A 485,698-nucleotide genomic window follows, 5' to 3' on the forward strand; every position below is an offset into this window, starting at 1 on the left:
GAGGGAAGGGAGAAAAGGAGAGGAGGGAAGGGAGAAAAGGAGAGGAGGGAAGGGAGAAAAGGAGAGGAGGGAAGGGAGAGAAGGAGAAAAGAGGAGGGGAAGGGAGAAAAGGAGAGGAGGGAAGGTGAAGGGAGAAGAGGAGGGAAGGGAGAGAAGGAGAAAGGAGGGAAAGGAGAAAAGGAGAGGGGAGGTGAAGAGAGAAGGAGAAAGGAGGAGGGAAGGGAGAGAAGGAGAAAAGAGGAGGGAAAGGAGAAAAGGAGAGGAGGGAAGAAGGGAGGTGAAGGGAGAAAAGAAGAGGAGGGAAGGAGAGGGGAAGTGAAGAGGGAAAAGAGGGAAGGGAGAGAAAGAAAAAAGAGGAGGGGAAGGGAGAAAAGGAGAGAAGGGAAGGAGAGTGGAGGTGAAGGGAGAAAAGGAGAGGGAAGGAGAGGAGAGGTGAAGGGAGAAAAGCAGAGGAGGGAAGGGAGAGAAGGAGAAAAGAGGAGGGGAAGGGAGAAAAGGAGAGGAGGGAAGAAGGGAGGTGAAGGGAGAAAAGAAGAGGTGGGAAGGAGGGGGGGGGGAAGGGAGAAAAGAGGAGGGGAAGGGAGAGAAGAGAAGGAGAGGGGAGGGGAAGGGAGAAAAGCAGAGGAGGGAAGGGAGACAAGGAGAAAAGAGGAGGGGAAGGGAGAGAAGAGAAGGAGAGGGGAGGGGAAGGGAGAAAAGCAGAGGAGGGAAGGGAGAGAAGGAGAAAAGAGGAGGGGAAGGGAGAAAAGGAGAGGAGGGAAGGGAGAGAAGGAGAAAAGAGAAGGGGAAGGGAGAAAAGGAGAGGAGGGAAGGGAGAGAAGGAGAAAAGAGAAGGGGAAGGGAGAAAAGGAGAGGAGGGAAGGGAGAGAAGGAGAAAAGAGAAGGGGAAGGGAGAAAAGGAGAGGAGGGAAGGGAGAGAAGGAGAAAAGAGAAGGGGAAGGGAGAAAAAAGGAGAGGAGGGAAGGGAGAGAAGGAGAAAAGAGAAGGGGAAGGGAGAGAAGGAGAAAAGAGAAGGGGAAGGGAGAAAAGGAGAGGAGGGAAGGGAGAGAAGGAGAAAAGAGAAGGGGAAGGGAGAGAAAGAGAAAAGAGAAGGGGAAGGGAGAAAAGGAGAGTAAGGAAGAAGGGAGGAGAAGGGAGAAAAGAAGGGGAGGGAAGGAGAGGGGAGGGGAAGGGAGGGGAAGAGAAGAGTGGAGAGAGCAGGGGGATGGAAGTGCGCAGGGCGAGGGGAGGGGCGCGGCCCTCGTGGCTTTCCGTCGGCCCCGCCGGGGAGCGGGGGGGGGCGGGGCGGGACTTCCGGTGTCCGGCGGCCCGACTGGCAGGCGGGGGCCGGAAGTGTCGGGAGCGAGGGAGGGAGGGAGGCAGGGAGGGAGGGAGCGAGGCGCCGGAGCGGGGACCTCAGCGCCTCAGCCGGGACCGACGGGCCCGCGGACCGACAGACCGACGGGCCGACGGGCCGACGGGCAGACCGACCGACCGACGGACCGACCGACGGACCCCCCCCCGCCCCCAGAGCCGGAGCCCCAAACCTGTGAGTGCCGCCCCGGTCGGGGAGCGGGGGGAGGCCCAGGCCCAGCCCGCCCGCCCGGGCCGGGGGCGCTGCTTGTCGTCGTCGTCGTGGTGGTCGTGAGGAGGCCCCCTCCTCAGCCCCCTCAGCCCCCCCACCGCCCCCCCTCTGACCCTCCGCACTGACAACAATAATAATCATAATAATGACAATGATGGCGTTTATGAAGCGCTTACTCCGTGCAAAGCCCCGTTCCACGCGCTGGGGAGGGTGCAAGGTGATCAGGTGGGCCCCCCGGGGGCTCACAGTCTTCATCCCCGTTTTACAGATGAGGTCACTGAGGCCCGGAGAAGCGAAATGGCTTGCCCAAAGTCACACAGCCGGCAATTGGCGGAACCGGGATTTGAACCCACGACCTCTGACTCCAAAGCCCGGGCTCTTTCCACCGAGCCACGCGCACTGATCCTCCGGCGTTCCATCCTATTTAATAATAATAATGGTATTTGTTAAGCGCTTACCATGGGCAAAGCACCGTTCTAAGCCCTGGGGAGGTTACAAGGTGATCAGGTTGTTCTCCTGGGGGGCTCGCAGTCTTCACCCCCATTTTACAGATGAGGGAACTGAGGCCCAGAGAAGTGAAGTGACTAGCTGGCAATTGACGGAGCCTTGGATTTGAACCCACGACCTCTGATTCCAAAGCCCGGGCTCTTTCCACTGAGCCACGCGCACTGAACCTCCGTCATTCTATCCTATTAATAATAATAATACTAATAATAATAGTATTTGTTAAGCACTTACTATGTGCAAAGCACCGTGCTAAGCGCTGGAGAGGGTACAGGGTGATCAGGTGGTCCCACGGGGGGCTCACAGTCTTCATCCCCATTTTACAGATGAGGTCACTGAGGCCCAGAGAAGTGAAGTGACTTGCCCAAAGTCACACAGCTGGCAACTGGCAGAGCCGGGATTTGAACCCACGACCTCTGACTCCAAAGCCCGGGCTCTTTCCACTGAGCCACGCGCACTGACCCTCCGTCATTCCATCCTATTTAATAATAATAATAATAATAACAATGATAATAATGGTATTTGTTAAGCACTTACTATGTGCAAAGCACCGTGCTAAGCGCTGGAGAGGGTACGGGGTGATCAGGTGGTCCCACGGGGAGCTCACAGTCTTCATCCCCATTTTACAGATGAGGTCACTGAGGCCCAGAGAAGTGAAGTGACTTGCCCAAAGTCACACAGCTGGCAATTGGCAGAGCCGGGATTTGAACCCACGACCTCTGACTCCAAAGCCCGGGCTCTTTCCACTGAGTCACACACACTGACCCTCCATCATTCTGTCCTATTTATTCAGCGCTTACTGTGTGCAGAGCGCAGGACTAACCACTTCCTACTAAGTGCTTGGCACTAAGTACTACGACTAATAATAATGTCGGGATTTAATAATGATGGCATTTATTAAGCGCTTACTATGTGCAAAGCAGTGTTCATTCACTCATTTAATCGTATTTATTCAGCACTTACTGCGTGCAGAGCGCTGGACTAACCGCTTCCTACTGAGTGCTTGGTACTAAGTACTACGACTAATAATAATGTCGGGATTTAATAATGATGGCATTTATTAAGCGCTTACTATGTGCAAAGCACTGTTCATTCATCCAATCGTATTTATTGAGCGCTTACTGTGTGCAGAGCACTGTGCTAAGCACTTGGGACGTACAGTGCTGGGGAGGTTACAAGGTGATCAGGTGGTCCCACGGGGGGCTCACAGTCTAAATCCCCCGCCTTACCTCCTTCCCCTCCCCACAGCGCCTGTATACATGTTTGTACCTATTTATTACTCTATTTATTTACTTTATTTGTACATATTCTATTTATTTTATTTTGTTAATGCGTTTTGTTTTGTTGTCTGTCTCCTCCTTCTAGACTGTGAGCCTGCTGTTGGGTAGGGACCATCTCTATATGTTGTCAACTTGTACTTCCCAAGCGCTTAGTACGGTGCTCTGCACACAGTAAGCGCTCAATAAATACGATTGAATGAATGAATGAATGAATGAAGTGCTTGGTACTAAGTACTAAAAATGTCGGGATTTAATAATGATGGCATTTATTAAGCGCTTACTCTGTGCAAAGCACTGTTCTGAGCGCTGGGGAGGTTACAAGGTGATCAGGTGGTCCCACGGGGGGCTCCCAGTCTAAATCCCCGTTTTACAGATGAGGGAACAGGCACAGAGAATAATAACAATGATGATGGTATTTGTTCAGCGCTCACTATGTGCAAAGCACTGTTAGCACTGGGGGGATACAAGGTGATCAGGTTGGCCCACGTGGGGCTTAAGTGACTTGCCCAAGGTCACACAGCAGACGTGTGGCAGAGCCGGGATTTGAACCCATGACCGCTGACTCGAAAGCCTGTATTTGATCAGCGCTTCCTATGTGCCAATCACTGATGATAGTAATAATAATAATAATGGCATTTGTTAAGCGCTTACCATGTGCAAAGCACTGTTCTAAGCGCTGGGGGGATACAAGGTGATCAGGTTGTCCCTCGTGAGGCTCACAATCGTAATCCCCATTTTACAGATGAGGGAACTGAGGCTCAGAGAAGTTAAGTGACTTGCCCAAGGTCACACAGCAGACGTGTGGCAGAGCCGGGATTTGAACCCATGACCTCCGACTCCCAAGCCCGGGCTCTTTCCACTGAGCCACGATATAATAATAATGTTGGTATTCGTTAAGTACTTCCTATGTGTCAAGCACTGATCTAAGCACTGGGATAGATGATACAATAATAATAATAATAATAATAATGATGTCGGTATTTGTTAAGCGCTTCCTATGTGCCAAGTACTGATCTAAGTGCTGGGATAGATATAATAATAATAATAATAATAATATTGGTATTTGTTAGGTGCTTCCTGTGTGCCAAGCACTGTTCTAAGCACTGGGGGAGATACGAGGTAATCAAGGTTGTCTCACATGGGGCTCACAGTCTTCATCCCCATTTTACAGATGAGGTCACTGAGGCATAGAGAAGTGAAGTGACTTGCCCAAAGTCACACAGCCGATAAGTGGCAGAGCCGGGATTAGAACCCGCGACCTCTGACTCCCAAACCCGGGCTCTTTCCACTGAGCCGCGCTGCTTCTACTGCCACTACTACTAGGTACTAGCGCTTAGAACAGTGCTTTGCACATAGTAAGCGCTTAACAAATACCATCCTTATTATTACTAAGCACTAAGCGCTTGGTAGCTCCCTGTCTCCCTCCCTGCCCCCTCCTCACCCTCTTCCTTCCTTCCCTCCCTCCCTGCTGTTCTTCCCTCCTTCCCTCCCTTTCCTTCCCCTTCCTCCATCCTTCCCTGCCCCTGCCCCACCCCATTCCACCCCACCATACTTCCCCCTTCCCAACCTGCGGGGCCGGCTGCAGGCCCAGATTAATAATAATAATAATAATAGCATTTATTAAGCACTTACTATGTGCAAAGCACTGTTCTAAGCGCTGGGGAGGTTACAATGTTAACTGGTTATCCCACGGGAGGTCCCGCAGTCTTCATCCCCATTTTATAGATGAGGTACTGAGGCCCAGAGAAGTGAAGTGACTTGCCCAAAGTCACACAGCTGGCAATTGGCAGAGCCGGGATTTGAACCCACGACCTCTGACTCCAAAGCCCGGGCTCTTTCCACTGAGTCACACGCACTGACCCTCCATCATTCCGTCCTATTTACTCAGCGCTTACTGCGTGCAGAGCGCTGGACTAACCGCTTCCTACTAAGTGCTCGGTACTAAGTACTACTACTAATAATAATGTCGGGATTTAATAATGATGGCATTTATTAAGCGCTTACTATGTGCAAAGCACTGTTCATTCACTCATTTAATCGTATTTATTCAGCACTTACTGCGTGCAGAGCGCTGGACTAACCGCTTCCTACTAAGTGCTTGGCACTAAGTACTACTACTAATAATAATGTCAGGATTTAATAATGATGGCATTTATTAAGCACTTACTATTACTATGTGCAAAGCACTGTTCATTCAGTCGTATTGAGCGCTTACTGTGTGCAGAGCACTGTACTAAGCACTTGGGAAGTACAGTGCTGGGGAGGTTACAAGGTGATCAGGTGGTCCCACGGGGGGCTCACAGTCTAAATCCCCTGCCTTACCTCCTTCCCCTCCCCACAGCGCCTGTATACATGTTTGTACCTATTTATTACTCTATTTTATTTGTACATATTCTATTTATTTTATTTTGTTAATATGTTTTGTTTTGCTGTCTGTCTCCTCCTTCTAGACTGTGAGCCCGCTGTTGGGTAGGGACCGTCCCTATATGTTGCCAACTTGTACTTCCCAAGCACTTAGTACGGTGCTCTGCACACAGTAAGCACTCAATAAATACGATTGAATGAATGAATGAATGAATGAAGTGCTTGGTACTAAGTACTAAAAATGTCGGGATTTAATAATGATGGCATTTATTAAGCGCTTACTCTGTGCAAAGCACTGTTCTGAGCGCTGGGGAGGTTACAAGGTGATCAGGTGGTCCCACGGGGGGCTCCCAGTCTAAATCCCCGTTTTACAGATGAGGGAACAGGCACAGAGAATAATAATGATGATGGTATTTGTTCAGCGCTTACTATGTGCAAAGCACTGTTAGCGCTGGGGGGATACAAGGTGATCAGGTTGGCCCACGTGGGGCGTAAGTGACTTGCCCAAGGTCACACAGCAGACGTGTGGCAGAGCCGGGATTTGAACCCATGACCGCTGACTCCAAAGCCTGTATTTGTTCAGCGCTTCCTATGTGCCAATCACTGATGATAGTAATAATAATAATAATGGCATTTGTTAAGCGCTTACCATGTGCAAAGCACTGTTCTAAGCGCTGGGGGGATACAAGGTGATCAGGTTGTCCCTCGTGAGGCTCACAATCGTAATCCCCATTTTACAGATGAGGGAACTGAGGCTCAGAGAAGTTAAGTGACTTGCCCAAGGTCACACAGCAGACATGTGGCAGAGCCGGGATTTGAACCCATGACCTCCGACTCCCAAACCCGGGCTCTTTCCACTGAGCCACGATATAATAATAATGTTGGTATTTGTTAAGTACTTCCTATGTGTCAAGCACTGATCTAAGCACTGGGATAGATACAATAATAATAATAATAATAATAATAATAATAATAATAGTAATGTCGGTATTTGTTAAGCGCTTCCTATGTGTCAAGTACTGATCTAAGTGCTGGGATAGATATAATAATAATAATAATGATAATAATAATATTGGTATTTGTTAGGTGCTTCCTATGTGCCAAGCACTGTTCTAAGCGCTGGGGGAGATACGAGGTAATCAAGGTTGTCCCACATGGGGCTCACAGTCTTCATCCCCATTTTACAGATGAGGTCACTGAGGCATAGAGAAGTGAAGTGGCTTGCCCAAAGTCACACAGCCGATAAGTGGGGAAGCCGGGATTAGAACCCGTGACCTCTGACTCCCAAACCCGGGCTCTTTCCACTGAGCCACGCTGCTTCTACTACCACTACTACTAGGTACTAGTGCTTAGAACAGTGCTTCACACATAGTAAGCGCTTAACAAATACCATCCTTATTATTACTAAGCACTAAGCGCTTGGTAGTTCCCTCTCTCCCTTCCTGCCCCCTCCTCACCCTCTTCCTTCCTTCCCTCCCTCCCTGCTGTTCTTCCCTCCTTCCCTCCCTTTCCTTCCCCTTCCTCCATCCTTCCCTGCCCCTGCCCCACCCCATTCCACCCCGCCATACTTCCCCCTTCCCCCTTCCCAACCTGCGGGGCCGGCTGCAGGCCCAGGAATAATAATAATAATAATAATAACAATAATAATAATAATAATAATAATGGCATTTATTAAACACTTACAATGTGCAAAGCACTGTTCTAAGCGCTGGGGAGGTTACAGTGTTAACTGGTTATCCCACGGGGGGTCCCGCAGTCTTCCTCCCCATTTTCTAGATGAGGTACTGAGGCCCAGAGAAGTGAAGTGACTTGCCCGAAGTCACACAGCTGACAATTGGCGGAGCTGGGATTTGAACCCATGACCTCTGACACCAAAGCCCGGGCTCTTTCCACTGAGTCACGCTGCTTCTCTGCACAAGGGGTGAGGGAGAAATTAAGGGCGGGGAGAGGGGGTGAGCTCCCATCTTCATCTCCCGGTCCCCCCCCTCCCATCTTCATCTCCCAGTCCCCCCATCTTTATCTCCCAGTCCCCCCCAGGGGGTAAGCTCCCATCTTCATCTCCCGGTCCCCCCCATCTTCATCTCCCGGTCCCCCCCATCTTCATCTCCCAATCCCCCCATCTTCATCTCCCAATCCCCCCCACCTTCATCTCCCAATCCCCCCCACCTTCATCTCCCAATCTCCCCCCCACCTTCATCTCCCAATCTCCCCCCCCCCCCCACACAAACACCAATCCCCACACCCAAACCCGCAACTCTTCCCCAACTTCCCCGGCCCTCCCCGGACATGAAGCCTGCTCCACTCTGCCATGTTCAGCCGGCAGGAATGTGGGATTGGCAGCCCAGATTGCCCCCGCCCCCCAAACTGGGCTTTGGTCTCTGGGGTCGCCAGGCTACAATGACCTGTCCCCCCGCCCCCCAAAAAAAACCCCGAGCCTCACTTGCAGCCAACTTCCAAGGATGGGGAGAGTGACAGTGGGGAGCAGGAGAGGCTCCCGGGTGGGTTATCTGTGCCTTGGTGGGCACCCTGAGGATGTGCCCATTGTGTCCCAATTTGTACTTCCCAAGCGCTTAGTACAGTGCTCTGCACATAGTAAGCGCTCAATAAATACGATTGATTGATTGGTGGGCACCGTAGTTATCTGCCCCTCCATGGGCACATGTGGGTTATCTTCGCCCCTGGGCCCATGTGGGTTATCTGCCCCTCGCTGAGCACATGTGGGTTATATGCCCCTCGGTCGGCATAAGTGGGTTATCTGCACCTCGGTGGGCACATGTGGATTATCTGCGCCTTAGTGGTCACAGGCTCTCTCCGGGTTCATATCCTGCGCGCACAGTTCGGGCCTTCAGGTCGCCGGGCGGAGGGAATTGAGGAAACCGTTGTTTACTGTCTTTGCCTGCCTGGCCAGTTGGCAATTCATTCATTCATTCAGTTGTATTTATTGAGCACTTCCTGTGTGTACAGCACTGTACTAAGTGCTTGGGAAGTACAAGTTGGCAACCTTATAGAGACGGTCCCTACCCAGCAGTGGGCTCACAGTCTAGGAGGGGGAGACAGAGAACAAAACAAAACATTAACAGAATAAAATGAATAGAATAAATATGTACAGCACTTGTATACATTTGTATAGATTTATTACTTTACTTATTTTACTTGTACATATTTATTATTCTATTTATTTTGTTAATGATGTGCATATAGCTTTAATTCTTTTGTTCTGACGATTTTGATGCCTGTCTACATGTTTTGTTTTGCTGTCTCCCCCTTCTAGACTGTGAGCCCGTTGGGTAGGGACCATCTCCATATGTTGCCGACTTGTACTTCCCAAGCGCTTAGTACAGTGCTCTGCACACAGTAAGCGCTCAATAAATATGAATGAATGAATGAATGAATAATAAATAGAGTAATAAGTACGTACAAACATATATACAGGTGCTGTGGGGAAGGGAAGGAGGTAGGGCAGGAGGAGAGGAAAAAGGGGGATAAGTCTGGGAAGGCCTCCTAACCTGCAATAACCTGCATGGGTGCAGTGCCAGGAGATGCTGCATAACCGTGTTCTGTTGTTATATTGGACTCTCCCAAGCCCTCAGTACAGCACTCTGCACACAGTAGGAGCTCAGTAAATACCATTGACTGAGACAAACCCTCCAGAGCCCACGGGAGGTGGAGCTTTAGAGGGGGGCCGCAGAGGAGGTGCACCCCCCTAGGGTGACCCCGCTTCGGCCCCCCGGGGACCCCAAGCCCCACGTGGGATCGGGTCTGGGCCCGATCCGATTGTTTTGCGATAGCGTCAGCGCCCGGTACGTAGTAAGCGCTTAACAAGTACCACAGTGATTACTATTAATCATCCCTCCTCCCCCTCCCCCGCCTTACCTCCTTCCCCTCCCCACACCACCTGTATATATGTTTGTACGTATTTATTACTCTATTTATTTTATTTGTACATATTTATTCTGTTTTATTTTGTTACTATGTTTTGTTGTCTGTCTTCCCCTTCTAGATTGTGAACCCGCTGTTGGGTAGGGACCATCTCTATAATGTTGCCAACTTGTACTTTCCAAGCGCTTAGTACGGTGCTGTGCACACAGAAAGCGCTCAATAAATACGATTGAATGAATGAATGAATGAATATTAACACGGGCTGTGCAGGGCAGCCAGGAAACCTTCGCAATCTTTTGGATTCTCCGAACTGGGCTTTGGCCTCTTGTAGTTGCTTGGCTGCAGTGACCTCCCGCCCTCCCTCCCCCCACCCCCACCCCCCCAAAGAAAACAAACAAACCACCCCTAGTACCACTTTCCCCTTCCACCTGACTAATCCGTTTCCTATTTCAAGCCACACAGACATCCGGCTCTGGTGTGTGAATCGGCGACTCTTTATGGGCATTCCGAGCCCTCTGAAGCCGCCCCAGCCTCTAGACCGTAAGCTCGTTGCGGGCAGGGAATGTGTCTGTTTATTGTTGAATTCTCCAAGTGCTCTGCATGCAGTAAGTGCTCCATAAATAGCACCGACCGACTGACCTTAAGTTGACGGCGGCTACAGCGGTGCCTGGGGGAGCAGTGTGTTGGTGGTGGCGGTCCCCAGCTATGCCCAGGACTTACTATCCCGGCTGGGACGCCCACCCCTCCGGGTAGGGTGGGCAGGACTGGCCGGTTCCATCCGAGGGGGTGTCCGAGATGTCGGGGCAGACTTCTGCTGCACCTTCTACTCACTGAGTAGTCTGAGACTGTAACAACTGCCTGTCTCTGGTGGTGAGAATGGAAACCTTAGTGGCTAGAAATTAGAAAGATCTGGGTTCTAATCCCACCTCCACTGCTTGTCTGCTCTGTGTAAGTCACTTTGCTTCTCCGTGCCTCGGTTACCTCATCTGTAAAATGGGGGTTAAAACCGTGAGCCCCTTGTGGGACAGGGACTGTGTCCAGCCTGATTAGCTTGTGTCTCCTGCAGAGCTTAGTAAAGTGCTTGGCACATAGTGCTTAATAAATACCATAAAAAGCAGTATTTATTGAGCACCCACTGGGTGCCCACCATACTGAGCATTTGGGGGAGTGCTCCACGGGTAGAGGACACTATCCCTGCCCCCCAGGATCTTACAATCTAAGTCAGTCAGTCATATTTATTGAGCACTTACTGTGTGCAGAGCACTGTACTAAGTGCTTGGGAAGTACAAATCGGCAACATATAGAGACGGTCCCTACCCAGGGAAGACGCATAAAGTAATTTAGAAATAGGAGGAAGAAGTAGCCAACCGGTAGAGTGTGCAGATTTGGGAAGCTGGGAGTGCAGAAGTGCTGAGAGGGTGTTAGGTGGGAGCACGAGATGTAGGAAGAAGAGAAATTCCCCCAGAAAAGCCTTCTGAAAGGAGTTGGGACTTTAGAAGAGTTTTGAAGATGTGGATCGCTCCAGTCTGATCGATTTGAAGGGGAAGTTGAAGGGGCATGAGCTGGGTTCCAAACAACCCAGCCGGCACAGTTTTGCTTCTCTAGTGCTAACCTTCTCACTGTGCCTCCACCTCACCTATCTCGCCGCCGACCCCTGGCCCACGACCTGCCTCTGGCCCCGAATGACCTCCCTCCTCAAACTCATTCTTCATTCAATCGTATTTATTGAGTGCTTACTGTGTGCAGAGCACTGTACTAAGCGCTTGGGAAGTACAAGTTGGCAACATCTAGAGACGGTCCCTACCCAACAGCGGGCTCACAGTCCAGAAGGGGGTGACAGACAACAAAACAAAACATATTAACAAAATAAATAGAATGGTAAATATGTTCAAGTAAAATAGAGTAATAAATATGTACAAACATATATACAGGTGATGTGGGGAGGGGAAGGAGGTAAGGCGGGGGGGATGAGGAGGGGGAGAGTGGGTCCTCATGTCATGTTTCTTAGCTCCTCTGGGCCCTTCCTGAGCTGGGAGGCTTGCACTCTACACCGTACCAGAAACAAAGACTCGCCTTGGGCATTCCATGTCCGACCTGAGCTACCCTCTGCATAACTTCAGTCGTGCCTCAGTTTTGCCATTGACGATGGCCCGGTTTCTCCCGGGCATGACCTGAGGCCAGCTGATTTTGAGGGCCCCGACCTCCCGTTCTCCTTGGCTCGCCTCCTCCTCCGTGGCCTGGCTCTCAGAGGGCGGGCGACGCGGTCCGGTTCTCGTCTTTGCAAGTTGTCCGAGAAATGTTCGCCGTGCCATCTATCCCCGGAAGCTCGTGAAAGCCGCTTTGTATCGGGCGGCCTGGCTCCAGCCGGATACTAGACGTCGTCAGGCCCGGGGCACAAAGCAACACATTTACCCTGGGACGCTCTGCCTCGAGGAAGAGGAAGGGGCTGGCAGCGTGGCTGGCGGTGCCCCCTGCCCTGCTGCCAGCTCTGCCCGCTGATGGGCGGGGCGGATTGCAGCCCTGCACAGCGCTTACTAGGTGCCAAGCACTGTACTAAGCACTGGGGTAGAGACCAGATAATCAAGTCCCACGTGGGGCTCACCGCCTAAGTAGGAGGGAGAACAGGGATTGAATCGCCACTTGCGGAGGGGGGGAAACCGAAGCACAGAGAAGCAAAGTGACTCTCCCGAGGTCACACAGCAGGCAAGTGGCGGAGCTGGGAATAGAACCCAGGTTCTCTGATTCCCGGGCCCGGGCTGTTTCTGCTGGGGCACGCTGCTTCTCTAAGGCTTCAGTCTTGGGGGCCAAGGCGGCCCCCTCCCAAGGGGATAGACCCAGTCCCAGCCCAGAAGGCCAACCGACTAAGGTATGGCCCGTCATCTGTGATTGTCTTCTCTCCCAGAAGTGAGGCTCAAGAGGAATAATTAATAATAATCATTGTACTTGTTAAGCACTTACAGTGTGCTTATTTTACTTGTACATATCTATTCTATTTATTTTATCATGAATTGTATTTATTGAGCGCTTACTATGTGCAGAGCACTGTACTAAGCGCTTGGGAAGTACAAATTGGCAACATATAGAGACAGTCCCTACCCAACAGTGGGCTCACAGTCTAATTTGTTAGTATGTTTGGTTTTGTTCTCTGTCTCCCCCTTTTAGACTGTGAGCCCACTGTTGGGTAGGGACTGTCTCTATATGTTGCCAATTTGTACTTCCCAAGCACTTAGTACAGTGCTCTGCACATAGTAAGCGCTCAATAAATATGATTGATGATGATGATGATGTGCCAGCTACTGTTGTAAGCATTGGGGTAGAGACAGGTTAATCAGGTTGGATACGGTCCCTGTCCCACACAACAACAATAATAATAATAATGATGGTGTTGAAGTGCTTACTATGTGCCAGGCCCGGTACTACTAAGCACTGCAGTGGATAGAAGTAATTCGAGTTGGACACAGTCCCTGTATCATGTAGAACTCACAGTTTCAATCCCCATTTTACAGATGAGGTAACTGAGGCCCAGAGAAGTGAAGTGACCGGCCCAGGGTCGTACAGCAGACACATGGTGGAACTGGGATTAGGACCCAGGTCCTTCTGGCTCCAGGGCCCACTCCATTTCCACTAAACCACTATTCCGTTGGTCGCCACCCCGGCACGTGGCACGCGTTTTCTGTAACCCCTGGGCGCGAGGCCGAGGGCACGGAGAGCGGTGGGGCTTTGGGACCATTTGCTTTGCCGCCCTTCGCTGGCAGAGATGACGCTGAGCCTCCCATCTGTGCAGGCGAGGAGGCCGAAGTAAGACAGATGGTTCCCGCCGCGCACAAACGTGCACACACCCATCACACACGTACCCGTCACGCACACACCCAGGCTGGCGTGTTTTCCGTCGGCAGTGACAGTCCCATCACACCCCCTTTTTGACATCCAGTCAATCAATCAATCGTATTTATTGAGCGCTTACCGTGTGCAGAGCACTGTACTAAGCACTTGGGAAGTACAAGTTGGCAACATATGGAGACAGTCCCTACCCAGCAGTGGGCTCACAGTCTAAAAGGGGGAGACAGAGAACAAAACCAAACATACAAACAAAATAAAATAAATAGAATAGATATGTACAAGTAAAATAAATAGAGTAATAAATATGTACAAACGTATATACATATATACAGAGAAGTGAAGTGACTTGCCCAAGACCTCACAACAGACGAGCAGCAGAGCCAGAATTAGAACGCAGGTCCTTCTGAATCCCAGGCCTGTGCTCTATCCACTAGGCCAAGCTGCTCAGTCACTTAGCTAGTGTGTGAACTTTCACTTCACTTCTCTGAGCCCGTTTCCTCATCTGTAAAATGGGGATGAAATACCTGTTCCCCGCCCTTACAGCGTAAGCTCCATCTGGGGCAGAGATTGGGTCTGATCTAACGATCTTGCATCTACCCAAGCGCTTCGTCCTTGGCACCTAATAGGCGCTGAACAAAGTCCGCAAATATTATTTTTATTATTATTATTTAAAGGACAAAGAAAGATTAAGAAACATCTGAAGGCCCGAGATCCCTCCACTCCCACCACCTCAACTCTCTTGATGTTCATGGGAAGTGTTTCACTGGCACCTCTCCTCTAAGAGGCCCTCCCTGACTAAGCCCTCTTTTCTTCTTCTCCCCCTCCCTTGTCGCCCTGTCTTGCCCCCTTAATTCATCCCCCGTCCCAGCCCCACAGCACTTATGTCCATACCTGTAATTTTATTTATTTATATTAATGTCTGTCTCCCCCTCTAGATGGTAAGCTCATTGTGGGCAGGGACTGTGCCACCCACCACCCTCGCTTTTTGGTGCTCTCTGCGTTCCCCCCGCCCCGGTTCCTACCTTCCTCCAGATCCCCACTCCCCGCGAACACGTTCACCATGATGAAGAAGAAGCAGCAGCGCATAACGATTAGAGCCCGGGCCTGGGAATCACAACATCATGGGTTCTAATTCCGACTCTGCCACCTTTCTGCTGTGTGACCTTGGACTAGTCACTTCACTTCTCCCGGCCTCGGTTGCCTCGTCTGGAAAATGGGGATCGAGACTGTGAGCCCACTGTTGGGTAGGGACTGTCTCTATATGTTGCCAGCTTGTACTTCCCAAGCGCTTAGTACAGTGCTGTGCACACAGTAAGCGCTCAATAAATACGATTGATTGATTGACAGGGACTGTGTCCATCCTGATTTGAGTGTATCCAACCCCAGCGCTTAGTACAGTGCCCACACGTAGTCAACGCTTAACAGATACCATAGAGAAGCAGCGTGGCTCAGTGGAAAGAGCCCGGGCTTTGGAGTCAGGGGTCACGGGTTCGAATTCCGCTCTGCCAATTGTCAGCTGTGTGGCTTTGGGCAAATCACTTAACTTCTCTGTGCCTCAGTTCCCTCGTCTGTAAAATGGGGATTAAGACTGTGAGCCCCCCGTGGGACAACCTGACCTCCTTGTAATCTCCCCACCGCTTAGTACAGTGCTTTACACATAGTAAGCACTTAATAAATGCCATCATTATTATTATTATTATAATTATTATTATGATAATGGAAGGCACCGATGGATCTCACCCGTTAGAGCAGGGATCCTTCCATTTGGCCCCGCTGACCTGGCGTAGACAATGCCTGGCACAAAATGGTATGTCTGGTGGTAGTGGGCGCAGTAGCGTTTTATTGAACGCCCATGCGGTGCGCCACACTGTACTTGGCTCGTGGGGAAAAATGGAATAACAGAGGGACGCATTGCCTGCCCCCAGGATGCTTACCCTCTTCCAGGGGAGGCAAACCTAAAAATCTCTCCAACCGAAGGAGTCCGAAGAAATCATCAAGTCAATCAGTGGTGTTTATTGAATGCTTACTGTGTCCAGAGTACTATACTAAGCGCTTGGGAGAGTACATTACAGCAGAGTTGGATTAGGGAAGCAGTGTGGCCTAGTGGGAACAGCACAGACCTAGGAGTCGGTGGACCTACCTTCTAATCCCTGCTCTATCATGTACCTGCTGGGTCACCTTGGGCAAGTCACTAAGCTTTTCTGGGCCTCAGTTCCCTCATTTGCAGAGTGGGGACTCAATACCCGTTCTCCCTCTTAATAGTAATAATAATTATTATGATGGTGTTATGATGGTATTCCCTGGCCTGGAATGTCCTCCCTCCACACATCCGCCAAGCTAGCTCTCTTCCTCCCTTCAAAGCCCTGCTGAGAGCTCCCCTCCTCCAGGAGGCCTTCCCAGATTGAGCCCCCTCCTTCCTCTCCCCCTCCCCACCCCCTCCGCCTTACCTCCTTCCCCTCCCCACAGGACCTGTATATATGTTTGTACATATTTATTACTCTATTTGTACATATTTACTATTCTATTTATTTTATTTTGTTAATATGTTTTGTTTTGTTGTCTGTCTCCACCCTCTAGACTGTGAGCCCGCTGTTGGGTAGGGACCGTCTCTAGATGTTGCCAACTTGGACTTCCCAAGCGCTTAGTACAGTGCTCTGCACACAGTAAGCGCTCAATAAATACGATTGAATGAATGAATGAATGAATTTGTTAAACATTTACTATGTGTCGAGCACGGGCTTTGGAGTCAGAGGTCATGGGTTTGAATCCCAGCTCCACCACATGTCTGCTGTGTGACCTTGGGCAAGTCACTTAACTTCTCTGAGCCTCAGTTACCTCATCTGTAAAATGGGGATGAAGACTGTGAGCCCCACATGGGACAACCTGATCACCTTGTATCCTCCCCAGCGCTTAGAACAGTGCTTTGCACATAGTAAGCGCTTAACAAATGCCATCATTATTATTATTATTACAGGGTAATGAGGTTGTCCCACGTGGGGCTCACAGTCTTAATCCCCATATTACAGATGAGGTAACTGAGGCACCGAGAAGTTAAGTTTTGTTTTGGTGTCCGTCTCCCCCTTCTAGACTGTGAGCCCATTGTTGGGTATGGACTGTCTCCATGTGTTGCCGATTTGTACTTCCCAAGTGCTGAGTACAGTGCTGTGCACACGGTAAGCGCTCAGTAAATACGATTGAATGAATGAATGAAGTGACATGCCCAAAGTCACACAGCTGACAAGTGGCAGAGCCGGGATTAGAACCCACAGCCTCTGACTCCCAAGCCCATTAACTGAGCTGCTTCTGAGCCCCAAGTGGGACATGATTATCATCATCATCATCATCAATTGTATTTATTGAGCGCTTACTGTGTGCAGAGCACTGTACTAAGCGCTTGGGAAGTCCAAGTTGGCAACATCTAGAGACAGTCCCTACCCAACAGTGGGCTCACAGTCTAAAAGGGGGAGACAGAGAACAAAACCAAACATACTAACAAAATAAAATAAATAGAATAGATATGTACAAGTAAAATAAATAGAGTAACAAATATGTACAAACATATATACATATATACAGGTGCTATGGGGAAGGGAAGGAGGTAAGATGGGGGGTGGAGGGGGGACGAGGGGGAGAGGAAGGAAGGGGCTCAGTCTGGGAAGGCCTCCTGGAGGAGGTGAGCTCTCAGTAGGGCCTTGAAGCTCTCAGTAGGGCCTTGTATCTTGTAGCTCCCCCAGTGCTTTGGCCCTGCTTGTCATGTGGTAAGTGCTTAACAAATACCGTAATTATATATTGCCATTATTATTTTTAACAGGGTGGGTAGACACATTCCCTGCTCACAAAGAGCTTACAGCCAGGTGTCCACACACAGACACAAGCACTGAGGAAGGTGAAAGGGGAAATCAAGGCGGAGGAGTGGCCTAAATTCACAGGTCGTTGGGGAGGTTTTTTAAAACTCCAGATGTTATGAGAGAGTTCCAAAATGGGCCTGGTGATAATAATAATAGTAGCACTTGTTAACTACTCTTCTAAGCCATGGGATAGAAACAGCGCAATCAGGTTAGACACAGTCCTTGTCCCACTTGGGTTCAGAGTCCAAGTAAGAGGGAGCAGGATTTAGTCCACATTTTCCAGATGAGGTAACTGAGGCACAGAAAAGTTAAGTGACTTGCCCTAGGTCACACAGCAAACAAGTGGCAGAGCTGGGATTAGAATCCAAGTTCTCTGAATGTGGACCTTGTGGGCATTCTCCACGTTGGCACCGTTGGTCATCCCCTAAGGGATTTGGAGGTGGACGGACGAGAGTACAGTGGTCTGCACACAGTAAGCGCTCAATAAATACGATTGAATGAATGAATGAGGACAAAGCAGTGACAGCGTATCGAGCCCGATCTAGAATTCGACCCAGCCCTTCCATGGCAAGGGCTCAGTCCAGTGCTTGGCACACAGTAGATGCTCGGTAAATCCCATCAATTGATTGACTGATGGCAAAGCCAGGCCCCAGTAGCCGTCCTGAAGGATCGCTCCTCAGAGCACTCCCTTAGGGGAGAAGGCGGGGAGCCACGGCCCGTCAACCGGAGATAACGGTTCCGTCCCCGGGGACGCTTTCATCCTGCTTCCCTAGACCGTGTGGTTTCTCCCACCCCGGGCCGCCTCCCGGGAACCAGGAACCACAGGAACCAGGGTTCAGGATTCAGGAACCACATCGGGGTACGGTGAGCACAGCATTATTGAGAGCATCTTGTTCGTAGAGCGCCTTATGCACGTGGGAGGGTATGCCTCAACAGAGTGGACATGGTCCCTGCCTTCAAGGAGCGTCCAGTACACTGGAGTAGATGAGCATCGTGTGCAGTATTCCTTCCCTTGCATTGGGATTTGCACCCTCAATGCACCCCTCCCTCAGCTCCACAGCTACTATGTACACAGCAGGAATTGATATCGAAGTCTGCCTCCCCCTCTAGACTATAGGCTCGTTGTGGGCAGGGAACGGGCCCACCAAGTTGTAGTGTGCTCTGCCAAGCGCTTAGCCCAGTGCTCTGCACACAGTAAGCGTTCAGTAAATACCGTCGATGGGGTACCGATTCCGAAGTTCTTGACTGGGCCGGCTTGTGGCTGCTCCGGCAATGGCTTTGCGAATAATGATGATGATGGTATTTGTTAAGCGCTTACTATGTGCCAAGCACTGTTCTAAGCACGGGGGTAAGTACAAGGTGTTGTCCCACGTGGGGCTCACACTCTTAATCCCTATTTTACAGATGAGGAACTGAGGCCCAGAGAGGTGAAGCGACTTGCCCAAGGTCACCCGGCACACAAGTGGTCTTGTGTGTTGTGTCCACTAGACCAGACTGCTAGCCTCAGAGCTGTCAGTCAGGTAGGCCGGGGGCCGGGGTGAAGCGTCCCCGGGGCGAGGGTCAAGCTAACGGTCGGTTGGGCGTGGCTCAGTGGAAAGAGCCCGGGCTTTGGAGTCAGAGGTCATGGGTTCAAATCCCGGCTCCGCCTATTGTCAGCTGTGTGACTTTGGGCAAGTCACTTCACTTCTCTGTGCCTCGGTTACCTCATCAGTACAATGGGGATTAAGATTGTGAGCCCCCCGTGGGACAACCTGATCACCTTGTATCCCCCCAGCATTTAGAACAGTGCTTTGCACATAGTAAGTGCTTAACAAATACCATCATTATTATTATTGGGGAGGTAGGGGCTGGGCTGATGGGACCCTGCCCCATTTTGGGAGCGTTAGGAGGGGGCATCACGGCCCCTGCCGCGTTGGCAAACATCTCCCTGCCAGCCAACAGTTCTGTGGGGAAGGAAATGCCTGGCGTGGGTGTCCCCCACCTGTGGCGGACACCGATTCTTCCTGTTTGGCATCGGATGCGGGCTCAACTCCGATCCCGTCGGCCCGGCCCTGCCCTCACTCCCCGGCCTCGGGGGTCATCGCCTCGCTCGGGTTTCCGAAGGAGGGCTGACAGACGGCCGAGCCGCCAAAGCCGCAGCTTCCCCTGTGAATCGTCACTCTCCCCTCCTTACTGGCCCAGCCCTCTCCGGCTTAAAACCGCTTGGCGTTGGGAGCCTTATTTTTTTATTTCTCAGGGGCAGCCATGGCACGGTATTCTTTGAATACTCCTGGCCTGGAGGCCACCAAGATGGTCAGAGCTTCGGGGTCATTCCCCTTCTCAGTCAATCAGTCTATGGATGCTATTTATTGCGCGCTTACTGGGTGAAGGGCACTGTATTAAGCACTTGGGAGAGTACGGTGCAGTAGAGTTGGTAGACGTATTCCCTGCCCACAAGGAGCTTACGGTCTAGAAGGGAAGACGGACGTTAAAATAAATTATGGATGTGTACGTTTGTGCTGAGGGCGAGGTAAATATTAGGTGCGTAAAAGGGACAGATCCAAGTGCTTGGGTGATGCAGAAGTGTGAGGGAGTAGGGGAAATGAGAGCTTAGTAGGGGATGGCCTCTTGAAGGAGATGTGAATTTAATAATAATAATGGCATTTATTAAGCGCTTACTATATGCATATATGTATATATGTTTGTACATATTTATTACTCTATTTATTTATTTTACTTGTACATATCTATTCTACTCATTTTATTTTGTTAGTATGTTTGGTTTTGTTCTCTGTCTCCCCCTTTTAGACTGTGAGCCCACTGTTGGGTAGGGACTGTCTCTATATGTTGCCAATTTGTACTTCCCAAGCGCTTAGTACAGTGCTCTGCACATAGTAAGCGCTCAATAAGTATGACTGATGATGGTAATGTGCAAAGCACTGTTCTAAGCCCTGGGGAGGTTACAAGGTGATCAGGTTGTCCCACGTGGGGCTCACAGTCTTAATCCCCATTTTCCAGATGAGGTAACTGAGGCCTAGAGAAGTGAAGTGACTTGCCCAAAGTCACACAGCTGACAGGTGGCGGAGCCGGGACTAGAACCCATGACCTCTGACTCCAAAGCCCAGGCTTTTTCCACTGAGCCACGCTTTTTTGAAGGTGGGGAGAGTGGTGGCCTGTGACTTATGCAAGCGGAGGGACTTCTAGGCCATAGACAGGACTTGGGCTAGGAGTCGACGGGGGACAGAAAAGCCACGTGGCTTAGTGGATAAAGACCAGGCCTGGGTGTATTTATTACTCTATTTATTTTATTTGTACATATTCTATTTATTTTATTTTGTTAATATGTTTTGGGGTTTTTTTTTGTCTGTCTCCCCCTTCTCGACTGTGAGCCCGCTGTTGGGTAGGGACCGTCTCTATGTGTTGCCAACTTGTACTTCCCAAGCGCTTAATACAGTGCTCTGCACACAGTCAGTGCTCAATAAATACGATTGAATGAATAAATGAATGACCAGGTTCTAATCCCGACTCTGCCACGTGTCTGCTGTGTGACCTTGGGCAATTCACTTCACTTCTCTGGGCCTCAGTCTCCTCAACTGTAAAATGGGGATTAAGAGGGTGCGTTACATGTGTGACAGGGAATGCGTCCAACTCGAATTGCTTTTATCCACCGTAGTGCTTAGTACAGTGCGTGGCACATAATAAGCACTTAAATACCATTACTGTTATAATTGTGTGGGACGGGGACTGTGTCCAACCTGATTAACGTGTGTCTTCCCCAGCTCTTAGAACAGTGCTTGGCACATAGTAGGCACTTAACAAATACCGCCATTATTATTTATTTATTTATTATTTCCCTGGGCCTCAGTTCCCTCATCTGTAAAATGGGGATTAAGAGTGGGAGTTCCATGAGGGACAGAAACTGTGTCCAACCGTACTAACTTGTATCTACAGTTGAGAAGCAGCGTGGCTCAGTGGAAAGAGCACGGGCTTGGGAGTCAGAGGTCACGAGTTCTAATCCCGGCTCTGCCATTTGTCTGCTGTGTGACCTTGGGCAAGTCACTTCACTTCTCTATGCCTCAGTTACCTCATCTGTAAAATGGGGATTAAAACTGTGAGCCCCACATGGGACAACCTGATCACCTTGTATCCCCCCAGTGCTTAAAACAGTGCTTTGCACATAGTAAGCGCTTAACAAATACCAACATTATTATTATTATTATTATTATTATTATTATTATCTACACCAGTGCTTGGCACCTAGTAAGCGCTTAACAAATGCCACAATACTAATATTAGTATTAATCTTAATCATTAATTAGCGGTACCTATATTATCAATTAACAGTATTAATTAATATTATTGACAATTATTAATAATGATTGTTATAGAGGAGATCGAGGTACAGTGAGTAATTGAGCATTAGAGGATTAAAGCGAGTGGGCTGGGATGAAGTAGAAAATCAGCAAGGTAAGGTAGGAGGGGGCACGAATTGATTGAGTGCTTTAAAGTCGATGGTAAGGAGTTTCTGTTGGATGCAGAGGTAGGTGGGTGACCACTGGAGGTTCTTGAGGAGCTGGGAGACATGGACTGAAAGGGTTTTTTTGTTTTTTAAGAAAAATGATCCGGGTAGCAGAGAGAATTAGGGGCTGGAGTGAGCAGAGATAGGAGGCAAAGCAGTCATCAGGGTGGTCGATGCCCAGGATTCGGCGGCTAAACAAGCCAAAGTGGGCTCGGATGGCGATGGTTAAGTCCCTGCAGGTCCCACCCATCCTCCACACTCTAGGGTGGTGCAGACACTGACAGCCCTTCTGATGCAAAGGAAGATTTTAGGATTCACACAACCAGTGTATGGTCATCATCATCATTATCATCATCAATCATATTTATTGAGCGCTTACTATGTGCAGAGCACTGTACTAAGCGCTTGGGAAGTACAAATTGGCAACATATACAGACAGTCCCTACCCAACAGTGGGCTCTCAGTCTAAAAGGGGGAGACAGAGAACAAAACCAAACATACTAACAAAATAAAATAAATAGAATAGATATGTACAAGTAAAATAAATAAATAAATAAATAGAGTAATAAATATGTACAAACATATATACAGGTGCTGTGGGGAAGGGAAGGAGGTAAGATGAGGGGGATGGAGAGGGGGACGAGGGGGAGAGGAAGGAAGGGGCTCAGTCTGGGAAGGCCTCATGGAGGAGGTGAGCTCTCAGCAGGGCCTTGAAGGGAGGAAGGCTGGTCATATTTCCTTCTCATCACCCAAAAGCCTGGCGGGTAGGTTCAGGGTTCTACCAGCCCACAAGGGGCTTCTCTTGAGAAGAGAAGCAGCATGGCTTAGTGGAAAGAGCGCGGACTTGGAAGTCAGAGGAGGTGGTTCTAATCCTGGCCCCGCCACTTGTCTGCTGTGTGACCCTGGGCAAGCCGCTTAACTTCTCTGGGCCTCAGTTCCCTCATCTGTAAAATGGGGATCAAGGCTGTGAGCCCCACGTGGGGCAACCTGATGACCTTGTATCTGCCCCAGCACTTAGAACAGTGCTTGGCATGTAGTAAGCGCCTAGCAAATACCATCATTATTATTATTATTAATCCTCTCTGCATAGCCGCTGCGGGGACCCTCGGACAGAACCGCTGAACCGTGAGGGGCCTGAGGGTCTGCTCCCCTGCTCCCCTCCCCCCGACACTCAACCGCTCACGTAGTTCCCGTCATATCCGTCTGGAAAGGAACATGGCTCAGTGGAAAGAGCCCAGGCTTTGGAGTGAGAGGTCATGGGTTCAGATCCCAGCTCCGCCAATTGTCGGCTGTGTGACTTTGGGCAAGTCACTTGGCTTCTCTGGGCCTCAGTTTCCTCATCTGTAAAATGGGGGTGAAGACTGTGAGCCCCCCGTGGGACAACCTGATCACCTTGTAACCTCCCCAACGCTTAGAACAGTGCTTTGCACATAGTAAGCACTTAATAAATGGCATTATTATTATTATTGTTCGTCTGTGCCGTCATCTGGGGTTTCGATGGTTCGATCCACCCATACCCATCTGTCGCCAATCCCACCTTGCCCCCTCCTACCTCACCTTGCTACTGTCTTACTCCAGCTCAGCCCACACCCTTCGCTCCCCTAATGCCAATCTACTCACTGACCTCTATCTCTTCTGTCTCTCCGCCGGCCCCTCGCCCACTTCCCGCCTCTAGCCTGGAACGCCCTCCCTCCTCATAGCCAACAGACAATGACTCTCCCCCGTTTCAAAGCCATATTGAAGCCACATCTCCTCCAAGAAGTCTTCCCTAATCCCTCTTTTCCTCTTCTCCCACTCCCTTCCGCATCACCCTGACTTGCTCCCTCCATTCATCCCCCATCCCAGTCCCACAGCACTTATGTACACATCTGTCATGTATTTATTTATATTGTCTGTCTCCCCTGCTAGACTCTCAGCTCATCGTGGGCAGGGACTGTGTCTGTTTATTGCTCTGTTATACTCTCCCAAGTGCTTAGTACAGTGCTCTGCACACAGTAAGTGCTCAGTATACACATTTGACCAACTGACTCCCCTCGTTCTCAGACCAAGCATCTCGGGAACCAGAGACTGGGTCTGATTCTCAGCCAGGTATTTTTTCATCAGTGTTTAGCACACAGGCGCTAATGCCATTATTGCAACTGTTGTTGTCAAGATGATGATGATGGCATTTGTTAAGTGCTTACTATGTGGAAAGCACTGTTCTAAGCACTGGGGAGTTTACAAGGTGATCGGGCTGTCCCGCGTGGGGCTCACAGTCTTAATCCCCATTTTACAGATAAGGGAACTGAGGCCCAGAGAAGTTAAGTGACTTGCCCAAAGTCACACAGCTAAGTGGCGGAGCCGGGATTTGAACCGATGACCTCTGACTCCAAAGCCCGTGCTCTTTCCACTGAGCCACGCTGCTTCCCCAAAGCTCAAAGATCTTCCCCACAATCAAAGCAGTGATAATAATAATAGCAATGGCATTTATTAAGCGCTTACTATGTGCAAAGCACTGTTCTAAGCGCTGTGGAGGATACAAGGTGATCAGGTTGTCCCACGTGGGGCTCACAGTTAATTCCCATTTTACAGATGAGGTAACTGAGGCACAGAGAAGTTAAATGACTTGCCCAAAGTCACATGGCTGACAAGTGGCGGAGCCGGGATTTGAACCCTTGACCTCTGAATCCAAAGCCCGTGCTCGTTCCACTGAGCCACGCTGCTTCTCTAGTGCCAGTGATGGCAGCGACTGTCCTCCATGCCCTTCATTCGATCAATCAGTAGTATTTATTGAGCGCTTACTATGTGCAGAGCATTGTACTAAGTGCTTGGGAGAGTACAACACAACAGAATTAGCAAACACATTCCCTGCCCAAAATGAGCTTACGTGCTAGAGGACGGCAGTGAGGCTGAGCGTTGTGTGATCAGTTTCATTTTATGTAGCCATTTAATAATAATATTAATAATAGTAATTATGATGATTATTATTAGTAGTAGTAATAATAATTGTGGTGCTACACACTTACTATGTGTCACGTACTGTACTAAGCACTGGGGTAGATACAAGATAAACAGGTCCCATGTGGGGCTCACAGTCTAAGTAGGAGGGTGAACGGGAATTGAATCCCCGTTTTGCAGATGAGGGAACTGAGGCACAGAGAAGTGAAATGATTTGCCCAAAGTCCCCCAGCAGACAAGTGGTGGAGCCAAGATTAGAACGCGGGTCCTCTGATTCCCAGGCCCGGGCTCTTCCAGTGCTTAGAACAGTGCTTTGCTCATAGTAAGCGCTTACTAAATGCCACTATTATTATTAGTATTATTATTATTATTTCCACTAGCCACACCCCCAGCCTGATTTTGGTCAGAGCTGGCACAGGGCATTTGTTGGCATATCGGCACCAGTGCTTCTGGTGGTTGATGGCACATTGATGGCACAGAGGAACAGTGGCAGGAGAAGAAGCAGCATGGCCTGGTGGAAAGAGCACGGCCCTGGGAATCAGAGGACCCAGTTTCTAGACCTGTCTCCTCACTTGTCTCCTGGTTGACCTTGAAAAAATCACTTAACATCTCTGGGCCTCAGCTACCTTATCTGTAAAATGGGGGTTCAATTCTTCCTCCCTCCAACATAGCCTGTGAGCCCCACGAGGGAGGGAGAGCGACAGGGTCCGACCAGATAAACTTGTATCTATCCCAGCGCTTAGAGCCGGGCTCGACGACGTGTAGTAAGCGCTTAACAAATACCATTTAAACAATGGTCAGCGTGAGAGACAAGAAGTGGACCGCCTCGGTGGTTTTGAAGGATGAAGCTCAAATCAATCGGTGATATTGATTGCATGCTTACTGTGTGCAGTGTACTGAACTAAGCCAATAGGGGAGTACAGTACAATAGAGTTGGTAGACGCATTTCATGCCCTCAAGAAGGTTACGGTCTAGTCAAGAAGATGACAGAAAAATGAATTACAGATAGAGGAATAGGCAGACAATAAGACTGTCGACATAAGTGCTAGGGGGCTGCGGGTGGAGTGAGTATCAATCATTCATTCAAATGTATTTATTGAGTGCTTACTGTGTGCAAAGCACACTACTGAGTGCTTGGGAAAGTATACTGTAACAACAGACACATTCCCTGCCCACGAGCTTACAGTCTAGAGTGTGACAGAAATTAATATAAATAAATAAATTACAGATAGGTACCTCTCTTATCAAAGTGCTTAAGGGGTATTGTCACCAATGGTATATACTGTGTGCAGAGCATTGTACTACGCGCTTGAGGGAGAACAGTTCAGCAGAGTTGGCAGACGTGTTTCTTGCCCACAACAAACTTACAGTCTAGAGAGGGAGACAGACATTAATATGAGTAACTTGTCATATATCATTTATAGATCGGTACGTAAGTGCCAATAAGGGGGTTGAGGGAGGGGTGGATATCGAATGCCCAAAGATCACAGACTCAAGGGTCTAAATGATGCAGAAGGGAGCTGCGAATGCGGGGCTACTCTACCCTGTCAGCTTCTTAATCAATAGTATTTATTGAGCGCTTACTATGTGCACGGCACCGTACCGAGTCTGCCGTCCCGATTGGGTGGATCGGACTCCGGTGGTCCGGCGTCGGGGGGCAAGGTGAGCGATCGGTAAGCGCCAGGTCCCCTGGGGGCCCTCAGGGCCCTGATGTTGCCAACTTGGACTTCCCAAGTGCTTAGTACAGTGCTCTGCACACTGTAAGCACTCAATAAATACGACAATGAATGAATGAATGTGAGCCCGCTGTTGGGTAGGGACCGTCTCTATATGTTTCCAAGTTGGACTTCCCAAGCGCTTAGTACAGTGCTCTGCACACAGTAAGCGCTCAATAAATACGATTGAATGAATGAATGAATATAGCTCTATTTGTTCTGACGATTTTGACCCGTCTCCATGTTTTGTTTAGTTGCCCATCTCCCCCTTCTAGACTGTGAACCCGTTGTTGGGGAGGGACCGCCTCGAGATGTTGCCAACTTGTACTTCTCAAGCGCTTAGTCCAGTGCTCTGCACACAGTAAGCGCTCAATAAATACGATTAAATGAATGAATGAATGTGAGCCCGCCATTGGGTAGCCAATTTGTACTTCCCAAGCGCTTAGTACAGTGCTCTGCACATAGTAAGCGCTCAATAAATACGATTGATCGATTGATTGATAGGGACCGTCTCTAGATGTTGCCAACTTGGACTTCCACTCATTCATTCAATCGTATTGATTTGTTTTGTTAATATGTTTGGTTTGGTTGTCTGTCTCCCCCTTCCAGACTGTGAGCCCACTGTTGGGTAGGGACCGTCTCTATTTGTTGCCGACTTGTACTTCCCAAGCGCTTAGTACAGTGCTCTGCACGCAGTAAACGCTCAATAAATGCGATTGAATGAATGAATGAGTGGCCGGCCCCGAGGGCAACCTCCTTTGGTCCCTTCCCATCCAGCGAAGCCAATTCCGAGGCGTCGGGGACCCCGGCGGCGACAGCATCCGTCATCGTCCGCGTCCCGTTGACCTCTGAGTGGCCAACCCCCCCGAGTCACCGGGCACTTAGGCTATCAGGTGAACGTGAAAAATCCAATACGGGGACAGAGCGATTTCTCGGAGCAAAGCCAGCAGCCTTAAATATCTGTGCCACTCAGAACGAACCCACTTTCAAGGCAGACCTTCACATTTCTAGGCAAGGCCGGGAGCGAAGTGTAGATTTTAAATCCAGTAGGCAGAACTGCAGCAACCAGCCTTCTACTACAGAGCCCCATTCTGGCCCCCGGGACGGGGGACGGCAGAATCGATCGATCGTATTTATCGAGGCCCTATTGTGGGCGGAGAGACCGCGGCGGTACCTAGCGCTTGGGAGGGTACAATAAAACAGAGTTGGTAGACATGTTCCCTGCCCACAAAGAGCTTATAGTCTAGAGGAAAGCCAAGACAGAGTCCCTGCCCGGAGTCAGATGGGGAAATGGAACAGACACCCACATTCATTCATTCATTCAGTCGTATTTATTGAGCGCTTACTGTGTGCAGAGCACTGGACTAAGTGCTTGGGAAGTACAAGTTGGCCACATCTAGAGACGGTCCCTACCCAACAGCGGGCTCACAGTCTAGAAGGGGGAGACAGACAACCTATTAACAAAATAAAATAAAGAGAATAAATATGTACAAGTAAAAGAGAGTAATAAATATGTACAAACATATATACAGGTGCTGTGGGGAGGGGAAGGAGGTGAGGCGGGAGGGATGGGGAGAGGGAGGAGGGGGAGAGGGAGGAAGAGGGGGCTCAGTCTGGGAAGGCCTCATGTCATCATCATCATCATCTACATCCTCCACCAGGTCCACCCCTGGAGGTGACAAAAGACATAGAGAAGCAGCGTGGCTCAGTGGAAAGAGCCCAGGCTTTGGAGTCAGAGGTCATGGGTTCAAATCCAGGCTCCGCCACTTGTCATCCGTGTGACTCTGGGCAAGTCACCCAGCTCCTCTGGGCCTCAGTTACCTCATCTGCAAAATGGGTCACCTCCCCAGGCTCTATCCACTAGGCCAGGAGACAGCCTGCTTTGGTCACACACATTCCCCCCCGCCCCGCACCGCAACTCTGCTGGCACCACCAGGAAAGAGGAGGGGGGCGGTCACACTTTGTTCATTCATTCATTCAGTCGTATTTACTGAGCGCTTATTGTGTGCAGAGCACTGTACTAAGCAATTGGGAGAGTACAATATAATGATAAACAGACACATTTACCACACGGTCCTTGACCTTGGGTAAGATGGAATGCCCACGCTGTGTACTGAGAGAACAAATAACTGCAGTATTTGCAGTGGATAGAGCCTTGCCTGGAAGTCAAGAGGTCAAGGCTTCTAACCACGGCTCCGCCACCTATCTACTTTGTGACCTTGGGCCAGTCACTTCACTATGCTTCCGTTACCTCCTCTGTAATAATAATGATAATGGCATTTATCAAGCGCTTACTATGTGCAAAGCACTGTTCTAAGCGCTGGGGAGGTTACAAGGTGATCAGGGTGTCCCTCGGGGGCTCACGGTCTTAATCCCTATTTTACAGATGAGGTCACTGAGGCCCAGAGAAGTTAAGTGACTTGCCCAAAGTCACACAGCTGACAATTGGCAGAGCCGGGGTTTGAACCCATGACCTCTGACTCCAAAGCCCAGGCTCTTTCCACTGAGCCACGCTGCTTCTCTGTATATATGTATATATGTTTGTACATATTTATTACTCTATTCTACTTGTACGTATCTATTCTATACATGTTTATGTATTTATTTTATTTTTATTTATTGTACATATCTATTCTATTTCATTAATGTACTTCGTTTTGTTCTCCGTCTCCCCCTTCTAGACTGTGAGCCCACTGTTGAGTAGGGACTGTCTCTATATGTTGCCAACTTGTACTTCCCAAGCGCTTAGTACAGTGCTCTGCACACAGGAAGCTCTCAATAAATACGATTGATTGATTGATTGATTGATTGATTGATTCTCTGTAAAATGGGAATTGAGACTGGGAGCCCCACAAGGGACAGGGACTGTATCTCACCCAATTGCCTGTATCCACCCCAGAGCTTAGTACAGTGCCTGGCACAAAGTAAGCGCTTAACAGATACCATAATTCTTATTATTTGTATTACGTGACAAGTTCCATCCTAAGCGCTGGGGTAGAGACGAGATCCTGGGGTCAGATGCCGTCATCCCGGGGGGCTCGCTGGGGAGAGGGGCAAAGTGGGGAGGAGTCACGATGCGATGGATGCCCACCCTCAGGGCAGCTGGAGGCCGGATACCGTTGGAGATTCCACAGAAAGTGAATGTGACCATCTTCCCTCAGGTGGAGAATGAGCCAGGGAGACGCCAACCCCGCAGCCATCCCTCACGTGGCGGAAGATATCCAAGGAGATGACAGATGGATGTCTCAGGTAACAGCAACAATAATAATAATAATGGTAATTGGGGTATCTGTTAAGCGCTTACGATGTGCCAAGCACTGCTCTAAGCCTTGGGGTAGATACAAGATCATCAGGTCCCACAGAGGGCTGACAGCCTAAGGAGGAGGGAGAACAGAATTGAATCCCCATTTTACAGGTGAGGGAACTGAGCCACAGAATGATGTGCCCAAGGTCACACAACAGGCAAGAGTCAGAGGTGGGATTTGAACCCAGGTCCTCCGACTCCCAGGCCTGTTCTCTTTCCACTAGGCCGGGAACGGACCTTCTCGCCCGGGGGCCTTGGCCCCATGATGGCAACGAGGTGCGGGTAGCAGCAGAGCCACGGGGCAGTGACGGCGGAGGCAGCGGGCGGTGTCACGTTGAATGTTGACCCCAGATGGTCCCCGCTGCAGTCTGGCAGTCGTAATTATTGAGCTCCTACTGTGTGCAGAGCACTGGACTAAGAACTTGGGAGAGTCCAACGTATGACTACAACAGACACATTCCCTGCCCACAACAATCTTACGGTCTAGAGGGGGAGACGGATCATTTATGAGGAGGTGGTGGGCTGCAGGGGAACGTCACTGCCCACCCGCCTTAGAGGAGACCCCCCCCTCCATCCCCCCCGCCTTACCTCCTTCCCTTCCCCACAGGACCTGTATATATGTTTGTACGTATTTATTACTCTATTTATTGATTTATTTTACTTGTACATATTTATTCTATTTATTTTATTCTGTTAATATGCTTTGTTTTGTTGTCTGTCTCCCCCTTCTAGACTGTGAGCCCACTGTTGGGTAGGGACCGTCTCTATATGTTGCCAACTTGTACTTGCCAAGCGCTTAGTCCAGTGCTCTGCACACAGTAAGCGCTCAATAAATGCGATTGAATGAATGAGACGGAAATGCCGCTAATGAGCGAGTTAATACTTAGTAATAACTGTGGTATCTGTCAAGCACTTACTATGTGCCAGGCACTGTTCTGAGCGCTGGGGTAGATACGAGATAGTCGAGTTGGACACAGTCCCTGTCCCACGTAGGCCTCACCGTCTTAACCCCCGTGTTCCAGATGAGGGAACTGAGGCACAGAGAAATTGATAAGTGGTGGAGCCGGAATTGGAACCCATGACCGTCCGATTCCCAGGCCCGTGCTCTCTCCTCTAGGCCAACTGCAGAGGGTCTCCCCCACCCCACCCCCCAAGGGCTGATTGAAAGTCGGGCCCCTTCCCTCTCCTGTCCAGCTCTGGTTGGACACCTGCCCTCACAGCCCACCAGGCTAGGAGAGCCCAAAGTCTCAGCTCGGCGCTCTGGCCTGTGGGGAGGGGGCCCGGGGAAGCCCGGCCCTTGCCCTGGCAGCCCCACCCCAAAGCTAGGCACGGTCATCCCACCCCCAGCCCAAACCGGACCTTCCATTCTTCCTGCCATTTCAGAAGGTTGGAGCCCTGCCCCCGGCGTGGACTCATCATTCAATTAATAGTAATGATCGAACGCTTGCTTTGTGCAGAGCACTGTACAATGCGCTCAGGGAGCGCAATAGAATTAGCGGACGGTCGAGAGGGAGCTTTGGGGGAGCTTCTACCTGTCGCGTCTCCCAACCCGTCCAGAACCCTGGGGTCATCATCATCATCAATCGTATTTATTGAGCGCTTACTATGTGCAGAGCACTGTACTAAGCGCTTGACCAGACTTCTCGTCCCTTGAAGCCGGGAGGAGGGTGGTTATTTGGTCTTGGTTTTGTTGGAGGTGGGGCCTGGATTAGACCAAGTGAGAACAGCTCTTCCCTTCCCCACAGCACCTGTGTATATATATATACATATATACATATATATATATATATATGTTTGTACATGTTTATTGCTCTATTTATTTTACTTGTACATATCTATTCTATTTATTTTATTTTGTTAGTACGTTTGGTTTTGTTCTCTGTCTCCCCCTTTTAGACTGTGAGCCCACTGTTGGGTAGGGACTGTCTCTCTATGTTGCCAACTTGTACTTCCCAAGCGCTTAGTACAGTGCTCTGCACACAGTAAGCACTCAATAAATACGATTGATTGATTGATTGAGGGTCTCACACCTGGTTTTGGCCAGGACCCTCCCTCCCCCTCTTAAACGAGGCCGGTATGAGCTGAAGATTCAGGAGTGGGCCATTCCCTAGCAGCCCTCTGACACCCCACTTGCTTTCCCTGCTCCCCCAGGCAAAGGGGCCACTTACTTTAGACTGTAAGCTCATTTTGGGCAGGGAATGCCTTAATTGATGTGTTGTACTCTCCCAAGCTCTTAGACCAGCGCTGTGCACACAAGAAAGTGGTCAATAAATACAATCGACTGACGTTTTTTTAATGGTATTTGTTAAGCACTTACTATGTGCCAGGTACTGTACTAAGCGCTGGGGTAGATACAAGCTAATCAGGTAGGACCCAGTTCCCTGTCCCACGTGGGATTTAGGCTTAATCCCCAATCTACAGATTAGGTAACTGAGGTACAGAGAAGGTAAGTGACTTGCCCAAAGTTGCACGGCAGACAAGTCGGAGCCAGGATTAGAACCTGGGTCCTCTGACTCCCTGCTCCGGGCTCTTTCCACTAGATCCCACTGCTTCCTGTGGCTGCGGGTCTCAGGGTAAGACCATCCCCTCTCTGCTGCCCATCTTCTGGGTTCAGCGTGGCCTAGTGGATAGAGCATGGGCTTGGGTTCTAATCCCAACTCCGCCACATGTCTGCTCTGTGACCTTGGACGAGTCACTTGACTTCCCTGAGCCTCAGTTCCCTCATCTGTACAATGGGATTTAAGACGGTGAAACAGGGACTGTGTCCAACCCGATTAACTTATATCTACCCCAGTGCTTAGAACAGTGCTTGGCACATGGTAAGCGCTTAGCAAGTACCATAATTATTTTTTATTAAGCATTTACTACGTCCTAAGCATCGGGGTGGACACCCGCTTATCGGATCAGACACGGTCCCCCCCCAAGGGGCTCCCGGCCTACGTTACCCCCATCGTGCAGAAGAGAAAACTGAGGCACAGGGAGGATGAGTGACTTCTCGGGGGCCACGCAGCAGGCAGGTGGCAGAGCCGGGACCAGACTCCCAGTCCTGCCACCAGGCCACCCGGCCCCGGAAGGGAAGAGCGGAGGGAAGGCTGGCTAGCTTGGCTGCAGAATGTCAGTTGAGAGGTTCATCCTCACCCTCCTTTCTCCTCTCTCTCGTCTCTTGCCTCCTGTGTCCATCCTCCACCCAGCACAATAGATTTGTCCTGGACTGCAAAGACAAAGAGCCCGACGTCCTCTTTGTGGGGGACTCCATGGTGCAGCTGCTCCAGCAGAACGAGGTGAGGCCGTGGGGCTGGACGGGGGCGGCCGGGCGGAGGCGGGAGGGGCGTCCCTTACATCCCCCACAGGTCTCCTCGCCCCCCTGCTGTCGGAGAGGCTCCCGCCTGGAACGGGAGTCAGACCGGTGTCGTGGGGTGTCGCCAGTGCCTCGATCGGCGGGGCGGAGGGGGACGGTCAGCCACACGAATGGAGGGTATCTCCCTCCTGCCTCCGGATCGCACTCTGGATCTCACCACTCCACTTCGGCGGGGTCAACGGAAGGGCTGGGGCTCTTGAGGGATACTCTCCTGAGTGCTTAATACGGTGTCATGCGATAGCAATTATAATAATAATAATAATATTGACATTTATTAAGCGCTTACTATGTGCAAAGCACTGTTCTAAGCGCTGGGGAGGTTACAAGGTGATCAGGTGATTAGCTCTCTTCCTCCCTTCAAGGCCCTGCTGAGAGCTCACCTCCTCCAGGAGGCCTTCCCAGACTGAGCCCCTTCCTTCCTCTCCCCCTCATCCCCCTCTCCATCCCCCCATCTTACCTCCTTCCCTTCCCCACAGCACCTGTATATATGTATATATGTTTGTACATATTACTCTATTTTATTTGTACATATCTATTCTATTTATTTTATTTTGTTAGTATGTTTGGTTTTGTTCTCCGTCTCCCCCTTTTAGACTGTGAGCCCACTGTTGGGTAGGGACTGTCTCTATATGTTGCCAATTTGTACTTCCCAAGCGCTTAGTACAGTGCTCTGCACATAGTAAGCGCTCAATAAATACGATTGATGATGATGATGATGAGGTGTCCCACGTGAGGCTCACAGTCTTAATCCCCATTTTACAGATGAGGTAACTGAGGCACAGAGAATAATAATAATTTGTGGTTTTGTTAAACACTATGTGCCAAGCACTGTACTGAGTGCTGGGGTAGATAGATACAAGGTACATAGGTCCCACATTATTATTTTTATTATTGTTTTTGTTAAGCGCTTATTGTGCATTAAGCACTGGGGTAGATCATTCATTCATTCAATCGTATTTATTGAGCACTTACTGTGTGCAGAGCACTGTACTAAGCGCTTCGGAAGTACAAGTTGGCAACATATAGAGACGGGCCCTACCCAACAGTGGGCTCACAGTCTAGAAGATCCAACTTGTACTTCCCAAGCGCTTAGTACAGTGCTCTGCACACAGTAAGCACTCAATAAATACAATTGAATAAATGAATACAAGATAACCAGGTCCCCCATTATAATAATTATTATTGTTTTTGTTAAGCGCTTACTTTGTATAATAATAATAATAATGGCATTTATTAAATGCATACTATGTGCAAAGCACTGTTCGAAACACTGGAGGGTTACAAGGTGATCAGGTATCAAGGGGGGCTCACAGTCTTAATCCCCATTTTACATATGAGATATCTGAGGGCACAGAGAAGTGAAGTGAGTTGCCCAAAGTCACACAGCTGACAGTTGGCGGAGCTGGGATTTGAACCCATGACCTCTGACTCCCAAGCCCGGGCTCTTTCCACTGAGCCACGCTGCTTCTCTAGCGCTTTTCTAGCATGTATCAAGCACTGTACTAAGTGCTGGGGTAGATACAAAATAATCAGGTTCCACATTATTATCATTTTTAAGTGCCTACAATGTGTTAAGCACTGTAAAGTGCTGGGGTAGATACAAGATAAAATTCCACATCATTATTATTATTATTATTATTATTATTTTTAAGTGTGTCAAGCACTGTACTAAGTGCTGGGGCAGATACAAGATAATCACGTTCCACATTATTATTATTATTTTTAAGTGCTTGTTATGTGTCTAGCACTGCACTAAGTGCTGGGGCAGATACAAGATTATCAGGTCCCACGTCATTGTCATTATTATTTTAATTGTTTTTGTTAAGCACATACTATGTGTTGAGCACTGTATTAAACACAAGAAAAGCAGGTCGTACCGGGGGGTCTCAGTCAGTGAGCAGGAGGGAGAACAGGTATTGAATCCCCATTTTGCCGATGACGGAACTGAGGCACAGAGAAGTGAAGTGTCTTGCTCAAGGTCACACTGGCGGTACGTGGTGGAGCCAGATTAGAACTCAGCTCCTTTGACTCTGTCACCCGTCGCCCGGGGACGGGTTCGTTCAGTAATTGGCGCGGCGAGAGAGAGAAGCCGGGGACGGAAAGCCTGAGTTTTATATAAAATTTATTCCGTGAGGCAGATTGAATTATTTAATTGCGTAGGCGCAATGAATTGAACTTCCCTTTTCGGGAGGAATGTAATCAATTAGTAATATTAGAGCTTCCTTAATGGGAGGAACACACACATACGTTACTCACGCGTGGCAGAACCCCCAGATCCCACCCAGGCGGAATTCCCTTACAGTTCGTTTGCACATGATGGGGCGGCTAGCTCTCACCCATGTGCACTTCCCACTTGGGAGGAATCCACTTGATTTACACAGCCATGGGGAAGCCCCTAGCTCCCACCCACGAGGATTTCCCACTTGGGAGGAATCCATTTGTTCGTTCCATACCCATGCCGAAGCGCCTGGCTTCCAGCCCCACGAGCATCCAGGGGGGTGGGACCCTCGTCATCATCATCATCAATCGTATTTATTGAGCGCTTACTATGTGCAGAGCACTGAACTAAGCGCTTGGGAAGTACAAATTGGCAACATATAGAGACAGTCCCTACCCAACAGTGGGCTCACAGTCTAAGAGGGGGAGACAGAGAACAAAACCAAACATACTAACAAAATAAAATAAATACGGCTCCTCACTTGGTGCGGGCAGAGCGGGCTTCTCACGCTCTGGACAGAGGCACCCTGCAGCCATGTGCTGCAAATCTCCATCCTCTGCATAGAGGGCCAGAGGCCGCAGGTATTTATCACCTGTGCTCCTAGGCCATTCCAGCTTCTGACCTCAGTTTATCCAACCTCTGCCCTCCCCCCGCCTCCATACCTAATTTGATTGGCACGGGGGCGAGGGTCACCTTCCGTATTCCCGGCTTGGGCTATCAATCTAGCGGTTTTGGTATCCCACCCTCACTTCCGAGTCCCACCTGCTGCTGGCTCAGCTGGCCACGAGATAGCATTTGACCTTAAGTTGTCCGGTACCCCCGGATCACCTTGGGACAGACTCCCAGGACCAGGCTCTTTCTATTAGGCCATGCGGCTTCTCTGCCCAGATTAAGCACTAATAAATACCACTGGTTGATTGACTGGCAGGGATCATGTGTATTAGCTCTTGGACTCCTTCAAGCCCATAGTAGTAAATAATAATAATAATGGCATTTATTAAGCACTTACTATGTGCAAAGCACTGTTCTAAGCGCTGGGGTGGTTATAAGGTGACCAGGTTGTCCCATGGGGGGCTCACAGTCTTAATCCCCATTTTCCAGATGAGGTAACTGAGGCAAAGTGAAGTGACTTGCCCAGAGTCACACAGCTGACAATTGGTGGAGCCGGGGTTTGAACCCATGACCTCTGACTCCAAAGCCCAGGCTCTTTCCACTGAGCCAGTGCTCTGCACAGAGTAAGCACTCAGGGATCGTGGCTATCATCATCAGCATCAATCGTATTTATTGAGCGCTTACTGTGTGCAGAGCACTGTACTAAGCGCTTGGGAAGTACAAGTTGGCAACATATAGAGACAGTCCCTACCCAACAGTGGGCTCACAGTCTAAAAGGGGGAGACTATTAATGCTCTATTGTACTCCAAGTGCTTAGTAATAATAATAACAATGATGGTAGTAGTTAAACGCTTACTATGTGCCAGCACTGCTCTAAGCACTGGGGTAGATAACAGGGTAATCAAGTTGTCCCACGTGGGGCTCACAGTCTTCATCCCCATTTTACAGATGAGGTAACGGAGGCACAGAGAAGTTAAGTGACTTGCCCCAAGTCACACAACTGATAAGTGGCAGAGCTGGGATTAGAACCCATAACCTCTGACTCCTAAACTCCTGCGCTTTCCATTAAGCCACACTACTTCTGGTGGTCATTGCAGACTAGGCGATCAATAAATACCGCTGATTGGCAGAGATCATGTCTATTAGTGCTGTTGAACTCTCCCCAAATGCTTATTCTAATGCTCTATATAGAGGAAGTGCTCAAACACTGCTGATTGATTGGGGTTTTTGTTTTTTTATGATATTTGTTAAGCGCCTACTATGAGTCAAATACTGTTCTTAGCGCCGGGGAGGTACAAGTTAATCAGGTTGGATACAGTCCCTGTCCCACGTGGGGCTCACAGTCTTAATCTCCAGTTTTCAGATGAAGGAACTGAGGCACAGAAAAGTGAGGTGACTTGCCTAAGGTCGCAGAGCAAGCTTTTGGCAGAGTAATGATTTGAACCCGGGTCCCAGTCCCAGATGCTTTCCACTAGGCCGTGCTGCTTCTCAGCAGCAGCAGATTGAGGACCCCGAGTTGTGTAACAGTGGCGTTGTAGAGCCTACGTTCTCATGCGGTCCCTCCAGGTCTCCCACGGGAATGATGACGAATCCCACCCTATCCATTGGGATGTCAGGAGCCCACCCGAGCCCCGGGGTCTGAGCACAGCCAGCCCACGGCTCAGCTCACACCCGTCTTCCCGCTCCTAGATCTGGCGAGAGCTGTTCTCCCCGCTCCACGCGTTGAATTTTGGGATCGGCGGGGACACGACAAGGCACGTCTTATGGAGGCTGAAGAACGGAGAACTGGAGAACATTAAACCCAAGGTAACAGCAGACTCAGCCGGCGAAGCCCCTCTCCGGGGGACGTCGCTGGCCGGGGAGCTTCACCGAGGGGAAGTGACGTTGGACGGAAGAGAACGCCCAGATGTCCGTCCCAAGCGGCTCCTTTTCAGCCAGGTTTCTTGGGGAGTGAGGTAACGGGCAAGAACACGCGTGCCCGCTGGGTGTTTGGGATAGCAGTCCACTCTTCCCACAGTGCCCTCCTGCCTGGCTACGGCACAGCGCCCGGTTTCAGGCCGCACGGGACCCAATCCGGACACGAATGCTGTAACGGAAACTCCGCCTCGAGTTACGGCAGAGCTAACTGGCTCGGTTTCCCTTGGCCAGCGGGAGTCTGAGCGGGGCAGAGATGGGAGTGTCCTCTAGACTATAAGCTCGGCGTGGGCAGGGAATGCGTCCGTTATATTGTTCTGTGTACTCACCCAAGCGCTTAGTACAGTGGTCTGCACAGGGTAAAAGCTCAATAAATACGGTTGCCTGACAAAATACAGTTGACAGGGAGGAGGGCTGCAACTTGAGAGAGATGGGGAAAGGGAGAATCTGCCCCCTCCCCGCACCCCTGTCGTCCCCGGCCAGAAGGATCCGTACCCAAAGAATCTTCTTCCTCTGGGAGCCGGCTCCAATACCTCCAGTGGCCCGCTGAAAGCAGCGCTCCCTTCCCTGTTTCCCCTTGGTTTGCAGGTCATTGTTGTCTGGGTAGGAACCAATAACCACGAGAACACGGCAGAAGAAGTGGCCGGAGGGATCGAGGCCATCGTGCAGCTGATCAACACGCGGCAGCCGCAGGCCAAAGTCATCGTCCTGGTAAGCGGCCGTCTCTCGGATCGGGAGGGGCGGGATGGCGGGGGGAGTGTGGGAGGGAGGGGGACGCCAGGCCAGGTCACCCCACCCACCCCTTCCCCAAATCAATCAATCAATCAGTCGTATTTATTGAGCGCTTACTGTGTGTAGAGCACTGTACTAAGCGCTTGGGAAGTACAAGTTGGCAGCATATAGAGACAGTCCCTACCCAACAGTGAGCTCACAGTCTAAAGGGAAGAACGGGTTGTCTCGGCCCATTTCTGTCAAGGATTCCTCTAGGTTGTAAGCTCGTTGTGTGCAGGGAATGCGCCTCCCAACTCTGTCGTGTTCTCCTAAGCGCTTAGTACAGTGCTCTGCACCCAGAAGTGCTACATAAATACCATAGGCCATAATAATACCATAGTAATCTGCCAATATAAAGTGCGCAGTAAATACTATTGAATGAATGACTCCTGGCCCTGCTGGGTAATTGGAGGTGCAGGCTCCCTGCCTCTCCTTTCCACCTGCAGGATCAATGAAGCAGGGACTCCTAGGGTGTGAACCAGGTGTGGAGGCCCTGGGGCTCCCGGCTACTTCCAGATTCTCCAACAGCCCCAGGGATAGGTCAGAGCCATGCCCCCCCTTCCCCCCCCCCGTAAAATGGGCTGTGTCCGGTCTCCCCTCCAAGTGTGGGGTGCAACAGCAGATTCAGAGATGAGCCAGGGACCTCCCCCAAGAGTGGGTATCTGCCATGATGGGCTCACGGAGGTCCGGCAGTAGCCCCAGTCATCTCCAGAATCAAGCTGAAGGAACGGAAAATTGTCCAATTCTCAGCCGGCGGGGGGCCGGGGGGACCACCCGGACACCCCCCCCCAGCCTCAGCATCCATCCAATTTCTCTCTGCTTCTCTCCCTCGCGCTCCCCGCCAGGGCCTGCTTCCTCGCGGCGAGAAGCCCAACCCGTTGAGGCAAAAGAACGCTAAGGTGAATCAGCTCCTGAAGGCCTCCCTGCCCAAACTGGTCAACGTCCAGCTCTTGGACACAGACGGGGGCTTCGTGCACTCGGACGGCGCCATCTCCTGTCACGACATGTTCGACTTCCTCCATTTGACCGGCGGCGGCTACGCCAAGATCTGCAAACCCCTCCACGAACTGATCATGCAGCTGCTGGAGGAGACCCCCGAGGAGAAGCAGGCCACGCTGGCCTGATCCGCCCCACGCGCTCTCCGCCTCATCGGATCGGGTCGAGCCCTGGCACTCCAGAACCCCCTCCTTCTCTCTCTTTCCCGTTCTCTCTTTCCCTCTCTCTCGTCTCTCCCTCTCTCTCCAAGCACTTTCCATTGTAGAATGTTCCCAGCTGTTCATCTCTAGCTTTGGAGGGCGGAGGTTTAAACTGGTCTCGTACAGAGTAGGTCTGGTTCACCCCAGGAGGGGGTGGAGCCGAGGAATGGGCATCCGCTCTGAGCGGTTCTTCGTCAGAAGGGAGAACGGGGACTCTCTCTCTAGCCGTCTGGGCGACAGACTCACGTATACTCCCTCCCTGCTCTCCCTAGGAGCCTGTCAGCCTGAATGACGGCCACCCCAAAAACACCCCCTTCTCCCGGCCCACCCTGGCCTGCAGACCAGATCGTAGGCAGCGGTGGGGTCCGCGGTCACCTGTCCCCGGGCCGGAGACCGCCCCGCTTCCAATTTGAAAGTTTGTATTTTAGATTTCTCGTCTTCTGCTCGAGTGTGCCCTGTTTTGTTGTTGTTTGTTTTTGGGTTTGTTTTGTTTTTGTCTGGTTTTTTTCTTTTTGTTCGGTCAGCATCCGGGCAGAGGAAAGTTCTCTTTGGAAATGGGAGCAGGGGTTTATGTCTCCATTTATGTCTCTCTCTCTCTCTCCCTCTCCCCTAATCTCTGTCTCTTCCCCATTCTCCCCACAAACGTTCTGTGTGTCTCCTTTTATAATACTGTCCCGTTCTTTCTAGAATTTGGGGAGAGGTGGTGGTGGGGCGGGGGTTGGTTTGGGAGCTCCTGCACATCAGGTCTCTCGGTGAACTCCAACCTCTGTACGTCCGCCCCCCTCCCCACCACCATCATAATCCGTGTTGATGTGTGACGTTCCAGGCTCTAACAGTCTTAACGGCTCTGATGACAGGCGACCCACCCCCGGCCAGCTGCTCCCTGGCGAACGCACCGGCACCTTGTTTCGGTGACGAGGTGCCTGTCCTGTGCTGACACTCCCGGCTCGGCGGTCCCCGCTCAGAAGCCCCGCGACCCTCCCCAATTTCCGGTCCCTCCCCTCGGCCTGTCACATCCCCCCTGCCCCGGCCCTCCGGGTGCACGTCTTGTGGTTGCTTCTCGGCGGTTTTTATTCCAGCAGAAACCGGCCTCTCCTCATGTAGAAGAAGGGGCCGCGAGAGGCTCTGACTCTGTGAATCGCCGCTTTCCTCCCCAGCCCCAGCAGCATTCAGGTGAACGGAAAGGAGCATGTTTTAATACTTGGAAGGAGGAGACCCTCACTTCTCCATATCTCTCTGGAACCCCACTCCCAGCCACCCAGAAAGACAGACAAATGTTGTCCACATCAGACTTCGCCACCCCCACTCCCACACCCCCTGAATGGGTGGGTGGCGAGGACCCAGAGGAGCAGGGGAGGGTGGGTCCGTGGGGCCTGTACTCTGAGGTCGGCGGCAGTTACTGCCGCTGTCGGCAGGTTTTGGGGGTTGGATTGGTCTGGGGGTGGCAGAGTTCCGCCGGGATTGGGTAGGAATGGACAAATGGACTGGTTTTCACTTTCTATTCAAGGAGCCTCCTGGGGCCTCATTTTGTTTCTTGAGCCTTCCCAGCATCCTCTCTGGCCTTCCAGAAAGCCCACCTGCTCCCCGCGAGGCTGCCCCGAACCGGAATTCCGGCGTATGGAAAATGCTTGGCAGGTTGGAGCCGCGTCCTCTGAGTTTTGACAGTTGGCTCTTGGCCCTGCCTTCCTCCCGCCGACCCACCATTTTAGCAAGAAAGCCGGCCGGGGCCCGTACAGAGATCAGGGGAGAGAGGGAGGGAAGGAAGGAGGGCCGACTTTGCACCCAGGCTTCGCTTCCTGTCACTGAAGGGATTGCAGAGCGGGACATAGTCCCCCCACCCCCCACCCCAATGGCTCTCTACGAGGCGGCTTGGCCCGCATCCCCTGCTTGGGCTCTCGCTTATTGTTGGTCTTTTCCCTCCCCACCCTGTGCTCCCGGCGGTCAGCCCGGTGACCACCCACCTCTGCCCCATCCCTCCCGGGTGGCTTTGGGTGGCCACTTTCCCGTCTGGCTCGTCTCCTCGGACAAAGGCAGCCGCCAGAGTTGTTAGCTGGGAATCCTCCAAACCTTACCTGCAAGGGGAGGCCGGGCCCACCGCGGAGCTAGGGCCCCGACGCCATACCGGGAATCCTCCCCGGGCTCGGGCCTTCAATTTACCGCTCGGCCTGTGACGGGGACGCCCTGGCCTCCTCCTGCCGGCCCTCCGCCTCTCCGGCTGCATCAGCCCGAACCGCGGCTGCTGCTGCTGCTCCTGCAGCACCCGGTCTGGTCCGATGCATCTCGGAGCCGTGCTGCGGAGGGGCCCCTGCCTCAGTCCCGAGGCCGTGGCCCTCGCGGGGCCAGCCGGGGAATCCGGCCGAATTGGACCCGGCTCATCCTTCCGGAGGCCAAAAACAGCCTCGTGTCGCCCGTGTGTCCCTTGAGTGTTGGCCTGGAGGTTGTGGGTCCTTAGACTGGCTGTGAGCATCCCCCCGCCCCCCTCCACCTCGGCCCCTTTCTTGTCTCTGGATCGTATATGTATCTATATCTATATATCTACTTATAGATCTAGATATATAGATGTAGGTGTATATATACATATATATATATATGTATAAATCCCTAGTCGCCGTTTACAGTTGTGTGCTGGAGCCCGAAGTATTGTCTGTCCCGTGGTGTATGAGCATTGCCGACTATTTATTGCAGTGATGAAGAAAACGAAACGGTGTGGCTGAGGCCCAGGGACTGCGGACCCCTCCCCATATGCAGGAGCCCGGGGCGAGAGTGAGGTGGGGGGTCGGGGCCGGGACAGGGGAACGAAGCTCCGAGGGTCGCACCCCCAGGGCTTCTCCCAGGCATTTCCTTCTCGGAGGCCACAGCTGCTAGCCGACCGGCCCGCCTGGCCCCGAGAGGAGTTTGCGATTCCGCCTTGGCACGGTTGCGTCGGCCGGTAGTTGCATCGACCCACTCTGTTTTAGTGCAGATTTCAATATAAGTGTAAACATTTCACCCAACCCCTTGGCGTGGCTCTCTGTTTCACGCTCCGCCCTTTTCGGGGGTCCCACGGAAATCTGTTTTCCCGCTGCCGGGGCGGCCGGCTGGGAGGGGAGTGGGCATAGGCGATTTCTGGGTGAAACGGGTGTTGAGGGTTAGACTGTCCAAGCTCCTGTGACGGAGGGGCTGAGCTGGAAATAGGAACAAGGAGTCCTGGCTCCCCGGGGGTTCCCTAGCCAGGAGGAGGCCGCCGTCATCCCCAAGCCCCTCGACATCTCAAGGCCAGATTTGGCCGCGGTGGCAGGGATCTCATCAACGTCCCGTTCATTCCCCCTGCCCCTGGCTCCCTCGCCTCTTTCCCGTTATGTTGGCTCTTGAAGGCCCGAGTCGGATTTCGCCATCCACCACGGCCACAGCGAGCCACTGTGGGCCCGGGTCTTGCCCTCAAACTAACCAGCAGGAGGAGGGGCAAAGGTTCTGGGTGTGGGTCCGTCCAGCAAGGTACATGCCAAAGGAGCCCTTTCACTCTTGGAGTTCTCCGTCCAGGACAGCAGCCCCTAGGTTGGAAGTGAAGAGCTGAGACGATGGGAGTGAGGAGGAGGGGATGGAGGCCAAGTTGACCCGACCCATTAGAGACAGAGGTGGACTTGGGTGGCAATCGGGCCAAACCCAGGGCAAAGATTGGGCCCTCCTCTCTGGACCGTTATTTGGGGCTTGGTGGGCAACAAGGGGACTTCCCGCCCTTGAGACCCTTGAGGGAGAACAAGAAGATGGGGCCCCTGAGCTGCTTGGCTGCTTCCTCTGAGGAGGCTGGGTTGGGCTCGGCCCTGGTCGGCTGCCAGAGTGACCAGTCAAACCTCGGCACACTTCCCAGGTGCCCAGGGCCACTGCCGGACGAGTCGGGGGTGGGAAAGGCTCGCTTCCTCTTCTGGGCCGCAGAGCCCAGCCAGCCTCGTGGGCCTGGCTCCAAGAACTGGGATGGACTGGACTCGGTTTGAACGGCCTCCCGGGGCCACCCCGGCTGCTCGGGTCGAGCCAGGGGTCAGCGGCCCAGGTCCGGGATGTGGAGTCCGGCCCAGGCTGGCTCCCAGCTTCCCACTCCCTCAGTATCCCTCTGGCCCCGGCCAGGAAGCTCTTGAAACCCGAGGACGGCGGCTGATGGTATCGATGACGCCGGAGCAAAGACACCGATTTGAATCCATCAATTATGCAGAGGGACTGCTTGTTTCCAGCAGCGTATCGATCGACCTTTTCCCTGGAAAGCAACCGGGCCCGGGCGATCCCCTCGGCCAGAAGCCGAGTGGCAGGGTGGAGCCGGGGGCCAGGGAGACCCAGGCCCGAGGTGGGGTTTGGGAGCCACTTTCCGGGCCCGGCACCCCCAGGGCTGGACGGGACAGCCGCCCGGCTCTCTAAGCAGCCCGGAAGGGTCACCAGAGCCCAGAGTACTTCCAAGGTGCTCATCGCAAGGGGGGCTTTCCATAGGCCTCCCAATGCTCTCCACTCCCACCAAGGGCCCCCTTGGCTAAAGCCCTTTTAAATGCTCGGTTCTGAGTGGCCGCCACCAGCCGGGCACCCTTCTCACCAACCACGATGACGACGACGTCTCTCCTGCCCTGCTCTGCGGAAGGCTCGGCTTTCTCCCGCGGAGGCTTCTCGTCCTCTCTCAGCATCTCCCCTCCCCATTTCACTCTACTGCCCAGATCACCTTCCTAAAAGGTCACTCGGCACACATCGCCCCACTCCTCAAAAGCCTCCTACAGGCCCCCATTCCTCTCTGCCTCACGCAGGAACTGCACTGAAGGCATACTCCATCATCTTTCTAGTGGTTTTCTTCCACTGTGACCCAACCCATCTTGCACTCCTCATTTCTCCCAAGCTAGCCTTACTCAATCAGCGGTATTTACTGAACGCTTACTGTGTGCAGAGCACTATACTAAGTGCTCGGGAGAGTACCACACAGGTGGTAGACGCGGTCCGTGCCCTTAATGAGCTTACAGTCTAGAAGAGGACTCTTTGGAAACGAGCCAGGAGTCCCAGCAGCGTTCCTCCCGTTGAGGTATGACCAAGGATTTGGGCGGGGGGGGCGGGGAATGTCAGGATGGGCCACCTCCCTCTTCCCACATTCCCCCTCTATTTTCAACTAACCAATCTCCAAATCCCTCACTCATGCTCTTACTCTCTCCTGCAACTCCCTCTTCGTCCAAACCCCCATAGCTTTCCCCATCTTGCAAGTTCCTGAAATTCCACCTCTTCCAAGAGGTCTTCCCCGATTAAGCTTCCCTGCCCTCTTAGGCCTAATCTCGACTTAAATTAACTTGGGTGTAGCTATTTATAATGATGGCATTGATTAAGCGCTTACTATGTGCAAAGCACTGTTCTAAGTGCTGGGGAGGATACAAAGTGATTAGGTTGTCCCACGTGGGGCTCACAGACTTCATCCCCATTTTACAGATGAGGGAACTGAGGCACAGAGAAGTCAAGTAACTTGCCCAAAGTCACACAGCTGACAAGTGGTGGAGCTGGGATTTGAACCCATGACCTCTGACTCCAAAGCCCAGGCTCTTTCCACTGAGCCACGCTGCTTCTCTATTTATCCCTGTATCCTTCCGTACTCCTGCTTTCAGGGAAAGTGTCTGCCAACTCTGTCGTATTGTTCTCTCCCAAGTGCTTAGTACAGTGCTCTGCACATAGTACTACTGATAATAATAACTGTGGTATTTGTTAAGCGCTTACTTTGTGCCAGACACTGTAATAAGCACTGGGGTGGATATAAGCCAATTGGGTTGAACACGATCCCTGTCCCATGAGGGGCTCGCAGTCTCCATCCTCATTTTTCAGATGAGGTAATTGAGGCACAAAGTTAAATGATTTGCCTAAGGTCACACTGCAGACAAGTGGCAGAACCAGGATTAGAACCCATGACCTTCTGATTCCCAGACCTGTGCTCTATCCACTACACCGTGCAAGCACTCAATATGTACCACTGATGGCTGGATTGATTTCAGCGGCTTAATTGTTTTTCTTCTCTTTCAACTATTTAGAAACTGCTTGTCTCCCCCATGAGACTGCAAGTTCCTTGAGAGCAAGGACCGGCTCTTCTCTTCAGTTGTACTCACCCAAGTGCTTAGTACAGTGCTCTGTACTTTGGAGGAACCCAATTAACACGACTGATTGTGGGGCAGAAGGTGAAAAAGGAGAAAAAGCTCTCAACTAGAGCCGGTAACCGGTCTTTTCCCAGTTGTGATTGCAGCTTCCCGAGGGGATGTGGGGAGGGGAGACCTGGGATGGTCCCCCTTCCCCTCTCTCCCCCGATACACACTATTGGGGGGTCCAGGCTACTAATTGTTCTGGTATGAAAAGGAGGCTGAGGGGAGAAGCCTGAGTTTGACCTGCCTGGAAGGGTTGGGAACAAGGCTGGACTGAGAAGCAGTGTGGCTTATTGGAAAGAGCCCAGGCTTGGGAGTCAGAGGTCATGGGTTCTAATCCCGGCACCACCACTTAATCAACTGTGCGACTTTGGGCTAGTCACTTAGCTTCTCTGTGCCTCAGTCACCTCATCTGTAAAATGGGGATTGGGACTGTGAGCCCCACATGGGACAATCTAATTATCTTGTATCTACCCCGGTGCTTAGAACAGTGCTTGGCACATAGCTCTTAACAAATACTGTCATTATTGTTATTATTTGGCCAAATTGGCAACAGAGTCCAGTTTTCGGCTGCGCTGTCCCCTGTCCTGTACTGACTCGGCACCGGATGCCTTTATGTCCCGGGTTTTTATTTTAAGGTCCCCACCTCCCGCCACCCCGGCTCCTGCTGCCCCATTCTGGGGTTCAGAAGCGGCCCTTGGGGTTCACTCTAGGAGGAGGATGTCACGGCTATGGGGTCAGGGGTCCACCCTGTTCCTCTCTCAAACAGTCTAGGTTCCGGCAGACTTCCATGACACGTCCCATAGGTCAGCCTTACGTTACCCTGCGGTAACGTGCACCTGGGTGCCCAGTGTCCCCAACGGTCACCCTCGGGCCTGACTGGACAGCTCTCCCACTCCTTCAGTGGGGGAACAAGTGGCCGGGCGGTGACCGGCACACCCACCCTATCTCCCGCTGGCTGAATGGCCTCTGTGAACCCTGGACCCCCTTCTTTCCCAAGCTTCCCTGCTCTGCACACAGTAAATGATCAATAAATACCATGGACTGAGTGCCTGTTGGGAATGGGAAAGGAAGGAAGGCAAGAGAAGAAATTTGGGGAGGGTGAGGGGGGAGCTTTCTCAACATCAGAGATTTCTTTCTCCCACCCTGGTCCTTATGAGTATTTAGCCTCATGACTTTTACGCAGGGTATACCTGGAAGGGTTGGGGACAGGGCCGAACTGGCTAAGGAGGCCATTTTGTCCAATTTGCAGCAAAGGGTCCAGTTTTCAGCTGGCCCATCCCCTGTCCTGTACTGAATGGACAGTTTATGCCTTTACATCCGGGCTTTTTCAGCCGTGCCCCCTGCCTCCCACGCTGGACTGAGAGCTCCTCGAGGACAGGGGTGCCAACGGACACTTGCTCTGCCCATCCTCCAAAGCGTCAGCTCCGAGGTGGGCACCCAGCAGGCCCCAGGCCCGCCCCGCCTGACCGGAAAGGGGATGGATGGGGGCTGTGGGCGGCCTGAACGTTGTGGGTTGGGGGGGTGGGGAGTAGAGGCCCGAGTTTGGGCCAGCCGGGTGGCATTGGAGACAGGGCTGGTGGCTAAATTAGAGCTTCACCCAACTCTTTGATTCAGGGCACCTTTCAGGAAGGGGAGGATTGAGGGTAGAGGGAGGTGGGCCGGGGGCGGGGGAATGTGGGGAAGGGAGTGGGGGAAAGGAAGGTGGAGTGGGGGGGGGGGGGTAGGAGGGGCCAGTTTACGTAGGAGTCAGGAACCGGGAGTGCATGACTCGCTGCCTCCCATCTCCCCACACATCTCCTCCCCACCTTACCCCATTTCCCCCATCTCCTCCCCCCCTTCCCCATTTCCCCCCATCTTCTCCTCCCTTCCTCCATCTCCTTCCCCTCTTTCTCCATCTCCCCTCATGTCCTCTCCCCCTTCCCCATCTCCCCCCATCTCCCCCACACCTTCCTTCATCTCCCCCATCTCCTCCCCCTTTCTCCATCTCCATCTCTCCCACACCTTCCTTCATCTCCCCCCCACATCTCCTACCCCTTCCTCCATCTCCCCCCATCTCCCCCACACCTTCCATCTCCCCCCCACATCTCCTCCCCCTTCCTCCACCTCCCCCATCTCCCCCACACCTTCCTTCATCTCCCCCCACATCTCCTCCCCCTTTCTCCATCTCCCCCCATCTCCCCCATCTCCCCCACACCTTCCTTCATCTCCCCCCCATCTCCTCCCCCTTTCTCCATCTCCCCCATCTCTCCCTCTTCCTCCGTCTCCCCCCATCTCCTCCCCACCTTTCCCCATCTCCCCCCACATCTCCTCCACCTCCCCCCCGTCCCCCAAGCCCCAGGACCTCCATTTCTCCTCCTGAAATATAGACGGGGGGGGGGGATGGGGGGGATGGGGGGGAATATAGAGAGGGCAGTTCATGATCAGACGCAAGAGCGCTTGGAGACGATCCGTGAAAGGCCTCCTCCTTCCCCCCTTCTCCTCCTCCTCCCCGCTTCTCCTCCCTCCTCCCCCCTTCTTCTCCCTCCCGCCTCCTCCTCCCTCCCTCCCCCTCCTCCCCTCTTCCTCCTCCTGCCCCGTCCCCCCTCCTCCTCCTCCTCCCGGGGAGGCGGGGCTTCGGGGGGGTCGGGGCGGTGTCGCCCTGGGGGGGCGGAGCGCCGCGCCGCGCAGCGCCTGGCACTTCCTGGGTGGCTGGCGGTGGCGGCCCCTTTAAGAGCCGGCCGGGGGCGGGGGGGGCGGGGGCCTGTCCCTTTAAATCCGTGTCAGTTTCCCGCAGACGTCAGCGGGGCCGCCCGCCCGCCCGCCCGCCCCCCGGACCCTCCGGATCCCCCGGACCCCCGCTCTTTACCGAGCCGACCCTCTCCCCTCCCCGTCCCCTGTCCGTCCCCTGTCCGTCCCGGCCCGGCTACTTTCCCGGGAGTTGCGAGCGCCGCCGGCCCCCGGGTTTAAAGGAGCCGCGCTCCGGGGACCCCCGGACCCCCGACCCCTCACCCCTCCTCCTCCTCCCGCTCCCCAGGAGGAGGAGGAGGAGGAGGAGGAACAGGCGGCCCCATCCCCTGGTCCGGAGGGCCGCCCCCGGGGGGGTGGGGTCTTCCCTAACCTCCGCCGGGGTTAAAGGTCCGGGCCCCGGGCCGGGCCCGGGGAGATGCTGGCCGGCGCGCCCGGGGGAGGGAGCAGCCCCGGAGGAGGGGGGAGCCCCGGAGGGAGCCCCAGCGCCGCCCCCCGCCGGGGCCATGTCCGGCCCGGCCCGGCCCCCCCACTTTCTGCCCCTTTTCCTCGTCCCCTTCCTCTTCTTCCTCGTGCCCGGCCCGCTCCTGCCGCCCGGCGCCTCGGCCGAGGCCCCCTGGGAGGCCAAGAACGTGTCCCAGAAGGAGGGCCGGTTCGAGGTGGCCTACACCGACTCCGTCAACGGCGACCTGCTCAACATCTATTCCTTCAACCACACCGTCACCCGAAACAGGGTGAGGCCCGGGAAGGGGGGGGCGGGCAGAGAGACACACACAGACAGACAGACGGGGCTCGGGGTCCCCCCCCTCCATCCTCCAGCCCGGCCCCCCGACTCTGCCCCACATTTCCCAAAGGGGAAGCTTTTCAAGTTGCCTCATCGCATCTCCCCTTCCCCCTCGCTACCGCAGCCGCTTTCCGCTTCCCCAGGGCGCGGGAGGGCCAGGGAGGAGGATAATGATAATAACGATGGCATTTATTAAGCGCTTACCATGTGCAAAGCACTGGTCTAAGCGCCCGGGAGGTTACAAGGTGATCAGGTTGTCCCACGGGGGGCTCACAGTCTTCACCCCCATTTTCCAGAAGAGGGAACTGAGGCCCAGAGAAGTGAAGTGACAACCAAAGTCACGCAGCTGACCGTTGGCAGAATCGGGATTTGAACCCATGACCTCTGACTCCAAAGCCCGGGCTCTTTCCGCTGAGCCACGCTGCAAAGGATGAGGCCTTTGGTCCGCCCGCCCACCCACCCCCCCCCCACCCTTCAACCCCCGCCGTGGGTGGGTCTTCTTGCCCGGCACTTGGGAGGAGCAGGGCCCGGGCTGGCCGTTGCCCCGGGTAGATGTGGCAGCCTTGGAGTTGAAAGGTCAGCGGAGGCACAGTCTGGCTCCCGGCCCCGTTGCTGGGGACGGGAGTGGCGGAGGCGGCCCCAAGAAGGTGCCCCTCACCCCAGGTGGGCACCCAGGAGAAGAAATGGGGTCACCCGGGCACCCCGGAGAGGAGAAGGGGTCACCCGGGCATCCAGCAGGCCGGCGGGACCGGCACACAGGGTGGAGAGCTGAACCACACACGATGGAAAACTTGGGAGGGAGGAGTCCACCTCAACTGGGTCAGAATCTGGGCCCTGCTCCCGGACCCAAGCCAGGAAGGACTGGGATGGGTGCAGTGGGCCTAGAGGGGAGGGAGGGGTCCTGGGGAGCCAGGTCGGCGGGGTTCGGGCTCCGCGATGGGGGCGGAAATTCGTGCCCCCAGATGCGGTCTAACCACCTGCCGCGGCCTCACGGCCCAGTCTCTAGGGTTTCCCCCGCCCTGCCGGGAAGTCACTGGAGTCCCGATCCCTCTGGGGCCCACGGCGGGTGCCTCCCCCCAGCAGAGTGCCATTCCCTATGGATTCCATCCCCTGGTAGGGTGCGGGCCCCAGGTTGGATGCCATCCCCAGGTAGGGTGCAGTGCCCCGCCGGAGGCTGTTCCCTGGGTAGGGGCCCGTCCCCAGGAAGACTGTCATCCCCAGGTAGGGTGTCGTCCCCGGTGGGATGCGTTCCCCGGGTAGGGTCCTGCCCCCAGGTAGGATGCTGTCCCCTGGTAGAATGCTGTCCTCGAATAGAATGCCGTCCCTGGTGGGATGCCGCCTTAAGTAGAGTGCCAGCCCTGGCTAGGGTGCCGCTCCGGTGGGGTGCTGCCCCTGGCTAAGTGCGGTCCCCAGGTGGATACAATTCCCACGCAAGGTGCTGTCCCTGGGTAGTATGTCGCCCCGGTGGGATGCCACCCTTGGGTAGGGTGTTGTCCCTGAAGGGATGCCGTCCCCGGGTAGGGCGATGTCTCCCGTGAGATGCCATCCCCGGGTAGGGTGCTGTCCCCTATGGGATGCTGCCCGGGGTCTTGCTATCTTAGCAAACCTCTCATCCCCCTGTGACCCTCAGACCACCCTATCCTATCTGTATTCTTGGCAGAAGGCAGAGCTTGGGACCGTTTTCCCCATTGGACAGATGGGGAAATGATTTCCCTGTCCCCGAACCCGGGGGTCCCCACGGAGGGGATCAGGCTCCAGTGGCCCAACAGAGTCGGTGGTTGGCAGGGGTGAGGTGGGGCCTGAACCCCACGAGCTTGGCACCAAGATGCAGAATCCCATGGAGGGGCTCACATACAGACCCAAGTTCCTGCACATCCCCTGGGCGCCCTGAATCCCAACAGCCTACAGAAACCGCCCTGCCATCTCCCACCTCCGATAGGGAGTCCCGACCCGTAGGGGACCCACATCCGTGGCGTGTCTCGGCCCGGGGCTGGGTGGACTCACACTGTACTGGGCCCCGGGTAAAAAGCTGCACTAATAATAAGAATAATAGCGCTGGGGTTTGTTAAGCCCTAACTGCGTGCCAGGCACTGTACCAAGCACTGGGATAGAGACAAAATAATTATGTCGGACGCAGCCCCTGTCCCACAGAGGACTCACAGTCTTAACCCCCATTTTACAGATGAGGAAACTGAGGCACAGTGAAGTGACTTGCCCAAAGTCACACAGCAGACTGGCGGAGCCGGGATTAGAACCCAGGTCCCCTGGCTCCCGGGCCTGTGCTCTTTCCACTAGGCCACTCTGCTTCCGAGAGCCAGGGGCCCGAGTACAGGAGGAAGGGGTTCGGACTTAGAGCAGGAGAGACCTGGTTTCAGTAGAAGGCGGAACTTCCTCAGTGTATGATGGCGATCAGACCCCGGAACGGTGGACCGAGGGAGGCTTGGGTAGCAGGAAGGGTAAAATCTCCATCTCTAGGGATATTTAAACAAAAAGCAGGCCCTCGCCTGCCCTCGGTGGTTTAGCCGTTCCCCGGCCTGGAGGCAGGCAGGGGGCTGAACCGGATGACCTGTGGAGGTCTCTGGGGAATCAGGGTGTGGGAATCGGTGACTTTCGCCGTCACCACGTCTGTCTCCGTATCTCTGGGAGCGGGGAAAAGGGAGGGCTAGGAGGCTGCCAGCTGATCCCCTTAAACCCACCTCCCTCCAGGGCTGGCCTTGCCCGGCCATGACCAGAAGAGAGGGGTGGGGGCAGCTCTGGAGCCAAACCTGCAGAAGGGAGAGACCCTGCCTGGGAGCGGGGACAGGGATGATAATAGTAATAATAGTAACTGTGGTATTTGTGCTTAGTATGTGCCAAGCACTGTACTAAGCACTGGGGTAGATACAAGGTCCCACGTGGGGCTCACAGTCTGAGGACGGAGAACAGGTACTGAATCCCCATTCTGCAGATGAGGGAACTGAGACACAGAAAAGTTAAGTGACTTGTCCAAGGTCACACAGCAGGTGACAGAGCCGTGATTGGAGCCCAGATCCTCTCACTCACAGGCTTGGACTCTTCCCACTAGGCCAGACTGCTTCCTTTGTCATCCCACGGGGATGGCGGGGAGCCCCTCGGCTGGGGGGCGGGCCGGGGCGGCCAGGCTGAGGGCAGCGTCTGTCCCTGCAGACGGAGGGCGTGCGGGTGTCCGTGAACGTCCTGTCCAAGCGTCCGGAGGCCCCCGTGCTGTTTGTGGTGCGGCAGAAGGAGGCTGTGGTGTCTTTCCAGGTGCCGCTGATCCTACGCGGGCTGTGAGTAACTCTGGGGAGGGGAGACCGAGCCCGCCACCCTCCAACACCCCCTGCATCTCAACACACGCCTCTCCCCGGAGACGGGGGAGCCTGCCCAGGCAGTTTCTTGCCCACAGTCAGACCCCCCCGACCAAACAGGCGGAAGAGGCCGGGGTCACTGGGCCGAGCCCCAAGGGTGCAAAGCTGGGCCTGGCCGGGGGTGTGGAGGAGGTTGGAGGAGGAGACCGAGGCACCCATGCCCCTCCACTCACTTCCCCGCCCCCAGCTACCAGCGGAAGTACTTGTACCAGGATGTGGCGCGCACGCTGTGCCAGCCGCCCTCCAAGCGGGAGGTCGAGCTGCAGAATTTCTTCGTGGACGTGTCCACCCTGGCCCCCGGCAACACGGCCTACCAGCTGCGCATCAGCCGCGTGAAGAACTTTGTGCTTAGGTGGGCTGGTGGGCTGGCACCGGCCGGGGGCAGGGGAGCGGGGGTGGAGGGGCTCCCGGGAGCGACCCCCCCCCAACACCTGCTCTCTGCCCCCACAGGACTGGGGAGCTGTTCAGCTTCAACACCACAGCGGCTCAGCCCCAGGTACGTACCAGCACGAACGCGCGAACACACACAGTCACTCTCGCTGTCTTTCACACCGTCACTGTGCCGCAAAGGGGTTATTAATAATAAGAATAATAACGACGGCATTTATTACCGCTTACTATGTGCAAAGCACTGTTCTAAGCGCCGGGGAGGTTACAGGGGGATCAGGTTGTCCCACAGGGGGCTCACAGTCTTCATCCCCATTTTGCAGGTGACGTCACTGAGGCCCAGAGAAGTTAAGTGACTTGCCCAGTCACACAGCTGACGAGTGGCAGAGCCGGGACTTGAACCCGTGACCTCTGACGCCCAAGCCCGTGCTCTTTCCACTGAGCCGTGCTGCTTCTCTGTAATAATAATAATTTTGGAATTTGTTGAGGACTTAACTATGTTCCAGGCACTGTACTGAGCGCTGGGGTAGACACAAGCTAATCAAGTTGGACACAGTCCATATCCCATATGGGGCGCACAGCGTGGTTTAGGGGAAAGAGCACGGGCTTGGGAGTCAAAGGATGTGGGTTCTAATGCCGCCTACACTATTTAATAATAATAATAATAATAATGTTGGTATTTGTTAAGTGCTTACTATGTGCAAAGCATTGTTCTAAGCGCTGGGGGGAACACAAGGAGATGAGGTTGTCCCATGTGGGGCTCACAGTCTTAATCCACGTTTTATAGATGAAGGAACTGAGGCACAGAGAAGTGAAGTGACTTGCCCAGGGTCACACAGCAGACATACTTGTCTGTGGTGTGACCTCAGACAAACAGCTTAACTTCTCTGTGCCTCAGTTACCTCATTTGTAAAATGGGGGATTATAACTGCGAGCCCCCCATAGGACAGCCTGATTACCCAGCCCTTAGAACAGTGCTCAGTGCTTCAAACAGTGCTCAGTGCTTCGAACAGTGCTTGGCACGTAGTAAGCGCTTAACAAATACCATTATTATAAGCAGCGTGGCTCAGTGGAAAGAGCCCGGGCTTTGGAGTCAGAGGCCACAGGTTCAAATCCCGGCCCCGCCACTTGCCAGCTGTGTGACCTTGGGCAAGTCACTTCATCATCATCATCATCATCATCAATTGTATTTATTGAGCGCTTACTATGTGCAGAGCACTGTACTAAGCGCTTGGGAAGTACAAATTGGCAACATATAGAGACAGTCCCTACCCAACAGTGGGCTCACGGTCTAAAAGGGGGAGACAGAGAACAAAACAAAACATATTAACCAAATTCACTTCTCTGGGCCTCAGTTCCCTCATCCGTAAAATGGGGATAAAGATTGTGAGCCCCTAGTGGGACAACCTGATTGCCTTGTATCTACCCCAGCGCTTAGAACAGTACTTTGCACATAGTAAGTGCTTAACAAATACCAACATTATTATTATTATTACCTTGTGTCTACCCCAGTGCTTAAAACAGTGCTCGGTGCATAGTAAGCACTCAACAAATGCTGTAATTATTATTACCCTCATTTTACAGATGAGGTAACTGAAGCATAGAGGAAGTGAAGTGACTTACCCAGGGTCACACAGGGTCAATTTCCTTGGAGCAGAGCCCAGTTAACTCTCTGGGCTGGGGCCGGGTCAGGGAATGGGTGAGGGGCTCGGTGGGGGCATAGGAACTCCTGGGGGTCCTCTGTCGGGGGTGTTGGTGGTAGGGTGGTGAAGGGAAGGACTCTTCTTGCCTGCTCCTACCGCCCCCCGCCAGTTCTTCAAGTACGAGTTCCCCCCGGACGTGGACTCGGTGATCGTGAAAGTGACCTCCCAAACAGCCTTTCCCTGCTCCGTCATCTCTGTCCAAGATGTCCTGGTGAGTGGGGGCCGGGGAGGAGCCAGGGGGAAGCCTGCCCGTCTGCAGGAGGGGACGGAGTCGAATCTGAGCCCCCTCCCCACCTTTCGCCACCCCCAGTGCCCCGTCTACGATCTGGATAACAACGTGGCCTTCATCGGCATGTACCAGACCATGACCAAGAAAGCCGCCATCACCGTCCAGGTAGGAGGGTGAACCAGTGCTCCGACGGCTCCCTAGGGGATCCCGGGAACCCGGAGCTGAGGGTGGGGACCGGCCGGCTCGTGCCGCCGATTGCTGAGGGCTCTGTGTGCTTGTGTGTGTATGTGTGGACGTGTGTGCCCGTGTGTGCGGGCAGCGGAAGGACTTCTCCAGCAGCAACAGTTTCTACGTGGTGGTGGTGGTGAAGACGGAGGACCAGGCCTGTGGCGGTGCCCTCCGCTACTACCCACTGGGAGAAGGTACGATGGGGCAGGCACGGGCTGGGCCCTCACGTGGGGGCCTGGGAGCTGGTGGGCCCCAGCGGCCACGGCCCCCTCCTCGCCCCAGCCCCGGAAGCCGGGCAGGGACTCCAGCCGGGACGGGCTCTCCCCGTGGCCGCCCCGCCCGCCCGCCCGCCCGCGACTGACTCGTGCCCTCTGCTTGCAGACAAACCGGTCGATCAAGGGCACCGCCAGAAAACCCTGTCTGTGGTGGTGTCGCCGGCCGTCACGTGTGAGTGTCCAGGAACTCTGGGCTCAGTGCCACGATGGAGGGTGGCCCGGAGTAGCCGCGTCCCCGACCTTCCCGCCCCTCGGAAGCTAAGGAATTGGGGGGTTGGGGGGTGAAGCCTGGGGATTGGGGCTGACCTGCCGGCGTTTCCCTTCCCCGTCCAGCCGAAGCGTACGTCCGCGGTGTCCTCCTCTGCTTGGGCATCTTTCTGTCCTTCTACCTGCTCACGGTGCTGCTGGCCTGCTGGGAGAACTGGAGGTGAGCTGGGGTGGGGCTGGCCTGCTGGGGCCAGGCCGGAGTGGGTGGGGCGAGCTGGGATTAGGGGCCATGAAACCCTTCCTTACCCCAACCCCTACTCCCTCTGTCAGCGTCTCCTTTGACCCAGGGGAAGGGGCTGGGCGGAGGGTCCCGGCAGTGAACTGGGGAGGGTCGGCCCCACCCACTGAAGCCTCCCCATCTTCTCTCACCCCCGCTCTGACAGGCAGAGGAAGAGGGGGCTGCAGCTGACCTTGGATGGACACTGCTCAGAGAGTGGTAGCTGAGGGGGCCCTGGGGAGACGGGCAGGGGGTGGGCCTGGGCCTTGGGGGTGGGACTCCTCCTCCTCCCTCCTCCTCTCCCTTCTCCCTCCCACCCACCCACCTGCCTGCCTTCTTGTCCATCCACTGAGGACCTGGGTCCCACTCTCTCTCTCTGACTGTCCGTCCGTCTGTCTCTGCCTCCCCCTCGCCTGTCCTCCTCCTCCTCCTCTTCCTCCTTGTGGGTGATGTCTCCCAGACTCTCTCCTTGGTAAGCTCCAGGCCCCGAGAACCTGGGGGTTGGGGGGGGGAGCGGTCTAATGGGCGGGCGGTGGGAGGACCGGGAGGGATTGGGTGGGTTCTCTGCCCAGGGAGGTAGGAGGGAGAGGCAGGGGCCCTTTGATGAGGTGGAGTTTTCTGTGCCCGGGCCTCTGTGCCCGGTCCATCTGGGCGACTCGGCGACCTCGGTTTCAACCGCAGGTCACCCCCGGGTCATGCCTGACTGCTTCCCTGGCTGCTCCCCGTATGAGGGTTACAGCTATGGCTCCTTCGGTAAGTGTGGCCCTCTAGCTCCCTGGCCCTCCGGCCCCTTGCCAATCAGTCAATCAATAGTATTTACTGAGCGCTTACTGTGGGCCAAGCACCGTGCTAAGAAATTGGGAGCGTACAATACAACAGAATTAATAGACACATTCCCTGCCCAGAACAAGCTTACAATATAGAGAGGGAGCTAGACATTAATGTGATTAAACAAGTAATGTATAGTGTATAATTTAAAAAAAGTGCCCTGGGGTGAATATCGAATGCCCAGGTATTCATTCATTCATTCAATTGTATTTATTGAGCGCTTACTGTGTGCAGAGCACTGGACTAAGCGCTTGGGAAGTACAAGTTGGCAACATTTAGAGACGGTCCCTACCCAACAGCGGGCTCACAGTCTAGAAGGGGGAGACAGACAACAAAACAAAACTTATTAACAAAGTAAAATAAATAGAATAAATATGTACAAATAAAATAAATAGAGTAATAAATAGGTATCTCAGGTCCAAGTGCCTAGACAATACAGGAGGGAGAGGAAGACAGTGGGGGAAAAGAGGGTTTAGTGGGGGAAGGCCTCTGGGGCCTTAATAATGCCTTAGATGTGACCTTAATAGTGCTCTGAAGGTGGGGAGAGTGGTGGTCTGGAGTATGTGGAGAGGGAGGAAGTGGGAATGGAATTGGCAGCGAGAAAGACGAGATCGGGACGCAGTGAGTAAACCGGCGCTAGAGGAGCGGAGTGTGCGGGCTGGGCTGGAGTAGGAGATCAGTGGGGTGACGTAGGAGCGGGTGAGCTGATTGAGCGACAGTGAACCCGGCCTGTCTCCCAAAGGGGCAGAGGCGGACGGGAAGTGGGGGTGGGCTCTGGCTCTGGCTCTGGCCGGTGCCCTCTCCCCTGCCCCCCCTGACCAGGCTCGCCCTCCTGGCAGAGAACTGCTCCAGCTCCACGGAAGGGCTGCTGGACAGCTCGGGCACCGCCGACGTCGCCTATGCGGGTACGTGGGGCTGGACTGGGTTGGCGTCGGCGAGACCGAGCCTGGCGTGGCCCTGCACTTGGCCGGGGGGTTGGGGCTTGGCCGCTGGGGCAGCTGAGTCTGGTGCGGGGAGGGTGGCGGGGGCTTGGCAGCTGTGTCTGGTGAGGGGAAGGGGTCGGGGCCTATATTCTGGTCCCCGTGAGCCGCTGAGAGCCCAAGTCCCAGCAGCTCCTGGCCCATCACCGCTGTCACAGCTGAGCCCCTTCCTCCCCCTGCCCTGAGTCGCTTCTCTCCCTGGGCTGCTTCTCCCCGCCAACCCTGAGCTGCTTCTCCCTGAAGGTGGGATCTTGAGGGCCCCGTAGCCCCCAACGGCCCCCGTAACTCTCCCTTTCCTTTAAAGGCTCCGACCAATTCAAACGGCGCTTCCCCTTGGTCCCGATGCGGCAGCTGTGCATTGCCATGGGTAGACCGGGGTGGGGTGGGAGAGGGGCTCACTCTTCAATCAGCTCAGCTAGGGGCGGGGGTACAGGTGTGGGGGGGCCGGGGGAGCCGGGCATCCAGTCCTCTGCTCCGTGAGAGGGGCGCTGAGGAAACGGAGCCTGTTTCCCCCCACCCCACCCCTCCCTAGTAATTCCAATCGCCGATCCTGTGTCTTCTGAGAGTGCTGACCCCTCTCTGGGGAGAGCGGGCTGGTGGTGGGCCCCAGATTTCCCTGGGCGGGGCCGGGGCTCCTGCTGCCAGCAGCAGTGCCGGATGGCCCCGCACTCGTGGCCCGTGCCCCGGCCCACAGAAGGAGACGGTCTTGGGCATGGCCACCATCCCCCGGCCCCGGTGCTCCACGCACCTCCTCCATCGCGCTCGCTGTGGGGGTCATCATCATCATCATCAATCGTATTTATTGAGTGCTTACTGTGTGCAGAGCACTGTAATAAGCGCTTGGGAAGTACAAATTGGCAACATATAGAGACAGTCACTACCCAACAGTGGGCTCACAGTCTAAAAGGGGGAGACAGAGAACAAAACCAAACATACTAACAAAATAAAATAGAATAGATATGTACAGGTAAAATAAATAGAGTAATCAATCAATCAATCAATCAATCAATCGTATTTATTGAGCGCTTACTATGTGCAGAGCACTGTACTAAGCGCTTGGGAAGTACAAATTGGCATCACATAGAGACAGTCCCTACCCAACAGTGGGCTCACAGTCTAAAAGATATGTACAAGCATATATACATATATACAGGTGCTGTGGGGAAGGGAAGGAGGTAAGATGAGGGGGTGGAGAGGGGGACAAGGGGAAGATGCACAGCATTAACAAAATAAATAGAATAGTAAATATGTACAAGTAAAATAGAGTAATAAATCTGTACAAAATAGCAAATGCTCAATAAATAGCATTGATTGATTGATTTCACACTTCCTGCACCTGCCTATGGCTCACTTAGCCAGAAAAGGAGCCTCAAACATATAAGCACAGACCTGTCAGCCCCTCTCCCTCGCGGCCCCCTGATTTGGTAGTTTCCCCCTTCTAGACTGTGAGCCCACTGTTGGGTAGGGACTGTCTCCATGTGTTGCCAACTTGTGCTTCCCAAGCGCTCAGTACAGTGTTCTCCGCAAGGTAAGCGCTCAATAAATACGATTGGGTCGGATTGGGAAGACTGCTGCCATTGGGGTGGGGAGGGGACCCCCAGGGACTCTGAACCCAGGCCCAGGGGGTTGACTCTTTGGGGATCACAGCGCCGCACTCTCAGAACACCAGAAGCTGATCATCCGCCCCATCCCTCCTTTCCCCCTAATCAGCATGCTGCTCCCCCAAACTGATCCTCCCAGAGGCCCAGTTCTGGGCTCCCCACAGCCCGAGTCAGGGGTGGGGAGGTTCGGGGTGGGGGGCTGGCGTCCCGGCCCTCTTGCCCCGGCCACCACCTGGGCCCGGTGAATCGGTGAGACGTCCGTTTCCAGGGAGGGCAGTGCCAATGCTGCCGCGCTGAGCCCTTTTTCCCCCCTCTCCGTGCCCCACCCCAGCAGATCGGTCCCTGGAGCCCCTTGGCACCCGCCCGCGTCTGGAGTCGCTCAGCTCCGTGGAGGAGGATGACTACGACACGCTGACCGACATCGAGTCGGACAAGAACGTCATCCGCACCAAGGTCTGACCCCCCAGATCCCCGGGGGAGGCGGGGTCTGGCGGGCTTGGGGGCCCCAGGGGGCTGTCACTGGGGTCCCTGCAGGGGACACGGCTTAACTTTGGCGCTGGGGGACGGTGGGGAGTGAATCATCATCATCATCAGTCGTATTTATTGAGCGCTTACTATGTGCAGAGCACTGTACTAAGCGCTTGGGAAGTACAGATTGGCAACCTATAGAGACAGTCCCTACCCAACAGTGGGCTCACAGTCTAAAAGGGGGAGACAGAGAACAAAACCAAACATACTAACAAAATAAAATAAATAGAATAGATATGTACAAATTAGAGTAATAAATATGTACAAACATATATACATATATACAGGTGCTGTGGGGAAGGGAAAGAGGTAAGATGGGGGGGATGGAGAGGGGGACGAGGGGGAGAGGAAGGAAGGGGCTCAGTCTGGGAAGGCCTCCTGGAGGAGGTGAGCTCTCAGCAGTGAATCTCCGAATGGGGCCTGAGTGAACACTCAACTTCTCCCCCCTCCCCCACCTTGCTCACCTTCCCCGTCCCCCACTCACCTTTCCCATCGCTCTCCCCCACCCTCTACCTCTATTCATCTTCCCTTCTGACTTGCCCCTTCTCCCGGCAGCAATATCTGTACGTGGCAGACCTGGCCCGGAAAGACAAGCGAGTTCTACGCAAGAAATACCAGATCTACTTCTGGTGAGTGGTCCCAACTGGGGCCGGGTGGGGGGCTAGCAGGGCCGGGGGAGTCCCGGCCCCCTCCCCACCCCCTAGCCCCCCGCCCTCACCAGCCCGCTCTCCTCAGGAACATCGCCACCATCGCCGTCTTCTACGCGCTCCCCGTGGTGCAGCTGGTCATCACGTACCAGACGGTAGGAGCCGCCCCCTGCCACCCCCCGCCCTGAGCTTGGGGGAGCTTGCTGGTCACCCTGCGGGGGAGGATTCCCCCAACTTGAAGCCGGAGAGGCCTCCCCTCACCCCTGCCTACCTACTGCCCACTCACCCTGTGACCACTGCCTGCCCAGCTCCGCGCCCCCCACCCCCACCCATCCACCCGCTGTCTGCGCACTGCAGGTGGTGAATGTGACTGGCAATCAGGACATCTGCTACTACAACTTCCTCTGTGCCCACCCTCTGGGGAACCTAAGGTAGGGGCCCCAGGGTGCCGGGAGAGGGGCTCGAGGAAATGTCATTGGGCTTCGGGGAGTTGGGAGGGAGGGGACTGCACGAGTGAGCCGCTCCCCCTTCCCTTTCCCCCCCGCCGTCCCCAGCGCTTTCAACAACATCCTCAGCAATCTGGGCTACATCCTCCTGGGTCTCCTCTTCCTGCTCATCATTCTCCAGCGCGAGATCAACTACAACCGCGCCCTGCTACAGAGCAACCTGCAAGCTCTGGTCAGCCCGGGGTGGGCCCTGGTCCTCACCCTCTCTGAGACCCAGTGGGGCCCCCCCCAGCCACACCCCTCTATGGGGCTGGCAGGGGGCATCCCAACCCCTCTCTCTGAGTCCTGGTGACCCCCCCAGCCCCAGGGAGAGCCCTCAGTTTGTGGGGGGGCTAGCCACACCCTTTCCTGAGCCCCCCAGGGAGCAAAGAGGTGGCACCAGCCCAGCCCCACCCTGACTCTCCCCCCCACCCTCACCCCTCCCCAGGAGTGTGGGATCCCCAAGCATTTCGGGCTGTTCTACGCCATGGGCACGGCGCTCATGATGGAGGGGCTCCTCAGCGCCTGCTACCACGTGTGCCCCAACTACACCAACTTCCAGTTCGGTCAGTCGGTGTGCCCGGGCTGGGGGCCGCTGCCAGGGGGAGACCGGGGTGGGGGTGGGGCGGGCCGGCCCCTCTGACGGGCCGTGCCCCACAGACACCTCGTTCATGTACATGATCGCGGGCCTCTGCATGCTGAAGCTGTACCAGAAGCGGCACCCCGACATTAATGCCAGCGCCTACAGCGCCTACGCCTGCCTGGCCATTGTCATCTTCTTCTCCGTGCTCGGCGTGGTGAGCCCTGCCCCTTCCCCTTCCTTCCCCTCCCACCTGAGTCCCGCCGGGTTCGGAGAGCCGGGCCTGGCACACGGTGGGCAGCAGCGGACGGGGCGGTGGGCCAGGGGTAGGATGGAATAGTTGACCACCTCTCCAGCACCGCCAGCTGTTTTGCTGCGGGCCGGGCACGAGGACCCCTCCACCCCTGTAGCTCAGGCCCCTGCTCCCCTCCGCCACCCCAGGTGTTTGGCAAAGGCAACACAGCCTTCTGGATCGTCTTCTCCGTCATCCATATCACGGCTACGCTCCTACTCAGCACGCAGCTCTACTACATGGGCCGCTGGAAGCTCGGTGAGCGGCCGGGCCGGTGGGCCTCGAGGGGGCCGGGCTCGCGGACACCCCGCGACTGACGGACACAAGATCCAGAGGCGGGAGAGGCCGCGGGACAGCCAGCCTCCAGGCTCCGTGGGGCCGGGGCCCTGGCATTTGGTGGGGCCGGGGGCTCGGTGGGACCAGAGGGGAGAGTGAGGACAAGGGTCTGGACGGGGCCAGGATTAGGGGAGAGTGAGGTCTGGGTGATGTCTGCGGGGAGAGAGCGAGGCTGAGGGTCTTGGCAGGACCTTGGGGGTGGGGAGAGTGTGATTGAGGGTCTGGGCAGGGCAGGGGATCTGGGTGAGGCCAGGAGCCTGTGGAGGGACAAGGCTGGGTGTCTGGGTGGGGGTGGTGAGGTTGGGGCCTGGGGGAGAGCAAGGATGAGGCGAGGTCGGGGGTTCTTGGCAGGGCCGAGGACTGAGGGCTGCCGTTGCCCCGTAGACTCGGGCATCTTCCGCCGCATCCTCTATGTGTTGTACACAGACTGCTTTCGCCAGTGCAGCGGACCCCTGTATGTGGTGAGTGCTCCCCTGGGGGGGCACCCGGGGGCGGTCGGCGGGTTGGGGATGGAGCCCCCTTCCCCCCGCCCCCCAGGCCCCCTCCATCCTCCCTCAGCTCTGCTCACAGCCTCTGTCTTTCCCCAGGACCGCATGGTGCTGCTGGTGATGGGCAACATCATCAACTGGTCCCTGTGAGTGGGGCAGGGTTGTCCGGAAACTCAGAGCCAGGACTGAGGGGTTTTTAGAGGGCAGGGGTCATCCCAGGGCTCAGGCCTGGGACTTGGGGGAGCTTTGTGGGAGTAAGTGTTGTCCCAGGGCTCAGTTCTGGTGTGGCGGGGGGGCTTTGTAGGGTCACCCTGAGCCTCAGGGCTAGGACTGGGGGAGTTTTTCTGGGGCAGAGGGCACCCTGGGGCTCAGGATGGTGACTGGAGGGGGGGCCGTTCTGCGGGTGCTAAGAGCCCAGGGCCGGGATGAGGGCACTCAAACTCTTCCCTCCTGCTCCTTCCCATGCCCACCCAGGGCCGCTTACGGACTGATCATTCGCCCCAATGACTTTGCCTCCTACCTGCTGGTCATTGGCATCTGTAACCTCCTCCTCTACTTCGCCTTCTACATCATCATGAAGGTGGGCGTGTCACCCGGCGGGGGGCCACCGGTGGTCTGCATGACCCACCCCTCCACCCCCTCCACATGGGCAGGGGCAGGCTACCCTCTTGGCTCTTGGTCTTCTGACTCCCAGGGTTGGGAGCACCCGGGCTGCCCACCCCTTCCTTCCAGAACAGGTCTGGGCCCTGGAAAGAGGCAGTGTCAGGGATGGGCATTGAGCCCTAGTAGGGCTTTGCTCTCTCTGGTATCTGTACCAACACAGTGGGGAAGGGGGGGTGGAAAATACAGAATATTTGGGGGAGAGGGAGAGAAACAGGGCGGTCCAGTGCCCCCGTGTCCCTGAAGCCACCGGGGCAGCCTGTGAAGGGAGCAGGGCAGGGCAGGGAGTCCGACTTGGCAGGTGAGAGCTTAGGAAATCTATTGATGATATCTCATCTGCCCCATCATACACACTGACTGGGGAGGGCCCTGTAGTGGGTGGAGGCTGGAGGGGGAGATCTGGCTGAATCAATCAATCAATCAATCGTATTGAGTGCATACTGTGTGCAGAGCACTGTACTAAGCGCTTGGGAAGTACAAGTTGGCAACATATAGAGACAGTCCCTACCCAACAGTGGGCTCACAGTCTAAAAGAGGCCCGGTGATGACCCCCGTCCCGCCACAACTCTCTGCCCTGCTCCCCAACCCCCCCTCCTCTTTGGCCGGCCCCTCCTCAGCTCCGCAGCGGGGAGCGCATCAAACTCATCCCAGTGCTGTGCATCGTGACCACGTCGGTCGTGTGGGGCTTTGCTCTCTATTTCTTCTTCCAGGGCCTCAGCACCTGGCAGGTGAGCCCTCGCCCCCCGGGGAGGGATGGGAATGGGGGGCTAGGGAGGGGGAGGAGGAGGAGGATGAGAAGAGGAGGGTGCCGCCATGGGAGAGGGTGGGGGCCTGGCCCGGCCAGAGCAGCGGCCCACTCCATCACCACCTCCTCCCCGGCCCCTTCAGAAAACCCCAGCCGAGTCCCGAGAACACAATCGCGACTGCATCCTGCTCGACTTCTTCGACGACCACGACATCTGGCACTTCCTCTCCTCCATCGCCATGTTCGGCTCCTTCCTGGTGCGTCTGCGGGGAGGGAAGGGCCTGGCTCGGGGGTGGGGGGTCTCAGCTAGCGGCTGGGGAAGGGCGGCCCCTCTGACGCCCACCTGCCCACCATGCAGGTGCTGCTGACCCTGGATGATGACCTGGACACGGTGCAGCGGGACAAGATCTACGTGTTTTAGCCGAAGCTCGGCCCCCTTCTCTCACCCTGCCGGGGTGTGGTGGCTCAGAGCCAGGACTGGGCAGAAAAGGCCTGTCCCCATCCCTATCCCCATCCCCTCCTGTGGTGGCAGGAGGCGGGGGGTCTGTCCCCCTGAGGGAGGGGGCATTGCTCTCTACCCCCCAGGGATGGGGGTCTGGACCTTGGCCCCCGGACAGAAGCCCCCCTCCCTCCGTCCTGGGGTGAGGCAGAGAGGTCCTGCCAAGCCCCCCACCCTTTTTGGAGGGGGCCAGCAGGGAGACTTGTGCTGCTGCTGCTGCTGCTGCTGCTGCTGTTGGCATCCTGAGCCGGACTCCCGCTAAGTGGGGGAGCACACCGGGCCCCGGAATGTGGGCACCCAAGGGCTCCCTTAATGGAGTTGAGGGGGGCCATCTGCAGAACTTTCAGGACAGCTGCGGCTCTCGGTGGGAAACGGAATCGGCGGGGGTGGAGGCGGCCCGGAGCCGACGAAGGGCCGGGGGTTTGTGGTTCTGTTAGCTTCCCCCTTCTCTTTCGCAACCCCGTTCCCTGTTTCTTGCGGTGCCATCTCGGGGGGGATGAGCCTCCCCCATGAGGAGTCTCCCCCATCCTCCCAATGCAGTGCCTGGCTCCCCAGGGGGGGCGGGGGGGGGGGTCTTCCCTCATGGCCATGCCCCCCCCCCCTCCATGATCGGGAAGGCCGATGGGGGTGGGGGGTGGGGGGTGCGGAGCTGGCCGGCTACCCGCCCCTGTCAGTGTTGGGGCCCAGCCCCCTTCCCCGGTTTACAGGGAGCCGGTGCCCCGCACCCCAGGACGGCGATGCTCTTCCTCCAGTCCTGTTTTTACAACGTCTGGTTGGGGCAAGTCAAGAGGGCTGTTTTTCACAACCCGGTTTCTGTGTGCGTGGGCTTTGGGCGTCTGTTTTCTATGAACAATTCTGCTCTCATTAAAGGAACAAACAGAGCCAAGGTGTGGGGATTGTAGACAGACACCCATCCCCTGCCTTCTCTTTTCCCCTTTCCCCTCTCCTCCCCTCTCCCCTCTCCCCTCTCCCCTGTCCTCCCCTCTCCCTTCTCCTCCCCTCCCCTCTCCTCCCTTCTTCTCCCCCTCCTCTCCTCCCCTCTCCCCTCTCCTCTTCCCTTTCCCCTCTCCTCTCCTCCCCTCCCCTCTTCCCCTCTCTTCCCCTCTTCCCCTCTCCCTTCTCCCCTCTCCCCTCTCCTCCCCTCTCCCTTCTCTTCCCCTCTCCTCCCTCCTCTCCCTCCCCCTCTTCCCCTCTCCCGTCTCCTCCTCTCTCCCCTTTCCCTCTCCCCTCTTTCCCTCTCCCCTCTCCTCCCCTCTCCCCTCTCTTCCCCCTCCCCCTCCCCTCTCTTCCCCCTCCCCTCTCCTCTTTCCCTCTCCCCTCTCTTCCCCCTCCCCTCTCCTCTTTCCCTCTCCCCTCTCTTTCCCTCTCCCCTCTTTCCCAATCCCTCTCCCCTCTTTCCCAATCCCTCTCCCCTTTCCCAATCCCTCTACCCTCTTTCCCCATCCCTCTCCCCACTTCCCCTCTCCCCTCTTCCCTTTCCCCTTTCCTCCCCTCTCCTCCCCTCTCCTCCCCTCTCCTCCCCTCTCCTCCCTTCTCTCCCTCTCCCCTCTCCCCTCTCTTCCCCTCTTCTCCCCTCTCCCCCCCTCCTCCCCTCTCATTCATTCAATCGTATTTATTGAGCGCTTACTGTGTGCAGAGCACTGTACTAAGGCTTGGGAAGTACAAGTTGGCAATATATAGAGACGGTCCCTACCCAACAGCGGGCTCACAGTCCCCTCTCCTCCCCTCTCCCTCCCTCCCCTAGAAGGACAGGATACTTGCCCACCCTCCACTGCCCTGAGCTGAGAAGCAGGAACGAAGGAGGGAGAGCGGCAGTCCCTCAGCTGGATGCCCCCCGATCTACCTCTGTCTCTCTTCCCCCCACCTCACCCTCACAGCTTTTATCTGTGGGCCCTCGTGTCCACCCCCGTCTCTGGTCAACAGCTGCCCCTTGGGCACAACGTTTGGGGAAGGGTTGTTTGGACCAGAGGACTGAGTGTGTCAGGGTGAAGTCAGGAGCTGGGAGCGAGGGCGTGCAGAGAGATAAGCAGGGCCAGGAACCGAGGCCACAATTCCTTCCCCGGGGTAGCCCCTCAGGACCCCCTCCCCAAACAAGGAGAGGCCATCCAAGGGGGGTCCCACGCTGGGCCAGGTTGGAGGAGTGGTCAGTGACCCCTCTGCTCTAAGCATCTCCCTTGAAGGTGGAGGCCTCTCTCCTTCCCCACAGGGATGAGATAGACGCCTCCCAAAGTGTTCCAAGCATCTCCCCTGAAGACTGGGGAGTGGGGTGAGGCCCTTTGCACCCCCAGCCCCTGCAGGGGTGGAACTGGGGGAGGGGATAGAGAACCACCCCAGCATAATAATAGTAATGGCATTTATTAAGCGCTTACTATGTGCAAAGCACTGTTCTAAGCATCTCCCCTGGGCGGGGGGGGGGGGGGGGGGGGGGTCCTTTCTGCCCCCAACCCACAGGCATGAAGCTCGGGGGTTGAGAAGCAGCATGGTGTAAAGGATAGTGCATGGGCCTACGAGTCGTGGGTTCTAGTCCCAGCTCCGCCACTTGTCTGCTGTATGACCTTGGGCAAGTCACTTCACTTCTTTGTGCCTCAGTTATCCCATCGGTAAAATGGGGATTGAGACTGTGAACCCCACGAGGGACAGGGATCGCGTCCAACCCGATTTGCCTGTATCTGCTCCAGCGTTTAATAGAGTGCCTGGCACATAGTAAGCGCTTAACAAGCATCATGATTGATTCCTGAATGAATTAGAGCCTACCGCCCCCCCCCATCCCAGACGTTCAGAGAAGCAGCGTGGCTCAGTGGAAAGAGCCCAGGCTTGGGAGTCAGAGGTCGTGGGTTCTAATCTTGACTCCGCCACTTAGCTGGATGACTTAGGGCCAGTCACTTGATTTCTCCAGCCCTCAGTTCTCTCATCTGTAAAATGGGGATGAAGATTGTGAGCCCCATGTGGGACAACCTGATGACCTTGTATCTCCCCTTCTAATAATAATAATACCATTTATTAAGCACTTACTGTGTGCAAAGCACTGTTCTAAGCGCTGGGGAGGTTACAAGGTGATCAGGTTGTCCCACGGAGGGCTCACAGTCTTAATCCCCATTTTCCAGATGAGGGAACTGAGGCCCAGAGAAGTCAAGTGACTTGCCCAAAGTCACGCAGCTGGCAATTGGCAGAGCCGGGATTTGAACCCATGACCTCTGACTCCAAAGGCCCGGGCTCTTTCCACTGAGCCACGCTGCTTCGAGACTGTTGAGCCCGCCGTTGGGTAGGGATTGTCTCTGTATGTTTCTTCCTTCTTCCTTCAATCGTATTTATTGAGCGCTTACTGTGTGCAGAGCACTGGACTAAGTTCTTGGGAAGTCCAAGTTGGCAACATAGACGGTCCCTACCCAACAGTGGGCTCACAGTCTAGAATGTTGCCAACTTGAACTTCCCAAGCGCTTAGTCCAGTGCTCTGCCCACAGTAAGTGCTCAATAAATACGACTGAATGGATGAATCAATCAATCAATCGTATTTATTGAGCGCTTACTGTGTGCCAAGCACTGGACTAAGCGCTTGGGAAGGCCAAGTTGACAACATAGAGAGCCGGTCCCTACCCAACAGTGGGCTCACAGTTTAGAATGTTGCCAACCTGGACTTCCCAAGCGCTTAGTCCAGTGCTCTGCACACAGTAAGTGCTCAATAAATACGACTGAATGGATCAATTGTATTTATTGAGCGTTTACTGTGTGCAGAGCACTGGACTAAGCGCTTGGGAAGTCCAAGTTGGCAACATCGAGAGACGGCCCCTACCCAACAGTGGGCTCGCAGTCTAGAATGTTGCCAACCTGGGCTTCCCAAGCGCTTAGTCCAGAGCTCTGCACACAGTAAGCGCTCAATAAATACGACTGAATGGATGAATCAATCAATCGATCGTATTTATTGAGCGCTTACTGTGTGCCGAGCACTGGACTAAGCGCTTGGGAAGTGCAAGTTGGCAACATAGAGAGAGGGTCCCTACCCAACAGTGGGCTCACAGTCTAGAATGTTGCCAACTTGGCCTTTCCAAGCGCTTAGTCCAGTGCTTTGCACACAGTAAGTGCTCAAAAATACAACTGAATGGATCAATTGTATTTATTGAGCGCTTACTGTGTGCAGAGCACTGGACTAAGCGCTTGGGAAGTCCAAGTTGGCAACCTAGAGAGACAGTCCCTACCCAACAGTGGGCTCACAGTCTAGAATGTTGCCAACCTGGGCTTCCCAAGCACTTAGTCCAGAGCTCTGCACACAGTAAGCGCTCAATAAATACGATTGAATGGATGAATCAATCAATCGATCGTATTTATTGAGCGCTTACTGTGTGCAGAGCACTGGACTAAGCGCTTGGGAAGGCCAAGTTGGCAACCTATAGAGACAGTCCCTACCCAACAGTGGGCTCACAGTCTAGAATGTTGCCAACTTGGCCTTTCCAAGCGCTTAATCCAGTGCTCTTCACACAGTAAGTGCTCAATAAATACGACTGAATGGATCAATTGTATTTATTGAGCGCTTACTGTGTGCAGAGCACTGGACTAAGCGCTTGGGAAGTCCAAGTTGGCAACCTATAGAGACAGTCCCTACCCAACAGTGGGCTCACAGTCTAGAATGTTGCCAACCTGGGCTTCCCAAGCGCTTAGTCCAGTGCTCTGCACACAGTAAGCGCTCAGTATCAATCGTCTTTATTGATCCCTTACTGTGTGCAGAGCGGTTGGGCAGTCCCCGCGCCCAGCCCCTGCTGTGAGCATCTTCCCCGCAGAGGGTGTGGAGGGGCTTGCTCGGACCCCCCGGCAGCCTGGCTATAAAAGGCTTTCCCGGGTTTTGGGCCCCGCCTGGCTCCCAGGAACGCGGGGAATGTGCCCGGAGACTCCCGGCTCTGGGTGTCTTTCCCCAAATATGGAGCCCGGGCCGGGCCGGGGCGGGGGCGGGGGCCCGGGCGGTGACATCAGCGGGCGGGCTGCCGCCTTTTAGCCCCCCGGCCCGCCCCACACCGGCCGCCGCCGCCAAACGCAGGACCCGGTGAGTCTCCCCTCCGACCCAGGGCATCGTCTGGGGGGGTGCAGAGGGGTCCCCGAAGCAGCCCTCCCTCCCTGGAGGTCATCGCATCCATCCCCCGGCCCCCGGGCCCGGTCGGAGGAGGGAAGGCCCCTCGGTACTGGGTGACCCCCGGCTCGTTGGGGCCTGGCTGGGGGCTGCCGCCTGTGTCCGGGTTTGTCACTGGGAGTTGGTGTCGCTCAGTGTCACCGTGGGGTCTGGCTCTCTGGACCTGTGAGAGGCTCACTGTGTCCCTGAGTGACCCGAGGGAGGGAGAGAAAGAGAGAGGGAGAGTGTGTGTGTGTGTGTGTACGTGTTGGGGGGGGAGGGCTGTGAGAGCCCCTGTAAGTTGCCCCTCTGCCCTGCATGTGTTTATTCATCGTCATCATCATCATCATTCGTATTTATCGAGCGCTTACCGTGTGCAGAGCACTGTACTAAGCGCCTGGGAAGTACAAGTTATTCCTCTGAACGTGTGACCCTATAAGATAAAGCGCTTAGTACAGTGCTCTGCACACCATAACAGCAGGGTTGGGACTGTGAGCCCACTGTCGGGTAGGGGCCGTCTCTATATGTTGCCAACTTGGACTTCCCAAGCGCTTAGCCCAATGCTCTGCACACGGTAAGCGCTCAGTAAATACGATTGGATGAATGAAAATACTGTATGTGTGTGTGTGTGCGTGTATTTATTGAGCGCTTACCGTGTGCAGAGCACTGTAGTAAGCGCTTGGGAAGTACAGGTTGGCAACATGTAGAGGCGGTCCCTACCCAACCACGGGCTCACAGTCTAGAAGGGGGAGACAGACAACAAAACAAGATATGTGGACAGGTGGCAAGCCGTCAGAACCAATAGAATGAAATGCACGCATAAACCCACGTGCATGTCCGTGTTAGCGGGAAGGGTAAGACACCCGACCCCGTCCTCCTGGCTGCTTTTTCTGGGGTGAGCAGCCGCTAGAGGAGGAACTGTGCTGACCCCCGAGTCCTGGAGGAGCAGCTACGGGGTTGGAGGGGGAGGAGGACAAGTGGCCGTCGCTGGCCCTGAACATCTTTCCCCTCCAGTGCCCGCTCTGGACCAGCTGCCTGGGCCTATGTGAAGCCCAGCTCCAGGGCCCGGGGCGGGGGAGCCCAATTCCCAGAGCTCAGGACCCCAGCCGGCAGACTCCGGTACCTGGTCCTGGGCAGATCCCAGCTCCCAGCTCCAGGGCCCAAGGAAGAGCCCAACTCCCAGACCCCTGGCAGAGCTCTGTTTCCCAGATCCCAGTGCACCAGCAGAACTTGGCTCCTGACCCTGGGCAGAGCCCAACTCCCAGACCCTGGAGCCCTGGCAGAATCTGATTCCTGGCCCCGGGCAGACTCCGGCTCCCAGAATCAGAGGCCCCGACACGAACCCAACTCCGGGGCTCAGATCCAGGGCCCTGGGCAGGGAAATGGTGCATGCCTTGGGGTTGCTGACCTCATTATGGATGGGGGAACTGGGCAACATCAAGAGGGATAGGGGCCCTTCCTCTTCCTCTCTCTGTCTTCTGGCTGGGACCATCTTGGACCTGTGGCGCTCCTCTCCTCCCTTCGGGAGCTCTCAGTCCGGCGGGGCCAGCCCAGAGCCAAGCTCTCAGAGGCGGTTGGTAGAGACAGGATGTTCGCTTCTCTGAGCCTCTGTGCCAAATCTCTGGGGAGCCCACCTACAAGCCGGGCTGGCCTCACGGGGCTGAGCGGAGAGAGCCTGGGCGGGGGCTGCTGGCTAGAGTCAGGTTGGGGCGGCCCGAGAGACGTTTTGGCTCTGTCTCGTTCCACCAAGCAGACAGCTGGGGGAGGAGGGGTGTCCTCGGCGTTCCCACGGCCCGTGGCAGATTCTTGGCTCTGCAGGGTCCCTGGAGGCCGGGAGGGAGGGCTGTGTCTGGGCCAGTCCCGCTCCTCTCCCGAGCCCGACAGGCGGGACGGTGGCCCCAAGGCCCCAACTCTGCCATCTCAAGCCGGGGGGGTGCTAGGTTGGTCCTCCCTGGGCCCAGAGCTGGTCTCTCCATCCCCCCCAGGCCCCGCCTTGCGGATCCTGTTTGGGAAAGGTGGGGAGAGACCCCACTGGCCGGTGCCCCGGGGGGGGCCAGGCTGCCCGCACCTCAGGGCAGGACGGGTGGGTACTGGGAGCCCTATCCCGGGGCAGGGGGGCTAACTGGGTGGCCACTGGGCCCTGCCTCCGCCGACCCTGTCCGGTACTTCCGTCCGCCCCCAGCACAGCAACCTCCAGCATGGCGAACAAAGGCCCTTCCTACGGCATGAGCCGCGAGGTGCAGTCCAAGATCGAGAAAAAGTACGACGAGGAGCTGGAGGAGCGCCTGGTGGAGTGGATCGTCATGCAGTGCGGGGCCGATGTGGGCCGCCCCGACCGCGGACGCCTGGGCTTCCAGGTCTGGCTGAAGAACGGCGTGGTGAGTGGCTGCCCGGTGGGCACGGACACCGGGCCCAGAGGGGCAGCGGGGATGACCGTCTTCCAAGGTCCAGGGGCTGGAGATCTGGGATGGAGGCCGGGGGGGTGAGGCCCGGAGCCCCAGCCTGGGACCCGGATGGGGCAGGGCCTCACTCTCTCTGGGCCCGGCAGATCCTGAGCAAGCTGGTGAACAGCCTGCATCCCGACGGCTCCAAGCCGGTGAAGGTGCCCGACAACCCGCCCTCCATGGTGTTCAAGCAGATGGAGCAGGTGGCACAGTTCCTGAAGGCCGCCGAGAACTACGGCGTCACCAAGACCGACATGTTCCAGACTGTGGACCTGTTTGAAGGCACGCTCGGGTGGGCGGGGCCTAGAGGGCAGGTGGTCAGGCCTTGGGTAATAATAATAATAATAGTAATATCGGTGGCATTTCTTAAGCGCTATGTGCCAAGCACTGTTCTGAGCGCTGAGGGGGATACAAGGTGACCAAGGTTGTCCCACGTGGGGCTCACGGTCTTAGTCCCCATTTTACAGGTGAGGGAACTGAGGCCCAGAGAAGTTAAGTGACTTGCCCAAGGTCACACGGCTAAGTGGTGGAGCGGGATTCGAACACGTGACCTCTCGACTCCCAAGCCTGTGTTCTTTCCACTGAGCCACACTGCTTCTCTAGTAGCTCACCAGGCCCTGCCCCCTGCTTGGCGGAAAGATCTAGGCCCCGTCCACACCCAGCCCCCCTCCCCGAGGCCCCCCACATTGGCCGGGGCAGGGCCCGGTGGCCTGGTCCCACGTCTCCCTGTGGCCGTTCAGGCTGCAGCGTTGGGTCGTGGGCCTGACTTGCTTGCCCTCCCTCACCCGCAGGCAAGGACCTGGCAGCAGTGCAGCGGACCCTGATGGCCCTGGGCAGCCTGGCCGTGACCAAAAACGACGGGCACTACCGCGGGGACCCCAACTGGTTCATGAAGTAGGTGTTGCCTTGGCTGGGCCAGCTCGTCCCCACTCCCTGCCCCGCGGGGGCAAAGCCCAAAGAAGGGCAAGGGCCGAGCCTGAGAGGAGACAGACTGGAGGGCCCAAGGGGCAGAAGGGTGGGCGGGGGAGGGAGAGATGGGGGCCGAGGAGAGCGGACGGGGTGATGGAAGGGGGGAGGAGGATAGGGGATGGCGGAGGAGAAGCAAAGCCAGGGGCAGGTGGAGGACAGGGGATGGAAGTGGGGGGAGGCCAGAGGCAGGTAGAGGACACGGAGCTGAGGAGGGGATTCCAGGGAGTCCAGGGGCAGGGGCAGGTAGGGGATGGAGGAAGGGAGAGGGAGGAAAGAGAAGGGAGGCAGCCCCTCGAGCGGTTCTTGTGTCGGCAGGAAAGCGCAGGAACACAAGCGGGACTTTTCGGACAGCCAGCTGCAGGAGGGCAAGCACGTCATCGGTCTGCAGATGGGCACCAACAGGGGCGCTTCCCAGGCGGGCATGACAGGCTACGGGAGACCCCGGCAGATCATCAGCTAGAGGGGCGCCCCACCCCAGCCCCTGCCCTCTCCCTGCCCGCCTGGACCCCAGGGCAGACCCCCAGCGACCCCAGCTCGCTGCCTCGCTCCAGGCCCCAGGGCCCCCAGGGCCCCCAGGCCCCGGCTCTAGCAAAGCTTTGAGGCCCCCGCCCGTCCCCCCCTCCTCCAGCCCTGCAAGGGGCCAGCACACAGGCAGCTCCCCTTCCCTCCAGCCCCCAGGGAACCCACCCCTCGCTCCAGAGCATCGCCCTCTGCCCCCAGCAGGCCCTCCCAGCCCGGGGGCGGCAACGTGGGCAGAGGGTCCGTCCGCGCGGCATCGAGCCCGGGGTGGGGCACCTCTTCCCCGCTCTGGCTCCTCTCAGTTTTGTATGTTCATTTTTGGGGGGGTAAAATAAGGAAAAATAGAGAGATGAAACGTTTCTCCCGCTCGCTGTCTCGAGTCCCATTTCCTGCTTCTCCAACTGCTCCCTCCCACCCCTAACGGGAGGGAGATGGCACGGTCCTGTGCGGCGGCGACGGCAGCAGGGGGATGGACCACACCACCCCAAGTCCAGGGGCCGGCCCTGCCCCATATGGGACAAAGCTTTGGCGGCGGAGTCAATAGGGAGGGAGCGAAAGGAGGCTATGGGGCAGGCCGATGGGCTGGGCGAGGGTCCGGATCGGAGTGGGCAAGGGCTTTTTATTTTGGTAAAGCTGTGCAGAAAACCCCAACCAAATGGCTGTTAAAGTGAACTCTAGCACTAAGAGCGGGGCAGCTGCAGCTCTGGGCCGCCCAGGTCCGACTAGCCGAGCAGATGGAGGGAGGAGGCGGGGGTGGACGGCGGGCAGGCTCTTGACTCTCAGCAGGACCGGGCCTGGCCTGCCGCTGGCTGCAGGGGGCCTGGGGGAGGGCGGGAGGGGGCTTCAGGGGGCTGGGGGCAGCAGGGAGCTGGGTCCCGATCTCCACCCGCCTGTAGTCTCCACATCATTCCTGGCTGCACCCCTTCCCCGTCCCCCCTCGCTCCAGCGGAGCCTGGAAGCCCAGCGGGCACCTTGGGCGGGGATGGAGGGAGCCAGGCGCGGCCCCCTTCGCCTCCGGCCCCCAGGCTCCCGGGCCCATTCATCCCGGGGCTCCGACTGTGGCGATCAGGGTACGGGCCCCAGTGGGCGCCCCTCCTCACCCCGAGCCAGGCGCGGGACGACCTCTGGGAGCTCCATCCGGGCGTCCGAGGGGGCCTCCGGGGCCCCCCGCCGTCCCGGGAAGGGACGGCCCAGGCGACAGGAGTTCCGTCCTGAGCCCACCGGGGAGGGCCTGGGTCAGCACACCGGCCCTTCCCGCACCTCCTGTAGGTCCAGGGCCGGGGCCAGGGTCCCCTCTTGGTCCCGGCTCCCCTGATTCGGCAGGTCAGGGGGCCCCTCGGTCTCCTCCGTGTCCTTGTTCTCATACAAGGGTGTGGCCTCCAGCTCCATCCCCTCCTCCAGGGCCCGGTGGCGATTCCGGGCCCGCCGGCAAGGGGCACCGCCACAGGTCAGGTCCAAGGCCACGTCCCTCTGGCTCAGGCACACCTCCAGCAGGTAGTAAGCGGTCCAGAAGACGGCAAAGCAGCCCAGCAGCATCAGGGTCTGGGGGGGGGACCAGATGTCTCCGTTATGGGCCGTCGATCCCCCCCCAGGCTCCTCCCACTGGGTCTTCGGGGTCCCCCAACCCCCAGCTGGGTAGAGGGGCTGAGGGCCGGTCCGTCTGGGCCAGGCCAAGAATGGGGTTTGGAGTGGGTTGGGGGAACCAGGGCCCAACCTGCATCTTGGTTTTCTGTGGTCCGTGCCCCAGGGCCCAGGACACAGCCCGGCACCCAGCAGGCACCAGAGGGGCACCCTGGACAGCCCTCTGCCCCCACTAGGCCTTCAGTACAGTACGCTGCCCCTAGTAGGTGTCCGGTAATAATAATAATCATAATGATGGCATTCGTTAAGCGCTATGTGCAAAGCACTGTTCTAAGCACTGGGGAGTTTACAAGGTGATCAGGTTGTCCCACGGGGGCTCACGGTCTTAATCCCCATTTTACAGATGAGGTGACTGAGGCCCAGAGAAGTGAAGTGCTTGCCCAAAGTCACACAGCTGACAATTGGCGGAGCCGGGATTAGAACCCATGACCTCTGACTCCAAAGGCCACGGTCTTTCCACCGAGCCACGCTGCTTCTCAGAACTCTGTATAGCACAGAACTCTGCCCGAGGCGGCCTCTAATACAATGCTCTCCGAGCACAGCAAGCATCCAATGGCGCTCAATAAATGCCATTGCTACTCAGGTCAGGAGTCCCTGGAGTCTCCCGGTGTCCACACCCCGGGGGTGTCCTCGGCCCGGCCACTGGGTCTCAACCTCCTCCCCTCAATAATAATGGTAGTATTTCCCAAGCGTTACGCACCAGGCGCTGTACTAAGTGCCGGGGTAGATACAGGTAAATTGCGCTGGACCCAGTCTCTGTCCCACATGGGGCTCACAGTCTTTAATCCCAGTTTTACAGACGAGGTAACTGAGGTACAGAGAAATGAAGCGATTTTTCCCGGGTTACACAGCAGACGAGTGAAGGAGCCGGGATTAGAACCCAGGTCCGCCTGACTCCCAGTCCCGGGGTCTATCCACTACGCCGTGCAGCAGGTCCGCCCAGCTCCCCGCCCCCAGCCCAGGGTTAGCCCCCCGTGGTGGCACCTTGAGGGTGTTGGGGGTGAGACTGTAGCCGTCCTCCTCAGGGACGTCCAGCCCGGGCGGGCAGGGCAGGGAGAAGCCATCGTGCAGGTACTTGCCGCTCATGGCGTCCTCCAGCAGCCTGTTGGGTAACGGCGGGTGTGAGCCGGGCTCGCTGCCCTCCGCCGGTCCCCACTTCCCGCCGGAAAAGGTCCGGGGAGAAGGGTTTCCTGGGGGCGGGAGGGCTGAGGACCCCCACCCTACCTGCGTCTCTCTTCGACCTCCTGCGGCCTCCACGCAGAGCCGTACAGAGTCAGCTGCCACCGCTCCAGGATGCCGACCCGGGATTCCCGGTCTCCTGGAGGGAGGAGAGGAGGCGGCGGCGGCTGAGGGCACGGCCCCTCTCCCACCGCCTATCCTCCCAGGATGAGGTCCGGGAAAGCACCTGCCACTTGGGCTGAGTAGGCAACGCCGTTGCCCGGCCTGGAGCCCCCGAGATGGAAGGCCCCAGGCTGTAACTCCGGGATGGGCCGTGTGATCCGGACCTCGGTTTTCCCAGCTGAGAAACGGGGAAGAGGCGCCCCAGCCTGCCCTCGGCCCCACTGCTGAAAGTCGGCTGGGAAGACGTGGCGGGGAGGCAGGTGGTCATCGGTACAGTCGCGGCTGCCCTGGGCCCTGCGCTCTTCCCAGCCCCTCCCTCCACATCCCTCAGCCCCAAAGACCAGCTGCGAGATGGAGCCCACCCCCCAAGGGGAAGCCCGAGGCAGGGTAGGGGGGCCACCGTACCAGACCCTCTGGGGGGAAGGAGGGAGGCTTACCCACATCCCTGACGGACAGCCGGTACTGGCCCTGGGCTCCCTCCCCCCAGCAGCGCACAGTGGAGAAGGTCCAGTCGTCGAAGCCACCGGGGTCCCTGGGGAACGGTGTGGGGAACGGTGGACGGGGTGGCGGGGCTCCTCCCCTATTCCCAGGGGAAAGCTTGGGCCCTCAGGCCTCTGGCCAAGATGCCCAAGGCCCCTTCCTCGGACAGCCCGCCCACCCGGGACGGAGCTGCGGGCCCGCGAAACGTACGAGTCGAGGCTGCGGGGGGCACCTATGAGCGACAGCATCCCGCTGGGGCAGGAGAGCCGCAGGTCCAGGCTGCCGCGCCGCGGGTGGCTGATGGTCACCGTCACTGCCACGTGCTCCAGTGTCCTCAGCCCCGACAACGCCAGGTCTGCGTGGCTCACTGTAGGGAGGTGAAGGGTGGGCCTCCGGGACAACCCTCCCCACCCTGCCTCTCCCGGCCCCCTCATGCCAGTGAGAACGCGGACACACACGTGCAGGTGGGTAAACACACGTACACTCTCTTTGCCTCTGCTAAAGGGAAGTGGAGGGTCTCCTTCTCCAGATGGATCAAATTCCCCCACCTGCTTTTGTGCTGTAGGGTCCCGGGTCCCAAGGTCCAGGCCCACAGCCTTCTGCTGGCAGAACCCCACCCCGAGATGGACCCGGGGAGATGCCCATTCGCTGCCCCGTCATCAGCCTTGCCCCCCTGACCCACCAGGAGCTGCTGGGGAGGAACAGAAGCTTCTGGGCTGGCAGGGGGCCAAGGCCAGGCTAGGGAAGGGAGAAGGAGGAGGGAGGGAGGGAGAGAGGGAGAAGAGGGCAATGCAGTCTCTGCTGGGCCGTTAGCCCACCCCAAGCCAGCCCTCCCCTGCCTCCGGCCCGGACTGGAAGCGGGGAATGTGCCTCCCATTCTGTCACAGTGTACTCTCCCAAGAGGTCCGGACAGTGCCGTGAACACAGTAGGCACTCAATAAGTACTTCTGACTGATCTAGTGATAGCATGGCCCTTTCTGGCACCAAGGACAGTCTGAGCAGCCAACCATTCTTCAGAGGGAGAAACTAGGGCCCAGCCAGGGAAGGAAGCCCTCGCCCTATCCGGGGGCAGCAGACCGGGGAAGCCCGGTTTCCTTAAGTGAGCCAGCAGCTGGCCCTGCGGGGTCCGACTCCAAAGCCCTCCGGGCCCAAGTCACGGCCTTGAGCTGTCCTTCGACCCCAGGGGATCCCCTCTTCCCTGCCCTTCTGCCGGGCACCATTTTCGGCCGTTTCCTCGTGCTAGCGGTGCCCGGAGCTCTGGGGTGGCGGGCCTTCCACCCCACAGGTTTCAGGGATCACCCCGAGGAGAAACATGGGAAGCCAAGGGCGCGGGGGCAGAGTTTGGGCCCTGTGCCATCCCCCTGGCCGAGCCTGGACTCTCAGCCTTGCAAAATGGGGAGCATGGCAGGCCCCGGGCCCCTTGCTCCTCCCTAGTCTTAAGGACCCTGGACTCTACCTGTTCTCTGGTGGGGACTGGGGGCACGATCCAACTGCCCCAACTCCGGGGCTGGGGAGCCCCAGGTGTCTTTCCTGGCTTTTCCAAAAGCTCGTGGGGCAGAGGATCCTCTGGGTCCCTAGTCTCTGGGGCTAATGGGAGGTTAATTTTGGCAGAGCGGGGCACAGAGGCTGGATAGGCAGAAGATGGCAGAGGGGTATCGCCTCTCCCTCCTGCAGCCCCGGGGAATCCAGCCAGCCAGGGGTTTAGAGGCCACTGGGGCAAACGGTAGGGAGTGGAAGGTCTGGGGCTCTGGGCATCAGAGGCAGGTGCAGGGTGCGGGGCAGTACCACGATGAGAGGAGGATGCGGGAGGCGGGAGGCGAGGGCCGGTACCGTGTTGGGCGGAGGATGGGAGAGCCGTGGGGCACGGGGCAGTACCATGCTGGGTGGAGGACTAAGGGTTGGGGGGGAGAGTGGAGCACTGGGAGAAATGCCAAGGCCCTTTTCTTAACCCTGAGAAGTCAGTGGGTTGGGGAGCAGCCAGGCCCATCGTTGCCGTGGGAGACTGAGGCTGCGCTGCAGTTCCAACACACACACACACATACACACACACCCACAAACCCCCCTCAAGTCCCCACCCAGGGCTCCGGCCCCCATCACACCCCTCCCGTGAGCAGGTCTGGCGCGGGAGAAGAAAGGTCGCGTCTCTGGGGCCGGGCCGCCAGCTCAGAAGCGGCAACATGACCGAAAATGGGCAAATCCAACGACTCCGGTTTGGCCCGGGCTCAGCCCCGTTGGAGGGGAAGGGAGGGAGGCTGGGGGTGGGGAGGGGAGGGGGAGAACCAGCCTGCCCCCACCTCCACCCCCGCAGAAACCTCAGGCCCGGGGTTAACCCCTTCCCTGCCAGCCACTCACCATTCCACACGACCTCCAGGGAGCCGGGGGCCAGCGGGATGACCTTGGCCTCTCTTAGGACGGGACTGACGTACGAAGCTAGGTAAGGGACAGATGTCCAGATCTGTTAAGGGAAAGGGAGGGAGCGGGTGGGGGACGGACACACACGCGTGCGCGCACACACACACACACACACACACATACACGCATTTAGCACCATGCAAGGATGCTCTCCAGCCCCTGCCCTTCTGGAGAGATTAAAAGCCTAAGTCCAGCTGCCCCCTCCACTGACAGCTGGGGCTGGTGACGGGATCCCTCGGCCCCCGCACAGGAGGAGGGGTCGGACCAAATGAGGGGAAAGCTGTCGGGGGTCCGGGAGTGGTGGGAGACAGGGTCCAGAGACCCCGGAGGACCCGCGGATTGAGCCGGAAGCCCGTCTCCCAGTCTGCTGGATGTGGTGGGCCTGTCTGACCACCCCCCTGCTCCCCAGCAGCCGCCCCCGCCCCCCTCACCTTGGCGGCGTTGACGAGCCTCCAGGCGTTGAGCAGGCCGAAGCCGTGCTGGTGGCTGTGGCCGAAGCCGGCCTGGTTGGTGTCCCAGTTGGCGTGGTGGTCCTCGTACTGTCAGGGAGACGCAGATCCTTCTGGCCACTTCCTCCCCCCCAAGACAGACCGGGGGATGCTCTGCTCGGAGGTGGCAGGGACGTGCGGGCCCTGGACAGAGCCTCCCCCAGCCCACTGGGCAGAACTGGGGCCCGGACGAGGCCCTCAGGGCAGGTCTCTGCCAGGGGAGGGATGGAGGGAAGGCGGTGGCTGGGACGCTTTCAGGGCCTCCGGGGGGGGACCCCAGGCCTTGGCACAGTAACAATAATAATAATGACGGCATTTATTCAGCGCTTACTCTGCGCAAAGCACTGTTCTAAGCGCTGGGGAGGTTACAAGGTGATCAGGTTGTCCCACGCGGGGCTCACAGTCTTAATCCCCACTTTACAGATGAGGTAACTGAGGCCCAGAGAAGTGAGGTGACTTGCCCTAAGTCACACAGCTGACAATTGGCGGAGCCGGGATTTGAACCCCTGACCTCTGACTCCAAAGCCCGGGCTTTTTCCACTGAGCCACGCGGCATCCGACTCCACAAACCTCACCCACGCAGAATTTAGTTCTGGCACTACAAGTCCCCCAAATCTAGGAACCCTGCGAAACACCCCTCTGGATCCCCAGGGACTTCAGCACGTTCTGGATCCCGGGGAGCTGGGGCACCGGAGAACCCTGGAATACTGAAGGCTGGAACCACTGGCCCCGGGGTCTCGGGAGGTGGCAGGCGGGCGGGGCCTCACCCGGGTGGCCGTGAAGACGATGATGTGCTGCACGTCTCTCCACGTCAGGCAGGGCCGCACCTGCAGCATCAAGGCCATCATCCCGGCGGCCAGTGGGGCCGCCGCCGACGTCCCCGTGTGGCCCTCCGTGCAGCCCGTCCCCTTCTGCAGGTCCCAGTCGGTGGTCACCTGCAGGGACGAACAAGTGCCCGGTCAGGCCGTGGTGAGCACGCTCTGGGACGGGACAGGCTGGGGCGGGCTCCCTTTCCAGAAGCCCACTTTGCTCTCATCTCTCCCCTTACGCCCACCGCCTCTCCCGTCTCTGTCTCACCATCCTCCGGGCCCTGAATTCCTCTTTGTTTTCAATCACCCTCCCTCAACCCCACAGCACTTACACCCACATCCATCATTTCTACTAATGGCAGTCTCTAGATTGTAAGCTTGCTGTGGGCAGGAAACTTCTCCCTACTCCATTCTAGTACAGTGCTCTGCACGCAGTAAACGCTCAATAAATACCGACTGCTTCACTGCCTTTCACCTGTGGCAGCCAACATCCTGCCCATCACCAACTTGGACTCACCCCTCCTCTCAGCCCAAACACCACCTGTCCCGGTACACTCTGGCCTTAGCACAGCTGGATTATTGCAACAGCCTCCAGCCTCCCCCAACTCCAATTCAATTGTATTTATTGAGCTTATTGTGTGCAAGCCACTGTACTAAGCGCTTGGGAAAATACAATCTATGCTCCACCCTGCTACTCACTTCACCTTCCTGAAGAGTCGCTTGGCCCACATTTCTCTTAATTATCCATTACTTATTTAGTCACGTTACCATGTGTCTCCCCATCTAGGCCATAGTTCATTAGGGGCAGGGTACATTTCCGCTAGTTCCGTTGCGCTGTACTCTCCCGGTCGGTTAGTTCAGTGCTCGGCACACAGCAAATGCTCAATAAATATTCGTTCATTCAATTCAACCGTATTTATTGAGTGCTTATTGTGTGCAAAGCACTGTACTAGGCATTTGGGAGAGTACCATGTAACAACAGACACAAACCCTGTCCACAGCGAGCTCAGTCTAGAGGGGGAGGCAGACATTTATATAAATACTCTATGCACAGCCCACCTTCGAACATTCTCGCCACAGAGTATGATTTAGAGATCTCTCCTCGAAGCCTTCCCACATCTCTCTGCATCATCACTGGCTTCACCTCTCCACTCTCTCCTCCCTCCATTCCCCATCTCAGCGTCCTCACTTCTCCCAAACCAATCCTCTATCCGCCCCTCACTCTCGACTCTCCCAGCTCGGCCCATCGGCCAGACCACAGCTCTCCCCACCCTCAAAGACCCCCTAAAACTCCACCTCCTCCGCCAGGCCTGCCCTGATGAATCGCCCAGCGCGGAGTTGAGTGAACACTTCCTCTCACCCTCAGCGGTGTTCAGGGGTCTCCTGCTCCACTGAGTTATCCCCGCCCTCTGCCCTTGGGGAATGTCGTTCATTACGCGTCTACACGGACCGCTCTGGCTGGAAGTATTTCTAGGCCCATCTCCCACTCTAGACCGCAAGCTCCTCATGGGCGGGAGGGTGTCTATCAACTGTTACACTGTACTCTCCCAAGCACTCAGTAAGCGCTCGAAAACTACCACTGATCAATAAGGCTTCTGTAATTGGCTCCCCAGTGCTCAGCCAAGGCTTTGAGGCCGAGGTGGCCGGCTGGGGGATGGGGGGAGGCCGGCAGGGCTAGGCCCGAAAGCATCTGTAAAGGCAGCCTGGTTCGGTGGCCCAGGGGTGTAGGTGCCAGGGCGGGGGGAGGGAGAAGCCCAGACAAAGGGAGCATCTGTCTGCCCGTTCCAGGGGAAGGTGGAACCCCGCCCTGCAGCTCAGTCAGGCTGGGGACTCGATGTGCTCTCTGGCTCCAGCCTGGTCCTGCTACTCTGAGCTCCTGGACCCGGCCGGAGGACCCCCGCTCCCCCACCCCAAAGCCCCGGGGTGGGGGGCAGCCCTGGGGGCACAGAGTGGAGTCCCCTCCATGGCCTCAGACACAGGAGAAGCCACCCCAAGCCCGGGCCAGGGCAGGAGGGAGCCGGGGGCCATGCTCCAGTGCTCCCGGCCCCCCTGCCAGTGACGGCGTGTGCTCGGATGCCTGGGGCTCCCGGACAGTGGGGAAACAGCCCCAGTCGGAGGCCAAGAGAGGACTGTGCCAGGGAGAAGATTAATTTCTTCCTGTTAAGGAAGCCGCCGGGGACAACTGGGTGAGGGACTGTGGAAGTTGGCGGATAAGACTCCGTGACCCGTTCGTGCTACAGGGGGTGGGGAGGGAAGGGAGGTGGCCGGCGGGAGGGAGGGTGAGGGAGGCCTGGGCAGGCCTGGGTGCCCCCCGAGCCCAGTCCAGTGGCCTGGTACTGTGCTTGCCCAAACTATGGTCCCCAATGTTGGAGATTCGGTCGGGCTGAGCCTCCCCATTGGGCCCGGACCAATCGGAGCTGGTGGGGAGGGTGGCGGGTGGGAGTGGAGGGGGCACAGACTAAGGTCCATGAGGGAGCAGATCAGGGCTGGGGAGGGAGCGGGGAGCGGGGATCGGGGGCCGAGGTCCACTGACAATGCTGCGCAGCATCTTGTCGCCGCCACTGAAGGTGACCGCCAACATGGAGGCGCACTCTTCCGCGTAGAATGGCATTCGGCCCTCCTCGTCCACAGCTCCTGGCGGGTGGGGGCGGAACCGGGGGTCGGACCTGGGTCCACCCACACCCTGCAGGCCGGCGGAGCGGGGAAAGCCCACCCTGGGGAGCCGGAGGTTACGGCCGACAGCCCCCTGCGACCCCCCGCCCCATGGAACCGCTAAGTAGCCTGCGGCCCACGGCCCTACGCACCTCGGCCCCGCCCCACCTCACAGGCTGGGGTCTCTCCCCGCGGTGGGCACTGAGCCCCCGACGGGGGCCGTCCTCCACCCCGTGTCTGGGAAGGGAGGCTGGGGTCAGCGGTTGGGCCAGCTCGACCCCCGCCAGACTCCCCCCTCCACTCTTCCCCCGACGCCGGCCGAGACCCGCGCCCACAGGCGGGGAGCGGACGGGCCCCGGGGCGGCCCGCAATGCTACCTATGGTGATGGTGTAGATGGAGTTGGCGTAGCCGTCGTAGTTGCAGTTGTCGTTGTGCTGCCCCCCGTTGCCACTGGCAACCACAAAGATGCTCCCGAAACCGTGGCGGCCGGCCATGACCCCGTGCTGCAGGGCGGCCTGCGGGCGGGAGTCCCAGGGCTCGGGCCAATGGCCACCCTGCCCCTCCCCCCGTGGACGACCCTCTCCTGGGCCCCCCCGCTGGGGCTGTTCCTTACAGGGCCCCACCCCGGGGGGGGGGGGGGGGGGGGCTTGGGCGGATCCCCTCCTTCCCACCTTTCCGAGCTGGTGAGGCCCATCCACGGTCTTCCCATCATCGTCCGGGCCCCAGCTGGGGAAAGGCAAGAAGTGGTGGGGTCGGGACTTGAGGGGGCCGGGACCGAAGCCAAGATGAGCCAGTGACTCTGTGCCGCTGGGACCCGGGGGTCAGGAGTTGGGCAGGAGGGTTCATTTAGCCCCTTCAACCTCCCCTAAAGAGGACGTGCCAGAGGCCTGGACTGGGGGCAGAGCTGGTGGGGAGGGGGCCTGGAGGGGGAGCCCCCAGGAGGGAGGATGTACTTGGGGCTGGAGGAGGGAGGAGGGTAGCGGGCAGGGAGTTGTTTGCTCTTTCTCCAAAAGGAAACATACCACGAGGCTGACATCATCTCAGCCCTGCCAAGCCCCGAGGTGGGGTGGGGCAGGGGAAGGAGAGGGAAGGGGGCAGGCTGTGCTTCCTGGTGGTCAAAGGGGAGCCAGGCTCTGGCTCCATCCCCAGCCTGTCTCCTGAACTCCCACTCTCCTCCTCCCAGCCCTCGGTTTTCCCACCTCTGAACAGGAGGGAATGGGGACGGGGCAGGGATGGGGCAGGGGAGCATGGAGCCGGGAGCAGCCGGAGTCCGGTCTGCCTCTCGGGGCCTGAGGTTCGGACCAGGGTCCGGACCCGTCCTCCCGGAGGCCGGAGACAGGGGGGCCAGCCGGGTCCTCACCTGCAGCTGTAGATGTCGTTGATCTGATAGTGCTTGTTGAAGGCCACGGCCTCCATGCTGTCCGTCAGGGGGCCGTCCAACACCCGGATCCCTGGGCATCGGGGGGACATGAGGGACGTGGGATCGACCCCCACCCTGCCCTGCCCCACCCTGCCTGGCCCTGGGCACCACGGGGTATGACCGAGTGCCCTTCTTGGTTTCACTGTGGACACGCTGCCTGGCCCTCTCTGGACTTTGGCCTGCTCTTAGCCCTCCCTGGTCCTCCTCCTTGCAACTGGAGTGAAATTGGACTGTGGTTAGGAGCCCCGTGAGGGCTAGGGTGTCCTCAGAGAGGGGCGGGGGAGCGCTGTGATGACCAGAGTGTCCTCAGAGAGGGCAGAGGGAGCACTGAGATGGCCAAGGTGCTCTTGGAGAGTGGTGGGGAGCACTGTAAGAACTGGAGTAATCGTGGAGAGCAGAAGGGGAGCATGGGGAGGGCTGCGGGGAAGCAACTCAGAGGTCCCTCCCTCCCGCGGCCTGGCCGGAAGGAGGGTTTCGTCCCCTGCTGGGCCAAAGGAGGAGCGTGGTTGGCCCTGCCGGGCGGCTGGCAGAGGGGCAGCCCAGGGCAGCGGGCGAGGCACCGGCTGGCAGAGGGGCAGCCCAGGGCAGCGGGCGAGGCACCCGCTGGTGGGCCGGCCTGGGAGGGATGGCGCGGGGCGGCTACCTGCGATGCGGCTGCCGAAGGCTACGCCCACGGCACAGAAGCTGTTGTTGGGCACCGCGGCGATCTCTCCCGCGCAGCGGGTGCCGTGGTGGTTGCCGTTTTCCTCATCGGGGTGGGGCATGGGGTCCGGATCGTTGGAGTTGAGGTCGTAGCTGCCTTCGGGGCTCTAAACGGGAGGAAGGGGGTGGGGTCGGGGGCACTTTCGGGTGATCCCCGGGGCTGGGGTGGGGTCTGGGCCCCGGGGATCTGGAAGGTGGGCCCAGGGGGCTCTGGTCTTCACGGGGACACCCTGCCATCAGGAGGGGCCGGCACTGCCCACCCGGGGGCCCTGGGGAAAGCGGAGGGGCTGCGGTGCGGACAGCCAGACCGCAAGGGCTGGGCAGCGGCTCCTCTACGTCCCATCTCCCTCCTGGGAGGGCACCGCTTGTGAATAACGGCAGTATTTGGTAGACGCTTACTACGTGCCCAACGCTGTGCAAAACCCGGGAGCAGACACAACATGTGCAGTTGGGATGTGGTCCCTCTTCCCCACGGGCTCACAGCCCAAGCGGGATTTAGACCCTATTTTACAGGCGAGGAAACTGAGGCCCACAGAATTTCAGAGAACTTGCCCACGGCCCCCCAGCAGGCCAGAGGCAGTGCCGAGATTAGAACCCAGGTCTCCTGCCTCCCAGCTTTCGGCTCTTTCCACCAGGCCACGCTGCTCTCCGCTTCGCACTGCTCTTGGGGGGCCGCCCTGGGCAGAGGGCGGGGCGGTCGGAATCCGCTCTCTCCCAGATCCTCCGGGCCTGGGAAGGAACGGGGAAGAAGGCGGCGTCCCCGGCCGGCCCGCCCCCACCCCAGGGGCTGAACTGCCCCTCTCTGGGCATCCGTCCAGCAGGCCGGTCTCGGCCGGGTTAGGGAGCCTGCCGGCCCGGGCAGGGGAGGGCAGGGTCCCAACCCCTTGGGTAAACACGGCGCCTCAGCCCCACCCCTCCGCCTGGCCCTCGGGAGGGGGGCGGCGGGGACGGTCGCTCACGTAATTAGGCCGGATGTCCCGGATGGTGTACTCCACGCCATCGTCCACCACCACCACGGTCACCCCGCGGCCCGTCACGTTACGCTCCCACACGCCCGTCACGTTGATGTCCCGGCCGGGGCTGCGCCGGTTGTTCTGCCCGGGACAGGGGCCGGTCAGCTGGCCCGGGAAGCGGAGCCCCCCAAGCTCCCCCGGCCCCGGCCCCCCGGGCCCAGACACGTCTCCAGGGACCCGGGCAGCCGCTCTGCACTCTGGGGACCCGGGAGGTGACTCCCCCAGCTCCCCACCCACACTCACCAGGTGCCACTGCTGGGGGAACTTGGGGTCGTTGAAATGCAGGCCCCGCTTGGCTCGCTTCAGCAGCCGCTGCTCCGCGTGCCAGCGCACGGCTTCGTGCCCGGCCAGCACCTCCTCCGCCCGCTGCCGGGCGGCCTCCTCCAGCCCGTCCTCGCGGGGCCCGGCCGGCCGGGTGAAGAGGTAGTGCCCCCGCAGCTCTCCGATGCGGCCGGCGTTCACCAGCCCCGCGGCCCGGGCCAGGGCGTCCGCCCGCTGCCGCGTCCCCTCCTCCTCCTCCTCCTCGCCCTCGGCGCCATCCAGGTGAACGGCCCAGCTCAGCCCCACGGGGCCCCGGGCCTCAGTCCCGCCGGGCCCCGGGAGGCCGGAGACCCGGGGAGCCAGCAGGGAGACGCCGGCTAGGGCCAGCCAGAGGCAGGGGGGCAGGCCCAGGAGGGGCTCCGGGGTCACAGTCCACGGCGGCTCCTTCCACCTCCCTCTCGGCATCAGAGCGGCGGGCTGGGGGAGACAGCGGGGCGGGGGGGATCAGGACTCCGCAACCTCGAGACGGACCCCACAACGGGAGCGGCTAGGCCCCCCAGAGACGCTAGCCTCCTCTCCCAGCCTACCCCAGCACCACGGCTTGGAAGTCCCAAGGACCCCGGTTCTAATCCCACCCTGCCACTCGTCTGCTGCGTGGCCTTGTGCAGGTCGCTTCCCTTCTCCGGGCCTCGGGTTCCTCATCTGCAAAATGGGGATTCCACCTCATTCCCTCTTACTTCAGATGGCGAGCCCCACGCGGGACAAGAACTGGGAAGCAGCGGAAAGAGCACGGGCTTTGGAGTCAGAGGTCAGGGGTTCGAATCCCGGCTCTGCCACATGTCAGCTGTGTGACCTTGGGCAAGTCACTTCACTGAGCCTCAGTTCCCACATCTGTAAAATGGGGATTAAGACTGTGAGCCCCACGTGGGACAACCTGACCACTTTGTATCCCCCCAGCGCTTAGAACAGTGCTTTGCACATAGTAAGCGCTTAACAAATGCCATTATTATTATTATTATTATTATTGCCCTAGCGTTCATTCACGCACTCATTCAAATGTATTTATTGAGCACTTACTGTGTGCAGGGCACTGTAGCAAGCACTTGGGAGAGTACAAAACAACAATAAACAGACACATTCCCCACCCACAACGAGCTTACGCTCTAGAGGAGACAGACGCAAACATAAAACAATATATTCCAGCTATGTACATAAATGTTGTGAGGCTGGGACGGGGAAAGAATAGAGGGAGCAAGTCAGGGCGCGGAAAGTGGGGGATTAGTCAAAGAAGGCTTCCTAGAGGAGATGTGCCTTCAATAAGGCTTTGAAGGGGGGAAGAGTAACTGTCTGTCAGATTTGAGGAGGGAGGGTGTTCCAGGCCAGAGGCAGGATGTGGGCGAGGGGTCGGCGGTGTGATGGGGGAGACTGAGGCACAGTGTGAAGGTCAGCATTAGAAGAGTGAAGTGTGCAGGCTGCATTGTAGTGAGGTGAGGTAGGAGGGGGTGAGATGATAGAGTGCTTTAAAGCCAATGGTGAGGGGTTTTTGTTTGATGTGGAGGACAGTGCTTTGCACGCAGCAAGTGCTCAATATGACTGAATGAATGTGGAGGTGAATGGGCAACCCCAGGAGTTTTTTGATGAGTGAGTGGGCATATCCTAAACGTTTCCGTAGAAAAATGATGCGGGCAGCAGAGTGAAGTAGAGAAGCAGCGTGGCTCAGTGGGAAAGAGCCCGGGCTTTGGAGTCAGAGGTCATGGGTTCAAATACCGGCTCCGCCACTTGTCAGCTGTGTGACTTTGGGCAAGTCACTTAACTTCTCTGTGCCTCAGTTCCCTCATCTGTAAAATGGGGATGAGAACTGCGAGCCCCACATGGGACAACCTCATCACCTTGTATCCCGCCAGCGCTTAGAACAGTGCTTTGCACATAGTAAGCGCTTAATAAATGCCATTAAAAAAAAAAAGTACGGACTGGAGTGGGGAGAGGCAGGAGGCTGGGAGGTCAGCAAGGAGGCTGATGCAACAATTCAGGCGGGATAGGATGAGCGATTGTATTAACGTGGTAGTGGTTTGGATGGAGAAGAAAGGGCGGATTTTAGCGAGGTTGTGAAAGTGGGACCGACAGGATTTAGTGTGGGGTTGAAGATTTCAGTTGAGAGAGAGGAGTCAAGGATAATGCCAAGGCTTGTGAGACGGTGGTGGTGCCATCTACAGTGATGGGAAACCCAGGGGGAGGACAGGGCTTGTGTGGGAAGATAAGGAGTGCCGTTTTGGACACGTTGAGCACTTTATTAGAGAAGCAGCGTGGCTCAGTAGAAAGAGCATGGGCTCTGGAGTCAGTGGACATCAATCAATCAATCGTATTTATTGAGCACTTACTGTGTGCAGAGCACTGTACTAAGCGCTTGGGAAGTGCAAGCTGGCAACATATAGAGACAGTCCCTACCCAACAGTGGGCTCACGGTCATGGGTTCATATCCTGGCTCCGCCAACTGTCAGCTGTGTGACTTTGGGCAAGTCACTTAACTTCTCTGTGCCTCAGTTACCTCATCTGTAAAAGGGGGATTGCCTGTGAGCCCCCCGTGAGACAACCTGATCACCCTGTAACCTCCCCAGCTCTTAAAACAGTGCTTTGCACATAGTAAGCGCTTAATAAATGCCATAATTATTATTAGTATATTATTACAGTACTTAGCACCTAATACGCACATAAAAAGCACCGCAGCTATTACTACTGCTATCACCCTACCACCCAGGAAGGGCCTTGGGGAACAGGGATTCTTCTCGGTGTGCTCGGGGTTCAGCTGGCCACCTCTGACTCATTTTGCGAGGCCGAGGGAGAACGGGCAACACCATGCCCGGCGGCGGCACGGAGAGCCAGGGTGTGGTCAGGAGAGAGGGCCGGGTCCCGGGGCCAAGGGTCGTTTCCAGGAGGTTGGCAAAGGCCTTGGAGGGATCAATCAATCCATCGATCGATCGATCAATTAATCACTCATTGAGGGGCACTGTACTAAGCAACTGGGGGAGTACAACAGAGCTGATGGACTCGTTCGCTGCCCGTAAGGAACTAACAGGGTATGTGGGAAGAGAGACATGAAAGGACACTCCGGTTACGGCCATAGGTGCTGCGGGGATGAGGGCGGGATGAATGTCAAGTGCTTAGTCAAGTGTGAGAAGCAACGCAGCTTGGTGGCAAGAACACGGGTTTGTGAGTCAGAGGTCGCGGGTTCTAATCCCAGCTCCGCCACCTGTCAGCTGTGTGACTTTGGGCCACTTCTCTGTGCCTCGGTTGCCTCATCTGTAAAATGGGGATGAAGACTACGAGCCCCACCTGGGACTACCTGATAACCCTGTATCTCCCCCAGCGCTTAGAACACAGTAAGCCCTTAGCAAATACTATCACCTTGTACTTTCCAAGCCGTTAGTACAGCACTCTGTATACAGTAAGCGCTCAATAAATACGGCTGAATGACTGAATGAATTAAAGGGGACAGATCTTTTAGACTGCGAGCCCACTGTTGGGTAGGGACTGTCTCTATATGTTGCCAATTTGTACTTCCCAAGCGCTTAGTACGGTGCTCTGCACGCAGTAAGCACTCAATAAATACGACTGATGATGACAGATCCAGGCGCACAGGCGATGCAGAGGGAGAGAGAGTAGGGGCAATGTGGACTTAGTCGGGGAAGCCTTCTTGGAGATGGGATTTTAGGAGTGTTTTGAAAGGTAGGGAAGAATGGTGGTCTATCCAATATAATGGGGGAGGGAGTTTTGGGTCAGGAGGAGGAGGTGGGCAAAGAGTGGGCGGCGGGATAGACTAGACGGAGGACCAGTGAATGCCCTAAATGCCCTTCCCCAATCCGCCCGGGGCCTTGTAAAACCCTCCCCGCTCTGCCAACAAGTCCCGACCCCCAGCTCCACGATCTAGGCCTGGGAATAATAATACTAATGACGGTATTTGTTAAGCACTTACTACGTGCCAAGCACTGTTCTAAGCACTGGGGTAGATACAGGGTAATTAGGTTGTCCCACATGGGGCTCACAGTCTTCATCCCCATTTTCCAGATGAGGGAACTGAGGTCCGGAGAAGTGAAGTGACTTGCCCAAGGTCACCCAGCAGACAAGCAGTGTGGCTCAGTGGAAAGAGCCCGGGCTTGGGAGTCAGAGATCACGGGTTCTCATCCCGGCTCCTCCGCTTGTCAACTGTGGGACTTCGGGCAAGTCACTTCACTTCTCTGGGCCTCAGTTCCCTCATCTGTAAAATGGGGATGAAGAATATGAGCCCCACGTGGGACGACCTAATTACCTTCGATCGCCCCCCAGCGCTCAGTACAGTGCTTGGCACGTAGTACGTGCTCAATACCATTATTATTATTACTATTATTAAGTGGCGGAGGCAGAATTAGAACCCACAACCTCTGTGTCCCAAGCCTGGGCTCTTGCCACTAGGTCAGAGGGAACCGCATGGCATCTGCTATCTGTACTGAGCTCTCCCCAGAGCTCAGTAATAATAATAATAATAATAATGGTATTTATTAAGCACTTACTACATGCAAAGCACTGTTCTAAGCGCTGGGGAGGTTACAAGGTGATCAGCTTGTCCCACGTGGGGCTCACAGTCTTAATCCCCATTTTATAGATGAGGTAACTGAGGCACAGAGAATAATAATAATAATAATGATAACATTTATTAAGCGCTTACTATGTACAAAGCACTGTTCTAAGCGCTGGGAAGGTTACAAGGTGATCAGGTTGTCCCATGTGGGGATCAGTCTTCATCCCCGTTTGACAGATGAGGGAACTGAGGCCCAGGGAAATGAAGTTCATTCATTCATTCATTCAATCATATTTATTGAGCACTTACTGTGTGCAGAGCACTATACTAAGCACTTGGGAGGTACAATTTGGCAACATATAGAGATGGTCCCTACCCAACAGCGGGCTCACAGTGTAGAAGACTGGCCCAAAGTCACACAGCTGACAATTGGCGGAACCTGGATTTGAACCCATGACCTCTGACTCCCAAGCCCGTGCTCATTCATTCATTTAATCGTATTTATTTAGCGCTTACTGTGTGCAGTGCACTATACTAGGCGCTTGGGAAGTACAAGTTGGCAACATATAGAGGCGGTCCCTACCCAACAGTGGGCTCACAGTCTAGAAGACTTGCCCAAAGTCACACAGCTGACAATTGGCGGAGCCAGGATTTGAACCCATGACCTCTGACTCCCAAGCCCGTCCTCCCTCCACTGAGCCACGCAGTGCTTGGCACATAGCAGGTACCATTATAATTCTAGCCTGTGAGCCCACTGTTGGGTAGGGACCGTCTCTATATGTTGCCAACCTGTACTTCCCAAGCGCTTAGTCCAGTGCTCTGCACACAGTAAGCGCTCAATAAATACGAATGAATGAATGAATTATTAAGGGGCGGAGGCGGAACTAGAACCCACAACCTTTGCCTCCCAAGCCCGGGCTCTTGATGATGGTGATGGCACTTATTAAGCGCTTACTATGTGCAAAGCACTGTTCTAAGCGCTGGGGGACACAAGGTGATCAGGTTGTCCCCCGGGGGGCTCACAGTCTTCATCCCCATTAATAATAATAATGGCATTTGTTAAGCGCTTACTATGTGCCAAGCACTGTTCTAAGCGCTGGGGGGATACAAGGTGATCAGGTGTCCCACGTGGGGCTCACAGTCTTCATCCCCATTTTCCAGATGAGGGAACTGAGGCCCAGAGAATTGAAGTGGCTTGCCCAAAGTCACCCAGCTGACAAGTGGCGGAGCAGGGATTTGAACCCATGACCTCTGACTTCCAAGCCCAGGCTCTTTCTACTGAACCACACAGTGCTTGGCACATAGTAAGCGCTTAACAAATACCGTAATTATTATTATTAAGGGGCGGAGACGGAACTACAACTCACGACCTCCGCCTCCCATGCCCAGGCTCGATGATGATGATGATGATGACGATGGCATTTATTAAGCGCTTACTATGTGCCAAGCACTGTTCTAAGCACTGGGGAGGATACAAGGTGATTAGGTTGTCCTACGTGGGGCTCACAGTCTGCATCCCCATTTTCCAGATGAGGGAACTGAGGCCCAGAGAAGTGAAGTGACTTGCCCAAAGTCACCCAGCTGACAAGTGGCGGGGCCGGGATTTGAACCCATGACCTCTGACTCCCAAGCCCGTGCTCTTTCCACTGAACCACACAGTGCTTGGCACATAGTAAGCGCTTAACAAATACCATAATTATTACTATTAAGGGGAGGAGGCGGAACTACAACCCACAACCTCTGCCTCCCAAGCCCAGGCTCTTTGATGATGATGGCATTTATTAAGCGCTTACTATGTGCCAAGCACTGTTCTAAGCGCTGGGGAGGATACAAGGTGATCAGGTTGTCCTACATGGGGCTCACAGGCTCCATCCCCATTTTCCAGATGAGGGAACTGAGGCCCAGAGAAGTGAAGTGACTTGCCCAAAGTCACCCAGCTGACAAGTGGCGGAGCCGGGATTTGAACCCATGACCTCTGACTCCCAAGCCCAGGCTCTTGGATGATGACGATGATGACAGCATTTATTAGGCGCTTACTATGGGCAAAGCACTGTTCTAAGCGCTGGGGAGATACAAGGTGATCAGGTGTCCCACGTGGGGCTCACAGGCTCCATCCCCATTTTCCAGATGAGGGAACTGAGGCCCAGAGAAGTGAAGTGACTTGTCCAAAGTCACCCAGCTGACAAGTGGTGGGGCTGGGATTTGAACCCATGACCTCTGACTCCAAAGCCCGGGCTCTTTCCACTGAACCACACAATGCTTGGCACATAGTAAGCGCTTAACAAATACCGTAATTATTATTATTAAGGGGCGGAGGCGGAACTACAACCCACGACCTCTGCCTCCCAAGCCCAGGCTCTTTGATGATGATGATGATGACGGCATTTATTAGGCGCTTACTATGTGCCAAGCACTGTTCTAAGCGCTGGAGGGATACAAGGTGATCAGGTTGTCCTACGTGGGGCTCACAGGCTTCATCCCCATTTTCCAGATGAGGGAACTGAGGCCCAGAGAAGTGAAGTGACTTGCCCAAAGTCACCCAGCTGACAGTTGGCGGAGCCGGGATTTGAACCCCTGACCTCTGACTCTAAAGCCCGGGCTCTTTCCACTGAACCACACAGTGCTTGGCGGATAGTAGGCGCTTGACAAATACCATAATTATTATTATTAATTAATCAATCAATCAATCGTATTTATTGAGCGCTTACTGTGTGCAGAGCACTGTACTAAGCGCTTGGGAAGTACAAGTTGGCAACATGTAGGGACGGTCCCTACCCAACAGTGGGCTCACAGTCTAGAAGGGGGAGACAGACAACAAAACCAAACATACTAACAAAATAAAATCAATAGAATAGATAGGTACAAGCAAAATAAATAAATAGAGTCCTACGTGGGGTTCACCGGCTTCATCCCCATTTTCCAGATGAGGTAACTGAGGCCCAGAGAAGTGAAGTGGCTTGCCCAAAGTCACCCAGCTGACAGGAGGCGGGGCCGGGATCTGCACCCAGGACCTCAGACTCCCGAGCCCGGGCTCTTTCCACTGAGGCACTAAGTCAGAGGGAGCCTCCTGGGGCCTGCTAAGCGTAGTGAGGCCGTCCCCGTCCCCCCCCGCCCCCCGGCGCTCCGTACGGCGCCCCGCACCCGGGTCCCTCAGTCCGACCGCCCCCGGACCCCGGGGACCCCTTACCCGGCCCCGCCGTCGCCTCCTGACGCCGCCTCCTGACGCCGCCGCCGCCGCCGCCTCAGGCCGATCACTACGACGTCACTTCCGGGGGGGACCGGAAGTGGGGCGGGCCGGAAGTGGGGCGACGGGAGCCAATCAGGAGCCGAGCCGGGGCCGGGGGCGGGAGGGAGCCCGACGCCCCTCAGCCCCCTCAGGCCCCGCGCTCGCTCCCTCGCTCATTCATTCATTCATTCATTCATTCATTCATTCATTCATTCATTCATTCATTCATTCATTCTTTCTTTCTTTCTTTCTTTCTTTCTTTCTTTCTTTCTTTCTTTCTTTTTCTTTCTTTCTTTTCTTTCTTTTCTTTCTTCTCTCTCTCTCTCTCCCTTCCTTTCTTCCTTCCTTCCTTTCTTCCTTCCTTTGTTTCTTCCTTTCTTCCTTCCTTCCTTTCTTTCTTTCTTTCTTTCTTTCTTTCTTTCTTTCTTTCTTTCTTTCTTTCTTTCTTCCTTCCTTCCTTTCTTCCTTTCTTCCTCTCTTTCTCTCTTCCTTTCTTCCTTCCTCTCTTCCTTCCTTCCTTCCTTTCTTTCTTCCTTTCTTTCTTTCTTTCTTTCTTTCTTCCTTTCTTTCTTTCTTCCTTCCTTTCTTTCTTCCTTTCTTTCTTCCTTCCTTTCTTCCTTTCTTTCCTTTCTCTCTTTCTTTCTCTCTTTCTTTCTCTCTTTCTTTCTCTCTTCCTTTCTCCCTTCCTTTCTCCCTTCCTTTCTCCCTTCCTTTCTCCCTTCCTTTCTTCCTTCCTTCCTTTCTTTCTTTCCTTTCTTCCTTCCTTCCTTCCTTCCTTCCTTTCTTTCTTTCTTTCTTTCTTTCTTTCTTTCTTTCTCAGTGGAAAGAGCCCGGGCTTTGGAGTCAGAGGTCATGGGTTCAAATCACGGCTCCGCCACTTGTCAGCTGTGTGACTTTGGGCAAGTCACTTCACTTCTCTGTGCCTCAGTTACCTCATCTGTAAAATGGGGATTAAGACTGTGAGCCCCCCGTGGGACAACCTGATCACCTTGTAACCTCCCCGGCGCTTAGAACAGTGCTTTGCACATAGTAAGCGCTTAATAAATGCCATCATTATTATTATTTCTTTCTTTCTTCCTTTCTTTCTTTCTTTCTTTCTTTCTTTCTTTCTTTCTTTCTTTCTTTCTTTCTTCCTTCCTTTCTTCCTTCCGTCCTTTCTTCCTTTCTTTCTTCCTTTCTTCCTTTCTTTCCTTTCTTCCTTCCTTCCTTTCTTTCTTTCTTCCTTTCTTTCTTCCTTTCTTTCCTCCTTCCTTCCTTTCTTTCTTTCTCTTTTTCTTTCTTTCTTTCTTTCTTTCTTTCTTTCTTTCTTTCTTTCTTTCTTTCTTTCTTTCTTTCTTTCTTTCTTTCTTTCTTTCTTTCTTTCTTTCCTTTCTTTCTTTCCTTTCTTTCTTTCCTTTCTTCCCTTTCTTTCTTCCCTTTCTTTCTTTCCTTTCTTTTCTTTCATTTTTTCTTTTTTACTGAGCGCTTACTGTGTGCAGAGCACTGTACTAAGTGCTTGGGAAGTCCAAGTTGACAACATCTAGAGATGGTCCCTGCCCAACAGTGGGCTCACAGTCTAGAAGGGGGAGACAGAGAACAAAATCACTCAATCAATCAATTGTATTTATTGAGCGCTTACTGTGTGCAGAGCACTGGACTAAGCGCTTGGGAAGTCCAAGTTGGCAACATGTAGAGACAGTCCCTACCCAACAGTGGGCTCACAGTCTAGAAGGGGGAGACAGACAACAAAATCAATCAGTCAATCAATCGTATTTATTGAGCGCTTACTGTGTGCAGAGACAGAGAACAAAACCAAACATATTAACAAAATATAATAAATAGAATAGGTATGTACAAGTAAAATAGAGTAATAAATATGTACAAACATATATACATATATACAGGTGCTGTGGGGAGGGGAAGGAGGGAAGGCAGGAGGATGGGCGGGGGGAGAAGGGGGAGAGGAAGGAGGGGGCTGAGTGTGGGAAGGCCTCCTGGAGGAGGTGAGCTCTCAGTAGGGCCTTGAAGGGAGGAAGAGAGCTAGCTTCGTGGATGTGCGGAGGGAGGTCATCAGGTTGCCCCATGTGGGGCTCACAGTTTTAATAATAATAATAATAATAATAATGGCATTTATTAAGCGCTTACTATGTGCAAAGCACTGTTCTAAGCGCTGGGGAGGTTACAAGGTGATCAGGTTGTCCCACGGGGGCTCACAGTCTTAATAATAATAACAATAATAATGACAGCATTTGTTAAGCACTTACTCTGTGCCAATCACTGTTCTAAGCGCTGGGGGGGATACAAGGTCATCAGGTTGCCCCATGTGGGGCTCACAGTCTTAATAACAATAATAATGATGATGATGGCATTTGTTAAGCACTTACTATGTGCAAAGCACTGTTCTAAGCACTGGGGAGGTTACAAGGTGATCCGGTTGTCCCACGGGGGGGCTCACAGTCTTAATCCCCATTTTCCAGATGAGGGAACAGAGGCACAGGTAAGTGAAGTGACTTGCCCAAAGTCACACAGCTGACAATTGGTGGAGCTGGGATTTGAACCCATGACCTCTGACTCCTAAGCCCGTGCTCTTTCCACTTAGCCACGCTGCTTCTCATCAACCCCCTTTTACAGATGAGGGAACTGAGGCACAGAGAAGTGAAGTGACTTGCCCAAAGTCACACAGCTGATAATAATAATGACAATAATAATAATGGTGGTATTTGTTAAGCGCTTACTATGTGCCTAGCACTGTTCTAAGTGCTGGGGGGGGGGGGATACAAGGTCATCAGGTTATACCACGTGGGGTTCACAGTCTTAATCCCCATTTTCCAGATGAGGTTACTGAGGCACAGAGAAGTTAAGTGACTTGCCCAAAGTCACACAGCTGATAATAATAATAATAATAATAATAATAATAATAATAATAATAATGGTATGTTAAGCACTTACTATGTGCTGAGCACTGTTCTAAGCGCTGGGGGGGATACAAGGTCATCAGGTTGCCCCATGTGGGGCTCACAGTCTTCAACCGCCTTTTACAGATGAGGGAACTGAGGCACAGAGTAATGAAGTGACTTGCCCAAAGTCACACAGCTGATAATCATGATAGTAATAATAATAATAATGTTGATATTTGTTAAGCGCTTACTATGTGCCAAGCACTGTTCTAAGTGCTGGGGGGGGGATACAAGGTCATCAATTTGTCCCACGTGGGACTCACAGTCTTCATCCCCACTTTACAGATGAGGGAACTGAGGCACAGGGAAGTGAAGTGGCTTGCCCAAGGTCACACATAGAGAATTGAAGTGGCTTGCCCAAAGTCACACAGCTGACAAGTGGGGGAGCCGGGATTAGAACCCATGACCTCTGACTCCCAAGCCCGGGTTCTTGTCACTGAGCCACGCTGATTCTCTATAATAATAACAATGATGGTTTGTTAAGTGCTTACTATGTGCCAAGCACTGTACTAAGCGCTGGGGTGGATACAAGGTGATCAGGTTGTCCCATGTATTCTCAGTCTCTTTTGCAGGCTCCTCCTCCCCCTGCCATCCTCTTACTGTGGGGGTTCCCCAAGGTTCAGTGCTTGGTCCCCTTCTGTTCTCAATCTACACTCACTCCCTTGGTGACCTCATTCGCTCCCACGGCTTCAACTATCATCTCTACGCTGATGACACCCAGATCTCCATCTCTGCCCCTGCTCTCTCCCCCTCCCTCCAGGCTCGCATCTCCTCCTGCCTTCAGGACATCTCCATCTGGATGTCTGCCCGCCACCTAAAGCTCAACATGTCGAAGACTGAACTCCTTGTCTTCCTTCCCAAACCTTGTCCTCTCCCTGACTTTCCCATCTCTGTTGACGGCACTACCATCCTTCCCGTCTCACAAGCCCGCAACCTTGGTGTCACCCTCGACTCCGCTCTCTCATTCACCCCTCACATCCGAGCCGTCACCAAAACCTGCCGGTCTCAGCTCCGCAACATCGCCAAGATCCGCCCTTTCCTCTCCATCCAAACCGCTACCCTGCTCGTTCAAGCTCTCATCCTATCCCGTCTGGATTACTGCATCAGTCTCCTCTCCGATCTCCCTTTCTCGTGTCTCTCCCCACTTCAATCCATACTTCACGCCGCTGCCCGGATTGTCTTTGTCCAGAAACACTCTGGGCATGTTACTCCCCTCTTCAAAAATCTTCAGTGGCTACCAGTCAACCTATGCATCAGGCAAGAAACTCCTCACCCTGGGCTTCAAGGCTGTCCATCCATCACCTTGCCCCCTCCTACCTCACCTCCCTTCTCTCCTTCTCCAGCCCAGCCCGCACCCTCCGCTCCTCTGCCGCCGCTCACCTCCTCACCGGGCCTCGTTCTCGCCTGTCCCGCCGTCGACCCCCGGCCCATGTCCTCCCCCTGGCCTGGCCCAGTGCTCTGCACACAGTAAGCGCTCAATAAATATGATTGATTGATTGGAATGCCCTCCCTCCCAACATTCGCCAAGCTAGCTCTCTTCCTCCCTTCAATGCCCTACTGAGAGCTCACCTCCTCCAGGAGGCCTTCCCACACTGAGCCCCCTTCTTCCTCTCCCCCCCCCCTCTCTCCATCCCCCCCGCCTTACCTCCTTCCCCTCCCCACAGCACCTATATATATGTATATATGTTTGTACGTATTTATTACTCTATTTATTTATTTATTTTATTTGTGCATGTTTATTCTATTTATTTCATTTTGTTAAGATGTTTGGTTTTGTTGTCTGTCTCCACCTTCTAGACTGTGAGCCCACTGTTGGGTAAGGACCATCTCTATATGTTACAGTGCTCTGCGCACAGTAAGCGCTCAATAAATACGATTGAATGAATGACAATCTACCTGATCACCTTGTATCCCCCCAGCGCTTAGAATAGTGCTTTGCACATACTAAGCACTGAGAATAGTGCTTTGCACATAGTAAGTGCTTAAAAAATACCATTATTATTATTATTATTATTATAGTAAGATCTTAACATACCATTATTATTATTATTATCAGCTGTGTGACTTTGGGCAAGTCATGTCACTTCTTGTGCCTCAGTTCCCTCATCTGTAAAATGGGGGTGACGACTGGGAGCCCCTCGTGGGACAACCTGGGACCTTGTATCTCCCCCAGGGATTGGAACAGTGCTTGGCACATAGTAAGTGCTTAACAAATACCATCATCATCATCATTATTATTATTATTATTACAGTAAGACCTTAACATACCATTATTATTATTATTGTTATTATTATTATCAGCTGTGTGACTTTGGTCAAGTCACATCACTTCTTGTGCCTCAGTACCCTCATCTGTAAAATGGGGGTGATGACTGGGAGCCCCTCGTGGGACAACGTGGTGACCTTGTATCTCCCCCAGCGCTTAGAACAGTGCTTGGCACATAGTAAACGCTTAGCAACTACCATTATTACTATTATTATCACTCCACACTGCTTCCCTCTCCCCTCCCTTACTGTGTGCAGAGCACTGTACTAAGCGCTTGGGAAGTACAAGTTGGCAACATGTAGGGACGGTCCCTACCCCACAGCGGGCTCACAGTCTAGAAGGGGGAGACAGACAACAAAACAAAACATATTAAGAAAATAAAATAAATAGAATAAATATGTACAAGTAAAATAAATAAATGGAGTAATAAATATGCACAAATACATACAGCACAGTAATCATATTTATTGAGCGCTTACTGTGTGCAGAGCACTGTACTAAGCGCTTGGGACTGTGAGCCCACTGTTGGGTAGGGACTGTCTCTATATGCTGCCAACTTGTACTTCCCAAGCGCTTAGTACAGTGCTCTGTACACAGTAAGCGCTCAATAAATACGATTGATTGATTGAAGTCCAAGTTGGCAACATATGGAGACGGTCCCTACCCAACAGCGGGCTCACAGTCTAGAAAGGGGAGACAGACAACAAGACAAAACATATTAACAAACTAAAATAGAATAAATATGTACAAATAAAATAAATAAATAGAATAATAAATACATACAAACATACGTTCATTCATACAGGTGCTGTGGGGAGGGGGAGGAGGGCGGGACCCCCCTCAATCCCCCCCATCTTACCTCCTTCCCTTCCCCACAGCACCTGTATATATGTATATATGTTTGTACATAGTTATTACTCTATTTATTTATTTATTTTACTTGTACATATCTATTCTATTTATTTTATTTTGTTAGTATGTTTGGTTTTGTTCTCTGTCTCCCCCCTTCTAGACTGTGAGCCCACTACTGTTGGGTAGGGACTGTCTCTATATGTTGCCAACTTGGACTTCCCAAGCGCTTAGTCCAGTGCTCTGCACACAGTAAGCGCTCAATAAATACGATTGATTGATTAATTGACCCCTCCCTGTGGGCTCCCCGTCGTCTCCCCCTTCTAATAATGATGGCATTTGTTAAGCGCTTACTAGGTGCAAAGCACTGTTCTAAGCACTGGGGAGGTTACAAGGTGATCAGGTTGTCTCCCCCTTCTAATAATGATGGCATTTGTTAAGCGCTTACTAGGTGCAAAGCACTGTTCTAAGCGCTGGGGAGGTTACAAGGTGATCAGGTTGTCTCCCCCTTCTAATAACAATAATAATGATGGCATTTGTTAAGCGCTTACTAGGTGCAAAACACTGTTCTAAGCGCTGGGGAGGTTACAAGGTGATCAGGTTGTCCCACGGGGGGCTCACAGTCTTCATCCCCCTTTGACAGGCGAGGGAACTGAGGCCCAGAGAAGTTAAGTGACTTGCCCAAGGTCACACAGCAGACATGTGGCGGAGCTGGGATTCGAACCCATGGCCTCTGACTCCAAAGCCCGGGCTCTTTCCACTGAGCCACGCTGCTTCTCTTCTAGACTGTGAGCCCGCTGTATGTTGCCAACTTGTACTTCCCAAGCGCTCAGTACAGTGCTCTGCACCCAGTGAGCGCCCAATAAATACGATTGAATGAAGGCTTCAGGCTGTCTTTCCCGTCCTGCTGTGGCCGCCTGGGGCCGCCGGGGGGAGCCCTCGGGGGCGGCCGGGGCCCGCGCCTCCGACCGGGGGCCGCTCCTGCCCGCCCCCCTCCGCCGGAAGTGGGAGGTGCCGCGCGCGTGTGCGCGCGCAGCCCGGCTCGCGCCGCTCCCCTGCGCCCCTCCCCTTCCCCGCCGCTGGGGGGCTCCGCCCGCTGAGGTGCGTGGGGAGAGAGCCACCCGAGGGGGGCCGAGGAGCCGAGGAGCCGAACGGCCGAACCTCCTCCGGAGCCCCCCCCCCCCCCCCCCCAGCCCCGCCGGGCCCCTCCGTGTCAGGGAGCCCGGCTCGGCCCCCCCGGGGGATTCTGGGGGACAGCCATCCGGGGCCTCATCCCCGTCCCCATGGTAACCCAGGCACAGGGCCCCTCCCTGCGGGCCGGCCTGGGTACCCAAGTGCCAGGGCGCAGGCCGGGCCCGGGCCTTTTTCGGCCACCCCGGGGGATTCTGGGGGACATCCATCCGGGTCCTCATCCCCGTCCCCATGGTAACCCAGGGAGAGGATCCCTCCCTGCGGGCCGGCCTGGGTACCCAAGTGCCAGGGCGGAGGCCGGGCCCTCCTGGGTTCCAGGTCCGGGCCTGGGCCTGGGCAGGGGGGTCTTGCTCTGCTACCCCGGGGGATTCTGGGGGACATCCATCCGGGTCCTCATCCCCGTCCCCATGGTAACCCAGGCACAGGATCCCTCCCTGCGGGGCGGCCTGGGTACCCAAGTGCCAGGGCGGAGGCCGGGCCCTCCGGGGTTCCAGGTCCGGGCCTGGGCAGGGAGCCTTGCTCGGCCACCCCGGGGGATTTTGGGTGGCATCCACCCGGGCCTCCCCTCCTTGGTCCTCATCTCCATCCCCATGGGGACCCAGGGACAGGACCCCTCCCTGTGGGGCAGCCTGGGTACCCAAGTGCCAGGGCAGAGGCCGGGCCCGCCCAGACCTGGGCAGGCGGCCTTGCTCGGCCACCCCGGGGGATTTTGGGTGGCATCCATCCGGGCCTCCCCTCCTTGGTCCTCATCTCCATCCCCATGGGGACCCAGGGACAGGACCCCTCCCTGCGGGGCAGCCTGGGTACCCAAGTGCCAGGGCAGAGGCCGGGCCCGCCCGGACCTGGGCAGGGGGCCTTGCTCGGCCACCCCAGGGGATTTTGGGTGGCATCCATCCGGGCCTCCCCTCCTTGGTCCTCATCTCCATCCCCATGGGGACCCATGGACAGGACCCCTCCTTGCGGGGCGGCCTGGGTACCCAAGTGCCAGGGCAGAGGCCAGGCCCTCCTGGGCTCCAGGCCCGGGCCTGGGCAGGGGGCCTTGCTCGCCCACCCCGGGGGATTCTGGGTGACATCCATCCGGGCCTCCCTTCCCTGGTCCTCGTCCCTGTCCCCATGGTAACCCAGGCACAGGACCCCTCCCTGCAGGGCGGCCTGGATACCCCAAATGCCAGGGTGGAGGCCGGGCCCTCCTGGGTTCCAGGTCCGGGCCTGGGCAGGGGGCCTTGCTCGGCCACCCCAGGGGATTCTGGGTGACATCCAACCGGGCCTCCCTTCCTTGGTCCTCATCCCCATGGGGACCCAGGGACAGGACCCCTCCCTGCGGGGCGGCCTGGGTACCCAAGTGCCAGGGCGGAGGCCGGGCCCTCTTGGGTTCCTGGTCCGGGCCTGGGCCTGGGCAGGGGGCCTTGCTCTGCCACCCCGGAGGATTTTGGATAACCCCCTGGTCCTCATCCCCATGGGGACCCAGGCACAGGACCCCTCCCTGCCGGGGAGCCTGGGTACCCAAGTGCCAGGATGGAGGCTGGGCCCTCCTGAGTTCCAGGTCCTACCCTGGGCTGGGGGCCTTGCTGTGCCACCTCTGGGGATTCTGGATGACATCTGGGCCACCCCATCCTGGTCCTCATCCCCAAGGGGACCCAGGAACAGGACTCCTCCCTGCAGGGGAGCTTGGGTACCCAAGTGCCAGGGGCAGAGGCCGGGCCCTGCAAGGGGGCAGGCAGGTCTCTTGACCCCTGAGGTCCATAGGAGCCCCAGGCCAGAGGAGGGTGTGATGCCTTTTAGACTGTGAGCCCACTGTTCGGTAGGGACTGTCTCTATATGTTGCCAATTTGTACTTCCCAAGCGCTTAGTACAGTGCTCTGCACATAGTAAGCGCTCAATAAATACGATTGATGATGATGATGCCGCCACAGCTTGGGGTGGCGGGGAGATCACCCTCGACATGTCCTTGGGATTCATTCAATTGTATTTATTAAGCACTTTCTGTGTGCGGAGCACTGTACTAAGCGCTTGGGAGAGTATAATTCAGCAACAAATAGAGCCAATCCCTGCCCACAATGGGCTCACAGTGTAGAAGGTGACAACATGAGATGACAGCTTCCCCTTGATATTCTGCAGCAACTTGAGTTTTCATCCTCTCCAGAATCTGTGGGGACCCCAGCCTCAGTAGCACTGGCAGCCCGTGACTGCTACATTCCCGCTACATACCCCCCCTGCCCCCTGAGCTGAGGGTTTTCTCCCCAACTTCCCCAGGACTAGCTCAATTCCCGATGTTTTGACTGGGCCTGGGGCTGTGGTTCACTGACGGGGTTTGATTTTTCACAGGTTCTTCCCTGCCCGGAATTTGCCGGCACTCCGACTGCACGATGGAGGCTGAGCCAGGCAGCCATGCAACCCCTGCGCTTGCTTCTCCAGAATGCACGGTTGCCTTGGATGACACTGGCCCAGGAGAAAGCCTCCCTCGTGTCCTCAGGTAGTAATTGGTTGCTTGGCTGCGGAGAAGGGAGCTGAGCGTGTGTGTGGTGTGGGGGAAGGGAGAGATTCTAGGGGACCACTTTACCACCCGGCCCACAGGGTCCTTCCCTCCAATTCATTCATTTATTCAGTCATATTTGTTGAGCACTTACCATGTGCAGAGCACTGTACTAAGCGCTTGGGAAAATACAATACAACAATAAACAGTGATGTTCCCTGCCCACAACGAGCTCACAGTCTAGAGTATGCCCAGGGCCCCACATCTCGGAGGCGTAGCAAACCGATATTAAAACAAAAATATTTTCTCCTGCTGGCCCCTGGGAAAATGGTAAGGTGGGAGCACTGCTAAAACCCCCAAAAGCATTGGAACGGGGAGTAGCGTAAGGTAAGAAGGCTGGTTGCCTCTGCTTCGCATTAGATTGTAAACTCCTCCAGGGCAGGGAGCGTGTGTTTTGTCTCACCCATATCCACCTCCCGTCCCCGCCTGGCACTTAGTACAACTTCACATTTAATAGGGGCTTGATAAGTACAACTTCACATTTAATAGGGGCTTGATAAATTCTACAGATTGAGTGATGATTCAGTAAAATGAGCCACGCTGGAAGCTCTATAATAATTATAATAATGGTGATATTTGCTAAGTGCTTACTACGTGCCATACAGCGTTCTAAGCGCTGGGGTAGATACAAGGTAATCAGGTTGTCCCACGTGGGGCTCACAGTCTTACAGTCCCCATTTTCCAGATGAGGTAACAGGCACAGATAATTGAGTGTCTTGCCCAAGGTCACACAGCAGACAAGTGCGGTGCCGGGATTAGAACCCATCGCCTCCGATTCCCAAACCCGTGCTCTACACAAAGAGGCTTCTAATCTGCCACTTAGTCTGTAATTTGATTTTGATGCCTGTCTCCCCCACTAGATCATAAGCTTCTTGAGGGCAGGGATCGTGACTGTCAACTCCGTTGTGTTCTCTCGAGCCCTTAATATGCTGCCCTTAATATGGTATTGATTGATGGGTGGAAACTAGGTCTTCTTTCAGGGAGGGGCAGGGAGCAAACCACGGGACGCGACAGGCATTTGATCAGCTCGTACTTTCGACAGTTCGCTAGATCTGGCCTCGCAGGAAGACGAGAGCCTGTCCCTGGCCGCCGGCAGTCCAGCGGTGACCGGCGAGGAGGTCCGAGATGCCTGTTCAGAGGGGACCAAAACGGCTCCCGGCGCGGCGACCGGGGACGCCTCTCCAACCCCAAAGAACCGGGGGATGAGAGAGGACTTGGGACCCGCCCCCCTCGGACATCCCGGCAGCGATTCTTCAGGCTTTCAGACGGAGTCCCCCCCGGGTGAAGAGGCGGGCCCGTCTGACCCGGGCAGCCCGACGGGTGAAGAGAGGCCGGCCTGCCCTGGGGAATGCCCGCAGCCAATTTCTCTGGCCACCCAGGCAGGGGAGGCTCCGGTCCACCCGCACGCCTCCAGAAACTCTCTGGAAGATGGACTGCAGGCCCCCGGCCCCCTGGACGGCAGTGGGGACGCGGGCCTGGGCTACGGGCCCGGGGCCTCGCTTCCAAACAGGGAGAACGGGGTCGCGGGAGACCTGGCCGATCAGGACCCGGACCAGGATAGCCCCTCCCTGAAACTGTCTCAGAACATTGCTGTGCAGGTCAGATATCGGGCTGGTGGCCCCCAGGTCGGGAGGGGACGGGGTGGGAGACATTTTTCTCGGGCCCTCTTACCGTGGTCGGCCAACCAGAGCCGTCTAGAGTCACTGCCGACTGAAGGTCGTGTCTGACCCTCGGTAGCCCGGGTAGCTCTTTCCACTCCTTGCCCGATCCGCCCATGGAGAGGTGACTCTCCAGGCTCCAGTGGGGACCATAGGGGCCTCGGCCTTTGGCTCCCAGAGACCCGTGGGCCCTGCCTGCCGTGGCACCGTTTCCCCGGGAGTCTGGGGAGCCATCCGAGGAAGGTTTCTGAGTAGAACCCTATCCCCGTCCCCAGCTCGCCTGGCTCTCACCGAGCCCCTGGGTCTCCGGGAAGGCCAACTGTGGGCCTTGGCCTCCCTTGCTGTACAACTTGACCGGTCAGAGGAGTTGCCACACGTCCCCTCTGGCCCGAGAGGAGGACTGGCTCTCAGAGGCCCGTTTTTCCCTTGGCAGACGGACTTCAAGACTGCCGACTTGGAGGTGAACACCGATCAGGATATTGAAAAGAATTTGGTAGGTGTTTGAGCCCACACCTTCCGGCTGCTGAGCCCGGGAGGGGCCCAGAGCCTGTCCGCCCCACTGCTGGCCCCCTTTCCTGGGAGCTGGGACCTTTCCGCTCCATGCTCCCAGTGCTCTGGTTGAAAGTGGCACAGGCCTTGTCCGGAAACCAGCCAGAAGTCCCTTGGGAAAACCCCAGGCCTGCTCCGGGCCAGGCCAAGGCTCTGGCTGGGGCACCCCTTACCCCTTTTTGAGACCTTTTTAGAAAAGGGGCAGAGCCCCTCTCCCCAACACTCTGGGAAGAGAAGCGGCTGGGGCGGCCTAGAGGAAAGAGCATAGGGCCGCAGGTCAGAAGGCCCTGGGTTCTAATTCCGGCTCCTCCGCTTGCCTCCTGGGTGACCTTCGGCAAGTCACGGGACTTCTCTAGGCCTCGGTTTCCTCATCTGTAAAATGGGGATTACATATCTGTTCTCCCTCCCCCTTAAACTGGGAGTCCCATGAGGGACAGTGGTGGTGTTTGACCTGAGCGCATTGTACCTACCCCGGTGCTTAGCCCATAGAAGCATCCCATAGACTCTGGCTATGGAGTCATGGGTTCAAATCTCTGCCCCGCCAACTGTCAGCTGTGTGACTTTGGGCAAGTCACTTCTCTGTGCCTGTTACCTCATCTGTAAAACGGGGATTAAAACTATGAGCCCCCCGTGGGACAACCTGACCACCTTGTAACCTCCCCAGCGCTTTGAACAGTGCTTTGCAAATAGTAAGCGCTTAACAAATACCATCATTATTATTATTATTGTGAGCGCTTAAACAGTACGACTATTATGGCGGTGATGGTGGTGGCGGCCCAGGCCCAGTAGGGTGAAAGGCCGGGAGTGAGGTCCAAACAGTTCTCAGCCCACCGGGACCCCCGCCTTCTCCCCCTCTCAGGAGGGTCTCCGAGCCCTGGGACTCCCCCCAGCCCCTGAGCGATCGCCCCAGTTCTTCTCCATCCCCCAGCGAGCGCGCCGGTCACGGGCATCCTTGGGATGCAGGGATCCGCCCCATGGGGCTGCCTGTCCTTGCGGGGGAGACGGTAACGACCACCCCCTGACACCTCCCTGCTGCCCCCCGCCCTCTCGCGCAGGATAAGATGATGTCGGAGAGGACGCTGCTGAAGGAACGCTACCAGGAAGTGTTGGACAAGCAGAGGCAGGTAGAGAATCAGCTCCAGGTGCAGCTGCATCAGCTCCAGCAGAGGAGACAAGAGGAGATGAAGAACCACCAGGTGGGCCGGGGGCACTGCCCGGGGCCTGGTGCCCGGCTCCGTGGGCAGCCGGGCACGGGAGTCGGCCGTTGGCGGGGTGTTCTCGGGTCGGTTCCACCCGCCGGGGCCGAGGGAGGCGTCACGGCCTGTCGCTCACACAGCCCCTCCGCCGTGTGTGCCTGCCTGTTGACACCTCAGGAGATCTTAAAAGCCATCCAGGATGTGACCCTCAAGCGGGAAGAAACGAAGAAGAAGATGGAGAAGGAGAAGAAGGAGTTTCTGCAGAAGGAGCAGGACTTGAAAGCAGAGATCGAGAAACTCTGCGAGAAAGGCAGAAGGTGATTACCCCAGTAGGCCCCTGGCAACCCCCGCCGTGATGATGATGATGATGATGAGGGCATTTATTAAGCGCTTACTATGTGCAAAGCACTGTTCTAAGAGCCGGGGAGGTTACAAGGTGATCAGGTTGGCCCATGGGCGGCTCACAGTTTTCATCCCCATTTTACAGATGAGGGAACTGAGGCCCAGAGAAGTGAAGTGACTTGCCCAAAGTCACCCAGCTGACAATTGGCGGAGCCGGGGTTTGAACCCCTGACCTCTGACTCCAAAGCCCGGGGTCTTTCCATTGAGCCACGCTGCTTCTCGTGGTCTTGCCACCATCTTGGGGCTCCAGTGGCAGGAGACACAGGCAAACCAGCGTGGTGCGGAGGGGCGAGGGACCCCGCCTTGGGCCCGAGTGGACCGGGAGCCAGCAGTCAGCACCAGGGGAGCTGGGTCTCTGCAGGTTCATTGTTGTGGGGGGCAAGCTTCTTGCCACTTGCATCTCGAAGGCTTTCTGGCCTCATCCCGCGGCCACTCCGGCTTGGCGCCCCATGAGTTTCTGGCCCCTGTATTTTCCTCCTCCTTCCTTTTGGATGAGCGGGGGATGGGGGGAGCTCTCCTTTTGCTCTCCCAGCAGTGGAGGGCAACATCACCAAAGAACTCAAGCTCTCTGTCGTGGCTGCCACCCGCCTGAAGCCGTTGCCCTCGGGGAAGAGGCCGTGGCTTTCATGCAGTCAATGCTGTTGGCTGGGGCAGAGAGGGCAGTTGGGGTTGCGAGCCAGTTCAGCCTCCCCGGATGAACTTGATGCCGCTTAACCTCCCGGGGGCCCCGGTCTCCTCCCCAGGCTCCCTGAGCTGAAACATTGCCACACTGGTGCATCCCTTGCCCCCAGACCCCCCAGGGGGTTGTGGGGGGGGGGGGGGGGACTCGGCGTTCTCAGAACCCTTAAACTGGGTGTGATACCAGGGAAGTCATCGTGACAGATAATGTTCTTTTTGTGGGGGACAAGGGACGTGAAGGGGGCATCCCCTGAAATGGCCGGGGCGAGTGGGGAGCAAGCCCGGGGTTACGTTGGGCTCTTTGGGCCGGGCCACCTCCCTCAAAGGCTGGCCGCTGACTGCGGAGCAGGCCCCTGACTGTGACTGCCTCCTCAGGCCCGAGAGACCCCAGGCTTGCTCCTTGTGACCTTCCTACCATCAGTTTGGCTCTCATCTCCCCGAGGTGCCCACGGGCAGTGACAGACCCGAGGGAGCGGAGTCGGCGGGTTCTCTGCATGGCCCTGGGCGGGCTTGGCCACCTCCTCTCAGCGCTGGGAGGGGGCGGCGGCATCTGGGGGGAAGGGAGAACCGGGGGAGCCCCTGCATCTTGGCAAATGCCTCCCCATCCGAGGTCTTCCAGGTGTAGAGGACTCCATCCTGTGTGTGCTTGGAGGGGGGCGAGGGCTCAAGGGTTCTGAACCCGGAAGCCATGCCTCCCACCTAAGCTTGATGGGAGCGGAAGGAGGCAGAGGTCATCGGAGGAGCCCCTCGGACCCAGTCCAAGCCTTTAGCTGATTTTAGAGTCCCCCAGAGTTACCCACCCATCCCGGCCTCTCCTCCTCAGCCCTCAATCGGTCAACTATATTTTATTTACTGAGCGCTTACCATGTGCAGAGCACTGTAGTAAGCGCTTGGGAGAGTATGGTTTAACAGTATAACAGACATATTCCCCACTCCTCCTGTCCTGCCCCTCAAGCTCTTTCGTTTCTTCTTAACCCTTTGAGCTTGGGAGCTTCGGTGGGAGGGGCCCCAGCAGTGGAGAAGTGTGACAGGCACTGTCATTTGCCTAGCCTTTGGGCTAGTCATTCAGATCACTCGCCCTCAGTGTCCCCCCCTTGTCACAAGGGCACAACCTCCCTCCCTGACTGCCAGAAACTGAGTGTTCACGCCATCGGAGGAGCCTCGTGTCCCCGAAACCTGCCCTTGGTCCCGTTTATTTGGCTGGCATTTCTCAGCATCAGGTTATTGGGGTGGCCAGGGTCCAGAAATCAGGGTTGTGCTCGGTCCAGAATTCAAGGCGGAGAGGGAGGGGCAGGTTCCCTATCATTGCTGCCCCTTGTTTTAGGCACAGCGGCCTGTCTGCCGGTGAGCCTGCTTCAGGCCCGGAAGGTAGCGACGACCCCCCGAGGTGGGGCCAGGGGGCTGGTACCCCTTCTCCTTCCCCCCACCCCGCGGGCACTAATGGACCAATTCTAGGCCTACAGAGGTGGTGAAAAAGCAGCAGTAGAACACTTCAGCCGGTCGCGGGAGTTTGGCACCAGTCTTCATGGCTCCGCTGACCTTTCCCATCGAACCCAGAACTCCGCTGGGGCCAGGGTTTCCCAAGGGGCAGCTTCCTTCCCTAAAGCTGCAGGTCTTCCTTCATGGAGTGAGGAACGGGGGCGGGCTGGCCTGAGCTTTCCTGGCCCTGGGGAGGAGGAAAGGGCTCTGGCCAGGGGTCCCAAAGCTTGGGGTCCCTCAGGGTTTGGCCTGGGCCCGAAGGAGACCGTAAGAAGCCGTGGGGCTGGACTGGGGCTGGGGCGAGGCAGGAGTGGGGGATAAAGGAACAGGCTGCAGAAGCTCTCAGTAAGTGAATCAGTGTCTCTCTCTTGCACACACAGGTTACTGGAAAAGCAGAAGGAGAAGGAGAATAAAATTGATTCTCTAATCGCAGAGCAGGCAGAGGAAAAGTAGGATTTCACATTTCTCAACAATTGTTGCTGCCCCACTTTCCCTCGTCCTTGGTCGCCCCCTCCTCTTCCTGTTTCCATCTCTTGTCTTTAAGGACTCTCCTGGTCTGGTCTGGTCTGGGTGACGTGGCAGCTTCTGGTCTTTCCTCTGGCTGGTGCCCGTCGATACCCAGGAAATGCCAGTCAGAGGCTCCCTGCCAGGCACTTCCTCATCAGGATCTCTAGGGCATCCTGTGAGCGTGCTATTGGCCACAAAGAGGGCAGGGTGGGCAGCAGGGTGCCGAGCGGGGGGCGTTCAGGGCCACTAGGGTGATGGGTTGGGGGTGACGAGGCAGGGAGCCGATTCCTATGGCTCCGCTGCCTTTCAGGTGAGTATTGGCGGACGCTGTTGGGCCTGGGGCCAGCGGAGGGTGGGGGTCCCTCGGAAGAGCGGGCAGAGAGCTGGCACCCAGCTGGCTCAACCATGGCAGGCTGAAGATGGGGGCCCCCAACAGAATCCGGGCTCCCTGAAAGAACCGAGCACAGCACTGCTTGCCAGTCTTGGGGAACCCCCATTCTGTGATCAGATCCTTGGGGCCCTTCCAGAGTTAGGCCCCACCCACGGGCGGGTGGCATCGTCTGTCCTGTTTCCCGCCCCATTACGCACCCCTCTTGTGGGCCGGTGATGACTCTCGGGTTTCAAGCGGGCCACCTCCGAGGCTCGGGCTGGGATCGAGCTGAGAGTCGCTCCCTGCCCGCCTCCCGCCGAAGCTTGCCCCCTCTCTCCTCCTCTGCAGGGAGGTGTGGGAAATGGAACTGGACAAGCTCAAGAACCAAGACAGCGAGATAAACCGGAACATCTTGGAGGAGACGGAGCGGGCCTGGAAGGCGGAGGTTGGGGGGATGGCGTGGGCGGGAGGGCATGGAAGGGTGGCGTTAGGAGCTTGGCAGGGGACTCGGGGGAGGCAGAGCACCAAGCATCCAGCCGGGGGCTCGGGACATCTCCCTGTGGAGGGCGAATGCCGTAAGACAAAACCAAACCAAGCGCTATTCCGTGTCACCTGGCAGATTTTGTCCCTGGAGAGCCGGAAGGAGCTGCTAGTCCTGAAACTGGAAGAGGCGGAAAAAGAAGCGGAGCTGCACCTCACCTACTTCAAGTGAGTCCCCGCCCTGGCCTGGAAATGGCTTGGGGATGCCCTGGGCTTTGGTGCTGCCCACCTCGAGTCTTGGGCCTTTCCCGGTCAAATTTGGGGGGCCCAGGCCTCTGCACCAAGCCCCTTGCTCCAACCGGCCTGCTTCGTGGAAGCTTTCGGCAGGCAGTCAGGCCAGCCACGTCTTTTCTTTTTTTTTAAGGGTATCTGTTAAGCGCTTATCATGTGCCAGGCCCTGTTCTAAGCGCTGGAGTAGATAGAAGGTAATCAGGCTAGACTTAGTCCCTGGCTCACATGGGGTTGGCAGTCTTCGTTTCCATTTTACAGATGAGGTAGCAGAGGCACAGTTATTCTCACGAGGCTGAACTGGGTGGGGAAGAGGATTCAGTGGGGCACATGTGCCCTCTAGACTGTAAGCTTTTGTGGGCAGGGAAGGTGTCTACCAACTCTGTTGTATTGGACTCTCCCAATCACTCAGTACAGTGCTCCGCACATAGTAAGCACTCAGTCAATACCATTGATGATGACGATGTTCTCTGGGGGTCCCAGCATGGGGGACTGGAGCCTGCCGGTCCTGCGGGAAGCACTAAGGAGCCCTGCTCCAGCTCAGCCCACTTTCCCGGGATCGGGTCTGGGGTAGAGCGCCGTGCAACCCCGTAGGCTCATTGTGGGCAGGGAATGTGTCTATTATGTTGTACTCTCCCAAGCGCTTAGTGCAGTGCTCTGTACATAGTAATCACTCAATAAATACAATCGCCTGACATTTCTGTTGGTTTCTGACCCACTGGACTGGAAGCTCCTTGAGGAAAGGGATGGTGTCGAATTAATTAATTATTTGTGGTATTTGTTAAGCACTTACTATGAGCCCGGCACTGTACTAAGTGCTGGGGTGAATACAAGCAAATCAGGTTGGACGCAGTCCACGTCCCACGTGGGGCTCACAGTATTAATCTCCATTTTACAGGTGGGGAACTGAGGCCCAGAGAAGTGAAGTGACTTGTCTGAGGTCACGTAGCAGAGAAGTCCTCTAGACTGCGAGCTTGTTGTGGGCAGGGATTTTCAGTCTTTATTGTTATATTGTACTTTCCCAAGCACTTAGTACGGTGCTCTGCACCCAGCGCTTAATAAATACGATTGAATGAATGAAGTAGCGGAGCCGGGATTAGAACCCAGGTCCTTCTGACTCCCGGGCCTGGGCTCAATCCACTAGGCCGTGCTGCTTCTCAGGGCACTGTACTAAGCGCCGGGGTGGATACAAGCAAATAAGTTTGGACACAAAAGCAAACTCTATTGTATTGGGCTCTCCCAAGCGCTTAGTATAGTGCTGCGCACGGTGTGAGCGTTCAATAAATACCACTGATTGATTGGCCAGGTCAATGGCCCCCACACCAGAGACCGTCCGATCGAAGCAGGAGTGGGAGACGAGGCTGACCAGAGTCCGAGTGATGAAGGAGAACGTCCAGGTGAGGCTCAGGAGCAGCGGGGTAAGCCCGGTGTGGGCAGGGGTTGTCGCTCTCTCTTGCTGAATTGTACTTTTGAAGTGCCAAGCACAGGAAGCGCTCAGTAAATATGAATGAATGAATGAATGAATGAACTCTCCCCGGCCTCGTCCTCTTCCCCAAAGGCGGGGTGACCTTTTCTCCTTCCTCCTCCAGGACCAGTTCAACAAACACATCCAACTGGTAAGGAACGGGGCCAAGCTGAGCAGCCTTCCACAGATCCCCACCCCCACGCTCCCCCCGCCCCCATCGGAGGTGAGTGGCGAGACGGTGGCGCGGGGCTTCCCCGGGGGCCGGGGGCGGTGTTTGTGTATCGGGGATGGGGGGATGTCAGGGCTGAATCTCCACCCGGTCTCACTCTTGCGAGGGATGTGAGAAATCTGCACTTATGTCCATAGCTGTAATTGATTTCTGTTGATGCCTGTCTCCCCCTCTCTAGATTGTAAGCTCACAGTGGGCAGGGACTGTGTCGGTTTATTGCCGTAGTGTACTTTCCCAAGTGCTTAGAACAGTGTTCTGCACACAGTAAGCGCTCAATAAATACAATTCAGTGAAAGAATGAATGGCCTCCCTCCAAACAGCGGGTGTCTGGTGGCTTCTGCTCCATTTCCTAAATCTTCCCCTCTCCCCCACCCCCCCCACTTCTCTCCCTCCACCCATCCCTCTCTGGGTCTCCCTCGCTGTGGATCTCTTCCCCCTCTGCAGGCAGACTTCATGCTTCAGGTGTTTCAGCCCACCCCTTCCCTGGTTCCCCGGATGCCCTTCTCCATCGGGCAGGTCCCAACGGCCATGGTCATGCCCAGCGCGGACCCCCGCGCCCTCTCCTTCCCCATCCTGAGCCCTGCCCTCTCCCAGCCCAGCCAGCCCTCCCCGCCTCTGCCCGGCTCCCAAGGGAGGAACAGCCCCGGCCTGGTTTCGCTGGTCGGGGCCCACGGCCCCCACGCGGCCCCCGCCTCCTCCATCCCGCCGCCCCCGGGGCTGGGCGGCCTCAAGACCCCCGCAGAGCCCCGCCGGCCCCAGCCGGTGGACAAGCTGGAGAAGATCCTGGAGAGGCTGCTGGCCCGCTTCCCGCAGTGTAACAAGTGAGCGGGCGGCCCCGGGGAGCCGGGAGGAGCGGGGGGCTCCGTCCCCCGGGCGGCCCTCACACCCCTCCCCTGCCTCCCCAGGGCCCAGCTGACCAACATCCTCCAGCAGATCAAGACAGCCCGCACCACCTTGGCAGGCCTGACCATGGAGGAGCTCACTCAGCTGGTGGGTGCCCGCCTGGCAGAGCAGGAGCGGGCGGCTGCGGGTGCTCAGGTGAGAGAGGGGCCCCCGTTTCCCTGGGGGAGCTGCGAAGGGAGCAGGCCGTTGTTCATCTGCTGCCTCCTTGGCTAGTCCGGGAAGCGGTGCTCACAGCTCCTTCTATCCCCGGGTCTCAGAATTTCTTCCCAGTCCGTAAGGCGGCTCTCTGCCTCCTGCCCGCAGCCCCTTGGCAGGATCAGAGCCCCGCTGTTCTCTCCTTCCCTGGCCCAGATCAGTTCTCCCATGTTCCTGCCCTCTGCCCAGATGTCGTATCCCGGGAGGACTTCACACGTAAGCCCGGATTCGGTGGGCTTTGCGGGGGTCGGGGTGCAGGGAGGGGCGGTGGAGGGGGGAGAGGAGAGCCAGCCTGGAGTCCAGGTGAGGCCGGTGGGGAGGAGGAGATGCCCACGGAACTTCTGGGCAGTTGAGGGAGTTGCCTTGGTGGGAAAGGGTGGGAGTCACTGGGCTCTTCCTGCCCCCAGGCCCCACCAGCCTGCAAGCTGTGTCTCATGTGTCAGAAGCTTGTCCAGCCCAGCGAGGTCCACCCTATGACATGTGCCCACGTGCTGCATAAGGAGGTAAGGCCGCGTGGGCCCCCGAGTAGGAGGGGAACCGCTGCCGGCCTGTCCAAGCTCGCTGTGGCGACGGAGATGGGGGGTGCAGGGCGGCGGGGGCTTCTCCCGGGCCCGAGGCCCAAGCCGGGGGTCAGGGGAAGGCCGGTCTCTAGGGCGGCAAGGGTTTACGTCTGTCCCCTGACACCCGCCGGGGGAGGTCCCAGCCGGGACTTGAGGACCACCAGCCGTCCATGCTGGTAGTCGGGGCCAAGCCGGAGGCCGTCAGGAATAATAATAATAATAATAATGATGGCGTTTATTCAGCGCTTACTATGTGCAAAGCACTGTTCTAAGTGCTGGGGAGATTACAAGGTGATTAGGTTGTCCCACGGGAGGCTCACAGTCTTTAATCCCCATTTTACAGATGAGGTAACTGAGGCCCAGAGAAGTGAAGTGACTTGTCCAAAGTCACACAGCTGCCAAGCGGCAGAGCTGGGATATGAACCCAAGACCTCTGACTCCAAAGCCCGGGCTCTTTTCCACTGAGCCACCCTGCTTCTTTATAATAATGGCATTTATTAAGCACTTACTATGTGCAAAGCACTGTTCTAAACACCGGGGAGGTTACAAGGTGATCAGGTTGTCCCACATGGGGCTCACAGTTTTAATCCCCATTTTACAGATGAGGCAACTGAGGCACAGAGAAGTTAAGCTACTTGCCCAAAGTAACACAGCTGACAGTTGGTGGAGGTGGAATTTGAACCCATGACCTCTGACTCCAAAGCCCGGGCTCTTTCCACTGTGCCATGCAGAAGGCATAGCATCCCAGAAGGAATCCGAGGCAGGGGATGGGGGCCCCGCGGCAGCGAGGAAGGGCTCATTGTCATCATCTCTGATGGTCTTACTGAGTGCAGAGCACTGTACTAAGGGCTTGGGAGAGCACAATCGTGGCAAGGTGTGTGACTTTGGGCAAGTCCTTTTCTGTACCTGTTAACTCATCGGTAAAATTGAGATTAAGACTGTGAGCCCCATGGACTTTGTCCAACCTTATTATCTTGTCTCTACCGCAGCGCTCAGTACAGTGCCTGGCACACAGTAAACACTTAAATACCATAAATTAAAAACAAAGTGGGGCGTGGACCTACTCCCCCCCGCCAGGTTGGACTGAGGAATTCCCAACTGGTGCCTCCTTAGCCCCTCACTCTCACTAACAGCTTTTGGGGTAGCTTCCCACCACCATTCCCCACCACCACCCCGAGCCCGGGGGGCTGCCCCCTGAATCACCGTTGCCCCCGCGGCTTCTCCCTCTTTCCTCCAGTGCATCAAGTCCTGGGCGCAGAACACCACCAACGACAGCTGTCCCTTCTGCCCGACTCTCAAGTGACGGCCGGGCCGGGCTAGGGCCGGGTCTGGCCAGGGGCCGGGCGGACGTGAGTGGGTGGGGGCGAGATTTCTAGAGCTCTCTATATTTATACGGCGGCGTGTGCTCCCTTGCCATGTACATTTTTACCCTCTAGGTGACATGTGAATAGGAAGCAGACTAGGTCCCAATAAAATGTGTATATTATGCAGAAATGTGTGGCTCCCGGGGCTGGGCCCCACCCCCGGGGAAGTACGGGTTCTGGGGGCGGGGGGGACCCACCTACTTGGGGCGCAGGCTTTGTCCTACCGCCGTCTCCCTCAAATCTCGTCCCTGGCTCTGGAGTCTCAAAGCCCATCCCCTACCGCCCGGAAGGAAGTGGAAATGAAGAGTGGAGAGCCCGGCTCGGGGTCCAATAATTTACCGTGTTAGCGCTCGGTATTTGTACATAGACATTAGGGTTACGGAGTATTGCAGTTTACATCAGCAGAGTTCACAGTCCGCGAATAACAATACCAGTTGGGGTCCCCCTCCCTTCCCTTCAGGTCCCCCCCTCCCATCTTCCCGCTCTGCCCCCACCCACCCCAGTCCCTGGCCGTGGGCCCCCTCCTGAGGCCCCCACCACCTCCAGGCCCTCCCCACGGACCCCACGGCCTGGTAGGGTCCCGTCCCCCTCCCGCCCGGTCTGTTGGGTCCTCGCCACCCCCTCCAGAAGGTTAAGGCAGCCGGTTCTCCTCAAGTGGATGGGTGTCCTTGGACGAGCCCCGGGCAGGCACTGGGGTGAGGAGATCTCTGTGCCAATTCCGTGGGGCATGGAGAGGTGAATGGGGGGCGGGGCAGGGGGTCCAAGCCTGCCGCAAGACAAACCCTCCACCCAGATTTCAGATCGGTGGATCTCCACAGCCTCAGGTCCTGCCCACATCTTGGATGTGGCGGCCTCCTGTCGGCTCTCCTGCGAGCTTCTCTACCCAGAGGGGATGGCCAAACTACGAGCCCCTCCCCGCCTCCTTAACCTCACCTTGCCCAAGGAGGAGCCACCAGCTAACTGTCCGGTTCAGGAATGGCCAGAGCCCACCAGAGCCTGGAACAGCGCTTGAGCTAAAAACTGCCACTGGCCCACGACTTGGGGGTGGTCCGGTTAGCCCCCTACCTCTTCCTGCTGTCCATCCCTCCTTTCCCCCCAGTCCCACTCTCTCCCGGCCCCGCCTCGTCCAGCCAAATGTCAGGGGAGAGCCGGCCTTTGCTTCTGGGGGCTGGGGCTGCATTTCCCTCGACTGCCGGGGCGGAGGGTGGGAGGCGGGGGATGTGGGGTCGGGCTCCCACCCGGCTCCGAGCCACAGCTAGGGAGCATCATGGACGGTCACCTCCCTGCTGAGCCGGGCTGGAGCTGCAGTGCCCTGTGTCCACTTTGGGCTCCACTCAGCTGTTGGAGCCAGGAAGAGAGAGAGAGAGAGAGAGAGGGAAGGGTGGGGTGCTCATACCCCAAGACCCTGACTCGAAGGGGCTCCAAGCTGCTCTTTTCCCCGACAACAGGCTAGTCCTGCTGGGTGGAGAGGGAAGGCCCCGAAGGCCGTGGGGAGGGGAAGCTGTGCGGAGCTGGAGATTAAATAGAGCTCTCTGAAGCTATAAGGCCTGGGTGGCCGTCAGCCGGCCGGCGGGGAGGAGGAGGAAAGAAAATCGGGCACCGCCAGGTTTTTGCTTTTCCTCTAAAATAATGGGTGTACGCAGAGGGAAGTTTTGTGTGCCAGGGTAATGGGGAAAAGCCAGTTTTCCCTGAGCCCAGGAAGAAAGGCTGAATTACAAGGGATGGAGATAGCCAGCCAGGTAAGGAGGGGGTCCACTCTAAGCCCAACCTGCCCATAAGCTCCAGCTGGAAGGGGAAGGGAGAGGGCTTCCTCGGAGTCAGGAGGTGGCCGGTCACTTGAGCTCCCCTGGGCCCGGTTCACCCCCGCCCTGGAAACCGTAGTCCAGGCCAGGCCCAGCCCAGAAAGAACGTGGCAGAATGGGAGGCAGAGGATGGGGAGCAATGCCCATAAGGCCAGACTCTGGATTTGCTCCGCGGGTCCCGAGCGCCGGGTGAAACAGACTGGACCCCGGCAGAGATGGGTTTCAAGGGAGAAATGCTCACCTGGCCCAGAGAAGACGGGGAGGGGTCGAGATGGGCGCAGCAGAGTCCCATGCCTTGCTCACTGAAGGGGGACTCCCCTCAAAGGGGCAGAGCCCAGCCCTGCCATTGCCCCTCTCAAGACTCCTTGGGTCCTGTGACCATCTCCCCCCTCCCACACCCCTCCGCCAATCCCCAATGCTCCTCAGGGCCCAGGCCTGGAATTAGCCAGCCAGCCAGGGGCCGGACTCTGAGTTTTCGGTCTCCCCCCCAAAACCCCAGACCCCTTTCCCCTCTCAACCCTCCAAAAAGATCCCGCCCCCCTCCCACCCCATCGGTAACCTATTCAAATGCAAAATTAAAAAGGCAAGGTAGAACCCTGCACCGAAAGGAGGTCAGCTTGTTCACAGAGGGCTTCCAGCGGGGTGCGGATGAAGGCCCTCTGCAATAGTGGGTTGTTGGAGCCAAAGGGCTCCTCTGGGTCCCCCGTTGGTCCCGGGGCCCCCAGAATCTCCCCGGGGCCTGGGTCAGGGCAGAGGGACCGAGAGGGAAAGGCGGGGGGCGGAGGGGTGGGGGGTACGGCTTCGAGCGTCGGGCAGCGGATCCCGGCTGGGAGGTGTGCGGTCCCTGCAGTCCGGCAGCTCCCTCGTCTGCCTCTCCCCACGCCCGGGGGCCCTGTGCCCTCCTGGCACCCACCCTGCCGAGGCGGCTGGTGGCGGGCGGAGGGTCCTGGGGTTCCACCGCCCCCGGGCGAGGCCCTCTGCCCGCCGGCGGGCAGCCCGGAGGGAGAGGACTCTGCCCCCGCCGCCCCTCACTTGAGCAGGGAGATGTCGTCGGCGAAGTCATCCCGCGGGCGGCGCAGGCAGCGGAGGCAGCGCCACTGGCAAACCATGAGGCAGAGCGGCAGCATGAAGAGGGCGCAGATGGCAGCCATCACGTAGGCGATGGTCATCAGCGTGGACTCGTCCGTCTGCGGGATGTTGTAGCCGCAGTCCTCCGTGTCCGGAGTCACGAAGGGCCCCTCCACCGCCGCCATTCGGAACTCGTCATGCACTGGGGGGGGGGCATAGGGGGTGGGGAGAGAGGGGAGTCACCCTCGCAGCAGTTGAGGTGAGCCCACTGTTGGGTAGGGACCGTCTCTATATGTTGCCAACTTGGACTTCCCAAGCCCTTAGTACAGTGCTCTGCACACAGTAAGCGCTCAATAAATACGATTGATTGATTGATTAAGGAAGATGGGCACCCGTCACCGCCCCTTCCTTCCTCTCCCCCTCATCCCCCTCTCCATCCCCCCATCTTACCTCCTTCCCTTCCCCACAGCACCTGTATATATGTATATATGTTTGTACATATTTGTTACTCTATTTATTTATTTATTTATTTATTTATTTTACTTGTACATATCTATTCTATTTATTTTATTTTGTTAGTATGTTTGGTTTTGTTCTCTGTCTCTCCCTTTTAGACTGTGAGCCCACTGTTGGGTAGGGACTGTCTCTAGATGTTGCCAACTTGGACTTCCCAAGTGCTTAGTACAGTGCTCTGCACACAGTAAGCGCTCAATAAATACGATTGATGATGATGATGATGATGATGCCGGAGGGAGGCTTGGGGCCTCCTCTGTTGGGTCTTCAAGAACAGGAGGGAACCCTGTCGGTTGGGGTAAGGGGAGAGGCGACCCTCCCTGGAGGCGAGGGAATGGACAGCGTGATCATAGAGTGAGCAGCGTGGCTCAGTGGAAAGAGCAGGGGCTTTGGAGTCAGAGGTCATGGGTTCAAATCCCGACTCCGCCACTTGTCAGCTGGGTGACTTTGGGCAAGTCACTTCACTTCACTTCACTTCTCTGTGCCTCAGTTGCCTCATCTGTAAAATGTTGATTAAGACTGTGAGCCCCCTGTGGGACAACCTGATCACCTTGTAACCTCCCCAGCACTTAGAACAGTGCTTTACACATAGTAAGTGCTTAATAAATGCCATTATTATTATTATTATTATTATGATCTCTGGATGACCCCACCAGCCCAGAGGGTCTACAGTTCTCATATTGAGGCAGTGTGGTTTTGGGGAAAGAGAATGGGACTGGAAGTTTGGAAAACCCAGATTCTAATCCCAGTTCTTCCACTGACTTGCTATGTGACCTTGGGCAAATCACTTACCCTCTCTTGGCCCCAGTTTCCTCATCTGTAAAATAGGAAGTCATATACTTGTTCTCCCTCCCCATTAGCCTGGGAGCCCTGGGTGGGACAGGGACAGGGACTGGGTCTGATCTTGATTATCTTCAATCTTCCTCAGGGTTTAGCCCAGAGTAAGGGCTTAATCCATTCTATCATTATTAGCATTAAGTGCTTACTCTGTGCCAGGCACTCTACTAAGCACTGGGGTGGAGCCAAGCTAATCTGATTGGACACAGTCCATAATAATAATAGTAATAATAATAATGGCATTTATTAAGCGCTTACTATGTGCAAAGCACTGTTCTAAGTGCTGGGGTAGATACAAGGTAATCAAGTTGTCCCATGTGGGGCTCACAGGCTTCATCCCCATTTTCCAGATGAGGTAACTGAGGCCCAGGGAAGTGTCATCATCAATCGTATTTATTGAGTGCTTACTGTGTGCAGAGCACTGTTCTAAGCGCTTGGGAAGTACAAGTTGGCAACATATAGAGACAGTCCCTACCCAACAGTGGGCTCACAGTCTAAAAGTGTCTCTATATGGGGCTCAGTCTTAATCCCCATTTTACAGATGATGTAAAATTGAGGCACAGACAGGTTAAGTGACTTGCCCAAGGTCACGCAAGTGGTGGAGCCAGGATTAGAATTTAGATCCTCTGACTCCGAGGCCTGTGCTCTTTCCACTAGGGCACGCTGCTTCTTGCGGGGATTCTCGGAACTATTCCACGCCTGTCCTTCCCTGCCCATCTGAGGCCTCCTGGGGATCCCCCGGCCCTGGCCCAGCATCACCCAGCAGTGGGCAGAAAGGGGAACCGAGGACACCCCGGTGCCCTGTCTTCCCCCCAGGATCAGTCGTCCCAGCTGGTAGGATATCCCCCGTCCCTGGCCCAGCATCACCCAGCAGTGGGCAGAAAGGGGAACCAAGGACACCCCGGTGCCCTGCCTTCCCCCGAGGATCAGTAGTCCCAGCTGGCAGGGTGAACCGGCCAGCTGCCAACCTCAACTGCCCGGCGTGTCGACTTAGGCGGGGGGACTGCGGAGCCCCCTGTCTCTCTGCCCGATTGGGGTGGGCCAGAACTCTTGACCCACTCCCACGTTCAGGCCCCGGCCCCACCCCCGGCCATGCCCAACTCACCCCACCCCCCCACTCACCGTGGCAGGTGCTGACGGCAAAGCCGATTCGTTTGCGGGCACGGTCGAAGACGACGTAGAAGCCCTCCATGATGACAGCGCCCATGACGGTGCCCGTGGATGACTGGGAGATGGCGAATTTGTAGCAGTCATCCTGCGATGTAGCCACATCTTCCACCGGCCTCAGGTATTGCTGGACGAGGACAGGGGGTGGGTGGGGAGGGTCCAAGTCTGCTCCCCACCCTTCCCACATCCCAGTTCCACCCCTTCCATTCCTATCCCCCAGCCCGGGACTCCCGACGGTGCCCATGGTCAGCCCCTCTTTGCTCCCTCTAGACTGTAAGCTTGTTGTGGGTAGGGAACGTGTCTACCAACTCTGTTGTATTGTACTCCCCCAATAATAATAATAATGGCATTTATTAAGTGCTTACTATGTGCAAAGCACTGTTCTCAGCGCTGGGGAGGTTACAAGGTGATCAGGTTGTCCCACAGGGGGCTCACAGTCTTCATCCCCATTTTACAGATAACGTAACTGAGGCCCAGAGAAGTGACTTGCCCAAAGTCACACAGCTGACAATTGGTGGAGCCGGAATTTGATCCCATGACCTCTGACTCCAAAACCCGGGCTCTTTCCACCGAGCCACGCTGCTTCTCAAGAGCTTAGTATGGTGCTCCGCATACAGTAAGTGCTCAATAAATACTATTAATTGATTGCCAGGCGACTGGGCAGCCCAGCCCACCGCAGCCAGGAGCCGGGCAGGCGGGCACCCACCTGAGGCAGGATGGTGATGCGGAAGGACTGGTTGGTGACCTCCCCCATCAGGTAGAGGGAAATGACCGGGAAAATGTCCCAGGGCGTCGTGCCCGCCTGCCAGCACACCAGCTGCTCCCCGAGCCAGAAGCCATCCGGGAACTTCTCCGTCTGCCAGAGGGGAGAGGGCAGGGCCGTGAGGAGAGGGGCGGTGGCTCCGGCCCTCCACCCTTCCCCCTGTCGCCCTGCCAGCCCACTGACCGAGGACGCCGTCTTGATGGACTTGACCGCAGCCGCGAACACCTTCTTGGGGAGACGCAAGTTGGTCGTGCCACTGTCCACGATGCTCTTGTCGTAGTTGTACTGAGGGGAGGGGACGGGCGGCGGTGACCCCTGACCCCCAGGGCACTCGGCGGGCCCAACGGTACTGCCCACCCCCAACCTCCACAGGAGCTCGGCCAGCTCTCTGTGGGGAACCCCGGACGCCGGGTCCTGCCCAACCCCTTTCCGATCTAGATCCCAGCCTCCCCACCCTGGCGGAGTCTGGCTGCCCCCTGGCAGTGCCCAGCTCCCCCCCCCCCACGGGACCTGATACCTCCTTGCAGTCCAACTTCAGGTCCTGCCCATTGATCTCCATGCGCACGATGATGACCTCGTAGTACCATTCCCTCCGGATGGGCGTGTACCACAGGCTGCCCACGTATAGGGAGGGATCGATGCCTCCGATAATCTGAGGGAGAGTTGGGGTCGAGGGGGTGCAAGGGGAGCTGGGATCACGGGATCCAGGGGTCCTGGCCACGAGCCACCGCCCCGGGGTCAAGTCGTGGATTCCTGCGGGGCTTCGGGTCTAACTGAAGTCCCTCCTACTGCAGCGGACACAGTGCAACTTCGTCCTGCCCGCTTCGAGACCTGGGGATGGAGCCTCTGTTCCTCAACCACCTCAGGGCCAAGTTGGGCAGCAAGCCCAGGCCAGGGGAGATGCCAGCCCCAATGCCCACCTGGGCCAGGCCCTCACCATGCTCCCACCGACAGAAGCCAGCGCCTCGGACTCATTGGGGGAGAAGCCGGCGCCGCACAGCTGCAGAGAGAAGAGGTTGGGGACGGACGTCTGCTTCACCAGGGAGTCAAAGAAGGGCTCCAGGCTGTCGTCAGGCTGTGGGGGGTGGTGGAGAGTTGGAGGTGAGGGCTGGCTCGGGCACAGGTGCCCGGGGGGAAGACCACCACCACCCTGGGGGTGGGGGAAGGCGGAAAGAAGGGGGGAACAGGAAGTCCTGGCTCCTCAATCCAGGCTGACACCCAGGTGCGTGGAGTCCATCCTCTGGTTCAGACTGGCTTGGACTCTCCCCACCCCTCGACTGCTGGGAAGTTCCGTAGGCCAAACCTAAGTCCGTCTCGGTGCCATGACTGGGATGGGGAGCAACGGGTTCCCTTCCTCTGCCCCGCAGCCCCTTGGAGACCCAGGGTGAGCGAAGGGGCTGCGGGAGGTCACGGAGGGCGGGGAGGCGGGCGCTCACCCTGGCGATCTCGGCGTAGGCCAGCCCCAGGATGCCCTCCCAGTTGGAGCCATTGATGAAGAACTTGTCAGACTCGGTGATGGCGGCGATGTTGGCCCGCACGGTGACGTTGGGGCCGTGAGGGACGGCCACCAGGTCGCTGCCCAGGTCCCCCTCCCACTTGCCCTGGGTGTATGGCACATACACGCCCTTCCGCAGGTCTCTGTAGGTGCTGGACCTGAGGAGAGGGACGGGGTGAGACATCTCCCCGCAGACATCGGTTTTGAAAGGCCCCGGAGGCCCAGGTGATGGGGCGCTTCCTAACAACCCCAAAAGAGGTGCCCCGTTGGTACTTTCTGGCCAGCCCTAAAGGGGTTCTCCTCCTGAAAGTCAGGCTTGGGATCTGGGCCCTGTCCCTTCCACCACTCTGGCAAAGTCTCGCCCTGCCCCCGGACCCCGGGGGCTGGGGCCGGGTGGAAGATGCCCAGGCACTGTGCCGCCGTCGTCCCTGGCCAGGGACCATCTGCTCCATCAGAGCCTGAGGGTCAGGGTCTGGACGGGCGCTGGGCAGGGTGGAAGATGCCCAAGCACTGTGCCGCCATCGTCCCTGGCCAGGGACCGTCTGATCCGTCAGAGCCTGAGGGTCAGGGTCTGGGTGGGGGCTGGGCTGAAAGTGGGCACCCAACACTCACCCTCGTGCAAGCAATGCTCACTCACATGGCATCCAGGGCACCCATCCTCCCACCCTCTTAGGCCTGTTCCTGCAGGCCTCAGGCCCGGGGGGTGCCCCACCGCCACCATGCCGGTGCTTGCCCCCCTGTGCCCTGCCCGCAGCATCTGGCTCTGACCCCCTCCTTGGGCCTCTCCCCACCGGACCTTCCCCATCTGGGGGTCGGGGCCAGGCCCAGCCCCTCACTCACAGCTGCCGCCGGTAGTAGCGCCGCAGGAAGGGGTGGGGGGCGGCTCCCACGGCGAAGTTACTGCTGCCCGTGTCTACCAGGATGTTCAGCTGTGGGCGGAGAGGGACAGCAAGCTCACGGACTGCCCCGCGCCCACCAAGGGCAGCCAGGACACCACCAGGGGCCGGCCGGCCGGCCAGGGGTGCACAGGGTGAGGATGCCGCTGAGGGCCCATGAGGATGAGGATGGGGATGAGGATGAGGGTGGGGGCTGAGGGCGGGGCTAAAGCTTGAGGGCGGGGCTCGTGGCTCAGTGAAAAGAGCCCGGGCTTTGGAGTCAGAGGTCATGGGTTCAAATCCCGGCTCCGCCACTAGTCAGCTGTGTGACCATGGGCAAGTCACTTCACTTCTCTGAGCCTCAGTTACCTCGTCTGTCAAATGGGGATTAGAACGGCACTTGGCACATAGTAAGCGCTTAGCAGCGTGGCTCAGTGGAAAGAGCCCGGGCTTGGGAGTCATAGGTCATGGGTTCTAATCCTGGCTCCGCCACATGTCTGCTCTGTGACCTTGGGCAAGTCACTTAACTTCTCTGAGCCTCAATTACCTCATCTGGCAAATGGGAATGAAGACTGTGAGCCCCACGTGGGACCACCCGATTACCACGTAGTAATAATAATAATAATAATAATAATGATGATGGCATTTGTTAAACACTTACTATGTGCAAAGCAGTGTTCTAAGCACTGGGGGGATACAAGGTCATCAGGTTGTCCCACGGGGGGCTCACGGTCTTCATCCCCATTTTACAGATGAGGGAACTGAGGCCCAGAGAATCAATCAATCAATCAATCGTATTTATTGAGCACTTACTCTGTGCAGAGCACTGTACTAAGCACTTGGGAAGTACAAGTTGGCAACATATAGAGACAGTCCCTACCCAACAGTGGGCTCACAGTCTAGAAGGGGGAGACAGAGAACAAAACTAAACATATTAACAAAATGAAATAAATAGCATAGATATGTACAGGTAAAATAAATAAATAAATAAATAGAGTAATAAATATGTACAAACATATATACATATATACAGGTGCTGTGGGGAAGGGAAGGAGGTAAGATGGGGGGATGGAGAGGGGGATGAGGGGGAGAGGAAGGAGGGGGCTCAGTCTGGGAAGGCCTCCTGGAGGAGGTGAGCTCTCAGTAGGGCCTTGAAGGGAGGAAGAGAGCTAGCTTGGCGGATGTGCGGAGGGAGGGCATTCCAGGCCCGGGGCAGGACGTGGACCGGGGGTCGACGGCGGGACAGGCGAGAACGAGGCACGGTGAGGAGAGTAGCGGCAGAGGAGCGGAGGGTGCGGGCTGGGCTGGAGAAGGAGAGAAGGGAGGTGAGGTAGGAGGGGGCGAGGTGATGGACAGCCTTGAAGCCCAGGGTGAGGAGTTTCTGCCTGATGCGCAGATTGATTGGTAGCCACTGGAGATTTTTGAGGAAGGGAGTAACATGCCCAGAGCGTTTCTGGACAAAGACAATCCGGGCAGCAGCATGAAGTATGGATTTAAGTGGGGAGAGACACGAGGATGGGAGATCAGAGAGAAAGCTGATGCAGTAGTCCAGACGGGATAGGATGAGAGCTTGAACGAGCAGGGTAGCGGTTTGGATGGAGAGGAAAGGGCGGATCTTGGCAATGTTGTGGAGCTGAGACCGGCAGGTTTTGGTGATGGCTTGGATGTGAGGGGTGAATGAGAGAGGGAATCGAGGATGACACCAAGGTTGCGGGCTTGTGAGGTGGGAAGGATGGTAGTGCCATCAACAGAGATGGGAAAGTCAGGGAGAGGGCAGGGTTTGGGAGGGAACACAAGGAGTTCCGTCTTGGATATGTTGAGTTTTAGGTGGCGGGCAGACATCCAGATGGAGATATCCTGAAGGAAGGAGGAGATGCGAGCCTGGAGAGAGGGGGAGAGAGCAGGGGCAGAGATGTAGATCTGGGTGTCATCAGTGTAGAGATGATAGTTGAAGCCGTGGGAGCGAATGAGGTCACCAAGGCAGTGAGTGTAGATCGAGAACTGAAGGGGACGAAGCACTGGACCTTGGGGAACCCCCACAGTAAGAGGATGGGAGGGGGAGGAGGAGCCTGCAAAAGAGACTGAGAATGAATGACCGGAGAGATAAGAGGAGAACCAGGAGAGGACGGAGTCTGTGAAGCCAAGGTCGGATAGCGTGTTGAGGAGAAGGGGGTGGTCCACAGTGTCGAAGGCAGCTGAGAGGTCGAGGAGGATTAGGATAGAGTAGGAGCCAGTGGATTTGGCAAGCAGGAGGTCATTGGTGACCTTTGAGAGGGCAGTTTCTGTGGAATGTAGGGGATGGAAGCCAGACTGGAGGGGGTCGAGGAGAGAGTTGGTGTTGAGGAATTCGAGGCAGTGCATGTAGACAACTCGAGAGAACTGAAGTGACTTGCCCAAGGTCACACAGCTGACAATGGGCAGATCTGGGATTTGAACCCACGACTCCAAAGCCTGGGCTCTTTTCATTGAGCCATGCTGCTTCTTTGCCATTATTATTATTATTATTAACAAATACCATGATGATGATGATGATGATGATCATAATGAATGAATGAATGAATGAGGGGTTGAGATGGAGTTTGAGGGCTTCTCTGGTCTGAGAGAGCTCGATGTGGGCAGGAATAATAATAATATTCATTCATTCATTCAATTGTATTTACTGAGCGCTTACTGTGTGCAGAGCACTGTACTCAGCACTTGGGAAGTACAAGTTGGCAACATATTGAGACGGTCCATACCCAACAGCGGGCTCACAGTCTAGAAAGGGGAGACAGACAACAAAACAGAACATACTAACAAAATAAATAGAATAGTAAATATGTACAAGTAAAATAGAGTAATAAATTTGTACAAACATATATACAGGTGCTGTGGGGAGGGGAAGGAGGTAAGGTGGGGGGGATGGGGAGGGGGAGGAGGGAGATTGGGTGGAAGGGGCTCAGTCTGGAAAGGCCTCCTGGAGGAGGTGAGCTCTCAGTAGTATAATAATAACAACAGGAATGCGTCTGTTGTTATAGTGTACTCTCTCAAGCTCTTGGTACAGTGCTTTGCACACAGTAAGCGCTCAATAAATATGAGAGAATGAACGAATGGGGGGCTGAGACCGAATTGGAGGGCAGGGCTGGATTTGGGGGCAGGGTGGCCTCCTGGTCAGGGGCTTACCATGTCTCTGCTTATGCGTTTCCTTAACCCCCACCCTTCACCTCCCACCCCTGGAAATGGTCAACTAGAGATAGGAGAGAGGGAGAGTGCCGGGTTGCTTGTGGCTTGTACATGCAAGGCCTGAATAATAATAATAAATAATAATAATAATAATAATAATAATAATAATAATAATAATGGCATTTATTAAGCGGTGCTATGTGCAAAGTACTGTTCTAAGCGCTGGGGAGGATACAAGGTGATCAGGTTGTCCCACAGGGGGCTCACACAGTCTTAATCCCCATTTTACAGATGAGGGAACTGAGGCCCGGAGAAGTAAAGTGACTTGCCCAAAGTCACACAGCTGACAAGTGGCAGAGCCGGGATTTGAACCCACGACCTCTGACTCCAAAGCCCGGGCTCTTTCCACTGAATGTCCAAGGCCAGGTGCCTCTGTTTGCACACTTTGTGTGAGTACATATACAGACCTGAAAATGCACACTTTTTTAATGGTATTTTTTATGCCCTTACTACGTGCCAGGCATTGTATTAAGCGCTGGGGTAGAAAGATACAAGGTGTAATCAGTTTGGATCCAGTCCGTATCTCCCGAGGGGCTCACAGTATTAATCCTCATTTTACAGATGAGGGAACTGAGGCCCGGAGAAGTGAAGTGACTTGCTCAAGTTTACGCAGCAAACAAGTGGTGGAACTGGGTTTAGAATACAATCAATCAATCAATCAATCAATCAATCGTATTTATTGAGCACTTACTGTGTGCAGAGCACTGTACTAAGCGCTTGGGAAGTACAAGTTGGCAACACATAGAGACGGTCCCTACCCAACAGTGGGCTCACAGTCTAGAAGGGGGAGACAGAGAACAATACAAAACATATTAACAAAATAAACAAAATTAACAAAATAAAATAAATAGAATAGATATGTACAGGTAAAATAAATAAATGCAGGTCCTTTTGACTCCCAGGCCTGTGCTCTATCCACTAGGCTACACTGCTTCTCCTGCTCAGCGCCTTAGTACAGTGCTCTGCACACAGTAAGCGCTCAATAAATACGATTGAATCATCATCATCATCATCAATCGTATTTATTGAGCGCTTACTATGTGCAGAGCACTGTACTAAGCGCTTGGGAAGTACAAATTGGGAAGTACAAATTCATTCATTGAATGAATGAATGCTCAGGTTTTGTACCTATGGCTAGATGTGTGTATACTTTGTTCAGGGGCATAGTGATAGGACAGCAGCAGCAGGCCCCCGGGGGATAGGTAATAATAATAATAATTTTGGTATCTGTTAAGCACTTACTATGTGCCAAGCACTGTTCTAAGTGCTGGGGAGGATACAAGGTGATCAGGTTGTCCCATGTGGGGCTCACAGTCTTAATCCCCATTTTACAGGTGAGGTCACTGAGGCACAGAGAAGTGAAGTGACTTGCCCAAAGTCACGCAGAGGACAAGCGGCGGAGCCAGGATTTGTACCCATGACCTCTGACTCCAAAGCCCGGGCTCTTTCCACTGAGCCACGCTGCCTCGAACCAGCTCCTGGACCCAAAAGCTTCCCAGAGAGGTCCTGATCACCCCCACTTCCCAGGACCCAGCCCTCTTCCTATATCTCTCTGTGACCCCGTCACCCCCCTGTCTCCCTAGAATTCAGTCCCCCCACCTCCCACATTTTATTGTATTTGTCAAGCAAGTGCTTGACAAAGCACCCGCTTCCACTGGGCAGCTCCAAGACTCCGCGGCCCCTAACTCCGGCTCTCCTGTCCTGACTGCATATTAAGCGCTGTTTTAAAACTCTAGGGTAGATACAAGCTAATCAGGCCAGATAGTCTCTGTTCCTCATGGGGTTCACAATCTACATAGGAGGGAGAACAGATAATGAACCTCCCTTTCACAGTTGAAGAAACTGAGGCACGGAGAATTTAAGTGATTTCCCGAGGTCACATACCTGGCAAGTGGCAGTGGCAGAATTAGCACTGTGGCAAGTGGAAGACCTGTGCTCTTTCCTCTAGGCCACACTGCTTCTTCTTCCTCCCCTTCCTCCATCTCCCCTGGATTAGTGACCTCCCCATCTCCCAAAACTCAGTCCCCATGACCCAACCCCCACCCTTCTCTTTCCAGGATCCAGTCCCCTCCTCTAATCCCACTCTATTTCCTGCAGCCCCTCCCTCCCACCCCTGGGCAGGGCCAACCCACTTCAGAATTGGTCTCCCAGGGAAGATCAATGGGCTTAGAGAGGAGAAGGGAGAGACAGAGGGCTGGGAGAGTTAATGCCCCCCAAGCCCAACTAATGTTTGGAACAGTTTCTCTCCTGGCCCCCCAGCCCCATCTTTGGTTGGCTTGGTTCTCCCCCCTTTTCCAGCCATGGCTGATGCTGGAAGGAGTCCTGAACCCAGCCCAACCTTGCTGCCCCCTGACCCCCACACCTCCCACCCGCTTCCACTGGGCAGCTCCAAGACTCTGCGGCCCCTAACTCCGGCTCTCCTGTCCCGACTGCCGCCACCAGGTACTCAGACCCTCCCTGGGTTCAAGGCTGGGGCAGAGCCTCATCCTAGCAAACACAGCTCAGTCCGGTCCGGTGGGGACTGGAGGGGAGGAGAGGAGAGATGTAACAGGCCCCTGAGGAGCAGGTGCACACCTGCCCTTCCACCATGACTGGCACAACTCCAACAGCAGCTCCCAGGCAAGGCACAAGTGGAGACGTCACCCCGGTGCCACGCCAGCCGGGAGATGCCAATGTCACCTCGTCCCTCCCCCTGCCCCGATGGGTAATCCAGTGAGTCTCCCGGCTGCCGAGGGTCTCCACAACTGCCCCAACTCTGAAGAGGAGGGCAGAGGTGTGCCGTTTTTGAGCCTTCAGCAGCCCTGGGAAACGGGTGCAGAGGGTATTGTGACTGGGACCCCACAGTGAACCGTTGTGGCGAGCAGGGGTGAAGAGAAGAAGCTTCCCAAGACTAGTTCCCCTCCCCACACTGTCCAGTTCCACTCCCATTATCTATCGAAGTAATGGCAAAGCTGAGGATAAAGGTTCGAGCGAAGGTGGAAGTGAGGGCAAAGATAAGGGTAAGGTGAAGGGGAAGTCGAGGCTGAGAGCGAAGGTTAGGGCAAAGCTGAGGTTAAAGGTGAGGAGGAAGTAAGGTTGAAGCTGAGAGCAAAGCTGAAGAGGAGGCTGAGGGAGAAAAGGGGGAAAGCTGAGGGTGAGGGTAAGGGTGGAATGGGGGAAAGCTGAGATTTGAAGGTAAGGATTGAGTAAGGGGGAAAGCTGAGGGCGAAGATAAGGGTGGAGTAAGGGGAAAGCTGAGGGCAAAGGTGATGGTGAATCTGAGGGTGACGTTAAGGTTGAAGAGGAGAGTGAAGGTGTAGGTGAAGGGGAAAGGAAGCTGAAGGCCGAGGTACAGGTGAGGCGGAAGCTGAGGGGAAAGAGGAGGGTGCCCGGGAGGGCTAAAGTAAGAAAGGGCAAAGGTGAAGATGAAAGGAAAACCAAAGGTAAGGGTGAAGTGAAGGCAAAGTTTAATAATAATAATGATGATGGTATTTGTTAAGTGCTTACTATGTGCAAAGCACTGTTCAAAAAGCTGGGGAGGTGACAAGGTGATCAGGTTGTCCCACGGGGGGCCCACATTTTTAATCCCCATTTTATAGATGAGGTAACAGAGCACAGAGAAGTGAAGGGATTTGCCCAAAGTCACGCAGCTGACAGTTGGCGGAGCCGGGATTTGAACCCATGACCTCTGACTCCAAAACCCGGGCTCTTTCCACTGAGCCATGAAGGGAATGGGAGAAAAGCTAAGGGTGGAGGTAAAATCAGTCAGTCAATCGTGTTTATTCATTCATTCATTCATTCAATCATACTTATTAAGCGCTTACTGTGTGCAGAGCACTGTACTAAGCACTTGGGAAGTACAAGTTGGCAACATAATAGAGGTGGTCCCTACCCAACAGCAGGCTCACAGTCTATTCTAGTGTTTATTGAGTGTTTACTGCGCAAAGAGCACATACTAAGTGCTTGGGAGGGTAAAGTATAACAATATGACACATTCCCTGCCCACAGCGAGCTTACAGTCTAGAGGGGGACACAGACATTAAGACATTATTAATGTCTCTCAGGGCAAACCTCCCCCTGACTCTGGATCGCCCTCCCTGCACCCTGCCAGAGAGACCCCTTAAAAGGGGAACTGGCCAGAGCCTGAGGGATGGCAGCTCTCGGGGTCCAGCAGGGATTAGGAACAGTGTCTGGGACTCCCAGAGCACCCGTCTGGGAGTCAGATCCTTCTAATCCCGGTTCCACCATGTCTGCTGGGTGACCAAGGGCAAATCACTTCACTTCTCTGGGCCTCAGTCACCTCATCGGTAAGATGGGGATTAAGATTGTGAGACCCGTGGATGGGAGAGGAACTGTATCCAACCCGATTTGCTTGTGTTCACCCCAGTGCTTAGAACAGTGCCTGGCACATAGTATTCACATTCATTCAATCATATATATTGAGCGCTTTCTGTGTGTAGAACACTGTACGAAGCACTTGGAGAGTACAGTTTGGTAACAGATAGAGACAATCCCTACCCAACAATGGGCTCACAGTCTAGAAGGGGGAGACAGAAGACAAAACAAAACAAGTAGACAGGCATCGATAGCATCAAAATAGATAAAAAGAATTATAGATACGTACACATCATTAATAAAATAAATAGAATAAAAAATATGTACAAATAGACACAAGTGCTGTGGGGAGGGGAAGGGGGTAGAGCAGAGGGAGGGAGTAGGGGTGATGGGGAGGGGAGGAGGAGCAGAGGAAAAGGGGGGGCACAGTCTGGGAAGGCCTCCTGGAGGAGGTGAGCTCTCAGGAGGGCTTGGAAGAGGTGAAGAGAGCCAGTTTGGCGGATGTGAGGAGGGAGGGCATTCCAGGCTGGAGGTAGGACGTGGGCCAGGGGTCGATGGCGGGACAGGCGAGAACGAGGCACAGTGAGGAGGTTAGCAGCAGAGGAAGCGCTGAACAAATACCACAGTTGGGTTTTATTATTATTATTATCGTTATTATTATTAATAATGTTGTGGGAGGGCAGAAGTCCCCTGGGGAACTCCAGGGGTGTACTCTCCTAAATGCTAAGTATGGTGCTCCGCACAAAGTAAGCGCTCAATGATTACCATTGATTGATTGATTCAGAGGCCCTCACCCTCCCAGACACATTGTCTGAATAGTCCAGGGGCAGGGAATTCTGAGTTTGAGTTCCAGCTTTCTCCTTGGCAGGCTGTGTGACCCTAGGCAAGTCACTGTCCCTCTCGGAGCCTTAGTTTTCCTATTGATCCAATGGGGGTGTGGGGGGGGGTTCACCCCTTCTCCCCCGGGCTTCCAGGAGCAAATGAGATGGGAATTGGAGGAAAGGAATGTCGGAAAACAAAACCCCCCGCCCTGGGAAGCCCACTCTGGGCAGGGTCATGACCCCAATCTGTGTTCATTGAGCTCTCCCTCCCCATCCCCCCAGCGCTATCTCCGCCACACCGACACTCATGTATACAATCTCTGCACTACTGTGTGTATATACAAACCCAAGCACTCGTGTACAGACCATAAATGAATACCGCCTCAGGCTCATTGATATTTACCCAATTACAGGCCCAGACATATATACACACATATCCACTACTCTATGCCTGTGCACGCCCAGATACACACATATGCAAGGCAGCTACATATGTACACGTAGGCACACACACAGCTTGCATGCACACATTGAACAATAACACGACAGACTTGCGCTCTGGCCCGCTGGCTCCCTGCTCTGCCTTTCCCTCCCCTCACTTCCCAGCCCCCTGCCCGAAGCCCTCACTGCCAAACTAGGAGGCAGAGGAGGGGGAACCGCTGTCCCCCTAGCCGGAGGGGGGACCGGGCTGAGGTCTGGGGTTAGATGGGGGTGCAGGACAGTAGGGGGGCATAATAACGATAGTAGGAATCACAATAGTATTATTGTACGTCAAGCACTGCTTCAAGGGCTGGGTTACACAGTGGGTTTGGACACAGTTCCTGGCTCCCAGTCTAGGTAACTAGGAGCTAAGGAATTATTGAGGAAACTGAGGCCCAGAGAAGTGAAGTGACTTGCTCAAGGTCAACTAGCAGGCAAGCGGCGGTGCTGGGATTAAAACCCAGGTGTTTTGACACCCAGGCCCAAGCCCTCCACTAAGCCGTGCAGTTCAGGGTGCGGGGCAGAGGGCCCAGAGCCCCTCCAGCTAAGGGCTGACCTGATCTGGGCACTGAGCCAGCCCCAGGGGGATGGGTGGGGGTAAGCTTGACTAGGGAGGGAAAGAAGAGACGGACTCTGGACGGACCCCGGCTCATCCCAGAATCCTCGTGGGAAGGAACCCAGCCTCTCAGCCCGCACTGGGTCCTGGTTGGTGGTGTGGGGCCGCCGGGATCGGGGTGCGTACTTACCGTCTGGGGGGGACTCCCCACGGTCATCTCCACGTAGTAGCCCTGCCCGGACTTGCCCCGTAGATTGTCCACCATCTCCACGAAGCTGCCCCCCAGCCCGGGGTCTCCGGGCCCCTCACCGGCCGCCCGGGGCAGCCGGGGGCCCGGGGCCGGCGCTCCCTGCCTGGTCTTCAGGGGCACCTGGATGCCTGGATGGGCCCCCCGGGAGGGCAGCACGGCCCAGAGCAGCAGCCAGGGCAGCGCCCGGGCCATGGCACCCCCTCTGCTCCCGGCCCCTCTCGCCTCCTGCCCCTCCGCCCCCAACTTTGGCCGTTCCTCCTCGAATGGCAGAGAGGGCAGCAACCTTCAGGGCCCTGGGCCTAGGGAGTTGGCTCGGCTGGGCTCATCCGCGATGCCAACCCGGCGGCGGGCCAAGTCGATTCCAGCGACAAGGGTGCCCTGGGCACCTAGAGCAGCTAGTTCCCAGGTGTGGGGCCCATCAGGGACCGGCACGGGGACACTGGGCCCCTGGGGTGCCGGAGGAGGCCGGCATGGCTGGGCCGGGCTCCGGCCTGTTCCTCCTCCCGTCGGCTGACCTCAGCATGGGGAGCGGGCAGGCTCTGGGGGCCGGGCGCCCCGCACACAGCACCGGCTGGTCAGTCCGCCCTGATCTCCGGCTCCCTGCGCGGTCCAGGCTGGGCAGGCGGAAGGACTGGGCCGCTGTCAAAGCCGAGTGGATTTCGTCGGTCCTGGAGATTTCTGGGATTTGGAGTCTTTCCCGGCAGCCCTGCCGGCTGGAAGTTGGGGGGGGGGGGGGCTGGGGTGCCCTCTGCTGTGGGAATGCTGCTGCTTCAGGAAGGAGGTGCAGCGGGATGGGCCGGGCCTGCGCAGCGGGATAGGCCGGGCCTGCTCACCGGGACGGACGGATGGACGGACGGACGGGAAAGAGGAGGAGGAGGAGGAGGTGGTGATGGTGGTGGTGATGGAAATGAGGGAGGCCAGACTCACCCCCACACAAGCACGCACACACTCACACATGTGCACACACTCTGTAGTGGGTGTTGTGGGGCGGCCTAAAGGGAGGTTCAGACACGGTCTCTGTCCTCAAGGGCTGCTGGACCAATGGGAGGGACAGGACACACACACACACACACACACACACACACACACACATCTGCATATAGGTGTGCATACACATGCACACATACTCTGTATGGGCTGCTGCGGTGGAGAGGCATACAGTCTCTGCCCTCAAGGGCTGCTGGACCAATGTGGGGGACCGGACTGAGACACACACACACACACACACACACACACACACACACACACACACACACACACACACACCCCTGCATATAGGCATGCATACACATGCACACATGCTCTGTATTGGTTGCTGCTGTGGAGAGGCATACAGTCTCTGCCCTCAAGGGCTGCTGGACCAATGGGGGAGACAGGACCAACACATACACACACACACACACACACACACACACACACATGCACGTCTACATATATGCATGCATACACAAGCACACAAACTCTGTATTGGCTGCTGCAGTGGAGAGGCATACAGTCTCTGCCCTCAAGGGCTGCTGGACCAATGGGGGAGACAGGACTGACACACACACACACACACACGTCTGCATATATGCGTGCATACACATGCACACAAACTCTGTATTGGCTGCTGTGGTGGAGAGGCATACAGTCTCTGCCCTCAAGGGCTGCCATTCATTCATTTAATTGTATTTATTGAGCGCTTACTGTGTGCAGAGCTTCCAGACCACTGTGTGGGGCGGGACCCCACCCCCCCACCAAAAGCACACACACACACTGCATGTATGCATGTATAATAATGATAATGATGGCATTTGTTAGGCGCTTACTATGTGCCGAGCACCGTTCTAAGTGCTGGGGGAGATACAAGGTAATCAAGTTGTCCCACCTGGGGCTCACAGTCTTCATCCCCATTTTACAGATGAGGGAACTGAGGCCCAGAGAAGTCAAGTGACTTGCCCAAAGTCACACAGCTGATCAGTAGCGGAACTGGGATACGTACACATACGAGCGCACACACACCCATTCTGTACTGGGTGTTGTGGGGAGGCATAAAGGGAGGCACAGATACAATCTCTGCCCTCAAGAGGCCAGGCCAGTGGAGGAGACAGGACGGACATACACACACACACACGTACACACACTCTCTCTCTCTCTCTCTCTCTCTCTCTCACACTCTCTATCAGCGCTTAGAACAGTGCTTTGCACATAGTAAGCGCTTAATAAATGCCATTATTAGTATTATCTCCACCTGCACTGGATGCTGGGAGTGAAACCGAGGGAGGAGAGGAAGGAGGAGATATGGTTCCTGCCCATGAGGGGCTGCCAGTCCAACGGGGAAGGAAGAAAACACCTCCGGCCCCCCGCACACAAAACCTCCACCTGCAGTGGGTCCCAGAAGAGGAACCCCTCTAGACTGGAAACTCGTCGCGGGCAGGGAATGCGTCTGTTATATCGTTATGCTGTAGTCTCCCAAGTGCTTAGGACAGTGCTCTGCACATGTGGCTCAGTGGAAAGAGCCTGGGATTTGGAGTCAGTGGTCATGAGTTCAAATCCTGGCTCTGCCAATTGTCAGCTGGGTGACTTTGGGCAAGTCACTTCACTTCCCTGGGCCTCAGTTACCTCATCTGCAAATTGGGGACGAAGACTGTGAGCCCCCTGTGGGACAACCTTTATTTTACTTGTACATATCTATTCTATTTATTTTATTTTGTTAGTATGTTTGGTTTTGTTCTCTGTCTCCCCCTTCTAGACTGTGAGCCCACTGTTGGGTAGGGACTGTCTCTATATGTTGCCAACTTGTACTTCCCAAGCGCTTAGTCCAGTGCTCTGCACACAGTAAGCGCTCAATAAATACGATTGATTGATTGATTGATTGACAACCTGATTGCCTTGTAACCTCCCCACTGCTTAGAACAGTGCTTTGCACATAATAAGCGCTTAATAAATGCCATCATTATTATAATAATAAATATGATTGATTGACTGAACTAAGGGAGGAGAAGAAGGGGGAGACTCAGTCAGCGTGGCTCAATGGAAAGAGCCCAGGCTTTGGAGTCAGAGGTCATGGGTTCAAATCCCGGCTCTGCCAATTGTCAGCTGTGTGTCTTTGGGCAAGTCACTTCACTTCTCTGTGCCTCAGTTACCTCATCTGTAAAATGGGGATTAAGATTGTGAGCCCCATGTGGGACAACATGATCACCTTGTATCCCCCCAGCGCTTAGAACAGTGCTTTGCACATAGTAAGCGCTTAACAAATACCACCATTATTATTATTAGTCCCTGCCCCCAAGGGGCTGCCAGTCCAAAGGAGCAAGACAGGACAGGGACACACTCACAGACACACAGACAGACACCCCCCACCCCCCATTGGGAACAGTGCTTTGCACATAGTTGGCGCTTAATAAATGTCATTATTATTATTATTATTATTATCTCCACCTGCACTGGATGCTGGGAGAGAAACTGAGGGAGGAGAGGAAGGAGGAGATCTGGTTCCTGCCCATGAGGGGCTGCCAGTCCAATGGGGAAGGCAGAAAACACCCCCGGCCCCCGCACACATAACCTCCACCTGCAGTGGGTCCCAGAAGAGGAACCCCTCTAGACTGGAAACTGGTCGCGGGCAGGGAATGTGTCTGTTATATCGTTATGCTGTAGTCTCCCAAGTGCTTAGGACAGTGCTCTGCACACGTGGCTCAGTGGAAAGAGCCCGGGATTTGGAGTCAGAGGTCATGGGTTCAAATCCCAGCTCTGCCAATTGTCAGCTGTGTGACTTCGGGCAAGTCACTTCACTTCTCTGGGCCTCAGTGACCTCATCTGGAAAATGGGGATTAAGACTGTCAGCCCCCCGTGGGACAACCTGATCACCTCGTAACCTCCCCAGCGCTTTGTGGCTCAGTGGAAAGAGCACGGGCTTTGGAGTCAGAGGTTGTGCGTTCAAATCCCTGCTCTGCCACTTGTCAGCCATGTGACCTTGGGCAAGTCACTTAACTTCTCTGGGCCTCAGTTCCCTCATCTGTAAAATGGAGATGAAGACTGTGAGCCCCACGTGGGACAACCTGATTACCTTGTCTCTACCCCAGCACTTAGAACAGCACATAGTTAAGTGCTTAACAAATACCAACATTATTAGAACAGTGCTTTGCACATAGTAAGTGCTTTATAAATGCTATCATCATCATTATTATTATTATATGGACATAAGTGCTGTGGGGCTGGGTTGGGTGGGGCAGGGAGGGAGAACAAAGGGAGCAAGTCAGGGTGATGCAGAAGGGAGTGGAAGAAGAAACGGGGCGCTTAGGGAAGGTTTCCTGGGGGAGATGTGCCTTCAGAAAGGCTTTAAAGGAGGGGATAGTAATTGTCTGTGGGATTTGAGGAGGGAGGGCGTTCCAGGCCAGATGCAGGACGTGGGCCAGGGGTCAACGGTGAGACAGATGAGATGGAGGCCCAGTGAGAAGGCTTAAACCCTGGGGAGCTCCAGGTGATGAAGGATGAGAAAGGATTTAGAGAAATCGTTAAAAATACCTAGGAGAAATATGCTCTCTCATGCTTCCCTTCTCCCCCTTAAGAGCTGGGCCCAAATCCTTCCCTGGGTTAATCCCATTTCTGTGTGATGAGGGATAGGGGTATGGAAACTGGTTCGCTGAATTGCTTTATCGCTGAACTGTACTTTCCAGTTAGCGCTCAGTAAATACGATTGAATGAAAGTGGATGGCCTGCAAGTCCCCCCTACTTTCCTAAGCACATCTGCTTTTGGAGTGCTTGTCATTCAAGGGAATCAAGTTCCAGCATTCCCAACATTCATCCATCAGTCAATTAATCATATTTATTGAGCACTTACTATGTGCAGACCACTTTAGTAAGCACTTGGAAGAGTACAGTCCAACAGAATTAGCAGAACCATTCCCTGATCATAACAAGTTTACAGTCCAGAGTCAATCTGCAATCGAACAATAATCCATTTTTTATTATCAACAGATTTACCTACCTCACCTCCCTTCTCTCCTTCTCCAGCCCATCCCGCACCCTCCGCTCCTCTGCCACCACTAACCTCCTCACTGGGCCTCGTTCTTGCCTGTCCCGCTGTTGACCCCCGGGCCACGTCCTCCCCCTGCCCTCCCTCCACACATCCGCCAAGCTCGCTCTCTTCCTCCCTTCAGAGCCCTACTGAGAGCTCACCTCCTCCAAGAGGCCTTCCCAGACTGAGCCCCCTTTTCCCTCTCTTCCTCCCCCTCCCCCCCAACCCTACCTCCTTCCCCTCCCCACAGCACCTGTATATATGTTTGTACAGATTTATCACTCTATTTATTTTACTTGTACATATTTACTACTCTATTTATTTTGTTAGTGATGTGCATCTAGCTTTAATTCTATTTGTTCTGACGATTTTGACACCTGTCTCCATGTTTTGTTTTGTTGTCTGTCTCCCCCTTCTAGACCGTGAGCCCGCTCGTGGGTAGGGACCGTCTCCATACGTTGCTGACTTGTAATAATAATAATAATAATAATAATAATAATAATAATAATGTTGGTATTTGTTAAGCGCTTACTATGTGCAAAGCACTGTTCTAAGCACTAGGGTAGATACAAGGTAATCAGGGTGTCCCACGAGGGGCTCACAGTCTTCATCCCCATTTTACAGATGAGGGAACTGAGGCCCAGAGAAGTGAAGTGACTTGCCTAAAGTCACACAGCTGACAAGTGGTGGAGTCGGTATTTGAACCCATGGCCTCTGACTCCAAAGCCCAGGCTCTTTCCACTGAGCCACGCTGCTTCCCCAAGCACTTAGTCCAGTGCTCTGCACACAGTAAGCGCTCAATAAATATGATTGAATGAATGAATGAGTGAATGAATGATTGATTGAGTGAATAAATGATTGAATGAAAGAGTGAATGAACGATTGAATGAATGGAGTGAATAAATGATTGAATTAATGATTGATTGAGTGAATAAATGATTGAATGATTGATTGAGTGAATAAATGATTGAATGAATGAGTGAATGATTGATTGAATGAGTGAATGAATGATTGATTGAATGAGTGAATGAATGATTGATTGAGTGAATGAATGATTGAATGAATGATTGATTGAGTGAATAAATGATTGAATGAATGATTGATTGAGTGAATCAATGATTGAATGAATCAGTAAATGATTGATTGAATGAGTGAATGAATGATTGATTGAATGAGTGAATCAATGATTGATTGAGTGAATGAATGATTGATTGAGTGAATGAATGATTGAATGAATGATTGATTGAATGAGTGAATGAATTATTGACTGAATGATTGATTGAATGAGTGAATGAATTATTGACTGAATGATTGATTGAATGAGTGAATGAATGAATGATTGAATGAATGATTGAATGAGTGAATGAATGAATGATTGAATGAGTGAATGACTGAATGACTGAATGAATGATTGATTGAATGAGTGAATGATTGACTGAATGATTGATTGAATGAGTGAATGAATGATTGATTGAGTGAATGAATGATTGATTGAATGAGTGCATGAATGAGTGAATGAAGGATTGAGTGATTGAATGATTGAATGAATGATTGATTGAATGAGTGAATGAATGATTGAGTGAATGATTGATTGAATGAGTGAATGAATGATTGATTGATTGAGTGAATGAATGATTGAATGAATGATTGATTGACTGAATGATTGATTGAATGAGTGAATGAATGATTCATTGAATGAGTGAATGAATGATTGATTGAATGAGTGAATGATTGAATGAATGATTGATTGATTGAATGAGTGAATGAACGATTGAATGAATTAATTAATTAATGAGTGAATGAATGCGCCTCAGTTCCCTCATCTGTAAAATGGGGATTAAGACTGTGAGCCCCCCGTGGGACAACCTGATCACCTTATATCTCCCCAGCGTTTAGAGCAGTGCTTTACACATAGTAACCGCTTAACAAGTACCATCATCATCATTATTATTATTGTTATGAAGTTCCCCGCCGCTGTAGCCTAACTCCTCCTCTCCCGCCATTGCCCACCCCGGACTACAACTCCCGGCATGCACCGCCCTCCGGGATGAGTTCCGGTCGGGGGGGAGCGGGGAGGCTCGGCCAATCCGACGCCAGGCTTCGCGCCCGGCGACCTATCAGCTGCAGGGAGGGGCGGGGTTGTCGTTGCTAGGCTCCGGACCATCCTGGAAGTGATTGTTCGCTGCGGGGCAACATCCCCGGCGTCCCGGGCAACAGGGAGCCGCCCTGGCATCAGGGGAGGGGAGGGGGCAAACCGGCCCGCTGGGCACGGGCCACGTGGGCAACCGAGCTGGGGAGGGCCGGGGGTCTGTCAATGCAGCCACCTGGGGGATAGATGTTATGCAGAGGGTGGCAGGACGGTGCCACGAGGCCTGATTGCAGGTGGGTGCGTGTTGGCAGAAGGATGTGAGGGGCTGTGGGATTCCTTATAATAATAATCATGATCAATCAATCGTATGTATTGAGCGCTAACTGTGTGCAGAGCACTGGACTAAGCCCAAGTTGGCAACATATAGAAACGGGCCCTACCCAACAGTGGGCCCGCAGTCTAGAAGAATGATGGCATTTATTAAGCGCTGGGGGGGTGGGGGGGATACAAGGTGATTAAGTTGTCCCACGCGGGGCTCACGATCTTAATAATAATAATGATGGCATTTATTAATCGTATTTATTGAGCGCTTACTGTGTGCAGAGCACTGGACTAAGCGCTTGGGAAGTCCAAGCTGGCAACATGTAGAGACGGGCCCTACCCAACAGTGGGCCCGCAGTCTAGAAGATAGAGTGGCATTTGTTAAACGCTACTGTGTGCAGAGCACTGTTCCAAGCGCTGGGGCGGGGGGGGGGGGGGATACAAGGTGATTAAGTTGTCCCACGTGGGGCTCACATGCTTAATAACAATAATGATGGCATTTATTAAACGCTAACTATGTGCAGAGCACTGTTCCAAGCGCTGCGGGGGGGATACAAGGTGATTAAGTTGTCCCACATGGGGCTCACAATCTTAATAATAATAATGATGGCATTTATTAATCAGTCGTATTTATTGAGCGCTTACTGTGTGCAGAACACTGTACTAAGCGCTTGAGCGCTAACTATGTGCAAAGCACTGTTCCAAGAGCTGGGGGGGGGGGGGATACAAGATGATTAAGTTGTCCCACGTGGGGCTCACAATCTTAATAATAATAATGATGGCATTTATTAAGCGTTAACTATGTGCAGAGCACTGTTCCAAGCGCTGCGGGGGTGATACAAGGTGATTAAGTTGTCCCACATGGGGCTCACGATCTTAATAACAATAATGATGGCATTTATTAAGCGCTAACTATGTGCAGAGCACTGTTCCAGGCGCTGCGGGGTGGATACAAGGTGATTAAGTTGTCCCACCTGGGACTCACAATCTTAATAATAATAATGATGGCATTTATTAATCAATCGTATTTATTGAGCGCTTACTGTGTGCAGAGCACTGTACTAAGCGCTTGAGCGCTATGTGCAAAGCACTGTTCCAAGCGCTGCGGGGGGGATACAAGGTGATTAAGTTGTCCCACGTGGGGCTGACAATCTTAATAATAATAATGATGGCATTTATTAAGCACTAACTATGTGCAGAGCACTGTTCCAAGCGCTGCGGGGGGAGTACAAGGTGATTAAGTTGTCCCACGTGGGGCTCACAATCTTAATAATAATAATAATGGCATTTATTAAGCGCTAACTATGTGCAAAGCACTGTTCTAAGCGCTTGGGAGGATACAAGGTGATCAGGTTGTCCCACGGGGGACTCACAGTCTTCATCCCCGTTTTACAGATGAGGGAACTCAGGCCCAGAGAAGTGAAGTGACTTGCCCAAAGTCACACAGCTGACAGTTGGCGGAGTCGGGATTTGAACCCATGACCTCTGACTCCAAAGCCCGGGCTCTTTCCACTGAGCCACGCTTCTTAATCCCCATTTTACAGATGAGGTAACGGTGACTCAGAGAAGTTAAGCTCATTCATTCATTCATTCATTCGTTCATTCATTCATTTATTCATTCATTCAATCGTATTTATTGAGCGCTTACTGTGTGCAGAGCACTGTACTGCGCGCTTGGGAAGTACAAGTTGGCAACATATGGAGACGGTCCCTACCCAACAGCGGGCTCACAGTCTAGAAGGGGGAGAGTTCTAGTTACAGCTCTGCCACTGACCTGCTGGGAGACGTTGGGCAATTCATTTAAATTCATTTCTGGGTCTCAGTTTCCCCATCTGTAAAATGGGGTTATAATAATATTAATTATTATTAATAATAATAACAATTATGGTATCTGTTAAGTGCTTACTATGTGCCAGGCACTGTTGTATATACAAGATAATTGGGTTGGACACAGTCCATGTCCTCTATAAGACTCACAGTCTTAATCCCCAATTTGCAGAAGAGGGAACTGAGGCCCAGAGAAGCGACGTGACTTGACCGAGGTCACACAGCAGACAAGTGGCGGAGTCGGGATTCGAACCCATGACCTCTGACTCCAAAGCCCGGGCTCTTTCCACTGAGCCACGCTGCTTCTCGACAGGGATTGTGGGAGGGTCTGTGGTGGGGGATGGAGGGGAGGGGCAGGTCACCAGCTGAGGAGCCCGGATCCTGGCCTCCCTCGGGGGTCCAGAGCCACGGCCTGGGTCCCAGGCCCGGTGTTTGGGAGCCTTGGGGAGCCTTTGGGAGCCAGGGTGGGCCAGCTGGGCCCACCCAGGACTGGCCCATTCTGCTGGTGCCCACGGGGCTCTGACATATTCATTTATTCAATCGTATTTATTGAGCGCTTACTGTGTGCAGAGCACTGTACCAAGCGCTGGGGAGGTTACAAGGAGATCAGGTTGTCCCACGGGGGGCTCACAATCTTAATCCCCATTTTACAGATAAATCCCCATTTTACAGATAAGCACTGTATGGACCCTTCCCCAAGGGGCCGGTTTCCCCCGGGGGTCTCTCTGGACCAGGAGCTGGAGCTGCCATGGCAGGACCCCCAGCCTTCTGCATCGGGGACCAACTGATCCTGGAGGAGGTCTACGACGAGACTTACATCCCCAATGATCGAGGTATCGGGGCTGGGTGGGGATCGAGGAACAGGAGCCAAGTTGGGGGTCTGCCTCCCCATGAATGGTGGAAGAGAAAGGACCCTCCCCCCTGCTCTGGGTGGGACTTTGTCCTTAGAGACCCTCCCAGGGGGCCACTTGCCCCGAGCTTGCCCACTCCTGGTTTACCTCATCACAAACTCAGCGCATCCAGGCTGCTGGGAGATCGTTTGTCCATTCCCCTGCCTCCAGGCTCATAATAAAAATTACAGTATTTGTTAAGCAGTTTCTGTGTCCCAGGCACTGGGGTGGATACAAACAAATTGGGTTTGACACAGTCCCTGTCCCACTTGGGGCTCACAGTCTCGATCCCCATTTTGCAGGTGAGGTAACCGAGTCCCAGAGAAATGAAGTGACTTGCCCAAGGTCACACAGCAGACAAGCGGTGGAGCCGGGTTTAGAACCCGTGACCTCCTAACTCCCAGTCCTGTGCTCTGTCCACTGTGCCATGCTGCGTCATGACTTGCCCAGACCTTTCATATCCACTGATTCATCCATTCAATCGTAATACGATTGAGCCCTCTTGGTAATCTTGGCACTTCCTTGCGTGGCTTGGCAGAGACCCGGGCCCTGCCATCGAGGAGAGGAGCCCCTCTTTGGGGTTAGAGGCCAGGAACGATCCCCATAAGAACTTCACTTTGCCACGACTGGTTTGTCTGGATCACCACTCAGTTTGTAATAATAATATTAACAGTGGTATCTGCTAAACTCTTACTTTTTGCCAAGCACCGTGCTAGGCACTGGGGTCATTCGGATCAGACACAGTCCTTGTCCCACGTGGGGCTCCCAATCCAAGGGGGAGGGAAAACAAGTATTTAATTCCCATCTTAGAGATGAGGAAACAGAGGCCTGGACCAAGATCACATGGCAGGCAAGTGGTGGAACCGGGATTAGAATCCAGGTCTGATTTCCCCAGCCCGTGATCTTTTACAGGCCCCACTGCTTCCGACACCACGCTGCCTGTCTCTCCCAAAATGTCCCGTGGCCCTGGGAGAACCAAGAGGACTCGTTGTTCTTGGCTGAAGTCTTGTTCTCCGATGGGTTATTAAATAGAACCTGTTTTTTTATGGTATTTGTTAAGGGTTTACTTTGTGCCAGGCACTGTACTAAGCTCTAGGGTAGATACAAACAAATCAGGTTGGACACAGCCTTTGTCCTACATGGGGCTCACAGTCTTAACCTCCATTTCAAAGATGAGGGAACAAATGCATTAAGAAGTTAAAGTCCGAGGTCATAACAGCAGGCAACTGGCAGAGCGGCGTTAGAATCCAGGTCTTTCCAACTCCCAGGCCCGTGCTCTGTCCAATCAATCAATCAATCAATTGAACTGTGCTTACTGTGTGCAGAACAATGTAATAAGTGCTTGGGAGAGTATAGAGTGGATAGATACATTCCCTGCCCACAATGAGCACACTGCTTCCCTTTCCCTGGGTCTATCCCAGTGAATGTCCTGGGGAATTCTGGTCCCAAAGATCCCCTTTGACGTCAATTTTCCAGCCGTTTCAGTCCACCAAATTATTCAGTTTGGCAAGGATCAGGTGTACCTGGGTCCAGAACTACCGAACGATTAATAGTATTTATTGAGCACTGACTGTGTGCAAAGCACTTTACTAAGTGCTCGAGGGAGTACAGTGTAACAGAATTGGTCGACTTGTTCCCTGCCCACAAAGAGCGCACAGTCTAGAGGGGGAGACAGACATTAACATAAATAAATAAATTACGGATCTGTGTGCGAGTGCTGAGGATTGGGTGACTATCAAGTGGTCAAAGGGTTCAGATCCAAGGGCCCTACTTGCATGGTACTAAGTGCGTAGTACAGTGCTCTGCACACGGTAAGCGCTCAATAAATATGATTGAACGAATGGTTTGCTGGTGCAGACCCAAGCCCTGAGGGTTGACAGGGGTCTCAACTTCCTCCCCCGGCAGAGATCCTCCAGTACGCTGTGGAGATCGGCATAGACCCCCAGAATGAGCCGGAACTGATGTGGCTGGCCCGGGAAGGCATTGTGGCGTCACTCCCCGCCGCGTGGAAGCCCTGGCAAGTTGGGGGGCGAGGGGAGCAGCTGGGGCTGGGGATTGATGTCCTGGCCGGTGGTGGGATCGATGGTCCTTGGATCCCTCGGGCCCTGTACTTCCCACACTCTCCCCGCCTCATCAGAATAATACTCAGCAGTGCCTGCTGTGGGCAGAGCCCATTGCCAACTCCCCAGGAAGAAATACCTAGATGAAGTATAGTCATGGCCATGCGTCCTCTGCCTTGGGGGTGAGCCAGAGCCATGTCTCTCAGGTGGGAGGGCCGGAGGGTTGGGGGGGACTGGTCCTTCTGCAGAGAGACTGGGAAGGATTGTACGCAGAGCCTGGGTCCCTGCCTCCCCTGAGGACGGGATGAATGTCTGCTGCAGCAGAAGGGATCTAGGTTAGCCTCAAGGAAGCAGGTCCTGGCAGCGAAAGGGGCTAACGCAGCAAGGTGACGGCAGGAGGGACTGAAATCTTCCTCAGAGGATAGGAGAGAATCTCATCTATGTGACTAGAGCCAGGGGGATGGACGAGATGACCTCCCCAGGTCCCTTCCAGCCATAGGATTTTACAGTTTGAGGTGCAGAGGCTAACTGCCTTCTCTAAGTGAAGAGGATGTAGTGGGCGCCAACGCTGTACCCAGATTGTCTGCCTGGTGGGGGGGCGGGGCGGGCCGGAAGGAGTGCTCCCTAACATGTTGACCCCTCAATGGCAGCAGCAGCTGGTCGAAAGTCACGGCCTGGCTCTACCTCTCTGTCCCCACCCCGGGGCTGGCCGGGGATCAGCTCTTTCCTCACTGGGAGAGCACAGCAGAAGTCATCATCATCAATCGTATTTATTGAGCGCTTACTGTGTGCAGAGCACTGTACTAAGCGCTTGGGAAGTACAAATTGGCAACATATAGAGACAGTCCCTACCCAACAGTGGGCTCACAGTCTAAAAGGCAGAGACATTCGCTGCCCACAAGCAGCTTCCAGTCCAGTCTCCTCCCGACCACGGGCCGAAGCCAGTCTAGAAGGCTGGTCTAACGCATCCCCAGACCAGCCGACTCGGGGGGGGGGTCTCTCTGTTCTCCAGCCAGGACATCACAGGAGACATTTACTATTTCAACTTCACCAACGGGGAGTCGACTTGGGACCATCCCTGCGATGAGTACTACCACAGCCTGGTGGTCCAGGAGCGGGGGAAGCTTCTGGACCTTGGCACCCCCAAAAAGAAAGACAGGAAGAAGAAGAAGGAGAAGCGAGATAAAGGCAAGGAGCCCCCGCGAACCCTCTTGGTGAGTCTGTGGTCCCCCCTCTCCCCATCCCCCCGTCCTACCTCCTTCCCCTCCCCACAGGACCTGTATATATGTTTGTATAGATTTATCACTCTGTTTATTTTACTTGTACATATTTATTATTCTATTTATTTTGTTAATGATGTGCATCTAGCTTTAATTCTATTTGTTCTGATGACTTGACACCTGTCCACATGTTTTGTTTTGTTGTCTGTCTCTCCCTTCTAGACTGTGAGCCCATTGTTGGGTAAGGACCGTCTCTATATGTTGCCGACTTGTACTTCCCAAGCGCTTAGTACAGTGCTCTGCACACAGTAAGCACTCAATAAATACAATTGAATGAATGAATAGGAGGGGGGAGAATGAAGCAGCGTAGTCCACGCTGGAGCTTTCGAATGGGGCGGGGAATTTGACGATATTTATGAAGCAGCGTGGCCTAGTGGAAAGATCCTGGGCCTCGGGATCCAAGGACCTGCTGTGTGATCTCGGGCAGATCGCTTAACTTTTCTGTGCCTCAGTTCCCTCATTTGCAAAATGGGGATTCAGTTCCTGTTCCCCTTCCTCCTTAGACTGTGAGGCCCATGTGGGACTTGATGATCCTGAATCTACTCCAGCACTTAGTACAGTGCTTGGCACATAGTAAGTACTTAACAATACTAATATTATTATCGTCGTGATTGATGATCCTGAATCTACCCCAGCACTTAGTACAGTGCTTGGTACATAGTAAGTACTTAACAATACTAATATTATTATCGTCGTGAGTCTGTGCCCGCTTCTGTTTCGGTGTCGAGATTTCTTCGCTTAACCTGGACTTTGTCCTGTCTAATAATGCGATCGACTCTGCGTGATCTACGATCACGTCTCGCTGGATTTGACCCAGCAGGGGATCGGTGTTTTCTCTCACCCGCGGCCTGCAGACGTGGCGCTCTCCAGGCCCTGCCGGTCCAGACTGGCTCCTCAGACAGGGACCCAGCTGCTTCTTTGGTTTTGTCTTATCCATTGTTTTGTATTATACATGCCGTGTCTTCCCACTCACCATTAATGTAGGTAACCAAGAGTTGACTGTGTGGATAAGAAACCCAGCTGGGCAGCTGGGCACCCCCTTGGAGCCTCTCTCGGCTCCAAGCACAAGTGGTCTCTGGCCCCATCTCCCCCCAGGCCTCTCGGAAGTGCCTCTTGCTGGGATGGGCTTTTCCACCCCAGAGGCTGGGAATGTTTTTTGGGGTGGCTCTGACGTTTTAAGCAGGAAGGGGAACAAGGGCATGGCTGCCCGAGGTGAAGGAGGGGAAGAGCAGCAAGACAGGACTATATATGAGATCTGAGCTGGCCAGGGGTCAGCCATATCATCATCATCATCAATCGTATTTATTGAGCGCTTACTGTGTGCAGAGCACTGTACTAAGCGCTTGGGAAGTACAAGTTGGCAACATATAGAGACAGTCCCTACCCAACAGTGGGCTCACAGTCTAAAAGGGGGAGACAGAGAACAAAACCAAGCATACTAACAAAATAAAATAAATAGAATAGATATGTACAAGTAAAATAGATAAATAGAGTAACAAATATGTACAAACATATATACATCTATTGAGTGCTTACTGTGCACTGTACTAAGCGCTTGGGAGAGTAAAATATGCCAATATAACACACAACATAAGTGAACATACACAGGGTTTTGATTTCTTCACTCGAAGCAGTGTGGCCCAGTGGAAAGTGGCTCTGCCACTTTTCTGCTGTGGGACTCTGAGGCAGTCTCTTTTGCTTTTCTGTTGCTTCATTTCTCTGTGCCTATTATCTCATCTGTAAAATGGGGATTGAGACTGTGAGCCCCATGAGGGACAGGAACTAGGTCCAATCCATTTGCTTGTTTCCACCCCAGCACTGAGTACAGTGCCTGGCATGTAATAAGCACTGAACAAATACCATTATTATTATTATTATTACAATATAACAATAAACAGATGCATTCCCTGCCCACAGCGAGAGTTGAGCAATTGGGGTGTGCTACTTAATAATAATAATAGTATTAAGTGCTTACTATGTGCAAAGCACTGTTTTAGCACTGAGGTAGATACAGGGTCATCAGGTTGTCCCACGTGGAGCTCGCAGTCTTCACCCCCATTATACAGATGAGGTAACTGAGGCTCAGAGAAGTGAAGTGACTTGCCCAAAGTCACACAGCTGATAAGTGGCGGAGCCGGAATTAGAACCTACCACCTCTGACTCCCAAGCCCGGGCTCTTTCCACTGAGCCACGCTGCTTCATGGCAAAGGTCAGACAGGGCTCTGGTGTCCCCCTTTCTGGGGGTGCAACCCCTCCCCTTCCCCTGATCCAGGAAGATGAGAGAGATCTGAGCGTCCCCCCAACAGGTTGCAATTTCGAGCCTCCTTTTTTTTTTTTTGATGGTATTTGTTAAGCGCTTACTAGATGCAAAGCACTGTTCTAAGCGCTGGGGAGGTTACAAGGTAATCAGGTTGTCCCATGTGAGGCTCACAGTTTTAATCCCCATTTTACAGATGAGGTAACTGAGGCACTCCTTGTGTGTCCGAGGGTTGGAACTGAGCCTGGGCCGGGGGTCTGGGAAGAGGCCCAGCCCCCCGGCCCAGTCCAAGGCTCCTGCCAACTTTGGGGCCGGAAGTCGCAGGCGTCAGATGGACCGGCCTGAGGTTACATAGCAGTGGAGGGGGTTTTATTGTTATACTGTACTCTCCCAAGCGCTTAGCGTAGAGCTTTGCACATAGTAAGCACTCAATAAATTCATTCAATCGTATTTATTGAGCGCTTACTGTGTGCAGAGCACTGTACTAAGCACTTGGGAAGTACAAGTCGGCAACATATAGAGACGGTCCCTACCCAGCAGCGGGCTCACAGTCTAGAAGGGGGAGGCAGACAACAAAACAAAACATATTAACAAAATAAAATAGAGTAGTAAATATGTACAAGTAAAATAAATAGAGTAATAAATCTGTACAAACATATATGCAGGTGCTGTGGGGAGGGGAAGGAGGTAGGGTGGGGGGATGGGGAGGGGGAGAGGAAGGAGGGGGCTCAGTCTGGGAGCCCAATAAATACAACTGAATGAATGAATGAATCCTCTTTGTTGTCTTTGTGTCTTTTTAGGAGATGAAGAACAGCTGGTGCTCTTCCTCCGTCCCCCGCGGTCTGCCCAGTTCCACTGCTGACCTAGAGCTGCCACTGGGCAGTGGGGTGAGGGAGTGGGAGCCGGACAACGTCTCCTCCCTGCTGTGGCCGCCGCCCCAGGAACCCCCCCTCCGCACCCGCCGCACTCTGGACGACGTGGAAGCTCTCCTGGGGAGAGCGACAGCCCTCAGCAGCCCAGACCCAGTTAGCCCACAGCAGGACTCTCCCCTGGGTTTTTTGGACCACGGAGAGGAAGGGGCAGGGAGCAGAACCCGGCTGCCTGGGTCCCAAGCATCTGAAGATCTCCGTACCCCGGGTAGCACGAGAGTCCAGCTGACCCAGGGGGCCTCGACGGGAGCAACGGCAGAAGACCAACGGGTGTCATCCGGTGAGCCAGTGCTCCCCAAAGGCCAGAAACCGGAAGGAGAGGAAGCCGTCCAGCCTGGCCCTGGCTCCGTGCCCAGCTCCGGACCTGGCCCCAGTCCCTGCTCCGGTCCTTTACCTGGTCCCGGCCCTGGCAGGGAGTTCATCGGCCCCTGTGGGGACAGGGACCCGGGACCAGTCCCCGCGGGCACCGACCATGGCACGGGCCGGCAGTCCTCCACAGGCAGCCCTGCCCGAGAACTGAGCCCACCAGGAGTCCCTGCCCCCGACCGGGGCCTGGAATCCAAGTGGCCACAGGGCAAGGAGGAGCCCCCGGGGCGACCAGCTGAGCCGGCTGAAGGAAGCGCCGCTGTCACCGATCCTGGAGTCATTGCCGCCCGAGGTGCCCCCGCCCTACAGGATACCCTCCCTGCCGCCCTCATCCCAGGACCTGACCCGGCATCTTCTCCTGGGCATGGAGACCAGTCAGGCGAGAAGTGGCCCCTGAAGGCCCAGGAGGTTCCTGGTCCAAGGAGTGAGTCCCAGCTGGGCCACAGGAAGGGAGAGCCAGCTCGTCGGGGGGCCGGCCCGACTGGGCACACACCGCCTGCCGCCCCTTCCTGGCGGCTGGCACCACTGCTGGCAGTGGGGGCGGATGCCGCCCCATTGGAGAGTCTCGGTTCTCTAGCCTGCACCCGGACCCGAGAGCCCCGGGGGCCCCCCGGCAGCACCCCACAGAGGAAGGGGAGCTCCTGGGCGCCTGAGGCGGAGGGCAGCCAGAGCCTGATCTCCCCACTGGAGCTACCGGCCCCGGGCGAGGCCATCCGCTTCTCCTCAAGGGACCTCCAGAGCCCGGGGGTGGAGGACTGGCCCTCTGAGCTGCCCTCTCCTCGCCCCCGCCTGCTCCCGCAGCCCCGGTCCCCAACCAGCTGGGCTGATGAGGGGTCTGAGAGCGAAGGCTACTCTGAAGACCAACGCTTCTACCGGCACATCCTGCGGATGGTCAAGATCTCCAGGCAGCCAGAGGGCAGAGCCCTCAGGCAGAGCCCGGGGGCGGCCAGTGGAGATGCCCTGGCATCCGCTTCCAGCGTGGGACAGCAGCCAGAGGGTGCTGAGTCGAAAGTGGGGCCGGCAGCCCGGAGGCCCGAGGCCGGAAGGTGCCCGGCTTCGGCATTGTCATCCGGGGAAACCACGCTCCCGTTGAGTCGGAGTCGCAGGTCACTCTGGCAGGAAGAAACAGAGGTGGCCCCAGGCCGAGGGCTGGCTGCAGAGTCGGGCGGGAGGCGGTGCTCTGAGCAGGTAGGAGACAGCACAGCGGAGGGCCAGACTGGAGGCTCGGGAGGAAGCCTAGAGGGAATCTTCAGCTTGGGCTCTGGGCTTCATGGCAATGACCTGCCTCTTCCCCATCCACCCTCTCTGACTGACCACTGGTTCCCAGGTAGCACAGAAAGGGCAGCATAAAGGAGCAGTTCCCCCAGCTCTGGGGGGCCGGGTTTGATGTGAGGACCCCTTCCCACCCCTCCCTGCAGCCCAGAGATGCCACTGTGCCTGCCTGGCGGGTTGGGGGCAGGGGGGCGGGAAGGAGTGCTCCCTGCCACGCTGACCCCTTAATGGAACTTGCGGCTGGTGATAGGTCAGGGCCTGGCTCTACCTCTCTGTCCCCCTCCACCCAGGGGCCGGCCAGGGGTCAGCTCTTTCCTTTTCCATCCCCTTCCCAGCCTCACCCCCTCCATCCTGCTGGATTCCTCTTCAGGGGAAATGGATTTGGATTAGGGGCCCCAGGCCGAATGGAGCTAAATCAGTCTGGTTGCTCTCTTGCTGCCAGCCAGCTGGGGCCCGCTTCTTACCTGCTGACAGTCACCCCTCTAGGATCATAGATGTCAGCTAAGCCGGGGATTAGCTCCCCCGCTGCCCCAGTTGGATCCGGCCCCCCGGCGTCCGACCCTCCTGTCTGCAGGGCCGTGCCCAGCGAATGCCGCCTGGGGAGAGTCCGGGGCCAGTGGCAGGGAGCGAGTAGTTCCCAGAGGTCCTTGGCTAGGAGAGCAGAACCTACAGCTCCTCGGCCTGCTCTCTTGCCGATATGCGGAAGGGGTGAGCTTGGGGCAGGTTGGGCGGCAGTCTTCAGCCAGCTCCCAGAGAGCCATGGGGAAGTGGACGTTGCCCCCTTAGAGCCAAGACTGGCCCTATCTGCTCTTGTCCAGCTTCTCCCGTAGATCGTGCGGTCCCTGAGAACGGACAGCCTTGCCGGGCGCAACTTTGGGCCAGGGAGGAGCTGATCCGTGGCCGAGTCTAGAGGGTGGGCTCCCGGGCTACTCCCGGGCCGGGCCCAGTGGCCAACTGTTCTCCTCTGCCTACTATCCCCGGAGTCCACCGTGTGGCTGGCCCTGAGAGACCCCAGAGTGCTACTGGGCTGGCCGAGGCTCAGGGTCACCCCATCCCCCTTCTCCTCCTTTTCCCCCTCTCTGCCTCCCTCTCTTCTGCCCGTCCCCCATGGCCTGCAAGGAGAGGAGCCCCTGGCTGGGCCTGGCACAGGCTAGCCAGCAGTATCAGGGAGCTGGGCTTTCTCACCTGGATGGCATGACACTAACTTTCATTCATTCATTCAGTCGTATTTATTGAGTGCTTACTGTGTGCAGAGCACTGTACTAAGCGCTTGGGAAGTACAGGTTGGCAACATATGGAGGCGGTCCCTACCCAACAGCGGGCTCACAGTCTAGAAGGGGGAGACAGACATATGAGGCAAGATGACACAAAAATATAAAAGGAAAAAGTGAAACCCCACAAAGATTAAAATAACTATTAGATGTCCCGCACCCTATTATTATTATAGCGTCCCTCTCCCTTAAGTGTTCAAATTTAACAAAGAGTCTTTCAAAGAGTTGGTGACAGACACATGAGGCAAGATGACACATAAATATAAAAGGAAAAAGTGAAACCCCACAAAGATTAAAATAACTATTAGATGTCCCGTCTCCTATTATTATTATAGGGTCCCTGCTCCCTAAAGGGTTCACAATTTAACAAAGAGTGTTTCAAAGAGTTGGTGACAGACACATGAGGCAAGATGACACGTAAATATAAAAGGAAAAAGTGAAACCCCACAAAGATTAAAATAACTATTAGGTGTCCCATCCACTATTATTATTATTGTAGGGTCCCTGCTCCCCAAGGGGTTCACAATAAGAGTGTTTCGAAGCATTGGTGACGGACACATGAGGAAAGATGGAGCAGAAATATAAATCCCCACATTCCAGCCCTTTAGTCAGTCAGTCGTATTTATTGAGCACTTACTGTGTTTCGAGCACTGTACTAAGCACTTGGGAGAGTACAGTATAGCAATAGACAGACATGTTCCCAGCCCATAACAGGCTTACAGTCTGCTTCCGACTGGCGGCTCCTGAAGCGGGGCGGCTTCCCGGGTGCCTATGGGATCTTCCCTGAGGCTGACGAGGTGTCTTCTTGCTTCCTCAGGCTGCAGGCCCCTCATTAGCTCCTCTGTATTCGCCCCCCGGGATCCGAGCTCCGGTTCGTGAGTACAGCAAGGCCCCTGCCACCCTCTGTGGATCTCAGAGTGGCCCCACGAGAGGCCGGGCCAAGCCCCGGCTGCGCAGAGAAGCCGTGCTGGTAAACTCACTTGCCCTCTCCTGTCTCCATCTCTGCCTGTCCCCGCCTCTGTCTCTTGGGCGTCTCCGGTGGGTGGCGGGGGGCCCCAGGCACAGAGTGGATGAGTCCGTCATTCCATATTGGGAACCAAATCTCAGGGTGGGTTGCCCCTCCAGAGAGAAGCCGAGCATCGGGGTTAAAGTTGCCCGGGATAGCTGTCCCCGAGAATGCCAACCTGGGGTCTCTGAGCCATCCCTGTGCATGGGGGATGTTTGGTAGGAAAGCCGCACTGAAAAAGCCCACCCTTGTAAGGAGAGAGGGTGAGCCTGGGGCCATCCTCCCAGCTGCTGGACCGACCGGTTGGAAAAGGACCCTGATGCAGCGGGCTTCCAGTGGGTCAGACCGGCCACGTGGACGGACCCCCGGACTGCACTGCAGGGGCCTGGGCAGCGGGGCCGGGGAGAACCTAGCAGGATCCGGCTACTGGATCTTAGCTCCCACCCCGGGTCCTGATGTGCGGGTGTGTGTGTGCTCCTTCTCCAGTACCACCCACCCCGTTCCCTTCTAGGCCCTACTGAGAGCTCGCCTCCTCCAGGAGACCTTCCCAGACTGAGCCCCTTCCTTCCTCTCCCCCTCGCCCCCCCCCATCCCCCCATCTTACCTCCTTCCCTTCCCCACAGCACCTGTATATATGTATATATGTTTGTACATATTTATTACTCTATTTATTTATTTTACTTGTACATATCTGTTCTATTTATTTTATTTTGTTAGTATGTTTGGTTTTGTTCTTTGTCTCCCCCTTTTAGACTGTGAGCCCACTGTTGGGTAGGGACTGTCTCTATATGTTGCCAACTTGTACTTCCCAAGTGCTTAGTACAGTGCTCTGCACACAGTAAGCGCTCAATAAATACGATTGACTGATTGATTCTCTACAGCAGCCGCAGGAACCGCAACCTGTCGGGCCAGGCCGGGATCTCCTGGCAGCCCTGCATGCGGGTAAGAGGCCCCTCAGCTCGCTTGGGTTTGACAAGACCCCCGAGGACGAGGATGAGGAGAGCGATAGCCAGGTAAGTTCGGGGCCCCCAGCTCTCTTGTCCCCTCCCTCCCCATTTCCCAGCTGGACTTGCCCTGGACCAGTGAACTGCGGCTCATGGAGAGACTGCCTTAATGTGTTTGTGGGAGGAGTGGGGTGAGGGGAGGCTTGGAGGGGGTCCCATGGAGACACCATGTCCTGCCCTTGGCTGGCTGGCACTCTGCAGGCCTAACCTCCCCTGCCCTCTGTTGCCTGGTTTTCACATGCTCCTATCTTTCATTCATTCAATCATATTTATTGAGCGCTTACTGTGTGCAGAGCACTGTACTAAGCGCTTGGGAAGTCCAAGTTGGCAACATATAGAGACGGTCCCTACCCAACAGTGAGCTCACAGTCTAGAAGGGGGAGACAGAGAACAAAACAAAACATATTAACAAAATAAAATAAATAGAATAAATATCTTGTGCTCTGCAGACTCCCCCGGGCGCCTGGGGTCTCCTCAAGAACCTGCACCTGGACCTGGAAGCTCTGGGCGGTGGCTTTGAGTACCAGGTGAGAGCCAGCGGGCGAGAGAGTGGGCGGGCGGGCAGCCTGGGCCACTGTCCTGGGCATCTATCTCTCCACCCATGAGTTTCTGGGGGAGGTGATCGGGCCTGACTTGGCGTCGGAGGGAAAGCAGGCTGAGATGAACAGAAGGAGTAGAGCCCTCGTTGGTGCCAGTGTAGGGGTGGAAGCAGTGTGGTTCAGTGGAAAGAGCATGGGCTTCGGAGTCAGAGGTCATGGGTTCAAATCCTGACTCTGCCAATTGTCAGCTCTGTGACTCTGGCCGAGTCACTTCACTTCTCTGTGCCTCAATTACCTCATCTGTAAGACGAGGATGAAGACTGTGAGCCCCCGTGGGACAACCTGATCACCTTGTAACCTCCCCAGCGCTTAGAACAGTGCTTTGCACATAGTAAGCGCTTAATAAACGCCATCATTATTATTATTATACTGACTTGGGCAGGGGGGCTGGCAGGGAGGACCCCGGCCTTCGGCTCCCGTCGCACACGGCTGGTGGGTTCATCTCTCCAGAAATAGGGAGGCCCCCTGGCCTAGAATGCCCTCCCACCGTACATCCGCCAAGCTAGCTCTCTTCCTCCCTTCAAGGCCCTACTGAGAGCTCATCTCCTCCAGGAGGCCTTCCGAGACTGAGCCCCTTCCTTCCTCTCCCCCTCGTCCCCCTCTCCATTCCCCGCATCTTACCTCCTTCCCTTCCCCACAGCACCTGTATATATGTATATATGTTTGTACATATTTATTACTCTATTTATTTATTTTACTTGTACCTATTTATTCTATTTATTTTATTTTGTTAGTATGTTTGGTTTTGTTCTCTGTCTCCCCCTTCTAGACTGTGAGCCCACTGTTGGGTAGGGACTGTCTCTATATGTTGCCAGCTTGTACTTCCCAAGCGCTTAGTACAGTGCTCTGCACACAGTAAGCGCTCAATAAATACGATTGATTGATTGATTAGTTGGGTTCTCACCTCCTGCCAACAGCCCCTGGCTGAATCCGTGACCCACGGGCCCCCGAGGCATGGGAAAGGCCAGACGTGAGAGTCTGTGATGCCCTTTCTCCCCTTCTGGCCAGGATCTCAGATGGACACTGATAGAGTACCCCTCTTCTGGACCGTCCCCACCTCTTCTCCTCCCTGTCTGGAGCCCGAGAGATGCCCCTACCCTCCAGTCTCTCTGGTGCGGTTTGTCGCTTTATCTTTAGTTCTCCAGTTTGTTTCCCTTGTTTGAGCTTTGCTTCTTCCTCTAGCGATCTGGGTTCTCCTCAACACGCTATCCAACCTTGGCTTCACGGACTCCGTCCTCTTCTGGTTCTCCTCTTATCTCTCCGGTCATTCATTCTCAGTCTCTTTTGCAGGCTCCTCCTCCCCCTCCCATCCCCTTACTTTGGGGGTTCCCCAAGGTTCAGTTCTCGGTCCCCTTCTGTTCTCGATCTACACTCACTCCCTTGGTGACCTCATTCGCTCCCACAGCTTCAACTATCATCTCTGTGCTGATGACACCCAGATCTACATCTCTGCCCCTGCTCTCTCCCCCTCCCTCCAGGTTTGCATCTCCTCCTGCCTTCAGGGCATCTCCATCTGGATGTCTGCCCACCACCTAAAACTCAACATGTCCAAGACTGAACTCCTTGTCTTCCCTCCCAAACCCTGCCCTCTCCCTGACTTTCCCATCACTGTTGACTGCACTACCATCTTTCCTGTCTCACAAGCCCGCAATCTTGGTGTCATCCTCGACTCCGCTCTCTCGTTCACCCCTCACATCCAAGCCGTCACCAAAACCTGCCGGTCTCAGCTCCGCAACATTGCCGAGATCCGCCCTTTCCTCTCCATCCAAACCGCTACCCTGCTTGTTCAAGCTCTCATCCTATCCCGTCTGGACTACTGCATCAGCCTCCCCTCTGATCTCCCATCCTCGTGTCTCTGCCCACTTCAATCCATACTTCACGCTGCTGCCCGGATTGTCTTTGCCCAGAAATGCTCTGGGCATGTTACCCCCCTCCTCAAAAATCTCCAGTGGCTTCCCGTCAACCTAAGCGTGAAGCAAAAACTCCTCACTCTTGGCTTCAAGGCTGTCCATCCCCTCGCCCCCTCCCACCTCACCTTCCTTCTCTCCTTCTCCAGCCCAGCCCGCACCCTCCGCTCCTCTGCCGCTAATCTCCTCACCGTGCCTCGTTCTCGCCTGTCCCGCCGTCGACCCCCGGCCCACGTCATCCCCCTGGCCTGGAATGCCCTCCCTCCGCACATCCGCCAAGCTAGCTCTCTTCCTCCCTTCAAGGCCCTACTGAGAGCTCACCTCCTCCAGGAGGCCTTCCCACACTCAGCCCCCTCCTTCCTCTCCCCCTCGTCTCCATCCCCCCGTCTTACCTCCTTCCCTTCCCCACAGCACCTGTATATATGTATATACGTTTGTACATATTTATTACTCTATTTATTTTACTTGTACATATCTATTCTATTTATTTTATTTTGTTGCTATGTTTGGTTTTGTTCCCTGTCTCCCCCTTCTAGACTGTGACCCCACTGTTGGGTAGGGACTGTCTCTGTATGTTGCCAACTTGTACTTCCCAAGCACTTAGTACAGTGCTCTGCACACAGTAAGCACTCAATAAATACGATTGATTGATTGATTGATTGCTCGTTGGAGCGATCGGGGCTGGGACCTGTGAAGGTCTTAGATTCCCAAGTATCATGATTTGAACCCGGGGCACCTGAGGTTCTACAGGCAGGAGCCTAGACTCCGTCCAGGTTGAATTTGTCTGTTTAGCACTGGGGACCTCTGAGCAATCAATCAATCAGTGACATTTATTGAGTTTTTACTATGCGCAGAGCACTGTACTAAGCACTTGGAAGAGTTCAGTACAACAGAATTAGCAGACACATTTCCTGCCCATAACCACCTTACAGTCCAGAGGAGGGAGACAGACATTAATATAAGTAAATAAGTTAGTTATAAGTAATTTAAAGGTATGTATATACCTTGAGGGCAGGGCAAATATCAAGTGCCCAAAGGTCACAGATCCAAGTGCATAAGTGACACAGGAGGGTGAGCAAGCTGGGGGAAAGAGGGCTTAATCAGGGAAGGCCTCTTGGAGGAGATTTGACCTTAATCAACCAATTAGGAAGAGGCACCCGTTGCCTTTTTCTTTGCTGGATGGGAACTTTGGGTTTCGGGAAAGTTGAAAGGGAGAAGAGCTGATTTTACTCCAGGATCTTCCATCCAATCACCTGGATTATTTTCCCAGGTGAATATGTCATGAGGGAGTCTCACCCGATTCCCGTCTCCTCTGGGGATTGGAGTGGGTGAGGGCAGCTAGGAGAATCCCGGGAAAGAGCCTCCAGGCTCTGGGTGGGCGCTTGGGAGACAGTGAAGAACCCTAGTTAATGATATATGTTTGTACATATTTATTACTCTATTTATTTTACTTGTACATATTTCTTCTATTTATTTTATTTTGTTAATATGTTTTGTTTTGTTGTCTTTCTCCCCCTTCTAGACTGTGAGCCCGCTGTTGGGTAGGGACCGTCTCTATATGTTGCCAACTTGTACTTCCCAAGCACTTAGTACAGTGCTCTGCACACAGTAAGCGCTCAATAAATACGAGTGAATGAATGAATGAATGGAGGTCTTCCCGCCACCTCAGACTTAACATGTCCAAAACCGAGCTCCTCATCTTCCCACCCAAACCCTGTCCTCCCCCTTGACTTTCCCATCACTGTAGACAGCACTACCATCCTTCCTGTCTCAGGCCCGAACTCTGGGACAAATGGCAGAGCCAGGATTAGAACCTGTATATATGTATATATGTTTGTACATCTTTATTACTCTATTTATTTTACTTATACATATTTCTTCTATTTATTTTATTAATATGTTTTGTTTTGTTGTCTGTCTCCCACTTCTAGACTGTGAGCCCGCTGTTGGGTAGGGACCGTCTCTATATGTTGCCAACTTGTACTTCCCAAGCACTTAGTACAGTGCTCTGCACACAGTAAGCGCTCAATAAATACGATTGAATGAATGAATGAACTGGGCTGGCCAGGCTCTCAGAACTCCATGCTGGTCCCTGCCCATCAGGTTGTGTGACCGTGGGCTAGCCATTCAGCCTCTCTGGACCGCTCTTTCCCCGTCTGTGTGTCTTCAGGAGACTCCACAAACCAGCCAGCGAGAGGAGGGGAAAGACATATCTCTCAATTCCGACTCTGGGGACCCCCCGGCTGCGGACCTGCTACTGAGCCATGGCATGGACGGCAGTCTGGGCAGCGTGGCTGGTGATGGGCCATGGGAGAAGCCAACCAGTCTACGGCTCCAGGGGAAGGACGGCGGAGAGGAGCCCAGGCCTGCGGCCACCGGTCAACAGGCAGAAGGGGCGGAGTCCGGGCCAGGCAAGGCGTCCGACCAGCCAGTGGAAACGTCCAGCCTGAAGAAGGACCGCAAAGGGGACAACAGCGAGGTAAGTACCGCCAGCTGGGGGGCTCCTAAGGGTCAGGCCACCCGGGTAGTGCCCCCACCATTGCCCTGAGCCGGGACCCCGGCACACTAGCCCCGGGGAGACGCTGGCCCCATTGGCGGTGCCGAGAGCTTGGAACCCCCAGCTCCAGGAAAGCCCAGCCTCTTTTCCACCCTGGGGGCAGGACAGGAGCTGGGGTGGAGGGACCAGGCTTTTGGTTGTGAAAACTGAGCAGAATTGACCAGAGAGTGCCTGACCCCCTGTTTAGGGCCAACGCACACCCAGCCTCTCAGGGAGCGGCCTGCGGTGGGGGGTGGGAGGTTTCTCCTCAGGAGTCGGAAGTCAGCGAGAACCTGTGGGAGTTGCAGCCCTCGATCGGGTCCAACCCTGACTCATTCCTTGGCCTGGTGAGTTGGAGGGTTATCGGGCTGCCCTCCCCATCTGCCAGACCCAGAGGTCCTCCCCCTCCCTCACTCAAACGTCTGGCCTCTGGGCTCTGCCCCCAGAGCGGTGTCCGATTTTCCCCTCTGCCCCTACTCCTTTGCCCAGGCTGCCCCCAACTATAGCTCCAAACCCTCCCTGTTGTTGTGGGATGGTTGACCTCCACGGGCCTCCAGGAGCTAGCTGGCTGGCTTGGGGCTCTCCTTGGATTCCTCCTGCCACCAGTCGCTTCTCCCACCCCCAGGACCTAGGCTTCCGGACTCGGCTCACCGAGCACCTGCTGGAGTTGAACGAGCTGTCCCCGGCCCCGGACCGACTCCCTGGGGAGGTGAGTTCCGCCTGCCGCATCTCTGGGGAGGGCAGCCCAGGCAGGCGACGTGCTCCCTCCCCCCGACAAGCATTATGTGGGAGAGGTGGGGAGTTCAAAGCAAGGTGATCCCGTGGAAGGGAGGAAATTAGTGCTTCTGGGCCCGGCCCAGGGAAGCTACAGCAGCTGGTCCCACAGCCATGGGCTTTATCCTCCAGCTTCTCCTGCCCTGCATGCCAGTTCCCTTCAAATGTTTGGCACTCCTTCTAGCCCAAAGGGCCTGGTCATTCCCCTGCTCTGCTTCAGTCTGGGCTAAGCCCTCTGTCAGGGAAACTTGTGCTGGGGAGGGGAAGAAGAAGGAAGAGGAGTTGTTCCTGCCCTCAAGGGGTTTCCAGCTTCATTGGGGAATTAGGACAGAGCCTGGCCTAGTGACTTTGGGCAAGTCACTTCACTGGGCCTCAGTTTACTTATCTGTAAAAATGGGAATGACTATCTGTTCTCCCTCCCAAGCACCTAGTACAGTGCTATGCACACAGTAAGTGCTCAATAAATACCATTGATCGATTAATAGTAATGGGTTATAAATTCCCTCTATACTGTAAGCTTGATTTGGGCAGGAAAAGCGTGTACCAGTTGTTTAATGTACTCTCACAAGGGATTAGTATAGTGCTGTTCACACAATAAGTGCTCAGTGAATGCCATTGATTATTATTATTAATAGTAATAATAATAATAATGGTATTTGTTAAGTGCTTACTCTGTGCCAGGCACTGTACTAAGCGCTGTTTTCCCTCCCTGCTGGACTGAGAGCCTCATGTGGGACAGGGAGCAGGGCTGATCTTATCTTATGACTACCCCAGAATTTAGCACATAGTGAAATTTCAGTAAATATCCCCTACCTCCCTACCCTGCAATGGCCTAAAGAGCAGAAAGTCCAACAGTATTCCCAACACTGCTCTCTTCTGGTCTGTTCCTCCTCAGAGTCTAAGTCCGAAGCCAAAACCCTTCCCTGCCTCGGGGCCGACAGGTTCTTTGGGCCAGTTCTGCCGAACAGCCCGTGGTTTGTTGGATTCCCTGCCAGAGGCCTCAGAGGGCGGCAGGGTCAGCTGCTGGAATGGCTCACGCTGTCTGAGCTGAAGGCGTGATGGGAGTGGGTGAGAGGCAGTGGAGTTTGAACTGTCCGGCCAGCATCCCTGCCATTTTTAATTTGGGCTGGAGGAGAGAGTACCGGCTTTCATTCCAGTCCCGCCCCACCTTGGAGTCTGTCCAGGTGGCAAAGCTGGGTGTCAGGTGCCTGCAGGAGGCTGAGGGATGAGAGTGTGGGTGAAGAGACAGGCTGAGGAGAGACCCCTGGGCTTTTCCAGGCCTAGGGAGCTCCAATTAGGAAAGAAAGCTGAAACTCTGTCTTGTCCCCACAACTTCATTTACCCTTCTTCATCCCGAGCTGAAGAGCTTCCCCTTTTGCCAGCCCAGGTGGGTATTGCTAACCCAGTCTGGCCATTATTTCTGGCCAGATGGGCATTCACTAGCCCACCTTATTGGCATTAGCAGCATCCTGCTCCAAGTCCTCCAGTGCCCACACCCTGTGACCCCAAGGCTTGAAGCCTACTCACTCGAAGTCCCATTTCGTGCCCTTGTAGCAGGGCACAGTGGGCACAGAAACAGAAATGGGGTCGGGGCAGGGAGTTCCTGCCTTGACTTTGAAGCTGGGATTCACTACTGTCTCTCTCTCCTCCTTTCTTTTCCTGGGAGCCTGGCAATCCCAATCCTGGTCCCTCAGACGGGGCTGGCCTCTTTGGGGAGATCAATACCTGTTTTCCCATCTCCTTAGATTGTGAATCCCATGTGGGACTTTATTATCATGTATCTACCCCAGAGCTTAGTATAGTGCTGGGCACATAGTAAGCTCTTAACAAATACCACAGTTATTATTATTATTGTTGTTATTATTATCATCAATCAGTCAGCTGTATTTTTTGAATACTTTGTTCAGAGCAATGTACTAAGCACTTGGGAGAGCGCAATATAACAAGAGCTGATAGACATGTACCCTGCCCACAGTGAGATTACGGGTTAGAGGGGGAAACAGACATTAATGTAAGTAAATAATTACGGATATGTATATAAGTCCCCTTTCAGGGTCACACCTGGAGAGTTTCCAGTACTCTACCAGTCTCGGCTACGGGAGGGAGAGTCAAGTAGAGGCCTACCATTCCATTCCTAGCTTGGCCAGTGGCTAGTGAGTGGAAGGCAATCTGCTACAAGTCAAAACTCACCCGTGCTGGGCAGCAGCAGCACGGGAGAGAGTCGAGGGCGGAGACTCGAGTTTACTGTGTGGAAGGTGGTAGTGGTAAACCACTTCCATACTTTTACCAAGAAAACTCTATGGATACACCAGCAGAACGGTTGCAGATGGAGAGCGGGGCGTTCTGGGAGAGATGTGTCCGTGGTGTCGCTATGGGTCAGAAATAACTCGACAGCATAAGACCAGACCTCCCTTTGCCCTTCTTCCTTCCCTCCCTCCATCCATCCATCCATCCCCAGTCTTGCTGGTAACGGAGCAAGGTGTTTCTCGCCACAGGCCCCAGAGCCGGGAGAGGAGGGCGGAGACCAGAGCCGGCTCCTAGTGGAGGCATCCCAGCCTGGACACAACCGAGTCCTGGAGAGGTAATGTGTGTGGCGCTGGTCCCTGAGGTCCGGCAGGGGAGAGAGAGTCTGCCTCCCAGTCCTGGGGAGCAGAGGGGTGTGTGCCTGTTTGAATGAGAAATAGAATCTGCCTCTCACCAAAGCAGGAGGATGAACTAGATGACGTCCTGAAGGGACATAAACATGCTGCTTTGTGGCCAGGGTGGGAGTCTATTTAACCTGCATCCCTATGCAGCCCAGGGGTGCCCGGGGTAACCTGACCTCGTGAGTGGCCAGTGAGGGTGGGGCTGGACTGTGGGAAGACAGGACAGCAGACACTGCTCAGCCTCTCAGGATTTTTCCTGGCACTTCTGATAACCCTCATGGCTCTCTTCAAAGTGACCCCCATCAAGTTCCTCATTGCCTTCTCTCTCTCCCCTGTATTCCTTCCCCCTGCAACGCATTTTCCCTTATTTTTTCTTTGTCCTTATTTCTGACACCCTCAGACAGAGTGTGTGTGTCGCTCTCTCTCTCTTTGTCTCCATGACCTTCTAGGACTCTGGACGTTTTCAGTTATTAGTCTAATGCTGAATAACATTTTCCAGGGAGGTGGCTAATCTGGAGGGACACACCCCCCCCCCACCCCCGCCATGGGACCCCAGAAACCTAGCGGGGGATCAGGTCTGGGTGGGTGGGTAGCTTGGGACCCAGGTGGTGAACTCTTTGGCTCTTCCAAATCTTCACTCTTCCAAATTGTCCTTGCTTCCCCACTCTAGACCATTGGCTCGAGATCAGGCGGGGCTGTGAGCTCGTTGTGGGCAGGGAATGTGTCTATTATTATATTGTATTCTCCCAAGCTCGTAGTACAGCGCTTTGCACATAGTAAATGCTCAGTAAATACAATTGAATGAATGAATGGAGCATAGCCCTCAGGTATGGGGAAAGCCTTTCAGGGGTGGGACTAGAGGAAGCTGCAGGGCTGGTCCCACTGGCCTCCTCCCTTCAGAGCCAATTAGACCCTGATCCCCCTAGCTGCATCCCTTCTGCCAAGTACTGTGAGCCCGCTGTTGGGTAGGGACCGTCTCTATATGTTGCCAACTTGTACTTCCCAAGCGCTTAGTACAGTGCTCTGCACACAGTAAGCGCTCAATAAATACGATTGAATGAATGAATGGGTACTGGAGCAGAGATAGATGCAGAGGGGCCTGGGCCTGGAGGACAGCAAGAGATGGCAGCTTCCAGTGGGCCCCAGGCTGGTCAGGGTAACTCCAAAGCCCCTGGGTGAACAAGTGGCCTCCCCAGACCTAACTCCATTCATGACCCTGATACCAAGGACCTCCTTCCGCTGCCAGGCTGGGCTCGGCCGCCTGGATGCATCTGCTCACTGTGGCAACTCGGAGATCAGTGAGCCGGGTAACACCGGCCAGATCCCAAGCCCCTGGCTCTCGCCTCTGGGCCCACATGGACAGAAGGCCACGGCCACCCTAGTCCATCTGTCTGTGGGGGTGGCTGCCCACAGAGGGGTCAGTCTGGTCCGTGCCGGCCAGAGGAACTCGCCACTGTGGGGGCACCACTAGTCCAGGTTGTGCAGCCTGGCATTGGGGGAGTCTCTGCGGAGAGAGAACTCTGGGGCTTCCCTGTCCCCGACATTGTCACCCCACCTATAAACCTAGAGGACCGAGCCCCGATCCTCCTGCCCAGAATCTAACCCCTTGTTTCCCTTTTAATCTGCCAAGCGAACGGAGTCAAAGCCCCCCCAGGGCCATCTGGGCAGAAGATGGATGGTGCGGGACCCCTAAGGAGCCCCAGGAAGGCAGCCCCATTGCTGGCAGTCCCCTGCAGGGGTAAGCACCAGTCGCAGCCGGTCCTCATGTCTGACCCTGGTGGCCCCTGGGGGAGTCGGGGGAAGGAAGGTTGGGCGGGGGGGGAGGAGAGAGAGAGAGAGAGAGAGAGAGTGTGTGTGTGTGTGTGTGTGTGTGTGTGTGTTTGAGTGATTCTGGGAAAAAGGGAAACAAAGGGCTTAGGGGTGTCTGTAGCACTGCCTCCTCCCCAGGCTGGAGTGAAGTGGGTTGGAGTTGGGGCTCCCAAGGCCTCCAGCTGCACCTGTTCCCTCCCAGCATGCCCCACAAATGCCCAGTAGGAACAATCAGCTTTGGCCCTGCTCTCTGCAGCCTGTCCATGGTTTTGGCTGGGATCCCCTTGGGCGCCTCTCACTGTTTCCCAGCCAGGATGGCCTGGGGTCTCAGAGAGGTATGTGTTCTGCTCCTCCTGCTTCTGCCTTGCCCATGGAGAGGAGGCCCGCCCACCTCTACAGGAGGAGAATTCTCCATTTCGGCATGCAGGGCTTTCGGGGGCCTTGTTCTGTGGATGTTGGTAGCGCTGGGATACCTGTTCCCTGATGGATGGGTTCCTCCATCCCGAGTCCTAAATGGCAGGAGAAAGAGAGTCAGGGAACAGAGACCAGCCAGGAGGCAAATCAATGGATTCTCCCCACGGCCTGCCTGGCGGAGTTGAGGATTCCAGGGCAGCTGCTGGGAGAGCACCGGGCTTGCCAACTTGAAATTTCCTCTGCCTCCGGAGATTGGCACAGTGCCCTGCAGGGGCTCCATAGGCCCCCTGCCATCACAGACCAAGCAGAGAGGAGCCAAGCCAGAGGCTTTGGCCACCTGGCTCTCTGCTCCCCTGGGTGGCCCCAACATGGGGGGATGTAATCTCACTGTGAGTAGGGAATGTGTCCGTTATATTGTTATATTGTACTCTCCCAAGCGCTCAATACAGTGCTCTGCACACAGTGAAATACGATTAACTGACCCCACTGACAAGTTCCCACCCTGTCATTCATTCATTCATTCTTTCAATCGTACTTACTGAGCACTTACTGTGTGCAGAGCACTCTACTAAGTGCTTGAAAAGTACAATTTGGCAACAAAGAGAGACAATCCATACCCAACAATGGGCTCACAGTCTAGAAGTGGGGAGACAGACAACAAAACAAAACAAGTATAGGCGTCAATAGCATCAATATAAATAAATAGAATTATTGATATGTGCACATCATTAAGAAAATAAATAGAATAATAAGTTTGTACATATATGCCCAGTGCTGTGGAGCGGGGAGGGGGGTAGAGTAGAGGGAGGGAGTAGGGGCGGTGGGGAGGGGAGGAGGAGCAGAGGAAAAGGGGGGCTCAGGCTGGGAAGGTCTCCTGGAGGAGGTGAGCGCTCAGTAGGGCTTTGAAGGGGGGGATGGGTGCTTGTTTGGCAGATGTGAGGAGGGAGGGCATTCCAGGCCAGAGGTAAGACGTGGGCCAGGGGTCGACAGCAGGACAGGTGAGAACGAGGCTCAGTGAGGAGGTTAGTGGTGGCAGAGGAGCAGAGTGTGTGGGCTGGGCTGGAGAAGGAGAGAAGGGAAGCGAATATGTTGCCAACTTGTACTTCCCAAGCGCTTAGTACAGTGCTCTGCACAGTAAGCGCTCAATAAATACGATTGAATGAATGAATGAAGTAAGAGGGGGCAAGGTGATAGAGAGCTTTGAAGCCAGTAGGAGTTTTTGCTTAATTCGAAGGTTGATAGGCAACCACTGGAGATTTTTGAGGAGGTGGGGGGCAACATGCCCAAAGCATTTCTTTAGAAAGATAATCCGGGCAGCAGAGTGAAGTGTAGACTGAAGTGGGGAGAGACAGGAGGTTGGGAGATCAGAAAGGATGCTGTTGCCGTAATCCAGTCGGGTTAAGATGAGTGTCTTGTCTTCTTGTCTCTTGGCAGGCAGAACGTAGACCCCATAGTGTCTCCCCAGCCCCCCGAGGCCTCCCTAAAGGACATGGAGAGCCTAGCGGAGGATGTGGAGCCAGACCCAGAGTCAGAGCCTCTGCCGGAGCTGGAGCCGGAGCTGGAGCTGAGGCGGCTTCAGGCGGAGCAGAGGGAGGAGGTGCAGCAGGAGAAGGGGCAGCAGCAGCAGCAGGAGGAACTGAGGCAGAAGGCAGAGGTGGAGGCGCCCAAACTGCCGGAGCCGAAGGAACAGTCCCTCAGGTCCTGCCCCTTCCTCCACCCCCTGCCCAGCCCTGAGCCCACAGGGGCTCTTTGGTTCTGCCAGGCCTCGCTCATCACCCCTCCTCCTGTCCTGGCATCCTGGGCACAGCTCAGCAAAGGGAGTCCGGGCAGCCCCTGTAGAGGCAGTGCTTAGAACAGTGCTTGGCACATAGTAAGCGCTTAACAAATACCATCATTATCATTATTATTATTATTTTGCACTCATCGTCCCCCCTCAAGACAGGGGACCTGGCCAGCTCCTATAGATGCACTCATCCCCTTGAGGCAGGGAGAGAGGACTGCTTTAAGGCCCGGGGTCTTCTTTAAGGCCCCCTGTGATGGCACACCTCATCTCCCTTCCCAGGGCCCTGAAGGAGCAGCTTCAGGGGACCACGGAGGAGGAAGAGGAGGAGGAGGAGGGCGAGGGAAAGGCCTGCGTATGCGAGGAGGGAAGCCAGAAACCATCCAGATTCAGAGCCCAGCTCCAGTCCAGCTGGCAGGCAACTGAGGACCAGATGAGGTGAACGCCTCCCCCACCCTTGGGGAACGGAGACCCCAGCCCCATGAAGCACAGAGCAGACCTCCCAATGGCCCCTTCTCCCCTCTCTCTCTTGTTGCCCTCTACCTGGGCCAGGGCGGAGCAAGCCACCAAGCTGCAGGAGTTCAGGGAGGAGCTGGCATCGCGGTTGGCCGCCGAGAGGGCCAGCTTAGAGCGGGAGCAGAGGCAGGAGCTGGAGCATCTCCGGGAGGAGCTGGTGGCCACAGAGGCACGAGAGCGGGCAGCGCTGGAGGAAGAGAAGGAGCAGGCACTCCGCCAACTCCGGGAGCGCCTGGAAGGCGAGAGGAAAGAGGTGGGGGGCCTGGGGCAGGTCAAGGGAGTGGGCAGGCTGGGGTAGCCCAAGAACGCCACTCCCTGGAGGAGCGACTCTATCCTCAGCTCTGCCACGTAGGGCCAGATCTGAAGGCCGCTCTTGGCTCTCCCTGCCCCCAGGCCGCGGCGGTGCTGGACAGGGAGCATGCGGCCGACCTGGAGCGACTCAGGGCTTTGGCCGAAGAGAACCACCGTGAGGTACGAGAGCCTCAGCCACCCGGAGACCCAGAAGGTGTAGAGAGCCAAAGGAAGTGGTGCTGGCCTGGGTTGGTTTTCAGGCTCCCAGGGATGTGTCTGTCAGGAGCTGGCCCGCAGCCACTTGGGATGGGCTGGAGGGAATGGGGACTTGGGTGGGGGTGGGCCACCTATCTCCCTCCTCACCTGTGGACTCCCTGGGAATTGAGCTGTCCCTGGGGACCCCTCCCCTCCTGCTCCCTCCCCGCTACACAGTTCTTTACCGCAGGTAGAGGCGGCTCTCGAGAAGCAGGTCCCGGACGTCCAGCAGCGCGCGGAGGATCTGGGCCAAGCTGAGCAGGGCATCCAGCAGAAGGCGCATCTGGTGCTGGAATACGAGCGAGAGGTAGGGCCCCGGGCCCCACTCCCCTCTGGAAACTTCTCTGGCCCTAAGCATAGGTGATGATGGTATTGAAGTGCTTACTATGTGTCAAGCACTGTTTTAAGCCCTGAGGGAGATACAAGCTAATCAGGTTGGAGACAGTCCATGCCCCATGTGGGGCTCACAGCATTAATCCCCATTTTACAGGTGAGGTAACTGAGGCACAGAGAAGTCAAGTGATGTGCCCAAGGTGTCACAGCGAACGAGTGGTGGAGCCGGGATTAGAATAATAATAATAATTTTGTTATTTGTTAAGTGCCTACTATGTGCAAGGCACTGTTCTAAGAGTTGGAGAGGATACAAGGTGATCAGGTTGTCCCATGTGGGCTCACAGTCTTAATCCCCATTTTACAGATGAGGTAACTGAGGCACAGAGAAGTTAAGTGACTTGCCCAAAGTCACACAGCTGACAAGCGACAGAGCCGGGATATGAACCCATGACCTCTGACTCCTAAGCTCGTGCTCTTTCCACTGAGCCATGCTGCTTCTCTAGAACCCAGGTCCTTCCTACTCCCAGGCCTGTGTGGTATCCATTAAGCCATGCTGCTTCTCATAGGCCACCCGTCACCGGATCCCGTCTGGGCCGTTGGTCCCAGGGCCCCGGGTGGATCCTGCCCGCCTGGTAAGGTTGGCAGGAAGTGGGGCACAGCTGTATTCACGGAGGACCTGTCCCCGTGACACATGCAGGGCCTGTGCCCGAGGAACTCAGTCAACCAATCAATCATATTTATTGAGTGCTAATTATGTGCAGAGGACTCGCGGGACTGGTGGGCCCCGTGCCGAGGTTGGAACCCTCTGGGTGGTGCCCCAGCCGCCCCAAACAGTCCTTACTTTGGGGAGGGTGTAACATTCATTCATTCATTCATTCAGTCGTATTTATTGAGCACTTACTATGTGCAGAGCCCTGTACTAAGCTCTTGGGAAGTCCAAGTTGGCAACCTATAGAGACTGTCCCTACCCAGCAGCAGGCTCACAGTCTAGAAGGGAGGAGACAGACAACAAAATAAAATAAATAGAATAAATATGTATAAATAAAATAAATAAGTAGAGTAATAAATACGTACAAACATATATACATATATACAGGTGCTGTGGGGAGGGGAAGGAGGGGAAGGGGAAGCACATAGTAAGCGCTTAACAAATACCAACATTATTTTTATTAAGCTGTGAGTCCCAGGTGGGATGGGGACCACGTCTGGTCTGACGGAATCGTCCCCCCACCCCACCCAGGGAGGGCCCAGAAAGCTGGGGTGGTGGGGAGGAATAAGAAAGCTTGGCTCCCCCAGCCCCAGGAAGGCTCCTCCCCCGACTCCAGCGCAGACGCCCACCATCTTCTTCGCCCCAGGGCTTCGCCCCCAGCCCCACGTTGGATAGTCAGGACGAAAGTCAGGATCAGAGCTCTGGGTTGACTTCCCCTGCTGCCGCCCCCATCCCCTCACCCAGACTTCAGAGACCCCTGTGCCCCTTGAGGTTGTTGCAAGAGCCGGACCCCCACATCCCTGACCCGCCCCCCCCCGCAGCTCAGCGACCTCCTGGCAGAAAAGCGGCAGGTTGTGGAGAAGGATCATGAGAGGAAGATGGAGAGGCTGAGGGAGGAGCACCAGCTGGCCCTTGCTCGAACCCGGCAGCAGTATGCCGAGGAGGTAACTTGACCGGGACACTCCAGAACCAGGCACCCCAGCATGGAGAGAGCTGAAGGTCTGAGCAGGCAGTGGTGTCTCTGGGACTCCTGCTGCTGTTCCCGGAGTGGGGGTTTGGGGCCTCTCTGTCACTGGCCTGGTTCCACTTTGATTACAGGGTCAGGGAGATGTGGTGTGGTCCCAAGTGCCTGAGATCTCTGAAAAAGAATGGACTGGCCCTGCTCTGGCCTCAGGGAGCCCCCAGGGTCCAGTGGAGATGAGATGGACACAGTCCAGCCTTCGGATCCCCCTGTCCAGTGGGGGAGACGAGATGGACACAGCCCTGCCCTCAGGGAGTCTCCTGGTCCATTGAGGGAGATGGGGTGGACACGGTCCAAGCCTCAAGGAGACCCCTGGGACCAATTGGGGAGACAGGGTAAACTCATCCAGAGACTCAGCTCTGCCAGTCCCTGTAGGAGTGCTACCCCCCTGTATGCCCTCCCCCTGGCAGGAGAGGCAGCAGCGGGCAGAGCTTCTGGAAGGCCTGAGAGGAGAGCTGGAGCAGCTGCGGCGGGCACACCATGCGGAGCGGGAATCGGTGCGGCAGGAGCTGGACGGGCAGCTCGACGACCTGCGGCTACGGCATCGGGAGCAGGTGCTGGGTGAGGGGTGGGAGGAAGGCCTCGCTACTGCAGCTGTGGAGGGGGGCAGCGGGCAGGCCCTCCTCCTGCAGCGGTCGGGGGGTGATGGGAAGGCCTCACTACTACAGCTGAGGGGGGCGGTGGCAGGCAGGCCACACTACTACAGCTACGGGGTGGGGCGAGGGCAGGCCCTGCTACTGCGGCTGTGGGGGTGTGGTGGGCAGGCCTGCTATGGCAGCTGCCAGGGGTAGCAGACAGGTTTGCTACTGCAGCTGTAGGGGACGGAAGGCAGGCCCCACTACTGTATGTGTGGGCTGTGGCGGGTACACGAGTCCTGCTGGGACAACTGAAAGCCCCAGGTTTGAATGCCATACTGCTCCCCGCAGAGTGGGGGTTTCTCTTGGCTGCCCCAAAACAGCCCTGTGCTGGGTAAGCAGAACCCCTGGCATGGGTGACTTGGCATCCCAAGGGCTCAGGAGTCACTGCCACATGCTCTCAGCCCCGCATCCCCCTCTCCATCTTCAGGAAAAGAAACTCCATGACTTAGCTCTGGAGCTCGAGACTCGAACGAAAGCCACCCGGGCCAGTCTGGCACAGCTTGATGTCCAGGTGGGTGAGGGGGCGTGGTGACAGAGGCCCCAGGCACCTCCGGCTGGCAGGCCTCCCCTCTCCCACGCTGGCTGCCTGTCCCTCTCCTGACCCCATTTGGCTCTGCCACAGGAGGAGATGGTCAGGAAGAAGCGACAGCAGCTGCTGGATGACGAGAAGCAAATTGCCAAGGAGCGAGAGGTCAGTGGTCTAGGCCCCTCGGTCCGTCCGGTCCCCCGGGGGCTCGGGTCTTGGCACCTAAGGATGTGCGGCCCCCAGCCCTAGCCTGCCCAGCCGATCACCAAAGGGTGGGTACACCAGTGACATGGCGATGGGCCACGGGGCAGCAACGCCCAAACTACGGCTGGGTGGGTGTGACACATTGGCACCACAGTCCCGCTCTCCCACCGGGTCCAGGAAGCCGCAGCCTCCCGCCAGCACCTACAGGAGGCACGAGCGGAGCAGGCCGCCCTGGGCGAGGCCACACGAGACCTGCACCGGGCAGTGGAGGAGCTGCGGGCCCACAGGGCCGACCTGGAGTCGCAGGTGGAGGAGCTGCAGGGGCGGAGCCAGAGGCTGCAGCAGCAGATCAGGTGGGAGCCTGGGACCCCATGCTGCCGGGCTGGAGGCGGGGAGCCAGGACACCTGGGGAACTGGGGCGGACAAGGCCACCAGCCTGTCTCACTCTGACTCCGCCTTCAGGGTGCCTGGAACGGAACTGAGGCTACTAAGGGAGAGGAGTGAGCTCTGGCTCCCCACGATAGCCAGGTCCCTGGGCCCCACTCCTCCATCCCCTCCCCTTCCCTCAGGGACCTAGACAGAGCCGCCCAGAGGAAGCAGGAGGCCTTGGATGTGCTGGTGGCCAGGGAGAGCCCGGCCACTCCTCCTCCAGAGGGGGCCCTGCTTATTGAGGACCTGCAGAAGCCAGAGCCTGTGAGTAGGGGCGGACCCAGGGGCTGGTTATCTGGGGGCTGGAGGGGAAGGGGTTGAGGGAGGGGATAGAGCAGTGAGTGGGGGTGGAGCTAGGGGCTGGCTGTTCAGGGGGCCTGTGAGTGGGGCGGAGTGAAGCCCAAGGTCGCACTGGGGGTTAGGTTTGAGCCCAGCACATGAGGCTGTCATCAGTCCCAGTTTACCCCAGCCCTCTCCCACCCCTGCCCCTCAGAACCTCCCCCAGGAGCCTGCAGTTCCGCCCTCCCTGGACCACCAAGACGACGACAGCAGCAACTGCCAGCTGGATGAGTGAGTGGCCAGAGGTCCGGGAGGTGGGGTCAGGGAGCATGGCCCGGGGGGGTTGGACTCCTGGAACCCAAACTCCAACCTGGTCCAGTAAAAAGGGAACAGGGCTGGAAGTTGGGAAAACCGGGCCCTAGTTGTATCCCTGTCACCCAGTAGCTGCCAGATCTCAGGCACTTCCTTTAACTTCTATGAGCTTCTCTTTTTCCCTCTGTAAAATGGGGGGGAACGATCACTGCCCCTTTCGACCTCTGACTCTTATTATTTGTTATCTGTGCCCTCTGCCAGAATCCGACACTTACTGTCCACCGAGGGAGTGTCCCTCCGCAGCGCCAAGGAATTCCTGGCACGCCAGACTCGGTCCCTGAGGAAGCGGCAGGCCGCACTGAAGGCCGCCAAGCAGCAGTGGCGCCATGACCTGGCCAGCCCCCAAGGGGTGTCCGAAGGCCCTGCTACCTCCCTGGACTTGGAGGATGTACCCCGGAGCCTGAAGGAGGTGGGGGTGCCACCATGGGGGAGCGGCAGCCTACAGAGGAACGGTGGGAAAGGGCCCCAGTCTAGGGAGCAGCGGTGTGGGGCAAAGTCACAGAATCACAAAATTCCTGGGATTCCTGGGTGCAGGATCCCTGGAAAGAGCTCATTACCATTTTATTCTGAGTATACATTGTCTCTAACTCTACGCCAACCCCTGGTTTGAGGTTGCTGCTGTCCCACAGATGGGAAACAGAGATTGTCTTTTGGAGAGGGTGTTAATCATCCCTTCTCCTTCCCGTCCTACTCAACCCAACAGGATAGGTCTTTTGGTAGGGTTGGGGTCTGGGGTCTTGGATTAGGCAGCGCCAACTACACCCAGGCTGGCTGGTGGAAGAGGCCGGACAGGCCCCAGGCAAGGACGGGAGGTGGGTGACTGGATTGAAGCTGACGGGGACATGGCTTCGAGTGCAGGGTGTCCTGTCCCCCCCCCCGCCACCTCCCATCGAAGCAGCATGGCTCAGTGGAAAGAGCACGGGCTTTGGAGTCAGAGATCATGGGTCCAAATCCCGGCTCTGCCAATTGCCAGCTGTGTGACTTTGGGCAGGTCACTTCACTTCTCTGAGCCTCAGTTCCCTCATCTGTAAAATGGGGATGAAGACTGTGAGCCCCCTGTGGGACAACCTGATCACCTTGTAACCTCCCCAGCGCTTAGAACGGTGCTTTGCACATAGTAAGTGCTTAACAAATGCTATCATCATTATTATTATCCTTCCCTCCATGTCTGGGTGCTGCCCGCCCCGCCTCCTGTTCTGCCCTTCCCCGGAGTCACAGGAGACCAAGCACCTGGGCGAGATCAGGTCAGCCATGCGCCAGGGCCAAGCCCTGTTGAAGAAAAAGGAAGAGAGGCTGAGCCAGCTGGAGTCCTCCCTGCGGGAAGAGGTGCCGCCCTCCCACTGGATCCCAACTATCCCACCTCCCCATTGTCCATCTGTGCCCGGTCCCCCCCTCCCCCCCCACTCCAGTGGGCAGTCTGAGGTAGGAGTCGGGCCCCACCTGCCCTCGACCGGTTTCTGCCCGGTGTTACAATGGAGAGCGGGGGGAAGTGGGGAGTTCATTCATTCAATCGTATTTATTGAGTTCTTACTGTGTGCAGAGCACTGTACTAAGCACTTGGGAAGTACAAGTTGGCAACATATAGAGACGGTCCCTACCCAACAGCAGGTTCACAGTCTAGAAGCCTTCCCCAAACTGGGCCACTCCGCGCCCAGAGGCCTCCTGCTCTAGTCTCGTGCACTCCTTCCGCCCCGCAGAGGTCAGGGTCAGAGTCAGAGTTTTGGGTTTACCAGGGGTTCTTCGCGGCACCACGGGCCCCAGTGGGGATCAAAGACAACTGTGTCTCGGCCCAGCTCTCGGATGACAACTCCTTGAGAGGAGCCTCCTCCCGCAAGAAAGTGGTGACCTTTGACTTCAGCGATTTGGAAGACTCCAGCAGCAGCACACTCTCCTCCTCATCTCCAGGGACCCCAGGTAAAGGACGTTGGCTGCTGGGCAAAGCCCCACCTGTGTTGGCCAATGTGAGGAAGGGGCTTCCCAGCTCTTGACCTTCTTGGGGAGGGGCGTCCAGCACTTTTGAGCCTCATTTGGCTCATTATGCGCCTCATTATGAGAAGCAGCGTGGCTCAGTGGAAAGAGCCCGGGCTTTGGAGTCAGAGGTCAGGGGTTCAAATCCCGGCTCCACCAATCTCTGGGCCTCAGTGACCTCATCTGTAAAATGGGGATTAAGACTGTGAGCCCTCCCGTGGAACAACCTGTTTACCTTGCAACCTCCCCAGCACTTAGAACAGTGCTTTGCACATAGTAAGCACTTTATAAATGCCACCATTGTTATTATTATTATTCGTCCCCTCCCTCCATCCCTCTGGAGCCTGTTTCCCCCAACCCCATCAAAGGCTTTGCACCTTGCACTTAGCCACCCTCTCTTCTGCTGTGGCCAGGGTTTGGTCCAGCCCACTCCTCCCGCCACCTCCTCCCTCTCTCCGGGAAGAAGAGTTAGTATGGTAGTCTGAGCCACATGCCAGTCTGAACCACCCCCGGGCTGGAGTGGGGCCCCCCATAGATGGAGTGGGAGGAGCTGCCCGGGCCCTGGGCACGCAGGCTGCCCACTCTGGGAAGGGAGAGAATGAAGTGCCACCAAAGCGTATGGCAGCTGGAGCATCAGCGGAACTAAAGCAGCGTGGTTCAGTGGAAAGAGCCCGGGCTTTGGAGTCAGAGATCATGAGTTCAGATCCCGGCTCCGCCTCTTGTCAGCTGTGTGACTTTGGGCAAGTCACTTAACTTCTCTGGGCCTCAGTTCCCTCATCTGTAAAATGGGGATGAAGACTGTGAGCCCCCCGTGGGACAATCTGATCACCTTATAACCTCCCCATTGCTTAAAACAGTGCTTTGCACATCGTAAGCGCTTAATAAATGCCATCATTATTTATTATTAAATCACCCAATGGTTTGACCCTTACCCCAGGCACGGCCCAAAGAGCAAAAAGTCCAACCACATCCCCAGCTTCACACTCTCCTGGTCTGTTCCGCTCCCATGCCAGAGTCTGCGGCCGAAACCCTTCCCCGTTGGAGACTTGAGCTGGGTCCCCCACTTCCTTCTCCTCACGGCTGTCTCTTGGCCAAAGCCCCTGGCTTCTGGCCCTGCCTCCTGTCCGGCCCTGACTCGGCCTCTGAGCGGGCATAGCCCACCTGCCAGGTCCTGGGGTTTCCCCTCTGCAGATTGAGCTGGGAGCTAGGGGCTGGGGTCCTGCCCACAACCCTCCCTCTGCCACTCAGCCTTCCGGATCCCGGCCTGGGCCCGAGGTTTGGAACAAAAGTTCAGAAACCTCACACTTAGGAGGAGTTTGCACACAGATAGGCAGACAGGCCGGCCAGCCTACTGGTCAGTCAACACAGCCAAGGGCTGAAAGCAGAGACTACAGGGAGGGGGTGGCACCATCTTGCCTTTTTGACCAGCTGTCCCCACCCTCTCTGCAGACCCCCAGCCGGACCTGCCGCCTCCCCAGCACAAGAAGATCCAGTTTCTGAACAGCTCCCTGCAACACATCACGAGGGAGCTCAATGGGGTACTGGGCGTCCTAGGTTCTCTGAGCTCCCAGCAGTCTCCGCTCTTCACCCCTGCCCCCGGGCCGATGTCCCGGCCGCCCACCGCCCCGGCCACCTCCACTCCATTCCCCACCTCATCCAGGACCTGGGCTCCCCCCGCTGCCCCTCCCTCGCCCGCAGCCTCCCTTCCTAGCCAGTGGGCCTGGCGCCCCAACCCCAGCCTGGCCCCTTCTGCCGCCCAGTCGGTGGACAGTTTCCTGGAAGAAAAGTGGCGCAAGTATTTCCCAGGTAACACCCTGTCAAATTCTCTGCCATCCCTGTCCACAGCCCTCTGTCCTCCCTTCAATCCCAGGGTGGCCCTGCTAGGAGCGACCAGATTCCAGGATCCTTAATTGGGAGGGGTTCTCTCACGGTCATCTAGTCTAACCCCTAACGAGGCTCAGTGGAAAGAGCACGGGCTTTGGAGTCAGAGGTCATGGGTTCAAATTCTGTCTCTGCCAACTGTCTGCTATGTGACTTGGGGCAAGTCACCTAACTTCTCTGTGCCTCAGTTACCTCTTCTGTGAAATGGGGATTAAAACTGTTAGCCCCACGTGGGACAACCTGATCACCTTGTAACCTTCCCAGCGCTTAGAAAAGTGCTTTGCACATAGTAAGCGCTTAATAAATACTATTATTATTATTATTATCCCCCTGCCTCCAAAGGGTCTGCCTATTTGGGTCTGGCACAGCTGGGCTGATGAGCAGACATGACTCAGGAACTGGGGACCCTGCTGGCCTCTAATGGCCTCAATCAATCAATCAGTGGTGTTTATTGAAGGCTTACCATGTGCAGAGCACTGTACTAAGCGCTTGGGAGAGTACAACACAACATTGTTGGCAGTCACATTCCCTGCTCATAATGAGCCTACAGTCTAGAGACAGACTTTGATGTAAATAAATAATTTGTAATATAAATTTAAGGATATGTGCGTAAGTCACAGATCCAAGTGTGATTCTCCCTCATGCTAGGCTGTACCAGCCTCCCCTCACCCCACCCACCTGTACCCATCTCTCTATTCGCTCCAGCTGGGCTTCCGGTACTGAGCAGTGGACCTGCCCCGCTGGAGAACAAGCTGGGCTACGTGTCCGCCAGGTAAGACCCTGCTTCTGCTTTGGGGTGGAGGGGTGAACGGGGGCGTTGGCGCTCCGTGGACTGGGCGGGCTTCTTGGGAGATAAACCCAGCAAGGTGGGGACTCCATCAGAGGGGGCTGTGGGGCTGTCCACCTTGGAGCCATGGAGAGGATTGATCCCCCCCAACCAACCTGACAGGATTGTCCGCCCAGGCCACATGCTGGTTGTCATGGCAGTAGTTGTATTAATGGGGGCCCGCTGGGGTCAGTGCTCTGCGCCAGCACTTGAGAAGTACAAAATGCAAGTGATTCAATCCCTGTCCACATGGATGTTCCACTCCAGGGGCCTCCTTCCAGGAAGGAGCCCCCTCAGGAAGGCTGGCCCTGGGGGACCACAGGGGAAAGCAGGGCATGCTGGGGACCGGGCTGCAGTGGCAGCCCCTCTGGCTATTTAGAACCCTGAGATTTCTACCTCATCCCTTCCCCCCCACCCCCCACCCTTTTCTCCTGCCCGACCCGCTCCCCAGCGAACAGCTCCGTCTGCTGCAGCACACTCCCCCTCGGGCCCACAAGGCGGGCAGCCTGAGCGTCCAGCACATGATCGAAGCCAACAAGAAGTGGCTGGAGCATTTTAAGAAGGACCTCAAGGTGTATCCTTTGTCCTCTCCTGCCTCCTCTGCCCATCTGAGTACGATTTGGGGAACATCTGAAGTGCTGAGCTGGGCTACAGATAGGGTCCTCACCAACTGTTTACTGACCAAACATGGCCAGTTGGGCCAGCATGCCCACTCCGTATCCCCCAGGCCAGGCACACCAGCTTTGCACGCAGCGTTCTGTCCTGGGCTGACCTTTCCTTGACCACCCTGCCAGTCCCCTCCTGTCCCACACGCCCAGGCCGTCGGCCAGCCCGGGCATCCTGCAGCTGGGCCTGGACGAAACCAATCAGCTGAAGGTGTATCACTCCTGAACCCTGGGCCGGGAACACTCCTTCTCCCAAGTGCCTAGGGAGCAACTGCACCTTATGTCCTGGACCCAGCACTCCTGGGACTGGACACTCCCGGAGAAGGCCTGGGTGGCCCGGAGCAGTGGATGCTGGCTATCCGGCGCTGAAATAATTCCCCATTCCTTCACACTACGCCTCCTCCCTCATTACTCCCTGCTTCGGCCGGCCCTGGGGTCTCAGGAGGCCCAGGGCAGAGGGAGGGAGGGAGAGAGAGGTAGCTATGACCTGTCCCCAGGGACAGACAGGGGACAGACAGAGGCGGGCAGGATCCAGCCCAAAGCCCAAGCTCCCAGTGGGGCTCCTTCAGGAGACCAAGGAATTTAGGTTTCAGGCTGGATCCAGCCCCAGATTCTATCACCTTTTCTGCCCGTGGAGCCCTGCTTCAGTGGGAGCTGGTCTCCTGCTCTTGTCCAGTTAATCAGTCAATATTTATTGAGTGCCTACTGTGTGCAGAGCACTGGACTAAGCACTTGGGAGAGTACAATCGAGTTAGTGAAGCACAGATCCCTGCCCTCAAGGAGCTTAGTCTAACAGTGACTCAAATTAATTACAGGAAGGAAGGAAGTAGTAGAATGAAAAGGTGTGTGTCTAGGTGCCTCAGGTGTTTGTGAATAATTAAAGGGTCGAGGGAGTGCTGAAGGGCTGAACTAACAGTTGGAGGGATGTAAAATGGGGAGATAAATGGGGAGCTCATCAGGATAGGCCTCCTGGAAGAGGTGTGATTGCAGAAAGGCTTTGAAGAAGGGGAGAGCAGTAGTCTGCCTGAAGGGAAGAGGACGGTGGTTCCAGGCTGACGGTTGCAGGGATGTGGGGCGGAGTGATCTGGAGGATGGCAGATGGAGAGACCAGAACAAGATACAGTGGGTAGATTAGGTGGAGGGGAAAGGAGACTGGAAACTGGAGTACCGTGGGCAAAGAGAGTGGATTAATGCAAAGCCTTAAGTGCCTTAAAGCCGATGGTCGGGGGTTTTGGTTGAGGCAGAGAGGAATGGGCCATCTTTACCGAGGAGTCAGGTAATGTGTACAGAACGGATTTTTCCAACAATGATCTGGCAGCTGAGGGAAATATGGACTTGGAGAGGCTGGAGGCAGACGTCCGCAAGGATGCCAGTGGAGTAGTTGTCCAGGATATGATAGGGGTCTGCACCAGTGTGGTGGCCCTTTGGATCAATCAATCGATGGTATTTATTGAGTGCTTACTGTGTGCAGTGCACTGTACTAAGCATTTGGGGAATCAGTATGGCCTATAAGATAGAGCATGGGCCTAGAAGTCAGAAGGACCTGGGTTCTAATCCTGGCTCTGCCACTAGTCTGCCGTGTGACCTTGGGCAAGTCGCTTCACTTCTCTGTGTCTCAGTAGCTTCATCTGTAAAATGGGAATTAAGACTATGAGCCCCATGTGGGACAGAGACTCCAATCTGTTTTGCTTGTATGTACCCCAGGGCTTAGAACAGTGCTTGACACATAGTAATGCGTAACAAATAGCATGATTATTATTACAGCATAACAATATAACAGAGTTGGTAGACACATTCTCCGCACATAAGAAGTTTACAGTCTAGGGGATGGGCACGTTCTGGAAATGCTGAAAGGGAGATTTGTTGATGGGCCAAATAACCAGCTCACGGTTGGGAACGGCTGGGTTCCCACTGCCCACCTTTGCCCAGAAGGCTCCCTCCCGAGCTCAGCTCCGCTTCCTGCGCCTCGAGGTATCAGTCCCACTTTCCCGGACTCCTGGGGCAGTTCTAGCCCCCGAGATTCCCAGCATCTTTATTGTTTTAATGAAAAAAAAAAAGCATTTTACTCAGTCGCACCCCCCCCACCCCTCCTTTTATCTGATCCAAGCTGGGGCCGGGTCATTGACGTGTCCCTGTGGAGATGCTGCAGTGACCTGTCCACCTCCTGGCCTCAATTTGGGGGGCGTGGGGCAGTGGGGGAGGGGGGCGAGGGGTGTCTGGAGGGCCTGGCGAGTCCAGGCGGGTCCTGGCTCGGCTGTCTGCATTAAACTTCAGGCGTCTTTGCTCCGTGAGTCCGTGTGGCTGCCTGCATCCAGCGGCCACCGGTTTGGCCACCTGAATCTTGGGCGTTTCTTGGTGGGGGGTGGGAGGGTGGGGATGGGGGTGAATGACCTGCAGGCCGGCCCAGCCCTCCCCCGCCAAGGGAGTGGGTTCTGGTCTCCCCCTTGATCTGGTGCGGCCGCTACAGCCTTGGGCTCTGGGCCCACCCGAAGTGTGGAGGTGCCAGGAGAAGCGGTGTGGCTTAGTGGATAGAGCACAGGACTGGGAGTTAGAAGGCCATGGGTTCTAATCCCGGCCCCACCACATGTCTCCTGTGTGATTTTGGCCAAGTCGCTTCACTTATCTGGGTCTCAGTTACCTGTAAAATGGGGATTAATTAATTAATTAATGATGGCATTTATTAAGCACTTACTGTATGCAAAGCACTGTTCTAACTGCTGGTGAAGTTGCAAGGTAATCAGGTTGTCCCACGGGGGGGCTCACAGTCTTAATCCCCATTTTCCAGATGAGGTAACTGAGGCACAGAGAAGTAAAGTGACTTGCCCAAAGTCACACTTCTGACAATTGGTGGAGCCGGGATTTGAACCCCTGACCTCTGACTCCAAAGCCCGTGGTCCTACCACTGAACCACAGTGCTTCTTGATTAAGAGTTTAGAATAGAGCGTGGAGCATAGTAAGCGCTTAGTAAGTACCATTATCGAAATTACCTGTCTTCTCGGGGACCCCCGCCCTTGGTGGAGGAAGGGGCCGAGCCCAGACGAGCCTTTTCTGGTGATACAATTTCCTCCTGCTTCTGGATTGTTTCCACCGACCATCTGGGCCCGTGGTAACTGCCCTCCCAACCCTTCGACGGTCCCCAAAGGGGATGGACGGACGAACGGGCAGAGGTAATCACAGGGGCCCGAGGGTGTCCGGGGCTGGGACCAGCGGCCCGGGAAGAGACTGCACCCCTCCAGGTCTGCTCCCCCTCCTCCCTGCCCCCTGCCCAGGTGTTACCTCCCCCTCTCGCGCCTGGAAGCTGGACCCGGCTGTAGCACCGTCTCTGGCCGTCCCAGCCAGACACCCTCTCTGCTCGCCCCCTTCCCCCTACATAGACTAGCGGGGCTCCCCCAGGAACCACCTCCCCCGACCAGGCAACTTAGGTCACCCCAGGGGCCGGGGAGATGACCCAAACTCCCCTCCAACTTCACTCCCAACCCCTTTCCTTCTCCCCAAATCCCTTCCCCTTCGTGTCTCCGTCCTTTCCCCACTCCCTGCCCGCACCCTCTCTCCAAATAATAATAATGATGGCATTTATTGAGCGCTTACTATGTGCAAAGCACTGTTCTAAGCGCTGGGGAGGTTACAAGGTGATCGGGTTGTCCCACGGGGGGCTGACAGTCTTAATCCTCATTTTACAGACGAGGGAACTGAGGCCCACAGAAGTGAAGTGACTTGCCCAAAGTCACACAGCTGACAATTGGTGGAGCCAGGATTTGAACCCATGACCTCTGACTCCAAAGCCCAGGCTCTTTCCACTGAGCCACGCTGCTAGTCCTTGTCCCCTGCTTCTTCTCACCTTCTCTGCTCTCTCCCTGCTCCCTGGCCACCCTGTCCCCATCTCCCCATCCTCTCTCCATCATCCTCTTCCCAATCCCCGCCCCTCCCTGTCCCTACTGACAGGGAGGCACAGATAAGTGAAGTGACTTGCCCAAGGTCACACAGCTGACAAGCGGCAGAGGCGGGATTAGAACCCACGACCTCTGACTCCCAAGCGCGGGCTCTTTCCACTAAACCGCGCTGCTTCTCTAAACCTCCCCTTCCACAAGCACCAGGGGATAAATTTGAAGGAGGGGCGGGGTCTTTGCCCAGGGAGATTGGCGGGACCCCCAAAACCGTCGTTACCTGGGGTTGGCGAGGTTTAAAGGGGCCTGTTCTAGGGGCATTTGCTGAGATGGTGGGGAGTCCCACGAACCCATCAGAGAAGCAGCGTAGCTCAATGGAAAGAGCCCGGGCTTTGGAGTCAGAGGTCATGGGTTCAAATCCAGGCTCTGTCAATTGTCAGCTGTGCGACTTTGGGCAAGTCACTTCACTTCTCCGGGCCTCAGTTCCCTCATCTGTAAAATGGAGATGAACCCTGTGAGCCCCCCTATGGGATAACCTGATTACCTTGTACCCCCCCCCAGCGCTTAGAACAGTGCTTTGCACATAGTAAGCGCTTAATAAATATTATTATTATTATTATTATTATTATTATTATTATTATCAGATCAGGGACCGTGACTCGGCTGAACTTTGCCCAGGCCAGGTGGGCTCCCCGCCCTCCCGGCCGCCCACCCCCACAGGAGCGTGTAGTGGGGAGGGGGACAGGGACTGATCCGCGGTGACAAAAGCAAGTCACTTAACTTCTCTGTGCCTGTCCCCTTATCTGTAAAATGGGGATTAAGACTGTGAGCCCCCCGTGGGACAACCTGATCACCTTGTAACGTCCCCAGCGCTTAGAACAGTGCTTTGCACATAGTAAGCGCTTAGCAAATGTCATTATTATTATTATTATTATCTCCGAGGAGCCTCTTCATCTTCCCTTCCTCCTGCAGGGTTTGTGGGAGGGAGGAATCTGACCCCATTTCCCCACCCCGCTGATCCCCTGGAGCTTATCGGCTACAGCTCAGCCTCCTTCTCCCGGCCCGGCCCTAAGCTCCTTAGGGGGCTGGGGGCTGCGGGCCGCCCTCCACACTTCCGTCCAGTCCCTGCCCAACTCCGAGGCCTTCCCTGCTCCTCGCCATGCTCGCCACTTTGCTCACCGCCTTGTCCTTTCTCGTCGGCGCCTTCAGAAGGGTGAGTCCTGCCCTGAAGATGGGGAAGGGGGGCCTCTTGCCCTCCCCCTCAGGACTTGGGAGCCGGGGGGGGGGGCAGGGTGGCCAAATCCCCCCACCCTCACGAATGGGGGTGGTCCACGGGGAGGGACTGAGAATTTTGGAGAGCAGGAGAGAACCTCTCCCTAACCTGGTTCCCTCTGCCTGGCCCGGAGGGAAGGGACCTCGCAGAACTTTCTTCCGGCTTGAGGGGGAGATGAGGGGCTGGGTCGGATTGGGGGGGGGGGGGGTCCTCAGCGAGCGGCGTGGGGGGCTGGGAAGGGGTCTGTGGTCCAAACAGGCAGGAGGGAGCGCAGGGGCTGGGCTAAATCCGTCGCTGGGACGCGTTGCTCGCCTCTCACCGGCCCGGCCTCACCCTTGCCCCTCCCCTCCCTCCAGCTGGGAACCCGCCTGCTCCGGGAGAGACCCCTTCCCTATCTGGTGTACCAGCCTCCACCGTGGCAGGTTCAGTGCGTCTGCCAGAACCGCCGGGGCAGCCGCGACTGCGGGGTGAGTCCCCCCCACCGCCTCCTCTCCGGCTTCGAGGCCCCAAAGCACCGGGACGGGGGGCGGGGGACGGGGGGACGGACAATTAGTGCCGTGGTCGAAAAGCCCCCGACGAGGGCTCCGTGACCCCCGCCAACTTGATAGAGCCCGAGCCTGACAGTCAGAAGGTCACGGGTTCTAACCCCGGCTCCACCACTTCTCTGCTGGGTGACCTAGGGCGAGTCACTTGGCTTCTCTGGGCCTCAGTGACCTCATTTGTAAAATAATAATAATAGTAATGGCATTTATTAAGCGCTCACTATGTGCAAAGCACTGCCGTAAGCGCTGGGGAGGTTACAAGGTGATCAGGTTGTCCCACGGGGGCTCACAGTCTTAATCCCCATTTTACAGATGAGGTAACTGAGGCACAAAGACGTGAAGCGACTTGCCCAAAGTCACACAGCTGACAACTGGCGGAGCCGGGGTTTCAACCCATGACCTCTGACTCCAAAGCCCAGGCTCTTTCCACTAATGGGGATTGAGACTGTGAGCCCGACGTGAGACAAGTCCAACTCGATATGCTTGCGTCCACCCCAGCGCTTAGTACGGTGCTTGGCACATAGTAGGCGCTAGGGAAGCAGCGTAGCTCAGTGGAAAGAGCATGGGCTTTGGAGTCAGAGGTTATGGGTTCAAATCCCAACTCCGCCAAGTGCCAGTTGTGTGACTTTGGGCAAGTCACTTAACTTCTCTGTGCCTCAGTTACCTCATCTGTAAAATGGGGTTTAAAACTGTGAGCTCCCCGTGGGACAACCTGATCACCTTGTAACCTCCCAGCGCTTAGAACAATGCTTTGCATATAGTAAGCGCTTAATAAATGCCATTATTATTATCATTATTAACACATACCACTATTATTATTATTCGATGAAGACCCTTACCCTCTCGGCTTCCGGCCCAGCTCTGGACGAATCCACAGGGTCAAAAACGGGCACACAACGTGAAACGTCCCCTTTAGCAGCCGATAGCGTGTGCGAGTGGAAGAGGGGTGACCGCCCCGTCCGTGTCCCCCCGTCCCCGCCTCCCTTTTCTTTCTGCAGAAAGACGGCCTCTCCCGGCGCAGCAGCCTGTGTTCGGGACCGGCGGGGCGCAGAGGTCTGTGAGAGGGGCTGTGGGAAGGGGCGCTGGGGCCTTCGGACCGAGGCCCTTGACGCCTTGCTCCTCTCCACCCCCCACACCCCCGCACCTGTCCAGCCCCCCCGTCCCCTGAGCCCCCCTGTGCCACCCCATCCTCCGGTCCCTCTGAACCCCCCGGCCCTCCTGTGCTCCCAGGGTTTGTAGCCTCTAAGGCGGCCCAGTAAGATCTGCCCGCTTCTATTTTCGGCCTTTCGACGGGTCAGGCCTACCTGGGCTGGACGGGGCTGGGCTGGGCTGGGGAGGGGACCGCCCCGCCCCGCCCCGGGGCAAGGGTCTCCCTGGGACAGGCGGCCGGCAGAGCGGAGCTTTCAGGCGCCCCGATCTTCCCGATTCAGCCCAGGTCTGTGTGCCCGCGGGCGGGGGGATCCCACTAGTGAGGACCCATTGGCCAGCTCTGCCTGCCCCGGATTTTTGAGCCAGACACCCGGGTACCCTTCCCCACCTCCCCGTCCTTCCTCTTCCCTTCTCCCCTTTTTCTTTCCTCTTTCCCTCTTCCCTTCCCTTTTCCCCTTCTTCTTTCCCTTCACCCTTTTATCTTTTCTCTTTCCCTCCTCCCTTCGCTTCTCCCCTTCTCTTTTCCCTTCACCCTTTTATCTTTCCTCTTTCCCTCCTCCCTTCCCTTCTCCCCTTCTCCTTTCCCTTCTCCCCTTTTTCTTTCCTCTTTCCCTCCTCCTTTCCCGTCTCCCCTTTTTCTTTCCTCTTTCCCTCCTCCCTTCCCTTTCCCCTTCTCCTTTCCCTTCACCCCTTTATCTTTCCTCTTTCCCTTCCCCCCTTCTCCTTTCCCTTCACTCCTTTATCTTTCCTCTTTCCCTCCTCCCTTCCCTTCTCCCCTTGTCCTTCCCTCTTCCCCTCCTCCCGTCCTTTCTCCCTTTCTCCTTCCCCTTCCCTTCACCTTTCTTCTTCCCCTTCTCCCTTTCCTTCCCCCCTTCTCCCTTCCATTTCCCTCTTCCCTTTTCTTCTCCCCCCACTTCTTTCCCTTCTTTCTCCCTTCCCCTGACTTCCCCCGGAGAGGAATCCGTGGGTGGGGTGGGATTGGGTGGTGCTTTTCTTCGCTCCGAACGATCTCCCCTCTCTCCCCCTGCCCCGCTCTCCCCTCTTCCCCCATAGCCTCTCTGAGTAGGGAGATCTGCGAGGCCGGAGATCCAGGCGAGAGGGCGGCCCTCACCATTCAGACCCGCTATCGCCTGTACCAGTTGCATAAGCAGGAGAAGAAATAGGGGACAGGACAGGATGGGACCGAACCTACAGGCCGAGTTCGGTTTGCCCCCGCCCCGCGCCGTTTCGATTCTTAAAGAGGCCGAATGATTCCCGCCTCCCGCTCCCCCCACCAGTCGGGCAACTCCTGAGAATTAAATACCCGAAGAATTCAAGAAGAAGTTGGCTGATGTAAATTGTCCCTGACACTGCTCCCCTCAGCCCCGGGGAAGGGAAGGCTGGGGTTGGCCGTCCCTCGGCCCCTCTCCCTTCCTCTGGGTCCAGCCGGGGGCGGGGAGTTGCCGTGGGACCCCGGGGATCTCTCCCCACGGAGACTGAAGCTCTGCCCTACCGGGGGGGGGGGGGCAAGGAGACGCCCCCTACCCGGTACTGAACAGCTGCCTGGGGAGCTGCAGGGGAGGGGGGGCACGGAAGTCCTTGGTAGAGAGGTTCTACACTATCCACTGACTACGTGAGTCCAGAGGGCTAGGAGAACAGAAAGGATGGGGCAAACTTTTCGGGGCAACACATCGCAGCCTCCTCCCCACCCCATACCTATCTCCCTTCCGGAGAGGCGGAAGAGGCGACAGAGCCGAGGGGGGTGGGGTCTTTCCGAAGAGTAGTATTTTTATTATTAATTATGTCTTATTATATTATTTTATTTATTTATCTCTACGAAGAGTCAGGCGGCCTGGGCAGATTTCAGCGGCTGCTTCTCTTCCCCGGTGCCCGCCTTCAGGGACCAACCCCTGTCCCTATTGACTCTCTTGCTTCTGCCCCACGTACTCACACACCTTTCCCTCCAATCTGTCACTCGAGGCTTTTCCCTCCCTCAGAACGTCCTTAAAGACCACTTCCCTGGAAGCCCTTCCCTGGTGAATTTCCCCACCCACCCCCGCCAACGCACACTTCCTGGTCACCTCATCTCATCCACCACTCCAGCCCTCCTGTGAAAATGGAGATTTTGTTGCTTTCCTGTTTTGATCATTTGTATCAGGTCTCTAGCTCTCGGACTTCTATATTTCTGATAGACTGTAAATTTTGGGAGGGCAAGGTGGTGTTTTTTTTTACTTCTCTGGGGGTATTCCCAAGCACCTAGAGCAGCACCTTGACCTGTAGGCTTCCAGTACAGTGTCCTGCGTTCAGTACAGTGCCCTATGATCAGAATCATGCTGGGGGTAGTGGTTATGTCTAGGGACCTAGAGTGAGTGCCTCACTGTCTCTGGCTCTGGCCAGAACAGATCCTCTCTACCTTCCCCCTATCCCCACCCCCGTCCATGTCGTCCCCTCCCTGTCCCCCCCGGGTCCCTGGAGGGGCACAGGTAAGATGGGGGTCGAGGAAGCTGAGTTGACTGGACTGGATCCCCCCTTACCTGGGTCATCTCGGCCTCCGTGACTGAAGCAGGGTGAGGGGGAGGCGTCAAACAGCGTCTTCCTTCCCCTGGGCCCTGCTGAGGCTTTGGGTTTGACAACTAATATTTCGCTGGGAGCGGGTGAGCAGGTTTGGGATGGCAGGGTGCAAGTGGCCTCTGGGGCTGGGTGGAGAGGTGGGTGCACGTGGAATCCCAAAAGAGGGTGAAAGTGAGCACTGTAGGGAGGAGATGGGGGTGCATGGGCTGCAGGAAGGGGTGCACTTCGGCCCCCAGCTCGGGGGAGAGAAAGAGGGCACTGGGCAGGGCCCGGGGAAAGGTGTCGGGTGTAGGTGAGCCCTGAAACTGAAGTGGGGGAAGAATGCACATGGATGCAGGAAGCGAGAAACCTAAGATCCTGATGGCCGTGACCAGGCTTCCTCGGCAGTATCCAGAGGATGACGGTAAGTTTCCAAGAGGTTGGGGGAGTGGAGACCCTGGCAGGGCTCTGGCTCTGCTCTGGGGCTGACATCTGGGGAGGAGGAGTGGGAGGGGGCTTTAGCCGGCACCAGGAGGGTTGGAGTACTCGTGAGAACAGTGAGTTCACATCTAGGCCTCGGGGTGGGCAAGGAAGACTGGGTGAATTCGTTCAGGGTTTGGCCCTCCAGCTTCCTCCTCTGGAAGGAAGCGTTGGCAAAGCTGGTTGTGGTCTCCCTGCTGCCACCCTGGGTCCCGAGGCTGCTCACAGTCCCTCAGCCCTATCCCCACCCGCCCCATCCTGTCCCCAGCCTTATCTTTGGGGACACCCCCAGCCTGATCCTCGGGGCCTCCCCCAGTCCCTCAGCCTGATTCCCGATGCCCCCCCCCGTCTCCAGCCCAAACTCCAGTGGCCACCCCCAGTCCTCTCAGGGGGTCGCCAAGCTGGGAGGTGTTTGCATCTGCTGGACAACTGCTGTTTCTCTTCCGGGCTTGATTTTCCAGCCTTCTCTCCCGCGCTCAATCAGGCCCTAGGACGCCGGCTTCTGCCAACTCACCTGCCACGGTGGCCTGGGACCCCCGGAGGGCAGAGACAGTGGCCTGGCACCTCTGCCCACAGGTCCGGCCTAGCCTCTGCTCTGCTCGTCCAGGGCTGGGTCGGAGGGGGGGGGGGGGCGCTCAGACTTTCCATCCAGTGCAAACAAGTCCTGCCCTGCCCGCTGGACGCCCCCGGTAGAAACATAACCTTTATTGCACATGGCGCTGCGGTTTTTCCATAGAAAAAGGGTGAGAACACATGAAGCATCTGCAAATCGAAGTAACGCCTGGCTTTCTCGGAACAGTAAAATCGCATGCAACGTCCTTGAGTTGAGTTTTCTGTTTGGGTCAAAACCGCCAACGAGATTTTTTTTTCGGGGGGGGGGGGGGGGGAATCGCTGAGTCTTTGTGCCTCTTGGTCCAAACAAGGTGAGAAATAACATATATAGAGCCAAACCCTGGGACGAGGGGCGGGGAGGGGCGAGGGGGAGTGTTTCAGGGGTAGGGGGAAGGTTGTTTAACCTGGAGTCAGTCAGTCTCTGTGCCCTGGCTTCGTGAAGAAGAAAATAGTTTCATTTATACAAAAGAGTTCGTTATGTACAAGAGCTTGTGAGCTGATTTTTTTTCTCCCTTTTTCCCTTTTACTACAAATGCCGCAGGAAAGAGCTGAGTTTCTGGTTGGGGGTGGGGGGGGGCGGGGGTTGATGGGGGAGGGTCCCGGGGGTCGCTACACCAGCGTGTAGGACTTGGAATAAGCCCGGCCGCCTCCCGGGGTGCTCATCTCCAGCAGCGAGTCTCTGGAGCCGCCCACCTTGGGGTGCGGGCCGCCCCCGCGCGGGGGCTCCGGGGCGGGGGCCTGCGCGGAGGGCTCCGCGGAGGAGGCGGCGGGGGCGGGCGGGGCGGGGCCGGGCACGGCCAGGGTCCGCTGAGGTAAGGTCAGAGCCGAGGAAGTCGGTCCTCCCGCGTGGGACAGGGCGAGGGGCTTGCTGGCGGGGTCGAGGGTCAGGTGGCGAGCCTGCGCGTGGTAGGTGCGGGCCAGGCCGCGGACCGAGGCCTCCCGGGGGGGCACGGCCGGGCAGGGCACGGAGGGGCAGGGCACGGAGGGGCACGGCCCGTCGGGCTTGCGGAAGAGCGCCTCCGACTTGACGTAGAGCGGCAGATTGCAGTAGTCGCCTGCAACGGGAGACGGGACTGATTCAGCGCTGGGGTCGGGTCGGGGTGGGGGGAAGCCCAGAGAGGGGCAGCGACTCGCCCCAAGTCACCCAGCAAGACGAGGGCGCGGGGGGTGCAACAGAGGGGAGTCCTGGCTTCCAGCGCAGCCCACCAGGGGTTTGAATCCGGGCCTTACCCCTGACCCCGGTCGGCCAACTCTCCCTCTCTCCTCGGAGACCAGCCCCTCGCCCTTCCTCTGGGCCCCGGGAGGCCAGCCTCCCCTCTCCTCCCCCTCACTCTCCCGGGTGTCCAGCCTCCCCCTCCACCCAGCTTCCTCCCGAGAGGCCGGCCTCCTCTCCCTCCCCTCTCCCTGGCAGCCAGCCTCCTCACCCCTGTCCCAGGCGGCCAGCCTCTCCTCCCCTTCCTCTCTACCTGGCGGCCAGCCTCCCCTCCTCTGCTCTATCCTCCCCTCTTCCTGGCGGCCAGTCTCCCCTCCTCTGCAACTGGTGACCAGCCTCCCCTCTCCTCTCCCTGACAGCCAGCCTCCCTTCTCCTTCCCCTAGAGACCAGTGTCCCCTCTCCTCCCCGTGGTGGCCAGCCTTCCCTCTCCTCCCCCGACGGCCAGCCTCCCTTTTCCTTCCCCCGACGGCCAGCCACCCTTATCCTCCCCCCGACGGCCAGCCTCCCTTCTCTTTCCCCCTACGGCCAGCCTCCTCTCTCCTTTCCCTGGCTGCCAGCCTCCCCTCTCCTCCCCTCGGAGGCCAGCCTCCTTTCTCTTTCCCCCCCGGCGCCCAGCCTCCCCTCAGGTCCCCATCCCCGTCCCTCCGCGGGCAGGCTCCCGGGCCGCCCCTCGGGGCCTCACTCTTGTTGGCGCGGTGCGGGATGGGCACGGCCACGTTCTTGCCCTGGTCTCGGTCCTGGGGCTTAGGCGGGGAGGCGGTGAAGCGGCAGATGCCCGGCTCCGACGGCGTGCTCATGGACGTCATGCTGTCGGCGTTGTCCGTGGTGGCCGTGGTCATCTGGTCGGAGGAGCTGTCCGAGATGAAGCACTCGGTGATCTCGAACTTGGCATGCTGTAACTGCTCTTCCAGTTTGGCGTGCTCGTAGGCCCGGGCCAGCTCCTCGTACGTGGACGACGCGCTCTCCGTCGACACCATGCTGTTGCGTCCTTTGTCTGCGGGAGGCAGGGGCTCGGCACAGGGCTGGAGGGGGGGTCACCTGTCTCTGCCCCCATTGCCCTTTCAGCCCCAGCCCTCAGAGGGCACCTGAAGTACTCGACCGTGAGCCCGTTTTTGGGTAGGGATTGTCTCTATCTGCTGCCAGATTCTACTTTCCAAACACTTAGTACAGTGCTCTGCACACAGTAAGCGCTCAATAAATAGGAATATGACTATGAATGTCTTTAAATTATATATTATCAATTACATATCTGTTCATATTAACGTTTGTCTCCCTCTCTAGACCGTAAGCTCGTCTTGGGAAGGGAATGTGTCTGCCAGTTTTGTTAGATTGTACTCTCCCAAGCACTTAGTTCAGTGCTCTGAGATCAGTTTGCTTGCATCCACTCCAGTGCTTAGTCCAGCACCTGGCACAGAGTAAGCACTTTACAAATATCGTAATTATTATAGTAAGCATTCAATAAATATCACTGATTGATTGTTTGGGGACCCTATTCCTGACTGTAGGGTCTACCCCAAATCCCTCCTGCTGCAGCATAAAGCCCATTTCCTCTTGCTTGGGTCTCGTAAGAGGTTCGCTGCACTAGAAGGGAGCCCTACCCCAGAGAGGCCATCTGAGCCAATGAAGAGGCAGGACAACTAGAAGGTGCTTGGCTTGGGCCCTGGGGGTCAGGGGTCAGGGCCTCAGAGACTGAAAAGTGAAGACTTGAGGATCTGGAGGCTGGAGGGGGTGAAGGGTCGGACCCCGGGACTGTCTCTATATGTTGCCAACTTGTACTTCCCAAGCGCTTAGTACAGTGCTCTGCACACAGTAAGCGCTCAATAAATATGATTGATGATGATGATGATGATGAGAGTGAGGACTCGAGGCCCGGAGGCTGAAGGGGGAGAAGGGTCAGTCTCCGGGGGCTGGGAGGGTCAGGACACGGAGGCTCACCCGTGTCCTGGGAGAGGCTGGCACTGTAGCTGTCACTCTCGGTGACGGTGACGCCGTGCTGGGAGCCCACGGCACGCCAGTCGGAGGTGAGGGTCCGCGCGGGCGTGGAGGCCTGGCATTTGGTCAGCGTCCACTGGCTGGAGTAGCGGTTCCGGGTGCTGTGGGCGGACTTGACGCTCTTCCTGGACACGGGGTCTGGGACAGTGGGCACAGAAGGAGCCGCTTGCCCCGGTCCCAGCGAGGAATCCCCCGGGGTCCCACCCCCACCCTCCGCCCTCTGGTCCCGTGCTCCCGGGACCATACGCACTGGTGCCCGGGCGGATGTCGGACATGTCGATGAGCGGCCCCGAGGTCTGCACGAGAGCCGGGTGGTGCAGAGACACGCCGGTGCAGAAACTCTGGGGGTTCACGGCCTGACTGAACTCCGCATCTGCCACCGGGATCGTGGCCTTGTCATCACCTGGAGAGAGGAGAAGCCTTGACCCTCCACAACAGCCCTCCTCCGCTGTGCCTGTGCCCTGAAACGCCCTCCCTCCCCAAATTCATTCATTCATTCATTCAATCGTATTTATTGAGCGCTTACTGTGTGCAGAGCACTGTACTAAGCGCTTGGGAAGTACAAGTCGGCAACATATAGAGACGGTCCCTACCCAACAATGGGCTCACAGTCTACAACGGGGAGACAGACAAGACAAAACATGTGGACAGGTGTCAAGTCATCAGACTAAATAGAAATAAAGCTAGATGCACATCATTAACAAAATAAATAGAATAGTAAATATGTACAAGTAAAATAAAAAGCCTTATCGAAGGCCCAGCTCCTCCAAGAGGCCTTCCCTGACTAAACCCTCCTTTCCTCTACTCCCACTCCTTTCTGCGTCGCTCTGACTTGCTCCCTTTATTCACCCACGCTGCAAAGGACTTAAGTACCTATCTGTAATTTACTGATTTCCATTAATGCCTGTCTCCCCCTCTAGACTGTAAGCTCGTTGTGGACAAGGAATTTGTCTATTGTTATACTCTCCCAAGCGTTTAGTACAGTAAGCGCTCAGTTAATACGTCTGACTTACTGATTGACTGTACCCCCGCGGCCCAGGGCTTTCCCCCAGACTGGCACGCCGACCTTACATCTCCCTCGCCCAGGGAGATGCTGGGTTATTGTGGGTCCCCTCATTCAGGTGCTGCGGGAGACCCCCGCCCCACCGTGTCCCCGCCCCCTCACCCAGCTGTTTGACACCCTCTTTATCCTCGATAAGCAGCTGGACGCGGGGGATGTCGATGTGCAGCCGAGGACCCTGCGCGGGACCCTTCACCGGCGTGTCAAAGCTGCGGTTGTTTTTGCTGCGGGAAACATAGGAAGGGGCAGCGTGGGGGGCGGGCTGGGGTCCGGGGACGCCACCGGGGCTGCGGAGGGAGGAGGAGAAAGGCAGCAGCGGCAGCTGCCCGGGAGTTCCGGACCCCAGACCCGGCAGGGGAAGGGGACGGGGGAAAGGGGAGGGAGGGGAGGACCCCAGACCCACCTGATCAACATTTCAGCCAAGCTCTTTGCGTCTGCAAAAAGATAAGCGGGGGAGGGGCTGGGTCAGGAAAGGTGGAGCGGGCAGAGGGAGCAGGCCAAGACTTCCCACCGGGTCTACGAGAGACTCCCTCAAATCCCTCAGAGAAGCAGCGTGGCTCAGTGGAAAGAGCACGGGCTTTGGAGTCAGAGGTCAGGGGTTCAAATCCCGGCTCCGCCACTTAGCTGGGTGACTTTGGGCAAGTCACTCAACTTCTCTGGGCCTCAGTTACCTCATCTGTAAGATGGGGATGGAGACTGTGAGCCCCCCGTGGGACAACCTGATCACCTTGTAACCTCCCCAGCGCTTAGAATAGTGCTTTGCACATAGTAAGCGCTTAATAAATGCCATTATTATTATTATTACCATTAAATCCAATGCCCCAAGTTAGGTTGGAGAAAATGACGTTGTAGGGCTGGGGCTGGGCGGGGGTCTCGGGGACGGCTCCACTCTACACGGACTCCGAGGAGCCAGACCCCACCCCTTCTCACCTCGCAACCTCTTGAGCCGCTTCTCCTTCCTCTTCTTTCGCACGACGAAAAGCAGGGCGGCTCCCAGCGTGGCCAGGATGACGGGGCAGGCGATGGAGAACAGCTTCTTCACGTCATCCCCCTCGCCCTGCGCCGACTTTATGGGCGGGATGGTGCCTGGGCAGGAGCCCCCCCACCCCCGCGGCGGGAAAGACATCAGTCTGGGACCCCTCTTCCCCCTCCTCTTTCCCCATTTCCCACTCCCCGTCCCGGCTCAGAGCTGCGCCCTTAGGCCCCCTCCCACCCCCCAACACCGCCAGCGACATCACCACCGCCCAGGACTGAACGTGTTGCGGAGGCGGCCAGAGGGGAGGGGGGCTTCCGGGGGCGGGGATGATGGAAATGTCGATAACGATAGGGAGGTTCAATTCAATCGCATTTATTGAGCGCTTACCGTATGCAAAGCCCTGTACTAAGCGCTTGGGAGAGTACAATATGACCATAAACTGAGGTTGGCAGGAGGGAGGATGATGTCGAGTTCAGACTAGGACACGTTGAGGATGGAGGCAGAGGATGGGGTAGGTTCCCAGCCCTGCTTCTCCATCCCAGCAGAGGATGGGGTTGGTGCCCAGAGGCTCTCCAAGGCTGTCCATCACCTCGCCCCCTCCTACCTCACCTCCCTTCTCTCCTCCTATAGCCCAGCCCGCACCCTCCGCTCTTCTGCCGCCGCTAACCTCCTCTCTGTGCCTCGTTCTCGCCTGTCCCGCCGTCGACCCCCGGCCCACGTCCTCCCCCTGGCCTGGAATGCCCTCCCTCCGCACATCCGCCAAGCTAGCTCTCTTCCTCCCTTCAAAACCCTACTGAGAGCTCACCTCCTCCAGGAGGCCTTCCCAGACTGATCCCCCTTTTTCCTCTCCTCCTCCCCACCCCCCCCGCCCTACCTCCTTCCCCTCCCCACAGCACCTGTATATATGTTTGTACAGATGTATTACTCTACTTTACTTGCACATATTTACTATTCTATTCATTTTGTTAATAATGCACATCTAGCTTTATTCCTATTTATTCTGACGACTTGACACCTGTCCACGTGTTTTGTTTTGTTGTCTGTCTCCCCCTTCTAGACTGTGAGCCCACTGTTGGGTAGGGACTGTCTCTATATGTTGCTTGTACTTCCCAAGCGCTTAGTACAGTGCTCTGCACACAGTAAGCGCTCAATAAATACGATTGATTGATTGATTGATTGATTGTGAGCCCGTTGTCGGGTAGGGACCGTCTCTACATATTGCCGACTTGTACTTCCCAAGCGCTTAGTCCAGTGCTCTGCACACAGTAAGCGCTCAATAAATACGATTGAATGAATGAACGAATGAATGCCCACAGGCCGGGCTGGATGAACCGGCACAGCGGTGGGCATCCTCACAGGGCAAGGGTATTTCGGGGAGCCCCCCTGTTGGGGGCTCGGTCTGCCCGCCCAGGTGCCCTCCCCTCGGGGTGGGGGGCAGCGTGGCCCCGGACTCACTGCCGTCCACGTCGAGGGTGGCGAACTGCGCGGTCTCGTTGCCGCAGCCGGCGCTGTTGCAGGCGCGCATCCGCAGCTCGTACCAAGTGGCCTCCCGCAGCTCGGTGAGGAAGGCCTCCCCGGACCAGTTGGCCCGCACGCTGTGCCAGCCCCAGGTGCCCTTGGGCCGGTACTCGAGCAGCACGGCCGAGATGGGGCAGCCCCCGCTGCTCCAGCCCTGCAGGTTCAGCCGGGCGTGCGTGGAGTTGATGTGCGTGAACAGGTGCTGGTCCTTGCTGAAGGACGGTTCTGCGGGGGGCGGACAACCGGCCGGGCGAGGGGGTGACGGCAAAGCCGGGGAGGAGGTCCGACCCAAGTCCCACCCCGCCCTACCCGGGGCTAAGTCTGGAGCCGGTTCGGGCTTGGGTCCAGGGCACCGGGACAAGGGGAAAGGGCTGCTTTTTTACGGTATCGGCTCAGCACTTGTTAAGTGCCAGGCACTGCGCTAAGCCCTGGGGTAGATGCTACCTAATTAGATTGGACACAGTCCATGCCTTACACGTGGTTCACTGTTTTAATCCCCATTTTACAGAGGAGGGAACGGAGACAAGAGAAAATAATAAGCCCGTTGTTGGATAGGGACCGTCTCTATATGTTGCCGATTTGTCTTCCCAAGCGCTTAGTACAGTGCTCCGCACACTGTAAGCGCTCAATTAATGCGATCGAATGAATGAATAATGATGGTATTTGTTAAGCGCTAACTATGTGCCAAGCACTGTTCTAAGCGCTGGGGTAGAGACAAGGTAATCAGGCTGCCCCACGTGGGGTTTACAGCCTCAATCCCCATTTTCCAGATGAGGTAAATGAGGCGCGGAGAAGTTAAGTGATTCGCCCAAGGTCACACAGCTGATAAATGGCAGAGCCGGGATTAGAACCCACGACCTCTGACTCCCAAGCCCGGGGTCTTTCCACTAAGCCAAGCTGCTTCTCTAAGCCACACTGCTTGCCCAAGGTCACACAGCAGACAAGTGGCAGAGCTGGGATTAGACCCCGAGTCCTCTGACTCCTAGTCCCGTGCTCTTTCCACTATCAGGGCACGGGGATGGACTGTCCCTCTCCCTCAACAGGTTTCCCCCCCCTCCCTCCATGGTGGACAGGGCCCCTCACCCCGGCCATGGGTCTTGGCCTCGATGATCTCACTGATACGGCCGGCGCCCACGCTGTTCTTGGCTGCCAGCTTCACTTTGTACCAGGTGCCACACTTGAGGCCGTCCAGTTTGAAGGAGCGCTCGCCGGAGCTGACCAAAACGTCCTTCCACTCCTCGCTGTTGTCCACCGAGTACTGCAGCACGAAGCCTGGGCCGAGCCACGGCACCAGTCAGCAGGGGATGGGCCCTGGCCAACACCAGCTCTGGAACCTCCTGTCCCTCTAGCTACTCCCGCCAGGACCAGCAAGGTCATAGCAAGACCTTATGGACTTTTTTTAAAAAATGGTATTTCTTAATAAGCACTTACTGTGTTTTGGGTACTGTGCTAAGTGCTGAGATAGATAAGAATAATAACCTCGTTCTCGCCTGTCCCGCCGTCGACCCCCGGCCCACATCATCCCCCGGGCCTGGAATGCCCTCCCTCTGCCCCTCCGCCAAGCTAGCTCTCTTCCTCCCTTCAAGGCCCTGCTGAGAGCTCACCTCCTCCAGGAGGCCTTCCCAGACTGAGCCCCTTCCCTCCTCTCCCCCTCGTCCCCCTCTCCATCCCCCCATCTTACCTCCTTCCCTTCCCCACAGCACCTGTATATATGTATATATGGTTGTACATATTTATTACTCTATTTATTTATTTATTTATTTATTTATTTATTTTACTTGTACATTTCTATCCTATTTATTTTATTTTGTTGGTATGTTTGGTTCTGTTCTCTGTCTCCCCCTTTTAGACTGTGAGCCCACTGTTGGGTAGGGACTGTCTCTATGTGTTGCCAATTTGTACTTCCCAAGCGCTTAGTACAGTGCTCTGCACATAGTAAGTGCTCAATAAATACGATTGATTGATTGATTGATTGATTGATTGATAATAATAATGATAGCATTTATTAAGCGCTTACTATGTGCAAAGCACTGTTCTAAGCGCTGAATCAAGCAACGGTATTTACTGAGCGCTTACTATGTACAGAACACCGTTCTAAGCGTTTGGGCAGAGTACAACAGAGTTACCAGAAACGTTCTCTGCCCACAGCGAGTCTAAAGGGGAGAAAATAATCAGCTTCCGGGAGGAGATGTAATTTCAGGAGGACTTTTTTATGGTATTTGCTAAGCACTTACTATGTGCCAGGCACTAGTCTAGGCGCTGGAATAGATACAAGATAATTGTGTTGGACACAGTTCCTGTCCCACAAAGAGCTCACAGTCTTTAATCCATAAATGAAGCCCAGAGAAGTGAAATGACTTGCACTTGGTCACACAGTCTACAAGTGGTGGGGTCGGGATTAGAACCCAGAGCCTCTAGCCTCCAGGCCCGTACTCTCTTTAATAAACCCTGCTGCTCTTCGGGGTTGGTGGTGGTGGTGTGGGCATGCGTTTGTGTGGTACATATGTCCTGACTTCCCATTAGACTGGCAGCTTTTTGGGGACAGGTACTGTGTGTGTCTTCCCTGCTGCTTGGAAACCCTTCGTCACCCTATCTGTTTCCTCCTCTCTGCCCTCAGACCCCACGGAGGTTGTGCAAACACTGCCCTATGAGGGAAGCCTTGATTCCAGCCTCTTCGCCTCCCACCACCCCAGCTTCTCCCGGCGGGGGAGTTTTGGGGGTGGGAGCAGGGAGAAGCATCCTGGAGCAGAAAGCTGGAGGTTGAGGGCTGCCTCGTCAACCCAGCCCGCCCCGCCTTCCACGACTTCACTCTTCCCCCCTTCAAAGCCCTACTGAAGGCGCTCCTCCTCCAAGAGGCCTTCCCAGACGAATCCCCCTTTTCCTCAGCTCCCCCTCCCTTCCACGTCATCTCGACTCGCTTCCTTTGCTCTTCCCCCCAACTCCCCGCCCAATAGCACTTATATATATGTATATATCTATAATTCTACTTATTTTTATTGATGCCTGTTTCCTTGTTTTGATGTCTGTCTCCCCCTTTTTAGACTGCAAGCCCGTTGTGGGCAGGGATTGTCTCTCTTTATTGCTATATTGTACTTTCCAAGCGCTTAATACAGTGCTCCGCACAGAGGAAGCACTCAGTAGATACAAATGAATGACTTCTCACCGCGAATAGAGCTGCCACCGTTGTCTCCTGGGATCCAGGCCAGCGTGATGGAGGAGGCCGAGGTTTTGGAGACGGTCAGGCGGGGCTGGTCCGGAGGCACTAGTATCGAGGGAGGAAATGGGTGGGGGAAGATTGGGCTGTCATCCTCCTGGCCTACAGAGGGTTAAACGCCGGAGGGCTACCTGTCCTCCCTCCCCAGTTCTTGGGGTTAAGGATGGCATTTATTAAGCACTTACTATGTGCAAAGCACTGTTCTAAGCGCTTGTCCGGGCCCCGGACGGCTCTGCCTGCGGGGACATGTGCCTCCCCCCGCCCCATTCAACTCCCTCCATCCTGGCCATGACGCCCTGTCCCTCCCAGGCCCGCCCCTTCCAGTTCCTTATTTATTATGGTATTTGTTAGGCGCTTACTATGTGCTGGGCATCGTAATAATAATAATAATAATGACATTTATTAAGCACTTACTATGTGCAAAGCACTGTTCTAAGCGCTGGGGAGGTTACAAGGTGATCAGGTTGTCCCACGGGGGGGCTCACAGTTTTAATCCCCATTTTACCGATGAGGTCACTGAGGCACAGAGAAGTTAAGCGACTTGCCCAAAGTCACTCAGCTGACAATTGGCGGAGCCGGGATTTGAACCCATGGCCTCTGACTCCAAAGCCCGGGCTTTTTCCACTGAGCCATGCTGCTTACTAAGCGGTGGGGTGGGTTTCCATCCTGGGCCGCCCCTTCCCTTCCGGCTCCTTCCCTCCTGGCCTTTCCCCGCCCTCACCTTGAACCAGCAGGTTGACGATGATAGTGTCGAAGCCCCAGGTGTTGGTAGCCGTGCAGGTGTAATAACCCGAGTCTTCGGCCTTGACGGAACGCAGTGCCAGGGTCCCGTTGGTATGGAGCATCCGGTGCCCGTCCACGGCTGTGGGGATGGCAGAGTCCTCGCTGCCCGGGCAGAGGGTGGGGTCAGGCTCCAGGTCAACGGCACCTGGCTTCTGCCTGGCTTCTCCAGCCGGGGCAGCCCAGAGGCCCCCACCCCGGAGGAAGGGGCGACCCACCAGACTCTCCCAATCGCCCCCACCTACCTGTCCTTGGTCCACTTGACGGCCGGGGCCGGCTCTCCCACCGAGTTGCACGGCAGCCGGACATCCTTCATCCAGGGGGTGGTCACCGTGCCCCCGAACGAAATGATCTTGGCCGGAGCTGTGGCAACAAAGAGGGTAGGGGTGCCCCCGCCCCATCAGCATCCGCAGGACCACCCACCTCTTGGCTTGGTGCACAGGGCCGCCCCTCACCCTGTGGTCCAGGTACCCCTTTCTCTGGGGAGTGGAGGCTGGGGTGGTGGCTGGCCATGGCCGTGGTCATTTGGAGCAGCCTGAGGGTGGCGTGTTATTTTTTGAGCACTTATTCATTCATTCATTCAATCGTATTTATTGAGCGCTTACTGTGTGCAGAGCACTGTGCTAAGCGCTTGGGAAGAACAAGTTGGCAACATATAGACATGGTCCCTACCCAACAGTGGGCTCACAGTCTAGAAGGGGGAGACGGGCACCTGTACTAAGCGCTGGGGTGTATACGAGCTAATCAAGTTGGACACAGTCCGTGTCCCACAGGGAGCTCACAGTCTTAATCTTCAGTTTACAGTTGAGGTAACTGAGGCACAGAGAAGTGAAGTGACTTGCTCAAAGTCACACAGCATGGACAAGTGGCAAAGTTAGGATTAGAATGCAGGTCCTTCTGATTCCCAGGCCTGTGCTTTATCCTCTGCTTCTCTGCAAGGCCACACTGCTTCTCTTCTACTACTACTACTAATGATGATGATAGGATTTGTTAAACGCTTACTATGTGTCAAGCACTGTTCTAAGCGCTGGGGGGATTCAAGGTAATCAGGTTGTCCCACAAGGGGCTCACAGTTTTCACCCCCATTTTACAGATGAGGGAACTGAGGCCCAGAGAAGTGAAGTGACTTGACCAAGGTCACACAGCTGACAACTGGCAGAGCTCGGATTAGAACCCACGACCTCTGACTTCCAAGCCTGGGCTCTTTCCACTGAGCCACACTGCTTCTCTAAGTAATAATAATAATAATGACATTTATTAAGCGCTTACTATGTGCAAAGCACTGTTCTAAGCGCTAGGGAGGTTACAAGGTGATCAGGTTGCCCCCACGGTGAGCTCACAGTTTTCATCCCCATTTTACAGATGAGGTAACTGGGGCCCAGAGAAGTGAAGTGACTTGCCCAAAGTCTCACAGCTGACAAGGGGTGGAGTCGGGATTTGAATCCATGACCTCTGACTCCAAAGCCCGGGCTCTTTCCACTGAGCCACATCTAGGGAGACAGGGAGTAGGGGGGCAGGGCCCGGGGGAAGTTAGGAATCATTGAGCAGGAGGCTGCGGTGGGGGAAAAGTTAAGGAGACATTGGACCGGCGCAGGAGCCACGTAGATGCCCTATTAATTCCCGGCTTGGGGGTGAGGGCAACCAGTGGCTGGCAAGGAGAACAGATAGGATGGTGGGGAGCTGGGTGAGTCCTTTGTGAGCCCCCCGCCCCCCGGGCCCTACCTTTTTCTGCAGGCTCGATGGTGACCTTCTCGCTGATGTTTCCGCGGCCAGCCGAGGTGACCGCTGCCACCCACAGTGTGTACCGCTGCCCCCGTGTCAGGGGTGCAATGCGGTACAGCAGCTGCTCGGGGCTTGTCTCGTATTCACTAGGAGCCTGGCAGGGTGGCACGGTGGGGGCACAAGGGTCAGGGCTCAGGGGTCAGGAGTCAGAGCCAAGCCCCCCATCTTCTGCTCCCCAGGTCCTGAAGGGTACACCCTATAAGGTCTTGATATCATGATAGGGTGGGGCCCGCCTGGATGGAGGGCAGGGGGATGGAGTAGCTGATGATCATCAGCTCATCAGTGGTATTTACTGAGCGCTTACTGGATGTAGAGCACTGTAGGAAGCTCTTGGGAGAATACAACAGAGTTGCTAGATACATTCCCTGTCCTCAAGGAGCTTACGGTCTAGAGGGGGAAAGATCCTCAAAGTTTCTTTGGTTCCAAGTACCCTGAGTCCACGTAGCTCCGGCCACAAGCCCGTGGGAGGGGAGGCCTCAGGAGCCACCAAAGGTCACTGTCTCTCTTGCAGACTGTAAGCTCCTTGTGGGCAGGGAACATGTCTACCAACTCTGTTCGACTGTATTCTCCCAAGCGACTAGTACTGTGCTCTGCACACAGCAAGCGCTCAATAAATAGCATTGATTGATTGGTTTCTAGAGGTCTCCGGGACCATGGCCAGAGGCCAGCGGCAGCTCGGACAGGTGGCCAACCCAGCTCTATCCAGCCTGTCAATTTCCCTAATGCTTCATGGAAAAATGCAGTTGCCTGGGCAACCGTGTGTGTGTGTGTGTGTTTGTGTCGGGGAGGGTGGTGTCGTTGTGGGGAGGGAGGTGGATTTGAGGAGGGCAAGTGGGCATCCTGGTGGATTTGAGGAAGGCTTGCTGGGTGGAGACCCCACAGCCCGGGTTGGACAAAGACGAGACAGAGGGGACATGGTTGCTCAGTTTATTTCTTGCGGGGGTCTGAGGGAGAGGGGAAAAATGCAGATTTTTTTCTTTGGGTTGTAGCCACACCCAGGCACAGGTGGGCACATAGCTGAGCCCCCCCCCCAAAGCCCAGAGGTTCCTCCCCCCGCCCTCCCAGGCACACAGCCTGGCCACTGCTGAGCTCGGGGGCGGGGGAGGGGGTGAGTGGCTGCAGGACTGGGGCCACAGGACCAGAGGAGTCCCCCCCTCCCCCTGCCCTTCTGCCCCCGACCCTCAGTCCGGGCCAGGCTTCCCAGGTCCCCACCCTGCCCAGGCCGGCCCGTCCTGTCCACTCACCGGCTGGCCGGAGCCGAGGCTGGAGCAGAAGATGGTGTATTTGCGGATGACGCCGTTGGGCTTGGCTGGTGGCAGCCAGGACACTACCACGCTGCTACCCGAGCAGGGCGCCGTCTTGATGCTGGCAGGGGGGCCTGGAACTGAGCCCCGGAGGCCTGTCAGTCCGGGCCGGGTGGGCGAGAAAGGCCCCCTTTCCCTCAGCAGTGGCCAAGCCCTTGCCCCCTCACCATGCCCAGGGCCTGGATGAGTGGCACCAGTTGGGCAACTGGGCAGCAGGAAAGTCGCTGATGCCCCGGGGAAGGGTGAGAAGCCACCCCCTCTGCGTAATAATAATAATGGCATTTATTAAGCGCTTACTATGTGCAAAGCACTGTTCTAGGCGCTTGGGAGGTTACAAGGTGACCAGGTTGTCCCACTGGGGGCTCACAGTCTTAATCCCCATTTTACAGATGAGGTAACTGAGGCCCAGAGAAGTTAAGTGACTTGTCCAAAGTCACACAGCTGACAAGTGGTGGAGCCGGGATTTGAACCCAAGACCTCTGACTCCAAAGCCCGGGCTCTTTCCACTGAGCCACGCTGTGTACCCACCCGGAACACACTGCAGAGACAACCTGACCTGACTCCTCTGGGCCAGCACCCTAAGGGCTGGGTGAGTGGCTCAGAGACACCCAGGGACCCAGACAGACCAAGGAGAGGTACTCGGAATCAGGGCTCGAGAGACACACAATAAGACAAAGCTAAGAGATGTTCACACGGAGTAGGAACAAGTCAAAGGGACTGGCAAGTGGCAGAGAGACATACAGACCCAGTGGCGGGCACAGATGCGAAAAATTTAGAGTGGGCAGGGTCACAGAGACAGACACACAGAGATCTCTTGAAAGATAGAGAAAATACAGAAGCAGAGAGACACGGACAGAGATGGAGAGATGAGTGAAAGAGACAGAGAGAGGGAGGAGTGTGTGTGTGTGCGTCCGTGTGGGCGGAGGCGAGAGGCTTCCCAGCCCTGTTTCCTCTGGCTGCTGTCCAGAGGCCCCCCAAACCTAATAATAATAATAATAATAATAATAATAATAATGGCATTTATTAAGCGCTTACTATGTGCAAAGCACTGTTCTAAGCACTGGGGAGGTTACAAGGTGATCAGGTTGTCCCACGTAGGGCTCACAGTCTTAATCCCCATTTTACGGATGAGGGAACTGAGGCACAGAGAAGTTAAGTGACTTGCCCAAAGTCACAAAGCTGACAAGTGGCGGAGTCGGGATTTGAACCCATGACCTCTGAGTCCAAAGCCCATGCTCTTTCCACTGAACCATGCTGCTTTTCCAACCACGAGGAAGAGGACCCTTGGCGTGTCCCCCTCCGCGAGGGGGGATAAGGCAGAGGATGCAGAGGGAGATAGGACAAGACCCCCTCCGCCCCCCGCCCCAACTCCTGCCCCGTCCCCGGACTGTCTGGGAAATTGCATTCATTCATTCATTCATTTAATCGTATTTATTGAGTGCTTACTGTGTGCAGAGCACTGTACTAAGTGCTTGGGAAGTACAAGGTGGCAACATATAGACGTGGTCCCTACCCAACAACGGGCTCACATTCATTCATTCAATCGTATTTATTGAGCGCTTACTGTGTGCAGAGCACTGTACTAAGCGCTTGGAAAGTACAAGTCGGCAATATATAATAATAATAATGTTGGCATTTGCTAAGCGCTTACTATGTGCAAAGCACTGTTCTAAGCGCTGGGGGGAATACAAGGTGATGATAGAGACGGTCCCTACCCAACAACGGGCTCACAGTCTAGAAGGGGGAGACAGACAACAAAACAAAACATGTGGACGGGGGTCAAGTCGTCAGAACAAATAGAATTAAAGCTAAATGCACATCATTAACAAAATAAATAGAATAGTAAATATGTACACGTAAAATAGAGTAATAAATCTGTACAGACATATATACAGGTGCTGTGAGGAGGGGAAGGAGGTAGGGCTGGGGGGATGGGAAGGAGGAAAGGAACCGGGCCGGACGCCTTGGGGGGTGGGGAGGAGGGGTCACTCACTGTCTTCCTTGGTCTGGATGTAGAGGACGCCGCTGCGGACCCCGTCCCCGGCCTGGGTGTAGGCCAGCACCTGCACGCTGTAGTTGGTGAACTTCTCCAGACCGCGCAGCTCCACCCGCTCCCGCCGGGTCGTGATGTTCTGCATCTCGCCCCACTCTGCGGGCGAGGGGTGTGCGGGGAGGGTGCGGGGAGACAGGGGCGCCCTCAGACCTGCCCCACCCCCCAAATGAACCAGCAACCCCGGCTCCAGGGCCCTCAGGCCAGGCCAGGGGAGAATCCCAGCCAGGAACAGGACTGGTCAGCACGTGTCTGACCGAGCTCCTTCCCCATCCCTCTACATCCCCGGGGGGGCTGTCCTTTCCTGGATTGGAAAAAGGGACCCACCTCTTCCACTCCCGTCCGCTCCCGGGCTCCGTCCCCAGCCTGCCAAGCAGCCCCGATTCCAATCTACCAGCCCCGATTCTAGACTGTGAGCCCACTGTTGGGTAGCGACCGTCTCTATATGTTGCCAACTTGTACTTCCCAAGCGCTTAGGGAAGCACACAGTAAGCGCTCAATAAATACGATTGAATGAATGAACGAATTCTTATCTACCAGCTCCACCAAGCAGGAGCCATGATTCCAAACTAGCAGCCCTCCAAGCATCCAGTGGAAGACTATCTGAACGGTTGGTGGTCAAGGGCTCTGACCCACTTTGGCTGTTCAAAACAAACCGCGGCAGGCAGAGCGGGGCCTGCCCCTTCCCTTTCCCCTCCCAGGACCTCCCCACTCTGCTCTCCCGCTCAGAGACTCACCCCCATCCACGTAGAGAGACCAGAAGATGACCCGGTAGCCCCTGAGCACCCCGTTGAGGGTGCTACGTGGGGGCTCCGCCCAAGAGATGACGGCCACATCAGAGGTGATGGACAGGGCACGGACGTTCTCCGGAGGCTGGCTGGGCACTGGACAGGGGATGACAGAGGCAGACACTGGGGAGCCCTGAGGGAGGCACCCGGGGCACAAGCCCGGTAGCCAGCGTGGCCGGCGAAGTGGATAGAGCACGGGACTGGTCATCCGCCAAGCTAGCTCTCTTCCTCCCTTCAAGGCCCTACTGAGAGCTCACCTCCTCCAGGAGGCCTTCCCACATTGAGCCCCCTCCTTCCTCTCCCCCTCCTCCCCCTCTCCATCACCCCCACCTTAGCTCCTTCCCCTTCCCACAGCACCTGTATATATGCATGTATGTTTGTATGTATTTATTACTCTATTTATTCTATTTGTACATATTTATTCTATTTATTTTATTTTGTTAATATATTTTGTTTTGTTCTCTGTCTCCCCCTTCTAGACCGTAAGCGCACTGTTGGGTAGGGACTGTCTCTATATGTTGCCAACTTGTACTTCCCAAGCGCCTAGTACAGTGCACTGCACACAATAAGCGCTCAATAAAAACGATTGAATGAATGAATGAATGAATGAATGGGTTCTAATCCTGACTCTGCCACTTGCCTGCTGTGTGACCTTGGGCAAGTCACTTAACTTCTCTGTGCCTCAGTTCCCACACCTGTAAAATGGGGATTAAGAGTGAGCCCCCGTGTATCTTGTATCTACCCCAGCGCTTAGAACAGTGCCTGGGGCATAGTAAGCGCTTAACAAATACCATTATTATTATTATCGTTAATAATAATAATGATCTTCAGGCATTGGGTAGAGCAGAAGATGTGTGTGTGTGTGTGTGTGTGTGTGTGTGTGTGTGTGTGGTCATGAGAGGTTGGGAGGGGGGTGTTCAGAGGTCATCTAAGCCATGCCCCGGTCTCCAGGCAAGACCCTCCCCAGTCCCCTGTTTCTGCTGGTTGTTAAAGGCCCAGAGGTGGAGACCCTTAAACCTCCACCCACACACCCTCTAGGCAGGAGGCCATTCTTGATGTCTTCCCACCCGTTCCCGCTTCCTCGCTCCCAGCCCCGCTGCTGTCAGAAGGGAAAGACGGGGTTAAGGATGTGGGTGAGGAGAGCAAGATCCAGTTGGGCTTAGGGAGAGAAAACCTTAGCGAACATCATTCGGGCCTGATGTCCTGATTACCAGGGTCCCTCTGCCCTGCCACCCCTCTTTCAACCCCGCTTATTATTTTTGCCCCTTTTTATAGCCCGGGCGGGGAGTCAGAGGACCTGGGTTCTAATCGCGACTCTGCCAATTGTCTATTGCTTGGCCTTGGTTAAGTCACTTTTCTATGCCTCTGTTTCCTCATCTGTAAAATGGGGATTCAATACCTGTCCTCACCCTTACTTAGACTTTTTGCCCCACGTCGACAAGAACTGTGTCCATCATGATTAATTGCATCTACCCCAATGCTCAGAACAGTGCTTGACACATAGCAAGTGCTTAACAATTACCATTATCATTATTATTACCATCATAATTACCCCAAATCCTGACCGCTGCTGTATCCATCTGCGGGTCCTGAGGTTACCCCCAGGGGTGATTGTATGTATTTGAGGGATGGGGGGTGGAGGTGAGGAACACTAGTTCCTGGACACTTCCGGGCTCCCCCCAGGGCCGTGGAGCCGATTGGAGTCGTGGGGCTGGGGAGCGGTAGGTGGAAGGGAGGTAATTGGATCCCACTGCCCCACTAGAGGCAGCTCTAATTTTTATGAGCATTTAAGCGATAATACATCATCCTAACGATCCTCTTTGAGAATGATTATTGTTTCATATTACTTAGGTGTAAAAATATAAGCACCGTGTAATTAGGGACCGAGCGTAATAAACTAATACAGATCGCCCGTTCGAACAAAATGAAGGTAATATAATTACGGAAAAGACACCACTGCTAAGACAGGGGCCCTGAACGCCCCTCGAGGAGCACTAATATTGCCAGGAAACGATCAGGATTTGACAGGCTAACGAGGGCCTTAATTAAGGATGAAAAACTGCTGAGCAAATGCAGCCCGACGCCTCTCCCCCACTACACAAGCACACTTTGTTTGGGAAACAACTCCGCAGGCTCCTCACCTCCCACCCCACCCATCCCGCCCCACGCCCCCGGACTCCATGGGCAGGGAGGAGAACCTGCGTCCTTCTGGACCTCAAACCTCTGTGGCGTGAATCATTACTACTGCCACTACTGCCGATTTTCTTCCCCTCAAAGGCCAAAGGCCAGGGAGGGTGAGAAAAACAGAGATGGTAACGCAGAGACAAAAGAGACAGGCTTATTTGTCTCTCTCTCTCTCATTCTCTCTGCCTTTCTGAAGCCTTTCCTCTTCCTCTCTAGGAGAGTCAGAGATAGCTAGTGAGAAATCGATGAATGGTATTTATTGAGCACTTAGTTTGGGCCGAGCACTACAAAATGGGTAGAAAGAAGCCGAGCCCCACAGACTCATCATGAGAAGGGGTTACTGAGCTGGCAGTGCGGAGAGCTTTAAACAAAGACCTTACCACAGTCACCAGCCTGGAGGCTGGGGGCTGGACCGAATGACTCTCCCAACTCTGGGAATGGGGAACAGCCAATACCTTTCAGAATAGAGAAGGAAGGAGAGCCCTGAGCTAGGAGCCAGGAGACTAGGGTGACCTTGCCCTGCTGGGAGAGGAGTGACCAGGATATGGGGAGGGAAGAAGGGACATTCCTGGATTCTACCACCCGCCTCCACCCGCCACTGCCCGCCCCATCACCTCACCATCCTCTAGCGTGGTGGCGTTGATCTCACTGGAGGAGGGGCCCGTGCCGGCCCGATTGAAAGCCTGGACCACCACCCCGTACTGGGCGAACTTCTTCAAGTTGTCGAGGGTGTAGACCTCGCTGTCCCCCGTGGCCTTCATCTCCACGATGCTGTACTGCCCGTTGCTGCCAGGACTGTTCTCTCGATAGCCGATCTGGTAGCCTCGGATCACCCCGTTCTGCAGCTCCTTCTTCGGGGCCTAGGGGCAGGGCGGGAGGGACAGGGATGGGCATAGTTACTCTCTAGGGCAGCCCCAGGCTCCATGTCGGATGGGCCTCCTGCCAGGCCCCCCCGGCCTGAAAGAATTCAGGCTGCAGACGTCAGAACCTTCTTAAAATCAACCCGCCACTGAGCGCTTACTGTGTGCAGAGCACTGGACTAAGCACTTGGGAGAGCACAACACAAGAGAGTTGGTAAAAGTCAGACCTGATGTCCCTCGCTCTGGCTGCTTTACCAGGGTTGTACTGCCCCTGGGATCCTGGAGGGGAGAATGGCGCAGTCCAGTCGGTTGGATCAGCTCTACCCAACTAGGTTTTTTTTTTTTCCAAAAAGGTATTTGTTAAGCACTTTTTATGTGCCAGGCACAGTCCCAAGTGCTGGGATAGATACAAGCTAATCAGACTGGACATAATCCATGTCCCACATGGGGCTCACAGTCTTCATCCCCATTTTACAGATGAGGAAACTGAGGCCCAGAGAAGTGAAGTGACTTGCCCAAGGTCACACAGCAGACAACTGGTGGAGCTGGGATTAGAACCCTGGTCCTTTTGAGTCCCGGGCCCGTGCTCTATCCAGTAGGTCATGCAGCCTTGGGCCCCTCGCACCAATGCTCAGGCCTGTAACCTGGGAGAAGGCCTGGGGTAGTGTCTGTCTGTGTGTGTGTGTGTGTGTGTGTGTGTGTGTGTGTGTGTGTGTGTGTGCATGTTTGTGTGTCTTAGGGGAGGGGTTGAACTTCCCTACCGCCCCTGCCCTCACTCCCCCTGGACTCCCTGAACCTGAGCTCAGGGCTCAGTGACTGAATGGAGGATTGCCTCTCTCCCTCCAAGCACTGGGAGGTGAGATGCCTACACTCCTCCTTCCCTTAGGGCCCAGCCGCTCTGGGAATGCAGGTGGTGGTGATGGGGTGGTCTCAGAAGAGAGGAAGGAAGGGTTGGAAAATGGGAGAGGGAGGGAGGAGAGAGGAAAGAGGGGAAGGGGGAAGAAGGAGGGAGGGAGAAGAGGGGAGGGCTGTCTGTCAAGGCACCTGGGGCTGTTGAAGAGCTAATAAGAGATCTCAGCCAATCAGGCCTGTCCTCCTCCCCCTCCTTCTCCTCCCCCTTCCCTCCTCCCCAAATTGGAGAGAAAAAAAATTAAACCAGCAATAGCCTACCCACAACACACAGTCTTCACGCCCTCACTTCCACCTCCACCCCCAACCCCACACCCCGCGGCCTTCAATCAATCTTAACAATATTTCTCTGAAGCATTAAGAAATCAATAGGGCTGATTGCAAATTTATGTTATAAAGCCAGGACGATCCATCTGCCTGAAAGAGTCTTAAAATGAAGTGACTTATCCTTCGAGTGAATCTGTATTTTTCATTAATCTGTTTCTTGGTGCTAAAAAAAAAATCTCCAGAGTGGTCGGACTTAAATTTATTGACCGGTTGGTTCATCCTGAAGTCCTAAATTTCTAATCAATTTTATTTTTCATGATGCGACTTCTGAGAAATAAATCTGATTCTAAACTTTATCGACCTGGGCGAGGGAGTTTGTAACCAAGTGTCTCCACGTTTTACATTTTGATCCGCTCCTCTTTCACCGCCCCCCACCTCAAATCCCCACAGGATAAATACAGGGGGAAGGAAAGGGCTGATTGAGTGGAAGGGAGGGAGAGTTGTGAGGGGTGAAGGGGGAGGGTTTGGAGGAAGTGAAGGGGAGAAGAGAGGATGGAGAGGGGAGGGGGGGAAGGGAAAGAAGAGAAAAGGGGAAGCAAGGAGGAGGCAGAGACTAGAGAGGGAAAAGGAAAGAAAGAGGGAAGGGGAAGAGAAAGAACGGGGTGAAGAGGTGGAAGGGGCAGGGCGGAGACAGGGAGAGAGCAGGGTGGGAAGGGAACAGAGTAAAGAAGGGGTGGCACGGATCTAGGTTCAGACGGTTTATCCGGGTGTAGATTAAAAATCTGGTCATCAGATGAGAATCTCTGGGATTTGACCAGTTTGTGGAATCAGGACTTGCTCGGATCGTGTTTTTCTAAATTACCAAACCTTCCCTCCGACTAGCTGGAAGAACTGGGTAACAGCCGATGCTGACTGCCGGTTGTCCAGACGGGAGCAACTTGATTCAGCCACTGCCCCATGGCGCTGGACAACCGGTGTCCCTCAGGGGATCGCACAGGTCTCGCCGAAGGGGGCCGGGCTTACTGGGAGCTTTGGACCAGTCCCCGCTTTACTCCTAGTTTCTCCTGCTGTGGGGAGACCCTAACCCCAACGATCCTCACCAGCCCACCTCTTTGGGGACCGAGAGGCGACCCTAGGAAATGGAAATCTCAGACTGGCTGGACCAAGTATGTCCAGGGAAAGTGCTGCGGGGGTTAGACGTGGAGCCCTAAGGCCTCCTAATACTTCTCCGATTCAGCTGTTTCCATAAACTTTCTCCTCCCCAATTCGGTTGGCTCCTGGGTTAACCACAGCCCCTCCCTCACCTCTCCCGACCCCAAGAGCTCCAGGACCCTTAACAGAATCCATTCCCCAAGGACGGTGTGCGGCTGGAAACATCTGCGAGTCCAAGAGGAGTTGGGTTGGATCTACATGTGAGGGATCTAGGCTGGGCCACCATGGGAGAGTCAGGGTTGGAGAAGGGAGAGTCAGGGGTATTGGATGGTCCATGCTGGGTCACTGGAGGGAGAACCAGGGATGGGGAGGAGAGAGTCAGAGATGGAGAAAGCAGAGTCAGGGCTGTTGGATTGTCCATGCTGGGTCACCGGGGAAGGGTCATGGATGGAAAGGGGAGAGTCAGGGATGTTGGGTGGCCCATTCTGGCTCACTGAGGGGAGAGTCAGGGATGGAGAGAGAAGGTCAGGGATGTTGGCTGGCCCATGCTGAGTCAAAAGAGGGAGGGTCAGGGATGGAGAGGGGTTTTGGATAGTCCGTGCTGGGTCCCTGGATGGAGAATCAGGGATGGAGAGGGGAGAGTCAGGGATGGAGAGGGGAGAATCAAGGGTGCTGGATGATCCACCCCTAACCCTGAAGATGGGTATCCAGCACAAAGTCCCTCACAGGGGCCTGGTGCCCCTGCCAAAGAGAGAGTCCCTGGCAGGATGGGCCTCGGGGCCGACTCAGTAATGGTACCACTTGTGGGCCCCGGGGGAAGGCGAAATTTGAGGAAAGTCAGATCTGGCTCTCACCTCTTCCCCTGGATCTCTGAAGGCCAAAACTCTCGAGTCCTGGAAAACAATCATTTCCTTTCTCCCCAGCCCAACCTCTTACATTCGGGGCACCCCAGAGTGGGGCGAAAGGGTGGTTTGGTGCGGGGGAGTCCCCATCTCAGAGCCTGGCGGACTCGCCCTCCCAGGCCAACTAGCTGAACTGTGCGCTCTGGGCCCCACGTACCTTCCAGGTCACCTGGATGCTTTGAGAGGTCACGGGTTGCAGGGTGACGTCCGTCGGGGGGCCGTCCGGAGCTGGGAGGAAAGCACCCAAGGGAATCTGAGCCCCCGGGGCGGGACGGGGGCGAAAAGCAGAGGGGTGGGTCCGAAGGAGGATGGACAAGGGCGGCGGTAGGCTTGGACAGCATCAAGGCCGCCTCTTTCCCGGGTCTCGCATCAGCCTCAGCACCGGGGACAGTTCCCCGCAGTCCCACGTGCCGCTCCGGGAAAGTAGGGAGTAATAATAATAATAATAATAATAATAATATTTGTTAAGCGCTTACTTTGTGCCATGCCTTGTTCTAAGCGCTGGGGTAAATACAAGGTAATCAGGTTGACCCACGTGGGACTCCCAGTCTTGATTCCCATTTTACAAATGAGGTAACTGAGGCACAGAGAAGTTAAGTGGCTTGCCCAAAGTCACACAGCTGATAAATGGCGGAGGCGGGATTAGGACCCGTGCCCTCTGACTCCTAAACCAGAGCTCTTTCCACTAAGCCACACTGCTTTCCAGTAGGGGTTCTCCATGGGGAGCGGGAAGAGTTTCCAAGACCCGCCCCCCATCCCTCCTCCTTCTCACCCACCAGGCTTCCTCCCCCAACCTCCCTCCCATCACGCTGATTCCCTCACCCTGCGGGGGCCGGAGGCCGGGGTTCGGGGGTCAGGGGTCAAGGTCGAGGTCCGTGGGCGGGGATTCGGGGATCGGGGGTGGATCCTGGGGGCTGGGACGGGACTGGGGCAGGGGTTTGGGTCCCGGAGACGAGTTCAGGGGCGGGGGCCCGAGGGGTCGGGGCTGGGGCTCGGGATCCGGGTTCAGGGTCCAGGACAGGGGGCTGAGAGTCAAGTTTGTGGGGCGGGACCAGGGGGCTGGGGCCGGCCTCGTTCTCCCCTGTCCCACCGTCGACCCCTGGCCCACCTCTTACCTCTGGCCTGGAATACCCTCCCTCCTCACATCCGCGAAACTAGCACACTTCCCCCCTTCAAAGCTGTACTGAAAGCTCACCTCCTCCAGGAAGCCTTCCCAGACTGAGCCCCCCTTTTCCTCTGCTCCTCCTTCCCTCCCCATCACCCCAACTCCCTCCCTCTGCTCTACCCCCTCCCTACCCCACAGGACTTGTGTATATATGTACATATTTATTATTCTATTAATTTTATTAATGATGCGTAGGGACCATCTCTATATGTTGCCAACTTGTACTTCTCAAGCGCTTAGTACAGTGCTCTGCACACACTAAGCACTCAATAAATGCGATTGAATGAAAGAATGAATGTTAATTTATATTGATGCTATTGATGGCTGCCTACTTTTTTTGTTTTGTTGCCTGTCTGCCCCCTTCTAGACTGTGAGCCCCTTGTTGGGTAGGGATGGTTGTTGAATTGTGCTTTCCAAGCGCTTAGCGTTTGAGAAGCAGCGTGGCTCAGTGGAAAGAGCACGGACTTTGGAGTCAGGGGTCATGGGTTCGAATCCCGGCTCCGCCACTTGTCAGCTGGGTGACTTTGGGCAAGTCACTTAACTTCTCTGTACCTCAGTTCCCTCATATGTAAAATGGGGATGAAGACTGGGAGCTCCCTGTGGGACAACCTGATCAGGGTCATGGGTTCGAATTCCGCCTCCGCCACTTGTCAGCTGGGTGACTTTGGGCAAGTCACTTAACTTCTCTGTGCCTCAGTTCCCTCATATGCAAAATGGGGATGAAGACTGTGAGCCCCCCGTGGGACAACCTGATCTCCTTGTAACCTCTCCAGCGCTTAGAACAGTGCTTTGCACATAGTAAGCGCTTAATAAATGCCATCATTATTATTATTAGTCCAGTGCTCTGCACACAGTAAGCGATCGATAAATACGATTGAATGAATGAATGAAAGGGTATTATTAGTTCAGTGCTCTGCACACTGTAAGCGATCGATAAATACGATTGAATGAATGAATGAAAGGGGCCGGAGTCCTTGCTAGCCCGCTGGCCCGGTGGAGCCTCACCGGCTTCCTCGGTGCTGACGGTGAGCTCTTTGCTGGGGCCACTGCGGCCGATCTTGTTGAAGGAGAACATACGGATGCTGTAGACGGACGCGGGGTGCAAGTCGACGATGTTGGCTTGGTTGATGGTGGGCGAGATGTTGCGGGTGGACTGCTTCAGCTCCCACGAGTCTGCGGGGGCGGAGAGGGAGGGAGTCCGGAGGGGGGAGATAACTCACAGGAGCCAGGCTGGTCAGGAGAAGGCACCCCTGGCATGCATTCGCCCTCGAGCCTCGCCAGCCCCGGCCAGACACGTGCCAGTCCCGGACACACACTAGCCCCGCACAGATACCAGCCCCGGACACACGCCAACCCCAGACAGAGAAGCAGCGTGGCTCAGGGGAAAGAGCCCGGGCTTTGGAGTCAGAGGTCATGGGTTCAAATCCAGTCTCCCCCACTTGTCTGCTGTGTGACTTCGGGCAAGTCACTTCACGTCTCTGGGCCTCAGTTACCTCAGCTGGAAAATGGGGATTAAGACTGTGAGCCCCCCGTGAGACAACCTGATCACCTTGTAACCTCCCCAGCGCTTAGAACAGTGCTCTGCACATAGTAAGCGCTTGATGAATGCCATCAGAAAAAAAAAAAACTAGCCCCTGGCAGACGCTAGCCCCGGACAGACACAAGCCCCGGACACACGCCGGCCCCGAACAGACACAAGCCCCAGACTGACATCTGCAACTGCCACTCGCCAAACCCGGACAGACACGAGCCCCAGACTGACATCTGCAACTGCCACTCGCCAACCCCGGACAGACACCAGCCCCGGATTCACGCCAGCCCCGGACAGACACTAGCCCTGGACAGACACCAGCCCCGGAAACACGCCAACCCCAGACAGAAACTAGTCCCTGACAGACACTAGCCCCGGATAGACCCCAGCCCCGGACACACGCCAACCCCTGACACACACGGGCCCCGTTCAGACACTAGCCCCAGGCAGACGCCAACCCCAGACAGACACCGGCCTGGACAGACGCCAGTCCCGGACACACGCCAGCCCCGGACATACTCCAGCCCTGGACATACTCCAGCCCTGGACAGTCACAAGCCCCGGACAGACATCAGGCCCACAGACAGTCTCAAGCCCCGGGCACACGCCAACCCTGGGCAGACACCAGTCCCGGAAAGACACCAGGCCTAAGAAGAGAGATCGCCCCTAAAGCCCTCTCCTCGGCCGCAACCCGGACCGCCCCTCTCCCTAGAATCCTCTCCTGCAGTGCGTTGCGGCTCTCACCCCACCCTGGGGGGCCCGGAGCCAGGATTAGGCAGCGGGGAGAAGACCTCACTTGGGGGGGGCATATTCTGTGTCTGACGCTCTGCCCATTTCTGGCCACGGTGCCCCACCGGGCCAGGTCCGGATCTACCCCTTGCCCCGGGGAGGGGGCTCCCAATGGCAGGGTGGTCTAGTGTGTGGACAAAATTGCTTTGGGAATGAAACGGGAGCCAGGATTGAATCTCCTCGCTGGAGACCCAGAGCCGGGCGATCACAGAGAAGCTTGGGCTCCCTCCCACTCCCTTGGGCAGGTCCGGGTTTGGGAGGGGGAAGAAGGGAGGGTGCCACCTAGAAGGGACGGGGCAGCATTTTTTCCTTTTTCCTCAACATGTGGGAGAAGCATCCATTTACCCAGCCCCTCTCAGGTATGGTGCTCCTCTCTGGGTTTCTTTGCGACAAAATTGGGGGGAATTCACAGGAGCAAAGAAAACCCTGCAGCTGCTCCCGCCTCCCCCAGTACCCACAAAGCCCCTCGAGGCCGGTTCTGCAGCACAAGCAGAGTTGAGTCAGCACCGACCTGTCTGCCTGGGCTCGACCCCATCTAGGCCAGGAGCCCCCCTCCCGGCTGCCCTGAGGCACTCGGGAATCCCCTTTGCTGAGGTTTCCATGGCAATGGGAAGACTGACAGGTTGGGGGGCAGCTCTGGAGCGATGTCTGCTGGCTGGAGGACTGGTGGAGCAATCTGTGTGGCTGCTGCCCGTCCCGTCTCAGCGGAGGCCAGGGACGAGCACCCCCGGCCGTACCCGACTTGTTCTTGTACTCGATGTCGAAGCCGGTGATGATGCTGTTTCCGTCAAACCGCTGGGTCCAGCGTAGATTCATGCTGCGGGCCTTGACTTCCCGGATTTCCAGCTCAGGGGGATCCGGAGGCTCTGGAACAAGAGGTCAGAGGTCACGTGGAATGAGACCCCGTTGGCCCCCACGGAACCACTGCTTTTAGCCCGTGATTGGTCCTTCTGTAATTTTTTATTGGTGTTTATTAAGTACTTACCATGAGCCAAGCACAGTGCTAAGAGCTGCACAGGCACTTAGATAAGAAGATCCAATACAGTCCTAGTCTCACATGGGGCTCACATTCTAAGAGTGAGGGAGAGCAGGTATCTCATCCCCATTTTACAGGTGAGGGAACTGAGGCCCTAGGGCACACTGCCTGTGTGGGTTGGACCCGGAGCAGAGTTTGGGCCCCTGCTGGAGGTAGCTTGGGACCCTCACTGACTGGTGTCTGCATCTCGGGTGGGGGCTCCCCTCCCCTGGGGAACTGGGTTGGTCTCTCAGCCATCTGGCGATCCCTCAGGGGGCTGCAGAAAGGATTGAAGCCGGCAGACTCCTGGCACTCGGGATGTGCCAGCCATGCCAAGTTGCCGAGGGCAACCAGGACCTCTGCCAAGCTCTGCCAAGCTGGGCAGGGGAAGGAAGAACACTTCACTCCAGTAGGGGGATCTCCTGTCTTCCCCACCCCAAACAGAATAATGATAATAATAATAATAATAATAATAATGGCATTTATTAAGTGCTTACTATGTGCAAAGCACTGTTCTATGCGCTGGAGAGGTTACAAGGTGATCAGGTTGTCCCACAGGGGGCTCACAGTCTTAATCCCCATTTTACAGATGAGGGAACTGAGGCCCAGAGAAGTTAAGCGACTTGCCCAAAGTCACACAGCTGACAAGTGGTGGAGCCGGGATTTGAACCCATGACCTCTGACTCTAAAGCCTGGGCTCTTTCCACTGAGCCAGGCTGCTTCTCTAAAGAGGCTTCCCTCCTCACTTCTGCCCCCTCTCTTTTTTTTTAGTGGTATTTGCTAAGCACTTACTACATGCCAGGCACTGTACTAAGCGCTGGAGTAGATTCAAGCTAATCAGGTTGGACATGGTCCATTTACCAAGTGGGGCTCACATGCTTAATCCCGATTTTACAGAGGAGGTAACTGAGGCATAGAGAATAATAATAATGATGGCATTTATTAAGCACTTACTATGTGCAAAGCACTGTTCTAAGCGCTGGGGGGATACAAGGTGATCAGGTTGTCCCACGGGGGGCTCACAGTCAACCCCCATTTTACAGATGAGGTAACTGAGGCCCAGAGAAGTGAAGTGACTTGTCCAAGATCACACAGCAGACAAGAGGCAGAGCCGGGATGGGGACCCCGGTCCTTCTGACTTCCAAGCCCGTGCTCTAGCCATTAGACTATGCTGCCCTTTGGCCACCTGATGCCCATACAGATGATATACAGTCATTATCTGGACTAAGGCCAGGGCTTTCTCCTGCTGGGTTGAGGGGTGCCCTCCCCCAGGTTCCTGAGTGAATTCAGTGCCATCAGGAGGGGAGGGGTGGAGAAGGGGGGTGGTACCTTGAACAGTGAGCTGGATCAGGCCTCTGTCCTCCCCATAGGAGTTAATGGCATGGCAGCTGAAGAACACCGAATCTCCACGGTCAGCCGGTTTGAGCTGCAGGGCAGTGGGAAGGGAGGGGAGAAAGGAAATAATCATAATGCAGATTGCAGTATCTGCTAAATTCTCACTCTGGGCCAAGCACTGTGCTAGTACTGGGGCAGACCCAATCCAATCAGACCACTGTCCCTGTCCCACTCGAGGGAGAGAGAATCAGTATTTAGATCCCATTGGGCAGACGAGGAAACTGAGGCCCAGAAAAATTAGGTGACCTGCCCAAAGTCACCTAGCAGGCAAGTGAGAAGCAGCGTGGCTCAATGGAAAGATCACGGGCTTTGGAGTCAGAGATCATGGGTTCAAATCTCGACTCCACCAATTGTCAGCTGTGTGACTTTGGGCAAGTCATTTAACTTCTCTGTGCTGCAGTTACCTCATCTGTAAAATGGGGATGAAGACTGTGAGCCCCTCCGTGGGACAAACTGATCACCTTGTGACCTCCCCAGTGCTTAGAACAGTGCTTTGCACATAGTAAGCGCTTAATAAATGCCATCATTATTATTATTATTATGTGGCGGAGCTGGAACGAGAACTCGGGTCTCCTGACTCCCAGGCACCTAGTCTTTCCACTAGGTGGCGCTGCTTCAGAGGGGTTGGCTCACACCATGGGTTGAGGGGGAGGGGGAAGGGACCCCTGAATCATGCCCAACTTCTCTCTGCACTAAATGATAAAGAATGTGCTGGCTGCTTACCTCTCCTTGGTCAGTGGCCAGTACAGAGGTGGGCAAGCTAGTAAGTGGCTGTGCGGCCAGCATGGCTACAGCAGAAGAATCATACCTACTCAGAAATGGCACCCTTGGTGGAGGTAGTCCAACTTCTCCCACAGCCTCATCTCTGGTCCAAAGGGACCATGGCTTGCCCCGAGGGGACCCAAGGCTCCCCTCCCTCTCTCCCCTCCCTTGGCAAGTCTATTTGAAAAGTGGGGGCCAGAGAACCTCAAGATGTGCAGTCCAGAAAGCACCATTCCCCACCAAGGAGAGAGGCCACCCCACCCTGGTGTGGGGAGAGGAACAGAGGTAGAAACCCACGGAGGTGGTGAAGGTGGGTCAACACAGCCGAGCCTCAGGAATGATGGGATGGTGGGTGAGGAGCTAATCATGGGAAAGCCTCAGGTATTAAGGTTCTAAGCAGGTCTTCAAGGTTCTAAAGGTGGGCAGGCTGCAGAGTTCTAACTCTGAGTATCTGGTGGGTTCTGGGCCCCGGGATGCTGTGGTGTTCCTGGCTCCAGGAGGATGTGGTGTTCCAGGCTCCGGGAGGCTGAGGCCTTTTGGTCTCTGGTAGGGTGTGGCATTCCAGGCTCTGAGAGGCTGAAGCATTCTGGGCTCTGGGAGGCTGTGGTGTTCCGAGTTCCTTGTGTTTTAGGCTGAGTTCTAGGGGGACCCAGCTTAGAGATCACTGGCTTTGAGAAAAATCCCACGCTGATTTTGCAAACCCCAAGTTCTGCCCTCTCAGATTGCTCTGGGCAACAGGTAGGGGAGGGCTTCCTGCATAGCCAAGTCTCAGCGGTGGGGACTGGGCCTCAGGGGTATTCAGGAACTGTCCCTGCCACCTAGATAGCACCTCCATTCTGAGGGTGGGTGGGGGTGGAGAGAAGGAGATGGAGAGAACGAGGGGACCAGTTCTGCCCGGTAGGCCCATAGCAACCCAACAAGCCACTGGGCTCATTCCTCTTCAATTTGGTTCCTGCTTCCTGTCCCTGAACATCGCCTCTGCACCAAGGTGCCTTGATGGGATGGGAAGAGGGACGGGGATGGGGACAGGAATGAGAGGGGATGTGTCCACCATGCCATTCTCTCCCAGGCACAGTGGGAGTCCAATGCTACCCCCCAACCTCCTCTGTGCTCATCTCCACCCCAAACTCAATGCCAATCTGGCTCTCCCTGGATGGAAAGTTGGGGTTGATGTTAGGGTTAAGGTGAAGGTTAGGGCTAAATCTGGGGCTGGGATGGGGTTTTGGTAGGATGGATTGGGTTGGGATTGGGGTGGATTTTGGAGCTGAGTATAGTGTTGGAATTAGGATTAAGGCAGGGATTTGGTTTGGGATTGGGGTTAAGAATGGGTCGGGATTGAGTTTGGGGTTAGGGATAAGGTTGGTTTTAGGGTTAGGGTTGGGGTTAGGGTTAGAATTATGGGTAGAGCTAATGCTGAGATTGAGTTTGGGGTTAGGGTTAAGGTTCAGGTTAGGGTTGGGGTTATAATTAAGACTGTAAACTCTAGACTGTGAGCTTGATGGGGTCAGGGAATGTGTCTGTTTTCCATTATATTGTACTCTCCCAAGCACTTAGTACAGTGCTTTGCACACAGTAAGCATTCAATAAATATGTTTGAATGAATGAGTGAATTCATTAAAGGTAGGGTTGGAGTTAGGGTTAAGGTTGGGATTTGGGTTAGGGTTAGGGTTGATACGGTTAGAGTTAGAATTACAGGTAGGGTTAGTGTTGAGATTGAGTTTGGAGTTAGGGTTAGGGTTGGAGTTAGGGTTAAAGTTGGAGTTCATTCATTCATTCAATTGTATTTATTGAGCGCTTACTGTGTGGAGAGCACTGTACTAAGCACTTGGGAAGTACAAGTTGGCAGCACATAGAGACAGTCCCTACCCAACAACGGGCTCACAGTCTAGAAGGGACTGTGAGAGTTAGTGTCAGGGTTGGGGTTTAGGTTAGGGTGGAGTTATGATTAGAATTAAAGGTAGGGATGGGGTTTGGGTTAAGGTTGGGCTTGACAGGGTTAGAGTTAGAATTAAGGGTAGGGTTAGGGTTAGGATTGAGTTTGGGGATTAGGGTCGGACAAGCTGCCAGCGGGCCCTGCAGGGGCTCACCTTGAGGGTCGAGATGACCTCGTCCCCGTGGTCCTTGGTGGCGATGGCATATCTCATGACCCGGTCGGGGTCGATGACCACGTCCCCCTTCTCCCAGCGGATGATGATGGGCCGCTCCCCGCGGGCCGTGCAGTTCAGCTCCTTCATGTGGCCCTTGATGGCGATGGTGGTGTTGGGGTGGGAGGTGATCATGGCCGGGACTGAGGAGCAGGGGCAGGGAGACAGGACGTATGCCCGGTGAGCAGCTGAGAACCCTCTGCCCGGACGGGCAGAACTCATCTCCAATCGGATGGAAGGAGGGGCTTTCAGATGATTCTCCCACCTCCACTCTGGACTCCCAGCATGGAAAGGCCTGCAGGTAGGCTACCCGAAGGAGGATAGGTCTTGTAATCAGAGAATCTGGCCAGCTCTGCCACTGACCTTCTGGGTGACTTCAGGTGAGTCACTTAACCTTTCTGGGCCTCAGTGGCCACATCTGTAAAATGGAGATAATGATGCCTATCTCTCTCTACCTCATAAGGATATCCCGAGACCTAGTTGAGATCAGGAATGTGAAAGCGCTTTGGGAAAATAAAAAGCTTGACATGTTCTAGGCATCATTTTGTCCATGCCTCTGACAGGAAAGACTTTCTTCTGGTGTTATTATTCATCATTAACATGAATTAATATTAATTAATAATTATGGCATTCAAGTGCTCACTAGATGCCAAAGGCTGGGGTAGGTGCAGTACAGTAAGATCAGAGACAGTCTCTGTCCCACTCGGGGCTCACACTTTAAGGAGGAAGGGAGGGCAGATATTTAATGCCCATTTTACAGATGAGGAAACTGAGGCACGGGAAAGTCAAATGACTGTCCCAAGGTCACACAGCAGTCAGGTAGCAGAGCCAGGATTGAAACCCAGATCTTCTGACTCCCAGAACTGTATTTTTTCCACTAGGCCATGCTGATTCTCATAATAATAATAATAATAATAATAATAATAATAATAATAATAATAATAATAATGGTAATGGCATTTGTTAAGCGCTAACTACGTGTGAAGCACTGTTCTAAGCAGTGGGGGAGATACAAGGTGATCAGGTTGCCCCACGTGGGGCTCACAGTCTTAATCCCCATTTTACAGATGAGGCGACTGAGACCCAGAGAAGTTAAGTGACTTGCCCAAAGTCACACAGCTGACAAGTGGCAGAGCCGGGATTAGAGCTGGCTCCCAAGTCCATGCTCTTTCCACTGAGCCACGCTGCTTCTCACCTCCTGACATCATCACCTTTCATCTCATTTTAGACATCTTTAGTGGGGAAAACCTGCCAGCACCTAAAGATTCCCGCCCCATCCCCAACCACCCAGAGATGGAGATAGAGGGATGAGTTCCTCAAATCACAGGGCTGGGCCTCACGGGAAGGGAGCTGTTGGCAGAGAGGTTAAAACTTGGGGTGCCCACTGCCCTCTCCTGGGGTGCCCAGCCATTCTCAGGGCCAATCCCAGGCCTATCCTTCCTGGCAGGGGCTGGATCTGCTAGCGAAAAGGATGGGGCCTGGTGTGGGGGCCTCGACCATCAGACCCCTCCTTGCCAGGAGAGGAGCAGGGCCAGTCCAGCCACCAGAGTCCCCGTCCCCAACCCTGTCCCCTCCAACCCCGTTCCCCTCCGACCAGGTGCCCTGGGGCCCTGGGAACAGCATGGAGACATTTCAGCACCCTTCCCGGCCCGGGATCTTGCAGTAATGAAGCAGATCAATTTTATAATGTGCAGCATTACCACAGGATACACAATGAAACGCCAAAGACAAACAACTGAGTGTGAGTTCTAATGAAGAAAAAGCCTCTGCAGCCAGAGACATGCGAGTATGAATTATTGACTAAGGTTTTACACTCTCAAGGATGTGAGGAGGAATATTTTTCCAACCAAGATTTGCATAATACACCCGACGAAACCTGGGCAGAATGTAGAGTTTGGTTTCACACCCCCAGGCTGGGTTTTGCACGGTGGCTGGTCTCCGTCTTGGGGGTTGGGAGGTGGGGGAGGGGGCTCGTCAGCTCCGAGGAAGGGTGAGTGGGTCACAGGCGGGGGCGACGAGGCAATTCTGATTGAGAGCAGGGAGGGGGTTTGCCCCCATATCATGCTGGAAAGACCACCAGCCATTTGGATAACCTACCAGACAGCCATATGGACAGACAGACAGGCAGACCCTAAGACAATTGGACTACCCACCGGACAGTCAGAAAGACAGGCAGATAATTTTACAGTCAGATAGACCATTGCTGGCCAGACTGACAGACAATCCCACAGAACACCACAGTCAGAGTGATCTCCTGTTGGGCGGGCAGACAGACAACCTGGTAGTCAAGAGGTAACCACCACCCCCATCCCTCTATCGCCTGAGAGTCCCTCGGGTTCAGCCGGTTCCTTTTCAACTGAGTTCTAATTGGGCCCTTCTGGCGGAACAGGGAGAGAAGGGAGGAGGGAGGGGAGAGATGAGGGAAGAGAGCTGTCCTTGTGGGAAGAATATGGCAGGGCGGGTGACAGAAACCCAGGTGGCAAGGGGAAGAAGGGATGCAGAGAAGGGTTTGCTGGGAGGAGGAGAGAGGAGATGACAGGGAAAGTGGGGAAGAAAAGCCAGTGGCAAAAGATACTTTGCTTTGTTTTGGTCCAGCTCTGAGCCACATAGGGTCCTTTGTTTTCCCAGTGCTGCTCTGTGGGCTTCTAGGCTACCCCAGGACAACATGACCCTCCCAGCCCCAACCTCCCCAATTGCTCCCTCCCCTGCTCCTCAGCCATGCTTTATTTTTTTAGGGGGGGGCAGGTTGGGCCCCGGGGAGAAAGAGGCTGGCACAGACACCAACCAATGTCCCTTGCAGATTTGGACTTTGCTTCTCTCCCCCAGTAGAGACCCTCAATCTCTAGACCTCCTGCACAGATTCCCAGGGCATCATGCCACCCCCTTCTAGACTGTGAGCCCACTGTTGGGTAGGGACTGTCTCTGTGTGTTGCCGACTTGTGCTTCCCAGGCGCTTAGTACAGTGCTCTGCACACAGTAAGCGCTCAATAAATGCGATTGATTGATTGATTGATTTGCACTTTGGACTTCCTATTCTACCTCCCCTCTCTTGATGCGCAAATTCAGGCCGTCAAAACCACTCTCTTTGCTGAACTCGATTCCCTCCCCACCCTCTTCCTCCATCGATCTCACACCGACACCCCCCAGCCCTGGACAGCATCCAAAGTCTCCCCCTCCCCTCTGCTCCAGTGCCCATCGGTGGAAATCCAGGCACCAGGCTGATATCAGCCACTCCAAATTCACCCTCACTTGCTACAACTCCTCCCTCCCTTTCACTCAGCAACTTTACTTCTCCGCCCTCATTGGTTCCCAGGTCCACTGCCTCTCCACAACAAACTATTCTAGACCTTTAGTTCCCTCATTAATCTGTCAACCAATAGTATTTATTGAGTGCTTTCTATGTGCAGAGCACTCTACTAAGCGCTTGGGTGAGTACAATGCAATAGAGTTAGCAGTCCCATTCCCATATACTCTCCAGTGCTTCCACCTCCCACCCTCTCACCTCTGATGACTTTGCCAACAATCACTCTATTGACCAAAGCCCCAAATCACCCCCCCTCTTCCCAACTCCCTCTCACCCTTACATCTATTCTCTCATTCTTTTTTGCCATCCTTCAAGAAGATTACCTATCAAAATTTATCCACAATACCTACTTCTAATCCCTTCTCCACCTAAAAACCCTTGCACCCACTCACTTTCCTTACCTCACTTCCATCTTCAAACCTATCCCTCTCTGCTGGTTCCTTCACCTCTGCAATAAAACATGCCTGTTTCCCCTATTCTGATAAACCTTCTCTGGCCAGCCCCCTCCGGCTATCACCCCATCTTCCCCCCTCCCATCCCTGTCCAAACTCCTAGAACAGACTGCACAAACCTGCTCCCTCCTCTTCCTCTCCTTCAACTTTTCCCTTGGTTTTTCACCCTCTTTTGGGCACTCAGACTGCTCTCTCCAAGGTCACCAATGACCACCTAAATGCTAAAACAAATGGCCTCTTCTCCAAATAATCTTCTCAGCAGCCTTTGGGAGGCCACCTCTACTTCTCCTGGAAAAAAGGTCTAACCTTATGAGCCCCATGTGGCCCCATGTGATTCCCCTCTCCTCACTTCTTCTGGAAACACTACCTAACTTTGTGAGTCCCATGTGGGACAGGGACTGTGTCCAACCTGATTACCTTGTGTCTACCCCAGTGCTTAGAACAGTGCCTTGCACATAGTAAGCACTTAACAAATGTCATTGAAAACAAAAACAAAAAACACCTTTGGCTTTCTTGGTTCTTTCCCTGCATCACTGGCTGATCCTTCTCTGCCTCTCTTTCGGGCTCTTCACCTGCATCCCAGTCTATAACTATTCATTCATTTAATCATATTTATTGAGCGCTTACTGTGTGAAGAGCACTGTACTAAGCGCTTGGGAAGTACAAGTTGGCAACATATAGAGACGGTCCCTACCCAACAGTGGGCTCACAGTCTATGGGTATCCCTCAAGGCTAAGTTCTGAACTTTATTGAAGGCACATTTCCTCCAAGAAGCCTTCCCTGACTAAGCCCTCCTTTCCTCTTCTCCCACTCCCTTCTGCGCCACTCTTGCTCCTTCATTCATCCTCCCTCCTATCCCACAGCACATATGCGTATATCTATAATTTATTTATTTAATTAATCTATTTATTAATTTATATTAATGTCTATCTCCCCCTCTAGACTATGAGCTCATTGGGGCAGGAATGTGTCTGTTATTATGTTGTACTCTCCCAAGTGCTTAGTACAGTGCTTTGTACATAGCAAGCGCAAGACTGAATGAATGAATGAATTAATGTGTGGTGCATGTTTGGCTGAAAAAGTCAATATGGGATTCTCAGTTCTGGACATACTGGATACACTAAAAGATTATCCCTTGTTGTGTTTTGTTAATGGCTGTTGAGCTTGATGCTATTTTCTCTACTGTCGTACCTAATTCATGGGCATTCCACCCTTTCCCTTCTTCTTCCTGGCTGTAATTTACTTTAATGTCTGTCACCCCTCTCCTGGACTGTGAACTACTTGAAAGCAGGGTTCAGGTCTGCTAATTCAACAGTTCTAATGCCGATACCATTTGTGAAGTGCTTACCATTTACCACTTGGCTAAATGCTGGAGTGGATACAAGCTAATCAAATTAGACACAGTCCCTATTCTTCATGGGCCTCACAGTTTAATAGGGGGACAACTGTACTCTCTCAAAGTTTAGTTCAGTCCTCTGTTCAGAATAGGTGCTCAATAAGTCCTAGTGATTGGTTGGTCAGTGTGTGAATGTACGTGAGTATGTGTGAGATTGTGTTTGTTTGTGTGGGGAAGTGTGTGCATGCCTGCCTGCGTGCGTGCGTGCGTGTGTGTGTATGTGTGTTTGACCAAATTCTGGTAATGACCAATTCATTCATTCATTCATTCAATCGTATTTATCGAGCTCTTACTGTTTGCAGAGCACTGTACTAAGCGCTTGGGAAGTACAAGTTGGCAACATATAGAGACGGTCCCTACCCAACAGCGGACTCACAGTCTAGACTTTGAGGGTGCATACACAAACACACACATGCACACACACACAGATATACAGTGGCTGACAATCTCCATCCAGCAGCAAAGGAAGCAGCATGGCCTAGTGGAAAGAGCACAGTCCTGAGAATCAGAGGTCTTGGGTTCTTAACTCAGCTCACCACTTGTCTGTTGCATTACCTTGGCCAAGTCACTTAACTTCTCTGTGCCTCAATTCCCTCATCTGTAAAATGGGGATTAGGACTGTGAGCCCCATGTGGGACATGGACTGTGTCAGATTGCCTTGAACATAGTAAGCACTTAGCAAATACCAAAAAAGCCCCAAAACAATAAAACAATAAATAGACTAAACTACCCTCCTCCTCCTCCACTCCTCCTCCTCCTCCTGACTGTCCAGACCCCTTATGCAGGATGGAGGAGGAGAGGGGAAGGAGGAGGGAGAGGTGGGGCAGAGGGGTAAGGGGATAGAGGAAGGTTTTGGTTGGGAATTAGCAGAACATATCTGTAGGTCGAATCAGGGCTTAGAACAATGCTTGACACATAGTAAATGCTTAATAAATGCCATTATTATTTATCCCCGCTCTGTGGTGAGCAACTCGAGGGGAACCCCTCCACTTCCCTGAGCTCCTCGAGCCGTCAACTAGGGGAATCAATCCATCAATGACATTTATTTACTTATCGATTGATTCTCCTTGAAGGGGTCTCTGCTCCTTCCAGCTGGGCTGTTTTCCCTCTAACTGTGTGGATTGTGAGGAGGGAACAGACGGGGGAAAGGAGAAGGAAAGGGAAGAGGAAAAGGGGAAAGCTCGCCGTCCTCTAGACCGTGAGCTCGTTGTGGGCAGGGATTGTTTCTCTTTATTGCTGTAGCATACTCTCCCAAGCGCTTAGTACAGTGCTCTGCACACAGTAAGCGCTCAGTAAATACGATTGGATTGAACTGAATTGAAATTGAATTGAAAGGGAGGAAGCGAGGCGGGGCCGAGTCCCCGGAAAGGAGGGGATAGGGGTCCCTGCTCCATTCATTCATTCAATCGTATTTATTGAGCGCTTACTGTGTGCAGAGCACTGTACTAAGCGCTTGGGAAGTCCAGGTTGGCAACATAGAGAGACGGTCCCTACCCAACAGCGGGCTCACAGTCTAGAAGGGGGAGACAGAGAACAAAACAAAACATATTGACAAAATAAAATAAATAGAATAAATATGTACAAATAAAATAAATAAATAGACGGAGGCTGGGGGCTCCTCTTGGTCCGGCGGCGGTGGCCCTGTGGCCGGTCCAGCCCTGGACTCTGTCTCCACCAGAGGCCTCGCGGGCTAGGAAGAACCAGGTGGTGGTTGTCTTCTCGGCTAGCCCAGCGGGGCTCGGGCAAGTGGGCGACAAAACCGTCCCGCCCTATGGCCTGCGATGCCGACAGGTCACCGAATTGAGGGTCTTTCTTGGGAGGGAAGAGGCCTGGAGTCCCCAGCCCCCCTCGGGATTCTCCGGGCCCTCCTCGACTCTCTTTCTCTCTGCCCCAGTCCCGCGCCAAGCCGAGCCTCCCTGCGCCCGGCTCTTCCTCTCCGCCCCACTGCAGAGGGAGGGGGCGCGAATCCCCCCGTAATTGGCCTGACATTTTTCCTAAACAAACACATCCAGAGCGAGCGCAAACAAAGGGCCCGATCCGAGCTGATTAGCCGCGGGGCTCGATCAGCCGGCACCGCCGGGTTCACCCTCCGGGGAGTGGGGAGAAGGAGAGGGGAGATAGAAGACAGGGATGGGCGGGAGGGCGCTGAACACATGGAATACACTGCTTCTGGAAATTGGGCGGCCGAAAGCACTGCCACGTCCCAGAGGGGTGAGAGGTAACCGGGAGAGAGTCAAGGGATGGAGAGGGGACAGTCAGGGCTGTTGGATGGTCACTGTTGGGTCAGTGGAGGAGGGTCAGGGATGGAGAGGGGAGAGTCAGAGGTTTTGGATAGTCCATGCTGGGTCACTGGAGGAGGGTCAGGGATGGAGACAGAGAGTCAGGGGTTTTGGATGGTCCATGGTGGGTCACTGTGGGGAGATTCGGGGATGGAGAGGGGAGAGTCAGGGATGTTGGATGGTCTCGGCTGGGTCACTGGGGAAGGGTAAGGGATGGTGAGGAAGAGTCAGGGGTATTAGATGGTCCATGGTGGGTCACGAGATTCAGGGGTCTTGGATGTCTGTCCTGGGTCACTGGGGGAGGGACAGGGATGGAGAAGGGAAAGTAATGTGTGTTGAATGGTCCCTGCTGGGTCACTGTGGGGAGAGTCAGGGATGGAGAGGAGGAAGTCAGGGGTGTATCCTTAAGCATTAGGACGGGGGTTTGGGAGGGCAGCTAGCACATAGGTATTCCCAAGGCCCTGGGCTGTCTGGGCCTTGGTGCTGACAGTGGGTAGGAGGGGTGTCACTTGGCAGCTGACAGAGGGGAGGAAAAGTACACCTCAGAGTTCAAAGGAAGGCCCTTTTCTTCCTTTTGTAGGCTGCAACCCAGAACTTCCCACCAGCCCGGCTCCTTCCTGGGACTAGAGAAGTCTCTTCCACCTCAGCCAGGCAGAGCCTACCCATAACATGCAGGATGGATTGGGCCCACGGACACAGTTTTTCCGGCTCTTTGGGAATGGTATGAATCCACTGGTTCTTGGGGTCCAAAACAGCCCCCCACGACAAGCTCAAGGCCCAAAGGGGGTACCCGTTGCCCAGCATGAAACCAAGAAAACACTAGCGGAGGGGTAGAGCCAATCCAGCTAGCACTGAGCAGGGGGTCACCTTGGGAACAGACTGTCCTGGGGGCATTGGGGAAGTGCCGCGGGACTCACTCTTGACGGTGAGGAACATGGACTTGCTGATGTCAGTGCCCACACCATTGCTGGCCTGGCACAGGTAGTAGCCGATGTCCTCTTCCAGCACGTGGCGGATCAGCAGGGAGCTGTTGGGAAGGATCTGGATCCGGCCTGTCAGGGGCACCGGGTGGTACTGTTGAGGATTCCCACTTCCTGGAAGGAGATGCAAAAGCAGTTAGGACAGGGGACACAGGGCTGAGGTCAAAGGGCAAAGGGCAAGATGGATGGATCAATCGAGTGAGAACCTCTGTGTGTGAGGGTGGTAACACTGGAGGACAAGTTTAGCTGTGGGGACCTGTGTGGTTTGAAAGGCCAATGAGGGACCACCCTGCACACACACATAATAATAATAATAATAATAATAGTAGTAATAATGGTATTTTTTAAGTGCTTACTATGTGCCAAGCACTGTTCTAGGTGCTGGGGCAGATACAGGGTAATCAGGTTGTCCCACATGGGGCTCACATTTTTAATCTCCATAATAATAATAATAATGGTATTTGTTAAGCACTTACTATGTGCCAAGCAACTGTTCTAAGCGCTGGGGGGATATAAGGTAATCAGGTTGTCCACGTGGTCTCACAGTCTCACTCCCCATTTTACAGATGAGATAACTGAGGCACAGAGAAGTTAAGTGACTTGCCCAAGGTCACACAGCAGACAAGTGGCGGGGCCACTCCCATGCCGCCCCCCACCATGCTCACACATACTGTCCTCCATTGTGCAGTTGTGTTTGCATTTGCAGCGTGGCTCAGTGGAAAGAGCACGGGCTTTGGAGTCAGAGGTCATGGGTTCAAATCCCGACTCCGCCAATTGTCAGCTGTGTGACTCTGGGCAAGTCACTTAACTTCTCTGGGCCTCAGCTACCTCATCTGTAAAATGGGGATTAAAACTGTGAGCCCCCCGTGGGACAACCTGATCACCTTGTAACCTCCCCAGTGCTTAGAACAGTGCTTTGCACATAGTAAGCACTTAATAAATGTCATTATTATTATTATTATTATTATTATTATTATTATTTGCTGTGCATGGCATTGTTTTCACATTTGTCTCATAGCATCAGCTCATTCATAGCCATGCTTTTCTGGATTGCAGGGGGTCAAGCTGGCCTGTCCACTGCAGTTGTCTCCCAGCTCTCTAATTCTCTCTAGATTTCAAGGCACCAGTCTGGTCTCCCTGCTGAGGTTGTCTCTCAGTTCTCTGCTCCTTTCTGGATCACAGGGCAGCACTCAAGTCCATCTATTGTGATTGTTCCCCAGCTCTCCACTCCTTTCTACGACACAGGGCATCAGACTGGTTTGGCTACTGCAGTTGTTCTCCATCTCTCCCCTCCTTTCTCGATTGCAGGGTGCCAGGCTGGTCTGTCTACTGGAGTTGTCTCCCTGCTCACTGCATTGTCTGAAACTGCACTTCACTGTGTTCCTAAAGTGATTCCTCTGGGTTCCTTGCTTTGTGTTGCTCCATTTTAGCTCACTATCCAGCAGCTGTTTGGGTACCCTATTGGCATCCATTTTCTGTGCACATCCCACCCAGCACAGCTGTGCTGAGATGATGCCAACGTAAAGGGTATGGTTAAGAATTAGGGCTTAAAGAGCCAAGTTTAAGGTATGAAGTCTAAAGGGTAAGATGGTAAATGGGACCCAGAGTGGTCCATAACTGGAGGGAAAAGTAAGGATAGTGGATGGGGAGGGAGGAGGATGAGCACCCCTCAGAGGGAGATGGCCCTGGGGCTCCTGGAAGGAGAATACCAGCAAGTCCCAGAAGGATTTGGACACATTCATGGATGAGTCGTCCATGCTGGATCACTGGAGGGAGGGTCCAGGGATAGAGAGGGGAGAGTTAGTGGTATTGGACAGTCTATCCCAAACTGTGAAGGTAAGAGTCTCAAATTAACTTACTTGTTCTCACCTCTCCTATGCCTGATCTCTTGCTCACGTCTTCCCTTCTGCCTGGGACTCCCTCCCATTTCACACCAGATTGCCCAGCCCTCTCCCTATCTTCAAAACCCCTCTGAAATCACATCTCCTCCAGGAAACCTTCTCCGACATATTTCTGATAATAACAATTGGGGTCTTTGTTAAACACTTGGTATTTGCCAAACACTGTATAAAGCACTGGGGTTGATACAAGTCAATCAGATCAGACACAGATGCTATGTCACAGCCTTAGAGACAGGTATTGTACCCCCATTTTACCCATGAGGAAACTGAGGCACAGAGAACTTAAGTGACTTGCCTGAGGTTACACAGCAAGGCAAACGGCAGATCTGGGATTAGAACTCAGATCCTCGGACTCTCAGGCTTGTGCTCTTTCAACTAGGCCATGCTGCTTCTTGTGGCTTAATCATCCCACCCGATATCCCCTAACTGTCATACAGCACTTCTGCACTGCCTAAGCACTTTTAAGCACTTACGACGTTTTACGCCCATATCTTTTTATTCTAGTGGGAGTTCAACAAATACTACCACTACTACTACCATTATTCTTATCCATAATTTATTTTCCTGTCTGCCCTTTCTTCCAGACTGTGAATTCCTTGAGTGAAGGGATCACATCTGCTGACTCTCCTGTGCCCTCCCAAGCATCTAGTACAGTGCACCGCACATGGAGGAGTTCAATAAATACTACTGCTTGACTGATTGGGTGCCCAGTGGGACAACCAGTACATGGTTCCTTGTGCTGTTGGCCAAGACAGAGTCCTGGCCCGGGTGGACAGTGGAGCAGATCTTGAGCGGTCGTTGCTCACTGTTATATGCTTTGTTATTCCGCTCCCCACAGCACTTGTATATATATTTGTACAGATTTATTACTCTATTTATTTTACTTGTACATATTTACTATTCTATTTATTTTGTTAATGATGTGCATATAGCTTTAATTCTATTTGTTCTGACGACTTTGACACCTGTCTACGTGTTTTGTTTCATTGCCTGTCTCCCCCTTCTAGACTGTGAGCCCGTTGTTGGGTAGGGACCCTCTCTTTATGTTGCCAACTTGTACTTCCCAAGTGCTTAGTACAGTGCCCTGCACACAGTAAGTGCTCAATAAATACAATTGAATGAATGAGTGAATAAAATATAAGGGTAGGAGATATAATAATAATGATGGTATTTGTTAAGTGCTATGTGCCAAGTACTGTTCTAAGTGCTGAGCACTCTTTTAAGCGCTGAGCACTAAAGGATACAGAGGCAACTGTGAAGTTTAAGTGTAAAAGGTAAGAGGTAAAGGTTAAAGGTTAAAGGTAAGAGGATCTGTGTCAGAATGGCCCAGAGTTTAGGATGTCAGGATCAGGCCCACGCTCCCTTGGGAGATACTGTTCTCTTCCCTGGCACTGTCCCTGATGGTGGGGCAGCCCCTGTGAGCCACTGGGCATTCCTTCAGCTTGGGCCCCATCCCTCTGGCTGCCTTCTCCCTAGCCTGGGACAGCTCCTCCCCTCTCAGGAGGCCCAGAGTCGAGCCCTGCGGCTTCTTTGGGGCTGGAGGGTCCCGCTCCCTGCCAGGGCCCCAGGGCTGCCTCTGGGCCCTGAGAGGAACAGGATTTGAGCCTGTCTGGAGCTGCAGCAGCCCAGCTGGCAGAACTCCCTGGGCTTGCTCCAGGCCCCTGAGGACTTTGGTGACCAGAGGGTTTCAACCCATTGGGACCTGTTGCCCTCAGGTTTCTTGGCATGATGTGAGGGAGGGAGGTGCCCCTGACCACAAAGTCTGGCCCAAAATGGTCCCCCGCTCCAAAATATGCCCCAAGATTCCCTCAACCCCTAATTTGGCCCCAAGTTCCCTCCCGTCCCCAAACCTGCCCCAAGACTCCCCCAACCCCAAACTCTTCTCCAAGACCCATCACCACCCCTCGCAAGCACAAACTCTTCCCCAAGACCCTGTCTTTTGCGGCAAGCTCATTCTAAGCCTAGCTCCCAGATCCTACCTTTTGCGTGTTTCCACATGACCTTGGGTGGGGGGTAGCCATCGACGGAGCAGTTCAGGACGCCAGCTTTGCCGTAGATCCCGTCCTGGTTGTTGGGCTGAACCACGAACCGAGGAGGGACTGGGGCCCGGAGCAAAGACAGAGACCCTCAGCCACCCGGGCCCTGCCGCCTTCCTGTCCCCACCCCTCTGCACCCCCAGGACCCAGGCGGGCCGCGGGAGCCTCTCCCTGCTGCCTAGGCCCAAGCCCCGGTCCCGCCTCCTCCCCTCCCTACTGGGTGTCTTCATCCCTGTGGTGGCTGGGCGGGGGTGGGGAGGAGGAAAGACCCCCACCTCTGACGATGAGCTGACGCTCACGGCTGACGGTGGCGGCGGCGTTGCTGGCGATGCAGGTGTAGTTGCCGTTGTGCTTGAGGGAAACGCTGGAGATCTGCAGGGAGCTCATGAACTCTTTGCTCTCGATGGTCACCCCGGGGCCCGACACGATCACCTGCCCGTCCTTCCTCCAGGTGATGCGGATGGGCATGTCCCCGGAGGACACCACGCAGGGGATGTACAGCAGCTGTCCGATGGATGCCGGCGGGAACTCGAAAGGCTGGATCAGAGGGGGCACTGCCAGGGGAAAGGGGGAGGATCAGGCCCGCATCTCTCAAGACCTTCCTCTGGCATCTCCCTGGGCCCCCATCAGCTCCGTCAGGCCCCATCTTCTATGATTTACCCCACTACCCCTCAACCCGCCATCTCCATCCCTCCAAGCCAACCTTGGGAAGCAGCGTGGCTTAGTGGAAAGCGCCTAGGACTGGGAGTCAGAGAACCTAGCTTCTAATCCCAGCCCTGCCACTTATCTGCTGTGTGACCTTGGCAAGTCACTTCAGGTCTCTGTGCTTCATTTTCCTCAGCTGTTAAATGGGGATTAAATACCTGTTCTCCTAACTACTTAGGCTGTGAGCTTCATGCGGGTCAGAGACTGTGTCTGATTAATTTGTATTTACCCCAGTACTTAGAGCAGTGCTTGTCACATAGTAAGTGCTTAATGAATACCTTAAAGGAGAAAAGAAGACCGGAAAACCTCCCAGCTGGACCTTGCTCTTGACTCCCCTATGCGATGTCTTCGCTTACGCTGTTACCCCTGTTTGGAATGCCCTCCCTCAACAAATCAGACAGCCCCCAGCTCTCCCCACATTCAAAGTCCTCCCCAAATCCCACCTCCTCCAACAAGCTTCCCCTGATTAATTTCCCAGCACTCTGACCTGTATTATCCCTTCAGCCAACTCTATCACCAATGAACTTATTTACCTCCATCTCAGTAGCTATATGTATATGTCCACTTAATTTATTTTTGGCCTCTCTACTTCTAAATAATTTTATTTTTGACTCCCCTGTTAGAGTGGAAGCTACTCAAGGGTAGTGAAGGTGTCACTTCTTTATTCAATATTTTCCAAGTGTTTAGTGTGGTACCCCACAACAAATGAGGATTCAATAAATACTATTATGACCATTGCTATTATCAGGGGCTGCTCCCCTAAAGGAAGAGAAGAAGAATGGCCTAGTGGATGCAGCTTGGGCCTGGGAGTGAGAGGACCTGGGTTCTAATTCCCGCTCCTCCACTTGTCTGCTGTATGGGTAAGTCACTTAACTTCTCAGTGCTTCAGTTATCTGTAAAATGGGGATTAAGACTGTGAGCCCTATGTGGGAAATGGACTGTGTCCAACCTGATTAGCTTGTGTCTACCCTAGCACTTAGTACATTGCCTGGCACATAGTAAGTAACCGCTTAACAAATACCATTTTTTTAAAAGGTAAGCTGAGTCAGATCTAGTGGATGGAAATGTTTCCATGGGGCTTACACCCATTTCACAGATGGGGACGGGATCGGAAATCCAAGCCCCCTCCTCCCAATGAGCCTTATGGTGTCACCCATCCTTCAGTGGGGCCCATCTGTTCAAAGTACACTGGTGGGGGGCTGGGAGAAGGTCAGTCTCACTCTATCAAAATGCTGGACAATGGTAGCCAGTTGAATTTCTGTCTCACCTAGCCTGGCTAATAATAGGATCTGGGCCAGGACGGATAATTGAAACCCACCGATAACCCTACCCAGCATGCACTTCTTTGTAACAAACTCATGCTGAACAAGTACTTCCACTCTGGAAGATTTCCCACAGGCCTCAGCCTCCGCAAGGGGCTGTGCACGCCAGCACGGGGTCCCTCCGGCTGGGGGCTTCTTCTTCTCATTATTTCTCGTATGGCAGTAATAATTAAGCACTTACAGTGTGCAGTAGACACCATTAATCAGAGCAGACTCTACCCCCATGCCACCCGGGGCCCACAGTCCAGGAGAGCAGCTCCCTATTTTCCCTTTCTCTCATCTCTCCCTTAGGCCCAGAAATGTGGATCCTCTGCGCAATCACCTCTGGCATAACCAGGGCCTCCCAGCACAAGCTCTCTCTCTCTCTCTCTAGGGCCTTCAGCCCCCTCCTTGCCTGGAGCTTCCTGTGGGGAGCCCCCTGCACCCCACAGTTCCCCTGTCCAACCCACTCCTGGCCAGGAAATGCTCACTCAGGGTAGGAAGGCCAGGAGAAACTGTGGGCTCCTCCTACCACTCCCCCACCGCCAAACCTGGGAGGCCTGGCCTAGTGGATAGAGCATGGGCCTGGGACACAGAAGAACCTGAGTTCTAATCCTGGCTCTGCTACTTGTCTGCTGTGTTATCTTAGGCAAGTCACTTTACTTCTCTGTCGCTCAGTTACCTCATCTGTAAAACGGGGATTAAGACTGTGAGCCCCATATGGAACATGGACTGTGTCCAACCTGATTAGCTTGTATTTACCCCAGCACTTGGTACCGCGCCTGGCACATAAAAAAAAGTGCACGTGTCTTTGCCCATGTGCATGTGTATCTGCAAAGGTTTGTGTGTCAGTAGTCACATGGCATGATGGTGGCATGTGGGTTTATATACATGTGAGTCTGAATGGGCACTTGTGTTTCCCTGCATGGATGATTGCATGGACACGTGTGGGGTTTATTTATTTATTTATTTACTTACTTACTTTTTGGTATTTGTTAAGCACTTCCGACTTGTCAGACACTGTACTCAGTGCTAGGGTAGATACAAGATAATCAGGTTGGACACAGTGTATGTCTTATATGGGGATCACTCTCGTAATCCCCATTTTACAGATAAGGCAACTGAGGCCCAGAGAATAATAATACTAATTATGGTATTTGTTAAGTGCATACTATGTGCTAGGCACTGCACGAAGGGCTGGGGTGAATACAAACAAATCCGGTTGGACAGAGTCCCTGTCCCTTGTGGGGCTCACAGTCTTAATCCCCATTTTACAGATGAAGTAACCGAGGCCCAGAGAAATGAAGTGCCTTGTCCCAGGTCATGTAGCTGAAAAGTGGCAGAGCCAGGATTAGAACCCAGGGGCTTGCGTGCATGTGGGGCTTCACGGGCCCATGGGTTGATGTTAGAGAAGTAGCATGGCTCAGTGGAAAGAGCACGGGCTTGGGAGTCAGAGGTTATGGGTTCGAATCCCAGCTCCACCAGTTGTCAGCTGTGTGACTTTGGGCGAGTCACTTAATTTCTCTGTGCCTCAGTTCCCTCAACTGTAAAACGGGGATTAAGACTGTGAGCCTCATGTGGGACAACCTGATCACTTTATATCCACCCCAGCGCTTAGAACAGTGCTTTGCACATAGTAAGTGCTTAACAAATGTCATTATTATTATTATTATGTGCGTATGTAGTGACCTTATGTGCGTATGTAGTGACCCCTGCCTGGGTCAGGCGAGTACTCAGGTGCCCACACTCCCTCCTTTCCCTTCTGCCTTTCCCAAGAAAAGAGGGAAACTCTCTGGGCCCATTGCAGAAAGCCCCCTCCCCACCCCGGGGATCTCCAGGGCTCCGGCTGGCCGGGACCAAAGCCCCACTAATGCAAGCTGAGGCTCCTCTCTCACCCCCGGCGCAAAGGAGTTCAGCTCGGAGGCGGCGCATCCACTTAATTAAAGATTTAGCACGCACGCTCGGAGATGCTTTTATGCTACGTTATTTTGCTGCTAAAAGGGAGCCCACAGCTCCGGAGCCGATGTTAGATTTATGTGTCCGAGCGCCGAGGAGGCCAGGGACCTTGTTGGACGTCCGGGGAAGAGTCGCCCCCCTCCCCGGCCCAAGTGACCCTCCCCTCCTCTGCCAGGCGACTCCGAGGAGCCAGCGCCCGCCGGGCAGCTCGGTGCCAGCCTCCTAGACGGGAGGGGAGTGGGGGGGAGGAGGGGACCCCCGCCGGGCCCCAATCAGCTTGCCCGGGGAATTTTCAATTAGGCATCACCTGGCAACCCACACTCGCAGCTGCCAGGAAACCTGGCAGACACCGCGCCCGGGAGGAGAGCAGAGAAAGTGAAGTGAGCTCTGTGCCAGGAGCGGCCTGCTGTCCCTCGCCCGGGAGCTCTGCCCTCTCCCCTTCCCTCCCCTCCAGGACACAGTCTTCTTGGGAGTCGCTGGCACCTCATTACTCCACCTCCCCCTCTCCCCCCACGACCCCCCTGACTCGCACTTCCAGCACTCGGGATGGCGGAGGGGGTGGGAAGGGGGATCAGAGGATCCAGATGCAAGTGCTTCGCACATTGTAAGCGCTTAACAAATGCCGTCATTACTGTCATCCGTAATCAACTCTGATGTGCTCGCCTGCACAAGGGCATCATAATAAGGGCAGGGAGGGGACGGAAGGGGACGTTGAGGGAGAGAGGTCGGGGATGTGGTGGTGTGGGGGGGGGGGGGGGTTGCTGGAAGGAGAAGTTTCAGAACCAACCGGGGGCTGTGCCACGGGGTTCCCTGGAGTCCCTTGAAACACTCTCTGCTCGCTGAGTTGGAAAGAAACCCGGTTACCACGCTCCTACTGGGGCTGTTTGTTTCCTAATGAATTTCGGCAACACACTGCGCTGGGGGAGAGGGAGGACGGCGCGCACACACACACACACACACACACACACACACAAAAGCGACACACGTATACACGGACACACGCGCACACTCGGACACGCATAGAGGAGCGGACACACGCAGGCACACAAAACGCAGCCCCCCCCTCACACACACACACACCACACACGCACACACAATTCTGTCTGCCTCTATCCTTCTCTCCCCGAAACGACAAGAGCCGGGAGAAACTGTCGCTCAGCGCAATCGTCACCGAGCCTCAGCGACGCGCTGAGACGAAAAAAACATCCGATTCAATTCATTAGGACTGATCGCTCCCCGAATGGGGCTTGAATAATTGATGAGCAGCTGTCGCTCTGAGGATGGGGTCCCCGCCTCCTCCGCCGCCCCAACCCGATGATTTCTATTTTTTTTAAAGCCAACAAACACGGCGGAACCCCGGCGGGGCCTATCCGAGCAAAGGTTAGCGGCTTTAATATGGGATGTTAACACGATGAGCGTTTGCTCCGCTCTTGTAACGAGAAATGGATAGGCCTCGCCCTCCGGCTGAGGGAGGAGGCCCTGTAGCCGGCTCGACTGGGCTCAGCCTCCCTTTCCCCGTTCCCGGACGCCGGGGTCCCTCTGGATGGACGGGCTGGACTCCGGGGTCTCTCTCCGGAGGCCTCTCTGGGGTCTCTCCAACCCAAATGATAATAATCGTAATAATGATGGTATTTGTGAAGCGCTTACTATGTGGCGAGCGCTGTTCGAAGCGCTGGGGGAGATACAAGGTTGTCCCACGTGGGGCTCGCAGTCTTAATCCTCATTTTCTAGATTCATTCAATCGTATTTACTGAGCGCTTACTGTGTGCAGAGCACGGTACTAAGCGCTTGGGAAGTACAAGTTGGCAACATATAGAGACGGTCCCTACTAGATGAGGGAACCGAGGCAGAGAAGTTAAGTGGCTCGCCCAAGGTCACACAGATACCAAGTGGCGGAGCCGGGATTAGAACCCACGACCTCTGACTCCCAAGCCCGTGTTCTTTCCACTAAAATAATAATGATGGCATTTGTTAAGCCCTTACTATGTTCAAAGCACTGTTCCAAGCGCTGGGGAGGATACAGGGTGAGCAGGTTGTCCCACGTGGGGCTCACAGTCTTAATCCCCATTTTACAGATGTGGTAACTGAGGCCCAGAAAAGTGAAGTGACTTGCCCAAAGTCACATAGCTGACTAGCGGTGGAGCTGGGGTTTGAACCCACCACCTCTGATTCCCAAGCCCGGGCTCTTTCCACTGAGCCACGCTACTTCTTTAAGTCCCAGGTCAGAGGGCAGCTCATTTTTCTGCTCCTGCCCCAGCGCGGTCACCTGCTGGTCTTCAGGCCCACAGGCTCCATTCATCTTCCTCCTCCTTCCCCATACCCCCGGCCTCTGCATCCACGCTGGACCCTCCCTCCAAGCCGGCCCCTGACCACTACTGCACTTTTGTCCCCGCCTCCCGCCAGCCTCCAATCAACTCTTCCCTGTGAGAGACCCGATTCTCCCCGTCTCTGGACACATCCTACCCGTTTTCTTGGCTTTGGCCAAGCCCAAGCCTCTGAGACAACCCCCTGCTACCCTCACCCCCCTCCATCTACCCTGCCTTCCCTGCATCTCCTCACCAAGCCACATTCCTCTCCTTAATAATAATAATAATAATAATAATAATAATGGTATTGTTTAAGCACTTACTGTGTGCCAAGCACTATTTTAAGCACTGGCGTAGATACAAGTTGATCAGATTGGACACAACGCCTGTCCCACGTGGGGCTCACACTCTTAATCCCCACTTGACAGATGAAGTAATTGAGGCACAGAGAAGTGAGGTGACTTGCCCAGGGTCACACAAGCTGACAGGTGGCAGGGCCGGGATTAGAACCCAGGTCCTTCTGACTCCCGGGCACATGCTCTATCACTAGGCATGCTCCCCTTGGTGACTTTAAAAAAGTCACCTCCTCCAGGAAGCCGCTCCAAATTCATCCTAACCTCACTCTGGACATGGGGACCACTCCAGCTCCTAACCCCCACCCGCCCCCAACTCCCAGTATCCTCCACCACAGTGACAGCATGTAAATGTTTCTATAGTCTGAAGGGGCACAGTGTTGGCTGAAAACACAAACCGTGGTCAGCACTGCAGGGAGCTAGTACACCAGTGCACCCAGGGGCAAACACAATGAGCGTACGTTACCGAGGAGATTGTCGGTCACGCATGAGTCTTAGCAGCCTCACTTGCACACACAGATTAAATTTCCCCATCAGTGACATCGTCTTCGACCCCAAAGGACAGAGCTCTCTTGCTCTCCCTCGCTCTCCCTCCTTCTCAAATATGCATGTGTTCATTCATTCATATGTATCCCTGATGATTCATGCCTCTGTCACGTGCTGCATATCGACTCGTAAGTCTGCCCTAAGCTCTCTGAGAGCAGGGGCCGTTTCTCCTCCCGTCTCCCACAGCACCCGAGAAAGCACGAGTGTGTGTGTGTCTTGTCTTCCCCATCAGACCGGCAGCCCCTCCAGGGCAGGTTCCACGTCTGAGAGAAAAAGAGCGCCGAGAGAATGTGTGCATATGACAGGGTGTGTGTGTGTGTGTGTGAATGTGTGCGTCTCGTCTTTCTCTTCAGAGTGATGGTCCTTCACCAGACTGGCAGCCCCTCGAGGGATGGTCTATGTCTGACAGAAAGAGAGCAATGGAGAGAATGTGTGCATATGACTGTGTGTGTATGTGTGGTGGGTGAACTTGTGTGTTTCTCGTCTTCCTCATCAGACTGATGGACCGTCATCAGACTGGCAGCCCCTCGAGGGCAGAGTCTATGTCTGAGAGAAAGAAAGCCATGGAGAGAATGTGTGTATATGATTCTCTTCTCCCTCCTCTAGACTGTAAACTAGCTGTGGGCAGGGAATGTGTCTGTTATGTTGTTATATTGTACTCTCCCAAGTGCTTAGTATAGTGCTCTGCACACAATAAGCACTCAATAAATACGATTGACTGACCGACTGACTGTGGCCCCACTGTTTGCCAAGCACTGGACAAGACACTGGGAGGAAATACAGAAATATAAGGTAGGATCTCTGCCCTTGAAGAGGACAATAATAACAACAATGACGGCATTTGTTAAGCTCTCAATAAGTGCCAAGCATCATGATAAGTGCTGCGGTAGATAAAAGATAATCAGGCTGGACACAATCCCTGTACCACAAGGGGCTCCCAATCTAACAGGGACGGAGAACGGGTATCAAATCCCCATTTTACAGATGAGGAAGCTGAGGGACAGAGAATTGAAGTGACTTGCCCACACAACAAAGTGGCAGAACCAGGTATGGAACACAGGCCCCTGATTCCCAGGCCTGTGCTCTTTCTGCTAGGCCATACTGCTTCCAAGACAAAGCAGATCTCAGTAGGCAGGGAAGTGGGGGAGAGTAGACATAAATAATTCTTTTTTTGCCCTAAGTGGGCCCTCAATCTTCCCAGGGGCTTTTTTACCCCTGGTACTTATTGAACACTTACCGTGTGCAGAGCACTGTACTAAGTGCTCGGGAGAGTACAATACAACATAGTTGGTAGACACTTTCCCTGCCCACAGTGACTTTATAGTCTAGAGTGGGGGACATACATTAATACAAATGAATAAGGAGAAGCAGCATGGCTTAGTGGAAAGAGCACAGGCCTGGGAATCAGAGGATCTGGGTTCTAATCCCGGCTCTGCCAACCACTCTGCAAAATGCTTGCTGTGTGACCTCGTGCAAGACACTTCTCTTCTCTAAGTCTCAGTTTCCTCAACTAAAAGGTGGATTAAATACCTATTCTCCTTCCTACTTAGATTGTGAGCACCGTGTGGGACAGGGATTGTGTCTGACCTAATTAACGCAGACCTACTCCATGTTTAGAACAGTTTGACACATAATAAACGCAAAACAAATACGATTAAAAACATACACAGATATGTACATAAACCTCTAGACTGTGAGCTTGCTATTGGCAGGGAATGTGTCTATAATAATAATAATAACAATGGCATTTAAGCGCTTACTATGTGCAAAGCACTGTTCTAAGTGCTGGGGAGGATACAAGGTGATCAGGCTGTCCCATGTGGGGCTCACAGACTTAACCCTCAAGGCCCTACTGAGAGCTCACCTCCTCCAGGAGGCCTTCCCAGACTGAGCCCCTTCCTTCCTCTCCCCCTCGTCCCCCTCTCCATCCCCCCCCATCTTACCTCCTTCCCTTCCCCACAGCACCTGTATATATGTATATATGGTTGTACATATTTATTACTCTATTTATTTATTTTACTTGTACATTTCTATCCTATTTATTTTATTTTGTTGGTATGTTTGGTTCTGTTCTCTGTCTCCCCCTTTTAGACTGTAAGCCCACTGTTGGGTAGGGACTGTCTCTATGTGTTGCCAACTTGTACTTCCCAAGCGCTTAGTACAGTGCTCTGCACATAGTAAGCGCTCAATAAATACGATTGATTGATTGATTGATTGATTAACCCCCATTTTACAGATGAGGTAACTGAGGCACAGAGAAGTGAAGTGACTTGCCCAAAGTCACACAGCTGACAAGCGGCGGAGCTGGGGTTTGAACCCATGACCTCTGACTCCCAAGCCCGTGCTCTTTCCACCGAGCCACACAGCTTCTACTGTTGTATTGCACTCTCCCAAGAGCTTAGTACAGTGCCGCCCCCAACAGTAAGCGTTCAATAAATATGATTGACGATTGACTGATTGATTAGCCTTTTACCTCGCTTCCTGTGCCCTCTTACCTTTGACGGCCACATGGACGCTCTGGCTGATGGACAGCTGGGGCTGAATGAGGACACTGCATAGGTAGGCCCCTTCGTCCATGCCCTTCTGGACGTCCATCAGCTTGAGGGTCCCATTCTCAAAGACCACCTGGCGATGGTTGTCGGGCAGCAGCAGCGCATCCTTGTACCACTTGATGGAGTAGTAAGGGTAGCCGATGACCCTGCAGGTGATGAGGGTGTCCCTCCCGGCCACTGCCGTGATGTTCCTCATGGCCCGGATGCTCGGGGGGCCTGCGGGGGTCGGGGGAGGGGAAGGAGAGAACCGGGGTGGGGAAGGAAGGAGGGAGGGGAAGGCAGGGCGGCAGGCTGGGTTAGCGCCAAAGAGCCAAGCCCGTCCCCCGCAGGCAGGGCTCTGTTCTGGGGTCACTGGGTGAGGGAGGTAAGAGGGGGCACTTGGAGAGGGGGAGGAAGGGGAGGGAGGAAAGGAGAGGGTGCCCTGACCCGCTGAAGACATAGAGAGGAAGGCTGGCTAGTTCTGTCCATCTGTGACTCCGGCTTTGAACTGGGGGAGGAGGGACAGTATGGATCCCCCAGCCACAACTGACTAGGGGGTGGGCAGGATGGGGTTTCCTCCCCTTCCAGAAGACCTGGGACCTTGGGGTCTTGCCCACTCCGGGCCCCCTTCCCCCTGGAGGGGGAAGGACCTATGCTATGGGGAGGGGAATCAGGGGACCCCAGGGGGGCTGCGGCTCTGAGCGAGGGTGGAGCCTGAGCTATGACCTCCATCCAGATGCAGGAAAAACCGAAGTCCCTGAGCGAGGCAGTTTGGCTCCCAAAGGAGTCACATCTCCTGCAGCCCCCGAGGCCCACCCAGGGAGAATTTTGGGGGGCTCTGGGTCTCAGGTGACTCAAACCCCTGCAGGCAGAACAAAGCCACCTGGGGAGGTGGGTCTGGAACAACAGGATCAGCAGGGATGGGCAGGGAGGCTGACTCTGAGCTCCAGCAGTCACTATGGGGACAATCTCCCCAGGGGACCCTTCCTCACTCCCCACCACCTCCCAGTCCAGTGACAGCAGATACTTTGCAACCTAAGGCGAGGGCAATTCCTGATCCCTTGGCCCCAAGAACTGGGGGGCAGGTCCGTAGAGCTAATCCTCACTCCAACCCCACCCCACCCCGCCTTCTCTTGCTTCCACTTGGGGGTGGGTGCTGTCTTGGGCTGCTGAACTTGGAGGGTCTTTGGTGGCTGGGAGGGAGCGAGGGGCCCTGAGGAAGACTGAACCAGGCCAGGGCAGGGAAGACAGAGGGGTCTAAATGAAGACGAGGCAAGGTCAAAGAGAGGAAGGAGAGGCAGACTGCACTACATAGGAACACATGATTTTGGGGGGTGGGGGTGGGGGGAGGCCTGAGAGAAAGCCAGAGACAGAGAGACCAAGAGACTACCACAAACGAAAATCAACAAAACCTCAACCAGCGAAAAGGAAACCAAAACCCTGTTCTGAGAGTTAAAGGTAGACAGGCACCTCTTACGTTTATTCGCGCTTGGTACTCCACACTGCCCACTGAGTTCCGCGCGGAGCAGCGGTACACGCCTCCATCTCGGATCTGCGGGCCCGTCACGTTCATGTGGCTCACGGTGGTCCCGTCCAGCGTGGTGAACTGGCTGGTGCGGTGGGCGCCGTCCCGGGGGATGGGCTCGTCGTCCAGGGCCCAGGTGACCGAGGGCGGGGGAGCCCCCTTGGCTGCGCACATCAGCGAGAACTGCTCGCCGGGGTTCACCACCTTCTCGCTGAAAGATGAGATGATCCGGGGCGTCCCATCTGCAGAGGGGCGGGAAGGGCCCCCACTCCCGTCATAGCGTCAGCACCAGGCTGTTTTGGGGGTCCACAGCCCCCTGGGGCCTCCCCTCCGCCCCTGGTGCAAGGGGCAGGGGTGGACTTCCTGGACCCCAGCAGGGTCTACTAGTGATCTGGGAAGGCTCTCTGTGCCATCCTATGTGACCTGGGGCAAGGTGCCTAGCATTTCTTCAGACTGTAAGCTCCTTGTGGGCAGGGAACTTGTCTACTAACTTGTAGACAACAGGGAACTTGTCTACTAAGCTCACAGTACTTTCCCAAGCACTTAGTGCGGTGCTCTGCCCACAGTACGTGCCGAATAAATACTGTTGTTTGATTGACTGGGCTCCAGTTTTCCCTCCAGTGGGAGGGGGAGAATGATCTGGCCCCGGCAGGGTTGTGGTGAAGACTACTGACCTCTTAAGGAGGGGAAAGGACTCAGAGGTCTTTCTAGGCTGGTGATCCCTTCTGGCTTGATGACCAGACCCGTACCCCTGTGGGGTTTTCAGAGAAAGGACAGGCCTCCTTTTCCTCTCCCTGACCCTAGGGGTTCAGGAAGGATAAAATGGACTTCAATTTCAGAGGAAGAGAGTGTGATCAGACACAAGGAAGAACTTCCTGTCTCTGGGAAGTTTAATCCTTAGAACAGGCACTGAGAGAGTGGCGGGGGAGACCCCATCCCATGGAATCTTTAGGGAAAAATCAGGCCCCACCTGCCCTGGCCTGGTTAGCCAGTAGCTTGTGGGCAGAAGGATGGATTGGATGGACTCTTGAGATCACTTCCAGCTCTAGAATAGTGAGGAGCAGGCTTGTCTTCACTGCTTTATGGTAAACTCCTCAAGAGCAGTAATACTAATACTAGTACTACTACTACTAAAATAATAATAATAATAATAAAAACAATAGCCATGTGTCAAGTACTGCACTAAGCACTGGGGTAGATATAAGATAATGAGGTTGGACATCATAAGAATAATAATGATGGCATTTGTTAAGCACTTACTATGTGCAAAGCACTGTTCTAAGCACTGGGGGGGATACAAGGTGATCAGGTTGTCCCATGTGGGCTCACAGTCTTAATCCCCATTTTATAGATGAGGTAACTGAGGCCCAGAGAAGTGAAATGACTTGCCCAAAGTCACACAGCTGACAAGTGGCAGAGGTGGGATTAGAACCCATGACCTCTGGCTCCCAAGCCCGTGCTCTTTCCACTGAACCACACTGCGTCATCCCTCTCTGAAGTCAAGCTCACAGTTTAACGGGGGAGGGAAAACAGGCATTTTATCTCCATTCTACAGAGGAGGAAACTGAGGCCCTGAGAAATTAAGTAACTAGCCCTAGGTCACTCAGTAGGCAAACGACAGAGCCAGAATTAGACCCCAGGTCCTCTGGCTCCCAGGCCAGTGGTTCTTTCCATTAGGCTTTGTTGCTTAGAAACATTTCTACTAACTCTATTGTACTCTCCCAAATGTTTAGTACAGCACTCTGAACATAGGAAGTGCCCAATAAATACTCTCAATCGATTAATCCATCTGGCCACACGAACTCTCTCTGCTGCAAGTAACCACTAGGGTCTGGAGCCCCAGCTGCCCAGACCCTGACCCCAGCTCACCCTCCAGCACAATAATGGCGAAGTCCTGAGCAGTCTGGGCATGGCGGGTGGCGAAGCACTGGTACGCCCCTGAGTGACTCTTCTGAGCGGTGGTGATCAGGAGGCTCTCGTTGCTCAGCCCGCGGATCGAGATGGACTCGTCGGGCGCCACAGGCTCCGTGTTGCGGTACCAGCGGAGGGTGAACTCCGGGGTGCCGCTCAGGGCACAGGACAGGATGACCGTGCTGCCGATGCCCGTCTTCAGCTTCTTTGGGGTCAAGGTCACATGCAGGGGGTCTGGCTCACCAGTGTGAAGTAGAGGAGATGAACAAGAGAGAAATGGAGAATGATCAATCAATCAAGGATATTTGTTGAGCACTTGGGAGAATACAATAATAATAATTGCTGTATTTGTTAAGTGCTTACTATTCATTCAATCATATTTATTGAGCGCTTACTGTGTGCACAGCGCTGTACTAAGCGCTTGGGAAGTACAAGTCGGCAACATATAGAGACGGTCCCTATCCAACAACGGGCTCGCAGTCTAGAAGACAGATCCGGGTGGTGGCGTGTACCTCTGCTCCGCGGTACACGGAGTACCAAGCGTGAATAAACGTAAGAGGTGCCTGGCTACCTTTAACTCTCAGAACAGGGGTTAGGTTTCCTTTTCACAGTCTAGTTCCAGGCACTACTAAACGCTGGGGTTGGTATACGCAAATTGGGTTGGACACAATCCCTGTCCCACGTAGGGCTCACAGTCTCAATCCCTGTTTTACAGATGAGGTAATTGAGGCGCAGAGGAGTGAAGTGATTTACCCAAGGTCACAGAGCAGCAGGGCATAGTGGCCTGGGAGTCAAAAGGTCATGGGTTCTAATCCTGGCTCCGCCACTTGTCTGCTGTTTGACCTTGGGCAAGTCACTTTACTTTTCTGTGCCTCAGTTACCTCATCTGTAAAATGGGGATTGAGACTGTGAGCCCCATGAGGGACAGGGACTGCGTCCAACCCGATTTGCCTGTATCCCTCCAGTGCTTAGTACAGTGCCTGGCATCTAGTAAGTGCTTAACGAATACCATAATTATTATTATTATTGTTGTTACAAAACAACAGAATTGGTGGACATGTTCCCCACCCGTAATGAGCATTCAGTCTAGCGTGGGAAGACAGACATTAAATAAATCGATTGGTTATTTCATGCACACATGCAATACCATTAACAAATACCACAATTATTATTGTTACACACATTAATAATCAATCAATCAATCAATCGTATTTATTGAGCACTTACTGTGTGCAGAGCACTGTACTAAGTGCTTGGGAAGTACAAGTTGGCAACATATAGAGACAGTCCCTACCCAACAGTGGGCTCACAGTCTAAAAGGGCAAGGTGCTTAGCGTTTCTCTAGACTGTAAGCTCCTTGTGGGCAGGGAACTTGTCTACTAACTTGTAGACAACAGGGAACTTGTCTACTAAGCTCACAGTACTCTCCCAAGCATAATATAATGATGATGATATATAATGATAATAATAATGATGGCATTTGTTAATCACTCACTATGTGCCAAGCACTGCTCTAAGCACTGGGGGGATACAAGGTAATCAGGTTGTCCCTCATGGGGCTCAAAGTCTTAATCCCCATTTTCCAGATAAGGGAACTGAAGCTCAGAGAAGTTAAGTGACTTGGCCAAAGTCACACAGCAGACAAGTGGTGGTCGGGTTTAGAACCCATGACCTTTGACTCCCAAGCCTGTGCTCTTTCCTCTGTGCAACGCTACTTATCCAGCATTATGTACAAGGCACTGTACCTCATCTCCAAGCCAAGCTGTTGCTTGCAATGAGATGGGGACTTCCACCCAGGGCCATCCCTGTCTCTCCTGAGTCCTGTTGGAGCAGGGAGGGATGGTGGCCCAGGGCAGACACAACTTCTCGGATTCTGATCTCCCTGCTCCCCGGGGCCCACAGAGTCAGTGCACACGGGGATAGGGTGTCTGCTCATAATTGCCAATCACAGAGTCCCCGGGCACTCTGTAATAATAATAATAATAATGATGGCATTTATTAAGCGCTTACTATGTGCAAAGCACTGTTCTAAGCGCTGGGGAAGTTACAAGGTGATCAGGTTGTCCCACAGGGGGATGACAGTCTTCATCCCCATTTTACAGTTGAGGTAACTGAGGCCCAGATAAGTGAAGTGACTTGTCCAAAGTCACACAGCTGACAATTGGCAGAGTTGGGATTTTACCTCCTTCCCTTCCCCACAGCATCTGTAATATATGTTTGTACATATTTATTACTCTATTTATTTATTTTACTTGTACATATCTATTCTATTTATTTTATTTTGTTAGTATGTTTGGTTTTGTTCTCTGTCTCCCCCTTTTAGACTGTGAGCCCACTGTTGGGTAGGGACTGTCTCTATATGTTGCCAACTTGTACTTCCCAAGCACTTAGTACAGTGCCCTGCACACAGTAAGCGCTCAATAAATACGATTGATTGATTGATTGATTGATTGATTGACCTCTGACTCCAAAGCCCGGGCTCTTTCCACTGAGCCACGCTGCTTCATCTTCTACCAGTGTCTCCCACTAGCCAGGCTCCCGGGGCACTAGGGGAAGACTAGATCACCTGCTCCCTGGCCCTGTGAAGAGGAGTCATCAGAGCAGAGAGGCTGAAGCTTGTGTCCCTTCTGCTGGATTTGCACCCTTTATTCAACCCACTCTCAGCCCCACAGCACTTATGTCCATATCCTTTCTCTCCGTCTAGACTGTAAACTCACTGTGGGCAGGAAGCATGCTTACCAACTCTGTTACATCACACCCTCCCAAGGGATTAGCATAGTGCTCTCTGCACACAGGAAACACTCAATAAATGCAATTCATTCATTCATTCATTCATTCAATCGTATTTATTGAGTGCTTACTGTGTGCAGAGCACTGTACTAAGTGCTTGGGAAGTACAAGCCGGCAACATATAGAGACGGTCCCTACCCAACAACGGGCTCACAGTCTAGAAGAGGGAGACAGACAACAGAACAAAACATGGAGACAGGTGTCAAAATCGTCAGAGCAAATAGAATTAAACCTATATCAATCAATCAATCAATTGTATTTATTGAGCACTTACTGTGTGCAGAACACTGTACTAAGCGCTTGGGAAGTACAAGTTGGCAACATATAGAGACAGTCCCTACCCAACAGTGGGCTCACAGTCTAAAGGTTTGCACATCATTATATGCACATCATATGCACGTCATTAACAAAATAAATAGTAAATATGTACAAGTAAAATAAATAGAGTAGTGAATGTGTGCAAATATATATACAGGTGCTATGGGGAGGGGAAGGTGGTGGGGGGGGGATGAGGAGGAGGAGAGGAAAAAGGGGGCTCAGTCAATAAATAAATTGATTTATTGTGTCAGAACAAGATTTCCTTCCAGGCTCTGGTACTTGATGGATGGTAGGTGTGCCTCTCTGTGGGACCATCAGGCCGCCCGTGGGAGTCCAGAGGGGCTCAGAGCCCCCCTCCTGTCACCCTGCTGGCCTAGGGAGGATAGGGCTCGGACAAAAAAATCACGATCATGGTGGGGGTTCTGTGGGGACTATTTTTCTCTAGCAGGGGGAGAGAATCTGGGCTCTGAGAAGGATTTCCCATCCCTTCAGAGACTCCAGGAGAGGGACGCACCCCCTCCCAACCCCCGGACCCTAACTCTTCCTGTCCCTCTCGACTCAGGCTGCTTCTCCCTATTCCCTCAACCTCCCTCTCCCTTCATGCCCTGGAGTGACTGGGCGGTTCCGCAGCTGCCCGGCTTCTGAGGCTGCTCCCAGTTGGCCAGGCTGGTTGGGACGCCAGGTGCTGGGCCAGGGTGTGTTTTAAAGGGGGAATTTCATACCCCTTTGCAAAGCCCCCTGCTCAGATCCAGGAGCTCCAGGGAGGCACTCCAGGGCCCCAATCCTTCTCTCTCCCCTGCCTGTCTCTGAGGGCACCCTCCCTGCCCCTCAGAACCCTTCTACAGTCTATGGAAGGAAGAAAGAGGAGGGAAACCAAGACAAGATTTTATATCACCTTCTAGCGGCTTGATTAAACACTTTGTTACACACCCCAGGCCTACAAAGCTCATGTAAATAGTTTTATAATCTACTATTTCCCCTATCCCTAATCTACATTAATGATTGTCTTTCCCTGTAGATTATAAGATCCCTGGGGACAGGGATCACATCTACCACTAGACAGTAAGCTTATCCCTCTTTAGAGTGCAAACTCGTTGAAGGCAGGGAATGTGTCTGTTTATTATTATATCGTACTCTCCCAAGTGCTTGGTACAGTGCTCTGCACAGAGTAAGCGCTCAATAAATATGATTGAATGAATGAATGAAAGAACTCTGTAGTATTGTATTCTTCCTAGCTCTTAGTACAGTGCTCTGTACACAGGTAGCACTCAATAAATGTCACCAATTGATTGATTGAGCCATCCAGGTGAAACACTTCTAGAGTTCCTTGTGAGTAATAATAATGAGAATAATAATGACATTTATTAAGCACTTACTATGTGCAAAACATCATTCTAAGCACTGGGGAAGTTACAAGGTGATCAGGTTGTCCCACGGGGGCCTCACAGTCTTAATCCCCATATTACAGATGAGGTAACTGAGGCACAGAGAAGTGAAGTGACTTGCCCAAAGTCACACAGCTGACAATTGGTGGAGCTGGGATTTGAACCCCTAAGCTCTGACTCCAAAGCCCATACTCTTTTGCTGAACTTCCATGGGATCCTGGCTTTCTCACCCTGGCAAACTCACCTGAGCCCAGTTCAGTGTTGGAAGTCCCACTGGCTGAGTCAGTCCCTAGCCCACCTCTCCGTCCCCCAGCTCTCCCTCTCGTCCCATCCCCAAACTCCTGCTCACCGATGACCTTGAGGGCGCCCGTGGCCTCAGCTGAGCCGAAGGTGTTGGTGACCTCACAGATGTAGGTTCCGCTGTCCTCCCCGCGCAGGTCGCTGATGGTCAGCCCGGTGACGCGCTTGGTCCAGCGGCTGTCGGCAGGCAGGGGCCGGCCATCCTTAAGCCAACGGATGGCGGGGTTGGGGTGGCCCGAGGCGATGCAGGGGAGCTCCACGGTCTGGCCCGTCTTCACTTCGCGGGACTGGAAGCCGTCGAGGATGGTAGGGATGGACTCGGCTGGGTCTGTAGGGGAGAACAGAGGTCACTGGGCTGTGAGGGTCAGCAGTGGGGGGCAGAGAGGAAGGGGGCCAGAGGGGCAGGGAGTAGGGGGAAGAGGAGCAGGGGCCAGAGGGGCAGGGATTAGGGGCAGGGAAAGGGGGCAGAGGGGCAGGGAGTTGGGAGGGCAAAGAGACAGGGGCTAGAGGGGTAGGCCTGTGCAGGGCAGAGAGTGGGGGGCAGAGGAGCAGGGGGAAGTGGGGCAGGGCCATGAGAAGCAAGAGGGCACAAAGATGAGGGGAGCGGGCCATGAAGGGCAGGAGGGCACATGTGAAGGGGGATGGAAATATCCCTATACTCATTTCTTCCCCTGACCATAATTTATTTTAATGTGCCCTCCCTCTAGTCTGTAAGTTCCTCGTGGGAAGGAATTGGGTCCAACCAACCCTATTTTATTGTACTCTCCCAAGCGATCAGTATAGTGCTCTGAACCCTTCTAGACTGTGAGCCCATTGTTGGGTAGGGACTGTCTCTATCTGTTGCCAAATTGTACTTTCCAAGCACTTGGTACAGTGTTCTGCACACAGTAAGCACTCAATAAATACGATTGAATGAATGAATGAATGAAATGCTCTTTGGGCCGTGCCTGGGGTGGGGTTCTGTAAATTCTGTAAGTTCTGTAAGTTCCTCATGGGAAGGAATTGGGTCAGTCATGCAATTCAATTGTATTTATTGAGCGCTTACTGTGTGCATAGCACTGTACTAAACGCTTGGGAAGTACAAGTTGGCAACATATAAAGACTGTCCCCACCCAAAAACAGGCTCACAGTCTAGAAGGGGGAGACAGACAACAAAACAAAACATGAAGACAGGTGTCAAAGTCGTCAGAATAAATAGAATTAAAGCTAGACGCACAGGGAATAGGTCTGTTTCTTGTTCTACTGCGCTCTCCCAGGCCCTCAGTACAGTGCTCTGCACACAGTAAGTGTCGAATAAATGGGATCGAATGAATGAAGCAGCCATTAGATATCAGTGACTGATTGAGTGGCTGAACAATCCCCGTGGGTCCTACCAACCCTATTTTATTGTACTCTCCCAAGCGATCAGTATAGTGCTCTGAACCCTCCTGGACTGTGAGCCTGTTGTTGAGTAGGGACCGTCTCTATATGTTGCCGATTTGTACTTCCCAAGCACTTAGCACAGTGCTCTGCACACAGTAAGTGCTCAATAAATACGATTGAATGAATGAACACTATTACCACTTCATATATACTATTGATTGATTGATTGGGTAGGGGGTTAGGGGGCAGAGGTGAGAGGGGTGGGGTGGGGGGCTGAGGGACGCGAAGTGGGGCAGGGGGGCTAGTACAGAGAAGGGGAACAGAGGGGCAGGAGGACAGATGGACAGGAGAGGCAGGGGGCCAGGGAACAGAGGGACAGGATGGCGGTAGGCTGACGGACGGGTGGGGGTGATGAGAAGGGAATAACTGAATTAAACAAGAAACAACAACCAAAGCAATCTGGCGAAAAGCGGAAAGCACAAAGGAATCACTCACGCAGATAAAGACTCAGAGAGGAGCTTGTGCGCCTCGTCTGCGTGTGAGTGGTGAGAAGCAGCAAGGCACAGTGGCTAGAGCCCGTCCTGGGAGTCAGAAGATCATGGGTTCTAATCCCGGCTCCACCACTTCTCCGCTGCCTGACTTTGGACAAGTCACTTCACTTCTCTGGGCCTCAGTTCCCTCATCTGGGGTTGAGACTGTGAGCCCCACGTGGGACAGGGATGATGTCCAACCCGATTTGCTTGTATCCACCCCAGCGCTTAGTATAGTGCCTGGCACATAGTAAGTGCTTAATACCAGAATTATTATTATTATTTTGTGCGACTGAGTCTGCATGCATTTTATGTACTTGTTTTGTGTTTACATAGGCGTGTTTTGGGGGATGACTGTGTGTATGCAGGAGGGAATGCTCCTCCAGACTCCCCACCTCTTGTCGAGGCCCCCAGCTGGAGGCGCAGCCCACCCCTCGACCCCAGAGTCGAGGGGGCAGGTGCGATCCAGAGACCCAAAAGGACGAATGGGCGGGGCGACATTGGTCCTGCGGACTACCAGCCAGTAAATCAAATCCATGGGTCAACGCCGGGGTAATGTCGGGGTGCGGGGGGGTGAGACGGGCTGACCCCTGGGTGGCGGCTTTTAGGGAGCATGGAGCCGCCTTCTTCCAGGGGCTAGTTGACTTATGGTCCCTTAATAATAATATAATAATAATGATGATATTATTTATTAAGCACTTACTATGCGCCAGACACTGTTCTAAGTGCTGGGGTGGATACAAGCAAGTTGGGTTGGACATAGTCACTTGTCCCACGTGGGACTCACAGTCTTAACCCCCAATTTACAGATGAGGTGACTGGGGTGCAAAGAAGTGAAGTGACTTGCCCAAGATCACGCAGTGGACAAGTGGCAGAGCTGGGATTAGAACCCATGACTTTCTGACTCCTAAACTCATGCTGTACCCACTACACCATACTGCTTCTCAAAATTATGGTATTTGTTAAGCATTTACGATGTGCCAAACACTGATCTAAGCGCTGGGGTAGAAACAAGATAATCAGGTTGTCCCACGTGGGGCTCACAGTCTTAATCCCCATTTTACAGATGAGGTAACAGAGGCAGAGAGAAGTTAAGCGGCTTGCCCAAGGTCACACAGCAGATAAATGGCAGAGTCGGGATTAAAACTCACACCCTCTGACTCCCAAACCCATGCCCTCCCTTCAAGGCTCTACTGAGAGCTCACCTCCTCCAGAAGGCCTTCCCAGACTGAGCCCCCTCCTTCCTCCCCACCTTCTCCCCCTCCCCACCCCGCTGCCTTACCTCCTTCCCCTCCCCACAGCACCTGTATATATGTATATATGTTTGTACGTATTTATTACTCTATTTTATTTGTACATATTTATTCTATTTATTTTATTTTGTTAATATGTTTTGTTTTGTTCTCTGTCTCCCCCCTTCTAGACTGTGAGCCCACTGTTGGGTAGGGACCGTCTCTATATGTTGCCAACTTGTACTTCCCAAGCGCTTAGTACAGTGCTCTGCATACAGTAAGTGCTCAATAAATATGATTGAATGAATGAATGAACTAAGGTATGCTGTCCTCCCCATTCCTCAAAGCACCTTCCCGCCCCCTCCCGCCTCTCCCTACCCAAACCTTCCCTTCCTCCCCATCCTCCTGTCCTTGACCCTCCCATCCATCCCTCCCCTCCCTTCCTCCCCCAGCCCCTCTCCCTCCCAGCGCTTCCCCGCCCCACCCCTGGCCATCCCTTTCCAACCAGCCTGCACACTCGGCTCCTTTGGTACTACCCTTCTCCTTGGGCCTCCATCTCACATGTCCCGTGTTCCATGGCCCATGTCCTACCTCTGGCCTGGAAAGCCCTCCCTCCTAAAATCCACCAGGCAATCACTCTTTCCCCCTTCAAAGCCCTACTGAAGGTGCGCCTCCTCCAAGAGGCCTTCCCAGACTGAGCCCCTCTTTTCCCCAGCTCACCCTCGCTTCTGCGTCACCACGACTCACTCACTTTGCACTTCCCCCCTCTCCTCGCCCTATGGCACTTATGTATATAATAATAATAATAATCACATTTGTTAAGCACTTACTATGTGTGAAGCATTTTTCTAAGCGCTGGGGGGAATACAAGGTGATCAGGTTGTCCCACATGGGGCTCACAGTCTTCATCCCCATTTTCCAGATGAGAGAACTGAGGCACAGAGAAGTTAAGCCACTTGCTCAAAGTCACATGGCTGACAAGTGGTGGAGCCGGGATTAGAACCCATGATCTCTGGCTCCCAAACTCGGGCTCTTTCCATTGAGCCACACTGCTCCTCTTAGCCACGCTGCTTCTCTTATGTATGTATCTACAATTCTATTTATTTATATTTATGCCCATTTACTTGTTTTGATATCTGTCTCCCCTTTCTAGAATGTGAGCCCGTTATGGGAAGGAACTGTCTCTCATTATTGCTGTGTTGTACTTTCCAAACAGTACAGTGCTCTGCACACAGTAAGCACTCAATAAATATGATTGAATGACTGAATGAACCAGCCGTCCCCGCCCTTCCCCAGCCCCTTCCCATCCATCCAGCTGGGGCCTCCTGCTCCCCGCTCATCCCCTGCCCCCTCATTCCAGTGGCATCTCCCCTGCCCCTGGGCATTAGGCAGTTACCCGGGGGCCAAAGAGACCCCTCTCTAGCCCTCTTTGGGCTGGTGGGGAGCAAGGTCAGGGGGCACTTCCAGTCCGACATCACATCAAATCACGGGAGCCTGGCACCCACTGGGGGGGTCTCCCTGACTCTCCTACAAAGAGCTTTGGGCTAGGGAGTCCTCCTCCTCCCACGGCTCAGCTCATACATTAGTTCTGCCCGGCTGTCCGTGTGTCTCTGTATCTGGTTGTCACTGTCTTTCTTGGAGTTTGTCTCTCTCAACCTCTGTCTCTACCTCTGTCCTTGAGCACGTCTCTATAACTCTATTTCTGTGTCTGTCTGGCATCCCTCATCCTGGTTGTCTCTGTCTTTCTTGGGGTTTGTCCCTCTCAGCCTCTGCTTCTCTCCTTGCACGCATCTCTATAACTCTATTCCCGTGTCTGTCTGTGCCCTGGGTCTTATTCTTTCTTTGCAAACCTCTGCTCCTCACTGTGCCATTCCCTGTGTTTTTCCATCTATGTCTCCATCTCCCTGCATGTCTCTGTCTCTCTTGGTCGCTCAGGTGTCCCAGTTTCTCCATGTCTCTGTGTCTCACTCTTTCTATGGGCTTTTGGACCTCAACTTCAAAGGGCCCATTTCTGTTTCTGTGTTTCACTCTCTGATCTGTTTTTTCTTTGTCTTCCTCCTTTTCTTTGTCTTCTCCCCCTTTTAGACTGTGAGCCCACTGTTGGGTAGGGACTGTCTCTATATGTTGCCAACTTGTACTTCCCAAGTGCTTAGTACAGTGCTCTGCACACAGTAAGCGCTCAATAAATACAATTGATTGATTGATTGATTGATTGATTGTGACCCACCCCCAGTGATTCTCTGTCTCTCACCTCCTGTGTGTCTCTTGCTTCCTGTATATCTCCCCTGTCTCTGTCTCCTTGCTGACATCTCCTTCTCTCTTTTTGTACTCCTGGGTGGCAGGGCAGAGCAGGGGAAATGTGGGCAATGAGTTCATTCATTCATTCATTCAATCGTATTTATTGAGTGCTTACTGTGTGCAGAATTGGAAAGAGAGTTGGGCAGGGGCTGCAGGGAGATAATAACAATAACAATAATAATAATAATAATAATGAAGTAATTAATTATTATTATTGTGGTATTTAAGCTCTTATGTGCCAAGCACAATTAAACATTGGGATATATACAATATAACCAAGTCCCACATAGGGCTCATACTCTAACTAGGAGGGAGAACAGAAATTGAATCCCCATTTTGCAGATGTAGGTAACAGAGGCTGGTGCACTTTCTACTAGCCATGCCGCAATGGTGGTATTTATACTGTACTAAGTATGGGGGCCGATACAAGATAATCAAGTCGGACACAATCCCTGTTCAACACGGGGCTCCTTGTCAGCTGTGTGACTTTGGGCAAGTCACTTAACTTCTCTGTGCCTCAGTTACCTCATCTGTAAAATGGGGATTAAGACTGTGAGCCCGCCGTGGGGCAACCTGATCACCTTGTAACCTCCCCAGTGCTTAGAACAGTGCTTTGCACATAGTAAGCGCTTAATAAATGCCATCATTATTAAGAGATATTTAATCCTCATTTCTACAGTTGTGGAGACTGAGGCCCAGAGAAGATAAGTGACTTGCCTAAGGTCACAGAGCAGGCAAGTGGAAGACCTGGGTTCAGAACGCAGATTTCCTGATCTCATCCTGTCTTCTTTCCACTAGGCTAGCTGAATGTTGGCATGTTAAGTAAATTTCATGTATGTTGTAGGGTGTGGTACAAGTTATATGTTAGCACAGCATTTTTTAATGGTATTTTTTAAGAGATTACTAGGTGAAAGGCACTGTACTAAGAGCTGGTATAGATATAATTAATCAGGTTGGACACAGTCCACGTCCTACATGGGGCTCACAGTCTTAATCCCCTTTTACGGATGAGATAACTGAGGAGCAAGAAATGACTTGTCCTAGGTCACATATCAGACAAGTGGCAGACCAAGCCCTTCTGATTCCCAGTACCGTGTTCTATCCACTAGGCCAAGCTGTTCCTCTTCTGATTCATCATATATGTTATGGGTAGTAAAATTCACAGATGGGTATTATATCCCTGATCCCCAGCTCAGCACCTCCCTGGACCAGCTAGTGACCCTGGTGTCTCTCCCACAGCCCTTCCCACAGTCTCCCACAGGGCCTGGAGGAACTGAGGCTTCATCTCTCCATCCCCAGGAGCCCTCCCCGACATTACTTGCCCCAAACCAGCTGCCCAGGTGAGCAAAGCCTCATCAGTGTGGAGCTCAAGAGAAATTGGATTGAGGGTGAGGAGGAATTGAAATCAAAGGAGAAATTCTGTTCCCTTTTGCTCTCCCTCACCCCAGCACCACCACTGGAAGCAGTACCAACATCAGTCCCGACGTCCTTTCAGGTTCCTGCAGCTCAGAACCACCTGCCACTGTTTGAAAGCAGCATGGTGTATGGATAGAGCCCGGGATGAATAATGAATGAATGAATAATGAATGAATGAATGAATGGGTTCTAATCCTAGCTCCACCACTTGTCTGTTATGTGACCTTGGGCAAGTCACTTCACTTCTGTGTGCCTCAGTTACCTCATTTATAAAATGGGGATTGACAGTGTGAGTCCCAAGTGGGACAGGGACTGTGTCCAACCCAATTTGCTTGTACCCACCTCAACATTTAGTACAGTGCCCAGCACATAGTAAGTGCTTAACAAATACTATTATTACTGTCATTATTAAGTTTGGGACTGGGGGCTGGGCCAGGAAGGTTTGTGAACAGAAGTCCCTGGTGATCAGGAACCTTTCGGTCCTAGACGGATTCCGTGGTCACTCACCTGGAGACAGGGGGCTGCCCCAAATGACCTTTCTAGAATATGCCCTCTCCCAATCTCCACCTTGGGATTTGGGATTTGGAGATTAAGAGGAGATTCATCAAGGGGGCAAACATCTCCCTCTGAGACTCCCAGACTCCTGGGGTCAGGCCCGGTCCCCGGCACCTGGTTGGACCCGTCTTCCCGGGGGCAGAGGCGGGGGTGGAGGGAGGACGCACCTGATACAGAGAGCCGAGCTCCGTTGCTCTGCCGGGTTTCCCCGCTGTACTTGTGCTTGGTGATGCAGCGGTACGTGGATAGGGCATCCTCTTTCTGCACGTCCGAGATGTACAGGCCGCCGTAGAAAGTAATAAAAAAACGATTTTCTGGAGACACATGTAAGAGAGAGAGACAGACACAGAGAGAAGCAGCTGGTGATTCATCTGGCCGGACTCTGGCCATGGAGGCCAGGTTGACCACGTCCAAGGCCAGGTTGACCACGTCCACGGGGGACAGAGCTCTGGCCAGGAAGGGTTACACAAGAGCCGAGTTAACAGCGGGGAGACGGGAGGGCTTGGTTGGTGAGTGTTGCACAGAATCACCTCTCAGCCCAGAGACACAGTCACATAAACACACAGAGACAAAGACACAGAAACAAAACATGCAGATGCACTGAGAGATAGAGGCAAGTCATATAAACACACAGGGACAAAGACATACAAACACACAGACACATAGAGAGAGACAAAGACGTACAAAGAAGCAGACACAAACATGCAGACACAGAGAGTCAGAGATAATGGCACACAGACACCCAAACAGACACTTAAACAAACACACAAAGACACACAGACACACCCATAGACAGAAGAAGATGCAGAAAGACACAAAGTCATACAAGGATACAGAAGCCATAGACACTCAGACATACTTCCATAACCGCAGATGCAAACCCAAAGACAGACAAACCCAAATGGGTACACAGACACATACACTCACACACAGAGACATATACACACGCAGGTAGACCCACACAAATTGAACACATGCACACACATGCATACACATTCTCAGAAACATATCCACGAAGATAGAAGTACACACAGTTATCAAGTTATCTCCAAAGATACCATCATCCACATAGGTAGCCTAGTGGAAAGAGCCCAGGTCTGTGAATCAAAGGACCTGGGTTCATTCATTCATTCATTCATTCATTCATTCATTCAATCGTATTTATTGAGCACTTACTGTGTACAGAGCACTGTACTAAATGCTTGGAAAGTACAAGTTGGCAGCATATAGAGACGGTCCCTACCCAACAGTGGGCTCACAGTCTAGAAGGGGGAGACAGAGAACAAAACAGAACATATTAACAAAATAAAATAAATAGAATAAATATGTACAAATAAAATAGAGTAATAAATGCATACAAACATATATACATATATACAGGTGCTGTGGGGAGGGGAAGGAGGAAGGCACGGGGGGATGGGGAGGGGGAGGAGAGGGAGAGGAAGGAGGGGGCTCAGTCTGGGTTCTAAACTTGCCTCTGTTCCTTGCCTGCTGTGTGACTTTGGGCAAGTTACCCATGACCCAGTTTTCTCATCTGTAAAATGAGGCTTTAATACCTGTTCATTTATTGAGCACTTACTGTGTGCAGAGCACTGTACTAAGTGTTTGGGAAGTACAAATCGGCAACATATAGAGACGGTCCCTACCCAACAATGGGCTCACAGTCTACCTGTTCTCCCACCTACTTTCACTGTGAGCCTCGTGTGTCCAAACTGTTTAACTTGTATTTACCCCAGCGCTTAGAACAGTGCTTGACCCATAGTAAGTGCTTAACAAATACCATTATTATTACTTGTTTGTGCTTGGCACAATGAAAGTGCTTAACAAATACCATTAAAAAAAAGGATATATATGTAAATTCTGTGGCCGTGGAGTGAGTGCCAAAGTCTTTAGGGATGGACTAAGTGTGGGTGACATTGAAGGGAGGGAAAATAGGTTGGGGAGATGAGAGGTCAGTCAGGGAATGGTTCCTGGAGGAGATGTGGTTTCAGGAGAGCCTTGAAGATAGGGAGAGTAGTGTGGTCTGTCAAATATGAAGTGGGAGGGAGTTTCAGGTAGGAGGGAGGGCGTGAGCATGGGGCCGACTGTGAGAGAGGTGAGAGAAGCAGCATGGCTTAATGGAAAGAGCCCGGGCTTGGAAGTCAGAGATTGTGGGTTCTAATCCCATCTCCGTCACTTGTCAGCTGTGTGACTTTGGACAAGTCACTTAACTTCCCTGTGCCTCAGTGACCTCATCTGTATAATGGGGATTAAGACTGTGAGCCCCACGTGGGACAATCTGATTACCTTGCATCTAGCCCAGTGCTTAGAACAGTGCTTGGCACATAGTAAGTGCTTAACAAATATCATCATCATCATCAACATCCAGGCACAGTAAGGGCATGGAGGTCATGTAACTCCCCTGAGGCTAGAAGGGTCTCCAGAGGTCATTCTGTCCATCCCCCTGCTTCCATCAATCCAGGACATCAAATTCTCAAATCCTACCAGCTGTAATTTGCACTAATTTCCATGGATTTGGCCAAGTCCTGGGGAAAATGTCTTCTTCAATTTCCCCCATAACTTCCAATCAAAGGCTAAAAGGGGACTAAATTGGGGTTGGCAGCCAGGAAGCAAGGGACAGGGAAAACAAGGAATTGTTGTTCCCCAAATCCCACCCCATTAGGGTGTGGGTCACCCGGAGGAGCTGGGTGGGTGGCAAGCTCAGAACTAACCCAAGAAAACACTTCTCCCCTTAGGGAGTAGTGAGAATATGGAATGTGTTATGCCAGGAAACTGGGCAGCAGATCTGGGGGGCTTGGACAGATCCACCTATGAGCGGTCCATGCTGGCTCACTAGAGGAAGAGTAGAGATAGAGAGTTCATTCATTCATTCATTCATTCATTCATTCATTCAATCATATCAATCAATCAATCAATCGTATTTATTGAGCGCTTACTGTGTGCATAGCACCGTACTAAGCACTTGGAAAGTACAATTCAGCAATAAAGAGAGAAAATCCCTGCCCACACTGGGCTTACAGTTTAACTGGGGGTGTTGGATGGTCTATGCTGGGTCATTGGGGGGAGAGTCAGGGAAGGAGAGGGGAGAGTCAGGGATGTTGGATGGCCCGTGCTGGGTCACTAGGGGAGTCAGAGACGGAAGGGCAGATTCAGGGATGTCAGATGGTCTGTGCTGGGTGACTAGGGGAGTCAGGGGTGGAGGGGGACAGTCAGGGGTGTTGGATTCCCTCTCATCTTATGAAAACTCTCACCCCTACCCTCCTTCCCTCCTTAACTTCCATTTTCAACTGCTCACTCTCCACCGGTTCCTTCCCCTCTGCCTTCAAACATGCCCACATCTCCCCCATCCTAAAAAAACCCCTCTCGACCCCATTGCTCCTTCTAGTTATCACCCCATGTTCTTTCTACCCTTCCTTTCCAAACTCCTAGAACGAGTCATCTACACTCACTGCCTCGAATTCCTCAACTCCAACTCTCCTAGACCCCCTCCAATCTGACTTCCATCCCATCCACTCCACCGAAACTGCCCTCTCAAAGGTCACCAATGACCTCCTTCTTGCCAAATTCAATGGCTCCTACCCTATCCTAATCCTCCTCGACCTCTCAGCTGCCTTCGATGCTGTGGACCACCCCTTTCTCCTCAACATGTTATCCAACCTTGGCTTCACAGACTCCTAGTTCTCCTCTTTTCTCTCCGGCTGTTCATTCTCAGTCTCCTTCGTGGGATCCTCCTCCGCCTCCCATCCCCTTACTGTAGAGGTTCCTCAAGGGTCAGTTCTTGGTCCCCTTCTGTTATCTATCTATACTCATCATCATCATCAATCGTATTTATTGAGTGCTTACTGTGTGCAGAGCCCGTTGGTGAACTCATTCGCTCCCACGGCTTCAGCTATCATCTCTACACTGATGACACCCAAATCTACATCTCCACCCCTGTTCTCTCTCCCTCCCTCCAGGCTTGTAACTCCTCCTGCCTTCAGGACATCTCCATCTGGATGTCTGCCCGCCATCTAAAACTCAACATGTCCAAGACTGAGCTCTGTATCTTTCCTCCCAAACCCTTTCCTCTCCCTGACTTTCCCGTCACTGTGGACGGCATTACCATCCTTCCCGTCTCACAAGCCCACAACCTTGGTGTTATCCTCGACTCTGCTCTCTTGTTCACCCCACACATCCAATCCGTCACCAAAACATGCCAGTCTTACCTTCACAACATTGCTAAGATCCGCCTTTTCCTCTCCATCCAAACCACTACCTTGCTGGTTCTATCTCTCATCCTATCCCGACTGGATTACTGCATCAGCCTTCTTTCTGATCTCCCATCCTCCTGTCTCTCCCCACTTCAGTCTATACTTCACTCTGTTGTCCATATTATCTTTGTACAGAAACGCTCTGGGCATGACACTCCCCTCCTCAAAAATCTCCAGTGGTTGCCTGTCAACCTACGAATCAAGCAAAAACTCTTCACTTTCGGCTTCAAGGCTCTCCATCACCTCGCCCCCTCCTACCTCACCTTCCTTCTCTCCTCCTGCAGTCCAGCCCGCACTCTCTGCTCCTCTGCTGCCGCTAACCTCCTCACTGGGCCTCGTTCTCGCCTGCCCTGTCATCGACCCCTGGCCCACGTCCTTCCTCTGGCCTGGAATGCCCTCCTTCCACACATCTGCCAGACTAGCTCTCTTCCTCCCTTCAAAGTCCTACTGAGAGCTCACCTCCTCCAGGAGGCCTTCCCAGACTCAGCCCCCCTTTTTCCTCTCCTCCTCCTCCTCCCCTCCCCACTGTCCCCCTCCCCCCCTCTGCCCTACCCCCTTCCCCTCCCCACAGCACTTGTATATATTTGTACATATTTATTACTCCATTTATTTTATTTGTACATATTTACTCTATTTTATTAATGATGTGTATATAGCTATAATTCTATTTATTCTGATGGTATTGACACCTACCTACTTGTTTTGTTTTGTTGTCTGTCTCCCCCTTCTAGACTGTGAGTTTATTGTTGGGTAGGGACCGTCTCTATATGTTGCCGATTTGTACTTCCCAAGCACTTAGTCCAGTGCTCTGCACACAGTAAGCACTCAATAAATACGATTGAATGAATGAATGAATGCGCTGGCTCACTGAAGGAGAGTCAGGGAAGGAGGGGGAGAGTCAGGGATAGGTCTCTGCTGGAAAGCAAGCAATAGGCTAATGGTCTGAGGACCTGATTTAGGCCTATCCAAATCCCCATGTAGACCCTCTCCCAGCCCTCCATCCTTCCAGAACCCTATCTTTGAGGGCTCATCACCCAGCGAGGATCCACACACAGAAACCAGTAATGTCCTCATCTCTAGGAGAGACCCTTCCCCACCCTGCTTCACCAGGGGGGGTGGCAGGGTCCTGGCCCAGTGTCATGAGGATGCAGAGGGTAACCTGGTTCAGTGGGCCAACTCTACCTGGGCCCTCCCAGCCCCCTCCACCTCACCCGCAATTCCTCCCTGCTTGGCGCCCAGGCCCCTCTTGAAGTTCTGGGCCCCCCACCTTCCCCTTCTGACTGCGCCAGCTGCCTATCGGACTGGGGGCCTTGGGGGGCCGACTCGCCCAGAAACCAAGTCTGCACAGAGGGACATGTCTGCCAAGCTGGCAAATTAAAAAAACAAAACAAAAAAAAAGAAAAAAACCAAAAACCCACCCTCTCAGTCGTGCGCGGGCGCACACATACACACATACACACACAATTTGCTGCACCCGCAGTGTGGGGGGCAGGGATGGGAGAGGGAGAGGCAGGATTGGAGCTTGCCAGCCGGCAGGCATAGGGAGCAGCAGGAGGGATGCAGGGTGGAGGTGGGCTGGGGAGGGGAGGTAGGGGGAGGAATGGGGATGAGGCGGGGACGCTTGCACTTCATTAGCTAAAATTTGCATAGGCTGTTTTACCCCCTTACCATGTCTCTCCCCCCCCCACCCCAAAGTCACAGCAACCCCCCCTCATCATTCATTATGTAACTGGGAACTGAGCAGCCGGGCTGAGTCCTGACAGCCAGAAACACCCCGGGGCGGTGGTTGGGGGTGGCGTGTGTTGGGGGTGGTGGTGTCCAAAGGCACCCAGAAAAGAGGAAGGGAAAAAAAACCCAACTCCATCGTATAGCCACCAGCACACCAGTAAGAGCAGTACACTGGTCATACTGGGGGGGTAGGCGATGCGGTTTCTATAGCAACAAGCAGCTCCTGCATCTCATATTTTACACCCCTTCATTGTCCTCGTTTCCCCCCTCCCCCCTCTTTTTTGTGCATATTTAATTGCAGTAACATTTTCAGACGCACCGGGCTACTCCTCCGGAAACAAAGGCTTTGGAGAGGCAGAGATGCGCAGCACGATGCAGGCGGAGGAGAATCAGGGGTATTATGTTAATCCCCTCTGGGGGGGACTTCTGCAACATCAGTTATGCATGTTTGATGAGAATCAAATTATGGGCTCTGCTGGGGAGAGGGGCGGGAGGCAGGCACCCGTCGAGCGGTGCACAATGGAGAGCGGAAAAGGAAAATATGGAGAGACAAAGGGGTCTGATGGGGAGCAGGAAGTATTCCTACTTCCAGGCCCAGGGATCGGCCCTCCCGGCCTCTCCCACCTGACCCCAGAGGAGAGACCCCGGGAGGAAGAGAGCTTGGCCTCGGCCTCTCTCCGGGCCCGGAATGCCGTCCCTGCTCTTCTTCTGCACTCCTGCTCCCTCCCTTCAATGCCATTAGGAACTCAGCTCCAGGAAGCCTTCCTAGATTAACCCCAACTGAATCTGGGCAGGCAGAACACTCCTAATTGTCCCTTCCACACCTGTTTATTTCTAGACTTTTGTTTTGTTGTCTGTCTCCCCCTTCTACACTGTGAGCCCGTTGTTGGGTAGGGACCATCTCTATATGTTGCCGACTTGTACTTCCCAAGCGCTTAGTACAGTGCTCTGCACACAGTAAGCGCTCAATAAATATGAATGAGTGAATGGACTTGTGGACAAGGCCCGTTTTGTCTGTGCTTGCTTAGATCAGGTCAGGTCTCTGCACTGGTATCTGCACTTTTCCTTAGAGTGTATGCCTATGTGTGTGTGCTTGCACATATGCGTATGTGCACGTGCACATATGTGTGTCTTGCCTCCTGTCCCGCCACCCTCCAACCTCCAATTAGAATGGCAGCTCTTTGAAGGTATGGACTGTGTCTCCTCCTCCTCCTCTTCTTCCTCCTCTTTCTTCTCCCTCTACCCCATCGCTTAGTACAGTGCTTAGCGCTTAAGTGCTTAGTACAGTGCTCTTATACAGTAAGCGCTCAATAAATACGATTGAATGAATCCCTCAGTCCTGGGCTTTGCTTCCAAGAGGTGATCAATCAATCCAGGTGACTGATCCTAGAGGGGGAAGGGAAGAGGGAGAAGTCAGGTCCGTGAAAAAGTCAGAAGCCGCTGGAATCTGGGGCCTGCTCAGAATGATAATAATTAATAATACTTGTGGTATTTGTTAAGTGCTTACTATGAGCCAGGAACTGTACTAAGCGCTGGGATTGACACAAGATAACCAGGTCTCACATGGGGCTCACAGTTCAAGTAAAAGGGAGAATACGTTTTGAATCTCCATTTTACAGATGAGGGAGCTGAGGCACAGAGAAGCAGCATGGCTCAGTGGAAAGAGCACAGGCTTGGGAGTCAGAGGTCATGGGTTCAAATCCCCGCTCCGCCAATTGTCAGCTGACTTTGGGCCAGTCACTTACCTTCTCTGTGCCTCAGTTACCTCATCTGTAAAATGGGGATGAAGATTGTGAGCTCCCCTCGGGACAACCTGATCACCTTGTAACCTCCCCAGCACTTAGAACAGTGCTTTGCACATAGTAAGCGCTTAATAAATGCCATCATCATCATCATCAGAGAAGTTAAGTGACTTGCCGAAGGTCACACATAGTGGAAATAGGATTAGAACCCAGGACCTCTGACCTCCAGGCCTTTGCTCTTTCCACTAGGCCATGCTGCTTCCCTTAGCTTCATGATGCCGCCCCTTAGCCTCATTTTCCCCATCTGTGAAGCGGGTAATTTCCTCCTTCTCTTCTTGGCCTCAAGAAAGCTAGTGAGCTTGGACGGAAGGATCAGAGGGAGGGAGGGCAGAGAAGAAGGCTGGGAGGCTAGTTTGTTCAAGTCAAGCAGAATGGAGAGTCAGGAGGACGGAATGGATCGGGTGGGGGCTGGTGCTTTCTTTTAATCAATCAATCAATCAATCAATCATATTTATTTAGTGCTTACTTTGTGCAGAACACTGTACTAGTGCTTGGGGGCATACAGTATAATAGAATTGGCAAATCCTTCCCTTCCCACAATGAGCTTACAGTCTAGAGGAAGAGAAAGACATTAATATAAATGAATAAATTTACAGCTATGCATATAAGTGCTGTGGTGATTCATTCATTCATTCTTTCAATCATATTTATTGAGCACTTACTGTGTGCAGAGCACTGGACTAAGCACTTGGGAAGTACAAGTTGACAACATATAGAGATGGTCCCTACCCAACAATGGGCTCACAGTCTAGAACAGTGCTCCAGCGCTTAGAATAGTACTCCAGCACTTAGAACAGTGTTTTGCACATAGTAAGCACTTAATAAATGCCATTATTATTATTATTATTATTATTATTATTATTATTATTGTTAGAAGGGGGAGACAGATGACAAAACAAAACATGTGGACAGGTGTCAAGATGTCAGAACAAATAGAATTAAAGCTAAATGCACATCATTAACAAAATAAATAAAATAGTAAATATGTACAAGTAAAATAAATAGAGTGATAAATCTGTACAAACATATAATACAGGTGCTGTGGGGAGGGGAAGGAGGTAGGGTGCGGGGATGGGGAGGAGGAGAGGAAAAAGGGGGCTCAGTCTGGGAAGGTCTCTTGGAGGAGGTGAGCTCTCAGTAGGGTTTTGAAGGGAGTGAATACAGGGTGCAAATCCAATTGCAAGGGTGATGCAGAAGGGAGTGGGGGAAGAGGAAATGAGGGCTTAGCTTTTCCTTTTCATGTTATCTTGGTTCTGAAATTCCTCCTCCCTTCCGGGGAAGCCAGGGGGTTGGGGCAGGTGGTAGTGGTGGCATTGAGCAGAGAGAAAGAGGGGCAGTTGGATCCGATTCTGATCTTGGAGTTCCACAAGTGCCGACAGTGGGATACTGAAAGGAAGGACTGAGTCAGTGCCCTGTCTGTCTGTCTGTCATCTCTCTCTCTCTCTCTGTCTTACTCTCTAAGTCTCTCTCCATCTCTCTGAGGGCCTGTTGTTTTCTCTCTAGTTCTAATTTTCATCTGTTTCTTTGTCTTACTTCCCTTCATCCCTCCCTTTCTATGTCCCAGAGTGACTGAGTCTCTATGTTTCTCTGCCTCTGCCCAACTTGATATGCCCAACTTGGAGAGGGGGAATATGCAGAAAGAAAGTACCTTTAGCCTCTCCTAGTTGCTGCTGTCAATCATTTCCTCTCCATATTAATTCATTCATTCAATCGTCTTTATAGAGCTCTTACTGTGTGCAGAGCAGTGTACTAAGTGCTTGGGAAGTACAAGTCAGCAACATATAGAGACAGTCTCTACTCAACAATGGGCTCACAGTCTAGAATGGGGAGAATACCATCACTCCCCTCCCCCTAACCATCCCCAGACACTGCAACTCCATGGGGTTAGGAGTCAGGCCAAGGGTTCAGGAATCTAATGAGCTCACACCCCCACCTCCCCACTTTTGACCTCTGTTCACAGCTGATCCCCCTGTTTGGAAGTCTTTCGACAAATCAGACAGACCACAGCTTTCCTAAAATTTCACCACCTCCAAAGTAAGCTCCCTCTAGACTGTAAGCTCACTGTAGGCAGGGAGTGTGTCTGTTTATTTTTATATTGTACTCTCCCAAGTGCTTAGTACAGTGCTCTGCATGCAGTAAGTGCTCAGTAAATATGATTAATGAATGAATGGACAAACCTTCCCCAATTAATTCCCATTCCTGCAAATCATTCATTCATTCAGTCATATTTATTGAGCACTTACTGTGTGCAGAGCACTAGCACTTGGAAAGTACAATTGATCAAGAAAGAGAGACAATCCTTGCCCACACCGGGCTTACAGTCTAGAAGGGAGGAGACAGACATCAAAACAAGTAAACAGGCATTAATATAAATAAATAGAATTATAGGTATATACATAAGTGCTGTGGGGAGCAGGAGAAGAATGAAGGGAGTGAGTCAGATGACACAGAAGAGAGGGGGAGCTGAGGGAAAAGGGGGCTTAGTCTGGGAAGTCCTCTTGGAGGAGGTGAGTCTTCAGTAGGGCTTTGAATAGGGAGGAAGACTGATTGGCAGATTTGAGGAGGGAGGTCGTTCCAGGCCAGAGGTAGGAGGTGGGCCAGGGATCGACAATGGGCCTGTTAGACTTTATTCCCTTAGTAATAGTGTCTCTCCTGGTTTTGGATTGCAGGGACCTGGGAGTCAAAGGACCTGAGTTCTAATCCTGCCTCCACCAATTGTCTGCCATGTGACCTTGGGCAAGTCATAACTTCTCTGGACCTCAGTTTCCGCATCTGTAAAATCTCTCAGTCATCTCTAGCACTTACATTAAGCTTCTCTGCAAAGTGATCCCCACCAGCCAGGCCTGTGCTGATCTCCCAATGGGTCAGAGCCCAAGATCACATTCCCAGTTCCATGAGGGAGGGGAGATGTCAACCATATTTGCCTTTCTTCATCTTCCCCCGGGGGAAATTACTGCACAGTGAGGGGCTCCTCTGCAGGGAGAGGCAAGCACCACACAACCCAAATGGGGAAGGACAGGTTAGCTACAAGCGTTCCAGAAAGAAGATCTGGGGGCCAGAACTGACCACAAGCTGCACAGGAGTCAGCAATACAGCTCTGCTTTTGGAAAATAAACAATGTCAGTCAGTCAATTGTATTTATTAAGTACTTACTGTGTGCAGAGTACAGTACTAAGCACTTGGGAGAGTACAATGTAATAACAGACACATTCCCTGCCCACAGCAAGCTTACAGTCTAGAGGGGTAAACAGGCACCAGTATAAATAAATGAATTACAGATAAAACATAAGTGCTGTGGGGCTGGGGGGGAGATGGATAAAGGGAGCAAGTTAGGGTGTTGCCGAAGGGAGTGGAAGAGAAAGAAAAGAGGGCTTAGTCAGGGAAGGCCTCTTGGAGGCTCTGAAGCAGGGGAGAGTAATTGTCTGTTGGATATGAGGAGGGAGAGTGTTACAGGCCAGAGGCAGGATGTAGACAATAGATGAGATGGAAGTACAGTGCGAAGGTTGGCAATAGAGGAGCGAAGTGTTCAAACTGGTTTGTAGTACTAAGTTGTGGCAGACACAAGTGGGGCAGTGGTCCCTCCGTGGTACCTGGCTCTGGTTGGGGTCCTGGGACAGAGCGCTGGCCCCAATGCATGAAGCAGGGTGCAGACAGCCTGGCAGCATTCCAGGTGGAGCAGCAAAAGTGATGAAAAAGAATTGAATGGTTCCTGGGTGGCTCCTTGCAGGCAGGGACTGTGTCTTTTACTGTTATCGTAAAACCTCCCAAGGGTTTAGAAGCACGCTCCATCTTCCATTCCCCTCTCTGTCGACAGCACCACGATCCTCCCTGTCCCAGGAGCCCACAACCCCGGTGTCATCCTCAAGTCCTTGCCATCTTTCAGAGCTCATTTCTTCCTTTTTTAAATGGTATTTGTTAAGTGTTTACTGCGTGCCAGCGCATTAAGTACTATGGTAGATACTAGCTAATCAGGTTGGACATAGCCCATGTCCCACATGAGGCTCACAGTCTTAATCCCCATTTTGCAGGTGAGGTTGCTGAAGCACAGAGAAGTGAAGTGTTTCCTCAAGGTCACACAGCAGACAAGTGGTGGAGACAGTATTAGAACCCAGGTCCTACTGTATTAGAACTCACTCCCAGATCCATGCTTTATCTGCTACTGCTTCCTCCACAACACTTCCTGAATCCACCCCTTCCTCTCCACAGACAAATTGCTAACACCCTGGTAGAAGCTCTGGTTATACCATCAATCAATCAATAAATAGTATTTATTGAACACTTACTGAGTGCAGGACACTGTACTAAGTGCTTGGGTGAGTACAATACAACAGAGTTGATAGAGGTGATCCCTGTACACAAGGAGTTTACAGATAAGACGGGGAGACAGATATTAAATTACAGATATCGACATAGATACTGTGGGACTGAGCATGGGGTGAATGTCAAGTGCTTAAAGGGGATAGATTCAAAGGTAGAGATGATGCAGAATGGAGGGGGAGTAGAGGAAATGAGGACTTAGTTGGGAAAGAGCCCTACTGAGAGATCACCTCCTCCAGGAGGCCTTCCCAGACTGAGCCTCCTTTTTCCTCTCCTCCTCCCCATCTTCCCCTACCTCCTTCCCCTCCCCACAGCACCAGTATATATATTTGTACAGATTTATTATTCTATTTTATTTGTACATATTTACTATTTATTTTGTTAATGATGTGCATATAGCTTTAATTCTATTTGTTCTGACCATTTTGACCCCTGTCTACATGTTTTGTTTTGTTGTCTGTCTCCCCCTTCTAAACTGTGAGCCCGTTGTGGGGTAGGGACCATCTCTATATGTTGCCGACTTGTACTTCCCAAGCACTCAGTACAGTGCTCTGCACACAGTAAGCGCTCAATAAATACGATTGAATGAATGAATGAATGAATGAAGGCCCCTGGAGGAGATGTGATTTTAATAAAACTTTGAAAGTGGGGACAGTTATGGTTTGGAGGGCAATATATTAAGGGGGAGAGAGTTCCAGGCCAGAGGGAGGAGGTGGGCAAGGGATTGGTGACGAGGTAGATGAAATTGAGGTGTAGTGAGAAGATTGGTATTACAGGAGCGAAGTATGGGGGTTGGGTTGTAGAAGGAAATCAGCGAGGTAAGGTAGGAGGGGACGAGCTGATTGAGTGCTTTAAAGATGATGGTAAGGAATTTCCATCTGATGGAGAGGTAGATGGTAGTGGTAACTGGAGGTTCTTGAGGCATGGGGAGATGTGGATTGAATTTATTTTTGAAAAATGATCCAGGCAGCAGAGTGAAGAAAGGACTGGAAAGGGGAGAGACAGGAGGCAGGGAGGTCAGCAAAGAGTCTGAAATTTTAGCCATGTTGTAAAGGTAGAATGGACAGATTTGCTGACAGATTGATCGGATCTATGGGCTAAATGAGAGAGGTAAGTAGAGGATAATGCCAAGGCATATCATTTATTTATTTATTTATTTATTTATTTATTTATTTATTTATTTATTTATATTAATGTCTGTCTCCCCCTCTAGACTGTGAGCTCGTTGTGAGCAGGAATGTGTCTGTTGTTGTACTCTCCCAAGCACTTAGTACCGTGCTTTGCACACAGTAAATGCTCAATAAATACAATTGAATGAATGAAAGTTACCGGTTTGTAGGACAGGGAGGGTAGTAGTGTTGCCTACAGGGATGGGAAAAACAGTGGTGGGGCAGGGTTTGGGTGGGAAGATGAGGAGTTCTGTTTTGGACATGTGACGTTTGAGTTGTTGGCGGGACATCCCAGTAGAGAAGCTCTGAAGGCAGGAGGAAATTCAAGTTGGAAGAGAAGCAGCATGGCTCAGTGGAAGGAGCATGGACTTTGGAGTCAGAGGTCGTGGGTTCAAATCCTGGCTCTGCCAACTGTCAGCTGTGTGGCTTGGGCAAATCACTTAACTTCTCTGAGCCTCCATTACGTTGTCTGTAAAATGGGGATTAAAGCTGTAAGCCCACCGTGGGACAACCTGATCACCTTGTAACCTCCTCAGCGCTTAGAATAATAATAATAATAATGGCATTTGTTAAGCACTTACTATGTATGAAGCACTGTTCTAAGTGCTGGGAGGGATACAAGGTGATCAGGCTGTTCCATGTGGGGCTCACAGTTTTAATCCCCATTTTACAGATGAGGTAACTGAGGCCCAGAGAAGTTAAGTGACTTTCCCAAAGTCACACAGCTGACAAGTGGTGGAGCCCTGATTAGAACCCATGACCTCTGGCTCCCAAGTCCGTGCTCTTTCCACTGAGCCACACTGCTTAGAACAGTGCTTTGCACATAGTAAGCGCTTAACAAATACCATTATTATTATTATTAAGGAGAGAGGTCAGGGCTGGAGATTATAGAAGATTAGATTATATATCAGCCTCCTCACTGAACTCTCAGCCTCAAGCCTCTCCCCCGCTTCTGTATCTGTCCGACACTGCTGCCTGGATGCCCTTCCTGAAATGTTGCCTGGCACATCTCTCTCCACTCTTCAAACACTCCATTCATTCATTCATTCAATCATATTTATTGAGCGCTTACTGTGTGCAGAGCACTGTACTAAGCGCTTGGGAAGTACAAGTCGGCAACATATAGAGATGGCCCCTACCCAACAACTGGCTCACAGTCTGGAAGGGGGAGACAGACAACAAAACAAAACATGTGGACAGGAGTCAAGTCATCAGAACTAAAGCTAGATGCACATCATTACCAAAATAAATAGAATAGTAAATATATACAAGTAAAATAAATAGAGTAATAAATCTGTACAAACATATATACAGGTGCTGTGTGGAGGGGCCACCTCCCTTCTACCGGGTCAAGCAGAAACTTCTGACCACTGACCTCGAGGCTTTCTTCACCCACCATTCCCCAGCTCTCAGTCTTCACTCCTCCCAAGTTCCCTGTCTAACTATACCTCACCCTCTCCTCTGATCTCTTGCTCATGTTGTTCCCTTTTCTTTTATATATGTTAGACACTTACTATGTGTCAAACACTGTTCTAAGCACTGGGGTAAGAACAGGTCAATTAGGTCAGACTCAGAACCTGCCCCTCATGGGGCTCACAGTCTAAGTAGGAGGGAGAACAGGTATTAAATCCTCATTTTACAGTTGAGAAAACTGAGGCTCAGAGAAATCAAGTGACTTGCCCAAGGTCACAAAGCAAGCCACTGGCAGAGCTGGGATTAGAATCCAGGGCCTCTGACTCCAAGGCTGGTGCTCTTTCCACTGTCATGCTGCTTCTCCCTTGGCCTGGAATGTCCTTCCCCCACAAATCTTTTGGACCACAACTCTCCTCATCTTCAAGGTATTCCTAAAATTCCATCTTCTCTAGGAAGTCAATCTTGATTAAGTTATAAAACTCCTTTGCAGCCATACATGCACTTCCAGGTCAATTTTACCATCACTGGTGTTTTCTTTGAATTCAAAGGATAAGTGCTTCATGCACAGTAAAACTCAATAAATACCTCTGGTTGATTAATAACTATATTCACACACAAACACTCTTCCAAACACTTGATACAGGCACTTAGTAGGTATTCAATAAATACCACTGAGGAGGTTGATAGTAGTTGCCCAGTACAGTGCTCTGCACTAAGTTCTCAGTACAGTGCTCTGCATGCCAAAGATGCTCAGTTCAGTGCTGTGCAGCCAGTAAGTGTTTATTACAGCACCCTACAACCAATAGATGCTCCATATAGTGTTCTACATGCATTAGATGCTTAAGTAAATACCGTTAATTGATTGACTATTTGAAAGTACCCCCTCTAGACTGTAAACTCCCCCTCGAGACTGTAACCTCATTGTGGGCGGGGAACATGACTACCAGCTCCATTATACTGTACTCTCCCAAGCGTTCAATACAGTGCTCTGCACAGAGCAAGCACTCAATAAATACAGTTTACTAATCGATTGATTAAATATGATGAATCGAAAGTTTAGAGGGCTTTAAATCCATGGATTGCTAATCCACTGTGCTTTGCACGTGTGGGTTCGAATCCCAGACCCATCACTATGATTTCCTTTTAGACTGTGAGCCCACTGTTGGGTAGGGACTGTCTCTATATGTTGCCAACTTGTACTTCCCAAGCGCTTAGTACAGTGCTCTGCACATAGTAAGCGCTCAATAAATACGATTGATGATGATGATTTCCTCTAGACTGTGACCTCACTGTGGGCAGGGAACATGTCTGTTTATTGCTGTATTGTACTGTGCCTCGATATCATCTATCTCGCCGCCAAGCCCTAGCCCACGTCCTGCCTCTGGCGTGGAACGCCTTCCCTCCTCAAATGTTGCCCTCCCTCCTCAAATGCAGTGAACAATTACTCTCCCCTCCTTCAAAGCCTTATCGAAGGCACATCTCCTCCAAGAGGCCTTCCCAGACTAACCCCCCCTTTCCTCTTCTCCCACTCCCTCTGAGTGGCCCCGAATTGCTCCCTTTGTTCTCCCCCTGGCACCCACCAGCCCCTCAGCACTTATATCCATATCTGTTATTTATTTATTTGTCTGTCTCCCTGCTTCTAGGCCATCAGCTCATCGTGGGCAGGGAATGTGTCTGTTTATTGTTGTATTGTATTCTCCTAAGCGCTTAGTATAGTGTTCTGCACACTGTAACCACTCAATAAATATGATTGAATGAATGAATGAATACACCTAAGGACTGGCCGTGCCTGGAAAGAGCCTGATATCTGATTCCCACGGCAGGTCCAGACCAGCCTGGCCTCAGCTGTGGAGGTTTGGTCCTGAGGGAGGGCCGGGGGCAGGAAACAGGACTGGAGGATGGAGGAGGAGAAGGAGGAGGAGCAGGAAGTGGGGCAGACTGAACATTGGGAATGTGCCGTGTACCAGGGGATTTTTCATGGCGTCTGGCACATGGGCTTCCTCGAGGGCCAGGGAAGTTGCCACAGCCTCAGTGTGCTTCCTGAGTGAGAATATAGTCCAGCAGGGGCTGGGAGACAGGGGGCTGCAGAAAGGAGAGACCAGGACTTAGGGCAGGGGTGTGTGTATGTGTGTGTGTGTGTGTGTGTGTGTGTGTTTCTAAGGGCATATCTGTGACTGTGAGTTTGTGTTTGGTGTACAGTCTGTGAGTGGTCTGTGTGTGCGTATAGATCTGTGAGTATGTGTTTGTATATTTGGCAGGGTGTGTGTGAGTGTGTACGTGCATTTAGGTGTGAACTGTGAGGATATCTGTGAGGGTTTGCATTTGTGTTCGTGAATGCTTGGGTGCATTTTCATGAGAGTTCATTTGCTGAGGGAGGAAGCAGATATGTGTTTGTGGATTAGTGTGTGTGCTTTCCAGAATGCTTGAATAGTCATGTGGGCATGTGCATGATTGTTTGTGCGTGTATTTCTGAGGACATATCTGTGTGTTGGTTAGCGTGGATGAGTATGTATATCTATGTGTGAATTGCGAATTCATTAATTCAATCATATTTATTGAGCGTTTACTGTGTGCAGAGCACTGTACTAAGCGCTTGGGAAGAACAAGCTGGCAACATATAGAGACGGTCCCTACCCAACAACGGGCTCACAGTCCAGAAGGGATGTACCTGTGTGTTTGTATTTGTGTTCATGAATGCTTGTGTACGTTTTCATGAGCGTTCATATGCTGGGGGAGGATGTATATGTGTGTTTGTGGATTAGCGTGTGTGTCTTATGTGTTTATGTCTGTGCGTTCCAGAATGCTTGAATAAGTGTGTGTGTGTGTGTGTGTGTGTGTGTGTGTGTGTGTGTGTGTGTGTGTGTGTGTGTGTTTGCTGCGCCTCTCCCTGCTGTCCTCTCCGGGCTATAATCCCATCTCTGACTACAGCTCTATTTTCCCTCCCGAACAGGATTAACACGGCTCCCACCCTGCTGGACCACAGGATTTTGTTGTTAATGATGCTTTAATGAGCTCCTGCGTACCGGGCCGCTTCCCCGAGCCGGCGAGCCCCCACGTCGCAGCTCGACTCCGCAGCCCGGCCTGGCACCCCGGACCCCCAGGGTAGATCCCGGAGCCCGCCTCGCACCTTGGATCCACAGCCCGGCCCCGCAGCTAGGCCTCGCTCCCTGCTAGCCATTAGCCACGCATGACAGAGGCGGCGGCGAGGAAGAGGAAGGGAGCGGGATGACAGATTGTTGAGAGGGCCAGATGAGCCCAGGGAGGAAAAAGGAGAAGCGGGGGGGACGGGGAAGGAGGAGGGAAGGGGAAGAGAGGGGGAGGGAGGAGAGGAATGGATGGAGGGGAAGAATGTTGAACAAACTACGAAAGCAAGAGGCCACTGAACCAGGAGGGATGGCAACAAGATCCTTTCTTCCATCCCCCCGCCCCTCGCCCCATCCCCTCCCTCCTTTCCCCTCTCCCCGCCTTCCTTCTCATCCCCTTCCAATCTCGATCCCGCCCGTCGGTGCTCTGCACGCCGCATTTCCAGATCCAGATGTGTGTTGTCAGTGTAATAGCTGCTGTTGCGGACCCGGGGGTGGGGGATGGGGAAGGGGGGGATGGGGATGAGGGGACGGGAGTGGGCCAAGCCCCTGCGGAGGAAAATGAGGGCGGGGTTGCAGGGAAGACAATATCCGTAGGTCCCTGGAGGGTTTGGATGGATTCGTGGCCGAGTGGTCCATGCTGGGTCATTGGAGGGAGAGGCGGGGATGGAGAAGGGAGAGTCAGGAGCGTTGGATGGTTCATCTTGGGTCAGTGGGGGCAGAGTCAAGGATGGAGAGGGGAGAGTCAGGGGTGCTGGATGGTCCGTGTTGGGTCACTGGAAAGAGAGTCAGGGATGGAGAGAGGAGAGGTCAGGGGAGCTGAATAGTCCCTGCTGGGTCACTGGAAGGAGAGTCAGGAATGGAGAGAGGAGAGTTCAGGGGTGTTGGGTGGGATCTGTGCTGGCTCACTGGAAGGAGAGTCAGGGATGGAGAGAGGAGAGTCGGGGTTTTGGATGGTCTGTGCTGGGTCACTGGAAGGAGAGTCAGGGATGGAGAGGGGACAGCCAGGGGGGTTGGCTGGACCGTTCGACTTGAGCATCCAGTAGAAGACAAACTCCTGGGCGGAACGGCCCGAGGGACTGATCGGAACGGGGCGGGGCGCGGCACCTCGAGCCCGGGGCTAATCCCCTGCCTCCCTGCTCGGCCGAGATCTCCACGGCAGCTGCGGTGCCCGTCCGGGACAGAGCTACGAAGCTCTAGAACCCCGGAGCCAGGGTGGCCCGTCCCCGAGAGACCCTCCTCCCCGGACCGGCCAAGCCCTGGAAATACTGAGCCCGGACATTCGGGGTTGGGGAGGGGAGGAGGAAGGGGACCCCAAAGTGGAGGGATCCACGGAGCCGCTACCAGAGCGGGGCGGCTACGGAAAGGGGGCCGAGGGTAGGGAGGGGGCGGCCCGGGACCCCCACAGCCAAAGACTGAGCAGGAGCGATAGTCCCCCGCGGGCTCGGGCCACCCGATGCGGCAGATGACTACAGGACGGGACGAGGGATATTACCAAGCGAATCCCGCTTGGACACAGATCCCGTAGCTAATCCTGTTAGCGAGACAATTTCTTATCAAACTCATTAGCTCCAGAACAGGGGGGAAGGGGGGCGGGAGGGAGAGATGGGGAATCTGTCCCTCCCTCCCTCTTTCTCGCTCTTTCTCAATATCTCTGTCTCTCCCTCTCTCCTTTTCTCTCTCGCTGTTTCGCTCAGCCTGTCTCTGTCCCTGGATGTGATATCTATCTGACTTTCCCTATAATAATAATTATGGTATTTGCTAAGCGCTTACTATGTTCCAAGCACTGTTCTAAGCGCTGGGGTAGATACAAGGTCAGCAGGTTGTCCCACGTGGGGCTCACAGTCTTAATCCCCATTTTACAGATGAGGTAACAAGCACGGAGAAGCTAAGTGACTTTGGGTAAGTCACTATCTGTTGCCGAATTGTACTCTCCAAGCGCTTAGTACAGTGCTCTGCACACAGTAAGCTCTCAATAAATACGACTGAATGTATGAATGAAGTAGCGGAGACGGGATTAGAACCCACGACCTCTGATTCCCAAGCCCGTGCTCTTTCCACTAAGCCACGCTGCTTCTAACCCTAACCCTTTCTGTCTCTCCCCTTCTTTTTTCCTCTCTCCCAGTTTCTCTCTATCCCTCTCTGTGTCTGTCCCTGTGTATGGTCTAAATCCGACTCCGTTTCCCCCCATCTCCCTTTCTCTCTCTCTCTCTCTCTCTCTCTCTCTCTCTCTCTCTCTCTCTCTCTCCCGCCCCCCGCCTCACATCTCTGTATCTCTATCTCTCTGCATCGGTCTCTGGGAGTGGTCTATGTCTCACTCCGTCTCCCACTCTCTCCCTCCCCGCCTCTCCCTCCCCATCTCTGTCTCTCTGTGTTGATCCCTGAGTGTGATATATATTTCACACTGTCTCCCTCTCTCCCTCCCTCTTTCTCTCCTTATCTGTCTCTCTCGGTCTCGCTTGGTCTTTCTCTGTCTCTGTCCCTGAATATGTTCTGTGCCTGTTTTTCCCTTTCTCGATCTCCCTCTCTTTTACTTCCTCTCTCCCCTTTTTTTCTGTCTCTCCCTCTCCCCCATCCGCAATCCCAGCCGTGAAATCGGGGCTGGGGGTGGGGGCGCAGAGTGGGAGCCAGAATACCTGCCCTAAACCATCTCTCTCCTGCCCCGGACGAGCCTCTGCCTCTCTCCTAGTCCTTTTTTGGGAAGGGCCGCTCGGATACAATAATAAAAATAGTAGTGGTATACAGTTCCCTCATCTGTAAAAAATGGGGATTAAGAGTGTGAGCCCAATGTGGGACAGGGTCTGTGTCCAACCTGTGTCCAACCTGATTAACTTGTATCTACCCCAGTGTTTAGAACAGTGCTTGGCACATAGTAAGCGCTTAACAAGTACAATTATTATCATTATTATTATTAAGTGAAATGACTTACCCAAGGTCATATAGCAAGCAAATGGAGGAGCTGGGAGTAGAATGATCCATTCTGTGGACAGGAGGGCCACAAGCCGATAGGGCGTCATCAACCCGCAGGGACACTTGCCTCTTCCGACCCCAGTTGACTCCCAGGAGACTTCAAAACCTCGCTCTTTTCCCTCCCCCCCTCCCCGCTGTTCTTCTCGCCCAACTCTGTCCCACAAGGCCGGGGAGCGTGTGGCTTAATAATAATAATAATAATAATAATAACAATAATAATAATAATTATGGTATTTGTTAAGCGCTTACTATGTGCCAAACACTATTCTAAATGCTGGGGTAGATAATAGGTAATCAGGTTGTCCCAAGGGGCAGGGGCAGAGGTTCAGGCAAGGGCAGTTCAGGGGAAAAAGCAGAGAGTCCCTCTTCTGCCCTGGCACCCAGCCCTCCACGAGGCCCAGAAAAGATGGGGTCAAGTCCATGGACACGCAAGACTTCCCAGCAAGGCCGGGGTCGAGGCGTTCTGGCTCCCAGTTCATTCCCAGTCACGGCTGGGAGACCGACCCCAGAGGAGAGAAACAGGCTAAGAGAAGGGGGTCAGAGCGCAGAACTGGACTATGGATCCCTGGATTAATAATAATAATAATAATAATAATAATAATGGTATTTGTTAAGCATTTACTATGTGCCAAGCACTGTGGGAGTTACAAGGTTATCAGGCTGTCCCAGGTGGGACACACAGTCTTAATCCCCATTTTACAGATGAGGCAACCGAGGCACAGAGAAGTTAAGTGTCTTGCCCAAAGTCACCCATCTGACAAGTGCCGGAGTTAGGATTAGAAGCCACGACCTCTGACTCCCAAACCCGGGCTCTTTCCACTAAACCACGCAGTTTATGGAGCCGGGTACCTCTACCCGCCGCCGAGGTTCTCTGTGACTCGAGGCAGCGAAGCTGAGTCGCTTCCCCTCCCTCTCGGTGCCGCTGTGAGGATTAATTAGTGTTAATTAATGGTCTTGGAAAATGAAAAGCACCTAGGTAAGCGCTAATCATGATTATTAACGGAGCTGCAGCTCAGGAAGGGGCGGGGAAGACTCCTGAAATCTCAGACAAACGCGCGGAGAGCGAGGAAGTGGGACAGTGAGAGGACTTTTGCTCCAATCTGACCATAAGTCCCAGGGGGGAGGGGGGCGTTCTCGGGTGGGGAGGGGGCGAGAAGGAATAAAATGGGTGGTGGTGGGGAGGGAATAGGAAGGGAAGGAAAGGGAAGAGGATGAAGAAAGCAGAGGGACGGGGGTGGGAAAGAGGGGTGCAGAGGAAAGGGAAGAGGGCGAGGAGGGGAGGGCTGAGAGGTGGGGGGCATAAAGAAGGGGAACGTGAGGTGGGTAGAGATGGGGAGAGGGTAAAGAGATCTCTGGCCTGGCACTCCCTCCCGACAGACCATCACTCTCCCAGTCTTCAAAGTCTTATTATCATCACATCTCCTCCAAGAGGCCTTCCCCGACTAAGTCCTCATTTTTCTTACTGTCTCTCCCTTCTGTGTCACTCTTTTTCTTGGATCTATACACTTTATTTACCCCACCCTCAGCTTCATAGCTCTTACATTCATATCTGTAGTTAATTTTAATGTCTGTCTCTCCCTCCAGACTGTAAATTCCTTCTAGGCAGGGATCATGCCTACCAACTCTGTTATGCTATACTCTCCCAAGCACTTTGTAAGTGTTCTGCACGTAGTAAAGCGTTCAATAAATATGGTTGATTGAAAAGGGAGAGAGGTGCAGGGGGAGGGGAGAGGAGCAGGAAAAGTGAGGACAGAGGGGAGGGAGAAGGGGAAGGTGAGGTGGATGGGAAGGGGGTAAAGAGAGAGGGAGAGAGGAGGGAGGCTCAGAGGGGAGGGGGAGATGCAAGAAAAGGGAAAGCAGAGTTGGGGGAAAGGGGAAAGTAAGGGAAATCGGAAGTGGGAGGGGGTAAAGAGGAGGGGAGGGGAAAGGGGTGTGAAGGAGAGGGGAAGGGAGTGGGGAAGGAAAAGGAGAGGGGGAAGAGGAAGGTGAAGATGGAGGAGGTAAAGGGGAAGGGGGTAAAGAGAGCAAGGGAGGGGTGAGAGGTGCAGAGGGGAAGGGAAAGGATGGGCGAGGGAGGGGAGAGGGGAGGCTTCCAGATTGGGGAGTGTTCCATTCAGGGGGTCAGAAAGATGATGCATTCCAAGTTTCTCTAGCACAATCCCCCAATCCTGGGGGCTGGGGGAGTGGGGGTCGACAGGTTGCCTTTGACCAACACAAAGAGATCCCTCTATGTCTCCCTTTACCTCTCAGGACCAAAAGTCCCAGAGCAGAGCTAGGGTGGCCTGAGTCCCTCTGGGGACCTGTGAAGGAGTCTAAGACGTGACCCTCTCCCTGCCCAGTGCGGGAGACTGCGGGTGATGAGTCCTTGGTTAGAGTTGAGTGGGAGAGAATCGATCCTCTGGAGGGCCAGCTGGGCCACGACAGGCGAAGTGATAGAGGGAATGGCCTGACTAGGAATATGGGGTCATCAATCCAAGAATGCTTCCCGGAAGCATTCCGGAGCTGGCCATTGACCTTAGCTCTCACAGTCTGTCTGCCTGGAGGTTCCTCCTCGTCTCGCCCCTAACCCCGCACCCCCTCAAAGAAACTAGGAGGCCCAAACTGGACCCAACAGTTGCCCCAAATGTCACATCCCCATCCCTTCCCCCACCCCCACCCCCACCCCCAAGCCCCTGGAACACTAGGTGAGTCCAATGAACCATTGACCTGCAGCAATCAGAACGAGAGGCGTCCCCACAAACAAAGGTTACACTAAACAAAACTTTCTTTTAGACCTGCCTCCCTATTTCCTTCAGGGCCATCGCCTGATTTCTTTCCATTCACATGAGAAACAGCATGGCCTAGTGATAGAGCTTGGGCCTGGGAATCAGAAGACCTGGATTCTAATCCCACTGTGGCACTTTTCTGCTTTGTGACCTTAGGTACGTCACTTAACTGCTCTGTGCCTCAGTTACCTCATCTGTAAAATGGAGGTTAAGACTGGGAGCCCCACATGGGCTGAGTCCAGATTAATTAGCTTGTTTACCCCAGCATTCAGTACAGTGCCTGGCACATAGTAAGTGCTTAACAAATGCCAATAAAAAACAAAATTAAAAACAATGGTTCCTGCCCCTGAGGTGGAGAGCCGGGAGCTGCCTGCCCCACTCTGGGTCCCCGGGCACCAGCCCGCCCGAGGCAGAGCCAGCCTGGTGCAGGCAGCCCCGGCTGCTGCAGCCGTAATTACGAGCTGTGGATGAAAGTGTGCTGACCTAGTTAGAGGTTTCATAAATATAAATAAATTAGGCGGCTTGTGGAAGGATGCTCAGCTGGGCTAGTGGGGAAGGGGTGTAGGAGGGGGAGAAAGGAGAGAGTAAGGGGGGAGGGAAGAGAAAAGAGGAGGGGGGAGAAAGGGGGAGGGGAGGGAGGGTGAGGTGAAGGAAGGAGGCAGGGAGGCGGGCCTAGGCTGAGCTGCCTTCTCAATCAATCAATCAATCGTATTTATTGAGCACTTACTGTGTGCAGAGCACTATACTAAGGGCTTGGGAAGTACAAGTTGGCAACATATAGAGACAGTCCCTACCCAAGAGTGGGCTCACAGTCTAGAAGAAGACCCTGGAGGCTGTAGTCAGGGCTGAGTGGAGGGCAGCAACTGGCGCTGCAGGGACATTGTGGGCATCTGTTGAGTGTGGCCAAGGGGATGTGGCAGGGGCTGGCTGGTGGACAATGGCCTTGCCGCAGCCTATTGGCCGGCCGACACCTGGGTCCCCCTCAGTGACACCACGGCAAGACCATGGACAGGCTACTACTAGTCAGGGAGCACTGTGGTCCACTGCCACTTCTTGACTGACAGTCCAACTCATGGTCTGGCCCCACCTCATGATCACTGCCCCTTGGAGTGCCATCTCACTGCTGTCCTGGACAGTCCCTGGATAGTCTTTGCCTCTCGGTTTCCCCATCTTCCTGGTGCTTCCACTCCAAAGTTTTGCCCATCCCCAGCTGCCACTGCCAGGCTGGTCTGCCCACTTCAGCGTTCTGGGGAGCAGACATGTGAGAGTCCTGAGGCTGTCCATCCTCCACACACAACAAGTCAGTGGAGCTGGGTGGTTGTAAGTCACACCACAATTTATCCCAGGACAAACTGGGTTGAGGGGGAGGGTCTACTCCTGAGTACACCTGGGGACCCTGCAGGTGGGAGGCCCAGGAACATTCATTCATTCAATCACATTTATAGAGTGCTTACTGTGTGCAATGCATTAAAGCACCTGGAAGCATACAATATAATAATAAACAGACACATTCCCAGCCCACAGTGAGCTTACAGTCTAGAGGATTTTGGGGGGTACCTGCCGAAGACACTGTAACACACCATGTATCTTTGTGATATTGTGACAGACTGTGTATTATTATGACCAGCTCTGTATCACAATAACACATGGTACTTTGTGTCATTGTGGTAGTGCTGTGTGTCATGGGAACAAACTGTGTAACATTGGAACACATGGTGAAATACGGTAAACTCTAGTGTTTAAGTATTACCTACTGGGTGACATTGTAAAATCCAGTGTATCATTATAACACTGTAATATGTGGAGCAATATTGAGGCATTGTGTCAGTCTGGGTAACACTGTGACAGGCAGTGTAACATTGTTTCATTGTGTAGCACTGAGTCGAACTGTGCAACATTGGAATAGACTGGGTAACCATGTGTCAGGCAGTTTCACATCATATCCAACTGTGCACACCTGAGTCAGATTGAGTTACCTAGGAACAGACAGGTTAATGTTGTGTCGGCTATGTATCATCGAGTAGAATTTTGTAACTAATAATGGGCTGATGACCATTCTGTATCAGGCAATGTAACTGTGTCAGGCGGGGTCAGTCTGTCAGTCAAATGTACTTATTGAGCACTTACTGTGTGCGGAGCACTGCACTAAGCACTTGGGAGAGTACAGTATAACAATAAACAGATACATTCCCTGCCCACAGTGAGTTTACAGTCTAAAGTTTGGGGGAGACATACATTAATATTAATAAATAAATTACAGATATGTACATAAGTGCTGTGGGGCTGGGAAGAGGGTAACATTGGAAAGGTGATGGTGTCAATTTTCCTTGACTTGAATTGGTGACCCCTGGGACAACCTCAGCCTATCGGTTCAGGCAGGGCCCGGGAGGCCTCCCCAAGATGCTGCCTGGGAGGGGGCAAGCCGTAGAAGACAAAATGTCAGCCGCAGTGGCAGTGTGGCCTAGTAGAAAGTGTACGGGCCTGGGAATCAAGAAATTCCAGCTCTGCAGCTTCCTGCCGTGTGACCTTGGGCAAATCATTTAACTTCTCTGTGACTCAGTTGCCTCATCTGCTAACTGGGGACTTGATACTTGCTCTCCCTCCTACTTAGATTGCAGGACAAGGACTGTATCCAAATTGATTAATTTTTATCTACCCCAACTCTTAAAACAGCGCTTGACAAATAGTAAGTGATTAACAAATATAATAATAATATTAATAATAATAGTGTCTACCTTCTAGCTTCATACCACCTGGATCCCAAGGGCATAAATTTATCTTTGAGACTGTAAGCTCATTGTGGCAGGGAATATGTCCGTTTATTGTTACACTGTACTCTCCCAAGCACTTAATATAGTGTGCAGTGTACAAGTAAGTGCTTAATAAATATGATTGAATGAATGTGCCCAGGTTTCCTGAGGAACTGGCTGTCTAGTCCAGGGGAAGGGGATTTGGGGTTGGGCCCAATGGGATACCTTAGGTGGTGCGGTCAAGGGACAGAGCCAGGGTTCTGCTTTGTGCCTTCTGGCTCTGCACCATTGCTGAGGACCAGTCTTGCCAGTCAAGCCCAGGGTGGAGGGAAAGCTACGGGATTGTGGTGTTCTCTCTCAGTGGTCTGACTCTGGGGAATAGCAATAACAATAATAATAGTATTTGTTAAATGCATACTATGTTTCAGGCACTGTACCAAGCACTGCGGTAAATACAAGCTAATCAGGTTGGACACAGTCCCTGTCCCACATGGGGTTCACAGTCTTAATCCCTATTTTACAGATGAGGTAACTGAGGCACAGAGAATAAAGTGACTTGCCCACGATCACACAGCAGACAAGTGGCAGATCCGGGATTAGAACTCAGGTCCTTCTGAATCCCAGGCCCATGCCCTACCCAGCAGGTCATGCTGGGGAGCCCATCTCCCCCACCCCCTACCCTGCTGGAGAGTTCCTCCTCTCCCATCCCTCACTCCATCCTGCATCCACCCACACAACCCACACAGGCTCTGCAGGTAGCAGAGGGATCTATGCCTTCTCCTCCTTTCCCTGAACCCCATCACCCAATTCCCCTTCCCCTAATTGGCCAGGTCAGCTGGGCCCACTCAGGCATGAACTGAAACTCCTCCTGAGGCTAGTTGTTCCTTTGGGTGGCTCTCCCTCTCCAAAAGCAAGCGTGGCTCAGTGGAAAGAGCACGGGCTTTGCAGTCAGAGGTGATGGGTTCAAATCTCAGCTCCGCCAATGTCAGCTTTGTGACTTTGGGCAAGTCATTTAACTTCTCTGTGCCTCAATTACCTCATCTGTAAAATGGGGATGAAGACTGAGCCCCCCGTGGGACAACCTGCTCACCTTGTAACCTTCCCAGTGCTTAGAACAGTGCTTTGCAATCAATCAATCAATCAATCAATCAATCGCATTTATTGAGCGCTTACAGTGTGCAGAGCACTGTAGTAAGCGCTTGGGAAGTACAAGTTGGCAACATATAGAGACAGTCCCGACCCAACAGTGGGCTCACAGTCTAGAAGGGGGAGACAGAGAACAAAACCAAACATAGTAACAAAATAAAATAAATAGAATAGATATGTATAAGTAAAATAAATAAATAAATGAATAGAGTAATAAATATGTACAAACATATATACAGGTACTGTGGGGAAGGGAAGGAGGTAAGATGGGGGGATAGAGAAGGGGATGAGGGGGAGAGGAAGGAGGGGGCTCAGTCTGGGAAGGCCTCCTGGAGGAGGTGAGCTCTCAGTAGGGACTTGAAGGGAGGAAGAGAGCTAGCTTGGCGTATGGGCAGAGGGAGGGCATTCCAGGCCAGGGGGAAGATGTGGGCCGGGGGTCGACAGCGGGACAGGCAAGAACGAGGCACGTAGTAAGCCCTTAATAAATGCCATTATTATTATTTTCTCTAGTGCTGCGGGACCACGAAAGCACAGCAAACACCCCAGCCTCTCCTTGATCCCCACCACCCCCACCAGTCTAGGTCTTTGCTGGGGATGGAAAGGATGAATCGACATTCCCAACGTTTCCCCAGCCTTATGGGGTACAAATTATTCATTTGCTCCAACTGCTAGTCGAGCCTGGCTGGCGGCCAGCCAGCTCACGGCCGGCCTGTGCTTCCACCACCTCCTCTCTGAAGCATGGGGTATGAGATGGTAATGACATTTGGGGGACCGGTTGGGGGACGGCCTGACTGACATCACCGTGACAATGGCAGGAGTCTTCCTAGCTCGAATTGCGGCCACGGCGCTAAGCGTGAACAAAAGCTTGCGGAGCTGGGGGACACTCAGCGTCCTCAGGGGGCAGATCCAGGCCTTGCCTGCTCGAACTCAGGCGAGTCAGAAATCCCATCAACTCCTACCCGTCCCAGCCCAAAGCAAGGTTGGACCGGGAACACAGACAGCTGGTCAGGATCTCAGGCCTATCCTGATGCAATTCCTCATACACCGGCTTCTGACACATAAGACACACGGTCCCCAGTACATAGGACACACGGGCTTAAGTATGTAAGGCAGATGGGCTCCAATACATAAGGCTCATAGTTACTGGTACCTAGGACACAGTCTCTGGCACATAAGGCAGAGGATCTTGGTATCACAACACGACACAGGCTCCTGGACATCAGGTGTCTGCCCTCTTTAAAGGATGGTAGAGGGAGAGACGCTTAGTACAAGCGCTTAGTACAGTGCTCTGCACACAGTAAGCCTCAATAAATATGATTGAATGAATGAATGAATGAATGAATGCAGGGAAGGGCTGGGGGCTGAAAGACCCATTTCCTTCCCACTCTGAGCTCCCAGGGGGCCCAGAACTGTCTTTGCCTTCACTACCCCCTCAGGCCTTACTCCCTAGCCAGATGGGGGGCTCCAACATCCCGACACAGGCAGGGATTTGTTTGGGATCAGGGCTGAATTGGGGAGCCGGGATGGGAGGGTTTTCACTCATCCCTAGTACCTGATGATCCGTGGGAGTCTCAGCCCAAGAGAGGCGAGTGGCAGAGTGCACAAGGGCTGATGTCAGCAGGGGGTCCCCCAGCCCTGGGCCCAGCCAGGGAGGAGGGGGTGACAGCCAGATCCCCTGTGCTCAGCCAATGAGTGGGACACCCACTATTGCAGGAAGGAGGGCTGCCTGCACACAGTGCTCTAGGAGGAAGAGGAGGAGAAGGAGGAAGAGGAGGAGAAGAAGGAAGAGGAGGATGCTAGAGAGGAGCGTGGGCAGGTGGGGGTGGGCAGGAGGAGAGGACAGCGGGAGCTTTTGCATGCTAGGGTTGGGAAGATCCATCTGCTTTCCTCTCTGTCTCTGCACATAATTGGGCTGGAGGGCTGTTGGCTAGTGAAGACGCATGGACACACTCCCATGCACAAATGCAATCACACACAATACACACAGACACCTATCCAAACAGGCCAATACATTCACATGCTGATAAACCAATCCATAACATTAACACTCATGAACTAACACACTTACAGGGAAACACATACATATAAACACATAGGCATCCAAACACAAGCACTCCTAGAATATATATACACAACTCACATCTAACATAGGCACACATTCATGGACAAACACTCTCACAAGCAAACACACACAGTGACGTAAACATAAAAAGCACACATATATACTAGTAGATAAAGATTGTACCATATACACAATCCACTCTTACTGCACACTCGTGAGCCTCCAAAGACACACACACACACACACACACACACACACACACACACACACACACACAACCACAAACACTCCAGCTCTCACTTTCTCCTTGGATCTATACCCTTTAATCATTTGATATCCACCCCACCCCCAGTCCCACAGTGCTTATGTGTGTTTTCCTATCCCCTGCCATATCCCCTATCTGTAATTTATTTTAATGTCTGACACCCCCTCTTAATAATAATAGTATTTGTTAAGCACTTACAAGCACTGTTCTAAGTGGTCATGATTAGGGATGACCACCCACCAACTTCTAACTCTCCCCTCTCTTTCCCTTAATCTCCCCTCAGTGGTCCAGCATGGACAATCCAACACTCATGCCTCTATCCTCTCCATTCCTGACTCTCCCTCCAGCGGGCCAGCATAGTCCACCTAACACCCCTGACTCTCCCCTCTCCACCCCCGACTCTCCTCTCAGCGATCCAAGCTGGATCTCTCATCTCTCTGGGACGTCCTGGTGATTCTGGCAACAAGTTCCTCATTTTGACCTCACTGCAGGAGGGAGAAGTGTTCCCTTTTTCTGTTTCTGGAAAGGCGACCCTCCCTCTCCATAGCCGCAAAGCCCTCCCCGAGAAGCGACTTTCTTTCACATTCCAGCTAAATGTGTGGCCACTGTGGCGACACTCCTCGCCTTGCCCACCTTGGCTCCCTCTCTGGACAGTTATGTAAGACTGGCAGGGACCCCTCACCTCAACCCTCGGGGCTCTGGAGTAAAGGACTGGGTTGCCACTGCCGCTGCTCCTATGCTGGGAAGCAGCAAGGCTTAGTGGAAAGAGCATGGGCTTGGGAGTTAGGAGGTCATGGGTTCTATTCCCGGATCCACCACGTGTGACCTTGGGCAAGTCACTTCACTTTTCTGTGCCTCAGTTACCTCATCTGTAAAATGGGGATTGAGACTGTGAGCCCCATATGAGACAAGGACTATGTCCAACCCGATTTGCTTGTCTCCACCCCAGTGCTTAGTAGAGTGCCTGGCACATAGTAAGTGCTTAACAAATATCAGAATTATTATTATTATTATGATGCCTGGGGGAGGGGAGCAGAGCAATCCACTGGGCCTTTGGCAGGCAGTCTAAAAGGGACTGTTCTCAGCTATGCAGCAAGCACCCCAGAGAGCGCTTTTGTGTTTTCCCATTTCATAACCCACTGCTCACACACCCACATGCTCACATGCACACACCCACTCACAACTCACAGGCACACACACCCACACACTCACACATCCAAGCATTTGCCCAGCCACCCACCCATATGTACACATGCACACAGAATCACTCACTCAAACACACATGTTCACACATCCGCACACATCCATGTGCTTGTCCCCTCTTGCCCACATGCACGCTGATGTATGTATGGACATACAGACATGCTCATCTGTTAAAACACACTCACGCCCTACCCACAATGCAAAATGAACCGCAAGCCAGTCACTCTGAGAGGTTCAGGGTGGCATGGTAGTGGGCGGGAGGACTGACTTGAAGCTTGGGATGAAACTGAGCAAAGTGACAGCGTCTTCTGTTCTCGCGATAAAAGCAGATGCCTGAAAGGGATACACACACACACACACACACACACACACACACACACCCGTTACAGACGAGGCTGACATTAATATGCATCAGATTCAGTCACATGTGGGGGCCTATTGCAAGTCCTTGCTGGGGCAGGGGGCCGAGGCGGAAACCCCTTTCCCCATCTCCCCCCATCCCACCCCACCGGCCATTCACTCCAGGCAGATCCAGCCGGCCCGGATTTTTCATTCAAAAGATTTGGTTCGCGGTGGGAAATGAACTCTGGAAACGGGTCTCCCCCGAGACCAGTGCAACCTTGGAACTGTGGAAGGCTCAGGTCCTGGGAAGTGGGAAAAGGGGCGAGACTGGAGCCAAGGTTAGAGGAAGGGGCAGGGCTGGGGGCAGGACAGGAGCCAGGGGCAGGGCTGGGCATGGGGCCGGAGACTGGGTCTGGGCTGGGGGCGGCGGAGGGGTGGGGGTAGGCCTGGAGTGGGCACCGAAGTCCCCAGTGCAGAGCTCAGAACCGTGAGATCATCGCTATTCTCGGTTCGAGTCACATAAACTGCTGTCGGGCTCGGAGTGGGAGAGGGGAAACAAACACAAAACCAGAAACATCTGCCTCTTCCCAGCCCCAAGGAGAGAACAGGGAAGCGGCAGCCACATTTCACTTCCAGGCAAGTGGCCTTCTGGTAGCCCAACCTACCCACCCAAGGGAGACCTCGGCCAAGCTGTATCTTAGACCAGGCGCCTGCCTTCAAGGAGCTTACACTCGGAGAGGGCCCTAAACGGGGAAAACTCTCTCCTGCCTCACTTTCCATCCCTCCCCAAAAGCCCTCACCGCCTCGGGATTTATATCCTGGGCTCTCAGGGGGGCTGGGAATTGAGGATGGGACTCTGGTTGCAGGGCTGACCTGAAAGGGCATGGAAAGGACTATTTTTAATGCCATTTGTTTAAGCATTTACTATGTGCCAGGCACTGTATGCAGCGCTGGGGGTAGATAAAAACAAATCAGACTGCCACTTCCCATTTTACAGACGAGGGTACTGAGGCACAGATAAGTGAAGTGACTTGTCCAAGGTCACCCAGTACATAAGTGATGGAGCCGGGATTAGAATCCAGATTGTATTGACTCCCAAGTTCTATCCATTAGGCCATGCTGCTTCTCTATTTAGGCTTAGTAGTAGACGTCCTGGGCCCCTCTGATGATCACCTGACCAATCCAGCGTTTAGAACAGTGCTTAGCACATAGTAAGCGCTTAACAAATGTTGCCAACTTGTACTTCCCAAGCGCTTAGTGCAGTGCTCTGCACACAGTAAGCACTTTATTCTGATGACTTGACATCTGTCCACGTTTTGTTGTCTGTCTCCCCCTTCTAGACTGTGAGCCCGTTGTTGGGTAGGGACCATCTCTACATGTTGCCGGCTTGTACTTCCCAAGTGCTTAGTACAGTGCTCTGCATACAGTAAGCGCTCAATAAATACGATTGAATGAATTGAATGAATGAACAAATACCATCATCATCATCATCATCATTATTATACCCAGTTCTGAGTTCCATCTGCCCAACCCGAACCCCGACTGGCTAAAGAGGCATAGTGGGGAATGGACGGGGGCACAGTGCAATACCGACCCGGAAACCTTGCCAGCTCTGAGACATCAGCTGGGCATCCAAGCTCGCCAGCTTCCGCCCTGGTGCACCTGCCTCTCTGGTTGCCAGCTGACTGGGGACCGATCAGGACTTAGAGCGATCAGGACTCAGAAGCAGTGTGGCTCAGTGGAAAGAGCACGGGCTTTGGAGTGAGAGGTCAGGGGTTCAAATCCCAGCTCCGCCAATTGTCAGCTGTGTGACTTTGGGCAAGTCACTTAACTTCTCTGGGCCTCAGTTACCTCATCTGTAAAATGGGGATTAAGACTGTGAGCCCCCTGTGGGACAACCTGATCACCTTTTGACCTCCCCGGTGCTTAGAACAGTGCTTTACACATAGTAAGCGCTTAATAAATGCCATTATTATTATTATTATTATTATTATTATTATTATTAGAGAGGTATGGTCATGGATGGTGGAAGGGTGGGACCTCTGGAGTTTGTGTAGCAGAGCATGGGCTTGGGAGTCAGAAGGTCATGGGTTCTAATCCCGGCTCCACCATTGTCTGCTGTGTGACTTTAGTCAAGCCACTTCACTTGTCTGGGCCTCAGTTACCTCATCTGTACAAAATGGGGATTTAAGACTGTGAGCCCAATGTGGGACAGGGACTGGTCAACCTGATTAACTTATATCTACCCCAGCACTTAGAACAGTGCTTGGTACATAGTAAGCACTTAACAAGAACCATTATTATTATTATTATTATTATTATTATTATTATTATTTCTATCCGGGGTCGAGGTGGGCTGGGAGGATGGAGGGGGGCAGAGTCTCTCCTAAACCCGCCCCTGGGGCAGACTAAAAAGGTTGGAGGGACGAGGGGGCAGTACTGCCGCCAACTCTGAGATGGCAGAGTGCTTTAGTGAGAAGAGCCTTGGTTTAAACTTCTCCAGGGCAGGGATCGTGTCTACCGACTGTATTGTACAGGACTCTCCCAAGCGCTCAGTACAGCGTTCTGCACACTGCTCAGCTCCATAAATCCCCTTGATGGATTAAAGGCTGGGGGCTCAGGGGCGGATTTTTCACTTGTTACACTGCAGGGTTTGGTTGGGTTCACCTCGCCTGACTTTTTTTATTTTAACGGTATATGTAAAGTGCTTACTATATGCCAGGCGCTGTACTAAGCGCTGTGGTTGGTACAAGCTAATCAGTTGGACACAGTACATGACCTACATAGAGCTCAGAGGCTTAATTCCCATTTTATAGTGCTTTGCACATAGTAAGCACTTAATAAATGCCATGATCATTATTATTATTATTTTACAGATGAGGTTATTGAGGCACAGAGAAGTTAAATGACTTTCCCAAGGTCATGATGCAGACAAGGGGTAGAGCTGGGATTAGAACTCAGTTCCGCTATCAGGCCCGTGCTCTATCCACTAGGCTACCCTGCTTCCAACAATTTGTCCCACCAGTCTCCCAGACTCCCCAGACAGGACCAGTTTCCTGGACTTGGGGGGGGGGTGTGTGTCTCCAGGCAGCCAGAGGGGATCCGGAGCTTGGAAGAGGCATCTGGACCCCAAATTCCCTCCTGCCGGGCCGGGAGGAAGGGGATGGGAGGGATAAGATCTCTCACTTCTCCCCCGAATTATTATTATCATTTTTATATTTGTTAAGTGCTTACTCTGTGTCAAGCGCTATTCTAAGCTCTGGAAGCAGATACAGATTCATTAGGCAGAACACAGTTTCTGTCCAAAACGGGGCCGATCATCTACATAGAACAGGTATCAAATCCCCCATTTTACAGATGATGAAATGGAGGCCCAGAGAAATGAAATGACTTGCGCAAATCACACAGCAAGCAAATGGCAGAGCCAAGACGAGAACAAAGGTCCTCTGATTCCCAGGCCCTTGTTCTTTCCAATAGGCCACACTGCTCCTCAGTGCATTCAGCTCGGAGCCTGGGTTTTGGGCGAGAAGATGATAATAATAATAATAATAATAATAATAATGCCGTTTATTAAGCGCTTACTATGTGTAAAGCACTGTTCATTCATTCATTCATTCATTCAATCGCATTTATTGCACGCTTACTGTGTACAGAGCACTGTACTAAGAGCTTGGGAAGTACAAGTTGGCAACATATAGAGACGGTCCCTACCCAACAACGGGCTCACAAATAGAATAGGAAATATGTACAAGTAAATAGAGTAATAAATCTGTACAAACATATATACAGGTGCTGTGGGAAGGGGAAGGAGGTAGGGCGGGGGGGATGGGGAGTGGGAGAGGAAAGAGGGGCCTCAGTCTGGGAAGGCCTCCTGGAGGACGTGAGCTCTCAGTAGGGCTTTGAAGGGAGGAAGAGAGCTAGCTTGGCAGATGTGCGGAGGGAGGGCACTCCAGGCCAGGGGGAGGATGTGGTCCGGGGGTCGACGGAGGGATGGTCCTTCCCAAACCCTGATTCCGCGGGGATATTTTATCTTATGGGTATGGCCGGGGGGGCGGGCGGAGTTCGGTACCCCTTTCCCTCCTCAATCTAACCAGGGCAGCCATGCGTGCGTGGACACACAAGGGTCGGTTCCTCTGCAGCCGCCCTGAGGATGGGTGAGTGGGATGGGCAGCATGGCTCAGTGGAAAGAGCATGGGTTTTCGAATCAGAGGTCATGGGTTCGAATTCCGGCTCCGCCACCTGTCTGCTGTGTGACCTTGGGCAAGTCACTTAACTACTCTGAGCCTCAGTTCCCTAATCTGTAAATGGGGATTAAGACTGTGAGCCCCCCGTGGGAGAACCTGATCACCTTGTATCCCCCAGCGCTTAGAACAGTGCTTTGCACATAGTAAGCGCTTAACAAATACCATTATTATTGTTATTATGGGCAGCCCCCTGCCTCCGCCTTCCCTTCCCTGAGGCCAGACTGAAGCGGGAGCGGGGGCACGGAGCGTATAAACGGGTTAGAGACCAAACGTCGTGCTCCCGGCTCCGAGAGAAATCCCGCCGGGACGAGAGGCGTAGTAATGAATTTCTCTTCTGGCCTGAACTGTCGGTGACGAATGGCCCGCGTTCAGCGCCAATAACGGCGAACATCCCCGGGAGATGGACGGGCGGGGGCCGGCCGCTCTCGCCCCAGCCCGCGGGGGAACTGACACTTCCCGCCCGAAATTCCCTTCTCTTAATAATAACATTAATGTTGGTATTTGTTAAACGCTTACTATGTGCCAAGCACTGTTCTAAGCGCTGGGTGGGGGGATACAAGGTCATCAAGGTTGTCCCACGAGGGGCTGACAGTCTTCATCCCCATTTTACAGATGAGGGAACTGAGGCCCAGAGTGACTTGCCCAAAGTCACCCAGCTGACAAGCGGCGGAGGCGGGATTAGAACCCATGACCTCTGACTCCCAAACCCGGGCTCTTACCACTGAGCCACGCTGCTTCTCTTCCAGGGCGACGCGCCGGCAAATACAAGGGAAATCCGTCATCCCGATCCCACTCGGCCCGGAATTCCCGAACCGCCCGGGATCACCGGACCCTCCCCTCCCCTTTTCCCCCCCGGCTCCCTCCCTCTTCCCTTCCTCCTTCCCCTCCCCACAACACTTGTGTATATTTGTACCTATTTATTACTCCCTTTATTTTATTAATGATGGGTATATAGCTATAATTCTATTTATTTTGATGGTATTGACACCTGTCTACTTGCTTTGCTTTGCTGTCTGTCTCCCCCCCCACCCCCCTTCTAGTCTGTGAGCCCGTTGTTGGGTAGGGACCGTCTCTATATGTTGCAGAATTGTACTTTCCAAGCGCTTAGTACAGTGCTCTGCACACAGTAAGCGTTCAATGAATGCGATTGAATGAATGAATGAATGAATGACCCTCCTGCCCAGGCCAACCCAGCGTGGCTTAGTGGAAAGAACACGGCTTTAGGAGTCAGAGGTGGTGGGTTCTAATCCCGCCTCTGCCACTTGTCAGCTGTGTGACTTTGGACAGATCACTTCACTTCTCTGGACCTTAGTTCCCTCACCTGCAAAGTGAGGATTAAGACTGTGAGCCCCCCCACCCCCCGGCCAGTGGGACAACTTGATCACCTTGTATCCTCCCCAGCGCTTAGAACAGTGCTTTGCACACAGTAAGCGCTTAACAAACACTATCATTTTATTATTATTCTCTGGGCCTCAGTTCCCTCACCTACAAAATGGGGCTTGTGAGCCCCACGAGGGGCCAACCTGATTACCTTGTATCTACCCCAGCGCTTAGAACAGTGCCTGGCACACAGTAAGCGCTTAACTGTGAGCCCGTTGTTGGGTAGGGACCGTCTCTATATGGTGCCGATTTGTACTTCCCAAGCGCTTAGTACAGCGCTCTGCACACAGTAAGCGTTCAATAAATACGATTGAATGAATGAACCCGGAGGGAACACCCCCGAGTTGAGGGCGGGGAGGGTGAGATGCCCGAACATTGAAAATCCCCCAACGAGGTGGGGTTTCCCGGGACCCCCCCACTCCCCCGACTGCTCTGGACATCATGGGACACCCGTTGTGGGGGGAATCGATTTTGGCCCATTTGCTTTCGGCAGAGTAACTCCTCCGGTGGGGAGGAGAGAGAGCAGAGAAGGGAAGGGGAGAGGGGGCTGGAGGGGACGACGCGGGATTTGGGAGGGGGCTATCAGATCTGTGCCCCCAGAAATGCCAGCACCCGGGCACCAGGCCGAAGGACAGAGACCCCTCCCAAAGCCCCCACATTGCTCTTCCTGCCTTAGCCCTGGGCGCAGCGCACTGTTTAGAGGGAGTCCGGGCCTCTATAAGCCTTGACCAGTCGGGGCCGGGGGTCCTGCCAAGAACCCGGCCAGTCCTTGCGACCCTCCGCCATCCAAAGCGCCTACGTAAATGTTTGTTGTTACGGAGCCGGGGCTGCTGCGGCCCGTTTCCCGACGGCTTATAATTACATTCTGTAGGTTTGCAAATAGTGACATAACCCAGTCACCTTACTGTGGGGATGATTTATTGCAAATAACAAAATGTTATTATATGGAAATTAGTCTTCTCGCCACGGTGGGCTGGAGGGGAAAGGACCGGGACTCTTCCCATCACCGGGACGGCCATCCAAGGCTCCAGGGACCCGGGGGGCACCGCCCAGAATGATAATAAATGATGTGGCATTTGTTTAGCACTTACTGTGTGTCAAGCACTGTACTAAGCCCTGGGGTAGATACGAGCAAATCGGTTTGGACACAGTCCCTGTCTCGTATGAGGCTCACAGTCTCAGTCCCCATTTTACAGATGAGGGAACTGAGGCCCAGGGAAGTTAAGTGACTTTCTCAAGGTCACCCAGCAGACAAGTGGAGGAGCTGGGATTAGAACCCATTACCTTCTGTCTCTCAGGCACCTGTTCTATCCACTAATAATAATAATAATAATAGTATTTGTTAAGTGCTTAATATGTGCCAGGCGCTGGGGTGGATACAAGCAAATTGGGTTGGACACAGTCCCTGTCCCACGTGGGGCTCACAGGCTCAATCCCCATTTTACAGATGAGGTAACTGAGGCCCAGAGAAGTGAAGTGACACAGCAGACAAATGGCGGAGCAGGGATTAGAACCCAAAACCTTCTGATTCCCAGGCCCTTTCTCTATCAACTACCTCATGTACTTCTCGGACAGCGCGCCGAGACGGTTGAGGGGTGGGATGAAGCTCCCCAAGACCGCGGGGGCGGGGGCAGGGACACCTCTTTGGGGCTCCCCAGAACCGGGGACAGCGCCCCGGAACGGTCGCCCCGCCACCCCCTTACCCACGTCCTATCTCTGGCCTGGAATGAACGCCCTCCCTCCTCAAATCCGCCAGACAACTACTCCCCCACAAACCTCCAAGACCTTACTGAAGGCCCATCTCCTCCAAGAGGCCTTCCCAGACTAAGCCCCACTTTTCCTCATCTCCCCCTTCCTTCTGCGTCTCCCTGACTTGCTCCCTTCGCTCCCCCCGCCCCACGGCATTGATGTATTCATTCATTTATTCAATCGTATTTATTGAGCGCTTACTGTGTGCAGAGCACTGTACTAAGCGCTTGGGAAGTACAAGTTGGCAACATATAGAGACGGTCCCTACCTAACAGCGGGCTCACAGTCTAGAAGGGGGAGACAGAGAACAAAACAGAACATATTAACAAAATAAATAAATAGAATAAATATATACAAATAAAATAGAGTAATAAATACGTACAAACATATATACATATATACAGGTGCTGTGGGGAGGGGAAGGAGGTAAGGCGGGGGGAATGGGGAGGGGGAGGAGGGGTAGAGGAAGGAGGGGGCTCAGTCTGGGCTATGTATATATCTGTCATCTTATTTATTTATGTTGATGACTGTTTATTTGTATTGATGTCGGTCTCCCCACCCACCCTTCTAAACTGTGAGCTCGTGGGCAGGGATCGTCACTCTTAATTGCTGCAATGTAATAATAATGATGGCATGTATTAAGCGCTATGTGCAAAGCACTGTTCTAAGCGCTGGGGGGGTTAGAAGGTGATCAAGTTGTCCCACGGGGGGCTTACAGTCTTAATCCCCATTTTACAGATGAGGGAATTGAGGCACACAGAAGTGAAGTGACTTGCCCAAAGTCACACAGCTGACAATTGGTGGAGCCGGGATTTGAACCCATGACCTCTGACTCCAGAACCCGTGCTCTTTCCACTGAGCCACGCTGCTTTGTACTTTCCCAAGCGCTTCGTACAGCGCTCGGCACATAGTAAGCGCTTAAGAAATACGATTGAATGAATGAACTTGTACTTCCCAAGCGCTTAGTACAGTGCTCTGCACACAGTAAGCGCTCAATAAATACGATTGATTGAATGAATGAATGAATGAGAGGGCAGTTCTCATTCATCGCGGACAGCTCCCCGGCCGGAGAAAGCAACCGGTGGCGGAGGTTGGGGAGGTAGCGAGAGTTTGGGGACAGTAATAGTAATAATAATAATGATGGCATTTATTAAGCGCTTACTATGTGCAAAGCACTGTTCTAACGGATTGAAACATGGCCCTGTCAGGAAATCTGAGTTTATGCCTCAGGCAAAGGCATTTATTGTGCATTATTCATTCAATCGTATTTATTGAGGGCTTACTGTGTGCAGAGCACTGTACTAAGCGCTTGGGAAGTACAAGTTGTCTTCAGTGAAAGAGAAGTCTAATTGAAAGGGCTCTATAGTACTCTTCCCCTCCCTTCCACGTCACCTCTTCTCGCTCCCTTTGCTCTTCCCCCCCCCTTCCCGCCCCACAGCACTTATATATATTCATTCATTCATTCAATCGTATTTATTGAGCGCTTACTGTATGCAGAGCACTGTACTAAGCGCTTGGGAAGTACAAGTCGGCAACATATAGAGACGGTCCCTACCCAACAACGAGCTCACAGTCTAGAAGGGGGAATATAAATACGTATATATCTATAATTCTATTTATTTATATTGATGCCTGTTCATTTGTATTGATGTCTGTCTCCCCCCTGTAGACCGTGAGCCCGTTGTGGGCAGGAACTGTCCCTCTTTATTGCTGTATTGCCCTTTCCAAGCGCTCAGTACAGTGCCCTGCCCACAGTAAGCGCTCAATAAATACGATGGAATGATGGAATGAAGAGTCCAGCCGGCCCGAGCCTCGGAAAGGAGCGATCAAACCGCAAGCCGCAGCGGGAGACATCAAAGGGCCTCGGCCTCCGTGGGTTTGAAGAAGCTTTTGACCTCGGCCAAGCGGGCGGGCGGGCGGGTGGGCACAATGCATCAATTACTCCGACCACTTTCTGTCTCGGCAATTAGAGAGAGACAGAGAGAGTGAGAAAGAGATAGAGAGAGAGAGAGAGAGAGAGAGAGACAGACAGACAGACAGAGAGAGAGAGAGACAGAGACAGAGACAGAGAGATGCGGACTTCTGGAGCTGGAAACATACGGTGTGTGTGTGTGTGTGTGTGTGTGTGTGTGTGTGTGTGTGTCTCCCTCTCCATCCCTGTCTCTCTGTCTGTCTCTCTTTCTGACCTTCAGTCTCAATGTCTCTCTCTGACATCTTCTTGTCTCTCTGTCTGTCTCTCTTTCTGACCTTCAGTCTCAATGTCCCTCTCTGACAGCTTCTTGTCTCTCTGTCCATCTCTCTTTCTGACCTTCAGTCTCAATGTCTCTCTCTGACAGCTTCTTGTCTCTCTGTCCGTCTCTCTTTCTGACCTTCAGGCTCAATGTCTCTCCCTGACAGCTTCCTGTTCTGTCTCAGTATAATAATAATAATGTTGGTATTTGTTTAGCGCTTACTATGTTCAAAGCACTGTTCTAAGCGCTGGGGTAGATATAAGGTAATCAGATTGTCCCACGTGGGGCTCACAGTCATTCATTCGCAGCGTGGCTCAGTGGAAAGAGCCCGGGCTTTGGAGTCAAAGGTCATGGGTTCAAATCCCGCCTCGGCCATCCGTCAGCTGTGTGACTTTGGGCAAGTTACTTAACTTCTCTGTGCCTCAGTTACCTCATCTGTAAAATGGGGATTAAGTCTGTGAGTCCCCCGTGGGGCAACCTAATCAACTTGTAACCCCCCCCCAGGCTTAGAACAGTGCTTTGCACACAGTAAGCGCTTAATAAATGCCATTATATTATCATTATTATTATTCAATCATATTTACTGAGCGCTTACTGTGTGCAGAGCACTGTCCTAAGCGCTTGGGAAGTACAAGTTGGCAACATATAGAGACGGTCCTTACCCAACATCGGGATCCCCATTTTACAGATGAGGAAACTGAGGCCCAGGGAAGTTAGTGACCTGCCTGAAGTCACACAGCTGATAAGCGGTGGAGTCGGGATTCGAACCCATGACCTCCTAAGCCCGCGCTCTTGCCACTAATACATGCTGATCTATCTCAGCTTGTGTCGCTTTGTATCTCTGTCACCCTCCGGTTGTCTCGGTCTGTGTGTGAGTTTGTGTGGGTAGGTGTATGGTGGGAGGGGTCTATGTCTCTGTGTATCTCTGTGTGTCCCCGCTCTCTGAACGGCAACTCCAGCATCCAGTACGACTCCCTCCCTAATAGCCGACCCCCACTTTTCCCGGGCTACGGGACAAGGCTGGTATTATCTTCTAGACTGTGAGCCCGCTGTTGGGTAGGAACCGTCTCTATATGTTGCCAACGTGTACTTCCCAAGCGCTTAGTACAGTGCTCTGCACACAGTAAGCGCTCAATAAATACGATTAAATGAGTGAATGAATGGAAGGGGGAGGGTGCATAGCAGAGGCGACCCATGGAGCTCCTAACCAGACCTAGGGGCTGCCCGCCTCATCCTTGGGGAAAGAACACGGGCTTGGGAGTCAGAGGATTCTAATCCCGACTCCACCACTTATCTGCTGTGTGACCTTGGGCAAGCCACTTCATTTCTCTGTGCCTCAGGTACCTCATCTGGAAAATAAGGACTCGAGCCTCACGTGGGAAACCTGATCACCTTGTAATAATAATAATGGTACTGGTTAAGCGCTTACTAGGTGCCAAGCACTGTTCTAAGCGCTGGGGGGATACAAGGTAATCAGGTTGTCCCCCGTGGGGCTCACAGTCTTAATCCCCATTTTACAGATGAGGGAACTGAGGCCCAGAGAATAATAATAATAATAATGATGGCATTTATTAAGCGCTTACTATGTGCAATGCACTGTTCTAAGCACTGGGGAGGATACAAGGTGATCAGGTTGTCCCACGGGGGGCTCACAGGCAATCCCCATTGTACAGATGAGGTAACTGAGGCACAGAGAAGTTAAGTGACTTGCCCAAAGTCACACAGCTAACAGGATTAGAACTCATGACCTCTGACTCCAAAGCCCGTGCTCTTTCCACTGAGCCAAGCTGCAGAGAAGTGAAGTGACTTGTCCAAAATCACACAGCTGACAAGTGGCAGAGGCGGGATTAGAACCCATGACCTCTGACTCCCAAGCCCTGCTCTTTCCACTGAGCTATGCTGCTTCTCCGTTTGCCCCACCGCTTAGACGAGTGCTTGGAACATAGCAAGCTCTTAACAAATACCATAATAATAATAAATAATAATAATAATTTTAATTTCCTCGGCTCCAAGGGCATAATAATAATAATAATAATAATAATAATGGCATTTGTTAAGCGCTTACTATGTGCAAAGCACTGTTCTAAGCGCTGGGGGGGATACAAGGTGATCAGGTTGTCCCACGTGGGGCTCACAGTCTTACTCCCCATTTGACAGATGAGGTAACTGAGGCTCAGAGAAGTTAAGTGACTTGCCTAAGGTCACACAGCAGACATGTGGTGGACCCGGGATTAGAACCCATGACCTCTGACTCCCAAGCCCTGGCTCTTTCCATTGAGCCACGATGCTTCTCGTCCCCCTTCTCTTTCCCCTTCCCTGCCCCCACATTAGTAATGCCCCGGTGATGGAGGCAGGGGTTCATCCAGCCCCGTAGGCTTCAGCTTCTGAGATTCTGAGAAGCGCACTGAGATTCTATGCCAGCCGCTGTTGGGCCGTTTGGGTTTAAACAGATATAATAATAATAATAATAATAATAATAATAATAATAATAATTATTATTATTATTATTATTATTATTATTATTATTAAGCGCTTACTATGAGAAGCAGCGTGGCTCAGTAGAAAGAGCACGGGCTCTGGAGTCAGAGGTCATGGGTTCAAATCCCAGCTCCACCAATTGTCAGCTGTGTGACTTGGGGCAAGTCACTTAACTTCTCTGGACCTCAATTACTTCATGTGTAAAATGGGGATTAAGACGGTGAGCCCCCTGTGGGACAACCTGATCACCTTGCGACCTCCCCAGCTCTTAGAACAGTGCTTTGCACATAGTAAGCACTTAATAAATGGCATCATTATTATTATTATGTGCAAAGCACTGTTCTAAGCGCTGGGGAGGTTACCAGATTGTCCCACGGGGGGCTCACAGTCTTCATCCCCATTTTACCGATGATGTAACTGAGGCACAGAGAAGTGAAGTGACTTAAGTCACACAGCTGACAAGTGGCAGAGCCGGGATTTGAACCCATGACCTCTGACTCCAAAGCCCGGGCTCTTTTCCACTGAGCCACGCTCCTTCTCTAAAAGGGGCGGAGGAGTAGAGAAGACCAGCCGCTCGGGCCAGGTGGTCCGGCCCGGACGGTCCAGTCTGGCGCTCTGGGAACAGGTCTCCCCGGGGCCTTCTAAAAGCAGAAATGTGGCCCACTTGGCAACCTTAATTCCGAGACACGGGCCCCTCTCCAACCGTTAGATGGCGCCCCCTACCCCACTGTCAGCCCCCTCAGCCCAGCAGAACGAAGCCGGGATTTGGGGGGGGCCACAAGATGGGCAAGATGCCCTCCCCCAACCCCCCAACCCAGAGGCCGGCCCTCAAAAGAAGTCACCGCTGCAAGCTTGAATAAGGATCGCGTCAGATTGTGACTTTTTTTATGGCTTACTATGTACCAGGCACTGTAATAATAATAATAATAATAATAATAATAATAATAAAGATGGCATTTGTTAAGCGCTTACTATGTGCAAAGCACTGTTCTAAGTGCTGGGAAGGATACAAGGTGATGAGGTTGTCCACATGGGGCTCACAGTCTTAATCTAGACTTCCAGACTTCTAGACTTCTAGACTGTGAGCCCGCTGTTGGGTAGGGACTGTCTCTATGTGTTGCCGACTTGTTCTTCCCAAGCGCTTAGTACAGTGCTCTGCACACAGTAAGCGCTCAATAAGTACGATTGATTGATTGATTGATTGATTAATCCCCATTTTACAGATGAGGGAAATGAGGCCCAGAGAAGTGAAGTGACTTGCCCAAAGTCACACAGCTGAGCGAAGGGGTAGATACAAACTAATGAGGTTGGACACAGTCCATGTTCCACATGGGGCTCACAGTATTAATCTCCATTTTACAGGTGAGACAACTGAGGCACAGAGACGTGAAGTGACTTACCCAAGGTCACACTGTAGACAAATGGTGGAGGTTGGACCCAGTTCATGTTCCACATGGGGCTTACAGTATTAATCTCCATTTTTCAGATGAGGTAACCGAGGCACAGAGACGTGAAGTGACTTGCCCAAGGTCACACTGCAGACAAATGGTGGAGGTTGGACACAGTTCATGTTCCACATGGGGCTTACAGTATTAATCTCCATTTTTCAGATGAGGTAATCGAGTCACAGAGACGTGAAGTGACTTGCCCAAGGTCACACTGCAGACAAATGGTGGAGGTTGGACACAGTTCATGTTCCACATGGGGCTTACAGTATTAATCTCCATTTTTCAGATGAGGTAACCGAGGCACAGAGACGTGAAGTGACTTGCCCAAGGTCACACTACGGACAAATGGTGGAGGTTGGACACAGTCCGTGTTCCACATGGGGCTCACAGTATTAATCTCCATTTTTCAGATGAGGTAACTGAGGCACAGAGAAGTAAAGTGACTTGCCCCAGGTCACACTACAGACAAATGGTGGAGGTTGGACACAGTCCATGTTAAACATGGGGCTCACAGTATTAATCTCCATTTTTCAGATGAGGTAACTGAGGCACCCAGGCCCTTCTGAATCCCAGGCCTGTGATCTATCCACTAGGCCACAATGCTCCCAACCATCGCTCCATTTTTGTCTTGAGCTGCCCGCCCCCCGACTTCTTTTAGAATCAGGGGAGAATTAGGGTCTTCAAGGCCCCTCCTCCCCATCCTGCAACTGGCCTGAGAAATCCACGGAACCCTAAAGGAGCCCGCATGGAGCCAATTCGCACCCCACCCCCGGGTGGAAGACAAAAGTCATTGACTCTCAACTGCCTCCCCACTTCCCACCTTCCAGGACGCTTCCACGCATCCCTCCCTTTCCCAGGAGGTTCCCGTCTTTCTCAAGTTCCAGGGGAATTCCAGGTCTTTCCCAGGTGCTCAGCCCAACGATAGGCTTAACCCTCTACCCAAACCCCTCCACCTCTCAGTCAGGTCGGCAGCTCCTCCATCACCATACCTCGAGCTACCCAGGCCTCCTCTCCCCCACTCTCCCCGGACCACCCTGGACGACCCCCAACCCCCTTTCCCTCTTCCTGGGCCACTTAAGGTCCGGGAGGAGATGCCCTACTCAGGCCTGAGATCCCAGCCCACTGGCTCTGGGGGACCGCCAGGACTCCGGCTGCCCCTCCGTGATGGAGAAGCAGAGTGGCTCAGTGGAAAGAGCACGGGCTTTGGAGTCAGAGGTCGGTGGGTTCAAATACCGGCTCCGCCAATTTTCAGCTGAGTGACTTTGGGCAAGTCACTTAACTTCTCTGGGCCTCAGTTACCTCATCTGTAAAATGGGGATTAAGACTGTGAGCCCCCCGTGGGACAACCTCATCACCTTGTGATCTCCCCAGCTCTTAGAACAGTGCTTTGCACACAGTAAGCACTTAATAAATGTCATTATTATTATTATCATTATAACCCCAGCGCTTAGGACAGTGCTTTGCACATAGCGCTTAACAAATACCATTATTATTATTATTCCCTTCTATAGGGCCGGCTGGGAGATACAGGGGAGCTCCGAGGGCCAGGAAGAGGAGTGAGCCTGGAGGATACAGAGTTGAGGGGCAATCCAGCGGCCTTTCTGTGCTCTGCACTTAATATTCCGAGAACCGACGGACACGCTGGTCAGCTCCCGGAGGCTTCAGGGGCCTCTGCTTTCGGCGGGAGAGGGATGGGGACACTAAGATGGCACAACTGGTCACCCCGCAGCCCTCGGTCCTGTTTCCCTAGTTGGGAGTCATCCACCCAGACGAACCGCGGCGGGAAAGACCGGGTCCCCTTCCCTCTCCGGCCCCCTCGATTGCCGGGATCGCCAGCGGGGCTCAGATCCGGACTCAGCCAGGGGAAGCAGAACGGCTTAGTGGATAAAACTCGGACCTGAGAGTCAGGAGGTCATCGGTTCTAATCCCGGCTCCGCCACTTGCCTACTAAGAGCTCACCTCCTCCAAGAGGCCTTCCCAGACTGAGCCCCCCTTTTCCTCTCCTCCTCCCCATCCCCCCGCCCTACCTCCTTCCCCTCCCCACAGCACCTGTATATATGCTTGTACAGATTTATTACTCTATTTATTTGACTTGTACGTATTTACTATTCTATTTATTTTAATGATGTGCATTTAGCTTTAATTCTATTTGTTCTGATGACTTGACACCTGTCCACATGTTTTGTTTCGTTGTCTGTCTCCCCCTTCTAGACTGTGAGCCCGTTGTTGGGTAGGGACCGTCTCTATATGTTGCCAGCTTGTACTTCCCAAGCGCTTAGTACAGTGCTCTGCACACAGTAAGTGCTCAATAAATACGATTGGATGAATAGGGACCATCTCTATATGTCTCCCCCTTCTAGACTGTGAGCCCATTGTTGGGTAGGGACCGTCTCTATATGTTGCCAAGTTGTACTTCTCAAGCTCTTAGTACAGTGCTCTACACGCAGTAAGCGCTCAATAAATGGGATTGAATGAATGAACGAATGAATGCTATGTGATCTTGGGAAAGTCACTTCTCCAGGCCTCAATTCCCTCACCTATAAAATGGGGATTGAGACTGTGAGCCCAGGTGGGACAGGGACTATGTCCAACCCTATTTGCTTGTATCCATCCCAGCGCTTAGTAGAGTGCCTGGCACATAGTAAGGGTTTAACAAATAACAAATTATCATCAGCAGCTGCAGTCGCCGTCTTTCCTAGCTCGGGACAACCTGGCAGAGAGGGCGCTGCCTTCTGGGCTCAGCACCCCAAAGCCCCCTCTAGCTAGGCCACAGCTCCGACCCCCACATTAGGGGAGCCCGTTGTTACCTCCCCGCCGCCCCCCAAACATACACACACACCATGCTTCCCCTTCCCCTCCGCACCTCCTTTCTTCCCACTCCCTGGCCTTCCCGAGGGAACGGGGCGACTTCTACACTGACTCCAGGGGAAAACCTACAAAGCTAATCGAGCAGAACACGTTAAGGGGAGGATGTTTAAAGGCGGGGGAAACAAGGAATGGAGTAGGGGGAGTAGGAGAAGGGAGCTGGGGGAGGGACTGGAGAGAAGGAAGAGGGAGAGGAGGGAGTCCGCTCCTCGGGCGCTGTCCACAGGGATCCCCGGCCATCTCCAAACTCTCCCGGGAGCTGACCAGGACTCACTTCCTTTCTCTGGGAAATGGGGGCGGGGAGGAAAGGAAAGGTGAGCAAGGGGTGGGGGGGGGCGAGGAGAGGTGGGCTGGGGTGGCAATCCTTAGGGTGCAGCCAATTGTAACTGATGAGCAGAATACGCTCTGTCTGTCTGTCTGTCTCTGTCTGTGACCACAGCACCGAATGCCCGGCCCTCCATCCATTTTAGAATTTCCTTCTGCTGCAAATGTGCATGTGCCCCGCCTCCATCCCGCCCCCTCCTTCTTTGCCATCTCCCTAAGCTCAGAAACTCCCAAACCTTGTTCACAATTGCACCGCAGAGCCCAACCCTGCCGCCCTATAACATTTACACTAATGTACCAGCATGTACACTGACACACTGTATGTACACTCATGTATCTGCAGGCACACTCAGGTATCTGCACCATACTTGTGTACTTGTGCTCAGAAACCTGTCTGCACAATCACGGAGGTATACCTGTACACCCTTATGCCTGCACCTAAACACATAAACATACATGTACACACATACCTGTACACATACTAGCGTACCTGTACTTATGTATGCCTAGAAATCTCCTCCATACTCCTGTGATCCTGCACTCTCACATGATGGCACATACACTCATAAACCTACATACACACTCATGGACATACACATACACTCAAAAAACTACAGATGCACTCATATAATAATAATGGCATTTATTAAGCACTTACTATGTGCAAAGCACTGTTCTAAGCGCTGAGGAGGTTACAAGGTGATGAGGTTGTCCCACGGGGGGCTCACAGTCTTCATCCCCACTTTATAGATGAGGTAACTGAGGCACAGAGAAGTTAAGTGACTGCCCAAAGTCACACAGCTGACAAGTGGCAGAGCTGGGATTTGAACCAATTGACCTCTGACTCCAAAGCCCGTACTCTTTCCACTGAGCCACGCTGCTTCTCCATATATATACATGTATATGTATTTATGTATACATATATGTGTATATGTATATACACATACATATATACATATATGTACACATATATGTACATATACATATATGTACATGTGCATATACATATAGAGAAGCAGCATGGCTTAGTGGAAAGAGCATGGGCTTTGGAGTCAGTGGTCATGAGTTCAAATCCCAGCTCCGCCAATTGTCAGCTGTGTGACCTTGGGCAAGTCACTTTACTTCTCTATGCTTCAGTTACCTCATCTGTAAAATGGGGATTAAGACTGTGAGCCCCACAGGGAACAACCTGATCACCTTGCAACCTCCCCAGCGCTTAGAACAGTGCTTTGTACATAGTAAGTGCTTAATAAATGCCATCATTATTATTATTATTATATATGTGTATATGTGTACACTCATTTGCTTGCCTGTATAGTCACTGATTCACTCACCTATACACATGCTGACGTAGCTGCCCTAAGGCTCAGAAACATGTCTGCACACTCACATAACATGCACATGCACCGTGAATCCTTCAGACCTGCTCTTGATGATGATGGTGATTGTTAAGCGCTCACTATGTGCCTAGCACTGTTCTAAGCACTGGGGGAGATACAAGGTAATCAGGTGGTCCCATGCGGGGCTCACAGTCTTAATCCCCATTTTCCAGATGAGGCAACTGAGGCACAGAGAAGTTAAGCGACTTGCACTTCCAAACAGAATCCTATACACTTGCAAACACACTCAGAATCCTGTATATCTGCCCACACCCTCAGAAGACCGTGTGCACTTTGACTTACCCGAATGCTCACTTGCAGGCTGCATGACCTGTCACAGAGCTCTGAGCACACATCCACACTAACAATAATAATAATGATAATAATGGTATTTAGTAGTGCTTACTATGTGCAAAGCACTGTTCTAAGCGCTGGGGAGGTTACAAGGTGATTAGGTTGTCCCACCGGGGGGCTCACAGTCTTAATCCCCATTTTACAGATGAGGGATTAATACTAATAATAACAGATGGGGGAGTAATACTACTACTACTACTACTACCACTACTATTACTACTACTAATTAGGGCTTTTCTTAAGTGCTTACAATGTGCCATGCATTGTACCTAGCACTAAGAAATTTGCAAAGCTTTCACCACCAAACCCTCTTTCTTCCAGGCCTCCAGCTGTCAACCCTGTGTCTACATGCACATCTGAGTTCCACCATGCCATGTACCAAGAGCGACCTCCTCTTTTGTTTCTTGACCCAAATCCCTAATGCCAGAGAGAAACTCTTGACTGCTCTGCTCTTTTTTTTATGAAGTAAGACATTCCTCATCAGAGACCAGTCTTTCCCACCCTCCCTAGTCCCCTTCTAGACTGTGAGCCCGTTGTTGGGTAGGGACTGTCTCTATAGGTTGCCAACTTGTACTTCCTAAGCGCTTAGTATAGTGCTCTGCACACAGTAAGTGCTCAATAAATATGATTGAATGAATGAAGTTTTTCCCATTCTGTACCCTTCCAGGGCCTCCTCAGCTCCTCCCACCTCCTCACTGCACCAGAGGGTTGTGATAGCGATCATGACTCCTGCTTTTAGCAGTTTCCCACCTTTTTTTTAGTGTGGTATTCATCAAGTGCTTACTATGTGCTAGGCACTGTACTAAGCGCTGGGATAGATTCATTCATTCATTCATTCGTATTTATTGAACGCTTACTGTGTGCAGAGCACTGTACTAAGCGCTTGGGAAGTACAAGTTGGCAACATATAGAGACGGCCCCTACCCAACAGTGGGCTCACGGTCTAGAAGGGGGGAGACAGAGAACAAAACAAAACATATTAACAAAATAGATAGATAGATACTAGCTAGTCAGGTTGGATACAGTCTAAGTCCCACATGGGGCTCACCATCTTAATGCTCATTTTACAGAAGAGGGAACTGAGTCACGGAGATGTGAAGTCACTTGCCCAAGGTCATCCAGCAGATAAGTGGCAGAGCTTGGGCTTGGAAGCCCAAGCCAACTGGCAAGATGGGGAGCAGGCTGAAGATCCAGCATTCCCACCAAAGACCACCAAGAAACTCTGTATCTCTCCCACTCTCTCCCCCCGCCCCCCACCTCATTGGCCATTCCTTGCCCCCCAGACCTGAGACCTCGCCCATCCCTCTCCCACAGTCCACCACCGCCCCTCAAAAATATTGCTTTCCCCACCATCTTGCAAACATTCCCTTTCACCCCAGAACTCAGGCAATAGAATTGGGCAGACGGAGTAGACGGAGTTCGCAGCTTGTTTTCGTTTCCACCGCATCATCCTAACAATCCCTCTTCGTCCTCCCCTGACCCCTAAGCTGTCCGCCCCCTGTCTGCCCCATCTCTCCCGCCCCCGGCCTAGCCTCCCCCTCCCCATCACCGGTGCGAATCGATCTCTACATTTCAGAGACAACAAATGGTGATTTGGCTTGAAAGATGAAACTGCCCTTCAAGGAGGTAATAAAGAGATCAATCCTGGTCACAGAGAGCTGCCAGCAGGAGCAACAATCTCGATCACAGGGAGATTGTCCGGTTCCCAGCAGCTGTGCCCCGGCCAACCCTCTGTGAGGCCTGCCTCACCCCGTGGCTCTCTGAAACTCCTACAGCCCCCCTCTGGGGATGCATAGGGGGCTGCCCCCAAGAACACAAAGAACTCAGATGCTCAAGAAATCTCCCCCTCTCCAATTCCCAGTGGGAAATGCAGAACCAGTTCCCAGTCTAGGTGAGGTGTGGAAGAGAGTCTGGAGAGGTCTCGGTGATCCACGTTGTAGAGTATTGGCAGGCTGTGAACTCTCAGGTGTGGGGAGTGCATCACCCTCCAGCCTGCTGGGAATGACAGTGTCTGCATTCAGTCCTTTAACCATAGCTATGTCCTCATCCACTTCTGCATCAAACGGAAACTCCTCACCATCGGCTTTACAGCACTCAATCTTAACCTTGTCCCTTTCTACCTCAACTAGCTACTCTCCTGCTACTACACTGCCTGCACACTTTGCTCTTCTAATACTAACCTTCTTACTATACCTTGATCTCCGCTATTTCACTGCCAAACTCTCGCCCACATCGTGCCTCTGGCCTGGAATGCTCTCCCTCCCTCTTCATAACCGACATTTACTCTCCCCTCTTCAGAGCCTTAATGGAAGGCCCATCCCCTCCAAGAGGCCTTCCCTGACTAAGCCCTTCTTTCCTCTTCTCCCTTTCCCTTCTGGGTTGCTCTGACTTGCTCCCTTTATTCATCCCTCCTCCAAGCCCCACATCATTTATGTACATATCTATTATTGTGTTAGTGATGTGCATTTAGCTTTAATTCTATTTGTTCTGACAACCTGACACCTGTTCACATGTTTTGTTTTGTTGTCTGTCTCCCCCTTCTAGACTATGAGCCCATTGCTGGGTAGGGACTCTCTCTATATGTTGCCAACTTGTACTTCCCAAGCACTTAGTACAGTGCTCTGCACACAGTAAGTGCTTAATAAATATGATTGAATGAATGACTATCTGTAATTTATTTATTTATAGTAATGCCTATCTCCCCCTCTAGACCATAAGCTTGTTGTGGGCTGGGAATGTGTTTATTGCTAGAGTGTACTCTCTCGAGTGCTTAGTACTGTGCTCTGCACACAGTAAGCATTCAATAAGTATGATTGACCATCTGCCTGACTGACTTAACTGTGGTATTTGTTAAGCTCTTACTATGTGCCAGGCACTGTACTAAGTGCTGGGGATGATCAAGCAGCATGGCTCAGTGGAAAGAGCATTGACTTGGGGGTCAGAGGCCATGTCAGCCCCACCACATGTCGGCTGTGTGACCTTGGGCAAGTCACTTAACTTCTCTGAGCCTCAGTTACCTCATCTGTAAAATGGGGATTATGACTGTGAGCCCCACGAGGGACAACCTGATCACCTTGTATCCCCCCAGAGCTTAGAACAGTGCTTTGCACATAGTAAGCGCTTAACAAATGCCATCATTATTATTATTATTATTATCAAGCAAATCAAGTTGGAAACAGTCCTTCCTGCCGAGACTGGTCTTGGAGTTTCCTCCTCCAGCTAGAGCCCCATCCAGACCAGGAGCTGGACCCCAGGCTTTGACCTCAGCTGTCCTGGCTGTGACAATGCAGATTGAATTTTGAGGGGGCTCACACACTCCTTCCCCTCACCTAGCCCGCTTGTGGTCCCACTGTGCATGTGCCGGAAATCCTCACACATCTCTAGAACTCCACATTCCAGCACCCAGAGGCAGCCGTGACCTCTCCCGCCCGGGCTTAGGATTCCACCAAAGGCAGGGCAAAGGTCAGGCTGGATGCAGGTCCCACATAATAATAATAATAATAATAGTGATGGCATGTATTAAGTGCTTACTATGTGCAAAACACTGGTCTAAGCACTGGGGAGGTTACAGGGGGATCAGGTTGTCCCACGGGGGGCTCACAGTCTTAATTCCCATTTTATAGATGAGGTAACTGAGGCACGGAGACGTGCCCAAAGTCACACAGCTGACAATTGGCAGAGCTGGGATTTGAACCCATGACCTCTGATTACCTTGGTTACCCTGGTCCTTACTACAGTGCCTGACACGTTCAATCGCTACACTGCCTTCTGGCCCCTGAGCTGGGTTTCGTGAATCAGATTCCCTGAGCTGGGTCCCCAGGGCCCACTCTGAATGTTGGGGCATGAGTCTCAGGGCTCCTTCTGGATCTTGGACACAAAGCTTCTGCCAACAGCCTGCGGCTTGCCACCCACGGGAGCTCAGGTGAACCCCAACCAAGACTGAACCCCCGTTGGCCCTGCATAGGGTGTCCACTGGGTGAGCGCAAATGAGGCTGGCTGGTTGGCGGTTTCCTGGGGAGACAGAAGCAACTCCTGCATATGGCCCCATTAGTGGGGGGCCCAGGGATCGGGGAACAAGTGGAGAGAGGGTGCTTGGGCCTGCAGGGATATTTAGACTTGCTGAACTGCTCTCCCCAGGCCTGCCTGCCTGCCTGCCTCTTTTTCTCTCTCTCACTCTCCACCAAGTCTGTGAGGCTTGGCAGGATGGGTCCCCAGCCCCAGGCCTCCCGGGTTGCCAAAACTTTCTTCTGGGCCTGGAAGAGAGAGACAGGAGCAGTAACTGTGGGGCTGGGACAGCCCCCTGGGGTAAAGACCCATCCCACTCCTGACTCCAGCCCAGTTATCTGGCAGGAATCTGGGACCAAAGTCCATTCTTTTCAATCCTCTCTATTCCAGACCAACACGACACACTGTGGGAGGCCTGAGACATTAATTTACAAAGTTAATCTCCTCTAACCTGTCCTCCCCTCATTCATAACTTCTAAAAAGTCTCCTCCTCAAGGGTCTTCTTGGTTTCACCATCACATCCCTAGTCCAATTACCCCATCACCCACCTTAGCATTTATGTGACCATAGGCCTTATTTATTCTATTATTTTAATTCATTTTTGCTTACGTTTGGTATCAGTTAGGTCCTTGCTTTTCCTCTTCCTCCCATTGTATGTACACAATCTGTACGCCTGGCTCCTCCATTAGACTGTCCTATCCTGCTCTCCAGGAGTGTGCTTTTTTATGGTATTTGTTAAGTACCTACTATGTGCCAGACACTGATCTAAGTGCAGGGGTAGATAATCAATTTGGACACAGTCCCTGCCCCACCTGGGGCTCACAGTCTTAATCCCCTTTTTACAGATGAAGTAACTGAGGCACAGAGAAGTTAGGTGATTTGCCCAAGTTCACACAGCAAAGTGGCGGAGCTGAGATTAGAACTCAGGTCCTTCCGATTCCCAGGCCCATGCTTTATCTACTAGGCCATGCTTATTATTATTATTATCTGCCCCAGTGCTTAGTACAGTGCTTGGCCCATAGTAAGCTCTTAACAAATATCAGTATATATATTACATTATGGTATTTATAAAGAGCTTACTTTGGGCCACGTACTGTGTTAAGGACTGGGAAAGATACAAGATAAACAGGTCAGACACAACTCTGTCCCATATGAGGTTCATAATCTGAGGAGGAGGGAGGACAAATATTGAATCCCCATTTTACAGATGATGACGATGATATTTATTAAGGGCTTATTATGTGCTAAGCACTATACTAGGTGACAATCAGGTTGGGCGCAGTCCCTTGTCCCACATGGGATTTGTGGTCTAAGTATGTGGGAGAACAGGTATTGATTCCCCATTTTAAAGATGAGGAAACTGAGGCACAGAGCGGTTAAGTGACTTGCTCAAGTCACACAGCAGACAAATGGAGGAGTTTACTCTCATAGATTTTGAGGAAAGGGTGGCCCTGAGAGTCAGTGTCTCCCAAGGGAGAAGACAGCAATGTGGAGAGACCCAAGACTGGTCCCCAACCCCCGGCCCCCGGCCCGGCCGCTGGTGTTTTCCGGCCCTCCCCGGAGATCCCACTCCCACCCCACCCCAGTCCGGTCACCCGGCAGGAATCTGGGACCAAAGTAAACAAGTCCACTGTTTTCATCCCCTGCCGTTCCAGACCGACACACCGCACTGCGGGACGCCTGGGACATTTTATAAAGTTAATAACTTTCTCTTAATTGGATGACTTTATAGAATAGTGAGTGCAATTAACAATAATTACGCTGAAGACACTTAAATTCCAAGACTGTTCTACAAACATCGTCATATTAAACCATTAAAACACACACACACACAACCTCCCAACCACAAAACCACCCTCTCTCCTTTCGGTTTCTCCGTGAGTGTCTCTAGGTCTGTGTTCCTATCTCTCTCTGCTCTCCTGTCTCTGAGTCTCTCTCCCACCTCTCTGTTTCTCTGTGTCCTCTGCTCCAGGAACAGGGAGCAGCTTGGTATTGCTGGGTCTCAGGTCCAAGATCTGCTCTGCACTCACTCTGGGCTTCCAGGGGATGCCGGACTTTTCCCAAAGGCTGACTGCTCCCTGCGAACACACACACACACACACACACACACACACACACACACACACACACACACACACACACACACACACACACACACACACACACACACACACACACACACACACACACAGTTGTGGCCAGAGTGGGGCTTGTAGAGAGAGTCTCCTGCCGGGGACTTGGGGCTGAGAATGGCTCTGTCCTGGGCTGCTGGCAGAGAAGAAGGTTTCTAATAAACTTGGATCCTTGTCACTGGCTTGCCTGCCTGCGGCCTGTCTGCCACCTGTCTGTCTGTCTGCTCACCCTCTCATGACTGACTGTCTGCTCATGACTCATCTCAAGAATGTCTCTCAGAACCAAATTTCTGTTTTGCACAGTCTCTCACCCAGTTTGGCCTAGTCTGACCAGTCCCGTCCAGAGGGATGTGGAAACCCCAGTGTTTTAGGCTGATTTTTTGGATTTCCAGAGTTCTTTGTTCACAAAAGCCTCAGCATTGTGTCAATCAGCCCCGGACCCTTCTCTACGGACTTGGGTCTAAAAGAAACCAGCCAGCGGGCCTAATGGAAACCAGGCAGAGGTCCAGAAAGACCTCTCCTTCCAATTTCCTTTTTGTTGGGTTGTCCCCTGCTGGGATTGGGAAGGATGCTTGGTGGGCTGGAAGAGGGGGGATGGACTCTGTAAACGGAGGGGGAATGGGAGGGGCTTCGGGAATATGGGCTGGGCCAATGCCAGTGATAGCCTCCGGTTGGACTTGGGGCTTTTGGCAAGGTCGGGATGGGTTTCCAGCAAGCTGAGCAGCTGGCATGAGGGGAGGCCTGGGTTGGGGGTGGGTCGATGAGGGGGCCAGTGAAGCTGGGCTCCCCTCGCTCTCCTGCCCATCTAGCCCCCGACCCCCCTCTTCCCTCAATGGCTCTGCCTCTGGGCCCAGGGCCAGGACCATCTGTTCAGTTCCATATGCCGGCGGCACGGGCTGCCAATGTGGGCTGAGGCCGGCCCCTCCTCTGGCCTGCCCATACCCGCATTTCCACCCCATCTTACACCTGGCTAAGGTCTCCTGGCCTGTGGATCTGGGGGGAGTTGAGGCCACCTCTGCCTCGGTCTCTCTTTAATCCATCTGCCCTGAGCCTTGGAAGGCCCAGTCCCGGGCAGTCAGATGTGGGCACCCTCTTGGGCCAGGGGGAGGTAGGGGGAAGGAGAGGCACAGGAGGGGAAGAGGAAGGAACTGGCTTTAAAGTGACATGGAGCCTTTTGGGTTTGGAGTTGGTTGGCACTCAACAGGAAGGAACTGGCTGGTCCCCCCTTCACTAGTGCCAACAAATTTTGCCACTACACACACACACACACACACACAGTCACACATATTGAATTCACACATACACATGTACTGAGTACACAGCCACATATAGTCACCGTAGACATAAGCAAACCCTCATACACAAACTCCTTCACATAGTTATCTCAAACACATACACATTCACACAGACGCAAGCAGATCCTTAGACACACACCAATTCATTCATTCATTCAATCGTATTTATTGAGCGCTTACTGTGTGCAGAGCACTGTACTAAGCGCTTGGGAAGTACAAGTTGGCAACACACACATGTACTGTGGGGAGGGTCTACGATGGGAGGAGACATGGTCCATGCCTTTGAAGAGCTGACAATTTGATGAGAAAGAGAGGCCACACAGATGCACACACACTCACATATTCACAAGGAAACCCACCCCCACCACACACAAACATACAAACACACACACACACACACACACACACACACTCTGTACTGGACACTAGCTGGGAAAGGAGGGGGAGGAGAAGGGACTTTTGAGGGACCAACAATCTGATGGGACACAAACACACACAAAAAAATCCTCTCATATATACAAGATGGATACACAAGCAAATCCTCAGGCCTACACACATGTGCATTTACAGGGCATTGGGGAAAGGAGACATGGCTTGCCTTTGAGGGACTGTGGAAGAGACAGAAGCAGCGTGGCTCAGTGGAAAGAGCCCAGGCTTTGGAGTCAGAGGTCATGGGTTCAAATCCCGGCTCCGCCACTTGTCTGCTGTGTGACTTTGGGTAAGTCACTTCACTTCTCTGTGCCTCATTGACCTCATCTGTAAAATGGGGATTAAGACTGTGAGCCCCCAGTGGGACAAGCTAATCACCTTGTAAACTCCCCAGCGCTTAGAACAGTGCTTTGCACATAGTAAGTGCTTAATAAATGCCATTATTATTCTTCTAGACTGTAAGCCCGCTGTTGGGTAGGGACCGTCTCTATATGTTGCCAACTTGTACTTCCCAAGTGCTTAGTACAGTGCTCTGCACACAGTAAGCGCTCAATAAATACGATTGAATGAATGAATGAAAGAGATGGGACATGCACTCTTTCTCTCATACACACACACACACTCACACACACACACACACACACAAGCACACACACATACTCTTCTGGGCACTGGGGTAGGGACAGAGGAAGAAGACCCAATCTCTACTCTTGAGGAAATTACAATCTAATGGGAGACACAAGCAGACAGATATGGATAAATATCCAATATCCACAAATGCATAAATCAATCCACTGCAACTAAATAGAGATCCATGTAGACTGTAACTTTCTTAAGGGCAGGGATTGTGTTGACTAATGTTATTATACTGTTCTCTCCCAAGTGCTTAATCCAGTGCTCTATATCCCGTAAGTGCTCAGTAAATACCACTGATGGATTGACTGATTCTGAACTGGCTGATGGCATGGTTGGGCAGGAAGGAGGACTAATCAGGGAAGGCCTCCTGGTGGAGGTGGCTTTCAAGGAGGTTTTGGAACTGGGGAAGATGGGAGGTTTGCGGGAAGCCAAGCCAGGGACCGTTCTGAGCCAGGAGAAGGGGTGCTCAATGAATCAGACCCAGAAGGGGAGTGTCCCAGGGGCAGGAGGCAGACCAAATCCTGGTTCCATTCTGGCCTGGTAAGCAAGGCCAGTTGGAGAGGAGAATGGGAGCCTGAGGCCCAGCTTGTAGCATGCCTTTGAGCAAGTCCTGGCAGGTGGTGGTGGCTATGGAGATTAGCCTGGTGTGACCAGGAGGATCTATCTGGGCCAGATTATTACTGATGCTGGGAGAAATCCCTTCTAGGCCTGTGGCAGGATAGATGCCCCCTGAGCTACCACTTGGTTAACTGACACACAGGCAACCCAGACTCCCCAGCTCTTGAGCCAGAGACAACTTGCACACTGTAAGCTCCTTATGGGGAGGGATCATGTCTGCCCACTCTGCTGTATTGTACTCTCCCAAGTGCTCTGCATACAATAAGCATTCAATAAGGACCATTGATTGATTATTAATAATAACAATAACACTAATTGTGGTACTTGTTAAACGCTTACCTTAGTATGTGTCAAGCACTGTTGTAAGTGCTGGGGTAAATACAAGTTAATCAGGATGGACAAAGTCCCTGTCCCACATGGGGCTCATGTTCTTAATCCCCATTTTACAGATGAGGTATAAGTCTTCCCTTCAAGACTGTGAGTCGTTGTGGTCAGGAATGTGTCTGTTGCTATATTGTACTCTCCCAAGCACTTAGTACAGTGCTTTCCACACAGTAAGTGCTCAGTAAATACAATAATAATAATAATAATAATGATGGCATTTATTAACTGCTTACTATGTGCAAAGCACTGTTCTAAGCGCTGGGGAGTTTACAAGGTGATCAGGTTGTCCCACAGGGGGCTCACAGTCCTCATCCCTATTTTACAGATGAGGGAACTGAGGCTCAGAGAAGTGAAGTGACTTGCCCAAAGTCACACAGCTGACAAGTGGCGGAGCCGGGATTTGGACCGATGACCCCTAACTCCAAAGCCCGTGCTCTTTCCATTGAGCCACGCTGCTTCCCAATGAGGTAACTGAGGTCTAGAGAAGTGAAGTGACTTGCCCAAGGTCACACAGCAGACATGTGGCAGAGATTGACCTGGATCACTCCCCGTGGTAAGAAAATGGAGAGGACACTTCTGTGGGAGGTGGGGGCTTACCTGAGGGCTCCTCTCCTGCAAAATGCAGGCCCAATCAGCTAAATGCCAATCAATGAACAAATGCTTGGAAACAATCAACCAGCATCACCAGTCAATAATTAATCACCCAGTCAACCACCAGTCAATCACTCAACCAACCACCAGTCAAACAACCTGTGGCCAGTCAATCACCAGTAAATCAACTACCAAAAAACAATCAATCAGCCAACTAATCCACTCATCAGCCAGTCAATCTGCCAACCAGTACCAACCAATCCTCCAACCCTCAACCCTGCCAATCGATGAAATAATCACTCAACCTCAATCTCACCTGACTTTGGGGCTAGAGAGCATTCCTGCCCTGCCTCAGTTCCCTCCTTGTGGACAGTATTCTGGAGGCCAGATAGACACACCTTCTGTTCCAGCAGTTGCAGGTGCTGGACCCAGAAGGACCAATGAGGTCTCTCGGGATTGTCTCCTTAGCCCAGTGCTGCCAACTTGGCTGGCATCCCTTGATCTGCCCTCTAACAGCTGGGGCACTCAGAGCTCAGTTTACATCCATGGTAAAGGTTCTGACTGGGGCAATGAGCCCCCACAAGGGTCAGATGTGGGGAGGGGCTGAGTGACAGGTTTGGGGAATAGGAAACCCCGTTGCCACCAAAAAAAATATGGTACTTCATCATCATCATCATCATTCATTTTGGTATTTGTTAAGCACTTACTATGTGCCAAGCACTGTTCTAAGTGCTGGGGAGGATACAAGGTGATCAGGTTGTCCCTTGTGGAGCTCACAATCTTAATCCCCATTTTACAGATGAGGTTACTGAGGCACAAAGAATAATAATAATAATGGTGGCATTTATTAAGTGCTTACTATGTGCAAAGTACTGTTCCAAGTGCTGGGGAGGATACAAGGTGATCAGGTTGTCCCTTGTGGGGCTCACAATCTTAATCCCCATTTTACAGATGAGGTCACAGGCACAGTGAATAATAATAATAATAATAATAATGATGGCATCTATTAAGCGCTTACTATGTGCAAAGCACTGTTCCGAGCGCTAGAAAGGTTACAGGGTGAACAGGTTGTCCCATGGGGGGCTCACAGTCTTAATCCCCATTTTATAGATGAGGTCACTGAGTCACAAAGAATAATAAAAATAATGATGGCATTTATTAAGCGCTTACTATGTACAAAGCACTGTTCCAAGCACTGGGGAGGTTACAAGGGGATCAGGCTTACTATGTGCCAAGCACTGTTCTAAGCACTGGGGTAGCTACAAGTAAATCAGGTTGGACACAGTCCCTGACCCGCATGGAGCTCACACTCGTAATTCCCATTTTCCAGATGAGGTAGCTGAGGCCCAGAGAAGTGAAGTGACATGGCCAAGGTCACACAGCAGAAAAGGGGCAGAGCTGGGATTGGAACCCATGACCTTCGGACTCCCAAGCCCGGGCTGTAGCCACTATGCCATGCTGCTTCCCCCAAGCTAGCAGTCATGCCCAAGCCTCTCTATGCATCTCCCCCTTCTAGACTGTGAGCCCACTGTTGAGTAGGGACTGTCTCTATATGTTGCCAACTTGTACTTCCCAAGCGCTTAGTACAGTGCTCTGCACACAGTAAGCGCTCAATAAATACAATTGATTGATTGATTGATTGATTGATTGATTGATCTACCTTCGGGGAGGATCTGAATTTGCCCAGGGTAGGAGAGGGAAGAGGCAGATTCCTTTCACCAGATTCCCCTCCCTCAGCCAGGCTTGCCCCACTCCCTCCTCTCTCTGGCTACCAAAAGTACACCATTGTCCTAGAGAAGCAGCATGTCTCAGTGGAAAGAGCCCGGGCTTTGGAGTCAGAGGTCATGAGTTCAAATCCTGGCTCTGCCAATTGTCAGCTGTGTGACTTTGGGCAAGTCACTTAACTTCTCTGTGCCTCAGTTCCCTCATCTGTAAAATGGGGATTAAGACTGTGAGCCCCCTGTGGGACAACCTGATTGCCTTATAACCTCCCCAGCGCTTAGAACAGTGCTTTGCACATAGTAAGTGCTTAATAAATGCCATCATTATTACTATTAGAGGTTCTGCATGGCCCATGCCCATCATCACCAGCACCCTGTGGCCAGGAGGATGGGCAGGGGGTGGGGGGACAGAATTTTGCCAGGCTGTGGTCTGCCAGTTCCTCACCAGCCTCCTCCCAGGAGCCCGCGGCTGACATTTACAATGGGGAGTTGTATTCCGGTTGTAAATAACCTCTAATGGTGTAGGTCACTACACTAATTGCAGCAGATAATTAATTTTCAAATTCTTCTTTAGGTGGTCGCCTGATCCACGGGCGACGGAATTCATTATGTTTCCCTCCCTGTTCCTCCCCAGCTCAGATGGGAGCAGCTGTAGATGGTTTATTGCCCAGGGTCTGAGCCTGGCCGCATCCAGACCTTCACTCATTCATTCAATCGTATTTATTGAGCGCTAACTGTGTGCAGAGCACTATACTAAGCACTTGGGAAGTACAAGTTGGCGAAATATAGAGTCGGTCCCTACCCAACAGTGGGCTCACAGTCTAGAAGGGGGAGATAGAGAACAAAACAAATTAACAAAATAAAATAAATAGAATAAATATGTACAAATAAAATAGAGTAATAAATACGTAGAAACATATATATATATATACAGGTGCTGTGGGGAGGGGAAGGAGGTAAGGCGGAGGGGATGGGGAGAGGGAGGAGGGGGCCACTCCTCAAGAGGCCACTCCTGCACCGCCCACCTCACATTAATACCCCGAGAACATTTTTCCACATTAACACCCCCTCGACGACTAGCCCGGGATGAGACTGAACCTTTCCACTGGGCCACAGTTTGATTTATTTTAGTCTCTGGGCATGTGGATCAGGGTGTATTTTCAGGGTTCATTCATTCTTTCAATCATTCACTCATATTTATTGAGCCCTTACTGTGTACAGAGCACTGCACTAAGTGCTCGGGAGAGTACAACAATAAACAGACACATTTCCTGTCCACAACAAGCTTACAGTCTAGAGGCTGGGAGACAGACGTCAGGAGAGAAGCAGCGTGGCTCAATGGAAAGAGCCCTTTTAGACTGTGAGCCCACTGTTGGGTAGGAACTGTCTCTATATGTTGCCAATTTGTACTTCCCAAGCGCTTAGTACAGTGCTCTGCACACAGTAAGCGCTCAATAAATACGATTGATGATCGATGATACAGTGCTCTGTACCCAGTGGGCAATCAATAAATACTATTCTAACCCCTTTCTCTGTCAGGAGGAGGAGTTGCCAGCTAAATCACAGCAGGCACATTCTACAGGAGGAGTTTTTCAAACATATGACATTGGAATTGATGAAGTTTACTTTCCCCTAAACTCTCCCACTTCTCCCAGTGGTGCCAGAAAGTGGGAAGTTTGTCAGACAGGGTCCCTCAACCCAGAATTATCTTGGTTGAAGCTCCCATGCCCTCCACCGCCTTTGTCTCCAGTGCCCTGCCCCTGGGCACTCCTCCTTGACCACAGCCAGTGTGGAGACAGGTGCCTGCAGGCACATAATAATAATAATGATGGCATTTATTAAGTGCTTACTATGTACAAAACACTGTTCTAAGCTCTGGGGAGGTTACAAGGTGATCAGGTTGTCCCACAGGGGGCTCACATTCTTAATCCCCATTTTACAGATGAGGTAACTGAGGCACAGAGAAGTGAAGTGACTTGCCCAAAGTCACACAGCTGACAATCAGCAGAGCTGGGATTTGAACCCATGACCGCTGACTCCAAAGCCCATGCTCTTTCCACTGAGCCACGCTGCACATGCTCTCCCCCAGAAAGCCCACCCGGGGCCCTGCCTCTCCAAGGTAGGGGAGAACCTGCAGTGGAAGTGGTCCCAGAGCCTGGCTTACTTAATTAGAGTTCACTTGCTGCCCGACACAATCTGCCCGAAACCAGATGGGGAAGATCGATTCATGCTCATGAGCCCCTTTTGCAATGTTGGCAATGTGTCTGGAGAAACCCAAAGGCCAAGCCTACTCTACGCTTTTCTAGAAGATCAACTTCTCTCCCCTTTCCTGGGAGTAATCGCCACCAATGACTGGTACTTTCCTGGAGGTACCCTGTATGGGTCAGTGAGGTTGCTGCTAGAGCAAGGAGGGTCTCCCCTAGGCCAGGCCCGGGTCAGAACTCTGCTGGACCCATCAGCCAGGCCCTGACTGGATCTGGTTAGGCCCCTTCCGAGGGCAGCCCTTGACTTCAGGGCTATGCAAGGGAGCTAGGTTGGTGTGGTCTGCCCAAGAGAGTCCAAGGAAGCCAGTGGACACGGCTGCTCTTAGAGCCCAGCTGACTCTCAATGCTTCAGAGGGATGTGAAAATTACTCTTTCTTCTCCACCGGGAGAGATATCCATGGGGTGGGAGGAGAGACAGAGAGACACACGTGGAGAAGGAGGTGAAGAGAGAATCTCAGAGGGAGAGACCAAGAGGAGAGAGAGAATACCTTCAGAGGGTAAGACAGAGGCAGAGTGGAGATAGAGAGATTCTCAGAGGGAGAGAAAGAGACAGAGAAGAGATAAGGAGACAATCACAGGGGAGACAGAGAGAAGATAGGGAGACAGTCACCAAAGAAAGCAATGTTGCCTAATGGGTAGAGCACTGGACTAGAAGTCAGAAGGACCTTGGTTCTAATCCTGGACCTGCCACTTGTCTGCTGGGTGACCTTGCGCAAGTCATTTAACTTCTCTGAGCCCCAGTTACCTCATCTGTAAAATGAGGAGTAAGACTGTGAGCCCCATGAGAGACATGAACTATGTCCAACCTGATTTGCTTGTATCTACTCCAGAGCTTAGTACAGTGCCTGGCACATACATAGTAAGTGCTTAAAAATACCATTTTGTAAAAAAGGGAAAGACAGAGGCATGGAGGAGATAGATTCTCCAATTAAGCCTTCTTAGCCTGGACTTTCTCTCTTCTGCATTGTCTATGCACTTGTATTTGCACTCTATGGGCATTCAGTTTTCACCCCATCCTCAGCCCCACAGCACTTCTATACATCTCTTTAAATTATATATTTTAAATTATTTATTTTTATTAATGTCTATCTCCGCTTCTAGACTGTAAGCTCTGTTTTATGGTATTTGTCGAGCACTTATTATTATTAAGCAGACAAGTGACATAGATTGAATTAGAACTTAGATCCTTCTGACTCCCAGGCTTATGTTCTATCCACTAGGCCACACTGCTTCTCTGTGGGCAGGGAAGATGTCTACCAACTCTCTTGTATTGCACTCCCCCAATTCCTTAGTACAGTGCACTGCACACAGTATACACTCAACAAATACCACTGATGGATTTATAGACAGTTTTAGAGGGAGAGACACAGACAGAGAAAGAGACTAGGAAACAGGTAAAGGGAGAAACAGAGAAAAAATGATGGGGAGACAGTCACAGAGGGAAAGGTAGAGACAGAGAGAAGACAGGGAGACAGTCACAAAGACAAGGAAGGGATAGGGTAGCACTCACAGAAGGGGAGATAGAGAGGAGATGGGGACACTGTTGCAGAGATAGAATCAGAAAGGGGGGAAGACAGTCTCAGAGGAAGAGACAGATCGAGAGGTGATAGTGAGAAAGAGAAGATAAGGAGATGGGGAGACAGACAGAGAGAGGGTGTGAGTGTCAGAGACTGGTACTTCTCCATGGGCACCTGAGAGACAGCAGCTGGAAGTTGGTTTGACAGTAGGCTGTAGTCGGCCACTTCTAGGAGCCTCTAGGAAACGGCCTGCTCCCCAGTCCCCTGCCTCTGGCTCCCCTCCCTGAGGCCCAGCCCGGCAGTCCCCTCACCGCACACAAGAGTTCAGAACCATACATGTCTCTTCTCCAGCCCTGCAGCCCCCACCCCACAGCCACCCCACAGCCACACATGCCTATCTGATTACGCTTCACAGCTCCATCCTCTTGGCAGGAGCCCCACTCCTTGGCCTCTCCCAACCCAGACCCTTTGCGGATTAGTAGCCTGCAGGAATGAAGGCCCAGAGAAGGTTGGGGAGAGCCAGGGGGGCTAGAGAGGGCCAGGGAGGGCTGGAGGCCCCTCAAGCTGGCAGACTGGCCCCTGCCTTCTCTCCTAAACAGACCATCTGATCCGTTCCATGCATCTGCCTGCTGATAATTGTCCGAACAAACCATGTCCACATCTGTTTGGTTCAGCCCCCAAGAGGCTCTTCTCTCCCCCACGACCACCGTGGCCATCAGCAACTGGACACTCAGCCAGGCGGGCAGCCCAGCTGCTTGGTGATCTGGGGACCTGCCCCCCTAAAGACTTGCTGCTGCTGCTTTAGTTTGCCCAGTTCAGGTCCCTGAACCACCCTAGCCCTATCCCCAGCAGGCCAAATAGGATATTCCCACAGAAACACTCCATGTGGGTAAATTGGCAAGGGGACAGGGCAGGTGCAGTATTGCTGAGCTCCACTCCCCACTGTGGGCCGTGCTTAGGGCAGAAACTCTCCTTTCTACATCATTCATTCATTCATTCAATCATATTTATTGAGCACTTACTGTGTGCAGAGCACTGTACTAAGCACTTGGGAAGTACAAGTTGGCAACATATACAGACAGTCCCTACCCAACAGTGGGCTCACAGTCTAGAAGGGGGAGACAGACAACAAAACAAAACATATTAACAAAATAAAATAAATAGAATAGCAAATATGTCCAAGTAAAATAAATAGAGTAATAAATCCGTACAAACATATATACAGGTGCTGTGGGCATTCCTTACCCCCACCCCTATTCTCCTCCCAGGGGCCAGAAGCAGCATGGTTCAGTGGAAAGAGCATGGGCTTGGGAGTCAGAGGTCATGGGTTCTAATCCCGGCACCGCCACTTGTTGGCTGTGTGACTTTGGGCAAGTCACTTCACTTCTCTGGGCTTCTGTTCCCTCATCTGGAAAATGGGGATTAAGACTGTGAGCCCCACGTGGGACAACCTGATTACCTTGCATCCCCCCAGCATGTAGAACAAAGCTTTGCACTTAGCAAATACCAAAATAATACTAATATTATTATATTAAATATTATTATTATTATTATTATCCCTGAGGTTGACTGCAGGGGAAGTCTCAGTATGACCAAGGGTGAGGGTTGGGGACACCTCAACCTTTCTGGGAAATTGCCCTGGGACCCCCAAATCCTGAAACATCATGGCCCAGAGAATAGAGCACAGGCTTGGGAGTCAGAAGGAGCTGGATTCTAACCCCAGTTCCAACACTTGTCTGCTGTATGTCCTTGGACAGGTCACTTCACTTCTCCGTGCCTCAGTTACCTCATCTGTAAAGTGGGATTAAGACTGTGAGCCCCAAGTGGGACATGGACTGTGTCCAACCTGATTACCTTGTATCTACCTCAGTGCTCAAAACAGTGACTGACAATAGTAGAAGCTTAGCAAATACCATAAAGAAAAAGATCCCAGAGCATCTCTGCAGGGTTCAGGTGCCAGAGTCACTGTGAGTCCAGAGAAGGGACATGGGACCCACAGGGGATGCTTGCTTCAGGGCTAGGAGAATGAGAAAAACCTTCCAGGAGTAGTGGACTTCCAGTAGCAGACAGGAAGTGTCAGAGCAGAGAACCGAGCAGGGAACGGTAGCAGAAGCTGAATGGGAAATTGTTTCCCACAGTTCTCCATAGAAACTCTGTTATATAAAATCTGCAGCACCTAGATTCTTCTTCATGGGCATGGATGAAATTCTCACAGGGACCCGGGCACCAACTCGCCCCCACTTCCAGCCCTTCCTGGTGGGGATGGGAGCACGGGCATTAGCTTTAGAGCTTCCACACACGTGCCTGAAGTCAGCTGGGAGAGTTCCCAGAAGCCCTCAGGGACTCAAGGGCCTCTGGTCCCATGTGTGCCAATGGCAACAATTCTCCCTAGGGCTCTGAGCTTTTGGGTCACCGCTCATCCTGATTCCCTAAAAGAGGTCTCTTGCAACCCCACTCCCTGACCTTCAATAACAGTAAGGGGTTGGGAGAGAAGAGAAAATTCAAAGCAGGCTGTCTCTGCCCCTGGCATTTCAAACAGCAACCCCTCTTCTCCTCTGTCCCCTGCCAGGAGTCTTGTCTCTACCTACAGGAGCAGAGCATTTAGGTTTAAGGGGACCTAGGGGCAGGAGCATTTTGGGGACCTTTTAGATGGAAATATACGTTTCACTCCAAAACTTCCTAGGGAGAGCCTAATGCCCAGAACCTATCACTGTTAGCAGCGATTGATCCTTGTGAATGAATCTAAGCTCTGAGCCTGCCTCAGAAGCCCAGGGCCATCTGATGGACGGAAATGTGTTGCTTATATTGTACTCCCTTGGGACAGGGACTGTGGCCAACCCAGTTTGCTTGTATCCACCCCAGAATTTAGTACAGTGCTTGGCATATAGTAAGCGCTTAACAAATACTACAATTAGTACAGAGAAGCAGCATGGCTTAGTAGAAAGAGCACGACTTTGGGGTCAGAGGACATGGGTTGTAATCCCGACTCTGCCACTTATCTGCTGCGTGATCTTGGGCAAGCCATTTAACTTCTCTGTGCCTCAGTTACATCATCTGTAAAAATGGGGATTAAGACACATGGGGCAATCTGATTACTTTGTATCTATCTCAGCGCTTAGAACAGTGCTTGGCACACAGTATGTGTTTAACAAATACCACTATTATTATTACTCTACCAAGCACTTGGTACAGTACTCTGCATACAGCAAGCACTCAGTAAATACAAGTGACTGAAAAATTATTCAGGCCTACCTACTATCCTCCAAGCCCTGTCCTCCACCCCACTGCAGTGCTGCAGAGCTCCTTGTGTCAGAATCTGACACCCTGGCCAGCTGAAAGTGGGGTGAGGGGAGACAGGTTGAGGGGTCACCTGGTTCGCCCCCTCTTCCCCCTGACTCTATCTCCCGGCCCAATCTGCCTTTAACCCAGCTCAGGCAGATGAGGTACTCTCCTGCTTACAGTGATCCCTAATCAATCAGTGGTATTTATTGAGCACTTACTATGTGCAGAGAACTGAAGCAGGAAACAGGCAACATCCTACCAGCCCCGCTCAAGAGTCAAAGAAGCCAGATAAGTCAAGACCAGACCAGACCTGGTGGGAGGAGTTGCCTTTAAATCCACCCACCCCCCGCCTCCACCTCCACCCCAACCCTTGGCAATAGAGAAAGAGTCCTTGGGGTTTTGAAAACTGGGTTAAAAATGGCTTGGCTCTGCCCGTCTTATCTGCTTTGCACTAAAAGCTTTCGGCACGGGGTGGGTTTTCACACAGCATTTCCATGGCTAATCCCCCTTTGTTAGCTCCGCTACGGGCCTGGTCAAACCAACCTCGTCTAGGTGATTTAGGGGGATTACAGGTCCACGAGCCAGCAGCACGGGGGAGAGAAGCGTTTCCTCAAATCAAAGACTATACAAACCCGTTTCTCAGAAATAATCAAAGCACAAATCCCTACTCCCGGTTCAAGGGTGTGAGAAAGAGTGAGCGGAGCTTGTCTCTCCTCGCTCCATGGGGGCCTCTGGGCCAGCTGGCACCTTGGATCCCGCTTGTCCCGAGGAGGAGGCTCAGACTGGGACAAAGGAGACTGGGCAAGTTGTTTGAGATTTCTGGCTTTGGGCATTGCTGGAGGGAAAGCTGCCCCCTCCGGCTCTCTATCCTGGTTCGAGATGGGTTTTTGAGGCCTCCTGGGGCCCATCTCTCCCAGAGTTCCAGCCCAGCCAGCCCCCTCCATTCCCCAACGCTGGCCTCAGTCACACTGTGCTGAAACCGGAGAGGAGAGTGGACAGTCGTGTTGGCCCAGAATCCCGGGCAGCTCAAATCCCTCCTCTAACCTGGGGCCTGAGGCCTGCTGGACGGTTGTCCCTCTGAAGCCCGGGCTGTAGGCACATAGGCGGGCCATGGACCCCCTCCCCAATGCTCAGCTGCCAGTCCCCCTCCCTGCCCAGCTGCCTGCACTCCACAGCCCCCTATGGACCCGGCCTTCCGCCGCTCGATCGACGGAGAGCAAATTACCCTTTGGGGAATTATTAAAGATGGATGTCCCGGCCCCTGCAGTTATTTTAAACCAATTGCGCTCTCAAATGCATAACCCCGATTTTTCCTTCCAAAGCAGCCCTCTCGCCCTTTGATGTTCTGCTGCAGTACACAATCATGTTTGGTTTGATGCACAAGAGGAGGAGGAAGAGGGAAAATAACGTCAGCCATTGCCAGCCCCATCCTCTTGTAGGTCAAATTATTTCTGGCCATTTCAGGCCTGGATGGATGAAGAGTCCTGTTGGAGGATTATCTGCTGCCACGAGAGCAGACGGCAGACGGCGGTGGGTGGGGGTCAGGAGAGATGTTGTGTTTGGCTTGGCGGGGAGGGGCAGAGGGTGGGCTTGGAGATGTTACCCAGCCCAGGCCTCCTAAGGGTGCAATTTTTAGCAATTTAATTACTCCACAACCTACAATTCCTGGAGCAGCCAAGGCCCGAGATCCTCCGTCTCCTGGGGGTCGGTGTTTTGTCTTTGCCTCGAACCAAGCAGCCGTGATTAACACCCAGGCCCTGATGCCAAAGTGGGCAGGGAGAAAGCCAGATCGAGAGGCCATGAACCAGCCCCTGTTCAACCCTTCCAGCCCCGTGGAGCTGGTAGCTTCTACTCCGCTCGACTCGGACTGACGCTTGGTGGACTGATCCTGGTCAGTCAGGATGGACCTCGTGGCCCGAGGTGGTGGGGAGCCTTCATTCATTCATTCAATCGTAATTACTGAGCGTTTACTTTGTGGAAAGTACTGTACTAAGCACTTGGGAGAGTACAAGACAACAAAAAACAAACACATTCCCTGCCCACAATAAGCTCCCAGCCTAGAGGGGGAGACAGATAGTAATATACATAAATAAATTATTCATTCATTCAGTCAGTCGTATTTATTGAGTGCTTACTGTGTGCAGAGCACTGCACTAAGCACTTGGGAAGTACAAGTCGGCAACATATAGAGACAGTCCCTAACCAACAATGGGCTCACAGTCTAGAAGGGGGAGACAGACAACAAAACAAAACATGTAGACAGGTGTCAGAATCGTCAGAACAAATAGAATTGAAGCTATATGCACATCATTAACAAAATAAATAGTAAATATGTACAAGTAAAATACATAGAGTAATAAATCTATTACAGATTTATTAAATAAATTACAGATCTATACGTATGTCCTGTGGGGCTGGGAGGGAGGATGAATGAAGGGAGCAAGTCAGGGCAATGCAGAAGGGATTGGGAGAAGAGGAGAGGAGGGTTTAGTTAGGGAAGGCTTCTTGGAGGAGCTGTGCCTTCAATAAGGCTTTGAAGTAAGGGAGAGCAATTATCTGTCTGATGTGAGGAGGAAGGGAGGGCATTCTGGGCTAGAGTCTGGATTGTATGTGGGGGAGGCACAGCAGTGGGGAGTGACAAGTCTTCTGCAGGTTTGGGGATGGGCTGACCACCTCTCTGGGTAGCACAGTGAGGAAGAGGATGTAGATCCATTGTCTCCAGAGGCAGGAGGCACTGCCCTGCTGGGCACAGCTGTGGCACAGAGATCTGTGTCCTCCTTGCCCAGCTGGGTTTGCTCTTGTGTTCCGAATCCTTTGCCTACATCCCCCCCTTTTTTCTTATGGAATTTGTAGAGCATTTACTATGTGTTAGGCACTATATTGAGCGCTGCAGTAGATATGAGGTAATCAGGTTGGACACAGTCCACATCCCACGTGGGGCTTGCAGTCTTAATCCAAATTCCACATTTATTGTTATCGTTACAGATGAGGTAATTGAGTCACAGAGAAATTCAGTGACTTGTCCAAGGTCACACAGCAGGTAAGTGGCATATCTGGGACTAGAACTCAGTTCCTTCGACTCCCAGGGTCATGCTCTATCCACCAGGCAACACTGCTTCTCTGGAACCTTTCTCTCTCTCTCTCTCTCTCCCTCTCTATCTCTCTCGCCAACCTATGGGAGAGGGCATGGGTAGGGATCAGGAGAGTACAGCTTTGGACAGCTTCAGACCTGAGAACCTCCCTCCTTCTGGAAATCAGAGGTCCAGGGACTCTCACTGCAGCCCTTGTTCAGTCTATCCAGCTCCTTCTGGGAAAACCCAGCAGGGATGCAAACCCTCAGGCAGTGCCCCCGGCCAGAGGGGACATACAGTGCCAAAGAGGCTGGGGCTTGAGGGACTTCACTGCAATGTCCCCAACCCACAGGGACTTGGGAATGGATCAACCAGGGGCCAGGTGTCCACTGGACTGAGGCAGGGGACACCGTTGCCATGGAGTGCCCCATGGCAACCCGGTGCCTGGCCAAGCAGCGAGCTATCACTTGGTAGAGTGGCTGGCACAGTGGCCATCGAGGGAGAGGGTGGTAACAGGGATGTGTGTCCCCCTTCCACCCTCTCCCCAACCCCACTTTCAGGGTCCCAACTTCAACGCCACAAGAGTTAAAAGCCCCAACCGGCTTTTTGTTAAAAAAAGGAAAACAACTCCATTTTGCAACAAGCAAATCCGGTGAGGGAGACTCCAACCAGTTTGCTGAGATTCCAGGCTTGGAGGGAGCGGGGTGCCAACTGCTCTGGGCAGGTCTGTACTCGGCCCAGGGGCTCGGTTATCTAAGGGTCCTGGCAGCCCCCCTCGGCAAAGAATAATAATAATGGTGGTGGTGTTTGTTCAGCATTTGCTATATAATAATAATAATAATAATGGTATTTGTTTAGCGCTTACTATGTGCAGAGCACTGTTCTAAGCACTGGGGAGGTTACAAGGTGATCAGGTTGTTCCACGGGGGACTAAACAGTCTTAATCCCCATTTTACAGATGAGGTAACTGAGGCACAGAGAAGTTAAGTGACTTGCCCAAAGTCACACAGCTGGCAGTTGGCAGAGCTGGGATTTGAATCCATGACCTCTGACTCCAAACCCCGTGCTCTTTCCACTGAGCCACACTGCTTCTATATGCCAAGTCCTGTTCCAAGTGCTGGGATAGACACAATACAATCAGACTGGCCCTAGTCCCCATCCCACATGGGGCTCAGAAAAGGGAGGGACAACAGATATGGAATCCACATTTTATAGATGAGGAAACTGAGGCCCAGAGAAGTTAAGTGACTTGCCCGAGGCCACACAACAGGCAAATGGGATTAGAACTCAGATATCCTGAATCCCAGTCCCTTGTTCTTTCCACTACGCCACGCTACCTCAACCCAAACCTAATGGCATCATATTCTGGCTGTTCATTCAATCATATTTATTGAGCACTTACTGTGTGCAGAGCAATGTACTAAGCACTTGGGAAGTACAAGTTTGCAACAAACTTGGCTGTTGATGGACCAAGGAGAGAAACACTAGTCTAGGAGTCTTTTCAATCTGAAAATGTTCAGTTTGCATTTTCAGTCATTTCAGTCTGAATTACCTTGGCCTGGGCAACTCCTGTGTGCCCAACCATATAACAGAACACTGCCCCCCCACCCCCCCCAACCTTCTGAGTACAGAACACTCGACTGTACACGTACTGTGTAGAGAATGCTAACTACACATGTTCTGTGTACAGAGCACTGGCCCACACATGCACTGTGTTATAGATCGAGCCCTTTAATCCCAGCACTGTCACTGGCCAGCTGTGTGACCTTGGCCTTTATTTCATCATCTGTAAAATGGGGACAAGATATGTGTTCGCTCCACCTCTATGACCATGAGCCCTGCTGTGGGACAAAAACTGTGTCCGATCTGATTGTTTATAAACGGTCTACTGCGGCAAATCCATTGCCTGAAATTCGCTAGGGAGAGGACAATAAAAGTAGACCGTAAGATGGTGTGGTCCCTGTTCCCAAGGAACCTGGAATATAATAAAAGAGGCTTTCAGGCACCCACTGTATACAGAAAATGGAAACAAAAGGAAAATCAGCTACAACTGCTAAAAACAAAAGTAAGCCAACAATGAATACATGGAATCAGTTGCTGTACATATAAATGCTGAGAGGCTAATAGGAAGACATGACCTCTCTCTGATCTCCTATTAAAATACAGCCCGCACACTTCGCTCCTCTAACACCAACTTACTTACTGTACCTCAATCTCATCTGTCTTGCTGCCAAACCCTTGCCCATGTCTTCCTGTTGGTGTGGAACTTCCTCACCTTCAAATCTGACAGACGTTCACTCTCCTCACTTTCAAAGTCCTCTTAAAATCACATCTCCAAGAGGCCTTTCCCAACTAAGCCCTCATTTCCCCTACCCTCTTTCCCTTCTGTGTCACATATGCACTTGGATAAGTACTCTTTAAGCGCTCTTGATGTACATATATTTATTTATTTATATTAATGTCTGTCTCCCCCTCTAGACTGTAAGCTCATTGTGGGAAAGGAATGTGTCTGTTATATTGTTGTGTTGTACTTTTCCAAATGCTTAGTACAGTAAGTGTTCAGTAAATATGATTTATTGTTTGCATTGGTATCTTTTTTAAGGCATTTATTATGCGCTTACTATGTGCAAAGCACTGTTCTAAGTGTTGGGGAGGTTACAAGGTGATCAGGTTGTCCCATGTGGGGCTCCCAGTCTTAATCCCCATTTTACAGATGAGGTAACTGAGGCCCAGAGAAGTGAAGCGACTTGCCCAAAGTCACACAGCTGACAGGTGGTGGGGTTAGGATTTGAACCCATGACCTCTGACTCCAAAGCCCACACTCTTTCCACTGAGCCATGCTGCTTAAGTGCTTACTCTGCCCCAAGCATGGTAACAGGTGCCAGAGTAGATATAAGGCCTCAGATCAGACATAGTTCTTGTCCCACAGGGGGGCAAGATGTATACATATATGTACTCTTTAAGCCCTTCACATAACTTATTCACATAGCCCTATACTCTGGCATTTATTTTAATATCTGTAATTTATCTTAATGTCTCTCTTCCCCTGTAGACTCTAAGTTCCTTGAGGACAGGGATCTTGTCTACCAACTCTATTGTACTGTACTCTCCAAAGACCTTAAGTGTTCTGCACACAATAAGTGCTCAATAAATACCATTAATTGATTGACTGATTAGTAGGAAGAGCATGGATCTGATCAGGAGACCTGGATTCTAATCCCAGCACTGTCAATGGCCAGCTGTGTGACCTTGGCCTGTGTTTCCTCATCTGAAAAATGGGGATAAGATACATGCTCTCTCCACCTCCATTCATTCAATTATATTTATTGAGTGCTTACTGTGTGCAGAGCATTGTACTAAGCACTTGAGAGGTACAATTCAGCAACAGAGACAATCCCTGCCCATAATGGGCTCACAGTCTAGAAGACTTTGAGTCCCCTGTGGGATAAGAACTGTGTCTGACCAGAGATCTTATACATACTCCAGCACTTGGTACCATGCTTGGGACATGTAAGCACTTAATAATAATAATAATAATAATGGTATTTGTTAAGTGCTTACTGTGTGCAAAGCACTGTTCTAAGTGCTGGGGGATACAAGGTGATGAGGTTGTCCCACATGGGGCTCACAGTCTTAATCCTCATTTTACAGATGAGGTAACTGAGGCACAGAGAAGTTAAATGGCTTGCCCAAGGTCACACAGCTGAGAAGTGGCAGAGTAGGGATTCGAACCCATGACCACTGACTCCCAAGCCCAGGCTCTTTCCACTGAGCCATGCTGCTTCTAAGTTACCAGTTCAAACAATCAATCATATTTATTGAGTGCTTACTGTGTGCAGGATACTGTACTAAGCACTTGGAAAAGTGAAAAACCACAATATAACAGACACATTCCCTGCCCACAATGAGCTTGCAGTCTGGAGGGGGCGAGAGACAGTAATATAAGTAAATAAATTATGGATGTGGATGTAAGTGCTGTGGGGCTGGAAGGGGAGGGTGGTGAATAAAGGGAGCAAGTCAGGGTGATTCAGAAGGAAGTGGGAAGAGAGGAAATGAGGGCTTAATCAATTAGGAAAGTAGGAATTAGGAATGTCTGAATGAAGAGGTGGCTCTTTAGGGGAATGTTAAGGAAGGGAGGGATGTGCTTTGGTAGGTGTGATGGTGTAAGCTCCCCTCCAGGCTGTAAACTTCTCATGAGCAGGGAGAATGTCTACCAACTCTTTGTATTGTACTCTCCCAATAGCTTAGTGCAGTGCTCTGCACAGAGTAAATGCTCAGTAAATTCATTCATTCATTCAATCGTATTTATTGAGTGCTTACTGTGTGCAGAGCATTGTACTTAGCGCTTGGGAAGTACAAGTTGGCAACATATAGAGACAGTCCTTACCCAACAATGGGCTCACAGTCTAAAAGGGGGAGACAGACAACAAAACAAAACATGTGGGCAGGTGTCAAGTCGTCAGAACAAATAGAATTAAAGCTAAATGCACATCATTAACAAAATAAATAGAATAGTAGATATGTACAAGTAAAATAAATAGAGTAATTAATCTGTACAAACATATATACAGGTGCTGTGGGGAGGGGAAGAAGGCAGGGCTGGTGCGGGGGGATACCATTGACTGATGGAATGATGGTAGCCATAGGAGATAAATTCCTTGTGGAGACAGCATGGCCTAGTGCATACAGCACACGCCTGGGAGTCAGAAGGACCTGGGTTCTAATCCCAGCTATAATAGTAATAATGATAATGATGGAATTTATTAAGCGCTTACTATGTGCAAAACACTGTTCTAAGCACTGGGGAGGTTACAAGGTGATCAGGTTGACCCATGTGGAGCTCACAGTCTTAACCCCCATTTTACAGATGAGGTAACTGAGGCACAGAGAAATTAAGTGACTTGCCCAAAGCCATACAGCTGAAAAGTGGTGGAGCCTGGATTTGAACCCATAACCTCTGACTCCAAAGCCCGGGCTCTTTCCACTGAGCCACGCTGCTTCTCTACCACTTGTCTGCTGTGTGATCTTGGGTAAGTCACTTAGCTTCTCTGTGCCTCAGTTATCTCATCTGTAAAATAGATCAGTCAATCAATCAATCAGTCAGTGGTATATATCGAGTGCTTACTGTGTGCAGAGTGCTATGCTAAGCACTTGGGAAAGTACAATATAATGTAGTTGGTAATAATAATAATGGCATTTATTAAGTCCTAACTATTTGCAAAGCACTGTTCTAAGCGCTGGGGAGGTTACAAGGTGATCATGGGGCTCACAGTCTTCATCCCCATTTTACAGATGAGGGAAGAGAAGTTAAGTGACTTGCCCAAAGTCACACAGCTGACAATTGGCAGAGCCGGGATTTGAACCCATGACCTCTGACTCCAAAGCCTGTGCTCTTTCCACTGAGCCATGTTACTTAAACACGTTCCCTGCCCATGAGCTTACAGACTAGAGTGTGGGAGGCTGCAAGGATAAGGAAGAAGGGCTGGATCCAGGAAATGTGGTCGAGACAAAGCAATCAGAATTGCAAAACATTGTGGGAGGTGAAAAACACAGAGGAGTCAAAGATGACACCGAGTTTGTGTGCCTCTGAGATAGGAAGGATGATAATGCTGCTGGTCTGGCAAATAGGAGGTGGGAAGCATCCAAAACCATCTAGACTGTAAACTCACTGTGGGCAAGGAAAGTGTCTACCAACTCTGTTTCATTGTACTCTTTCCCAAGTGCTTAGTACAGTGTTCCGCATGCAGTAAACACTCAATATGATTGATCAAATATGACTAATAATAATAATAATGATAGCATTTATTAAGCACTTACTATGTGCAAAGCACTGTCCTAAGCACTGGGGAGGTTACAAGGTGATCAGGTTGTCCCACGGGGGACTCACAGTCTCAACCCCCATTTTACAGATGAGGTAACTGAGGCACAGAGAAGTGAAGTGACTTGCCCAAAGTCACACAGCTGGCAATTGGCAGAGTCAGGATTTGAACCCATGACCTCTGACTCCAAAGCCCAGGCTCTTTCCACTGAGCCACCCTGTTTCTCTAATGTTCAACTAATGGTTGGCTGTGATGGGAACATCAGGAGGAGAGGGTTTGAGAGGGAAGATGAGGAGTTGGGTTTTAGCCCTGGTGAGTTTAAGGTTCCAGTGGGTCATCCATGATGACCCATGGATGATAGGTCTAGGATAGGCATCCTAACTATAAGCTTGTGTGGGCAGGGAATGTTGGGAAGGGACCATCTCTATATGTTGCCGACTTGTATTTCCCAAGCACTTAGTACAGTGCTCGGCATACAGTAAGCGCTCAATAAATATGATTGAATGAATGAATGAACTTTGTTATATTGTAGTCTTCCAAGCACATAATACAATGTCCTGTACACAGTAAGTGCTCAATAAATATCATTGATTGATTGATTGATTGAGACATAGAGGGAGGAAGAAATGTGAGATTTTAGGGCAAGTGAGAAGTCAAGAATGACAAGAAAGTCTTGAAAGTTTCTTGTGGGTAGAGAATTGTGTTGACCAACTCTGTTGTATTGTATTCTCCCAATCACTTAGTTCAGTGCTTTGCAAAGAGGAAACATTCAATAAATACCATTTATTGAGAGAGGTGTGTATACTGAGAGATTGCATGTAGGGTGAGAAGAGCGGTGTACCTTGAATAGAACTTTGTGGGACACCCACAGTTAGAGGGTGATGGGAGGAGGAGTCGGAGTCAGAAGGGTCTGTCAGAAATAGAGAAAGATTACAAGGAAAGTTTTGAGAAGGCAAGACCAAGGTCAGAGAGCATCTAGGAGAAGATCAAAGGCTCGGGGTCAAAGGCTGCTAAGTAGTCAGTGAGATCAGGAAAGGCAGCATGGCCTAGGCGGAAAGTAAATGGGCCTGGGATTCAGATTCATTCATTCATTCAATCGTATTTATTGAGCACTTACTGTGCGCAGAGCACTGTACTAAGCGCTTGGAAAGTACAAGTTGGCAACATATAGAGACGGTCCTTACCCAACAGTGGGCTCGCAGTCTAGAAGGGGGAGACGGACAACAAAACAAAACATATTAACAAAATAAAATAAATAGGATAAATGTGTATAAGTGAAATAAATAGAGTAATAAATATGTACAAACATATATACAGGTGCTGTGGGGAGGGGAAGGAGGTAAGACAGGGTGAGAGGAGGGGGAATCAGATGATCAGGGGAATCATTCAGATGACTTGGGTTCTAATCCTAGATGTGCCATTGCCTGCTCTGTGAGCTTGGGCAAGTCACTTCATCTCTTTGGGTCTCAATTTGCTTATCTGTAAAATGCAGACTAAGTACCTGTTCTCCCTCAATTAATGGTATTTACTGAGCTCTTACCATGCACAGAGCACTGTGTTAAGTGCTTGGGAGAGTACAACAGAATTGGCAGATGCATTCATGGACCACAGTGAGCTTACAAGTCCTACTTAGGCTGTGAGCCCCATGTGGTCCAGGGACCACATTCAATCTGTTTATCTTGTTTCTACCCCAGTGCTTAGCACATAGTAAATACTTAACAAAAACCACAATTATTAAGCCCATTTGATTTGGCAAGAAGAGGATCATGGAAGACTTTGGAAAAGGAGTTGTCATGGAGAGGAGGGAGTCAAAACCTGATTGCAGAGGGCCATGAAGAGCACTGAGGTAATGACAGTGAAGGTAATAATAATAATACTAATAACGATAATGATAATGTGTGCCAAGCTCTGTATTAAGCACTGGGGTGGATACAAGAAAATCAGGTTGGACTCAGTCCCTATCCTACATGGGGCTCATAGTCTCAATCCCTATTTTACAGATGAGGTACCTGAGGCCCAGAGAAGTGAAGTGAATTGCCCAAGGTCACACAGCAGGCAAGTGGTGGAGTCAGAATTAGAACCCATGCCCTTCTGTGTAATGGGAGTGTACATAACCTGCACAAAGTCTTTGGAGGGGAAGTGGGATCCAGAGGAGGCTTTTTTGTAGAAGAGAAACATGAACATGTTTGGAAGCAGAGGGCCAGTAGCCAGAAGAAAGAGGTTGAAGACAGTGGTGAGAGAGGAGATGAGGGTAAGAACCAGGGTTTTTAAGAGGTAAGAGCCCATTTGTTATATTGTACTTTCCCAAGCACTTAGTACAGTGCTCTGCACACAGTAAGCACTCAATAAATATGATTGACTGACTGACTGATGGGGATCAAGACACAGGGAAAGGGGTAGAATTTGAGAGCCGGCGAGGAGGAGGGAAAGAAATGGGGGCAGGGGAGTCCTCTGTGTTGTCCACCCTCACCCTGTCTTTGGGTCCTTGGGGGTGGACAGCAGCCTTCCAGAGGCCATGGATCTCTTCCTCTGGATTTGAGTCTTCTCTCGGGTCCAGAAGGAAAGTGAAGGAAGTAGAGGAGTAGGGGGTGCAGGGTTACAATCTGCTCAGGGACTAGGAGGAGGGTGGGAAAGGACTATGGGAGTATGTGGAGGGCACCCCCCGCCCACCCATCCAGGGCCATGGTAAGATCGACAGATCATGGAGTTGGGAATCCTACTTCTCCCAACCACAAACACTCAGATGCACTCCTATACACTCAGACTCATGTGCACAAATATACACAGTGGCACCAGCTCTTCCCGAAGCCCAAGATCTCCCCCAAATCTCCACAGCTAGTCTTGTCCACTAGCAAGGTGGGGAGGTGGGGTCTCTTCACTGTGGGGAATGGACCAGCAGGACTGGCCAAAGCTAAGCTCTCTCTCCAGCCTCTCTCCAGTCGGTGGTATTTTTTGAGTACTTACAGTGTGAAGAACACTGTACTAAGTGCTGTCCAGTGGCTAACCCCCGACTTTGAGTGGGGTGGGTAAAGGGAAATCCAGCATCTCTTCTCCAGTGCCTCAGCCCCTCCCTGCTCACTCCTCTCCTGCTCTGAAGGTGACCCCTTGTGCAAAGTTCAGGGGGTCATTCAATTGTATTTATTGAGTGCTTACTGTGTGCAGAGCCTTGTACTAAGCGCTTAACAGTGTGGTTCAGTGGAAAGAGCCCGGGCTTGGGAGTCAGGAGTCATGGGTTTGAATCCCTGCTCCGCCACTTGTCAGCTGTGTGACTTTGGGCAAGTAACTTCACTTCTCTGTGCCTCAGTTACCTCATCTGTAAAATGGGGATGAAGACTGTGAGCCCCCCGAGGGACAACTTGATCACCGTGTAACCTCCCCAGCGCTTAGAACAGTGCTTTGCACATAGTAAGTGCTTAATAAATGCCGTTATTATTATTATTATTATTCTCTGGGCCTCAGTTACCTCATCTGGAAGATGGGGATTAAGACTGTGAGCCCCACGTGGGACAACCTAATCACCTTATATCTTCCCCAGCACTTAGAACAGTGCTTTGCACATAGTAAGCGCTTAATAAATGCCATTATTATTATTATTATTATTATTATTGTTATTATTATTATACAGTGCAGCCAGTCCCCAGCCCCGGGGCTGGGCAGCCCGGCTGTAGGATGGGGATGGATTCTCCCCGCTCCCCGCCCCGCAGCCCTGGCTGTCCCTGGTGGACCTTGCGTAAACAGCCTTGAATGCAGGCCGACAGACACACACACCACACACATAAATACATACACACTCTCCGCTCCCGGCTGAGCCCCATGGGGCTGCTTCGCTCTAATAGACATGTCACTGGCCAACCTTGCCGTGCTGCCGATCGTGCACAGCTGCCATGGGCAGTGGAGAGACCGCAGCTGGCCGGCCCTGCGCCGCCCCCACAGCTGAAGTAACTGATGGCTACTACCCCGGGAAATGAAGGGGGGCAGGGCAGAGCTGTTCCCTAAGGGTGGGGGGCGGCGAGGGTTTTGGGGGGCATGCGGTTGCTGGGAGGACATCACACTTCCTTCCAACTTCCACTGGAGAAGGCTCATGTGTATGCATACAAACACACACAGCCCTCCAACTTCCACTGGACAAGGCTCGTGTTGTGCCCACATTTCAGTAGACAATGCTCCTGTATGTGCACAGAAACACACACACACACACATCCCTTCAACTCCCACTGGACAACACTAGCGCATGCACACACACAATCCGTCAATCCGAAGTATTTCTTCAGCACTTACTGTGTGCAGAACACTACACTGAGCACTTGGGAGAGCACAATTCAACAGTCGGTAGACACACACACAGACATGTGTTTGCCAATGATGACTACAGAGAATAATAATAATTAGGGTATTTGTTAAGCACTTATTTTGTACCAGGTACCATACTAAGAGCTGGGGTGTATACAAACAAATCAGGCTGGACACAGTTTCCTGTCCCACATTAGGCTCACAGTCTCAATCCCCATTTTACAGTGAGGTAACTGAGGCACAGGGAAGTTAAGTGACTTGCCAAAGGTCATACAATAGACAAGTGGTGGAGGCAGGATTAGAACCCAGACCTTCTGACTGTTTCTATCCACTAGGCCATACTGCTTCTCCTGTTGAAGACTCAGCAGGGAGTGGGGCTTTTTCCAGTCTCCCCGGGCCAGGTGAGGTCACTTCTAATTCCTCCCTGCCCTCCCCAAGAAGCCCTGTACCTGTCCTTCCTCCATTTTTATTCAGAAACTTTCACAGGAATCACTTCTGAAGGGCCAGATCCCACCAGATTTCCAGCTGTTGACCATATCAACTGCTCTGGAAGTAGAGGTACCCTAACCTGACAGAGATTGATGCCCTTGGGGGACAATAAGGCTGCCTGGGTGGCACCAACTGTCTGTGGCAAGCAGCGTGGCTCAGTGGAAAGAGCATGAGTTTGGGAGCCAGAGGTCATGGGTTCTAATCCCGACTCTGCCACTCATCAGTTGTGTGACTTTGGGCAAGACACTTACCTTCTCTGTGCCTCAGTTACCTCATGTGCAAAATGGGGATTAAGACTGTGAGCCCCACGTGGGTCAACCTGATCATCTTGTATTCCCCCAGTGCTTAGAACAGTGCTTCGCACATAGTAAGCGCTTAACAAATGCCGTCATCATCATCACCATCATTCAGAGGGTAACAGCCCTGCGAAAGGGGCAAAGGAGCTGGGGTTTCCAGAAAAATAAAGCTGAGAGGTAGAGCTGGTTCCACTGAGAGAATGAGGGAGACAAGGAGAGAGACAGAGAGAGACCAAGAGAAGTAAGCACACACACATACACACAAACGGAGACAGAGGCTGAGAGAGTCAGAGACCCCCAGAGAGTGGAGAGCTGGGTTGGCGGTGCCCCCCTGGGCTGACTGGGGCTCATGTCCGGACACCACCCATGCAGGTGGCAGAAAGGACACGTGCAGCCGTGGCCTCGCTCCACTGTCTCTGCCTGACTGAGGTGCAAATCTGGTCCTAGCCTCTCAAACTGGCTGGCACGCTCCCCAACGCAGGTGGGCACTGTGCCAGGGGCAGAGGCCCAGCTCTGGGCAGCAGGGAAGATGACAGGGCCAGGCAGCTCTCTTAGGCTGTATGGGGGCTAACAATCTCCCTTGAGCCCCCTTGACCCCTAGCTTCTAGTTTCAGCCCCAAATGAAAGCAGTGGATGGAGAAAGCCAGAGGAGGAGGAGCCCTGGGCCCCCAGCCCAAATGGGCAACTGTGCCTCCGGCACCGTGCTAGGGGGTGGGTCTGGCAAGGCAGGTCCTTTTGCTCAGCATGGGGTAGACAGGCATAGAAGGGGAGCTGAATCAGTGCCTGGCAGGGTGGACACTGGGGGAGTAGGGGAGGGAACTGTCAGCCACTGGCAAGGGCCTGAAGCCACCCCTTGTCCCAGGCTACTGAGGTGTTTGAGACCCCAGACAAAATGGCGGGACCTGAATTTCTTCCCAGATAATCAGGGATGTTTGATAGTCCATGTTGGGTCCCTGGGTCAGAGATGGAGATGGGGGAGTCAGAGGTGTTGGATGGTCCATGTTGGGTCACTGGGAGAGAGGGATGAAGAGGGGAGAGTCAGGGGCATTGGATAATTCATGCTGGGTCATTGTGAAAGAGTCAGGGGTGAAGAGGGAGAGTAGGGGAGGGGACTCCCAGCCCTAGGCAAGGGCCTGAAGCCACCCTTTGTCCCAGCTACTGAGCATCCCAGGGATGCTTAGAGGAGCCATGTGTGGTTGCTCTCCCAGCCCTCCACCCTCATGGCTGGTCTAGTTTGCCTCCATTAGGGATGGACAGGAGAGCCAGCTGGGTGAAGGGCAAAGCCTGGACTAGGGACAACCAAAACCTCCTCGGCTCACTGGCATTCTGGAAGACTAACAGCCCAGCAGGCAGAGAGAGCCAGTGCCACCTCAGCAGAGACATGGGCATGTGTCGTCCTCAGCCTTGTCCGCCTCCCCCTATCCTGGCCCATCTGCTCAGAGCCCCCTCCTGCTGACCCAGGTGCTCCCAGACGGCCCTAATACTTCTAGGCCAGTGACCCTCTCGCCTTGGGCAAACTCCAGGGAGGGGGGCAATTGGCCTGGGCCCTCCAGGGCCTCCCCAATCTGCCCCCCTCCTGTCCCTTGCCCCTGGTCCCAGCTGGCGCCTGAGCCTCCTCGTTTAAGTTTCTCCACCCTTCCAGCGCAGCAGGCTGCTGGCAATCGGCTTACCCATTAAGCACGGGGCTGTTTGTCTCAAACAAAGCGGCTGACACCTCAGGGAAGCTAAGAAGCAGCAAAGAGCACAAGGCTAGCACTTGTGTGTGTATGAGGGCCAGGGGAGTGACATCATGCCCTGCCAGCAAGGCCATCTGGGAGTTAAATGCTTCCCCTCACTCCAGTGGGTCAGCTGAGCCCTCTGTTTCAGCGCTGGAAAGGGTGGAGAAACCTCCCACCAGGAAAGTTGGCGAGGTGGAAAGGACCCAAAGGAGTTTTGATAGACCCATGGATGTACATCCTTGCTGGGTCAATGATGGAGAGAGTCAGGGATGAAGAGGGGAAAGACAGCATGACATAGTGGATAGAGCCTGCACCTGAGAGTCAGAAAGTCATGGGTTAATAGTAATGATGGCATTTATTAAGCATTTGCTATGTGCAAAACACATTAGGGCAGGGGAGGTTACAAGGTGATCAGGTTGTAACTCAGGGGGCTCACAGTCTTAATTCCCATTTTACAGATGAGGTAACTGAGGCACAGAGAAGTTAAGTGACTTGCCCAAAGTCACACAGCTGACAATTGGCAGAGCCGGGGTTTGAACCCATGACCTCTGACTCCAAAGTCCGTGCTCTTTCCACTGAACCACACTGCTTCTCCATTCTGCTTCTGCTTCTCCATTCTGGCTCTAATCCAGACTCTGCCACTTGTCTGCTGTGTGAACGTGGGCATGTCGCTTCACTTCTGTGGATCTCAGATACCTCATCTGTAAAATGGGAATTGAAAGCGTGAAGCTCCACATGAGACAGGGACTGTGTCCAACCAGATTTGCTTATATCCACCCCAGCGCTTAGTACAGTGTCTACACATAGTAAGTGCTTAAGACTGAAAGCCCATTTTGGGCAGGGATTGTCTCTGTTTATTGCTGAATTGTACTTTCCAGCTGCTTAGTACAGTGCTCTGCACATAGTAAGTGCTCAGTAGGTATGATTGAATGATTGAATGAATGAACAGATACCACAATTATTATTATTATTATTAAGGGAGAGTCGGAGTGTTGGGTGGTCTGTACTGAGAGTGCAGGGATGGAGTCAGTAGTGTTGGATGGCCTAGACTGGGTCAGTGGAGGGAAGTCAGAAATAGAAAGGTGAGAATTAGTGTGTTGGATGGTCCATCCCCAACCACGAGAATAAGCGACAAGGGGGAAACCAGCAAACAGAGTCTCCAAGCATCCTGGTGTCACTGTTAGAGATAAAGTCCTGGGCTGAACGACCCATGGGGCTGACCCAGGGGACACCACTCAGAGTTCAGTGCTCTTGGGAATGAAGGTCAGGTCCCTGTAGGCTTTGGAAAAGATGCTGGAGAGTGACCTCCCCGAGGGAGAGATCTGTCACCTTGGACTGGGCTCCAGTCCTCTCCCTCCAAAGAGCCCACATGCTGACTATCCTGCCCCCGGGCCTCCCCCATGTCCCGGTGCCCCCAGCCAAGCTGGCTTTCTTCCTAAACCCATTAGGACTGGGCTCCTGGAGATCTCAGAGGTCATTGGAATCCCCCAGCCCAGCTGTGACTGACCATATGGGAGCCTCTCCACCTGCTGTCACCCTGGGGTTGTGGGAGATTGGCCAGAGAGGAGGGAACCCTGCTTTGGGATCCGGGGTTATTCGCTCTCATGCCTGAATCAATGCATCAATTCGTGGTTTTTATTAAACCCTGAGTGCAATGCACTGTGATAAAGCTCTTGGTTCTTGCTTAGGGTCTTGCTTGGGATAAGCAGAGGAGCAAGACACGTGTTCCCCATCCTCAAGGAGCTTCCAATCGAATAGGGGAGGTGGAAAGGCAAAAAGTATTTACAAATAGTGGAAGCAGAGGAAGAACAAAGATGTGAGAGAGTAGTACAAGGGTGTCTAGATAAAAGAACTGAATGCATGTAAGTGCTGAGGTTAGGAATTAAATACATAAATTCTAAGGTGGCTATTGATTAACATGACTAGAGTGCTGTAAATAATAATAATAATAGTATTTGTTAAGCGCTTACTATGTGCCAAACACTGTTCTAAGTGCTGAGGTAGATACTGTGATAGATAGATAGATAGATTGTAGATAGACTGTGAGCCCACTGTTGGGTAGGGACTGTCTCTATATGTTGCCAACTTGTACTTCCCAAGCGCTTAGTACAGTGCTCTGCACACAGTAAGCGCTCAATAAATACAATTGAATGAATGAATGAATACAAGGTAACCAAGTTGTCCCATGTGGGGCTCACAGTCTTAATCCCCATTTTACAGAGGAGGTAACTGAGGCACAGAGAAGTTAAGTGACTTGCCCAAAGTCACACAGCTGACAAGTGGCGGAGCCAGGATTAGAACCCATGACCTCTGGCTCCCAAGCCCGTGCTTTTTCCACTAAGCCAGGCTGTTTTTCTAATAAATCAGGGAAGGCTTCCTGGTGAAGGTGAGCTTTCAGGGAAGGCTTCCTGGAGGAGGAGGTGCTTTGACGTTGAGGAAGGCTGTGATCTGGTGGATTTATGGGGAGTGGAGGTCCAGGCCAGGGAACAGCATCAGCATGGGACCAGAGGCAGGGGAATCGAGTGTGAGCTGGGAATGGACTTGTCTGGTCTATAAAGGGCCCCCAGAGGGAAAGCTACAAAGGGGAGAAGGTTTCCGAGGCATTTCGTCAGACCTATGGATGAATTGTCCTTGCTGAGTCACTGGAGGAAGAGTCGAGGATGGAGTGGAGAGAGTCAGGGGTGTTGGATGGTCCATGCTGTCACTGGATGAACAATCAGGGGATACAAAGGGGGAAAAGTAGGGATGCTGGGTGGTCCATGCTGGGTCATTGGAGGAAGAGTCAAGGTTCATGGATTGTCCATTCCTAATAATGAGGGTAAGTGTCCAGGAGGACAGTCAGGCCACAGGTCCATTGAGCATCCAGGTACTGCTGTCATAGAGGCAGTGAAGGGGGGCACAGTCCATATGTCAGGAAACCCAGGAGTCGGACTGGTCTATATTGTGTCCAGGACCGAAGGGAGATTGGCTGGATGTCTTCCTCAAGGGAGAGCATGGAGAGTAGAGGACTGAATGGGGGCTCTGGGGAAAAGGGTGGACAGAGGGAAAGAAAAAGGAAAACAATAACTTAACTCTTCCTAGACACTACTGCTGTCCAAGGAAACCTGAGTCTGGAAGAATGTGTGTGTGTGTGTGTGTGTGTGTGTGTGTGTGTGTTGTAGGTGTACACACATGGTAGTATGTGTGATGTATGTTTGTGTGCTAGTGTGTGAATGAGTGTGTAGTGGTCAAAGCCAATGGCAGAACGGGATCAGGCTTACAAAGCGGGGATAGATGGATGCGTTGATGGACAGGCAGACAAACCTCCCAGAAATGCCCCGGATCAGTCTGGCCTCCCTCTCTCCCTCTTTCTTTTCTTCCTTCCCTCCTTCCTCACCGTCCCCCTCCCCCCCCCCCCAGTAGTTCCCTACTTTCCCGCCACTAGCTGGGACTTTCCATGATTGTCTAATTAGGCTCATTAGACACCCTGAGTTACAGTGCGAGTGGGTAACTAGCAGGGAAGGGTACAATTATTGTAACGAGCCCCCTTCCTCCTCCCCCCTCCAACACCCCACTCCGGGGCTCCCAGCGTCAAACCCTGCCCTCGGCGGGAATGGGGAGGCTACAGGTGGAAGCCGGGAAGCTGGTGTGTGTGTGTCAATGGAGGTGTGGGGGAGGGGGTCGTTCATTCATTCATTCATTCAATTGTATTTATTGAGCACTTACTGTGTGCAGAGCACTTAAGCGTTTGGGAAGTACAACTTGGCAACATATAGGGACGGTCCCTACCCAACAGAGGGCTCACAGTCTAGAAGGGGGAGACAGACAACGGTCCTTGCTGCTCTTCCCCTGGGTCCCCCCTCCCCCAACTCGGGGAGCCAGAGAGAGAGAGGCAGGGGCCAAAGAGGGGCAGGGGGATGGAGAGAAGCAGCAGTGTGGCCTAGTGGAAAGAGCATGGGCCTGGGAACCAGAGTACCTGGAGTCTAATCCTAGCTCCACCACTTGCCTTGGGCAAATCATTTCCTCATCGATGGTATTTATTGAGCACTTACTGTATGCAGAGCACTGTACTAAGCACTTGAAGAGTTCTATACATAACAGTTGGTAGACATGTTTCCTGCCATAATGAGTTTACAGTCACTCCCTCATCGATGGTATTTATTGAGCACTTATCGTATGCAGAGCACTGTACTAAGCACTTGAAGAGTATTATACAAAAGAGTAGGTAGACATGTTCCCTTCCATAATGAGTTTACAATAACTTCACTTCTCTGTGGCTCAGTTTCCTCAACTGTAAAATGGGGATTCAATACCTGTTCTCCCTCCTTCCTGGACTGTGAGCTTCATATGGGAACAGAAACTCTATCAGGACTGATTAGCTTTTATCTACCTCAGTACTCAGAACAGAGCTTACTACATACTAAGTGCTAACAAATGCCATTAAAAAAAGAGTACAGGCTCGGGAGTCAGAGGACTTGGGTTTTAATCCTGCCTCTTTCACTTGTCTGCTGTGTGACCTTGGGCAAGTTCCTTAACTTCTCTGTGCTGTAATTTCCTCATTTGTAAAATGGGGATTCAATCCTCCTCTCCCCCTACTTAGACTGTGTGCCCCATAAGGGGCAAGCACTGTGTCTGTCCAGCTTGATTATTTTGCATCTATTCCATCGCTTAGTACAAGGTTTGGCACAAACTAAGCGCTTAACAAGTACCATTTTTTAAAAAATGGGCGACTTGCCTGGTGTGTGACCTCTCCATGCCTCTTTTTCCTCATTTGTAAAATAGGAATAAAAATCCCTGTTCTCCCTCCTTCTGAGACTGGGTGCCCCATGGTGGTCAGAGACCATGTCTGGTACGTTCATTTTGGACCAACTCCAGGGTTAAGCATACAGTACATGCTTGTTAAATACCAACGTTATTATTATTCATTCATTCAATCAATCATATTTATTGAGTGCTTATTGTGTGCAGAACACTGTCCTGAGTGCTTGGGAGGGTAAAATACAACAATAAACAGACACATTCCCTGACCACAACGAGCTTACAGTCTAGAGATTAAAGGGGAGAGACAAAATGAACCATCGAAATGGAAACAGAGCAAACCAACAGCCCTTTCTGAGGGTTAAGGAAGTCGGTGTCCTGCCCTTACGCTATCCTTGGAAAATAAACAGTGGTCTCCCTCCTCCCCTCTCCTTTCCTCCCTTCCTCTCCTCTCTCCTTTCCCTTCCCTTTTCCCCTTTCCCTCTTCTCCTCTTTCCCTCCTTTTCCAAACCTTCAATCAACTAGTGGTATTTATTGAACTCCTACTGTGTGTGGAGCACTGTGCTAAACTCTGGAGTAGGTGCAAAACTAACATATCAAACACCTCGATGGGATTCCCAGTCCAAGCGCTTGGGTATATACAATACAGCACAACTGGTAGATGCGATCCCTGCCCAGAAAGTTCTTACAGCCTACGGGGTGAGGCAGGCATCAAAACACATTATAATAAGGGAAATAGTAGACTATAACGATATGTACATACGTGCTGGGGGCCTGGGGTGAATATCAAAGTGTTTAAGAAGAAGCGTGGCTCAGTGGAAAGGGCCTGTGCTTGGAAGTCAGAGGTCTTGGGTTCTAATCCTGGCTCTGCCACATGTCTACTGTGTGACCTTGGGCAAATCATTTAACTTCTCTGAGCCTCAGTTACCTCACCTGTAAAATGGGAATTAAGACTGTGAGCCCCACGTGGGACAACTTGATCACCTTGTATTCCCCCACCAGCTCTTAGAACAGTGCTTTGCACATAGTAAGTGCTTAACAAATGCCATCATTATTATTATTATTATTATTATTATTATTATTATTATTATTATTATTTAATGGCTGCACGGTCAAGTTCACAATAGACACAGGGAGAGGGGGTGTTGGGGAAATGAGAGGCTTAGAGAAGGCCTCTTGGAGGAGATGCGATTTTAGGAGGGTTTGGGGGAAGCAGCATGGCTTAGAGAAAAGAGCACGGGCTTGGGAGTCAGAGGACATAGGTTCTAATCCCAGCTCTGCCACTTGTCTGCTGTGTGACCTGCAAGCCGCTTAATTTCTCTGTGCCTCAGACACCTCATCTGTAAAATGGGGATTAAGACTGTGAGCCCCACGTGGGACAACCTTGTATCTACTCCAGCGTTTAGAACAGTGGGACAACCTGATTATCTTGTATCTACCCCAGGGTTTAGAACAGTGCTAGGCACATAGCAAACGCTTAGCAAATGCCATAGTAATTATTATTACTGTTTGAAGGCAGGGAGAGTGGTGGTCTGTAGGATATGAAGGGGAAGGGGGTTCCAGACCCTAGGGAAGACGTGGGCGAGGGGTCGAACAGATGGAGGCACAACCCTCTCTTTCCCCTCTTTCCTCCCTCTTCCCTTTCCTTCTTCTTTCTCTCCCTTCTCCATCCCGAAAACTCCCTTCCGCGCCTCTTCTCTCTTCCTCTTCCTCCCTAACCCCCTGCCGGCCCAGGCAGTGGCCCAAGCCGAGTCCGCGGAGCTTCAGTGCGGGAGGGCAGAGGAAGCAGACGCTCTATTTGCAGGCACCAGACCCTGGTCCTTCGGAACAAATGCTCCCCAGTCCCTTCATCTGGGGGATCTGAGGGTCTGCATTAATCCCCTCGGGCCTTTCCTCTGCCGGGGGCATCAGAAACCCCTTTCTGCCCGGAGGCCTCAGAGCGGACTCGCTTTCGCTCCCGACTGCCTCCGTGTCCGTTAGGGACCGCGCCCGGATAAATAGTTTAATGCTCACACGCGGCCTGGGAAAGGAGGCTTCCCTCCATCCGCTTTAGTTTCCCTGGGTCCAGACTGATTTCTCGGCCCTCCACACTTCCACGGCCAAGCGAATACATTCTGCGGCCTGTACTGCCAAGGGATCGCGGAGCTGGGATGATAATATCTACGCAGACCAGGTGTGGGTCCGGCCAAAAAGAGAGAAGCGGGCGGGGGAGAGAGGAGAAGATGGGCATGGAGGGGGAGGGGAAGGGGGTGGGAGAGAGGGGATGGAGAAAAAGGGTGGAAGGAGGGGAGAGGGGAGGAAAGGAAAAGGGGGGAACTGGAGACCGGGCTCTCCAGGGAATTGTAGATTTGGGGAGGTAGCAGGGGAAGGAGAGGGAGAAGGGCCATGTAAGAGCGTGGGGAGGCTCTGGGGGAGATAAGGGTGGGGAGAGAAGAGTCAGGAGGGGGCCGGGGTGGGGGCGAGAAAGATTGTCTGCGCTGTAGATTCCCCTCCTCTCCGCCCACCTCCTGTGCGTTTCCCTGGATATTCTGACCATTTCCGCCGGGAAGCAGGGACAGGCCCATCTCCTCCCACCCCCCGCCCCCGCTCCCCGGACACGAAATACAAATCCGACGATCGCTGACTGGCAGCCTGGCAGCCTGGCATCCTGGCAGCAAAGCCCCCCGTGTCGGTGGAGAGCCAGGGGGGCGCCCGGAGGCAGCCAGACCCCAGTGCCCCGCAAGCTGGGCCCGCGGCTCCATCGGCTTCCCGAGGCGGGGTCCTTAGGTGCCCCGGCCTGGCGGCCGCAGGATGAATAAAATGACCTCTGGTGCAGGGGGTCAGGGGTCAGGGAAGGAGCTGAATCTAAGACGGCTCTTAAGGACAGGAGCATCTGGGCAGGAGAGAGTGGAGGTCCTCTACGGGAAGACCCATGGTCACAGGGTCTCTTTCCCACCCACCCAGCAGTGGGGGAGGGTGTTTGGCATTAGACACCGCCCCCCCCCCCGTATTTGGGGGTGGGAATCCGATCCCTCAGAGAAAGGTAGAGTGGGGACGACGGCGGAAGAGGAGGAGGGGGACGAGGCGGGACACTGGACGAGGGAAGATAAGAGAGTGGTTACGGGTCCCGATCTTGGCTCTCCCATCCCCACGCGTGGCTTAGTAGAAAGAATACAGGCTTGGGAGTCAGAGGACGTGGGTTCTAATCCCGACTCCGCAACTTGTCTGCTGTGTGACCTTGGGCAAGCCATTTAACTTCTCTGTGCCTCAGTTACCTCATCTGTAAAATGGGGATGAAGACTGTGAGCCCCACGTGGGACAACCAGATTACCTTGTAACTACCCAGCCCTTAGAACAGTGCTTGGCACAGAGTAAGCGCTTAACAAATTCCTTAATTATTATCATTATTCTCTCCCCTCCCCATCCAGCCCCACGAGGGGGTCCTGAGGCAGGTGCAGGGGCCGGAACATAAGGGACGCTTCACCTGGGAGGCAGCTCTCCTTCAGTGGTAGTACTTTCCAAGTGATAGATCGCAGTTAATAGGTAGATTGTGCCTGCAAGGAATTCGACATCGAGGAAGAACAAATTCTGTTCCCCGAAGAGAAGGGTCCGTTGGGCCAGTGGTCGTGGTCCGAGTTTGGCCGGCAGAGTCCCTCGTCCTCGGAGAGAATACACTCTTCCCCGGGAGCAGGGGGCTGGGGGAGTGAGCGGATCCACAGCGACCATCTCTGCCCTTCCCCCCGCCGCCTCCCGTCCCCTCCCCCGCGCCCCCCGGGAGCCAGGTTCGCTTGGCACAGATGGGCGCGGGCACAATCGTCCTTTTTAGATCGTCCTTTCTTAGCCGTTACACGCCATCCCGGACAGCTGCCAGGAGAGAAGGCCGATTCATGGACGAATCTCTATCCCCTGGTTTCTGGGCTCGGCTACAGATTAGGTCCGAGCCGGGAGAGGGGCAAGGAGAAAAACCCGCCGGGATTTCCACCCTGGCACAATTTGGGCACCGGAGGCGAAGGTTGCTCCTAGCCGTCATCTCCAGAGCAACGGACCTTGCCAGTACTGACCGGTTGCATGAGGGGCTGGAGCCAACCTTGGCACTGTCATTTAACAGTTAAACCCTAAACCACGTCCCGTCCATGTCCCCATCCGCCCTTCCCCCCGCCCCTCAACACACGCACTCCCACCAGCCCAGGACTGTGGCTCTGACAGAGGTTACCTTTTGCCAATTTCTGTCCTGGATGCCTACCCTCATGGTTGGGAATGGACCATCCAACACCCCTGACTCTCCTTTTTCTATCCCTGGATTCTCTCTCCAGTAACCCAAGACGGACCACTGACCCTCCCCCCCAGTGACCCATCAGGGACGGTCCAACACCCCTGACTCTGTCTTAAACCCCACTGAATGTCCCAGCATGGACCATTCAACAACGCTACCTTTCCCCTTTTCATCGCTATATTTTCTCTCCAGCGACTCAGCCCAGATGACCCAGCCCCCCAGCTCTCCCTCCAGACACCCAACAAGGATCACTGACTCTCCCCCCAGTAATAAAATCCCTGTCCACAGTGGGGCTGCCAGTCTGATGGAAGAGAAAGGATGCATGCGTGCGCACCCTCCCCCACTACAAGCACACGACATAAAAATATAAAAAAGATATTTACGGATATTAGCAAGAGGCATATAAACATGTACGGAGACACCGTGCATCCACATTATTGTAATTTACACCTTCCTACATTTAATGCCTTTATTTTTGTGAACTCATTAACATTCCCTTGAGGCTAATAGAGATTTCCTGCAATTTCCACTCTCCCGGTGACTTGGAGGGTCCTTTCTGAGCAGGAGCCCTGCTATTCTACCCCTTCTGCTGATTGTTAGGGATCCATCCCATTGTTTTCAATATTCAGATCCGTGGTCGGAGATGTAAGTAAACAAAGCGTAAAAAATAAAGCAAAAGCGAGCTGCACATCGCAAACACGCAGGAGAAGAAATAAAGGCAAATGTAACTCGATGAAATGGGTAATTATCATTACTATTATTAAGATCATCTGTAAAATAACTCAGAGGATTTATTAATTTCCTGCAATGAAGATCTTCCTCATCTTTATAACCCTCCATTCCTAGAATAATATAAGGAGGGTCTGCAAATGTAGGTATGCTAAGTAACTAGGGTGACTTGATTCAGGTAGAGTTCATCACTATCATCAGTCACAGGATTTACTGACTCTCTGCTTTTTTAAAAATGGTATTTGTTAAGTGTTTTCTATGCATCAAGCACTGTTCTAAATGCCGGAGTAAATACAAGTTCACCAGGTTGGACACAGACCCTGTCCCACGAGGGGCTCCCAATCTAAGTAGGAGGGAGAACAGGTATGGAATCCCCATTGTATAGTTGAGGAAACTGAGGCACAGAGAAATTAGGTGACTTGCCCAAGGTCACACAGCAGGCAAGTGGCGGAGCCAGGATTAGAACCCAGGTGCTCTGGCTCCAAAACCTGTGCTTTTATTCACTAGGCCACACTGCTTCTCTTCCCTGTTGAGTGCAGAACCCCGTACTGGCTGTACTGGCTGCCTATTGGATAACAATAATAACAATGATGATGGCATTTGTTAAGCACTTACTATGTGTCAGGCACCGTATTAAGTGCTGGGGTGGATACAAGCAAATCGGGTTGGACACAGTCCCTTGTCCCACGTGGGGCTCACAACCTAAGTCCCCATTTAACGGATGAGGTAACTGAGGTGTGGAGAAGTGAAGGGACTTTTCCAGGGTCCCACAACAGATAAGTGGCAGAGTCAGGATTAGAAACCATGACTTTCTGATTCACACTCCTGCCTCTTTAGAGCCAACCTGGGTGTCCCCCTCCCATGTCTCCTGTCTCCCCTGCCAGAGGGGGAGGGGACAGGAGGAATGGCGGCGAGACAGAGTTTGATCTACACTAGTGATGGTTGGGAGTCATTCTTTGACCTCAGACTGGGGCCAGTGGGAGCCTGGAGGATCTTGGGGCTCAGCCTGACTATTCCTCCCCTGGACTGAGCCTTTCAGGGGGATGGAGAATAATAATAATAATACTAATGATGGCATTTATTAAGCGCTTACTATGTGCAAAGCTCTGTTCTAAGCGCTGGGGAGGTTACAAGGTTGTCCCACGGGGTGCTCACAGTCTTAATCCCCATTTTACAGATGAGGGAACTGAGGCACAGAGAAGTTAAGTGACTTGCCCAAAGTCACACAGCTGACAATTGGCGGATACGAGATTGGAACCCATGACCTCTGACTCCAAAGCCCGGGCTCTTTCCATTGAGCCACGCTGCTTCTCTAAGGAAAGAGCAGGCCCTAATCCCCCTTCCCCACCCGACCTCCCAGGGGATGGTCAGAGAGCTGAGCTTAACAAATACCACGATTAGAGAGAAAGACAGAAGATGGGTCGGCGGCAGGGGAAGGGAGGGACGAGAGGCGTGTGTGAGTGTGAGGATAATGACCCTGAGGGGATCTGGGCTGCACAACTGCTGCCGTGGCACAAAGCGGACGATTCCTGTGATCCATGAAGGATGGGCCCGGGGAGGATCCCCTGCGGCCCACATGCTCCCTGTCAGCTCCGGGAAGCCCGGGCCGCTGATGCCCAGCCGGCCTCGGCTGACCGCCCAGCGCCGTGAGAAAGCCCTTAGGGCGAAGGCCGGCTCCGGGGCCAGTGGACAACCGGGTTCATCCATTCGTTCAATCGTTTTTATTGAGCGCTTACTGTGTGCAGAGCACTGTACTAAGCACTTGGGAAGTACAAATCGGAAACATATAGAGACGGCCCCTACCCAACAACGGGCTCACAGTCTAGAAGCGGGAGACAACAAAAGTAGACAGGTGTCAATACCATCAAAATAAATAGAATTATAGCTATACACACATCATTAATAAAATAAATAGAGTAATACATATGTACAAATATACACAAGTGCTGTGGGGAGGGGAAGGGGGCTGGGGGGGGTAATGGGGAGGAGAGGAGAGGAAAAGGTTCGGAGGAGGGAGGAGGCCCTGGGAGGAATAGCCTCCCAGGGAGCCAGCTCCTGCAGATACCCTGTCCTCACTCTAGCCTAGGGGACCAGTTCCAACAGACCCCCTCCCCAGAGTGCCAGTTCCTGCAACACCCGTGCCCACAGTGCCAGTTCCGGCAGCCCCCTGCCCCGACCCCAGCCTAGGCCAGGCACAGATGGCGAGCGGGGGGTGCAGCACTATCAGAGGGGGTGGCCGGCCAGGGCTGAATCAATCAATCAATCAATCAATCAATCGTATTTATTGAGCGCTTACTGTGTGCAGAGCACTGTACTAAGAGCTTTGGAAGTACAAGTTGGCAACCAGCACCCAGCCTCCCTCGGCCCCATTTGGAAGCAGCGGCCGAGGGCAAGGTGGAAGTCAGGGGCCTCCCCTCGCCCCTTGGCAGAAACGGTCCGGGTCCAAGCTTTCGGTCAGGTGGCTGTGTGATGTCTTCATGCCATGCTATTTTATTTGTACATATTTATTCTATTCATTTTATTTTGTTAATATGTTTTGTTTTGTTGCCTGTCTCCCCCTTCTAGACTGTGAGCCTGCTGTTGGGTAGAGACCGTCTCTATATGTTGCCAACTTGGACTTCCCAAGCGCTAAGTACAGTGCTCTGCACACAGTAGGTGCTCAATAAATACGATTGAATGAATGAATGAATGAATGAATGCTGCAGAGTCACGTGCATCGGCGCGGCGTTTGCGGCCCTGCAACTCCCATCCCTCCCACCCCCAGGCACTGTGCCAGTCGTCAGCCGGGCACACGGACCCGATGCCCGCTGTCGACGATCTGCACTGAGGTGGGCATGGAGGGGAAGGCCGCTGGCAACGCCAAACAACAGGGAGGGAGCTTGCGTCCCGGAGGGGACCCGGGGAGACGGCTCTCTGAAACACATTTTTTATTTCAATATTATTTGTTAAGCGCTTACTACATGCCAGACACTGCACTCTGCGTTGGGGTGGATATAAGAGAATCAGGTTGAACACAGTCCCTGACCCACATGGGGTTCACAGTCTAAGTCTGGGGAAGTAGGATCCGGGTACGGAGGGCAGGCAGCCCCGGGTCCTAAGGAGTCAACGTTGTCAGCAGGCTCGTGAAAGAATGTGTCTTTTATTTATTTATTATGGCATTTATTTATCTATTTATTTTACTTGTACATATCTATTCTATTTATTTTATTTTGTTAATATGTTTTGTTTTGTTCTCTGTCTCCCCCTTCTAGACTGGAAGCCCACTGTTGGGTAGGGACCGTCTCTACATGTTGCCAACTTGTACTTCCCAAGCGCTTAGTACAGTGCTCTGCACACAGTAAGCGCTCAATAAATACGATTGATTGATTGATTGATTTTATATTGTTGTATTGTACTCTCCCAAGCGATTAGTAGAGTTCTAGACTGTGAGCCCACTGTTGGGTAGGGACCGTCTGTATATGTTGACAACTTGTACTTCCCAAGCGCTTAGTACAGTGCTCTGCACACAGTAAGCGCTCAATAAATATGATTGAATGAATGATTAGTAGAGTGTTCTGCACACAGTAAGCGCTCAATAACAACAATAATAATAATTATGGTATTTGTTAAGCATTTACTAGGTGCCAGACACTGTCCCGAAGTTGGACACAGTCTGTGTCCCACGTGGGGCTCGCAGTCTTTATCCTCATTTTGCAGAAGAGGTAACGGAGGCACAGAGAAGTGAAGTGTCTTGCCCAAGGTCACACAGCAGACAAGTGGCAGAGCTGGGATTAGAACCCATGACCTTCCGACTCCCAAGCCCATGCTCTGTCCACTATAATAATAATGTTGGTATTTGTTCAACGCTTACTCTGTGCCAAGCACTGTTTTATGCACTGGGGTAATAATAATAATGATGGTATTTATTAAGCGCTTACTATGTGCAAAGCACTGTTCTAAGCGCTGGGGAGGTTACAAGGTGATCAGGTTGCCCCACGGGGGGCTCACAGTCTTAATCCCCATTTTTACAGATGAGGAAACTGAGGCACAGAGAAGTTAAGTGACTTGCCCAAAGTCACACAGTTAGATACAAGGTAGTGAGGATGTACCACGTGGGGCTCACAGTCTTAATCCCCATTTTACGGATGAGGTAACTGAGGCACAGAGAAGTTATGTGACCTGCCCAAAGTCACACAGCTGATAAGTGGCGGGGGTGGGATTAGAACCCACGACCTCTGACTCCCAAGCCCGTGCTCTTTTCTCCAAGCCGCACTATGTCATGCTATTTCTCAATAAATACAATTGATTTTGGAGGGGAAGGGCAGAGGGAAGGCAGGGTGGGGTTGAGAGAGTGGATTTTTTAATGGTATCGTTAAGCGCATACTATGTGTCACACTGTACTAAGCGCTGGGTAGATGCGAGCCAATCAGATTGGACACGGTCCATGTCCTACATGGAGCTCACCGTCTTAACCCTCATTTTACGTACGAGGGAGCTGAGACACAGAGAAATTACGCGACTTGCCCAGGGCTACACAGCAGACAATTGGCAGAGCAGCATTAGAACCCAGGTCTTCCGACTCCCAGGCCTGGACTCTAGGCCAAACTGCTTCCCACGGCGCCTGCTTCCCAGACCACTGGGGCTCAGCAGTCTTGTGGAGGGCTTGGGAGCGTCAACACAGTTTCCCTAGGTGTTGGGGAGGGGAGGGGGCTGGGCCTGGGATCTGGGGACCCTCCCAGGAGCTGCTAATTTAGGGGTCGGTGTTAGGCAGGGTGAATCACCGGGGTCCCTGAGGAGTTTGCAACCTCTGAGCAGTTCCCCGGGAGGCTCAGGGTAACAGATGACCCAGAGGAAGAAAGAAACCGAGGCGAAGAGCTAACGTTGGCCCCCTCTGCCGGTGTGCCCAGGATGGCTTGATGGCTGTTTTTCATTCATTCAATCGTATTTATTGAGCGCCTACTATGTGCCGAGCACTGGACTAAGCGCTTGGAAAGTACAATTCGGCAACAGATAGAGACCATCCCTACCCAACAACGGACTTTTTCTTCCCGAACTATCCGTCCTGAAGCCGGAGCAAGAGGGGAAGGGCTTAAACTGCAGCAGGAAGGAAGCAGGTTAGACGGCAGGAAGAACTTCCCAGACGGGGAGGCCGTCCGAAGGGGGTCTGCTTGGGTGGAGAGGCGAAGCCCGGGATGGAGATCCGCAGTCTAACAGACGCCGCACGCGCAGCCGCGCTGGAAATTACCCTGGAACTTAATTCTGCAGAAATCGTTCAGGCAAAGGACCCCCCTGAAACTCTTTGCCGACGCCAATAACAACTGAACGGAACGGAACGACTGAGAGAAATAATGGACAGGCGCAGGGGGAAGAAACATCGAGGAGAGGAGGGAGGGAGGGAGAGCGCGAGAAGTGCGTTCAGTTGGGAGCGGGGAGGGAGAGAACCAAGGAGAAAGGGAGAGACAGAAGGACAGAGAAATATACCCCGAGAAAGAAGCATTGAGACAGAGAGACTCAGCTAGAGACAGGGAAATAGAGACAGAAAGACGTATGCACAGTCACGGAGAGACAGAGAACGAGACCCAGAGACAGAGAGAAATGCCCGCAGAGACAAAGATCCAGAGAGACCCAGAGATATGAACACAAGGGACACAGAGACAGAATGATGGAGATACACAGAGATGGAGAGATACTGACAAAGACTCAGGGAGAGCAGGAGTATGCTCACACAGAGAAAGACCGAGACACACAGAGATGGAGAGAAAGCCACAGAGACAAAGAAAAAGACTCAGAGAGGCAGAGATATGCACAAAGAGAAATAAAAGGACAAAAACAGATACACAGAGATGGGGGAATAGAGACAGAGAAAGAGATCCAGGGTCTCTTTGTTATGCGCACAGAGAGAACCCACAAAGGCAGACAGAGATACACAGAGATGGAGAGATATGGACAGAGAGTCTCGGAGAGAGTAGAGATACGCACATGCAGAGAAATGGAGACAGAAAGATACACAGAGATGGGAGAATAGAGACAGAGAAAGAGATCCAACGTCTCTTTGTTATGTACACAGAGAGGACCCACAAAGGCAGACGGACAGAGATGCACAGAGACGGAGAGAAACAGACAGAGACTCAGAGAGTATGCATATACAGAGGAATAGAGACAGAAAGCTACGCAGAAATGGAGAGCCACAGAAACAAAGAGAAACATTCGGGCAGAAATATGCATACATAGAAATAGGGAGAGACAGAAAAACAGAGATATAGAGGTGGAAGGGAGAGAGACCCAGGGATTTGTACACATAGAGAAGGGCGCAAGCAGAGACAGAAGGACCGAGATACCCAGAGAGGGGGAGTACTGGGCTCTGCAGACAGTAAGTGCTCAATAAATACAACTGATTGATCTAGACAGAGACAAAGAAAAAGAGAGAGACATGGGGATATGTGCACAGAGAGAAATCGGAAGAAACAGAAAGGCAGACCTGCACAGAGGTGGAGGGGATAGAGGCCCAGAGATACGTACACCCAGAGAAGGCCACATGCAGAGACGGAAGAGTAGAGGTACCCAGAGAAGGAGAGATATAATCAGAGACAAAGAAAAGGATTCAGAGAGACAGAGGGATATGTTCACAGGGCGAAAAAGAGACAGCGATACACAGAGGTGGAGGGGATAGGGATTCAAAGATATGCACACACAGAGAAGGGCCCATGCAGAGACAGAAGGACCCAGGTCTCCAGAGAGGGAGAGACCTAGGCAGAGACAAAGAAAAAGACTCAGGGAGACACGGGAAGAGATGGAAAGAGACAGAAAAGACAGAGATACACAGAGATGGAGGCACAGAGACGGAGAAATCCGGGGAGAGAGGGAGAGATGAGGAGTCTGAGAGGAAGAGAAAGGGGGGAAGGCGAGAGAGGGAGGGGGACACAGATGGACCAACCGGGAGAGACGGAGGCGAGGTAGAAGGGCAATCTGCTGACACCCCAAAAGCCCCCCGACCCCCGACCCCCGCCCCGGGACGTCCCCAGCCCCGCGGCAGCCGGCTTGATTGCGGGCTCCTCCGAGGACTCATGAAATATTCACTGCCGGGGCCGCGGCTCGCAGAAATGTTTGTAATTTCTCTTCCCCATTAGGGGCTTATTAATGGTAACGACGCCGCTCCGCCGGGCGGGAGCCGCGGACGCCGAAGTCTCATGGCTTCCCGTGCCACTTGCCATCTTCATAACGTTTATCGGGGCAGGTCCGGCTGGCGGGAGTCCCGCGGAGCGCAGGGCAACGGGAAGGACATGCAGAGGAGCTCCCTCCCTCTCCCCCTCAGTCTCCTGGGCCAGCCCGCGGCCCCTGCCTCTTTCCTCAACCCCGGCCTCTAACCCTAAACCCTGGTCCCAGCTCCTAATCATAGTAATAATAATTGTGGTATTTGTTGAGCGCTTACTATGGGCCAAACACTGTACACTAAGTGCTGAACCCCGGCCTCTAACCCTAAACCACGTCCCTAAACCGCAGTCCCAGCTCCTAATAATAATAATAATTGTGGTATTTGTTAAGCGCTTACTATGTGTCAAGCACTGTACTAAGCGCTGAACCCCGGCCTCTAACCCTAAATCCTGCCCCTAAGCCCTAGGCCCAGCTCCTAATAATAATAATAATTGTGGTATTTGTTAAGCGCGATGTGCCAAGCACTGTACTAAGCGCTGAACCCTGGCCTCTAACCCTAAACCCTGCCCCTAAGCCCTAGGCCCACTTCCTAATAATAATAATAATAATTGCGGTATATGTTAAGCACTTATTATGTGCCAAGCACTGTGTCGGGTGCCTGGAACCTCTAACCCTCACCCTCATCCCCTGCCCCTAGATCTAGCTCTTACCCTCGGCCCCAGCCCCTGCTCTGGTCTTCAGCTCCAAACCCTGCCCCTACCCTCAGCCCTAGCTGTCTTGCCTCAGTTTCTCACCCTGCCCAGTGGTTAGGATACAGCACTTTCGCAGCAGCAGCCCGAGTTGAATTCCCCGTCAGGGAAGGTTATCCCTCTAGACTAGATTGTGAGCCCACTGGGGGCAAGGATTGTCTTTCTATTATTCATTCATTCAATCGTATTTATTGAGTGCTTACTGTGTGCAGAACACTGTACTAAGCGCTTGGGAAGTACAAGTCGATAACATATAGAGATGGCCCCTGCCCAACAACGGGCTCACAGTCTAGAAGGTGGAGAGAGACAACAAAACAAAACATGTAGACAGGTGTCAAAATCATCAGAACAAATAGAATTAAAGCTATATGCATATCATCAACAAAATAAATAGTACATATGTGCAATTCATTCATTCAATCGTATTTATTGAGCGCTTACTGTGTGCAGAGCACTGTACTAAGCGCTTGGGAAGTACAGGTTGGCAACATATAGAGATGGTCCTTACCCAACAACGGGCTCACAGTCTAGAAGACAAGTAATAAATAGAGTAATAAATCTGTACAAATATATGTTACAGGTGTTGTGGGGAAGGGAAGGAGGTAGGGCGGGGGGGGGGGGGATTGGGAGAAGGAGAGGAAAAAGGGGGCTCAGGCTGGGAAGGCCTCCAGAGGTGAACCCTCAGTAGGGCTTTGAAGGGAGGAAGAGAGCTAGCTTGGTGGATGTGTGGAGTAGTGTACTTTCCCAAGCGTTTAGTACAGTTCACACAGTGGGCGCTCAATTAAATACGATTGAATGAGTGAATGAACCCCAGCTCCTATCCTTTGCCCCCATCCTTGACCCTTGTCTTTAAGCCCTAATCATAACCCTACCCCTAATCCTAGGGCCCAGGCCCTGAAAGCTGCATTCTCTCCAAGGACTCTCCTTTTTGCCCCTTTCACCAAAACAATGAGCCCACCGAGGCGAAGGCCCCTAACGCCCACAGGGAGAGGAGAGTTCCCTGGTTCCTTCACCATCAGCCTCACTAACCCAGCCCCGTGGAGATCGGCTGGGCCAGGAGAAGGCAGGAGGGAAGAGCGGAGAGGCGATTTTTTCCCGTCTCCCCGTCCCCGCAGCAGCCAGGATGAGCCACATCCTGAAGTCATTCATTCATTCAATCGTATTTATTGAGTGCTTACTGTGTGCAGAGCACTGTACTAAGCACTTGGAAAGCACAATACAGCAATAAAGGGAGACAATCCCTGCCCACAACGGTCTTACAGTCTAGGGGGGCGGAGGGGAGACAGACATCAAAACCCTTCTAGACTGTGAGCCCGTTGTTGGGTAGGGACCGTCTCTATACGTTGCCGACTAGTACTTCCCAAGCGCTTAGTACAGTGCTCTGCACACAGTAAGCACTCAATAAATACGATTGATTGAATGAAAAAAGTAAACATGTATCAAGAGAAATAAATAGAATTATAGTTATATGCGTATATAAATAAGTGCTGTGGGGTGGGGGAGGGGGAAGAACAAAGGGAGCGAATCGAGGTGACGCGGAAGGGAGAGGGAGCTGAGGAAAAGGGGGCTTAGCCTGGGAAGACCTCTTAGAGGAGGTGAGCCTTCAGTAGGGCTTTGAAGGAGGGGAAGAGGGATGGTTTGGTTCCCCCTCCCCTCCGGACTTTCAACCCATTCCCCTGTGGGCCCCAGGGGTCGGGAACCCCCAGCAGCTATCGAGAGGCCTGGCTAGCTCCATCAATTGCCCATTCCTAGGCCAAGAGGTGGAGGGGCAGGGGTCAGAGGGCGCAGGGCGGAGTGTAGCGCGCAGGGCACAGTGCAGTGCCCGGAGGTTCCGGGCTGATGGGAAAGGAGTGACCAGTCCTCGCTCCCCGCGCCACCGACGCCTCCACCCTCGTTACTCAGCGGCCCCGCAACACCCTGCCATGCTCCCTCCTCCCCCTCCACACCCCGACTTACTCTGCCTCCTCCTGCCCGCCACACTCTGTCATCCATCCATCCATCCATCCATCTATCCATCCATCCATCCATCCACCCACCCATCCATAATAATAATAATAAGGATGGCATTTGTTAAGCGCTTACTATGTGCGAAGCACTGTTCTAAATGCTGGGGGGATGCAAGATGATCAGGTTGTCCCACGTGGGGCTCACAGTCTTAATCCCCATTTTACAGATGAGGTAACTGAGGCACAGAGAAGTTAAGTGGCTTGCCCAAGGTCACACAGCTGACAAATGGCGGAGGTGGGATTCGAACCCATGACCTCTGACTCCCAAGCCTGTGCTCTTTCCACTGAGCGAAGCTGCATCCGTCCATCCATCCATAATAACAATAATGATGATGGTATTTATCAATCAATCAATCGTATTTATTGAGTGCTTACTTTGTGCAGAGCACTGTACTAAGCGCTTGGGAAGTACAAGTTGGCAACATATAGAGACAGTCCCTACCCAACAGTGGGCTCACAGTCTACAAGGGGAGTCTAAAAGGGGGATTAGGAAAGCCCGTGCTCTTTCCACTGAGCCAAGCTGCATCCATCCATCCATCCATCCTCCATTCATCCATCCATTCACCCATCCACCCACCCATCCATCCATCCATCCATCCATCCATCCACCCATCCACCCACCCATCCACCCACCAATCAATCTATCCACCATCCATCCATCCATCCATCCATCCATCCATCCATCCATCCATCCATCCATTAATTCATTCCAATGTATTTATTGAGCGCTTACTGTGTGCAGAGCACTGTACTAAGCGCTTGGGAAGTACAAATCGGCAACATATAGAGACAGTCCCGACCTAACAATGGGCTCACACCTGCCTTCCACACTTCGTCCTGCTCTGCCCTACCCTACCCCGACACACCCCATCCTGCCCCGAACCACGGTGGAGATAATAATAATAATAATAATAATAATAATAATAATAATAATAATTGTTAAGCACTTACTATGTGCCGAGCACTGTTCTAAGCACTGGGATAGGTACAAGGTTATCAGATTGTCCCACGTGGGGCTCACAGTCTTAATCCCCATTTTACAGATGAGGTAACTGAGGCTGAGAGAAGTGGCTTGCCCAAAGTCACACAGCTGAAGATGAGAGGGGTCTGAGCCCCCCCCAGCCTGGTGCCTCTGCGAGTCTTTACCCATCCGTGGCCACAGTTCGGAAGGTGGACACGGGGCTCAGAATAAACTGTCGCCTGCAGGGGCACAGATAACCCACCTGACACAAACAATCTTTGGTAACCTGTCTGTGGTCACTTAAAAATCCTAAATAACACTTTGGAAAGTTAGTTCAATATCTGTCATGGAATCAGGGTACTATTGATTGGGGTGGGGTGCGGGCCTTGGGGGTTCAGCTCGTAGAAGTGAGGGCGGCTCGCTAACAAAGTGGATTTCCTTTCCCAGGTGGGGCTGTGTCAGGAGTGGGAGGGAGAGTGGAAAAATAGGGGGAAGCAGGGGAGCAGGGTGGGAGGATGGGGAGGAAGGGATGAGGAGGAAAATGGGGAAGGGTGAAAGGGAAGGAGAATGGGGGAGGAGGAGGGTGGGAGAATGGGTGGAGGGGTGGGAGGGGGCAGGGGCATTCAGTACAGCCCTTCACCTGGCAGATCTTGGGGTAGAGAGGTGTGAGGAGCCAGGGTGGGGGAGGGACATTTTAACAGGCTCCAAGTCTAGAGGAAATTATTCGAGGGGCAGAAAACCTGCAGGAGGTCTGGGAAAGTGGCACCAGCCTTTCTGGGGCATAGAGAGGTGCACCCCTGCCATCCTTGTCTGCTTCTTCCTGCTCTTGCCAGCAAAGAGCAGGGCCCCAGTTTCCTGAACGTGAACTGTCCTCCCCATTCACATTGAAATATTGAAGATTATCCACACTGCCCTCCCCGTCCAGGGTGTGGAAGTTGGAGACCCAGAGAGGGAGAGCGGCCCACCCAAAAAGGCCCAGCACGCCTGCAGCAATGGTGGAATTCCAACCCAAGGCCTAGTGGAAAGAGCACAGGGGCTGGGAGTTGCACAACCTGGGCTCTGATCCTGGCTCTGCCACTTGCCTGTTGTGTGCCTCAGTCACCTCATTTGTAAAATGGGGATTCAAATATCTCATGGCTCAGTGGAAAGAGCCCGGGCTTGGGAGTCAGAGGTCATGGGTTCTAATCCCAGCTCTGCCACTTATCAGATGTGTGACTGGGCAAATCACCTCACTTCTCTGTGCCTGTTACCTCATCTGTAAAATGGGGATTAAGGCTGTGAGCGCGATGTGGGTCAACCTGATTACCTTTGCATTCACCCTCCCCCCAGCGCTTAGAACAGTGCTTGGCACATAGTAAGCACTTAACAAATGCCATTATTAGAAGTAGTGTGGCTCAGTGGAAAGAGCACGGGTTTGGGAGTCAGAGGTCATGGGTTCTAATCCCGGCTCCACCATTTATCAGCTGTGTGATTTTGGGCAAGTCACTTCACTTCTCTGGGCCTCAGTTATCTCATCTGCAAAATGGGGATTAAGACTGTGAGCCCCACGTGGGACAACCTGATCATCTTGTAACCTTCCCAGCGCTTAGAACAGTGCTTCGCACATAGTAAGCGCTTAATAACTGTCATCATCATCACCTTGTATCCCCCCAGCACTTAGAACAGTGCTTTGCACATAGTAAGTGCTTAACAAATGCCATTATTATTATTATTTATACTCCTACTTAGACTGTGAGCCCCATGAGGGCAGAGACTCTCTGCAACCTGATTATCTTGTACTTAACCGGATGCTTAGTGCAATGTTTTGTACACAGTAAGTGCCCAACAATTATTCTTATTATTATTATTATTACTATTGCTCTCTGTCCTCTTAGTCCACCAGCCTAGGGATCAGCAGCAAATCCTGTTGTAGTGGCAGGGACGGCCCTCATATCCCTTCTCACATATCAGCCTGTCAATAAATCACTCAATGAATGCCCAGTATGTACTGAGTGCCTATTGTGTGCAGAATACTGTACCAAGCATTGCTTGTTGTTGGTTATGTTTTATGGTATTTGTTCATTCATTCATTCCTACTTATTGAGCACTTACTGTGTGAAGAGCACTGTAGTAAGTGCTTGGGAGAGTACAGAAGCAGCGTGGCTCAGTGGAAAGAGCCTGGGCTTTGGAGTCAGAGGTCATGGGTTCGAATGCCGGCTCCACCAATTGTCAGCTGAGTGACTTTGGGCAAGTCACTCAACTTCTCTAGGCCTCAGTTACCTCATCTGGAAAATGGGGATTAAGACTGTGAGCTCCAAGTGGGACAACCTGATCACCTTGTAACCTCCCCAGCACTTAGAACAGTGCTTTGCACATAGTAAGCGCTTAATAAATTCCATTATTATTATTACTATTATTAATATAGCAATAAATTGACACATTCCCTGTCTACAAGGAGCTTACAGTCTAGAGTTCTTACTATGTGCCAGGCACTGTTCTAATGTTTGGGTAGATATAAGGTAATCAGGTTGGCACGTTCCATGTCCCACATGGGGCTCACAATCTTAATCCCCACTTCACAGTTGGGGTAACTGAGGCACAGAGAAGTTAAGTGACTTGCTCAATGTCGTGCAACAGACAAGTGGCATAGCCAGGGCTAGAACCTAGGTCCTTCTGACTCCTAGACCTGTGCTCTAGCCACTAGGCCATCCTGTTTCTCAGTATTTTCTACTTCAAATAGAGGTAGAAGATATAGTCCCCGTCCTCAGGGAGCTCACAATCAAAGCCCGAGGTAGTAATAATTGTGGTTTTCTTAAGTGCTTACTTAAGAAACAGTGTCAAGCACTGTTCTAAGCTCTGGGGTAGATACAAGGTAATCAGGTTGGACACAGTCCCTGTCCCACATTCATTCATTCATTCATTCACTCATTCAATCGTATTTATTGAGCGCTTACTGTGTGCAAAGCACTGTACTAAGCGCTTGGGAAGTACAAGTTGGCAACATATAGAGACGGTCCCTACCCAACAATGGGCTCACAGTCTAGAAGGGGGAGACAGATAACAAAACAAAACATATTAACAAAATAAAATAAATAGAATAGTAAATATGTACCAGTAAAATAAAGAGTGATAAATCTGTACAAACATATATACAGGTGCTGTGGGGAGGGGAAGGAGGTAGGGCGGGGGAATGGGGAGGGGGAGAAGAAGGAGGGGGCTCAGTCTGGGGCTCAAAGTCTTAATCCATATAAAGTAACTGAGACACAGAGAAGTGAAGTGACTTGCCCAAGGTCACATGGCAGACACGTGGCAAAGTTGGGATTTGAACCCATATCCTGTGACTCCCAGGACCATGTTCTTTCCACTAGACCATGAAGGGCTAGTATACAGGCCCCAGGGTCCAAGCCCAGAGTGGAAATAAATAGCAAGGCATCGGGGTAAAGGGGAAAGGACAGGGAAGGGAACTGGTGGGGCACATAGAAAGGAACCTGCAGCCAACAAGAACATTAGGCTGGGAGTCAGGAGACCGGGGTTCTAGCCAGCTCTGTCACTTGCCTGCAGTGTGGCCTTGGTCAAGTCACTTTGCCTCTCTGAGCCTCAGTTTCCTCCTTCGTAAAACGAGGATAAAACATCCGTTCTTTTTCCCTCCCTCTTAGACTGTGGGCCCTGGGTGAGACAGAGACTGTCTGGTCTGATCTGTATTTACCCCAGCACTTGCACATAGGAAATGTTTAATAAATACCATCATTATCATTCTTCAATCGATCCAGCTCCTGACAGACCCTCTCCCCCACCCCCACATCCCCCATCTGGATCTGGGGCTTACTGCCTTGCAGGAGGGAGCCCCGAGAAGCCCCCATCTCTCTGATGAATTACCCCTCTGACATCACCTTGTTTATGGTGAGGATATTTCATCTCGTGGGCTTGTCTTGGATCATCATTAAGGATCCCTCCTTCCCCTCTCCCCGAGTTGCCTCTGCTAATCATAAAAATCTCTGTGGCAATTTCAGATTAATTAAAGCTGTAAACTGGGGGAGCTAGTGGCTCTCCTCATCCTGCTGGCACAGCACAGTTCCTCCAGAGACCAGCTTCCGGGCCAAGGCCCGGGGCCCAGACCCAATCTGCCACACTGCCAGTTGAAGCCCAGGAAGGCCCAGGGACACAGAGGAGCAGTAGAATCTTCCTCTGGACTCTGCTCCAAAGGCAGGGTGCTGGGAGAGGGACCACCACCAGACTCTTGTCTTGGTCCCTGGAAAAGCAAGGAGATCTGGTGCCAACGAGATAACAGCAGCACTGCACAAGGACTCTGCCACACTTGGCCCTGGCCCTGAAGGGTGGCACCCGGGCTTCATCAGAATGAGAGAAAGATCAAATTTGTGGAGGGGATGGGCTTCAGAGAAAACATTGAGAAGCAGCAGGGCCTAGTGGAAAGAGCACAGGCCTGGAAATCAGAGGACCTTGGTAATAATCTCAGCTCTGCCACTTGTCTGCTGTATGACCTGGGGCAACTTATTTCATTTCCTTGTGTTCCAGTTACCTCACCTTTAAAGTGGGGATTAGGACTGTGAGTCCTAGGTGGAACAGAAACCATGTTCAACCAGATTATCTTGTATCTACCCCAGCACTTAGTACAGGGCCATAAACACTTAACAAATACCATTAAAAAACATTAGTGATGCTAGTCTGTCTCCAATGAGCATCAGAACACTCAGGGGAACTGTGTACTCCTTGCCCTCCTGGTCATCCATCCCAGTGCCTATGGATGGACCATCTAGTATCCCTGACTCTCCTTGCAGTGATCCAGGACAGATCATCCAACACCCCGATTCCCTCTCCATCCCTGATACTCCCCCAGTGACCCAGCACGGACCATCCAACACCCTTGACTTTCCTCTAGTGACTTAGCATGGACAACTCATCCATAGATGTATCCAATCTCTTCTGGAGTCTTCTACCATCTCTACTTTTTCCCTCAAACATCCATAATTTATCAGAGATCTATTGCTTTCGGTGTGTTGATCATTGTCCTTACCTCTTACAATTTAATTTTTTTCATCTTTCCCTGTGTCCCTGTCACCAGTCCCCTTCCCACCCCTCTTACCTTTAAGGGCTAGGGACCATGACTTTATCTCATCTGTTTACATTTGCCCCAGTATTTAATTGACATAGTAAAGCATTTAATAAATACTACTACTATTACTACTACTATCACTACTACAACAACTTCTTGCTAACTTTTCTTCTAGCAACTTTGCACCAACCCATCCCAAACCACTTGCTGTGTTCTGCAAAGCTCCCTGTGGGAACTCGTTCATGGGTACTCCCCTCACTCCCTACCCCAAGGTGCAGGGTGGGCATCGGGATGGTGCCTCCCCATCTCGGGCACGGCAAAGGTTGACAGGAAGATTTGCCATAGTGGAACTCCCCTCTCTGGGCAGTCCCCTCTCTGACTCAGTCCTGCAGACTCACCCCCCTTACCCCCCCGCCACTGCTGTCTCACCCATGTCCCATCTTTAGGTTCAGCTCCACACCCTGGCCTGAATGCTTGCCTAGGGAGACAGTCCCTCAGCTCCTGGGCCAGACCTTAGCCACCTATGGCCCAGAGAAGACACATTCCCCCAGCTCTCTCCTCTCTCTGTGTATCTCTTTGTGCCTGTCTCTGTCTCTCTCCCAGCATCTCTCTTGTGTCTGTCTCTGCCTCTCCCAGCAAGTCTCTTTGGATCTGTCTCTCCATTGATCTTTCTCTCTTCTGTCTCTGCTGTCTCTCCCTCCCAGCATCTCTTTGCACATCTCTGTCTGTCTCTGTCTTTCCCCGTCTCTTTCTCTTTTCTTCTCTGTTTCTCTTCCCCACCTACCTCTCTACTCTCTTCCCTCTGTTTCTCTCCCCTCTCGTCTCTGTTTCTTCTCTCTCCTCCATTTCTCCTCTCTTTTCTGTAGCTCTCCCTTCTGTCTCTCCTGTTTCCTCTGTCTCTCTCCCCTCTTTCTGTCTCTCCAACATCTCTCCTCTCTTTTATGTCGCTCTCCCTTCTGTTTCTCCTGTCTCCTCGGTCTCTACCTCTCCTGTCTTTCTCTCCCACCCCCTGTTTTTTGTTTTTAATGAACCGCCAGCCCATAACAATCCCCTCTCCGGATTGTCTAACGCCACAACGCAGCCTCTTCTGCTTACCACTGGCTCGTCATCTGGTCGTTGGCTACGAGGATTAAGATTCATTTCCATCGAGGGCTTTCCTTTCCCCTCCTTTCCCCCTCTTTTATTCTCCAAACGATTTGCATCACAAAAAAATTAAACAAAAGCAGCTTTCTGAATCTCCGCTCATTACTCCCATTACATTTGTTAACATCATTATCTTCAGCCGAAGATGGCAACTATTATCAAATGTTGCGGGGCTTCTGCAGACCTCGGCGGTATTAGTTTAGAAAATTGCCTTAATGCATATGCTTTTAGGCCCCGAAACTCTACCACAGCTTCCTGCGCCGCTCCGCCGGCCGTGCGGCACGTTTTCCTCGAGCAGCGCTTTTATTTGGATTTATTCGCTCGGTAGGAGGGACGCGAGTACATTTCAGAACATTCAAAATCGACTTCTCGGCGAGGGCCGGCCCCGCCCGTCGGACCCCACCTCTATCCTCCCAGCCCTGACCTGCCCTGAACCCGTTCTCCTGACCGGTGGGGCCGGGGAGAGGAGGAGGAGGAGGAGGAGGAGGGCAGGGAGGAGGGGAAGGAGGAGAGGAGAGAGGGAGAGGAGGAGAGGGAGGAGGGGAAAGAGGAGAAAGGGGAGGAAGAAGGGAGGGAGGAGGGGAAGGAAGGAGGGAGAAAGGAGGGAGGAAGGTGGGGAAGAAAGAAGGGAGGGTGGAGGGGAAGAAGGGAGGAGGGGAAGGAAGATAGGAGGGAGGAGGGGAAGAAGGAAAGAAGAAGGAGGGGAAGGAAGAAGGGAGGGAGGAGGGGAAGAAGGGAGGAAGAAGGAGGGGAAGGAAGAAGGGAGGGAGGAGGGGAAGAAGGGAGAAGGAGGGAGGAAGGAGGGGAAGAAGGGACAAGGAAGGAAGGAGGAAGGAGGGGAAGGAAGAAGGGAAGGAGGAGGGGAAGAAGGGAGAAGGAAGGAGAAGGGAGAAGGAAGGAGGGAGAAGGAAGGGGAAGGAAGAAGGGAAGGAGGAGGGGAAGAAGGGAAGGAGGAGGGGACGAAGGGAGGGAAGGAAGAGGGGAAGAAAGAGGGAGGGAGGAGGGGGAGGGAGGAAGGGAGGGAGGAGGGGAGGAAAGAAGGAGGAAGGGAATGAAGAAGGGAGGAGGAGGGGAAGGAGGAAGGGAGGGAGGAGGGGAAGGAAGAAGGGAGGGAGGAGGGGAAGAAGGGAGAAGGAGGGAGAAGGAGGGGAAGAAGGGACAAGGAAGGAAGGAGGAAGGAGGGGAAGGAAGAAGGGAGGGAGGAGGAGAAGAAAGGAGAAGGAAGGAGGGAGAAGGAAGGAGAAGGGAGAAGGAAGTGGAAGGAAGAAGGGAAGGAGGAGGGGAATAAGAGAGGGAAGGAGGAGGGGAAGAAGGGAGGGAAGGAGGAGGGGAAGAAAGAGGGAGGGAGGAGGGGGAGGAAGGAAGGGAGGGAGGAGGAGAGGAAAGAAGGAGGAAGGGAAGGAAGAAGGGAGGAGGAAGGGAAGGAGGAAGGGAGGGAGGAGGGAGGTGCCGGAAGAAAGGGGAGAAGGAGGGAGGGGTTCGAGCAGCTGCCTGTCCTTGGGCACCAGGAAGATTCTTCCCAGTTTAGCTTCAGGAGGGAGGGCCCGGTGCTCCAGCTTGTTCCGAAAGAGAAGCCTGCAAGCAGCCTGGGATCTGAAGCGGGCCAGAGATCAAGCTCCCACATCCAGAGAAAAGAGTGTTCGGAGCCCTGGGGGTGGCCCCAGGGGTCCAAGAAGCATTTCCTCCCAGAGATGGGAATTTGGGGTGGCATCTCCTCATGCTGCTGACACTGGGAAATGGCTATTTTGTTTATTTCCTCTCTAAATCCGTGCACGGGCTCCCCTGCACACCTTCCACCCAGAGACCCCACCTCAGCTGCACTCCCAACCCCAATCCCACCACCCAGTGAAACCAGGAAGAGAACACTCCCCTCCAGGCCTCGTTCCTGGGGCTCTCGCCTGGGCCTTGCATTCCCAGGATCAGCAGTTAGTGATGGTATTCCTTAAGCGCTTACTATGTACCAAGCACTGTAGTAGGCACTGAGCTAAGAATAATCAAGGGGTAGGATAATCCCAATGGGCATTCCCAGCTGGAACTTCTCATCCTCCCAATGGGCTGGACTGCTGACCAGGTCGGGGAACCGGTGTTGCTGAAGGTTTCATGGAACGAGGTGATTTTGGAGCCTCCTTCCAAGCACCGACTGCAGCCCCCTACACCCAGGATGCTCTCTCCGCCACACTGACTTGGGCTGGATCAGGCTGCCCCTCGCCTGACCCAGGGGTCCCGGACAGATTAGGTGTCAGTGTTGGGCTGAGTCACATCACGTTTCTGGGCAGGATTGGCTTCAGGAAAGCAGCGTGGCCTAGTGGAAAGAGCAAGGCCCTGGGAGTCCAAGGACTTGGGTTCCAATTTGCCCCAGATCTGCTGTGTGACCTTGGGCAAGCTTCCCTGTGGCTCAGTTTCCCCATCTGCAAAATGGGGATTCAATGCCTGTTCTCCCACCTACATAGACTGTGAGCCCCATGAGGGACCTAATCATCTTGTATCTACTTCAGTGCTTAGTACCATGTTTGGCATATATAAGCACTTAATAATTTTTTAAAATGGTTTTTGTTTATGTGCCAGGCACTTTACTAAGCACTGGGGTAGGTACAGGTTAATCAGTTTGGACACATCTTATGTCCCATGTGGGGCTCACAGTCTTAATCCCCATTTTGCAGATGATATAACTGAGGGACAGAGAAATGAAATGACTTGTCCAAGGTCAGACAGCAGACAAGGGCAGTATCTGAATTAGAACCCAGGTCCTTCTGACTCCAAAGCCACGCTGCTTCTCTGCACACCATTATCATTATTATTATTAGTAGTAGTATTGTTATTGCTATTATCATCATCATCATGATTATCATTCAGACCATTCCCACGGGCTGCTCCTGTAACCCAGGACCTGTTCTGCAGCCTGGATCCCAGTGAACTCCCAAGGCCAAACCTGCCAATCCTCTCTCTGCCTTCCTTTCTCCCTGCTGCCAGGCCTGTCCTGGAGCCACCCACTCTGGGACTCAGCTCTATTCTTGGCCTCCCTGGCTGATCTGGGCCTCTTCTGATCTATAGGTGTGGATGGATTGGGCAACGTGGCCTAGTGGAAAGAGCATGGGCCTGGGCGTCAGGGGACCCTGTTTCTAAACTCAACCCTGATATTTTTCTGCTGTGTGACCTTGGACAAGTCACTTAATTTCTCTGGGCCTCAGTTATGTCATTTGTAAAATGGGGATTAAGACCGTGAGCCCCATGTGGGACATGGACTGTACCTTAACCTGATTATATTGTATCTACTCCAGTGCTTAGAACAGTGCCTGACACATAGTAAGTGCTTAACAAATACTATTAAAGAAAAAGATGGGAAGACCTGGGCTTAAACTGCCTCCAGTTCTCTCACCAGAGTGGGTGTTGGCCCACCCCCACAGACCTCAGTTGCCCCCACAGATACCTCCCTTCACTGTCTCTTTACCCTGCTGGACCTTGCCCATCCTCGGGTACCACTTTCTGGTCCCCCCAGGCCCAGTATCCCACCCGGCCCATCCCCCACGGTCCACTCCCCATGATGACAGCTACCCCCACAACTCTCCCACTGTCAGCTCACCGTGCTGACCACCACAAATCAGGGACCGTAAGGAGGGCGGGGGGGAAGCGGTGGCCATCCCTCCCACCCATCGCCCACCACTCCTCCAGCCAGCCCCCACCACTCCGCCTTCCAGCTCTCCAGGCTGATTTATGGCGGCTACGGCAGAGGTCGAGGCTTGATTGGGTTTAATAGATCGATTCATTAGACCAAAGCAAACAAACATAATGAACATAAAACCCTTCGACCCCCTCGCCTGCTCAGATGGTCCCAGGTTGGAATTGGACACACTCCGCTGGGGCCCATCCATCTTCCCACCTGACGAACCAAAGGGCTGTGTGGCAGTGGGAATAGGGGGGTGAGGAGGAGAATCCCACCCACCCTGCTTTTCCCTCCCTGAGTTCTCCACTTCTCCTCACCCAAAGGCCTGGTTAGCCAGGTGGGAGAGCATTGGAAGAGGGAGTCAGGCTGGGCCTGGGGGAGCTGTCCAGTTCTCAGGGAGAGGTAACCGCTTTCCTCTGCAACACTCAAGTTGTCCCTCTCCCCACCCTGGCACCTAGGCATTGTTGACCTCCAAATTCTCCCCACCCACCTAATCCTGCCCTCTCCTCTTAAAAAAGGAATGAATCCACCTTCAGAAAGCATTAGAAATAGGAATTGATCTTAATAGTAATAATAATGATGATGGTATTCATTAAGCACTTGCTATATACCAGACACTGTACTAAGCGCTGGGATGGGTACAAACAAATCGAGTTGGACACAGTCCCTGTCCCATGTGGTGATCGCAGTTTCAACCCCCATTTTACAGGTGAGGAGACTGAGAACCAGAGAAGTGATTTGCCCAAGGTCACCCAGCTGACAAGTGGTGGAGCCGGGATTCATTCATTCATTCATTCAATTGTATCTATTGAGCGCTTACTGTGTGCAGAGCACTGTACTAAGCACTTGGGAAGTACAAGTTGGCAACATATAGAGACGGTCCCTACCCAACAGCAGGCTCACAGTCTAGAAGGGGGAGACAGACAACAAAACAAAACATATTAACAAAATAAAATAAATAGAATAAATATGTACTAATAAAATAAATAGAGTAGTAAATACGTACAAACATATATACATATATACAGGTGTTGTGGGGAGGGGAAGGAGGTAAGGTGGGGGGATGGGGAGGAGGAGAAGGGGGAAAGGAAGGAGGGGGTTCAGTCTGGGAAGGCCTCCTGGAGGAGATGAGCTCTCAGTAGTGCTTTGAAGGGAGGAAGAGAGCTAGCTTGGTGGATGTTGGGAGGGAGGGCATTCCAGGCCAGGGGATGACATGGGCCGGGGGTCGACGGCGGGACAGGTGAGAACAAGGCCCAATGAGGAGATTAGCGGCAGAGGAGCGGAGGGTACAGGCTGGGCTGTAGAAGGAGAGAATGGAGGTGAGGTGGGGGGGGTGAGGTGATGGAGAGTCTTGAAGCCAAGGGTGAGGAGTTTTTGCCTGATGGGATTAGAATCCATGACCTTCTGACTCATGGGCCTGTGGTCTACCCACTACCCCATGCTGAAGCAACATGTCCTAGTGGCTAGAGCACGGGCCTGGAAGTCAAAAGAACCTGGTTTCTGATCCTGGCTTCACCACTTGATTGCTGTGTAACCTTGGATAAGTCATTTAACTTCTCTGTGCCTCAATTACCTCATCTGTAAAATGGGGATTAAGACCGTGAGAGCCATGTGGGACAGAGACTGCATCCAACCTGCTTAGCTTGTATCTATCCCAGTGCTTAGAACAGTGCCTGACACATAGTAAGTGCCTAACAAATACCATTAAAAAAAGCACCAAAGTTCTGGGTCTAGGCCTCTCTCCTGTTAGAACTAGACATTTTTATTTATTTATGATATCGGTTAAACACTACTATGTGATAGGCACTGTACTAGTTACAAACTAATCTGGTTGGACATAGCTGATGCCCCCTATCAGGTTCACAGTCTTAATCCTTATTTTACAGATGAGGTAACTGAATGAAGCAAAGAGAAGTTATATGACTTGCCCAGGGTCTCACAGTAGACAAGTGGCAAAGCCAGGATTAGAACCCAGGCCCTTCTGATTCCCACGCTACTGCTCTTTCCACTAGGCCATGCTGCTTCATGCTACATTGTTGGAGTACAATAAATTATGTCAAGTCCTAAGGCTATCACCAGGGATTGCGAGCTCCTCAAGAGTCAGGGCCCTGCCTTTTACTGAAATTATTGGATGTTCTGGTCTGCAAATAGTGGATGTTTGGTGCTCCCTCTGTTCTCTCTCCTACTTAGACTGTGAACCCTGTGTGGGACAGGGGCTGTGTCTAACTTCATAATCTTGATTCTACCCTAGTGCATAGTTCAGTGGTTGGCACATATAATAAGCTCTAAGAACAGTGCTTGGCACATAGTAAGTGCTTAATTAATACCATCATTATTGTTCTAGGTTGGAACATATAATAAGCTCAAGAACAGTGCTTAGCACATAGTAAGTGCTTAATAAATACCATCATTATTATTTTAACAAATACCATCTATTATTATTAGGTGGAATGCAAATAAAAATTTGAATAAAGACAGAATCCATAACCCCACTACTCCTCTTCTCTGCCCCTGTGGGGGTGTCACTGCTCTGGGTCTCAGCTGGTGTGTCCTTCCTGTGGTTCAGCAACAACACCAGGAAGTTTTATCAATCAATCAATGGTACTTATTGAGCGCTTACTATGTGCAGAGTGCTGTACTAAGCCCTTGGAAGAGCATTATACAAAAGAATTAGAAGACATATTCCCTGCCTACAATGAGCTTACATTCTAGAGAACGAGATTAGAGTCTAGAGGACTAATGACTGTTTTTTTATGATTGGTCTTTTCTGGTCATTGATGATTAGTCTTTTCATTTTTTTTGATGGCATTTATTAAGCGCTTATTATGTGCAAAGCACTGTTCTAAGTTCTGATTTTCTGTGCCCAGCTTCCCTCTGACTCAGTCCCTGCTGTTGAGTTCTGTGGCTCAGAGTAATAATAATAATAATAATGATAATAATAATAATAATAACAACTATTGTTATTATTATTATTATATTCTCCCCCTTCTAGACTGTGAGCCCACTGTTGGGTAGGGACTGTCTCTATATGTTGCCAACTTGTACTTCCCAAGCACTTAGTACAGTGCTCTGCACACAGTAAGTGCTCAATAAATACGATTGAATGAATGAATGAATGAATGAATAATGCTATTTGCTAAATGCTTACTATGTACCAGGTACTGTACTAAGCTCTGGGGTAGAGGCAAGGAAATCGGGTTGGACAGAGTCCCTGTCCCACACGGGGCTCACAATCTTAACCCCCATTTTATGGATGAGGGAGTTGAGGCCCCAAAAAGTGAGGTGACTTGCCCAGGGTCAAACAGCAGACAAGTGATGGAGCCAGGATTAGAACCCTGGTCCTTCTGATTCCGAAACCCGGGATCTATCCACTAGGATATGCTGCTTGGGGTTTGTGGGACACAAAGGCTCTGGAAAGGAGTCAGTGGCCCCCAGGGGAGGTTTGGGTAGATATGGGAGAAACTTCCTCAACAAGTTGCTTATAATAATAATACTGATGGCATTTATTAAGTGCTTACTATGTGCAAAGCACTGTTCTAAGCACTGGGGGATACAAGGTGATCAGGTTGTCCCATGTGGGGCTCACAGTCTTAGTCCCCATTTAACAAATGAGGTAACTCAGGCACAGAGAAGTTAAGTGACTTGCCCAAAGTCACACAGCTGACAATTGGCAGAGCCGGGATTTAAATCCATGACCACTGACTCCAAAGCCCGTGCTCTTTCCACTGAGCCACCCTGCTTATGACATCATAAGCAGCCACGCTGCTTATGACATCGGTGCCCAGCGAAAGCAACACAAGGATCCAACACTCCTCAGGGCTCATCATCCAAAACAGCCTCCTTGCCCCTGGTGGCCAGAGAACTCACTGTGAAGGCTTTGGATGGTACAGAAAGAGGCTGGGGGCTGGTAGGCCTTTCAGCCTATCTGCAAGGTGGTTTTAGGAGATCCAGATTGAGCACTCCTCAAGAACCTCCAGGGTTTTCCTGTCCATCACTGCCTCAAATTGAAATTTCTTACTATCAGCTTTGATGCATTCAATCTTACCTTGCCCTCTCCTACCTCACCTCACTGCTCCCCTACTACCACACGTCGCTCCTCTAATGCCTCTAATGCCATCCTTCTCACCGTAGCTTCATCTTGCCTACCTCTCACCCACGTTCTGCCTCCATCCTGGAACGCTCTCCCTTTTCATATCCAACCAACAATCGCTCTCCCCAGCTTCAAAACCTTATTAAAAGCACATCTCCTCCAAGAGGCCCTCCCTGACTCAGCCCTCATTTCCTCTTCTCCGACTTTCTTCTGCATCACCCATGCACTTGGATTTATTGACTCAGTGGAAAGAGCATGGGTTTTGGAATCAGAGGTCATGGGTTCAAACCCTGGCTCTGCCAATTGTCAGCTGTGTGACTTTGGGCAAGTCACTTAACTTCTCTGGGCCTCAGTTACCTCATCTGTAAAATGGGGATGAAGACTGGGAGCCCCCCATGGGACAACCTGATCACCTGGTAATCTCCCCAGCTAAATTTAAAGAACATAGTAAGCGCTTAATAAATGCCATCAGTATTATTATTATAAGGCCCTACTGAGAGCTCACCTCCTCCAGGAGGACTTCCCAGACTGAGCCCCCTCCTTCCTCCCCCTCTCCATTCCCCCTGCCTTACCTCCTTCCCCTCCCCACAGCACCGGTATATATGTATATATGTTTGTATGTATTTATTGCTCTATTTATTTTATTTGTACATATTTATTCTATTTATTTTATTTTGTTACTATGTTTTGTTTTGTTCTCTGTCTCCCCCTTCTAGACTGTGAGCCCACTGTTGGGTAGGGACCATCTCTATATGTTGCCAACTTGTACTTCCCAAGCGCTTAGTACAGTGCTCTGCACACAGTAAGCACTCAATAAATACGATTGAATGAATGAATGAATGAACCCTCCCTCAGCCCCACAGCACTTATATATCACATACATATCTGTAACTTATTTATATTAATGTCTGTATTCCCCTCTAGACTGTAACCTCACTGTGGGCAGGGAATGTGTCTACCAACTCGGTTATATTGTACTCTCCTGAGCATTTAGTATAGTGCTGTACACAGAGTAAGCACTCAATAAATATGATTGATTGATTGATTGACCACCAGAACCCTCCTGGAGACCCGGCAGAGAAAAGGTGTAGCTGCCTGGCCTTCACTGGGCCTGATCCCCTTCCCAGTCAGACTTGCTTCCAGCCCCTGGCCCCTGAGCAGAGAGGACTATGATGCCCTCAGTTCCCATTAGCTCCAGCGGGATGGACGTTGAACAGTCAAAGCTTTATCTAAGCTGTACACAGTGGCGGCGACAGCGGTAGCAATTCATCATGTTTTACGTCTGCGATGACGACTCCTGGTTTGCTAGTCTGCCTTGCTGGCTGCCTCGCCTCACTCATGGAGGGGCCAGATGATCACAAGGACCGACCTGCAGTGCTCTCTCCTACTCCTTGATGATGATGATGGTATTTGATAATAATAACACCAACAATAATAATGATAATAATGGTCTCTGTTAATTGCTTACTGTGTGCCAGGCACTGGGTTAAACGCTGGAGTAGCTACGATGTAATTGGGTTGGACTCAGTCCCTGTCCCACATAGGGCTCACAGTCTTAACACCCATTTTGCAGATGAGGCAACTGAGGCACAGAGAAATGAAGTGACTTGCCCAAGGTCACACAGCAGACTAGTGGTAGAGCTGGTATTAGAACCCAGGTCCTTCTGACTCCCAAGCCCGGGTTCTATCCACTAGGCCTTAAGATGGGCTAAAGTAGGATGAGGCCCAGGAAGAAAGTTCATGCAGAGGGAGTGAAGAGTGAGGGCTGAGGTGTAGTGGAATGAGAGCACAGATATGAAAGTCGGAGGCAAGCTGGCACAGAGCCTTGAAGCAACAAAGGTCAGGGGTTTCTGTTTGCCGACGAGAGGAATGGGTGGCTGCTGGAAGTTTCTGAGAAGCAGAGTGATGTCTTAATAGGGATGTCTTGATAGATGATCCGGGGTAGACTGTGAGCCAGTTGTTGCGTAGGGACCATCTCTATATGTTGCTGACTTATACTTCCCAAGCACTTGGTACAGTGCTCTGCCCACAGTAAGTGCTCCATAAATATGATTGAATGGATGAATGAATAGGAGAGGCTAAAAAGCGGAGAGGCTGGAGGCAGGGAGACCAGTGAGGAGGCTGAATTCATTCATTCATTCATTAGAGAAGCAGCATGGCTCAGTGGAAAGAGCCCGGGCTTTGGAGTCAGAAGGACCTGGGTTCAAATCCCAGCTCTGCCAATTGTCAGCTGTGTGACTTTGGGCAAGTCACTTCACTTCTCTGTGCCTCAGTTTCCTCATCTGTAAAATTGGGATTAAGACTGTGAGTCCCCCGTGGGACAACTTGATCACCTTGTAGCCTCTCCAGTGCTTAGAACAGTGCTTTGCACATAGTAAGCACTTAATAAATGCCATTATTATTATTATTATTCAATTATATTGATTGAGCACTTACTGAGTGCAAAGCACTGTACTAAGCACTTGAGGATTACAATTGGACAGGTCAGTAGCATGAATCGGGCTGAGTTATTGTGGAGGAAAAACTGACAGGGTTTAGAGACAGAGTAGGTCAAAGACTGAGGTGTAAAAGGCAGAAACGGAGACAGACAGCTCCTGGGACTGGAAGGAAGGTGGTGACATTGATGGGGATGGGAAAATCAAGAGGAAAGATGGAGGAAGATGAGGAGTTCAGTTTTAGACCCGTTGAATTTAGAATCTCGGTGGGGAACTCGTGGGTTTTTTTCTGGAGGAAAGAGGAGTTGTGAGACTGTTTGGCAGGTGAGAAGTTGGGGCTAATAATAGGAATGGCATTTATTGAGTGCCTGCTGAGGGCAGTGCATTGTACTGAGCACTTGGGAAATCCATCAGAAGCACAAGATAGTTCCCTGCCCATGAGCATCTTACACTCTAACAGCAGAGACAGGCATGGAAGTATTTGCAAGCATGGGAATCAGAATAAATATAACAAAGCTAATTCAATATTCAGTCATACTCGGGCTGAGGCAGGACATAATTAAATGCATAAGCACAAGAGGCAGCCGAAAAGTGATAAGATTCCGGTGACTGGTAAGTAATCCGGGAAGTTTTATTTGAGGAAGTGGGATTTTAGAAGGGCTTGGAAGGTCGGGAGAACTGAAGTTTGCCTGAATGCGGAGTGAGGGGGGGTCTCAGGCCCATGGGCAATGTGACCAAGGGGTCGGAAATGGGCAAGTTGAGAGTGGGTTACAGCCGGAAGATGGGCTTGGAAGGAGTGAAGAGTACAAACAGGAGAGAAGCGCTTAGTACAGTGCTCTGCACACAGTAAGCGCTCAATAAATATGATTGAATGACTGAATGAGGAGTTGGTGGGTGAGATAGACAGTGATCTGGGGGAGAGTCACCCCACCCTCAGCCCCATTGCACTTATGGACATCTCCTTACAATCTGCTGTATCCCCTATCTGTAATTTATTTCAATATCTGTCTCCCTTCTAGGGCAGATATCGTGTCAACCATCTCTACTGCATTGTACTCTCCTGAGTCCTTAAGTACAGTGCTCTACACACAGTAATAATAATAATAATAATAATAATGATGGTATTTGTTAAGGGCTTATTGTGTGCCAGACACTGTACTAAGCACTGGGGTGGATACTGGATACATGACAGTTGGGTTGGACACAGTCCCTGTTCCAAGTGGGAACAGGAGAGAGGAGAGAGACAGGGACTGTGTCCAACCCAATTTGCTTATATCCACCCCAGCGCTAAGTACAGTGCTTGGCCCAGAATAAGCTCTTAACAAATACTACAGCTATCATCATTATTATTACTATTATTATTATTAATGATGATGGGAGATTTAGAGACTTCTGAATTAGTCAAGTGATACTGATAGCAAGGAACTCAATGAGGAAGATGAGGTACTTCATGAGGTACCTCAATGAGGTACTTCGGTTGAGCACAAATAGATCAATCAATCAATGATATTTATTGAGCACTTACTGTGTGCAGAGCACTGTACTAAGCACTTGGAGAGTACAATAACAACAATAATAATAATTGGGGTTTTGTTAAGTGCTTACTAGGTGCCAAACACTGTAATAATAATAATTGTGACATTTGTTAATTGCTTGCTGTGCATCAAGCACTGTTCTAAGCGCTGGAGTAGCTGTGCTAAGCTAATCAGGTTGGACGCAGTGCCTGTCCTACATCAGGCTTCCAATAGAGAAGGGCTAAATAGATCAAGATGCTAAATTTGCAGGGATTAGTCGGCCTGGTTTTGCTAAACTGTAAACTCCTTAAGGACAGGGATCTCATCTACCAACTCTATTGTTCCACAGCTCAGTTGTATTTACTTTAGTACTCTGCATAGGGTTAGCACCCAATACGTATTATTGATTGATGGATTATGGATTTCTGCATTAAATACACTGTAGCAGGAAGGAGGGAGCAGAGGAAGCAAACTATTTGGTGGGGGGGGGTTCAAGGACTGAGAGTCAGGGGTGTGAGAATGATAGAAGAAATAAGGAGTTTGTATTTATGATTTTTTTAAGCACTGAATAAGTGCAAAACTGTTCTAAGCGCTGCAGTAGATACAAGTTAATCAGGTTGGACAACCCTACCCCACATGGAGCACACGGTCTTGTCAGCTGTGTGACTTTGGGCAAGTCACTTAACTTCTCTGAGCCTCAGTTACCTCCTCTGCAAAATGGGGACTAAGACTGTGAGCCCCACGTGGGGCAACTTGATTACCTTGTATTCCCCCCAATGCTTAGAACAGTGCTTCGCACATAGTAAGCACTTAACAAATACCATCATTGTTATTATGAAGGAGGGAGGATGGGTATTGAATCCCCACTTTAGACTTGAGGAAACGGAGGCACAGAGAAGTTAGGTGATTTGCCCGAGATCACACAGCAGACAAGGGGTGGAGCCTGGAATAGAACCCAGGTCCTTTAGCTCCCAGGCCTGTGCTCTTTCCATGTTGCTACCTAGAGCTGAGAGAGGGTGTGGGCAGCCTAGGGGAGGCAGAATTGCTTGGGACAGCAGAGTTGAGCCTCTAGCCCTGGGAGAGGGACACTCAGGAGAGGAGGGGAGATGGAAAAGGAACGAGGGAGGGATTCCTCTTGGGAGGAGGAATTTGGTACATTTACACAGCAAACACACACCCAGGCAAAGCAGTGAGTCAACACTATCTCCTCCCTCCCCAGCCACTTTATCAAAACCCTTTGCATAGTCCAAATGTCTGGCCAGACTGGTGGTGATGGGATGAACCAACCCCAGTGACCGACGGGCAGGCAGAGCCAGGCTACAGCAGGGCTCAGAAGTCTATTTATTTATTTATTTATTTATTTTACTTGTACATGTCTATTCTATTTATTTTATTTTGTTAGTATGTTTGGTTTTGTCTCCCCCTTTTAGACTGTGAGCCCACTGTTGGGTAGGAACTGTCTCTATATGTTGCCAATTTGTACTTCCCAAGCGCTTAGTACAGTGCTCTGCACACAGTAAGCGCTCAATAAATCCGACTGATGATGATGATGACCAGAGTACCAGCCGGGGACTCAGAGGATCTGCGTTCTCATTCCATCTTCACTGCTTGCCTGTTTGTGAGCATAGGCTAATCACTTCATTTCTTTGGGCCTCAGTTTCCTCATCTGTAAAACAGAGATTCAATACCTGGTTTCCTTCCCAAGGTGAAATAGCATGGCCTGGGGGATAGAGCATGGGCCTATGAGTCAGAAGGACCTGGGTTCTAATCCTAAAACAGTCACTTATCTGCTGTGGGCAAGTTACTTAACTCTTCTGGGCTTCAGATACCTCATCTGTCTAATAGGGATTAAGGCTGTGAACCTTATGTGGAACAGCAAGTGTCCAATCTGACTAGCTTGTATCCACCCCAGCATTTAGTACAGTCCCTGGCACATAGTAAGTGCTTTATAAATACCATTTAACTTTTCTGTGTCCCAGTTGCCTCATCTGTAAAATGGTGATACAATACCAGTTCTCCCTCATACTTAGAAGATGAAACAGGGGAGCAGCTGGTCCTGTCAGGGAGCGGCCCCATCACTCTCTGTCCCCTCCCTTGGCCCCGGAGGACCCCAGGAGTCACCCCCGATGTCACCCCCCGAGCGGACCCCTCCCCAGCCGACCAGGAGGCCCCACCAACACCGCCCTCACCATGGTAAGGCCCAGCCCACCTCGGGACCCCTGGGCCCGTTAGGGCCCGCACCACTGAAGCCTTATCCTTCCTAGTCATTTACTGTAATAATAGTAATAATAATAATAATAATAATAATAATAGGGGTATATGTGAAGCGCTTACTATGTGCCAAGCTCTATTCTAAGCCTTCTTCTTCTCCCCCTCCTCCCCCGCCCCATCCCCCCCACGTTACCTCCTTCCCCTCCCCACAGCACCTGTATATATATGTATATGTTTGTACGCATTTGTTACTCTATTTATTTATTTTATTTGTACATATTTATTCTATTTATTTTATTTTGTTAATATGTTTTGTTTTGTTCTCTGTCTCCCCCTTCTAGACTGTGAGCCCACTGTTGGGTAGGGACCATCTCTATATGTTGCCAACTTGTACTTCCCAAGCACTCTGCACATAGTAAGCACTCAATAAATATGATTGAATGAATGAATGAATGAAACGTGGTTGGGTCAGGGACTGTGTCTAATAATAATAATAATAATAATGATAATAATAATAATAATAATTGTGGTATTTGTTAAGTGCTTACTATGTCCTAAATGCTGGGGTGGATACAAGCAAATTGGGTTGGATATAGTCCCTGTCCCACATGGGGTTCCCAGTCTCAATCTCTAATTCAAAGATGAGTTAACTGAGGTAATGAGCAGTGAAGTGACTTGCCCAAGGTCACATGGCAGAAAAGTGGCAGAGCCGGGATTAGAACCCATGACCTATTGACTCCCAGGCCCATGGTCTATCCACTTCTCCATGTTGCTTCATACTGAGTACCAAGTATTACAGTTCTTGGCACATAGTAAGCGCTTAAGAAATACCACATTTATTACTATCCTTATTATGTAGGCTATGAGACCCATGTGGGACAGGGTCTGTGACTGATCTGATTATGCTGCATCTACCCCAGGATTTAGTACAGTGTTTAGCACATAGTAAGCACTCAACAAATACTATTATTATTGTAATTATTATAGAAGAGAAAGCCTGTGGCAGTTATTAACAAGAGATCTGTAAAATGGAAATTCATTACCCAGTTTCCCTCCAAGGAGAAACAGTGTGGCCTAGTGGATAGAACACAGGTTTGGGAGTTAGAAGGAACTGGATTCTAAAGCCAGCTCCACCACTTGTCTGCTGTGTAACCTTGGGCAAGCCACTTCACTTCTCTGTGCTTGTCACCTCATGTGTAAAATGGGGATTAAAAGAGTGAGCTCCATGTGGGTCATGGATTGTGTCCAACCTCATTAGTTTGTATCTACCTCAGCACTTAGTACTGTGCCAGGCACACAGTAAGTGCTTAACAAATACCATTTTTTAAAAAGTTGTTTCTGAAAGGCCCTGTCCAGCAGTAAGCCCATTCTCCCATGGTCCGTTGCTCACCCAGTTCCCCATCCATTACATTCAGTTACTCAGAGATGGAGTCTTGGGGTCCAGCCAGAAGCTGGATCCTGACCATGGCCATCAGGCACCTGGTCCCCATGAGAAGGTGGATGTCTTCTCACCCGCCAGAGAGCCCACCAGAGGGTACATGGTACCAGTTCCATAGAAGCAATGACTCTGCTCCCCACAAGTGCCATGTTCCCCATATCTGTCTGGATTCATTCCCAGCATCGCTTGCCCCAGGACTGCTTCTGATTGCTCACCCCAATTTGCCTCTGAGCAGGCTGGAAAGACCCCCTAAATTGGGTCTTTGTGTCTGGTAAACTCCACGAAGTCTGTGTCTACCCCCAAGTCCAGCCTGTGCACTCTTTCAAGGGCTGGGAGAGTTTCCAGCCCCCTTGACACAATAAGCTCTCAATAAATACCATCAGTTGATTGCTTGCATCCTCTCCATCAGGTCTCAGAATGGACAGTACCTCCCTTCCCACCACCTGCAGAAGCTGGGCAGTTGAAGAGTGAGGGATTTGTTCACTGGTATAGCCAGTTCTTCCCCATCAGGCCTCTCCCAAGGCCCCCAACATCCTCTGTCCAAAGTGTAAGGGAATATGAACGATTGGTATCCCAAGGCTTCTGGGGAGCTGGGAGTGTGACAAAGGGGCCTCTCTGAGTGACCCTCTCCCATCCCCCACTCTTACCCCAGTTTAGCCTTTCCTCCCTTGGGACAGCCCACTCTTGCCCCCCACCCCTCCATGCTCTCCCCGCCACCCAGTCCACAGTCTTCCCTGCCCTCAGGAGAGCCCTCTTAGACTTTCTCCAGCCCCTACTGCCACCATCCCCTAACCCCTGCACCCCAATCGTATTTTTGAAAACAATTTCCCACCCCACAAGAGGGCATTACTCTTTGCTTTCTAATAGGCCGAAGGCCAGGTCTATGCTAGCTCACAGAAGCAATGAACTAATTATCAGGATAATTGTAAGAGTAATAATAATAATGGCATTTGTAAAGCACTTACAATGTGCCAGGCACTGTACTAAACATTGGGGTGGATACAAGCAAATCAGGTTGGACAGAGTCCCTGTCCCGCGTGGGGATCACAGTCTCAATACCCACTGTACCGATGAGGTAACTGAGGCACAGAGAAGTGAAATGACTTCCCCAAGGTCACACAGCAGACAGGTGGCAGAGCCGGGATTAGGACCCATGACCTTCGGACTCCCAAGCCCCTGCTCTGTCCACTATGCCATGCTGCTTCCATCAGTCAATCAAAGGTATTTATTGAGCATTTACTGTGTGCAGGTCACTGTATTAAGTACTTTGGAAAGTGCCATACAATAGAGTTGGTAGACATGTTTCCTGCCCACAGTGAGCCAACCCTCTTTTTCCCTCTCCTGAGGCAGTCTGGTTTAGCCCTGGACGTAAGCTCAATAGACAATGGACCTCTGAGCTATACCATCATCACATCATCAGCATTATCATCATCATTCACACACACAGAGTCCATCATCCTGGCTGTGGAGGATCAAACTCAGACCTTCGCCTCCAACATCCGGATGTTTCCAGTTGAAAGAATTCACCCTTCCAGTGCAGGTGGACAATTTCAACCACAGGAACCCTTTGGGAGTTTGAGGGTGTAAACCCAAACCTTCCCAACCCCCAAATCAGTAATGGCTGGAAGGAGTCAGAATGACTGGGCTTCCACAGGCTATCCTTCTCAGAGCCTTGTTACCTTGCCTTGCCGCTTGAGTTGCTGTCTATCTTGCCCTTTCCTACCTCACCTCACTGCTCTCCTACTACAACTCAGCCCACTTTGTTTCTCTAATGCCAGGAGACTCAGTTTACCCAAATCTTGTCTATCTCACCATCAACCTCTTGCCCACATACTGCCTCTGGTCTGGAATGCCCTCCCTCTTCATATCCAACAGACCACCGTGCTCCCCACCTTCAAAGCCTTTATTGAAGGTACATCTCCGAAAGGCCTTCCCTGACTAAGCCCTCATTTCCTTTCATTCATTCATTCAATTGTATTTATTAGTACAGTGCTCTGCACACAGTAAGCACTTAATAAATATGATTGAATAAATACGATTGAATTTATTGAGCACTTACTACGTGCAGAGCACTGTACTATCAATTGGAAAGTACAGTTCAGCAATAGAGACAAGCCCTGCCCACAACGGGCTCACAGTCTAGAGGGGCTGTGAGAATTTCCTCTTCTCCCACTCCCTTCTGCGTCACCCTGATTTGCTCCCTTTATTCACCCCCCTCCCAGCTCCGCAGAACTTCCATCCGTATCTGTAATTTACTTATTTATATTAACGTCTGTCTCCCATTCTAGACTGTAAAAGCTCATTGTGGGCAGGGAACGTGTCTGCTACAGTGTTATATTATGCTCTCTCCAGCGCTTAGTACAGTGCTCTGCACACAGTAAGCATGCAATAAATACAATTGATTGATTGATCGAAGCTAACCTGACATCCTAACCCTCGGCCTCCCTCCTACCCAGTCAGGAGGCACCTACCTGAGGGGCCGGGAGCTGAGGAGCAGGTGCCCAGCAAGACGCAAAGGGCCTTTCCTCCTGTGCCTGTCCACCTGGTTAGGAACCCAAAACTTTGCAAGCTTTCTCCCTCCTGTTTGAGAGGAGAGCTGGCCATGACCCCTGTTGAGCCCATGGGAAGGCGAAATGGGGCCTAGGGGACCGGCATGTGTCATAGCTCTGCCTGTCTTGTCCAGCTCAGAGCTGACCCAAGCCCCACCCTCCCCCCTGGTCCCATCCAGAGGGGCAGTCAGCAGGAGAACCCTGGCCCAGGGCCCAGGAAGAAATCCCCAGGCCACACCGCTGCTTCAGGCTCCCGGCAGGCTCCGAACCCCTCCCCACCCCCACCCCCGGCCCCCACCCCCGCCGCTCTGTATTCATTAAAATGCTCAGGACGCCGACTAACTTTATTTGCTCTGTATTTATTTCACCAGCCTTGAAGCAGGAACAACAGGCAGTTTGATTGAAAGGTTGTCTGGTTTCATTGTAGCTGCGGTAAGTAATTCTGCAGCCTCTGTGGAAATGCTATTTCATAACTTGCCAGAGCAAATATCCCTTAGTGGATCAGAGCCGGTATTCCCGGGCCACTATCGCCTCCTTCCCAACATGCAGACTGTCCTCCCTGCTCTGGGAGTGGACAGGCACAAACTGACCTTCCCTTGGGCCCTGCCTTCCCCTCACCCAGGTCCCGTTCTCAGAATGAGCAGCAGGAGGGATTCAAGGCGGACTCGACCAAGGAGTTCTACTGAAGTGTAGTCTCCCAAGCGTTTAGTACGGTGCACTGCACAGAAAGCGCTCAATCAATACGACTGATAGATCGATCAGTTGTACAGTGCACTGTGCCCAGAAAACGCTCAATCAATACGACCGATCGATTGATCGGTTGACTGACTGACCGGGAGGCTTGGAGGAGGTTGTGCCTGTGGGTTACAGTGGCAGCTGTGTTCCTGGATATTTGGCCCTGCGACCCCACAGAAGTGACCAGCCTGTTCTGGGCCCCTGGGGGAGGGGCAGAGATGTTAAAATTCCTGGGCCCTGCCCTCCAGGGGCTCCCCATCTAGCAGCGGGCAAGGAAAACCAGAGGGACACACATGTCATGAGGGACTGGATCGATGACAAGTAAACGGGAAAGGGACTCGGTGGAATAGACCTCCTCAACCACCGGCTCCCACTCTTCACAGGCAAGTCGCTTCCTGGCGGTGACCGAGGGGAGCCCCCAAATGAGCCATTCCCCCATCTGGGGTCCTCCCTGTGGTGGTGAGCGCAGTCAGGCCACCCTTGGCTTCAGCCACCCTGTTAGTGTGGCAGAGGGAGACCGACTGGCTTGGCCCTGCCCTCTGCCATCACACAGCCGATGGCGACCCTGGAATTGACCCTGGAAGGCTCAGCTGGGCCAGGAACCCGGGTATGAACCTTCTCACCACCAATGCCGCTACTGGATAGGCATGTGCCCGACCGTGCCAGGCATGCTAGCGGGTGGGGGAGGGGGCTTTCTCTCTCCAGATCCCGCACCCATTGGGATGATAACGATGCAAAAGCAGGCACGCTGGAAAGCAGGCACCAGCCCTGGGTTTTCTTCTAATTGTTCTTGGAGCCTCCCAGAGCCGCATTTCAATCAAACGAAGCAATTATTCAGGCTGCAATTAAAGACGGAGCGGTTTATTTTTAAAGAGGAGAGTATCATCAGCGGCGGGGAACTGGCATGCGGAAAAGGACCGGCTGGGTGATTGTGGGGGGAGGGGGTGTCTCCGCCCCTCGAGGCAGGAGGGGCGGTGGGAAGAGATGGGGTGATTCCAGACTCTCCCGATGCCCTGAGATGCCGGGCAGATGGAGAGGAGCGGCAGCTGACATGGCCAGCGCTTGGACCCCAGCCCATTCTGCTCTGGAAGGGGAGTCATGTGCGAGCCAATCAATGCCACCTCCAAGAAGCCTTCCCTTCTTCCACCACGGGCACTTTTTTAAAGTGGTATTTGTTAAGCACTTAGTATGTCCCAGGCACTGTACTAAGCACCGGGGTAGATATGAGATAATTAGGTTGGACACACTCCACGTGCTACATGGGGGCACACTGCTTAATCCCCATTTGTGAGATGAGGGAAATGAGGCATAGAGAGGTTAAGTGACTTGCCCAAGGTCACACAGCAGAAGAGTGGCAGAGCCGGAATTAGAACCCAAGTCCTCTGACTCCCTAGCCTGTGTTCTTTCCACTAGGCCATGCTGTTTCTCTGCATATGGGACTCACTCTACCCCTGGATACCACCTCTGACTGTTATTGGGTATATGAACGGGGCTTAAGTGTGAGTCTTGTCTGTCTTTTCTCTCCAACAGGAAGGTCCCTGGGGAGTGATTGGATTGACCCTTGCCTGGAGACTCCAGGGACCTAGACCAGTGTTAAGCCTTTTGGGAACATGAGGGAGGGGTGTGGGGATGGGGAGGGTGATGAGTTCAAATGGTACAAGGAGAAGTCCGTTTCTTCCCTCTCCCCAACAAGTTGACCAACCCCAGGGCCTCAGGGCCGAGGGGCATCCACTGGAGCTTGGCGACGGCCAGTTTCAAAGCAAACCCAGGGGAACCAGCGTGGGTGGTAGGAGTGCATACATGGAATCAGGTTTGGAGGGCAGAATCTACATCTTCTACAGGAACATTCTCTTCAAAATCATGAGTGATGCTATCAGTGCCCAACACCATTAACTATATGGGATTTCTTCTTGAGAAAAGATGCAGGGGCCTGTTTTCTAGTGAAAAGAGCATGGACCTGGGATTCAGAGGGCCTGGGTTCTAATTCCGACTCTGCTAGTTTCTTGCTGTGTGACCTTGGGCAAATCACTTCATTTATCTGGGCCTCAATTTCCTCAAATGTAAAATGGGAGACTAAATATCTGTTGTCCTTCCTACTTAGACTGTGAGCCCCATGTGAAACGGGGACTGTGTCCTACTGACTGACTTATATATAGAACAGTGGAAGAAGAAGAAGAAGATGAAGACTAAGAAGATGAAGAAAAAGAAGCAGAGCAGCTGGGGATATTAGAGGGACTGGGCTAGATTTATGGATGAGTGATTCATGTAGGGTCACTGGCAGAAGGGTAGGGGATGGAGTGGGGAGAGTCAGGAGTGTCAACTGCTCTGGGTCACTAGAGGAAGAGTCAGGGATGGAGAGGGGAGATTCAGAAGTGTTGGATGGTCCTGGTTGGACCACAGGAGGGAGCGTAAGAGATGGAGAGGGGAGAGCCGGGGTGTTGGGTGATCCGTTCTGCGTCACTGGAGGGAGAGTTGAGGAAGGAGAGGGGAGAATCAGAGGTGTTGGGTGGTCCATGCCGGGTCACTGGAAGGAGATTCAGAGATGGAGAGGGGAGAGTCAGGGGTGTTGGATGGTTCAGGTTGGATCACTAGAGGGAGGGTCAGGAACAGAGACGGGAGGGACAGAGGTGTTGGATGGTCCACTCCTAGTCATGATGGTCATGATGGTGTAGGTTCAGGAGGGCAAGCTGCACCCTACCCCTCCCAGCATCCTGGGCTGGTTGGGTCACAGGATGACCCATGTACCACCCCACCCAGAGTACTGAATCTGAAGTCTATCCAGCAGTCACCATTCTTCCTCACCAAACGGGGGAAACAGCCTGGGTTGAGAACCCGGGGTGCAACAAAGCTAGCGGGGACCTTCTCACTCCCACTTTTCCTACCCCGACTTCCTTACACAGCCTTAGACGGTGCCCTCCCGGGGAGCTTGGGGCGGGCTGGGGGTGGGGGGGGGGTGGGGGTCCCGTGGAAAAGGAGCACCATCCCTTTAAAATGGAAATTGAAAGAAAGGGGTGGAAAGTGATCCGTGCTGGCTCTATAGAGATGAGGGGAACAAAAACCATCCTTTTCCTTTCAATAACGGCAGGATTTATAAGCCTGCAGCCCTTCACATCTGTCTCTTCATACAAAATGAAAGAGGGTCTGAAACACAAGAGGGGCTGGGATAAAGCCGTGCCTGTGCGGGGCGCCCGCCACTTCCCTCCACCCCCCTCACCCCCCAGGGACATAATGGGCGGGCTTGTTCCCTAGCGGGCTGGGGTTCCTCCGGTCCTCCCTCCCTAGGGGGGAGCAAGGGCTGGGGGTTGGGGGGGGTGGGGGGGACGGGGGCCAGAAAGGAGTCCTGTGCAGTGGTCTGGACTCTTCCAGACTAGCAATGAGCAGAAAAGATGGCCTCCGCCCCACGTGGTCGGTGGGCCCAGCACGCCCTGATGTCCAATCCTGTACATGCCCCAGTGTCCAATCAGTCAATCAATCAATCAATTTATTGAGTGCTTACTATGTGCAGAGCACTGCACTAGGTGCTTGGGAGGGAGTATGATACAAAATAATTTACAGATACGTTCTCTGCCCATAATGAGCTTATCCTCCCCAGTATATTCCTGGGTGGACATGCCAGTACATGTCTTAACACACATCCCAGTATGAAACTAATACACACTTCAATTCACGTACATACGAACATTCCCCAAAACCAACCCAGTACACACCCCGGTCCACACCTGGTGCACGTTCTGGTATACACCCTGCTACACATTCTAGTGCTCACACTGCTACACACCTGGGATACACTCGGCACCCCCCTCTCCAGGGTACAAACCCCAGTATATACCACAGTACACACCTCCGTATACACCCAGGTATACAACACGATAATGAGAAGGACTGTGTATCTGCAGGCTGGAAAGGGGTGGAGTAGCCAGGGGGCAGAGATGGTCCCCTCACAGGGATTTGGGATATCTCAGTTTCTTCTTTTCACCTGTGTGACCTCAGGCAAGTCATTCAACTTCTCTGAGCTTCGGATTCCCCAGCTGTGCAGAGCTGTGTGGGGCAAGGGTGGGGTCATCCCCTGCTCCCCCTGGAATGTAGCGGGACAAGAGGGAGCGTGACGGGAGAGAATCCGGGAATACACCGGCACACAAGCAGCACCAAGCAGCTCCATGACACGTTCCAGGTACCAACCCCTTCTCACCACGGACACAGCCAGAACAGTCTCCGCTCCAGCCCCAGTCAAGAGACAGAGACAAAGAGAAACAGAGAGATGGAGAGGCAGAAAGAGAGCAAGAGTGACAGAGTGTGACATCCACAGAGACAGAGAATTGGGGCAAAGAGTATGCAGGAAGGGAGGCAGAGACTTAGGTACTCACTCGACAACCCAGATCGGGGCTAAAGCATCAGGTCTAGAAGCCACTCCCTTCATCTGCCCCACCGAAGGGCAAAGGGAAAGGAAAGCAGGCCGATCCCTGCCAGCGCAGCATAGGGCCAGAAGATGAAAATTAACTACCCCAAACTGTTGGCATAATATAAACTGAATGACCCATGGGGGTACTGAGCACAATTCCCCTTCATGCCTTCCCTCCACACCCCAGATGTCAATGCCCTCAAGAGAGGGGTCCAAGGACCCTCAAACATATCCTCTAGGGGGTGAGGGAGGGAACTGGGAGAGGGAGGGTAAGGAAATGTGAACTTCCAGGACTGTACTGGTCACCCTCTCTTCTTCAGTCCCTTTCCCTGGGGCCCGGCTCCACTTTTTCTCCTTGGATGGTTGATTTTTCCATTCTTTGAACTAGCAGGTATCAGCTGTTTCCCACTGTAAACTCCCTCTAGACCGTAAACTCATTGTGGGCAGAGAATATCACTGTTTATTATTGTGTTGTACTTTTCCAAGTGCTTAGTATAGCGCTCAACCCACAATAAATGCTCAATAAATATGATCGAGTGAATTTACTTATTTTACTTGTACATATTTACTATTCTATTTATTTTATTTTGTTAATATATTTTGTTTTGTTGTCTGTCTCCCCCTTCTAGACTGTGAACCCGTTGTTGGGTAGGGACCGTCTCTGTGTGTTGCCAGTTTGTACTTCCCAAGCGCTTAGTACAGTGCTCTGCACACAGTAAGTGCTCAATAAATACTATTGAATGAATGAATGAATCGAGTGAGTGAGTCAAGACCTTCCAGAGCTGGGGTAAATGAAGTGGTGGAGTTCCCATTGGGGTAGTGTGGCCTAGTGGAAAGAGCACAGGTCTTGAAGTTGGGAACTGGGTTCTAGTCTTCAATCTGTCCCTGGCTTTCTGGGTGACCTTGGAGGAGTCACTTATCGTCTCTGGGCCTCATCTGTGAATGGGAAGGTTACTCTCCACCCCTCCCACCCCCACAGGATAGATTGAGGACAAACAGAGCTAATTCTGTGAAAGGCTTTGGAGTACAGAAAGAACCAAACGGATGATTCCATCTTTCCCTGGCACCAAGCCTTGAGGGGATAGGAGCAGGCTCACTCTACAAGGCAAGAGGTTATCAACAAGAGTCGTTGTCAATATTGGTCAGGACTTTGAGAGCTCAGGTGGCAGGTGAGTCCCTTTTCCTGCGCCATGACTCTAACTCCCAACACTCTTGGAGGTGGAGACAAGCTCCCACTATTCATTCATTCATTCAATCACATTTACTGAGAGCTTACTGTATGCAGAACACTGTACCAAGCACTTGGGAGGCTAAAATATAAAAATAAACAGACACTTACACTGACCACAACGAGCTTGCAATCTAGAGGAGGAGACAGACACTAATAGAAATAAATAAATTCAGGAATGTACATAAGTGCTGTAAGGCTGGAAGGTGGGAAGAACAAAGGGAGCAAGGCAAAACGAAGCAGAAGCGAGTGGGAGAAAAGGAAAGGGGGGCTTAGTCAGGGAAGGCCTCTTGGAGGAGATGTGCCTTCAGTGAGGCTTTGAAGCAGGGGAGGGTGATTGTTGGATTTGATGAGGAAGGGCTTTCCAGGCCAGAGGGAGGACACAGGTGAGGGGTTGGCGGCGAGTTAGAAGAGACTGAGGTACAGAGAGAAGGTTAGCATCAAAGGAGTAAAACAAAGTAGGAGAGTAGTGAGGTGAGGTGGGAGGGGACAAGGTGACTGACTGCTTTAAAGCCAGTGGGGAGGAGGTTTTGAGACAGAGATATGTGGGGGCTGCTTAGGGAATGTGGTGGTCACTGGGATCCCTAGCCCATTTCTGCTGACTCTTGCAGAAACTGGAGTCATGTGCCCCTGGGGCACTTGGGAACAGACCCCAGCTCCTGAGGCCAAGCAGTGTGTGCCCTTCACTCCTGATGATAGCAGGGAGCTAGCAACATCCCCTACCCTCCCTGGACATAACTCTTCTTAGGCTCCTTAAGTGGGGCCTCTGCTCCCTTAAAGCCCTGAATGAATCTTCTCTCAGCCTTCTATTTCCTGGGGCCACTCCCTGGTTCCTCCAGCTGAAATGGGCTTTGCCCACAAAAAGCAGTCTGGCCTAGTAGAAAGAGCAATGGGCCTGGGAATCAGAGGACCTAGGTTCTAATTCTGACTCCGCTACTTGCCTGCTGTGTGATCTTGAGTGACTTAATTTCTTTGTACCCCAATTTCACCATCTGTGAGATGCAGATTCAACCTCCTTCCCTTAGCTCGTAAGCTCTAAATGGGAGATTTATTATTTATTCCCATTAACGTCTATCACTCCCTCTAGAATGTAAACTCATTGTGGCCAGGGAATGTGTCTGTGATATTGTTGTGGTCTCCCAAGCAGTTAGTACAGAGATCTGCACACAGTAAGCACTCAATAAATACAATCGATTGGTTGATTGAGAGATTGTGTCTGACCGAATTGTACCTGCAGCAGCGCTTGGCACAAAGTAAGTGTTAACAAATGCCACAATTATTGTTACTATCATTATCATTACTGGGGACCTGGTTCCAGGACTCTCAGGTACTGCTTCCAGTCCCCATCTTTCCAACCTTCCTACGCACCCCCCGGGCCCCTGAGCCAATCCTGGCCAGATGGGACCTGGGCAGGGGAGAAGGACAGGAAACGCGCTGAAAACCAGATGCTGCCTCACACGTTCTGCCTCCCTAGGTAAATAAATTACCCAGCAAACACAAACAATCTGCCGGGCGCCTGCTTCTCCCTGCTCAGGGGGTCGGGGAGACCACAGCGGGATGGGAGGCAGGAGAATATTGCCAGTGTCGACGCTTCCTTCGGCTGTACTGGCACACCACTGGTTTGGGAAGGAGCTCGCCCCGCCTTTCGTCCCAATCTTCACCCCTCCCTCCTCTAGACTGAAAGCTCATTGTGGGCAGGAATGTGTCTGTCATATTGTTATACTGTACTCTCCCAAGTGCTTAGTACAGTGCAAGACCCTTCTGGGTCAGCACACTGCCCTAGGTGAGTTCCAAGGATCCATCCTGGGGCCCGGCCCTAGGCTTGGATGGGCCAATCCCAGGCTGCGTTTGGACTGAGACAATAGTAGCAGTGTGGCTCAGTGGAAAGAACACGAGCCTGGTAATCAGAGGACTTGGGTTCTAATTTTGGCTCCACCACCTGTTGGATGTGTGACCTTGGGCAAGTTACTTAACTGCTCTGGGCCTCAGTTACCTTGTCTGTAAAATGGGGATTAAGACTGTGAACCCCATATAGGACAGGGATTGTGTCCAACCCATTTATCTTGTTTCTACCCCAGTGTTTGCTTGGCACATAAGAAGTTCTTAACAAATACCATTAAAAGAAACCAACAATCTAAACAATCATGGGAACTGACCCCAACTCATAATGGAGCCAGTGATGGGGGAAAACGAGTCCCTGCAGAGCACACATGTAGCAGAAGGTAGCCTCCATCTTGGGTCAGGAGCTGGGACTACCCAGAGGGGCCTCAGACAGCCCCTCTCCAACCCCACACATGGCTCCAGGCTGAGGGGGGTGTGGGATGGAGAGTGGGAATCCAGGAAAACATCCTGGAGGAGGTGAGCCTGAGTTAGGAGGTGACGGAGAGTGGGAAGATAAGTTTTGGTCAGAGTCCAGAGTCCATCCTAGGGAGGGGTCAGGGCAGGGACACCAGCTCAATTTCTCCCCAGCAATGATCATCTCCCCCTGCCTCAAGATCTATCTGGACTGGTCTCCGAGGATGCCATCTCTGGTCCTGGCTGGGATGACCCTAGGAGAGGTCAGAATCTGGGCTGTCTGGCCATTCTGTCCACAAACACTGGCTGGTGAGGGTGAGGGGGTGAGAGGGCGGAAGCATGTGAAAGCCAGAGGGAGGAAAAGCGAGTGTGTGTGTGTGTGTGTGTGTGTGTGTGTGTGTGTGTGTGTGTGTGTGTGTGGTGTGTGAATGTGGGCCTCTGTGTGTGTGTGTGTGTGTGTGTGTGAGAGAGAGAGAGTGTGTGTGTGTGTGTGTGTGCATGCAAGCGTGCTGTTGCCACAACGTGATTCTGCATTCCCCGGCGTAATGAAGGCTGTTGCGATGGGTTTGATGGAATAATTATATTCCGGAAAATCTGCAGGAAACTGCCCCCCCCACCTTTAAAAGGGTAGGATCATCAAACATTTGTGCCACACGATTTGCGATGGCACCTTCTGCAGCATCTGCTCCCTTAAAAAACCCTCTCCCACTCCAATCTGATCTGAATATATAAATCTGAATTATCACAGCAAAGGCGCTCTGCTCACACCTTTCTCCTCTCCTTTTTCTCCCCATCTGTTGCCATGGCGATTAGATAAAATTCACGCCAAGTCCCCGGGGAAGGATGGAAAGATTCAGTCAGTCCTCCCCCCCACCCCATCCCGCCCTGAGCTCCCCCCAACCCAACATCACCAGGGGCCAGAGCTTTCTCCCCAACTCCCCTACCCCAAGAGCAGCCCGGGCCCCTCGGGGCTGAAAAGGAGGAGATAGAGGGAGGGGGTCCTGACTGATGGAAACTTAGACTTTGGGGAGCAGCCAGATGGGTTCCCTTCCACGGGATTTGGCAAACCCCCAAAATCTCCTGGCGAACCTCCTCTCCCCCCAGCCCGTAGCCCCCTTGCCTGGGTTAGAATTTCACCACCTTGTTCCAGACTGTACCAAGGGATAGGTGGGATTTGAATCCAGAACCATGGATCACCAGTTCTGAAAAGGAATTCAATAGGAACCAGGTCCATCCTGGGGGAGCAGCATCCCCAGCCTGGAACTTCCAGCCCTTCTCCTCCCTCCTTCATCTCCCCATGTCCATGATTCACATGACTCTGCCATCGTGGCTCTCGAGTGGGGATCTGGAATCATCTTGCCAAAGGAGAGGAGAGGAAGAGAAATAGTTTCTAAGGCATCTCGCTGATCCGGATGCCAGGGCTGGAAGAGGGAGATCAAGCATGGCCTCAAAGGAAGCAGAGATCGATCAGTCGGGACAGAAAGGGTTTCTAGGATCCAGACAACTGCCCCCATCCCCTGGAGGTTTGGCTCAGTTGCCACGGAGGACGATAATGGTGCCCTGTCTCAGATCTGCCCAAGACCCGGTGTGTGAGAGACCTTGGGTGAGTCATTGCCCTCTCTGGGCTTGTGTTCCCACCTTCATAAAGGGGAACGATAATTATGGCCATAGGATTCTGGAGAGGGGGGTGGGTGGAGGCCTCTCATTGCAGCAAGAGGGTCGGAGGAGAGATTTCAGGAGGAAGCTCTGGGCAGACAGGTAGGCTCAACCTTGGGGTAGGTGAGTTTCAGTCCCTAGTAGGGGGAAACCAGGAATTCAAGGGGTCTGGGAATCCCTGCCCTAGCCCAGTCCTGCTCTCCCTGTTCCCAGTTGTGGGGGGCGGGGGGAACCCCTCACTGAACCCAGGGGGAATCAGCTTGACACCAGCCACAGGGCAGCTCCGGCCCCAACCCCTGACCCCAGACGGCCCATGCTGGGGCTTCGGGGATGAGATCAGAGGTCCAGATGGAGAAACAGGACCCAAGTGGAAAGTACAGTTTTAAAAATAGAGGGCAAGCCAAGGCCTGCAAGCAATAAGTTATAAAAGATAGAGCCCGTCCCCTCCCCCGTGGCACCCGCCCCCCGCGGGAGGAGGAAAGATCTGAAAGACAGCAGTGACAGCTCGCTGGTTCACCCCAGTTTATTAGCTATTCTCGAAACAGCGACTTTATAATTAAAACCCTTTCGGGAAGGAGGGGTTTGACTGTGCCTGGTGGGGTGGGGAAGAAGGGGGGAGAAACAAAGAGGGATGGGGATACAGGGACAGAAGCCGGAGGCAGAGATGTGGGGAGGGAGGGAGGGAGGGAAGGAGAGAGACACAGTGAGGCAGAGATGGAGAGACAGATGAGAAGACAGAGGTAGGAAACTGGAGAGGGAAGGATGGGGAGGCAGAGCGGGGAGATGGGAAGACAGGGAAAGACAGTGAAGTAGACAGGGAGAGATGGTAAGGAAGACAGAAGGAGGAAGGGAGATAGGTGGGGGAGAAACAGGCGGATGGGGGAAGATGAGGAGACAAGGAAGAGATGGGGGGGAAACAAGGGGGTGGCAGGGATGCAGACAGGGGGAAAAGGGGAGGCAGAGAGGCAGACAGGGAAATGGGCAGGCAGGCAGGGAGAGAAGGGAAGGCAGAGATGAGGACAGAGAAAAGGGTGGGCTTGGCCCTAAATGTTCCATGGTATGGTTACTGAGGGAAAAATCCAGATAAAGCAAGCAGATCAGGAGTCCTGGGGTCTGTTCTGCAGGAAGATATTACAATAAAAGGGATCAAGGTAAGATGATGGGGAGAACTTTCTGATAAGGAGGAGACCATGTGATTTCCTAACCTGAAGATCTTTAAAAACAGGAGATCTCTTGGGGTGTGGCCTGGGCTATGATCAGTCCTACTTAGAGACAAGGACTGGCCTAGGTGGTTTCCAAGAGTGAACTGTAAATCCCTTGAGAGACTTGAGGGCAGAGATCAGATCTATTAACCCTATTGTTCTCTTCCAAGCTCCTCTTATGGTGCTCTGCAAAGAGTAGGTGTTCAGTAAATACTATACTTTTGGGAATTGGAACTGGGGCTTGAAATGAGACCAGCATGTTCCTAATCAACCAATGGCATTTATTATTAAGGTATTTACTGAGTGCTTATTGTGTGCAGAGCACTGCACTAAAGTGCTTAAGATTGAGAGACACGATCCCTGCCCTCAAAGAGTTTACAATACTGTGGGGAAGACAGACACTGAAATAAAGTGCAGAGAGGGGATGGCAGAGAGTATAAGGACAGGTACATAAGTCAGTCAATCGTATTTACTGAGCACTTACTGTGTGCAGAGCACTGTACTAAGTACTTGGGAGAGCACAACAATAAGCGGACATATTTCCTCCCCATAATGAGCTTCCAGTCTAGAAGGGGAGACAGATATTAATATAAATGAATTAGAGATATGTACATAAGTACTGTGGGGCTCAGGGGGAGAGGGTATCAATAAAGAGAGCAAGTCAGGGTGACGCAGAAGGGAGTGGGAGAAGAAGAAATGACTGTTGGGAGTTAGTACCAAAGTGCTTAAGGGGTATAGTCCCAAGTGCATAGGCAACTCAGAAGAATGCAGACTTCCTCCCCATTATTTCCTGGCTTCTCCCCTTCATTTTCATCTTTTCAACCACTACCCCAGGCCTCGTGCTTCCTTCCCTCCTGTCTGAACTACTGCATCACCCTTCTTATAGGCCTCTTCCCCTCCAGGATCTCTCCTCTCCCTCACAAACAGCTGCTTGGTTCAACTTCCTCAAATCAGTATTGAGATTTGAAAGGGAAAGACAGAAAAGACAGAGAAAGACCATGAGGCAAGCAGGGGGAGATGGCAAGGAGGACAGAAGGAGAAAGGGAGATATTTGGGGAAGACATGCAGTTGGGGGAAGTGCTTACTGAGTGCTTACTGTGTGCAGAGCACTGTACCAAGCACCTGAGGGAGTATGATGTAACAGAATTGGTAGACACACTCCCTACCCACATCGAGCTTACAGACTAGAGAATGAGCTTCATTCCTGTGTGACAGTCTACCACTCTCCCTACTTTCAAAGCCATCCTAAACTCACATCCCCTCCAAGAGGCTTTCCCTGACTTAGCCCTCATTTCCCTTACTCTCTCTCCCTTCTAGATTGCTGACTTCTAATATTTATTTCCTGACTTCTCCTCTTCGTTTCCACCTTTTCAGCCACTACCCCAGGCCTCGTGCTTCCTTCCCTCCTGGATGAAATACTACATCACCCTTCTTACCGGCCTCTTCCCCTCCAGGATCTCTCCTCTCCCTCACAACTGACTGCTCAGTTCAATTTCCTCAAATCAATATTGAGAACACACAACACTTCTCTCTTCAAAAACCTCCAAAAGCTCCCTGGTCTCCCTAAATCAATCAATCAGTGGTATTTATTGAGTGCTCACTGTGTGCAGAGCACTGTACTAAGCGTTTGGGGGAGTACAAAAAAAACTCTTCACTATTGACTTCACTGGCTGCCTTCCTCCCACAAGTAGGATCTTCCCAGATTGTATTCCCTGCTACTTCCACCACAGCACTCTGGCATAACCTGAGTACTTATGTCTTCACAACTGGGACACGTAAATCCATATCTCTAATTACGTGACATTAAATCATGTCCATGGCCCCCTTTTCCTCCTGCACTGATCTGTAAATTATTTCAGGGTCTGTCTCTCCGCACTAGATTGTAAACTCCTTAAGGTCGAGGATCATGTCTTCCAACTTGTCCAAGGGTAATTAATAATAATAATAACAATAGCAATAATAATAATGGTATAATTGTATGTGCTTTAAGGTCAAGGATCATGTCAACCAACTCTTCCAAGGCCGAATAATAATAACAATAATAACTATAAAAAACTCTGTCAATCAATCAATTATTTATTGAGAGCCTACTGTGTTCAGAACACCATACTAAGTGTTTGGAAGAGCACATTATAACAATATATTGGCTATTTGACTATGTCAAATACCATTCTAAGCACTGGGCTAGATACCAGTTAATTAGACTGGACACAGTACCTGTCTCACACACAGAGGCACAGAGAAGTTAAGTGACTTGCCCAGGAACACAAACAGACAAGTGGCAGTGCTGGAATTAGAATTCAGCTTCTCTAACTCTCACACCCATGTCCTTTCCACAAGGTCATACTGCTTCAAAAGATGCTAAATTCCACTGATTGCTTTCCACTCCCACCAGACTCCAGCTCACACTCTTAACTCCTCCCAGTGACTCTTTTAACCACCCCAACATATTCATTCATTCATTCCATCATATTTATTGAGTGCTTACTGTGTGCAGAGCACTGTACTAAGCGCTCGGGAAGTACAAGTTGCCAACATATGGCTTGTCAGTATCCACCAATTGCTGACACCCTGTCTCCTCAAATCTACGAAACCACTTCCTTCTTTCCTCGCTTTCAAATCAGTCAATCAATGATATTTATTGAGCACTGACTGTGTGCAGAGCATTGTACTAAGCTCTAGGGAGAGTATAACGCAGCAGACGTGGTAGACATGTTCCCTGCCCACAAGGATCTTACAGTATAGAGGGGGAGACAGACAGAATAAATTATGAATAAGTACATAAGTGCTGTGGGGCTGAGGGTGAAGTGAATATCAAGTGCTTCTTAAAGAGTACAGGGTATAGGCAATGCAGAAGGGAGAGAGAGTAGGAGAAATGAGGGCTTAGTCTGGGAAGGTCTCTTGGAAGGGATGTGAATTTAGGAGGGCTTTGAAGGTGGGGAGAGTGGTGGACTATCACATAGGAATGAAGCTCACTCTCTAGACTGTAAGCTCGATGTGGACAGGGAGTATGTCTACCAGCTCTGTTATATTGTACTCACTCAAGTGCTTAGTACAGTGCTCTGCACACAGTAAGCACTTAATAAATACTATATATCGATTGATCAGAGGGAGTTCCAGCCCAGAGGGAAGATGTGGGCAAGGAGCAGGAGGTGAGATAGATGAGCTAGAGGAACAGTGTTAGAAGAGTCAAGTGTGTGGGTTGGGTTGTAGTAAGAAAGCAATGTAAGGTAGGAAGGGGAGAGTTGGATTGAGTGCTTTGAAGTCAATGGTAAGGAGTTTCTATTTGATGCAGAGGTGGATGAGCAACCACTGGAGGTTTTGAGGAGTGGGGAGGCATGGTTTGAATGTTTATTTAGAAAAATGATTGGAGCAGCATGAGTGACATTAGGACTGGAGTGGGAAGAGACAGGAAATATGAAGATCAGCAAAGGGGCTGGCTGATTAAGTGATCAAGATAGGTTAGGATCAGGGCTTGGATCAGTGCAGTAGCAGTTTGGGGGGAGAGGAAAGAGCAGATTTTTGGCAATTTTGCCAAGGTAGAAGCAACAGGATTTGAGAAGCAGCATGGTTTAGTGTAGAGAGCACGGGCCTGAGAGTCAGAAGGACCTGGGTTCTAATACCAGCTCTGCCACTTGTCCACTGTGTGACTTCAGGCAAGTCATTTAACTTATCTGGGCTTCAGTTACCTCATCTGTAAAATGGGGATTAAGAGTGTGAGCCCCATGTGGGACAGGGACTGTGTCCAACCTGATTAACTTGTATCTACCTCAGTGCTTAGAACAGTGTTTGGCATATAGTAAGTGCTTAAAAGGTACCATTATTTTTATTATTATTTTTAGGACAGTGAGAGATTGAATATGTGGGTTGAATGAGAGAGATTAAGCTGAGGATAACATCAAGGTTTTGAGTTTGTGATATAGGAAGGATAGTGGTGTTGTCTACAGTGATGGGAAAGACGGAGAGGGCAGGGTTTGGGTGTGGAGATGAGGAGTTGGTTCTGTTTAGGACATGGAAAATTTGAGGTGTCAGAGGGATATCAAAATAGAGGTGTTCTGAAGGCAGGAGGAAATGCAAGATTGCAGAGAAGAAGAGGGGTCAGGGCTGGAGCGGCAGATTTGGGAATTTGGAATTTCAAAGTCTTCTCCACCTCCTCCTCCATGAGATCTTCCTGATTAATTCCCACCTTCTTGGTTATGCTGCCACCCAGCCCTCCTGAACTCACCTACATGATCTGTTCATCACATTTATTCATTTTATTTCCCAATGTTTCCATTTTCATCTTTGCTCATATCGATGTTTTTATTTCGTGTTTGTCAACTGGACTATAAACTCCTGGAGGACAGGAGGTCCTGTCTTTTTTGATTGTACGGTTCTAGTCACCTACTCTGGTGCTCTGTTCTGAACAGGACTCTGCACGCAGCAAGCGCTCAATAAATACGGTTGAATGAATGAATGAATGAACAGAGACTTCAAGGAGGTCACATTAGGGCAGGGCTGGCTTTGGATGGAGGTGAAGGAGGCAGCTACTTCAGAGCACACAGCCGGTGGGGAGAAAGTGGGGAAAACCCCGCTGGGCAGTGGTGATCACAATGGCCCATTTCCTGAGGGCCATAGATCCTGAGGGCTTGGCCCAACTTCTGGGGCAGGGAAATGGCCGTAACCATCCCACCCTACCCTTTGGAGTCAAAAGGGTACCAAGATGGAGCCAAGATGACAATTCCACTCCCTGCCACTGACTGTGGGAGGACAAAAATAATGAAAATGGCTTCTGGCTCCCACAGGGCACAGGGCAGCGGTGTAGACGGGGCTGGGATTTTGGAATTGCAAGAAGGGGATGCACCACTACTGCTATTGCTGCTGTAACCAGAAACTTCAGCTGTGGTTACATAGCTGGGCTAGCAGTGGCGGAACCTCGCTGGAGAGCTATGGTGATTGTGGGGTTGGTGGGGCCCTCACCATGACAGCAGGTAGGCTGGGAGTCCAACAAGCGGTCGAACAGTTTGGAAGTGAAGGGACCCATGGTCACCCAGCCCCAGTGTCTGATGAGGACCAAATAAGGAGAATGAGACTGCTCTCCTCCTTTCATACCTTCTGTTTCCTCTGCCTTTTTTCCCTTCTCTTCCTCCCTCTTCCATTCCCTTCCTCTCTTCCTCCCTTCTTCCTCTGCTTCTTCCTCCTCCTGTTCCCAGCCCCCAAGTTCACCCCCATCCTGAAAATGAAGCATTGGCACCCAGGGCATCAACCCCAGCACCCAGACTGAGGTGAGGTCAGAGGCGAAGCCCACCCAGACGTCAACGTGATTCACTGTGCCTAATCCACAACCTGGCACAGGGCAAGCACCCGGGACCCTCAGGAATGAGCATACAGGCCACGGGCCAGGCTCTACCCATCAAACATGCCCAGGCGAGGGGTGGCTCACACATGTAGAATTACCACAGACATCTCGGTCCTGTCTGTAACCAGAACCCGAGTCCCCTGCCACTCCTGTGGACACCTAGCAGGCCACTCAGGGCTGGATCTGAGGTGGTTTCAGGGACAGAGCTGGCCCTTGGCGATCGCAGGGAGGCCCAAACCCAAGGGAGACCAATTACCAAACTGGCAGCTGGCGAAACCTCGACATCCTGGCACAGTGGCACCCCCCCTCCTGCCCAAGCTACCCCAAGTGGGGAGATCACCTTTCATCTCCGGTGACGCTACACCCCACTCTCGGGTAACCCGAGCCCACAACCTGTGTGGAAAGGAGAATGAGGGGAGGGAGGGGTTGGTAACGATATCTACCCACCTCTTCGGCACCCACACTCATCTTTCTCCATGGTTCCCCCTGAGTGGCAAGCTCTTGCCAACTCCACCTGCCTTCTCAGTGCTGGGCCCCGACCCAGAACCGGGGGTGAGGAAGGAGGGTGCACCAATCCATCCTGAGTTTGGCTGAATGTGCTCCCAGCCTGCTCATAGACCCTTCTGGGGTCTGGCTCTACCCCCTGGCCTCCTGCTGTCGGGATCTCCAGACTCTCTCTAGGCACTGAGGCAAGCACAATATCTGCCCTTGCCCACCTCATCTTCATTTGGTTTTCATTATTATGATTTAACCATACAGAATACAGGGCTGGGGGTTAGGGGACTGCGGGGGGTGGGGGTGGGAGTGGGGAGGGAGTAGCAGACTGGACCACCCCTCTCTCCCCCCTCCCCCAGTAGACTGGTCATTTCGACCCAGGGCGGACCCTGGGCGACATCTGTCAGTAAGGGCTGGGTCACCCCCGTGTCATTCCAGCCTCTTGTCACCCCACCCCGACCTCTGTCATGCTCACATTGTTGGAGGACCCATTATGCCCAAGTATTGGACCCTAACTTATCCCCATTTTACAGATGAGGGAACTACGGTCCAGGGAGGCTAAATAACTTGCCAAAAATCATGCAGCAGGCCAGTGATAGAGCTGGGACTCTTTTTTTTTTTCATCATTTAAGTTTTTGAAAACTTGAAGCCTGGTTGCTGACTCCCACTCCTGGGTTCTTTCCACCAGCTCATGCTACCTGTGCATGATTAAAGGACAGAACATCCACCACATTTGACTCTCCTCACTCCATTCCTGAGGGATGCAGCATGGCTCAGTGGAAAGAGCCTGGGCTTTGGAGTCAGAGGTCACGGGTTCAAACTCCAGCTCCACCAATTGTCAGCTGTGTGACTCTGGGCAAGTCACTTCACTTCTCTGGGCCTCAGTTCCCTCATCTGTAAAATGGGGATTAAAAACTGTGAGCCCCCCGTGGGACAAGATGATCTCCTTGTAACCTCCCCAGCGCTTAGAACAGTGCTTTGCACATAGTAAGTGCTTAATAAATGCCATCATTATTATTATTATTATCCCTGATTCTCCTCCAGTGACCCAGCACTGACCATCCAACACTTCTGCCTCTCCTTTCTCCTTCTTTGACTCCCCCTGCAGTGACCCAGTATGGACCATCCAACCCCACAACACTCTTCTCTTCATGCCTGACTCTCCCTCCAGTGACCCAACATGGACTGCCCAATACCCCTGACTCTCCTCTTTTCATCCCTGACTCTCCCTCCTGTGACCCATTAAACTTCAAACCTGGCATCTGACCAGGAAAGGAAGGCAATCACTTCGACCCCATTGTCCATGTGTCTCAGGGCTCTCTGTTCAAGTAAATTCTTCCTCTCACAAGCAGTCTGTCAGCTCCTCCTTCTTCTCTCCCTCCTACCCTTCAACCCCTGCAGGCTCAAACCTGAGCCTCTCACCCTCCTGTCTGGCTTGCCTCCAGTCTCTGCCTCTAATCAGTGGTATTTATTGAGCACTTACTGTATGGCAAAGCACTGTACTAAGTGCTTAGGAGAGAATAATACAACAGAGTTGGTAGATTCATTCCCTGCCCACAAGGAGCTTACAGTCTAGAAGACTGTATGGAAGCAACGTGGCGGAGTGGTATTTGTTAAGCATTTACTGGTTGTCAGGCACCGTACTAAATGCCCAGAGAGATACAAGCAAATCACTGTCCCTGTTCCACATAGGGCTCAGCATGGGCTTGGGAGTCAGAAGGACCTGGGTTCTCAAGCTGGCTCTGCCACTTGTCTGCTGTGCGATCTTGGGCAAGTCACTTGACTTCTCTGTGCCTCAGTTACCTCATCTGTAAAATGAGGATTGAAACTGTGAGCCTCACGTGGGACAGGGACTGTGTCCAACACTATTTACGTGTATCCACCGCAATGCTTAGAATGGTGCCTGGCACCTAGTAAGCGCTTAACAATTACCATGATTATTAAGTATTATAATTATTAGAAGAGGAGCTTACAGTCTAGAGTTTACAATTTGGCCTGTCTCCAGCCTCCAGTCTCCACATCCAATCTTTCTCTGCCTGTCCTCCTCCCCCAAGGGCAGGCTAGCAGGAAGTGGGCTCTGCTGGGCAGGCCTGCTGCTGGCCATGGGTTCAAAACCCCTGGCTTGGGAGGACATGTGGCTAGTCCCTGGCTCCCCGCTCCATCCGTGCCACTGGCTTCCCCTGAACAAACGCTACCCGCCATTAAGTGCCAGAATTCAGGAAGCCGGGCTGCGTGTTCACTGGGAGATTGAGGACTGAAGGCAAGATTGATTTTGATGTGAGCACCGGCAAAGCAAATGGGTTTTTGAAAACCCTATAATTTCCCCGCAACCCTTGACTTCACTAAACACACATTTTTAGATTCCAGCACAGTTAGGTAGGCATTAAACAGAAATGAGGTAGTCTAATGATGATTTATGTGTGGGATAGCCTTCTATAAAGGAATTTATCTTTGATTTCAGGGTAACTTACAGTGTGGCCAACTTAACCAAATGGCTCAGCTCCACTCTGTGTCCACTGCAGCGGCAGGAAGACCAGGGCGGAGTGTTTCCCGGGGAGTGTTTGAAATCTCGGTGAAATTTGCCCGCCATGAGCTAAGTGGGAAAACAAAACACCGAGGACATGTGCACACTGGCATAAAGACGCACCCCCCTACCCTGCACACACATGCTCTCTTCATTCATCCCTCCTCCCAGCCCCACAGCACTTATGTCCTTACCTGCAATATATTTATTTATATTAATATCTGTCTCCCCCTCTAGACTGTTACCTCACTGTGGGCAGGAATGTATCTGTTTTATTATTCTCTTGTGCTCTCCCAAGTGTTTAGTATAGTGCTCTGCACATAGTAAGTGCTCAATAAATACAACTGACTGACTGACACACACATGCGTAGGCATGTAGGCATGAGGCAAGGAATAGTAGCAGAAAGCCATGGAGCCTCTGGATGCCAGGATGTCCATCCAGGATACCTGCATGCAGGAACCACCTGCCATGCCCACCTACCAGTCCCAAGCACTTAGTACAGTGTTCTGCACACAGTAAGTGTTCAATAAATACGATTGAATGAATGAATAATAGAAATAACAATAATGATGGTATTTGTTAAGTGCTTGGAGAAGCAGCGTGGCTCAGTGGAAAGAGCAGGGGCTTTGGAGTCCGAGGTCAGGGGTTCAAATCCCGGCTCTGCCAATTGCCAGCTGTGTGACTTTGGGCAAGTCACTTACCTTCTCTGGGCCTCAATTCCCTCATCTGTAAAATGGGAAGGAAAACTGTGAGCCCCCTGTGGGACAATCTGATCACCTTGTAACCTCCCCAGTGCTTAGACCGGTGCTTTGCACACAGTAAGTGCTTAATAAATGCTATCATTATTATTATTATTATTATTATTATTATTATTATTATTATTATTACTATGTGAGGCACTGTACTAAGTGCTGGGGTGGATTCAGGCAAATTGAGTTGGACCCAGTCCCTGTCCCATGTGGGGCTCACTGTTTCAATCCCCATTTTACAGATGAGGTAACAGAGGCACAGTGAAGTGGCTTGCCCAAGGTCACACAGCAGACAAGTGACGGAGCCGGGATTAGAATCCGTGATCTTCCGACTCCGAGGCCTGTGCTTTACCCGCTAAGCTATGTTGCTTCTCACGAATGAATGAATGAACAACGGCGGGGATTTCAAATAGACGACTGGGAGGACGGGGGTCAGGATTCGTGTAGTCCTGAGGCCTCCATCTTCCTCTCCCACCCAACTTGCCCCCTTTCTGTCCACAACTTCTCCCCAAGTCCCCCTGCCCCAGAGCCCCTCCCCTAGGCCCTTTAGACGAGGGGAGGCCCAGGGCATCCCCATGGGACCTCCCCTTCTCCCCACTCTGCCCGGCCCAGCACAGAGCTGGGAGTCACCCCGAACCCACTTGCAGGCCTTAAAAGCTGGTGTCATCACAGAGGTCAAAGCAGGAACAGACGCCGGCGCCCACCCTGGGGGTGGAACAGTTGATGGCACATATTTTTAGTTCACGCCGCTCTGAGCCGGAAACCCCGCTGACATTCAGGAACGTCGGCGTCCCCGGTCACGTCCAGATGGCACTGAGCGGCCTGCCAGGGCACTGCGGCGAGAGGGGGAGGGGCACCAGAGGGTGGCTTCTCCCCCTCCCCACCTGGAGTCGCGAGGGATACGGCTTAGGTGTCTCCTGTTCCTCCCAGGATTATTCATTCATTCATTCAATTGTATTTATTGAGCCCTTACTATGTGCAGATCACTGTACTAAGCGCTTGGAAAGTCCAATTCGGCAACAGACAGAGACAATCCCTACCCAACAACAGGCTCACAGTCTAGAAGGAGGGAGACAGGCAACAAAACAAGTTCCGCCCTTTGTCTACTGGGTGAACTTGGGCAAGTCCATTTCTGTACCTCAGTAGCCTCATCTATAAAATGGAGACTCCTGTGCACCCCCTGGGTACCATGGCCCTGGGGGACCATGGGCTACACTGTGCCTATGTCGCTTGAATCCTAGAGCCCTGGGCAGAAGAGTCCTCGAGAGGTCATGAAGTCCATCCCCCTGCCTCCAACCACAGGAACAACCAGACTATCCAGGACACCATTCAGAAGTCCATTCTGCCCTCAGAGAGCCCCAGGCTTAAGGTGGGGACCCCTCAGTGGCCTGCTCCAATGTTTAACACCCTGGACGTTGACAGTTCTTCCTTACGAGAAGCAGCGGGGATCTGTGGAAAGAGCCCAGGCTTGGGAGTCAGAGGTCATGGGTTCTAATCCTAGCTCCCCCACATGTCTGCTGTGTAACCTTGGGCAAGTCACTTAACTTCTCCGAGCCTCAGTTACCTCATCTGTACAATGGGGATTAAGACTATGAGCCCCACGTGGGACAACGTGATTACCTTGTATCCCCCCCAGAACTTAGAACAGTGCTTTGCACATAGTAAACACTTAACAAATGCCATTATTATTATTATTATTATTATTGTTATTATGTCCAACCAGGGCTTCTCCTGCTAGAGTGGAAAACCGGTTCACTACCGTACACAATCACACCTACCACCTTCCTGCATACGCAACTCAACACAACTGCTCCTACACACCAATGAATGCACATACACTCTGTTACATTGTACTCTCCCAAGTGCTTAGTCCAGTGCTTTGCACACAGTAAACACTCAATAAATAGGATTGCTGATTGATACAGCCAGCTTGCCTGCCATGAACACACTTGAACACACTCCCTCTAGATTGTGAGCTCACTGTGGGCAGGGATTGTCACTCTTTTATTCCTGTATTGTACTTTTCCAAGCTCTTAGTACAGTGCTCTGCACAAAGTAAGTGCCTAATAAATACAATTGAATGAATGAATGGATAAATGAACTTGAAGAAGGTCATGACTTATTAGTTCACACACACTCACATAGATGCACACCTATGTTCAAACCCACATGGACAGGCATGTTTATGGGTACGCACACACAACTCACGTGAGCATACACATTTCAAGTGCCCAATCACCCATCCAGACTGAAGTATACAGACTCACAATGCTCACTGATTCTCACACACCTACAATTCACTTTTACACCCATCCAACCCCACATACACATATGCCCGTGCACACATACACACATATCATGACACACAATAAGGGCACAGCAGTCCCCCGCAAACCTGGAGTGTGTATGGTAGTGATAAGGGGGCTACCTCTACCTATACCACCCCAAGCCAACAGACTCCAGGCCTAAGGCCAGCCTGGTTGGGACGGAGGGGGACCAGACTCCGTTTCCCCAGGTTCTTGCATGTGTTGTGCTTTTTTGAGTAACATGTGCAAGATGACACTTGACTCAGTTTCTAATGGTGCAGGGAACGTATCTACCAACCCTATTGCAATATACTCTCTGAAGAGTTTAGTACAACGTTCTGTACACAGTAAGCGTTCAATAAATACCACTGATTTTTTTTAATGGTATCTGTTTAGTGCTTTACCATGTGCCAGGCACTATACTTAGTGGTGGGGTAGATAATCTGGTTGGACACAATCCCTTTCCCACATAGGGCTCACAGTCTTAATCCCCATTTTACAGATGAGGTAACTAAGGCACAGGGAAGTGAAGTGACTTACCCAGGGTCACATAGTGGACAAATGGCAGAGTCGGGATCAGAACCCAAGTCTTTCTGACTCCCAGACTTGTGCTTTAGCAGTGTGGGGAAGCAGCGTGGCTCAGTGGAAAGCGCACGGGCTTTGGAGTCAGAGGTCGTGGGTTTGAATCCCAGCTCCACCACATGTCTGCTGTGTGACCTTGGGCAAGTCACTTAATTTCTCTGAGCCTCAGTTACCTCATCTGCAAAATGGGGATTAAGACTGTGAGCCCCACGTGGGACAATCTAATCACCTTGTATCCCCCCAGTGCTTAGAACAGTGCTTTGCACATAGTAAGCGCTTAACAAATGCCATCATTATTATTAGGCCACGCTGCTTCTCCAGCACTTCAGTGCTTACTGTGTGCAGAACACTGTACTAAGAGCTTGGGAGAATACAACAGAATTAGCAGAAACATCCCTGCCCACAACAAGCTTCCAGTCTGGAGGGACCAAGACCGACTGCTTCAGAGGCCACCCAACGAGAGCCCAGCACACGCTCGAACCCAAGAACCCAGGAACCCAGGACCCCAGCCAGGACCCTTGGTCCAGCCCGCAGCAATCCAGTCATTGACCCCAAGACCTCCCCTGCCGAGTCCCCTCTCCGTGAGTCGCCAGCCTCCTCTGCTGCTCTTACCTGGGATGATGGAGACGGTGTCTTTCTCCCAGGACACCACGCTAACATAGTCCTGCACGGAAGAGGGGATGAGGCACTTGAAGACAGCCACACTGCCACGCACCGACCTTTGATCCTCCACGCGGACGGTGTAGGGTTCCCGGAAAACTGCACGAGGGCAGAGAGCATGGAGTCACAAGCTGGGCCACTGAACCTCGGAGCGAAGGATTCCCAGAAGTCCGGGGCTTGGACTTCCCCTGCTCCGCCTCCCCTCCCACTGCCACTTAGACCTTTCCCACTCCTGCCGGTTGGCACAAATCCCACCGACATTCCCAGCCCCTTCACGAGGCTCACACCCCCTTCCCTACTATTACTGGTAATAATAGTAAAATTTGCTAAGCCTTGACTATATGCCAAGCATTGTGCTAAACACTGGGGTAAGTATAATAGGCATCATAGGAAGCCACATGGTCTAGTGGACTGGCTTCTAACCCCGATTCTGCCACTTATCTGCTGTGTGATCTTGAGCAAGTCACTTTACTCCTCTCTGTCTCAGTTCTCTCATCTGCTAAATGGGGATTCAATTCCTGTGCTTTCTCCCACTTAGAATATGTGCCTCATGAGACCTGATTATCTTGTATCTATCCGGTTGTTTAGTACAGTGCTTGGCACATAGTAAGTGCTTAACATATACAATGATAATAATAATTATTTTTATTATTAACACTAACAATAATAATAATGATGATGGCATTTGTTAAGCACTTACTATATTCCAGGTAATGTATTAAGTGCTGGGGTGGTTACAAGCAAATTGGGTTGGACACATGGGGCTCACAGTCTCATTTTTTATAGTTGAGGGAACTGAGGCCCAGAGAAGAGAAGTGACTTGCCCAAGGTCACACAGCAGACAAGTGGCATAGACAGAATTAGAACCCATGGCCTTTTGACTCCCAGGCTCTTGTTGTATCTGCTACGCCGTGCTTTCAAAAAAGCCATCAGTGACAGTGGTGCAATATTGGAACAAGAAAATCAGCTTATTGCACAGTCCCTGTCTCCCATGATACTCACGATCTAAGGGAGGTGAAGAACACATATTGAATCCCAATTTTACGGATGAAGAGACTGAGGCACAGTGAAGTTAAGTGACTTGCCTAAGGTCACACAACAGGCAAGTGGCAGATTTGGGACTAGAACCCAGGTCTTTTGATTCCCAGTGCTGTGCTCTTTCTACTACACCATGCTGCTTAAACCTATGTGCAGCCTTGAGAGTATTTACTAAAATGGCAAAACACCAACAAACCTGAAAATCTTTTTTTTTTTCTAAATTGGGAGGGTTAGGTAGATTTTAATATCCATCTCCCCCTGTAGACTGTAAGCTCTTTGTGGCCAAGGAACGTATCTACCGACTCTATTATATTGTACTTTCCCAAGCATTTAGCACAGTGCTTTGCATCCCATAAGCATTTAATAAATACCATCGATTATCTGGGGAGAAGGGAGAGAATTGAGAACGTGTATGTGTAAATTTCATCCCCATCCCTGTGCAATTTCCTCTCCATTCCCTCTCGAAAGGAAACTCTTTGTGGGGAGGAAACGTGTCTCCCAACTTTTTTATGTTGTATTCTCCCAAATGCTTAGTACAGGGCTCTACACATAGTAAGTCTTCAATAAATATAATTGATTGATTAGTTTTGGGGAGAAATGCTCACTCATGTGAGACTGGTCTATAAGAGCATTAGATACTTTATTTTAATTTTTTATTTTTAATGGTACTTGTTAGGCACTTCCTATGTATCAAGCACCGTTCTAAACACTGGAGTAGATACAAAATAATCAGGTTGGATACAGTTCATGTCTCATGTGGGGTTCACATTCTTCATCCCCATCTTACAGATGAGGAAACTGAGTCACAGCAAACTTAAGTGACTTGCCCAAGGTAACACAGCAGACAAGTGGCAGAGCCAGAATTAGAACTCAGGTCCTCTGACTCCCAGGCCTGTGCTCTATCCATTAGGCTGCACTGCTTTTCAAGTGAAAGCCACCTGAGGACAGGTAGCCAAAACTTCTATGTGAAAAACGACTGGGACGAATTGATTCCTTCACCTTCGGCTTTGTGCCAGCTCATTAGCTCATCAGGGATGATGATGATGATAATAATAAGAACAGTAATAACTATCACATTAAGTATTTACTATATCTTCATTTATCAATTTATTTCCTCACTTTATTTTTACCTGATCTATTACCTTAATTATGGTATATTAGTAAGTTTGTGTTTACTATCTTTCATATTAGATGGTAAACTCTCCCAGCACTGAGATTATGATAATCTTCTTCTGTCCTTTCCCCTAAGCACCTAGACCAGGGCCCTTAAGCTCGTCTCTAGACTGTGAGCTCATTGCGGGCAGGGAATGTATCTGTTTATTGTTGCATTGTACTTTCCCAAGCAAGATAGTCAAGAGCAGAGACTCAATTTACTGCACGGAAGGAGGCAATGGAAAACCACTTCTGTATTTTTACCAAGAAAACTCTATGGATACACTACCAGAATGATTGCAGATGGAGGTAGGGCGTTCTGGAATAGATGTGTCCATGGTGTCGCTGTGGATCAGAAACAACTCGACAGCATAAGACAAGACTCTCCCAAACTCTCAGTACAGTGCTTTGCACACAGTAAGTGCTCAATAAATACAACTGAATGAATGAACGAATGAAGTTGGTGCCCAGGAAAGCATTCTACACCCAGTTGGTAAGCAGATGCTGTCAATACTGATAAGGAAACCAGTTAGGGTAGGTGGGTACTCCAGGAGATTTGATTTTACTACTGTTCCTAGTCACCCATTAAAGGGTAGGAGAGGGTCCAAGGTGCCTGAGGCAGCTCCTGGGGTCTGGAGGAAAAATCCTGGGTGGCAGAGGGCCCATTTCCTGACCAGTCTGGGCTCCCTCCAGGGCCCACCCTTCTGGCATGACAGGGGGTTCTGGGCTTCTCCATTGGGATTTGGAGGTTTGCATGAATCTGGATGAGTCAGGTTCCTGGAAAAGTCTAGTAAAGTATGGAAAGGTGACTTTTCTAGATATCTGGAGGGTAGATCTTAACAATAATAATAATAATAATTGTGACATTTATTAAGTGCTTACTATGTGCCAGGTACTTTTTGGGGGGCATTTGTTAAGTGCTCACTATGTGCAAAGCACTGTTCTAATCACTGGTACTGTTCTAAGCACTGGGGTAGATAAAAGCTAATCGGTTTGGAAAAAGTCCCTGTCCCACATGGCCCTCACAGTCTTAATCCCCATTTTATAGATGAGGTACCTGAGACACAGAGAAGTTAAATGATTGCCCAAGGTCACACAGCAGACAAATGGCAGAGCTGAGACTAGAGCCCAGAATCTTCTGACTCTTAGGCCCAAGCTCTATCTACTAGGCCTCGCTGCTTCTCCAGGTCTTAGGGTAATAACATCTGGTGTTCGGGGTCACACATGTAAATCCTATAAATAAATCCAAAACTCTGAGGAAACCAAGGCCTGTGGGAAGACCTGGTATAGCACCCCAACAAGATTCACCACTGTATCCTGTCCCCTACTCCTCCCTCACCCCACATCCCTTTCTCCCGCTATCTGTGCTGCCCAGCAGCCCCAAACCCTTCTACATACCCTGACACTAATACCTGGTAAAGCCAGTAGACATCAGCAGGAGCTGGACCAGGGACTGTAGACTGACCAAGGCTGGCCCTTCCATGTCTTGACTTTCTGGTTCAGATCCAGGCCCGACAAAAACCCCAGGCCTCCTGGCCCCAGATCCCACCACTTTCCTCCCCAAAGCCTCTTTGGCCTGGGACTTCAGTAAACCTCCAGGCCTCCACCAGCCCAGACCCATCCCATTTCCATTCCTCAAAGGGGTACAGCCCCCACAAGCTTTCAGGAAGACTACCCATCTTTCAAGAGAGGCAGTGTGGCCTACTGGAATGAGCACAGACCTGGGAGTCTGAGGACCTGGGTTCTAATTCCTACTCCGCCACTTGTCTGCTGTGTGGGCTTGGACAAGTCACTTTGCTTCTCCATGATTCAGTTACCTCATCTCTAAAATGAGGATTAAGGCTGTGAGCCCCACGTGGGACATGAACTGTGTCCCACCTGACTAGCTTGGATCTACTTCAGCACTTAGTACAGTGCCTTATATATAGTAAGCATTTAACAAATACTATAAAATAAAGACTCCCTCCTCCCTGTCCTCTCTGACCAGGGGAGGCTGTCCTGGGGACTGATTCATTTCTTTAAGAAAACTCTTATAGGACTGGGGTGGGAGCAGGGTGGAATGGGGGAGGGAGCTCTCCTGCCCTCCCTACAGCCACCCAATAGATTAGTAACTCCTTCTCTTCCCACCTGCCCAGATTCTGGCCAAGCTGAATTGACTTTTTTTTTAATGGTATCTGTTAAGTGCTTAGTATGTGGCAGGCACTGTTCTAAGCACTCTGGTAGATACAAGCTAATCAAGTTGGACACAGTCCATGTCTCACATGGAGCTCACAATCTTAATCTCCATTTTACAGATGAGTTTATTGAGGTAATCCCCAATTTATTTACAGACGAAGAGACTGAGGCACAGATAAATTAAGTGACTTGCCCAAGGTCACACAGCAGACGAGTGTCAGAGCCGGGATTAGAATCCAGGTCCTTCTGACTCCCGATCCCTTGCTCTATCCACTATGCCATGTTGCTTTTCCAAAAGCTTTGGTCTCCAGACCTTCTGGGGGTGCGGAGGGACTCTCCTCTACACCACCTCTAGGCCATGGTTGCCAGGACAACCAACCCCTCCTACACACCTGCAGAACAAATATCAGTCTTCTCCCAGCCTCCTCTGAGGCTGGGTCAATGGTATGGAGTTGGAGTCAGGAGGCTGTCACATTAGCTTCTGGGGGTTCCTCAATGACCCCTCTAGACTGTGAGCTCATTGTGGGCAGGGAATGTGTCTGTTTGTTGTTGTACTGTACTCTCCCAAGTGCTAAGTACAGTTCTTTGAACACAGTAACCGCTCAATTAAATACGATTGAATGAATGAATTAATTAATTAAAAGAGGTGAGGGGAGAGGCCAGTGAATCCCCCGACTTGCCAGTCTTTTCACCTAAGTTGGTCTGGACTGCCTGACCGCTTATGGAAGGACTCCAGGCTAGCTTTCTCCTGCAGCACGAGTTAAGTCCTGCCATCTTGCTGGGTGCCCCGAGCGGACACAGAAAGTCAGTCAGAACAGCGAAGGGGAACCAGTGGCCTAGACTCCCAGCTGATGTAACTTGGGGGACACCCCCAAACCAGAGAAGCCAGGCTGCAGGAAGACACCTGAGGGAGTGTCCTTACCCTTCCCTGTAGCCTAAGCCACCCTCTTACTAAGCAGCTGCACCCTGGGCCCCGCTCCCACCCCGCTTCCCTCCGGTGTTCGAATTTCCCTACATTCAGTTGTTTCCTGACCCTCCCTCCCCACAGCCCTGAGGAAGCTTGGATTTAATAATAATAATAATAATAATGATAATAATAATAATAGCATTTATTAAGCGCTTATTGTGTGCAAAGCACTGTTCTAAGTGCTGGGGAGGTTACAAGGTGATCAGGTTGTCCCACAGGAGGCTCACAGTCTTAATCCCCATTTTACAGATGAGGTAACTGAGGCCCAGAGAAGTTAAATGACTTGCCCAAAGTCACACAGCTGACAAGTGGCGGAGCCGGTATTTGAACCCATGACCTCTGACTCCAAAGCCCAGGCTCTTTCCACTGTGCCATGCTGGATTTCCCAGGTGAGACGGGCCTTTCCTTGACCCCCTAAACCAGCTCACACCCTGACCTATCCTCTGGCCTCCAAGGTCATTACAAAAAAGAAATCTGGCTCCTTCGACCTGAATTCTCTTTTTCTAGGTGAATGTCACATTCTAGTCTGCCCTTCTGACCACTGAAGCCGCAGTAATGGACCCTGGCCCGGACTTACCCCTGCGTGGGCCACCAACAACACTCTTCAGCACCAGGTTCTTGTCTCAGGAAGTTTCCACGAGACCCCTGCCCTGGACTTAATTGGAAATGCGTTCTCCCCTGCTGGTCCAGCCTCTCCTGAACCTGGCCTCTAGAGAGTTATCTATCCTCCTCTTACTTCTGCGCTCTCTTCTCCTCTAGACTCTAAGCTCGTTGTGGGCATGGAACATGTCTACTAACTTTGTTATATTGTCCACTCCCAAGAGCTTAGTACAGTGCTCTGCACACAGTAAGCATCCAATAAATATGATTGATGGATAAAGAATAATAAATATAATGGTGGTATGTGGCTCAGTGGAATGAGCACAGGCTTGGGAGTCAGAGGTCGTAGGTTCTAATCCTGGCTCCGCCACTTGTCAGCTGTGTGACTTTGGGCAAGTCACTTCACTTCTCTGTCATCTGTAAAATGGGGATGAAGACTGTGAGCCCCACGTGGGACAACCTGATCACCTTGTATCCTCCCCAGCGCTTAGGACAGTGCTTTGCACATAGTAAGCGCTTAACAAATGCCATTATTATTATTATTATTAAGCACTTAGTATGTGCCAAGCACTGAACAAACTCTAGGGTAGATAAAACATAATCCGGTCAGACACTGTCCCTGTCCCATCAGTGCCCCCTCCCCCCTGCACTGCTCCCAGTGGTCTTCCTGGATTAATTACCTTTTTTTGTTCACATGACCTCTTTGCCTATATCAGCATTCAAGTATTTATCTCCTTAGCTACTGATTATCTATTTATCTGCTTATAGGTCTTACATCTATTCTCACATCCTACAAGACTGAACTTTTGTGGGTTTTTTTTCCTTCTCATTAGATGGTAAGCTCCTCAAGGGCAGGTAAAAATAGTAATTTTGGAATGCCTACCACCATGGGAGAGCACAATAACAATCAATCAATGGTAGCTATTGAGCGCTTACCATGTGCAGAGCACTGTACTAAGCACTTGGGAGAGTACAATACAACAGAATTAGCAGATACATTCCCTGCCCATAATGAATTTACAAACTAGAGGGGGAGACAGACATTAATATAAACATAACAGAGCTGGTAGACATGTTCCCTGTCCTCAAGGTGCTCACAGGCCAGAGGGCACTGTACAAAGTTCTTGGAGGAGTACAATATCCCCCAAGTATATAGCCCAATGTTCTGGACAAGGTGGGCCTCATTTAATCCTGGTGATACTGATATGGGGGTGATTTTCCCAAAGTCATTAGGTCTATCCCCTGCCTCAGTTGGGAACACATTAAAACCCTCTCTTTCCCCAACAAAGAATCCTCAATATTGTCAGAAGTCCCCCAGTCTTAGTCACAGACAAACCTGTGACTGCGAAGTCTGCAAACACAGACAGAACTTCAATCTTTGCAGTTAGGCACAACCATCTGAGTTCAATGGTGTAGACACTCCCTGGCTCAGAGGTAGAGGGCCTGGACTAGGAGTCTAGGAAGCTCTTCAGATACTCACCCTCAATCACTCTAACCTAAATCTAACCTAAATCACTTTCACTGCAAGGAGCCCCAAGTTGGAACAAGGGGGTTGCTTCTAATGATGGCACCGAGAAGTCAAGTGACGCTCTCAAGGTCACTCAACAGGTAAGTGGCAGAACCAGGACTAGAATCCAGGTCTCCCATCTCCTGATCCTGTGCTCTTTCTAGTTATAGCACCACAGTTTAGTGGAAAGAGCACAGAACTGGAAGCCACGTCAACCTCGGTTCTAATTCCTCCTCTGCTACTTGCCTGCTGTGTCACCTTGGGCAGGTCATTTAACTTCTAGATGCCTCAGTTTTCTCAATCATAAAATGAGGATTCAATACCTGTTCTCCACCCACCTTAAGTCTCATATAGGGCAAGAACTGTTACTGATTTGATTGTATCCTTCTTAGTACATAGTAGGGTGCTTGGCACATAGTAACCACTTAACAAATACCACAGATATTATTATTACTGGGCCCCGCCATTGCTCCTGAATGCTCAATGCAGTGCTTTGACCACAGTTAGGGCTCAATAAACACTATTGATTGGTTGATGGAAGTGTTACACTAGGGGCAGTGGCTCATTTCACCTCCACCCTCATGCCCCCACCCCCAGGAACAAACACCGCAACTCCCCACCCCGTCACCTGCTTTAACCCGGATGTTAGGACTCCGGATTTTGCCGGCTGCATTCTCGGCCGTGCAGAAATAGTCATTGTCGTGGATAAAGCTGTTGAAGGCGGAGGGCGAGAAGGGGTAGAGCTGCAGCGTGCCGTTGGCGTGGACGTGCCGGATGTGGGGCACGTCGTAGATGTCATCGCCCGTGGCGAGGTACCACCGGAGGGACGCGCTGGGGGACCCTCCAGCCGGGCAAGGCACCACCACCCCAACGGAGCTGGAGAAGGTAACCTGCTGCAAGGAGTCGTTCACAAAGTAGAGGCTGGTGCCAACATCTTCAGGGTGGGCTGCAGAGGTGGAAGAGAGGCCAGGGTCAGGATGAGGGGCTGATGATGATGACAATGACATTTTTTAAGCGTTTAATATGTGCCAAGATCTATACTAAACACTGGGGTGGATACAAGCAAATCGGGTTGGTCGCAGTCCCTGTCCCACGTGGAACTCACAGTTTAATCCCCATTTCACAGATGAGGTAACTGAGGCCCAGAGAAGTGAAATGACTGCCCAACTGCCCCAAGTCACAAAGCAGACATGTGGTGGACTCGGGATTAGAACCCATGACCTTTTGACTCCGAGGCCCGTGCTGTATCTGCTATACCATGCTGCTTCTCACCCCATGGGGCTGTGGCAACAACTCTCTGCTCACAGTGAGCACTCAATAAATGCCATCTGTTGACTGATTAGTGCTCTGCGCTAAAGCCAAGTTCCTGACAGAGAGCTGTTTCAGGGAGACTCCAACCCAGTGAAGGAGAGAGGATGGACATGAATCCACCCTCAAGGAACTCCCAATCCAGTAGGGGTGATGGGAAGGCAAAGTACTGACTCTGGGGGGCTCAGATCCAGGAGGGAAGACAGATGGACACAGTCTTAACCTGGAGGAGGAGGACCCAATCCAGTAGGAGAGATGCAATGGACGCAGTCTTGTTCTAGGGAAGCCCCCAATCTGGTAAGAGAGAGGGGATGGACCTTGGGGAGCCCCAGGTTGTTTAGGGAAGGTGGAATGGACAGGGTCCTGCCCTCGGGGAGCCCCCAATCCAGCTGGGGAGAGAGGATGGACACAGCCCTGACCTTATGAGCCCAAGGTCCTGTAGGGAAGATCAGATGAATAAACGGTCCAGCTGACAAAAGAGATTAAGAGATTCAGGGATGGAGTAGGCTGTGACTTTTGATGGTACACTGGAGGATGAATGGGGTGAATAAAGAAGGCTTCCTGGAGGAGCTGATCAAGAACAGCTTTAGGAAGCAGGGGAAGCCAGACAGGACTAAGGAGGCTTTTCAAGGTAGGAAGGATGAGGAGTGGAAGGGAGGAGTCCCAGGGTAGGGGAATGAGGAAAAATCCTTCAAGCCCTGATGGACCCCAACTATTCCTGGTTGCTACAGCTGCCTTCCAGAGCTGCTGCCCTCTACTCTTCCAGAGGACAGATTAATGGTTAAAGTGCTCCAGTCCCCCCAAGCTGGGTAGCTGCTGAGAGGAAGTGACAGTGGTGGGGAAGTTGTAACCTCGGGACTTCTGATCCCAGGGGCTCCCTGACCAAATTCCTCCCATCTCCCTATCTCCAACTGCACCCATCGGAAAAAAAGGCAGACCTGGTCCCTTGGGTCCCTCTCAGGGCTGGGATCTGTCAGAAAGCATCCTTGGAGGCTGGTGGAGCTGAGCTGAAGGGGTACTCTTCCCAGGCAGTAAGCAGATCAAAGGCCCAATACCCCCAAGAGGGTCTGTGGGGGTGGTAACTTTGCATGTATCCAAACTTCCTTCTCTCTGATCCTGGGGGATTCTTAACTCAGACACACCCCACTCACACAGAAGGCTCTTGTACTGAGGGGGAACTCCCCTAGGGTTGGAGATGTTTTGAGGGTTTCTCAGAGCATTGCCAGCCCAGCAGCGTGGCCCAGTGGATAGAGCACAAGCCTGGGAGTCAGAAGGACCTTAGTTCTAATCCCGGCTCTACCATGTGTCTATAGGGTGACCTTGGGCAAGTCACTTAACTTTTCAGCATCTCAGTTACCTTACCTGTAAAATGAGGATTAAGACTGTGAGCCCCATGTGGGACATGGACTGTGTCCAACCTGATTAGCTCGTATCTACTCCAGCATTAAATACAGTGCCTGGCACATAGTAAGCGCTTAACAGACACCATAAAAAAGACACTCCAGACTCCCAACTTCAGGGACCTCTTGGGGGCTCCAACCTCCTCCACATTAAACAGCTAAGCAAAATGAGGACCAGGCCCCAGCTGATCTCTCACCAGTCCTTTGTCTTGGCCCTAAACCCCTCTTTCTGCCTGATACCTAAGCCCACCACCTCCAGGGAGACTTTCCTGATGCAAGACAAGGGAACAAAAACTTCACGCCCCCTTGTCCTCAACAGCTGGTCTGTTCATCCCCATGAAATCATCAGCACCCAAAGGGCAGGGTTGGGGCGTCGGCCAGTTTGGCCCGAAATTCAGGAAGTACAAATGGGTCAGGGATGGCCAGGCTAGGAAGCACTTTCAGGTTTGGAAACTGGGCCCAGTCACCCACCTCCCCCCAGCACAGCTGGCCATCCACTCCAGTCCACAGCTGTGTCCCCAAGATAACCGAGCTCAGCTCCCCTCCCCGCTCTGTCCGGGGATGCCAGCCCCGGTGAGAACACCGCCGCCTCCTCCGGGCTCCGGGCTCCGGGAACTACTGGTTCTCCCTGAGCCAAGGACAAGGGGCTCTCTCCGGCGACAAATTGGGAGATTTAATTGATGAATGGGTTGGGATTGTCCAACCACCTGTCAGGGCTATGGAGGCAGCAGATTTATAGTGTGAGGAGATTGCCTTCATATTTCTCCGGCCCTGCGCCGTCTGGAGGCAGGGGGGTGCGGGGAGGATTAGACAAACCATTCATTCCTGCTTACCTATCTGACAGCCCTCTGGCAGGTCAGACTAGCACCCGCAGGTGTAAAACAAGAGCATCCTGCACGTCCGTGGGGTCCGTGTTTAACCGGTGCGTGGCACCTGTCATTCTTGGATCTGGGAGGCCTGAACTTCACTTTCCTTGGTCCTTGCCCCCTCCTCCAAGACAGGCGGGAGATGCAGCCTGTGTCCCATCTGATTACTTTGTATCTCCCTCATTGCTTCATACAATGCTTGGTACATAGAAAGGACTGAACAAATACCACAGATAGTATTACTATTACCAACAGCCATCCAAGGCCTAGATCAGGGTTCAAGGTCATCAGGAGCTCTGCCCTGACCCCAGAGGCCAGTGAGGACTTTGATCAGTTGTTTAGCCTCCCTGGGCTTGAGAAGCAGAATTGTCTAGTGGTTAGAGCATGGGCTTTTGGAGTCAGAAGACCTGAATTCTAATCCCAGCTCTGCCACTTGTCTGCTGTGTGACCTTGGGCAACTCACTTAACACCTTGGTGCCTCAGTTTTCTCCTCTGAAAAATGGGAATGAAGACTGTGAGCCCCAAGTGGAACAGGGATTGTCCAAACTAATTATTTGAGAAGTAGTGTGGCCTAGTGAATAGAGCACAGGCCTAGGCGTCAGAAGGACCTGGGTTCTAGTTCTGGCTCCACCACTTGTTTGCTGTGTGACCTTAGGAAAGTCACTTAACTTCTCTGTACTTCAGTTCCCACATCTGTAAAATAGGGATTAAGAGTGTGAGCTCCATGTGAGACAGGGACTGTCCAATCTGATTAATTTGTATCTACTTAGAACAGTGCTTGGCGTATAGTAAGCATTAAGTACCAGTATTATTATTATTATTATCATTTTGATCCTACCCCATACTTACTTATTTCCTGCAAGGTTTATCCCTTTACAGTCCATGACACCCAATGTGACCTCCATACCCACTGTTCCCCAATCCCTCAATTAGCCATGGTGGCTAATAAGTGCTTACTATGCTAACACTGTGCCGAGCACTGGGGCAGTTGCTAGATAATCAGATCAGAACTTGTCCCTGTTCCACTCTGACTCACAACCTAAGAGAGAAGGGGACAGCAGGGATCTTTTCCCATTTTACAGCTGAGAAAACAGAGGTCCAGAAATGTTAGGTGACTGAAATAAAGTCATACAGAAGGAGGTTTGGGATTAGGAACCAAGCCTCCTGACTCCCAGCCCCAAACTCTTTCTACTAGGCCACACATTCTCCCCAGACCCCAGTGGGGCCCCTGGGTGTCTGAGAACTGCTGGGGCAAGGATAGCAGGGCATTGGCTAGTGCTGGTGATGGTGGAGATGCTATAGTAGAACAGTGCTTCCGACATGGGATTCACAGTTTTAATCCCCATTAGACCAGTGAGATAACTGAGACACACAGAAGTGAAGTGATTTCCTTAAGGCCACATGGCAGACAAGTGGCAGAGCCTCTCTCCTCCATCGAAGTTTAATAATAATAGTAATAATAATGGTGGTATTTGTTAAGTGCTTGCTATGTGCGAAGCATTCCCATCACGGTACAAAGCATCACCCTTCTCCCCATCTCTCAAGCCAACCCTTGGCATAACCCTTGACTCCTCCTTTCCTTTCATTCTGTCACGAAGTTCCGTCTGCTCTTCCTTCCCGTCATCTCCAGAATCCAACCCTTAACTCAATACCCAAATTGCCAAACTACCTTCAGTTCCTGGAGCAGAGGAACTAAATCTAGAGATCGTTAACTTGCAGTGTGCTCTCTGATCTAGTAACAATGACAAATTGATTATGTTTCTGTTTCGTAGTTTTAATTTTAATGATATTAATGATAATCATATTAATGATATTTCATCAGTTCAAGGGTGTTTACCTGTGTATATGTATATATGTCTGTACATATTTATTACTCTATTTATTTATTTATTTATTTTACTTGTACATATCTATTCTATTTATTTTATTTTGTTAGTATGTTTGGTTTTGTTCTCTGTCTCCCCCTTTTAGACTGTGAGCCCACTGTTGGGTAGGGACTGTCTCTATATGTTGCCATCTTGTGCTTCCCAAGCGCTTAGTACAGTGCTCTGCACACAGTAAATGCTCAATACGATTGATTGATTGATTGATTGATAGCGCTTAACAAATAGCATTATTATTATTGTTATTATTATACTAATGGTATCTACCCCAGCATTTAGTACTGTGCTTGGAGCATAGTAAGTGCTTAACAATTATCATTGCTATTAGTATTATTACTACTAATAATAAGAAGGATGCGGCCGCTAAGGCCAAGAGAGATCAAATTGTGCGACATGCCTGAAGTCACACAGCCAGTCTGTGGTGGAGTCAGGATCAGAATCCAGCTCTTCTGAATTCCAGTTCCAGAGGTGGGGCCTAGGCAGAGGAGTGGGCAGGCGCGAACACCGTAGCCATGGGTGATTCCTGCAGTGGGCCAGATGCCGGGACCGATGATTTCAGGTTTAAAATATTGCCGCACTCTTTCTACATTTTTTAATCTCCTAGCGATTTGGGGCCTGTTTTATGAAACACAGCATTAGGCTAAGAGCTCAACGTTAAATGGTAAAGGAGCTTAAGTGGATTTAACTAGATGTCCAGTGCATAACAACCGCCCTACAACTTCCATTTTCCATTGAAAATCCATCTCTCCTGTGACCCAAAGGCACCCTTATTCCCTACTCCGCTTGTTTCCTCTTTCGGGGCTGGTTTCGTTAGCAGGGTGGTGGGGGGGGGATGTTGGGGAGGGGAAAGGGAGAGGGACGAAGAAGGGCCTGGGAGAGGTCTTTAGACTCTAGAACGTGGCTTTTTAAAAAATGGTATCTCTTAAGCATTTACAATATGCTAGGCACATACTTAGCACTGGGTAGATACAAGCTAGTCAGGTTAGCTAATCAGGAGCCCCACATGGGGCTCACAGTCTTAATCCCCATTTTACAGATGGATTAACTGAGGCACAGAGAAGTGAAGTGACTAGCTCAAAGTCACCCAGCTCACCAGTTGGGGAGCCTGGATTAGAACCCAGATCCTTCTGACTCCGAGGCCCATCCTCTATCCTCTAGGCCAAGCTGTTTTCACACAGTGCTCCTTGGGGGCACGGAATGAGTCTATCAAAGCTGCTGTATTGTTCTCTCACAAGTGCTTAATACAGTGCTCTGCATAGGTAAGTACTCAATACCATTGATTAATTGATTGATTGATGCCTGGGGATTGTAAGCACCTAGGTTTGCGCTCTCTGGGTCCTGGACATTAAGTCCGCTTGGGCCAGATGGCTTATCCTGCACATCAGGCAGAAACTCCTCACCCTCGGCTTCAAGGCTCTCCATCACCTCGCCCCCTCCTACCTCACCTCCCTTCTCTCCTTCTACAGCCCAGCCCGCACCCTCCGCTCCTCCACCGCTAATCTCCTCACCGTACCTCGTTCTCGCCTGTCCCGCCATCGACCCCCGGCCCACATCATCCCCCGGGCCTGGAATGCCCTCCCTCTGCCCATCCGCCAAGCTAGCTCTCTTCCTCCCTTCAAGGCCCTGCTGAGAGCTCACCTCCTCCAGGAGGCCTTCCCAGACGGAGCCCCTTCCTTCCTCTCCCCCTCGTCCCCCTCTCCATCCTCCCCATCTTACCTCCTTCCCTTCTCCACAGCACCTGTATATATGTATATATGTTTGCACATATTTATTACTCTATTCATTTATTTATTTTACTTGTACATATCTATTCTATTTATTTTATTTTGTTAGTATGTTTGGTTTTGTTCTCTGTCACCCCCTTTTAGACTGTGAGCCCACTGTTGGGTAGGGAATGTCTCTATATGTTGCCAATTTGTACTTCCCAAGCACTTAGTACAGTGCTCTGCACATAGTAAGTGCTCAATAAATATGATTGATGATGATGATGATGATGATCCTGGGACTGGGGGAAAGCCTGCAGTCAGTAAGATGGCCATCACCACCCTTTCTGGGATCTCAGGTCCAATGTCAAAGGGCTTTGGCTCTGGGGAGAGGACAAGATGGCTCTGAGATCACTTGAGTCTTTACCTGCTAAACACTTAGGTACTCACTGCACCTCCAACCCCCATCACACTTATGTACCTTTCTTTCAGTTCAGTTACTTCCCGTACCTATAATTTATTTTAGTGTCTGCCTTCCCTCAGGCCCCAGACTGTAGCTCCTTGAGAGCAAGGATCATGTCTCCTTACTTCACTGTACTCTCCTTGGAGCTTCGTATGGTGCTCTGCACACGGAAAGCGCTCAATAAATACCATTGACTGATTGAGGATTTGCCACAGAGGTAAGTAGGAAGGGTCTACTTGGATTAGACCTCTAGATTGTAAGCTTGTTGTGGGCAGGGAACATGTCTATCTGCTATATTATCCTCTCCCAAGTGCTTAGAACAGTGCTCTGCATACAGTAAGTGCTCAATAAATGCAATTGATTGATTGACTGATTGATGAGGCAGGGCATTGAAGTCAGCTGAGCAAGGCTCTACTGGTCTGGGTGAACTGGGGCCCAATTTCAAGGAAGGGCCTGAGACAGTTTTCTCTCTGCCCCTTTACCCCTTGGGCATCCCAGTTCCCAATCCCCCAGGGATACGAGCACTCTGAGCTGGACGCCACACAATTCCAGTTCTTGATTTCATGTGGGGCATCAAGGCAATGGGCCCCAACTGGCACCATAGTCAATGGAGACCCAATCTTCCTCCCTCCTTTCGCCACGACCCAATGTCACTCCCAACTGGATATGAAGAACTTACAGTCTAATACAGCAGCCATACACACCCTTTCCGCAAAGGAGTGTGAAGTAGTGTGGTCAAGTGGCTAGAGCCCGGGCCTGGGAGCCAGAAGGACCTGGGTTCTAATCCCAGCTCTGTTACTTGTCTGCTGTGAAGTCACTTAGCTTCTCTGTGCCTCAGTTACCTTATCTGTAAAATGGGGATTAAAAAGGTGAGCCCCCTGGGGGACAACCTGATCACCTTGTAACCTCCCCAGCACTTAGAACAGTGCTTTACACATAGTAAGCACTTAACAAATACCATCATCATCATCATCATCTGTAAAATGGGTATTAAGACTGTGAGCCCCCTGTGGGACAGGGACTGTGTCCAACCTAAATCAACTTACATCTACTCCAGCACCTAGTTCAGTGCATGTCACAAAGTAAGTGCTTAACAAATACCATTTTTTTTTAAAAAGGGAGTCGGTATGACTTGGTCGAAAAAGATTGGACTGGTAATCAGAAGACCCAGAGCTCAATAGCAGTTCTATCGCTAGCCTGCTGTGTGACCTTGGGCAAGCCACTTAACTTCTCTTGGCTTTAGAGTCATTGGTAAAATGGGGATAAGATACCTGGTCTCCCTCCTTCTTAGCCTGGGAGCCCCATGTAAGAAAGAGTCTATGTCTGCCCTGACGCCCTTATAGCTATCCCAGCAATCAATCAATCATATTTACTGATTGCTTACTCTCTGCATAGCACTGTACTAAGCACTTGGGATAGTACAATATAACAGAGTTAGTAGACACGTCCCCTGCCCACAGTGACCTAGCACTTGGCCCAGTGCTTGGCAGAGAATAAGATCAAATTAAATTCCATAATCAGACATATGCCCAGACCATCAAGGTTACTCTATGCCCATTAAATCTCCTCATCTTGGTTCATTCAGTCATTCATTCAATTATATTTATTGAGTGCTTACTGTGTGCAGGGCACTGTACTAAGCGCTTGGGAAGTACAAGTCGGCAACATATAGAGACGGTCCCTACCCAGCAACGGGCTCACAGTCTAGAAGGGGGAGACAGACAACAATGAATCTGAGTAACTGTTACCCACCCTTGCACAGCTGCAACCCAGCAGGATGGACCACACCCTAGAAATAGGTGCAACTCAGCAGTAAGAGAGATCCTTCAGGGCTGTCGGAGAAGAACAGGAATGGTCATCTCCTCCAAGAAGCCTTCCCTGACTAAGCCTTTCTCTCCTCTTCCCCACTCCCTTCCTCGCTGCTCTTACTTGCTCCTTCATTCACCCTCTCTCCCATCCCCACATCACATATGTATATATCTGTAATTTACGTAGCTATCTATTTATCTATTTATATTAATGGCTGTCTCCCCCTCTCGACTATGAGCTCGTTGTGGGCAGGAATGTGCCTGTTTGTTGTTATATTGTACTCTCCCAAGAGCTTAATACAGTGCTTTGCACACAGTAAGTGCTCAATAAATATGATTGAATGAATGAATGAGTGAATGGTCATGAAGGAAGCCCCCACTCCCTGCTAGAGACCCCTTGGCTTCCTCTTGCTCTCATCACCTCAAGCCCTCCCAGCCCCACAACACTTATGTACATAGCTGTAATTTATTTATTTTTATTAATGTCTGTCTCCACCTCTAGACTGTAAACTCACTGTGGGTGGGAGATGTGTCTGTTTATTGTCTCTCAGAGTACGATGGAGTGGATAGAGCACAGGCCTGGGAGTCTGCTCTGCCACTTATCTGCTGTGTGACCTTGGGCAAGTCACTTCATTTCTCTGGGCCTTAGGTACCTCATCTATAAAATGGGGATGGAGACTGTAAGCCCCACGTGGGACAAGGACTGTTTCCAACCTTATTTGCTTGTATCTACCCCAGGGGCTTAGAACAGTGCCTGGCACATAGTAAGCACTTAATAAATACCACTATTATTATTACTCTCCCAAGTGCTTAATACAGTGCTCTGCATACAGTAAGCACTCAATAAATTCACTTGATCGACTGACTTGAGACCACACTGCTCTCACGGGGTGGAATTCACTGTACCCCACTCCCGGCACATGGAGGTGATTCAAGAAAGCAGGTCTAGACAGGGTGCAGAGAACAGGACCCACATAAACCAAAGTTATAAATCCTGGCTGTCCCTACACCCCATATGGATATCTGGATCTATGTTCATTCTTTCTCCTTCTATTCTCTTCATCCTCTAGAGATTACAAGTTTTTTCTTTGTTCTTCCTCCTGCTTCTTCTGTAAATAATCTCTGTTTGCCTGCCTCCCCCATTAGAGTGCAAACTTCTCTAGGGCAGGGACCAAGCATCCAGTAAAATACTCTGCACATGCAGTAGGTTCCTCATTCAGTGCTCTGAATACAACAGACACTCAGTCCAGAGCTCTGCCCCAAATAGGTGCTCAGTACGGTGATCTAGTAGTGACAGCAGGCATCCAGTACACCAGTCTGCACTCAGTAGTGGCTCAGTACAATGATCTGCCCACAGTTGCCCAGTACAGCAGTTTGGCACAAAAGTACCCAGTATGGTGCTCTCACACAGCAGGTGCCCAGTACAGTGCCTTTAATCAATCCATCAATCAAAGCTATTTATTGCCTGCCTATTGTGTGCAGAGCACTGGCTCTAATAAATACCATGAGAAGCATCACGGCTCAATGGAAAGAGCACGGTCTTTAGAGTCAGAGGTCATGGGTTTGAATCTGCCAATTGTCAGCTGTGTGACTTTGGGCAAGTCACTTAACTTCTCTGTGCCTCAGGTACCTCATCTGCAAAATGGGGATGAAGATTGTGAGCCCCCTGTGGGACAACCTGATCACCTTGTAACCTCCCCAGCGCTTAGAACAGTGCTTTGCACATAGTAAGTGCTTAATAAATGCCATTATTATTGATTGATTGATTGATTGATTGGCCAGAGAAGGGGTATTGAAAAAGCCACAAGGAAGTACAGGCTCACAGTGGTTCCCAGATGAAGCTTTCATGCTGGCGGTAATTATACCTTCCGTCATGTGTACATTTGTAACCCAAAGCTGCTTTTTTTATCCCTCTGCAGAATCAGTTTTATCTAAATACATGACAGCGAGAATTTTAATAACTTCGTTCTTAACGAAGGTGGTGACCTTGAAGGCCGTCGGAATGGATGACGTCTCCGGAGAGCAGGGAGGGATGAGAGGGGCAGCTGAAAGGTGGGCGAGGCGCTGGGTTTGTAGGCCCCTCCCTCGCCTTCTCCAAAGCAGCAAGGGGACAGCTGTGTAATGGGGTTGGGGCACCATACCCAGCCCTCACTCCCTGGCCCAACCAGGGGCCTGCAGGCAAGCAGTGCTTCTAAACCCTCTAGCTCTGATGTCTCTCTTCTAGAGCGGCATTAGAGGGGGGATGGCGCGGACTGAAATGACCCTTACCCATCTAGACTGAATCCTGCGACAGGAGCGTCCAAAAGGGCTCTAGTGGCCCAGGGAATTCTGGAACAGCGGTCACCCTCAAAAAAGCACAAAAGCTCGACCCTGGCGGTATGGCCAGAGCTGGGTCTCTGCCCCCCAAAAAGGCCAGCACACGGAGATCTCTTGAGATCCCAAGAGGCCATGCCTCCCCCTTTCCCCCCCCAATCTCCCTCTCCTTAGGCTTCGGCCTAGGAAAAAATTTGACTGGGGTCTCAGAGGCATTCCCTTCCATGGCCTTTCAGAGCCTACCCCTGTCCTTTCCTCGGGGGAGAGGGGAAGTGTGTTTGTGGAGAGGGTGGAGTTGGGGGGCGGGGGGAGACCAGAACAGCCTGCTACACAATATGCAAATCTATGCAGATGATTTCCTAGTGATGCAATCAGGGTTCCCAGAGCCGACAATGACCGTTTCCACCCCAGGGGGGATGGGGAGACGCAGGTGCTGCACGTGGGGAAGGGAGGGGAGGGAACCTGGAGGGGGAGAGAGGGGATACCGAGGGCCCCCAGTCCCCATCCAGGTCCTGGGACTCTTCACCCAGAACGGGGCAGGAGAACCAAGCGTCCGAACGTGCGTGTCAGGCCGTGTTAGATCTGGACAAGCTGGACTCTGGATTTGGTGGCTTTGGGGGCAGCTGAGCTGGTATGATCAGCCATGGGTGAACTGCCAGCCTCAAAACACACGCATACACACACACAGCCCTATAATTCCCAGTACCTCCCTCTGCCGCCAATCTGTCACACACATACATATATATGTGTCTATATACGTAGCCACACAAAGCCCCCATTAACATCCAGCCCAAATCTTCCTTCGGTGAATGCAAAGGACTCTACACTGAGATGCCCACTCTGTGGGCAGACCTAGAGGTGGTGGTGGGGCAGGGGACTCTGGGGACTAGTTGGGAAACTGAAAGATGTAAAGGTTGGGATGGTTGGGGAGGAGGAGGGGTTGAGTTTGGGTCCTCTTGGAGCCCTCAGCAGCAGAGAAAGCTCCCAAGAAAGCTTCAGTTCCCCCCGCTCCCGGCCCCCATGAGATGAGGGGATAATCGATTCCCTTAAAACAGCCTTGCGGATAAGGCACCCGCCCACGTCAGTCTTTAAACCGGGTTGGTCCCGGAGACGGCAGGTTCGGCGTTCTTTTCTCCTGGCCCTCCCATGTGTGGAAGTCTCCCGGGCGAGGAACTCGTTGCCAAGCCGTTCTAAGGCCGGCCGGCCGCATCTCCGCGGCTTCTCGGGTCCCGGCGGCCAGGGGCTTCGGCCCGGACAGCGCTCAGAGCCCAGCCGACGGCCCCTGCTCGCCCGAGGCGAGGGGCTGGAGCCCGGGTGTGGGGGCTTCGCTTCATACAACGAGAGCGGGAGGGTGACGGGGCCACGTGCGGGCATGCAAATCTGCAGGCAAATCTGCACGCCAACCTGCATGCAAATCCGGAGCCTCTTCTGGGGAGTCGCCCCGGGGCGGGACCCGGCCTAGCTCAGCCTGGGAGACTCGGCGGGATGTCCGGGGGAAGGAGGGAGGGGACATCTGCAGACACCGACCCCTCTCTCCGGCCCCGCTCCGCTCTGAGCCCCCGGGGGGCAGGGGGAGATCCGAGGCCGGACTTCCCCGGCCTCCTGGTCTTTGCTGGGCGGCTCAGCGGAACTCCGTTCCGCCGCAGAAACCCGGTGCCCGGAGGGCCCAGGGGCAGGGGGGTGGGCAGTGTGACTCTTTAGCTAGCTGCCCCTGTCCAGCCTGTCCCCCGAGAGACAGAGACAGAGAGAGAGAGACAGAGAGAGACAGAGAGAGAGAGAGTGTGTCACTGGTTACCCCTGGTTGGCAGGGAAACCCGCCAGTCCAAGCTCAACGGGGGCTTCCAGATGCGGACCCCCACAACCCCCATCTCCTCACTCCGCTGTAGCTGCGAGAAAAACTCGACGTCCGAGGCCTGAAAGCCCCCTCTTCCCCCTACCCAGACTAGTGCCCAGCGTCCACAGCCTGCCGGGTCCGGGGTGAGGACTCCCCCCCCCCAAAAAAACCCGCCCCCCGTTTCCCACACCGGGCTATAACAGGTCCCCAGATTCCCTAAGGGCGCGCTCCCAAACGAGGCTCCATCCCAGTTGTCCCCGGCCAAGTGGGCGCCCCGTCGGGTCAGCCCCGCGGGGCCGGGGACCCGAGCCCGGCCAACTTCAACCTCAAGTTCCAGCTGGGAGCGCTCTGGACGCCTCCCCTCGCCCAGATCCCCTTGGCAGGCGGATGCGGTCAGTTGTCCGGTCCTGCCCCGTTGGGGGCTGGGGTCGGGGACGCGATGGAGGGGAGGGGGCTGTGGCGGGGGGAAGGGGGGGCTTGGCTCGCCGGCAGCTGCTGTCACACACGCACGAACGCACACACACACACACACACTCGCTCGCTCGCACACACGGGAGGTGGGGAAAGGAGGGGGGCGCCTCTCCTCTGCTTATGTATTTTTAATATTAATGTAATTAAAGCCGAGCTCCCGAGCCTGCCTGCGGGGAGGAAAGGGAGGGAAGGGGGCCGTGGGACGCCGGAGCCCGGATGAGGATTGGGGAGAGGGCATCCCTCTCCCCCCGCCCCCGACCTCCCCTCGGACCCCCCTCTCCATCATCCCGCTCCCCCCCAGCGCAGGAGGGCAGGGGTTAAACTGAGCCTGCCGCCCCCCCCCCCCAACCAAGAGAAGGCATCTCAGCCCGAGTCTCGCCTCGCCCACCCCTCACCGTCAGCCCCCCGTTTTCCGGGGTGGGGGAAGGGAAGAGGGGGCGTCTCGGTCTTTGTTTTTACCCCAAAGCCGAACCTCAGAGGCGTCGGGGGCGTTCACCAGTCCGGGGCGAGGGGGTAAAGTTGCAGAGCTGGACATCGGGAGGAACCGGACAACCCCTCCCCCCTTCAACACACACTCCTCTGCCCCCCTCCCCCGGTGTAAGGCGCGGGATAGCCCCCCACCCTCATCCTCCCCCTTCCTCACCCGGGCTACAGGTCTGGACCAGCCGGACACCTGACTCCCGCCGCCGCCCCCTGCCCCAACCCCGGGACGGGGCCTTCCCGCCCCCATCTGGCCCAGCGGCCGTGACGGGACCCCGGCGGCCTCCCAGGAGGAGGCTCTCGCCCCTATGGGAGGAGGGGCAGTGCCCGGGTCCCAGAGAGGAGAATTCCGGGTCTGGGGTCTGGGGAGAAACTTGCTGGGGGAGATTTCCCCACTCCCCATCCCCGGGGAGTGTTTGTGTGTGTGTGTCTGTGTGTTTGGGGGGAGGGGGGATCAGAAGAGACAGAATGGGAGAATTGGCAGACCGGAAAGCCCCCTTCCCCAAAATACCACTGAAAGCGACAGGAACCCTCTATTTGCGCCTCCAAACCTAACAACGCCCCCACCCCACCCTCCAGAAAGGGGAAGACACCCCGGACCCTAAAGTCTAGCATAAGCAAGCCACATCCACGGTTCTACCGATCCCCGACCCCGCCGTCTCACCTTTGTGGAAAGAGTCCAGGAGCAGGAGGAGAGTTACCAGCGACATGCCATAAATAGCCCCTAATCTCCCGGGGAGATTGTCCTGTGGCCGCCCGTCCAGCAGCGCCTCTCCCCCGCTGTAACGCGCTCCCAGCCGTCCTCACTCCGTGCCCCGCTCTTATCGTTCCCCAGCCCAGCTCTCCGCGGCTCCTCCTCCTCCTCCTCCTCCTCCTCCTCCTTCTCCTCCACTCCCGCTCCTGTCGTCGACGGGGCTGGGCTAGGCGGCCGCTCCCCCCGCCCCCGTAGCCCGTGGCACCGCGTGGGGTGAGGGCGGGGGGCAGATCGGCCTCCACCCAAATCATCCTTTCCATCGGGAGAGGGATTCTGGCCACAGGACCATCCCTAACCCCTCTGTCTTCCACCTGAGAAGATGGGTGGGGGGGGGTCAGCCTAGCACATAATAATTATAGTGATGGTATTTATTAAGGGCTTACTATGTGCAAAGCACCATTCTAAGCACTGGGGAGGTTACAAGGTGATCAGTTTGTCCCACGTGGGGCTCATAGTCTTTATCCCCATTTTACAGATGAGGTAACTGAGGCCCAGAGAAGTTAAGTGACTTGCCCAAAGTCACACAGCTGACAAGTGGCGGAGTCAGGATTTGAACCCATGACCCCTGACTCCAAAGCCCGTGCTCTTTCCACTGAGCTACACTGCTTCTTGGAACATGTCTGCACACCCATGTGTCCTATGTGTCCCAGCCACACTCTCCGGGGCGGGCTGCTAGAGGAGAAGGCCCTGGGTCCCAGACCTGGCTTGCCTCCCTGGATGGCCTTAGTCTCTTCTCTTCACCTCCCTCTGCCTCAGTTTCCTCCCGAGGAAAAAATATGTGTTCCACCTCCCCCTTCCCCCCACTTCCGTTTCTCCAGGGGCCTGGCTTCCTGCCAGCTTTTCCCTTTATCAAGGGACTCCAACATCCTCAGGGCCTGGAACTCCCCACAGCTCTTGGTGACTCTGGCCTAATCCTGGGCCAGATTCTTTCTCCCTTCCCTTCTCCAGGAACTGTAGTTCAGGAAGGAAAGGGTTGACTTTCTGGCCCAGGCCTGGCTCCCCACCTGGACAAGCCCCAGCAGTCTGGAACCAGTTCAGGGGTGCAGGAGAGGTGGGGGTAAGGAAGAAGTCCTGTTGGGGAAGCGTCCCCTCTAAGTGCACTGGGAAAACTGGGGGAGGGGGGGCTGGAAACTGAGGCAGATTGGGGTCCTGTCTTGTCACTCCGTGCAGCCCGACTGCTTGCCCATTCCACAGATGAGTAAACTGAGCCCCAGCAAAAAGGTTTCACCTGTGAGTCCTGTGGCCAGGGTGGGGGCTGTAATAGGCAAACACGGCAGGGATCAGTTATTTCTAACTCACCCTGGTGATATTTGCAACCTGAGCCACCAGTCGCCTGCAGGTAGGGGCTGGGGCACCAGGGTCCTTTTCAGCTCTGCCCCTTGGGCGAACCTACCCCCCATATTTCCTTTAAGGCAGAGGGTGAAAAGAGAAGGGTGGAGAAGTGGGTGTCCCCCGGTATCAGCCTCTGAGGACCCTCTGAGTGACTGGTGTTTCAGAGGCATGGAAGAGCACACACCGCTCTCACCATGCCAACCCAAAGACCCCCCCCAGACACAAAAACACACCCAGGCACTTGCCCACACATTCAAACATGGAAACATCTACCTTCACAGCCACACACAATCAGAGACAAACCCAAAATTACAGGTGCATAAACAGACACAACTGAGGGTAGAAATCTACAGTACACACACGCCCTCAAATGTGTGTGAAGCACAGATCGCCATCAAATTCAGCCTATAAGAGTAGGACAGACATAGGCATATACAGATATAAACTCACCAGTGTAACAGCGCACATAAATAAATAGCACACATACACAATACAGATATATGCTCACACAGAGCTACCAATGAATCACGGAAGTATGAACACACCTATATATAACAGACCCATTTCGCACCCACGTTAAAATCCTGTCCCTGCCAATGTAGAGAGAAACACACCCACAGCCTACATGCTTCTCAAATGCACCTCCAGGAGGCGCTCTCCTTTTTCATGGTTAGGGCTGGGTTGTAAATCTCCCCCCGCCCCCACCCCAGTTTCCCTCTGGTTCCCACAGCAAATTCTTATCCTAAATCCAAGTCCCTGACCAAATGTGCCCCCTCACTTCCAAATTCTGAAAAGTTTTCGCTGAGGAGGACAGTCTGGTGACGTGGTAGGCCATCCCAAAATTCTCCTTCTCGTCCCTCTCTTGGGTTGCCTCTGGTCAGCCCAACCCTGAGAGACAGAGAGCTTTCCCCCCTCCACTTACCATCTCTGAACAGTCAGCCCCCACCCCCGCACTTAGGAGCCCCTTGGTGGAATGTTATTTTCCAACCTGGGTGTGAGGTGGTAGGGGTCAGTAGGTCTTGGGAAAGCCAGGGATGAGCCAGTGGGGGTTGCGAAGGGCATCGCTCATTAGAACTGCAGATCCCAGAACTAGCAAGTCCAGTCCTCCAGTGCTCAGAGCTCTCCATAGGTTCCCAAAGGTTTTGGACTGCTTTTTGGGTGACTGACTCATTGGGTCCCTAGAGGGGTTAGCCTGGATTGTTGGGTTGGATTATCCCCTCACCATCCCCAAACACAAGGATGGGTGTCCAAGAAGGTAATGAGTGCATGATTCCTCCAAGCTACATGGTATTTGTTAAGTGTTTACTATGTGCCAGGCACTGTACTAAGCCCTGGGGTAGGTACAAGACAATCGTAGATATGGTCCCTGTCCCACATAGGGCTCACAGTTTTAATCCCCGTTTTACAGATGAGAAAACTGAGGCATAGAGAAGTGAAGGGAGTTGCCCAAGATCACACAGCAGACAAGTGGCAGAGCAGGGATTAGAACCAGGTCCTTCTGATTCCCAGAAGCGTCCGGATGTTGTCAGAGACAGAGTTCTGGGCTGGATGGGTTGGGGGGGTGACCGGTGGGAGGCAAAGGGAGACCATGTTTTTTGGGGATTAATGTTTTCCTGGGATCACAGTTTCCATCTCTCTGAGGGTGGAGGCAAACAGTCAAGGGCATATTCCGCCCCATGAGGAGGGAAGGGAGTTTAGAGACCTCCAACCCCAAGGGAGAAATGACATTCCCAGCCTAACTCTGCCCACCAGCCAGAGGAGTCCAGAGGTGCCAGAGGGAGATGTTGGACATCAGAGTTCAAGGCTGGCCTGCACTAGTCCGTGGCTCAGTGGAAAGAGCCTGGGCTTTGAAGTCAGAGGCCATGGGTTCAAATCCTGTCTCCACCACTTGTCAGCTGTGTGACTTTGGGCAAGTCACTTCACTTCTCTGGGCATGTTACCTCATCTGTAAAATGGGAATGAAGACTGTGAGCCGCCCCCGTGGGACAACCTGATCACCTTGTAACCTCCCTAGTACTTAGAACAGTGCTTTGCACAAAGTAAGTGCTTAATAAATGCTATCATTATTATTAGTAGTAGTAGTAGTCAAGAGGACCACACCAGCCCTCTGTGCACCTCTCCTTCATAATAGTAACAATTGTGGTATTTATTAAGCGCTTACTATGTGTCAGGCACTGTACTAAACACTGGGTTGGGGGATACAAGAAAATCAGGTTGGACACAGTCCCTTTCTCACATCGGGTTCACAGTCTTAAACCCCATTTTACAGATGAGGTAACAGGCACAGAGAAGTCAAGTGACGTCTAAATTCACAGAGCAGAAAAGAGGTAGAGTAGGGATTAGAACCCATGACCTTCTGATTCCCAGGCCCGACTTCTATCCACTATCATCTGGGCTCAGTGAAGAAGCCCTGAGTTTAGTTTTCCAAGAACCCATTATCTGCCCACACACCCAGACCAGATGTCTTTCCTTGTCCACAGGAGGATCTCTGTTCTGGCAGCTTTGGCTGGGAAAATCCATGCCCTGGCGAGGAGTACTATGTCCTCCACCCATCCCAAAAAGGGAGTCTGGGCCCTTCTAGTGGTAGAGCAAGGGATGTGAGGGGGTGGGTCCATTCAACCACCTTGGCAATGTCTCCATTACAGTCTTCCAGATTGCCCAGGACCAATCTGCCTAGGTTTAGCGGGAAATTGGTGCTGTGAGGAAGTGAGGTGGGAAACTGAGGAAGTGAGGGATGGGAGGAGGCTGTGATGAGGTTGGCCCTAACAAGTTGTGCCCCAGATGGCGGTCTGACAGAGGTAACTGAAGGGCAACAGGTAATTGTAACCTCTTCGTCGGCAGGGATTGTGTCTACTTACTCTGTGTGCTGTTTCAAGCCCATAGAACAATGCTCTATACACAGTAAGTGCTCAGTAAACACCCCTGATTGATTGATACTAACTCTACTGTACTCTCCCAAGTACTTAGTCCAGTGCTCCTCCCAGAGGAAGTTTTCACTAAATACCACTGATTGGTTGAGGAAGGTAATGGAGGGAGAGGGTACAAGGATCAGAGGTGGCTACAGGGAGAGTTGGGTCTCCTGGGGGTTTCACCAGGGATGGGTCAGTGATTCCTGCTGAGCAAAGGAGACAGAGGCCCAACCTCACCCCAGGCCCTCGGTTGCTCCCCTGAAGTCAGCTCTGGCACCTAACTTAGAGGAAAAAGCAGGTTCTGGGGTGCTGTGGCAAGGAGTTAGAGTCGAAAAGTCATTTACCCTGGGCAGTGGAATCGCAGCATTAGGTCTCGGCAGCCTCGCTTCTGCTGATTGATGGGACGAGCAGGAAAGAGGAGCGGACGGAGGACACAGCACGGGCCTGGAGCTGGGCCAAGTCGGCCTCCGCGCTCTGTTCCTTGGCCCTGCCAACTGCCGCTTTCCGTCTGCATTGATCCCTCTCTCCGCTCTCCCCAACTTCAAATAACCAGAGGACCAGACTGAGATGCCAGTGTGTGTGTGAGTGCGCGCACATGGCTTCAGAGCATCGCTTTAACAGCTGGAGCGTGGACCAAGTCAACTCACTCTCTCCATCCTCCTCCCCCTTGACCGTCTAGCATTCCTTCCCCACAACATCCCCGCTTCAGTTTCCCTGAAGAACAAGGCCTATAGCTCCTCCTCAACTCAAGCCACTTGTGGATTAAAGCAGTTGTAGGAGTCAGGTTAGGCCCAGAGAGGGCCAGGGACTGGCCCAAGGTCACACAGCAAGCCAGAAGCAAAGCCAGGGCAAGAACCCAGATCTCTAATTTCCAGCCTGGAGTAGTGTCCCCCTCCCGATTGGACTGAAGTCCTGGGCTGGTTGGGGGAGGGGGCAGAACCTTGCCCCCCACCCCCACCCCCACAAGAGGCCTCTGACATCTTCACCTTCAGAGGCTGAAGAAGTTTTTGGCTGAAGAATTAGCACATTGCAGGGAGATACTGTGCAGTCTGCCACAGCCCCCAGGCCCATATCCCCAGGTGAAGCTGGAGCGTGGGTGGGGTCTGAATTAGATGATGGAACCAGCTTCATTTCTTATTATTATTAGTAATAATAATAATGACATTTATTAAGCGCTTACTATGTGCAAAGCACTGTTCTAAGCGCTGGGGAGGTTACGAGGGGATCACAGTCTTAATCCCCATTTTACAGATGAGGTAACTGAGGCACAGAGAAGTTATGTGACTTGTCCAAAGTCACATAGCTGACAACAGGCGAAGCTGGAATTTGAACCCATAACCTCTGACTTCAAAGCCCGTGCTCTTTTCACTGAGCCACGCTGCTTCTTCCACCTTGGGGCCCAGGCATGGGTTCCTGAGGGGCTTCTCTGATTAATTTCTAATCTCCCCATCCTATGATAACCCCACAATGTCACCACAACACTTCTGCACCCCCTAACCACTGTGGTAACCACCATCCCTCACCCATTCCCCAAGCACTCTGTTAATTCCTTTGTCTCTCTGTAACTCCGGGGGAATGAGGAGGAGCGGTTTGGAGGAGCAGTTCAGCACTCCTGCCCGCCAGAGGGTTGGGGGAAGATTTGTCTCTGCCAACTCTGATGACAGAGCCTGCAGGGTGAGGGACACGGTGACGGGGGGGGGCGGGGCTGGCAGTGGCATTCTTGCCAGTGGGGGTTTTGAGCAACAGAGAGATTTTTCTGGGGATGAGGAAATCATAAACTAGGAGGACAGGGGGACAAAGCTAAGGCTTCCTGCCTGAGCCCACCCACTCCATCTCCGGCCCTTGGCATTGGGAATGTGAGAGGTTTATTAATAATAATAATGATAATAACAATAACAGTAGTGGTATTTGTTAATAATAATAATAATAATAATGATAGTATTTGTTAAGTGCTTACTATGTGCAAAACACTGTTCTAAGCACTTGGGGGATACCGGGTGATCAGGTTGTCCCATGTGGGGCTCACAGTCTTAATCCCCATTTTACAGATGAGGGAACTGAGGCACAGAGAAGTTAAGTGACTTGCACAAAGTCACACCGCTAGCAATTGGTGGAGCCGGGATTTGATGCCATGACCTCTGACTCCAAAGCCCATGATCTTTCCACTGTGAGCCCACTGTTGGGTAGGGACTGTCTCTATATGTTGCCAACTTGTACTTCCCAAGCGCTTAGTACAGTGCTCTGCACACAGTAAGCGCTCAATAAATATGATTGATTGATTGATTGATTGATTGAGCCACGCTGTTAAATGCTCACTATGTGCCAAGGACTGTACTAAGTGCTTGGGTAGATACAAGATTAACAGATCAGACATGGTCCCTATCCCATATGGGGCTCCCACTCTAAGTGAAAGGGAGAAGAGGTGCTGAATCCCCCATTTCACAGATGAGGAACCTGAGGCCCAGAAAAGTGAAGTGACTTGCCCAAGAGCAGCGTGGCTTAGAGAAAAGAGCACGGTCTTGGGAGTCAGAGGTCATGGGTTCTAATCCCGGCTCCACCACTTGTCAGCTGCATGACTCTGGGCAAGTCGCTTGACTTCTCTGTGCCTCAGTTCCCTCATCTGTTAAACAGGGATTAAGACTGTGAGCCCCATGTGGAACAATCTGATTACCTTGTATCTACCCCAGGACTTAGAACAGTGCTTGGCACATAGTAAGCACTTAACAAATGCCATTATCATTATTATTATTATTATTATTATTATTATTATCACAGCAAGCAAGTGGAAGAGTTGTGAAGAGAGACCCATTATTTTGACTCCCAGATGGATGCTCTCTCTTTCCACCACTAGGCCACACAGCTGTTTTAAGTAAAATCTGTCCCTAAACCCCATGTCTCCATTGTTCTTGGCCAGCCAAAGGGCACCAGGCAGAAGGACACAGAGCCAGCTGGGGCCGGGCCCAGGCAGAGGGCATCAAACTCCAGGGTCTTTTCTTCTTCAGGATACACCCCCCAACCCCTCACCCCGGGAAAGGGCACTTGTTTAGTCGGGCCCGGGTATCCAGAGGCTGTAGCGGGAAATGGATGTCTGTTCTGTCCTCCCCCTTCTCCTGACCCCAGGATCCCAGCCCGTCCTTCTGGCATCTGGAGAGAGGCTTTCTGTCTGGCTGTCCTCTCCAACCTTGCCCTGGGTCTGGGGCTGGATTTCACAGCCGTCTGCTATCCTCCCCCTTCCCAAACCAAGGAGGGGCTGAGAGATGCTGGCAGCTTCGAGCCGGGCAAGCAGAACTCCCGGATGAAGCAGACAAAGATTCCTGGGTCCTTCTCTCCTACTATGATGTGTGACGCAGGACAAGTCCCTTCTTCTTAGACTGTGAGCCCCGTGTGGGACAGGGACTGCATCCAACCTAACTTGGATCTACCCCAGTGCTTAGTAGAATGCTTGACACATAGTAAGCGCTTAACAATAGTAGAATGCTTGACACATAGTAAGCACTTAACAAATATCACAATTATTATCATTAGTGTTCTCTCCATAAACTAATGAGGCCAATCCCCCCAGCCCTGAGCTCACCCCCAAGGATTTAGAAATGGCACCCTTGGAGATCCAAAAGTAGTGTGGCCTAGTGGATAGAGCATGGGCCAGGGTGTCAGAAGGACCTGGGTTCTAATCCTGGCTCTACCACTTGTCTGCTGTGTGGCCTTGGACAAGTCACTTAACTTCTCTGTGCCTCAGTTACCTCATGTGTAAAATAGAGATTAAGACTGTGAGCCCTATATGGGACAGGGACTGTGTCCATCCCAATTATTTCCTATCTACCCCAGTGCATAGCCCAGTGCCTGGCATGCAGTAAGCACTTAAATACCATCAAAACAAAAACAAACAGAAATCCTGTTCCAACAGCAGGCAGATCAGCCATCTTCTCTGTAGACTCAACTGATCTGCCCGTTGGCCAGACCCTCCCTCCGAACAGCCCAACTGAGCACCATGAAGGGAAAACATGGACCATCAGCCCCCACAGGGTGGTCACTCACCTGACTTTACTGTGGGCAGTACAGTTTCCAGTAGGCACCGGATGCTTTTATGTCCAGAATTTTATTTTCTGCACCCAGATTCCCTCATCTTGCCTCCTTGGCTTGGAATAAGCACCCCGTGTTCATAGGGGCTTGAAAAGGGAATGTAATAGCTGGGTAGCAAATGTGGGGAGAAGAGGGTCAGGGGTGTCATTAGTAAAATGCTTTGAGTTCAGAGGGTCTCAAGGTGGGCTCCTACAAAATGGTGTGACAGCAACATCAGGATACTGGGAGGAACTATGTGCTAGTTGTCTTCCTGGATGCCTGCTTTCATGGTTAGAGATGGACCAGCCAACACCCCTGACTCTCCCCTCTCCATCCCTGATTCTCCTCCAGTGACCCAACATGGCCCATCTTAACACCTCTGACTCTCCCCTATCCATTCCTGAATCTCTCTCCAGTGGCCCATCACAGACCACCCAATACCCCTGACTGTCCCCTCTCCATCCCTGATTCTCCCCCAGTGACCCAGCATGAACCATCCAATACCCCTGACTCTCCCTCCAGTGATCCATCATGGATCATCCAACCCCCATGACTCTCCTCTCTATCTCTTACATCCCCCCTTCAGTGACCCACTACGTACAGCTGGTCAATGGCTCAATCCATTTTGAGCCATGAATATTGTTGGAGGGAACAGGAAAGCTGAATAGTCCTCGTGCCCCCGAGTGGCAGAGGTTCTGCAAAGCAAGTTAGATAGCCATGAAGACCCCGCCTGGAAGTGGCTGAAAAACATAGGGCCCCCATCCAGCTCCATAACCAATGAGCCAGAAGCAAATTAAACAGAGAAAAAAAGTGGGAGGAGGCATCAGGGGCATTGGTGAGAGTTGCCCCAAGAGCAAGTGTTCCTAGTTATCCGCCTTACCCTCCGACTTCTGGCCTTGCCTTGCAGGCTGGGGGAAGCCAGATTTGGGGTTGTCCCAAGCCTTCCCCCCTGACCTCAGGGATCAGCTGGGACCCTCCACCCTTGCAAACAGACACTCCCCCACTGGCCAGGACAGAGAGGGCTATTACTTCTGTTTTCTCTCTTTCTGGGGGAATATATATATATATATACACACACACACACGTGTGTGTGTGTGTGTGTGTCCGTTTTGGGGTAGGGATTTTCTCTGTTGCCAAATTGTACTTTCCAAGAGCTTAATAGAGTGCTCTGCACAAAGTAAGTGCTCAATAAATAAATAAATAAATATGATTGAATGTTGGAGGGGCGGGGGGCTGATAAAACTGGGAAGGGTGTAGCAGAGGAGGGCAGGGTCTGGCAATGGCAGGCTCTATCCGTGCTTCCAGCTAGGTTTTCACAAACAGGGAGGAACCTCAGAGGTGCTCCTAGGGGTTTCCCAGGTGGTAGCACGTGGTGGGGGTGGCATACGATGACTCCTTCCCCTTTTTAATCCCCTCCTTCTGGTCTGCTGAGGTACAATGTGGGGGAGTGGTCTCACCAAGGGGTACTTTGGGGGTGAATGAAACCAGAGGCACAGAGTGGGAAAGGCAGTGAGGCCGCAGGCCCTGTGAATTGGGATTTGCGGGGAGAGGTCAAGAGCTGGAAAAGTTTGGGACCCACGGAGCAGAGGGTCGAGTGGGAATTCCCGAAGCCCTGGGACAGGGAGCAGGAATGAAACTATAAAGGTGGCAGCTTGCCTCATCTAGTGGATTCACCGAGAACAACATCCGAGGACCGAGATGGTCGGAGACGGAGGTAGGGGTCCTTCCCGGATCGAAATTCCTCAGTCCAGAGCTGCCTTCCTTGGCTTCAGCTGGGCCTCGAGACTAAAGCATTGCCTCTGCCCTAGGCGCCAAAAAGATGCATTCAAGAGTGCTGGGCCCTGGAGCTCCAGCAATTTGTAGAGCTCCATAGGGGTCTTCGGGGGCCCCTGTGGGGAGGGGTTTTTAGGGCAGGTCCAAGCTCTGACCCTCCTGGCTGGAACTTGCAGGCCGTCCCCAGGCAGAGCAGGAATCCCCTCCAAGCCTCTAGGCCCACGCCAGGGACTCTCCATCAGCTGTCCCTGCGAAGGCCTTATGCACACATCCATAATTTATTTATATTAATATCTGTCTCCCCCTCTAGATCGTAAGCTCACTGTGTGCAGGAAGCATGTTATATTGTCCTCTTCCAAGCACTTAATACACTGCTCTGCACATAGTAAGCACTCAATATGGAACTGATTGATTGTCCCATCCCGGCTGATGTCCAGACGCAAGCCAGGAGCTTCCCCAGGGCCCGGAACTGAGCGACTGAACCCTCGAATTGCAAGATTTCTTTGATTTCCTCAGCCACTCTTTGGAGCCATTGCATCAGACATACCCTAGTAGTGAAATAGAACCAGAAACCCGGAGACCAGGAGGCCCCCTCCACTCCTCCACCTGCATCTATGAGTATAGAACCCTCTGGGACCTGGGCTGGATTTAGGGGAGAGAACCCTGGTCCGAAAGGGTTTGGGAGCTGGGAGAAGGGGTGAGTTGGAATGGAGCTTTATGACCTTGGTTAAGTCACTTAAACTCTCTGTGCCTCAGTTTACCCATCTTTAAAGTGGGGCTTAAATCCCTGTTGTCCCTCCCCCTTAGACTGAGCCCCATGTGGGACAGAGACTGTGTCTGAGCTGACTGTATTTTATCTACCCAGTATTAGTGTGGATATTGGTCAAATCTCCAATATAGTCTGGTGGTGCCCTGTTGGAAGTGGAATTCACACTTTCTGTGCTTTTTCTATGCTTTGATATTGGTCTATTGATTGAGTTTATTTGACAGGAGTAGGTAGCAGGAGCAATCCAAACTCATCTCAAAAGTAGAGAAGCAGTAGACTGTGAGCCCGTTGTTGGGTAGGGACTGTCTCTATTTGTTGCCAACTTGTACTTTCCAAGTGCTTAGTACAGTGCTCTGCACACAGTAAGCGCTCAATAAATACGATTGAATGAATGAATGAATAGTGTAAGGAACACGGGCTCCTGAGCCAGAGGACTTGGGCTCTAGTCCTAGCTTTGCCATTTACCTGCTGTGTGACCTTGGGAAAGTCACTTAACTTCTCTGTGTCACAATTTCCTCCACTGTAAAATGGGAATTCAATACCTCTTCTCTCTCCTGCTTAGACTGTGAGCCCCATATGGTACCTGATTGCCTTGAATCTACCCGAGCACTTAGTACAGTGCTTGGGACATAGTAAGTGCCTAATAAACACCACAACTGTTATTGAGTCAGTTGAGTTGGGGTTCCAACTCCTCCTTCGGAGACTCGAATTCCACCCACCAACCCCACTTCAGCACTTACCCGATCTTATCTTACCGTATCTATCTTACATCACTTACCCTATCTAGAAGCAGCATGGCTCATTGGAAAGAGCCCGGGCTTTGGAGTCAGAGGTCATGGGTTCAAACCCCAGCTCTGCCAATTGTCAGCTGTGTGACTTTGGGCAAGTCACTTAACTTCTCTGTGCCTCAGTTCCCTCATCTGTAAAATGGGGATGAAGACTGTGAGCCCCCCGTGGGACAACCGCATCACCTTGTCACCTCCCCAGTGCTTAGAACAGTGCTTTGCACATAGTAAGTGCTTAATAAATGCCATTATTATTATCTTGGAGGTGGGTTCTGCTAGTAGGGCCTGCTTTTTTCCATTTTGCTCTTCCTTGGAAAGTCCCCGCCCGCCGAATACAAAGCAGACCCTCAGCCCCCGCTGAAGACCGGGCTGCAGGAGGTCAGTTGGGGACGCCAGCTCAGTTCACGGGGCAGCGACCTGTGCATGCTTGGGGAAAGGAGCGTGGCGAGCTCGTGACCCTCCCCCCTCGCCCCCCAACTCTCAGCCTGCCTCCCCTTCCCTAGGCAAACCCCTCCAGGAGTCGAAGGGGACCCCTCTCCGGGGCGACCCCCCAGCTATGTTTCGGGGCCCGAGGCGGAAGCAGACAGCAGCAACTGGGCTGGTTGGACCCCCCACCCTTTATTGGCAACTCGACCCCCGCAGAAGCCGGTGGCCCAGGCCCCGGACCTCGCCCCGCAGGGGAGGCCGGCGAAGATGGGGCAGGCTGTAGTGGGGAGTCACCGTCGGGCGAGGCTCAGGCTTAGGCGATGAACCAGCTAATGAAGCTTCCAGGCAATCGGAGAGGGGCCCGGCTGAGCCTAAAAGCAAACGCTGATTTCGGGCGGGGAGCATCGGCGCCCACTATCCTGGCTGTGCGACCAACCCACTGTCCTCTGCCCCTGTCCACCCAGCCCACTGGCCACGCAGCCCTGTTCGTGCGCCCAGCCCACTGCCCCCTGCCCATCCGAACCCCCCTTCTAGACTGTGAGCCCGCTGTTGTATAGGGACCGTCTCTATATGTTGCCAACTTGTACTTCCCAAGCGCTGAGTACAGTGCTCTGCACACAGTAAGCGCTCAGTAAATACGATTGAATGAATGACCCCCTACCCCAGCTCTGGCTGCGTGCCCAGCTCACTGCCCACTGCCCATCCAGCCCCTTATCCTCTGCATCCTTTCCTGGCAGGGCGCCCAGCCCGATGCCCCCGTCCCCCTTGCCCCCCACCCAGCCAGTCCCATGTCCCTTTCCCTGTCTATGCGTCTGGTCCCCAGACAGTCTCGTCCGCACCTGGGTTTACAGTTCATCCTCGGGACCTTGCCTAGGGGAGAGAAAGAAAGTGGATGACAAGAGGGATGGGAGGCCGGACAAGCCACCGGTGGCATCCCAGGTCCCAGCAGGGCAGACTGCTGGGTGGGTGGCGGGAAGTCCTCCCTGGTGGGGAGGGGTGACAGAGGGAAGACTACTCACCGGCGTTTCTTCCCGCCTCCGCAGCGAAACCTTTTGCCTTTAAACATCAAAGGAGAATTCGTTTGCATCAAGGACGTCTGGCACGTTGGAGAGGGGGGCCCAGGAAACCCCCGCCCCTCGTTCCCGCGCCCCCTCTCTGCCTGGGGAAAGTGTCTGGCTTCCTGAAGTCCCTTCCCTCGTCCTAGCCCTTACTGAGGAGGGGGAAACCTGGGAGAGGAGATGTATCACTTGCCCCACTCCCCTCCCCAGCCCTGACGCCGGGGCCACTCACTGAGAATGATGATGAGTCCGACGATGAAGGCCAAGGCGGCGAAAATCAGCCCGCCGTTCCGCACGGAACTGTAGTCTGGAGGGTGGGGAGAGGGCAGGGGGTCGAGAGGAGGAGCTCAGCGTGTGTGGAAGGAATGGGGGAGGCGGCGTGGCTAGGAAAAGCCCCAGGGGGGAGTGAAGCAAAGGAGTCCACTCTCCACCTGTGCCCATCCAACCCAGGCCTACCCCTGCTGGGAACAGCTGACCCCTGAAGCAATGGGGGGAGGAACGACGGCAGACTGTTTCACCCCAACCACAGCCCCACAGCACTTATGTATGTCCATATCCATAAATTACTCATTTATATTAATGTCTGTCTCCCCTCTAGACTGTAAGCTTTGTGGGCTGGTATAATAATAATAATAATAATAATGGTGCTTGTTAAGTGCTTACTATGTGTAAAGCACTGTTCTAAGCGCTGGAGAAGCTACAAGGTGATCAGGCTGTCCCACGTGGGGCTCACAGTCTTAATCCCCATTTTACAGATGAGGTAACTGAGGCCCAGAGAAGTGAAGTGACTTGCCCAAAGTCACACAGCTGACAATTGGCGGAGCCAGGATTTGAACCCATGACCTCTGACTCTAAAGTCCAACGCTCTTTCTACTTAGCAACGATGTCTACTGACTCTGTTGAATTGTAATAATAATAATAATGATGATGGCATATATTAAGCGCTTACTACGTGCAAAGCACTGTTCTCTGTGCTGGGGAGGTTACAAGGTTATCAGGTTGTCCCACGGGGGGCTCACAGTCTTAATCCCCATTTTACAGATGAGGTAACTGAGGCCCAGAGAAGTTAAGTGACTTGCCCAAAGTCACACAACTGACAATTGGCAGAGCGGGGATTTGAACCCGTGACCTCTGACTCCGAAGCCCGTGCTCTTTTTCACTGAACCACGCTGCTTCTCTAATTCTACTCTCCCAAGAGCTTAGTACAGTGCTCTGCACACACTAAGTGCCCAATAAATATCACTAATTGATCGATTAAGACAAGACCAGACTTACCGTAGTGAAACCTTTCCATCTCCTCAGCGCTACTGCCTGCGTGTAAGAAGGGTGGGGAACACAGGGTTACCGAAACGCCCCCATTCACCCACTTCATGGAGCCATGTGACTCTTTCAATGGAGAAAGGGAAGGACTCGGTGCTGAACTGGGCGGTCAGGGATTCTGGGTCCCAGCCCTGCTCCAAGTCAGGATGACCTTAGCATCCCCACAAGCACTTAGGTACTCAACCCATCCCAACAACTCTTTATACTCTATTGTTTCCCTACCTGAAATTGCTCTCCCATCCTCAAAGGTATGTCTTCTCCAAGAGGCCTTCCCTAACTAAGCCCTCATTTCCTCCTCTCCCTCGCCCTTCTTTGTCTCCCTCACACTTGGATTTGCTCTCTTTATTCACCCCTCCATGAGCCCCATAGCACTTATGGCCATACGCATAATTTATTTATACTAATGTCTTTATAATAATAACAATGATGGTGTTTGTTAAGCACTTACTATGTGCCAAGCACTGTTCTAAGAGCTGGGGTAGATACAAGGTAATCAGGTTGTCCCACGTGGGGCTCACAGTCTTAATCCCCGTTTTACAGATGAGGGAACTGAGGCACAGAGAAGTTAAGTGACTTGCCCAAAGTCACACAGCAGGCAAGTATATCTCCCTCTAGACTGTAAGCTCCACTGTGGGCAGGGAATATGTCTACCAACTCCGTTATATTGTTGCATTATACTCTTCCAACTGCTAGAGTGCTCTGCCCACAGTAGTGCTCAATAAATATGATTGATTGATTTTTGCTCAGTTAGTAGCTCCTTGAGAGCAGAGATTGTATCTACTTCATTGTCCTCTTTCAAGCGTTAGTACAGTGCTCTTGGTGCTCTAAGTGCTCAATAAATACTTCGGATTGTTTGACCTTGGGCCAGCTCTTGACCTTTCTAAGTCTCAGTATACCCACCATAAAGGGAGCTCCTTGGCCCAACTCTCTGGAAACTGGGAAGACCAATTTAAAGACAAAACCTCTAGAAGATACCATCCAAGAGGTTGGATAGTTAAGGAGAAACTGAGGCACACAGATAATTGAGGTGAGGGGCGCTGAGGTGTTTGGGGAAGGGGACCAACCCCCAGCCTGCCAACCACTGCCCTACTACACTCTGGCAGTTGAATCTACCCACTGGGGAGCAGGTGACCTCCCCTACGGACCCAGGACGATCCACTCACCGGTGGGGCCGACGCCAGCCATGCTGCCCGCTCTCCTTTTCTCTCTTCTCTCCTGTGCCACTGGCCCACTGACTGGAAATGTCCTTAGTTGGGGGGAGCCAGGGAGCGGGCGGGGCTTTAAACATTAACAGCACGGGGTAATATTTACCTGGTCACAAGGATTTGTGGTCTAGGCTGGGGGCCAGGTTCATCCCAGCAGAACCCTCTATGCCCCCCTCCACACCTACACACAGGCCAAGAGGGAGGGAGTGTGGGGAAGAGAAAGGGAAAGGAGGGGGAAAAGTATCTTCTCTTCTTTGTCCAGGCCTTGACTATCTCTGGGGTCCATCCCATATAGAGAAGGGTGGAGTCTGCTCCTAGCTAGAGGACATGAAGAGTCACCATATAGGAGGTCTTTGGCACCACCAAGGCTGCAGCAGACCAACTTAGGTGCCTTGACCTTCCTTGGGGGCATGGAACAGTGTGGGTCAGGGCCACCAAGAGTTTTCCCATCCTGGGTCCAGGGCTTAGAAAGTGGGGAGCACTGGGCTGGTGGGGAAAGAAGGAATATGCTTCTAGCCTTTCTCCACCTCTGAGCCCACTGCCCCAATCCCCTCCCACTACTAAGCCCTGTGTCTCAGCCCCTCCCACCGCTGTGGCCCCTGCTCTGGTTCTGAAGTCCCTGTCCCAGCTCTGAGCCCCCTAGCCTTCCACTCCCCTGCCCTAGGTCGGCTCCTCCTTTGTCTGCTCATCAGCAATGTCCTGGGGTCAGCCAGTCCATCTGGAATATGGGAGTCTGGTGAGAGACTACCAGAGAATGGGTGCTGTGAGAGTGTCCAGCAGAGGCTCACTGGCTGCCAGATTTGATGGGGCCAGTAGCCAGGGATCACTGGCTCCATGTACCACCATGAGGGGCCCCCTCAGGGCTTGGCGGAGGTATGGTGGCTCCAATTCTCAGGGCTGCAGGAGGGGCCAACCTTCCGTGGCTCCAGTTCCAAGGCCTGCAGGAGGCCCCGGTCTTCTGTGGCTCTGGTTATCCGGCCTGCAGGATGCCCTGGTCCATGGGGCCTCCAGATCTCGAGACTGCAGCAGGCCCTTGGCAGCTCTGCAGGTGTCTGCAGGTGATCTGGCCCCAGCTCTGCCCCACTGCCTTCCAGGGTCCAGGGTCTTATAAACCGGAGGTTGCGAGGTCCTGCCCTGGGGTGGGAGGGGAGGGGTTAGTTTTCTTGGACATTTGTTCGCTGGGTGCAGGGAAAAAGGCCCCAGGGGCCAATCCAAGAAACTGCCAGCTCCTTCAATCTCCCAGAGAGGGCAGGGAAGTGGTTCAGGGTGAGAGGGCAAATGTGTCTGTCCACTTTCCCAGCCTCAGCAGGACCCCTTGGGCCAGTCAAGAAGGTGGTTCCCAGCTCAAGGCTGGAGGGGAATTGAGTGGGGTAAGGGCTGCGAGGGAAGGGAATGGGGAGAGTGGCCTGAGCTGGGCCACTAGCTGCCCCCAGTGTGTGGGCTCCAGAGAGAAGAGGAATGGCCCGGACCCCAAGGCCTGAAAGCAGAACTTGAATTCAAGTCTAAAAAAGGGGCAAAATGAGGGGCTCAAGGGGAATCACTCCCAGAAAGGGCATATTTGTGGTGCTCTGCCAGCCACTGATGACTCAGGACCAAGATCACCCCAGTCCCCACTCTCTGTAACCCCTAAAGTGAAGTGTGGATGTTCATACAACTGTCATCTTGGGCAGAGTCAGGTTGGTGAGGTGGAGTTGGGGCAGCCAGGAAGGGGACCCTTCTCCCTCCACCATCCCCTCAGCTCAGCAGCATGGCCTAATGGATAGAGCATGGGCTTGGGAGTCAGAAGGACCTGGGTTCTAGTCCTGACTCCGCCATTTGTCTTTTGTGTGACCTTGAGCAAGTCTCTTCACTTCTTTGGGCCTCTCTTACCTCATCTGAGAAATGGGGATTAAGACTGTGAGCCCCACAAGGGACGGGGACTGCATCCAGCCTGATAACCTTGTATCTACCCCTGCACTTAGCATAGTGCTTGGCACATAGTAAGCGTTTAACCCGTAACATCATTATTAGCTATGAGAGCATGGCTGCTCCCGGGAGGCAGTCAGGGACCGGGCCCTGCAGTTGGGCGATAGGACCCAGTGACCTGGGCTGTTTCACCGCTCCAGGAGGTCCTGAGCTGGGTAATGCCAGCCAGCTAAGGCTGCCCTAGGGCAAAACCACCCCAGCAATGAGTCAGGGGCGAGATGAGAAGCTGCCCGGAGACAGGTATTTTCAACTCCCTCCTCCCCCAGCTCCCACCTCAGCATGACCTTCACTTTCTTCCTTCTCTGTCCTGCACTAGGCTCAAAGGAGTCAGAGGCAAAGAGGGAAAAACAGAATGCTTTACTGCCTCAGTCCCAGGCCCCTCCCATCTATGGGCTTCTCTGTCTGGTTCACACCTGTTTGAACCAAATTATCCTTCCCCTTCTCACACCAAAATCTTGGCTCCAGTTTTGCCCTTGTGACCATCTCCCTGCTGACTGCCCCCCCCCCCCCCCAGGCCCCATCCCAGCACCTGTCCCATTCTGGCCCCCTGCCCACGGACAGTGAGAAAGGGTTCAAAGCTGTGCTGTTCCGAACTGGGGTCCTCAGCGTGTTTGTGGGGAGTTGCTTGAAACCCTGAACCTCTCTATGTTGGATCTGCTCTTCAGTAGGAGAAAGGAAAGGAAAAATAATGGGGTGTCTCTGCCTTGGAGGCTGGAGGCACAGATCCGTCCCTGAGGCCAGAATTCCTGGGCCTGATTCCTAACTATAATAATAATAATGGTATTTGTTAAGTGCTTATTAGGTGCCAGTCACTATACTAAGGGCTGGGGTGGATACAAGCAAATCGGGTTGGACACAGTTCCTGTCCCTCGTGGGGCCCACAGTCTCAATCCCCATTTTACAGATGAGGTAACTGAGGCACAGAGAAGTGAAGTGACTTCCCCAAGGTCACACAGCAGACAGGTGGCAGAACTGGGTTTAGAACCGATGACCTTCTGACTCTTAGGCCTGTGTTATATCCACTGTGCCAAGCTTTCTGGATCCCCAGGGAAGCCTCATCCCAGAGAAATGGGGGTCACCAGCCCTTTCCCCAGAGGGCTCGGGAAACTCAGACTGGTGGGTGGGACTACCCTCCCCCCTATCCAGTGTGGATGGAAAGGTGAAAAATTATTCCCAACTCCATGGAGCTGGGAGCAGGGAAGCCTCAGTTTGCTCACCTACCTCCACAAAGGACTGAGTGTGGGAGAGAAGGGAGCTCTCTGAATGGCAGCACCAGGTCCTCTGCTCCCCACCTGACAATTTCCCAACTGCCTTGGCAGCAAGCTGGTACTGCCTCCTCATTCTCCTGAAGGGCTAGAGTTGACTCCTATCTCCTCTGGATTATGGGATCCTCTGCCCTAGACAAACCCCCAGCCCTCCTCCAGGAAAGAGTCCACTGATTCTAAGCACTAGGGCCCCCTGATCCTCATTCAGGGCACAAGGCACACTGTGTACTGCCATGCCATGATATAACCACACTGAACCACTCCTGGACCCGTGGTGCAGTTCTGACCAACACATTTCAAGAAGGACAGGACCGGAGCTGGGACAGACAACAGCAACCGGGATGGTCAGAAAAATGGAGCAGTTTCCAAATGCAGATGGACTGGGGACAGGGTTGGGGTTTTCAGAAGCAGGAAGCAAGTGGACAGGGTGGACACTGAATTGCTGTTTCCTAAGTGACACCCCATCGGGTGAGGGGTGTCTATTAGAACTGGAGGGTGGCAGGGTGCCAAAGAAACATCCTCAGTCAGGGTAGGGGGTGAGCACCTGGAATCTGCTCCCCCAGGAGATTGGATGATGGGAACACCCACAGATCCCAGAGGAGTTTGGGCAGATTCATGGACAAGTGTTCCTTGGGGTCACTGGAGGGAGAGTCAGGGGGGTTGGATGGTCCATGATAGATAACTGGAGGGGGAGAGTCAGAGATGTTAGGTGATCCACACTAGGTCCCTGGGGGAGAGTCAAGGATGGAATGGGGAGAACTAGAGGCAGAAGGGGAGAGTCAGGGATGTTGTATGGTTTGTGCTGGGTCACTGGAGGGAGAGTCAGGTATAGAGAAGGGAGAATCAGGGGTGTTGGATGGTCCATGCTGAATCATTGGGGAGACTAAGGGGCTGAATGAGGAGAACTAGGGTTACTGGATGGTGCACCCAGCTCCTATAAGCATCCTAAGCCCTGACCAGGCAAAGTGGGGTCCCTGAGGGTATCATCTCCTAAAGCTACTCCTTTAGAGAACTGTCCAAGAGCCACTGGCATAGAAATGATATTTTATTCTGTTTTTCCTGGAGAGTCTAGTTCACAACACATAGCACAACAGTCCTGGGTCTCAGCAGCACAGTTTGCTTGGTTTAAACGCAAACACGACAGAGAGGGTGGGGGGCTTTTTTTGCTTTGATTTATGACACTCGGGTTCTCACTGTTTTCTACACACATACGTTAGTGGGAGAGGGGTTTATTTATTTGAATGCTGATACTGAACACGTACAAGACAGTGCCACTCTGACCACAGTGGGAGATGTGCACAGCTAACACTAAGGGCCGGGCTGGGGCACAAGGTCAGAGGAAATGTTCTCCAGATTGCTGGCTGCCGCCAAGGTAGTGCCAGGGAGGCTTTGGGCTTCCCGTCCCAACATTCGGGGTGTCTTGGGGTGGGGGGAGGAGGAGAGAGGCCCAGACCAGCCTGGGGAGCCGACAGAGAGATGGCATCCCGTCTGGACCTGGCACAGCTAGGGGTTGAAGACTGCTAGGGTTATTGCTGAAATGGCACAGAGCAGGGGCAGGGAAACCAGGAGTGTGCGGAAGGATGAAACCTTCGTTCCTGTTGCCCTGCTTTGAGGAGGGATGACTTTCTGAGGGAGACCCTCACTCCTGGGCTCTCTCTCTGTCCTCTTCCCCATAGTCCCTGGAGAGGGAGGGGCTGGACTTTCAGCATCTTCCTAACGGGGCTGGAAGAAAGAGGGGCCCGGAACCAGGGTGGGAGACACCAGACCAGGCCCAAGGGCCAGAGATGAGGCTCTCCAGCATCTGCCCCATGCGAGCCATTCCCCGCTAAGTGCTTGGAGATCCTCAGCCTTAGGGTCTAGCCCAGCGGCCTCAAATGGCTCTTACAGGTAGAGGGGTGGGGGAGTGGATTTGGAGGGAGGGGCCGCAAGAGGCATCAGAGGGGTGGGGGCGGGGGTTCTGCTCCAGGGTGGCAAGGCCTGACTCCCCAGCCTGCTGAAATTCAGCCCAAGTTCTACGAACAGCACACAGACCAGGGCAGGGCCAGCATACACGCACATTTGGACACGGACACACGCAAACACAAACACACGTACAGCCGGGGGGGGAGTTAATCGGCAGAGACGCCTTCGATGAGTAGAGAGGAGGGAGGGGGCCGGGGGGAGCAGTAGAGGGGGAAGGGCCCCAATTGGGGTTTCCAGCCCTTTGAAGCCTCAGCGTTCCCATCCAGGCTTCCGTCTGCAGGTGGTGGGAGCTATGGAGGGAGAAAGGAAAATGCGTTTGCTGCCCGTTGTCTGTCTCCCCCTTCTAGACAGTGAGCCCGTTGTTGGGTAGGGACTGTCTCTGACTGGTGCCAACTTGTACTTCCCAAGCACTTAGTACAGTGCTCTGCACACAGTAAGCACTCAATAAGTATGATTGAATGAACGAATGGCGGCGGGGACCCTCAAGAGTCAGCTGCTTGGCTCTTGCAGACTCCAGAATAACCAACTGAGAAGCAGTGTGGCCTAGTGGAAAGAGCACAAGCTTGGGAGTCAGAGGACCTGGGTTCTAACCCCGTCTCTGCCATTTGTCTGCTGTGTGATCTGGGACAAATCACTTCACTTCTCTGTGCCTCAGCTCTCTCATTTATCAAATGGGAATTAAAGCTCTGAGCCCTATGTGGGACAGGAACTGTCCAATCTGATTAGCTTATATCTACCCCAGTGTTTAGTATAGTGCCTGGCACAAAATAAGTGCTTAAATACCATTAAAAAAAGTCTCAGGCTGTTCCTCAACTTTGTGTCCGGGGCACGAGTGGGAGCAGAGGCTGGGGTGTCACCCTGAGTTGGGGCAGAGCTGGCACAAACTTAGCAAGACGTAAAGAGTGCTTGGGCTGGCCACCAGAGAGCTGTCCTTCCTTCTGCCTGTGGGTGTGGGAAGGTCAGTTCTTTCGGCCACACCTGAGGGATTTCTCCCAAAGCAGGACACAGTTCCCCGCCTTCCAGCCTTTACCTGAGGCTGCAGCTCAGTTCTCAGCTTTCTGCGGCTCCGTGGCTGGAGAGAGATGGAAGAGAGCATTTTAGGGAGCGGAGCCTCTGTGACCTGGTCCCTGGCTGGACCCCCACTGACCCCCTCCCCCTCGGGCAGCGGCGAGGCTGTAACTGTTACCGTTGGAGGTGATCAGAGTCTCTTCCTGCATCTCCTCATCCACGGGGGCCCTGTAAGAGACCCAACCTGGTCAGGAAGGGGGTCACAGGGACAGCAAGGGGGTCATAAGGAGGGGAAGGATAAGGGGGGACCCAACTATCAGCCTGACCTAATCCTGGCTCCGCCACTTGTCTACTATGTGGCCTCGGGCAAGTCACTTCATTTCTCTCTTCCTCAGTTCCCTGATCTGTAAAATGGGGATTAAGACTGTGAGTCCCATGTAGGACAGGGATTGTGTCCAACCCGATTTGCTTGTAACCACCCCAGCGCTTAATACAGTGCCTGGCACATAGTAAGTGCTTAACAAATACCACAAGTAATATTATTATTATTAGGTGGGGTTCTAGCCAGAGATAGGTCCTGGATCCAGGTCTTGGATCTACCTGATCTCAGGTGTCTGGGATTGATGAGGAGGAGGAAGGAGATGGGCTGAAGAGAGAGGGCTCAACTTCCTTACTCACCCACCCCCAGCCCCCTTCTTCCTCAATCAGAGACCCTGGAGCATGGCTGGCTTGGAAATCCACCCCTTCCTCCTACCTGGGCTTCTGGTTGAAGCTGCACTTGCACCGACGACCTGGAATAGAAAAGAGCCAAAAGTAGCCAAGGGGATGTGAGGAATGTGGATAATCTCAGGGAGTCAGTAATGAGGTCAGACAGGGGTGGTCAACTCTCAGCTGGAAGCAGATTCTCTGGTATAAACCATCCTTTCCTCTAGAAACCCACTTCATTTTGGGTGGGTGGGTGGGGAGCTGGGGGCTGCGACTGAAGACTGCCCCCATTCCCAAGCCCTGTACTGGTGACTTACTGAGGATGAGCAGGATTCCTACGGAGAACAGGACCACAGCAAACACCAGGCCGCCAATCCTCAGACTCTGGTAATCTGCCAGGGCAGGAGGGAGAGCGGAGTGAGTAGGGAGCCCCTCTTCTCTCCCCCACTATGGGGCCCCTGTTCTCCCGGCACACCCCCGCCAGCCTCCCAAACTCACCATAGTGAAAAGGGTCTTCTTCTGTTTTCGGATCAGCTGTTGTAAAAAGTGCACAGGGTCAGGGAAGACAGGTGTCTTTGCCACCCACCACCTCCCTCTGTAACATTTCAGATGGGTTCGCACCTGCCAATAATCTGGAAAATTCCAGCCCCATCAATGTGCTTTAATTCCTGCAATCCAGTTTGTGATTTTCCTTACTGGGGAGATATAGGGGAGCAGGGGTTCAGCTGGGTAATTGAAGCCAAAGGGTATTGTGGGAGGAGCTGGATTTCCCGGATAAATTAGTTCATCTAGACCCAAGCTAAGTGTGTGAGTGTCAAAGCCTTAAAGTGTTGCTGAGAGGCAGCGACCCGGGCCCACTCTTCCAAATCAGAAAGACTTTAGGCTCCCAAACTCTTCCTCTTCTTCTCTCCGTCCTCCAGGGCCTGAGCTGAGGTTACTCTCCCAGGCTACTTACCACTGGCCAGAACTGCCGGGACCAGCAGGCTGCATAAAAAGATCAACATGGTCTCCATGGCTCCTAGACAAAGGGGAAGGAGTGGTCACTCTCTGGGACAAACCCAGAGGTGAGGGGAAGGGAAGGGGCTTCCTCCCTCCAATGTCCAGGGAGAACCAGTGTAGCCTAGTGAATAAAGCACAGGCCTGGGGGTCAGAAGGACCTGAGTTCTAATCCTGCCACCTGTCTGCTGCTGTGTAATGTTGGGCAAGTCACTTAATTTCTGTGCCTCAGTTAACTCATCTGTAAAATGGGGATTACGATTGTGAGTCATGGCCTATGTTCATCCTGATTAGCTTCTATGTACCCCAGCACTTAGTACAGTACCATTTTAAAAAGGTCCCACTTCTAGATCTTTGGCCAGCCAATTTTTATCATTACTAGTACTGTGGTATTTCATAAGCACTGTTATGTTTGCTGATATAGACATAATACAGGTGATTGGGCACAGTTCCTGGCACACAGTCTAAAGAGGAGAGAGAACAGTCAACTCAGACAATCAGTCAGCCAATGGTATTTACTGAGCGCTTACTGTGTGTAGAGCACTGTACTAAGTGCTTGGGAGAGTACAATACAGTAGAGTTGAGAGTCACGGTCCCTGCCCCAAAGGAGTTTACAGTCTAAAACGGGAGACAGACAGGTAGAGGAAGTGACATCAGGGCCATCGCATCCCAGACTCCTCAAGCTGGAGAGGCCCTGGAGAAGTTATGGCAATCATCCCTCCCTGGCCATCCCTGGCAGCTGGTAAATTCCACTGCTTTTAAAACCCTCTCTGCGACTCAGTTTTTCCACCGGCGAAAGGGGGGCAGGTATCTGGCTCTCTCTCAGGGTTCCTCTTTCTCATCTTGCCTGACCTCTCAGGGTTCCTCCTGTTTGCCCCCGCGCCTTTTTTTCCTCCCTCCTTCACCAGTTTTTCCTTCTTGCTTGCGACGGGGCAGCCTGCCGTTCCCGAAGAAGTCCACAAGGGGTCAGATTTGTACCGCACAAATAATAATAGTGATAATGGCATTTGTTAGGCGCTTACTATGTGCAAAGCACTGTTCTAAGAGCTGGGGAGATACAAGGTGATCAGGTTGTTCCACGTGGGGCTCACAGTCCTAATCCCCGTTTTACAAATGAGGTAACTGTGGTCGCATACGCGCCCCCAACTCCAGATTTCAACCAGTCAATCAATCGTGATAATTGAGCTTTTACTGTGGGCGGAGCACTGTTCTAAGAGCCTGGGAGAATACAGTATAGCAGAGTTGGCAGACAGGTTTTCTACACACAAGGAGCTTACAGTCTAGAGGGCTGAGGAGGTCCATCCATCAATCAGGAATACCAACTGCCTCTCCTGCTCGCATTGCCTAACCTTCTAACTAACCTGGCCCACTCTGTGAGCCTTTCCCATGTCTGGAATTCTCTCCTGCTTTATTTCCCACTGACCACAGCTCTCCCCACCTCCTCGGAAGTCACTTCCTCCAGGAGGCCTTCCATGATTCCCTTCTCACCTTCCTAGTCATGACACTACCAACGCTTGGACTCGGGAGGAAGTGTCACAGAGGGTTTATGGCAAGGTTTTTCTCAATCAACCAATGGTATGTAATTAGCACTTTACTGTGCACAAAACACTGTACTAAGCACTTGAGAAAGTACAATACAAAGGAGTTGGTAAAGACATTCCCTATCCACAAGGAGTTTGCAGCTGGCTGCTCTCAGTGTTAAATGGAAGAAACAGGCTTACCACGCAGGCTGCCCTTGGCTGATAGGAGATGCCAGACACTCAGCATTCCAGGAACAAGAAATGTGTGTGAGCCCAATTCCGCTTCCCACCTTTATTCCACATTCACACCTTTTAGCTCTACCCACTGGTCTTCCTTCCATTCACGCTTCATTTACCCCCAACTGGCTGTGTTTCCACTCCCAGATAATCTCCGGCCGAGTTTGTGGGGAGGGGCTGTGTGCTCCCACAAAGAGAGATGATTGAGTCACCAGCTCCTGATGACTCATGGCTCTCAGATGGGTGGGCTCCTCCCAAAATGATGACTGGCCTGGCTTCCCCAGATTTTGTTTCACTATTTGCTACAGTGGGTCAAATATTGTTTTAAACGCTTGGGTAGGTACAAGTTAATTAGGTTGGACATAGCCCTGTCCCACATGGGGCTCACAGTCTAGGAGGAAGAATGAGTATCAAATCCCCATTTTGCAGTTGAAGAAATGGAGGCACGGAGAAGGTAAGTAATAATAATAATAATAATAACAATAATAATAATGGTATTTAATAAGTACAAAACACTGTTCTAAGCGCTGGGAAGGTTACAAGGTGATCAGGTTGTCCCACGTGGGGCTCACAGTCTTAATCCCCATTTTACAGATGAGGTAACTGAGGCACAGAGAAGTTAAGTCACTTGCCCAAAGTCACACAGCTGAAAAGTGGTGGAGCCGGGATTTGAACCCATGACCTCTGACTCTTTCCACCGAGCCATGCTGCTTCTCATAAGTGACTTGCCCAGGGGCACACAGCAAGCAAATGACAGAGTCGGGATTAGAACCCAGGTCCTTCTGATTCCCAGGCTCCACTAGGCAACGCTGCTTCTCAAATGGATCCGGGGCCCCGTGCACGCTAAGCATGTGCTGTACCATTGAGATATCTCCCCCTGCTTCCTCTCCCTTCTGCATCACCCTTTCAAACTATTCAGTCCACCCCTCCCCACACCACAAGAACCTCCAGTGGTTGCCCATCCACCTCCACATCAAACAGAAATCCCTTACCATCGACTTCAAAACAATCAATCAGCTCACACCTTCCTACCTCACGTCACCGATCTCCTACTACAGCCCACCCCTCATACTTTGCTCCTCAAGCACCAGCTTGCTCAAAGCAGCATGACGTAGTGGATTGAGCACGGGCCTGGGAATCAGAAGGTCATGGGTTCTAGTCCCAGCTGCACCACTTGTCTGCTGTGTGGCCTTGGGCAAATCACTTCACTTCTCTGTGCCTCAGGTACCTCATCTGTAAAATGGGGATTGAGACTATGGGTCCCCCGTGGGACAGGGGACTGTGTCCAACCCGATTTGCTTGTATCCACCCCAGCGCTTAGTATGGTGCTTGGCACAAAGTAAGCACTTAACAAATACCATGATTATTATTATTGTTATTATTATCTCGCCACTGGATGGAACTTGGTTTTCAGCCAATAAGAATCTTAATCATATGCCCGCCCCCTTCCAGCCACCCTTTGAAAATGTCTCTGTACCCCTAGAGAATACAGAAGACATGGATACACACACGCGCGCACCTCCTGGATAACACAAATCGCCTTTGTCCCAGCCTGAAACCGGATCCCACCACCCTCTGCCCACCCCATCCTCCCATGACGGAGGCTGCGATGAAAGGAGGAGCAAAGGCTTGGGCTACATGCAATATCAGCCTGAAGGCCTTGGGGATAGGAGAGGTTGAGAGAGATCTTCCTCCCTCTCATGTGTTAGCCTGTTCCCAAGAACCAGGCAAATGCAGGGACAAGGACGCTTGGGTCTCTCCTCCCAGTTCTGATGGAGTCACTGTACCCCTCCTCCCTTCTCTGGAGACCTTGGGGGTGAGCTCATTGTGGGCAGGTACTGTATCTGTTTATTGTTATATTGTACTCTCCCAAGCACTTAGTACGGTACTCTGCACACAGTAAGCATGCAATAAATATGATTGACTGAATGAATGAATTTCTCCATTTTTGCACCCATCAGCCCCTTACTGGATAGAGAGGAGAACCGTTATGAATTAATCAACCAGTCACTGCCAATTTTATGGTATTTATAGTGCCAGGGAGGCACTGTATTAAGCGCTACAGTAGATACAAGTTAATCAGGCTAGACACAGTCCCTGTCCCAAATAGGGCTCACGGTCTTAATCCCCATTTTACAGCTGAAATTAACTGAGGCCCAGAGAAGTGAAGTCACACAGCAAGGTCATACAGCAGACAAGTGGCAGAGCTGGGATTAGAAACCAGGTCCTTCTGACTCCCAGCCCCGTGCTGTATCCACTAGGCCTCACCACTTCGAGCCCTGTAATTTCCCTTAATTCCAGGGAAGTGGCTCACAGGGATGTTGGCCGGAGGTGGAGGTAGGAGCAGGGGCATCTGGAATAAGGTGCATGCAGGAGCAGCATGCAATTAAAAAATCTCCTCCCCCTTACTTTGCCCAGGCCCCAATTACAAAGAAATCTCCTTAGGACATCCCCTCCGTGCCTCTCCCCCTCCCCTGGCAACTCTTGCCAGCCTAAGTGCCAGTGGGCGAAAGGAGGGGGCAGGCAGACTGTATGGAGGGAATAGGCTGGAAACACTGGATTTAGGGTCTTTCCAGCCTACCTTTGAAATCCAGTCTCAGAGTAGCCCCATGATGAGCCCCAAATAGTTATGGGGAACATTGACTTCACCCCTACATCTGGGAATTAGAAGAGTCCCAGCCCCCACTGCCCCCACATAGTTGGCTACCACTCTAAAAATCATTTCCTCTAGGTAGGAGACAGGAGAAAAAAACTGTCCATCTAGGATGGTTTAAAGATGATGCTGCCCAGAGGCAGGGGGCTAGACCAGATGACCTCTTGCAGGTCTTGTCAATATAGGATCCAGGAAAGAGCCTGAAGACCCTCTGCACCCCCATGCCCTCAAGTCTGAGGGACCCCTCTATTTAAGGAGAAGCAGCGTGGCTTAGTGGAAAGAGCATGGGTTTTGGAGTCATGGGTTCAAATCCCGGCTCTGCCAATTGTCAGCTGTGTGACTTTGGGCAAGTCACTTAACTTCTCTGTACCTCATTTACCTCATCTGTAAAAAGGGGATTAAGACTGTGAGCCCCCCGTGGGACAACCTGATCACCTTGTAACTTCCCCAGTGCTTAGAACAGTGCTTTGCACATAGTAAGCACTTAATAAATGCCATTATTATCATTATTTGTGTATTTAGTGGAGGGGCAGCCTGCAGTGTAGAGGCCTGGCCTGCCTGGCTCTTTTTGGTTGGGGAGAGTACTAGCTAGTGGACAGGAGCCCCTCCCGTCCCCTCAACCCCAGCTCCAGGAGCCAAATGTTTAGGGTTCTACTTCTGGCTCTTCCCTATGAAGGTGTTTAGTGACTTCTGGAAAGAACCTTCACCTCTCTGGGCCTCAGTCTATGTATGAAAGCAGAAAGAAAGCATTGCTGTTACCCCCAGGCTCAGTCCATCTGTGCCACCCTCTCATCCAGTCCCTCCCTGTTCCACAGGGGTGGAGTCAGGAGAAAATGAGTCCAGAGGCGTGGAAGACCTTTGTGAAAGACCTATTCACTTCGCCCAGTATAGTCTCATGCCCATTTCTCAGAGGGCACTGAGAATGCCCCCGCAAGGCCAGGCTGGAGAACAGAATGCCATGCTCCAGGGACAGAGATTCCTGCCCCCAAAGCTCCCACGGGCACATAGTGGCCCTGGGATCTGGGCAGGGAGGGCAGATGTGGGGAGCGGGGTAAGGGGAGGCCTGGCCTCTTGGTTCAACTCTGGCCTGGGATCAGGGTCTACCAACTCTGATGCATTGTATTCTCTTAGGCCCAGAGTGCAATGCTCTGCACAAAATAAGGGCTTAATAAATACCACTGAGGGATCGACTGATTGCTGTATGTTTCTTTAAGGCTCCTAGATGCCCCTCCTCCACCTCCTTTGGCCACCCAATGGAGTGGGGGGGAGTTATCTTTGCTCCCAGGTCCTGCAGGCTGTTCTAGGTCCTCATCCCCAAGCCCAGAAGCCCATTCTCTTGCCCTTCCAGTCCCACTGAGATCTCCAGCATGACAAGCAGTAGCAAGGCTGGAATTGGAGTTCCAAAGCCCTTAGACACATGAAAGCCAGGGAAATGACTCCATCTCCCTGGGAAAGAGGGACAGAAGGGAGAGGAGTTTGTTGGTTAAACATTTACTGTCTGAGCTGTCCCCCTCAAGCCATGGTGGGGCAGAGGGGGATGGGAATCCAAGGGAGAGGGTGGAGATACCAGCGCACAAACTATTCCCTAGTAAAGCAATGGTCTGGGTTGGGGGGAGCCTTCTTAGGTCATAGGAGAGGTCATTTAGTCCAACCATCTGTCTCCATTTAGGTTCATGCCTATTCCCATCCCTTGGGTTGAGCATCAGCCTCCTCGCCGGTCGCCCGGCTTCCAGCCCCTCCCCACTCCAATCTACGCGGCACACAGCTGCCCAGATTGTCTTTCTGAAGCGTCACTAGGCCTACATCACTCCCCTCCCCAAAACCCTCCGCTAGCTTCCTGTGTCTCTCCACATCACACAAAGAGTTCTCACCATCGGCTTCACGGGCCTCCGCCTTACCTCTCTGCTCTCTTCAACCGCTATTCCCCAACCCCATCTCCATCCCTCCCAAGACAACCTTATAACTGTACCTTGCTCTCGACTCTTCTGCCTCCATCCCCTCGTTCACTCTATCCCCCAAGTTTAGAACTCCTTCCCTCCCCAAATCAGATAGCTCTCTCTGCCTTCAAAGTCCTCCAAAAATCTCTCTTCCTCCAACAAGCTTTCCACTGATTAATCTCCCTGAACTCTAACATCACTTCAGCCAGTTTTTTTTAAAACACTATTCGTTAAGCACTTAGTATGTCAAGCACAAGCATTGTTCCAAGTACTGAGTTAGAGACAAATCAATTAGGTCAGAGTTCCTGCCCCACATGGGGCTCACAGTCTAAGTAGGAAGGAGAACAGGTACTGAATCCCCATTTTACACTTGAGGAAACTGAGGTACAGAGCAGTTAAGTGACTTACCCAAGATCACCCAGCAGGCAAGTGGTGGAGCAGGGATTAAAACCCAGGTCCTTTAACTCCCAGGTCTGTGCCCTTTCCACTTGGCCACACTACTTCCTACAGCAGTGATTAACTCTCCTCAGCATTCATGTGTATATATATATATACACACACATATATATATATATGTGTGTATGTTGTGTGCGTGCATACATATATATGTACTCCATTTTGACTGCTTGAGTTATATTTTTATGTTTTTCTCCCTGTGAGAATATAAGCTTCATGTAAGCAGGTGTCAATCAAGTCACTTCTTTAATCCCAAATACCTAGTAGAGTGTACCACATCAAGTGGGCACTCAATAAATGTTACTACTATTATTGATCCAAACTTTAAGACCTTCAGGATAAACATTCCTTCTTTATGGCAGAAAGTCCATTCTTTTGTCTCCTTTAACTATGTCCTGTGTCATGGCTAGGGGGCCCCTTCATCCCTAGATAAGCTCTTCATGTCCCCTTCCCATGGATATCCTTATTACCCACCATGGAGTTAGGAGGGCCTCAGGAAGAGGAATCGACAGCAGACAAATAAGTCGATTCTGCAGTCTACATAGTCCCAGAAAGGAATACTACTAGTCATCAGATAGTGACAATGCTTTAGGGCAAGGGCTGGGGCTTGACACCCCTAAAAGTCCTTCATTCCTTGGCTGACCAGACCCATTTGACAGAGGAAGGGGCTGCAGCCCGTGATGAATGGGGCAGTTCACCCTAGGGGGGCAGGAGCCTTCTTCAGGGCCCAGAGGAAAGGATGGGAAAGGGGGAACGGCTTGAGAAAGAATAGGAAATGGTCAGGGGTGGGTGTGTTGGGGGCAGTTCTCAATCTTTCCCCACCCCCAACAATTAGGAAAGATTTGACACTCCCTCACCCCCAGTCCGGTGCTCAACTTCCTCCGTCTATCTGTCTTCTAACTTCTCCTAAAGCAAAGGAAAGGAAGGAGCAGGGGTCAGGAGGGAGAGGGAAGAAGAGGGATGGGAAGGACAGGGGAAAGGGCCTAAAGTTGGTGCTGGCTGGTTCCCACCCTCCCAGTCTCCTCCACCGGCTCCTCTCCCTTTCGTGCAGACACTGGGGCCAGTGTCTGGCGGGAGGCTGGAGCCGGGGCGGACCCACTCAGTGGGAGGACGTACTGAAAGGAGACACCCTAGGCGGCTTCTCCTCCCCCTGGAAAACGGCCAGGTTCCCGGGGCCCCAGCTCCGCTTGGGACTCTGGGAAGTGGAGGAGTGAAAGGCCAGCTGGAGATGCCCAAGCTGGATGGGGTGGGAGGAGCGGGATCGGCGGGAGTGCTAGTCCTCCCTCTGCAATCAAATGTTCCAGAGAAGGGCAGGGAGAGAAGGGGGAGGAGAAGGGACAGAGGCACGGGAGGGAGAATGGCGGAGATCAAGACACGTGCTGTTCAGAGACAAATAACAGAAACTCAGAGGCAGGAGAAGACAGAAACAGAGATAGAGACAAAAGCCAGACTGTACACTTAAAAAGGCAACACAGGCAGCCTTAAGCAAGGGCAAAATCAAGTTTGTCCAAAACATGTTTGTCTTCCAGCTCTCTCTGAGAGGCTAGATTGTAAGCGCTTTGAAGGGCAGGGAGGGTGTCTTCCACTGCACTCTTCCAAGGACTTAGTACAGTGCTCTGCACCAATTAAATGCTCAATAGGTGTTATTGACACAGGATGGACACAGGGCCGGGCCTCTTCACCAGGCCAGCCTCCTGTTTTTCTCATTTTCATCTTCCCTACTTGCATCTAGTGGATCCTTGCTGGCCTATTCCCTAAACAGCCCAGGACTGGCCCAAGGTTGGGGAGAGTCATTCTGAGCTGTTATTCCTGTGGAAAGTTCCTATGGGAAGCAGCGTGGCCTAATGATTACAGCACAGGCCTGGGGAGTCAGAAGGACCCAAATCCTAATCCCAGCTCCACCACTTATCTGCTGGGTGACCTTGGGAAAATCACTTAACTTCTCTGTACCTCAGTTTCCTCATCTGTAAAATGGGGATTAAGACTGTGAGCCCCCTGTGGGACAGGGATTGTGTCCAATCTGATTATTTTGTATCTACCCTACTTCTTAGTAGAGTGTCTGGCACATAGTAAGCACATAACAAATACTATTTAAAATACCATTTTAAAAAAAGATATTTAAAAAATGGCTCTCTCCAGAGCCCAAATGGGGCCCTCCAAGCCCTGCCATCCTCCACGGAGCTGGGATCTGACCGGGGCTCTCCAGGCAGAGGGCTGGGGCTCAGGCCAAGGAGCAACGGATCTAGGAACCCCTCTTTTTTCTTGGACTGGTGAGGAGATGCTGGGAGTTTGGACTTCTCTCTGCCCTTCGCTGCTGGACCACACTGTTCCACGTTGGGCTTCAGGTGGCTGCCTGCTAGTGGTCCCACAGTTCCTGGGTTCCCCCTCTATGCCCTGACCAACTAAGCATCTTTTGGACACTGGGGACAGGCCTAGAACAGGCCACCCCATCCACCCGGCCTTGGAGGAGACTCTGCTGGATGCCCTGGCTCACCTGGAACTGCAGGCAGGGCTTGGTTAGGAGCGGGAGAGGGAGGGTTTTGGTAGACCAGGGCAGAACACTAGTTGTGGGGTAGGAGGGGCAGGCTCTGACATTCACAGCTTCTCACCGGGCTGGGGCAGGGTAAGGCCGAACAGAAGGCAACAGAGGAAAGTGGGGAGGGACACAGGGTCACACAGGAACACAGAGGGGACTGGGGAAAGACAACGGGGGATGAGGATGGATAAAGCAGGATGGATGGGAACAGGGAGGGACAGAGGGGAGTGGGGGAGGTGGTAAAAGAGACAGAGAGGGACCAACACCGTGTTGATCGTGGCTGCAGTTGCCACCTGTGGAGCTAAGTAACTTGGGCCATATCAACTGGCAAACCAGGTTGTGGTCAGGGAATGTGTCTGTTTATTGTTGTATTGTACTTTCCCAAGCGCTTAATACAGTGCTGCGTACACAGAAAGCACTCAATAAATACAACTAAATGAATGGGGAATTCATTTCCTATTTCTGGTTCCCACAGCCCAAGTAGAACTGTCTCTTGTAGTATGTGGACACCCAAACCCACACCCCCCGACACAGACCCACATGTGCGTATAGTCACAGGTGGATATACCCTCTCTTCCACAAATGAGGGCAGAGAGAGATGCAGGCAGACACAGCTGTGGATGCTCACAAACACCACAGACGTGGGCACATACAGATGCCCCCTCACCGATCTGCTGAAGGCCCCAAATCATAAGCACCAAATCTCAGCCTGAATAGCTGGGGATGTGTGAGGTTTGAGTCACCGGTGTTGGAAAAGGATCACGAGACATCGGGTGGAAAACACAGTTAAACGCCCACCCCTGCCAAACAGAGAACCCCTTGGGTAAGTCTGCGGACAAGGCATCTGGTCAAACCTATGTCTCCAAACCTATGATCTGGCTTCAGAACAGAAGAGGCCTCAGGGCTGGGGTGAATCTGGGGCTCAAAGGGAAGGCAGCCAGATTCCTCAGCCCCTCACTTACCCAGCAGAATGTCCATTGTCCATTGTAGCCATGCAGTTGCTTCGGGGGTGGGGTACCCCATCTTAGCCTACTCCATGGGGTCCACTGAAGAAAAACAGTGGCCAGTGGAAGAAGGGGTGACAACATGCTTACTTCACAGGATCCCGTGCACTCTGCCCAGGACATAATTCCCTCTTCTCCCCCAAGTCTCTTGTCCCATGGGGTCTGTGGATCTCAACAGGATTGAGCCCACTGCGGCGAGGGCTGAAGGGCATCAGCACTAATGCCAGAGTCTGACTCACCTCCACCTCACCCCATCCAGTGGGAGGACCACTCGGGACCAACCATCCGGGCCCTATGCCAATGTCCTAGCTGAAACATGGGCCTTCCCAAGCCCAGAGGGCTCAGCCTGGGGATGCCAAGCAGAGAACCACAAGAAAGGGCTAAGGTGGCGGGGATGAGTTAGCCTGAAGAAGATAAGACTGGAGGAGGGTTGGGAGTGGCCCAGAATCATAGGATTTGACTGGGTCCCAGAACCAGACTAGTTCCCTGGTCCCAGCCCCTTGGTACCATCATGGGTTGCCTGGATCTTTCCCTGGAAAAGGAGGAATGGTGAGAAAGGGAAATACCCTCTCAATGGACAGGTGAAACTGGCATCTCAAAGCCTGGGATGCCACCATGGTCTTACCAAACTAGTCCCTTGCCTTAACAACCCCTATCTCTGACCACCCAGCCCACTCTAGCTCCAGCTGTGGCATCTGCAGATGTCAGGGTGTGTGCAGGAGGCTCAGAGCCATTTCAAAACTCCCTTCTCTCTGCAAGGGGCTTCCGAACTTCCAGCCCTGGTCAGTCATCAGAGGGAGAGAAAGCGGCCACAGTTCTCTTTCTCCATCTGTGGCTTCTGCAGCTCCAGACAGCTCAGGACGTCAAAATCACAGCTCTTTCCCCCAGGGCCCAGGGTTCTGACGGGCCAGGGCAGAAAGAGATGGGGAAGGAGAGGCCATGGGCAGGAAAGGAGGGGTGCGTTGAGTGCCCTCTTGGGTGCTGTCCTCAGGGTCAGGATCAGAGAAAGGGAGAGGTATATGGTCAATATGTGGGTGTGAGCATAGTGTGCATGGAGGAGAATGCAGTGACGTCACCCTTGACACACATCCCTCTCTTAGCTCCTCTGACAGAGCCCTATGGCCGCTTGACCCCAACCCTACGTTAGTGGCATAGGAAGGTTGAGTTTCCTGAAGCAGTTTGAGAAGCAGTGCGTCTTAGTGGAAAGAGCATAGGTCTGGGAACCAGGAGACCTGGGGTCTAATCTTGGCTTTGCCATTTACCTGCTGAGTGACCTTCTGCAAGTCACTTAACTTTTCTATGCCTCAGTTTCCTCACCTGTAAAATGAAGATTAAATACCTATTCTCTCTCCCCCTGTGAGACTTAGGTGGGACAAGGACTGAGTCCCATCTAATTATCCTGCACTGAGGCCAGCACTTACCTAGCACAGGGCTTGACACATAGTAGGGAATGAGCAAATACCACAATTACTTTATTATTATCATTATCAGAGAAGCAGCATGGCTCAGTGGAAAGAGCCCGGGCTTTGGAGTCAGAGGTCATGTGTTCAAATCCCGGCTCCGCCAGTTATCAGCTGTGTGACTTTGGACAAGTCACTTCACTTCTCCGGGCCTCAGTTCCCTCATCTGTAAAATGGGGATGAAGACTGTGAGCCCCCCGTGGGACAACCTGATCACCTTGCAGCCTCCCCCAGTGCTTAGAATAGTGCTTTGCACATCGTAAGTGCTTAATAAATGCCATTATTATTATTATTATTATTATTGTTATTATCATTATCATCAATCCTGGAGGAAACGTTGCCCAGGCAAGTTGTGGAAAGGATGGTGAACCTGGAGTTGGGGGCTGAGCTGGATTCCCCTCCCCTGACCGAGGCTGGGGGAAGAGGACATGCAATCCAGCCTCCTATTAGACCACATAGTTCAGCTGGGGGCAGATCAGACCCTTGGCCCAGGTCCCTCCCCACCCGACCTGGGTTGGGTCATCCAAACTGTCTCCCTGCCCCAAGGCCAGCCCACACAGAAACCCCAACACAAGGCATTGACTCCTTGACCAAGGTAGTCTCCTCACCACCCACAAAGGGCCCTGCAGGGAGCCAGCCAACCAAGACCAGTCCCCTCCCCAGGGGCAGCCAGGAAAGAGTGGACTCTGGCTCCCCACTAGGAGAGGTCCCCTTGGGCTCATAGGTCCCCCTTCCCGGCCCCTCCTGAGAGCTGGGTTTCTCTTACCAGTAGTCTAGGTCCACCTGTGTCTCTCCCCCTTCTCCTCCATAACTCTTGCACCCAGAAAGGACTAACAAGCTGTGTTTCCCAGTCCCCCACAGTGCCATCTCTCTCTTTCCACCATCAATCAGTCAATCATATTTATTGAGAGCTTGACTCGTCTAATGCTGTCGAGGCGTTTCCGACCCATAGCGACTCATGGACGCATCTCTCCCAGAATGCCCCACCTCCATCTGCAACAGTGTGCATTGTCATTAGTGGTGTTTATCTACCGCTTACTGCGTGCATAGTATGGAACTAAGTGCTTGGCAGAGCCCAGTACAACAGAGTTGGTAGATATTTCTACCAACGAGCTTAGAGTCTCCAAGTAAACAGATCCTGAGGCAAGAGGAGGATGGACTCCGCCCTGGGCCCCACCAGCCCCTCACCCTGGGGGAAAGAAGGGGGTTGGGGTTAACTAATTTTGTGAAAAATTCCTGGGGGCAGGCCTTTCTCTGGCCACCCCCTCGGCCCCAGATGGATGTCAGACAAGCATCTGGATTCCAGGTTTCTCTGCTCATGCTCCTCTCATTTTGGTTAAAACTAACCACCAAGTCGCCCCCACTCTTCTCTCCCCAACCCAACACATTCCTTCTTCTCGGACTGGATAGACCCCCTTCCGCAGTCGACATTCCTTCCATCCCCACCCCTCGAGGCCTAGGCCCGGGGAGGAGAAGAGGAAGGGTGAAAGTGAGCAGAGGGGAGAGTGGGGTGAGGGTCGGTTGGTGCCAAGAGTCCACCCACCAGAAGTGCCAAGGATAAATGGTCTCTAGGCAACCAAGGGGGAAGAAGAAGGGGAGACGGGGAGGGGAAAAGGGAGGAGAAAAGCAAGGTACCAATGGGGTCTCCATGGTAACTACTAGACAGGTCACGTGCTGGGGCAGGGGATGGGCTACAATGGAAAACACACACACACACACAAAAAAAAAAAAAAAAATGATGCGGGGGTAGCTGCTGGGCCGGGGGCTGGGAACGTGACTCTCTTTCTTGGGCCCAACCCCACAACACAAATGCGTGCGAGGCTGATGCCATTGATTCTGGGGAGCTGCTACGGACCCCTCCCCTACAATGCCCACGGGCTGGCAAGGAAGGGGCAGTGAAAACGCAGTACCCGGGCCAGAGAGGGGACAGGCCGAGTTGGGGGCCGCCAGGGCCATCTCAGTCCCCAAACCCTGCCCTTGGACACTTGTGGAGCCGAGTTCGTGCCTTCCCAATACGTCCTAGAGGGTGGGGGCGACCGGGTGTGAGGAGGAGGGCAAATTGGGGGTGGAGGGGGTGAGCGACTCCTGGATGCCCGCTAGGATCGGGGCAGGGGTTGCGGGGAAAAGGGGCAGGGCAGGGGGGTTCGACCCTCAGGGGCGGTGGATGGACAGAGGGTGGGGGATCCGAAAGCTCAGAGCCCCGGTGCCCCCCGCCCCATCCTCCTTGTTTATTTCTCTCGCCAGCCGAGCGGCCCGGCTAAGTAACATCATCATCATCATCATCAATCGTATTTATTGAGCGCTTACTATGTGCGGAACACTGTACTAAGCGCTTGGGAAGTACAAATTGGCAACATATAGACACAGTCCCTACCCAACAGTGGGCTCACAGTCTAAAAGGGGGAACAAAGGAGACTCCATCCCGGCGGGGGTTGGGGGTTGAGGGCTGGGGCCGGAGCAGCGGTCGGAGGAGGCGATGACCACACCGAGTTCAGTCGCCATCAGGAACCTTTCGGGACCCAAACTCTGCGCCGGGATCTGCTCCCCTCCGCGCCCCCGCCCGGACCTCATAGCTCCCCATCTGCCGCCCCGAGAGGGGGATGGAGGAGGGAAGGAAGAGACCCCCTCCCCAAGGGTTGATCTAATCCTCTCCCTCCTCCCGCTGCCTATTGGACCCCCAAGCCCCGGATAATAATGATGGGATTTGTTAAGCGCTTACTATGTGCCAAGCACTGTCCTAAGCGCTGGGAACTAAGCTCGACCCCTCTGCCCCCCATCCCCCGCCCCCCGGTCCTTACCTCCCCTCCGGGCCATCCGGACAGGGCCCAGGGAATCCGGGTCGGGCGGGATTGGGGGGCTTCTCCAGGGTCCGGCCGGGGGCTGGGTGCGCCGCTCCGTCTCTGAACCGAACCGCTTTAGGCGTCTAAGTAGTTTCCCGCCCATCTGCGCCCCCTCCCCTCTCCGCTCCGCCCCTTCCCTCCCCTCCCCGGAGGAGCCACGTCCCCCCTCCTCGACTGTGAGCCCGTTGTTGTGTAGGGACCCTCTCTCTATGTTGCCAGCTTGCACTTCCCGAGCGCTTAGTCCAGTGCTCTGCACACAGTAAGCGCTCAATAAATCCGATTGAATGAATGAATGAATGTGCGAGGGGGTGAGCCTGTGCGGGCAAGGCCGGGGGGCGAGGGACCCCAACAAGGTCTTCTCTCCAGGCCGAGCACCCAGGCGGGGACAGACGCGGGAGAGGGGAGAGGAGGAAGACATCAAGTCTCTGGGAAGCAACAGGCAAGAGGAGAGCTGCTGGGATTCAGCGTGGCTCAGTGGAAAGAGTCCGGGCTTGGGTTCAAATCCTGGCTCGCCACTTAATAATAATAATAATGGAATTTATTAAGCGCTTACTATGTGCAAAGCACTGTTCTAAGCGCTAGGGAGGTTACAAGGTGATCAGGTTGTCCCACGGGGGGCTCACAGTCTTAATCCCCATCTTCCAGATGAGGGAACTGAGGCCCAGAGAAGTCAAGTGACTTGCCCAAAGTCACACAGCTGACAATTGGCGGAGCCGGGGCTTGAACTCGTGACCTCTGACTCCAAAGCCCGGGCTCTTTCCACTGAGCCAACTTGTCTACTGTGTGACTTTGGGTAAGTCACTTCACTTCTCCGGGCCTCAGTGACCTCATCTGGAAAATTGGGATTACGACTGTGAGCCCCACGTGGGACAACCTGATCACCTTGTATCCCCCCAGCGCTTAGAACAGTGATTTGCACATAGTAAGTGCTTAACAAATGCTATCATTATTATTATTCCGGAGAAATCCATTCATCCATTCTCTCAGTTGTATCGATTGAGCGCTTACTGTGTGCAGAGCACTGTCCTAAGCACTTGGGAGAGTACAATCAACAATTGAGAGTGACATTCATCCATTCATTCAATTGTATCGATTGACGCTTACTGTGTGCAGAGCACTGTCCTAAGCACTTGGGAAAGTACAATACAACAATCGACAGTGACATTCATCCATTCATTCAATCGTATTGACTGAGCGCTTACTGTGTGCAGAGCACTGTCCTAAGCACTTGGGAGAGTACAATTCAACAGTCAACAGTGACATTCATCCCTTCATTCAATCGTGTTGATTGAGCACTTACTGTGTGCAGAGCACTGTCCTAAGCACTTGGGAGAGTACAATTCAACAGTCAACAGTGACATTCATCCCTTCATTCAATCGTGTTGATTGAGGGCTTACTGTGTGCAGAGCACTGTACTAAGCGCTTGGAAAGTACAATTCAGTAACAAATTAGAGACAATCCCTACCCACCCAATAACGGGCTCACAGTCTAGAGGAGGGGAGACAGGCATCAATACAAATAAATACAGTTACAGATATGTACTAAAGTGTTGTGGGGCTGGGATGGGGGAAGAGCAAAGGGAGTAATCAGGGCAATGCAGAAGGGAGTGGGAGATGAGGAAAAGTGGGGCTTAGTCTGGGAAGGCCTCCTGGAGGAGAATTGCCTTCAGTAAGGCTTTGGGCATCAGGGGGAGAGTAATTTTCCATTGGATTTGAGGAAGGAAGACGGTCCAGGCCAGAGATAGGACAGGGGCTAAGGCCTTCACAGACTGAGCCCCCTTTTTCCTCTCCTCCTCCCCATCCCCCCACCCTACCTCTTCCCCTCCCCACAGCACCTGTATATATGTTTGTACAAATTTATTCCTCTATTTATTTTACTTGTACCTATTTACTATTCTATTTATTGTGTTAATGATGTGCATCTAGCTTTATTTCTATTTATTCTGATGACTTGACACCTGTCCACATGTTTTATCTTGTTGTCTGTCTCCCCCTTCTAGACTGTGAGCCCGTTGTTGGATAGGGACCGTCTCTATATGTTGCCGACTTGTACTTCCCAAGTGCTTAATACAGTACTCTGCACACAGTAAGCGCTCAATAAATACGATTGAATGAATGAATGAATGAATGAGGCAGGCGAGATGGAGGCACAGTGAGAAGGTTAGCACTAGAGGAGTGAAGTGTACATTCTGAGTTCTAGAAGGAGAGAATCAAGTTGAGGTTGGAGGGGGCAAGGTGATGGAGTGCTTTAAAGCCATTGGTGAGGAGTTTTTGTTTGATGCGGAGGTGGATGGGCAACCACTGGAGATTTTTAAGGAGCGGGGTGACATGTCCTGAATATTTTTGTAGAAAAATGATCCAGGCAGCAGAGTGAAGTATGGACTGGAGTGGGGAGAGACAGGAGACTGGGATGGCACCCAGATAGCCAATCACAGCCTAACAGAAGGACAGCACCCTCTCTCTTCCCCATCTTCCCTTCCTCCACTTCCTCTTTTTTATGGTATTTTTTAAGTGCACACTATGGGCCAGGCACTGTTCTAAGCACTGGGGTAGATACAAGCTAATCAGGTTGGACACAGTCCCTCTCCCACATGGGGCTCACAATCTTAATCCCCACTGTGCAGATGAGGTAACTGAGGCACCGAGAAGTGAAGTGACTTGCCCAAGGTCACACAGAAGGCTGGTGGCAGAGTCAGGATTAGAACTCAAGTCCTTCTGACTTCCAGGCCCATGCTCTAATCACTAGGCCACCCTGCTTCTCTAATAATGCTTCTCTCCTAATAATGACAGTGGCATTTGTTAAACACTTAATGATACCAAGCGCTGGAGTAGATTGAAAAAAATCCCATGGGACTGTATCCTTTCACACATGGGGCTCGCAGCTTGTAAGGGGGAAGGAGAATGTTTTACAGGTGATAACATTTACATTTGAGGAAACTGTGGCCCAGAGGATTTAAGGCACTTGCAGGATCACACAGCGGACAAGTGGCTGAGACAGGATTAGAGCACTCACATCTCCATTCTACCAGGCCCATGCTCTTTCCACTAGACTAAGATGCTTCTCTCCACCCCACTTCCTCTTTCTCCCTTTCCCATTCCCTCTTCTTCCTCATTTGTTTCTCTTTCTTTCTCCACCCCTTCCTCACTCATTCAACATCCCCACCCCTCTTCTTCCCCCTCCTCTTTCCCCTTCAACCCTTCCCTCCCTTCCCAGTTCATTCTCCTCCTTTTTTTCATTGTTATTTGTTACGCGCTACGTGTCAAACACTGTTCTACGCGCTGGGGCAGATACACGTTAATTAGATCAGACACAGTCCCTTTTCCACATGGGGCTCACATTCTAAGTAGGAGGTATTTAATTCCCATTTTAAAGTTGAGAAAACTGAGGCACAGAGAAGTTAAGTGATTTGCCCAAGGTCACATAGCAAGTAATTGGCAGAGCCGGGCTTAGAACCCAGGTCCTCTAATTCCCAGGCCCATGCTCTATCCGCTAGGCCATGTTGCTCCTCCTTCCTCCTTCCCTCCCCCCATTCTTTTCTCCTTCCTCTTTCTCCCTCCTCCCCTTCTCCTTCTCCTCTTCCTTTCTCTCCCCGCCCCCACGATTCCGACTGGACAGCTGCAAAAACCAACCTCAGCCTCTCCCAGAAAGGAACACCCCCTTCCCCACCCGCCAGCACCAATTCAAGCCAATTTTGTAAAACAACATGGCCTAGTGAGTCAGAAGGACCTGAGTTCTAATCCCGGCTCCGCCACTTGTCTGCTGTGTGACCTTGGGTAAGTCACTTCACTTCTCTGGGCCTCACTTCCCTCATCTGTAACATTTCTACATTTCAGTCATTTCTAGACTGTGAGCCCAGTGTTGGGTAGGGACTGTGTCTATATGTTGCCAACTTGTACTTCCCAAGCGCTTAGTACAGTGCTCTGCACACAGTAAGCACTCAATAAATACGATTAAATGAAATGTAACACTGGTATTAAGATTGTGAGCCCCTCCCTATGTGGGATGTGAACAGTGCCCAACCTGATTACCTTGTTGATGTTCCAGTGTTTAGTACAGTGCCTGGCACATTGTAACAAACACCACGAAAAAGAAAGAAAGAAAAAAGTCTCCCAGGAAGCGATGGAGCTGGCCAAAGGGGGAGAGAACCCTCTAAGAATAATTTCTCCAGAACTGAGTTGGAAACCCGGTATTGCCTGAACTGTGCTGGATGCCCTTGGGTGGACCTCTCAACCTCTCTGGACTTTAACTGTCCCTGAGGACAACAGCCAGAAACCACTCTCCCTTTGGCCATATAATGCTAATGCTTGACTCCTCCCCTTCCTTTGGCCAGCAACCTAGAGCACTAGCTCTGGGTTCTACAGTGTTTGGCACATAGTAAGCACTTAGCAAATACCATCATTATTATCCAGCACTTAGAACAGTGCTTGGCACATAGTAAACACTTAACAAATCCCATCATTACTATTATCAGCGCATAGAACAGTGCATGGCACATAGTAAGCGCTTGACAAATACCATCATTATTATTATCCCCAGCCAGGGTGGGCTACTGGAAATTAACCATTTCTTCAATCCCTTAGACTGTGAGCTTTATTGGGGACAGAGACTATGTCTGACCTGATTATCTAGTATTCACTCCAGTGCTTAGTACAATGCTTCTTCACAAATGCCACAATTATTAGTATTTCTCGAGTGTCTCGCAGAATAGACTAACCTTTTCCAGCAGTAATAATATAATAATGATGGTATTTGTTAAGTGGCAAACACTGTTCTAAGATAAATTCCACCCCCACTTTCTCACTGGACCCCAGAAATTATGACCCTAGAAGTCTCCCCCACCTCCCCAGGAGTCCCACCCAGCATTTGTACTTACTATGTGTCAAGCACTGTTCTAAGTGTTAGAGTACAGACAAAAGTCCTGTTCACATGGAGTTCACAGACTAAATAAGAGGAAAAACAGATATTCATTCAATCATATTTATGGAATCCCCATTTCACAGATGAGGGAATTGAGGCACAGAGAAGTAAAGTGACTTACCTAAGGTCACACAGCAGGCAGGGACCATCTCTATATGTTGCCAACTTGTACTTCCCAAGCTCTTAGTACAGTGCTCTGCACACAGTAAGCGCTCAATAAATACGATTGAATGAATGAAAGTGTTGGAGCTGGGATTAGAACCCATGTCCTCTAACTCCTGATCCATGCCTTTTCCATGAGTCTACGCTGCTTCCTTAATTCCCCAATTCCAGGGAGATTTCCAACTTCATCTCTCAGCTGGGTCACATGTTTCTGAATCTTACTCTCTCTCGGAGCTCATTCACTCCCGTGGCTTCAACTTCCACCTCTCTATGGCTGGCTGCCAGATGTACCTTCCTAGCTCCAAGCTCTCCCCCAGTCTGCAATTGCACTTTTCCTCTTTCCTCCAGAACATTTCCCCTTGTCTGTGCGGGCTAGGGAACATGTCTAATTCCCACCTTTTATTTTAATGGTATTAAGCACTTATTGGCACATAGTGCTACATAGTACAAAGTACTGTACCAAGTGCTGGGATAATAATAATAACAGGAGGCCTTCCCAGACTGAGCCCCTTCCTTCCTCTCCCCCTCCCCATCCCCCCTGCCCAACCTCCTTTCCCTTCCCACAGCACCTGTATATATGTGTGTACAGATTTATTACTCTATTTTGCTTGTACATATCTACTATTTTATTTATTTTATTTTGTTAATATATTTTGTTTTGTTGTCTGTCTCCCCCCTTCTAGACTGTGAGCCCACTGTTGGGTAGGGACCGTCTCTATATGTTGCCAACTTGTACTTCCCAAGTGCTTAGTACAGTGCTCTGCACACAGTAAGTGCTCAATAAATATGATTGAATGAATGAATGAATAATAATAATAATAATGGTACTTGTTAAGCACTTACTATGTGCAAAGCACTGTTCTAAGCGCTGGGGGATACAAGGTGATTAAGTTGTCCCACGTGGGGCTCACAGTCTTAGTCCCCATTTTACATACGAGGGAACTGAGGCACAGAGAAGTTAAGTGACTTGCCCAAAGTCACACAGCTGATGATTGGCAGAGCTGAGATTTGAACCCCTGACCTCTGACTCCAAAGCCTGGGCTCTTTCCATTGAGCCATACTGCTTCTCTAGAAGCAGGGTAGATATAAGGTTGGCCACAGTCCATGTCCCACATGGGACTCACAGTCTTAATCCCCATTTTAAAGATGAGGTAACTGAGGCAAAGAGAAGTTAAGTGATTTCACCAAGGTCACAAAACAGACAAGTGGTGGAGCAGGGATCAGAACTCAGATTCTTCTGAGTCCCAGGCCCTTGTTCTATCCACTGGCCAGGCAGTTTCACTATAATTTTTCCAGTGCTTAGTACAGTAACTACTTTGCACACAATAAACACTTAATGAATAGAATTATTACTTCTACTACTGCTGCTGATACCTTAAGATCAAGAGGTCAAAACTGAAATCGTTCATCTTCTTCCCTAAATCTCTAGTCTTTCCTCTCAACTGTAAGCTCTCTGTGGGCAGGGTATATGTCTATCAACTCTACTGAATTGTTCTCTCCCAAGCACCTCACAGTGCTTCACACTTACTGATTGATTGGTTAATAAATCTAATCCACCTAGTTGCCTCATCACAGTCAACAACACCGCCACCCTCCCTTGTCTCTGAAGCCCACAATCCTGGCATAATCCTTGACTTCTCACTCTCAACTCTCACATTCAGTCTGTTGCTAAATCCTGTTGATTTTTCTGCTGCAAAATTTCCTGGATCTATCCCTTCCTCTCCAGCCAAACAATCACCCTGCTGATTCACCATATCCCAGCTAGACTACCGAATCAGCCCCCTCACTGACTGCCCTGCCTCCAGCCTCTCCCCTCTCCAGTCTACGCTTCACTCTACTGTCTGCATTTCTCTTCTAAAATATCGCTCTCTGTGCATGTCTCCTCACTCCTCCAGAACCTCCACAGGTTGCCCCTTCCCATTTGCATCAAACAGAAACTCCTGAGCATTAGCTTTAAAGCAATCCGCCAGTCAATCAATTGATCGTATTTGTTCAATTCAATCGTATTTATTGAGTGCTTACTGTGTGCAGAGCACTGTACTAAGCGTTTGGGAAGTACAAGTTGGCAACATATAGAGACAGTCCCTACCCAACAGCGGGCTCACAGTCTAGAAATATTTGTTGAGCACTTACTGTGTGCAGAGCACTGTACTAATTAAGCACTTGGGGGAGTACAATATAACAGAGTTGGTAGACTCATGGGCAGGAAATTGTCTGTTCGTTGTTATATTGTACTCTCCCAAGCTTTTAGTACAGTGCTTTGCACACAGTAAGTGCTCAATAAACACAATTGAATGAATGAATGAAATTCCCTTTCCACAGAAGAGCTTACAGTCTAAAACACTCCATCTTTCCAATTCTACTTATACGAACGTGACCCTCTCTCTTCAGACCCTTGAACCACCTAAGATGTCTGTGCCGTGGAGCAGGGAGAAACTTCCCTGGCACTGTTATCCTGAGTGGAACCGAATTAACAATCAACAGAACCATCAGACCTGCCACTCGCCTGCCTGCTCCTCCCACTCCCCAGGAGAAAGGAAGACAGGGTGACGTGGGCGTTTTCAGATAATGACTCAGGAAATGCAAGACACGGGTCCCCAGGCGTGACCGGGTTAGCCACCGGCTCCTGCTATTTCCAGGGTAGGGGAAAAGGGCAGCCAGCCAAGCCAAACAGGTGTCTGTTCTTGCCTCCCACCCTCTCCCCTTGGCTTTCCAATTTCCCCTCCTTGTGAGACTCCATTAGAGGACCGGGATCATCGCTAACCCCCTGAGGCTGCAAAGACATGGAAAGGACTGATGCTTGTGGTTGTACTTTAAGCAGCCTTGCAGAGAGAACCTTTCCACTAGCCCAGGGCAAAGCCTCGCTCAGACTTGGGTGAGATGCCAACCTCTCCAGAGATAACGGGCTGCCCCAAACTGCAGGGGGCTGGTAAATGGCAGGTCCTTAATTGCAAGGCTGCATCAACCAGAACTGGGAATAGACCATTCACAATGGCCTTGCCACCCCTGCCTTACTACTCGCTCCTTGCCTTCCGTATCTAGGCAGGAAAACTGGCAGGGACAGAGAGTGTGAGCAGTGTTGCACAAATCACTGACACTATCATCAATTCCTCTGTGCGCATTTGTTGTTCTGACAGGAAACTATATCAACCCAGAGAAAATCTAGGCAACAGCATGGCCTAGTGGGGAAAAGGCATAGGCCTAGGAGTTAGAAGGACCTGGGTTCTAATTCCGCATCCACCACCTGCCTGCTGTGTGGCCTTGAGCAAGTCATTTCACTTCTTTGCACCTCACTTACCTCATCTGTGAAATGGGGATTGAGAATATGAGCCCCACATCAGGCAGGGATTGGGTCCAACCCGATTAGTTTGTATCTATCCCAGCATCTGGCACAAAGGCAGACGTTAACGAATACTATAAAAAAGTCAAAACTTCTCTGGTGCCTCAGTTACCCTGTCTGTATAATGGGGATTATGAATGTGAGCCCCAAGTTAGAGTATATCCAAAGTAGATACCTCAGCACTCAGTACAGTGCCTGGCACATAGTAAGCACTTAAATACCATTAATAAAAAAATCACTAGGCAGTGACTGAACCCTACTACCCCGGATACCCTCTGGAGCAGGGCAGGAAACAGCTGCTAGAATAGAGAATTAAAATAATGCAACAGCTCCACGATTGTAAACAGCTGCCTAAAACAGATTACTCTCATCCTCCCTTACTAAAGCAAACCCTCTAGGGGTACCACTGGCTGAGTGGTGATACCAGCTGGATGGCATCTAGCCCAGCCCACATTCAGGGCCTTCCTCTGAGCTGACCTTAATGTGCCCCAACATGGTGGTCAGAGTTTGCCCTAGGAAGGGACCCTGGACCCTGAGGGGCTCTGGCAGGACTCTTAAGCAGTTTTCACAATCTGATAAGAAAAGACAGTACCTCAGGCCTGCTCTGTCTACATCCCCATCCATCTGGGCCTCTCCAAATGCAATTACTCCCTGTTGCTGATGGCCCGTTTTTGAGGGCATGCTGCCCATTCTGGGGTTTCAGATGCCCCATAGTGGGAGGGGGGGTTCAGTGCTCCATTGCCACTATTGATTCTCAGGAGTGGACTGGGTGGGAGACCCAGCTGTTGGAGGGACTGCCAGAAAGCAGTGAATTAGCCAGCCCTTGGACGCAATCTCACATCCTGTCCATCTTCCAGAATAGAACTGGAAGCCATTCATCTGGGCTGGACTATGGGCTGTGCTAATTGTTGTCCCAGTTGGAGGTGGGGGAGTGGATGGGACCCTCTCCCCCACAGGCATCTACATAACATGATTCACAAAGTTTTAAAACATGTACTAATCACTCCCAACAGGGGCCTCACAAACGTTCCCATTTGAGGAACAGAGGCCAGGCAAATTCCCTGGAGTCACTCAGCAAACCCAAGCCTGTCCTTAGCACCTACTTCCTGAGCTCTGAACCCCAGTGGGGAATGTTGGGTCTCCCTTAGACTGGGGCTAAAATGATGAACCCTAGAATGCTGGAGCTGGAGATCATCTTGTCCAACCCCCTGCCTCCAGCAAAGTTACACAAAACAAAAAAACCCACTTTCCACCGAGAATCCTCCCTCTGGGGACATATTCATGGAGACAGATGACTGAAAACCTCTGAACAGAAACCTCCAGGAGAGTTGGCTGAGGCAGGGAGGTGGGGGCTGTGGGGAGGTAGGGGGCGGCGAGGTGGTGATCTCAGAAAGTGAACCGGAGTAAGGAGAGAGATGAAGCAAACCCTTTCCGCACCCCATCAAGCTCCCAGACCACAAATATAGGGAAGGAAGGGCACCTAGGCCCATTCCTGAGCCTAGAGCTTCCTGTCTTGAACAAGAAATGGATTGGAGCCAGGGATGCAGGCCAAAGAGGGAGGAAAGGGTGGATGGAGAACATCCCCCAGGGTCAGGCAGCTGCAGTGCACTCTCTGGTCTTTTTACTTCTTTCTTTCTCTCACTGGTCTCCCGCTCTCCCTATCATTACTATCACAGGAGGCCCAGAGATTTATATTCCAGCTCCTATTCTTTCCCAGCTGGAATGAGGCAAAGTTACTTCCTGTTCCCTGTGGTTCACCATGTCTGCATAGGGTGGAGAGAATAGATTTCAGCTCCAGCTGGAGGGACAGTGGTCAGATATGAGGAAGAATCAAGCCCCACTATTTGGTGAGCCTCTTGGGCTTTGTCTTGTCAAATCTGCCTCTAGTACCACCCACCTAGTGATGTCACTCTGGCTATCACTAATCCCCACAAGTCCTGCCCCTTTTAAACTCCTCCCAATGGCCTGGCCTCCCAGGAATGTCCCTAGCCAGCTGGCAGTAGTCCAATCCAGGGGAGGTCTGCCTAGTCCTGAAAAGTAGCTGAAAGAAGCTGGAGAGTCTCTGTAATAATAAAAATAATAATAATAATAAGCACTGTACCAAACAGTGGGGTAGATGCAAATTGGGTGGACACAGTCCCAGTCTCAAGGGGGTCTCACAGTCTCTTTGCTGTCTCTGTCTGTTTGGCAAAGAGACAAAGCTGTCTCTTTGGAGGATGAGGTATTGATTGGCCTCAGGTAACAATAATAATTGCAGTACTTGTTAAACATCTACCATATGCCAAGCACTGTACTACGTATTGAGGTAGATACAAGATCATCAGGTAGGGCACAGTCCCTGTCCCACGCAAGGCTTACAATCTAAGTAGAAGAGAGAATAGGTGATTAATCCACATTTTCAGATGAGAAAACTAAGGCTCAGAATAGATAAGTGAATTGCTCAAAATCACACAGCAGGCAAGTAACAGGGACAGGATAAGAAGGCAGGTGTCCTGACTCTGAGCCCATTGTGGGCAGGGATTGTCTCTATTTGTTGCTGAATTTTACTTTCCAAGCGGTTAGTGCAGTGCTCTGCACACAGCAAGTGCTCAAAAATGATTGAATAATAATAATAATGATGATATTTGTTAAGCACTTACTATGTGCCAAGCACTGTCCTAAGCACTGGAATAGATACAAGGTGATCAGGTTGTCCCACGTGGGGTTCACAGTCTTAATACCCATTTTACAGGAGATAACTGAGGCACCAAGAAGTGACGTGACTTGCCCAGAGGCACACAGCTGACAAGTGGTGGAGCCGGGATTAGAACCCACGACCTCTGACTCCCAAGCCCGTGCTCTCTCCACGAAGCCACACTGCTTTATTCATTCATTGAATGAATGAATAACTGCCACATCCTTGCTCTTTCCACCTGGCCCTGTTGCTTCTCTGACTGGATCAGCATGCCTCCCCCGCCCCCCGCCACTGGCCTGGGGTGAGGATAGAGCTTGGAGATGCAAACTGAGGCACAGGGGGAGAGTGCAGGGCCCCATGGGTGACACCCGACGGTGGAGACTCCCAGCCAGAGCAAACGACGGATGAGCCTCTAGACTGAAGTCTTGGGAGCAAGTAATTCATGCAGGAGAATCGGTCAGCGCGCTGGTCAGCGTGATGGTCCGGGTTCTGGAAGGGCTGAGCTCACAGCGCCACTCACTCTCTCTCATCCCTCCCCTCACCTGACAGCCATTTGCGAATACACACACATGCAACTGAACATATGGGCACTCTATATGTTGCCAACTTGTACTTCCCAAGCGCTTAGTACAGTGCTCTGCACACAGTAAGTGCTCAATAAACACGATTGAATGAATGAATAGGATTACACACACAGGCAGGTATACCCGCA

At 52.7% G+C, this 485,698-nt stretch overlaps 9 protein-coding genes and 1 non-coding gene across 24 annotated transcripts; 6 read left to right on the forward strand and 4 right to left on the reverse strand.

The window, feature by feature from the left end:
- The first annotated feature begins 1,423 nt into the window (after positions 1–1,423).
- On the forward strand, positions 1,424–42,799 carry PAFAH1B2 (platelet activating factor acetylhydrolase 1b catalytic subunit 2). Of its 3 annotated transcripts, XR_005452962.1 has the most exons (7): positions 1,424–1,528; positions 29,591–29,678; positions 32,925–33,014; positions 37,611–37,727; positions 38,424–38,546; positions 39,452–40,975; positions 41,310–42,799. XR_005452962.1 is itself a non-coding variant. In XM_038754087.1 (6 exons), the coding sequence occupies exons 2-6, from the start codon at positions 29,598–29,600 to the stop codon at positions 39,728–39,730; spliced, it is 690 nt and encodes a 229-aa protein (XP_038610015.1). In that variant the 5' UTR covers positions 1,424–1,528; positions 29,591–29,597; the 3' UTR covers positions 39,731–42,799. The 3 variants fall into 3 exon arrangements, 2 of the variants coding, with proteins under 2 accessions (XP_038610015.1, XP_038610016.1); XM_038754087.1 differs by having other exon boundaries at positions 39,452–42,799; XM_038754088.1 differs by lacking the exon at positions 1,424–1,528 and adding an exon at positions 1,987–2,003 and having other exon boundaries at positions 39,452–42,799.
- A 13,683-nt stretch (positions 42,800–56,482) lies between these two features.
- Positions 56,483–65,335, forward strand: SIDT2 (SID1 transmembrane family member 2). The gene is made up of 18 exons (XM_038754362.1): positions 56,483–56,575; positions 56,785–56,856; positions 57,771–57,836; positions 58,216–58,278; positions 59,844–59,965; positions 60,596–60,669; positions 60,776–60,842; positions 61,045–61,118; positions 61,242–61,365; positions 61,621–61,738; positions 61,833–61,969; positions 62,194–62,302; positions 62,765–62,841; positions 62,968–63,014; positions 63,343–63,448; positions 64,146–64,256; positions 64,417–64,530; positions 64,632–65,335. Exons 2-18 carry the CDS (start codon positions 56,799–56,801, stop codon positions 64,692–64,694), a joined length of 1,530 nt encoding a protein of 509 aa, XP_038610290.1. The 5' UTR covers positions 56,483–56,575; positions 56,785–56,798; the 3' UTR covers positions 64,695–65,335.
- Positions 65,336–69,725: 4,390 nt separating this feature from the next.
- TAGLN (transgelin) lies at positions 69,726–74,166 on the forward strand. 3 transcript variants are annotated; one of them, XM_038753593.1, is made up of 5 exons: positions 69,726–69,804; positions 72,050–72,245; positions 72,416–72,593; positions 73,103–73,205; positions 73,596–74,166. In XM_038753593.1, exons 2-5 carry the CDS (start codon positions 72,066–72,068, stop codon positions 73,738–73,740), a joined length of 606 nt encoding a protein of 201 aa, XP_038609521.1. In that variant the 5' UTR covers positions 69,726–69,804; positions 72,050–72,065; the 3' UTR covers positions 73,741–74,166. The 3 variants fall into 3 exon arrangements, with proteins under 3 accessions (XP_038609521.1, XP_038609523.1, XP_038609522.1); XM_038753595.1 differs by having other exon boundaries at positions 69,790–69,804; positions 72,055–72,245; XM_038753594.1 differs by lacking the exon at positions 69,726–69,804 and adding an exon at positions 71,932–71,950.
- Positions 74,167–74,644: 478 nt separating this feature from the next.
- On the reverse strand, positions 74,645–87,484 carry PCSK7 (proprotein convertase subtilisin/kexin type 7). Its single transcript, XM_038753592.1, has 15 exons — positions 87,002–87,484; positions 86,705–86,839; positions 85,687–85,852; positions 84,984–85,074; positions 84,295–84,349; positions 84,000–84,138; positions 83,504–83,604; positions 80,929–81,096; positions 80,105–80,212; positions 79,614–79,716; positions 77,472–77,628; positions 77,219–77,313; positions 76,665–76,758; positions 76,425–76,542; positions 74,645–75,341 (listed from the first exon to the last, which is right to left on the reverse strand). The coding sequence occupies exons 1-15, from the start codon at positions 87,482–87,484 to the stop codon at positions 75,036–75,038; spliced, it is 2,319 nt and encodes a 772-aa protein (XP_038609520.1). The 3' UTR covers positions 74,645–75,035.
- Positions 87,485–101,911: 14,427 nt separating this feature from the next.
- Positions 101,912–117,014, forward strand: RNF214 (ring finger protein 214). Of its 6 annotated transcripts, none has more exons than XM_038754740.1 (16): positions 101,912–101,949; positions 104,365–104,512; positions 105,615–106,170; positions 106,664–106,723; positions 107,835–107,975; positions 108,153–108,292; positions 110,915–110,983; positions 111,760–111,856; positions 112,031–112,119; positions 113,486–113,576; positions 113,769–113,867; positions 114,318–114,694; positions 114,779–114,911; positions 115,080–115,187; positions 115,379–115,474; positions 116,769–117,014. In XM_038754740.1, exons 2-16 carry the CDS (start codon positions 104,406–104,408, stop codon positions 116,832–116,834), a joined length of 2,229 nt encoding a protein of 742 aa, XP_038610668.1. In that variant the 5' UTR covers positions 101,912–101,949; positions 104,365–104,405; the 3' UTR covers positions 116,835–117,014. The 6 variants fall into 6 exon arrangements, with proteins under 6 accessions (XP_038610668.1, XP_038610665.1, XP_038610669.1 ...); XM_038754737.1 differs by lacking the exon at positions 101,912–101,949 and adding an exon at positions 102,072–102,134; XM_038754741.1 differs by lacking the exon at positions 101,912–101,949 and adding an exon at positions 102,072–102,134 and having other exon boundaries at positions 115,128–115,187.
- Positions 117,015–119,248: 2,234 nt separating this feature from the next.
- On the reverse strand, positions 119,249–135,715 carry BACE1 (beta-secretase 1). Its single transcript, XM_038753717.1, has 9 exons — positions 134,999–135,715; positions 125,381–125,469; positions 124,482–124,698; positions 123,983–124,120; positions 123,563–123,697; positions 123,229–123,330; positions 122,989–123,138; positions 122,238–122,409; positions 119,249–119,967 (listed from the first exon to the last, which is right to left on the reverse strand). The coding sequence occupies exons 1-9, from the start codon at positions 135,248–135,250 to the stop codon at positions 119,726–119,728; spliced, it is 1,497 nt and encodes a 498-aa protein (XP_038609645.1). The 5' UTR covers positions 135,251–135,715; the 3' UTR covers positions 119,249–119,725.
- Positions 135,716–144,975: 9,260 nt separating this feature from the next.
- On the forward strand, positions 144,976–180,550 carry CEP164 (centrosomal protein 164). 4 transcript variants are annotated; one of them, XM_038754747.1, is made up of 31 exons: positions 144,976–145,124; positions 147,087–147,198; positions 148,254–148,455; positions 151,579–153,261; positions 155,434–155,586; positions 156,504–156,635; positions 157,076–157,153; positions 161,303–161,611; positions 161,929–162,015; positions 162,294–162,377; positions 164,938–165,023; positions 166,718–166,825; positions 168,745–169,008; positions 169,373–169,528; positions 169,643–169,859; positions 170,000–170,077; positions 170,343–170,459; positions 172,016–172,138; positions 172,626–172,769; positions 173,281–173,364; positions 173,476–173,544; positions 173,761–173,936; positions 174,153–174,276; positions 174,506–174,582; positions 174,865–175,072; positions 175,882–175,989; positions 176,457–176,577; positions 178,081–178,437; positions 179,218–179,284; positions 179,790–179,912; positions 180,133–180,550. In XM_038754747.1, exons 1-31 carry the CDS (start codon positions 145,040–145,042, stop codon positions 180,227–180,229), a joined length of 5,829 nt encoding a protein of 1,942 aa, XP_038610675.1. In that variant the 5' UTR covers positions 144,976–145,039; the 3' UTR covers positions 180,230–180,550. The 4 variants fall into 4 exon arrangements, with proteins under 4 accessions (XP_038610675.1, XP_038610676.1, XP_038610678.1 ...); XM_038754748.1 differs by having other exon boundaries at positions 161,941–162,015; XM_038754749.1 differs by lacking the exons at positions 144,976–145,124; positions 147,087–147,198 and adding an exon at positions 147,290–147,423.
- LOC119935254 lies at positions 164,486–164,622 on the forward strand. Its single transcript, XR_005453141.1, has one exon. It is a non-coding gene; the product is annotated as a small nucleolar RNA SNORA7 (small nucleolar RNA).
- A 10,531-nt stretch (positions 180,551–191,081) lies between the features above and the next one.
- On the reverse strand, positions 191,082–435,712 carry DSCAML1 (DS cell adhesion molecule like 1). Of its 3 annotated transcripts, XM_038754515.1 has the most exons (33): positions 435,626–435,712; positions 421,061–421,378; positions 412,946–413,092; positions 260,061–260,207; positions 252,550–252,828; positions 247,666–247,941; positions 245,742–246,038; positions 244,236–244,508; positions 234,849–235,127; positions 234,517–234,636; positions 230,574–230,750; positions 222,169–222,368; positions 219,254–219,350; positions 217,647–217,775; positions 215,595–215,762; positions 213,582–213,652; positions 209,954–210,194; positions 207,100–207,246; positions 206,306–206,461; positions 204,253–204,392; positions 202,949–203,102; positions 201,472–201,589; positions 201,168–201,331; positions 200,396–200,494; positions 198,316–198,504; positions 197,170–197,457; positions 195,669–195,824; positions 195,142–195,172; positions 194,844–194,962; positions 193,929–194,081; positions 193,622–193,816; positions 192,369–192,680; positions 191,082–191,527 (listed from the first exon to the last, which is right to left on the reverse strand). In XM_038754515.1, the coding sequence occupies exons 1-33, from the start codon at positions 435,669–435,671 to the stop codon at positions 191,082–191,084; spliced, it is 6,132 nt and encodes a 2,043-aa protein (XP_038610443.1). In that variant the 5' UTR covers positions 435,672–435,712. The 3 variants fall into 3 exon arrangements, with proteins under 3 accessions (XP_038610443.1, XP_038610444.1, XP_038610445.1); XM_038754516.1 differs by lacking the exons at positions 191,082–191,527; positions 192,369–192,680; positions 193,622–193,816; ... (16 more) ...; positions 217,647–217,775; positions 219,254–219,350 and having other exon boundaries at positions 222,283–222,368; positions 234,517–234,613; XM_038754517.1 differs by lacking the exons at positions 191,082–191,527; positions 192,369–192,680; positions 193,622–193,816; ... (20 more) ...; positions 234,517–234,636; positions 234,849–235,127 and having other exon boundaries at positions 244,391–244,508; positions 245,749–246,038.
- Positions 435,713–455,605: 19,893 nt separating this feature from the next.
- On the reverse strand, positions 455,606–473,967 carry LOC119934968 (FXYD domain-containing ion transport regulator 6-like). Its single transcript, XM_038754562.1, has 8 exons — positions 473,851–473,967; positions 459,209–459,271; positions 458,752–458,787; positions 458,571–458,645; positions 458,303–458,339; positions 457,727–457,776; positions 457,571–457,612; positions 455,606–456,830 (listed from the first exon to the last, which is right to left on the reverse strand). The coding sequence occupies exons 1-7, from the start codon at positions 473,864–473,866 to the stop codon at positions 457,584–457,586; spliced, it is 306 nt and encodes a 101-aa protein (XP_038610490.1). The 5' UTR covers positions 473,867–473,967; the 3' UTR covers positions 455,606–456,830; positions 457,571–457,583.
- Positions 473,968–485,698: the final 11,731 nt, after the last annotated feature.

Source organism: Tachyglossus aculeatus, chromosome 11 (genome assembly GCF_015852505.1).
Source record: "Tachyglossus aculeatus isolate mTacAcu1 chromosome 11, mTacAcu1.pri, whole genome shotgun sequence".
Classification (NCBI taxonomy): domain Eukaryota; kingdom Metazoa; phylum Chordata; class Mammalia; order Monotremata; family Tachyglossidae; genus Tachyglossus; species Tachyglossus aculeatus.

Coding starts and splice junctions, on each gene's coding strand:
- DSCAML1 (XM_038754515.1), bottom strand. CDS start 435,671: ATGTCGCTGGTAACTCTCCTCCTGCTCCTGGACTCTTTCCACAAAG. Junction 207,247..209,953: donor CGCCACCACGCTAGAGGATG/GTGAGGTGATGG, acceptor TCCCCTGTCCAG/TGCCCAGCCAGCCTCCGGAG. Junction 203,103..204,252: donor GCCTCGGCTCCGGCCAGCCG/GTGAGTGGACAG, acceptor CCACCCTGCCAG/GCTCCTAGTGAATACGAGAC.
- CEP164 (XM_038754747.1), top strand. CDS start 145,040: ATGGCAGGACCCCCAGCCTTCTGCATCGGGGACCAACTGATCCTGGAG. Junction 169,009..169,372: donor CCGAAGGAACAGTCCCTCAG/GTCCTGCCCCTT, acceptor CTCCCTTCCCAG/GGCCCTGAAGGAGCAGCTTC. Junction 170,078..170,342: donor CCGAAGAGAACCACCGTGAG/GTACGAGAGCCT, acceptor TCTTTACCGCAG/GTAGAGGCGGCTCTCGAGAA.
- PAFAH1B2 (XM_038754087.1), top strand. CDS start 29,598: ATGAGCCAGGGAGACGCCAACCCCGCAGCCATCCCTCACGTGGCGGAA. Junction 29,679..32,924: donor ATGACAGATGGATGTCTCAG/GTAACAGCAACA, acceptor TCCTCCACCCAG/CACAATAGATTTGTCCTGGA. Junction 38,547..39,451: donor AGGCCAAAGTCATCGTCCTG/GTAAGCGGCCGT, acceptor GCTCCCCGCCAG/GGCCTGCTTCCTCGCGGCGA.
- TAGLN (XM_038753593.1), top strand. CDS start 72,066: ATGGCGAACAAAGGCCCTTCCTACGGCATGAGCCGCGAGGTGCAGTCC. Junction 72,246..72,415: donor TCTGGCTGAAGAACGGCGTG/GTGAGTGGCTGC, acceptor TGGGCCCGGCAG/ATCCTGAGCAAGCTGGTGAA. Junction 72,594..73,102: donor GACTGTGGACCTGTTTGAAG/GCACGCTCGGGT, acceptor CCTCACCCGCAG/GCAAGGACCTGGCAGCAGTG.
- SIDT2 (XM_038754362.1), top strand. CDS start 56,799: ATGCCTGACTGCTTCCCTGGCTGCTCCCCGTATGAGGGTTACAGCTAT. Junction 59,966..60,595: donor AGAACGTCATCCGCACCAAG/GTCTGACCCCCC, acceptor TTCTCCCGGCAG/CAATATCTGTACGTGGCAGA. Junction 60,670..60,775: donor AAATACCAGATCTACTTCTG/GTGAGTGGTCCC, acceptor CGCTCTCCTCAG/GAACATCGCCACCATCGCCG.
- PCSK7 (XM_038753592.1), bottom strand. CDS start 87,484: ATGCCGAGAGGGAGGTGGAAGGAGCCGCCGTGGACTGTGACCCCGGAG. Junction 85,075..85,686: donor CTTCGGCAGCCGCATCGCAG/GTAGCCGCCCCG, acceptor CCCGATGCCCAG/GGATCCGGGTGTTGGACGGC. Junction 80,213..80,928: donor TCGTCTTCACGGCCACCCGG/GTGAGGCCCCGC, acceptor TCTCCCTGACAG/TACGAGGACCACCACGCCAA.
- LOC119934968 (XM_038754562.1), bottom strand. Junction 458,646..458,751: donor AGAAGACCCTTTTCACTATG/GTGAGTTTGGGA, acceptor CTGCCCTGGCAG/ATTACCAGAGTCTGAGGATT. Junction 457,777..458,302: donor AGCTTCAACCAGAAGCCCAG/GTAGGAGGAAGG, acceptor GGTCTCTTACAG/GGCCCCCGTGGATGAGGAGA.
- BACE1 (XM_038753717.1), bottom strand. CDS start 135,250: ATGGCCCGGGCGCTGCCCTGGCTGCTGCTCTGGGCCGTGCTGCCCTCC. Junction 124,699..125,380: donor CGCTACTACCGGCGGCAGCT/GTGAGTGAGGGG, acceptor CCCTCTCCTCAG/GTCCAGCACCTACAGAGACC. Junction 124,121..124,481: donor CCTACGCCGAGATCGCCAGG/GTGAGCGCCCGC, acceptor CACCCCCCACAG/CCTGACGACAGCCTGGAGCC.
- RNF214 (XM_038754740.1), top strand. CDS start 104,406: ATGGAGGCTGAGCCAGGCAGCCATGCAACCCCTGCGCTTGCTTCTCCA. Junction 106,724..107,834: donor AGGATATTGAAAAGAATTTG/GTAGGTGTTTGA, acceptor CCTCTCGCGCAG/GATAAGATGATGTCGGAGAG. Junction 115,188..115,378: donor ATCCCGGGAGGACTTCACAC/GTAAGCCCGGAT, acceptor TCCTGCCCCCAG/GCCCCACCAGCCTGCAAGCT.